The 576,716-nt window shown below is 37.4% G+C and overlaps 3 long non-coding RNA genes and 1 pseudogene across 4 annotated transcripts, besides 15 other annotated features; 1 reads left to right on the top strand and 3 right to left on the bottom strand.

Annotated features, from left to right (window-relative positions):
- Positions 3,524-3,697: a silencer, noted in NCBI's record as "fragment chr18:71510186-71510359 (GRCh37/hg19 assembly coordinates)". NCBI's record gives its function as "represses an EF-1alpha promoter that drives an FKBP-Casp9 reporter gene in an ReSE screen in K562 erythroleukemia cells {active_cell/tissue: K562}" and the evidence as "EXISTENCE:reporter gene assay evidence [ECO:0000049][PMID:32094911]".
- On the bottom strand, positions 61,870-90,141 carry LOC105372191 (uncharacterized). Its single transcript, XR_935622.3, has 4 exons — positions 90,070-90,141; positions 86,268-86,384; positions 72,414-72,557; positions 61,870-62,165 (listed from the first exon to the last, which is right to left on the bottom strand). It is a non-coding gene; the product is annotated as an uncharacterized LOC105372191 (long non-coding RNA).
- RN7SL401P (RNA, 7SL, cytoplasmic 401, pseudogene) lies at positions 101,416-101,713 on the bottom strand (annotated as a pseudogene).
- Positions 128,498-129,697: an enhancer, noted in NCBI's record as "P300/CBP strongly-dependent group 1 enhancer chr18:71384186-71385385 (GRCh37/hg19 assembly coordinates)". NCBI's record gives its function as "activates an origin of replication core promoter dependent on BRD2, BRD4, P300/CBP, MED14 and CDK7 cofactors, with strong dependence on P300/CBP, by STARR-seq in HCT116 cells {active_cell/tissue: HCT116}" and the evidence as "EXISTENCE:reporter gene assay evidence [ECO:0000049][PMID:35650434]".
- Positions 130,607-131,806: an enhancer, noted in NCBI's record as "CDK7 strongly-dependent group 2 enhancer chr18:71382077-71383276 (GRCh37/hg19 assembly coordinates)". NCBI's record gives its function as "activates an origin of replication core promoter dependent on BRD2, BRD4, P300/CBP, MED14 and CDK7 cofactors, with strong dependence on CDK7, by STARR-seq in HCT116 cells {active_cell/tissue: HCT116}" and the evidence as "EXISTENCE:reporter gene assay evidence [ECO:0000049][PMID:35650434]".
- Positions 150,030-151,229: an enhancer, noted in NCBI's record as "MED14-independent group 3 enhancer chr18:71362654-71363853 (GRCh37/hg19 assembly coordinates)". NCBI's record gives its function as "activates an origin of replication core promoter dependent on BRD2, BRD4, P300/CBP and CDK7 cofactors, and independent of MED14, by STARR-seq in HCT116 cells {active_cell/tissue: HCT116}" and the evidence as "EXISTENCE:reporter gene assay evidence [ECO:0000049][PMID:35650434]".
- Positions 154,356-154,856: an enhancer, noted in NCBI's record as "H3K27ac hESC enhancer chr18:71359027-71359527 (GRCh37/hg19 assembly coordinates)". NCBI's record gives its function as "activates a minimal SCP1, AML or CMV promoter by ChIP-STARR-seq in primed H9 embryonic stem cells {active_cell/tissue: H9 hESC(primed)}" and the evidence as "EXISTENCE:reporter gene assay evidence [ECO:0000049][PMID:30033119]".
- Positions 154,857-155,357: an enhancer, noted in NCBI's record as "H3K27ac hESC enhancer chr18:71358526-71359026 (GRCh37/hg19 assembly coordinates)". NCBI's record gives its function as "activates a minimal SCP1, AML or CMV promoter by ChIP-STARR-seq in primed H9 embryonic stem cells {active_cell/tissue: H9 hESC(primed)}" and the evidence as "EXISTENCE:reporter gene assay evidence [ECO:0000049][PMID:30033119]".
- On the top strand, positions 155,357-468,281 carry LOC105372190 (uncharacterized). Of its 2 annotated transcripts, none has more exons than XR_007066468.1 (7): positions 155,357-155,419; positions 191,245-191,403; positions 192,916-193,046; positions 198,252-199,077; positions 437,926-438,033; positions 446,140-446,236; positions 468,202-468,281. It is a non-coding gene; the product is annotated as an uncharacterized LOC105372190 (long non-coding RNA). The 2 variants fall into 2 exon arrangements; XR_007066469.1 differs by lacking the exons at positions 155,357-155,419; positions 468,202-468,281 and adding exons at positions 186,203-186,372; positions 464,297-464,445.
- Positions 281,894-283,093: an enhancer, noted in NCBI's record as "CDK7 strongly-dependent group 2 enhancer chr18:71230790-71231989 (GRCh37/hg19 assembly coordinates)". NCBI's record gives its function as "activates an origin of replication core promoter dependent on BRD2, BRD4, P300/CBP, MED14 and CDK7 cofactors, with strong dependence on CDK7, by STARR-seq in HCT116 cells {active_cell/tissue: HCT116}" and the evidence as "EXISTENCE:reporter gene assay evidence [ECO:0000049][PMID:35650434]".
- Positions 317,742-317,911: an enhancer, noted in NCBI's record as "experimental_50021 CRE fragment used in MPRA reporter constructs". NCBI's record gives its function as "activates a minimal promoter by MPRAs in K562 erythroleukemia cells, with activity observed for the non-introgressed 18:71196057 variant allele {active_cell/tissue: K562}" and the evidence as "EXISTENCE:reporter gene assay evidence [ECO:0000049][PMID:34662402]".
- Positions 395,900-396,069: an enhancer, noted in NCBI's record as "experimental_49987 CRE fragment used in MPRA reporter constructs". NCBI's record gives its function as "activates a minimal promoter by MPRAs in K562 erythroleukemia cells, with activity observed for the non-introgressed 18:71117899 variant allele {active_cell/tissue: K562}" and the evidence as "EXISTENCE:reporter gene assay evidence [ECO:0000049][PMID:34662402]".
- Positions 414,459-415,129: an enhancer, noted in NCBI's record as "OCT4-NANOG hESC enhancer chr18:71098754-71099424 (GRCh37/hg19 assembly coordinates)". NCBI's record gives its function as "activates a minimal SCP1, AML or CMV promoter by ChIP-STARR-seq in naive H9 embryonic stem cells {active_cell/tissue: H9 hESC(naive)}" and the evidence as "EXISTENCE:reporter gene assay evidence [ECO:0000049][PMID:30033119]".
- Positions 421,161-421,330: an enhancer, noted in NCBI's record as "experimental_49980 CRE fragment used in MPRA reporter constructs". NCBI's record gives its function as "activates a minimal promoter by MPRAs in K562 erythroleukemia cells, with activity observed for the non-introgressed 18:71092638 variant allele {active_cell/tissue: K562}" and the evidence as "EXISTENCE:reporter gene assay evidence [ECO:0000049][PMID:34662402]".
- Positions 468,282-496,758: 28,477 nt separating the features above from the next.
- Positions 496,759-521,707, bottom strand: LINC02582 (long intergenic non-protein coding RNA 2582). Its single transcript, NR_038340.1, has 3 exons — positions 521,455-521,707; positions 514,067-514,183; positions 496,759-497,564 (listed from the first exon to the last, which is right to left on the bottom strand). It is a non-coding gene; the product is annotated as a long intergenic non-protein coding RNA 2582 (long non-coding RNA).
- Positions 503,962-504,131: an enhancer, noted in NCBI's record as "experimental_49950 CRE fragment used in MPRA reporter constructs". NCBI's record gives its function as "activates a minimal promoter by MPRAs in K562 erythroleukemia cells, with activity observed for the non-introgressed 18:71009837 variant allele {active_cell/tissue: K562}" and the evidence as "EXISTENCE:reporter gene assay evidence [ECO:0000049][PMID:34662402]".
- Positions 518,590-521,600: a mobile genetic element, named in NCBI's record as "chr18 t(4;18)(q35;q18) HERV-H recombination region".
- Positions 520,285-520,383: a non allelic homologous recombination region, noted in NCBI's record as "chr18 18q-82C recombination sub-region, recombines with the chr4 18q-82 recombination sub-region within the chr 4 t(4;18)(q35;q18) HERV-H recombination region, resulting in a translocation". NCBI's record gives the evidence for it as "EXISTENCE:nucleotide sequencing assay evidence [ECO:0000219][PMID:22260357]".
- Positions 520,453-520,513: a non allelic homologous recombination region, noted in NCBI's record as "chr18 18q-146C recombination sub-region, recombines with the chr4 18q-146C recombination sub-region within the chr 4 t(4;18)(q35;q18) HERV-H recombination region, resulting in a translocation". NCBI's record gives the evidence for it as "EXISTENCE:nucleotide sequencing assay evidence [ECO:0000219][PMID:22260357]".
- Positions 521,708-576,716: the final 55,009 nt, after the last annotated feature.

Genomic DNA, 576,716 nt, shown 5'->3' with positions numbered 1-576,716 from the left:
GCGGCTGTTGCCCTCTTTTCTCTATCATCTTACCTCTTGTTCTGTGTCTGGGGAGGAAGGAGCTGTGCAGGCACATACTTGGATGACTGGCTGACCGCAGGTGCCCCCTGGAGAGCACTGAGCAGGCAAGGTCCAGGCTGACTCACCGCAACCTGGACCACCCTGCTTGTTTTTTGTTTGCTTGTTTGTTTGTTTGTTTGTTTTGAGACGGAGTCTCGCTCTGTTGCCCAGGCTGGAGTGCGGTGGCGCGATCTCGGCTCACTGCAAACTCCGCCTCCCGGGTTCACGCCATTCTCCTGCCTCAGCCTCCCGAGTAGCTGGGACTACAGGCACCTGTCACCGCGCCCGGCTATTTTTTTGTATTTTTAGTAGAGATGGGGTTTCACCGTGTTAGCCAGGATGGTCTCCATCTCCTGACCTCGTGATCCGCCCGCCTCGGCCTCCCAAAGTGCTGGGATTACAGGCGTGAGCCACCACGCCCAGCCCCTAACTTGTTTAAAGCTAGGATAAAACAATGCCCAAACCATCTCCATAAATTCTCTTTCATCCAGCGTCCCTGGATTGATTAGCTTAAATCTGGGGTGTTTAAACACTTCAGTCGTTTCTCTAAACATCAGAATGATTACTGAGCAGTTCAATTCTTCCATTCCTGTTCAGAGTTCTTCAGCTTCACAACCACAGGAGCTCTCTATGGGGCACAGAGGGGCTGCACTCCTGCTGATCCTGACCCTCCAACACCTGGGCACAGTGTCCATGGCCAGGACTGAACACCTGAACAGTGAGAGCTGCAGCACCACTGTCTCCTCCAGGGACTTGGCACAGCCTTGTTTAAAGGTGCCAGGACAGACACAAATTAAAAATAAAAGGTTTAATTCTCCCCACCCATTTTTTAAATATTTTATCTTAGAAAACATGCAATTCTAAGAACTTTCTCCTCTCTTTGAAATGTATATACACTATTTTGGAGACTAGATGGTCTTTTGTCAGCTTTATGACCCAGGAATGTCTTTCTTAGGGAACGGGGAGCTACCTCTTTGAAATGTTAGCAAAAAGGGATATAATGAGCCGCCGTCTCCTACTTTCTCAGGACCGTATGAACGTAACTTCAGTTGGTATCTGGCTCAAGCTGCAAAACTACTTGACATTCTAAAGATATGTCAAGTTTGTTTCTCCTCTGCATAAAGCCAACTGAGCTAATAGGGATGTTCACCCCCATTGCCAGGTAAAGTTACTGTGAGCTGTGTGACAAACTGTGCTGTCAAATCCTCTTACTTGAGGACTGGTTATCATTTATCTGCATAACATGCATGGAATGGGTTGTGTCTGCCTGGCTATATCAATGGGTAAGATTTCTTTCTGTCTCTCTAATCTTCTAGGGATTGCTAGCAAGACACATCACTTTCTGGCTTAATGCTTACTCAATAATAAAAGTGTTTTTTTGTTTGTTTATTTGTTTTTGTTTTTTTTTTCTAGCACTTTCGTAGAGAGGATACCCAGGTTGGGAGAAGATTTTGTCTTTAGTTTATTTTCTTGACAAGGGGTAGGGTGGGGAGAGTTGGGGGAGTCTTGGTCCTATCAGCAGGGGGATCCCCGGCTCCTGTGGGGTCTAGAGACCCTCAGCTTTCTCCCGGGCTGCTTGGTGCCCTGTCAGCACACTGTCATCATGCTCCTCCCTCCATCACGCTGAGGAGTGGGGTGCGCTAACAGCCTCCACCCAGACTCTAGCAGCCTTCTGCCTGGGACCCTCTTTGGAAGGAGGGTCTTTGCCCCCACTCCTCACTTTCTAGGGAGGAATCCTCTCCTCACAGTTTCTTCAATTAGCTTCCCCCATTTCCCAACCTCCCAGGGCACAGAAGTGACTTCATGGGCTGAATTTTGTCCCCCCACCTCCAAATTTAAGTCCTAACCCCCAAGCACCTCAGATTGTGACTGAATTTGAAGATAAGGTCTTTCAAGCTGTGGTTAAGTTAAAATGAGGTCCTATGAGTAGGCTCTACTCCAAATGACTGGTGTCCTTATAAGAAGAGGAGAAGGGACACAGACGTGCACAGAGGAAGGGCCATGTGAGGACACAGAGAGAAGATGGCCATCCACCAGCCAACGAGAGAGGCTTCAGGAGAAAGCGACTCTGCCAACCTTTTGATCTCAGACTTCCAGCCTCCAGAGCTGTGAGAAAATAAATTTCTGTGGCTTCAGCCTCTCAGTCTGTAGCATTTGTTATGGCAGCAAGAACTAACAGATCCAATGATCCAGGGTGTATCTGAGGGATGTCCTCTTGTTGTCTGACTATTTTACTTATAGATAAGGATACTTAGTCACCTGAGCCCGCAGAAGCTCCAGTTTAAATAATACAAAAAATATCAATGTGGTCTCTTCCTACACGTGTTTGTCTAAGAATCTTCTAATCCAATCTCTTTTTTTTTTCCCCATTTAGTGGAGGCAGGTCCACAAACATTTTGGCAAACATACACAAGCTCCCTCCATCCGGTCCCGTACCTAGCCTGTGCGTGCTTGTCATGGTAGTGAGCAGCAGTGACCTAATGAAATAGGATAGAGTTTTAGCAGTTTTTGGCTTCTGGTGTGCATCTTTTGGAAATAGGAATATTTTTTTCTGTCAAAATGGATTCTGGGTTTATTTTGACTGTGTTATTTATGCCGTGATTCATCTGTGCAAAAACCTAAGCCATGGAAGATAATTTCCATTTACCTTTTACCTGGAATTTCTATTGGTTCACCCTTAGTGTGGGGATTTGGAGGCAGATTCCAGGCACCTGTTTACCATGGCTCAAGGGGCATTCCTGTGTTGACCAGGATGTTGCTTTCCCCCGGGCAGGAGAGTGAAGGTCTTGCTGCACCAGGTAGAAATACTTTTGGGTAAAGTTTGATTTGCAAATCATGGATGAGTTTATTCCAGGCAGAAATAAAGCATTTGATTGAACTGCCGTTTATGGGAGTCATTAGCGTCTGCTGTGCACGCTTGATTGCCTGTGTGCTTAGAGCTCCCATCTCATCTGGGATGCTCTGCGTTAGGACTTCTAAGCAGAACGCAGCCTGTTGCTTCTTCCATGTGGTTTGCATTGATCAAACTTCTATTTTGTGATGCTCTGAGAATGGGGAACACGATTGGCTGTGGAATAGCAGCAATAATATCATTAGAAACCAGAGCAATTATCCAGTCATCATCATTTGCAGGGCTAGCATGAACGATGGTGGTTAGAGAATGCATCGTGTTTGGACAGCATTTTATTAATTAGCATTTCCCCCTGCTTGCTGGGGACGATGATTCCTGAGTTCTAAATGAATATGAACACAGATAACGAAGAACTGCCTCAATATCCCAGTTACCATGCCGACTATCTTATAGTCATTTTCTGATGACATTCTTGATTGATTCTTTTGGGAACTTTGGTTACCACACAGGCTTAAGGCAGTTTTTTTCCTGCCATCTTGACAATAACATTTCTCTTCTCTCCAAGGGAAATACAAATGCATCTTCAGGGTGGTATTCCTTTAACTTGAGCTTAAAAATTTTATTATTAAATATTTATCAAAGTTAAATAAATGATGTGGTTAATTATAACACTGATAAAGTTTTCTTTTCCTGCTGTGGAGACTGGCTCCAGAGAACAACCCGGGCTGCAATTGCTTGCGTGACCCGCTAGGTGGTGCAGCTGAAGAAAGCATGCGCATGCAGCTTCGTAAATGGCCGAGGAAATAAATAATGGGGTCGCTTAATGGGTTTGGGGATAAATAATGACTGTTTGCTTTTTTTGGACAACTTTGATAGAGATCTTGGGAATGAAATATCAGCTTGACAACCTCCTATCTGTTCAGCACAAAATCAATTATGTTTCTAGTTAAACATTAGGGAGGGAGAGATTTGATTCAAATGTAGGCATGAGTTTCATTTTATTTTTTAGTTTAGAGCAGTTCCTGCTTTTCTAAGGGCAAATAAAAAAGTTACAAAAGAGAATGAAAGAATAAAAACCCCAAAGCACTCTGTATTGTCTTCATTCACCTGTAGGAAACAACCTTCCCCATGAGGTCTCTATCCTGTCTGGTTTTAAACTTAAGATTGTAAAAACTTTTTATGCTAGATATTATCTCCCTGGTAATGGAAGCAATGAAAGGCCTGAGAATATTTGTGATGCTCAGTACATATTGAGTGTATAGCATTGTTCTCCTGTTAAATAAGTATCTTTACTGGTGTAAAATGATTGAGCCACCTAGCCGGTGGCATACAACCACTGAAAGATAAAACATAAAATTTCACCAGGAGCCCAGTGGAACACACACTGTGAAATTTAACTACAGGAACCTTCTCCACAGGCTCCTTCTCCTTCCCCAGCTCTACTTGCAAACTGTCACATTTTTATTTGGATTACTTCTGTTAAGAGCTTGACTGATCTAAGCTTTAAATCAGGTACTTAGCCAAGCATTACTGGTTAGAATAGGTTTGTTTGTGAGCTTTCTCAATGCTTTTATTTTACATTTTATTGATATAGACCTTTTGCATTCACTGCGGAAGAGCCATCCCTTAAACAGGGAGCTCAATCAGCATCAGAAGTGTAGGCAAGAATAGGTGTGACCTCTGTGGACAGCAGTTTGTCCAATAGTACAACATTTAAAATACATATCTCCTTTAATCTAGTAATTCCAGGACTAGGAATTTAACCAGCACACATGCTTGCACAAATAGTTAGCAGTATATATGTGAAGATTTTTTTTTAATTACAGCATTGTTTGCAATAAAAAGGAAGCCTATAAACAACCTGATTGTTCACCACTAGGGGACTGGTTCTGTGAGTGTATCCATAATAATGCAAAATAGTGCAGTAATTCAAACAGATCAATTCTGTTTATTTATATTTACTGGTATATTGTCCATACAGTGATACATCTTGAACAACGTTCAAGAAATATTAACTGAAAAAATTGCAGAATAGTATTCATTTATTTTTACTTTTAATTTTTGTGAGTGTATAGTAGGTGTATATATTTATGATGTACATGAGACGTTTCAATACAGGAATGCAATGTGAACAGGCACATCGTGAAGAATGGGTCATCTACTCTTTCAAGCATTTATCCATTGAGTTGCAAACAATCAAATTACACCCTTTATTTTATAATGTACAGTTATTATTGACTATAGTCACCCCATTGTGCTATCAAATAGTAGGTCTTATTCATTCTTTCTAACCAGAATAGTATTTACGATGTGGTGTCATTTGCATAAAAAGGATTTATCAATTATATCTATATATAGATAGATAGATAGATAGATAGATAGATAGATATGTGTTTGTGTATGTGTGTGTGCTTGAGCAGCATAGAAAAACTTGGAAAAACACACAAAAGTGGTAACTGTTATCTCCAAGAAATGGGGCCAAAGAGAAAACATAAAATATGCTTTTCCTCTTGATTTTGTATGTTTTCCTTGCCAGTGACTTCTTCTTTTTTAAAAAAAATCCGTGAATATGTATTTTTTTAAAACAAAGTGGGTTCCATCTGCAGGTTACTGTCTAAACACCACAGGAATGTCCTGAGCCTCACTGAATGATGTGTGAACCTCTGCGATGTCCTGCAGAAACCCTGAGAAGCTGAGTTTAAGCTCTTTTATATCGCAGAGCAGAGAAGCTGCTTTGTCCCCTTGCATTCCCAGGCAGAGTCCTGCTTCTCTTCCTGGCAGGTATTTGTGCACCCACCTTTCCCTCGGCCTCCACTTGGTGAGCCTTGGCTGGCACGAGGTGACAGCTGCTACTGCACCACAGGGCCAGAGCCTAATGGGCCCGGGAAATGGTTTCCACGGCTCTCAGAGGCTCTCTCCTTGGAACAGGCTGAAAGAGGGAACATGATGGATGCCTCGCTCGCCACCTTCCCAGGAGGACGCATCGCTAACTTCATAGCTTATTGACTCAAGGCCCTGCTGCAATCTGGTGTGAGGGACACAGGGATTTGCTGACTCTTTCAAGGTTACAGGGATTGTCACTGAAATGCATCTGATGCTCTGAGCTCCCCTCTGACTTCTCTGCCTCAACTCTGTGCTACTCTTTCTCTGCATTAAAACAGAGATAGCCTCCGAAAGCCATGGCTTTGGAAATCCACAGTGCTTGCCGCCAGGAGGGCACAATGCTGGGCTTACATGACTCTCCTAATTAGACCATTAGTTACATAATGACCACATTCAGAAGGAAGGGAAGGCTGTGCAGTGCACTCAGCATTTTAATGCTACTGCAATTGCTGCAATCATTTCTTAGGGTTACTTCTGTCCTAATTTTCCCCAAATCTGCTGCACAGATGCGGCAACTGTCCCAAGCATCTCTGGCCTAACAGATTTATGCACCTAGCAATTTGCATCTAGCAGGTTCGAGATAGTGTGTCTCTAGTGGGCCATGCCAGCTGGTCAGCTATGTTGACCTGCACGGGTTGTGGAGACCTCACTTCTAGTTGGTGTGGTCCAAGGAGCCTGGTCTTCCTGGATGTGTGGCATTCACCAGCACATGCAGAAGAAGGGAGAGTGCACCTCATTTAATAGTGGCCAGGGCTATAGCAACACCTTTCTAGGGAGTGGAGAGGGCCAAAGGATCCCAGACTTGTCAAGAATGATCCTTTTGATAAATTGCAAGTCAAGGCTCAAGAAACCTAGCTGCCAACTGTCCTGCCTTTTTCTATATAAGGTCCAGAGTATTGGTCATTTGTTATACTTTCACCTATAGGCACATTTTATGTTTTTCTTTCATCAAATAAATAAAACTTAGCTATCTATCTTTAGATAATTTATATTTCCCTTCCCCCACCCTGCTGTGACTGTATTAAGACTAGTTGTTTCACCCATCCAGCACCACTGGGCACCTGGCCCTACCAGGGCAAGGAAAGGGTGGGGGCAGTGGGGATAGGTGGTCCAGTCTCCAGTCCAGGATGCTCAGCAATATTTGGATTCTCCAGGCTGCAAAGAGCGTGCCAGAAGGAGACCTGGTATTGCTTGTAGAGTGTCAGAGAGGGGCTGGGTTTGAGTTCAGTGGCTACAGGATTCCTTAACAAGTACTGGGGTTTTATGGCAAAGAGTCTATTTGCAACGTTTGTTGAGCAATTTCCTGGAGCAGAAGTTGATTAAATTAAACCAGCGTAAACATCAGCCGCCACTGGCTTTCATCATGAGTTCTGGTAGACTGTCTCCAAATACCTTCACCAATTCCCTGATCATGTAGTGAGGTTTCGTAGTTGGGGCCCCAACATTCACTTTTGGTGCTTTGGCTGCATTGCTTTCCTTCACTTAACCTGGTAGACATCTCAGTGGTTCATAACCATGATCACCGGACTGATTGTGACTCCCACATTGGGAGTCCTAGGGTCTCCCTGGAAAGATGGGAGAGAGACACAGAGACTCATCGTTATCCTCCAACTCTCTTTTCTTAGGAGACTGAAGGGAGAGGGGGATCCATGTTCCCTCTACATTGTTCTGCAGCAGACTGTTCATTCTACCTTCACGGAGAGCGTTTTCTTCTGCACTTTCTGCAGCCTGATCTTTCTTTTGCTGATATCATGGAGGTGCATTACTTTTCTCCTTGCACCCAACTTTCTTTCTTTTTCTCAGCCTATGAGCTGCACCAGGAGGCCTTGAGTTCTTTTTTGTGATTTCCCTGCTTTTCTCTTATGGGGTATGTGGCCAGATTCTCTAGGTGTAACTTTTTGCAATTATGGTTGCATTTATGGAAGTTAGAGTATGAAGTCCAGGAATAGGAAGAAAACATCTCTCATGCCTCTCAACTCAGGAGATTGCCTACTTACCCTAACTATAAGATGTTCCCACCAAGAGAGACACTAGATGGTTAGGTAACTTGAGTGGGGTCCCTTCGCTTACTTCATCAGGGACATGGGATATTTCTCTGCTTGTTGTTTTGTGACAGGTGCTATTTCTGGAACTTGCTGAAATAAGCATTATATAAACTCTTTCAGTAAATGTAGTCATTCAGTTAGATGCAGTGACCTCTAAGTAGGGTTTTCAGGTATGACAAAAAAATAAATAAATAAAAATACAGGACACCAGGTTAAATCTGATAAATTCAGATAAACAACAGATAACTGCTTTTTTTCCCCAAAATTCAAGTTTATCTGTGAATTCTACCTCTAAGGCCAGTCTCATGCTGTCTTCCTATGAGATACTTTCCTAAATAATACCTTGACAGTGAGAGATTCTCTTTTCCCTTGTCCTCATTCTCCATCAGTTTACCAAACCATCAGCATTTTCTCAAGATGCTCCCCAGGATGACTCATCTCTACTCTTGATTTTGAATTATGGAGTAAGAGTAAGAAAATCTCTACCCTGATGAAAAGTCTTATGATCTGCACTCATCACTACCAGCTTTACATCACTGATTGCCTTTAGTATATTCCTGAAATATGCACATTAAATAACTAGGGCTTTCAAACCACTCCCAAAGAAGTTAATAGCAACAATCTCTGGTTTCCCCTATTTTGTATAATCACAATAATCTCTTTGCTTTTGAGGCTTACTTGCAGGAAATGTCTTTTGTGATTAATTAAACTGATTCAGTTCCACTACAGCAGTTAAATAATCACAGTTGTTGTTTATTACTTCACATCCTAAATGCAACAGAAGTGCTTGATTAAATAGCCTTCTATACCAAAACACCCCAAAGTGTAAGATGCTTGTAAATGGCAAAGGGGCATGGTTATTTTCCTGGCAAATGGAACTTTTTCCATAATAGTGACAGAGCAGCCGCACTTACCAAGGATCCTTAATCCAGGATCTGATCTTGGGAAATCAGATCCCCACATACTGGTCACTCTTTAATGGTGGAAACTGGAGGAACCCTGACCACAGGGAGCAAGGGGATCTGAAACTTCGTGGCTATTATATGAATTACAGTCATACCCCTAAGGCAGGTGCACTAAGGCATTGGAACTGGAAAGATAAAGAAGAATCTGACTCCCCAACATTCTGTTGTCCACACTCACCTGTTCACCTAATTGCATGTGTTTTTCTTTGTTCTCCTCTGCTCTTGAGTTTCTCTTCCTTCTTTTATGTGTATTTTGCACATGGTAAGTCTTGACTACTTCTTACTTTTATTTTTGTACATCTTCAGGGTATAAACATACTGATTAAAAGATTCACATGCAGGCAAGGAGAGGTCGCTTTACTAACTTTCAAGCACTCTCATCAGTCTTCAACAAATGGTACTGGAAAAAACAGATATCCACATGCAAAAATCACAAAAAAATTGACTTAAAATGGATTCCAAACTTAAGCATAAGACATGAAACTGTAAAACTCCTAGGATAAAACATAGGGAAGAAGCTTCATCATACTGCTCCTGGCAATCATTTCTTGGCTATGACTTCAAAAGCATAGGCAACAAAGGCAAAATGAGGCTGCATTGAACTAAAAAGCTTCTGCACGGCAAAGGAAACAACACAGTGAAAAGCAACCTATGGAATGAGAGGAAATATTTGCAAACAATACATCTGATAAAGGGTTAAAACCTAACTCAATATAAAAAGCCCAAATGACCAGATTAAAAAATAGGCCCAGGACTCGAATAGACATTTATGCAAAGAAGACATACACATGGCCAACCTGTCTATGAAAGAGTGCTTAATGTCACCGATCATTAGGGAAATCAAAACCACCATGAAATATCCCCTCACACATCGTTAGAATAGCTATTATCAAAAAATATATATATAAGTATAGACAAGGATGTGGAGAAACTGGAATCCTTTTTGTACACTATGGGTGGGAAAGTAAAATGGCACAGCCACGATGGAAGACAGTATGGAGGTTCCCAACAAACTAAAATCAGAACTACCTTATGCTCCAGCAATCCCACTTCTGGATATGTATCCAAAAGAATTAAAATTTGGATCTCAAAGAGATAGCAACACTTCCATGTTCACTGCAGCATTATTCAAAATAGCCAAGATATGGAAACAAGCAAAGTGTCCATCAACAAGGGAATATGGATAAGGAAAATATGCTCTGTAAACATAATGGAATGTTATCCAACCTCAAAAAAATCCTGCCATGTTTGACAACCTTGAGGACATTATGCTAAGTGAAGTGAGCCAGTCACAGAAGGGCAATGACTGTGTGGTTTCACTTACGTTAGGTGTCTAAAATATCAGACTCCCAGAAACAGGGAGTAGAAGGGTGGTTGGCAGGGGCTTCAAGAAGGCAGTACTGGGGAGTTGCTATTCAATAGGTGTAAAGTTCTAGTTACACAAGATGAATACGTTCTAGAGATCTGCTGTACAACACTGTGCCTTAAAGCATTTGTGCACTTAAATTTTTGTTAAGAGAGTAGATCCCATGTTAAGTGTTCTTAACACACACACACACACACACACAATGCTGCCTCTTGGGTCTGGCCTTCAGAGGTCAGAGGAGACTTTAGCTAGTGACAAAATGAGTCACTATATATAGATTTTGTAATTTATGGTATTCCAGGATTCCGCAGTCCACGGGCATGAATAAAGTCGAATAGCGGTGCAATTTACTGACCGTCTGCTCCCACTCATTAGAACCTTAGGAACTCGGCCCTTTAAAGTTTTTTTTTCTGCTACTCTCCCTACCTACAACAAAAGTATTTCAGTCTCAAAACTCAATTGCATTTTTGTATCAGCCTCTGGACTGCTGACTCGGTCTCATAGTTGATAAGAGCCTTATGTATCAAATCCTATTACCCTAATTAATTTATAATGAAGGCTATAATTGCCACAGGGACAGGAAAATGACATCTTCTCTGGGACATACTCCTGAAGCTGAGTCATAGGGAAGCCTAGCTATGTTCAGATGATTAGTTGGCAAGCAAGGAATTAGGAACAAGGGAGTCCAGTGTTCCTGGAACATCCTAACAGGCTATGAGATCCAACTCCACGAAATGGCCTTCCATGAGCAAAATGGGGTGCTGCTGGAAAGTGATGGGTGGCCTTTCTTTGGTTTCCTCTTTCTAATCTTCATGACTTTGGTATTCCACTGCATGTGCCCTCCTTACACCCTTCCTGCCCACCTTTTACTCTTTTCATCTCTCTGCAAACTAGTTCACACAGCTATAACCTGATTGCATTTCACATGGTTTATAAAATATGTCTTTCTTTCTATTCCAGGACTTATGGAATATTAAGGCTTGGGGTTCATCTGCAGTCCTGCAGGGGTTGGGGGGGGTTCCCACTTGGACTCACCTGTAAACCCTGTGGTGTGAGGGGCTCCCACCTGGACTCACCTGTAAACCTGGCAGTGTGAGGGTGCACACCTTGGGGGCACAGTTCACAAATGGAATCTGTGCTGGTGAGAAGGTGCTCCCCTTCTCTGGAAAATTCTGAGGCACATTATTCTCTAGAAGGCCCCAGGGGGATTGAGCCCATGCTTTCCACATGAGGGACCAGCTCGAACACGTGCCTTTGTGTGTCTTCTCCCTTTTTCCCTGTACTATTCTTCCCAGTCCCCACTTTTGTTCCTGAGATCACATGTCATAAAAGTTTCTGCACCAAGGTTTGTCTCTTGCTTTGCTTTCTGGAAAAGATGAGGAAAAAGTGGCCCTCAGGGTGTTGTGCCAGAACCAATCACTCACTGGGATGACGGAGACAAGGGCCTTATTGCTGTGGACAGTTGGGGTGTAAGAGCCCTTGTTATTCAGGGTTTCCCAGTGGTTTAGACCTTCCACTGGTGGTGGTGCCGGAGAGGTGCAGGTGCAAGATCAAACTTTGGTTACCCTGAGCCAGTGACCCTGGGAAGGCGGCGGAGTGATGGTAACTGCAGGGGTTGTGAAGCTGCCTGGCTTTTGTTAATGGCTCTTGAGTAGCCTGGAGAAAAATGACAGGCTCAGGTTAGATAATCATCAATGGAAAGCTGACTATGACAATCAGAGGGCTTCTAAGGCAGTGTTAAAAACATTCATTCTCATCTTTGGTTTCACATTAGAGTCACATAATCTGAGGTCCAAGTGATATCCCTGACCAATTAATTCAAAACGTCTAGAAGTGTGACCCAAGCAACAGCTTTTTAAAGGCCCTCATGTAATTTCAATGTTGAGACAAAATTAAGAACCCCTGGAGACCTTTATCACCTGGGCTGCACGGCCGACTCTGCTGAAAACCAGACTCAGGATTTAATGGTAAAGGAGACTGAACTCATTCCCATGTCAAAGTTCGCTTCCTGATAGGAAAAAATAAAGCGGTATTCTGAGACTTGGGATTGGAATATTTGAGTGGGTGACAATCTTAAAGCCTTATGGTCTCCTAAGCCCTCCTAAGTCCACACCTCATGTGGCACAGTTCACAAATAGAATATGGGCTGGTGAGAAGATGCTCTCCTTTTCTGGAAAATTCTGAGGCATATTATTCTTTAGAAGGACCCAGTGGGAATGAACCCATGCTGTCCACATCAGGGACCAGATCAAACACGTGCCCATGAGGTGTTTCTGTCCCAGCAGAAACAGCTACCTCCTACTCCACTTACCTGGAGACCTTGCAGGACATTACTTGAGGCAGGTGTGTGAGGGGCTTGCCGTCCTTAAGATCGGCTCTACCTCCCACATTGCCAATAGCCCAGTATCCAAGCCCTGCATCCAAGGTCATGATGTAGAAGTGAGGAAATCAGTTTCTGCACCAGGAAAACAGTAACCACTCAAAGCATTGCATGGCATGGCTGTACCACCGAGAACCATAGGAACATGTGTGGGAGGAAATCTTGAGGGTGTTGCAGGATTATGGGAAGAAAATAAGGCAGGGAGGAGAGAACCGATGGACATGAGAGCACTGTAGCTTGACTTGTGCTTCAGCATCTTTGCAGGGACACTGGGAACAGGTCTGGGGGTGCTGTTATACCAGAAGCCCCTCAAAACCCAGTCCCAAGGATGCACTACAGTAAGTGAGCCAGGGAGTCTCAAACTGCCTTGGCATAGTGATAAGAAGGATCAGAAGGCACAGAGTGGCAGAGATGTGGGAGAGCAGAAATTCTATCACCAGAGTTATGTTCCTTGGGAAAGCTCAGAGGACACTCCCTTTGATAAAACAATAAGGAAAGCCTGGTGGGAGGGTTAGGCACTGGTGTCTTTAAAAACCCTGGAATACCCCAAGTGCACACAAATGCCATGAGGTGGAATACACACCCCATGAAGAGTCAGACTGTGATTTGTGTTTGCCACACCGGTGAAGGTTTAGGTGCCAGTGGTTTGGAGCATACCGTCTCATCCTCTTTCAGATAAATGGCAAGTTCTTGCATTCCCCTTCCCTACTATTAAGAGTCCCCTTGCTTGAGAAGGCTCTTTGGCATTTGGAAGCAGAGTATTGCTTCAACCTATTAATCTAGTAACCCAAATGCTTCCAGTTTTGAAAGATTCCCAGAACAAAATAGAGCTATGCAGCAGGTCCTGCCGCAGTGGAAATTGCTCTGTTGATCACAGTGTATGACTCAGCAAGTCTGATGGGTCTGGAGGCATCTCTGGTGGATAAGGGTGCTCAGTAGAAGTCTGCCAAGCCCCCAGTACAAGAGTCAGGGCAGACCCCTAGAATTCTGGAGCAAGTCATTACCTTGGGTAGCAGAGAACCTTACTTACCATTTGAAAAGCCCAGAGCAGCTGGGCCCTAAATATGTCTGGAGGCGCCCATGACAATCTGGGTATTATCAGCTCCATTCCATCAGGAGGTGCCCGTCACAATCTGGGTATCATCAGCTCCATTCCATCAGGAGGTGCCCATCACAGTCTGGGTATCATCAGCTCCATTCCAGCAGGAGGTGCACATCACAATCTGGGTATTATCAGCTCCATTCCATCAGGAGGTGCCCATCACAATATGGGTATTATCAGCTCCACCTGGCCAGGAGGTGCCCATCACAGTCTGGGTATTATCAGTTCCATTCCATCAGGAGGTGCCCATCACAGTCTGGGTATTATCATTTCCACCTGGCCAGGAGGTACCCATCACAGTCTGGGTATTATCAGCTCCATTCCATCAGGAGGTGCCCATCACATCATGTTGTAGGTATTATTGGATTCGTTCAGTCATCAGGTCTGGCAGGTGTACCATCAAACCACCCTACACTGAACATGGTTCACTGGAGATCACTTGGGGTCACTCTGAGAGGTCTGGAAGTCCTGTCAGTTGCATGAGCATGTAGCTCAGCCTTCTCACTCTTTACCTCTGTAATACCAGCACTTCAACTTAGAGCTGTCACCACACGGGGGTTTCCCATGACCATATACAGAGGAGGAAAGATTCCAGTTTGGTTCCCAGATGGGTGGGCATGACACATGATTGGCAGAAAAAAATGCAGTGCCACCACCACACTCCAGCCTGGCTCAGGAGCCTCCAAAGGAAAGTGACGAGGGGAACCCATCCCAGTGGGCAGTAGCAAGGTGATCTTGGTCATTCACTTTGAAGATAGTGAAAATGCTTGAGGCATGGCTCTGCACGTGGATGTCTGGCCTGTGCAGAATGCCTTGGCTCTTTGGGAGGGGCCCAGAAGGGGAGAGTGGACACAGAGAAGTTTGGGGAAGAGGCAGGTGAGAGGTCATGGTAGCGGGAACACGTGAGCATCTTCATGAAATGCTAAAGCTGCCAGAGAGGGCTATGGTGGCCCAGTGCTTATTGTGCAGGGTGAGTGTCCTGTGGGTGTCACCAGCCTCTGTTCTGGGCTCCCAGTGCTTGAGCAGTGGACCCATGGATGGAGTGGCCAAGGTGATGGGCACAGAGGCTAGGCAGTGGCCGGAAGTACAGGCTCCCTGTCACCATGGCTGATTCAGCTAGCACCATGGCTAGAAGACCAGCCTGTCATCAATTCAGTGAGCACCACGGCTGTGAGACCGCACTGTCATCAGCAAAGCCTGACACGGCACCTTCTCTCGACCACCAGCCATCCACTGGCACCGGAGTGTGCAGGAGATCCCCTTTACCCAGTTGAGGTAACTGTCATTTTCTTACCCTGCCTTCTGTCTCTGCCAGCACCCTCATCAAATGGCATGAAGGATGCCTCACCCACCAGCATAGATCCCACACAGTGTTGCTTCTGACCAAAGGACCCATGTTGAGGTCAAGGCAATGCCAAGAGGGTGTTTGACCACTTGGTGTACCAAGCAGCTGTGCCCTAAGCTTTTATCACGCACTGCATCCCTTCTAAGCAGAATGCGGGGATGGCCGATTAAAGGTTTACCTTCAAGGGTACTCAGCCCTGAGGCCCTGTGGTTTGGAGAGCTGCTTCCTGTAGGTGGTATAGGCCCTAAATGGCCATGTCCCAGTAGCAGGAATACATGAGTTCAGGACCTGTGACCCACTGGTGGAATTTGTCCTCCAACTCCAGCTTAGGGTGTCTTGGAATAAAAGTCCTTGTTCTTGGAGAAGCAGTGGGATGGGGAGAAATGCTCTGCCCAGGACACATTGAAGGGTCTTGTGAACTTGAAAAAGTAAACACCACTTGGTCATTTTGAGGTCCTCATGCTGGTGTTAGTTCCAAGTTTGGGGGCCATGGCCCACTCTGCTGACCACTGCTGCCAGGATTGCAGTTGTGCAATGCAGGGGGGAAGGGCTGGTCGGGCACCTATCTCTTGATACTTCCAGTTTGATCATGACTGTAAATGGCAAAAGGTAGCAACCATGGCCTGATAAGGGCTCAGCAACCAAGCACTCAGGCCCCTTGGGGATGAGGGCCTGGGTCACCATACAAAGGAAGTAACGCAGTCTGCCAAAGTGCTGGCCTGGTATGAAGGGATACAGAAGATGGGGTGGGGTAGGAGATAGCCCGGGGCCTGGGACAGCCGTGGGCACTATAGTTTGTCTAACCCTAACCCTCCTACATTTGGTCTTTTTAGAGAATGCGACCAACTGCAAACTTGAGGCCCTTGTGTTGAACATTGTCTGGATCTGAGTAGGACACGCTGTGAACTGTGTCAGATACCACCTGTGCCTGACACTCCCGGTCCACCCTTTACCCCTGTCATTTTTGCAATCACCAGCCTCCTCAGACATAACCCGAGAGCTCCTCAGCTCAGCTGTGCTGTGTGTTTCTCTCTGCTCCAGGTGCTCTCTGACTGCAAGGCACGAAACACTTGAGCAAACTTGGAATTGCAGGGGAATGACCACACTATAGTGTAACCCCTCGCCAGTGGGGACTTGAAGCCCATGGAGAAACGGTCCCTTCTTGTAGGCACATTCTACAGAGGGACCCAATGGGACTGAGCCCAGATGTCCGCTGTCGTGACCAGCTCAGTACTGCAGATTTCAATTCCTTTCACTCGTTTTCTGTTTCATGCTTGCCAGTTTCCCTCTCCTGTTTCCTGAGGTCACTTCCAAACACAGACTTCCAGCATGCAGGCCCTGGTCTTGAGCTTTGCTTGTGTGGAAGCAGCTGGAGCACCCAAAGACACTATCTTCCCTTGGATTCTCACAATTTCAAACAATTACAGTCTAGTGTGAGGGTCTGGAGGCTCTGGCAGTCACTCCATTTTTGTTTTTCTCTCTTGCTGCATTTTCAATACATCTCTCTGTTGTATACTCAATGGTGTCCCCCCAGCGTTATTCATATGCTAATGTCCTAACCCCCAATGCAGTCGTATTTGGAGATACGGCCCTCAAGAGGACAAGGAAGGTTCAATGAGGTCATGAGGCTGGGGCCCTAATCACATAGGGCTGACATCCTTATAAGAAGTTTCAACAAGGTCACAATGCTGGGGCCCTAATTCCATAGTGCTGACATTCTTATAAGAAGATTCAAGGAGGTCACAGGCTGGGGCCCTAGTCCCCTAGGGCTGACGTCTTTATAAGAAGGTTCAATGAGGTCACAAGGCTGGGGCCCTAATCCCATAGCACTGATGTCCTTCTAAGAAGAGGAAGAGACACCAGAGCTCCTTCTCCATGCTTACAGAGGAAAGGCCGTGTGAGGACACGACCAGAAAGTGCGGGCCACAAGCCGGTGAGAGTCTTCACCATCGCCTCCATTTTGACGCCAGTGCCCAGACCTGTACCTGCTAATGTTTTCCCCATTTAGGCAGCAGAGGCATCATTCAGGTCTTTAACCCCAGCTTTTTCCCATTTGCAGTTTTGAGGTCTCTGTGTGATCTGAGCATTTTTGCTCAATCTTAAAGCACCTGTTTCTCCCATCATAAAAGCATCAAACCTTATTTTCTTCAGCTTTGGCTCCCAGCAGCTTGCAAAAACTATAATAGAAAGTAATTTGAGGAACAGGGTGAAGGTGAAGAGGGCAAATGCAGCTATTGGCTTCTGCTTCTCTCGAGAAGAATCTCTCAACGGTTCTGTCAGTTCACACTTACCAGTGTTCCGGTTGCTTCATGTCGCTGTCAGCACTCGGCGGTGGTGCGTTCTCTTTAATTTGGCTATCCCAGTGGGTGTATACTGGTGTTCATTGTGGTTTTAATGAGGTATTCTCAGAGATGTGTTACCCAACCTAAAGAAAAGATGAATCCCTGATTAGAGAATATGGTGTGAGACTTTAGAGGAGTATTTAGGTGGTCTTTCAGGAGAAGGGAACAAACATTTCTTAAGCATTTTATACATTCAGCGCAACACGAGATGTTCCACCCAACTAGTATATTTAAGATGTCCAACTGTTCTATACATTAAGTTTCACTTTTCCCATTTTGGGGAAGAAACAGATTTTAGAAATACTTAATAAGTTACCCCAAATCTCATATTTATAAAGATTTGGCTCATGTCGTATCACAGAGGTGGCTGCAGGTTTCTTGTAGTATCGGCACTAACATTGAGAATTATATGTTTATTTTGCAGGGGGCGGTGGGGAGAGGGAGAGAGAGACAGAAGACACAGGGAGTTGGGGAGATAGGAGAAGCTAAGGGATCTTGTAATCTTACTTTGGGATTTCAGTGGGAGAAAAGGAATTGAACCTGGGCTGCTGACCCCACTTCAGGGCTGAGATCCCCTGGCTGTGGAGGGCTCCTGAGGCCCTTCTGGTACAATTGTCCATGTTCCACGGCAAACTCAGAAGCCTTCCCACAGCAGAGACAGTCAATCCTGATCTCTCACTCGCTCCGCTAAAGCTGTAAAAGCCATGATCTCTTCATCCGCGTAGCCTCGAGAAGAGATGGGAGAGATAGTATCTTCCTTTTCAGATGAAACAGCTGATTCAGGGAACTCTCTAGTGACTTTTTCAAGAGCGCAGAGTGGACGGAGCCAAAGCAAGAATCCAAGTTCAGGCCCCTTCTGCTGTGGAAATATTGTGATATGGTCACACGTGATCTATTTTCTCCAGGGATCTTTGTGGCATGCTTTGGTCCTATTACCTCATAATTCTTCTGTTTTATTAAGCCTGTTGTTGGCTACAAGAAGCCTGTAATGAGTGCAGTTTCATTAATGATAGTAGTGGTGGCTGACTTTTACTGAATGCTCACTTTGTGACTGGCACGATGTTGAAAGCTTTAGGTGCACCCATTCTAATCATAAGCCTACAAGATCGGCACTGCCGCTCCAGATGAGAAGGCTGGAGCATGCAGAGGTCGAGTAGCTTGCCCAAGTACACTGAACTCAAAACATAGGCACTGCACACATTTAACCTTATGTTTGTTACACAACCTTCCTCTTCGTGAATATGAAAGTAAACCAAGTGTGGTTTTACAGACAAGGGTTATGAGCACTTCCATAAGGAATCTGCAGGCGCCATGAGCAGAGGGCTATGTGGCGTTGTGATTTCTGACATGGGAATGTAGGAAGGTTCAGTGATAAAGCTTGCCCATTAGCACTGAGAAGCACATGTAGAGTTGCTGCCTATCAGCTTTAATCCACTTAGCGGTGGCTTCAGACTGCTGACTCCAGGACACCAGAAAAGAAGCAGCAAGTTGCAAAAGGTCACGTAAGACATGATATTGTTTAAGTGAAAATATCACTTAAACAATATCAGGCTGGCACTCTTCTTCCTCCTCCATCTCCTCCTCTTCTTCCTCTCCTCCTCCTCTTTCTTCACCCTCTCCTCCTCTTCCTCCTTCTCCTCTCCATCCTTCTCTTGCTCCTCCCTCTCCTCCTCCTTTTCCTCCATCTCCTCTTGGTCCTTCTCTTGCTCCTCCCCTTCTTCCTCCTCCTCTTCCTCCTCTCCCCCCTCCTCCTCTTGCTCCCACCCTCTCTTCTCCTCTTCTTGGTCCTCCTCTCCCCTTCTCTTCCTTTTTTCCTCCTCCTCCTACCTCAATAGAAAAAGCATTACAATTAATGCACCTATGGACAGGTGTAGTTTATGTAGCTATAAGACAAAGTCAGCTGGTCATTGATAGGGTATAATTGTTCTGGTGTTAGCCATTCTTTTTGTTAAACATGAAATATTCCTAACATACTAGAGTTTCTGATACCCATGTTCCCACAGCTGAGATTATTAACACATTTTAATATTTCACCCTATTTGCCTAATTTTTAGTGAAGAAATCAAACGTTTCAGATTAGGTCGAGACTCTGCCACCCACCCCTGATCACTTAACTTTAAAAAGCAGAAGTCTTGATTTCCCCCCAAGACATGTTCATCCTACTTCAGCAGAAGGCACCAGCTCTCCCCGATGGCTCAGCTGTAAGCAGGTCTCTCCTTGCTCCTCTGTTCCCTTCTGCTGGTCCTTGTATCTCTGCCTCCTACGTTTCTCCCAAATCTGCCACCTCCCTGCCTCATCACCCCTCTCAGACTCTTCCCAGACTCCTGCCACAGCCTCAGTGGGCTCCCCAATTCCACCCTGGCCCTCCTGGCATCAGGATTTCATTCAACAGTTCTAGTGCTTTTTAAAAGACCATCATAGCAGGCCACTGCCCCACATCACATTCAGAAGCAACCCATGTGAGATGGGGCCTCCCCTCTCCCCAGTCTGGCTACACTGGTCTTTATTCTGCTCTTGGAGCCCTTCAATCCCACTTCTGCTCTGAGGGCTTCTGCCTGGAATCTGGTCCCTGGGTCTTCACAGAGCCCCTTGCTCCCCTCACCCAGATCCCTGCTCAGAGGCTTGTGCTCCCAGAGAGCTTCGAAGGACCTCCTCTGCCGCCTCCCCTGCTGCTCAGCCTTCCACTGTCCTCATGGACAACCAGCTTCACATTATACATTCATTAGTTTACCATCTGTCTCACCCACATCTACTGCCCTGGAATAAAGCTTTATGAGTTTGTCCTGTTTACCACCGCATCCCCCATACCTAGAACAAATACTTCATTTTTGTTAAATGGGTGAATAAATCTTATTGGATTGCTTTACCCCAACAGCAGCTACTCAAAGAAGTTGGCGTGTATTAAGTCTCCTTCTGATTTGCTATATTTATTACACATTTATGTGCCCATATGGCTTTCATGCAAACTAATATGTTTGCAATTTTCACTTAAACAATATCATGTCTTACGTGGCCTTTTGCAACTTGCTGCTTCTTTTCTGGTCCAAAAATGTGTTTAAGATTAATCCATGTTGATACTTGTACATTTATTTAACTGTTGAGCAATGTTTTGTTGAATGAATAGACCACAGTTTATTCATTCCCATAGCATACTGGGTTATAGTTTTTTTTAAATATATATATTTTTGGAGTAGAGGGGTCTCTTTAACACCCCGCTGAGAATTATTCTACGTTAGACCCACAGAAATAGAATTGCCGGGCTATAAGTTATGTGTAACTTCAACTTTGCTAGATGTGTTAAGTTGCCCAAAACAGTTTGTACCATTTTACAAAGTGTAAGAATTCCATTTTTCACATCTTAATCAATATTTTCAGTCATCACAGTTTTGATTTTTACCTTATAGGCATCTTATGTGACTCATTTTTGTTTTATCTTGCACTTTCCACTTCACCACTATCATCTTTTTCTCCATATGTTCATTGGTCATGCAAGTTTCTTTTTTTTTCTAAATTGTTTGTTCATATTTTGCCTGTTTTTCTCTTGGGTTGTTTGTCTATTTCTTATTGGTTTGAATTAGGTCTTTAAGAACTCTGTGTAAGACTATTTTGTAGTTTATTCACATTACAAATATCATCTCACAGTCTGTGGTTTTCTTTTCAGTTTATTTATGGTGTCTTTTTATTTACATATGTTTTAATTTCATGTAATTTTTCCTTCATATTTGATTTGTTTCTATATATTTTCAAGAAATCCCTGCTGTATTATAAAAATGCTCTGCTATATTTCCTTTCAAAGTTTAAAGTTGGCTTTCTACAGATTTTATTTTATTTGGGGGTATGATATGAGATAAAAATCTAATTTTATTTTATCTTTTATACAGACAGTAATCAAAGCCAGTGCTACTTTTAAAAACTTAATTTATTGAGTAGGTAACACATTCATATGGTTTGAAGATTGTAATAATGCTGCAAAATGCATTATACCATGAAGTCTCATTCCCATCCCTGCCTCATCTGCTCTCTTCTCTCCATAAGGCAACCACTTCTTATTGATTATTCTTTGTTTCTCTGTATGTACAAGTAGTGCAAATAGAAAAAGATATTCTTATTTTCCCTTTCTTAAACACAAGTAGCATTTATCCATACTGTTCTGCACCTTGCTTTTCTCACTTAACTATTTTTCCTGGAGCTCTTTCCATTTGAGTGCATAGGAAGCTTTTCATTCTCTTTTGTAGCTGAATAGTTTAGGAAACCCAGATTTCTTTTGCTGGATAAGAAGCATGTCTGCCCTTTGCTCAGGAAGGAGACGCTACTTCCAAGGCTGCTTACTACACACACATCCCAGAAAAGATCCTTTGGAATAGAGGGCAGTTAGAGTCTCACTCACAAAATATGTAGAAATGAGAGACCTGTGAAGAATGTCTCCCAGAGTTGTATCAATTTACAGTCACCAATGTTCCAATTGTGCCATATCATTTTCAACATTTGCTGTTGACAGTCTCTAATTGTAGCCATTCTAAGTGGGTGTGCATTGGTATTTCATTGTGGTTTTAGTTTGCATTTCTCTGATGTGTAATGATGTTGAACACTATTTTATGTTTATTCACATTTTTTTCTGATTTTATTTTATTCCTTTAGAATCAGGTGGTACAAGTGCAAGCTTGTTATATGGGCATATTGATAATGCTGGGGTTGGGCTTCTTTTGAACCCACCACCTGAATAGTGAACATTGCACCCAATAGGTAGCTTTTCAACCCCTTTCTCCCTCCTTCTCTCCCTGCTTTTGGAGTCCCCAGTGTCTTTTGTGTTTATTAACAATTTTGATATCCTCATTTGGAAAAATCTGTTCAAGGTTTTTGAAACCACTTTTTAAAGCAGAAATTGTACCTACTTCTTATTGATTTGTAGAAGTTCTTTTTATATTTTTCATATGAGCCTTTTAGAATATATAAACAGAAGTCCTCATTTGCAATAAAGGTTAGTTTCATTGTTTTGTTATATGGTGAGTGATTTTCATATGCTGCTTCATGAATCATTTTGAGCCCCAAATTATGACGATCTTTACTAATGCTTCCCGTAGGCACTTGATTCTTTTAGCTTTTACATTTAAGTTTATGATCCATTTCAAGTGGACATTTGGTATCTTTTCTGGTGGTCTAATAGACTCAGTGCTCTTGAATGAACTTCAGTGTATATGTGAGGTATAATTCAATGTTATTTTTTTTCCTACATCAATATCAAATTGACTCTGTATAATTTATTGGACAGGTTTTTATTTCTCCATTGAATTGTGGTAAAGCCTTTATATATTACTGAATTCTATTTGCTAATATTTTCTTTAGGATATTTTGTGTTCATAGTTATAAGATAACTTGGTTGTAATTTTCCTTTCTTTTAATATTCTTGCCAGATTTTGGTATTTTGTCCTTATAAAATCAGTCAAATATTTCTTTTTTTTTCTGTTTTCTAGAAGAGTTTAAGATTGACATTATTTATTCTCTGAACTTTTAAAATAATTTGTCTTTGAAACCATCTAGACCTAGAAAGCTGTTTTTGTAGGAAGGATTTTAATTGTAGATTTAATTTATTCAATACTTAACCTGGCTTTTCTGTTTTTTGTTGGGTCATTCAGAAAACTATGCTTTTCAAGGAATTTGTTCATTTCATCTGAATTTGAAAATTTATTACCACAAAGATATTTATACTATCCTTTCATTTTCTTTTTATTATCTGCAGGGTTTGTAATAATGTCTTTTTTTCTCTTTTTTTAAATATATATATATATTTTAATATACTTTAAGTTCTAGGGTACATGTGCACAATGTGCAGGTTTGTTACATACGTATACATGTGCCATGTTGGTGAGCTGCACCCATTAACTCATCATTTACTTTAGGTATATCTCCTAATGCTATCCCTCCCCACTCCCCCCACCCCACAACAGGCCCTGGTGTGTGATGTTCCCCTTCCTGTGTCCATGTGTTCTCATTGTTCAATTCCCATCTATGAGTGAGAACATGCGGTGCTTGGTTTTTTGTCCTTGCGATAGTTTGCTGAGAATGATGGTTTCCAGCTTCATCCATGTCCCTACAAAGGACATGAACTTATCATTTTTATGGCTGCATAGTATTCCATGGTGTATATGTGCCACATTTTCTTAATCCAGTCTATCATTGTTGGACATTTGGGTTGGTTCCAAGTCTTTGCTATTGTGAGTAGTGCCACAACAAACATATGTTTGCATGTGTCTTTATAGCAGCATGATTTATATTCCTTTGGGTATATACCCAGTAATGGGATGGCTGGGTCAAATGGTATTTCTAGTTCTAGATCCCTGAGGAATCGCCACACTGACTTCCACAGTGGTTGAACTAGTTTACAGTCCCACCAACAGTGTAAAAGAGTTCCTATTTCTCCACACCCTCTCCAGCATCTGTTGTTTCCTGACTTTTTAATGATCGCCATTCTAACTGGTGTGAGATGATATCTCATTGTGGTTTTGATTTGCATTTCTCTGATGGCCGGTGATGATGAGCACTTTTTCATGTGTCTTTTGGCTGCATAAATGTCTTCTTTTGAGAGTGTCTGTTCATATCCTTTGCCCACTTTTTGATGGGGTTGTTTGTTTTTTTCTTGTAAATTTGTTTGAGTTCTTTGTAGATTCTGGATATTAGCCATTTGTCAGATGAGTAGATTGCAAAAATTTTCTCCCATTTTGTAGGCTGCCTGTTCACTCTGATGGTAGTTTCTTTTGCTGTGCAGAAGCTCTTTAGTTTAATTAGATCCCATTTGTCAATTTTGTCTTTTGTTGCCATTGCTTTTGGTGTTTTAGACATGAAGTCCTTGCCCATGCCTATGTCCTGAATGGTATTGCCTGGGTTTTCTTCTAGGGTTTTTATGGTTTTAGGTCTAACATGTAAGTCTTTAATCCATCATGAATTAATTTTTGTATAAGGTGTAAGGAAGGGATCCAGTTTCAGCTTTCTACATATGGCCAGCCAGTTTTCCCAGCACCACTTGTTAAATAGGGAATCCTTTCCCCATTTCTTGTTTTTGTCAGGTTTGTCAAAGATCGGATAGTTGTAGATGTGCGGTATTATTTCTGAGGGCTCTGTTCTGTTCCATTGGTCTATATCTCTGTTTTGGTATCAGTACCACGCTGTTTTGGTTACTGTAGTCTCGTAGTATAGTTTGAAGTCAGGTAGCATGATGCCTCCAGCTTTGTTCTTTTGGCTTAGGACTGACTTGGCAATGAGGGCTCTTTTTTGGTCCCATATGAACTTAAAAGTAATTTTTTCCAATTCTGTGAAGAAAGTCATTGGTAGCTTGATGGGGATGGCATTGAATCTATAAATTATCTTGGGCAGTATGGCCATTTTCACGATATTGATTCTTCCTACCCATGAGCATTGAATGTTCTTCCATTTGTTTGTGTCCTCTTTTATTTCGTTGAACAGTGGTTTGTAGTTCTCCTTGAAGAGTTCCTTCACATCCCAAGACTAAACCAGGAAGAAGTTGAATCTCTTAATAGACCAATAACAGGCTCTGAAATTGAGGCAATAATTAACAGCTTACCAACTAAAAAAAGTCCAGGACCAGACGGATTCACAGCCAAATTCTACCAGAGGTACAAGGAGGAGCTGGTACCATTCCTTCTGAAACTATTCCAACCAATAGAAAAAGGGGGAATCCTCCCTAACTCACTTTATGAGGCCAGCATCATCCTGATACCAAAGCCTGGCAGAGATACAACAAAAAAAGAGAATTTTAGATCAATATCCCTGATGAACATCGATGCAAAAATCCTCAATAAAATACTGGCAAACCAAATCCAGCAGCACATAAAAAGCTTATCCACCATGATCAAGTGGGCTTCATCCCTGGGATGTAAGGCTGGTTCAACATATGCAAATCAATAAACGTAATCCAGCATATAAACAGAACCAAAGACAAAAGCCACATGATTATCTCAATAGATGCAGAAAAGGCCTTCAACAAAATTCAACAGCCCTTCATGCTAAAAACTCTCAATAAATGAGGTATTGATGGGACGTATTAGAGCTATTTATGACAAACCCACAGCCAATATCATACTGAATGGGCAAAAACTGGAAGCTTTCCCTTTGAAAACTGGCACAAGACAGGGATGCCCTCTCTCACCACTCCTATTCAACATAGTGTTGGAAGTTCTGGCCAGGGCAATCAGGCAGGAGAAGGAAATAAAGGGTATTCAATTAGGAAAAGAGGAAGTCAAATTGTCCCTGTTTGCAGATGACATGATTGTATATCTAGAAAACCCCATCGTCTCAGCCCGAAATCTCCTTAAACTGATAAGCAACTTCAGCAAAGTCTCAGGATACAAAATCAATGTGCAAAAATCACAAGCATTCTTATATACCAATAACAGACAAACAGATAGCCAAATCATAAGTGAACTCCCACTCACAATTGCTTCAAAGAGAATAAAATACCTAGGAATAATGTCTTTTTTAATTTCTAATGCTAGCAAAGTGGGTTTTTTTTCCTTGATTAATCATGCTAGGGGTGTTTTGGCTATGTATTGCTGCATAATTAAATGACCAATGTCTCAGTGCTTTGAGCAACAATTATCTCTAGTGTGTCTGTGGATTTACTGGCCCGAATTGAGTGTGATTTTTTTGTTCCCCTGTGGGGTCTTGTTTGAAGTCTGGCATGTAGTTTCAGGCAGATAGCCTATGGGGTTGGATCAGCTGAGCCAGACATCCCAGGTGATGTGTACTCCCCAGTAACCATCAGGAGCTAAGCTGGGGCTGCACATGAAGTTGCTGAGTGATGTACTCTATATTAGTTACATCTCACATGTTTAGAAGAATTCTAAAATAGATTTTTAAAATGCCTCAAATGCCCTATTATATCATTTTTCACTCAAAAATTTTACAATTTGACAATCTGCTGTATTGGTAAGAATATGGGGAGAGAGATCCTTTCATACAGTGCTGAAAAAAAGTGTAAAATTATTCAACATCTATGAAGGCTAATTGGCAATATATATCACAATTATAAATGCATATGTACATGCTTTTTAATCCAGAAATCTCACTTTTGTGAATTACTATATTGTTGAATAGAAGGGATGTTAGTGGACATGCTTACCCTCTTCTTGACTTTAAAAAGATTATATCTCACCTTTCATGATTAGATGTGCTATTAGGTTGGTGCAAACGTAAATGCAGTTTTTGCCATTGAAAGTAATGGTGAAAACTGCAGTTACTTTTACACCAGCCTAATATTTATGCTTCATTTGCTATTTGAAGATAAGATATTCTCATTTTATTTTAGTTTACTAAGAAGATTGAGTGTTGAATTTTATCAAATATTTTCTGCATCTATTGAAAGGTGATCATATGGTTTTTCTCCTTTCATCTGTTAATGTGATAAATTTCATTAACACATTTTCTAATAAGCTATCCTTGCTTTCCTCTGACAATCCCTGCAAGTCGATTAAAGAAAAATGAATTGCTAGACTCTGTTGCTAATGTGTAAGTTACTACTTTTGCATTTATATTCAAAAGTGAAGTTTCTTTCTCCTTTTGTCCTCATCTTCTTCTAATTTTGATGTCACTAGAATTCTAAAGGGAGTTGGGAGAGTTCTCCCAGTTTTCCTAGCTGGGTTACTGTCTGAATAAAGAAGCATATTTCACAGAACGTTCTTGTCCCCAACTAAGCAGTCAAACAATGTTAACAATCTGATTAGACTGATGTATAAGACATTTATTCATTTAATATAAAATTGTGAGGTTGTTAAATACACATAAAATGTTAGCCCTTGCAAACCTCACAACTCTTTCAACAGTGAAACAGGGAAGGCTTATTGAAATGCATTAGACAGCCATTACACAAAGTTTTGAATGTTTCTTTCTTAGGTTGATAATCTTTTGGGTTCATGAATGAATTCTCAGTTCTTCTCAATTTAGTATTGCTAGCATCGGCTTAATGTGTCTATACAGCAAGGTGCCTGGCATTTTGGCAAGGTCAGATGGTTTTGAAAGTGAAAATGAGAGTAGTGGTCTTGGATGGAAGGTTGATGATATATCTGGACAGAAGCTAAGTAATTTGTTGAACAAAATTTATATTACATGGTAGTGGTGATTTTTAATTATTTGTATATCTACAGTAGAGGCATAATGTTCTCTATGGTAAAAATAAACCACAACCCACATTGTTTTCTTTCTCAATACATTGTTCAAGCCATATTCTCAGAAATGTTCCCTGACATTTAAGGGTGCATAAATTATGTAAGCTCCCGTTAGACATTTTGTCATTAATATTGGCTAAATACAGTAGAGAAACCATTATCTTCCTAAAGCCTCAAATTGGATTACTTCATATTTTTAGTTTGAACTTCAGGAAAACATTATGCCTTTACCCATTATGCCTTTACCTGTTCTGTTATCCAGTGAATGAGCTATGATGAAGATGTTCTCAAACCAATAGACCATGTGTAACAGGTTTTGTGTTCGTGTGAAGGAAGATCCTGACAGTTTAAGGAACAAATCTACAATCTGTACTTCTTAGCATTGAAGGCAGGCCTGAAGACTATCTAGGGTAGAGACACTAATAGATTGGAGATGTCAGGAAAAAAGAACATCTGTAATCCAGTAATTGCTTGAGAAAAGTAGAGTTGAATAGAAATGACTACTGAAAAACATTATCATAGAAACTTGATCACCACAAATGAGTCAGATTTTTGTGTTCTATTCCTCACACTTTAAGAGATTAGAAGCTAACTGTATTATACCTAAGATGTTAGTGATTTGCATTTCCCTGATAATTAGTGATGTGGAACATGTTTTCATATACCAGTTGGCCATTTGCATGTCTTCTTTTGAGAAATGTCTATTCAAGCTCTTGGCCCATTTTTAAATTGAATTATTTGTTTTCTTTGCTAAGTGAGTTGTTGGAGTTCCTTACATATTTTAGATATTAACTTCTTATCAGATATATAGTGTGCAAATGTTTTCTCCCAATCCATGGGTTGTCTCTTCACCTGACTAATTGTTTTCTTTGTGGTAAAGAAGCTTTATAGTTTGATGTAAACCCGTTTGTCCATTTTTACTTTTGCTGCATGTGCTTTTGGTGTTACATTCAAGAGTTCATTGCCTAGACCAGTTCCATGAATTTTTTCCCCTTTGTTTTCTCCTAGGAGTTTTATACATTTGGGTTTTAGGTTTAATTCCTTAGTCCATTTTGAGTTGATTTTTGTTTATGGTGTAAGGGCGCAGTTTTACTTTTTTGCATGTGGATATCCAATTTTCCCAACACCATTTGTTGAAGAGACTGTCCTTTCCTTATTGTATGTTCTTGGCACTATTACTCAAGAGCAGTTGACTGTAAATGTATGGGCTTATTTCTGAGCACTCTATCCTGTTCCATTGGTCTACATTAACCATTTTTATGTCAGTAACATGCTGTTCTGATTATTATAGCTTTGTAGTATATTTTGATATCAGGCAGTGTGATGCCTTCAGCTTTGTTCTTTTTGCTCAAGATTGCTTTGGCTATCTGATGTCTTTTGTAATTTTGTATGAATTTTGGAATTGTTTGTCCTATTTCTGCAAAATTATTATTAAGCTTTTCATAGACATTGCATGAAATTCATAGATCACTTTGGGGAGAATAGACATTTTAACAAATGTCAATTCTTTCAGTTCATGAACACAGAAAGCCTTTCTATTTATTTGTGTCTTCTTTAATTTCTTTCATTACAATAATTTATCACCTCACACTTGTTAGGGTGACTATTACAAGATACTGTTGAGGGAATAAAAAGACAAATCACAGACTGGGAAAAATATTTGCAAAAGACATATCTGATAAATAATTGTTTTTCAAATATACAAAGAACACTTAAAACTCAGCAATAAGAAAACAAACACTCAATTAAAAAATGGGCCAAAGAACTGAGTAGACACCTCACCAAGAAGATATATGGATGGCAAATGAGCACATGAGATGCTTCCCATCATATGTCATCGGGGAAGTGCAAATTAAAACAACAGTGAGATATCACAATGTCACTATTAGAATGGCCAAAATCCAAAACGCTGACACCACCAAGTGCTGGCAAGGATATGGGGCAGCAGGAACTCTCGTTCATTGGTGGTGGGAATGCAAAATGGTACAGCCACTTTGGAAGAGAGTTTTATGGTTTCCTACAAAACAAAACACAGCCTTACCATATGATCCAGCAGTTACACTATGTGGTATTTACTCAAAAGGCATTAAAAATAAATATCACATGATCTTATTTGCATGTGGAATCTAAAAAGGTGAGACTTAGCTGGGTGTGGTGGCTCCTACCTGTAATCCCAGCACTTTGAGAGGCCAAGGTGGGAGGACTACTTGAGTCCAGGAGTTCGAGACCAGCCTGGGCAACATAGTGAGACCCCATCTCTACTAAAACAGTTAAAAAATTCGCCAGGTTTGGTGGAACATGTCTGTAGTCTCAGCTACTCAGGAGGCAAAGGCAGGAGAATCACTGGAACCCAGTGAGTTGTGCTCGTGTCACTGCACTGAAGCCTGGGCAACAGAGCAAGACCCTGTCTCAAAATTAAATTAAATTAAAAGACGAGACTCATAAAAGCTGTGTAGAACTGTGGTTGCCACAGGGTAGAAGGTAGGAGGAAAGGGAAATGGTGAGTTGAAGTTCCACGGGTACAAAGTTTCAGTTCTACAAGATAATAATTCTAGAGATCTGCTGTACAACACTCTGCCTATTGTAACAATATTGGATTTTTCACTTAAAAGTTGTGAAGGGGGTCATATTAAATGTCCTTACCATAATTTTTTATAAAGAGCGATTTCTTATGGTTTAAGCTAATGCATTTCAGGTGCCTTGGTCAGTGTCCCAACAAGCCAGTTTGTGATCATGTGCATGACCTTGACTTATGAAATGTATGTATAAATATGTCTGTACGTATATAAGACGTAGACATCTGAAACAGCAAGAATAAAATAACCAAAATAGTCACTTTTTTGGAGTATGGAATTTATATCTCTACACATACACACACACACACACACACACACACGACCAGTTCTGAAGTGTCAGTATGGTTACTAATCTTGGCATTTTCTGTTTATGTGTATCTCTAGTCCTGGGTTGCCAATGTTGGAATATGAGGATTGCATTCAATATGCTCCAATAGTACATTGCTCTCTATAGATAATGGGGAAACACTTGGACATATTTCTGATGAGGTACTAGCCTGCCTAATATAGTTTTAAAAATAAGGAAAGTAACTTGACTGTATATAAATTTATAAAACATAAAATCTTAAGGTTCTATTAAATTTTACTTTCTATTAAAAAGAAAGTTATATATGTAAAATGGATGATTAAAATTTTCTTATGTTTGAAATAAAATGTGTCATGGAAGTTCTATGAAGATGACCTGACTCAAAAAACCTGAAGGATTGTTGCCCAGGTAAAAGAATTTGGACATGTTCATTCTGAGAAATCCCTTAGTTCTTGGGCCAGGACCACTTTGCAGTAGGCCCAAGCACTAGGAGCCTACTCTTCAACACTCACACATAATGTGGAGGAGTATTCACTTCTTTAAAACAGATTGGAAGGGTCAAAGAAGGAGTGTTTTTTTTTTTTTTTTAATTTAAATGGCTTGGCTTTGAATGTCATCAAAATATGTTTGCTTTAAGCTATAAAGCTTTTAACTACTTTTGCTTTTCTAAATTTTATGCTATTGGTCTTTTGCTTTCTTTGTATTAGGAGTGGAAATAATCTACATGGTTACTTTATGTGTCAACTTGACTGGGCTTAAGGGGTGCCCAGATAGCTGGTAAAACAGTATTTCTGGGCATGTCTGTGAGGGTGTTTCTGGAAGAGATTAGCATTTTAATCAGTAGACTGGGTAAAGAAGTGGGTTGATGCCCACCCATTCACCAGTGTGAGCGGGCACCCTCCAATCCATTGAGGACCTTAATACGACAAAAGGGAGAGGGAGGAAGAACCTGATGTCTGCTTGAGTGGAGGCATCCATTTCCTCTGGCCCTCAGATAGTGGCACACCTCGTTGTTGGGCATTTGGACTTGGACTGGAACTTATACCATGGGATTTCCTGGGCCTCCAACTTGCAGACGGCAGACTGTGGAACTTCTCAAGCTCCATAATCATGTGAACAAATTCCTCATAATAAATCTCTTTCTGTCTCTTTCTGTCTGTATCCTATTGGTCCTGTCTCTCTGGAGAACCCCGACTAACACAATCTGCAACTCCTTATTCCCTGTAATGAGAAACATACCATGTCCCTGACATTTTAAGCCATGTGAGGTCCCAGGTGAGGTCAGTTTACACTCTATCCCCTGCTTACTATGAATAAATAATAAACAACAAAAACCATCCAGTGTTGCAATAGAAAATGCTAGTCCATATTTGTCTTATCTGTACTTTTAATGAGCATTGCTGTCTTCATTTTCCAAAGGCATGCGCCAATTTATTAGAGTCATAGAGCAAGTTTAGTGGCATTTTGTGACCTATTTTGTAAGAAATATGGTTTCAAATATTTATTATCTCTTTAAAAAGGCTCTTTTTTGTTTTACACTGATTTTCATTTGCACAGCCTTTTCCATAGATTTTATTACAAATTAAATCTTTCCTATTAGGAAATATTTTTGATTATTAGTCATCAGGGGGGTATATTGGCATGGGAGAAAGGAAAAGAATAGCAAAGAAAATATGTTATCTAAAATGCAAATAGGTATCCAGAATCTCTGCTGAAGAAAATCAGTTCACATGGCATAGGGGCCAAAAATAGAAACAGAAAAGATACTTTTTCCTTCATACTTTTTATGTTAACAATAACTTGCAATCTTTTAGGCAGTTTTTTTTCTGTATATTTTCCATGTCAAAATCGCTTTCTTTGCAAAAATTGAAGTAGATGTAAAAAAAGGATAACTGATATATTTTTTCTGAAGAAACATATTTCTAAGGTTTAGAAATATCAAAAAATTTTCTCTCTTTTCAGTTATTATGGTCTTTATAATACAATGGAGGAGTAACGAGAAATGTGAATGGTTAATATTAACATAGATAAATTATAGTATTAATCAAATATTTTTATAGAATGTATTTTCATTTCACCATGTACCATTTCAAACCTATATTAATTAACCAAATAGAGTTTGTATAATATTCTAACCTCAATCCATGATCCATGTATCCCAAAGCCATACAAATTCCAATTCTGAATATTGTTTGGTTTTTGTATAATTTGGAGTTAAAAATCTACCTTCATCTGTATTTTATAATATAGAAGTGAATGAATGCATGATATAACATCTTTTTCTCTGAAGCTCGTTTAGTTAGAGTTAGCAATACCTGAACCAGGTTTTTAAAACAATATAATTTTATTAATATTTTTGAGTAGCAAAGCTGCGTGTTATCATCCTCATTCACCATCCTTCTAACTACCTGCTGGGAGGTCTGCCTCAGGTGTTGGGGACACAAGAAGGTGCAAAATAAACTTCCTAAATACTAATAAGAATAATAGCCAGTATCTATTAGCCCCAGTACTGGCACTAGGGCGAGGATAGTCAAGCATTTGCCTTGGACACAAAAGTAGCGTGTGTGGGGTGGGGGTTTGTCAAAAAACTTCAGTAATCAAGACAAACCCACTTGCACCACCCTAGTCCCCACCTACTGAGCACTTACTGTACACAAAGTCCTGTACTAAGAACTTTTTTTGCATTTTTCCTACAATTTTATTTTATTTTATTTTATTTTTTGAGATGGAGTCTCACTCTGTCAGCTATGCTGAAGGGCAGTGGCACAATCTCGGCTCACTGCAACCTCTGCTTCCCGGGTTCAAGCGATTCTCCTGTCTCAGTCTCCCGGTTAGCTGGGACTACAGTAGGTGCCCGCCACCACGCCCAGCTATTTTTGTATTTTTAGTAGAGATGGAGTTTCATCATGTTGGCCAGGCTAGTCTCGAACTCCTGACCTCAGATGATCTGCCCGCCTCGGCCTCCCAAGCTGCTGGGATTACAGGCGTGAGCCACCACGCCTGGCCCTACAATTTTTTTTATTTTAAAACAACCTTCTTAAGAAGTGACCCCCTATAATGGTAGGGTCACTTATGGCCAAGTTCACACAGCTAGTAAGTGGCAAAACTGGAATTGATTCCCGAGTTTTATGCTGTGGATACTTTCTTTCCCTTGTAGACGTTTAATATCCATCTCACGTGGCAGGGATAAAATCACAGCTGCCACCGAGGCCATTAAAAGCAATGCTGAGGTGGGAGGCAAAGCAAGATGGTGGAACAGAATGCTACACAGATCGTCTCTCCAGCAAGGACACCAATTTAACAACTATTTACACAAGAAAAGCACTTTCGCAAGAACCAAAAACCAGAAAGGAAATCCGGACCAAACTCAGCTGATGCCTGCCCTCGAAGGGAGCAGTTAAAACAGCCCCAGCTAGAAGGGAATGGCCCATCCCAGTGGTCAGAAGTTGAGTCTCCATAAAATCAGTGCAGCGTCTCCTCTCAAGGAAGTTCCTCATTCACTTTTAAAGAGATGGAGACCATCCTGGCCAACATGGTGAAGCCCTAAAATTAGTCTGTACTAAAAATACAAAAATTAGCTGGGCGTGGTGGCGCATCCCAGCTACTCCGGAGGCGGAGGCGGGAGAATCACTTAAACCCGGGAGGCGGAGGTGGCAGTGAGCCAAGATCGCACCACTGCACTCCAGCCGGGGCAACAGAGCGAGACTCAGTCTCAAAAAAAAAAAAAAGAAAAAGGAGTCTCATAGACTTTTATGATATCCACATATATCTGGCCTTTCTGGGAATTCTTAGGGACTTTGGCAAATTTTCTTTCTTTATTCTGTTAAAAAGCCCTCCCCCTCTCTTTTCCATAGGTCTCTAAAAAACAAAACTGCCGTCTTAAACCTTTGAATGAGTTTAAACTTTGCATTTTCCATTCACTCTGCGCCTTACCGCTGCCAAGTCTCTAATCAGGAGGGTTATCTTAAAATAAAGATATGCGGAAATTTGAAACTGGGTTCTAGTTGATTGCGTGCTTTATTCTGTTCATCTTGAGGATGCTTGTCAAAGCAAAATTTGGGAAAAAAGATTGTTTTTCAGAAGAAAAACGAAGCACTCTACTTAAGTGAACAAGGAGCAAAAGTACTTTTGTATTTTACTTCTCTGCAATTGCTACATTTGAACATTATTATTGACTTTTTTCCTTTGAGGGAATGTTGCAATGAATTGAATGATTAAAGAAAACCTTTTCAGTTGGTGCTGTTTTCTCCTGATAATGAGAATAAAAATTACACTCCAGAATAATAAGGTTTAAAGAAATAGATTCTGCCTTGGCAATTTGCAGACTTCGTCTTTTTTTCTTAGAAAAAAACCCACCTAGCAACTCTAAAATAATAAGGCAAGACACAGAACAACAGTGATAAAACTCCCCTCATCCTCCACACTCCCTGTTCACAGTATCTTGCCATCCAGTGTTATTATCTCTACTTTGTTGATGAAAAAATTAGTCTCAAAGGAACCTTAACATTAGTTTTCCTTTAAGTGATTTCTCATTCCTGTCAGGTATAACAAATCACAGAGAAAAATGTATGAAATTACCCCTGCTCTCAAAATGCTAGATGTATTTAACAAACATTTGTTGAGTATTCACTAAGTTCTGAGTGGAGGAATCTCATATATGAACTCAGAGGTGCACGGAGCAAGAGTGAAGGGATGCATGGGACCACCTCCCAGCCCCCAGTGGTCTCGGGCCAGCTTACCCTATGGGAGGCAACCCTTCTGCGGTTTTCATGCTTGAGAGTCACAAGTGGTCAGGGTTTCTTTCCTACCCACTCAATCCAAATGAAATGCAATGATATGTGATATTGTCAAATTTGCTCAGTGTAGAGCAGAAGAAACACAGGGAATTTGCTGCTGCTTTTATTGAGTCTTCTTAGGCCATTTTAAAACGCTGATTGAACCTCAGTGTTCTCATCTGTAAAATCAAATAATAATATATGGCTATAAAAATATTTTAAAAATTATACAAAAGTGTTTATAACCTCTAAATCTTTAGGGTTCTTTCCTTTTTATTATTAAATCTTGCTCTAAAATCAACCTCATCAGGAACACTCATTTGGGAATAGGGAGATTTAAAAATATATGAGTTCTTTTCCAGTCGATGGTGATTATAATATAAATAGTTAGCAAATGGAGTTTTATAATTTGAAGACAGCCTTAGGGATATTATTCCACTTCAACCTGACCAAAACCCTACAAATAAGAGAAACACCACATTTTTAGCCCCAGTTTGTGTGATTGAGAAATTGGGCTCCTGAAGTTCTTGTCCATGTGAGAGCAGTTTATAAATCATAGCTAGCAAGTGTTCATGCCCGAGGGTTTCTTCAGGGCATGGGATTATGTGGCTGACCCTCTGGCTGATATTCGACTCAAGAGGTCCTGATGGAATAGACCTGTCAGATCTGTCTTGTTCTTTACAGGGCCCAAGTCTCTTGGAGGAAGAACTGGATCTGTTTTCCAGATGATATGGGAGTTATTCTTAAGGAATTTATATGTATGCCAAAATGAGGAAGATGTTGACTTTTATTTACTAATAATTTAGGCACTAAAAATGTCACACTTTTGATGTACAAAAAATTTTGTGATTAATCCTTTAAAAATACATCTATCTGTTGAGTAAATTAAATTATCAAGGTTTATGGTATTGATTTTCAATGTAGTTTATGGTGCGACCTTAACATCATTATTGTGTGGACTACAAACCACAATATTATGAAAAGATATACTGTTTTTATGGCTCCAGAGATATAAATTTAGACATTAATACATTTTCCATTTTAAAATGGCTATTTTCAAGTCATTGCTGTTATGATGAAAATAAGAACTTATTCTGAAAATGTATTTCCAGTCCTGATCATATTCAGCTGTTTTTGTAAAGCTTTCCATTTCATTGTTAGGGTGAAGGAAACTTCATTTTCATCAGTGGGTGGAATCTGGGTTGTGTTTATAAGTGTGTTTTATTGAAGTCATCTAAGTATTACCAAAGAGTGGTAAGAGGAAGGTAAGATGATAGTTGTACTTAACACCATGGCAAAATGTAAGTGAAACACCTTCATCAACTAGATCTTACACTCATGTTTATGAAGCTCTACAGACAATATATATATCTCTCTCTTACAGTTTTAAAAAACCCTCATATACTACTTATACTATATTTACACTAAAGTTATACTATATATTATACTACTTACATTGTAACTAAATGGATAGACTTTGAAACTAATTAATTTATCTTTAGTCTAGGACTTTATACAGAAGGGTCAGCTCATAGCACTTTCATTTAAACCATTTTTCCCCCATAAATCTTGAAGACCTAATCCAAAGCACTTCCAAAACTCAATGTTGCCAATAATATCATTTCTCCTCTTCCTTTATAATACTTGCTCTTCAGAGTCCTTTGGAAAATGTCACAGGGGACTTTAAATACTCTATTTTCTCTCTTTCCTGTCATTGATTCTCCTCCACAGTCAGATAAGAACATAACAATATTAGAAGGAGTGATTTTTTTTAGCTTTTAAAGGGGACATAATGCTATTTCTGGGGGATGCCTCAGTGCACCTTTCAGAGGTTCACGCTTTTTCCAAAAGCAACTTCCCAAGTATTGCTCATATGCTCCTTGTGAATTTTGTAGACATATAATTTATAGCTGACAGAGGCCTCCATGGTGAATGTGGCTAAGAGTCCTGTAGCCCACTGGATGGGAAGAGCCTGGAGTCCAAGCACCTTCATGGCTGCCAGAGGACAATGGCATCATTAGGCATTTATTTCCATTTTTCTTTTGTTGTTGTTGTTGTCATTATTGTTATGTTATTTTGTAGATGAAAGTAAATTTGGGGAGGGAGGTAGGGGAAAGTAAGCATGGAATAACAGCAGAGCTGTTGAGTGGCTTGCTGGAGCCAGGATGCCTGGTCTGCTTCCTGTTCTGCACCCATTAGCTGTGTGAGCACTGGCAAGGCACAGGATGTCCGGAGGCCTCCGCTTCTTCATCTGTAGATTGGTGATAATCAAGGTGGTGGTCGCCCAGGGTGTCAGAGCTCAGAGTGGTGCCTGGTACACAGGAAGCATTCTATAAAGGTTAGTTCTTGCTGTTGTCACTCTATCATTACTATGTCTAAGAGGATTTATGATGAATAACTTACAGAAAAAAGATGAAATGCATTATAAATAAAAGCAAAGTTGTCATTATAACAAGGGCATTGCCAAGGGCAGCAATACATACTGTGTATGCCATGTGTAGAGAGGAGGCCCCCTTCCTTAAAGTGTATCTTTCCCATTCTAATTGTTATCTTACAGAGAAAGCCTCACTGAAAATTATGGTGTCACAGCGAATATTTGGCAATGGACAACATCCTCCAAGGAGTAATACGCAGCTAGGTTGTGTTTGCCTTGACCCTCTGCTTCCAACCTAATATTTTTTTGGTTGAATAAGCTTCTAGATTTGTTTTAATTCTTAGGCTATTGATTCCTAACCACCGGTTTGAAAAACAAACACCATCTTTTTAAGAACTGAGTATTTATGATATTCATCCAGTGGAGAAGCCACAATGGGCCATGACATTTCATTTATAAATACAAATGCACGCAGATTTTAGAAACCAGAGATGAGCTAGGGGCTGGGGAGCATGCTGTGACTTTTCAAGAAAGGCAGTGAACGCGAAAGATTCTATTCGACCAAGAGAAATATGTACTTCTTACATTATTAGGGAAACCAGATATTTTCCTGCCCTCAAGGAAACCCCATAAATGAAGTTCAATTTGTTGAAGTCTGTGATGGTAGATAATTCCCTTTCCAGCGTTGGCAAGCCTTGCTTAGTGTTCAAGTAAAATATGTCCAAGCTAAAGTGAACACAAACGAACCCATGTTAGTAGTTAGTGGCATGGTTATCTAATGTATTGTCCACTTAAGGTCAATTTGTAAGCATAAAAGGCGCACTGATCTTAATTTTTCAGGGACAAGTAGTGTCAAGTGGGGGCAGGAGAACCAGGGAGTTTCTAAATGTTTAAAAATAATCTAGCATAGCAAATGCTTGGCAAAATGCCATGAAACCGTTAAACATCTGGACTGACTCCAGATGGGTCCCAGATTCCAGAACCTTCCTGAACCAGGAATGGGCATAGAAATACTCTCTGATCTACTATGTAACCTAACTGAAGGAGAACCAACCACCTACATGGGAGTCAATGTTTCTAACTCCTCTCTGGTGTTTCTCTCTGTAGATTACTCACTTGAGTTTGCGAGTCTGTGAAAACACATTGGATGGTAATAGAAGATATATAAAGTTTATATAGCTTGCTGGATTGTTATAAAAAGTAGCAATAAGATTATACTGATCATATAAAGCAGGCTCTTAAACTCCCTAATTCCTTTTATTCACTGAATGGCCTTGGGCATCATTCAAGTACTTCCTCAAGTTATTAGAAACTGTGCTTGTGTTCTTCCTCAGAATTGTGGGAAATGGCAGTAAAAGTTATTTTTACTATGAAAGTAAAGACAGAAAATACACAGCTCATAGGAAAAGATTTTCAGCCAGATCGACACATGAAAATGGAAGAGAATTGAGGTCAGCAAAGAGTGTTAAAAATCCCATGATATGAAATTTTCATTTAATGCACGGATGTAGCCTCTGACCCAGAAGGGGACAGTTATTAATGAATTCTGCCATTGTCTGTTTTTGCTGCTCCCAAAGGCAGACTTAAGGCCATTATTATATTTATTATGACATTAAAAAGTATAGTTTCTTTTATGTTCTCAAGAAGTGAAAACTTTCATTTCCTTTAGAATGGAGATAATTATTTTGGAAATTTTCCATTCAAATTATTTTTAAGCAGTGACCTCTTCTGGCTTGTAAGACATGACTTTAAGAAATTAAAAACAAAAATGAGAAGAGAGATCTGATTGAAGCCAAGGGAAGTGTTTTGTCTTTCCAGAAAAGTTTCTGGCCTCTCATAAGCACTTGATAAATAATGCTACTATTTTGTTATTACCTGAATTATCCTTTTAATTCTTTCAACTATCTCACTAAGTCCCATGGATGTATGGGAATAGTTCCAACATTTATTTCTCTGGTCTTGATTTCTCTGAGCTACAAACTCGTATAACCAATTGCTTACTTGACATCTTCATGGTCGTGTGTAATAAGATATCTCATGCTAATCATAGTCAAAACAGACACTGGATTTTTATCTCTTAAAATTCCCCCAATCCCAGCACTTGGGGAGGCTGAGGCAAGCAGATCACCTGAGGTCAGGTGTTCGAGACCAGCCTGACCAATATGGGGAATCCCCATCTCTACTAAAAATACAAAATTAGCTGGACCTGGTGGTACATGCCTGTAATTCCAGCTACTCAGGAGGCTGAGGCAGGAGAATTGCTTGAACCTGGGAGATGGAGGTTGCAGTGAGCCAAGATCATGCCATTGCACTCCAGCCTGGGCGAGAGAGTGAAACTCTATCTCAAAAAAAAAAAAAAAAAATTCTCCCATCTCAGGTCTTTAACAGTCATTCCTTCATTCATTTTTCCTGAAATATTTACTGAGTGTCTGCTATGTGTGAGGTGCTGTTATAGACAGTGGTAATACGGCAGTGTTGTAGAAAGGCAACAACCTGTGCCTTCATGGAAATTGCTTACTGATGTGGGAAACACAAAGTAAACAAACACACATATGCTATAATGCCAAAAAGGGATAATTATGCTGCCAAAAAATAAAGCCATAATAAAGTTCTCAGAACAGTGCCTATATAAGCATTTGATATATAATATAGTAATATCAAAATCTCTTTGGACTAAATTCTCCAATGGCTCTACATAATCCAGACAGAAAAATAATCCAAAAATCTTTGTGGTTTTACCTTTGGTCTTTAGCTTTATCTCCTCTCGTAGTTCCCTGTACTCATTGTGTTCAAGCCACACTTTCTTCCCCGCATACCTTGACTTTTTTTACCTTTTCTCACCTCACTACCTTCCCTCCTGCTGTTTGCTCTGTCTACAATAGCATTCTGTGTATTTTCACATGGTTGCTTCCTTTTATCATTCAGGTCTTAGTTCAGACTCCACCCACTAAGAGAAACATTCTTGACATCCTCTCTGAAGTGGCCATCCCCCATCACTCTTGCATTTTCTACTTCATGTTATCCTTCATCGCACCTGTCATGACTGAAGACATCTTGGTTTACTTGTTTATAGTATGTTTCCTTCTGCTATGATTTAGATATCATAAGTGACAGACCTTAACTGTGTTTGCTCACGGCTCTATCATGAGTGCTTAGAACACTGCGCAGCACATAGTAGGCAATCAGCAGATATTGAAGCAATGAATATACTGTTCTTTTTTAAAATTTGGGTGAAATTTGAGAAAGTAAAATCAAGTCCCTTCTGAGGTGCAACCCAGTGGAATATTATTGTTAATTTTCTAGAAAATATTGACTAGTTTATACCTCACCGCAGTAGCATACCTCAAAATGTATTATCACGTTAAAGTCATGGGACGTGTCTGGGACACTCTTTGGATGTCATTTAGATGGGCACAGTGACTGTCTGACTCAGAAGTCATCCTTGGTGCTTAGCTCCTGAAAACTGGAGTGGCAAAATGACAAGAGGGACAAAGTCTACTTTGCTAGTTGTGTTGCATTGTCAAAAGAGCACAGAGTGTGAGGATGCACATTGGTAATACATTCCAGTATTTCCTTTTCAAATGAAAACATGAAAATACAGGTTGAAGACCAAATCGTATTATTAAAATTAAAAAGGAAAAAGAACAGTTTCTCAGATTTAAAAAGAAATCTTCATGAAGAAAAAAGATATGCCATTGTCATATGTGTCACTGGTTATTTCCACAAATATGTTTTATGTATTAATTTAATTAATTATTATTATTTGCTTGAGATGAAGTCTTGTTTTGTCACCCAGGCTGGAGTGCAATGACGTGTTCTTGGCTCACTGCAACCTCTGCTTCCCAGGTTCAAGAGATTCTCCTGCCTCAGCCTCCCAAGTAGCTGAGATTACAGGCTCGGGCCACCATGCCAGGCTAATTTTTGTATTTTTGTAATTTTTGTAATTTTGCAGAGACGGGGTTTCACCATGTTGGCCAGGCTGGTCTCGAACTTCTGTCTTCAGGTGATCCACCTGCCTTGGCATCCCAAAGTGCTGGGATTATAGGTGCATGCCACCATGCCCAGCTAATTTTTGTATCTTTAGTAGAGACAGTGTTTCCCCATGTTGACCAGGCTGGTCTGGAGCTCCGTACCTCAAGTGATCCACCTGCATCAGCCTCCTAAAGTACTGGGATTACAGGCATGAGTCACCACACCCAGCCTCTCTTTTATGTATTAATTTTAATTGTGGAAGATACTAGAAATTTCTGTGCTCAAAATTTTATTTTATTAACAATTTAGACAAAATAGAAGAGGACTGTGAGTTACATAGGTACAATGACTCTTCAGAGTTTTAACTCTTAAGAATTATGCTATGGTGTGGAGATTCCTTAAAGAACTAAAAGTAGAACTACCATTTGATCCAGTAATCCCACAACTGGGTATCTACCCAGAGGAAAAGAAGTCATTATTTGAAAAAGATACTTGCACATGCATGTGTATAGCAGCATAATTCACAATAGAAAAGTCATAAAACCCGCCCAAAAGTCTATCAATCAACAAGTGAATAAAGAAACTCTGGCATATATATATATATGATGGAATACTACTCAGCCATTAAAAGGAATGGATTCACAGCATTTGCAATGACCTGGATGAGGTTAGAGAATATTATTCTAAGTGAAATAACTCAGGAATGGAAAACCAAACATCATATGTTCTCACTGATATGTGGTAGCTAAGCTATGAGGATGCAAAGGCATAAAAATGATACAGTGGACTTTGGGGACTTAAGGGGAAGAGTGGGAGGTGGGGGGTGAGGGATAAAAGACAACAAATATGATGCAGTGTATACTACTTGGGTGGTAGGTGCACCAGGTTCTCACAAATCTCCACCAAAGAACATACTCATGTATCCAAACACCACCTGTACCCCAATAACTTATGGAAAAATAAAATTTAAAAAAGAATATGGAAACATCATTGAGATCTTTGTGGGGTAAAGACACTTATGTGGTTATTTCCCAAATCAGTTGTGAGTTTGGCTTTCAAAGTCCATATTTCTCCTGCCATGGCTGTATGTAAACTCTGGTATTGTTTTTCCATGCTGGGTGGAGCCAGGGGTTCCTCTTTATGAAAATGTTAAGTATTTGGTGAGTTGCCAAGGCTTTGGTACATGGGTGCCCTGCCATGGGTGTGTTTGGGTGCTCCCTGTGTCCTGCATTGTAAAGAAACCTTGCCCTCTCTTCTGTATAGAGCATATCTTGGTAGAATATTCTAGACCTAAGAGGCAGGGAGTGAGAAATATCCAGAGAGAGTATTAATATACTGTGATGTAGGGGAGGGCTTAGTTGTTTTTCTAAATTCTAAGGATCACCTTTTCCAGGAGGCTTCTTTGAACCCTCGTTTTCAGGAAAAATGAACATTTATCTTCAGTAAACCATAGCATCTCCGTCAGTCACAATGCAAGTCTGCTTGCTGGCCTACTTTCCAAGACAACCGTCCCCAGAGGAAGCCCTTAGCATTGTGGATCATTTGCATAGATAAGTTTTGAAATTTCAGGAAAAAAGGAATACCTTTTCCTTCTTCTAACTGATACATTTACTGTTTCTATAGTTTGGATATTTTACCCTGACTCTGTGAGAGCTGCTATCAGGGTTTTCCTTCCGATGCAAAATAGCCTTGGTTTAAGGTCAGCTAGAGGCTAGAACCCTGCCTCAGGATGCATCACCCAGTCAGCCTCACTGAAACCGTGGGAAATCCCTGGACCCGAGATACACAGCCTTCTCAACTTCCAACGCACCTCTTCATTATGATAAGGGAGCCCAGATTTAAGGTGGTTTTCAATTTAGACCAGGTCTCATGGGCTGTTGATACAACTTGTGCATTAACTGTTGGGTTTGAGTTTGGTTGCTTAAGGAAGCTTTAACCTTTGGATCGTTGATAATCTGAATCCTATCTACCTCTGGGCTACCACTTGCTCAGATGTTCTCCACTCCTAGCAATCTGATCTGGTTCTACCTAAGAAAATGTTGCAGCCATTGCTGAATCCCCAGTACCGATAAGGCATGTAATATTGCCCAGTTAATGTTTGTTGTTGAATCAGCTGGTTTTTTTCTTCCTCACTTACACTTAATGTGGCTCAATGGGTTCTTGGCTCCAGGATCTGCATTTTTTATCAGTTTCTGGCCAGGATTTCCATGCCGATATTTCTGATACTTCTCTTCTCTATCATCCCCTGCCTTGTTTTACTTCTTTGGCTCTGGTTTCTGCAGCTACAACCTGCTGCCACCTGTTCCCATGGCTCACAATGAACCAGGTGGATTTATTCCAGAGTGCTGATTCAGATTTCAGTAGAAAGTTCAGTCTTACTGATGGGGACCCAGTTTTATCTTTGGCGATTAAGACACAGATGGTAGATAGATATTTTTCAGTATCAAGTGAAAATGAAAAAGAAGCCTTCCTATTTTAAATACTTAGGATAAAAAAATGTATAATTTCAGAAGCATTAAGATCTTAATAAATATTTAATATTCTTTCATAATTTACACATTCTCGGTACATGAACCTTATCTGAGTTGATAACTTTATAGACTAAAAAGACAGAAAGATCACAAATCTAAAATTTCAAAATGCGCAAAACAATAAAAATAATCATAAACTGGTAATGTATTTTCTGTTATAAATACTGAAATAAAGCATCTATTACCTAATGCCCAATTCCTATTAAGGAAGAGTTTAATATAGACTTATGCTTCATTATAGTTATTAACAATAATCTACTTTTCCTGTTTTTAAATATAAATCCTAGAATTGACTTATAATATTTGCTAATTAAGTTACATATACCTGGAAATTGCATTAGAAGTTGAAGGTGTAATATATCTAAAGCAATAGTTTAAATAATGCTGAAGTTGAGAAGGTAATCAATAATCACTGGACAGTGTTATTCCCGTAATAAAGAGCTAAGAGTAGAGACCTGATTACATCCACTGATTACGGATATCAGTTTACATGTGCAGACTGTGTGGAGATGCCCTGTGCCCAGAACCTAGGTTTGGTGCTGATATCCATAGTAAGTGTTCAGGCTGGAACTCAGATGGGCGGTGGCCCTCAAACTATGCTTTGTGCTTGATTGAGGGGGTAAGGCATATGTGATTCTCAGGAAAAGAAACACACTCTGGTCTCTTCTCACCCTTTTCTCCTGCCTTCCTCTAAGGAGTGTAATCCTGGGGAAAGAGCTTAATTCTGGTATTATGTATACTGACAATATTTGCAGGAATAGTGAGAATATTTTACCTTTATTTGTGCAATCAACAAAAATAATCACATTAGTTCTACAGAGGTGAAGGGTAACTTAAAAACGTGGGTGAGAGATAGATATTGATTGATTGATTTGAGCATACTGTTACTATTTGTTAAAGATAGAAACCTTGAGATTCAGAGGAAATTTGGTGGGAAGCAATGAAATGATCTAAAACTCTGGTAGTGTACATAGTGTGGAAATAAATAATTTACTAGTAATGCTACATTTTGTGTGATCAGAATCTTCTCCAGTCTCATCCAAGGCATAATAGCTTTTTAAGTATTAAGCAAACGATGCATTATAAAACACATTATTGAAGGTTAAAAGATAAACAAATATGTTTTTATTGCCTCAGTTTTCCAGAGTTAGTTATGAAGAAAAATTGGTTGAATAACAGAGTGGAGTTTGAATTGGTAAAAGGTAATGTTGAATAATGATGTGAATTTCAATACTGTTTTATACATGCAAATGACACAGAAAGAGAGTGTGTTAGTCTGTTCTCATGCTGCTAATAAAGACATACCCGAGACTGGGTAATTTATAACGAAAAGAGGTTTAATTGACTCACAGTTCAGCGTGGCTGGGGAGGCCTCAGGAAACTTACAATCATGGCAGAAGGGGAAGCAAACACATCCTTCTCTGCATGGTGACAGCAAGGAGAAATGCAGGGGAACTGCCTTTTATAAAACCATCAGATCTCATGAAACTTATTTACTATCATGAGAACAGCACAGGAAAATCCACCCCCCATGATTCAATTAACTCCCACTGGGTCCCTCCCACAACATGTGGAGATCATGGGAACTACAATTCAAGATGAGATTTCGGTGGGGACACAGCCAAACCATATCAGAGGAAAGGAGAGAGAAAGGGAGGGGAGGAGGGAGAGAGACAGGGAGGTGGGGAAGAAGAGAGATAGAAGGGGAGAGAGAGGATTAGAGAAAGAAAGATATTAGCAGTATGTATTGGTGTGAATAGTTTAAAAGCAAAATAGTTATCCCTCCATTTAATCTTTTAAATTTTTCCTGTTTTGCAGAGAGAGGAAAATGGAAGGGAAACTATCTCACCATATTTAGGGATAGGGGACCCTCATGTCCTGACTTCCCATAACCAGGAAGGCTATCTTGAAAGACTAGGTGTGCTGACCCCCATGTGGCACCAGCTCACCCCGTCCAGCTGCTGCCTCTGCTGCTGCAGCTGCCGACTCTGCTGCTGCAGCTACCCAGGCAGTTTCCAGCGGCTTTCTAAGCTGTGGCTCTTCCTCTATTTCCAGACCTTCTGTCCATGGTGAATTCCAGGTGGAGGTTAATAATAATAGCATAAAATCATTTCATATAGAGTCAGATTGCCTGAGTTCAAATCCCAGCTCTGCATACACTGGTGTGTGCTTTTGAGCAGCTTGCTGACCTCTCTATGTTTCAGTTTCCTGGTCTGTACAATGGAGATAATACTAGCATGGTTGTTACGAGAATTAAATGAGTTAACAAAAGTGAGTTCACATAGTAGCAATTCATTAAATGTTAGCTGTTATTCCTTTACTCTCCAGATGATCATTTGCTTCTCTTCAGAATTTCACCATGAAAGCTAGAAGGGGAATTAAAACAACTATGTAGTTAATAAACAAGCAAGGCATAATCATCCATCTTCCAATTCTTTGGCCAGTTCAAGAACTGGGTTACTTTCCTCTCTCAGCTCTAGTAATGCGTTTATTGAGATTAGAACCTCCAAATCCTGCTGGTTTTGGACAGCATGAGACTAGCTTGATAGAAGTCTGTGAATAGTTCTTACATCGTCTTCTCTCATGAGTTTCTTTGGGATTTCTTTCAATCTGCAATATGGCCATTGAATTTTTCCTGCACATCTAATTTCTTCTTGGAATCAAAGGCAATGCCAAGGGACAAGGTTCTGAGCTTTTTTACTCTGCCAATGGAAATGCTGAGGTGACTTTTAACACTTTGGAGAGTAACCTGCGTGGAAGGATTCTGCTGTGTTTGCTTAATAGTGCTCAGGAGAACATGCTGTAATGTGAGCAGCCTGGCTCTATTTCAAGAAGATAAGATTGGCCTCAAAATGTCATCTCTTCAATGGCACAAAAGTAAAGATTCACTAAAATGACTATCAGAGTGTAGCTTCAAGGATCTCTGATGGAATGTTATTGGTTCAGTTGTGATGATTGGGAGGAGGGTGTTGATAACTTAGGTGTGAGTATTAGATGTTCGGCACAGTAGTGGGTAGGGATTGAGGGTAAAGGGCTCCTAGATTTTGTTGCATTTCTTAAAGGAAAAATCACAGCTCTTCTTTTTACCTAGTGCTTGTTCTGAATAGTGCATGTAGGAAGGAGAAATGCCTGGCAAGCATCTAAGAGTGAGTTCCCTGTCCCATCACAGCACAATAATGGTACTCATGATGGGTACATTTTCCTTGTTTAATTAGATCGTTACTATAGCTGTTCCATTTCAGCTCTTATGTCATCAGCATTTCAGGTAGAGATACAGAAGAGGTAATTGTCAAAGTGGCTGTTTTCATTTTTTTCTACATTGTCTAGGATCCAAGACCTTGAGACAAGTTATTTTAAGTGACTTCTCGAATTCTTAAGTCTGCATCTGTAGCTGGCAAGCCCCCACCATGGTCAGTGAGGTGAAGATCTTCTTTCCTACTGCCTTGGTTCTTCTTCATCACTATCCTCCCAGTTAATTAATTAGAAAGTATAGAAAGTAGTCTAATTATATAATGAGTTGAACTTTATTGGATGTGAAAAGTACACGTATAATTTTAGAATGTATTATCTTAGATGATGGACCGATTAGCTTTGAGCCAGGAAAAAGCTGAAAAGAATTGGTAGCAATAGCTGTCAATCGAAAATGGCATAGGATAAATGAAGGTGAAATTAGTTTATTGCTAAAATAGGAGTCTCAAAAGTAACTGAGATGAGAAGGTGGGTCAAGAAAGCCCAACAGCATCATGGAAGCTAGATAACTGGGCACGTTTTTTCCATCAGTGAACTCTGGTTCACATGTGAGCACCCAGCTTATTTGCCTGAAGGAGAGCTCGTGTTTCGACAGTTTGTGTGAGCAAGGTCTTCTCATAGAATGTATAATTAGACACTTGTCAATATTATAGATTCTACTATAGGCACTTACCAAAAGTATTTAATCAAAAGAGCTGGTTCTATAACAGTCCTAGTAAATCATGTAGTAGAGCCTGATAAATGAGTAAAAAAAAGTAATGGGAAAAGGAGTGTTGACTTTAAAGTTGTAGAATCTCCAGAAAGTTCTATTCACAGCTGAGCTTCACCTGCATGCTGGTTGTGGAGCCAGGTGTGTTTGCTGTCCTCTCCATACTTTTCAGCCTAGGCGGTCTTGGGAGCAGACTCCTGGCCTCCACTTCTTGTCAGGTGGCTTCTGCACCAGCTGGGGCTCCTGGAACTGACCTTTTGGTACCTTCTTCACAGTAAATACTAGAGCTCACAGCAGCTGTCCTAAAAGCAGTAGGAAGCTGGCCTCTGATCAGCAGAAAATTTTCGGAATCCATCCATCTGAAATGGCCCTATGCAGAGATCAAGAGTGACAGTTCATCAATGTCTTGAGGTAACCCTGGAATTTGGCCAGGTATTGAGGATGCTATGGAAAGTTAAGATGTTTGAAGAAGTATTTTCACTTTTGGTAAGATGTGCATCATGCATATCATACTTTTTTAAAAAGATATTTTACCAGTAGACTTTATTTTTAAGAATAGTTTTAGACTTAACAGAAAAGTTGAGCAGATAGTAGAAGATTCCATATACAATACCCCAATAGATTTTCTCCTATTATTGACATCTCGTATTAGTATGATACATTTGTTATGATTAATGAACCAATATTAATACATTATTAACTGCAATGCACACTTTATTCAGATTTCCTTAGTTTTTACCTTTTTATTTTTTCTTTTTAAAAATCTGTTCCCGGATTCATTCAGGATGGACACCACATCACATTTTCTCGTCATGTCTCCTTAGGGTCTTCTTGGTTGTGACAGTTTCTCAGACATGTCTTGTTTTTGATGACCTTGACAGCTTTGAGGGGTACTGGTGCAGTATATTGTAGAATGTCCCTCTATTGAAATTTGTCAGATTGCTTTTATCATTATTAGACTGGGGTTATGGGTTTTCAAGAGGAAGACCATTGTGGTAAAATGCCATTTCCATTATTGCGTCATATCAAGGGTTCATGCTAGCAAAATGATTTCTGGCTGTTGATGTTGACCTTGATCACCCGGCTGAGTACATGTTCATCAGGTTTGTTTTCTGTAAAGCTGCTTTCCCTCTTTCCTTTTGATGCTCTTTGGAAGAAAGTCGCTATGCACAGCACACACCTACAGAGTGGGCAAATATGGTCCTCCCACTTTAGGGTGGAGTATCTCCACAGCATATCAGGTTTTGATAAGATTATTTTTTCATCCCTTGCAAGGTTGAGAACACTCAAGCTAATGTAACTCGAAGACATACTATTTGCAGAAGCTCTCAGCAGTTGCCATGACTTACATAGCTACCCATGGTCTTCCTCTTCTAATTTCCACTCCCTCCAGTCTTCTCACTTCTCGCCCTGACCTGTGTTACAACGCTTTTTTTTCCATTTCCAGACCATTACCCCAGAAACATAAGCAGATTTGTGTATCTAAAATTGGATTCTTAAAAGATTTTAGATCTTTACCCACCTCCAGGAGAGCATTTACAAACAGTTCTCAGTTCTCCTTAAATAATGAAATTTGATTTAATAAAGGGAAAGGTGCCTATTTTGTGACCTGCATAGACTCTACCTGATTTGGCCCTGGGCCATACAAGTCGGTTCCTGGTAAAGCCCAAATTTCAGTTTATTTAAAGAAACCCATCCCTATAGAGCCACACCACCCATCAGGATAGTCATTAGCCACATGCTGCTGTGGAGCTCTGGACATATGGCTAGTCTGAACTGAGAGCTGAGATGTGCCTTACGTTTGAAATACACATTGCATTTCCAAGACTTACCACATAAAAAAGTGTGTGAAATATCTTACTAATAATTTTTATATTGATTGCATGTTGAATGATAATACATTGAATATATTCGTTTAAATAAGTGTATTATTGAAATTTCACTTCTTTCCTTTTTACTTTTTATAATGTAGCTATGAGAATGTTTAAAATTACAAAAGTGTCTTGCATTGTGTATGTACTTGAAAGCACTGCTATAAACTATATTAGATGTCACAAAATGCTCCTACATTATTACTTTATAGCAGCTGGAAGTTAAACACACACACACACATCTACCTTGGAAAAAAAGACTTTTTTTTTTTTTTTTTTTGAGACGGAGTCTCGCTCTGTTGCCCAGGCTGAAGTGCAGTGGCGCGATCTCGGCTCACTGCAAGCTCCGCCTCCCGCCTTCATGCCATTCTCCTGCCACAGCCTCCCGAGTGGCTGGGACTACAGGCACCCACCACCATGCCTGGCTGATTTTTTTTTTTTTTTTTTGTATTTTTAGTAGAGACGGGATTTCACTGTGTTAGCCAGGATGGTCTCGATTTCCTGAACTCGTAATCTGCCCGCTTCGGCCTCCCAAAGTGCTGGGATTACAGGCGTGAGCCACCGTGCCCGGCCTGGAAAAAAAAGACTTTTAAAGACAGTCGGTATTGACTGTTTCTAAATGGGCAACAGTGAGTTCATATGATAGGAGACAGTTGCCTGGGAGTTAACAGAGGCTGAGACCAGTGGAAAAAGGCCGCACAAAAAGCAGGAGGCCATGCGTTACATTCTAGGTGATACATAAAAACTGAATTCACATGGTGACTTAATTTACACGGTATGGAAATATTCATAAAAGTATTTATTCTTCCAAATATCTAGAGTTATAAAGGTCAATAAAGGAGGACGATGTTGTTGGACAAAACACCTAGGATTTGGGGTAAATTATTTTCAGTTCTAATTGTTTAGAAAATCAAATGACGCTAAAACTGGGAGAATGGTAGCCACCACCAGTATCAAATAAATCATAAGAATCATATGAGGTAGAAACTTCCTTCAGAATGGAAGGCTCCAAGCAGAAAAATAAAGACGTATAAATTGCTTCTGGGAAGCTATTTCACTAGCTATCCATGATAGCAATTCCCTTTGGAATTATTGATATTGGTTCCCTAAAAGATCTTCCAGGTATTGACCAGGCTTAGTTGTGGAAAGGAGAATAGAGATTATCTGTGTGGCATACTGGGATTTTAAATTAAGATTGAAAGTTTCCCAGCCTCTTTACTATTCTAAAGAGACGCAATGCGATACCACCACACTCAAGACAAATGGCCAGATAATGGTCAAATTGCCATTCAGACCAAAGGTTTTCAGAGTACGGAAAGAGGACTGAAACAGAATTATTTGACTCTTCATTCACTTTAGCTGTCATGGAATTTTTGTCTTTCCTTCAGCTTTACTGAAATATAACTTACATAAAATAAAATGTTTCCACTTTAAGTCTGTGGTTGGGTGAATTTGGAAAAATAGGTCAATTTACTTCACCACCACCCCATATCAAGATGGAGAACATTTCTGTCACTTCAAAAAAATCGCCCATGACCGCTTGAAAATAATCCTGTAACCCCCATTCCAGGCCATCAGTGATCTGATTCATAAAAGTTTTGATTCATTTTGCTTTTTCTGAAGCTTCATGTAAATGAAATCATGTACTTTTCTGGTGTCTGGCTTCTATTGCTCAAGATCATGTTTTTGAGATTGATCCATGCTGTAATGTGTATCAGTAGTTAGTGCCTTTTTGTTGCTAAATAATATTCCATTGTGTGGTTAAACAATATTTTGTTTATTCTTTATTGATGGACATTTTGGTTGTTTCCAGTTTTAGGCTATGATCAAGCTTCACATGCAGGTTTTGTGTGGACCTAGGTTTTTAAGTCAATTATGTAAACACTAAGGAGCAGGATTTCTGGATTGTATGGTAAGACTATGTTTAGTTTTGCAAGAAGCTGCGAAACTATCACAGCTGAGCTTCATCTGCATGCTGGTTGTGAAGCCAGGTGTCTTCCAACATGGCTGTACCATTTTTAATTTTCACCAGCAATGAATGAGAGTTTCTGCTGTTCTACATCCCTGCCAGCACTTGGTATTGACAGTTTTAAAAAATAATTCAACCATTCTAATAGGAATATAATGGTATTATGTTGTTGTTTTAATTTGCAATTTCCTTATGACAAAATATGTTTATAATGTTTTCTCATGATTACTAACAATCTGTATATCACTGCTTTAATGTTTTCTAGCATAAAATTTTAATTCCTCTAATAATTTTTATTTTATTATTTTATTAATCATATTTTTGAGTTATTTTCTTTGACATGCATCAGGATTTTTTGAAGATATTATTTAAAATGTGAATTCTCAACTCTTCCCATCCAGAGATTTGGATCCAGTCAATCAGTGAGGGCATAACATTTGGGATTTGGAAAAGTTTCCAAGAGATTATGGTGCCAGCTTTGCCCTTTATCACCCTGCTCTCAACTCTGTAGTAATCTTCATTAAGTGAAGATTTAATTACTTCTATTTTGATTTTTTCTTATCCTATCCATCTTGAGATTGAAAGATGACTGAAAAGTTGTGTTATTTCATTATTGTCTTAGTCCATTTTGTGGTGCTGTAATAGAATACCTGAGACTAGGCAATTTATAATGAACAGACATTTATTGGCTCACAGTTCTGGGGGCTGGGAGTTCTAATATCAAGGTACTGGCATCTGGCAAGGTCCTTTTAGCTGCCTCTTCCCATGGTGGAAGGCGAGAGCATGAGATAGAGCAAGAGGAAGCTGAGCTTGCCTTTTTAATAAGGGCAGCCCAGGATCCCCTGTGGCCTAATTCCTTTTGAAAGGTCCCCTTCTTAATCCTGTTACAATGGCAATTAAATTTCAACATGAGTTTTGGAAAGGGCAAATATTTAACTATAGCAATTACTGTTTTTCTATTGGGGAACCAAATAATTAAATTAGTCTGAAGTCTAATAAACAGCGAGACATTTCCTGGAAGGCAGAATGGCCCCCAAAGATGTCCATGGATTTACCCCTGGACCCTGGGAAAAGCTGATTTCATGGCCACACAATCTTCCCCTTAAACTTTAGGAGCATGAAAAGACCAGAGTGTTCAGCCTCGCAAAAAGCTCTTTGAAAAGATAAGAGGGTGACTCACAGATCTCTTCAATCAAACCCGAGGGCCTGGAGAAACTTAAGAATGTTGCTCTTCAACTGTCTCGGGAGAAGCCAAAAATAGAGAGGTATTATCTCAAAATGATTCATGAGCATAGACTTCTTTCTAATGAAGGGGATCTCTGTGAACTTCATGCAAAATTTAAAAGGTTCTTGAGAGGTTTTTTGATCAGCAGAAACATTTCCAGAATGTCCTGAAAGGGACAGAGAAAGTATGAAATGAAAGAAAACTGTTGGACTCCAAAGTTCTGCTACAAGGAAGCGGGTTGACAAAACCACTTATCTGATGATATGGGGACTTTGGAGCTGTGAAGAGTTAGATAAGATTTTGGACATCAAATTTATGTTGTAAGGGGGTGAGACCTTTGGGGACCTTAGGTATTTAATAGCTTGGAAGGACATGAGTCTTTGTGTCCAGAGGGTGGATTCTGGTCGACAGGATGACCTTCTGAAATGATCACACTCTAATCTCAGGGCACTGTGCATACATTATGCTTCATGGCAAAAAAGGACTTTACAGATGTGATAAAGGCTGTGAAAATAGGGAGAGTATCCTGCTTTCTCCAGGTGGTTGTAACCTAATCACATGAGCTCTGCAGTCAGAGAGATGCCAGAGAAGGGAAGTTGGGGGGACTTGAAGTGTCAGAGGGCTTCACCCTACCACTGCTAGAGAGAGCCACATCCTCTAGGAGCAAACATGGACCCCTGGCTGACAGCCGGCATGGAAATAGAGACCTCAGTCTTACAGCTGCAAAAAACTAAATTTGGCCAACAGCCCAACTGAACTTGGAATCTGATTCTAATTCAGAGAACATCGTGAGACCTTTAGGCAAAGACTCAGCTAAACCTGCCCAGACTTCTGACCCACAGAAGCTGGAAGATAAGAAATTTGCACTATTTTAAGTTGCCACGTTTGTAGCTTCTATGGTACAGCAGCAATAAAAAATGAATACCCACAGGATGAAGTGGACGCTGTTATGGAAGGTGAATCAAGAACAGGAGAGCAAGCCTAATGCTAACAGAGGATGCACACCTGGGGTGGATGCTCATATACAGAGAGAATGAGGCACAGGACCATTTCGAGAAAGATGGTCCACAGGGGAAGAAGTAGAGGAAAAGGAGGAGAGAATTTGATGATCAATATTTGATGTAAGCAATTATTAAGAGAATTCCTGTATTATGTACAGAATGTGATGAATGACTTCCTGTGCCTTTTGTTCAGAGGGAGAGGATCTTGGGATGATCTTTATTAAATAATGACCTTTATCTTATATAAACACAAGCTTCATGCTCATGTTTAAGAGACTGAGATTCTTATTTGTTGAACCGGAAAGGAAAGGAAGTCAGTATATCAACAGAGATACGACTTTTCTCATCCAAGCCTGAAGACCTTAATAATTCAAATAGATAATACAGATAATTTCACAGGTTGGGTTAAGCATTCTTTAGCAATAAAGGCAATTTTTCTGACCATTGATTCTTGTCATTCTAAGATGGGAATAGGGTCTGGGAAACCTGGTGTCTCAAAGAATCTGAAGTAGACTTAATTTTGAATCCTTCTCATTTTCCTATTCCATTCCTCTAGGGTTGTTTGGGTTGCAGTGAGGTTTTATAGCTGTAACTTATCAAAAATATTGCCTTAATCCTCAATCATCTTGTCCTTCCTAGTGACTTATTCCACAAACTCTTAAATCAGCTGAAAATGTGACTCTTGACATCCTTCTAATCCAATTCCCCCAAATAATAAAAAGAGGAGGAGTCCTCAAATAGAGTGTGAGAACTGCCATTAGAAATCCAGCCAGTTGTGGTAAGATGCTGTGATTAACTGCATGGCACCGGGTAGGTCTCCTGGGATTGCCATTGTATGCAAGGTGAAGTGATTTCTCACAACTTCTGAACATTTATCTGCATACATAGTCACATTGGTTCATCAATCCTGAGAAGGTTAAAGGGGATATTACTCAAAATCTAGCATGGAGGGCAAAATTTCAATAGCCGGTTATGCCACTGAGTTTCAAGGCTTTTAAAGTGAGAGGTGATAGTTATTTCAAGATTGATACCAAATCTTCTCTCCCCAGCCTCTCCTCCTCCACCTTTACAAAAATTACTATCATTATGCAAAGCAATTCACGTGCTGGCCCATCTTTTCCATTTCCCAATTTCTACAAATGAGTCTATAATTGGTCCACATAAATACAAACCCTTGTGGTTGTTGCTGTTTAGTGGTTCTCCAAGAATCAAATCCCTATTTGAAATGAAAATAGCAGGTCTTCATCTGTTTATATGCCTTTTGGTTATTTTTGACCACATTAACATCACTGAAATGTCTGCACATAATCGATTGCAGATGTTCTTCTCATGCTAGGAATAAATTACAATGGCTATTAGGGCAACAGTCATTGTGAGGTGCTTTGTTGAGAAGAGAGGTTCTTGATGGGGAATAGCAGTGCCTTATGGGCTCAGAGTTATTTTTTGACCTTTAGGAAGGCAGCGGTTAGAGAAACCCATACCATGCCCCGTGGTTTACATGGACAATGGCTTTATTGATGTACATTATCTATATCCTCCAGGTTGAGTATGTGTCTATAAACTTTGTTTTGAGGTTTTCTTAGAATTTCTCTCATGCTAAATCTTTACTGCTCTACCTGGTTTCTGAAATGCCACTGTGATTTCTTTCTTTTGCTTGAGGCTTTTCCCCTGGTTAGAATGCAAACACTCATGGCTATGTTAATGCATGTAGCTTTACTCACTGCCTAGTCTTACTATGCATTACATTAATGAGAATGTATTCATCAGATCATCTCCTAAAACAAGTTTTGACAGTGGAGAGGTTGCAAAACAGAGGTTGTTGGCTGGTGGAACAGAGGCACCTTTGTCCTGAAAGTCATGCCAGAGATGGGGCGTTGAAGGCAGTCCCCATGGGTTTGATTATTTTTCTTGGGATTAACTCTGCCTTGAAAATGAATGTTTTGCTTTCCTCTGAAGTTTACTCTTGCTTTATAAAGCTTAATTCATAGGATGTTATAAATGAATGAGTGAATGAATGAATGACTGTCTTCACAGGCACCAGCTAGAGATGTTAAGGATTACCCTGATGGCATTTTTAATTTTTTTTCTTGGAATGTAAGAAGAAGGCTTCTCTCTTAATTAATCCCTCTCTAATAGGATAGGTCAAGAGAAATGGTTGGGGCCTTGTGAGAAATGTTTCCAAAGCTCAAGCTTGGGCTAAACCATCTTCTTTCTTCTTTTTTACAGTCTGTTTTTATTGCTATCTAGTGTAGTAACTGCATTGAAGAATAGCTGACTTTTGTCTTTAACCTGATCTCTCTTTTTGGCTTCTCCTACTTACTGCTGGTCTTTGTCTTCTGCAACACTGGGTGTGTGAGCTATGACAGGCTTTAGTGCTGTATCCAGAACAGGACATCTAGCTTTATTTCCAGACTACAATTTATAACTTGAGCTAAATTGATACCTAGTTTTTCTCAATTGGAATATAAAGGTAAGGCTTTGCACTTCTACTTGTCTGAACCAGAAGGAAAGAAACACATATGTGATTAGAATTTTTCAGCTAACTTTTTATTTTTAGAAATCAGAGATTCCCTTCTGCCACACACAGACTCTTAAATTATATCCAGAGAATTGTTTTTTACTGGTAATGATTTAGAACTTGTAAAGATTTCAATAAAGATTTAGAATCATAAAGTTCTAAGAATTGTAGAAACCATAAAGTTGAGGTTTATAGTTTTTAGAATTATAGAATATAGACATTGCTATGAATGATTATCAGGCCTCTAAGAGACATCACAGATACAAATTATCTTCTAAATCATTAAATTAAAGAAAAGCTTACTAATACAAAAATAGTATTGGGTGTTTTCCTTGTAAATTAGTACATACAGAAAGTTTGCCAGACTGACAACTACTATGTCATGGGTATTTTATATACATATATATATATATATATATATATATATATATATATATATATATATATATATATATATATATAATTTTTTATTTTATTTTATTGTTTTTTTGAGACGGAGTTTCACTCTTGTTGCCCAGGCTGGAGTGCAGTGGCACAACCTCGGCTCACTGCAAGCTCCACCTCCCAGGTTCAAGTGATTCTCCCACCTTAGCCTCCCGAGTAGCTGAGATTACAGGTGCACGCCATCATGCCAGGCTAATATTTTGTATGTTTAGTAAAGACCGGGTTTCACCATGTTGGGCAGCTGGTCTCAAACTCCTGACCTCAGGTGATCTGCCTGCCTCAGCCTCCCAAAGTGCTGGCATTACAGAGGGTACTATATGTTTTTCTCTCTCTCTTTCCTATTTTGCCTTGAACCATAAAATGAGTTTTTGTGCTTCTTTGGGAAGCATTGGGGAGACCTCCAATGCTTCTTTTCTCCATCCCCTCCCTGTTTTTTCCTCATCAGACAATGAGTGACTGATTTAATTGTTGGTTCACTGTGCCTGTGGAGGCGAAAGCAGCTCCATCTTGGTTGCTAATCTACCGTATTGTCTTCTGATTAGCCCCAGTTCCAGGAATTCCTTTAAGGTTTCCAGCTTATTGTTCCATGTGTAAGAAAAGGTAGTTACTGTAAATCCTGACCATAGGTTAAAACAACCTTGATGCTACCATAAGTCCTGTCTTGGAGCAATTGTCTCTCAGATCTCTTCCGAGTCACTATACCTTCCTGTGCTGTATACGCCCTGGGCCAGGGGGGATAGTAGTGCAGGGATCCAACATCTTGTTTCGCTGCCGTCTGAGACATGGAAGTGGCTGCTGTTTATAAGTTCCTATTAAATGTTTCTTTCTGAGAAATTGAATTTTTTAGCCTCTTTCTTTGGCCTCTCAGCTTCCTTGGACTTCGGGAGTAGGTTTTTGTAGACCTGCCCACCACAGAACAGTGCCCCTCTCTTTCCTTGGGAGCCCAACTGCACAATGAAGTTGTTCTCATTTCTTTTCCATATGCCCCACAGGGCTGACCCTACACCCACAGGCACTCCCCATGTGCCTTCTATACCTGAGATGGTGAGTTCACCTCCAGCGTAGTGGCCAACATCCGTTTTGGCACCTAAGCTGAGCTTTATTCTCCAATCCAGCATTGCCAAAAATAGACCTTTTGTTCCCCAATTCCTGCATCAATTCCTTAATTGTTTCCTAACTTGAGAAAAGGTCATCACAGTTCAAACTCCAACAAGAATATTGGGACTATTTGATGAGTTCCTGCAGAAACAAGAGTTGGCTGAACTTGCCCCAATGATGGGACATTGCTGACAACCTAAAGTCAATGTGGGGTGTCAAGTTCAAAGCCCTCCAGCCTAGGGAAAGGGCCAAGTCTTCAGGGGCAGACATGCATTGACCACACTTATATAGATTAATGGTTAAAATGAGAATGCAAATTTCCTTTCTTTTGAAGGTAAATATTCCTGTGAAGATGACTGAAAGTCTTTTTTGGTTGGTTTATATATTCTGTCACTTTAGGCAGAACCCCTTAAGAGGCCACATTGGAATTCAGAGGCTGCTTGGTGAGAACAGAGTGAGGGTAAGATTTGACTGAATTGTTGCAGAGGCATGAGTTGTCAAGCTGATGTCTCCATCTCTGCCCCAAGATGGTAAACTTCTCAGGTGAGTTAGTAATTCAGGACCGGCACGGAGGAACCCTGACAGTCTTGTCATTCCGACTCTCCTTTTTGCTATCACTCCAGATTGATAATTCATCTCAGATGGGCAAACTCTTGTGGCATATGTGTTTTTTCCCCAATCAGGGTAGTCTGGACTTGGCCAGGGGACTCTGTGTCCTTTTCCAGGCACTGTCTAAGTCTGCTCTGATCTAGTCATCAGAGAGTGAAGCTGAATCTGCAGGGGCTCACCTTCATACCCTCACGTCAGGATGCCTTTTTCACTTTTGTGCACGTCGCTTCTTCTGTCCTTTAATTCTCAGCAGCTGTCTCTTGCAGCTCTTTGAAGGATACTACCACATGAATAGAGTTCTGGCAGATACTGAGAATTTAATTACACCCTCCTCAACTAAGGACTGATGTGCATGGAGGTATCTCTATGCCAGATTCCCTGCCCTGAGAGAGATGAGTCACAGGTATGAGGGGGCTCTGTCTTTAGGGCTTCTTTGCTACTAAGCTAAGGTCACCCTCCAAGGGAATTTCTTGCCATCACAGCACTGCTAGGCCTACCTTTCTTCCTGGTCTAGTTTTTCCTCCCCGACTCTCAATGATTCTTCCTGGGGACACATTCGAATAAATTACTTTTACATAAATCAAAAGTCAAGTTCTGATTTTGGGGAGACCAATCTAAACCAGACAGTAACTATGATTCCTTTTTTTTTTTTTTTTTTTTTGAGATGGAGTCTTGCTCTGTCACCCAGGCTGGAGTGCAGCAGTGTGATCTCAGCTCACTGCAACCTTTGCTTCCTCAGTTCAAGTGATACCCTTGTCTCAGCCTCCCAAGGAGCTGGGACTACAGACATGTGCTACCACATCTGGCTAGTTTTTGTATTTTTAGTGGAGGTGTGGTTTCACCATGTTGACAAGACTTGTCTCGAACTCCTGTACTTAAGTGATCCACCCACGTCGGTCTACCAAAATGCTGGGATTACAGGTGTGAACCTCCATGCCTGGCCCCATGTTTCTTTATAATAAGATTTTTCATGTTTGCAGTGGAGAGAGCCCCTGATTTTCCCCTATGTCCCTAAATATTACCAGCAAGCTATTAGGATTAGTAACCCAATATCTAAAACATTCATCTGATTAACCTGGTGCCTTTGTATGGTTAACTAGAGTTTGAAAGAGCATGAAAGCTTAACATGTCATGTGGAAGCAAGGCAGACGTGAGAAAAGAAGAACTGGACAACACAAAGGAACAGAAAGACCTCAGAGCTAGGGAGGGGATTCTCACTGCTCCTCCGCCAGGTTCTTCTAGCAAGACCCTGGCAGGTGCATTCATCTCTGAGTGAGCATTCATTCAAATAAAAATGACAGGATTGGATTGAAAAGTTTCTAAGCTCTCATTTAAAATAAGACTTTAGAACCAATGTTTGAGCATCAAGAGCAAATTTTACAGCCATGCAGGGAAGTGAACCCAGTGCAGCTGGTTGGCCCTAATGGAAGATGCTCAGGAATGGAGCAGGCAGGTGTATAGAGCTGAAAACCAGCATCTCTGTAGGAGTCAGAATTCTTCAGAGAAACAGAACCAACAGGATGGGCATGTTTATACAAATAGACACACAGAGATTTATTTTAAGAAATTGACTTACACGATTATGGGGGTTGGCAAATCCAAAATCCAGCCGACTAGAAGTCAGGAGACCCAGGGAGAGCTGGTGTTGCAGCTCCAGCCTGAAGACTGTCTGCTGGCAGAATTCCTTCTTCCTCAGGGGACCTCCATCTTTCTATCTTAAGACTTTCAATTGATTGGATGAAGGTAACTTGAAATTACCTTCATCAAATTCTACTGAACTAAAAGTTCATTTTATTTTAAAAAATACATTCACAACAGTATCCAGACTGGTGATTGGCCAAATATCTGGGTACCATGGCCTAGCCAAGTTGACACATCTAATTGCCATCATAATGTTTCCTGCTGGGGAATCAAAATCTGTGTGTCTCTCTGTGGTTGACAGGCAGTATCTGGGCTAGTCTTTTGGGTGCAGGGAGAGCACCTAGGGGTTCAGGGGAGGCATCTGAGATGTGTGGATGTGCTGTGCTCAGCTTGGGCTCAGATGCTTGTGCTGTTGAGTGCTATTGCAGGCTGGGCAGTGGGGCTGGCATTCTTCAGCATTAACCCTCATATTCTATGGTTGTAGAAATCACTAGAGATTTACATATTAAAACTAAATATAAAAAATAACAGCTATCAATATCAAGATAAAGTCATTTTAACAATTGCACTTAGCAATGCTAAAGTTTTTATAATTTGATGTTTCTTTTGTTCACTTGCCATTAATTCCATTAGAATTAAAAAATTGTTTATATTTCAGTAGAGAAGATTATTACACAAGAGAAAACTGCTTAGAGAATGGGTTATGGGTCAAGCATTTGTGTGGTTAGTCAGTAGATACAGTTTAATATCTTCTAGGTCGGTAATACAATGCTTAGGTCAAAATGTTGCATAATAAATAAAGAGCAGGTATGCTGGGCCAAAAAGCATTGTGAAACATTGAATTTTATTTTTATTATGACATCTCCATTTCCATCTGTTTTTTTTTCTACCACATCAAATGTCTATTTTTCCCCTCCTCCTTTCCTACTTTTCCTCCTCTTAACCCATGTGTCCAGCTGCCTCATTCCATCTTTCATCACTTCAAACTCTTTTCTTTCATCTTATGTTTCTTTAATTCCATATTTCCCATCTTCCAGTATTTTTCAAAATTGGTAAGATATGGTTTGGATCTGTGTTTCCACTCAAATCTCATGTCAAATTGTGATTCCCGGTGCTGGGAGTGGGGCCTGCTGGGAGGTGGTTGGATCAGGCGGCAGTTTCAGATGGTTTAGCAACCATCCCTGGTGCTTGCTGTTCTTGCGGTAAATGTTCCCTTGAGATACGAGTGTTTAAAAGCATGTAGCACCTCCCCCCGTCCCCGCCGCTCTTCCTCCTGCTATGGCCGTGTAAGATGTGCCTGCTTCCCCTTCCCCTTCAGCCATGATTGTCAGTTTCCTGAGGCCTCCCCAGCCATGCTTCCTGTCCATCTGGCAGAACCATGAGCCAATTAAACCTCTTTTCTTTATAAATCACCCAGTCTCAAGTATTTCTTTATAGCAGTGTGAGAATGAACTAATACATGGTTTTCATGCCATCTGTACCGGAATCTCTTAGGAAGCAGGGTAAAAATGTGGATTTCTATATTTTAATACCCCATAGTTAATACATTCTCTTCTCTTTCCTTTTTTTTCCCCAAAGGCTCCATATTTACCTGCTTGCCCCATTTCCTCCAAAATATGGGGATATTGTGTTTGAAAGTGACAATGGCCTAATGTTTTCTTTTGGAAGGCTCATAGTCCTGAGAACTGACAAATAGTGTTAAGTCCTTGGGAGGAGGTTGTGAGTTTAGGCTCCTCTTGCTCTGCCCGCAGTTGAGCTGATCCTGCCAGCACTTGCCCTTGCCTAGAAGACAATAAAAAAGTAGAATAAAAGTAGAAGGGGAACAAAATAGAAACTATATATTAAAGGAATAGCCTTAGTAGATGTTTTTAGGATACAGATTATAATACACATTTGAATTTCTCATTTTGAAATATATTTGATTATGTTATGACTCCTTGACATAGCTATTATTCATTTATCTCATAACATATATTTTTCACATCTTAAATGGATAGACACACTGAAAATGTAATGAGTTCACATTTATAATACACTGTTTATTACCTTTACATCATTTCATTTAAAGCCTATATTTTGCTTAATTACTGAGGGAAATCTCAAGAATAATTGCATGGCTACCAAAGTATTTTAATTTATCTTAAAACAAGTAAAGAATAGCAAATTTTTCTCAGTTAAAATATTTTCCATGTTTGGAGTCGCATAGATTTCTGGCTGAAAGGAGAGAGCTTAGAAAACTTTTATTTTATTTTTTTTTTTGTGTGTGTGAAAAGCTGAAATATAAATTACTTTGTTATGATTCCTGCAGTAAAGCTTGAGAAGCTGTATTGAACTCGCTGCAGTGACTCCATCTCTCCATTTCTCCTCAACATCACTTTTTTTGAGTGTTTTTTCCTGGCCATAGTGTGGCATTGCTGTTACATGAATTAGAGGTGCATGGGAGATTTAGGATTTAAAAATAATCTCTTCTAAAAAATGTATATTATGATCTAAAGTACAAATCTGATTATATCCTAGACTTTCAAATAAAATTCATGATTAAAAACTATTTGTCAGGAGTCTGAAATTCTCACAGAGGAACACAGCTCTAAACTGTGAACTTTAGATATTGTCACTCATTTGGTTACAATGTTACTCCGCGCCTGTGATGGGAGCTCCAGCCTTCACTCAGCAGAAGTCACACTTTCACACATCACAGATATAAAGAGCCAGGGCTGCTCGGTGATGGGAGTGGAAAATGGAATTATTGTTAAATAAATGAGCCATTTTAAAACAGACATTCCAGTAAAACTAGACCCAAATTTTTCACACAGGTTTAAAGGTCAGTCAGAAATTTTCTGAATGTTCTTTATGGAAACATCCACTAGATAAATATTATATTTTTTAATTTGATGGTAACAAGCTGGCCTGGGAACAGGTGTTACTTAAGGAATTTTTCCTTTAGCTCCAATTAATAAAATGATGTATAGCCCTGAACCTTTGAATACTTAGATGTAATCAATATTTACACCAAGAAGGCCATGTATTTGCTTCTTTAGGAGAAGAAAAAGGTAGTAGGTTATGATTAATAACAAATTTTATACTGACTTAAAAAGACAAACGTAAATAAAAATTACGTTGCCTTAAGGTTTCAATGTGGTACAGTAAAGATATTTTTTATCTTTCTTTTCTTTTCTCAAAAATCATTCCAAAATACAAGAAGAAACAAAACAGGGCTGGGTGCAGTGGCTCACGCCTGTAATCCCAGCACTCTGGAAGGCTGAGGAGGAGAGCAGATCACTTGAGGCCATGAGTTTGAGACCATCCTGGCCAACATAGCGAAACCCTATTTCTACAAAAAATAAAAATACATAAATAAAAAATAACCAGGTGTGATGATGCATGCCTGTACTTAGGAGGCTGAAGCACAAGAATAGCTTGAACTTGGGAGGCAGAGCTTGCAGTGAGCCAAGATCATGCCACTGCACTCCAACCTGGGTGACAAGAGCGAGACTGTCAAAGAAAAAAAAAAGAAAGAAACAGAAACAGAAAACACAAGATCTACCATTGATGAAACTTAAAACGAACTGTACATGTCAGGTGGCCGTGTGGGTGGGTGTTACAGTAACAAGCTGGTTGCCATCCCAGCCTTGGAAAGAGGCACGTGGCAAGCAGGGTCATGGAGGGTGTGGTGATCCCACAGTCATCTCAGGAATAGCTGTGGGTTGGTGAGAAGAACCGAAGGACAATGGGGGCATTAAGTACAGTCTGCATTTTCTTTCTCCACCCAGTGCCAGAAAATAGTCGGATGATGCTTCTCTAGGTAAGAGGTAGGGACATCCTCCTCTGGAGAGGATGAAACATTCCAGAGAAAAGTCTTAGATATTGATGACTTGTCCCTAATAAAAGTCACTCCTGTGTGCCACACAGTTGTCCACTGACCTACAACTCTGCCTGCCCCAGCAACTTCCAGTCAGCATGTTGGTGCTCCATCTTTAAGTATAAAAAGAAAAACAAGGATCGTCAGATATGCAAGGGGTGATGGAAGAAAATGTCTAAATCAAAAACCAAATCAACGGAAAAAGAAACTCAGAACATTGTGAGACAAACAATTTTCAGAAAGATCATAATTAATGCCCTTGGAAAGATGAAAAAGATAATCCATTCATGAAGAAAGAAGATGTTTTTTGAACATTCAAACAACAAAGGAGAACTCTTAAAAATTTGGAAAAGCCTAAATGTAATATTCAATAAAAGTGTTCAGGTTTTAGAGTAAAAAGAAATAGAAAGAGACATTGGAGAGAAAAGGTAAGAGAAATGGAGGTTCAATACAGGTGGTCCAAATATCTAAGAGGAGCTCCAGAAAGAGTAAACAGAAAATTATACAAAAAATTATCAAACAAGTAATAGAATATTTCCTAGAATCAAAGATAGCTTATTTCCATAATGAAATAACTCAATAAATGTCCAGCACAATGAGTAAAAGAGCCATCCCAGGTCATATTACTATATATTTCAGAACAATGATTAGAAAAAGGTCTGAAAAACTTCCAGAGGAGAGAGACAGGTCAAAAACCCTGGAAATGAAAGACATCTGATTTCTTAAAAGTAACACTGGAATCTAGGAGATAAAGTAAGAACAGTTTCAAAATTCTTATCTTCAACCTAAACTTCCAGACTTAAATAAATTGCCTTTCAGGACTGAGGATGGAATAAAAAAACGTTGAGGTGTAAAAAATGTCAAGAATTTACTTTTTGTGCATCTTTTCTCAGGAAGCTGCTGGAAGATGTATTTCAACCAAACAAAGGGTGGAAAATCTAAGAAAGAGATAGATGTGGGCTCTAGGGAACAGAGAATACAACATAGAAGAGATGGAAATGGAATTGTTAATGAGAGCAAAGCAAATTTCAGGTCAACAGCCGTGCAGCTGCCCAGAAAGCAGCCAGTCCAGATTGAAGTCAATGGGAGAAATGGAAAGAAAATGGAATTGATGAATATTCTGATACATTTGATCATGTGAAAGAATAGTGTCACAGGATGTCGACAGTAAATATTCAAAAAAATTAAAAAAGATAAAATGATACCCATATTAAATGTAGGCAATGTAGGCAAAATGTAGGCAAAACAAAAGTGGCATAAAAATGAAAATATAAACATTTTGACTGGCAATACATCATTATGTGTATATAACAATATAAGTATTAATTTTGGGTTAATTAAAAATAAAATTATATTGAAAGTTTAAAGAGAAAAAAGAGCATCCAAATACACTAAAATCCACAATTTATGAAATGTTGTGTTGATACTGTATACAATTATGGAAAAAAATAATTTTTGTATATATATATGTCATTTGGAAATATCAGAGGAGGTAACAGCAGAAAATGCTGAATGTGGTTTCCTCCGGGAGAAAAGAATAAAGTGGACACTCAGGAGACAAAGAATGCTGCTTTCTTGTTGTTGTTATAATCTTCTTAGGGCTCTTTAACTATTTAATGTTTACAATTACTTGTAAGTAATACCATAAATAAAACAAATATTAATAAAAAATAAGTTATCAACCCAATATTTCTAACACCTGGCAGCCTAACATGAAGAAACGACTGCCTGATCAAATGCTGAGGTCCTATACCTGTGTGGAATCTGAGGGCAGACTGAGTGACTTCAGAGTCATTGGCGCACATTGAACAATAATGTTCAAGAAAAATACAAACAAATACTCTCTAAGCAATTAACCCACGTCGCCATTACACATCAGGAATGCTCTATTGTAAACCGCGTATCAGTTTGGGCTTAACCACCATGTGGGCCTAGAGGAGAGAGAAGTTTTGTTGTAATGGAAAAAGAAGGTCTGCAACTCCAGGAGGTGTTCCTGAAGACCCTTTGTCCTGGGTAGGGTTGGTTTGTCAGGCAGGTGCAGAGGGAGCGTCAAATGCCTCAGGGATTTTAATGAAATGCCGAAAAGGGGGAGGGGAGTGTAAAGAACTTGGGAGAATAAGAAGATTCCTGCATTCAGACTTCAAATGATCACTGGAATGAACAAAAGAGTCTGTAGTTTAAAGCAAATTCTATTTTTAATTAAATAATAATCTAGATAGATATTCTGTGGCAAAGCTTTTATTGCTCGTCAGATTGATTTTTTTCCTCTGCAAGACTATACTTCTCTCATCAGCCTTGTTGAATTTAGACCTTTCAGAAAAGGTTGGATTTTTATTACTTCAAATTAGAGTCTATAATTTCGCCCATAAAACATGTGCAGAATATATATGGGTAAGTTTTACTTTCTCCATCAAATGTTCTATGTTCACTGGAAGGCAAAGATTCTGAACAGGAGGGGACCAGTAGACAGCCTGTATTTATCTCCTCTACCTGGAGTGCCCATAGCTCTTGTGATGTGAATATCTACTGGATTCCAGACGCAAGAACAATAATGCCATCTGTTTATGTGTGGGTCACCAGCCAGCAGATGGTAAACTTGGGTAAGGTTGCTTTTCTATTTTGAGATTTACTGAGAACAGAAGAGTTCATATTCTCTCTGTCTCTCTCTGTCTCTTTCTCTCTAATATTCAAAAAGCACTTTTTATTTTTGAATAGTGTTGGTTCTAAAAAGCACTTCTTGTATGTGAAATAAGAAGAGTTGTGTGTCTATACATCTACTATTGGAGGGCAATAACAATCTGTCCACAAATTTCTTGTTTTGGAGGGAGGAAAAGCAGTAACATGCAGAAGTCTGCAGATGCCAGTGGATGGTCAGAGACAGAAAGCCAGGTGCTTGGGGCAGCCTCTGGAACACACGTATCTGTGGCCATTTTCTGTGAGAAGAATGGCAAGGTGTCCTGGTGTCTCTGTTCTGCCCTAGGGATGGGAGGGTTCCCTAGTGAAAATGGGCTCACCACACATAAATAGCATGCTTTCCCCAACCTGCTGACCCTGAAGTTCTCGGCTTCACCAGTTGGTGAACACAGGTATTCAAAATTTGATTTCCTGAGACCCGACCTCCCCCATCCCCGACTGTGAAAAGTCCTGTGTTTTATGTGCCATGAGCATCCTTTGAGACTCATATCTGTATTTAGAAGCACTCTGTCCCAAGCTTTAAGCTCATTTTCTTTGAGAAATTACCCCCTTGTCACTTATTGGTTAATCTCTCTTGGAAAGTAGAAATGCCCTTTGGCATTATGATCATTTGTGGTACAGAAGGTTCTGGTTTGAGCTCTAAAGTATTGAGCATCTCATAATGTAGCTCTTTCATGTACCACTAGGTATGGCTAGCTAAGCCCAAGTTTTAAACATCACACAAAGTCACATTTCAAATAAGTGACCCAGACTTGATGGTCTGGGTTGCTGCAGGTGCTTCTGCCACCAGCGTTGCCATGGGAGTTTGAACTTTGCAGGAACACTGGGCAGTAGTTGGTGCTCAGGTCAACCAACTGGTCTAGTGCACGATCACCGCTTTGATCCAGCCAACTCTTTCTCCCACCCTGGATGCTACTGCTGCCCTTTTTCCTGTGTAACGTATTCAATGATCCTCCCAAGCCACAACACTTCCATGATGGGAGAAGAATCCTTCCTTCTGTATTACATTTAATCATGGTGTGTCCCGCAGTGACACAGTCACCTCATTACCCCATGTCTAGAAATATTCTGCCAAATGAATGGGTTGGGAAAAGCCTGGTATCGCTGTACCCAGGAATAACTCCCGATCTTATATGCCAAAGGTTTCTTGACTTGTCACAAAATTTTATATTGAGGGACCCTGTTGTAGCTCTGCAATCTGGCTTCCGTTGTCCCCAGCTTCTCATATCTGACAATCATGTCTCATTGTATCTAAACACTAAGCCCTGGGGTAGACAGGTTTTCATAAACCTAAGTGTCCAGCTCGAAATCAGAAATATATACATGTAACTCAACAACTCAACTCTGCTGCTGGAAACACCCAAATTGAATACACATGGAGAAAGTGGTATGATATCTACCTACTTTCCTGGAAAAGGGAGTGGGGTAAGTATGTACTCATCTTGTCAGGAAACAGAAGTTCCAGAATTACTTCTGGTGTCACCGTTAATAAAATTGTCCCTTGTTATATCAACATTTGCACAATATGTTTTTCATAAAGCTGCAGAGGAAACACTCCTTTCGAAATTCAGACTGTAAAAATGTATCCAAAAGTCTGATGTCATCATTTCTGTTGCATTTTTTTTCTTAAATTCTTTCCTACTTAACTATCTTTTTGCCCCTCTACATGAATTCCATTGTATTCTGATATTATCTTTGTGTTAAATCTAATCCTAGGCATCTCCAAGGTAGACATGCATTGGTTAGTAATCAAGATGTTCATTTTCTTTCACATGCACAAAAGGCCTTTCCATATTATTACTAACTTCAGGCAGAGTCAGGCACAGACAATAAAGGCTGATTCCTGAAGCACTCCCTCACTGACTCCTCCAAACACACTGTAACTGATTTATGGGTTATCTTTGTGAATAAAACTGATTGTCTCTGCTTGAACATGTTTGGTATTGTTATACAATTTAAAAAATATGCCCAAAGAATAAGAGTCTTGCTCCATTAAGAATTAACTCACAACCTTCTTTTTCTTCCCATTTTCTTCCTCTTTCCCCTTGCAGTATGTTTGCAGAGTTGCTGGTTTTAAAGATCTGCCTTAGCATGTCAGTGCATTTGTAACGAATATAATTTCTTGTGGTGGATATGGGCTTTCTCAGGATGTGAAGATTGCATTGACTGAAGGTTAATGCAGGAAATAGTGCTCCCTGTACTGAATGTTGTAAGATACAGTCTAGGGTGATAAAAATTGGCTTCCTTTATCAAATTTAAATGAATTTCAATCTTAGTGCCTCCTGACTGAAAATGAAGAAAATAATTTTTATGAGAGTTTAGAAACATGTTATGTATGCCATTGTGGACCAGTGGCACAAGCCTATCTTGAGAGTTTTAAGAAAATAGTGTTGGATCAATTTCTTTTTTTTTTTTTTTTTTTTTTTTTTTTTTTGAGACGGAGTCTCGCTCTGTCGCCCAGGTCGGACTGCGGACTGCAGTGGTGCGAGCTCGGCTCACTGCAAGCTCCGCTTCCCGGGTTCACGCCATTCTCCTGCCTCAGCCTCCCGAGTAGCTGGGACTACAGGCGCCCGCCACCGCGCCCGGCTAATTTTTTGTATTTTTAGTAGAGACGGGGTTTCACCTTGTTAGCCAGGATGGTCTCGATCTCCTGACCTCATGATCCACCCGCCTCGGCCTCCCAAAGTGCTGGGATTACAGGCGTGAGCCACCGCGCCCGGCCGTGTTGGATCAATTTCTAAGGAATTGAGGAATCAGCTGTCTGAACATGATGCTGAGTTTATTAGAACGCCATTTCTAAGGCTGCTAGCACTCAGTAGATTTTAAATAAACATAGTGAAATGTGATGGACCCAATGTTACAACCCAGCTCTTTTAAAGGGAACTTCGTGACAGTTCTGAGGTGTGGGCGAAAAGCAGAAATGCTGGAGAGCTGGGTTTGCCTCTTTGTCTCATCTTTTACTGCTGTGTGATTTTAAGCAACTTATTTAACTTCTTGGAACTCAGTTTCTCCACCTGTAAGCCTCTCATCTTTTCACTCATTTGAGATTTTTTCGAGGAACAGGATTTCTTGATTTTTATGTAGTAAAACATATCATGTTTTTCTTTTATATTTAGTGGCTTCTTTTTAGATCTTGTTTAAGAAATCTTTTCCTGGGTAGAAGTTATAGTGAGGAAATCCTCACATACTATCTTCTAAAAGCTTTAATGTTTTGCTTTTCATATAAGATCAATACTCAATCTGGAGTTAATTTCTGGGTAAATTGTAAAAAAAATTATTTTTTATATGCATTTTTAAACATTACAGTATGTCTTTTCGTACATGGTGTGTTGCTTTAACAGAATACGTGGGCTGGGTAATTTATAAAGAACAGACGTTTATTGGCTCACAGGTCTGGAGGCTGGAAAGTTCAAGATCAAGGAGCTGGTATTTGGCAAGGGCCTTCTTGCTGCATCATCCCATGGCAGAAGGGCAAAGAGAGGGTGAGAGGGCGGCAGGAGGGGTCTGGACTCCTCCTTTTATAAGGAACACGTCTCATTGATAATGAACCTACTCCCACAATAACAGCATTAATCTATGTGCTGGGGCAGAACCTTCGTGCCCTGATCACCTCCTTGGGTCCCACCTCTTAATATTGTTACTTTGGTTATTAAATCTCTACAGAAAGGGTTACACATTCAAACCACAGCAGCATCATACATTAATTTAATGATGGACTTATTGAAAATCTATCATTTACCAAACTGTTCTGAAGTGAAACCTCTCAAACCTCTATCAAATGACCATGTAGGGTTGGGACTGAGGCAGAGCCCTGCTTCTCTTCCATTCTGCAGCAGTATCACATGCTGTTGACCAATCTCGATATGGGACAGCAAGGCCACCTTCTTGTTTTTCTGTTTCTTCAAAACAGTCTTGGATTTTTATTACCTTTTTTTCCCAATGAATAAAATATTGCCTGATCAAGTCATAAACACACACACACACACAGACGTGCACACGATGGCTTGGAATATTGACTGGAACTGTATTGAATGTACAAATGAATTTGGGGTGACTTGATATCTTTACAATATTGAGTATTCCCAGCCAAGAGCATGATATAATTGTATTTCCATAAGTCTTCTTTAATATTTTATAATGGAACTCTTTAGTTTTCTCTTGGAGGAGAGTTCCTATCTTTTGTTATTACTAAATATTTGAAAATGCTGATACCATAGAACATATTTAAGGAGAAATATACCCTATATACAAAAAAAGGGTAAGTGAATTGTGTGAAGTGTGATGCATTTTCAGCAGGTGGACACATTTGCACAATCCACACCAGGACCCAGGGAGGGGACCCTTGTGCCTTCTCCTGATCTCTTCTTTATTCCTTCTCCCACAACGAACCTCCCTAGCCTATTCAGGCTCTTTCCTGGATTGCTAGTACACTTCCCGGGTTTACTAGCCAAATTCCCACATAGATATGGTATGATTTATTGGCCAGATCAAACTTCAGCACCAGGTATGCACTTTTCCTCAAAAACAAATTCGCGAAAAGTGATACGGTATATAAAAATAGTTTTAGGACATGACTGCCAAGACTGTGGTAGGAGCCAGCAGAGCGGCAGCTGAGACTGGAAGCAGAATGAGTTGCTGTGTGGGAACATTTCCTACCTAGATGGCACTGCAGGGTCGGGTGTTTGCCAGGAGCAAGCAGGGCGACCTGAAGGCTCTAAATCCAACGGCACGGGATGTGGAACCAGACAGCGGCGGCCCCGGGGGGAGGCGTGTATTCTCACACACGCGCCTCTCAATCATGCCACTTACAGCAGTTGCTCTACTCCTCTTTCCAACATGGAAAAAACGGCTTCTCTTTCCTTGCATCTTCCAACTTCTTTTTTTGAAACCTAATTCTGCTTTCATTTGCAGTTTAGTTTTTCTTCACTTCTAATCAGAAATAAAGATGTGGATAATTTAAGAACCCATCATAATAATAATGAATAATTTCCCAGATAGGGCAGCTTGAAACAGTGAAAGAGGATATTTTGACAACTCTGTACAGTCTGATTTATTAATCTATGAGAAAAGAAGGTTTTGATGAAGTTCTGTTCTACCCTTGTGGAATCTACCCGTTCCTTGTTGGTTTGCTTTATCTCACCACTTTTGTTAGAACTGAAATACTGGTGCACTAAGCCAGAGAAAATTCTGAAACTGCACTTTCTTTCCAATAATGTCAAATATCTTAGGCATTGGTCTCCAAAATAATTAAGTATCATTATGTGGCTGGGATCATCTACTCACCGTACTATTGGAAAACAAACTCATTAGGGATACGGTATAAACTATATTAGGTAACATTAGAAATTATAGAAGTTCCATCCAATCTCACTCAATATTGCAACTTATTTACCTTTATAGATTTGGGCAAATTAGTTTCTTAATTATCTCTTATAATTGCACATCAAACTAAGCAATGTCCCTTTATAAACAATCACCTTGGGTGGCGGCATGCTTCTCTGGAGAGGTTTCGGTTCAGAACATGACATGGAGTTTCTGGGATGACCCTCAGATTGTTGACACTCTTTTTTGAATATTTTTAGAGACAGTAAAAATTCACCATCGGAGAGGGAATTTGAGGTCTGGAAAGACACAAGAGGGATCACAATAAAACCAACTGTACTGAATAATGAGAACAATCAAGCCAAACAGAATTGTTTTGGATTTGTAAAACTGAGCAAATAAAAGTCATGAACCTGATGTTTTTATTATGTGGTTTGTGTGCTGTTCCATAACGATATTCTTCTGAGCTAATTTTTAAATATATGTGGAACAATAGCAGCCTCATTTGGGTAACGGTATAGCTTCCACAATGAGTATTCTAAAGAATACCCATTCACTTAGAAAAAATGTTTCCCATGGTATCATCCTGTGTGCTGGGGGATTCCTGCAGGAGCTGCAGAATTAAGAAGGCCTATATGGTAGTCCTTTGAAACGCAGCCTTGCAAGTGTTTTCCTGTCCAACTCTTGTGTTTCATGGCTGTTGCACAGTTTCAGCAGAAGTCTACATATTCTGCCTGTAAATGACCTGGACAAGCAGCATGAGTTGAACGTTTTGGTAGGGCCTTTCTTTTCCAACCTTTTGAGTGCCTTTTGAATGTATGAGAAATAAAAGCTCTCACACTGAGAAGAGACATTACAAATAACTCCCCAAACTCCCTTAATATGTGATCACCTTTAATAATACCAACAGGAGCACTACAGGGAGGTTCACACAATTTGAACTCAAATTAAACGCAGATGACCATCAAGTGAACCCTGACTCTCAGAACATTACAGTTAATTAAAATGTCACATTTTCTGTGACAGTGATAGGATATTGGGATACTGTAGGGTCTCCGTCATTAATGGGTTAACATTCTTAGCAAATAAATTTTGACCTAATTTTTAAAGACGAAACATAGCACAGCATTTTATGAGCATAGTTCAGTCAGAGAATGCATTTTTTTCAGATAAAAAAATTAATCCCTGTGTACTTTCAGGATAATTGAAAAGTTTATATTGTGTAGAGATTAAATGCAGATAAAGCAGTTTATTTTCCTTATATTGTTTGGAATACAGTTTGCTGCAAAAGATAATCCCACAATTTATAATCTAGACATTTTATTATTAGACTTTAGTAGGCTTTTATAAAATGAACTGGATATTTTTTAATTATCTTCTCTTTTTTAAAGCTCTTTAATGCTTCCCAATCCCTGCCCAAGAGTGACCTTTGTAGGGAAGTTGGCTGGCTGCCATGAAGAGGACATTTGAGTCAGAAATGACAGCACCGATGCTTGTGTGACCTGCAGGATCACCCCAAATGGAATCTCTCAAATGCGCTTCTCCCAGTTGCCTTTGGGGGTCCAGTACAAAATGAATTCTTTACATTTCAAGCAAATGGAAAGGAAATGGACGAAGCATATTTTTACTAAGAAGTTTTTTTTTTGAGATGGGGAATTTTGACTGATGTTAATATACATAAATACATGGGAGCAGGGAGAGGGCACAGTGGTTTACGCCTGTAATACCAGCACTTTGGGAGGCTGAGGCGAGTGGATCACTTGAGGTCAGGAGTTCAAGACCAGCTGGTCAACATGGCAAAACCCTGTCTCTACTAAAAATATGAAAAATTAGCTCAGTGCAGCGGTAGGTGCCTATAATCCCAACTACTTGGGAGGATGAGGCAGAAGAATCGCTTGAACCCAGGAGGTGGAGGTTGCAGTGAGCCTAGATCACACCACTGCACTTCAGCCTGGGGAACAGAGTGAGTGAGACTCTGTCTCAAAAAATAAATTAAAAAACAAACAAATACACACATACATATACATGTATCTCTTTACAAGTTAAATTTGGAAGAGAACCCTCACATGAGAGACTTAGGTACATCCCAGATGTGTTTGGGAAGCATAAACTACTGATAAAATGCATTCTCATTATTATGTTAATATAGGTTAAGAGATTACATATGTAAATAATTTCTGTTGGATTCTAACCTTACAGGATAATCTAAAATTCTGAATAAATCATTCTCTGATCCACACACTTCATTAGTATTCTTTGTTAGCCCTAAAGGTTTTTACAAAGTGGAAGTGTGCGTTTTTGAAAGAAACTATTAGTTCTTAACAAATAATATTCTTTTATTTTTGACATGCCAAATACAGCATTTTGTAAATGGGTTCACTAATCCTTTTAAATTTCAATACCTAGAGAAGCATTTAGATTCAGAATGTGAAGTGCCAGTCATTCAGACAGAACACATATTCCTCTAAGGAATTGCCTCAAGAAAAAAAGAAAAATTCTCTCATTAATTTATAAATTGTCCAGGGTGCAGCACGCAACAGTATCACACTAGGTCTGTCTGGAGCTGGGGTCCCAAGAGCCAAACCCATTTTCATTCGTAATGTAGGCAGGTACAGAGCCTTGACAGAGCTGAGCCCAAAAGGTCAGAGGAGGCAGGGTGTCTCAGTCTAGGAGGGCAGGCAAAGAACAGAGAAAATTCTTTAATTTGAGCTTTTTTTTTTCTTTCGTGCTACTTTCCTACTTGGTCTTAGATTTGTCTTCTCTTGAAAAATAGAATATTCATTGGTATAAGCATTTCACTGCACTGGATGAGAGAGGGAGACCTGGGCCTCTGTCTTCACAGAGCTTATGTGGTCCAGTGTGTGTGAGGGCATCTCAGGCAATCAGAATGCAGTCTCAAAAGCACCTGCCGAGGGAAAGGACATTGTGCTTTGAGAGCACCGAGGAGGGGTCCCTAACCTAATCTCCAATTTGTGTAGGAAGAGACTGGGACCAAGTTAAGCTTCCTAGAGGAAGTTATCAGGCTGAGAAATGAAGGCGATAAAATTGAGCTCAGCAACAAGAGTGAGGAAGGCAATTCTTCTAATATTTGAAGGCAACTAACATGTTTCATCCCCATTTCCACCATCCTTCTTGTGGGAGGGTTTCCAGAACTTTCATCAGCACAATCTCCTGAGAAAATCTACTTGTTGATTGATATTGCTCTTAAAATAGGTATTTCAAATTAGAATGGAATAATCCAGATGCAATGGAAATAGCATTTGTCATAGTAAAGTTTTGCTACCTTTTTTTGATATTGTTTTTTGGAGGATACTAACATTATTGTGACATATTGTTTATTCATTTTGAGCTTACGGTAAACTAAAACAAAATAGATTTTTTTCCAACTGAAATTAATGTTTGTTCAAGTCCTTCCCATCATATATAAGAAGATTTCACATATCCTTATTAAATGTCACGTTACTGGTTTCAATCCGTCATTTATGTCTATAAAGATTGTTTTGAATCCTGGTTGTGTCATTTGAGGCATTTGCCATCTATCCTAGCCTGTGTCAGCTGCAAGTTTAACAAGGATTTATATTAAAAGACACTTAATAAGATTCCTGTATCTTTATCCTACTAGCAACTTCTCTCTGGAGCTTCCTCGACAGGTTGATTAGAATAATTTTCCATACCTTTATTTATTCAGCCAGGTATAAATCTACTCACATATTTTTCCAAACCACATTTCCTCATAAGATCCAATAATATAAAGAACTTGGCCAAATGTCTTGCTGAAATCAATTTACATAGTTTCTTTGATAGTCTCCATATTTTCCAATGTAGTAAACTATTTAAAAATGATTTTACTAAATAAATCACTGTGGTTTCTAGTAAACACCTTTTAAACTTTGTAACACTCTGTTAAAAATCGCTCCAAAAACTTTGTTGAGTGTCAGCACCCATCTTCCTGACCTGTAGTTTCTGAACTGTGTTATTTCTCCCTATCTGGACCCATCTGCCATCTCTAGTCTTCTGGCAGCTCTTCTGTCCACCAGGGTTTTTGGAGGATTACTGAAGTGGTGTGGTCCCTGGATGGCACTTCTGACACTGGATTGCAATGGATAGGTGACTCCTCCCTACACCCATCTTCCTCCTGTCTTCCAGCAGGGATTTCCCTATTGGTAAAACAAGGACCACAAAACCCACTCCTGGGGTTGTGGCGAGAATTTCATGAGTTAACTTATGATAAGGAATTGCCTCAGTGTCTAGACCAGGACAAAATCTCAGCAGTGGTCAGCCACTGATTCCTTGATAGCTATGTCCATAACACTGGTGGGCATAGCTATAAAGGAATTTGAAAATTGTTGCTGTCTATTAATTAATTTTGCCTAAATTCCCTGAGACATCTGGTCATGTTTCTTCCTTGAAAATAAATTTTTGATTTGTGATATAAAGGCTATACTCACCTCTACTCACTACCTTTCAGAGGATCGATCAAATACAGCAACAGAAAAGGTTTTCATACCCACAGATATGGTTTAGGCAGTAAGTACTTTGTGACTTTGTGGTGGAGGAATCCAAACTCATGAATTCATTCATGTTTAAACACATGACTGCTTCAAGAAAAATATTTAGATAAACATCAATTCTGTGTACAGAAAATAGCCACAGTTAGGTTTAACTTTTTTTTTTTTTTGTAAAATCAATCTGGTAATTCACTAATCAGGTCAGGCATCTTAATGATGTGGCTTTTTTTTTTTTTTTTTTTTGACAGAGTCTTGCTCTGTTGCCAGGCTGGAGTGCAGTGGCGTGATCTTGGCTCACCGCAACCTCTCCCTCTCATGTTCAAGCTATTCTCCTGCCTCAGCCTCCCAAGTAGCTGGGACTATAAGCATGTGCCACCATGCCCAGCTAATTTTTGTATTTTTAGAGATGGGGTTTCACCATGTTGGCCAGGATGGTCTCGATCTCCTGACCTCGTGATCTGCCCACCTCGGCCTGCCAGTGTGCTGGGATGACAGGTGTGAGCCACTGTACATGGCCTGATGTGGCATTTTTAAGATAGTTATGAAATCGAAAACATGGATTTTGCTTGGAACAACTTTAGTCACAGATTTTTCTGTATTTATTTATTACAGTTGAAATATTTGAAATATCCAGTTAAATTTTCAAAAAATATATCCACTTAATAAACAAAAGTTTTATTTAAATCATCTATCAAGTAAATAGTAACCGTGCTTTAAAATACATTTTATTAAGCTAAGGGTATCCTTTGCCATTTTCTGTTTGGTAGTTTCTGCCAGAGTTGGTCCATTTAATAAAATTCTTTGGCACTCTGTTCCAGTAGAGAGGATAGCATGTGTAGAGACGATCTCAATGCAAAGATGGCTTGGGGTGAGGTTTAGTTCAAGAGTAAGGCTGTGTTTAAAATGCAAGAATACTCCGGCCATTTACAGGCGTAATAAATACAAATGCAGCATGGTGAGATGGGGTATGAAGCCTGAGATTTCACAGCACTCCTTCTAATTCATCACCACTGTCCTGGTCTGGCTTAAGCAGATTATTATTGGGAGAGTAAAATGCAATGCATATGAAAGCCAGGCAGATAGTTGCAGCTCAATCTATTACAGTCATTACCACTTACTGCTTTTAAGACCTCTCTCTAGCTAGCTCCGCAAGAAAGAGAGACAAAGCTAAACAGACTAGGTAACCAAAAAGCATAAGAAAGGAAAAGCAAACTCTCCTAATAAATTAGTACCTAGGACATTATGAACAAGATATTTGAAAATGGATGAAATTCCTTATGATTCCTGCCTTTTTAGGCCAGGAATTGAGTCCAGGAGTTGGAGCTCAAAATTGGAGGGTGTCTTTGTCCAGAAATTTGAGAAAAATGAAGCCAGCACTGCCGCCAGAGCTTCTGCCTGGGCATGCTGTCCTGGTGCTGTCTGTGGGCACTGCATTGACAGACATCGATTTGTCTTGGGTGAGCTTCACTGGGTCCTCATGTGGCTCCATAAACCAGGCCTGTGGCCAGCACTTCAAGCACGTTTCGTTCCATTGCTGTCTTGCTTGTCTGCCATGCTTTAGCTGGGGCTGGGACACAGGGGCGTTGTCTTGAGGTGGCTCTAATGCTGCTCTGTGCCACTGTCTAGCAGGGTCGGTTAGTGGCACTCACGTCACTTTTTCTTGGCTGCTTTCCAACTGCCAACTGTTGCCAGTTGTGTAAACCACTGGTGGGCACAGAATTCTTCCTGCCAGACACCTACTATTTTTTGCTTGGTAATCAACAGGCTGGGATTGAAGCTACTTCAAAAAGAGGAAATAGGTTGGGAAGATACAAGTGCTTGTGTATGTGTTTTGTCCAGCTTAAAACAGACAGACAGACAGACAGGTAGACAGACAGACAGAAGAACATAGCCCTAGCCCTCCCACTTTCATTTTGCCTTTAGAAGAATTCCTGATGTAGTGAAGCTGAGTCAAATCTCCAAACAGACAGCTAATGATAACCAAAAGACAGTATTCCAAAGAAACTTTGTAAATAGGGCATGCCCCTGACATTTTTTAGTTTATCCTGAATTCATCCCTTTTTCTTACCTTGCAAACCGATTGATGCCTTTATTTGAGAAAACACCTTTCTCTACAATTTAGGAAATGTGTAAACATCAACATTTAAAAGAAAAAATGATAATACCTTGATATCCTAGATAAAGAAGTAAAAAAAGAAGAGACGTTAAATCTGCCTTGAATGGATAGAATGACATTCAGTATTGTGGCAGGCAAAATAATGCAACCCCCAACCCCAACCAGGATGTCCACATCCTCATCCCTAGAGTCTGTGAATATGTGTTACTTTACGTGGAAAAAGGAATGAAAGTTGCAGACAACTTTAATTGGGATCATCAATGTAATCATCCTGGATTACTGGAGTGGTCCCAATGTGATCACAGGGGTCGTTAAATGTGGAAGAGAGGGTAGGAGTGTTGGAGTGAAGTGACAAGAGAAAGACACTCCCTACCCCCTCCTTTGTGGGCTCTGAGGATGCAGGAAGGGCCAGGAGCCAACGAATGCAGCTGGCCTCCAGGAGCTCAAAAAGTCAAGGAAGCACATTTTTCCCTAAAGCTTCCAGAAAGGAATGCAGCCCCAAAGACACTTTGATTTTAGCCCAGGAAGAGCTGATTTATACTTAAAACAGTAAGATCATCAATGTGTGTTGCACTAAGTCGCTAAGTTTGTGGTAACTTTGACAGCAACCACCTCCTGACATGTCCACCGTCTTGCACATGTGTTCTCAGCACCGGTTTTTGTTTCCTTCCTCAAATGCACCACATGGTACCCACCAAAAAGCCGCTGGGATGCTGTTCCTCCACCTGCAACACGCCTGCTTCCTGTCTGTACATCACTGCCTTTTCCTTCCTTTCAGCCTTTGTTTAAACGTCACTTTCTCAGTGAGACTCTCCTTGACCACCCAATCTAGAACATGCTCTTTCTCCAACCCATGACATTTGCTTCCTGTCCCCTGTTTTTTTACTTAATAGCTTGTATGAAAAAAAAAAAACAAAAACAAAAAACAGACTCAGGACCCCAAACTCACTATGCCAAGGGAAATGTTAAGCTTGGAAACCGAGTCATGCAAAACCGCCTCCCACTTTGATCCTAAATACATAGCTGCGAAGACAGAGGGCCACAGAGATCCCCAGGGGCCTCGCTTCCAACTTGCTCCCAAGGAAATTCCTTGGACCCCAAGGAATTTCTACCCTAAAACAGAGTTCCACTGAATTTCACCCTGACAATATCAATTAACAGCATATCTTCACAGGCATGGGTCTAAGACAGGACTAGAAGCCATCCTCGGCTCACCTGAGACAAATGCCTATTTGACGGCCTCCTCTTCTTGAGGTTTTCTTCATCTTATGTAGAAATGCAGCTTCACTGAGTGCAAGATGAATGTCTCTACCCCCACTTTCACATGTAAAGCTTGGATTTAGTGAATGCTGATCAAAACCTCAAAAGAATGTGACCGCTTCTCTCTTTTATCTACCCTCCCTGGTTTTTTCTTTCCTCCTTTCCTCTCCTGCCCACTTTTTCTCCTTTACATTGAAGCCTCAAAATCCTCTTTGAAAAAAGTAATACAATATAAGAAATAATTTTTAGACAGATAGTAAGGGTACAAGTTCTTGGTAGAAATTTCCCTGTAATAAAGAACAACCCCTGAACCATCTCTTTTCTAACAGAAAAGGCAGCTTGAAGGGCGGAGCCCGCAAGCTTTGATATGCAAATGCAGGCCATTAGAAACTGGGTTCACTCAATATGGCAATTCCCGCCATCTTCTCCTTGTCACCAGGTGTACCAAGGGTCATGGCCACCTCCAGATAACACCATGTGTTAAAGCCATATCAAAAGTACCGGTCGCAGATCCTACTGAGGCTTATGTCCCTTTTTCCCAGGCACATCTTCAACCTTGGCAAAATAAATCTCTAAATTGATCGAGATTTGTCTCAGTCATTTTCTTTGGTGTTACACTTAAATTAAAAATGAAAAATTGTCATTCTTTTCTCGTTTATTATCTATCTTCCTCAACTGAATGAGAGACTCATGGGGTGGAACCATATCTGTTGTGTGTTCTGATGTATACTCATGACAAGTATGGCATCTGGCTTATAGTCATGCACAGCTATTTGTTAATTTTTTTTAAAAAAATCAATGCATTTACCTCAATTCTCTTTCTGAGCGACTGATTTTATGGTATTTATCTACCAGTGACTTTGTGTTTAATTATTATAATGTTAAAAATACTTAGGATGAGATAGAAACATTGTCCTCGCATTCTAATTTAAAAATATTTTTTGCTGTTATATGTGTGCTTTTTTCACATCTTGATAATTCCTCCATCATATTCTGTAAATATCATATTGTTATTTTGATTAGTATGAAAATTAATATATACATTAATTTTTGAAGTAGTTCTTATCCTTCCAATATGTTGCACTTTCATTAAGTATCACAGTATGTTTCTATTTTTATTCAAATATTATTTTAATCTCTCAGTAGAGTTCTATATTTAAAAAATGTTCCTAATGACTAATTTATTTTTTGTTAGGATCATTCAAAGGTATTTTATTTTTAAGTTGTTATTGTAAATTAATTATTTTAACACTTATATTTTGAATTGTTTATTGACAATATATAAGAAAGGATTTTGGCCTATTTTCCTGGCTTAAGTGGCATAACTGAAATTTTGTATATTCTGAGTTTATTTTTAATATATTTTGTAGCATTGTTGGGAGGATTGAATGACATAAGTATATATAAAATGGTTAAATTCGCATATTTTACACATTATCAGCCTCAATAGATACTTATTTTTTTTCCTTTCCTTGTCCCCCTCCCCTCTTCCTTGTTAAGATGCAGAATCGGTGCCTGTGAGTAAAGCGGCCATTTGTCCCCCTTGTTCTGATCATTCTAGTTCCTGTTGTTTCAGGTGTTGTTACACGGGCTGGAACATCAAAAGGCATTTTAAATACTAGTGCTTATTCATTATAGTTAGTCTAAGGAAGCATCTTATAATTTCTGGTTTCCCAAGAGGTTTTTTCAGGAGTAGATTTTTAATTTTATCATATTTTCCTAAGTGTCTTAATCTTTGAATATGATTCATTGTATTTATGTATTTCCTAATGTTCTATTGTCCTTACATTTTTTCGTAGTCACAGGGTAATGTTTTTTAATGTTATATTGACCTAGGTTTGCAAGTATTTTATTTAGAGTCTTTGCATATATCACATAAATAAAAAAGAGAACTACAGTCTCATTTTCCTTTGTGTCAATTTTAGGTTTTTGTGTTAGAGTAATGGTAGCTTCATAAAATGAATAGGGATACTTTGTATCTCTTTCAGTGCTCTAAAATCAATCTCTCTCTCTCTTTCTCTATGTGTGTGTGTTTCAGTGTGTGTCTTTTTATCTCTCTTACACTTTGGTAAATGACTTGATCATATACCCATGTGACTTAAGACTTACCTTATTTCATTGAATGTAAGTTACCATCACTGTTAAAATATATCATTGTTTATGTACTAGTGAGAAGGAAGAAAAATGCTACCTATCAAACTGTGACTAAAACAAATCTTACCAGTTAGAATTTCATTTTATACTTATTAAAGTCTATTTGGATCTCTTAAGAGACAGCTTTTTAAAATCATATATTAGCTTTTTTTCATGTGTTTATACATATGAATAAAACATAAGTAAAATAAATCTAAAGTTTTCCTAAATATTTTTCACATTGAGTTCTATGCTTTTGGATTTCTTAGACTCCAGATCATTATTTGTACAGACAATACCACCATCAAGAACAGTGATGGGGCAGATGAGTGGATGCCCCACCGTTGTCTCAGGATGTCTCTTCCTGGTGGGTGAAACCATTCTGCAGGCTGTGCTTTGCATACACGGGCAACAGCAGCCCCTTGCTGACTGCCTCCAGTCCTCCCGACAGTGATTTCCACTGCATTCCCCACTTCAGAGGTGTCAAAGTTGGGAAAAGTTTGTGTCTTAGTATAAAATAAAGTATGGTGTCTGATTCCTCTTATTACCTTACCCTCCACATTCAAGCAATTAGCAAGTGCTTTTAATTCTAAATCAAACCATTTATTTTTTGTATTTATTAGAGCTCCTCATCTCTGTCCATTCGCACTGCCATCCCCTTGGTCTAGGTCACATGGATTTTCATCTGGATGGCAAAACAATCCTTCAAGTGCCTCCTTTTCTAACCTCCAGCCCCCTAAGTCCCCACCTTCATGTGGCAGCCCAGTTTCCCTAAATCACTTACTGCGGCCCTCAAGTCACTGTGTCTCTTGCTTCCCCCTCTGCTGTAGATGCCATATTTCATTTCCTCAGAGATGCCAAGCTTCTTCCAACTCTTGTCTATCCATGTGTTTCTCTTACGTTTCTGACATCAGTAGCATATTCCTATGCTTAGGTGTCAGCATACATGTCATGTTTTCAGAGACATTTTCCTGACTCTCATCCTAATTTTCTGTACCCTGACTCTTGTTATAGTCTATTTCCAAGTGTATTCCAAGAATAGTTTGTGGGTGGTGTGTTCTCATCCTGTGCCCCTTGAGGATCTCCTCCTCTTGTCTTGTCTCATGAATGTCAGCTGGGCAGAGGCCTGAGGCTCAGAGGTTCTCTCCAGCCTCATCATCTAAGGCATCAGCCCTCAAACATTCAGCATCAGGGACTGGTTTTGTGGTGGGTGGTGGGGGGATGGTTTTGGGATGAAACTGTTCCACCTTAGATCATCAGGCATTAGTTAGAGTCTCATAAGGAGCTCGCAGCATAGGTCCCTTGCATGCTCAGTTCACAACACAGTTCGTGCTCCTCTGAGAATCAAATGTCCCAGCTGATCTGACAGGAGGTGAAACTCAGGCAGTAATGCTCACTTGCCTGCCTTTCACCTCCTGCTGTGCGGCCCAGTTCCTAACAGGCCATTGACCAGTACCAGTCTGTGGCCCAGAGGTTGGGGACTCCTGATCTGAGGGGTGTGGCTCTGTATGACAAAGCAAGGTCTCATTCTAACCCTGTTGCGTGGTACTGGACCTGTGAAAATTGTGGAATAATGAATAATTCTGGCCCTCAGCACATAACTTTGTCGGCATGTTCTTGATCAATTTAATCGATTCTAGAGAAATGCATCATCCCCAGCTTCTGTAAAAGCATCTGTATCTATGACTTAGTCTTGAGACCCAGCCAGGCCATGGTTCATTTGACCAGGGCTTGGAACTGGCTCTAAGATTCTTCAGTCCATTGGCTGGTCAGTGACTAATTAAAATACCTTCCTGAGAAAGTTGCTGGAAAGAGATGGAGAGAAGAGAATTACTCTGTAGTGGTAATTTGAGTGGAAATTAACATGGAGTTAATATCAGCCAAAGAAGCATGAATGCATAGTGAAAGCCGGAAGAGGAACAGGATGGGAAAGAGGAGCAGATCTGTGGGGGAAGGGGGATAAGAACACCTTTATCTTTGAAGAGAAGGAACGAGAGAGAGGGAGATAAAGAGAGAGAGGAAGGGGGAGTAGGAGAGGGGAGGGACAGGAGGGGGTAAGAGAGAAACTAAGAAACCAGGAGGCACCTCCTGGATCACGGACATTGACTCCCTTACCTCCTTCTTCACATCCCAATTATCAGCAACTCCTTACAGTTCTTTCCCAAATAACATACAGCACATGTATGGAAATGTGTGTGAGCGTGTCTTCATCTGCACCTCCCTCTTCTTTCAATGTACGGGACTTCATGCCTTGGAGATCTGTGCATGCTTTGACCCATTCTTTCTCTGGGCTCAGCTTGGGGGGCCTCTCAGGGACAGGAGGTACACAGCGCCCAGGCCCACCGTGCTCTCTGGCCTGTTCCATGAGTCCTCTGGTGAGGGCCCCACTGGCTCAGAGAACCAGCCAGCAGATGAATTGCCCCTCAGAAATCTCTCTTCACAAGTAAAAGCCTCTTGAATCATCCACAGAGCCCCTCTCCTCTCTGTTCCTGCCCACAGGGTTTCACCTTGATGACCACACCTTCAGAACAGAGTGCCTCTCGCTCCAGCCCTGGCCCACAGGGAAAAGTGGCTTCTGAATGTGGATAGACACACAAGGGCAATGACACACAAGGGAGTGAGTGGGCTGCAAAGCTTTAGATGCCTAAGGGGTAGGGCCCCTCAGGAAGTGTAGCTGCCCTGCCTCGGGCTGGTGTGGACACTGCTTCTGAGCCAAAGGCAGATCTGGAGGGTGGACACAGTGTCTGTTTGTATTCCATATGGGAAAGCCAGCACTGCTCACTCATTTTACTCTTTCTTTCATCCATTTTCATTTTCATTGGAGTTAATGGAAATTTCTCTGATTAAGATAGCAGATTAACTCAGGTTAAGGGCTGGCTTTTGTTTTGCATTTATTTGTTTTGTGAATGTGCATTTAGTTTTCATCTTTTTATGCACTCTCATAACTGCTTTACAGGCATGTTGGAAGAGCTACAGTGAGTACTCCCAAAATCATATCAATTTAGACCAAGACCCCAAAGTGTCCTAGGGTGCCCCCTTACAGGATCTGGCAAACTATGTCCTCTAGAATCCAAGCTAGACCAAGGAACCAGTTCATGATCCTGTGTGTTCATTTCACAACTTCGGAGCCATTTTAAAAGTATGTACACATTTTTCAATAGGTTTCATTGATTAGAAATATCAAATGCTGCTTTAAAGAGTTTCTCTTTTTTGCTTGTTTCATGCAAACCAAACGCAATTCATTTTGCAACATAAGTGCTCCTTTTTGTTCTTCACAGACGTTACAGAGCATATCTCAAGTTCCAAAATCTTGCATAGCGTCTAAGCCAAAATTGCACTGGTCATAGTTAAGCATGCCAGGAAGACTTTAGTCAAGTCTACTGCAAGAGAGCAGAAAGGCTGGAGTTGAAATTGAACTCAGCTCCACCGAAGCAAGTGGCTGGAGAGGTGCAGAGCTGGCAAGGGGCATCTTAGGCCAACTGTGTTTGCTCCTTGGCCTTACCTAAAGGAAAATCAAATTTTCTCATTTCTTTCGGATAAGAAATAGTTTTACAACTTGGAGTAAGGTGCCCACTAAAGTTAGTTCCTACTCTCCCACAGAAGTGATGAGATAGAGTTCTATTCCCTGCTGATTACGTTTTAAAGCCATGCCTTCCGGATCATCCAGAAAGACCATCCTGGGTTGTAAAACTGGCAGGAGGCTTTGAAAAAGATTTACATTGTCAAGGGGCAAGACAATGAAGAGTCTTTAACAATGACAAATTGAAGGAAGGCTTTAAGAAGAGGGAGGTCAGGACCTCAAGGTGGGAAGAAACCTGTCTAAAGCGAAATCAAGTTGAGGGGAACATCAGGGCTGTCTTGCTCAACAGGAAGTCATCCAATGCAAGGGCAGCTAGAGGGGGATGAGTTTCCCACCTACTGGTGTATGTTTGCGAGGGTGTGTGTGTGCTTTCCATTTGAACCATGAGAGGCACAGTGGTGTCTCAACTTACAGGACAATGAGGAGGAGACTCTTGGCCACAGGCAAAGCCCACTGCTGCTTGCGTGCACTTTCTCCAGCTGGCACCATCCAGGGCAGTTTGTGTTGAGGCATCAGGTGACAATGCTTCCTGCAAGAGAAAACAGTGGGGATGTCACAGAGATGCTTTGGGTACACAACTGAGTCCTGAGTCAGCAGTGGCCTAGGGCCATCCCTCAGGGTGGGGAGAGGTGAGCTGGCCAGTGAGGGGCTGGGGTGCCAGCTTCTCCCTGGGGCCAGGAGTTTATTTGTCTGCCAGTTGCTCCAGTCTGCCCAGATGTGCGATGCTGTAGTGTCTTGAATCAGACAAATAGCAAGAGGTGGGAGCAGAGCATCTCCCTGTTTCACTGCGGAGCTGGAGGGGAGCCAACTGTGGTGGCCAGTCTTACAGAAAGGGCTGCCTGGAAATAATCCGGCAGGAAACCTATGAAGCTGACTAGGTCCATCATGACCAAGAAGGCATTTTTCCCTTTTGTCTGTTTTCTGGGCTATCTCAAACATCTTTCTGAGAATAAATAGCCCTTATCTGTAATAAGATCTGGCAGGCCATTAATGCATAGAGAGTGTGATATCAGTGGGGAAGAACAGGTGTGTGGGTGACAAGAGTTTCTTGATCCAACAGCTGCTTTCTTTGTGCAAACCAGCCTCCTTCCTTTCACACAAAGGTGGTTGTTTCTCAGCAAGTACGGGAGAGCTGTTTCCATCTGGCAGAGGGATCTGTAAGATAATTGGCTGCAGGACAAAGGTGGCCTGGGGTTACCATGCAGAGAAAATCGCCCTGCACTACCTAGAGGCTGTTCCCTGGAATCCGAGGGAGGCTGGCCCTGGGAGACTGGGGTGTGCTGCTGTAGCGGCTCCTTTGGGTTGAGGCAGGAGTGATGGGACACTGCACTGGTCTGCTTGTGCAGTTGTCTGGGTCACCTGCTGCTCTTTGGAGCGAGTTTGCCCTCATGCCTTCTTCTTACAGAGTGACGTGACCTCTCTGGTAGTAGCAGATCCAGTGCCAGCCACCTTGATAGCTGGGTGGAGACCTCACCGTCTGCATGAGAAAATTTGGGTTTCCCAGGGCTACTCTGCTCACCCGAATGGTCTCCTAGGCATTAAGAATAGATTTCCTGGGTCTACTCATTTCTAGATTCTTAAGCCTGTGCAGATACCCAAGGGGTCCCTTTCTGAACAGTCCAGGAGGAGATACTTTTGCTAATGCTTCAAAAACAGTTTAGGCCTGGCATGGTGGCTCATACCTGTAATCCCAGCATTTTAGGTGGTCAAGGAGGGTGGATCATTTGAGGTCAGGAGTTTGAGACCAGCCTGGCCAATGTGGTGAAACCCCGTCTCTACTAAAAATACAAAAATTAGCCCAGCATGGTGGCATGTGCCTGTAATCTCAGCTACTTGAGAGGCTGAGACATGAGAATCTCTTGAACCCAGGAGGCAGAGGTTGCAGTGAGGTGAGATCGCACCACCACATTTTAGCATGGGCAACAGAGAGAGACTGTCTCAAAAAAAAAAAAGAAACAAAGTTTAGTTTTCTGATGTGTTGTACAAGATGGTGATTCCTGTTTATTCTTCTACATCTAACTTAAATCACACCTCCTGCTCGACACTTGAGGCATTATTATATTTTGGCATTAATCACAGCATGTCTTCTATTATATGTGAGTATGAGTGTGTTTCCTCCAAATTCTGGACTTACAGAAGTTAGGAAATGTGTCTTATTTTTCTTTGTAACTGTTAAAACAGTGACTGCGTAATGAGTAAGCACTGCATTATTGTTCAACTGAATTTACAATCTCTCTGTCTTTGAAGGGAATAATAATGGTAGCAATATTCCTTTTAGAAACCTCTTCAAATATTAATATTTCCACATTGGCCTTTGTCAATACTGCATCCATTTAGTTATTTTTCTAAAGCTCAGGTGTTCCTTGTGAAGCTTGCAGGGCAGGAGTGGATAAGCTCATCCAGGGCGTATTAATCCCCAGTATCATTTTAAAAATATGTAATAGCAGTAGCTAATATTTAAAAGAAATAAGGGTGCTGTCAAAAGTGGATTTCACCATGGCAACATTGTAGGCACTGATGCCAGTTAAGATGGTGTGGCTATCATCCAGTGAGAGATGACAGTGGCCTGAGCCGGGATGGTGGCAACGGAGGGTGGGGTAGGTGTGCTTAGCTGGTGGGAACAAAATCCATAGGATTTGTCCCTGGATTAGCTGGGGACAGTGGTGGTGAGGAAGTAAGTCCCTCCAACCCCCCCAGGGCTCACTTATTTCTGAAGTGACCTGGATGGAAGGGAGGGCTATTGACTAAGACATGAAACGCTCGAGGAGAAAATTTTGTAGGAGATATTTGGGTTTGGACATGATTTAAAGGCACCTGTGAGACAACCCAGTGGACGAGGCTGCTCTCTTTGCATATGCATCTGGGAACTCTGGGACAGACCTTGGCTAGGAGAGCGAGGGATGCATCAACTACCAGCATCCACAGAAAGAAGAGCCCCTTTGAGGAACGTCCGGTTACATGTAGAAGGTTTCATGTTATTTCACTGGTCAACCGAGAAATAACAAAAATGAGCTGCCAGGCACAGTGACTCATGCCTGTAATGCCAGCACTTTGGGAGGCCGAGGTGGGTGGATCACTTGAGGTCAGGAGTTCGAGACCAGCCTGGCCAACATGGTGAAACCCCATCTCTACCGAAAATACAAAAATTAGCCGGGCATGGTGGCACATGCCTGTAGTCCCAGCTACTCGGGAGGCTAAGACAGGAGAATTGCTTGAACCTGGGAGACAGAGGTTGCAATGAAATGATTGAGCCACTGCACTCCAGCCTGGGCGACAGAGCCAGACTCTGTCTCAAACACACTCACACACACACACATGCACGCACGCACGTACGCACACACAAACACACACACAAACACCAAAATGAGCATCATTTATTAAGATTTAATAAAACTAATTTTGTACAGTTAAGAAGCTTCATTAGTTCCAAGATCAAGGCCTTCCCAAATATTTGTTATAAAAATGTCTTGGCAAAATACAAACCTTGTATTCCTATTTTGGCTTTCTCTTTTTATAAGAAGGTGCCCACAATCAGAGACTCACCTGCAATGGGCTGTCCATCTTCATGAGGTCAGTGACAGCCTGATTGCTGCTTCCCAACCCTCCTGCCCCCAGCCTGTGGCTCCCTGAAGGTGAAGGCATGAGTCCTTCTGGACACATTTCCCCCTAGTCCTGTCTGCCTCTGCCTCTGCCTCTGCCTCTGCTCTCCGCTCCTCCTCTTGCCTGCTGCCTAAGTCAAGTCACACCGTCTCTCTTCTGGACCCTAATGTACCTTAGTATTTCCCCCGCTTCTCCCTGCAGTCCTGAGTGAGTGCACTGTGTGAGCTTTAGCAGCGCTGTGTTCTTCTCTGACTTAGGTCCCTAAGCACTCAGCCCCAGCGCCGCTGCACCTTACCTTGCACTGGGAGCTCGGCCCAGGGTCTCCAGCTCCACTACCCCCGCACCCCACGCCCTCTCCCTGATGGGCCGAGCCCCTCGCACTCACCTTTCTGGGCTGTAGTGGTGTCTGCACTTGCTGCTCCTCACCCTGGAGGCTTGCTGCAGACCCAGAGCCCCCGCTGACTCACTCTTGTCGCTCACATCTCAGGCTAGATACCGCGGCCCCAAGTACCTTTCCCTGGTGCCCGGCCGGAGATGCCATCTCCCCACCTGCCCTTCACCATCATATCACGGAGGACTTATTTCCTACAGCCCTTATGGACAGATGGACTTACCTGTACTCGGTTGTTTACTTTTGTTCTTCATCTGCTGCGACCCAAGCTCCATGGAAGCAGGGCCGTTGTGACGCTTGTTCACAGCGGGATCTCCGATGTCTAGCAGAGTGTCTTGCATGCAGCCAGTGATTCATATTTGCTGAATCAATAAACTAGTGAAGAATGAATGACACAGCATGGACATGGTGTCCTAAGTTTCTGGTGTTACAATGTGTTAGCATTACAGTCTTGAGAAAGTCATTTCACACCTCTGGGTCTCAGTTTCCTTCTCTGTGAAATGTGAGCATGTGTATTCTCACTTGGCAAACAGTGGCTATTCAATGAGTGGGAGCACTTAGGGTTAACAAACACTGTATATTGTTCGAATGCTTTTGTGCTGTCATCGAGGCCAAGGACACAGAGGTGAGCACTCGGCGCAATCCAGACCTGATGGATGGGTAACACACGTGCATCCTTTTAAGTCAGTAGTTAAGTGACATGTAGCTCACACTTTTTAAAAGGATTTTTCGCAATAGTGCTGATGACTGCGCACGATCAGACATGTTGTCCAGATTTCAGAAGTGACTACATTCTTTTTTCTTTCTATTCATGGTATATAACTTATTCCTTGATTTATTAAATTAAAAAATGACTATCACATTTAAAAACATAATTTATTAAATTAAATTAAATTAATTAAATTTAAAAAGTGCATATGTTTCTGCTGCTTTCCGGGTGGAATGCTAGACTTGGAAATACAGTGGTAAAAAAAATAACAGGCATTGGCCTTGTTTTCAAGAAGTTCCCAGTACTGATGGGAGACAGCCGTGAACAAAGAATCACATATGAGAGGCAATCAAGGAGAGTAGGGGGTGCATGAGAGAATCAAAGAGGGGTCCTGAGTTAGGTGAGGGCTGCGGAGATGAAGGTGACTCTGAAGACGCGTCCTTTCTGCTGGGAGCAGAAGATGAGTAGGGCAGTCAGTCAAGGAAGGGTGTGTGGGAGGACCGGAGAGGAGATGAAGGAGGAAGGGAGAGCAGGTGAGACTGGAGATGCCTGCAGGGACTCGGAGTTGCGATCAGGATTTTAGATTTTATCCTAGGAGACACTGGGGGTTTAGAATGGGGAGTGACATGACATCATAGAAAACAGCATGAAAATGCTCTGCCCAGATTATGTCCATGGTCCCCCACCCTGAATCCACCAGATTACTTCTGATGCCAAAGGAGATTACTGCAGATTTTCCTGGATGACCTAGTTCTGTAACTGCTCAGTTAGCTCCTGTGACTGCTGTCATTGCATTTGCTGCAGTTCCAAGGGGTACGGGGGTACTTGGTCTGGGGGCATCAGGTTGTTGAGGCACTGAGATGCCGTCCTAGTGGGCTCACTCTTCCTTTAGTCTTTTGGACTAAGATGCCCTGTTTTTGTATTCAAATGTACTTTCTTTTGGAGGTCAGAGGTAAGCATTTATGTAATTCATGGTTGTAAAAAATGTCTGTGCAGGTGCCAGTCTTCTGCAGAGTTGGACTTTATACACCATAGGATGGCATAGAATTTCTTTATTCAGAAATTTAAAACATAGTTTGCACTATGAATATCTGTTCATATTCTTTCTTTCTTTCTTTTTTTTTTTTTTGAGATGGAATCTGGCTCTGTCACCCAGGCTGGAGTGCAGTGGTGCGATCTTGGCTCATTGCAAGCTCTGCCTCCTGGGTTCATGCCATTCTCCTGCCTCAGCCTCCCGAGTAGCTGGGACCACAGGCGCCTGCCACCATGCCCGGCTAATTTTTTGTATTTTTTATTAGAGACGTGGTTTCACCATGTTAGCCAGGATGGTCTCGATCTCCTGACCTCGTGATCCACCTGCCTCTACCTCCCAAATTGCTGGGATTATAGGCGTGAGCCACTGCGCCCAGCCAAGAAGAACAAATATTCTAACAATGGTCATAAGTTGTTTAGCAGTGAGGATACATTCTGACAAATACTTCATTAGGCAATTTCATCACTGCAGAAACATCACAGAGTGCACTTACACACACCTAGATAGTATAGCCTATACATACCTAGGCTGCCTGGTGTAGCCTATTGCTCCTTGGCTATAAACCTATAAAGCATGTACTGTGCTGAATGCTGTAGGCAATTGCCACCCAATGATATTTATGTATTTAAACATATTTAAACATAGAAAAGGCTTAGTAAAAACAGACGATTGAATACATATATATATATGTATGTATATATATATAATTATTGTTATTTTTTAATGGTACACTTGCCTAGGACACTTACCATGAATGGAGCTTGCAGGGCTGGAATCTGCATGGGTGGTCAATAAATGAGTGCTGAGTGAATGTGAAAGCCTAGGATACTACTATGCACTACTGTAGGCTTAGGCTATACCACATTTATTAAAAATATTTTTCAGCCAGGCATGGTGGCTCACGCCTGTAATCCCAGCACTTTGGGAGGCTGAGGCAGGTGGATCACGAGGTCAGGAGATCGAGACCATCCTGGCTAACATGGTGAAACCCCATCTCTACTAAAAATACAAAAAAAAAATTAGCCAGGGGCATGGTGGCAGGCGCCTGTAGTTCCAGCTACTCCGGAGGCTGAGGCAGGAGAATGGGTGTTAACCCGGGAGGTGGAGCTTGCAGTGAGCCGAGATCGCACCACTGCACTCCAGCCTGGGCAACAGAGAAAGACTCTGTCTCAAAAAAAAAAAAAAAATATATATATATATATATATATATATATATATATATATATATATATTTTTTTTCTTTCTTCAATAACAAATTAACCTTAGCTTACTGTAACTTTTTACTTTGTAAACATTTAAATATTTTTCAACCATTCCGATTCTTTTGTAATAACACTTAGCAGGAAACAAAAACATTGCACAGTTGTACAAAATAACTTTGTTTCCTTTTATGTTTATTCTATAAGCATTTTTTTACTAAAATTTAATTTTTTAAAAGCTTTTCTTCATTACAACTAAGCCACAAACACACACATTAACCTAGGTCTGCACAGGGTCAGGGTCATCAATATTGCTCTCTTTCACCTCCACGTCTTGTCCCACTGGAAAGTCTTCAGGGGCAGTAACATGCATGGAGTTGCCATCTCTTATATGATAATTCCTTCTTCTGGAATACCTCCTGAAGGACCAGCCTGAGGTTGTTTTACAGTTAACTTCTTTTTTTAGAAGTAGAAGTGCACTCTAAAATTAAAAGATAATAAAAAGTATCATATAGTAACACATAAACCAGTAACACAGTAGTTTATTATCAAGTATTATGTTCTGTACATAATTGCATGTGCTAGACTTTTATACGACTGGCTGTGCAATAGGTTTGTTTACACCAGCACCACCACAAACATGTGAGTAATGCCTCACACTATGATATGAGGATGGCTATGACATCACTAGACAGTAGGAATTTTTCAGCTTTATTATAACGTTATAGGATTCCAATCTTATATGTGCTCCATTGTTGACAGACATGTTGTCATGCAGCATGTGACTGCATTCCACACAAGGGCTTCTCCTTAGAGCAACAGTGTTCCACTATTTGCATCAGTATCCAATGGAGAACATGGGAACCTGTGGATATTGTGTATATCCTCCCCAAGCTAAAAGTAGCTTCCAGAAGTCTAAGAGTTTCCAGATTGTCTTCTTCAGGTCATTCATTCACAGTAAATGGGTGTACCCCTAGAATGAGGGGGTGTTTCCTTACTTTCTACCGAGTCTGGCAGACCTGCCGCCTGAGCTCCCTTGACCAGCCACCACCACCTCAGGAACATTACCCATGATGGTGTTTTCTGAAGTAAGTTTGCATTTGTCACTATGATGTCAGCCTTACATGACTCATTTACAAGGAAATTGAAGTAACTTCTCTCTCCTGATGATTCTGTTTTCTTGCCGCTGCTCTGCACCGTCTGTTGATTAAAGGGAGCCTGTCCTGAAAATAAGACTCTAAACAATTTAAAAGCAAAGGGACAAATTAAAAAGAAGTCCTTGTAAAGCCTATTGAATTAAGCAAATACCTGCTCCACTTTTTAAGTTAAGACAGACAGAATGACTAATTAAATGCTGAGTAGACCAAGACATATTGTAACTTCAAATGGCTCCAAAGTCTGGCTGACAACATTTTCCCATTGTTTCTGTAATCCTTAGTATTAGAAGAATTCTTAATCAATTTTTACTAGCAAATTAAATTTCAACAGAACACGAATTGGTATTTCCTTCATGGAAAAATGGGGTTACATGTCTTGCCATAGATAAATCGACAGGGACATTGGATAGCTCCAAATGTAACACTTGCATTTCAGTACATGTGCTTTGTTCAATTCAGATAAATGAGATAAAACTTAGGCTGCTCTGTGCTAGATACTATACAAATTGTTGAGGATATGTTGCTGAATGAGAAACCAGTGTAACTCTCAAGAAAATGTTTAATAGTGGACATGAACAGGATGGAATTAACTATAGCATATTGTGAAATGCCCTGACATTGGTGTGCACAAGATAGGTGAAGAAGAAATTATTTTCCTCTTCTGAGCTCAAAACCTTCGGTCTGAACTTGTAAGGCTGTGTAGAAGTCACCAGGACTTGAAGATCATTACAGGTAAAGGGAAAGACGTGAGTAGTTGTGCGACACACAGGTGCATGCATGGATGTTGATGGCCCCCTGGGGAAGTAACATCCAGTTCATGAGGCTTTTGCAATAAAAACTCAGGCCTATTTGAGATGTGACCTTTTTCTTACCTAGATCATGGGTTACCTGGGCTCCTGTAGAGAAAGCAGCAGGGTAGAAAGACGATGATGGAAAGGGCGAGCCAGTCCTGCCCCTTTCTTTACCAGGGCAACTCCCATCAGAGTAAAGGGTTTTCTGTTCTGCATATAAAGATTCTGGAAAAGATGCATGTTATAAAATATCATTTGAAGAAAGGATTCCACCGTTAATAAAACCACTGATTTACAGAGACTCAGTACTTTCTAGATCTGGACAAAATGAATAAAAAGGACTTTCTCTGTGACCTGGCTATCACTTCTTCCAATACAGCAGAGGCGAGGGAACGACGAAATATGATTCTGTCCTGACCCGCAGAGAAAGAATTCTGTAACTAATGATTATGAATGGCAGCTTCGATTCCCTGCAACTTCATAATCTCAGAAAGTGCAACCCGGCCAAATTTAGTCCTGAGACTCTTTGCTAGTCTTGTATTTCAGGCAGAAAATTGGAGTGCAGAAAACAAAGACAGAGGTAGTAAATATTGTATTTTGGAGTTTTGGTAGAGGCAGATTTAGTTTTCTGGCATCTTTTGCTGGTTTAGTCACCCTGTTTATCACTAAATATTTAAATTGATGCTTTATGTCTCTGAGTAGGTGCATGAATCTGTGTTCTGAGAACAAGTTAGGGTCTTTTACTTAATTATAACAGATGCAAGAGGTGATGTGCTCTAACTTGTAGTACAGCATAAAGACAGTATGATGGAATCAGGGAAGCAGAGTGGAGGGATTCACAGAAAAGGTGCTGGAGTCAGATAGGCCTGGGTGTGGATCTGACTCTGCCCTGTGTTCACATAGCACTCTCTAACTGGTGAGCGATTTCAGAGGTCAGTGTGCAATGTGGGTTACAATGCTTGCCTCATTGGGATGCCTTAAGCATTAAGTGGGACAACAGAAGAACTGAGCTTGTCTCTGAACCTTGGCTTTCTGCAAACCCATGTCAAGGGTGACTCCACAGTTGCTGTGGCCCAGAAGAGTGGGCAGCAGTGTGAAATAAAGCATAAGGCATTTTTTATTAATTTACAGCAAGATGATATAAAGAATATCAGCACGCTCTTTAGAACCACTTTATGCTTGATTGTATTTTTTTTCAGCAAATATTCAGTCCTCCTTCATGTAGGAGGAGCAGGTTTTCCTGCCTCGGTGATGTTGGCCTGGCCATGCAACCTTCACTGGAATGGGAATGGGTGTGACAGTGAGGCACAGGGTGGATGCTCTAAATGTGCTTGTGTGATTTGGTTTGGCCTTCTGTGCTCATTTCCCCTGCATGAGAAGAGTATGTCCTGGGTATCCACTTCTCACGTGTCCTGGATCGCGGGATGTCGTATACACGGAATAGACCCGAATCCTGCCTTTACCATGGATCATGGCCTCCAGCTGAACCACAGAGCCATGAGTGAGAAATAAACTACTGAGATTTTGGGGGCTGTTTGTTATTGCAGCAAAATTGCTTAATACACTTCAGATATCTTTTATGACGTCAAATAGAAAGAAACGTTTAGGGTAGAAAAGCCATAAGAAAAGCATCGTAAGCCACGAGTCCTTGAAATCTGACTCATCAAAATTCTAGTCATCTCCCAGTATGGAGCAAGTCCATGAGTCTTCTGGCCTGAAGACTTTTCTGAGCTCATTTAGACATTTCCACTGATCCAGGAAAATACTCACTAAAAGTTGCATGTTAGGGAACTGGAGGGACTCTGGGGAAAGCCACCTTCCTCCGTTTTCATCAACAAATTCATGTGGGACACAGGAGAATCTGGATATCGAAATATCCGTTCTCAAAATAAAAGAGTGATATCTATACCTTGGCTTGTGGTTTTATAAACGTGACCTCATATTCAGAGTCTTTGTCTTTAAAATCCAAAAGATCAGTTAGATTTTTATTCCTGTAACACTTGTCAGTTCTCTCTGGGTCCATGTATTTACACATTTTTTTTCTGTTTCTATATATGTTTATTCTTTTCCTGTATGAAAATTCAGTATAGTTTTAATATGACCTGCTATCTATTTATTGAATACAGAATTATACTGCTTTTAAATTTGTTTTAGCGTATGAATAGAACATTCAATCTGTTCCATCTAGAAATAAAGATGGTATTAAATGTGTATTAAGTCACTATCCTCAGTTTATTTTGTTTCCTTCTCTTTGAGTGCAGGAACAAATTTTTAAAAACTGTTTTTATCCTGATCTTTCAAATCACATTCCCATTTCTCTTTCTATTTAGAGATCACTACATCACTCATTCTGTAAGAATGTATCTAAAATATAAGTCTGGCTGTAGCATTCAAAGACACATGATTTCGTTGCATGTCCCAGCATGTGCTTGAAGTAAATGCAGAGAGCATCTTCATGCTGTTCATATATTTCTCAAGCATTCACTGTGCGTGGAATTATAACAAGGCACTGGACAGTGGTAAACTAAGTCAAAGGAATGCTTTCCCACCATCTGTTCTGGATGAAAAATCTTAGATTAGTTATGTACTAGGCTACAAATTGGAGCACCATTGTAAAATTCCTTTAAAATGCATAGGCTGAACAAACTCTGTTATAAAATCAGGTTGCATTTTTTTAATCTGGCACTAATAATTCTGTTTCCGTTTTCTAATTATTAGAAATTTGAGCTCTTTTTTGGCAAACATCTTAGTTATGTGAATTTTTAATCTAGACAACAGCAATTCAATAGAAAAAAAGAAATAGGATTATAGGAATCTAATTTTGGAGGCAAGTCCGTAAAAGAATTGTTCTTAAAATGCTGGATGAAATGCAACTCTCCCAAAGATAAAAGGAAATGTAACAAAATAGAGAGGCTCACATTCCCAACATGCAGCTTGTTGAAAGCGATCAGTGAGCAATCTGTGCCCAAATGCCACTAATGGTGCTTGGACTTCGAGTGCATACTAATGAGAATGTGCTGGCACACAGCATCTTGATTCATGTGACCTTTGAGAATGGAAAGTTGGCATAACTTTTGAACGAGAGAAAATCATTTCACATATCTTCCATTTTAATTGTCTTTGTGAACACATTTTAACAAGTGCATCAGTGTGCAGAAATAGATTCTCTTTTATAACAATGTACCCCTTAGACATTTTGGTGTGCTGGTCCATCGGCTAGTTCCAAGGTAATGTGCTCTCCTGAAATGTCACAGTGATACTCTTCAGAATAAGACCTAATAGGTATAAATCAATTTATGATGTTCAAAGTGATCTCAAATCCATTCACTCAGTTGATCTCTGCAGCTAGCCTGCCTTACCTCATTCAAAAATGTAGACTGCACATTTCCTATGTGTAGGTTGAGGTAATTGAAAGGACAAATGATATAAATACAAATATTATATAAAATAAAATATTATATTATAAAAAGGAGCAGTCCTAGCCCTCACAGAACTTTCAGCTTCATAAGTCAAAATTTACAACCTAGTATCAGATTGACAGAAACCTTAGAAGTCAGAAAATCATGACAGAGAAATTAAATAAAATTACTCAAGATCAAATAAGGAGTTAATGTTAAAACTTAGGCTAAAACACTGAATTCTGATTTAGTGTTCCCACTAACATAGCGTGATTTCAAAATCGTGTCTTTTTAATACAAAGTGCTTATTTTGAAGAGTATATTTTTGGTAAATGTAATGAAGAGAAAATGAGCATGTTTTCAATAACATTCAGTTATTGGGGTGGGAGGAGAAAGTTTTTAGACAACACATTTGTCAATGAAACTTTAGGAACCAAAGGCAAAAGCAAGGACAAACAAGTGAAGCTTTGCCTTCTGCTCTGATCAGAAGGAGGGAGGTTGATCCGCACCAGGGATCTTTAATGGGGGGATAACATCACTGTGGCTCTTGCCAAGGGATTGGTGTGTAGTTCCAGGTCACAGTATCTCCTCTGTCTGTCCTGCTCCTTCATGTAATAGTCAGAGCTCAAATTCTGGATTTGAAGGCTGAGGCAACACCTAGAGTCTGGCATGTTAGGGAAATGTCTTCAGCTCTTTAAGCTCTTCTTTTATTTATTGCTTTCTGATTTCTTCACCAGAAGCTAGAAGGGAACAAAGTGAAGCAAGCCAGTGATTCAATGTTGTCATGATTGAAGGTACAATAAGGAATCTAGAAACTTGTAAGGCTTGTGGGCATTTTGGAATCTCTTGCAAACACAACAGATTAGAAGAACAAAGTCAAATATCCAGTTATCCAAGAATGCAGGTGACTGTGGCCCTATAGTATTACAATTAATTTTAGTTGCCTTGAATAGTCAGCATAGTTTAATCAATTGACATGAATTTTTTAAACAAAGAAGATGAAGAATAGCCCAACTTGGGCAAGGGTATGATTCAAACCTTAATTGTCTTGTAGAAATACCGTGAAAGATTCCATCTACTTTCTACTACCTAAGTAGCATATTACTGAATCATTCATGAGAGGACAAAAAAATAGGTTTATGGTTGGTAGTAGAAAAATGAATTGGGTTCAATATCCAGTTGGAGTGGGTTTTTGATGTTTTTTATCTTTATGCTTTCTCTGTGGCATCAGACTTGATAGTGGCGAAGAAAGAAATGTCTAAAAATACAAAAGCTTAGTTGTTTTTGTATCCTTCTATAGGTTTTCAAGGTCTAATCCAACCTGAATCTTTTGTGCAATCCATCGTTAATGTCTACACTAGGGGTGTCCAAATTTTGAATTCCCTGGGCCACACTAGAGGAAGAATTGTCTTGGGCCACACATAAAATACACGAACACTAATGATACCTGATGAGCTTTAAAAAAAATCACACAAAAAATACCATAATGTTTTAAGAAAATTTACAAATTTGTGTTGAGCCACATTCAAAGCCTTCCTGGGCTGCGGGTTGGAAAATCTTGGTCTATACCTTGTTCAGAGCAGCTGAGGCAGCTTGGTCAAATGGTTCCCCAGCAAATGCATTGCCATAGTTTCACTGTGATGTCTTTTCTCTCAGACTGTAAGCTGCTGTGAGGAAGCGACTGTGTTCCTCTTGTCTACCACGGCATCAGCAGCATGGCCTGATGCTTGGAACAAGGACCTGAGTACCAACTATTACTGAATACTGTTCCCTGGCATTTTCTCCATGGTGATTCTACAAACAATTTTCATTTTGCTTAATTCTTATTCTCTTAATTTCCTGCAGGTATTCCCTCCACCTATTATAACTTTGGTATGCTGGTATGCTGATGTGTTTCAGGCCATGAGACTGGTGAGGGACCAACATGCCTCCTGTTGTTCTGAGTTTCTTTGTATCTCCTTTCCTCTTAGAAGTCTTCTCTTCTTTTTGAAGCTCACCTATTGTATGGGCAAATACAAATTTTAAAATAGGAGGCCTAATTCTCCCACATTGAAAATAAAGGAAGAGACTTAGCTCCTCCTTTGTGTTGGACCATTGACTTTAGAAAACTTGTGAATTCTCTCTGTGTCTCTTGGAAATGCCTGTAAACCTTTTAAAAAACTAAATAAGCCTTTTGTCAGTTTTAGGGCCTGGGAATGTTTTTTCTCAGGGGACTGGGAACATCCCTTTGTAATGTGATCAGGAAGGAAGATAGCCCTCATCTCCCAGTGTCTTTGGGAGGGTGGAATCTTAACTTAGGTGGGTGCTTGCTCCAAAACTATCTCCTCTCATAAAGATAGGAGATATTTTTCCCCTTGGCATGAAGCAGTTAGCTCACACATGATCATCTCAAGTAGATTCATCCCAATTGAATATAGGATGAGCTATTTGTGATAAGTGGTGCTGTCTAGTTTTCTTACTCAAAGGCTAGTTACTGCTTATCTCGAGAGCATGCATGGAATAGATTGTGTCTGCTTAGTTACATAAAAGGGTGAAATTTCCTTCTGTCTTTGCAATCTCTTAGAAGATTGCCTGTGATGCACATTGCATTACAGTTAGATGCTGATTAAATAATGAAGTTATTTTCTTTCTTTTTCACCTTTGTGGAGAGGGTTTCTGGTTTGAGAGGACATTTTCTTTTTAATTATGTTTCCCCAACACTCCTGTGTCATCAAGTCCATCAGCAATATCCTAGCTACCATATTCTTAATGCCTGATGCATACTATATATAAATATCTGACTTAATTCTTACAACTTATTGAAGCAAACTTACCACCATTGTACAGTTGAGGAAACTGGGACATAAAAACCTAAACGTTGTCTAAGGCAACTGGCTTTAATTTGCAAAGCCAGTATTTCAAATGCACGTCTGCTGACTATAAACAGTGTCCTTTTCATTACTTAACCTGATTGCCTCTTAGTAATTCTCTTTCTTAAATCTTTAGTGTCTGCCTCACAAGGGTCAAAGTTGGACCTCTGAAACTGAAAGAGATTGGAGGTTCGAGTCTTTAGAGTCGAAAAGGCCAAAGACCGGGCTGTAAGGAGAGGATCACTGTGGCTTCTGAGGCCTTTGTTGAGACCTTCTTGAATGTGATAATGACTAGCAGTTGGGGGATGGGAGCGGTGGTCATGATTAGTTATCAGGCGTCATGATGAGCGATTTGTAGAATATTAATTCTCTCATTAGACTGATGAGGACACTAATATTAACTCTTATTTATTTATTTATTATTTTTATTTTTAGGAGATTGAGTCTCTCTCTGTTGCCCAGGCTGGAGTGTGGTGGCTATTCGCATGCATAATCCCACTACTGATTAGCACAGGAGTTTGACTTGCTCTATTTTCATCCTTAAATGGTTCATCCCTCCTTAGGCAGCCTGCTGGTCCTCTGCTGCTGGAGGTCACTGTGTTAATGCCAAACTTAGTGCAGACACCTCAGCCACATAGCTCACTACAGCCCAGAACTCCTGGACCCAAGAAATTCTCCTGCCTCAGACTCCCAAGTAGCTGGGATTACAGGGACACACCACTATGTCCAGCAGGTTTTAAAAAAAGACTTTAGGTTTTTTTTTTTTTCCTATTTTAAATATTAAGGAATTTAGAACATTTTTATAGAACTTGCTATAGGCTGAATAGCTAATATGTAGCAGCTAATCTGTATGTTTTTAAGGCTATTACAAAAGGCAGTAACAATATTTTTTACCTGATCATAAGAATCATATCAGCAATAGTTGAAAACACAGATTATCAGGTCCTTTCATTTGAGAGCCTTGTTTGGAATTTTCCATGAATGCCCTTTGTGAATCTTATGAGAAGTTAACTATGAGCATGAAGGAATCCAGAAAATAGTGTCTTAAATTATGCTGCATTTGTTGATTACCTCAAACCGAAGGCATTTGGAAAACAGCAAATGCACGGAGGGCTTTTCCTGAATTTCCCTCATCTGATTAAAGGCAGATTCTTTAGAAGGAAGCCAATTGTCATGAAAACACTCCCTGGGCATCGTTATCTATTGAGGAAGAGTTGTAGGCATCAGGAATCATAGTCTAACTTAGAAGAGACTGGAAATTAACAGCTCAACTAGTCAGGGTAGTACCTATTCTTTAAGGATGCTTTTTTTAATTCTTATTTTTATTTCTAGACCATTTACTCTCCCTAGGTTGCCTCCATTTCCCTCTCCTCTATGAAGAAGTCTATATAAGCTTCCAAATCGCATTGGGTTATTGGCTATCACTTATCTTCCATGTGATGCTCCCATGAATGTTAATACATTTGTATACCTTTTTCTCCTGCTGATCTATTAGGAATTTATTTCAGGGACCCTTCAGAGGGCAGAAGGGAAGCTTCCTCTCTCTGCCCCTACAGACATCTGCAGCAGAGACTTTTGAATGACAGATGGCTGATGACGGTGGGGTTGTGTAATGTGGGGGTGCACACTGGATTGTTGAACTGGATGGTGTTGACTTTCAACTAGAATTGTTTTGTAGAGTGATGGCGGTGAAATCATGATCTGGAAATACCAGTGCTCTGGGTCCCTCCCTTAGGTCATGAGCTTGGGACACTGCGGAGGAAATTATATTGGAAAGGGTTTTGAGGAAGGTGGTGCTATCACGGGAAAATTGTGTTAGTTCAGGTTAGAAGACGGTGGGAGGAGAGAATGGCACAGGTTTGGAAAGGAAAGTTTTCAGATTTTAATTTTCATTTCCATGTCAGCAATAGAATAGGGGTGGGTGGATGGAGGGGCTGTGTTTAGTGGGCTGAGGTGAATAAGTGTATGTGGGAGGTGGGATGGGGAGCCGGAAATTGGAGAGTTGGGGCCCAGGGTAAGAATTATCCAAGGCAAAGATGTAGGACACCAGAGACAGAAAACAGCTGCAAGTGATGGGGTGTGAGGGCTGAGGCGAAGGTGGGAAGGGCAGGCGAAATCTTGGCTCTGCCAACACAATGGGACCCCAATTCCAAGGATCAAACAAAAGCAGCTTCCTCATTTATAACTAACTGGAAGCCAAATTAATTAGTAATCAAGACACTTTTAGATCCCAGGGAGAAAGAGCATGCTGTTAAAATAAGAGAAAACAAAACAGTTTAGAATATCCATTGAATGTGTATTCCAAAAAATTAATAAGAAATAACTAAAATATGCAATTCCTGAATTTAGAAAGAATAAATTGGTACTGAATCATGGAACATTAGAACTGAAACAAACCCTGACCATAAGCATCAATTCTAGGTCTCTCAGTTTGTAGGGAAGAAGCTGAGGCCCAGTGTTGTACAGAGGCATGTTGGACTCCAGAATCACACATTTGCCCTGACAGCAGGCTCAGTCTCTGAGGTCCCGCAGGCTGTGTTCCCTGTTTGGTTTCCTTCTGTGGCTTGGATGCAGAAGAAGATAAAACAGGATGTGGGCTGCTTTTGTCATGTATAATATTAACTTTTTAAGTTAATCAAGGGCACTAACAACTCTATATATTTCTCTGTGCGTTTACACCCTAAAATTTCAAATAGCCATGTTTAACACGGCTTTAAGGCAACTTTTCTGCCTTTGTTCCAGATTTCCTTCCCAGTGTAAAAGCACTCCTCATTCTTCTGATGGACAATAAGTGAAAACATTTCACCTGCAAGTGAAAAGCCCACTTGTAAACAAACCCGCACCCCAACCCAATCCCTGCTAGGCTTTCTACCCCTTTGCATTTCACTATTTCTTATTCTTTCTGCAAGAGGATGGTAACATTCTTACATCACCTCTGGCTTCAGTGAAAACAGTTATTTGTGTCCACAGGTTAATGCTTCTGCCTAGAACATTTCCTTGCTCTTTTCTATTTGAAAATACTTGAATTAGGATTTTGAAGTCATGGAACAAAATCTGCAGCAGAATATAAAATGGAATAGGATGTTCAAATGTGCAGGGAGCTGAAATACAGTATTTGCAATCAGGGCATGGGAAAATCTCTGGGTTGATTAAAATGTAGACTAAGCAGCTGACATAAGATTCTTTATTTACTCTGATGTGAGGCACTGGAATAAAAAAGATTAGGATTTTCTACATGCATACAGAGTTTGGGTCTATGATTTGCCTAAGGAGAGTAGGAAATAAGAATTGGTTTTCTTGATGATAATTGCTCAAGATGGTATGAATATTGCTAATAGTTTCACTAGCACAAAGAGATGATAGGATTACAACCATTCTAATGGAAATGCAAATTTTGGAATTAGCTTGGCTTTTCATCTTATCTGCGTCATTTTTTAGCCTAGCAGACTTGGTCTAGCCACTTAACCCTTTTGTATCATCCTTAAAATTCTATGCAGTTCTAGAGCTTTGTAATCACTTTAGTATGCGATTGACTAATATCCTGGGAAGGGCCAGCTGGAAAAGAAATCAACGTTATTTACTGAGCTGATAATTTTCGTATGTAGACTCTCTTTCTCTTCTTTCTGGTGTTTGTCCTTTGACCATTTATTGTCTACTTTGCAAGATGATATTGAGAGAATGTGAAAGGGTTTGAAATTTCAGCAAGTTTAGTTTGCAACTTGCTTATGTTTTTGGAAAAGAAATTTTCTTAACCTTGTATCCTTGTCTGCTATTATGACAGAGATTTTGGAAGTGAAAATACCTGCATAATAAATTTAGTTCTCTATGTGGACATAAAGTGGCTTTTACTAGATTGTGAACACCTTGAGGATAGGGACCCTCTTGTATTCTGTGACTATCAGAAAATTTGTCATGGAATGGGTGCTTACTCAACTTTTCCACAAATTACAGACCTTTGGAAAAGCTTCAAGGGACCAAATTGCCCTTCTATTGGTTTCCAGATTCCTGAGAACACTCAGGTGTTTTATACTTATAAAATTTTAGAGTAGAATTCAACTACACAATATCTTTTCCTATTGCCTTTGTTATATTTGATAAAGTGGTTTTTATTAGCTAGGGTAGTCCGACTGTTATAGTAAAATATCCCCAAATCTGAGTGGATTAACATAGAAGTTTCTTTCTTTTTCACGTAACGAGACAATGTGGGTATTCAGCAAGCAGCCTTTCATGTGGTGATTCAGGGACTCAAGCATCTTCTACCTGTGTCTCCTCAAGCTCTGGGGTCCTCTGTTGATTCTGATGCTTTGGATGCAGATGAGAAAAAGAGAGAGAGAGAGAGAGAGGAGGATCACTGTGGGAGGATTTTATGGGTCAGTCCTAAAAGAAAAAACCAGTACTTCTGCCTACAGTCTCTGACTGGAACTATTACATGGCTACACCTGCCTGTAAGGGACTGGGACCCACAGACGAGTCATGTGCTCAGTAGGAGAAGGAAAATGATGTTGTGAACACATCGAAGTGTCAGCCATGGTCTACTGTGTTAGCCAGAACATACACTCCAGTCTTCTGACCACAGTAGGATACACCCCCACCTCCCAGTGTACACAGCTCCAGATCCCACTCATAGCATTGAGGGCCAAAGCCAGGATCTTTTGATGATGTGTGGGCCTTGCTTCCACACCCGTGTGTATTGGTACATATGGGATGGTAAAACTTTTATTTGGAAAAGGAAAAATAGAATACATAGAGAAGCCCTAGTCTCCAACCATTGTGAAATCCTCTAAACAAGGTGTTATGCAGCCCCTGTCCTACACAGGAGCAAGAGGACTTGTTAAGGCCCTGACTCTGCTCTCTAGGGTGAGCTCCCTCTCTCTTATTTTATATCCTTTGCCTCTTATTCCCCATGGCCACATCTAAGTGAGGATGGTATGTTCTCTCTAAGATTGTAGAGATTCTAGGTTGATGCAAAAGTAACTGCAGTCTTTGCCACTAAAAGTAATTACTTCTGCACCAACCCCATAGTATTGTTTCCTTCTGATCAGGTGAGTTTTGGGGCCTAAAACTTGTTTTAAGCATCAAAAAGCAAAAAGAGTAAGAACTGGATTTAAAGTTTCTTGGTCCGTAACATTTTCTCAGAATTCAGTAGGTATCTCATGGATTTGCTTCTAGTTAATTCCCCATGCTTTAATAACCATACCCAGCATTTGTTTCTACACATAATCATCAAGCCCGATTTGTTCTGTGGCTTTTTTGGCCCCATGACTCCTCAGTGTAATGACAGCTTAATTTGAAATAATAGACTTTGGTGACACTTCTAATTCAACCTTTGCTGAGATCCCTTGTTTCACTGAAAAGTTTTGCTGGGCCCTTGTGGCTCAAGCCCAGTGTGCACCTTAGCTCTTCCTCTTTGCAGGTGGCTTTTCCTACCATGCCCGGCTCTTTCCTCTGATCTCTGCCGGAAAGCCAGCCAATCCTCATTGGTGCTTTTGTCTTTCTTGGATTCCTACTAATGTCAGTCAACAGTAATCGACACATCAGAACTCTTTCATCCACTTCCTCTAGAGTAGAGGCTCAGCAAGAATGTGGGCTTTCTTCCCAATTATTGGAGGGCTGGATTTACACAACTGTGCAGTGTGATTGTTCAGCTAGTGGTCATCTGGGCAGCGCTTCAGAACACCAGGCTCCTGCATCTCATAGCTCTGCCACCCCTAGGGCCTCAGAGTTCCCTGCTGGGTCCTCTGCTCATGGAAGGATGGAGGATGGAAGATGACTTGGGAAGGTTCATATGAGCCAGATATGGAAGTGGCCTGTGTTTGATTGGCAAAGACTAATGGCTACATCTAACTACAAATTCAAGAATTATTTTCTAGCCCAGGTGAAAAGGAAACAGGTTTTGGTGAACACATGGCAACCTTGGCCACAGGTAGCAAAGACATGGACAGGTGGCAATATGTGCTCATGTGAACAGTTCAAAAGCATGTTTAAAGGTAAGAAAGAGGAACAAGAAGCAGGTATTCTTAGACGCGGCTAAAGAAATACAAAGAGTAAATATGGGGGGGACATCCTCATTTAAGGACTTTCTTAAAGCCAAATAAAAATTAAAGAGAAAGTGGTGTGTGTCTCCCTCACCTGTCCCTGCTGATGGCCAGATGTGGTAGAGTCCTTCACTAGACTTGAAGACAGAGGTGGAAAGAAAGTCTTCTAAAGAGACACAGAAGCAAGGTGGGCTGATTTTTCTCAAAAGTTGAGTCTGCAAACCATACATTAATGCCACTTAGGTTTGTTCCTTTCCTGCAAGGCTGTGCATGAGTCATCTGGGTTCATTATTATTTAAAAATAACACAGGGAAGGTAGGAACAATGGAAGAAAACCCATCTCTGGCATTCAAGTAATCCATTGGCATCTATCTTGGGCAGGATGTGGGGTCGACTTCAGAGCTCCCAGCAGCTGCGGTTTCACATCCAGATAGGCACTCGGCTACATGTGAGGACAACTTCTGACCAAACTGGATAAAAGTGCTTGGTAGATTTTCACAATTTAGCTCTCTAATGCAGTTTACTAAAGCCTTTCATAAAAGAAATTATTTCTGAATTTTCCCAGGGATACGATGCAAAATGATCAGCCTCTCTAAGTTCAATTTCCTAAGTCAACCACTTGTCAATTTAGTTGTGGCAGAAAAGTAAGAGAAAAGTGAAGAATCTCTTATTCTGCACTTGGCAACTTAATATTATATATGTCGAATCATTCCTAGTTTTAGAAATCTCATCAACCTAGAATTTTTTCTTCCTTTCTTCCTTCTTGCCTGCCTTCCTGCCCTCTTTTCTTCTGTCTTTGTTTTCTTACTTTCTTTCAACATTCAGGCACTATTCTGGGTGCAGAACATAAACTGGTAAAGAAAAGTATATATATCCGTGGAGAGGCAATAATCTAATGTAGTGTGTGCAGTAGGAATATATTATGAGCCACACATGTAATTTTAAATTTCCTTATAGCCACATTAAAAAGCTATAAAGAAAAAGCTGAAATTAATTTAAAGCATATATATCCCTATATATTCAAAAACTGGTATCATGAAAATATTTCTCTTTCTTGGTTCTAAATCTTCAAAATATAGTGTACATTTCACACTTCCAGTACATCTCAATTTTGACTAGTGGCTAGTCCAAATATCAGGTTTTCAGTAGTTACATGTGGGTAGCAGCTACCACGTTGAAGGGTGCAGGTCTAGTGAAAGATACTGAGGCACTTATAGTCAACTGTAATAAGCACCATTCTATGTGTCTCCATGAGACACAGAGGAGTCACCTGACCCAGATTTAGGAAATCAGAGAAGGTTGTTGACTGACAGTTGAGGATTTGATTTCAAATGATAAATACTTACTCTCCCTATTTCTTTAATGCCATCTAAGAATATTGGCTTCTTGTTCCTCTTTCTTAGCTTACAAACATGCTTTTGAACTGTTCATGTGAGCACATGTTGCCACTTGTCCATGTGTTTAGTTGGTCAAATCAGTGGCACAAAAGAAATATGTGGGGAAGAAAGAATATTATACAATAACATAGTGGTGAGAGAAAACACTGCCTGTTAAATAATTAAGCAACTCTGTGTGGTTCCAATGTAGAGAGCAAGCAGCAGGACTGGGGTGGAAGTGGTTCCTAAAGCCACATCAGGGACTGATGGGTTGACACCATTCCTTCCCCTGGAAGTTAATTTCTAGATCATTGTTCTAGACTGTTAGAGCAAGGAAAGCCTGGAGGCAGCAAGACTATAAGCTCTCTCAATGATAAAAGCCAGAGTCGAGGAAGGGCAGCCTATTTAGGATAGTAGGTGTTGGGAAGAAATATTTAAGAGGAAAGAAAAAGCAAATGGTATACCACAAAACCAGCTTCTATCTAGTGAGATAATATTCAAAATTGTTTCTGCATCCACAGTTCATTTCAAAATGAAAAATTGATTTACCCTGTGACCTAGAAGTTACACTTTGGGGCGTCTATTCTGGAGATACAAATATTTATTTTTGTGCAGGAACTTGTACACAAATGTTTGTATCAGCTTTGTTCATAATAGCCAAAACTTGGAAATGACTCACTTCTCCTTCAGTAGGTGAATGGTTAAATGAACTGTGGTACCTGAGTATCATGGAATACTACTCAGCAATGAAAAACTCTCCATGCATGCAACGACTTAGATGAATGGCAAGACATTTATGCTGAGTAGAAAAAGCCAATCTCAAAAGGATAAATACTGTATAGTCAGATTGATGTAGCATTCATGAAATAACATGAATTCATGAAATAACAAATAGAGACAGAGAACATAGTGGTTTCCAGGAGTTAGGGATGGTAGGAGAAGTGGGGCTATAAACTGGTAAAAAGAGAGGGTCTTGTGTTGACAAGAGGGAGTATCTTAATTGTGATAGTCATTACACGAGGATATTCACGTGATAAAATTGCACAGACACAGACACAAATGAGTGCATGTATAGACGGTGAGATCTGAATGAGCTCTGTGGATTGTATCCATGTCAGTTTCTTGACCTTGGTATTGCGCTATAGTTATGCTAGGTATTTGCGTGGAGGGAAGCTGAGCGAAGAGTGGGCAGGACTTCCTGGCACATTTCTTTACAACCATCTGCGAGTCTATAGAAAAAAACTAAATAAAAAGTTAAAAAATGGCCTCTGCTGTTGTCACTGTTTGCCTTAAGGAAGATCTAGGAAAATGCCGCAGCACTTTTTGCCTGAGTGCTATAAATCACCGCAGAGCATTTCCCTACTTTAACTACTTTCTTGTCAGGTTATAACCATCAAATATATGTATTAAGGACACATAGAAAGTGCTGTACACAGATATAAAATATAGAGATCATCTTGCATATTCAGATCCATGACTGTCTAATGATCAAATCCTGTTCTCATCCCCTTTAATCTGAATTATTGAAATGTAGAATTAAATAATAACTTTTCCTTCTTTGTTCATCCTCCCTTCTTTTTAAGAATACTAGATTCCTCTCAGAGTTCCCCAGGATGCAGTTGACTCCTTTGTATATAGAGACATCTGACACTCAGTGAGCCCTACTAATACTTGCATCTCCATGGACGTCCTGTTCCTGAATTCTCTTTTCATGGTTGGTCTAAGAGGTGTGATGTATAAATGTATACTCAATCTACAGGCCCTGGGTACTGAAAGTTTTAAAATGCAAACTATGTGAGAGAGTACTTAGATCACCTTCAAATGCGGACTTTCTTCCCTACTCCCACTAAAATCACCATTGTACATGATGACAAGCCACAGTTTCTTTTACTTAGTCTCTCTGCAGGCTTGGACACCGTGCACTGTTCCTTCCTTCTTGGGACATTTTCTTGGCTTTGCTTCCAGGAACCACAACTCCCTTGATTTCTTGCTTCCTCTCTGCCTGGTAGTTCTCACTGTTCAGTTTTTGATGACCCTTCCTCCCCTTCCCACTCCGCAAAGATCAGAATTCTCAAAGGCAGCCACACTTGGCCTCCTCTCTAGCTGTGGTCCCAGAGCTTTAGATGTCATCTGTCTACTCATGAAACGCAAACTTATATCTCCAGCTCCTTTCATGCTGCCATTCTCCCTCTCCTCCACATGTCAGGCTGCCAACTTAGCATCTCACAGCTGACACGTCTGGATCACAACTTGGAATTTATTCTCCATCACCCTCTCCTCCACAGCTTGCACCTTCTCCACTTTGTTCTGCCTCAGAAAGCAGTACCACGCTTAATGCAGTTTTCATACCTCGAAGCTTGGAGATTTTATTTCCCCCGCACAACAGATTCAAGCACCAGTAAATCCTGTTGGAGTTACCTTCAAAACATGTTCTAGATCAGACTTCTTTCTGCCATCTGCCCAGTAATTACCTTAGATCAAGCTGTGACCCTCTCTCATTAGAATTCTGTAGATCCTGTGGTATCCATCTCCTGCTCAAAACCTCCAGTGGCTTTTCCTGACACTTAGAAAAACAAAATCTGAATTTTTTACCCGGGTTTGCAAGGCCCTGCATGAGCTTGCCCTGGCATGTCCCCATGACTGCCTCTTTTGCCACTGACACTTTCTCTTGGCCTGCATGGCTCCATGGGTCCTGCAGGTGGTCCTGGAGATCCCAGGCATGCTCTTTTTTCAGGGGCTTTGAAATGTTTGTTAACAAGCAGGTTAGGCTTTGCTCCTATTTGAATGTTCCACCATTAGTTTGCAGTGGTATTTCTTCATTATAATGACCTAGAATATTAAACACCCAAGTGGATACAAAGGGATTCATCCAAAGGGATTTTTGCTGCTCCTCAACACTCAAGGTTTCTCCCAGCTCCTCCCAGATCTTGCTCCGGCCCTCTATCTGGATCAGAAAGTCACATGCTGCAAGGCTTTCCCTAACTCTCTACACGCTTCCTTGTCCATCTTAGTTCCTTGCTCTACCTTTTCATCATCTTCGTTAGAGCTGTCACTCTCTGTCATTACATAATTTTTTCGGAGAATTTTTTTCTGTTTTCTGTTTCTCTTCCTGCCACCAATTTCCTTTATTTTTCCTTCTTTCCTTTTTTTTTTTTTAACTTTGAGCTGACAGTTACCCATATTTTGTTTATTTAAAATTTTAGAATTTTTAATTTTGTGGGTACATAGTAGTTGTATATATTTATTGGGTGCATGAGATGTTTTGATACAGGCATTCAAAGTGAAATACTCATATCATGGAGAATGCGGTATCCATCCCCTTAAGCATTTATGCCTTGCCAGCCACAATTTTCAAAGATATGATCCAAGAGGTATCTTGTTGGTCTTATTTACTGCAGGATCCCTCGTGCTTAAAAATGGCAAATACATGAATTGCAAGCCATGTACCTGGATTTTGTACCTGACTCTGGAATTTCTGAAGTAGGTGTTAAGTTTTTGGCCTTTGTGGTAGGAAAGTAACTTTATCCTATATACATTTGGTTACTTGGCTGGTGTCAATATGTTCATTGACATCTTGAAAGTTTTATAAACAAGTAGGCCAGTCTTTACTCTTATTTGAATTTTTTCCATCATTAGTTCACAGTGGCATTTGTTCACTAGAATAAACTAGACTATTAAATACTCAAAGTGCCTACAAAGAGGTTCAAGATAGAGTTCCTCCTCCAAGGAACTCAAGGTCGAATATGTGGATTGCAAGGTAGTTAAAAATTCTGACAACCTGCTTTTGGGCATTTGGAAGAGAGTAAACATGTCCTTCTGCAACTAAAGACAGGTACTTATGAGATTATGTATGGAGGAGAGGGCAGAGCTTGGGTGATAGCAAACCTGATGTAGAAAATACCAGGAGTTTTTGAGTTGCAGACGCCAACAGTTTGGCAAGGTCAGGCTGCATTCTAATTGCCACTGGTGTCATTTAATGATGTGATGGCAGATTCAGTATGCATTTTCTTAAATGATAGAATGTAACTTTGCAGAAAGCAAAATGTAGAAAAGTAATTGGAAGTCTCTCTTTGTTTTCTTAAGAAGTAATCATATCACCTCATTGTTTATGGCCCACTATGTTGCATTCTTATGAGCTGACTATGGAAATGAGTCTCTAGGATGAACATAGAAACTTCACGAATTACAGCCTAGCTACAAAATTAGTGTTATGTAATCCTCCAACCACCTCCCTCTGCCGCCGAGTTCTGAAATAGCGGTGCACTAGAGTGGGTGGTAAAACTGTCTAATAGTTAGCTGCTAGATGAGACTGATTTGCATTCATTTCTATTTTACCAAATTATTTTGGGAAAAGAGTCTTAATTGACAGCATCACCACAATAGACCTTACTTTTGGCTGAGTTTAACAGCCATTCTGGTGCCACCCAGATCTGTGGCTTTGTGGAACCAGGCTGGGTTCCCCTAAGGTGAGGATGCTCACATCCCCCAGTGACCTGTCTTCAGGTGAGCCTTCGGCTGGCTGGACCCGAATGACACCCTCCCCAGGACACTTTCTTGCCATGTGGCTTTATTCTTGAATCATTTACTTGCGTCCAATTTTCCTAGTAAATATGTGTAGTCATATTAAATAGGTAAGTGTGTCTTGTTCCTGGCTTGTTTACTATTGCCAAATACTTCCAAACTGGAGTGGAAACTTGGCTACTTGTGAGTAAGAAGAAAATAACTAGGAAAGATGAGTGTACCTATAATAAGAACAGAGTCTCTGTGTGTAAGCAAAGTATTGAAACTCACACTCATCCACATGTATGCACATATGCTTAGGCGCAGATAAATGACTCCATTTTACCCTAAAAGTCTGTCTGCTGTAGTTTGAAGAGTAATTCCCAGTTCTCATGAGGGTTTCTTTTAATAGTAAAAAAAAAGTATGGTTTCAAACAAACAAAATGAGCTCCCACTTTTTACAGTGCAGTAAAAAACAACAATAACAAAAAGCTTTAGCCAAATAAAGTGACAAAAATACAATTTTGTAGATATAAAAGTACAAAATTTATTAACATGGTTATCTGTAAAAATAAAGTGATATTCTTAGTAATCTTGGCAGACATAAATTTACACACAAAGTATCTTAACCTGTTTAACCCATTTATTTCCAAACTAAAGCTTGTTTTCCACAGGATTAGAAAATATTTTACTCTGAGTTTTTCTTGGTGTAGGTTTTCCTTCTATAATTTATTTCTGCTGTACAGTGTTTGAAGCCTGGCTATTAAAATACTACTAAAATTTTTTTTTTCTCTAGAACTGATTTCCTACTTCTTAGATAAGTCTTAGGCCAAATTTGCTCCAGACCTGCCTGGGACCACTGCATATTTTGTCTCCTACATAAATGAAAACGTAACAACCACTGCTCTTAAAGCCCTTATTTCTCAGTGGCTTTTCTTCTATGGAAGTTTCCGTCAGTTGCATTGCTTTTCCTGTGTCCTGAAGCTGGGTCTGCAAGCATTCTAACAGATGCTTAAATTTCTTCCTTGAACCCATTCTTTATTTTCTAGGAGGTGTTCTTGACACTGAATTTATAAAGAGTTTTTCAGGCCCAGAATATAATACTGAAAACTCATGTGTGGAGAACTTACAAGGATTTTAAAAATGATTTTTTTAAAGTGGATTTATTCAACAAGCTTTGTTGAGTGCATCATTCTTACAATTTCTTGAATTTCTGGAATTGAATTATTAGATCCGAACAACTCTCTCATCAAAATTGCATTTGCTTTTAAGTGACTGCTTCAGAGAAAAGTACAAGCTTTACTTTTATTCTAAGCTAATTTGTCCACTTTGTCATCATCTGTAATCTCTAGAGTGTAGCCGGCCATTGTGTGAAGAGTGCCAGAAGAAATGTAAAAAGAGAATTGAAAGGAAATGAAAAGTTATTTGATCGTTGACTACTTTCTTATTCTAACGCCTGAATGGAGAAGATGGAAGCATTAGAAGGACTGCATTTATTCTGGGAAAAACTTAGAAGAGTAATTGTCCTTCACACAAAATCTTTTGTTACTTTTATCTTTCTTATTACTAGAAGGTATTTTTATGTGTGATTATCAATAGTGGTAAAGTATAGGACAATGATATGAAATCCATTTCGTAACTGTTCTTTGGTAAAATAGCTTTCCTTTTTTTAAGCTTGAACTGGAAGAATGAGCAGGTATCATAAAGACTGTGAGCTTTTCGGTGACATAAAATTGCTGTTCTATTATAATTTCCTTTTACAATTTCTTGAAAATCTAACAGAAAGTTGAAACCTGCATTATAACTATCTACAAATGGAATTGAAACAAAATAAGGAGCCCCCAAATGTGCTCATTAATACTCATTGAAAACTTTAATTTTAATTAAAAATACAACTTCTTTGGTGTTTTTCATTTCATACTCCATTTGCCTAACCTGACACTGTTAAATTAAGTTGCAAGCATTTCTCTCATGGTACAAATGGGATGTTTTTAGCATTTAGTTAAAAAATATGGTTTGTAATGTCCATTTATTAAACAAATGTTTGTTGAGTATCCATGGTGTTCCAGGCATGATTTTACATGGTGTGATACCACAGCAAAGAAACACGGTCCTTGTTTCCATCTGGTGTTAGGTCAGATGGTGGAAGCACAGCGTTGATATACATTGCAGGCGTGTGAGGCACTCTGTGTGTCCAGGTGGAAAAATGGAAACCAACTGTGACCACATGAGGTGAGGGTAGGCTGGTATTATGGGGGTATCCAGGGAGACATCTGCACACCCGGGGAGGCCCAGGGGCTTTCTTAAGTGAAAAGGAGTTGATGAGATAAAGGCAAGAAGGGAGAGGAGAGACACAAGGAGCAAAACCTGGAGCTTTCCTGCATCTGGTGAGCCCCAAGTTTTCACAGGCTCATAGGCTGTTAGGGGTGTTGAATGAGGCTGAAGCAGCACAGAGCTGAGATGTGGGGGCCTCCTGCACTGTGCAGAGGGAGCCTGTGATGTGCTGTATACAAGGGATCATATTGTTCAGACTGGAGGCTATTAAAATAGAAACAATGGTGAGGAGGTGAGAAATGATGAGAACCTGTATTAAGACCATGATAGTGGGAATGAGAGAGTGAGAGATTTGGAAGACACTGAGAAGGAAAATTGGCATGACCTTGAGACCAAAGGGAAAGAAGGGGAAGAGTCTGGAGTAAGTTCAAGTTTTTCACTTGGGTTTTGGTATAGGGTCACTGAGAGAGCTATAAAGGATAGGAAGAGAGTGGGCAGGTGGTGAATGGGGTTCAAGAACACTGAATTGATGTTGGCTCTGGAGAACAGGAGTAGGTAGCAGCTGTATCCATCTGAAGCCCACAATGGGATTTGGATTATAAATAAAAATTCAGAAATCATCAGCATTTGGGTAGTTAAAATGCCATCAGATGAACTCACCAAGGAGAGTTGTATAGAGTAAAAGAGCCAATACTCCTTTCACAAAACCTCAAAGTATACCAAGAAAGGGGGGAAAAAAGCCTAGATGGGATGCTTAATTATCTGTTACAACATACTGTAACGCAGGTCAGGAGTCAGTGCCTTGTTAGCTGGGTCCTCTGCTTTGAGAATCTCCCAAGGTTGTAATCAATGGAATCAAGGTGTTAAGCAGGGCTGTGATCTCATCTGAAGCTTGACTGGGGAAAAATTTTACGGGAACTCATGTGGTTGTTAGCAGTATTCCATTATTTTGCAGACTGCTGGACTGAGGGCCTCAGTTTCTTGATGGAAGCCACCTTCAAATCCTAGAGGACACCTGAAGTTCCTTGACATGTGGCCTCCCCATCATGGGATCCTCCTTCATTACAGCCAGCAAGGAAGAGAGGACCTCCTGGTAGGAAGGGTGTTACTATTGTATGTAGTGTAATCACATACACACGCTCACACATGTCCTGTGACCATGATGTATTCTATTGGTTATAAGCAAATCAAAAGTACTTTCCACATTCAGCAGGGAGGAAATTATACACCAGAAGGTGGGGACTCTGGGGCCACTTTCATGTCTGTCACTATGAAGCAGGGAAGGGATGACTACAAAGTTTCAAAGAGATCTAGAAGGGTGTGGTGTAATGGCTTTCATAGGGTAGGGAGTTTCAAAAATAAAGATATGTGTACTAAATTGAGCAATTAGAGGGTCCCTCCCTGATGAGCTTAGCTAGAACAACTTTAGTGGAGGGGTGGAGGTGAAATCGCATTGCAGTGTGTTGAGGTATGAATGGGAGGTGAAGGCTTGGAGAGGAGAATTCAATTTCTCTTTCAAAATTTCATATTTCCACATGAAAAGAGTAAGACTAAAATTGTATCAAAATCAGTTTTTAAAATCGATTTTATTTATTGAAATAAAGAGATTCAGGAAAGCACTGATTTGGAAACATGAAAGCCAATACTTCTGCATTAAAATTACTTACAATATTTAGGGACTTGGCTCTTCAGATTTGGAAAGTTTATTGGACTGGAGGGATATATGGGTTTTGATCACCTGCTCTGACATTTAATGTTTGTGAGATCCTGCAAAGCCCACTGGCCTTTTGGGGGCTTCTTTTCCTTTCCACAAAATAAAGAGATACAATATATTAAAAGAGGCAGAATTTTAGGTCTCCTTCAGTTTCAATATTTTGTGATGTTGTGGTTCTTTTATAACTTCATATGTTGTTATTCACAGAATAAGTGGCAAATTTACAATTTTCTAAGAGATTTTAATTCTAGAGAGGTGTGTTTCATAGTATAGTAAAAGCTGGAACACTGCCATAAAGCAGCAGCATCTCCAGTCATCTGCAGCCTTCACAAAAGTTGAGGATGAGTTTGTGTGCATTGCCCTCTATAGAGAGTGGATTAAAGCTTTGAGATGCAGCAGTTCTTGTTCAGGCCAGTTACTGTGACACATGCCTGGTCAAAGCATGCTTTTTATAACATGATTCTCCTTTATCAACCGACAGTAAATGGAAACAATTTCTTCCTAGCCTAAACAGTGTTAGAAAAACAAAAAAGAACATGCCGAAGATGGTTGGAACAAGAAATGCAAATATACCCACTTTCCCTCTTACTGAAATTCTAGCTGGCCTCAGGCACCCAGTTTCCCCCTCAGGATTCACCAAGTCTGCACCTCCACCAGTTTCCTGGGGGCAAATGGGGATATAACAAAAGACCAATAATATTGACTCTCAGATACATTGAGTGGATAGAAGACCTGAATCTCTTCTCTCAAGAGTATCTTTTGATGACCAATTGACCCACAGCTAAGGTTTAGCCTCCCATGTGTGGCTGCTGGAGACTCTGCCTGAGATGTTCCGCTTTGAGCAGTGACTAGGTCTCTAGGAAGACAGCTAGCTCCACATTACTTTTCAGTACCACAAGAAGGGGACAGCTAAAGTCAGTGGCTCAGTTCCCTCTCCCCTCTGCCAAAGCTGGCTCGTGAAGGAAGGTTTTCAAACTGTCTGGGTTGGCTTAGGTAGCACATTGGCTGCTGCAATCTTAGCAGCCTCCTGCCATCCTTTCTGATGAAGTTCAGCACAGGCCTCTGCCTCTTCCCTCAGCTATACTGTGTTTGCTTGCTTAGAATTCCATTTACAAGGGATAGTATGAGTTTAATAGCATGCCCATGCCTGTTGCTCATGCCCGCTGTCCTGTACAACTCCTCCCAAAGTGTTACAGGCATCATGTCTGTTATGGAGTGAATGCTTGCTTCCCTCACTCCACCAGATTCATACTCTGAAATCCTAACCCCAATGGGATGATATTAAGAGATGGAGCCTTTGGGAGGTGGTCAGGTTTAGATGAGGTCATTAAGGCCTGGCTTCATCACGGATTAGTGTTCTTATAAGAAGAGACACCAGAGCATGTTCTTTCCAGCCTGTGAAGACAGAGCAAGCAGAAAGGGAGCCCACACCAGGACCCAAACATACTGGCACCCTGATTTCAGACTTCCAGCCTCCAGAGCTGTGGGAAGTAAATGTCTGGTGTTTAAGCCATCCAACCTATGGTTTTTCATTATGGTAGCCCAAGCCGACAGACAGTATCCAAATTTAGGGTTCTAAGAGACTTTGCAGCAGTTCCAAATTCTAGTTCTGAAGTCCTATTTAAGGATTGTATGCCAAACAGTAAAGAGAGACTTCAGGTGCTTATGGTTCCTTCTGTCCTTTACGGAAAGATGCTTTCTAAATTCTAATACTGTCCACAGCCACTCCACAGGCTGACACAGCACTCTGGGTTTGGCCAATGGCTGCAACTACACATTTTAAAAGCAGTCTCTACAACAGAGCCACATGACATGACAGGGTGCCCTCTCAACCCTCAGTCATATTTTTCTCTGTGATAAAAACTCTCACAGGTGAAGAAATCCTTGACTATGAAAACTAATGGTATTTGTCTATGCACCACTGCACAATAATGAGACTGGATTTTCCTCTGTGACCTATGAAAATTGCACTCATTACTTCATGGGTGTAATATATCTATAGTGTAGAGACACCCTACTTAATTCTTCCTTTATTCAGGAAGCAAGTTAATATAAGTCAGGTAGATGTGTATGAGGGCAGAAATAATAATGATTTGAATATATGCACATAAATCTCCTAGATTAGCCTGGGATAGATCTTTCCAAAAATGAGAGGATTGAAGTCAATGATTTCCTTGACACCCTTCATTCTTGGGTTAAGAAGGCACAATTTTCTGTGTTTGTTTTGGGTTGGGGAAATGTGCAGAGTTTAGGGGACCTCCCCAAGGCTACATAGCAAATTGATGGCAGAGCCAATCCAGTGTCATAAGCAGTGCCTGAGACCTGTGCAGCCTGGAGATCTCCTGCTCTAGAGAGGGTCTCATGCTTGGTTTAACGCTCTGCTGGGACTCTCTTGAAATTTTTAATAATTTTTGAACAAGGGGCCATATGTTTCATTTTGCACTGGGCCACACAAATTATGTAGCTTGTCCCGATCATAAGCTTCCAGTACTTTAGACACATCATTTGGATCTCATATTCTGAAATTGTAAATTATGCCTTTCAACTAGATGTTAGTAAGAACCTGGTACAATGGAGAAAAATGATGAAAGATTTTCCTATGGGCAAGGCAAGCCAAACAGGCAGTGGTGCTGGGGACTTGCAAGAGCTAGGAGAATGTATTCTTCCATGTTCTTTAAAGAGGAAGGAGACAATGAGCTCTATACAAAGTCGCCCGCAGAGAACACAAAGGCTTTCTGCACCCTGGCACTAGTAATCTGAGACTTTTGCCCAGATTTTAAAACTTTGCAATCCATTTAAAATTATGAACTAGAAGCAGTGTTTGCAATGCTTTTTTATTTCCGTACTATAAATAAAGTACTATAAATAAATGGCTGTACATTTAAGTCTTTGAAACTTTAAGTGCATTTAAATTATAAGGCATGGGCATGAATGTATAAACAGTGCTGATCCAATTGGATTATGGATTGAGAGTGTGTGTTTTAGTTCTTTATTTTTTTAAACATATGGACTTGGTGAGGGCAATGATATATCTAATTTCATTCTTTATTTAGCTCCAGTGGGGTCAAAGTCACCTGATTTGCCAATATGAGGTTATCAGTTTTTCCAATCTTACAATTTTCCTTGATAGAGTTGTGATAAAAAGTGGAATATCTACATGATAATGTACCATTGCTTTGCCACTTACTGACCTCTTGCATTTCACCTATTTCATGTCTTTTTTTCATATCCTGGTGCAAAAAACCAAATACCTTCCATCTTACGGTATAATATGGTGTACAGTACCTTCCTGGTCATTTATAGCAGTAATTCTCAACTGGGTGGCAATTTCGTTACTTAGGGGATTGGCCAATGTTTGGAGGCATTTTTGATTTTGTAAATCAGGAGACTCTACCAAAATCTAGTGGATAGAGGCTGTTCAGCACCCTTGAATGCACTAAGAAGCTTCCCTAATAGAGAATTATCTGGCCCTAAATTAACAATAGCAAGGTTGAGGAATCCTGCTCTGCAGATTAGAATCAGATGCAGAATTAACCTTTTGCTGTCCTGAATAAGATGAAAGTGAGAATGCTGGCATGTGGCTCAGCTACTTAAGTGCTGTCAAAGCAAATGTCAGCTAGATTGACAGGTATTTTATTTTATTTTTTAGGGAAAGAGCAAAGAGTGTTTCCTGTAAAAGGTAAAGAGTTGTTGGAACTAAAATAGTTTTCTGCCAGGAAAAGAGACAGGGGATTCCTAGTCTGTGTTAATAAGCTGACCTTTCTAACACCTTCCAAGGCTTTTTTGTATCTCTTTGTTTTTTGTCTTTGGTAAGATCACTTAACAGGAGATCTACAAATTTCATCAAATCGTATGTGCAATTCTTTGTATATCAGTTATACCTCAATAAAACTATTTGGAAAACATGTTGGCATTATTTGTTGAAGTAGAGACTGAGAACTAATAGAGAAAGGTCAACACTAATTGTGGTCCTAGGCTTCAGGAAAAGCATGGATGGCCTTAGAGGAGAAAGGAATATGTGTAGAGTGGGGGAAGCATATTCAAATTCCAGATAATTGCAGCTTTGTGAGGTTATACTCTTTTACCTTTCAGTAGTGGTTTAACAAAGGGGTGTCAGTAGCAAAGCCAAATTTCTGGGCTTTGGAGGGTATTTATTAGAGAGAGAGGGAAATTTTCATATGTTCGGTAAGCTGAAAATTACGTCAACATACTTGTGGTATAAATGAGTTGTGGTTCTTGAAGACTGTAAAGCTGCGACTCACCAATTCGGGATAGCTGACTTTCTTAGCTCTCATCTTCCATTGGTAGGTGTGTGAATAACTTCTTTATCACCAACTAAATAGTCTTCTAGGACTTTATCACCCTTTTCATAAGATTATGTGTGTCCTGGTGGCGAGAAGCCTGAGCCAAGTTTTGCAATACAAGTAAGTATTCCTTTTGCTGGGCCATAAATGGCTGATATGTTTGAAGCTGGCAATAAAGTCACCACTAGATGCCAAAGGGAAATATGGTTGGTATAGTGTCTGGGGACAGCTTAGGAAAGTCTTTGAACAAGTGAATGCTGGGTGATCTATGGGCCCCTACCCAGTCCATGGGTGCACAAACAATGAGCTTTGCCAGATCCACTCACTCTTAATTTCAGGACAGCTGGTCCTCTCCATTCATGGGCAACTTTCCCAGAATAAATGTCCATACTCCATGATTAACTCCCTCCTTCTTTTCCTTTCATGCTTCTGCTTCTTGTTTAGACTCAAGGAAAATCTTCCTTCCAGCAGTGTCTCCTTTTCTCTTCCTATCAAATCCCTTCTTTCAACCTGCACCTGAAGCCCAGTTCTCTAGATCAGCACTATCCAATAGAAATACAATGCAAGCCACATATAGTTAATTGTGAATATCCCAGTGGACACGTTAAAGAACTAAAAAAGAAACAAGTGAAGTGAATTTTAGCAATACGTTTTATTTAACCCAATATATGCAGAATAACATCTTTTGAAGAATTATTTGGCTTTGGTTCTGATGAGGTTTATATTTTCTTATTTTGGGTTGGTAGAAAAGTGTTATGTGAAAGAACATATATTAAGTGCCTTTTATGGTCTGTCACATAGTGATAGCTATTGTTTTTATTTCCTCTGGGCTGGGCTCCAGGCCTCTCCTAGATATTCAGACATTTATCCCTGGGGTAGGCAGGGAACTGTCAGAATTTTGCCTTGACAGTTTAGATTTTAGACAGCATAGAATCTGGGAATGGGTATGTATGTATGAAGACAAAAAAAGTATGTGTAAAATATCCATGCCTTTTTGAGTCTTCAGTAGTTCTAGGAATTTTTAAATGAGGGCATTCTATTAATATTTTGGGTCATAGCTAATATATTGCACATTATACCAAATTTATGCTTAGCATTGTTTCACAAGTTTCATTAACTTCTGATCTGCCCAAATTTGCCAAACTAGGTGTATTAGTTTAATGGGGTTGCAATAACAAAGATCACAGACGGTGTGGCTGAAACAAAAGAAATGTATTTTCTTACAGTTTTGGCAGCCCGAAGTCTGAGATCCGTGTGTGGGCAGGGATGGTTTCTTCTGAGGCCTCTCTCCTTGGGCTGCACGTGGACGCCTTCTTGCTGTGTCTTCACGTTGCTGTGAGGACCACCTTGCTGTGGTCTTTCCTCTGTGCACAAGCATGTGTGCGCCGCAATCTCCTATTCTCACATGGACACTGGGCTAGGGCCCATCTATATGATTTGAGCTTACCTTAATGACCTCTTTAAAGGCTTTATCTCCAAATACAGTCAGTCACATTCTGAGGTGCTGTGAGTGAGGGCTTCACCATATAATTCTGGCAGCAGGACACAATAATCTCATAACACTAGGTAACCTCAGAGAGGATATCCAACTGTCTTTATCCATCTCCTTTCATTAGCCAGCTATGGCTTTGATACCTTTGACCCAAGTAGGCTACCGTATTCTATGGATCCATTTGAGAATTCCAAGGAGTTTTTTATGGCTCTTTTCCCATTCTCTTACATTTTCTGATGACTGTCTACCTTGGAAACAAATTATCCACATGAAACAGACTGTAGTTCAGTAGAAAAACTGCTAAAAATCATTGTTATTTCTTATTTGGAATGTTTTAAACATTCAAGCAGTGTAAAATGACACTGTTTCTATATGCAATTTCAAAAGACTGAAAAGGCGATTTGGTTTTTGTTTGATTTTTCTGTGTTGACTTTAAGACAATACTTCAGAAACTTTTTAGACTGTTTGATTTTATTTCTCCAGTTTCTTCACATTAGATTTTTTGTACCATATCTTCAAATTAATGTAAAGCAAAATGACTTCTATTCAATTAACACTCCTAAATGCTTCTTGTTTGACCTCACTTCCTTGGAGCTGTCAGTCTTCTTTGTGTCTTGAATCAAATCTATTGTCCTTGGATTTATTCTTGCTTTTTTTTTTTTTCTTTAAATTAAGGACTTTGGAAGGCTGAGGCAGGCAGATCACGAAGTCAGGAGATCGAGACCAACCTGGCCAACATGGTAAAACCCTGTCTCTACTAAAAATACAAAAAAAAAAAAAAATTAGCTGAGCGTGGTGGTGTGTGTCTGTGGTCCCAGCTATTCAGGAGGCTGAGGCAGGGGAATCACTTGAACCCGGGAGGCAGAGGTTGCGGTGAGCTGAGATTGTGCCACTGCACTCCAGCCTGGCAACAGAACCAGACTCCATCTCAAAAAAAAAAAAGAATAAAAAAAAACAAAAAAAAATTAAGGTCAATGTTGTTAACTTTACCAAAAATTTCCCTAATAATAACTATTTCTCTGGATATGTGTGTATTATACTATGTGAGTGGAATTTCAGTGCATGGTGCATGATATGGTTTGGCTGTGTCCTTGAATTTTAGCTTTCATAATTCCCACATCTCATCTTGAATTGTAGGTTTCATAATTCCCGCACATCGTGGGAGGGACCTGGTGAGAGATAATTGAATAATGGGGGCGGGTCTTTCCCATGTTGTTCTCATGATAGTGAATAAGACTCACGAGATCTGATGATTTTATAAAGGGGAATTCCCCTGCACATGCTCTCTTGCCTGCTGCCATGTAAGACGTGACTTTGCTCCTCATTTGCCTTCCACCATGACTGTGAGGCCTCCCAGCCTTGTGGAACTATGAGTCTGTTAAACCTCCTTTTATTTATAAATTACCCAGTCTCCAGTATGTCTTTATTAGCAGCATGAAAATGATCTAATACAATGCACATAATCTCTACTAATCTCAGGAGTACTATTTGATTACAAGTTATTTTAAGTGGTTCTTGCACTTTAGTCTATATTTACATAATTCCTGAAAATAAAATGCTGGATTGCAATGAGAAAATGTCACCTATCAGTGGTATGGTCTGACCAGCATGATACTCAAATAAAACACTCAATTAGACTTTCTCATTATAAAGCCAATATTACTCATCCACAATTGGGGGAAAATTATTCTTAGATGTTGTCCTTACAGTGGCACTTTTCATTTTTTCTAATCAATACTCAGACTTATACATGGCTCCTTTGAGTCAACGATTGTTTTTTGTTTGTCTGTGGATGAGTTTTTGGGTAACTGACCATATCAAAGTTTAATTTTGGCCTTATAAGGATGCTGCTGTAAATAGATTAGCTAATAGTCAAGTGGCAACAAGGTATACAGATTTTTTTGTTGTTAATTATTTGAATTGATGATCTTGAGTGTTATGTGTGCACAGTTGTTGTCTCCCACTTAGACAGTCTTGTGTGAGTGGTTCCTCATTCTCTGTGGTTGCTCACTGGGTGGCTTTCATTTGGGCACATCATATTCACTTGTACATCTCCTTGCTTGCAATGTCTTTCTTCTGACTCCCCCTTCACTGAATCTTTGTTTCACACACAGGACTTTCTTGGAGTCGTGGTGCCACATACTTGAAGCAGCTCAAACTTCCAGGCCTTGCAAGGGTCACCTTCAGTACAAAAACAGTTCATGCATTTTATGGTTACATTTGTCTTGACAGTTAATGTGAAGTATAGCATAGACAGTACTGATGGGACTGTTTGCAAATATGAATGTTTCTCTTTGAGTAGGCTCAGGCTGCTTGTATTCGTAGAGAGCTGAAGTGAGGGGCTCTGCATGCATCCTCAGCTTGTGCCATGTTGCATCCTTTCTTCCAAGCTTCCGAAGGGCCATGGCTGGATCTTGTAGGATGGGTTTTGCCAATCGGAACGTTGCTGAGGAGATTGCCACAACCCTCACCTTATCACATGAGAGATTCTTCATGGTCATTATGTTTTTCCTAATGACAGTTCACATTTGCTCACTTGTTTACTCATTCACACACACACCCTTGCCTGTATTCAGCGCATGCGTATCTGCCCCCTGTGAGGCCCTGCACCAGGCACCAGTGATCACAAGATCCATAACACAGGCACCACTCCCAAAGGGCTCACCGTATATTGGAAAGATAAGCACATGCACTCTGATATATCTGATGAATGGACGATCAGTTTATCATGCACTGATGCCCTACTAAAGTTAAGTATGACATACAGCACAGACTATGAGGCAGGCTTCACCCTAGACGCATTTACAATCTATGAGAAAGGTGACATTTTAAACAGAATATTTTCATGGTGTGTTTATGCTTCAACGTAGGAATCCACAGCTATTTTCTGGATTTCCATCGGGGATCTAGACTGTAGCTTGCAGGACCAGGTATGAGAAGGTTGTATGTGCAAAACTCCTGGACATTCTGCTGAGGTGACTCTCACTGGTGGTATGGAAGCTGGCCAAGGGAAAGAGTGGAGAAAACGTCTTCCAGGCAACATTAAAAGCATTCAGTGAAGGCAGGTAATAAAAGATACATTTTGTGTTGGAGAATTGTTAGCAGTCAGTATTACCGGAGTTTAATTACGAATCAAAGGAGATTGCCTGGCTATTGGCAGGAGGTGAGTCTGGACAGATAGGTAGGTGGCAGCTTATTCAGGGTCCAATCTACTCTTAATGGGCTGGGGCATTATCCTGCAAGACAGAGGTTCTCATCCCTACCAGACATTTCCTTCTACTTAAATGTTTAATAATTCTCTTTTTACTGTCTTGAAATCTGCAGATCATATAACCTATCTATCTGTAACTTAAATTTAAGCATTTATATAATCTTTTTACTATAATATGAAGAAATATAACAGAAAAATTAATTTATAATAAAATGATGTCTATTTAAGGAGGTAAATGTTTGTATATAACCTCATTAAGGAATATGATAAAATGATAAGAAGTTTAAATTAAACATAGAATAATAAGTGTGACAACTTCAAATGCAGACTGACATGTGCCACGTTGATGACTCAGATGCATGGGAATATTACAGTGATGCAATTTTCTGAAATGATCAATAACATTTGCCACCTTTAGAATAAAGCACAATGCAAGGTAGATGCATTCCTGGAAAAATCAGTGTACATTAAAACTGTATGAGTGCTTTGGGTTGACGGGCAAAGTGTGTGGGGCCATCCCACACATCCCAGAACATCTGCATCCTTGGCCTCACTGCTCACGGCCATAGCCTTCTGCCCATCACTGTGACAGCCCCAGACCCACACATCCATTTCCACACATGCAGGTACTGCCTCTGTAAGAAATGTTGCTTTGGACAATGAGAATTAAGAGTGTTAGTCAAGAGACTACCATGACCAATTTGCATGTAGTCAGATACTTCCAGAGTGTTTGTGACTTGAGTTTGAGGAGCACAAGATGGGAGGCAAGAAGATCTGTTACTGAGCTACTGCAATCGTCCATGAGATATGCAAAGATGGAATGAGGACAGTTGTAGTGGGAAGGGAAAAGAGTGAAAGGCATTGGAGACTGTTGGTGAGCTGAAGTATTAAGGTGCAGTGATTGAGTTGGTGCAGGGGGAAGAAGGAGAGTTCTTTGGCATGAGTCCCAGATTTCTGCCCTGGGAGGTGGATGGGTCCCTGGTACAGGAAACTGAGAAACAAAACACCAGAAGAATAAATACAGAGGAAAGATGATGAGTCTGGTTTCAACTGACTTCTAGTGCAGGTGTCCATAAGTGTCTATATTTACATGTGTATGTATATACATGTTTATGTCACATATGTATTATACGGTATATATGTACACATATGAACACATATGTATTATATATGTATGTGTATATATTTATATGTGCATGTATATATTATATATAATACATGTGTACACATATGATATGTGTATATTTATATATGCATGTGTATATTACATATGTTTGTGTGTGTGTGTGTATATACATCTAAAATTTAGTGGAAAGATCAAGGTTGGAGAGAAAGGTTTAGCTAGCATAGGGTTGATAGCTAAAACTATGAAAGTATTTCCAGAAAAGAGTGTGCGACACTAGCTGAGAAGAAGAGCAAGACTGTGAAACTTTCAGGAAAAAGTGTTTAAGAAGAAGGAAAAGCAGGAGGAGCCCACAATGAAGAACAAAGAAGAGAAGAATTAACAAAGGAAGATGGGTTCATGGAGGAAGACACAATCAATAGTCTCGAATGCAGGAGGAAGCTTAGTATGTGTATACTACCATAACACACAACAATTTATACCCACCCTTCCCACATGGAAGTTAGGGGCAGCTTTACAAACAAAGTATCTTTTAAATACAACTGATCGGGCAGATGCAGAGGCTCATGCCACCCAGCACATTGGGAGGACAAGGCAGGAGGATCCCTTGAGTCCTGCAGTTTGAGATCAGCCTGGGCAACATGGCGAAACCCTACTTCTACAAAAAATATGAAAACAAGTCAGGTGTGGAGGTGCACACTTGCAGTCTCAGCTACTTTAGAGGCTGAGGTGGGAAGATTGTTTGAGCGTGGGGAGTTCGAGGCTGCAGTGAGCTATGATCGCGCCACTGCACTCCAGCCTAGGTAACAGAGTGAGACCCTGTCTAAAACAAACAAACAAACAAACAAACAAACAAAAACCCTGATCTTTTCAGAAGCATGTAAGGAAGCATTCTGAAGACAGTCTAATAAAGAAATCATGGTGTCCATATATCAGTTTTTCTGTATTCCCGAGTATTCATGCACACGCATAAACATGTCGTAAGATATGGGTATTTATATGAATGATTGTATGCATAAATGTTTGTATATAAAAAGGCATGTTTACAATCTTCATTCTAACCTTCACATTTCCTAAGGTACGGTTGTGTCGTAGCGCTTAACATTTAGGGTTTTGAAAGTTGAAGGGATTTGTATCTGTCTCACATCTTTTTATCAGCTTTAATCTTTACAGGACTGCCATTTTGTTTTTAACTCTTGCTCTTTCCAGGAATAAAATCTTACTGTGCTAAACATGAGTTATCCCAATCATTTGAATAACCAGACAAAGGAGTGAGGGCTCATGTTTCTTTCATATTTACACTTTTCATAAAATGTGCAGTTTGATACTTATGCAAACATGTGCTTAGTTTTAAGGACTCAGTGTCAGTTTAGAGAAATCTTCGCTAAGCTTTCCTGCAGTTGTAACCCTGGTAATGACAACTGTCACTATCCTCATTATAGAGAAGGCGATCTGGATGCCTGAGGACACTAAACCATTTACATGTTGCCTAGGACATTCAGTTCCTTGCCAGACCCCTTGATTGGGCTCCTAAGGTGTTGGATTGATCCTTGCATGAGTTGGATTCTGAGAGTGTTTTAGGTAGAAAGGACAAGATATTAAGATATCCACATCCAGATCACATAAAGGGCTAAATTGCTACAAGGTAGGTTTTCCTGCTATGGAGAAATGTCTCATTAACAGAAATCTGTTTGGAAATTCAGTGACAACTGTATTAGCAGGAAGACTCTCAGGTCTTTAGGTCAGTTCATTGCGATGAGAATCAAGCTAGCCTGAAGCCTGTGTCTTTTTTCCTTTAGTGAAAGAGATTCACCTTGTCACATTCAATAATTTGAAAAACACTGATGACAATGACATTCCTAGTGCCTTAGACACCCAGAGTGAATCATTTCCTGATACTTACTTCCTCCATATAGCAATCTGGCTACTAAATCATGCTGTTGATGAAAGATTTTGTTTTCTTTCTTCATTCTTTAGTTTTAAGATGAAAAAAAGAAGAATCATAAAACAACACTCACTTTCAATTTTAAAGTTAATATTCAAATCCAGTCACATGTTGTCTGCATGTTTTATGTTTGTACTAGAATTTGTACTTATCAAACAAAAATATCACATCTCACAATTAGTACTCTATTTCAGTGTATTAAAATTTAAACACAAAAATTTTCAAGTGGTCATACAGAATGACAACAATGAAGCAACACAAATGCAGTTTCTTAGTCTTTCCCATCACTACACTGTGTTCTTAAATACACTGTTGAAATGCAGCACTAGATGGTGAGGCAGCAGAGAGTCCATAAAACGCATCCACAGGAAGCTCGTACCATTCTGAGCTACTAAGAACTTAATCTCCTTTGGGAGGCCAAGGCAGGCGGATCACTTGACGTCAGGAGTTTGAGACCAGCCTGGCCAACATGGTGAAACATGTTTTCTCTACTAAAAACAAAAATTAGCCAGGTGTGGTGGTACGTGCCTGTAATCCCAGCTACTTGGGAGGCTGAGGCATGAGAATTGGTTGAGCCTGGGAGGCAGAGGTTGCAGTGAGTCAAGATCACACCACTGCATTCCAGCCTGGGTGACAGAGTGAGACTGTCTCAAAAAAATTAATAAGAATAATATAAATAAATAAATAAATAAGAACTTACTGTCATTCCTCCAGTGTCAGAAAATGATCATTTAACTGGAAAGTCCCTAAATTTAACTTCCAGGTAGACCATCATGTTTACTAAAGAAGAATAATAAAAATATGTTAATTTGTAGCTTATACATGAGTTTTTAAAATTCAGTAGTAATCACATTTAAAACTTAGATCATTTTTTTCTCCTAAGGGAGGTATAACTTATCACTGACCTTATTTAGAATTGCCATTTCATGATGTTAATAAAAAGCAGGCAGTCTGCTAATTGTTGGCTTTAAATTCTCTACAATCAGTGAATCTCCTTGCTTCTCCCCTCCAAAGCCTGCACTTGGATCAGATCTTGTCCCCCACCCCCACATTGGAGCGCAACCGATAATGAAATAGGTCTATCAGGTACCTTAACATCTGCTGCAACTACATCCAGAAGTCCAAGGTTTAAAAAAAATCTATATGAAGCAATTTGTAGTAGAGAACTATTATACAATTGTTATAGACTGAACGCCTATGTCCCTCCCAATATTCACAGGTTGAATCCCTTATTCCAAAACGTAATGGTATTTGGAGATGGAATCTTTGGGAAGTGACTAGAGTCAGATGACGCCATGATGGTCTGATGGGCAGGGACAGGAGAGAGCTTTCTCTCTCTCTCTCTTTCTCTCTCTCTCTCTCCCTCCCTCTTCAGGTGTGCAAAAACAAGAGGTCTGGAGAAAACACAGTGAAACGGCAGGCTCCTTTGAGCCAAGAAAAGAGGTCTCAGGATGAAACTACCTTCCTGGCACCCTGGTCTTGGACTTCCTAGACTCCAGAATTGTGAGAAAGAAATTGCTGCTGTTTAAGCTGCCCTGTCTATGGTATTTTGTTATGGCAGCCTGAGCAGACTAACACAATGATAGTCCCCTTGCAACATTTTAATTTCCAAATCTTCCCTAGTTTTGTGAGAGAACTTTTATATCAATGTTTAGTTTGAAGGAATTTTCTATAACTCGTTTACAAGTCCTTAATTAATAGAGCTTTTTTTTTTTCTCCCAACAGAAGCTGCAACTCAAACCTTAACTATAATGCTGTGAATGGTCTAGTATAATGGTGATCCATGACTTCTAACAACAGGGTGTTTAAAATAAGATTTAATGTGGCCTGAAAAGCTAGATTTAACCTTGTATTACAGGCAGTATTAAAAGGGTCTAAAGTAATGAAGCGTATAAAGGCTTATGGAGAATAATAGACACAATAAGGGAATTTGAAACTCGAGCCAGCTATGAGGAAATGATGCAGCTCCATCTTCCTCACTCCATCTTCCTCACTGGTGCTCCGCGTGCTAATGTCTAGCGTTTGCCAGAGGCCTTAATTATGGCAACATGCAGCTAAAGATACTCCCATACCACCTCATCCAACGGAAATGTGGGCATTTGGATAAGCGAGGTTAAAATGTCAGGAATTACTGTATTCAACAGTCACCAATGGCAGCGCCTCCGCGTTTGATGCGGGACGTTCCTGTGGGAGGGAGCGGCTGGATCACAGTTCGGTGTGCGGCTGGCTCTGCTCACATCCTCGTCCTTGGCATTACAGCGTTTCTTCACAAATGACTCTTGACCGACAAGCAAACACCACCAGGCATCTGGATGAGCGGCGTGTCCTGCTGCTGATTATTTTGAAATAGCAGCGATGTTTTGAAACAGGCATGTCTCCGTTGGCAGATAAGAAAGACGAAGTGAAGTGAGGCACCAGCACACCACAGTGCTCCGTCAAGCTCTTGTCTATTAAACAAACGGTATTAGATAGACACTAACTAACATGTTGACCTTGCTGAAATGTTCGTCTAGTTTCAAGCTATTTACTTTTCCTGCATGTTTGCTCTTCTTTTATTTTTCAAGTATTTAAGTATATGGAGAGCATTCTAAGCATGCACATATTTATCTGCTATGGTTGTCAGCACATTCTTCACCAGTCTTAGAGTTTTAGGTTAAATTTTCTGGTTTTGGAGGAAAATAAACAAGCAGACAGACAAGAAAAAAAAACACACAAGTAAATAAATAAAAACTGAGGAGGACTTTGGTGAGGAATGTTCTCTTCAAATTCAGAGTGGTTCCCTGGACCATGATACAGAGCTGGGCAGTCAGGTGACAGATGACACCAGGTTCCTCGCCCCCTACAAAATCAAAACAGTTGCAGACTCAGTCATAGAAATTAGAGATCTTCTCTCACTCTGAAGGCGATACTTGACCTTAAGAATTTCTTAGAATTTGTGTGTCTTACGCTGTAGGAAATTTCTCCCTGCTGTCCTAGCTGATTCCTCTTTGCTTCAAGTGTTCCTCCTGCTGTAATTCAATTGAAGCTAACACGTTTGAGGCCATGATGTTTAGCAGCTGTTCAGCCAGAAACATAAAGAGACATGAAAGGCAGGCAGAACGGTTATATTAAATGAATCTCAAAGTTAGAGAAAAAATATGGACTATATTTCTGTTTTACCAGCAGTAGAACTGATCAGGCGCTATGAAAATCAAGTTTGACATTTCTACATATTAGGATATTGCAGAGGAATTACTAGACAGTATTAGTGTGCAGCCATTTTACACAGACATCATCCTCAGCTTCCCACGTGTGCAACCCAGCATCAGTGGAGCTAAGCATGAGATAAAATTGTGTTACCAAGGCTGGCAGTTCCTTACTATATCTGGTTCAATTTTTTGTTATTACTAGGCTTTGCATTGATATTGTACTGAGGGCATATTATTGTGATATCTTGTGCAGGCAAAATAAGCCTTGTTTTATTAATGAAAGTTTGGGCTTAGAGATGTGGAAGGATTTAGTCAAGTGTTTACAGGACACAGATAGAGAATATTATCTCTATGTGGTTAAGGGCAGGAGCTCTGAAGTCAGGTTCTGTCTTAACCCCATGATTTCCGACATACAAGACCATGGGCAAATTGTGCGACATTCTGTGCTTCAGTCCTCATTTGTCAAATACAAGCCATTGAGAAGATTAAATGAGGTGATATACACACAGAATTGAGCACAGTGCCTCAGACTTGGCAGTCTTTTGGTTGGTTGTAACTAATATCATGTTCACCCCCAAGATAAAATGGGGCACTTTAAGAACTAAGAATAATTAACATTTGGTGATAGGGTTTGGCTGTGTCCCCTCCCAAATCTCATAGTGAACTGTAGTTCCCATAATCCCAATGTGTCATGAGACCCGGTGGGGGGTAATTGAATCATGGGGATGGTTACCTCCATGCTCTTCTCGTGATAGTAAGTTCTCATGAGATCTGATGGTTTCATAAGGGGCTCCCCCACTACCCTTTGCTTCTGACTACCACCATCGCTATGTGAAGAAGGACATGTTTGCTTCCCCCTCTGCCATGATTGTAAGTTTCCTGAGGCCTCCTTAGCCATGCTGAACTGAGTCAATCCAACCTGTTTTCTTTATAAATTACCCAGTCTTGGGCATGCATTTATTAGCAACATGGGAACGAAGTAATACATTGGGAAACCTCTGCTTTGGGACAGTAAATTTAATGTGAATGGCTCTATCATTGGATGTGGAGCCATTTTGAGTTTGACTTAATACAAAAATAATTTCAGCTTTAAGGAAGTACCAAGCACTGTGAGAAACACATTCTGCCACACCCGATTTCTGTTTCCGATTCCCCTGGGTCTAGATCACCTTAGGGTTAGTTAGGATTAGAGATGGAGGGTGAGAAATGACAGCTGTGCATATTGTTTGGTATTTGAAAAATGATTTCATATTTTGATCTTTTCTTAATGGCTGCATCATCATGGCAATGTCAAGCTGTTCTTGTTTCATGTCATGAAATAAGTTTCCAAGTCATACCAAAGGGAAATATCTCATATTGGCTTCAGTTATCTCAGCTCCTACCTGCACTAGTGACGGTGAACTGCCCAAAGGGGCCGATATGCATTCAGCAGGAAAGATTTGGTCCAGGTCCTCCAAAGTGCAATTCCTATTATCTGCAATTAGAAAAGAATTTGCAATATGAAAAAATCAGTCACAAAAGTAATGAATATCCTTGTTGGCAAATAATACTTCCTTAAAACATGCATACTTCTCCCTGTCTAAATTCTTAGTGTTTTTCTCTAGAACTGCCTTCTCCCCTAATTTGCCTGTTGAAATCCTCCCCTTTCTTTCTTCTAGACATATCCCAAATTCTACTGATACATGAATCAAGAGAAGCTTCTCAAGTTATAGATCTCAGAGTAAATATATATACCATCCTATCCCAATCCATCTTGCTCTAAATACTGGTATGTCTACTTGGAAAAAAAAAAGATTTTGTGGTCAAATTAGTTTTGGAAACATTGCATTGAACTTTGTTATTTTTCCTCCAGGCTTGGAACCCTCCTCACTTTTTCCTTTCATTAAATAGAACTTAACTTGGTTTTCTATACCCAGGACAGTTTAGGTTTTCCTTTCTTTTTTCTTTAGGGCACAAGAAGAATCAACAGTTTGTGGGAGACAGATTGCGTTTTCAGTGAGGTGACTGCAGGGTGGGCTGGATGGAACTTCAGCTTCAGTTTGGGTATTTGAGAGGCCCTTGCATCATCCAGAGAAGAGCTAACAAGAACGTGTGATAGAGCAGTGCCAGCAGACGAGATATAGGGAACAATTAGAGTGCGGTATTGGAGAGCTGGGATATCCTTGGATTGATGACTGAGTGGATCAATCCAATTGAGTTTAAAGTTTCAAGAGTAGTTGTGTGGGAGGAAGTTGGGTGCCATTTCTTGAACAAGGGAACACTAGAGGTTGACTTAGGAGTAGCCAGAGTAATAGCAGTTTTGGCATGCTGAATTTTAGGTGTAAAATAAATACATAAATTAAGATATTTAGGGGGAAACTGGAAATACAGGGCAGAGTTTAGAAGAGACCTCTAATTTGGGAAAATAGGGTTGGACATTTGTTCATAAAAATAATAATTAAGGCCGGGCACAGTGGCTCACGCCTGTAATCCCAGCACTATGGGGGGCTGAGGGGCGGGGAGCACCTGAGGTCAGGAGCTCAAGACCAGCCTGGCCAACTTGGTGAAACCCCGTCTCTACTAAAAATACAAAAATTAGCCAGGTGTGGTGGTGCATGCCTGTCAAACCAGCTACTCGAGAGGCTGAGGCAGGAGAATTGCTTGAACCCTGGAGGCAGAGTCTGCAGTGAGACGAGATTCCTGCCACTACACTCCAGCATGGGCAACAGAGCGAGACTCCATCTCAATAGATAAATAAATAAATAAATAAAATAAATAAGTAAATAATAATTTTAAAAGATTACTGGCTCTGACCCTCGTGCTTTGATTAAAGGAAAGTGCACAATTCCCCTTTAACATCTTTTTACTTGTTTGTGGTTGTCTATATAAGTTTGTCTTTTGAAATTTGCATAATTTAAAGAACTTTTTGGTTTAATTACACTTCTACTGTAGAAGTTCTTCCGTTTATAAAAATAGTCATTTTCCTCCCTGGTTTTTTTTTTCCCACCCAGCTTTTTCTGAGGCTGTCAAAAGCACAAGCTGCCATGGTAATGACAGGAAGATATGGGTGAAATGCCAGCCCTAATTAGAGACTTGATTGCTCTGTAATAACAAGGCCTGTATTTGATTTGGACGGTTCTGGGTTGTCAGGTAAAATGAATTAAATATGTCTGCACTTTCATTTCAAAATGTGAAAAATGTGAATGTGCATTATTTATATTGTATTTCATGGCTATAATTAATTATGTGTCTGTGGACATGATGTCCCAAAGACAGTTGATTTTATGTTCAATCTGTATGTGCATTTGTAAAACTAATTTGTTCTCATTAAAATTTTTAAGGGTTTATTCGAGTTAAACTCAGGAGGCCTTTCTGGGTATACAACTCACAAAATACAAAGCAAAAGTCGAATTTACATTTTTTTTGCTAGTAAACTATTCAATGCCTGAAGCATTGTACTAGATATTATTGTAGTGAATATGGTGGGCTATAAAAATAAAGAGAAGACATACTTCCTTTTCAGATAGTGCTTTTAAACTTGTTTGGAAGACTTCGGTATAAAACAAATGAACATAATGCAACCTGAGCTTCTATTACTTAGTAAAAGAACATTGTGTTTTGTCAAAGAAATATTAAGTCTGTATGATGAGTTGAACAGTTTTTCTTGTGAATATCCTATAGAAATGTGGAAGATATTTTGCTTTCTAAAACACTGTTCGGAATTTCTTCCAGTTGTAATTTTTAATATTTGCTAAATGTATCAACCATTAATATTAAAATTTTCAAATATATTCTCTCAAGTAGTATAAAGCTTTTTTTCTTATCAGTGACAGCAGTACTTTCAAGCAGACCCACAAATGAACTTCAATACTGAAAATAATTTGTGTATCTCAAGTTCACTAACATTAATTCTCTTCATTGTAGTTGGATATCGTTGCAGTTATTAAAGCAATATTTACCAAAAAATTATTTTTCATCATTTTAGTTTTTTCTATGGGAGTAAATCCCTAGGTGTTCCTAGTCAGGCTATAATTAATTAGTAGTTCAATGTGAATGTTGGGTAGTTCACAGACATATTAGAGCTAATTTCAATATTAAAAAATAATATTAGCATGAATCAATGAATTTACAGAGAATATTTATGTCTGAAATAAAGAGATTGGCTTCCATAGGCTCTGCGTATTCCACTTCTTTGTTAATATTCTTTTGTTAATTTTCAACATGATAATAATCGTAAGGACCAGCTGATTCCTTGTTTTATTTTATCCAATTTCAGAGATGACTACCCTCAACAAGATGAAGCAATTATTTGTCTCTTTATTTCTTGTTTTCAGAGACCATTAAGCTTATTTTGTCCTTATTGGAAAACAAAGCAATTTTCTATTCAACGTATTTCTGATTCTCAACAACTCATTTTCATTAGAAAGTAAAGTTAGAATGTCCATGGAGTGCCGGTGTATAGAGAGGGGAAGTAGATCAATGGTGGAACACTTAGGAGCACCCCTGGCAAAGGAACAAGAACTTTTACATAACCTGCAAAGGAGACCAAAGAAGTAGATGCTGGGTAGGAGGAGATCAGAAACCAAGAAAAAACATTTCAGACAAACATCGCTATCAAATGAAGGAAAGAGCCATTGAAAAGTAGAAACCTGGATTGAATTTCATAGTAAGACATCAGTGCTAACTCTCGTCAGAGTTATCAGAGTGGTGTGATAATGTGATAAAGGTGAATGATCACAATGAAGTCAAAAACAGGGATGGAGACATCAAGGATAGTCTAATCTTTCATGAGAATTGAACTGCATTTATTGGCATGTAGTAGGTAGTAGAGAAGTGGAAATTATTAGACTTATTATTGTCAGTAGCATGCGGTTCTAGGTACAGCTGGTATTAGATGCCTTACTCTGGGTTTTCTTTTATGTCACTTAGAGACACACTATGATATTAAGAATAATTTTAAAAATCTGTTCTTGCCATCAAGTTTAAGAAAAAGAAAAAAAAGGGAAAATATCTGGACTCCATGTCTCTTTCTCTGAGGTTAATTTCAGGCATGTGAAGATTCTGGAATTTAACAAAATAGCTTTACTTACAAGCTGTTGATCTTTTCTTACTCTGTCATGTCATCAGGATTTACTCAACTATATAAAAATTTTCTACATTTTAAACTTCAGTCTACATCCATGTAATCAATTAAATAACTTCTATTTACAAAACAATTAGAATACTATATCTTAGAGTGGACATCAGTATATAAATGACTGCAAAATAAATATTATAATATCTATAAATGATAAAGATATAAGATAAAATTATTATTTGATCAATCTAATCCATAGCTTTCAAAATGTAAATTATGCATTCTTACAATGTATAATTGTCATTTTTAACAGACTTAGGTTTCATTCTAATTTTTAACTATATTATTTTTCAAACTTGTTAACTGACTGAAAAGTTGAAAGTTTGTGACAAAGGAATTTGCAAGTTAAAACCAAAGGGTAGAATTTCATTTTATTTTATTTTTGTATGTGGTTTATTATTTTTGACATCATAAAACAGCCTACTATAAAAACAGTACATCTATTTTTCTTCTAACAAGAAACATTTTTTGTGGGTGATGAAAGTAAAGTGTTTTGACAATGCTAGATTTTTATTTTTGAAGCAATCATAACTCAAGATGAAAGTGCTTTAGCGCTAAGTCCTCCTCTGCTGTGACCGCCATGTGACTGGCCCACTTGGGCAGATTGCACTGGCTGCCTGTCAACTTCCTGTTAACTCTGCTCTCGCTCCTATGCCTTCCAAGGAATCCCATTCCAAAACTTGAATGAGCAATGAAAATTGAGATGCAGATTTAAGGAGAGGTTTTGCATCACACACTGCAGTGTGTTGGAGTCAACTCATCCTGGTTTGCAAGAGTCAGTTGCGCACATCCGTTCCCTATTCTGTGTTCAGAAATGGCAAGATTGGTAGCTCGAAATCAGCCATAGTGGGAATGTTTACACCTTGGAAGCTGGCCATATTACAAACCAGGACTTGCACCTTGTGGAACACAGACTAACCAGCCTACCACTACCACACACTGCAGTCCCCCAGTATACATGGCTGCCCTCTCCATTCTCATCCCTGTTTGCCAGCTACTTAATTTAACGTTCCCCACAAGCATTTTCATACCCCACCAAACTATATGTCATAATCACCTTCCCTCACAATGCCTATTTACCCACAATTACTGTCTGTAATAGATTTTATTTGTTTAGAGCACTTTTAGGTTTAGAACAAAATTCAGCAATAAGTACAGGGAGTTACCATGTACCTAACGTCTCCACATACAGACAGCCTCCCCCATGAGCAACATCTTCCGCCAGAGGGTATGACCATCAACACTAATGAACCTGCACTGACACGGAATAATATCGTTTGGATTTGTGTCCACACCTAAATCTAATGTCAAATTATAATTCTCAATGTTGGAGGTGGGGCCTGGTGCAGGTGATTGGATCATGGGGGCGGTTTCTCCTGAATGGTTTAGCACTACCCACCTTGGTACTGTCCTCATGACAGTGAGTTCATTCTCAAAAGATCTGATTGTTTAAAAGTGTGTCACCTACCCCCTCCCTCTCTCTTCCTGCTCTGGCCATGTAAGATGACTATTCCTTCTTTGCATTCTGCCATGATTGGAAGTTTCCTGAGGCCTCCTCAGAAGCCAAGTGGAATGCCAGCATCATGCTTCCTGTACAGCCTATTGAACTGTGAGCCAATTAAACCTCTTTCCTTTATAAATTACCCAGTATCAGGTATTTCTTTATAGCAATGTGAGAACAGACTAATACACATCACTATTACCCAAAGCCCACAGTTTACATTTCGATTCATGCTGGGTGTTATACATTCTATGGGTTTGAACATATATGTAATGACATGTATTCCCTATAATAGTATCATACAGAGTAAGTTTCACTAAAAACTACTAAAAGTCCCCTGTTTTCCACCTGTTCATCTCTCCCTTCCCTCTAACCCCTGAGAACCACTGGTCTTTCTACTGTCTCCATAGTTTTGACGTTTTCTGCATGCCATGTAGTTGAAACCACAGAGTATGTAGCATTTTCAGATTGACTTCTTTCATTTAGTAATACAAATTTAAGGTTCCTCTGTGTTTCTTCATGTTTTGAAAGATCATTTTGTTTTAGTACTGAATAATATTCTATTGGCTGAATATACCACACTTTATCCACTTGCCTACTGAAGGACATTCTTGTTGCTTCCAAGTTTGAGAATTATGAATCAGCCTTCTGTAAACATCCATGTGCATGCTTTTGTATGGACATAGTTTTAACCTCCTTTGGGTAAATACCAAGAAGTGTGATTACTGGATCTTGTGATAAGCCTATGTTTAGTTTCATGAGAAATAGCCAAACTGTCTTTCAAAGTGGTGGTGCCATTTTGCATTCTCTCCGAAAATGAATGGGAGTTCCTATTGCTCCACATCCTCACCAGCATTCAGTGTTCTGAATTTTGGCCATTTTAATAGGTATGTTATGGTGTCTCATTGTCACCTCAGTTTGCATTTCCTTGATGACACATGAAGAAATGCAAATTAAGGCCTCTTCTCATTTATTTCTTTGCCATCTGTATATCTTATTTAGTGAGATGTCTGTTCAGGCAGTTGGCACAGTTTTTAACTGGGCTTTTGTTTTCTTGTTGTTGGGTTTAAGAGTTCTTTGTAATTTTTGGATACTAGTCCTTGATCAAATAGTACACATTGAAAGTAATGGCAAAAACTGCAATTACTCTTACAACAAACTAATACATTGTTTGCAAATATTTTCTCCCAGTCTGTAGGTTGTCTTTTCATTCTCTTGACAGTGTCTCTACCAGGGTGGAATTTTTTAATTTTAATTAAGTCCAGTCATTAACTATTTCTTTCATAGATCATTTCTTTGCTGCTATATCTAAAACTCCTCACAACAAAACTTTATACCTTACTATACATATGCATACTGTTTTCAGCAAACCCAAAATTTCTTCTATAGAAGCAATCTCTAGTGAAAAAGGATTTTAAATAAAAGTCATCATCTTTCTCCAGAATTTAGGCAAATCCTCCTGAAACCATATTTACTTTACTACTAGTGCTTGAGTTTCATAAAACTAAAGGCCCAATATTTCCCCGTCTCTATCTCTCATGCATGTGCACACACACATACACACCCCCACACACTTTTTTTTAATGGATTCATGGATGTGATTCACTTTTTAACTCCTCCAGCTCCTCTTTAAACTCTTAGATGCATGACAGCTGGTGAAAATGCAGGGCTGGAGGTTACACACACACACACACACACACACACACACACACACACACAGACATGCACACATACAAACATGTTTGGTAGAAACGTGAAACACTAGAAACACTGGTGAGACAGGCAAAATCTCCACCCTGGTCTTCTCGTCAAGTATTATGCACCTTCCAGACAGGGCCACCATCTAGTCTCTGACCCCACACCCTGGGAGGAAGAGCATCATCTGGAGCCTATCCTTTCAGCACGTCCTTATTGGTTTCCTGAACTTCATTTGGGAGGCAAAAGTGACTAGATGCCTTTTCTTCCTACCAGTGGATAAATGGATGGATATTTCCAAAGCACAAGGCCTTAGCCAGTGTTTGCTGTGTACACTTGCCATAGGAGCAAATTGGTATGCATGATCTCACTTAGACCCAGAGATGGAAAACCCATGTGGAGGATGATGGATTTCCTTGATCTGTACTGATCCTTTGACCTTGAGATTATTCCATGAGAGAGAGTGAGAGAGGGAGAAAGGGGGAAAGAGAGGGAGAACTGGAGAGAGAAAGGGGGGGAAGAGAGATTGATTTACATTTCTATTTTTTAAGCCATGGTATTTTTGAGTCTCTCTTTGTGGCTGTTTTGGTTTTATCCTAACTAAAGGCACCTTGTACATATGATATTTCTACAGGTTCAGCTATACATCGAAGTGTAATTACTGTAACTAAGCATATGTTTACTTAAAATTTTGAAAAAATGGTCCCCTATAGATGGTGCACAAAATACTGATGTGTAACAGAGGGCTGAAGAGTTTTGACACCCCAGCTTTCACATGTTTAGGGGTAGTGTAGGCCAAAAGCTAATTTATGATGTTTTGTTAACTTAAAACTTAATATATGAAAAGCCCCAATGTCTTCCCTTTATAAAAATTAGACTAACATATAACAGAAATTGTCAATTCCCAATTTTATGTTTAATCAATTTTAAACATCTTGTAGGCATGTACAATCAGGTCTTACCATTACATAGTGGTATGTACACAGTGTTTCTTAAATTTGACTGTACATACGGATTGCCAGAATAACTTTTACAATTTAGGTGCCAAAGTGGGTCCTGGATATCTTTTAAAGTATTATATGACATTTTGATGTACAAACAGATTTGAAAGCGCCTGATAGAAGGAAATAGGTGTGAGTTTAATGTCAGAAGACCTTAATCATATACAAAAATGTCATTTTAACAACCATGTTTGACAATTTGAAGACAGGAACACTCCTCTGGACATTGGTTTCTACACGTCAGATGAGGGTAATATTAAGGATGCTTAATTTATACCTTTATTATGATATTAAATGAGGCAGTTTATGTGGAAGTACTTTAGAGTCTGTAAATGTTTTTCAATGATGTATAGCATTGCTATAGCACTTTTATGCCTAGAGCTGCAAAAACGAGGAATAATTTGTTAAACAAACAAATTTCATTTTCTCTAGAGTTAACAAAATGAAGAAAATAATTCCCATGAAAAGATTGATTTTCTGTCTATTTTTTATATGACTTCCGTAGATGTGATCCTATTTGTATTTTCATTTTTTCCGTATTACTTTGTTGATCTCTTACAGTCAAGCTCATTTATTTTGTTTCTGTTTTATTCTGTCCTATTTTCTTTTTCACTGTGATTTCTGTCTCAACAATGCTTTCGCTCCATTTTTTTCTCTTCTCATTCCCCCCCAAAAAAGTGTTCCAGTTTTATAAATTAGCTGCATTTATTTTAAAAAATCATACCTGAGAGGTATGTTTACAATCCATGAATATAATCTCAAACCAACTTACTCTTTTGTTATAGTAACTTAAGTGTTTTGATTATTTTACATATCAATTTTTCGTGTTTCCACATTAGTGTGGTGGTTAAAATTTTGGAAATATAAAAATACTTCTATGGAAAGGTGATTTTTAAAATCTCCTTAAACTAAGAAGCTGATACTACCATATTGCATAAACAGGAAAATGTAATTTCAGTTAATAATATATGATACTCCACCTCAATTAATATACAGATATAAACTTTACTTAAAAATAAATTCAAATACATAATATTTTGTCATATGTAGAGATTTAATCATTGATCTAAATTAATTGAGTTGGAGGTGACTAATTCCCCAAATTTCTTTTATATAAATAATGTAGTCAAAGTAATAATTTATTCTAGTAACCAGGAAAACATAGTGTGGTGGAATGATTTTAGACCTATGTCAAAGCAAAATTGCACTGGACAAAGTTAAATGAGTATGGAAAACTTTATTCAATGCTCTTGCAATAGAGGAGAGAAACTAGAATGCAGTCTGAAGTCAACCCCATTGAAACAAAAGGCAAAAGGGTTTTCAAGTGCTGGGAAAACTACTGAAAAAGTGATGGAGGATATTAAGGTTAAACATAGTATGTGTTCAGAATGTTGAGTTATCTTGAGTTTGCAAATGTTTTTCTCTGGTGAATAGGGTAGCTGTGCTTGCTAATTAGCACCCTCCAAAGTTAGGCTGCCACACGTCCATACAGTTCGGGAGATAGTGGCTGTATCATCCATGATGATTACATTTGAAAGGGATGGTTTCCAAGTCCTTGAGAGAGATGGTTCTGGGTCATAAACCTGGGAAGAGGAGTCTACAAAAATTTATATCTCAAAGGTGCAGAGGATTTACAAATTTTCTAAAAGTAAATGCTCTAAGGAAAGAAAGGTCAGGGTCTAAAGTCAGGAATAAGCTTGTTTACAGTTTAGTCCATCTGAGGGCACTGTGGTAGCTACTACTTACAAGATGATGAACAAAACATAGGTGAACTCTGTCCCCATGGACTTTACTGTAAAACTATAAATCATACTCACCTAGCCTAAAACTTGAATAAATTATTGTCTTCTTAGGCAGCTGCAAACTTTCAGGTCTTTACTCCACGATATAGCTGAACAAACTGAAAAACAATTACTTTTCTTGAAACCCAATAGAATTGAGGTCACAGGGCAAACTACCATCTCAAAGTCTGGAAAGACAGGTGCATTGAGGGAGCCACAAATGAGATCTGCTTACCTGGTGCAGAAGCTGCTGGAGCTATTAACTGGCCAGAACACTGATGTGGTCATTCTGATGAATTGCTAGAAGTGGAGTGTGAATGAGCATAAGAGTGAGAAACTCCTAGGGACTGAAGTCTTGGGAGGACTCCACATTTTAGTGGGTTTTATTTGCCTCCAGAAACCCCATGAGACTGTGACAGTAAAGAGCTGGGAGAGGGCCCTTTATGTCACCGGCAGGGGAGAGGAAGAACAATCACTGTGAACTGCACATGGAGCATCCTTCAGAGTAAAGGCCTGCCCTCCAAGTGAAGTCTTGACCACAGTATTGTCCCACTTGGGAGAAGGGCATTTATCCCATTCTAGCCTCTCTAGCCTTCCTGGCTCAACAAAGCAGGAAGTGGCCATACAAGAAGAAACATGTGGGGCTGTAACAGCCCAGAGACACTGGCCCACTAACGACTGAATTGGAAGATTATAGAACATCTTCCCTATCCCACTCCTTACCACCACACTCACAGGGCTCAGGTCATCATAGTGCTGACAGCTCAAAGACTCGCAAGACTTCAAGCATAAATAATTAGGCAAGATAAGTCAACAGGGGATACAGAAACAAGGACCCCAGAGGAATCTGAAACCTCTGGCCCCTCCAGTTACAGGAAGAACAAGAGTAAGAAGTATAGCAGACTTCTCCCCAGAAACCATGCAAGCAGGCAGTGTGGACAGTAATAAAAATGTTGAAAAAATACAAAAAACTACAATCCTATCTCCAGTGTAAATTATTTTCAAAAAGTGAAACTGAAATAAACATGTTCTCACAGAGAAAGTGAGAGAATTTGTTTACAGACTTACCCTGCAGGAAATCTTAAATATTCTTCAGGGAAAAGGAAAATAATACAAGCCAGAAACTCAGACCTACATAAGGAAAGGAAGGGCATCAGGCAAAGAATAAGTGTGGAGAAAATAGTCTTTCATTTTTTCTAGAATAAGAGAAATAAAAAAATATAGGTGACCCCGGATTTGGTAATAGGTTTTAGATACAGTGAGAAAAGCATGAACCATGAAAGAAAAATAAGTTGGGCTTTATTAAAATTTTAAGAATCTGCTCTGTGAAAGATTCTGTTAAAAGAATAAAAAGACAAGCTGCAGATGGGAGAACATACTTACAAAACTTATATGTGGTAAAGGAGTTGGATCCCAAGTGAATAAAGACCTCTTAAAACTCAATAATAAGCCAACAAAACGAAGTTCTAAAAATGGTTAAAGATATAAACTGACATATCACCAAAGAAGATGAAAGATGCATCATCTATTATTAGAAAATTGAAAAAACAACAATGAAGAATCTCTTTATACCAACTTCAATGGCTATAATCTAATACATCAAAAATAGCAATTGTTGGAGAGGACATGCAACAACAGAAACTCTCATACATTGCTAGGGGAGTGCAAAATGGTACAGCCACTTTGGAAGACAATTTGAGAGTTTCATTTCAAGAAAAATACAGTCTTACCATAAGATTTAGCAATTGTGTTCCTAGGTATTTATTGATTTGTAAACTATGTCCACGCAAAAATGTTCATAACAACTTTATTTATAATCACCAACAACTTGAAGAAACAAAGATGTTCATCAATAGGTGAAATGATAAACCATCAGTGGTACATCATGCAGTGAAATATAATTCAATGACAAAAAGGAATGAGCTGTCAAGTCACAACAGACATAAATAAATCTCAAATATATATTGTTGAGTGAAAGAAGCCAGTCTGGGAAAGCTAAATAGATTGTGATTGCAATTATATTACATTTTTCAAAATGCAAAATGTCATATATGATAAATGGTAAGAACTTATAGATGCCATTACTTTGGGAGTACTGGAGGGAGTTGAATAGGTAAATCAGAGAAGATGTTTATAGTGGTGAAACTATTCTGTATGATACTATAATGCTGGATAAATGACACTATGCATTTATCAAAACTCACAGAATTTTATAGCACGAAGAGTTAGTATTAATCTACACAAAAAATATTATTGTTCAGGAATTTAAGGGAATCCCAGGATGGAATGTAGAATACAACAAAAGAATCTAACTGTATTGCAAATATATAAAACAATCTCACTGAAGAAGATGAAGAAAGATGCTGACCTAAGTAGCTTTGTAAATAAGTGGATCTATAACACTCAAGGAAATAGAGACTGCAGGCAAGCACTCTAGTTGATTTGATAGTGCTGTCTCCCAAAAGGGTGTGGATTAACATTTCTAATACCATGGTGGGAGCCAGGTTTCTCACTATTGAAGTGGATAAGCAAGGGGAGAAGGCTACAATGGTCCATGTGGCAGTGGATTAGAGTTGGAGATATTAGTATGAACTCATATTTAGCTTGATATAGATAAAGATGATTACATATGGACATGTGTTTCTACTTGCGTGTGCATATACCAGTTAGTATAAACACACCTATCTCTTTGCTTTGTCAGTTGAGAAGACCTGGAAGTAATGACACCCAGTAGCAATTAGCACACTGAATTCCCAGATTTGGGCTTCTAATACTGTTCTTCAATAAGTGAAAACAGGGCTCCTTGGAGAAATGGCTAATTCGAGAATTGGGCAAGGGGATATACAAGATGAGTGATATGGTTTGGCTCAAATCTCATCTTCAATTGCAGCTCCCATAATTCCCTGGTGTCAGTGCAGGAGCCTGGTGGGAGGTAATTGAATCATGGGGGCGGGTCTTTCCTGTACTGTTCTCGTGATAGTGAAAAAGTCTCATGAGATCTCATGGTTTTACAAATGGGAGTTCTGCACTAGCTCTCTTTTGCCCACCACCATGTAAGACATGCCTCTGCTCTTCCTTGGTCTTCTACCATGCTTGTGAGGCCTCCCCAGCCATGTGGAACTGAGTCTGTTAAACCTCTTTTTCCTTATAAATTACCCAGTCTCAGGTATGTCTTTATTAGCAGCATGAGAACATATAAATACAATGAGCTTGGAGCATCTTGTAGTGCTAGAAAATAAGGAAGAGAAGAAAAAAATGATGTGGGCATGTCAAAGGGACAAAGGGGTTACCTGCAAGAGCTTCCAGTGGCCAAAGTTGAATTTGGCAACATATTAAAGCATTGAATTATAACCCGAAATATAAAATAAATATCCATAGGTCCATACTGAAATAAATGATAGAATAAATGGATAAATGAGGAAAACAGACAAATATCTCAGGCAGAATTCTAAATAATTTATGTAGAAACTCTGCCCTCAAGGAGGTGGAAAATAACTCACCACTCCCTAAGTGAGGGCTCCACATGGGGACTTTCTTTTAAAAAGCACAGAATAGAAAGGAGGAAAACAACAAATAACTTCACAGTGGAGACAAAACTATCTCTGGCTGGTGATACAGACGAACAATAATAGTGATAATCTATGGTGACCATCTATACCATTCAAAATATAATGAAAATGCACATCAACAAAATAAAAGGAAAAGAATATTTGATCATACAAGTTGTGCAGAAAAGTTAATTAACGGGATTTTATATAATCTAATACTTACTCTTGATAAAACCTCTAAGCCAGGTAGGAATGGAGGGGAATTACCCCAACTTGATAAAGAATGTCTACAAAATCCTACAGCTAAAATTATACATACTTACGAAAGACTAAGAATTAAGGACATGGAGACTGAGTAGAAAGAAATAAATCTCTATGCACATAGGACATGATTATCTATGTAGAAAATTCCAAGAAATCTATGAAACATAAAATCCTAGAACTAAGGGAGTTCAACAAGGTTGCAGATACATGATAAGAAACAAAAATCAATCACATTTTTATATACTCACAATAAACATGTGAAAATAAAAATTAAAGAAACACAACTTGCAACCACCCCCCAGAATGCACACTTTCTGTGCTAAGTACACACTAAACAATACATATGCAGAATCTGTATGATGAAAATTATAAGTTGATGAAAGAGATTAAGTAACACATAAATAAACTGAAAACACACTGTGTTCCTGGATTAGATGACTCCCCATAGCAAGGTTGTTCATTTTTTCTAAAGTGATCAACACGGTAAAGACATTAATTGTCCCCAAAAGGATCTATAGTATTAATACAATTCCTCTGAAAAATTCCAGCAAGGTATTGTGTGAATATAGATAAACTTATACCGCAGAAAAGCAAAAATGATCTTGGAAAAGAAGAATAAAGTAACAAAAACAATTATCCACTATCTCAAGACCTACTAAAGCTACAGTAATCAAGACAGTGTGGCATGAAGTATGTCACTGGATGAGGGGCACACCTATAGATCAACAGAATAGAGAGAAGAACCCAAAAATAGACTGAAAAAAAATAGGCTTAACAGATTTTTGACAAAGGTGCAAATGAAATTCCCTGGAGGAAGCAGAGTTTTTGGGCAAAGTGTGCTGCAGCAATTGGAAATTCAAAGGCAATAAAGAAACAAAGAAAGAACCTCAATAAAAAACTCACATTATATAAAAAAAATTCAAATCGGACAATGAAAGTAAATGTAAGATATAAAACTATAAAACTTTTGAGGAAAAGACATGGAAAATTTTTGAGATATAGGGCAAGACAAAGAGTTCATATGATTGACATGAAAAGTAAGAGCCATAAAAGGAATAATTAACAAATTGTCCTTCACACATTGACAAATTGGACTTGTCTATTTGTGAAAATTCATGTGAAGAGAATGAAAAGAGAAGCTATAAATAAGGAAAAATGATTTGTAATTATTATTATAAATTATACATCATATAGTGAGAGAAGCTATAAATAAAAATGATTTGTAATTATTATTACAAATTAATTATGCATCATATAGTGAACTAGTATCTGGAATATATAAATAAACTCTCAAAACTCAAGACTAAAAATCAAATAATTCAATTAAAAAATGGGCAAGAGCCATGAACAGACATTTTACTGAGGAGGATCTACACACGACAAATGAACATATGAAAATATGTTAAATATTCTTAGCTATCAGGGAAATGCAAGTTAATACCACAATGAAATAATAATGTACATTTATCAGAATGGCTAAATTAAGAAAAAAATTGTGGCAACACCCAATGCTGGTAAGAAGGAGAAACTGGATCTCTCATACATTACTGGTGAGAACGTAAAACGGTTTGGCCACTCTGGAAAATAATTTGACAGTTTCTTAAAAATCTAAGCACATAATAACCACACCATCCAGCACAATTACACTCATAAGCATTTACCCTATAAGTTAAAATGTATGTTTACACAACTACCTACACAAAAATGTTAATAGTGGCTTTATCTGTAATAACTCCAAATCGGAATCAGCCCAGATGTCCTTCAACAGATGAACGGTTAAACAGCTTGTGTTACATACATGTCATGGAATATTACAGGGCAATAAGAAGGAATATATTATAGATACTTAAAACAATTTAGATGAATCTCCAGGTAATCATGCTGAGTAAAATAATCCAATCCCAAAAAGTTGCATTCCGTATGATTTAATTAATAAAACATTCTTGACAAAAATTTTAGAAATGCTGGTAAAATAGTGGTTGCTAGGGGTTTGGAACTGGGTGTGAACATATCCCTTATGTTGATAAGGGATATTCATGGTGACGGAATGTTTAGTTTAGATTGTGCTGGTGGATACATAAACATATACATGTGATAAAATCAAACGAAATTACACACACTCACACAGCATGAGTATAAGTTAAACTGGAGAAATCTGAATAAGGCTGGTGAATTGTATCAATGTCAATATCTTAGTTGTGATATTAGACTATAGTTTTTACAAAACGTTAATACCAGGCAAATTAGGTAAAATGTACATAGGATCTCTTTTGTATGATTTCTTAAAGCTGCACATAAATCTATAATTACCTCCATAAAATTTTTAATTAAAAAAGTTGAATTCCTTCTAATCTTTGAACACATAGAAAAGTTGTCTTGTTTGCATTTTCCATCAAAGTCTAAGCGTTTCACTCACACAACATCACGATGGGGGCTATTACCTTGTTCTGCGCCCTCGAAATACAGAAAAAGGGCCTTGCCACTTATAAATAGCTACTGCATAGGGCCAATTCTGCTGCTGCTGTGAAACCCTGCCTGAGATTTCAAATTGTTTGTAATATTTTAAAATGTGCTTTTTTTTTGGTATTTGGATCTAAACCAGAATAATATCACTATTCCCTCTGGAGATTGTATTTGAAAAAATCTCTAGCCAAAATCACTACTGCAGCTTCCACAAAACAGCTGACTTTGGCTTGAAATCAGGGTTCCTACTGCATTATTTTTCTCAGGATAATGCTGAGTACGCCTACTATATCTCTCTTTGCTAATTTGGCCATGGGTACTCAGATTTTCTTAACCCTTTGTAATGCTCTTATAAATCCTACATGTCTACAATGGACCACAGCTAAAATTTCTTGATGTGCCCACATTTTAAACTTCAGTTTTTGTTTTCACTATATTTAGTTTCTTGACTATCCTATAAGTCAAGGGGAATGGCTCTCAAAATATTTCTATCCCCCCCGCCCGCGGCTACTTACTTACTACCTTGCCCTGGTAGTAACTTATACTCGTTATACATCTTTTTCATTTCAGAGGGCTCTTAGGTAAAATGTGTCACTTAATTCTTAGTAAACCTTGTCAGGTAGATATTTTTATCCCTTATGTATAAGTACGGAAATATAAATTCTGAGTAATTCCCTAAGCTAGTAAGTAAGGAAGCATGACTTGAATTCTAGGCATTCTGGTTCTAGGTGGAGAGTCCTCCCTATGACAATCAGGGTTGCTGGAGTGAAATGCAAACTGCCTTAGCAGATAGGTGGAAGCCAGTGCTTAGGGCCTCCTCCCAAGGCCTCTATGCCCATTCAAGCTCTTCGTTACACATACCACAATCCAGGATGGCTAAAAGACTTCAGTGAAGAGCACAAAGTTTTCTCAAGCTTTACTTCGTTACTGGCATATGGATCTTGGAAAACATTTCCTAAAATCAGTATTTTAAGACTATACTTCCTGAGATATAAACAAATAGGATAATTAGTTCTAAATCTGCTTACTCATGGTGAGACAAGAATGTCCAAACTTAATAGAACACTGCCTGAATGCATACTCATTGAACAGATGAACAAATGAATGAACCTATGAAGACTGTAATTGTGTGATGGAGAATGCCACATTAAGTAATTTTAAAGCAAACTTACTTAAAGGTAAGATCGAGAAAAATTACGCCAAGTGCTTTGAATACTGTGTGTTTGACAATGTGGATTTTCTTCATCTGTTTAATCTTTTAACATTTTACACCTTTGTTGCAGGTACATTTGTTTTCTTACCCAGGCACTTGACTGTATGTGCTGATAATGTCATTCTGGAGAAGGAGAGTCAATTGCATTCTTCTTTGTGGATGAACTAAATCAGCCACATAGGCATGTTTGTAAGAACCAGGCTGAATGTTTCTTTCTGCCTATCCCCAGTTGCCGGTATCCTGCATAGAATAGGCTTAAGTGAAAAGAACCTGGAGTCTGAAGAAGCACAACACTAGTGTGTTTTCATCATCATGTTTTAAATATAAGGTGAGGTATGCACTTTGTCCTTTCATTTCTTGAGGTGTGCCTCAATCTCTTCTTGAGTGTGCAGGGGAGAAAAGATTTCTTCCCTTGCCCATCATTAGGTTCATGGTGAAAACACCTACAACAATTGAGAGATTAATAACAAAAAAAGCATACAGATTCTTATGTCATATAATTTTTATGTGAAATGAGAGACTTCATAGGAAATGAAGACCCAAAGAAACAGAGAAGACTGTGTATTTTGCTACCAAGTTTGATGAAGAAGTGGATAACTATGAAAAAGTATGACTGGTCCAGAGGTATGATCTAATGGTAACAAGCTGGGGGGATCTTAGCAAGGCCTACTTGTTTATATTTTTCTCTCTGTCCCTGTGTCTACAGAGATAGGGAAAAAAGAGACAAAGGCTTTCCTTTTGGGGGGTATAGGTATATAAATGTGTACAGAATTGATATCTTTAGGACGTTGAGTGTTAAAATCTGTTAGTTGGATGTAATTCTCCTTTTCATTTTTTGTTCTTTAATATATAGTCATGCATCATTTCATGACATGAATAGATTCTGAGAAATGTATTGTTAGGCAATTTCATCATTGTGTGAATATCATAAAGAGTGCTTACTTACACAAACCTAGATGGTATAGCCTCCTACACACCTAGGCTGTATGGTATAGCCTATTGCTCCTAGGCTATAAACCTGTGCAGCATGTTACCAAGTACTGTAGGCAACTGGGACACAAATCACCAGGCCATAGCAATTCTTCAGCTCCATTATAATCTTATGGAACTACCATTGTAATATGAGGTCCATCATTGACTAAAATGTAGTTATGTGGTGCATGACTGCATTTTATTAAAATTTCAACATTTTTCCCATAAATTTTTGTATATTTTAAGATTGATTTTAGGAAATTAATAACTGATATTTACTGTAATTGGTATCTTTTAAATTACATTTTCTTATTACTTATGTGTAGATTTTACATAGTGATTTTGATTCCAATTTATAGTTTCACTTATTGCTTTCAATACCCATTATATGTAAATAACAATGACTTTAATTTTGTTTTTCAAATATTTATACATTTTTTTCTTGCTTCAATGAACTGGCAAGCTCCTTCAGGAGAAGAGTGACTAGAACTGCTATTAAAGCAATTCGTGACTTGTTCCTGACTGTAATTAGGTAATCACTGAGCATTATAATTGCTGTATAATTATCACCTTCAGAAAGTCATTTTTCCCCAGTTTTCTGTACATTTTTGTCATGAATGGACATTGAATTGTCTCAATAATTTTTCCGTATCTAATGAGATAATCGTGGAATTTAATTCCTTTTATATGTTCATGTAGTATAATTCATTAATTGATTTTCTATTAATTCTTCTATTAAACATCTCCTACTGAGGCTGGGCATGGTGGCTCATGCCTGTAATCCCAGCACTTTGGGAGGACGAGGTGGGTGGATCACCTGAGGTCAGGTGTTTGAGACCAGCCTGGCCAACGTGGCAAAACCCTGTCTCCACTAAAAATACAAAAATTAATTGGATGTGGTGGCACGCACCTATAATCTCAACTACTCGGGAGGCTGAGACAGGAGAATCACTTGAACCCAGGAGGTGGAGGTTGCAGTGAGCCGAGATTGTGCCATTGCACTCCAGCCTGGGCTACAGAGTGAGACTTCTTCTCAAAAAATAAATAAATAAATAAATAAATAAATAAAAATAAATAAACAAACAAACATCTCCTACTGTATTATCCTCTTGTCACATTGCTGGATTTGCTTTGTAACTTTGTTTCTGGTTTTGTATCTATGATCACAATGGAGGTTGTACTGTACTGCGCTTGTCAGTGTCAGTATGATAAACTTACACTGAACACATTTGTGGTAGTCTCTTTCTACACCTTAAAATCATTTATGAAAGATGCATTGAGTCCTTTGATGGAACTTTCTGTAAACTGGGCCTGGTGGTTTCTTTGGAGAAAGAGTTGACCTATTGATAAAATTTCAAATGTGATTATGGAACTGTATAGCTGTTCTAACTCTTCCTGAGTCTTTATTTTTCTTCTTCTTCTTCTTCTGTTTTTTTTTTTCCCAGAATTCCTGGTAAGACTGAAGAGTCTCTATTTTTCAACTCTCTACTCTGTACCCTGGTTCAAGCCAGACCATTGCTCTAACATTCTCTTCACAGTCAAGACTACCCCTTTCTGAGCTTAGGTTTATTTGCAGAGAGGTCTTCTATTTTACCCCCCCAACACTGAGCAAGCCTGGGCTTGTCTCCTGACTTTCCCAACCCACAGGCTGACAAACCAAAGTTTCAGTGTATCCCAGTCCATAAATATCTTCAAGGGAAAAGTTGGTTTCCTTGCTGTGCTTGTTTCTATGAAGTCATACTTTCATTGTGTTTCAGTCTTCTAATACGTATTATTTAATTTTGTTGACAGGAGGTTAAAGGCATTTACATATATTTTTCATTTTATCCAACATTTTTAGTTGTTTTTAGCCACAGGATAGTCAAGGTATCTAGACATTCATACCACCAGAGATGAAGGCTTACCTTCATTCTCAATTATATGATTTGTTAAATGCTTAATGTGCTTCAGGACCTACTTTTCTAATTTTTATTTTTTTCAATTATTCCCTTTTTTCTGGACAATAACTTAGCAATTTCTAACACTATCCTAACATGTCAACAACTCTTATTTCTTTATGTTTTCGATGCATTTAGAGCAATGACATTAATTATAAAAATATTAATTGAGTTTTTTTCTTCATAGCAGGTGTGTTACCAGAAAGGGGTCCCAATCTAGACCCTAAGAGAGGGTTTTGGATCTTGCACAAGAAAAGAATTCAGGACAAATCTACCGAGTAAAGTGAAAGCAAGTTTATTAAGAAAGTAAAGGAATAAAAGAAAGCCTACTCCATAGACAGAGCATGGTGTTCCCAGAAGGAAGAGAAGGAACACATCCACCTTAAACAGAGCATGGTGTTCCCAGAAGGAAGAGAAGGAACACATCCACCTTAAACAGAGCATGGTGTTCCCAGAAGGAAGAGAAGGAACACATCCACCTTAGACAGAGCATGGTGTTCCCAGAAGGAAAAGAAGGAACACATCCACCTTAGACAGAGCATGGTGTTCCCAGAAGGAAAAGAAGGAACACATCCACCTTAGGTACAATGCTCATTTATATATAAAACAGCAAAACAACAAAAAAAAACATGGGGGAGGTGTGCTCTGCTACAAGGGCTTGTGATGAAGGATTGTTAATCTTTGCATAACTACTCTCTTCCACAAGAATCTATATTATTATCTTTAAAGCAAAACTTATTCTTAAACTAAGAATGTTCTTGTTCTTAGGATATTGGGACATCAGGACATTTTCTGGGTCTGTTATCTCCTGGATCTGTTAAATCCTGGTGTTAGCGGCAGCAAATCCATATGGGTCTGCAGCAACCTCAATCCTCGCCTTCTCTGAAGAAAGAATTCAGCCAAGGGGCATAAGGCAGAGTGAGAGGCAAGTTTTAGAGAAGGAGTAAATGTTTATTAAAAAGCACTAGAGCAGGAATGAAAGGAAGTAAAGTGCACTTGGAAGAGGGCTGAGTGGGCGACTTGAGAGAACAAGTGCACAGTTTGAGCTTGGGGTTTATATGTTGGCATGATTCCAGGGTGTTGCGTCCGTTCTCCCCGTAGTCTTCCCTCGGGGTGGGCTGTCTGCATGCGGGTTGGCCTGCCAGGACTTGGGAGGGGTGTTGTGTCCCTTCTCCCCTCAGTCTTCCCTCGGGGTGGGCTGTCTGCATGCTCGTTGGCCTGCCAGCGCCTGGGAGGGACCGCATGGGCAGTGTGTTTACTGAAGTTGTACCCATGCTCATTTGAGGCGTTCTTCCCCTACCAGTTGAGTGTTCCTAGAAGGTCACACACCAGTTAAACTGCACCATTTTGCCTCTTAGTGCACATGCTTAAGCCCACTCGCCCAACCCCCGAGATGTTATTGGGAAGACGATCACTAGTTTCAGGTGTTTCTATCTATTGGGAGATGGGCTTTCCCTGGCACCGGCTGTGACCAATTATTACTTTAGAGAGAAAGTTTAACAACTGCCTGACCATCACCAGATGGCTGCCTGATACTCCTGGTGTGGGAAGGGGGCAGCTCTCCTGCCCTGCTCACTGTCTGACTAGCCACCCACTGTAACACCGGGTCGGTTTTGTAAACATATTAACTTGTTTCCGTGACTGCAAATATCCTGTGACTAAGAATGCCTGATTTCCTGGCAATGCAGCCCAGCAGCTCTCAGCCTCATCTGACCCAGCCCCTATTCAAGATGGAGACGCCCTGGTTCAGACGCCTCTGACAGATGCTCCAAGATGATGTGAAGGTAAGTGTCATAAAACGTGGAGTGAGCTTCTAAGGAGGGATGTTCTGGGCTGTAGTGGGGAAGTCTCAGACAGATGACTTCATGAAAAGAATTTAAAAAATGTTTTAAAGTGGAATGTTTAAATGTAGCCTATTAGCCTGGTCACATGTAACTTATTTCAGTCAATCAGATTAAATCTTTATTTCAAGCATTTTCATTATTCTTATTCTAGAGTAAATCTCTAAATGCATTTTCAGCCACACTTTCATTTCTCATCAGCTCAACCTAACGCCACAAGTATAATCCGAAATAATTTTAGGTATGTAGACATTTAAAGAAAATGTTCCTATTTGACATTTGATTTTGTTCCACATAACTTGGCTACAGGCAGATATAAAGGAGGCAACTGTAGTGGAAAAAAACGAGCAGGAAGCTCTGCATGAGGAGACCTGGGGACTGATGCTCTCCCTCACTCCTTGAAGTTCCTAGGACAAGACACTATCCTCTCTGAGCATCAGTTTCCTCGTGTACTCAGTAGAGTCAACAATAAATTTCCTTCCACAGTTTTGATTAGAATAAACATCATCAGAACGTGATGCTAAAATGACTCTTTTACATTTCAAATCTATTCATTTCATTCTCCTGTTTAAAATCCTTCAACATCTTGCCATTTTATTTGCAATAAAATTTAACACCCTTATTAGCTGCATACATAACCTGGTTCCTTTTCAGCCCTTTTATTTCTTGACTCTCCTCACTGCCCCCGCCAGCTGCTCAGCAGGGCTCCTGCCACACTGACCTCCTCTGGGACTCCAAACAATGGGCTCCTGCCCCTGTCATCTTAACTCCTATTTTTCCTACCGCCTGGATGCTTTTCTCCTTGTCTTCCTGTCTCTGAGGTCCCAGCTCAGACACTGCTCACAAGAGAGTCTTTCTCGCCCTGTCTGATGGAGCACCCCTACCCAGTGCCCCAAAGTGTTGATTCTAGCCTTTATTATTATTATTCTGAATAAAACATGGGTTTTATTTGGGGGAACTTACATACAGTGATGGTCCAGCAGCGGCAGGCTGGAGAGGAGAATGATAAGCACTTGTAAAAAGCATGCAGTTTATATAGCACCCTCACGTGGCACCCTCCCCTCAGCAACCTCCATGTGGCAACCCTAGTTTCTTGAGTTATTTCTGTCAGGTACATCTACCACACAGTGTTGCTATTTTTTTAAAAAAATTATCTATATGTAGAAATTAGAATCGATTCTAGCCTCCGAGGCTGTGGCTGCATGGTCCAAAGAGCTCCTCACAGGGTGACTTTCTGGCTGACCCCTGCTAGAGTGTAAGCACCTGAGGGCGAGGCTCTGGCTTCCGCTGTGGAGTTCTGAACAGCTCAAAGCACCTGCCAGGCATTAGTCGCTGCATTTTGAATAAATGGATAGCTGTTTGGCTATGAATGCGTATTGAAAACTGTAAAGTGTTATTCAAACACATGGCATTTTGACTACATGTTTTATAGTCTGTTTTTTACATAGCCTGAGATTGTCAGCAAAGTCAGGTTGTATCATCATTCAGATCCAAGGTTTGATGCTCCATATGGCAGAGGCCCTGCAACACCAAGGCTTCGCGCTGACAGCAACTCCAATGACAGCCCAGGCTGCTCCTCGTGGCACTGCTTGAAAGCATATCTTGAAAGCCAGCCTTCAGCCTGGACAGATGAGCACTTCCAGCTGCTGTTTTTAGCATATTTTCTAAATGGAGGCACTTTAACCACCGGTGCCTTCCGTGTTTGCTGGAATCCTAAATTCAAATATGCATTTTAGGAAGTGATACTGAGACAATGTCTGTGTGACAGCAAACAGGCAACATTTTCAACTCTGTCAAGCACAGAGACCCAGTGACAGACAACCAAGGAATGTATTGTTAGAGGTAAAGCTCTTTGTGGAATAATGTTAATAGTAGATGCTTTAATCACACATTAAAATTCCAAAGCACTTTTCATGAGCGTTACAAATTCCATTTAGCATAGTCCATTGCATTTCTTGTCATAATTGTACTGAGTCACGTTCCTCACTCATATAATAAGCACTGTATTACCAAACAACCATGACTCACTTGACCATTTAGAGAAGTCTCCAATATATTGTCCAATATATGGGAGACATGCTTGACATGGTTGTTTGGTAACAGAGTGCTTATTACATTGTGCATTCATAGCCAGGCAGCTATTCATGTATTCAAAATGTACTGACTAAATGCCTCAAATGGTACTGCCTGGCAGGCACTGTGAACTTTTCAAGACTTCTCTAAAACAGTGGGGTCAAGCCTATGAGGGGACTGCTCGCTAAAGGTGTCAGGTTACATAGCACTGTCAGCCGAACCAAAATGACTTAGCTTTGTGAAAGGAAAATAAAAACTCAGGACCTCAACTCACTATGCCAAAAGGAAAAAATGAAGCTGAAAGCTAAGTCATGCAAGAAACCGCCTTTCCCTTTGTTCCCAAGCAGACAACAGGTTAGTATCGCCACGGCTATCTACTCAACGTTCATTTTATCTCATTAAAGTGTCAGTTTTACGGAGTACAAGAGGAGTTGTAATTGACTAGTTCCCTACCTGCTTCTTTTCTCTTGCCACACGTGGACCACCATATCCTCTCACCTTCGCCTCCAGCCTACTTTTCCCCTTTAGATAGTGAAGCCCTCAAACTCATCTTTGGAGAAAGGCACAGACCAGACTGTTTCTGTGATTCCATGTTTGTGTGTGTGTGTGTGTGTGTGTGTGTGTGTGTCTTCCAGGCATGTCCTTAACCTTGGCAAAATAAATTTGTGAATTGACTGAGACCTCTCTTAGACACTTTTGGTTTACAGTGTGGTTGGGTGCTCAGACTAGTGAGTGTTTTGTTCCATGCATCAAATGACCAGTCGATGGAATCCCTTATCAGCAGAATCCATCTCAATGTGCTTCCAGAAACCGCTGCACGGTTCCACTCATCACAAACACAGTGCCTCCGGATCCTGTCCTACTTGCCCCAAATTCTGTTATTGAACATGGATTGGTTCTTCACATATTTATCTTCACTCCATCAGAGCTTCTGGTACATAATAATGATGGATAAAGAGTAAGAACAGTTTTATGTACCTTCTGATTCTATTTTAAGACTTTTGACCCTTGATAAGAAATTGACTTTGCCCACAAAGGTTTTCTCCTGTTAACTAAATATTTATCTAGAGGAGTAAAACACATGAACTGGGGGGAAAAGGGGATGCCTCCCCGTGTGGGCAAGTCAGCCAAATCCACATGGGGCGTATGGAATGATGGGCATATAAACCAGAACACAGGGACATCTTTGAACATAGCTGATGGAAGCCCCCTCCTGCTCCACTCCCATCATCTTCCTCACACATCCTCACTCTCTGTCCAGTGTATGCAAAGTTCTGCTGCTCCATGAAGCCCTTCTACAATGTTCTATCCTGCAATGCCAGCCTTGTCTGGGTTTTTCATAGCCCTGAAGAACATGACTGTGAATGGTATTTGAGAGCATTTCAGTTAACTTTTCTTACGAGGTAGAAGACATCTCTGCCATAAACCTGTCAGTTGGGTTTTCTTTTCTCCGTATGAACATGTCCAGAAATTGAAAGTTTATGTCATTCATTTTTCTGAAATACTCCTTTTGGTGCTTAGTCACATGCTGCTTTTGTATCGTTAGGGTCTCTGGGGGGAGATGGCACAGCAACGTATCACATGCACTCGAGGTCCAGGTGACCTGGATTTGAGCAGTCACGTGGCACATTCCTAACTGTGTAACCTTGGTCAAGTTACTTCACCTCTCTATAACTCAGCTTTCTCACTTACAAACTTACAAATGGAATCACAACAACAATATAGACATCAGAGGTATTAATATACAAAATGGGCTTAGAATATTACCTACACACAGAAATAAAGGTTACCTCTTATTATTTTTCACTAGATGCATCTTTTGTATCCCCACAGGATTTGGCAAATAAACATCAAACTTAAAAAAAACCAAAGTCCATTTCTGTAACTTATGCTGTGGGATTTGAGAAGCAAAGCCACAGCATAAACATCAAGTGGTACATTTTCTGAGTTCTGTCCAACATCTTTGTCTTAGGCCAGGGACTCATCTAAGCTCATTACAGCCACCACATCCTGAATGTAGAAAGTCAATGGGGCTCCCCAGGATTTAAGGAAGCTGGTGCTTGGCAGGTGCTGAGGCTGCAGGGCAGGTCTGATGAAGGCCTGAAGAGAGGATGGGTTTCACACCACGCCAGAGTCAGGGCAGATGCGACTCAACCCATTAGCTTGAACGGGGTGTAACCACCATTGGGCCCTGGATTTTCACAGCTCCTGGGGGTGCATCCAGGTGTGATTTGGATTCTTTGGTAATTCTGAAAGGTGGTGGGATGGGACAGTTAGGGGTTTCTGCTGCCAGAAACTGAATGCAACATGAATAAGCGGCTTCCCCAGGACCGACGTTGTCATCTCACATTATCAATGGTCTGGAGCCAGGGTGGTTTCAGACTCAGGGCAGGAGTTCAACAATGTTGTTTAGGACTCAGGAGTTGTATTTTCCTTCCCTCTCTGCAGCATCAACATGTTCACCTCTGCTCTGGTTACAAGAGGGATGCAGTGTTCCAGGTGTCACATGGAGATAGCCGGGCATCTCATGAAGACAGGGGCATTTTTGTCCTTTGATACTTTCTATGAATAAGGAAAAAATTATCTGATATCTCCCTTAAAACCTTTCTGGCAGGATTGGGCCCCATAGTGTGCCTTGCTGGAGGAGAGGCTGGAAGGGACAGTACCCGCCATCTTTGTTCTCTCAGGTTGGAGACAGGCCCTGCTGGAGAATGGGGAGGCACGAGGAATAAAGAGGGTCTACTTCAGAGCAGCAGAAAAAATGTTTCTTTCTGGAAATATACTGAAGAACAAAATGTGATATGAAGACATATGGAATATAAAAACAAAGGGTGGACAGGCTGTGTAAAAATGGAATCTGTCACTCATGTCTCCTATTTGATAAATTGGAGTATATATAAATTTACTCAATTTAAATGCAAATATTTGATTTTAGAAAGTCTCATACTCTATATATTATAGGGCAGAAAATTTTCATATCATCGCACACTCTATTAAAGAGGATTTCAAACTATTTTAAAACTGTTCAGCAGCCTTGTAATAAAGTTATCCTCTGAACCTCTTCACACACTTATCAACCTTGACTTATATTACTCCAAATATTTCAGCCTGTTTCTTGAGGATGCTTTACCTTGGGGTCTCTAAGTGTAAAGATTTCCAGTTGTTTCCAGCACATTCTGTCACCTTTGTTCAACTCTCCAACTTTACTTCATTAATGTATATGGATAATGTTCAGTTCCATCACATCTTATGAAGAACTAATGAAGCTCTTCCAGACTTAATTTTAGGATTCAGTGGCTGTCTGGATTCCCTTGTATCAGCATTCACTTTCGTCATCACTTGCCTTGGTAATTTCTCCTTCTCACAACAGCAAATTTCACGACTAACGATGGCCCGAAGGCTCCTTCCCTCCACGGGATTCTGCTCCAGCCACAGCAGAGACTATTTTGCACACCTTCCAGACATTGCTGCCCCATTCCAGGTACCTCAAGGTCAATAAACACAACATGCAAATCTCATCTTATACCCATCAGGAGTATAAACAAGACAGTTGAATGCACACTGTTATCAAACACTTTGTCTCTTACTGTTTTTTAATTTTATTTTTTTGCTGCTTTCAATTGCTGTTTTAAGAACACATTATATCTCCTTTAGGGAATAAATTCAACACAATGAGAAAATTAAGTACATTTTCACGGTTTTAGGGTTTTGAATTCTGTGTCATAACATAGATTTGCTATCTAATCAAAGGAAGTAATGATGATAACATTAATAGCAGCACCACTAACAACAATAGTACTCACAGCACCACTGGTTGCAAAGAGTTTGGGAAAAACTTACAAGCCTCTTAAAACTGAGTTAGTGGATTTTAGCTACTCACCAGCTTTTTACTTTTCTTATATTCTTATATGGGTGCTAACTCTTAAGGACAATACTACTTAACAACTAGTTACAAAAAGTAATGCCCTTCTCTTAGGGAAAAGGTGATAACAACATTTTTGTAAAGTATCCTAAATCCAAAGACTCTTTCTGTAACCTTCCTTTCCCCCTTAGTGTCTCAATATCAAGTTGCAATAGAAGCTTGCTGTTAGTGGATCTGCACTTTAAAATGGTACTTAATATGAATACATAATCAGAAGGGATTTTTTTACTTGTTTTGTGAAAATGAACTGCAAGTCAACTAAGATATTTAAAACAAGGAAAAAGAAAGTCTTCTTCTACAGTGCCTCCAGGGTGAGTCACAGACTTAATCACCTGCTATATTTACCTCATGAAAGAATCAATGCCACTGCTGCAAGTCTTTCATGGTAAAGATTTTGAAAGCCAAGAGCTAAAAATCAATCCTACTACATATGCATCATTCATATGTTCAAAACAGCTCTATAAGAAATCCTGTTGTGTAGTAAATCCTATTAATTTCTCCATGACATTGATACCATAAATTTACCTGCAACCTCATTCTTACCTATATGCATTTGTCATTGTTAAATGAATACCCTTAAGAAACTTCATATTACCACAGATACAAAAAGAGGGATTTTTTAAAAAGTATTCTGCAATCTTAATTCCCCATGTTCAAAGGGCTCAACATAAGCAATTATTGTGAATCCTAATTAAATACTGCAAAACTCATCCTCTTTGTCTACATCAGTCTTCTCATTACAAGAAGGGAAAAGAACTTGTTCTTGACTTTTCTGGCCTGTGTACTATCACTCTTGAACATAGGCATGATATTGAATCTTTCGGAAAGCACTGTGCTTCTATGCAGTGATAAGCCATTAGGATGTGGAGGGAAACATTCATTTTTCCAGATATTACTGCACATTCATGACAGATTTTGAATTCCCTCAGCAGATACAAGTGCCCTTCTTGTCTCATGGACTCAATCAGGAGATATGAAGATTGACAACTGATTGGCAAAAGTGAAGTCACTGTGTGACCTGTCCTGAAAAGATGGTGGCTGCATCTAGAAACAGTGACGTGTTTGGGGAACAATGGAGTAGAGTCAGAGACGCACCTACTAAGACATTTTGGCTGCTGGGCACCTGAACATGAGCAATGTGAAGCTTCCGGTGCGTGTTTCCATAGAGAGTTTTCTGATAATGTGTCAGTTATTTTTAGCCACAAAACACTATAAGACAACTGAGCATGCTTTTCAGTGGCTAACAACTATAAGCATTAATTTTGCTCATGCACTAAGGGATGACTGAGCCCTTCTGCTGGCCTGGGCCACGCCTAACTGATTGCAGCTGGGCTAGCTCTTGCATCAGCTGGTGGATTGGCCTGGGGCAGGCTGGCCTGGGGTAGCTTTGGTTGGGATGATTTTTTTCTGCTCTGTGGTCTTTCATCTTGTGATAGGCTAGTCTCGGCTTTTCCTACAGTGGAGGCAGGGGTCTGAGGGAAGAAGTGGAAACACTTGAGGCCTGGGAGGCCTACTCTGATAATAAGCCAAGTCACCTCTGCTGCATTCTATTGGTTAGAGCAAGCCACAGCTCAGCCCAGACACAAGAGTTGGGCAACACCCTCTACTTCTTGATGAGAGGAGCTAACATGTAACTTTGCAAATGGAATAAATATAGAAAAAGGTGAAAATTCAGGGCCATTTTTGCAATCAGTCCATTACAGATGGTTTATTATTGAGAAACATCTATACATCCATATCCATATAAAATTACATATCTGTATCTATTTTTGATGTTATAGTTGACCCCTGATCCAGAGAAGAAAGGGATAGAGTGTAATAATCTCTGCTTTCTGGTGGATCTCCTGTTGTTGAGTAAAAGGGAATATGATCAGGAAATCACAAATATCAAAAGAATGGAATGGATAACTGACAAATGATTTATATTCCATATGCGTATGTCACATTTAATAAAACAAAATTATGGCTGAGCACAGTGGCTCACACCTATAATCTTAGCACTTTGGAGGCCGAGGAGGGCGGATCACAAGGTCAAGTTTAAGACCAGCCTGAACGACATGGTGAAACCCCGTCTCTACTAAAAATACAAAAATTAGCTGGGCATGGTGGTGCATACCTGTAATCCTAGCTATTCAGGAGGCTGAGGCAGGAGAATCGCTTGAACCCAGGAGGCAGAGGTTGCAGTGAGCTAAGATCGTGCCACTGCACTCCAGCCTGGGTGACAGAGTGAGACTCCATCTCAAACAAACAAACAAACAAACACCCCACAAAACTACATAATAGGAAAATGTACTTGATAATATTAAACTTTTAAGCAGTCCTTTAGAAATGGCTGAGAAAAGTGATTAGGAAAAGGGTGAAAACCTCCAACACTTAGGGAAAATCCTGTAGCTATCAGCGGCAGAAAGCAATCCTTAATTTTCCGTATGTCCCAGAGGGAATGAGAAAGTCAACTGGACTGAGGCTGTAGACCCACAATGGGGTTAGTTTTGTGGGTGGGTGGTGGGGGTGAGCTGATCCCATGAGAGGAACTTCAGGTGTATCATCTTTCCCAGGTGCCAGACAGTGGCTGTGCCTGAGGCTCTGAATGTTTAGTCTCATGCAATTGTTGTAGATTACTCTCCTTAATAGTTCTGTGATATTGTCTTGTTTTCTCATTGTAAATATTCTATATGTGTGTCTTCCAGAACAAAATGGTTTTAGGTAGAAGCAGGTGTAGCACAAAAAGGAAAGAATAATGAATTGAATCTATACTCAATGGATGGTGGAAATCTGACAGTTACATATCTGAAATCAACATTAAAACATAAATACTGACTTTACAGTGTCCTATCCAACACATAGGAATCATATACAGGTCAAGTGGCTGCAATAGGGCAGAACTCTGCCTTTGATTGACCCAGACCATCACCAGCCATGAACTTCAGGGATAGGTGACATGCCCACGAGGGACACATGAGGTTGTGTTTTTCCAGACACGGGTACCTTCCCTCCCACATGTTCTAAGTGTGAGGTGACCTTGTTTGCTCCACAGAGACTGATAGAGTCTAATTCCTCTCCTCTGAACCTTGACTGGCATAAGTGACTCACTTGTAACCAATAATATGTCATGGACATGGTACTGTGACTTTTTTGGCCAGGTCATAAAAGGCCCTGCAGCTTCCTCCAGGTTCTTTTGGAGCACTTGACTCTGCAGACACCCCCAGGCCCCATGATCAAGAGTCCTGGACATGCCGAGGCTTTACTGCACCTCACCCAGCTCAGGAACCAGATGTGAGCAAAAACGCTTCCAGGTGAGAACAGTCGGCAGTTGTTTGACGCTCCCGGAGTGATCCTAAAATCATGAGCCTCGTGAAGCCTTAGGCATCATGGAGTTGGAACAAAACTCTCTAAATTTCTGGCCCACAGAATCCATGAGCATAGTACAATAGTTGTCACCTTACAACACTAAGTTTAGGGTGGTTTATTACACAGAACTATATAACCAGAAAGACCCAGGACAGGATGAGAGTCACAGCAGACGAAGCATCGTGCACCATTTCACTGAGAGTATGTAAACTTGTCACTGTATAGAGGTGCTGTGGTTGTGGGGGTTGAGCTGATCCCACAGGAGACCCTATAGCTGTCTCCTGTGCCAGGTGCCAGGAAGTGGCTATGTCTTAGGCCCAGAATGTTTGGTCTCATTGGGGTGGGGTGGGCAGAGAGGGAAGGGCAAGTATTTGAAAAGGGAAAGCACCTTGGTAATAAACTTTGGACACTTAATTTGACTATTATTTCAGAAATGACTATAATCTGCCAGGCGCGGTGATTCACACCTGTAATCCCAGCACTTTGCGAGGTCAAGGCGGGAGGATCACTGATGTCAGGAGTTTAAGACTAGCCTGGCCAACATGATGAAACCCCATCTCTACTAAAAATACAAAAATTAGCTGGATGTGGTGGTGTGCACCTCTAATCCCAGCTATTCGAGAGGCTGAGGTGGAAGAATTGCTTGAACCCAGGAGGCGGAGGTTGCAGTGGGCTGAGATTGTGCCACTGCACTCCACCCTGGGAGATAGAGTGAGACTCTGTCTCAAAAAGAAAAGAAAAGAAAAAAAAAAAGAAATGAGTATATTCATATGAAAGACACTAAAACTTGAACCTTTACATTTTAATCCATTCTCCACCCCACAATCAAATAGGATCCTCAAGTAAGACAAGAATCATCTCACAAAAGAGACAGTCACATTGATCATGCTAATCAACTTGTAGAATTAAATGTTGAGTCTTGCCACTAGTGGTTACAATGGCTGTATTGATTAAAGTTAGTTGCTTTGTAGAGGCTTTGGGGTTGTGAGATGTAAAATGATCTAAGATGTGAATGCTATTTGTAATTTTTATCAAAACTGAACATTTTCATTCATTGAATTGTATTGACATTTAGCAATATAGGATAAATAATTTAAAGCTGTGTTGCTTTCTATATTACCTTGAGATAATTTGTTTTCTTTGTGTTTTGGTATCTGAAGGAAGTGTCACCCCATTACTGTATCAGATTTATGAAGGTTCATTTGCAGCAATGAATTCCCTGCGTTAGGGTCGCTTTGTACTCATAGGCATCACACTCCCCTCCTTTCATCTGTAAAATGAGCATGGCGTAAGCAAAGAAAAACCCAGTCAAGCACAAATCAGCAAAGGATATCTGAGTCATTTGAGACAGTAGCATCTTGACATCTGGCCCATGGGGGAGAAAACCAGGAAAATAAGTCACAAGAAAAATGAACAAGGCTGTTACAAATAGTGGATAATTATCTAATGAAAATACACAGTTTTAGTTGTATTTTTTCACTTTGCAATTCAATTAATGGTGCAAGATTTCAGCAAATATGTATGTCATCTTATTGAATGTATTTCCTAGTAAATGCCTCATTGAGGCCAGATGTAGAATTACTCAAAAATCAGTCAGCAGTGATCCCAAAAGACACGAATGGTCAAACGTTGCTGCCAAGAGGTGATAGATGAGCTCTCGGTAGAAGCGCCTAGTGATGGGTGAAATATTCATGTTTCTTTTTCCATTTTACAAGGAGATGCTGCTGTGTAAAGAGAGGCCTCTTATCGCATGTGGTTTTGTGGTTGTCTCTGAGCCAGCATGATTACTCACATCAAGAAAAACTGACATATTGGATATTTTGCCAAGTTTTACCTTGGATCAGACAGGTAGAAGAATTAAAAAAGGATATTCACAAAGACACAAAACAAATATTTTAAAAAGAATGAAGTATAGTGAGAAAAGTATGGCAGAAGGTACCGACGCTGTGTTCATTAAACACTGCCGTGCTAGAAAGAGGGCTTGTCTCAGGCACCTAGCCAATATATTCGTACAGGTTTACAATGGCCCTATTTTCTAATATTTAACACATTTATTTTTAAATGTTCAGAAAAATATCTTGTTCTTTGCAATGCCGTGTCTTTTCAGTTCATCTAGATAAGAGAGAGAGAGAGAGAGAGAGACACTCTTCCTTTTTGTGTATTGTCCAGGGTTCTTTTATAACATCAATAATGAGAATGACAATACTACTTCACAATTGCATTGCAAGTTTATAACTTATATATTTCCTCAGTTTATTTGTGCTAAACCTTCTGAGATAAATAAGGCAGTCCTAGGTCAACCAGTGGAATAGCATAAGGAAATTCGAGGGCTTCTATGTTAACTGCTCATATGGAAAAATAATATAAGACTGTGCATTGGCTACCAGGGGATTTGAGTCCCATTTCTAATGCTATTTCTTAATGACTTCAGTGAAGCCACAGAGCTGTTTGTCTTTGTTCCCTCATATATGGAAGTTGAATCCCAAACCAACATTGACCTATTAAATTATGTGATACTCTATTTACTAGAGTTTCCATACAAATGTACATAATACAACTTACACATTTTTAAAAATTCAAAAGCAAGTTGTAATTGTAAAGTAATTTAAGCAAATATGTGTGATATAAATGTGGGTAGACAATATCTTTTCTTATATTAGTAGATGTTTCTTGCTGATAAAGGGGATGAATAGTATAAAGATTAGGCCCTCAGATTCTGCACCCACAGCTACTGAATTTAAATTCTAGCTCAGCTTTACAAAAGTTATCTTGCATTTTTCTGTCTAATTTTCCTTCTCTGTAAAATGGGATGGTAATGGTACTCACTGAGATAATTACTGTGAAGATGAAATGAAGAGATATATGTACTTAAAAGAAGGCTCACACATGTTAATTACTACATGAAAGTTTGTTATTGTTAAATGCTGGTAAACATTTTAGTAGCAATTGCCCTATCTTGAATTCTCACTAGTAACTCGTTCAACTCTACCAAACAATGAGTCTTCATTTTACTTTGCATTATCATTTTATTTTACCTAATAAATTTGCTGAGTAGGATTTATACTTCTAGTCACTTGCTTTTGCCATTTTGAGAATAGTTCAGTTGATAAAATGGAGGGGTTTATTTTCCTTTGATATACCAATATTTCCAGTTGTAATTTTTATGGTGTATGTGAGCTCTTTATTGTGATTCTAGATTTGTAACGTATTCTTTCACAGCGTAAACCTTTGAAAGTGAGACCGGTATATGTAATTTGGAGATAATTGTTTTTTGGGAAAGTGTTGCTCAGTAAATGAAGGTGAAATAGTCACATAGAATGAGTCAAACACCATGATGTCTCTTAAACTCTCTTAAAATATTTTTAAAGGCAGATGTGACTTAGTGCTTTCATATCTAAGCTATAATCTGGCTTGTAGCCAGCTCCAAATATTTTCCCTTAAATTGAATTATTCAACTAATTGGTAACTCTTGAATATTTGTCAGGTAATTGCTAAGTGCAAGGGAGTATGGGAAAAGATTACATTCTACTCTGTGGTGTATTTGCATTGACATAAATAGTAGCCAGCTCCAAATATTTTCCCTTAAATTGAATTATTTGACTAATTGATAACTCTTGAATATTTGTCAGGTAATTGCTAAGTGCAAGGGAGTATGGGAAAATATTACATTCTACTTTGTGGTATATTTGCATTGACATAAATAGTACACTGATTTACATAACATGGAATGATGCAGCATTGTAGATCCCAAGATTATGGGAAGCCTAGTTTGGGAAGCAGAGACAGATATATTTTCATGTTCCTAATATTGTGTGTGTGTGTGTGTGTGTGTGTGTGTGTGCACGCGCATTTTCCTGTACCTGTATCTATATCTGTGTGTATATTTGACAAAAAGCAACTTGATCATAGATTTTGGTAACCATATGTACAACTGCATATTTTAACAGATTGTTTTCCTTTTATTTAATTAAAAAAGAAAAAATTAATTTGCTTATATTCTGTCATATACTTTTGATTTTAATAATAATTTTAAGGCATTATTTTGGAACTAAATCAATTGAAACTATATGGTCCATGCAGTTTTTTTCTGAATTCATTATTTGCTAACATAGTCTGCCATACTTGAACAGAATGCAGTAGTAAAGAGGTTTGGACACAGGCCAAGTAACAATAAATTTCTCACATTCTTGTTGACTCCCCTAGTTTATAAATTTCAAAACATTGTGAAAGTTTGCCAAAGAAATAGTGTTTGGTCTAAATATTGAAGAAATGGTAGACAGTAAATAAGAGTGGAATCATTTGAAACCAACAAAGCACAGAAAAATACAAAGAAAAGTTGAGATTCTATAGACAACATAAAGATGCTTAAATAACTTAAGAGCCTATCATATTCCAGTAACATTTAGAACTTGTCATATTAATGACGTTGATAATGTCATAAATCTTTGTTTATGATTAATGAATAAGATGTAACACTATGATATAAAATTTAATGATTCGCTATTTCAATCAAATGGAAGAAAAATTTATTTTTAGATTATTTTAAATTAAGTAAAAAAAAAAATCATTTGAAGTTTGTAAGTTCCACTGGAAAAATTGAGTTTTGGATGTCTCAGTGGACTGGATTTATCATTTAAACAATGTATTCAGTTTTATGTTGTCAGTTATGACCAATGAAGCTTTTCAGTTTAAAGCACATGCTTTCAACTCTTTTATGAGAATTAATACTTAAAGCAATGATATAGGACACTTGTTCAATAATCTTCTATCAAATTTTCATCCCTTGAAATCTTTTAAATTGATGGGAACACTCTCTGCATGTCCCTCAAATGAGTCTACAGGGAGGCATCATGCAATTCGGCCTGCTTTATGTCTCTTCCTTATCACTATTCAACTATTGATACTATTATAGTTTGTTCTTTTCTCCAAGGGTACATAACAAAAGAAGAATATTATAGTGAAAACGATCCAATTTTAATAAAATAGATAACGTAATTGGCATTTTTTCCCACACAGGGATTCTAATAAATTTAACAAAAGTGCATTTTATTTTTACTTTGTTCACATACAATTTTTCTTTCAAATTTTCCCCAAAGTTCTGTCTTTTTCAAATACCAAATAAATGCTTTTAATTTCAAAAACAAAACTTTTAGGATATCTGGCTTCCATCAGGAGAAAAACTTTTCAGGGATATTTTTGATTTATGATTAAAGAACTCAGGAAACAGAACTGTTAACTGTGTGCATTTAACATTTACTCAGCTTGGTTTATTGAAGACCTGTTACCTTCTTGGTACTTTGCTAGGTGTGGGATACAATTTTGGGCAAGAGGAAGATAGACTTTACATTCCTGAAGATTATAGTCAACTGAATGAGCATTCCCCTCAAAATCTGCTCTTTCAGAAAATGAAAGCAAAGAAATCTCTATCTGGTAAACTTATGGTTAGTATAATCTAACAGTCTATTTATGACAGGACTGCCAAACATATTACTTCGGCAAATATGTCAGTTGATTTACATGATGTTGACCCTCTGGAATCATATTCAAGGTTTACTTATGGAGTCAACAAACACTTATGGGACATGAAGTAGCATGTAAACACTTGAGAGTTTTAACTTATTGTATACCTAGCGCTGTACGGTACTTAGGAATGCTCAATAAATGTTTGTGGAATTCATGAATAGAAGATTAGATGCATGTACCACCACCTGGAGATACCAGCTTAATTCTTGTCCTCAAGGTTACGCCCTTGTGGAAGAAATAGACAAATGTTTGTTGCACTTTTAATTAGGCCCGTGATAAAGAGAAGCCCATGTGTTCCTCCCAGGGGTAGGGAAGGCTTTCTGCAGGCTGAAATGGCTTTGAGAGATCTCTAGGTGTTAGATAATGAGGAAGGAAATTTTATTTAGTTAGCTGTGGAGCATAAATTAAAATTTTATAAGTAATTGAAACAGTGCTACCTAATAGAAATTTCTGTGATGATGAAAATGTCATAAATGTGCAGTGTCCAATGCAGTAGCCATTTACCACGTGTGGCTACGGGGCACTTGAAGTGTGGTTCATGTGGCTTAGGAGCTGAAATTTTAATTTCACTTAATAAAAACTTAAAGAGCCAGGCATGATAGTGGCTATTATTGGATGGCCTTGATTAGGTTGGCAGGGTGAGAGGCTGAGGAACTCGTAAGGAAGCTGTTGCAGTAAATCCAGACATGGTGGGAAAAACACGATTTTTCCCAAGGGCAGTGGGGATAAATATAAAAAGAGGAGTTAAAAGGAGTTTCAGGAAGAGGAGGGAAACCAGGAGACTGCCACTTTCTGGGTGAACAGCCAGGTATGGTGCCCAGTCATTTAGTGCTACAGGGAACAGAGAAGACAGGCCTGTATAGTCAAAGGTGACTCATTATCTTTGAGATACAGAAGAAAAGAAAGACCAAAGATGAAGACATGGGTGAACACTGAGACTTGAGGGGTAGAAATGGGATATATATGCAAGGAAGAAGATTATTATGTAGATGACGTAGAAAGACTCAGAAAACTGTGGGGTTGCTAATTCTAAAAGAGACTCAAGAAAGGATGAAGGGTTAAGTCTCATCAGTCATGGACAGGTGAGGAGAATAAGAACTAAGGAGTATCCAATGGAATGGGCATTCATCTGCCAGAGGTAACAAGAAACACAGTTTCACTCGAGATATGGGTTCTAATGGCTGAGAAATAAGCTCTCGGTGAGGGCAGATAAATGTAGGCTATGTCTTCCAATTTAAACTTTTAACTTTATATTAAAATAATTAAATGATTTTTATGGCTCAATCACTCTTTTATACAAACGTCTCTCAAACAAACTTATATATTAATCTACTGTCAAGAAATACACTGAATTATTCATCAAAAGAAGCATGAAAGAAACTCCCAGAAATAAATGACTGAAATGAGGGAGTTTTCTTTTTAAATAAACAAATTTCAGTCATTTTATTTCAGTTTTTTATTTCTGGGAGGGATAATAAGGGTGAGGTATTCATTGTAGCTACTTTTAAAGGATTATTAGTATCTTCAACCCACACGTTGTCTTTCTTCTGCAAACCTTCAGGAGAGTAAAAGTTTTCTTGTCCTCTGAACCATAAAGATTAATTGTTGTGACGTGGCTAGAGTTTCACTCAAGCCAGAATGGCTCTGTTACTACTGATGAAATCTTGCCCAAGAATCTGGAAGTCAAACCCTTTTAAGTATGTTTAAAACTCTTGATTAGGCTGATGTGATGATGCCTGGTTACCTCTCTGCCAATTGGGCTCAGGACTGCGGGGGGAGTTGGGAAGTAGAGTCCCAGGGAGGGCTTGCTAGCCTCCCACCAACCCAGCACCTCCTGGCAGTTTAGAGTAGCCTACAGTTGTATGAAAAGGTGACTGAGGGCATGAGCAGAGCAGCAGTCACTGCCAATTATTACTCCTAACCCTCACCCAACAGGCACAGGATGACTGAAGAGGACAGCGCTACTTCAGAAACACAGCTGGGGAATTTTATTCTAAAAGTTGCAATAGTGCTTTGGTGCCATGTGACAGCTTCCTTGAACCTTCTCAGTGGGTCAGACTGACTGCATCACTGGTTCCCGAGTGAAAGAAAATATCTGTGCGCTTTTGGAAGAGCTGTCATACTGTCACAATGAAGGGCAAAAAGAAGGAAAAAAATCAAAGGTGGTTAAAATCTTTAGAAAAACATCAATTAAACAGGCACATTGGTCAAAAATTTATAAACTCCCAGTGCCCAGATTGTAGTCTTTAAATATTTCCCACATAAAGGGGCCAGGAGATCTTTAAAAAATTATAAATTCCAGGACTTGGGAGAAAATGTACAGAATGAGCCTGGAACGGGTTGTTGTTCCAGGAATCAGAGCTATCAATGGCTATCAGGGTCAGTACCGCCAAGGTCATGTCAATGGACCGTCGGTAAGGATTATGATTGTAGTTGGTTAAAGCACATCACTTTTTTTCTATGTAAATTGTAACTTAGTGCAATTAAATGGTTCATGAGTAGGGATTTCTCTGTATGGGATGATTCTACATAACAATGAAGAAGAAATTGGAATATCACTTATTTGCAGTCCACTAATGAAATTAATAAATCCACGCAAAGATTGTCAATACCACCTAACTTCATGAAAAGGAAAACAACTAAACATTTTGTGTACCCAGTGGATGTACACTATGCTATCTATGAAGTATCATTGCCAAAGAATCCAACCTGAATCTGACCAAGTGTTTGTTCCAATCTACCAATTTACTGGAAATACAGAAAGAAGGGAAATGTTTTAGGTAACACCACAGTGATGCAATGAGTAGAGTCCAGGCTGATGGAAATTCTACAGAACAATCTGGTTTCTTCAACACATAAGTTGTGAGCAATTGCAAAACAAAACGAAGTAAAACAGAAAAAAAGAGGTGTTACTATGGTTTGAAAAAAGACATCAGATAATTATCTTTATTTGGCTGTTGACCCAAGCGAACAATATAAAATTAATTTTTCCACTTGGAAAAATTTATATACTGCCTGGATATTTAGCAGGATTATGGAATGAGTTAATATTAATTTTGGAAGGATAATAATATTTTGCTTGTTTATTTGAGTCCTTATTTTTTGAAGATACAACAGTAATATTCAAGGACAAAATGATACGATGTTTGAAATTGAGTTTAAAGTATCTGAGGAAGGGGCAGAGTAGGTGGGGGTATAATTTGTTAGGTGGCAGAATTCTATATAGAGCCTCCCATTCCTGCCCAGCCAGAGATCTTAAAGGGCATGGATAGAGAAAGCAAGTGATTGGAAGAGTCCAGGTTAATGTCAAGTGGAGGAGGACGGTGCTTACTTATACTTTCATCTGGCTATATAAATGTCCGTTTATATCTATTAAACACAAGCTCTTCCACCATGCGGTAAATTGGATTTTGGTCCCCAGCACCAGTATGGTGTTAGGAACTGCTATTTCCTTTTGTTTCTGGATTTTCTTACAACTTGAGAACTGGCCTTTATTTTCATTCATGTTGTTTTGTCAGTAACGCAAAAATGATTTAACTTTGAACTTATTTCAATTTGTCAGATTTTTTTTTTCTTTTAGCCAACTTTATCAAATTCCAAAATTCCTTCTTCAGCCCCAGGTCATGAACTTTTGCTAACTTCTGCTTCCCTTAGTAATTAAAATTTTTCTTATAGGGAACATTGGGTTTATATTTACACCACCTGGCAAATTGACACCTGTATAATTCATAGGCACTAAAAAGGACAGACGCCCTCAAAACTGCCTGGCTTGTCTAGCTGTCTCTGGTTGGTTTGCTCTCTCACTCTCTGAAATAGTCATTTCAACTGTTAAAAACTTTCTAACCTCTAACCTTCCCTCCTCCACCTTGAATCTCAGTAGATCACTGCTCTTGTTACTTAACATGAAAAAAGAACTTATTAGATAGAAGTTCTGTCAAATTTCCTGCATGTATAAATAAATCTAAATATTTGGCACCCATCTTCTCCCCATCTATTGTGCTGCTTCTATTGGTAAACAATGGAAAACAATACCTCCTCTAGGAATAACTCTATTCATGCTTTCTTAATAAACTTACTCTACTGATTATTTTTACTTTCTATTTTCAGCTTTTCTCTCCCTATTTAGTCTTCCCATCCCTATAGAAATGTGATTTAGTTTCTCCTATGTTAAAAATGAAATGAAACAAGAATAATTCTATTGGGAGATTATAAGGATCACACTATCTAGTTTCATCTAATCAGAGTCCAACCTTTTTAAAGAAATACTCTTATGTAACAGTTCGTGGTCTCACTTCCATCTCCTCTGGCTCTGCACCTCTACTCAACTGAATCTGCTGCTTCCATGGGCCCAAATAACACCTGGTTCCACAAAGTCAGTGGGTGACTTTCTGACTTGGCTTTTTCATCATCTTCAGCACAGCTGAACGCTCTCCTCCTTTTGACACTGTATTCCCTCTGCCTCCCCTTCTCCTCCACCTCTCTCTCTCTCTCTCTCTCTCTCTCTCAGCTGGGCATTCCTTATTCTCCATTGACATCAGGTTTGACTCTGATTAGATAAAGCTAGATAGTGTGATCTTTATAATGTCCAGGGAGAGTTATTAATGTCTCGCTTTTATTTATTTATTTATTTATTTATTTATTTATTTATTTATTTATTTGAAACGGAGTCTTGCTCTGTGGCCCAGGCTGGAGTGCAGTGGCTCGATCTCAGCTCACTGCAAGCTCTGCCTCCCAGATTCACGCCATTCTCCTGCCTCAGCCTCCCGAGCAGCTGGGACTACAGGCGCCCGCCACCACGCCCAGCTATTTTTTTTTGTATTTTTAGTAGAGACGGGGTTTCACCGTGTTAGCCAGGATGGTCTGGATCTCCTGACCTCGTGATCCGCCCGCCTCAGCCTCCCAAAGTGCCGGGATTACAGGCGTGAGCCACCGCGCCCGGCCCTCACTTTTATTTTTTTATTTTTATTTTTTATTTTACTTTAAGTTCTCAGAAACATATGCAAAACATGCAGGTTTGTTACACAGGTAAACATGTGCCATGGTAGTTTGCTGTACCTATCAACCCGTCATTTAGGTTTTAAACCTCGCATGCATTAGGTATTTGTCCTAATGCTCTCCCTCCCTTTGCCTTTCACCGCCCAACAGGCCCTGGTGTGTGATTTTTCCCTCCCTGTGTCCATGTGTTCTCGTTGTTCAGCTCCCACTTATGAGCGAGAACATGCAGTGTTTGGTTTTCTGTTCCTGTGTTAGTTTGCTGAGAATGATGGGTTCCAGCTTCATCCATGTCCTTGCAAAGGGCATGAATTCCTTCTTTTTTATGGCTGCACAGTATTCCATGGTGTTATGTGCCACATTTTCTTTATCCAGTCTATCATTGATGGGCATTTGGGTTGGTTCCAAGTCTTTGCTATTGTAAATAGTGCTGCAATAAACATACGTGTGCATGTGTCTTATGGTAGAATGTCCTTCTCAGTCAGTTCTTTGAACATTGGTGTTCCAGTTTCGGTTCCAAGCCACCTTTTCTTATATGACTCTTTTCCTAAGCAAACTCATACACACCTGTAACCACAATGACTAATACCCAGAGTGTTGCGACTTTGTGTCTCCTGCTGAGATTTTGATTCTGAGCTCTGGGTCGGTATTTCCAATGCATGTCTAATGACGCCCTTAGAAGCATCTCCCTCTCAGCATCTGGAAACTGAACCCATGCTTTTTCCCTCACACAGGGAAGGCCCTCCAGAGATCTCCCCACATACTTCTCTAGCTCCTTTCTTCATCACCTCATCACATTGTCTTATTAGTTAAAAAGAGTCTCCCCAGATTCATTCATATATAGTAATTATTACTGTAATTGGGAAATATCTATACAAATGGAAATTGATTTTTTTTCTGTTAAAACAGGAACATATTGATATCTTTATGCTTTACTGGGATGATAGAGATTCCATTTTATTTCAATTAAATGTGATTTATGTCATTCAGGAAATGATGCATTGCACCTAGCTAACATTAATCATAAAGGACTATGTTCTTATCTTTGGAATTCACAAATGAGACACATCTTATTTTCTGAATTGATTTCTTCCATTAGTCACCTAATATAGCCAGGAGCTACATTAATTTCACCTCTACCTCTGAGGAGAATGACAAAAAAAAAAAAAAAAGTGCCAGCCTGGGGCTTTTGTACATGACACCTTAGAAAATTCCTGAAGGTCAAAATCCATTTCTTTGCTTCCAAATAATTGAGGGTGGATAAAAGCAAACTCCTGCCAGTTAACCAGTGAGAAAATCAAGATGTTCAAAAAACGTGCACACTAATAGACTTCCAAAGTGGTTGAGGATGGAAGAAAAGACAGTAAGAAGAAAAACAAAATTGAAATTTACTACACGCTACTTCTAATTGAATGTGGATTGATTAAGTTGTAATGAAAATAAAACTGCATTGGGGGCATCATCATATCTGAATTTGAGTCCCAGCTTTGTCATTAAAACCACAGCTCTGCTAAATCATCTGGCAATGCCGTGCCTCAGTTTCTCCAACTGTGAAGTGATGATCAAATGCCTCACTGACAATTCACATATGTGAAAGTATTCTGAATGTGTCATAAAACTGCAGGCTCATATTCTTTATAAAGGTCCACAAATTTCCAGGCCATCAAATAATCTGATTGAGCTTTACTCTAGCTTTTGTTTTTAAAACTTCTAGATCTGAGAAACCCTCTCTCCGGGTACCCTGATGGAATCCACAGAGTGATCCAAACCCCCCTGAATTCCTGGTGTACTGGCAGTGTTAGCCAAGGCAAACAAACAAACGCGCAAAGCCAGCCCGGGCCTTCTGTAATTGCCTTGTGGGATTGTGTAACAGGATTTTCTTCCAAGGCATCCATTTATTTTCCTTTGGCATTCTACCTTCACATTTTTGTTCCTATAGTTTCACTTAATACAAAGATCTGCTACGCGATACTTAGAAAAAAGGTGTTTATTTTTTCCTTGTTGAATATTTTCTATAAAAATTATACAGGACAAAATTCATGTTAATTAAATAAACTTTAAAGACATAACAATGGGGTTTTAGCCCCTCTGTGTGTTTCACTGAGACAGTTTCATGTTATTGGTTCTACTCTTTTTGTCACAATTCCTCAACCTTTCCCTTTCTCCATCCCCTCCTATCCTCCTTCCCTGAGGTGGAGGTGGTCCAGGCAGGCCCTGCCATCCCCTCTCTGGTGAGAAGGGCCGGGCTCTCTCGGAGGCTCTGGTAGCTGATGATGCGATGATTTCCTCAGCAGCCTCTGTTCTCCAGGTGCCGCCTTGAGTTACCTTATCTCAACCTGCCATTTTTTGTATGTGGCAGCTTTCAATTGGTGAAGAATCCTGAAAAACAGTTCCTAGAATATGAAACTTCCCTAGAAGATAGACAGTAATATTACAAGACCAGAACAGTCCAACCTTTCAGCAATTCTCTTTGATGGATCTATCTTCATCAATCAATTTATAAATCCATTTAATAAGGAGAATAATTATACATTTTGCTCACCGGCTCATACATTTTTCTGCTTCATAAACAAATACTTCAAGCTGCTAAACATGAGTAGTTTGTGTCTGTGTTTTTGCTGCCGAAATTAAATATTTATATTTTAGCATTATTTGGTCACCTAATAAAATTATAGCCTGTTTATTATCTAATTATTTGGTGGAAAATAGATCTTTAGTGTTCCACAGACATTTCAAATATATGCTACATAATTAAAAAACAACCATCCAAACATATGCTGCATGATCTTTCAGAAGACAGTCATCCAAATGCATGCTACACGATCCTTTTAAACACAAATGCCTAATACATACATACAATTGTTCAAGCTTACTTTTAAGAAATAAGAATTAAATGTAACAGATACATTTTGTCCACAAAATGGTGCAGATTAATAAGAATACAATAATAATGTCAAGAACGATGTGGGGAAATGGGAATCTTTTGTACTGCTAGTAGGCATCTAAGTTTGCACAAACTTTGTGAAAGCAATTTGTCAATATTTATCAAACACCTATACCCCTTGACTCAGCAATTCTGCTTTTAGGAAACTATCCCAAGGAAATAATTGAAGATGTTTATACAACAAAGCAGCTACAAGGAGAGCACTGCAATCTTTTTATGTTAGGCAAAAATGAAAATGATCAAACAGATGACTGGTTAAAGAAGCATGGCACAGTTGTACAATATGCCCATGAAAATGTGGGGATAGAAATACATTTTCTGACTTGGCAGGATATTCACGATACACTATTAAATACAAAGATAAGACATAAAACAGCCCAGGCAGCATTTTTGTATTTTTATATACAGAAGTGGTTTTCTCTGGGAGGGTGGATGACGGGTGACTTTTTTCTTACCTTGTTTTTATTTACATACCTGTAAATAAATTGTTTTTAAACAATAAAAACATGATTGTTTTGTAGTTAATTGGTAGTAAAATATATGTCTTTACTACACTGAAATAACATTTTTCTATGTTCCATAATGGAAAAACTCATCCATCTCTCTCTCTTCCTGATTTCTTTTCAAAGGGCAGTTCAGCGGCAGAGCTGGCTAGTGGCAGAAGTTCATGTCCTTGCAATTTGTCCATTATTTTATCAGGAATTTTATATTTTATTCTATCATTATTTTACAGGAATACAGTTCATTGATTACCTCATTTTCTTAATGTATGCAGAAATTGAGAAAGAAAAAGGAAGAGATGAGAATAGACCATGTATAATATTCAAAACAGGGAAAATCAGAGATTTGTCTAATATCCAAAGTTTTTCTTTATATGCACTGAGGAAAATGCTAAAATACCAAATACTTTCCTAAGTTGAATTTGTCTTAACAGTATACATACATAATAATCACCCATTCAATGAGCAGAAAAATCTTATGAAGATAAACGTCTAAGCAAGGTCATTGCATTTTTTTTCTCACTCAGTAGCTTCAAATGTTGAAATAGGTATTTGTGTTAGAAAGCTTTACCCTTTCACTGTATTTAAATTTCATTAAATTATGTAAAATCATTTATAGTCTTTGGCATTAAACTTGCTGAATCATTTTTTGGCTTATTTTGGGCAGTGTGTGAGGTTTTTCTTTAACCAGCCTGTCTTAGTAACATTGTTGAGGGAGTTCTTTCAGGTAATTTAGTTTCTTAATAAATTATAGAAGTTCCCTCCTCACAAATAAGTATAAGTGACATTTATTTTGATCATTTTTTATCTCTGATATCAGAGATAGTCTATTTTTCTGCTTATATCTATGAGATATTTCTAGAACGTTGAATGAACCACTTTATTTATTTATTTATTTATTTATTTATTTATTTATTTATTTATTTTGAGACAGGGTCTCTCTCTGTTGCCCAGGCTGAAGTGCAGTGGCCTGATCACAGCTCACTGCAACCTGAAACCCCTGGGCTCAAGCAATCCTTCTGCCTCAGCCCTCTGAGTAGCTGAGACTGATATTTATTTTTGAATTTTTTGTAGAGAGAGAGTCTTGCTATTTGCCCAGTTTGGTCTCTAACTCATGGCCTCAAATGATCCTCCTTCCTTGGCCTCCCAAAGCATTGGGATTACAGATGTGAGCCACACATCTGGCTTGAACCACATTCTTAATTATTCACTATGTTCTTTGAATTAATTTCCAAAAATAGTTATATAATTCTTTAAGAACTCATCAGAACATTTTAACAAAGTTAAATTTCCCAAATTCAAGGAACCTTTACTTCTACAAAGTAAATTGCAAATAGAAAGAATGGTTATTGCAATTGTAAAAATAAAATAGATTCAGCATGTCTAGGACATGCAAAATGTAAAACCTAACACCATGAAAACCCTAGAAGAAAACCTAGGCAATACCATTTAGGACATAGGCACGGGCAAAGGCTTCATGACTAAAACACCAAAAGCAATGGCAACAAAAGCCAAAATAGACAAATGGGATGTAATTAAACTAAAGAACTTCTGCACAGCAAAAGAAACTATCATTAGAGTGAATAGGCAACCTATGGAATGGGAAAAAATATCTGCAATCTACCCATCTGACAAAGGGCTAATATCCAGAATCTACAAAGAACTTAAATTTACAAGAAAAAAAACAAACAACTCCATCAAAAAGTGGACAAAGAATATGAACAGACACTTCTCAAAAGAAGAAATTTATTCAGCCAACAGACACATGAAAAAAATGTTCACCGTCACTGGCCATCAGAGAAATGCAAATCAAAACCACAATGAGATACCATCTCACGCCAGTTAGAGTGGTGATCATTAAAAAGTCAGGAAACAACAGGTGCTGGAGAGGATGTGGAGAAATAGGAACACTTTTACACTGTTGGTTGGAGTGTCAATTATGTTCAACCATTGTGGAAGACAGTGTGGCGATTCCTCAGGGATCTAGAACTAGAAATACCATTTGACCCAGCGATCCCATTACTGGGTATATACCCAAAGGATCATAAATCATGCTACTATAAAGACACATGCACATGTGTGTTTACTGCGGCACTAATTACAATAGCAAAGACTTGGAACCAACCCAAATGTCCATCAGTGATGGACTGGATTAAGAAAATGTGGCACATATACACCATGGAATACTATGCAGCCCTAAAAAAGGATGAGTTCATGTCCCTTGCAGGAACATGGATGAAGCTGGAAACCATCATTCTAAGCCAACTATCACAAGGACAGAAAACCAAACACCACATGTTCTCACTCATAAGTGGGAGTTGAAGAATGTGAATACTTGGACACAGGGTGGGGAACATCACACACCGGGGCTTGTCGGGGGGGTTTGGGGACTGGGAGAGGGATAGCATTAGGAGAAATACCTAATGTAAATGATAAGTTGATAGGTGCAGCAAACAAACACGGCACAGGTATACCTATGTAACAAACCTGCACGTTGTGCACAGGCACCCTAGAACTTAAACTATATATATATATACACACACATATATATATATACACACACACACACACACACACATATATATATATATCAGAGTATGGATATACGATCACTTTAAATGAGGTGTCAGGTATTCTTCATTACAGCTGCATCAAACGCAGCTCTGATCCAAGGAAAACCAGCCAGTGCTCCATCCCCATAGGAAACCAGCTTGTGATCCCTTCCCAAACAAAGCTGCTTCTTTTCTGTACAGTGTAGCTTGAAATCTCCAGTTTCACAGTGCTCTAGATGAGCATAAAGTCCTATTGACCTTAAGTACAATAACTTACTGTCCTACAAATCTGTTGAAAAATGTGACCACCTAGGCCCTTAAATGCCAGTTGAGCTTTTCAGTCCCTTTCAGCTAAATGAGAAAGCCAAAAGCAAACTCTGTGATTCAAGGACAGTGGATGAATTTGTAAACCTCTCTAAGGAACTCAGTCATAAATCACCAAATGAATTATATATATAGATATATATAGATATTTCTTAATAAGCAGATATTGGTTTTTGTTCTCATTGTTTAAATTATAATGTTGAAAGTGATTTATTAGCCAAATTTAGTTATGTCTTAATGAAAATGACAGTTAATGCCTCATCAGCCTTAACTGAATTATCTACCTTCTAGATATGGTAAAGCAAAAGACTCCTGTGTCTAGAAAGAACAAGAAGCAAATAAATGATTCGGGATCCCACTGACAGGTCTGCTGTGAAACTCAAGCGTTCATAAGCCTCTGTAACATATTGTGCCTTAATTACGATGCCAGTTTAATTAATCCTACTCATAATTTATTGATTTGTTAAATTCACTTTCTTGACAGGGTATTAAGTAATCATTTTGAATCTATGGTACACAAATGCATACACACACAAAAACCTTCCTTTTTTCTTTTTCTTTTCTTTTTTTTTTTTTTTAAGATGGAGGCTCACTCTCACTCTGTCACCCAGGCTGGAGTGCAGTGGTGTGATCTCAGCTCACTGCAAGCTCCGCATCCTGGGTTCACACAATTCTCCTGCCTCAGCCTCCCAAGTAGCTGGGACTACAGGTGCCCGCCACCATGCCTGGCTAATTTTTTGTATTTTTTTTTTTTTTTTTTTAGTAGAGACGGGATTTCACCTTTTTAGCCATGGTGGTCTCGATCTCCTGACCTCGTGATCCGCCTGCCTCTGCCTCCCAAAGTGCTGGGATTACAGGCATGAGCCACCGCGCCCGGCCACTTTTTTCTTTTGCTGGGTTACCTGCACATACAGCATCTATTCCTTTCCCTGCTTCACATTGTTGGGATTTCACACATCTAAGATTTACTGTTGTGTTTGCTTCCTTTAGGCAACAGTTTCACTCTAACTTTCTACTTGTGAAAAAGGGTCTGGCTCTATAGAAAGAAGACCTTGAATATACTCATAACATATAAAAATATGGCATTAAAAGAGCCTGAGGGTATTCTCCAAGAGGAGGAGGGGAGGAAAACCCAAGAGACAGGGAATTATTCCTTCAAATAAGCTTAGAGTTGCAAGATTTGTCATTGTGTGCTTGTGGTTTCAACTTTTAGTAGCTGCATAACCCCAGGCGAGTGTGGTAGGTGCCAAAAGCTGGTCCAGGTTTTGGATTGGCAAGCATGCAAACTCAGAGTCCCTAAGGAGAGTTTACTTCCATCTATTAACAAGTTGGCAATAACATCAACAACAGGGCATAGAATCCCCCTGGGAAGAAGGGTTTGAGTTTATTCCCCTTTGTTCCTTAGAGACGTTTGCTGGAAGTCTCCGAAGCCCAAAAATAAAAATTTGGCTGGTCAAAAGCATCCACTGACCTTTAAATTTTTGAGGAGGGGATGATGGTGGTGCGAATATCACACTCACAGTTTCAAGGGCAAGACTCATCCCATTTTTATGTATGATGACTCTTGCAGTGCTTTACGGGCATCCACCCTTGAAAGGGTCAGAGCTAATACAGGCACCAAAAAACTTTGATCAGTGAATTTTTCTAACAGTGTGGGAAGGTACGCAAATGTAAATACAGATACACAAATATATACTGATTCAAAATGCTGTCATGATAAAACTGGGGGAAAATCCATAAGAGTAAAAGCTGTAATTCAGCCAGGTGCAGTGGCTCACACCTGTAATCCCAGCGCTTTGGGAGGCCGAGGTGGGCGGATCACCTGAGGTTGGGAGTTCGAGACCAGCCTGACCAACAGGGAGAAACGCCCCTCTCTACAAAAAATACAAAATTAGCTGGGCGTGGTGGTGCATGCCTGTAATCCCAGCTACTCGGGAGGCTGAGGCAGGAGAATCGCTTGAACTTGGGAGGAGGAGGTTGTGATGAGCTGAGATCATGCCATTGCACTCCAGGCTGGGTAACAAGAGTGAAACTCCATCTCAAAAAAAAAAAAGAAAGAAAGAAAGAAAGAAGGCTACAATTCTCTGACATCTGTGCCTTTGGAAAATAGTCCTATCCAGGGCACCTTGCATTTAGAACTATGTCCTGGAATGACCAGCTCCATTCAATCTTAAAGGATTAAAGAGGACTGCTACTACCAGAACAGTGGCAGAATGAAAGGGGAATGAGAAGAGGACATAGCAGGCTTGCCGAAGGGAGTCAGTCCCTCCTTCAGCCCCAGCATGCAAAGTGTCCATCATCACTACAGAGCAGAGAAGAGAAAATGTTGATGCTGGCAGAGACCCTTGATGCAGGATTTTGTGGTCACTTCAAAGAGGAATGCAAAGCAAGTAAGCAAGCTGAAGCTGTGCAAAACAGCGTTCCAAAACACACCGAGCAGAGAATGTAGGTTAGAACGGTGCAGATCACAAAAGATAAGCAGAATCTGCAAGAAGATAATTTCCTTTCATCAGTTGAAACCATAATGTGAAATCAGAACCAACTTAAAAATGTAATAGTTTTACAAACAATCAAAATGTATCTCCTCCTCTAGTGTGTGATTTGAAGTGAAACCTCTTTGTACTCTCCATCATGTCCTGTGTTGAAGCACTCTTAGTACCTGATTCTACATAGATACCTGTGCATATTGGAGCTCATATGTGCATTAGACTTAAGTTACTGAAACTCAGAATTGCCCACTTTACCATGCAGTGATGTCCTGTAGCCCATAAAGATAAGAAGCAAGACTTAAACATCATTCAAAGCACTGCTTAACAATCTGCCATACCCAGCCAATCCTGATTAATTCCTTCTTGCATTTGTTCCATCCTGTCTCCTTTCTCTGAATTCCTGTTTCATTGCTTACAGTTCCAAGATGTTCATTGGATCTATCCAGATTTGGCATTCACACGCTCCATAGGATTGCAACTCAGATCTCTTTTATGGACATGGTTTCCACTTCCTAGGTCTAGCATTACACATTTTCTTGATGGGAATTTCCTGCTCTAGGTATAACTCTTAAGAAGTAAAACTCTCAGCAGAATTTCTTCTGGGACATACAGTAGAAAATTATAGGTAAGAATTCAGTAGAAATTATAGATAGTAATTATAGAGTTAGAAGGTGGACTGAACGTTCTTGCCTTCCCATAAAATAGGCCAAATACAAGAATAGATGATTTACATCTGTGCAATCAAATAAATGTACATAAAAGCATGAGCCATTGCCTATTAACAGATCAGCCAGATTAAAAAGATTGATATTACCTAAGATTTAGTGAGGCTTTGAGGAAACAGAAATCTCAAGCACATTAATGGGTATATAAATTGGTGCAAACTTCCTTGAGGGTAGTTTAGAAATATGCAGTAGGATTTTAAATATAGTTGTGGAAATAAACCAAGAGCAACCAAACGAGCATGGACAAAGGCTATTTATTCAGAGTTTGCTATAGCAAGGGAGTCAGCGCCATCATTTATGCTTTGGCAGAGACTCAAAGGCAGGCAGAAGAGTGGAAAGTTTTACAGCAGAAATCAGGGAAGGCTTCAGGTGTGCTGTGATTGGAGGCTGTTGGCCTGGGGAAGCTGTTGGTGGGCTGAGTAGAGGTGGGGAATCCTATGTGATTGGTTAAAAGTACGTATCTGACTTTTCCTGGTGGGTCCTACATTAAAAATAGGGTCAAAAATTAGGGAACCTGTCAGTTATTAATCAAGTCATGGCCATTTGGGGCCATGTTACAGGGGGTCTTATTTGGCTTCCTGGATAAGTTGCTAGTGTGGCCTGACTGACAGGTAGTAGGCTGGCTTCCTGGGTTGGTTCCTCTAGGAAATGAGTAGTTTCCCTAGTACAGTTGCTGCAGATCGTGGGTTAGATTCTGTTTTTGTATGTGATCTGGCCATCATCTGTTTGTATGTACAGACTTTTAGAATAACTGACTGGAGGAGGTAATTGAACAATGATTTTATTTAAGAAAGTGTTTGTTATTTCAGAAAACATAAAAGAGGTGAACTTTTTTTTTTCAATCTACTGTTATACTAGACTGTTGCAAAAGACTGAAGCAATGGTTCTTGGTTTACACGGGGACAGATAGAGCTCTCTAAAAGTGAAGTTACAAAGGGAACCATCATCCCTTTGGTAAAACACAACATGATTCTTGCATAAACTGTCATTCTATGTGAAGTTTTACAGTCCATCCCGATAAATCCCAGTGTCCACAAACCATCAGGAACACAACTATGTTTTACCTGTAGTCAAACAAATGTAGGTGTATTAACTTGCATGCCATAGACAATCATGGGATGTCTCAGTAAGGGAGTGTTAGGGTGGGCTTGTATACAGTTTGGGCTTCTGATTTGGGGTGAAAATAAGACATTAAGGAATGGAGACTCTAAGGAAATGAGGTTTAATTTGGAATTGGGTGCTGCCAGAAAGCACGGCTGATGACAATTTTCTAAACACTTTTTACTTAGGAGGAAGGAGCACTGAAGTAGGTCTTGAGGTGTCATCAATGGTAGTGCTCACACTGGCCAGGAAGGAGAAATGTTTGGTTACTCAGTGGGAGCTTGGTATCCAGGTTTTATTTTTGTTCCAACAGTCATGGAGTGACCTGTCTGATGCTGACATTCTGTGAAATTGCTCGTGTTCAGTAGGAAGACCCATGGCCTGGCTTCACGGTTCCGAAACGGTGTGTAGAGGCATCTCTGGGCTCCAAAGTACATTCTCAAGACCACCTTGGCATAATTTAAATTTTGGGGGCAAGATCAGCAATGTCTTGCTGAGAATTCCGTTAAAACCATCACATTGTTTGGACCTGACTACTTAACATGTGGAGTGGTTATGTGCTTCTTTCAGCTTCTGGAGCACTATGAGAAACAAACAAAAAACAAAAACAAACAAACAAACAAACTCAAACAGGAAGGAAGCGATGAACTGAGCGTGCCTAAGAACCTCTGGCCTTGCTATCACCCAACAGGCCAGATACCGGGCCAGTTCTCAGGGCTGGGGAGTCCTTCCCCAATCCCTTTTTCTTATCCCCCAGCACATAAAAGTTTGAAATTATGGGAACTGCTGTCTAGACCTGTGCTGTCTAGTATGGATAGCATTTGCCACATGTTCTATTTAAAGTCATGCAATTAAATCAAATTGTAAAAATCAGTTCCTTAATCACTATGGCCATATTTCAGGTGCTCAACAGCCACATCTCATGAGTGGCTGCCGTATTCGACAGCACAGAGAGAGACCCTTTCCATCACTGCAGCGAGGGCCCCTGGTTCCTTTGCTCTGTGTTCAGAACCTGGTCCAAATTCTGTGGGTCCAAACACTTCTGCCGTAAGAGGATGCCCACGTAGAAGCTCTCTCTCTGCTCATTAAACTTTTCACATCCTCTGGCCAAAACATATGTTCCTAAGCAAGGAGGTTGCCAGGTTTTCTTCCCTTGTTCACAAGTGAAGGACTGGTGGGGATAACCCTCTCCAGATGGTACAAACAACACCTGGGTCTGAAATATTTACCTTTGTGTTATTTCAACAATGTCTCCAGCGTCACTCCCAGAACTAAAAGATGTCGACAACATAAACAGATGCTTGTTTTCACAGTTAGAACTACAATAACGACAATCAACAAGGAAGTAGTCACCTCCAAAAACAAATCAGACAGATAAACTCATAAACTGATTGTCTCAACTTACAGTCATTAAGGGATCAGAGACTTTAAAGTTCAATACAGTATCAGAGCATCTTTTTAGGACAAGCAACTAAATTAATGTGCTGTTTTGATACCAGACACCTGGGTTCCCACTGAGGACTTCACGTTGACCTTGAGTGAGGCTTAGCTTCTCCTGCTCCCTGGGTAAAGTTGGGGCTATTGCAACACAGATTAGGATTCTGAGCTTAGATTCGGAATCAGACTGCCTACCCTCGACCCTCCGCCTACTACATCTGAGAATTTGGGAAAACCACTTAACTCTCTGTGTCTCAGTTTATTCCTTCATAAATTGTGAGGAAGGGAAAAAAGAATAGCATAACCTAAACCCATAGGTTGTTTGAGAACTTGATATTGGATACATAAAATTTTGCTAGGTATACAGTGCTCACTTAGCAAATTTTAGCTATTAATATTACCACATATCAGGTACTGTTAGGTGATTTGACATTGTAATGTCATTTAAATGTCATCAGAACACTGTAAGATATTCATCTCAATTATGGATAAGGAAATAAACATCAGGAAATATAAATGATTCACCCCAAATCCTACAGGTTAGGTTGCAAAGCTGAGATGCTTTGAACTCTTCAACAATATTAGGTCTGTCTATAATATGCTGCCCCTACTAACAATGACATTTTTATTTAAATACTCCATTTACCTGTAATAATTTGTGAAATGTTGTTCTTCCCCTAGTATACTGTCCTCTTCACAAGAACAAAATTTATGTCTGTCTTGTTCAGTGTTCTGCCTGATGTTCCTAGAACACTGTGTCAAAAACATAGCTCTTAATAAGGATCTGTTGTGTGGATGAATCTGTCGAATCCCATTTATATTTAATATTTCCTCTAACATGAGGTTTCTAAATGGCTCTCTCCTCATTGTACACTATCATTGAGATAATAGTTTTACCAAGCCTCTTTCCATCATTGGTTCACAGGTCAGCTTAACTTTAAGTTGATTTTCTTTGAATTGTTTTAAACAAAATACACAATTCTTTTGTGACTTGTGCAAATAACTGACACATTGTTTCTCCATTTGATATCTCTAGTTTTCCAAAATCATTTTATTTTGGATGAAAAGGAGAAAAATGAAGAAAAACTAATTTTTTTTTGTAGACTAAAGTTATTATTCCATTTTTGGAAAAATAATGTTTGTGTGAAGAAAAAGTGCTAAGTAGATTTAGAAAAGATTTCCCAAGGAAAAGTGTCATTGATTTAAAATGAATGACATACCCAAAAGAAAAAATAAGCAGGCAGCATTTCGCAGTGATAAAAAGCATGAGTGAGTGGTAGATTTGTAGTATGGAAGATCCTGAAGTAATCCAGGCTGAAGCTGGCTAATGCCTGGACTGGGGACTCGCCTGCAGAGATAAAGAATAAATAAATATTCTTGATCTTTAATAGAAAAATATATTTTGTATATAGGGAAAATTCCAATCACCTTGAAAGTGACACTTTCTATTTAATATTACGTTCCATTTTAATTTGAAATCTCAATTAAATTCCCTATAAATTTAGTTGTTGCTAGGTTATTTATTCTGCAATTAGTTGGCCTTTGACTTCTTTTATTAGAAATTACAGCTTCTTGCTTTATAACTAATATGCCAAGCTACTAAATTCATCACCTATACGTAATAAGTGCAATTTAAGCATTTAAGAGGAACAATAGCAGCCAAGTGCTGATAACAGATGAAAGTATTTACCCACAGGTAATGTCAGCAGAAATGAAATGTCTCTACCGAAGGCCCAAAAGCCTTACAGTAAAGCAAGTACCGAAGACACTCACCTTAAACAGCTGCGCAGACTCAAAGGCATGCGGTATTCAGCAGTCAAGAAAAGCCTTTATTTCTCTCATGTATCTACAAACACGTATCTGTTACTGTATAAGGATTAAGAAGCTTTCTATTTTGGGAAAATGTAAAGCATCATTTTATCACAGTCTATAGTTGCACATTTCTTAATATTGAACAATTCTTTTATTCCTGAGATAAATCCTACTTGCATTAATCTTTTATTGTAATACTGGAGTTAATTTGCTAATATTTAATTGAATAATTTTTGCATTTATGTTTCTAAGTTAGATTTTTTATAGAATGAGTTGAAAAAATGTGCTGTTCTTTTTAAGCATGCATGGACTGAATATTTGTCCTGTCACCCTGCTCCACACATTTACTTGTTGAAACCCTAATCCCCAGTATGCCTGTATTTGAAAGTAATTAGGTTTAATCAGGTCATAAGGGTGGGGCTGTGATCCAAGCAGACTGGCAACCTTAAATGAAGAGAGACCAGACAGCAGTTCTCTCTGTCTCTCTCTGCAGTTGACCATTGAGAAAAGGTCATGTGAGGACAAGTAGGTGACCATCTATAGGCCAGAAAGATAGCTCTCACCAGAAACCACATCAGCTAGAACTTTGATCTCAGACTTCCCAGCTTATAAAACTGAGAAGTAAATTTCTGTTGTATAACTCACTCAGTCTATGGTATTTTGCTATGACAGCCCTAGTGAACTAAGACAATATGTTTTAGAGTAATTCAAATAATATAGGAAATATTTACTCCTTAAAGGTTTGGTAGAATTTACCAGGGGAAAAAAGTTGCATTTATCAAGTTTTCAAGGGAAACTTGTAAAAATTGAAAATTAAGTTTTCAATTTGTAAGAAATATAAATATAAGGTAATTGTAATATATACTCTTCTAAGGAACCATTGATTTGATTTTTTTTTTATTTTGTAATAAAAACTTTTTTATTCCTTTGAGAAAGTTTCTTGCATCTTTAGTTCTGGCTTTGTTTCACTATTATAATATTTATTCATACATTCTCTCACTTTCTCTAATCAGAATTAATGAGTGTTTATTCTTGTTTCAAAGATGAGTTTTTGATCAATACTGCTGTTTTTTAAAATTTTATTACTTTATACTGAAATCTTCTTTGACTCTATGTTACTTTTTATAATTGATTATTTTTGTGTCTTTTATGAAATACATCTAGAAATGAATGACCAGTAATTTTATTTGCAGCATTTCCTGTTTTCTATTACAGGAATTTGATGTTATCAATGTTAGTACCTGAGGTTGTAAATATTTTCTTATATTTTCTTCTATGAGCTCATAACTTGAATTCTCTGTGATTTTTTGTTTTTGTTTTTGTTTTTGTGAGACAGAGTCTTGCTCTGTCACCCAGGCTGGAGTGCAGTGGTTCTATCTTGGCTCACTCCAACCTTTACCTCCCGGGTTCCAGCAATTCTCCCTGCCTCAGCCTCCCAAATAGCTGGGATTACAGGCACCCACCACCATGCCCGGCTGATTTTTGTATTTTTTAGTAGAGATGGGGTTTCGCAATATTGGCCAGGCTGGTCTTGAACTCCTGACCTCAGATAATCTGCCTGCCTTGGCCTCTCAAAGTGCTGGGATTACAGGCGTGAGCCACAGCACCCAGCCGAATTCTATCATTTTTATTTAATCCTGAATAGACTATAATTTTCACTTTTTAAAAATTCAAGAATTAGTTCAAAAGGTGTTTTCAAACTTCTCTTTATACTCTCCATGGAGATCATAACCTGTGAATGTGATTGATTTGATTACTACTGTTTGAAATTTAGTAATTCTTTCATGGCTTAATAAATGTTGAATTTGCTTACATAGATCATGAATAATTGACTACTTGGGATATTCAGTTTAGCATGTACAGTTTTGTGAATATATTTGTTAAAACAAAGTAGGTTACTCAAGCCTTTATGTTTTTCCTTCTCTTACTCTGGTTGCTATGCCGATTTTTGAGAAATGTTTATTAAAATTTTGCACTATAGCTACAGATATAATTATTTCTAACATTTTGTGTATAAATATTTCAGAACCACATTGTGACCAGTATGGAGGTGCTGTACATATTTGGTCAATGTGCCTTTTGTCAATGAAATATGCCCACTCTGTATTGTGCCGATCAGGAACTCACTCCTTCCTGCTCTTTCTGGGCTGGTTTTGGCGGATTTCTTCCAGTGAGAGCATTGGAGGTGAGAGGATGATTTTCCCTGTCCCTCTGTGTCAGGTGGCAATTCGACTGTGGCCCGAATGTCCTCTGTAGCCCCATCTCCCCCCTTGGAGAGACCTGTCCTGCTTCTCCCTTCTCTCTGGGGGTCCAGCGGCACTGCCTGACTCTTCCCTTCTCTCTGTAGCCTTCAGAGTGGGAGCAACCTCATGTTGTTCATCTGTGCACCATATCATCATCTTTATGCATCAAATTCCCTTTTCTATGTTATGTTGTCTTTGTTGAAACAGGAACAACGAATTCTGTTTTCCTGATTAGACCCTAATACAAGCCCCTTAATCAAATAAAGGTTTGTGTATCATCTGATATGGTTTGGCTGTGTCCCCACCTAAATCTCATCTTGAATTGTAGTTCCCGTAATCCCCACATGTCCTGGGCGGGATCAGTTGGAGATAATTGAATCATGGGGGAGGTTTCCCCCATCCTGTTATCATGATAGTGAGTTCTCATAAGATCTGATGGTTTTATAAGACACTTTTCCTCCTTTTGCTCTGCACTTCTCCTTGCTGCCGCCATGTGAAGGGGGATGTGTTTGCTTCCCCTTCCACAATGATTGTAAGTTTCCTAAGGCCTCCCCAGCCATGCTGAACTGTGAGTCAATTAAACCTCTTTCCTTTATAAATTACCCAGTCTTGGATATGTCTTTATTAGCAGCTTGAGAACAGACTAATACATCATCTGACCTAAGAAGTCCCGTGTCAGGCAGTCCAAGATTGCAAGATTAGGCTTTTAAAATGCTTTCTAAAGGTAAAAATGCAGAGAAATGTGTGCAGTGATATGCCAATGGGTATAAACTGTGGCGTAAATGTGGAGATAAGCTTGATTCCAAATGTCAAAGTCAAAGTCTCCATTTTTCTGTTTTATTTTTTGGATGTGAAGATATTTCCTATTTAAAATAACAGGAGCCTCCATTTCCAAAACTTCCTAATCTGGGAAGAAATTTCATGAAATATTGCCAAATTCCACCTGAGTATTTCCCTCAATCATGATAACAGGAATGGCCGTCACCAACCCGATCTAATAATGTGAGTCTGAGAGAATCAGATTTTTATTTTGGATAACACATCTTCTTGAAATGTCAGCCTTTACCTGATTTTCAGACTCTCTTTAAATGGGAGAAAATGTAGATGTGTCTGTATTAATAGCTAAATGCTATGATGGAGAGTGACAGCCCCTTCTCCACAGCTCTCACTCTGGGTGGAAGCTCTCCCCTGGGAGAGTCAATAAGGCATGAAATCACGTCAGAGAACACAGTCCATGTGATGGAAAAAACAGAAGGATCAAGTGAGGAATCTCACATTTTATCTTTTGAGAAATGTAAATGTTAAGCTAAGTACAGTTAACTCTTTTTATCCGCACTGGGTCCAATTTTGCTTTTTAATTGTTTTCATGGTGAAAGAAAAATTCCACATGTTTAAATCCTTTAATTAGCCTTACTCACATGCACTTGTTTTTTCTTTCTTCCTCCTGTCTTTAGACCAGAAGTTTTTTGAATTGCATCTCTAATGACCTATCAGATCAGAAGACTGGTAAACCTGGAGCCTCATCCCAAGAGGTGATGGTGTCTGGGTTTATTATGGATCGCAGGATGTAACTATCAATCTGGAGGTAGGTTTAGCCCTGGCTCAGACAACTCAAAGCATCTGAAATGTCCTAATCCAATAAATTCTAATGTTTTCCTGGGTCACACACTTCACTTGTCATGAACAGACATGTTCTGTCTCTATAATCACACCATGCCAACTGGTGGTGACTTAGTAATATCTCCCCAGTGAACCATAACAAAATCATATTTCCTAGCTTCTTATAAACCAGAAGAAATACAATAATGCATGTTATTATTAGCCCGACACTCTCATTTGTGGTTGCTGTGTCACTATGTTTCCCTGGTATTCTGAAAGACCGTGGAATAATCAGGTCTAATGAGTAATGAAAGACCTCTAATTTATGTGGGAAATTACTTCTTGTCTTTGTGTAGCCCCTTATTTTTTATTTTTCCTTTTGCTTATGTTAACCTCTCTGTAGCTTTGATTCATGTAGGGTTCCTAGACCCTCACCTTGGAATAGGCTCTGGTTTTGTTTGTTTCTTTGTTTGTTGTTGTTGTTTGTTTAGTTTTGCTTTGCATAGTTGATTGAAGCCAAGCTTCGTATCTTCCCTAAAATATTTACGGATGTTTTTCTTCCCGTCTCTGCTTTTTCCTCCTCCTCTCTCTCTACTTCTTTTCTTCCTCTTTAACATATTCCTGGGCACCCACCACGTGCCAGGAATTGTGTGTCAGGACTGGAGCTCCCACAGTAGGCAGAACAGATGCATTCCTGACAACCTAGTTGAGGAAACAAACATAAAATCACACAAATGAGAGATAGTAAGAGCAAGCATAGAGGAAAGATTTCATATATACAATTTATATTAGGAAAGATACACATTAGGAAGAAAACATGAGCTGGGAACTGCAGTATACATAGGAGAGAGCCAGGCAGGTAGAGGGAAGAGTGTTCCCCACAGAAGGATCAAAAGTGCAAGGCTCTGAAGAGACAAATGATATGGCACCTTTGAAGAACTTAAAAGACTGATGTGGCCAAAGAATAGGTAAGGACATGGCTGTTTTTGTGAGATGATCCTGAGGCAGTGGTGCTGGAGTCTCACAGGATGTTGCAGGCCAAGTTAAGGGTCTGGGGTCTTATACGTAAAGGCTATTTTCCCTAGCGGAGGAGAGGTATAATTCAATTAAAATGAGGAAAGTCAGGAGGGGAATTCAGAAAGCCCTTGCAGGAAATTACAGCTTCCATAGAATTCCAAGTGGAATAGGGTGACAGCTGTGGACATAGAAAAAAAAGGAGGGGTAATAATGCGTTTTGGAATTTTAGTTGATAATCACCTAGTTTGGATATAGGAAGAAAAGGATTAGAACAAACCAATGGTAATTACAAGGTTTTTACCATGAGCAACAGGTTTGATGAAATTAAAATTTAACGAGATACAGACGATTGGCAGAGAATCAGATGTTAAGAAAAACACCTGAAAGGGCACGTGCTTTATCTGAGACTCCTGTGAGACATTCACGAAGGGAGATATCAAGTAGCTAGTTGGATAACTGGGAGCAGAGTTCGCCAGGAGCTGCCCATTTGGGCGTTATCTGTGTTTGGGTGGAACGGGAAGCTACTGGAGTGGATGAAAGCTCACAGGACAAGAGTGGATTTAGAAAGCATTCAGTGGCGGGCTTTAAGGAGCATTAACATTTCAGAGATTGGACAGTGGAGTGACAGACTGAGAAGTGAGCAATTAGGTAAGAGAATGTGGTTTCATGGAAGAAAGAAGTCTTTCAAGAGAGCAGGGGTAGTCAAAAATGCTGAGTACTACTGACAAATAAGAAATGAATAAAGCAAGTCCATTGGATAGGCTGTAAGGGACATAACTGATGCTTTTACATGAGCAGTCACTTTCTCTCCTTTGCTCTCCAAGATGAGGTCAGCTCTCAGGGCTGCTGACCTGCATCACATCACAGGGACCTTTTTCACCCACTCCCGAAAGTCACTGTTTTGCACCTTCATCTTTTCTTCTTGTCTCCCACTCCGGATCTGTTTCCCCTTCCTAGGACAGCGTTCCCACCTCCGCTTTCGTCTTTTGCCTGTGGCGTAAAACTCCGGCAGCTGCCCTGCTCTCCATCCCCACACCTGTCTGTGTCTGCATGAGTCTTTGTATCCTCAGGCGTTCCCCTTGGCCTCTGCTCCCTCTCTCTTCTGGGAAATCCAGTACTCACTGCCCTTCCTCTTCTGCTACAGTATCTCTCTTTTAATTTACTTTCTGCTAGAACGATGCCGAAGCTACTCAACCCCCAAATACCTCCACTTGAAACTACCTCCTTTTCTTGGGGTGCCAACCCGTACTTCCGTCCTTTAACTGATGAAATTCTTGGGGATAGTCTCCCCTTATCTGCCGTTTAGCTTTCCGTGGTTTCAGTTACCCAGTCAATTGTCATCCAAAAATAAGTGAGTACAGTGCAGCAACATATTGAGAGAGAGAGGGAGAGAAGACCACATTCACATAACGTTTTTCTTTCTACAACATATTGCTATAATTATTCTATTTTATTGTTATTGTTGTTAATCTCTTACTTTGTCTACTTTAATAAATTAAACTTGACCATAGGTACATATGTACAGGAAAAAACACAGTATATATTGGATATATTATCTGTGGTTTCAGGCATCCTCTGGGGGTCTTGGAACGTATCCCCCCACAGACAAAGAGGAACTTCTGTATGTGCAGACACATGCCCCCTAATTCTTCATATGAACAGTTCTCATTTCTGAGCTCTATGACCCTTGGACTCCACCACAGCAGTGGTATCACTCGCTCTGTTTCTGTTTTTACCACTAAATTCTAAGCTTCTTGAGGGCAGGTGGCCACATTTTATTCATCTTTACATACCATCATCATCAAACAGTGCCCAATAGGGAAGTTGCTCAATCGTGATTTGATGAATGAATATGCTTTAGAATACTTTTATGATTAAAAATATTATTCTTAATATAAAATATTGACTGTAATAAAGTACTGAATTCCATTGGTAAATGTAATTAGACGTAGGCTCAACCTGTAATACCCCTTAGAGAAAACATATGTGAACTGCCTTCCAAATTAAGCCAGTGCGTTAAAAGAACCAGAAGCCCTTTGCTGACCTCACAGTGATAGATGTCCAACTAATACACAGACAATTAAAATCCTGGACTCTATCCTTAAAGAATTGTTGCAAAATCAGCTTTTGCCAAGAAGAGAGGGTTCTGCATTTCCCATCTATTGGGATATTTTAAAAAACAACTGTTGCAATGACTATTTAAACTAAACTGAGGATATTTAAAGTTATTTTTATATTTACATAATTCCATGTGCATGAGTGCTCATCAGGTGTCTATTTTCTAAAACTTACGTCACATATGTTTTGCACACCATATTTCTGATGACATTCTTTTCATCTTAAATATGAAGGTTTAAATCATACTCAGTTTTGTCACCTGCTTGCTAATGCTTGGAAGGTGAGCAGAATTCTGTGAAATGGAAGACCATCTGGTTCCACAGGTTACATCCTGTCATTCATTTAAAAGGGAGACTTTCATGGAAGAGAAAGCAACTTGGCCCATATATTCCCCTTTGCTCTCATCTGATGCTCCTGCTTTGAGTGCTAAGTATTGAATTTAGCATCGTGTGATGTAAACACAAGCAATCAATATGGTTGCTGCATTTCTACCTGAAAAGAAGTGCTGTTATCAGATTTACACTTTTGCTAACATAGTCAATTATTTTGCAACACTTTTGGTGAAAACAGGTTGATATATGACTTACAAAAACATGATAGATTTCTTGTTTAAAATAAAAAGTTTTAATAGTGATTAGCTCTAAATGTACAAATTATATAAGACTAAGTGACAAAAAGTAGAAAAAGTTTAATGTTACTTGATTATTAGAAGTTATTATACTGATTTTTTTCATGGACGTAGCTAAAGAAAATACCAAAACACATATTTGAATACAGGCAAATCTTCTATACATATGTGAAAAAATTTACTCAGAGGGGAAATTTTGTTTCTTCTTTTTTCTACATCAAAACAGACAGATATTGTAAAGACTGCCATATGAGTTACAATTAGTTGTGTCTGTTTTTAACATTAACACATGGTACTTTTTTCCAAAATCAGAAGTAACCATTTCCTAAGAGAACTTGAAAGACACACCCAGCAGAGCCTCATAAATTATTTAGAATCTGATAAAACATTATTTTCTCTGATTACAAGAAAGTTCTCCTGATATGTATGGGCTCAAGACCACTTCATTCTGTGTTATGGGGAGTGTGCTGAGCCTTGTGTTGGGAGACCCATATTTGTGAACTGCTCCCATTTCTGCCACTATATAATTTTGGCAAATTATTTCTCCGTTTTGAATCTCATCAAGTATCATGAACTAGATGATAGTTTATGCCTCTAAAATAAGGGCATGAACTATCATCTAAATTCTCTTCCTTTTCTAGATTACGGTAGTGTAAAATAACACAAAGGTGGGCAGGTCTTAGGCAAGATTTTACAGCAACTCTAATAAAATCAATGTTATAGTGAAAAGCATCAGTTTTATAAAAGAGCTCTTTATGTTTAACAGGATGTTGAGGGTGGTGTTCCTCTTTCCTCAGAATTAGCATCTAGAATCAAAACTGGAGAAATAGAAGGCATTTAGTATTCCTATATCCTTAAGAGAGCTAAAAAAATGGGGCCAGCTACTCCTTAAAGCTCATTCAGAGGCAGCCACAGGCACTGCAAACACATCCTTATGGGCAGAGAACTTGAGGGAAGGAGAGAGAGCTGAGTGAGCCTTAGGACTCCTTGAACATTGAACTCATTGGAGTAGAGAGTAGAAAGGAGATTACCAGGGGCTGGGGGCCCCAGGGGTGAGGAGACGTTGGTCAAAGGGTATAAAATTTCAGTTAGGAGGACTAAGTTCAAGAGATCTCTTGTACAACATGGCGATTATAGCTAATAAGAATGTGTTGCATTCTTAAAAATTACCAAGATAATAGATTTTACATGTTCTCACCACAAAAATGATACATGTGAGGTAACACATGTTAATTAGCTCAATTTAGCTATTTCATAATGTATACATATTTCCAAACAACATGCTGTACATGATAAATATATATTTAATAGAAATATTATATATTATATATAATATATAATGTGTATATATGTATATATAAAATTTGTCAATTAAAAATAAATAGATACAGAGAGAAGTTTGCTTAGGAATGCATTTTCCTCTCCTAGCTTTAGGGGGAAGAAGAAAGAATATTTTGAACCACACCAGGAGAATTACCCTAGAGAATATAAGTTCACCTGCCAAAATGGGAGGCTGGCATCTTTTTGCTCTATGAGAAGGCTGCTGAGCTAACAGGTCTGCCTTGGCATAAATGTCTAGAAGAGCATGTGTCTCCTGGAGTATGGGGACATTTGTGTTTCCATAAATTGGCAGCTGCTTCTGGTTAGAGACTTCTAAAAGGTCTGGAATACTGGAATACTGGTATAGTCCAAAAGGGGAAGATGAAAAGGAGCCGTGGAACATTGTACCAGGAAGAAGATGGGACATTACTCTCCGCATGCCCTGGAGCTTTCGGAAGACGTATAAGAGGATCTTAGTTTCCATAGCTCCACATGAAAGAGCAAGCAGGGCTGCTGATGTCCACTGTGGGCTCCAAGTGAGGGACTGGCCCATGGGCAGGAGGTGAGGGAGACTTACTTGCTTTTCTCTGAGCTGGTCCACAGGAGCAGAGGAGACTGGGGTGAGCCTCACTCCAGAATACTTGTAGAGTATGTGACACCGGTTACCAACCTTGGCTCCACAAAAATTACCTGTGAACCTTCTAAAATACACATAAGAAATTCTTACTGAATTGAACTGGGACGAGATTCCACGTATCAGGATTCTGTAAAAGCTCCCCCAGTGACTCAAGATGAAGTCCGGGTTGAAGACCAGTGATATGCAGGAAATGTGTCCTGTGATTTGAAACCACATTCCATTTGTCAAGCAAGACACTACGGCCACATAATGGAGATCTACTTCCATATGAACCAGTGGATTTCACTCTGCTTAATGGTAAGACATGACGTGGCTAACCCTGGCCATCTGTGCTGCTAATGTTCTGATCTTGCTTGAGATTTTGACTGCAAATGTAAGGAACCAGACATATACAGATAGGCTGTTTGCAGAAAGGTCTCTTGAGACAATCTGAGCTGACTTGCTTATCTTGCAGAAAAATATACTGAGGCCCAGAAATTATTTAAATAAAGTCCTCAAATATGGTAATTTTAGAAAAAGGACAAGTGAAACCTATATCTGCCCACTACTCCCACTACTAGCACCAACGTTTTGATTTTTATAGTTATTTATGAAATAAGGTGTGTGCCTTTTGTAGAAACAAATAGAGCACATCCTACAAGGCTGTCAGAGAGCTGGGAGGCAAGGAGCCTGGATTTTTATCATTTCTTTGTAGTTGCCTCTGGGACTCTGGGTAAATGCACGCCTTACTTGGTATAAAGTAGGCACAGTAATAGCATGGTAATACCTGTAATCATTTGTCCCATGTGTCTGAGCACCTGAAGGTAAAACAACACCGTCATCAGAAACAATTCAGTGGGTAGAGTCATTCAGAAAGAGAGAGGAATTTTTATCTGCTTTTGAAAATGTCTTAAGGAGAAAAAGACAAAGCTTTGAAGGCATTAGTAATTTAAGTATTGGGATGATGTCCAGGGACTTTTTGCTGTGATTCACATCCTGGGTAGGAAAAGGTGATGGAAGTTGTAGGAATGTCATCCAAGTGCCTGATTGATTTGATCGTAGAGAAGAAAGAAGTGGCTATTGGAGAAAAAAGTGCAGTAGAAACAATGAAGGAAACAGGATAAAAACTGTGAATATTGTTCAGCTTCAAAGTGTGTTATGATTTAAATAGTACAGCTGGTTTGGAGATCTTTGGGTGAACAAAGATGTGAAATGACAGCATGTCAGAGTTGGGTCTGAGTATGGTACTAAATGGACGCTGTAATGTCAATGGCTGAGAGAGGTGTATGGAACACACCTGCTCCAAATGTGACACAAGAGAAGACTTGGGGTGGTTTATGGTGTGTTTTTGAGCTCATGTGTTAAGGTGTGGATTGTTGGGACAGGAAAGTGCATGGAGAAAGAACATTGTCTGGGCAGATTTATAGGGAAAAAGTGTACCAGGAAGCCAGCTTCCTGAAGGCCGGTCGCAACATCTAGCTCAGAGCAATTGGGAAATAGCAGGAGGAAGCAATGGGCATCATATTTCAGTTTTCATGGCAAAAGAAGAACTAAAATAAAGATGCAGAGCAGTCGTGTTCTGGGTTTAGAGAAAATAAACACAGAATAATTTGGGCAAGAGAAAAAAATGTTAACTCAACTTTTGGACCCAGAAACAATGATCTACTTTAGTGTATCAATTTAACGGTTTGGTGTTTTCAATTTATTTTGAATTAGTTAATGGAAGTCATCGTAAATCATCAGACAACTAATGCACTTTCATCTTACACTGTGAACCATCATATGCAGCTGTGGATGGGTATCGGAGATTAAGAGACAGGATGTGTGATATGTGCAGAGGGGCTCCACAGCTGCCTCTTGGATGGCCCATTAGGTCCAACTCAATTTTTGGGGGGTGAATTTCTTCATTCTCTAGTTATTGGTCCACACAGAGAAATTATTAACCCCAATGACACTTTAATTAAAGATTTATTTTCCCTTTAATCCTGTGGGGCACCTAGGATCTTGGCGCCAAGATCCTAACTTTTGTCTCCACCACCTTGTGTATAGTGAGCTGACTGTAATATGCATTATTTTTGATATAAGAATGTTTTGTAACCTGTTTGTTTCTTCTCCAAATGCTACAAACTAATTTTAACATCATGGAATATTGGCTTCTGAAGTAGCAGTTCTCTCTTTGAACTAATGCTAATGCAGTTTATGAATTACATGGTACTGCAATCCCTCACAAGGCTTTTCTTTACTATAAATAAAATACTCTAAACAAGAGCCAAATATTTTACTAGACAAATTCTATTACCAAAAAAAAGACACAAAGCTCTGGTATGAATGCATTAGTTAAATATATACGAAATAGATGGAATTGCCTAAGAATGCACAAAATCAAACAAAAGGTGGATTCTGATTACAAAATAACTTTTTTTTTTGGTGGAAGAGAAAGCAATGTAAAAAGCATGAGTCACATTTTAGATTCTAACACTCCTTAGTAGTGGCTTCCTTTTCAGTCTCATGATAAACAACTTGTCTATGATTCTCTTTCTTCCTTTAGTAACTAGAGACAAAAGTGCTTCAGCAGTGGAGCTGACAAAGATTCCAGTTACTCTCTCCCATGTGTCTGTGCTGTGCACATGTTGTGTCTTACACTTACTGTGGGACATCAGTGTTGATCTTTATAGCACATATTTCGGAGTAACCCTGAGAACAATATGCATGCAATTTCTGATGCAGAACAGGTGAACACAGAAGAATGCACAGAGGAATTATGATGACTTAGACTTAGATGTTACTTAGATATAAAATGTATGATAGAATGTTGGTAGATCCAAAATTTGCTCTGCCAAAAAAAGTTGCAAATTTTGCCATGACACAGTGTCCTTAAAGCCTTATCTTCATAACTGGGTGTGAATAAATTTAAGAACCCTTTGTTCTGAGCAAATAATCACCATTTGTTAAAATAATATTCTTGATCAAAGATCTCATGTTTTCATTATACATTAATCTATTCATGTTCTTGGGATAAAGCTTCTTAATGCAATTATGAAAGCAATGTAGGAAATGTATGAAACAATGTATGAAAGCAATGTAAAAATGTTACATTCTTTAAATGTCACATTTAAATAATTATTTAATTTTCTTATTTTTTTTATAGTAGGTGTACATATTTATGGGTTACATGAGTTTTATTTTTTAAAAAATTTTGGGTCCATAGTAGCTGTATATATTTATAGGATTTCATGAGATATTTTGATACAGTCACACAGTGCATAGTAGTCAGAACGGGGTAAATGGGGTATCCATCACCTCGAGCATTTATCCTTTGTGTTAAAAACAATCCAATTATAGTCTTCATTATTTTAAAATGTATAATGAGATTATTTTTTACTATACAAAATAAAAATAATTTCATCACATATTTTAAAATAATTAAATTATTTTAACGAAATATAAAAATAATGAAATTATTTTTTACTAGCACCTGTTGTACTAGCATATATTAGGTCTTATTTTTCTATCTTTTTGGTACCCATTACTACCACCTCCACCTTCCTGACAACCCTTTCCAGCCTCTGGCAACCATCCCTCTACTTTCTGTCTCCAAGAATTTAATTGTTTTGATTTTTAGATCCCACAAATAAGTGAGAACATGTGATGTTTGTCTCTCTGTGCCTGGCTTATTTCACTTAACATAATGACCTCCAGTTTCATCCGTGTTGCTGCAAATGACAGGATCTCATTTATTTTTATGGCTGAATAGTAATCCATTATGTATATAAGTACTACATTTTCTTTATCCATTCATCTATTGATGGACATTCAGGTTGCTTCTAAATCTTGGCTATTGTGAATAGCGCTGCAATAAATGTGGGAGTGTAGACATCTCTTCGATATACTGATTTTGTTTCTTTTGAGTATATACCTAGGGGAGGGATCACTGGATCATATGCTAGCTCTATTTTTAGTTTTTCTTGAGAAACCTCCAAACTGTTCTCCATAGTGGTTGCAAAAATTTATATTCCCAACAAAAGTGTACCAGGGTTTCCTTTTCTCCATTTCTCCACATCCTCTTCAGCATTTGTTATTGCCTGACTTTTGGATAAAAGCCATTTTAACTGGGGTGAGATGATATCTCACTGTCGTTTTGATTTATATTTCTCTGATGATCAGTGACATTGAACACCTTTTCCTACACCTGTTGGCCATTTTTATGTCTTCTTTTGAGAAGTGTCTATTCAGATTTTTGCCCATTTTTAAATCATATTATTCAATTTTTTCCTATAGAGCTGTTTGAGCTCCTTATATATTCTGGCTATTAATCCCTTGTCAGATGGATAGTTTGCAAACATTTTCATCCATTCTGTGGATTGTCTCTTCACTTTGTGGATTTTTTCATTTGCTGTGCAGAAATCTTTTTAATTTATTTTATTATTATTATACTTTAAGTTTTAGGGTACACGTGCACAATGTGCAGGTTTGTTACATATGTATACATGTGCCATGTTGGTGTGCTGCACCCATTAACTCATCATTTAGCATTAGGTATATCTCCTAATGCTATCCCTCCCCCCTCCGCCCACCCCACAACAGTCCCCAGAGTGTGATGTTCCCCTTCCTGTGTCCATGTGTTCTCATTGTTCAATTCCCACCTATGAGTGAGAACATGCGGTGTTTGGTTTTTTGTCCTTGCGATAGTTTGCTGAGAATGATGGTTTCCAGTTTCATCCATGTCCCTATAAAGGACATGAAGTCTTCATTTTTTATGGCTGCATAGTATTCCATGGTGTATATGTGCCACATTTTCTTAATCCAGTCTATCGTTGTTGGACATTTGGGTTGGTTCCAAGTCTTTGCTATTGTGAGTAGTGCCGCAGTAAACATACTTGTGCATGTGTCTTTATAGCAGCATGATTTATAATCCTTTGGGTATATACCCAGTAATGGGATGCCTGGGTCAAATGGTATTTCTAGTTCTAGATCCCTGAGGAATCGCCACACTGACTTCCACAATGGTTGAATTAGTTTACAGTCCCACCAACAGTGTAAAAGTGTTCCTATTTCTCCACATCCTCTCCAGCACCTGTTGTTTCCTGACTTTTTAATGATCGCCATTCTAACTGGTGTGAGATGGTATCTCATTGTGGTTTTGATTTGCATTTCTCTGATGGCCAGTGATGATGAGCATTTTTTCATGAAACCTTTTAACTTGATGTCATACCATTTGTCCTTTTTGCTTTGGTTGCTCGTGCCTGTGGGGTATTGCTCAAGAAGTCTTCACCTACTCTAATGTCCTGGGTAGTTTCCCCAATGTTTTTTAAAGAATAATTTTAAAAATAATGAGGAGCATTGGAGAACTTCAAGAAATTTGAATAACGTATAATAAGGTTTACTGCCAATTATATATTTGTAATTTAGGAAGGAAATATTTATAAATGAGAACTCTAAGAATGTTAATTACATAGAGTTCCATAGTTAGCAAAATGTATGTTGGTTATTAATATGCAAGTCTCTTAATTTTAAGTTCAATGATTTCTGTAATAGAGCTATAACAGATCTATAGCATTCAAAATTATTTTTTAAATGTAAAAAATTTCAATCTTCTCATTTTATGTATATGTAAAAGTAATATTTCTATAGGGCTTTAAACATACATACTTCAGAATACTTTCATAAACACGACTTCATTTTTATCTTTACAACAATTTTGTGGGTTGAGTGTTTTATTATTATTATCAACATAAAAATAAGCAAACCAAGGCCCAGTGACTTGCCCAGCTCATGCAGCCTTTTCTGGGAAGTCTGATGCCAGAAAATGATTATACAATAAAGCTGAGTTGAGCAAACGTTAGCCTTTTTTTATCATAATAGCTTATGTTTTATAATCCTGCTTTATTTCAATTGGCTGTGCAATTGATTCTAAATTTAGTTTCCTAGTTGGACTAAATGCCGTAACTATATTTTTCAAATCTATAAATTATTTTTCAATTTCAACATGAAACTCTATGATTTCACATAATTGCCCAAGGCCATTGCCATTTTGGCAGAGACAGGTGGCATAAAATGGAGCAGGACTCTTCGATGTTCCAGTAATGGCCATCAATTAACCTTTTAAAACTAAATATTATCTTTAAAAAAATAAAAACAACCCTCATATTTAAGTATTTTCTAATACACATGGAAAAAAGCAATCTTCCAAAGGAAAGCAGCCAGAACCAAATATGACTTTGAATTATTGTGCACGCTTCTGCGTATGCTGGCTTTCTACCATTTGAAAATGATTGTTATCTAGTCATGAGATTCTCAACCAAGTTTTACATCTACAGAGTGATGGGAGCCATGGGAAGAGCCATCTGCTCCTGTAATGGTGAGAGTTTCCTTCAGAGAGCACGGTTTGGGGAAGCCAAATTGTTTGTGTTTCTTCCATTCCAATCACCCTGGTTAGGTCTCTGCCAGCATGCCTTTCTTTATCGTACCCCTTCCTTACTTCTGTGACTTCCAATAGAAAAATGGCAACAGCCGTTGGAATAATGCACCACTAGATGCATTTTTCTTTTGAATTCTTCTTGAAAACAAAGATGCTGTAACTAGGAGAGAAAGAAAGGGACAAATTAGGAGTTTGTTCAATAAAAATGTTTCTCAGAATGGGATCGTCTGATGATTTGTACCAGAATTCTCTAAGGGTAGGCCAGGAATCTTGATTCTTAACAAGGTCACCTGGTTTACATCAAAGTTGTTTCCTCATCAATGACATAGAACAGTGTTCCAAATATTTTAAAAGAATCCTAAGTTCTGACTGGGCACAGGGACTCACGCCTGTAATCCCAGCACTTTGGGAGGCTGAGGCAGGTGGATCACGAGGTCAGGAGATCGAGACTGTCTTGGTCAATATGGTCAAACCCCGTCTCTACTAAAATAGAAAAAATTAACTGGGCATGGTGGCATGTGCCTGTAGTCCCAGCTACTTGAGAGGCTGAGGCAGGGGAATTGCTTGAACCCGGGAGGCAGAGGTTGCAGTGAGCTGAGATTGCATCACTGCACTCCAGCCTGGTGACAGAGCAAGACTCCGTCTCAAAAAAAAAAAAAAAATCATATGTTCCTTTTGATTATACATTTAAAAATATTTACAAGTGATATGAATATAGGATGATAATAATGTTAGCAAACCACAAATGGCACTTGTAGATATTTAACATAAAGATTTAACAAAATTTTGTAAGCATTGCCAAAAAGTCATAGATAATTGTCTTCATGCTCTGTGTGCCTATTTTTAATAATCACAGCACAAGCTCTGTGTGATAAATGTGATGATTCCTACAATCATACGACAATAGTAACTCACAGCATAATATACACTTAGGGCCCTATTACTGTTTATAATCTTGGGCGTAAATCCATGTTTCTATTAGTGATAATAAGTGTTTGGTTGATTCCGTAGCAGATCTGATGAAGACAAGATTGCCACTTAGTTCAGTGTGAAGCTGATGAAGTTTCTCATTAACTGTAGTGGATCAAGTTCTGTCTTTTTTACGTCATAACATCTCTAATAACCAATCCCAACAGTGCCCAGATTTTGGAATGGATACCATATTGGTGGGAGTAGGCTCTGGTCTGTGAGCTGCATGTGTCCCTCCTGGTGGAGGATCTATCAGCCCTGCCTGGGCATCCACTTTTAGCCTTACGTTTTTATGGTTTCTTTTCAGAAATCTTTTAGTCTTACCTTTTATGATTCCTTTTCAGGAATCTTCTTTAACTAATAATTGCTTTGTAGGGATTGATTTGGCTGAAATTAAATTGCACAACCTCTTAAATCCTCTTACATGGATGCACCTAAACTGTAAACTTTAAGGAAACAGACAAGTGCAGCAACAGAGCCAGCGAGCAGCCCCTTGCGGTGGGCACTCGCATTCTTCCCTTGGGACATGCTGCACCAGGAGCGGTCTGAGCCCAGGTGACACAAGAACCAAGCGGATATGCCCCAGTCAAACTGTGCTTCATGTAGTAGTGAAGCTTCCTGGGTACCTTACGCTTCAGATGAAATGAGTAGAGGCTTAATATTTCCTCCCTGTATCTCAGTGGGTCACCTTGAGAGTTTTGCTCTGAACTATATAAATCACCTGCACACTTTGGAGATCATCATGCCTAGGAGATACAGACACTGGATCAGTCACATCGATTTTGCTGTTTAAATAATTTTTACTCTATATGTAATGTTGTACTTTTGGGGTACACGTAATATTTTGTTACATTCCTAAAATGTGTAGTGAGCTGGTTGCATGTGCCTGTAGTCCAAACTACTTGGAGGCTGAGGCAGGAGAAATGCTTGAATCTGGGAGGCAGAGGTTGCAGTGAACCAAGATCCAAGATCGCACCACTGCACTCCAGCCTAGGTGACAGAGTGAGACTCTATCTCAAAAACAAAACAAACAAAAAAAGTGTAGTGATCAAATAGGGTAGTTGGAATATCCATCCCCCTCAAACATTTATTATTTCTTTGTACTGAGAACATTCCAAATTTTTCTTCCAGTTATTTTGAAATTTACAAAGGAGGGGTTTCATTGGCAAAGAAAGAAAATTAAGATTTACTGGGAATATCTGAGAGAGAGAGAAACAATAAGAGAAACCACATCCAAGGTGGGCAAAGAAAAGTTGGATATTTTCTTTCTTCCACTCTTCAACTATAAGAAATTCAGTATCTTTTCTTTACGTAGCCTGGAGGCATAACCTGACATGCATTTAAAATAGAAATCTGCAACATATTTATGAAGCATCTTAAAACAGTGATGCTGCATTGGTATTTACTTTTAAGTTTAAATGTGTCTAAAATATTGTATGAACTGTACATTAAGTAGGAAATTACTAATTTAAAAAGAGCAGGCAGATGTTTTATTAGAGCTACAAATAAACAGCTATATGCTTTTTTTGATTGTGCTTCAAATGCTATTATCTGGATTCCTAACCAGTGAACAGACTCTAAAACATAATATTCCCATGAAAGGAATGCAGGAAGCTGTACTTAATCTTCTTTGTGGTTTTAAAGGCAACAAGAATAGTAAAAAGGGGTATCAGTGATTAAGATGAAATAACTGACTATCTGACTACTTATAAAGCATTTGCTGTGAATATATTGATAATTCAGCAGGGAAGAATATATAATTTCTTTGTAAATGATAATTTATAAAGTACACACCAATATTTTGGGGAGATAAATTGTTTTAATATGTAAATTGTGCAATATCTATGCGAGCCTTTCTGTGCTCAAACTGGATGTTTAAATAGGTAACACATTTATCAACTTGTGATACATCTACATTCCCATTATAAAATATATTTCCCATTTATCTTCATGGCAATTTTCATGCTTATTAGTATTTTTTGCATTTTACAATATGCATAAATTAACATGAATGTCTGGCTATATGTCTAGAGTATATGTGAAAACATTTTAAAAGCTAAGGATAATTTGCAGAGTTTAGTGTTGAAGTAAGAAGGGCTGTTAAATATTTGTAAAAATCTCATTTCTGTAATGTACTTTTTTATATAAAGTTTATTCAATGGATTTTTGACTGCAGTTTTTTTGCAGATTATTAATGATGTTTATTAAAATTCCTGAGAAATGTATTATAAAAATATAACACTGGAAGACCTCTACCATTTTGATCCTCTGCAAAATTGTATGCTGAGCATTTCTATGTAATTTGAGTCCCCTTGTATAAATGTAAATTTTTATAAAAAATCCAGACCTTCATGTTTCCTTAATTCTATAAAATAGATCAGCATCTAGATTTTAAAATTAGTGAAAAATATTCAAGAACAATTGATTGGCACAACTGCCTAGAAATACAGAGCGTGGTGTCAAGGAGGCATCTTGGCATCGTTCAGACACGTACTCCACATTCTTCCCGGGTGTTTGGTTTTCAAAGCAGTCTCATTACACTGAAGAAGTCACCTTCAACACAGGGGGTACTGCTTTTTCCTTAGACAAATGCCCAAGAGATACCTGAAATTTGGCAAAGGAAAGAACACAAATTAGAAGCACAGACAGATATATCAGCGGGTATGGAACTTGTTGGTGTGCTGCGGGATTTCCTTATCCCCCATTCCTCTTGTGTGTCTTATGGAAAATCTTGATCAGTTTACCTGATTCCTGCTGTGATTTGAGAAGGCCTTGGATTAGGATCCAAATTATAGCCGTACCATCTGCTGTTCCTGAGCTGTTTTTAACAGTAAACACTTTCATTAGTCTAATATATTCATTATTTCCAGGTATTGCTAAAAAGTTGCGAGCTATCATGTAATCAATATTCATTTGTACATTTTATAGGTTTACATATTTTGTTTTTAATTTATTTACATGTATGTATCTCTATATTATGTTTTATATTCATTTACACATTTTATATAAATACTCACCTTCTTTCCTCAGCTCTTTGAAGTGTGTACTTACAATGGATTATGTTGAGAGAGTTGCCAATATTTTCTCAGCCCTATGAGTAAATATCAGGGTCAGGGAAGGAAAGTAATATTTACTAGCGTGTGATACAGTGTTAGGTATATTCTGTATATCACATCTTTACATCTTACACTAACCCTCTGAAGTAGGTACATTTATCTTCATTTTGACAAATAAGGGGATAGGGATATTAAGTAGCAGGCCTAGTAGAAGCAAGCTCTCAAAGCTAGTGAGTGGCAATGCTGGTGTCTCAGCTGGGTTTATTTTACTTCAAGGCCTGAGGCCTTTTTATTATACAAAGTTATCCCCTTTAAAATATCTGCTTAGGAGATATTTGACTCATTTTAAAGAGAATTTAAGTGCATCCCAGTCATTTTTTAGAAGGTTGTTACTTGTTACTCTAAATTTCTGACACCTAAATTTCCAAGTTTTGAATCTGAACTAAGGGATGTTGACTACACATTATAAGCATGAATCATGGTTAAATTTTAAGTTATTGTTGTTGTTTCTTGTGGTGATTGTAGTAGGAGTGTGTGTGTGTGTGTGTGTGTATTTGTTTGAATGTTCAAAGCATTTGACAAGCGTGTTTGAATTTATTCTAAGAAAAAATCATATTAGTTATCCATTTCTGTGGGATAAATGACTCCAAAACCTGACCCAAAACCACTAGCATTTTGTCGCTCACAGTTCTTAGTTGACAAATTAGTCTGGGCTCAAGAGGATCTATTTCTTGCTCCCTGTAGAGTGGCCCAGGCTCACTGTGGTCAGTTAGGGTCTAAAGGAGGTGTAGCTGCTTCTGGAGGGTGTCACTGACACTTGGGGCCTAACGCTGATATCTGAAATGGCTGAGACTGATGGAATGTCTCCCCTAAGAGGCCTGTTTTTCTACTTGGTGTGTCATCTTCATGGAACCCAGCCTGGACTTGTTCACACAATGGAAGACAGCATTAACAGAGGGTGAAATTATAAACTGGAAGACCTTTTGTGTCCAATGCTTGTCAGTCACACAATATCACTCATGCTACGTTCTGCTTGTCACAGGGCCAGCCCACAGTCAAGGGATAGGGAAATAGACCTCATTTTCTCACAAAAGGGAGATGCAAAAAGCTCGTCATTTGTAACTCACCCTGAATATAGAACACAATGATTGTAATGAATGTTATAATACCCAAACAGCCCAAAAGAATCAAAATGTTCTTAGTTTGAAATAAAAATGAGTCCTATATTTTCCCCACCCAAATACAATATATACATTTTTACTATGTATAACATTCATCTGTTCAGGTAACCTCTTCTAATATAAATGTTCAGTTAGAGAAGTTATCTGATATTCAGTGCTTAGCTGGAGTCGGAACTGATCAAATTTGACATTGACTGTTGAAAGGAGTACAATTTATTTCCTCTCCACGTATAAATAAGGAGATTGACATATCAGCTGGGGTCATGGCACCTTTTTCTGTTTATCTGGCTGCCTGATAAGTAAGAAGAGGTTCATTGAGAAGGTGTATTATTTATTTATACCGATACACAATGCATGAAACCTAGCTAGGCTTATTTTTGCTTAAATCAGGTAAAGAAATAATGTCTGATTCTGGATACAATTTCAGTGTGAACCACAGATGCTATCAAGCGGATTATTACTATGTAGTCAGCACCTAATGCAATACTTGAAGTCTGCAGCTGAGAAACTAGAAAAAAATGACATTGAGAAATCAGTATTCTTTTGGAAAAGCAGCCAATCCAAGGCAAAATATTGAATTAGACGATAAAATGCTTCATGTGCTGTTTTATATGTTTATTTTTAAAGAAAAATCACCCAATTACTCTAAAGAAAGTATTTATTTTTGATTTTAAGACACTAGTATGGCATGCTATGGTATATTTCTTACTTTTTAGAAATATAAATTTGTGGTCACTGGAACACATAAAATAAATCAGCCTTTCTAGTAAGTTGAGGGGGAAAACAGGATAATACACCATTTTGAGATGGCAGCAAGCTTTGGTGAAATGAACACAGCACAGAGAACTAGGAGAAGTAAAATTCCAACCAAAATCTGTTAAATTACTTCTTTCTCTAACCTTGTTTTCCATGTATGTAAAATTTATGTTATATAATGATTGAAGGAGAGACTTCTGGCTATCAAGGGATAAAGTGGTAGGTTAATTCTCTTTACACAAAAAAGAACAAAATCATATACAATTGTCTCATACAACAATTTCAGGGCTCTGTAAATTGACTAAAGACAGACAACAAATTGATCATCTTTCTTCTTGAAAAAATATCCACGGTAGAGATTTGAGTAAGAACAGCAGTAGTCTATTGTCTTTCTGCCTGGGATTGTTTCCCCCTTCTCCACAAATCAGTAAGTGAAAAAAAGTTTTACCAGCATAAGTTCAGCCAGAAAAGCAGCAGCTTTGCAGGCAAAGGGAGCTGACTCAGTTTGGAGCAAGGAAATAAACTTTGCGGCACTGTTAACTAAAAAATGGGTAATACCACTGAAAACAAGCAGGGCAAACCCACCACTTTGCTAGCCTGAGATTGTAGTATCTGTTGGGGTAAATGATACACTACCCAAAAATAGAATGTGGAAGATTCTGGAAATGAGAGAGCCGTGGAAGGGCCAATTAGGCTCTTTATACATCACAAGTGAATGTGCTTGACAGGAGAGGGCCAGGTGAAAAATAAAAGCCAAGGGAGACGAAAAATCATTGAACCTTGAATCCACTCTATGCCCTCCACACAGATTGGTAAGCAAAGGGTGAAATCCTTATAGTTAGAAGTGTTTGAGCACAGCGTGTGCCCAAATCATTGGCTGAGCTATAAATTATGATATATAGAAACAATCACTAGGAAGCTAAGGTAAGAAAATAAAGATTGAAAAACATTAACATAGTCCTCAGTAGCCACATACTCAAGGGAGCAAGGGAGATAGATTCCACAGAGGAAAAAAAGAAGAGGGAAAAAAGCCCACAAATCTCAGAAACATAAAGATAAATATTGAGTATTGTGTATTAAGTAAAATGTTGAGCTTTCAACAAAAATATTTGAGATGTGCTGAAAATCAGGCAAGCATTTACTAGTACAACTATGTACAAATTAAAAGAAACTATAATTAAATGTTAAATAAAATATGATAATCAATAAAAAGTAAATATGAAATCAATAAATGTGAACTCTCAACAGAAAAGGAGAAACTATAAAAAAGAAATAAATAGAAGCTCTAGAGTTGAAAAATACAATTAAAGTTAAAAAATCACAAGGGAGGCTCAACAGCAACTTGGGATGGTAGAAAAAAAAATACTTTCCCTTGAAGATCATTGGAAATAGTCCAATCTGAAGAACAGAGAAAAAATTATTAAAGACAAATAAACACTCAGACCTACAAGACACCATTTTGTGTGTCAACATGTACATAATAGGAGTTTCATAATGACATAAGTAAAAGTGCATAAAGGTATTTGATGAAGGAGATACGGGATGAAAGGAAACATCAATAACACTAGATAGTATCTCAGATACACAGAAAGTAATGAAGATCACCATTGAAAAGTATGTATTTAAATAGAAAATATTGTGTGTGTGTGTATGAATCCTAAGGTTTTATGGATTCTGTATTTGTGAATTCACATACTCACTAAAATTTATTTACAACCCCAAAATCAATACTCAGGGCTTTTGTGGTCATTCACAGACATACACAGAGCAGTACAAAATCAAAGTCACTCAGTGCACACAGTCTTCACCAGAGTTCAGGCCAAGGCAATATTCTGCTTTATTTCACTGTAATACCATAAGCAAGTATCCTTTTTATGGTCTACTGAGTACCATATTTTTGTCCTTTTCTTGGTGATTTTGTTGCTGACAATGGCCCTCAAACATAGTGATGAAGTACTGTCTAGCATTCCTATGTATAAGAAGGCTGTGGTATGCCTTACAGAGAAAATACATATATTACGTCAGCTTCATTCATGTATGAGTTATAGTGTCATTGGCTATAAGTTCAATCTTAATGAATCAACAATATACAGTATATTAAATAAGGTGTGTTTAAACAGAAACACACATAAAACAAGATCAAATATTGATTGGTTGCCTAAAGTGTTGGGACCAGAGTTTCACAGAAACATAATCATAATTTTCCCTAGAAGTAACAGTTCAGTATTCACTAATTGATTGTTTGCAGTGATATTATGGAACACAACTACTGTGTATGAGGACAACTGAAAATACATGTATACATGTGCATGTGGGTTTGTGAATGTGTAATTTCTCCTTTTTTTTAATTAAATTTTTTTTTCACACCTGTAATCCTAGCACTTTGGGAGGCCACGGCGGGCGGATCACCTGAGGTCGGGAGTTTGAGACCAGCCTGACCAACATGGAGAAACCCCGTCTCTACTAAAAAATAAAAAATTAGCTGGGCGTGGTGGCGCATGCCTGTAATCCCAGCTCCTCCGTGGGCTGAGGCAGGAGAATCACTTGAACCTGGGAGGCTGAGGTTGCAGTGAGCCGAGATCACACCATTGCACTCCAGCCTGGGCAACAAGAGTGAAACTGCGTCTCAATAAATAAATAAATAAATAAATAAATAAATAAATAAATAAATAAAATGAAAAATAATTTTTAAAACAATAACATTAAGAGTATTTGGGGGTTTATAACAAGTATTTATATGATATAAGTGATAATAATTGGACACAGGAAAGGGTAGAAAATAAAACCATATTGGAGCAAACCTGCAGCATTTTACCAAAATTAAGTAATTATCTGAAATAGATTGTAATAATCTAAGATATATATGATAACCCCTTGAGCAACCATTAAGAAAATAACACAAAAAGTAGCTTAAAAGACCCCAACAGTGCATTTAAAATGGCCTACTAAAAAGTATTTATTTTGCACAAAAATGACAGCAAATGAGGGCAGAGGAATGAAAAAAGATATCAGACGTAAAGAAACAAATAGCAAAATTTCAGATATAAACCCAGCAACATTAATAATTATAGTAAATGTGAATAGACTACACTTTTCATTCAAAGGACAGAGATTGTCAAACCAAATAAAAAGTCAGGTCCAACTGTATGATGGATACATTTACAAGCAACTCACATTAGATGCAAGGACAAAAATAGGTTGAACATAAAGGATGGAAAAGATACACCAAGTACACAGTAACCATAAGAGACCTGGGCACTTTAAATTAGTATCTCAAAATATACCTTTAAGACCAGAAATCTTACTAAGATAAAACAATTATTTCATAATTAGAAAATGTTATATAGGAAGTAGATGTACTTTTTAAAATTTGTACTTTTCTTTACTCCTCCCACTAAGTATAACTAAAATCCCTGAACATCATCTGTAAAACAAACATGAGAAAATTGTAAAAGGTGAAGAGAAGGCAGGCTGGCAGGAGATCTTGAGAAATAGCGCAAGGTGAGTTCCTTGGCTTTTCTTTTTGCCTTTTTTATGCCAAGTTGGGGCTGAAGCAGCTGGCAACCTTGAGATGTCAGTGAGCATGGTAAAAATAAATTAATTGATTTAAAAAAGCCTCTTCAAAGCCAGACTCTGTCAATAAAAGGATCTGGAAAGAGACGTCCTAACACAACAGAAAACTTTATACAATAACTGCTCTAATCCAGTCAAACATCACAGCCCCACCTGCCCATACCAGCCAATGCTGAGTGGGGAATCAAGACGTTCTGAGACTGTAACAAAGCACCCCAACCCCTCCAGCCTGGTACACAGAAGTGTGGCTGGGGGCCAGGGCTCTCCTTCCATGGTGCCACTGGAGGCAATAGGGGAGCACCACAAGGTACTCCCACCCTTCCCAGCAGAGGAAGTGTCAGGTGAGGCCTAGAGGGAAGCTGAAAATCACATCCCCACCCAGCAGTAACAAGGAGCCTCCCCCACCCCACTCAACCTGGGAGTCAACAGAGACAGAGCGGGAAACCTGGAAACCATGAGATGATATCTCCTCTTCCCCTGCTGCGGTGGTCTCAGAGGAAGTCAGCTACTGCCAAAGTTTAAGTAAGATGCAGTCTCATCACATAGCACCAAGGTCCAGAAACATCATGTGACAAAATTCAATCTCTTTTCCTGATAAAAACTCTCAAAGACAATAAAAATAGAAAGTTTCTCAAGTTATAAAAACCATCTGCCCCAAACTTATAGCTAACGTTATTCATAATGGTGAAAGGCTGAATGGTCTCACCCTGAGGTTGGGAAAGAAGAAAGATGCCCACATTTCTATTCAAAATTTTATTAGAGTTTTTAGTCTATGCAAGAAAAAGAAACAAACAGAATAGTGACTGTAAAGAAAGACGTAAATGTGTCTACATTTGCAGATGGTATGGCCTTGTATGTAGAAATTTCTAACGTTTAAGTCTTTAATCCATCTTGAATTAATTTTTGTATAAGGTGTAAGGAAGGGATCCAGTTTCAGCTTTCTACATATGGCTAGCCAGTTTTCCCAGCACCATTTATTAAATAGGGAATCCTTTCCCCATTGCTTGTTTTTCTCAGGTTTGTCAAAGATCAGATAGTTGTAGATATGCGGCATTATTTCTGAGGGCTCTGTTCTGTTCCATTGATCTATATCTCTGTTTTGGTACCAGTACCATGCTGTTTTGATTACTGTAGCCTTGTAGTATAGATTGAAGTCAGGTAGCGTGATGCCTCCAGCTTTGTTCCTTTGGCTTAGGATTGACTTGGCGATGCAGGCTCTTTTTTGGTTCCATATGAACCTTAGTTTTTTCCAATTCTGTGAAGAAAGTCATTGGTAGCTTGATGGGGATGGCATTGAATCTACAAATTACCTTGGGCAGTATGGCCATCTTCACGATATTGATTCTTCCTACCCATGAGCATGGAATGTTCTTCCATTTGTTTGTATCCTCTTTTATTTCCTTGAGCAGTGGTTTGTAGTTCTCCTTGAAGAGGTCCTTCACATCCCTTGTAAGTTGGATTCCTAGGTATTTTATTCTCTTTGAAGCAATTGTGAATGGGAGTTCACTCATGATTTGGCTCTCTGTTTGTCTGTTATTGGTGTATAAGAATGCTTGTGATTTTTGTACATTGATTTTGTGTCCTGAGACTTTGCTGAAGTTGTTTATCAGCTTAAGGAGATTTTGGGCTGAGACAATGGGATTTTCTAGATATACAATCATGTCGTCTGCAAACAGGGACAATTTGACTTCCTCTTTTCCTAATTGAATACCCTTTATTTCCTTCTCCTGCCTAATTGCCCTGGCCAGAACTTCTAACACTATGTTGAATAGGAGTGGTGAGAGAGGGCATCCGTGTCTTGTGCCAGTTTTCAAAGGGAATGCTTCCAGTTTTTGCCCATTCAGTATGATATTGGCTGTGGGTTTGTCATAGATAGCTCTTATTATTTTGAGATATGTCCCATCAATACCTAATTTATTGAGAGTTTTTAGCATGAAGGTTGTTGAATTTTGTCAAAGGCCTTTTCTGCATCTATTGAGATAATCGTGGTTTTTTTCTTTGGTTCTGTTTATATGCTGGATTACATTTATTGATTTGCATATATTGAACCAGCCTTGCATCCCAGGGATGAAGCCCACTTGATCATGGTGAATAAGCTTTTTGATGTGCTGCTGGATTCGGTTTGCCAGTATTTTATTGAGGATTTTTGCATCAGTGTTCATCAAGGATATTGATCTAAAATTCTCTTTTGTTGTTGTGTCTCTGCCTGGCTTTGGTATCAGGATGATGCTGGCCTCATAAAATGAGTTAGGGAGGATTCCCTCTTTTTCTATTGATTGGGATATTTTCAGAAGGAATGGTACCAGTTCCTCCTTGTACATCTGGTAGAATTCAGCTGTGAATCCGTCTGGTCCTGGACTCTTTTTTGTTGGTAAGCTATTGATTATTGCCACAATTTCAGATCCTGTTATTGGTCTATTCAGAGATTCAACTTCTTCCTGGTTTAGTCTTGGGAGGGTGTGTGTGTCGAGGAATTTATCCATTTCTTCTAGATTTTCTAGTTTATTTGCATAGAGGTGTTTGTAGTATTCTCTGATGGTAGTTTGTATTTCTGTGGGATCGGTGGTGATATCCCCTTTATCATTTTTTACTGCATCTATTTGATTCTTCTCTCTTTTTTTCTTTATTAGTCTTGCTAGCGGTCTATCAATTACAAAAATTAATTCAAGATGGATTAAAGACTTAAACGTTAGACCTAAAACCATAAAAACCATAGAAGAAAACCTAGGCATTACCATTCAGGACATAGGCATGGGCAAGGACTTCATGTCTAAAACACCAAAAGCAATGGCAACAAAAGCCAAAATTAACAAATGGGATCTAATTAAACTAAAGAGCTTCTGCACAGCAAGAGAAACTACTATCAGAGTGAACAGGCAACCTCCAAAATGGGAGAAAATTTTCACAACCTACTCATCTGACAAAGGGCTAATATCCAGAATCTACAATGAACTCAAACAAATTTACAAGAAAAAAACAAACAACCCCATCAAAAAGTGGGCAAAGGATATGAACAGACACTTCTCAAAAGAAGACATTTATGCAGCCAAAAGACACATGAAAAAATGCTCACCATCACTGGCCATCAGGGAAATGCAAATCAAAACCACAATGAGATACCATCTCACACCAGTTAGAATGGCAATCATTAAAAAGTCAGGAAACAACAGGTGCTGGAGAGGATGTGGAGAAATAGGAACACTTTTACACTGTTGGTGGGACTGTAAACTAGTTCAACCCTTGTGGAAATCAGTGTGGCAATTCCTCAGGGATCTAGAACTAGAAATACCATTTGACCCAGCCATCCCATTACTGGGTATATACCCAAAGGACTATAAATCATGCTGCTATAAAGACACATGCACACGTATGTTTATTGCGGCATTATTCACAATAGCAAAGACTTGGAACCAACCCAAATATCCAACAATGATAGACTGGATTAAGAAAATGTGGCACATATACACCATGGAATACTATGCAGCCATAAAAAATGATGAGTTCATGTCCTCTGTAGGGACATGGATGAAACTGGAAATCATCATTCTCAGTAAACTATCACAAGGACAAAAAACCAAACACCGCATGTTCTCACTCATAGATGGGAATTGAACAATGAGAACACATGGACACAGGAAGGGGAACATCACACTCTGGGGCCTGTTGTGGGGTGGGGGGAGGGGGGAGGGATAGCATTAGGAGATATACCTAATGCTAAATGATGAGTTAATGGGTGCAGCACACCGGCATGGCACATGTATACATATGTAACTAACCTGCACATTGTGCACATGTACCCTAAAACTTAAAGTATAATAATAATAATAATAATAATAATAATAATAATAATTAAAAAAAGAAAGAAAAAAAAGAAATTTCTAAGGAATGCACACATATAAAACTTCTCAAATTAACAGAATATTTTGCAAAGTCTCAGGATATAAGATCAGTATTCAAAAATGAATTGCATTTATGCTATCAACAAATGATCTGAAAATTAAGTTAGGAAAACCATTCTACTCACAATAGCATGAAATAATTAGTTTCTTAGTAATAAACTGAATAAAAGAAGTATAAGACATACCATACTGAAAATTCGAAAATGTTCCTCAGAGAAATTCAAGAAGACCTAAATAATTGGAGTAATTCACCATCATCATGCATTGGAAGAGTTAATATTTGTAATACAGCAAATTGATCTATAGATTCATTACCCCCTTGCAAAATGCTAGCAGGCTTTTTTCTATAAAATTGACAAGATAATTTTGAGTGTTATAGGAAAATGCAATGGGGCTTAAATTTTAAAAAGAATTTTGAAAAATAATAAATTGGAGGAGTTACCCTACCTGATTTTAAAACTTACTATAAATGTACTATAACCAAGTCACAGCTTTCTCTAAATTATTATGGTCAGATGTATTTGCAAACATGGTCATCTAGGTTATTGGTGAGTTTCCAGCTTTTGTTTTATTTTGAAAATGAACTGAAAGTATACTGAATAAATTTCTGAAAATAAACTGAATAAATTAGTGTCATCTTGGTAGAACCCTGATGAATCAGTTATTTAATTGTAAAATTAAAATATGTAATATAATTTTCACAATTTTTTTTGCTTAATGACTCAACTGGTACAACAATGTGACACTGTATTTTACCTTTTTATGCTTCTATTTTATCTTTCTTTTTGTATTTTAATATCTTTGCTTCAAGGCATCATATCTTTCATGTAATATAATAGTCTAAGGGAAAGTCTGAGCAATTGACAAAGCTTAATACTGAGTCAGACAAATGTGTTTTGGCCTGTGGGGTCTGTCGCATGGGAATACATGAAGCTCTGTAATGGGCAATACCCTGGAACAGATCCCTTCTTTGCCTTGTAGACTTAACTTCAGATGACTTGTCTTCCTGAAGTCTGCATGTCACTTCCCTCATGGCAGCTCACCAGAACAGGTCTTCCTTAAATAGCACTTTGTACCTACCACGGGCAGCTTGTTTCAGTAGCAACAGCATGGACTTCTGGGCTAATTACTTAACTTCTCAAAGCCTCACTGTTTTAATCTGCAAAATCAGCATTATAAAACTCGTTCAATCAGGCTGTGGTAGAATTTAACATTTCAGATTTTTTCTCTTTTCTCCTCTCATTCCTTCCTTTTTCCTTTCTTTCCTCCTTACCATCTCTCCTTCTCTTCGCGAATATTTTTAAAGTAGTGACTCTATCCTGGATGGTGCTCTGAGGCTTGAGGTTTATCAGAACAAGATTAATGAGGTCTCTCACCTCATGTATCTAATATATCTGGCACAGAGTTGGAAACATATGTTTTTCTTTGCATTTCTCCTCCCATTCTCTGTCTGCTGTGCTGATACTCATCAGAATTTAGCCACCCAAGTTTTACTAGCATATAAAAAAATACTAGAACTAGACTCATCCAATAGTTAAGAGTATTTACTTTGAGGGGTGGAATTGGAGGTCCAAGAAGCATGGAGATTTACTGTCTTTATTTGTAAACTCTTTGTTTGACTTTGTCAAAATGTGTATATGCCTTTCTAATTAAAATATAATCAATGCAATAAACAGTGGTGGTAAACACAAAGCCAAACATATTTTATCAGCAAATCTCTTTCCCTCATGCCTTTTCCCTCGCCAATTGTGCCTTTCTATTTAGGAATGGTAATAGGTTGGAATAGTCTTTCGTCTAAAGAGCTTGAGAACATGTATGCATTTTAGCACACAGCACTGTCCTTCTGTTTGTCTCTGTCTCTGTTTCTCTCTCTCTCTGTCTCCCCGTTCTGTCTCTCTGCCCTTTTCTATCTCTCTCTCCTCTCTCTCTCTCTCTCACCATCCCTCTCTGCTTCTCTGTGTCTCCTTCTATCTCACACACTCTTTCTCTGCCCCCTCCCATCCCACCTTCCATACACTGCATCATACCTGGGTTTACCTTCCACTAGTCTCTCCTTCTTTAATCCCTGTGCATATTCTTGAAAGTTCCCTTGAGTTCAGTGTGGGATCTGTGGGAAAGGAGGCATGAAGTCAGGGGCTTGAACTCATTTGTTTGGCTGGGAAAAGGGGGATTTTCTCTCACTTGCATTCATTTTCTGTCTTCTTTCATTGTCCAAGTGATAAACAGATAATGGGGAACTCTGATGATGATATAACCGGAGTAAAATAAGCCAGACAACTGCACCTGCTTCTTTTTTAGGTCTTAAGCCAGAGAGGCAAATGAGTACCTGCATTTCACAAGTATCTGGGATAGCAGATGATGCTTGGCTCCAGTGTTAGGAGATAAGCAAGCAACGACTCAGCAGGTCTGCTCAGCCGTGGACACCCCCAGGAACCTCTAGCCGTTTTGGGCAGTTGGTGGAGAATTTGTGATCCTTTGCATCCTTAAAATAGATTTTTCAAATTTCCTTATTTTATCTACTTCTTGATAAATCTCTTCCCAAGGCCTTGTGTCTCGGTTGCCGGACAAGCAATTAGTTGTTATAAAATAATGAATATTAATGTAACCTTAAAATCTTGACTAAGAGACTGTGCAAAAACTGAATTTATGTTATTGAATCAGATTAATATGTTCAGAAACAAATTTCTATAGAAATCAGAAAGTTTCAAATATTCTTATCAAATGGGAGAATTTTCAACTAAAATTATAATAAAACTAGTTTTCTTTTTACTTGTTAGATGGATCTTTCTGTAATTACTTGTAATTATATTAATATGAGTATCATTTTATTGGCTCAGTGGCTCATTTTAAATGCATGTCCAATGAAAAATAATAGGCACCATTATACTTTATACAGTAAATGATCTTACTTCATTCAGCCAACGTTTATTAAATGGTCACAGGACTCCATGGCAAGACTTTATTTTTTCTAGTTTCTTTCTTCATCCCCTAGACATTTTAAATCATCTATTGTGGTTGATGATATTAATGGATGTAGCTAGAACTGAAGTTATCAGTCTTAATATGTTACCCTGATTTACTTTCCATGGCTATTGAGAAACAGCTTGTATTCCTTGATTTAAATCCATCAGAAAGAATCTTCATGGAGAATTTAGGAACTGGAACTAAGTGTCCCATTTAGGTTGAGTATTGAGAAGCACCAGCCCATCTCCTGGAGATGAAAGAGGGAAAGCCAGAGCAGGACATAAGGAGGCGGAAGGACAGGAGCCCAGCAGATTTGGCTCATGGTGCTGACATCATGAAGAAGAAATGTCTTCTTATTTTATAAGCCTCTTCAACTTCTAACATGTACTTGCTAATTAGCTTTAGATTGGAAATTTGTTACAATTAAGCTGCTAAACATCTTATGATTAAATAATGAGAGATCTGCTAGAAGGACTGTAATTATGTGATATAGGCAGGTATGTTGCATCTGGATTAAAAAATCCATTAAACAAATCTCCAATTCCCTAGTGGATAGTTAACTGAGATGTCACTGACCCGAAAGAGTGTTATAGAAAAGATATGACTTTCAATATTTTTAGATAGGTTCAGATGGGTACATAGAGGAAAAAAATACAATTTTTTTAAAGTAGGTAAATTTGAAAGTATTATTAACACTGATGCTGACTTCATTTACTAACCACATCACTGTCCATTAAATTATGAAGTAATAGCTCTTAATAGCAAAAATAGTACTTCATTGAAGTCATTATATTAGTAACAAAGCTTCCATCAGCAACTTCTCAAACATGTCCACAGTCTCCATGGCTTTCCATTGTTTTTCATCTTTTAGAGTATTGACTCTGGAGTTAATATTTTAACCTTTATTGCTTTTGCCACACTTTTGATCACTTACTTTATTACATTTATTGTATTAGTTTCAGAATTTGTGTCAAGGTCATAACATTTTAAACATGGGGATGGACTCTCAGATCTTTCTTTTAATATCTTTTTCTATTTTAATTAATGTAAGGATTAAGAGTAGAGTAAAGCAATTTCAGTAGTTGATCTAAAATATATAGCATACCAATATTATTCAGTTAAAGGAGCCACTTAACAGTACACAGAAATTTTTTTTATTAACCCTTTTCAGTGCTACAAAATGTGTGCTAGTTCCAACACTTACTTAAAGCATTCATTATATATATATGTCTTTTTATTTTATAAGCCTCTTCAACTTTATATATTATATATTATTTATATATAATTTTATATATTATTTATATATACATTTATATATATTATAAACATATATATAATTTATAATATTTTATATATATATATCCAGCCACAATTTTGACTTTTTCTCTCTATTGGACTCCTGGGTTAATTTTAGTTGGGATCCTGGAAGAGATAACCAGTTACTGAGGTTGAAAATGTTATCATTTATTATAATCTCGTAAAATTCTTATGTTTTCTGCCAGCAAAGGACTCTATATTCAGTATCAAAATATTGCCCTTTGTAACTTCAATATATTATTATTGATTTTACCCACTTACATAATCTATATATTATATTTGACCAAAGGCCATAGAATAAAGAGAAACAATACTCCATGAATTGAAGATCAAAGTTTATCTAAAATATGGAATATTTTTAGTTTGTTTGCTTTTTGTTTGTATACTGACTACAACTTTCAAAGAGAAACAAAATAGATGTGATTCTCTTCAGAAACCATGTGTCCACTTACACACATGCACAAAACGTTTAAAAGACAAATGCATAAATATTCATATTGTATAAGGGTGTTTAGGTATTTAGTGTAGGAAATTTTACAATTTTTCTACATTCCTGCATAATTTACCTTTTCATATTTTGGTTGTGCAATACATATTTTACGTACAATAATTTCTGCAACTCATTAAAAAATGTGCAGCTTATTCAGAGTCATGGAAGAAAATACTTCCGTATCATTTGTACTTAATTATTTATAATAATCTTTCTGTGCCTTTAAACTACAGTAACTATTAGTTATAGTTACTATAGCAAATATGAGATAAGGATAATTGAATTTCAGTTAGAATAGTGACAAGGCTAAAAAAGAATATTTTCTCTTCTGAAAGAGAATACAGCTATTGATGCTAGTAGCTCATCACATTTCATCAGTTAATCAACATTTATTAAGTAACTAGCATGGATTTTGTTTTTAATTATCTTTGTGTGGTGAATCACATATATTGATTTGCATATGTTGAACCAACCTTGCATCCTAGGAATCAAGCCTAACTGATAGTTGTGAATTGACTTTTGATGTGCTGTTAGATTCAGTTTGGTAGTGTTTTGTTGAGGATTTTTGTGTCTGCGTTCATCAAAGATATTCACCTGCAGTTTTCTTTTTACAGTGTGTCTTTATCAGGTTTTGGTATCAGGATGATCCTGGCTTTGTAGAATAAGTTAGGGAGGAGTCTCTCTGCTTCCATTTTTTTGGAATCGTTTCAGTAGACATAGTACTAACTCTTCTTTGTTATGTCTGATAGAATTTGGCTGTTAATCCATCTGATCCAGGGCTGTAAACAGGTTTTTTATTACTTACTCAGTTTCAGAACTCAACATTTACTTGATCAGGGTTTCAATTTCTTCATGATTCAATCTTGGGAGGTTTTGTGTTTCCAGGAATTTATCCATTTTTCTCTAGATTTTCTAGTTTATATGCATAAAGGTGTTCATAATAGTCTCTGATGATCTTTTTTATTTTTGTGGGATTGGTTGTGATTTTTGTCATTGTTGCCATTTCCTATTGTGCTTATTTGGATCTTCTCTCTTTTTTATTTGCTAATCTATCTAACTATCTATCAATCTTGTTTATTCCTTCAAACAAATCAACTTTTGGCTCCATTAATTCTTTGTATGGATTTTTTTATCTCAATTTTACTCAGTTCTGCTCTGATGTTTGTTATTTCTTTTTTTCTAATTTTTTCTTTTATTCTGCTATCTTTGAAGATCATTTTTCTATTTTTCAATTTCCTTTATGTGTAATGTTGTTGTTGTTATTATTATTATTATTATTATTATTATTATTATTATTATTATTTCGGACAGAGTCTCGCTCTGTTGCCCAGGCTGGAGTGCAGTGATGCAATCTCAGCTCACTGCAACCTCTGCTTCCCGGATTCAAGTGATTCTCCTACCTCAGCCTCCCAAGTAGCTGGGATTACAGGCGTGCACCACCATGCCTGACTAATTTTTGTATTTTCAGTAGAGATGGGGTTTCACTATGTTGGCCAGGCTGGTCTCAAACTCCTGACTTCAAGTGATTGCCCACCTTGGCCTCCCAAAGTGCTGGGATTACAGGAGTGAGCCACCATGCCTACTACTTTACTTTACCTCTTACTTTAATTTGAGATCTTTCTGACTTTTTGAAGTAAGTGTTTAGCAGTATAAACTTTCCTCTAAACACTGCTTTTGCTGCATCTCAGAGTTTTTTGGTGAGTTGTGTCTTTGTTTTCATTTACCTCAATGAATTCTTTTATTTTTGCCTTAATTTTATTGTTTACTCAAAAGTAATTCAGGAGAAATTTGTTTAATTTCCATGTAATTGTGTGGTTTTGAGCTATCTTTTTGGTATTGATTTTTATTTTTATTCCATTTTGGTCTGAGAGTATGGTTGGTATGAATTCCATTTTTAAAAATTTATTGAGACATGCTTTATGTCTGAACATATGGCTGATCTTGGAGTGTGTTCCATGTGCAGATGAGAAGAATGTATTTCTGTGGTTGATGGGTGGAGTGTTCTGTAGAGTTCAAGGACTGACAAAAAAAAAAAAAAAAAAACACTACATTTCTTTTCTCCATTTTGGACAACATTCCCATCTGCAACACACATCTCAAGTTAGACCCTAGGGCAAATTCAGTTGATTTCTAATTTGAGATTTGTCTCTCCCTATCGTAACTAAGTTCAAGGTCTAGGGAACATAAAAAGTTCTCCATTCAGACTCCATTTCCTATCACACTTTCTTCCTTTTTTTTTGTTTCTTTAGAACACATTCCTCCCTCCACACAGCTCCTCAATTCTAAATATTAGTTTTCTCACTTTGGGAAAGATGCTAAGTCAACACTAAACTTCTGTTTTATCATCTACAACATACATATGTCAATATCTACCACATAGGGTTGCTGTGAAGAACAAATGATAATGTATATTAAATAAATTTAATGATATCTTGTTACTTAAAAATGCTGGACATTATGGCTATTATGTATTTTTCAAGATCCTGTTCAAGCATCACCTATTTTGTGAGTATCTCCAGTTCTTTTCTCTTCTCTATGCCTATACTCCTCTCTGAACACAGCTTTCACCTTTCTTATACCATTGCATTTTTATTGCTTCTTGTCTGTCTTTCCTACTGTGAAGTCCTTGAAGTCAGGGGCTGCAGCAATCACATTACCCAACGTAAATTCATAACTCATAGAAATTTTAATATGATTAAGGTTAGGAATATTTTGAGGATCTAAAGGCAACAGAGATATCTGGATATCCCACTAAGCAAAGAAAGGTATGAACATTTTTAGGGCCAATACTGAAAAGGATTGAATTCTAAAACCAGCAGAGACATCAAAAGCAAAATTTGTCATTTTGGGTTTTCTCAGGGTCAGCCTTCCTATTAAACATTTCTGTTATCAGCTAAAAAGTATGACTATTCATCAGTTATCTACAGATTTTAGATATTCTGAACACTTCAGCTTACCATCTGGTGTTAGTGTAGCAAATGAAGAAATTGCAGCCTAACAGTCCTTTAATCAGACAATGAGCGTGTTTAAGTCACTCTGTTCAGTCTTTGCTTCCTTTTTGTTCCTTTAGGCAATGAAACACATTGTGTGTCATGATACAAAAGTATATTCTGGATGAAAAGGGTTTTTTGATGTTTCAGAGTCTCATTTCTCTCTTGGGATGATTTAATAATGGTTTATGTACGAAGTAGGGCTTGCAAGGAGCTGGGGAGAATGAGAAGGGCCACCCATGTCTAGGGCATACCAGTTGCTAAGCTACTTCTTCAGAAAACATGAGTTAGAAACTTCCAAGCCTTTTATGGGGGATGAAAATACCATTCCAAAGGAGAGGATAAGAATATTTTATAAGAAATAAAGCTTAATTCCTTCAGTTCCAATAAAAGTTGAGAAGGTTTCAAGGATTTTAACTTTGTATAGCTAGATGGCTTAAGTAATGCTTGTAACTGTTGTGCAAAACTAATGAATAAGAATAAAATTCTAAGAATTTGGGGGTACTAATTATTTAATATTTCTTTTCAACTTGTGATCTGTTCTCTTGAGTGAGTGAGAAATGAGCATAAATTGACCAAAAGGAAATGAATTTATCTTACTTTTTTTGCCCTAGCTGAAATTTAGAGCTATAGCTACCACCATCTGGAAAATCTCTGTCAGAGATGCTAAACAGCCTTTCCCTCCTCATTTTATAGTCTCCATTGAGGAATGGGAATATTAAGTGACTTACGTTATAGCAAATAATTTTGAAAGCATGCTTTCTATTATAGGATGGTTTATAAGCAATCACTGACTGATGATTTGGTGAGTAGTTTAAACCATTTGCTTCTTTTTTTAAAAAAAAATTCAATTCTTTCCTCTAGATCCACTCTTCACAGCTGTGGTCTGAAAGTTTGTGTTTCCCCAAATTCATATGTTGAAACCTAACACTTTATGTGGAACTATTGTAAGGTGTGGTCTTTGGGAGATGATTAGGTCATGAGGATGAAGCCCTCATGAATGGAATGAATGCTGCTGTAAAAGACACCCGAGTTGCCTTGCCCCTTCCATCATATGAGGACAGAGCCAGAAAGTGCTGTCTGTGAAGAATGAGCCCTCACCAAGCAGAGAATCGGCTGGCTTCTTGATCTTAGACTTCTCAGCCTCTAGAATGATGATAAGTCAATTGTTTACAAGCCACCCTGCCCATGGAGTTTTTTTTGTTTTTGTTTTTGTTTTTTGTTTTGTTTTGTTTTGTTTTTGAGACCGAGTCTCCCTTTGTTGCCCAGGCTGGAGTGCAGTGGCGTGATCTCGGTTCACTGCAAGCTCCGCCTCCCAGGTTCACGCCATTCTCCTTTCTCAGCCTCCTGAGTAGCTGGGACTACAGGTACCTGCCACCATGCTAGGCTAATTTTTTGAATTTTTAGTAGAGCTAGGGTTTCACTGTGTTAGCCAGGATGGTCTCCATCTCCTGACCTCTCCATCCACCCATCTCAGCCTCCCAAAGTGCTGGGATTACAGGGGTGAGCCACCGCACACGGCCCTGCCCATGGAATTTCTGTTACAGCAGCCTGAACAGACTGAGACATTCATTCCTCTTCTCATCTGCTCTGTGGCCTGAGGCAGGCTTTACTGTCTACATCACCAAGGAACCCTTACCGTCTGGTTTCCAGTTGAGTTTGGCCAATGAGAGATAGCAGAAATACATGAGAAGGTAAAAGGAGAAAGAGGTCAGGGTATTTGCTCTTCTCCCTTCCTTGCTTTCTGAGGCCACAGGCCATTTGGATCTCAACTATAGCTCTCTCTAGGTTCTGCACAAATAACACATTTCTACAGTTTCTTGTTTCTGGATTCTTTACTGTTTCTTCTCTGTTCCCTTAACTCTTTTCACAATGCTATAAGTAGTCTTATGCTTCATTCATTGCTCCTCTGGGTTAGCCATGTTCTTCTTTCTTTATAAATGACTGATGCAGAATTTGTTACCAAGAGTAGTCCTAGGAAACTGACTTCCTAAGTGGGATTCTGGGATTGTGTTGCTCATATATTTGATGAGCTCACACAGTAATATCAAGACTGCTGAAGTTTCTCTGGGTAGTGACATGAGATGGAGGGAAGAATGAAACACTCAGAGGTCAATATCCTGTGATATTTATTCACTTCATGGGTGTGTTAGTTACTCATCACTGCATAACAAATAACTGCCAAAACTTAGTGGCTTCAAGTAATAAACACTAATTATCTTACAGTTTCTATAGGGTAGGGAGTCAGGAGTGTCTTACCTGGTATTTTAGGTATTTCTGACTTACAGACTTCAATGAGGTTACAGTTGAAATGTCTGCTGGGGCTGCAGCCATCTGTCAGTTTAACTGAGGCTAAGAAATCTGCTTCGAAGATGTCCCACCTTTGTAAGTTTCTTGCTGGCTGTTGGCAAGAGGACTCAGCTCCTTACCATGTAGGCTTCTTCATAGGGGCTGGCTAAGTATTGACATGAAACTGGTTTCTCCTTGCATGTCGAGGGTAAGTGGGAAGCCACATGCTTTTTGTGGAAGTATATGATATAGAAGTCACAAACCATTGCCTCCAGCTGATTCTGAACATTAGAAGTAAGTAGCTAAGTTTAACCTACACTCAACCGGGGAGGGGTAGAGTGGGATTATGTTTTACCTTTTAAAGAGGCTAAGAATTTGTGGACATATTTTAAACCATTACAGGTGGCAATAGTGACCATAAAGTTTATGGAATGTCTGACTGTTTTTTATTGTCCTTGAAATACTACACATTTTATTGTCTGTGAAATACTACATGGTACAAAAAATTTCAATGTTCATTGCACAAATGTAGACAAACTGACCACCTTGAATGCTTGTCTCAATGCATCATGAAGAATCTGAAAGCCTCTACAATGACTTTAACAGGAGGTCTTATTTCCTGTAATTAAGGGCCAACCTGGCTGAGGATTAAATCTGTGGACTGCTTTTAAGTGTCACAAGGTTACAAGGCCAAAACAAGTGCTCAGTCCTATCATATTTTCTGTGCTAAAGTAAGGGCACTGGTTATGAAGCAGTGGGATCTGAGATGTGAGATGAGAACGTTTGAAGATAAAGGGATGAGTCTGAGACATTGAACCTCCAGTCCTCAAATCTTCCTTGTTTTTACTTAGGAAACTGTAAGAATCTTCTTTTGCATAAAAATGTTTTAATGCCTCTTCCCATAGAGGTGCTTCCTTAAGAGATGCTAATTCTTCTCAGGACCTATCCCCACTAGAGCTCATTGCCTCCTAGTGCATAAAGATAACTAAATCTTAGCATAGCTGAGAGAGAGAAGGGGAAGACCTGCTCAGGAGGAGAAAACTATTAAACTAAAGGAGTTTTGCCAATTTTAATTCTTAGGTATCTAGGAAACATATGGCAGAAGATATTATAAGAGTACTAGACAAAGGAAAACAAAATACAAGATTGGATGAAGATGAATTTATTAAAATAGATGAACTCACTCAGGATTTGGAATTTAATAAATTTGTCTCAAGCACTGGCCATAAAAAATATGTATGCTTTATGGGTTCTCTTGCCATCCCACTAAAGGGAATTAGAGAACATACACCTAGGGCTTAGAATAAAGCCTTTATTTCTGCTGACAATTCTCTTACACTTTCAAGGCAACATTTGCTTTGCTACTGAGCCCTGGTAGAGACTGACTTTCTAACAATGGACCCACAAGTGATTATATAACATGAGCTCCTTGTCAAGAACTAGACTACCAATCAAAAACTGAACTAAACATCCATGAAATCATAAATGTAGATGTAATAGCAACATTTTTAAATAAATGAAAATGATGTATAGAAAACTGGCCTGAGAAGGGAAGGTAGATATAAGCATATTGCATGAGCAGGTAGCTCAGAATCCCAATTCTGCTATTTCATCACCTCTGCAGCCTACGCTCTGGTCTCATGGGGAGTTTCCATTGACAAATTAAGAGAGCAAGAAAAAGCGCAGACATGGCTTACAAATAGGTCTACAAGATATGCTGGCACCAACCAGCTGTGGATGGCTACTACATTAGAGTGAAACTCAAGGCTGGCCATGAAATACTTTTGTGTAGAGAAGAGTAGGCATAACGTGAGGTAATTTATCTGATTGTCCACTTTGCATGACAGGTGAGGTAGAACTCTGATTTTAAACATTGATGATAGGTGGGGTGAATGGTCAGAAATTTGGAAGTAACAGAATGCAAGGCTAAGGGAATATTGGAAGAACAAAGAGGAAGTGGTGTGTTTATGAACTTCTTGTGCTAAGTCATCCATGTACTGTGCAAATGCCCCCCAGAGAATGCTCTTATTAGGTGGAGATCACCCATCCAGTGGGTATTATCCAGCCTCTTCCTCTCCTGTCTGCTCCGTGCTCTCTACCACTTGCTCAATGAGCCTTTGTCCAAAAGGGCCATGGCAACAGGAATGGAGGCTATGCATGGGCTCAACAATTAGGATTTCACATTGCCAAGGCTAATCTGGCTACTACTGTTGCTAATTACTCACACTGCCAACAACAAAGACAAAAGCTAAATTCTCAGGATGGACCCACAAGAACCAACTGGTTAGGATTATTACACTGAACTACTTCCACTGTGTGGGGGGTGGCTAATGATTCATCCTCACGAGAATAGATGTATGTCCCACATTTATATTTGCCTTCCTTCCTACATTGCTTCTACCAGCAGCACAATTTGTGGACTTACTAAATGTTTTATTCATCACGACAATGTCCCAAGCAATGTAAGCTCTGATTAAGGAGTTCTTTGCAGGGTGAAAGAAGTGTAGTAATTGGTGAAAGCCCATAAAATCTGTATGCTCCATCACTTTTAAGCAATTGATATGATCTTGAAATAATCTTCTGAAGGCTTATTTACGGCACCAGCTGGGAGGCATTAGACTGAAGGATTGGGGTCCTATAGGACGTGGTATATTTCTTAACTTCCAGCAACCAAAATGATGTCTTCTCTCCACAGCCACAATACACAGATCTTATTATTAAGATGTGGAAATGTTAGTGCTTTCTTTTATTGTTGCATGGAGAAGTGAGGGTTAACTAGCCCAAGATTAATTCCATGGAGGCTGGCCACAGAGAAAAAAAGCAGTACCCCTTCAAAGCTCTGAGGAAACTAGCTAAATGCCTAGGCAATAAATCCTATTGGAATCCATTTCCCCTTCCATCATACCAGAGAAGAGCTATTCTACCCCCAAGTCCCAACCTTGAATATTCTGGTAGTGAATCATGCTACTAGCAAACCACACGATACATCTATAGCCAGGAGGCTTGTTTCCCCAGCTACCTATTTGTGCCAGGGATAAGGCTGGTTCATCACCAGATATGAATGCTGAGCTGGCAGGATAGAGCTGGAACTACAATTCCACCACATCCTCATGCTATTATAGTCCAGCCCTTGATTATACCAGGAATGAAGCCAGTGTTTCCTATCATGCAGTTTGCTCCAACAGCCCAAATTTTAGCATCTTTCTCCCAAAGTCTAATGTCTAGTCCTGTTAAATCTCTGTACACTACCCTGGAATGCAAGATGCAATGGAGTATCCACATAATTACTACTGCTTCTCTGTATATAAATTTTCTCCAAAACACTCAGCGCTAGAAGGTTTGGCTAAACTCAACCATACATCAGAGGGCAAGGGAGCTTGAGAAATGTCTTCTGTAAAGTGCATCCTTGCAAAACACAAAGGAGGACAGAGAAGGAATGTGAAGGGGCTTATTTATAACAATCAACATAATTTCCCCCTTCAACTTCAGCATCCATTCTTGATTTGTATTTGGATGAAAATAAATTGCACATACACAACATAGATGATGCTCATATTCCTATCAGCCCACTCATCACTGTGGGGAGAAGTCTTTTCAGCCAACCCAAAGAGAAGCTAAATTGAAACGTTAGCTACCATCAATGCTTCTCCTAGAAAGGAAAGAAAAAGAAATTAGTAACAAATAATTCATAGCAAACATAATTGCCATAGTTCATGCATTGAAGCTGGCCACAGGGCTACATTAATAATCACTGATTCCTTCTCCCCTTGGCACTTGCAATATAAATATTGTAAAAGTTATGCAATATCCATTGCATAACCTACATATGAAACTTTTGCTGCCGAACCAAGAAACAGACAAGGTAGTCTCTTTCCTGGTGAAGAAATTAATCCTGGTTGTCAAGAGGAAAGAGAGTTGCTGCTAAACAGACTGGGGTGGAGGCAGGCATGGAAGAGTATATCTGAAAGCTAGGGGTTTCACTGAGATATTTCTTGATATTCTTATTTTAAATAACAATGATTAATAAGAAACTCTGATGAAGTAATAAAGAGAGTAGACTTTAAGGATTTGGAAACTGGGAATGAAGGTTTGACTCATCACCAGGTAAAATCTTTGACTAGCTGTGGTACTGGCAGAAAGTCAGGGAATATATAATGAATGAGGGAGAAGAAATCTGTGATTATTAACAGTTCTATGGCCAGCTATAATGCAGGGACCATAGCAGTTATATTTCATATGAATTATTTGTCATTCATTTCCCTTTCCTTCCTTTCTAGGAGAAGCAATGGTGGTGGCTAACATTTTGACTTAGTGTCTAGATTGGGCTGACCGAAACAACCTCACCTCACAGTGATGGGGTGTCTGATAGGAACACGAGTATTGTCTATGTTAGGTACGTGCAATTTTGCATCTGAACAAAAGTCAAGAGTGGATGCTGAGGTTGAACGGGGGTCAGAAATTATGCTGGTTATTCTACAAACACCCCTTCACTTTCCTTCTCTGTGCTTCTTTTCCTGTCTTTGTGCTTTGAGAGGATGCACTTTAGAGCAGACATTTCTCAAGCTCTCCTACCCTCTGATTTCTAGTCAAATCTAGCTCTCACTAGAGTCACTGGCAGGAAACAAGAGTTGGGATAAGAAGAACACTATGAATTTAATTTCCTTCCTTTCTTTCCTGCTGGGCTTTTTAATTTTATTTTATGCATTTTTGAGACAGAGTCTGGCTCTCTCACCCAGGCTGGAGTGCAGTGGCATGATCTCAGCTCACTGCAACTTCCACCTTCTGAGTTCAAGTGATTCTCGTCCCTCAGCCTCCCGAGTAGCTGGGACTACAGTCATGTGCCACCACGCCTGGCTAATTATTGTATTTTTAGTAGAGATGGGGTTTTGCCATGTTGGCCAGGAAGGTCTCAAACTCCTGGCCTCAAGTGATCCACCCGCCTCGGCCTCACAAAGTGCTGGATTACAGGCATGAGCCACTGCGCCCAGCCCTGGGTTTTATTGGAATGGCAGATTCATTCCTCTACATAAAGGCAGAGCTTCTTAATAGCAGTCCCTGTCCCATGGCTGCAGCTCTAGTTGGGTCTTTCCTTTGTCCATTCACATCTAGGGGTGGCCATTGGCCTCCTGCTGTTATATTCCCTGGGTTCTTTGCCATTCATTATTGGTTCCCTTAACCCCACCCACACCTCTGTAAATAGATCTTTCATTAAAAATGTCTCCATTATTTCTTTGAATGTGTCAACTATTTTCTGCTTGACTTCCATCAATATATGCTACCTGACATTGACACGAATTAATTCTAATAGGAAAAGTTTACAAAGTGAAATTCAAATTCTTTGACACTCCTTTTATTGAGAGGTAGAATTTATTTCTCCTCTTCTTTAACCTTGGCTGAATTATAACTGCTTTGACCAATAGAGAATTGTAGACATGATACTATGCAACTTCAGAAACTAGATGAGAAAGAAGTAATCCTTTTGGGCACTTGCTTTCTGGATATCCCCTGTCCAAACATTTCTTTTCAGAACTCAGCTGCCATATTGTGAGACGCTCAAGCTACCTGAAGAGGTTATTTACAGGTGATCTAGTGACAGTATCAGCTGAGATGACCTTGGCATCCTTCCAGCCCAGGCACCAGGGACTGTGTAATGTAGGAGAACAATTCATTTTGTATCTGTTACTTTTGTGCACATTGTACTCTCCAGTCACATTATACTTTTTGGTATTTCTTGGATGTGTATTGTTCTTTCTCATTTTGAATAAATATTGTCATCTTTCTGCCAATGTATTTTCCCAAGAAGCTCCTTCTTCCCACCTACCAGCATGACACCACTTTATTCTTCAGATCTGAGTTGAAAATTATTTTCCCAAGGTTGCTTTTGTTGACACTTAGGGCAAGCTTTTGTATGAATAAATATATCGATAAATAAGTGAAATCAGTAAATAATAAACAAATATGCCCATAATTAATGGAAATTTTCAATGAGTAGATGAGCATAGAAAGGTCAGGCAAATATAATCAAATGGGACTTGAGACGTAAACTTAATACTCATTATTATTTGGACGATAAAAGATTAGATTGGACAGAAGCTTATGTAAAGTAAAGGAAAAAGTAGGCTGAAGACAGAAGATAAAAGATTAGATTGGGCAGAAGCTTATATAAAGTGAGGAAAAAAGTAGGCTGATGACAGAACCTACCTGGTGAAATGCCATCATCATCTACCTTGGTTAAAAGAAGAACGACCCATGGAGAAAAACAATCAGAACTTCAGGACAGAAGTATCAAAGCAGAGTGACACAGAAATAAAAAGAGAAGAACATGTAGAGAAGGAAGAGGAAATTAACAATGTTAATACTGTTCCAGGGAAGTCCATTAATTGTGGCAATGAATGATTTTTAAATTTGGAAATTTTTCATCTGTTTTTGAAATTTTTATCACTTTGAAAATAAAGGTGGTATATATTTAAGGTATACCTCATAATGTTTTGAAGTACATATACATAGAGACAAAATTACTGCAAAAGCAAATTAACATACACATCTCCTCACATAGTTACTTTTTAAGGGGTGAGAATGCTGGAAATCTTCTTTCTTAGCAAATTTCCAGCAAAATCCCTCTATGTTCAATACACATTACAATATAATTAACTGTAGTCCTCATGTTGTACATTAGATCTCTATCCTAAAGCAACTTTGTACCTGCCCCATTCCCCCAACATTTCAACTCCTGGTAACCATCCTTCTATTTCCTGCTTCTATGTATTTGACTCTTAGATTCCACGTAAAAGTCATACCATTCAGTATTTTGTTTTCTGTTTTTATCTTATTGCACTTGACATAATGTCCTCCAGGGTCATCCATGTTGTAAATGTCAACATGGATAAATAGTATTTTAAAGACCAAATAGTATTTCGTTGTGTGTATCTATACATATCTCATATAAACTGCCTTCTAATTCTCCCAAAGCCAGGACACTTCTCTCCAGTTTCCCTGCACTATCTAGTGCATACATCATCATCTTTCCTAGGCTAAGGCCTCAGTACTGGTTTTCCCAACTCCAGTCTTGTTTTCTTCTCATTTATTCTCTGCAAGACACCAGCCATAGTGATTTTTCTCTAGATCAAAAATTATGTGTTTTAAAATCAACTGTGCTGTTAGTTGCACAACTCTGAATATATTAAAAATCATTGTACACTTTTATTGGGTGAATTGTATAGTATGTCAATTGTATTTCAATAAAGATATTACAAAAATAAGTAGTGTGGCATTTGCCAGATAATCTTGTGATAATTTTGAATGGGGTGGGGAGGAGTGAAGACTGTTTTTGGCATGAGAAGTGGAGAACAGAATGTAAGCTCCATGAACCCAAGAGTTTTTGCCTGGTTTTACAGTGTTATAGACACTCTACCGTGTTTAAAAACAGTTGCTGGCACAGAGAAGGTGCTCGGTAAATATTTGATGAATGAATAAATGAAATAATAAGAGGTAAAAGGGACCACATGAGCCAAGAGAGGACTTTTGTTATTTTAGGATGGATGAGATGAAAGTTTCTTTGTACTGAGGTAAAGTGATAGTTGGGAAGGAAAGGAGAGGAAGGAGGTCACCTCTTTGGCTTAACTCTCCCTGCAGAAACTGCAATTGCTTCACCTTTGTATTTGTGCTTGTATATTGAGAGGTGGGTAAAATAGTGATTTTTTTCAATAAAATTTTGTTAAGAGTAAGTACTAGTAATTTCTCTGTGATGGGTGGTGGTGACCTTCAGAGCCTCTCTACTGAGAATCTTTATAATTTCACCCGATTGTCTTTTCTCCTGCCAAGTATTTACTATTGAGTAAAATTTATCTTATTTATCCTAGCTTTGTGATTAAATTACCAACTTCATTTTATTGATTTATTCTTGCAATAGGTAAAACAATGGACAAGAGGTTTTATGCAGAAGCTTTTAGAGTTACATCCTATATGCTAAAGATTAAGGTGGCTATTTCTTTTTAAATTTATTTTTATTTTTATTTAAATAGTTTTTGGTGAACAGGTGGTGTTAGGTTACATGGATAAGTGCTTTAGTGGTGATTTCTGAAATTTTGGTTCACCTGTCACCCAAGCAGTGTACACTGTACCCATATTGGTGATTTGTTTGACTTTCTTGTAGATTCTGAATATTAATCCTTTGTTGAACGCATAGTTTGCAAAAATTTTCTCCTACTTTGTGAGTTGTCTGTTTACTCTGCTGATTATTTCTTTCTCTGTGCAGAAGCTTTTTAGTCTAACTAGGTCCCATTTATTTATTTTTGTTTTTATTACATTTGCTTTTGGGGTCTTAGTCATGAATTTTTTGCCTAAGCCAATATCTAGAAGAGTTTTTCTGATGTTATCTTCTAGAAGTTTCATGGTTTTGGGTCTTAAGTCTTTGATCCATCTTGAGTTGATTTTTGTAAAAGGTGAGAGATGGGGATTCAGTTTTAATCTTCTACACGTGGCTTGCCAGTTTTCCCAGCACCATTTATTGAATAGAGTGTCCTTTCCCCAGTTTATGTTTTTGTATGCTTTCTTGAAGATCAGCTGGCCATAAGTATTTGGCTTTATTTCTGGGTTCTCTATTCTGTTTGATTGACCTGTATGTAAAGGAGATATTTCTAATACAAATAGTTCATCTGTCTATGGATTCTAATATTTCTCTGAGATTGAATGTATCATAATTTTACATTGTTAACCTTGACTTTTCATTTGCTTTCATTCCCTTGCTAAATGTTTCATATGAAATTATACTTTTCATGAAGTGTTAATTCTAATAGAGATCTGGCATTTGGCAGTTATTGACAAATGTTGTATCTCCAAGGTTACAAACAAATGCTTATAGGAAATGAGAAAGGAAGATAGAAAATCCTACAGGGAATTTTAGCTATGATCACATTGTTCCCTAAATAATTGAAAAAAAAATGCCATGGTTGATATTTTGAAATCATATGAGGATTTCAAGAATATATTGTTGTACAAGCTTGTCTTGCATGATTTTGCATAGGAATTAAACACCAAAAATAATACTAGCATAAAAGAAGAAGGATTAGGAGAAATAAAAGAAGGCTGAGGAAAATTAAGTGAGAGGTTATAACATTTTAGAAATCATGAGAATTTTTTGTGTGCTTTCACCACCAAGAATATGGTTGTTTGAAAGACTTGTGCATAATTACATAATTTAGAATAAAAATATAAATATTGAATTGGACAAATTTGAAGGAGAAAAGAGCTGGGGTTATCTCAAAGCAAAATCATAAGCGGCAAACAGAAACAAGAAAGGGGCTGCTGGAGAAAGTGGAAAAAATAAAAGGAGAAGGGAAGGAAAAGACAATAGAGTATTTTGGAAAAATAAAGATGAGTGAAGAAGTCTTAGGAGCTTCATGCTTGCTAATGAAAAATTACCCGGACTACAAAAGAAAAAACAGTGAACATAATTATTTCCATCAAATTTGGTTGGATAATAATATTCATGGATGTTTATTTCAAGCTTTTTTTTTAACAAATATTTTTTAACTTTCTGTATCAGGTATCCTGTTAGGTTACAGAGGTGAAAAGCTGAACAAAGTGTTTCAACTCCGAAGTCACAGTCCGTGGAAGAAATAGACACACCTGCACACATACTTTCAACACAGCATTGTCAAGTCCCGAGATGCACAGGATGCTAGAGGAATAGGGATGAGGGGGACAGAGCTCAGTGGGATGTAAAGAAATTATTTCCGGAGGTGATGATACCTGATGGGAGCTTTAAAGATGAGTGTTTTTCAAAGAAAGGGGGCACGAGAGTCCTTGGAAGACTCTCACAAACTCCCAGAGATATGTGACCACATCATGTATGCAGGAAGCTACAAGCAGCTCCCTCCTAAATGTATAAATGAGCAAGAAGGAAAACGTCATGAGAAGGGGCTGAAAATGTGGGCCCAGGCTTGGTCATGAGGACCTTGCTTGCCATTCTAAGGAAGTTCATCGTTTACCTTGGGATACTGGGATGTCAATGAAGGATCTTATTTTGGAGAAATACTTGGTCATATTTTATTTTTAAATATGGCTATGGTAGAGATGAATTAAAGGAGATAACATCAAAACTGGAACCAAAAAGACAATTGAGGTATTTTAGGTGAAATAAGATATATAAGAACGAGGGGCCGGGAATGTTGGCTCATGCCTGTAATCCCAGCACTTTAGGAGGCCGAGATGAGAGGATTGTTTGAGCCCAGGAGTTCATGATCAGCCTGGGCAACATGGCCAGACCCCAATTCTGTATTAAAAAAATACAATTAGCCAGATGTGATGGCCAACCCCTGTAGTACCAGCTACTTGGGAAGCTGAGTTGGGAGGATCACTTGACCCTGGGAGTTCAAGGCTGCGGTGAGCTGAGATCATGCCACTGCACTCCAGCCTGGGCAACAGAGGGAGACCCTGTGTCAAGAAAGAACCAAAGTAGATTCAAAAAATTTCTATGGGACTTGGTGATTATCTGCAGAGAGGAGTCTCAAATGGCATGTATATGATGTAGGTGACTAGACAGACTGATGCCATCATCTGAGATCTCAAATTAAGAGGAGAAAGGGTTTTATCAGGAAAGATGATGAGTCCAGATTTGAATATTTTGACTCTAACATACCTGCTGAATATCTAGGTGGAGATATCTTATAGGTGATTGAAGATTTTATTCTAAACCTCAGAGGAGAGAAGTAAAGTGGTGGAAATTAAAAACTATGAGAGTGGATAAAGTCAACCTGTGGAGAACAATTCTGTCTCATTTATTTTTATTATTTCATTAATTTTTATTCTTTAATTCTTCTACTTTATGTGGCGTTATTTTGCTGTTTCTCTGCTTTCCTACACCAGAAACTTAGGTTTCATTTTCAGACTTTCTTCTTTTTAATATAAACACTTACGGGTATACATTTCCGAGTACCATTTTTTGTTTGTTGCTACATTCTATTCATTATAAAATGCAGTATTTTCAAAATCATTGTTTCTTATTTTAGACCCATGAATTACTTAGAAGTGTGTTATTAGAATTCAAAGCAGATATTTTATTCTTAAATAGCCTTTATTTTTAGAACCATTTTAGAGTTACAGAAAAATTTAGAAGGCAGTGTAGAGTATTCTTATATGTCCCCCACACAGATGCCCCTGTTGTTACATCTTACATCTTTACAGTATCTTCATTACAAGTAATCGATCAATATTGATGCATTAGTATAACTGAAGTTCAAAGTTGAGTTCCTCAGTTTTACCTGGTGTCTTTTTTCTGTTCCAGGATTCCATCCAGGATAACACATTATATTTAGGCATCCTCTCTCCTTAGTCTTTTCTTGGTTGTGAGGGTTTCCCAGATTTTCTTTGCTTTTGATGACCTTGACAGTTTAGAGGAATATCAGGTATATTGTAGGAAGCCCTTCTACTAGAATTAATCTGACATTTATCTCATGATTAGATTGAGATTGTATATTTTTTGGGATAAAGATTATAATGTGTCAGCCGGGCGCGGTGGCTCACGCCTGTAATCCCAGCACTTTGGGAGGCCGAGGCGGGCGGATCACGAGGTCAGGAGATCGAGACCATCCTGGCTAACACGGTGAAACCCCGTCTCTACTAAAAATACAAAAAATTAGCCGGGCGTGGTAGCGGGCGCCTGTAGTCCCAGCTACTCGGGAGGCTGAGGCAGGAGAATGGCGTGAACCCGGGAGGCGGAGCTTGCAGTGAGCCGAGATCGCGCCACTGCACTCCAGCCTGGGCGACAGAGCGAGACTCCGTCTCAAAAAAAAAAAAAAAAAAAAAAAAAAGATTATAATGTGTCATTTTCGTCACATCCAATCAAAGATAGGCACTACCATTGTGATTTTTGACTGTTGGTGCTGACCTTGAACACTGCTGGGATGGTGTTGTCAAGTTTCTCCACAGGTTCTCCACAAGTTACTCTTTTGTTGCCCTTTCAGTCGCTATGAGCAACACCCACTTAAGGAGCAATGACTTATGTTCTCCTTCTTTATGGGGAAGTATCTCTCTGAATTATTTGGAATTCTTCTGCATGATTGATTTGTCTCTTCTCCCTTATGTTTTTCAGTCAACAGTGCGTGCTATGGATATTTATTTTGTATTTTGTGTTATGTTTCAATACTATTTTATTCTAAACACATATTTTTGGTTGTCATTTAAAAGTTTATTTTTACACAATTGCACTGTAATCAATCAATCAGATACATGGTATGACAGTAGTTCTTTGAAATTTGTTGACAATTCCTTTAGTTCCTAATGGACATTTATTTTCCATAGGTATTCTGTGTGTGCTTAAAGTTAATATATGTTCTTCAGGTGTAGGGTACCACGTGTGTTAATTACATCAAGACTGTTGATTTTAATTTTCAGAGCTTCCCTATTCTGGTTCATGTCTTTTCCCTCCTTGGTCTATCAATTACTGAGAGAGGTATGTTAAAACTTTCTTCTATGATTGCGAATTGGTCTTTCTTAGGGTGGAGGGTGGAACTTTATAAATTTACCCTTAATTTCTTTAGAAACTGTGATGCATAGGTTTTGGGTGAACATCAACAATGCCACTTGCTGCAGCTAAAAGTTGTGGACTGAAGGTTGGTGGATGGCATTAGTCCCCCATTCTTTTGATCTCCTGCAGACAGGAGTCCTTGGACTTGGGTGCAGCTGCATACACTATGGTATTGTATTCCAGCAGAGAAATGCTGTTCTTATTCATAAGAAATGCTGCTTCTTATTCATGTGACAACAGTGATAGCATCCTTGGATGTGAGGAATATGCACTGTGTGCTCAGAAATCAAGGAGTGTGAGCTTAGATGCCAGTTTCTACAGGGGTGCTGGGAGATACCTTCTGTGTTACCTGGCACCCTTAGTCAGGGGTAATGGCTTTATCCAAGGGAAATTGACGTGATGCATGTTTCATTCACTGTGGGAACGGAGAGATGGTAGTCTTATAAGAAGTTGGCTTTTATTTCATTTTCTTTCTTAATTGCCCTCTCTACAACCTCTAGTAGAAGGAGGTGGTGGTGGTAAGAGCAGATATTATTTTGTTGTTCCTAATCTTAGAGGAGCTCTTTCAATCCCTTACCATTAAGTATAATAGCTATGGTTTTTTCAGAGATGCCCTTTATCAAATTGAGGAAGTTACCTTATATTTCTATTTGTTGAGAGTTTCTATCATAAATGGGTGTTAGACTTTGTCAAATGCTTATTTTGCATCAGTTGAGATGAATATGTGTCTTTTGTACTTTATTCTATTAATATGGCATATTACATTGATCAATTTTCTTACATTGAGCCGCACTTACATTCCTGAGATAAATCCCACTTAGTTGCAGTGTATAATATTTTTAATGGGTTGTGGGATTCAGTTTGCTAGTTTTTGGTAATTTTTGTGTTCATATTTGTGAGGAATTTTCGTATGCAGTTGGGCATTAGGGCCACCATTATGCTGGGATCATTGAACTTAATCCCAAATTGTGCTTTCTTAGGGTACTAAAGGAAGCTAAAAATTGGTATGAAACTGGGCTTATGTTTAGGAATGCTCATAAATTCATTTCATTGTCTCCTCTCTACCCATAGCTAAGACCAAGAGAGGAACAAAGCATATCTTCAAGGTGCCTTACTTTCATTTTCTATTTCTTCCTCTAGAATTTTGTCTTTCAAGTTCCTGAATTTTTCCCTAGTGCCTGATATAAACTCCCATCCTAATAGAACCTCAGACTTTGTCTTCTTAGCCCCATTTTGATGGCAGTTTAAAATCCAGTTCCAAGCTAGGGATTCTTAAATTCTATATGTTATGGAACACACAAAAATGTTTATATTGCATGACTTGGCCACCTGGAGAGCTGAGTGGATCCATATCTGCATTAACTGGAAGAAACCCCTTTATGCACCATCAGCTGTGAAGTTCAGCCAAGCCACCAGGAGCTGAAGCTTCTGAGCAAATGCCCACTCAGCTAGTTGACCTCTCTGCATCCAGCTTTTACTCAGAGACATTCGCTTAATACCATGCTGGCCCAGCCAACATAAAACTTGCTCATGATATTTATGTAAAGGATTATTTTATGATATCAATATTGTGATATTTAACATGGCCCCAGTACTTACTTTGCTGAGGGGGTTTCTGAACATCGTGCTTTCCTCTAGGGTTGGACTGTGACCCACCAAGAGATCCTGTCTCAACCTCGGAGCTGACGCTCTGCTCAATAAAGCTCAGGAGCCTTTGGAGTTCACATACAGGAAGAGTAAAGAAGTTATGGTCACTTCCAGCTGCTAGTTACTCCTGAGCCTCGGCTGCTGTCTAGTTTTTCCCATTAGTCTGTTTGTCCAAGAGATGATAAAGGACTCTTCTAAAAAGAACCCCTGCTTTGTTGAGTTAGTATTTTATGACTTTGGTTTAAATGACTGGACACACATGTCTGCACATATACACATCAAAGCACAATCCAAAATATGCACCCATTTTACTTCCTCTTCTCCCGTTCTAAGCTATTATATGTAAAGAAGCGTGCATAGGAAGGGAAGGAAGGAGGAAGGAGAGAATAGTGTTCCTGAGGATGAAGAGAACTAAGAAAGCAAGAGTGAGGGTGAGACGAGAGGAGAGAATATGATTCGCAGCTTGACGATGCGGAATTTAGATAAGGGTAATGCAAATACAGTTTTCAGGAAGGCTTTTTCTGAGTTGTGCAAGGTTGATGATTATAGTAATTATAATTCAGCTGTTAGGTGTGTCAGAAAAAGTTTTTAGCATAAGATGCATTGAAGTTTAATTTATATGCAGTAAAATCCATGCTTTTAAGCATACAGTTCTATGCATTTTTACCAAAGTGTATCATGTTATCAACACTACAATCCACATGTGAGAAACAGTTTTAAAATAACTCATTTAACTCTCTCAATGAACGAAGAGGCAGGAACGGTTATTATGGCCATTTCACAGGTAAGGAAACTGTACCACACAGAGGTTAAATGCTCCAGTGACCGAGAAGATAAAAGAATCCTGGGAGTTTGACTTCAGAACCTGAATTTTTAACTAATGCAGATCTCCTGCTCATTTTGTCTATGAACTTTTGGTAACAACTTAAATTTCTTCTTCTAGACTCCTTGGTCTTGGTTTTGTGTTTTTCTTGGATACAACAATATGCTGAAAATGACTCAAGAAGCACAGTTTGAAGACGGAGGGGTAGATAGAAAATAGAAATTGATCTAGGTAAAGATACATGGATAAGTGTACTGATATTCTGCTCATTTGTTATTCTGTCCACAATATACATTTAATTCAAATAAGCAACTCTTTCTGACATACATTCCTCAATCTGAAATTTGGGAAGAAATAAAACAGGTGTTCTGAAGATCCGTGTCTGTAATTGAATTTACCATACCTTGGTATGAGCTCCTTAGATATAAACACATGCCAAGAGCCTTATGACATTACCACCATCCGATTCCCTCAGAGACTGGCTGCATTAATGTGACAGAGAATGGGTGATTTGTGTTCTTTCTCATGACACTCAATTGCTTTCCTAAAAGGCTGGATAACATCAGATCGGAAGCTGAATGTTGAGTTCCAAGGGATTAGAATTAGTGTAGACCAGCAGGGACAATGAACTAGACACCGGGAGAGTGAAATAGCTGCACTCTTGGTGATGCTCCTCCTAGCTCTGGCTGTCTCTGAAGTGGGAGTCGTACTAGATAGTTCTTGCAGGCCCACCACTAGAAGCTTGTGAGTGTTATAACTCATAGTGATATGTCACACAAAAAGGGAAAAATTCATTTGATAGTTATTAATTAGAAACAACTTCATTTTGTTTTCAAAAACAATGTGGTATCTCTACTTTTCATCATTTTGTGTGTATCACCTTTAATTCACAGCATAATATATACATATATATGAAATCACATTTATTTTTTGCTGTTTCTCTTTTCCAGGCACTTTTTTTTCTGTTGAGCTGGACATGAGTCAATAAGAGCTAAAAGCATGTCTTTATTAAACAGTTATATGTGCAAATCATAATAAAAACTATCATTTATGCAGGGCTTCAACATCACAGATATGTCTGCAGTTTCTGAGATAGGTATCACTGTCCCGATTTTACATAAGAGTAAACTCAGCTCACAGGGGTTGACTTTCTCAAGGCCCCACAGCAAGTAATTTATGAGGTCTGAATCCAAACAACCTGACATAAAATATTGTGACATTGAAGTTACACAACACACACACACGCACATACATACACATCACACAAACACTGAAGTCAGAGTCATTCTTGGTTATAGAAATAATACATTCAAAAAATTCATTCTTGCAATTATTTTTCTCACCTTATGCTTAATGTACTGAATTAGGGTGAAAACAGAATATGGAAACTCTTTTCATGATTAGCTTTTGATTTGTGTCCTCTGACAATTATTAGATTTTTTTTTACTAACAAAATGTTTAGCTTAAGATAGCACTCTTCATTTGCTTTACTGGTGCTTGGGAGGCATTGGAAGTTAATCAGAAGGCATGAAAAATACAACTTCATTTTTTTTCTGACATCCAAGGGCTTTGCCCAGCTGTAGCTATTTCTAAGAAACAAAGGGCATGAGTACATTATTTGTTCCTTTTACCAGCCATGCATCTTAATAACAGCAAGTATCTATATACACCATGTACAATTTAATAAGGCTTTTTATTAATGTTATACTCTTCTACATATGAATCAGTACAATCTAGCCACAGAAAACCCTCTACACAAGAGTTTATGTGCTTTATTCTATTTAAGTTAGAGCCAGGCGCAATGGCTCATGCCTGTAATCTCAGCATTTTGGGAGGCCCAGACAGGGGTGTCACTTAAACACAGAAGTTCGAGACCAGCCTGGGCAACATGGCGAAACAGTGTGTCTACAAAAAAAAAAAAAAAAAGAAAAATCAGGTAAGCGGAGTGGTGTGTACCTGTAGTACCAGCTACTTGGGAGGCTGAGGTGGGAGGATCGCTTAAGCCCAGGAGGTCGAGGCTGCAGTGAGCCATGATCCCACCGCTGTACTCCAGCTTGGGTGACAGAGCAAGACCCAGTCTTATTTAAAAAAAAAAAAAAACTTAGACAGTGACTTTCATTATATTTTGCATTATTATATATTGTTTTATGCAAATGCACTAATTCCCATATATTTGTCTTAATTCAGTCAGTTTATTTTTGGCTTCTTTTCTTCACTCCTAAGTACATTTTATTTTGGCACATTTTAGCTTGGGCATTTAGGTTTATACTTCTTGTGTCTCTTGTGTTGCATGTATTTATGAACTCAGAAAATTTTATTAAAATATAATTTCTTTATGACAGAGAGTGGAATTGAATTTCAAGGGTGGAGAGATTTCCATAATGAGGCATCTGTGATATAAAACGCTGAAGACATATTTTCAAAAAATACCTGAAAATATGTTTTTGAAATGGTTGCACTCAGGGATCATTAATAATAATGTAAATAAACTGAAGGGAATCTTAGAGATTATTTTACTTCCCACTCTCATGTTGTATAGCTCAGAAAATTGCCTTTTGAATTTAACAGCCAATAACCTTAATGTCTTTTTTTTTTTTTTTTTGACCAAGTCTCACTGGGTTGCCCCGGCTGGAGTGCAATGGTGTGATCTCAGCTTGCTGCAAGCTCCACCTCCCAGGTTCAAGCAGTTCTCCTGCCTCAGTCTTCCAAGTAGCTGGGACTAGTGCGAACCACCAAGCCCGGCTAAGTTTTGTACTTTTAGTAGAGACGGGGTTTTGTCATATTGGCCAGGGTGGTCTCGAACTCCTGACCTCAAGTGATCCACCTGCCTTGGCCTCCCAAAATACTGGGATTACAGATGTGACCAACCGTGCCCAGCCTAATAACCTTAATTTCTGTCCCTGTTACTCTTAGAAACTAAACTTGAAACCTACTTTCACAGAGGAACTACAGAAAAAAATAAAGTGCACAAATTCTTTAATTTCCACTCTTCAACAGGACTTGATCACCAAGCAAACATAGGAGGTGATGTTACTGAGCAGAGGGTCTCGCTGCCCGGTGCACTGGAAGCCAATACTGGCTTTTATTGTGAGTCGACCAACACGGAGACCAGGTGTGCAGCTCAAATCTGTCTCCTTCTGCTGGCTTTATGGCCATATTTTTATTAAAAACGTTTAAAGGTGGATTGGGGGATTAGCAGGCAATTGGTGAAAGGAAAAAAGGAAAAGGAAAGGAAAAAAGTCCTCAGGCATGGGCAGCTATTCTTTCATGTTACCTCATAGGTCCCATGTGCAAATTCAGGAGGCGTTCATATGAAATATGCTGTTGAAATTCAGGCTGTAATTTCAGCAAGGTTGTTCTGCAGATAATCTAGTTGGCTCTACTGGTTTTAACTGATGTCAGCCAGTTTTGTTGTCTTACAAGCAAAAGAAGTTTCAGCGTTTTGTGTCTGTGTGTGTTTTAAAATTTGTTATGCAAACTCAAGAAATTATGTTAGTCATTGGTTTCTTTAACTCTTTGGGACATGGTTTCAGTGAGAGAAAGGGAAGAATTGGGCTTGGCTCCTGGCTCCTGACTTTGATGACTGAATGACTATTCACCAAGATAAGAAGAGTCAGGCTTCAGAATGGGGGTTAATACAGCTTTTGAGCTAATTTTTGGATATAGTGAATTAAAGGTGGAGATCACCAGGAAACAGGTATTTATGCAGGCCTTGGAAATCCAGAGAAAAGTATAATGGTGATTTTCTCCAACAGTACTCATCACATTGGGTGTTTGAATGGAGAAGGCAGATGGGTCTCCTGGACTCCTTGGACTGCTTGAAGAGCACTGCAGAGAGATGCGCATGCCAGCTGATAGAGGCAGCATTAAATGAACCACCAAACACAGGAGTTTAGAGAAAAAGCAAAGGTGTAGGTGGCTTTGATGAGGTCAAAGAAGTGATATAACAGGAGTGATTCTAGAGAATAATAATTTACGCACAAGGCGGTTTAGTGGAGCTAAAGATTTCAGAAGGGGAACTCTTCATAGATGACCACGTGAGAGATGTGGCCACAGTGTGGGCTCCCGAGGCACGGAAGGGGGCCGGGGTGGGGCCAAGTTAAACACTCTTGACTGGTATATCTTTTTGATGCTCTGTCATCTCCCTTCCATTCCCACTCTCTTAGTGTATGCTATTATATTATTTTTCTGGACTATTCAATAGTTTTCTAATTTCTTTCTTTTCTTCCAATCCTTCTGTTTTAATTCATCTGTTAATACTGTGGCTAGAGAAACTTCTCTTAAGTGCAAACTTTCTAGTCTCATTCTATTACCTTCAGAATGATTTCACCTGTTTAGCTTGACATCTGTGTATTTCAATCAATAAATTACATATTCCATACTCCATCTATTTTCAGCCTCATATTCTTTCATTCAAAACAACCTTGTCACTGTGGTCATGCTCATGGTGTTGCCATGCCCCTCATTATTATCAAACTCTAGCTAAGCCACGCCCCTCACCATGTCCATAGCTGTAGCTATGACCCTCACTAATAGCCACACCCCTTACTACAACCATGCCCCTCACGACGACCATGCCCCACGCTATAGCCACACCCCTTCACTAACAGCCACACCCTTCACTACAGCCAAGCCCCACTTATGGCCACACCCCCTTACTAATGGCCATGCCCCTCACCACACCACATCCCACAATACGGCCACATCCTCTGACTAACAGCCACACTTCTCACCATCAGCCATGGCCTCTTACAGGTTCACATCCCACATTACAGCTAAGACCGTTGCTATCAGCCATGTCCCTCACTATAGCCACGCCCCTCACCAACTACACCTTCTCACTGACAGCCACACCTGGTAATAAGCTTCACCCCTTACCACACCCCTAACCACCCCCACAACTCACCATATAGCCACACCCCCTCACTAATAGCCATGCCCCTTACCAAGCTTTCACTCCTCACTATGGCCACACCTTTCATTATAGCCACACTCCACACTATAGCATGCCCCTTGCTAAGCCACACCCCTCACCAACAACCATGGACCTGTTTGAGCTGTCTTTCAGCACCAGCACTTTCATACTTCCTTGCCTTTGTTCATGCTACTTTCTTCACTAGACACACCCTCCTTCCCCATCCATCCTTCACCCTCTACTAGTCTACGCACCTTGTCTCTAGTATTCCTTCTTGGAAGCCTATTTAGGCTCCCGAAGCTGAGTTAGTCCTCTATTTCTATAGCACCGTGGAGATGTTATCATGACAGCAAACCACATTTAATCAATGTTCTATTTATTTTTTTCATTCTTAGACTAGAGGCCCTTCAGAGTGGGAATCATGCTCTCTAATTTCACTCTTTCCACTTTCCACAGCACTTAGCATCTGGTAGGTGCTAACTCGGGGGGTGACTTGATCACAGGTGACTACTGAGAGGCGTCCTTTATCTCAGTATTCTTTCACAAATGGCACGGCTTCCCTAGCGAGCTTTAAGGAATTTTGCTCTGCTTTCTGTCCCAACCATCCTGGGCTCATCATGATAAGGGAGAAGGAGAAGCTGCTACCTGTAAATGTTTCTGTTGCTTCTTCATTCTCTAGAATATGATGCCCTAAGGCGTCAAGGCTCAATCAGTCTCATGACTCTGAGCAAATTTGCTGCCCTCTTTCTTTTCAATGTGACCAATTTTCTAATTCATTTCCTCCAAGTTTCTCTTTGTGTGCTATTTTCCACTCAAATTATACGTATGATACATTCTATTAATATTCTCTGCACCTAAACCTACAGAGCATGTATCGCTTCGCTGATCATCCGGAAGGAGACGTTGCTAGAAAATAGAGATCAATTATTTCTAAGGTGAAAGGAATTTCATGATAAGGGATTTTACCTTTAGCAGGGCTCATACTTGTCTTATTTTATTTTCTTGAAAAACTCAAAGTCTGAGTCTCTAAGAATTGTACATTTATGATGTCTTTTTGTGCTTTGGGAAAACAGTTCTCAAGAGAAAATACAGAGCATTCTTCAGCAGATTAGATTGGCCAGGAGCATGTTGGACCTGATATTTTCTTAATACCTCTAGGAGTTTAAGGCACAAATCTGAGAAATCTTTATGCATCCAGCCAGCATTCAAACACTATTTACCGAGAGTACAAACTGGGATGAACAAGTGTTCCTCACATGCATAACAAATCTATATACTTGGCAGTCACATTTTATATACCATGTGCCTAATAGCCTATTGAGTAGACAAGATTTTAGATGACATATAAACTTGGAGTCATTATAATGGGAATAAATAATGTTTGCTACCAAAGACAGGTAATGTATATAAGAAAATTTATGATGCCTAGTTTGTGGTAGTTGCTGAGTTTGCTAAAATGACTAAATATATTCTCCCTTGAGGAGCTCAGTACTGGGATTACCCTTCCAAATGGTTGCATATTCTGCCAAATCAAGTCATTGAATCCTTGCTGAGTGTTGCCCATTTGAATTAGGACCCAGATCCCTTTTCTGCCCCTTTCTGCCCTGCTCTGTGCCTCACAGGCCAACTGCCGTAGACTGTTTAACATGATCTCCCCTGACTTTAGTTGAAAATGGCCAAGGAGAGGGACCAGCGGAGGACCCAGGGTGGGAGACAGTTCTGGGTGTTTATGACCGCATTTCTCCCTATTGCACTGGTGGTTCTGGTGGTGACACATTCCTCTAAGGTCGTGATTCCTGTCAGTGGCCATTTTTCTTAGGCTCCTCATCTCACCAGGGTCCAGAACTATGACACGCTGTCCCCACATCTGTCTTCAGTTCCAGGGCTGAAATGATTTCCCCTGTTGCTGGTGCATCACTGGCCCTTGGTGACTCCCTTAATCTTAACTTTATTCAGTTTAATCCTTTTAAAGTGCTATTGATTTTGTTCTTGGTGGGACCCCAGGAAAATGAGACACTGAGTGCCAAAAGAGGCCTTTCAACTACAGCAATCTATTTTTATCTCCTGTATTAGTTTTTTGGAATTATTATAACAAATTTCCCAAATTTGGCTGCTTAAAACAACAAAACAATTTATTTTCTCAGAGTACTGAAGCCAAGACGTTAATAGTCACCATGGAAGCGGGGCCACACTTTCCATGAAGACTCTTGGAAAGACTCTCCTCTGCTCTTTTTAGCTTCTGGTGACTCCTGGTGTTCCTTGACTTATGGCCACAATACTCCAGTCTCAGCCTGCGTCTTCATGGAGCCACCTCTGTGTGTCTCTGTGTGTAAATCTTCCTCTCTTTTTATGAAAATATCAGTCATTGGATTTAGGGCCCACCCCACATCAAATATAATTTCACCTTGAGATCCTTAATTACGTTTGCAAAAACCCTATTTCCACATAAAGTCACATTCTGAGGTTCTGAGTGGACCTGAATTTTTTGGGGGGTGGGGGGGAGCTATTCTATTCACTCACTACTTCACTATGAAAAACATTATCGAATCACTATTTTAGCAGAAGATAATTTGAATATGTCAATAAAAACAGAGAAATTAGCTGTATAAGGATGACAAGCAATATGTTACCAACCCTGTGTTTAGTGGCTAAAATTACAAGTAAGTCCTCACTTAACATTATTGATAGGTTGGGTCTCGAAAACTGCAACTGTAAATGAAAAAGCAAACAACAGGTCCTCCAATAACATCACCTCCTTCAACTTATCTTCTTACACGTTGATAAGAAAAAAAATTGGTTTCAGTATATGTCGTGTCACTTAAAGTTTCAATTTCCAAGAAGCTACTGATGCTATTAAATGAAGACATTAGAAGAACTGATGTTGTGCATTTATATTCAGGATATAAGTTTGTCTAAATATGATGAGGACTCCAAATAATTATTTTGTAAAGAAAGAAAGATGGTTCTTTCTCAGGCTGTTGTGTTTCTGCTCTACAAGGTTGTCGGGAATCAGGAATGCAGGAGTTTTCTACCTCATTGCTCCCCCAGCCTAGTGTTTTGCTCTCATCCACGTGACTCATGAGGGCTCACCAAACACCTCCATTCTGACTGTCATGGAGGAGGAAGAGTGCCAACAAGGGCGCACTTCCAAGAATTCGTACTTGTCACTTCTGGTTGCATGTAGTTAGACAGAGCTTTATTATATGGCCCCAGATTACTGCAAAGGGAGCTGAGAATAGAGGGTTCATTTTGAACAGTCATATGTTCAGCTAAAGGTCAGAATTTACTCCCTATTTAATGAAAAACAAAGAACAGGTTTTTGGAATAATTAGCATTCTATGTCACCCTCTGCAAAAGCTTAAGTACCATTTGCTTAATCTTATCTATCTTATACCTTTGCAAGATGTGCAGAATTTTCTGAAAAACGTTTAATGAACTCCTTACAAGGTACTTTTTAGATAAGTATTTTCTGTGCTTTCATAACCTCATCTGAAAAGCAATTTAACACTTATTGTATGACTACCATGTGCCAAACATTCATTCAATCACCATATATTTATTGGGTACCTATTATGTATCTGTATTGAAAATGTATCAGTGACAAAGAGAGCTGAAGTCCTTATCCTTTGGAGGGAAACATATCTCTAATGAGGTGGAAAAATAATCATATTAATTCATTTAATAAAGGTATAAACAAATGAATTAAATCAATTTATATAGTTATAAACATTAATAAAATAAAATGAAGTATGATACAGAGAATGACTTGGGAGGGGAAAGTTTACTTTGGATAAGAGAAATATGCTACCTTAAAGCTTATTAGCAGTTGTGCAAGGAATATTCTTTTTCCTACTTTCATGCTCAAAGTAACAATAGTGTTTATTATTTTCTCATTTTACAGGTAAAAAATTTGCCCAGGGTCATATACCTTGTAAATTCAGCCTCTGAATTTAAAGACTAATTCTGGACCCAGGGTTCCCTGTCCTTCCCTCTATTCTACATTTCTTCAAATAAGTCTTCTCTAGGGTTATTACCATTTCACTTTATGAAATATATAGTTAGGCAACTATCTTTTAAGATGAAGGAAGATGCTAATGATTTCATCCAACTCTGTAATTTTCATGTTGCATCAATGTAGGAGATACTTAGAAGAGAGCAAGTGTGAGAGGACATCAAGGCTCAGTTCGAGGATCACTGGGCATTGTTTGTGGTGAAAAAAAGACCCAAGGGGGCATGAGAGCAGCCTCCAAATATGGAGATTAGATTTGTTCCAAAGACCAATGTATTTTTACCTTCCTCTGTCGTATTTCTGTACTTAACTGATGAGAAGATTTTTGAGAACTAAGTCTACCATTCCTTTGTAATATACTTGGATTAAGTGCTTCATTTCTAGAGTTATATGTCTCTAAAGGTAGTATGTTGGAATCACATAATATGCTGGTTAAAAATATGGATTCCTGTGCATCTCTCTAGAGGCAGGATATATTTTGAAAATAAATAACCCCTGGCAATTCTTTATGCACATTAAATTTTGAGTAGCATTATTTTACCAAAGACTATTGAATAGAAATGAGCCAGGTTAGCCTTTACACATGGTAATAATCTTACATGTTGATTGGGCAGAAGATTCAAGATAATCTTGGGTAAGTCCCTCAACTGTGGGTTTCCCCATATACAAATCAGCACACGAGGAGCCATGAGAGCTTTGTCGTGTATCTATAATTCTAGATAGTGAGACAGAGCACAGGCATAGACTCACATTTGAAAGAAACTGAAAAGTATGAGTTACAACTGGTTATATCTGCAGAGAAATCAGGAAAAGCTACATTGAGTTGTTAAACAGTTATTATTGGTAGATGTCTTAGTACTTTTAACAGCGCTAAAAAATTTAATGAAAGTGAATCACTCTAATGAATACTCAAGTGTTTTTTGTTTATATTTTACTAATTTATCAGTGTGTTATCTTAAAGAAAAATCAAATTAATTACCCATCACAACCCTACATCATTTCAGAAACTTTAGGATACATTTCCTTTCAAAAAATATTTAAGTCTGTGCCAACAAAACATTGAGATTTTTCTCATATATTAGGAAAACAAATGAGCAAAGAGAAGGAAGATAGATTGCAACTTGTAATTTAATCTCATGATACTGATGATATCATAAACATCACAATCTACAGATTGAATTACAACTTTGTGATCAATCTCTCTCCCTATCTATTATCCACCACTGAATAAATGATGGCAGAGGAATCTACATCAGAAAATGCATCCAGCAACAACATTAACAAATGAATGCAAACTGCTCCTGAAACTTCCCTAAACAAAACTACCACTTACTGGTAAAATAAATAAATTTAGAACTTTTTGTGTTAACATTGGGACTAAATCTTCCTGAAGACATAGAACTTTAGAACTAGCACTTCTAGAATGACTGGCTTAATGAAATGATGTCTAAACTTGAAACGCTGTGAAGCTCTACAACTAACATTCAACATTTTGATTAAAGAGGATTTTGCCATCTGGCATGTTTTGTTGCCACATAGATGTAAGACATTAGAAATCAATGATTCTTTGTTTGGTAGTGTGATTCCAAATAAGATATTATCTTTGAATTATGGTTTATAAGTTATTAAATGTTTTCTTTTTTGTTTGTTTGTTTTTTTGAGACAGAGTCTCGCTCTGTCGCCCAGGCTGGCGTGCAGTGGCACGATGTCAGCTCATTGCAAACTTTACCTCCCGGGTTCAAGTGATTCTCCTGCCTCATCCTCTTGAGTAGCTGTGACTACAGGCATGTGCCACCACACCCAGCTAATTTTTGTATTTTTTAGTAGAGATGGAGTTTCACCATGTTGGCCAGGATGGTCTCGATCTCCTGACCTCATGATCCACCTACCTTGACTTCCCAAAGTGCTGGGATTACGGGTGTGAGCCACCGTGCCCAGCCTATTAAATGTTCTTAAGTGCTTTGGTTTAAAATTGCTCAATAGTGTAAGGAAGAAATTAGAAATGCTAGTATGGACACTAACATATTGGAGTATTGGACTGAAGAGAGCGAACTTGTGTAAGTACACATAGCTAGACAGAGAGTTATAAGATCCCGATCTAGGACTCAGGTTCTGAAGGTATCTGAGTGCCTTACCTAGTGCATCATTCCATATCTTGTAAAAACAGTAGAATTATTATTTGAAAACTGGCTTTGCACTGTATATTTGTAATTATAGATGCATGTGCTTTTAAGAATACAGTAATTTCTCAAAATGAAATATATTTCTTAGTATTTTATAAAGCACTGTTAAAATTGCAATTATACATACACACTTTTGTAGTCACCATTAAAATTTTTAGTGAGATGAAATCAAATCAATCTTATTGTTAAAAGTAATTACTTATTAAGTAAAAGAAATTCACAATTGGAAGAGAATGTAAGAACCGCATTTATTATTTATGCCCCAATTCCATTACTGGCTAGGAAACTACCCGGAGAAAGGCACAAATATCTTTGTAGAGGGTTCACCTCCCAGATGCATATTTTTTTCCATATTAAAAACTGCTACCAACTGAAGTGCTGAGGCTTTTAAAAAATGTACAAGGGATTGTGACAAAACATTATATAATAATATTCTGCAATATGATATGGAAGGTAAAGGTATTTAATTAAAGGATTGGATACTTCAATGGGCCCTGCCTAACGAATATTATAATAATCAAAATTAATATTTAGTTAAATTCGTCTGTATTTTCCCTGTGCCAGGCACTATTTGAAATACCTTATATTTTAACTCATTTAATACAACAACCATATGAGATGAGTTCTCATATTATCTCAGGTTACAGAGGAAGAAAATAAGTACAGATAAATCAAGCAACTTGCTCATGGTTCACACAGCTAGCCATTTTGGAGCTGTGATTTAATAGCAGTAAATCTGTCTCTAGAGCCCATGAACCTATTCACCGTGAGATTCTGCATCTCACAAGCTGAGATTAATCTCTCTTCTTCCATACCAATTTGCGAATTGAATGTATAAATACCCAGCGCCATGGTAGATATTTTCTGAATATTTCAAAAGATATGCTTTCAGACTTGAATTCTATCTAATTAGGTATTTTATTAATCAGTGTTCTCCAGAGAAACAGAAACAATAGGATGGATATCTATCTATCTATTGACATATTTATCTTACTTTAAGGAACAGGCTCATGAGATTGTGAAGGACGGCAAGTTTGAAGTTTGTAGTAGGCCAGAAGGCTGAAAATTCCTTGCTGGAATTTTTATGGAAATTGCATTAAAACTATAGATCACTTTGGTCAAAACTGACATCTTTACTATTGTAAGACATGCAATCTATTAACTTTGTACATCTCTACTCATTTAGATCTTTGACTTATTTTTGTCTGTGTTTCATAATTTGCAGCATATAGATACTGTATATATTTTGTTAAGTGTTATATGAATTATTTGTCATTGAGCAATTTTAAATGTTTTTTCTTAAATTGGTTTCTGCATGATCATTGTTAGTGTATAAGAATTCAATTGATTTTTGTGCGTTCCTGTATCCTGCAACTTGCTGAACTGACTAATTAGATCCAGAAGTTGTTTGTTGGACACCTTGAGATTTGCTACATAGACAATCATATAATCCGAAAACAGAAAGTTTTATTTCTTCATTTCCATTCTTTATGCCTTGTATTTCTTTTTCTTGCTTTATTGCGCTAGTTATAACTTCCAGCTCTCTTGAATTAGATTACTGAGAGCAGACATCTTTGCCATGTTCCCAAGCTGAGAGGGGGTGACTGATCATTTAGTACAGTGTTCACTGTAGGATTTCTGCATATGATTTCTATGAAGTTGCAGCAATTTCCCTTTATGCCTATTTTTCCTGAGAGTTTGCACATAAATAGGTATTGTATTTTGTCAAATGACTTCCTGTGTTAATTAATTTGATCATATGATTATTGTTGATATGGTAGATTATGTTAATTGATTTTTGAATTTTAAACCAGGATTGCGTGACTAATAAATTCCACTTGGTTGTTGTATATATTTTATGTTTTGTCATGTTGTATTTAGTTTTGTTGAGTGTTTTTGCATCTAAGCTTATAAGAAATATTGGTCTACAGTTTTCTTTTTACTGTGTGCTGTTTTTGTCTAATTTATGTATGAAGGTAATAATAGATTTATAAAATGCATTGGAAAATGTTTCTGCCTATTTTCCATCTATTTTATGGAAGTAAATGTGTAGAATTGGTATAAGTTCTTATTTAGATGTTTGTTAGAATTCTCCAGTGAAACCACCTGAACCTGGAAATTTATTTTTGAGATTATTAATAATGAACTAAATTTTATTCAAATTATTTATTTATGATTGTCAAGTTTGGTAGTTTGTGGTTTTCAAGGGTTTGTCAGATGTTTTAGTGTTAAGTTTTTGGTAGTGTTCCCCTATTATCTTTTTAATGGCTTAGGAATCTGAAGTGATAGCTTCCTTTTCAAACCTGATAAGGGTAATGTGTGTCTTTTCTATATTTATTTTTCTAAGTCTTGCTAGAGGTCTGCTAATTTTATTAAATTTTTTGAGAAACCGGATTGTTTTCATTGGTTCTTTCTATTTTTTTCTTGTTTAATGTTAATTATTTCTGTTCTTTATTAATTTCTTCCTTCTGCTCCCTTTATATATTTTTTATTTATTTCAGTTTCCATAAGGTAGTAATTTAGATTTTTAATTTGAGACATTTCCTTGTTTATAATGCAAGCATTTAGTGCTATAAATATCCTTCTCAGAACTGTTTTATATGCACCCCACACATTTTGATTAATTGTGTTTTCATTTGTATTTATTATTTATTTATTAATTTCTTTTTTGAGACAGACTATCACTTTGTTGCCCAGGCTGGAGTGCAAAGATGTGATCTTGGCTCACTGCAACCTCCACCTCCTGAATTCAAGTGATTCTCCTGTCTCAGCCTCCCAAGTAGCTGGGATTACACGTGTCCGCCACCACATCTGGCTAATTTTTGTATTTTTAGTAGAGACGGAGTTTTGCCATGTTGGCCAGGCTGGTCTCAAACTCCTGACCTCAGGTGATCCATCTGCCCCAGCCTCCCAAAATGCTGGGATTACAGACATAAGCCACTGCACTGGCCCATTTATATTTATTTCTATGTATTTTCTATTTCTTTTGAGACATCTTGACCCATGGATTTAGAAGAGTTGTGTTTATTTTTCAGATATTTAAAGATCTCCTGCTGTCATTCTGTTATTGATTTCTTATTTGATTTTATTAAGTTAGATAATACTCTCTGGATGGTTTTTATGTTCTTTTACACTATGGCATTACATAAAGATATTTTGATCAAAGACAATTGCATATATGGCAGTGATTCTGTAAGATTACAATATTGTATTTTTATTGTACCTTTTCTATGTTTAGAAATGTTTAAATACACAAACACTTATCACTGTGTTACAATTGCCTGCAGTATTCAGTACAGTAACATGTGGTACAGTTTTGTAGCATAGCAGCTATATGCTATACCATATAACCTAGGTGTGTAGTAGGCTGTATCATCTAAGTTTGTTTTGGTACACTCTATGATGTTCACAAAGCAATGAAATTGCCTAATGACGAATTTTTCCAAATGTATCCCCCTTGGTAAGCAATGCATGATGGTATATATACTGAAGTTTATTTTATGGCCCAAAAAATTTAGTCTAACTTTGTGGATGTTTTATGGGTACCTTGAAAAAAATGTGTACTCTCTTATTGTTGACTGGAGATATATATATATATATATATATATATATATATATATATATATATATATAAAACCTATTATATATATAATCATATATATATAACCTATTATATATATAATCATATATATATAACCTATTATATATATAATCATATATATGTTAATTAGATCCTGTTGGAGTATTATATTTTCAGATCTTTAATATCCTTGTGTATTTTCTGTACTGTACCTCTATCAGTTGCTAAAATGAGTGTGATATTATGTTATAGTTTTCTTTGTCTGTAGTCATTTCTCTTGCTCTGAACTCTATCAGATATTAATATACCCAGTTCTTGTTTTTGAAAATAACTGTTTGCATGGTGTATCTTTTTTTCTATTATTTTACTTTCAGTTTACCTAGGTCATTAAATTTGAAGGGCTTTCTTGTAAACAACGTATTGTTGGGTCTTGGTTTTATATCTGCTTTGCCTATCTCTTTCTCATTTCTTTCTGGGACTCCAGTGATAAGAAGGTTGACTATTTTGTTATTATTTTCTCATAGATTCCTGAGACTGCTAAATTTTTTTGAGTCTGTATTATCTCTGCTGTTTAGATTGAGTGAGTTCTATTGATCTGTCCTCAAGTTCACTGATTCTGTTATTTCTCATCCACACTCTACTATTAAACTCATCAAGGAAGTTTTGCTTATTGTATTTGCTAGGTCTATAATTTTTATTTCCTTTTTTTTAAATTTATACTTTTTGCTGAGAATTTTTTCAAGTAAATTTATATGATTGTTGAAGCATTTTTTTCTGATTGATGATTTTAAATACTTGTCAGATACTTCCAACATTTAATTTATCTAAGCATTGGCAATTGATTGTCTTTTCCAATGAAGTTTTGATTTCTTGCTTCTTGGTTTCTGATTTTGGATGGTATTCTGGCCATTTTGTCTATTATAATAGCAGAATGAGTCCTGCTTAAATATTTAGTAGGAAGCCCCACTGTTTATGTTTAGCATGCATTTCCTAGCCTACTTTTGTGGGCTGTATTTCAAATGATGGTTTAATTTTCAGATGCCTTGCAATATTATTTTGGTTTGCTTAGTTTATTTGGTGCTGCTTTGGTTTCCACTGGTCGCTGTTGCTGTTGCCTGAATGGGCAGGGTTTCTCCAGGCCACCTACTGTCTCTCAGTGGAGGAAGGGAGTCTCAGGTCTATGGGCATGAAGAGGCTACTCTGGTTCAGTGCTTGTTATGATGAGATCTTTCTGCCTTGGATAGAGAGGACTTTCCAAGCAGGTCACTTGCAGGAGTGGGACCTCCTGTATCAGTGCTCACTAGCCACCCATGTCTCTGGGGAAAAGTCTCATGTCTGTGGGGGCAAAGAGGCTTCTTTGGCTGGGCCACATTTTATGGTGAACTCTCTGGGCAATGCCCATAAGCCACCCTGTTTTTCTGGGCCAGAAGGGGAGTCAAAAGCCCACAGGGATAAAGAAGATTTCCTAGTGTATTGATTTTCTCTTGTTGCCTTTACAAATAATCATAAACTGCGTGGGTTAAGCAACTCAAATATATTATCTTATAGTTCTGAGGGTAAGAGTCTCTCACATATCTCAGTGGACTAAGATCAAGGTTGACAGGGCTGCATTCTTATAGGCTTTGGGTACTATTCCTTTCCTTGTCTGTTGCAGCTTCTAGAGATCATGTGTATTCCTGGTCTTACGGACCCTTCCCCATCTTTAAAGTTACCAATGGCAGGTAAGGTCCATTTCACATTGCATCACTCTGACCTACCCTTCTGCCTTCTTTTCCAGTGTTAAGAAGCCATGTGATAATATTGAGCTTACCTAGACAATCCAGGATAATCTTTTATTCCAACTTTCATCACATCTGCAAAGTCTCTTTTACCGCATGAAATGACATATTCACAAGTTACAGTGATTAGGATATGGGCACTGGGCCAAGTCACTTGTGGTATAGTCCCTTTCACCAGTAACCCCAGTTTCTCTGGTGTCTGTGGTTGAAAAAAGGGGATGAAATCCTTAGGGACAAAGAGGCTAACTGAGTTGGGACACCTGTTGTGGTGGAATGCCTCTAGATTGTGCCAACCTGTCACCTGGTGTGTCAGGGAGGAGCCTCCAGAAGACGGTGGCCTGTGTGGAGGGAGAGTTCTTCTCCTAGTCACTTTTTTATTTTGATACTAGACACAGTGCTTACTTTCTTGAATCGATTTTTCTGAGCGTATTTAATTATACTCAAAATCGACAAAAATGTGTACATTTGAGGTATACAATGGGATGATTTGATGTACGAATACACTGTGAAATGATTGCCACAATCGAAGTCATGAACAAATCCATCACCTGGCCCCTTATTGGCAGCGTTTCCTATGGTTCCCCCTGCCAGTGGTGCTGGGCTCAACTGGTGTGTTAAAGGAAGACACATTCCATCCAAGGAAAGAATATGGTTACTGGGATGCCTCTGTTGCTGTGTTGGAGATGGGAGGCATGAATTCTTGCTGCCTTGTCTGGTAGCTGGGGTCACCTAAGATGCCTTGCCACTGTGTTGATCCTCCACTCCTTGAGCCCCTAACTAGTTCCTCTTTCCTTTAATATATTTCAGAGACGTCTTTTAGTTGCCTCTTTTGTTATTTCCAAAGCTTAAATTTATACTTAGGAGGATAGCGGGGAGAGACAAGTCTACTACATCTCGTCTACACAAGAAGTCATCTGTTCCGTTTCTTATATTTCGAAGCTCTCTCCTTGAGTTATGCACATATTGAGGACATTTATATCTTCTGGTTGAATTGACCAGTTTTTTCAATATGCAACATTACTCTTTATCAATGGTAAGATTTTTTCCAGATGCTTATTTTGTCTGATATTAATATAGCCACTACAGTTTTATTTCTGCATGATATATCTTTCCCCATCATTTTACTTCTAACCTATGTCATTGGAAGGAAAAAACCTGATTAAAAATGGGTAAAGAATCTGAATAGACATTTCTCAAAATAAGACACATGAAAAACTACATGAAGAAAATGCCCAACATCATTAATAATAAGGGAAAATGAAAATTAAAAACACAATGAGATATCACCCCATATCTGTTAGAATGGCTACTATAAAAAAGACAAAATATAATAAGTGTTGGAGAGAATGTGGAGAAAAAAGAACCCTTTGTTCCTCAGTACACTGTTGTGGGGATGTAAGTTAGTATAACCAGACACGATATGGAGGTTCTTCAGAAAATTAAAAATAGGACTATCAGATGATACGACAATCCCACTTCTGGGTATATATCCAACGAAAATGAAATCAGTATGGTGCAGAGATATATGCATGCCTATATTTATTGTAGTGTTATTCACAGTATCCCAGATATGAAGTCAACTTAAGTGTCTATCAACTGATGAATGAATTTTAAAATGTGGTGTAATACACAATGGAATAATATTTAGCCTTAAAAAAGAATGAAATTCTGTCACTTCTGAAAACATGAATGGCAAATACCACCAGTTCTCACTTACATGTGGAATCAAAAACAGTTGAACTTATAGAAGCAGAGAGTAGAAAGCTGGTTACTAGATAGTGGGAAGGGGTAGGGTGTGCAGGAGAGAAATTGGTGAAAGGCTACAAAGTTTTATTTACATAGGAAACATATGTTTTTTAGATCCATTGCACAACATAGTGACTATAGTTAATAAAAATGTGTTACATATTTCATATTACATATTTCTCCTTTCCTTTAAATAATCACTCCATTTTGTTCTGATCTGCAAGGTTTCTGATAATTATTCTACTGTAATTCATATTTTTATTCCTCAGTATATAGTGTTTCCTTTTCTCTCACTGCCTTTAAGATTATTTTTCTTTGTTTTAAATATTTATTCATGGATTTGTTTGCTTGGGGTTCATCCCCCTTGGAGGATCTCTGAGTTACTTGAGTTTGTGGCCTGACATTTTTATTATATTTGAAATTTCTCTGCCATTTTCTTTTCAATATTTTTTCTTCTACGGATTACCTTTCTCTTCCAATTCTGGGACTAAAATTACACATATATATTAGACATTTTGATATTGCCCCACCATTTTTGGTGCTCTATTATTTTTATCAATGTAGTTGCAAGTTGGATGATTCTTTCTTCAGCCAGGTCAAGTCTACTGATAAGACTATCAAAGGAATCTTTCATCTCTAGGATTTCCATTCTACTTTTTCTTGTAATTTCTACCTCTCTGCTGAAATCCCTCATCTGTTCCTGAATTGTTCATCTGTTCCACTGGGTTATTTAATATACGTCACATTCATTTTACTTTCCATTCTGACAGTTTTAGCATCTGGGTCATTTCTACATCTGGATCTGTTAATTGTTTTATTTTGACAATAGGTTGTGTTTTAAGTTGGTATGTCTCTGTTTTGACTAAATGTTGAATAGTATGTAAGGAGTATCAGAGACTGAAATAAATAGTATTCATATCTAGAAATGAACATGCTTCTTCTGTTTTAAGCTAATTAGCATTGAAAGTGACATCAATCTGGTGAGAATCTGGGCTGGATTTGGGATTTATGGTTGCTATGGTTATGCTTAGTGCATCAAAATCTTCACATGCTTCTAACTGTAGGTTGTTTATTGTATTGTTCCTAGAATAGTGGCTGCGGCTACTGGGAGTTTTTCTAAATGTTTCTGTTTCATCCCCAGCTGTGGGCATTTTCTGCATGCCTGCATTACAGAGGAGTTTCTCTCTACATCCTTACCCATCTCCCACAGGTAGGCTTCTCCTGCTGACTATTCATTGCTTCCTATGGTGGTGGGATGTGTACAGTTTTCTATTGTGTTGATCCAGCTTCCATGTAGGTAGCTGAGCTAGTCCCAGTTATGTGGCTTTCCTAGCTTTCCTGCCTTGCCTCACAATGGCACTCAATCTCCTGTTTTACATGGTGGGTTCTTGCTCAGGGACAGAGTTTCCTCCCTCTTTGCCTGCTGTTTCAAGCCCTTCCTTGCATTGGTGTAGAACCTTGGGCACAAGACTGTTTCTGACCCTCCTGTGAGGTAAAGTGTTGTTTCCTCCTTACTGCAACCACAGTGGCTCAAGTTAGTTCTTGCATATCCCCCAGTGGAAGAGAAACTTGCACTCCTCCAGCCAGCCAGTGTTTTCTCTGTGATCCTGAGAAAGAGGCTTTGCAACCTTCCTACTCACCTCCCTTCCCAAAGATTTTAGACTTTTGTAGGTAGAAGACAAGATCAGGCAGTTGGCCATGCCTTGTGCCTTCCACCTCTTCCACCCTCGGCTACTGTTCATCTCTTTTGAGTGTGGGAGTGATAGGATTTGCTGCCCCTCCTCCAGCACCATAAACCTTTCCATTGCTAAGAGAGAAGGGACAAGGCTGGGAGGTAGAACAACATTATCTTTCCCCTAGTGGTTGCCAATCTCTTCCTTCATTCCTGCACCAATACAGGAATCTTTTTCCAGTCTTCCCACAATTATCCCCTTGAGCACTTGATGGATTCTATGAGTCGGGATTCCCCCTTGTCTCTGGGGTTTCCATGGTTTTTGCTTATGCTATTTACTCCAGCTCACACTCAGTCAATAGCAATCTATTCCAATTTTAAGTGCATTCTTTGGTGGCTGTCTGATGACCACTATTTCTTCCCAAGTATAACATAATAATCTAGGTCATGCATCCTGTTTCTCTTCACAGTGGTCTGATTTCCCTTGAATTTTGGGCTTATTTGTTGCTAAGAAACCTCAGCTTTCTGATAGGCCCAGGTGGGAGAAAATATTTGCAAACAATGCATCCAATAAAAGATCAATACCAGAATATATAAGGAACTCAAACAGCTCAGTATCAGAAAAACCCAAATAATTCTATTTTAAAAAATGAGCAAGTGATCTGAATAAATATTTCTCAAAAGAAGACAAACAAATGGCCAACAGGTATGTGAAAAAATGTTCCACATCAGTAAACATCAGGGAAATGCAAATTAAAACCACAATAAGATATCATTCAAGCACAGTTAAAATGGATTCTATCAAAAGGAAAAAACAACAAATTCTGGCAAGGATAGGAAGAAGGGGGAGCCTTCATATGCCATTGGTGGGAATGTCAAGTAGTACAGCCATTACAGAAAACAGTATGGAGGTTTCACTCTAAAAACGAAAAACAGAACTGCATTATGATCCAGCAATCGCACCACCGAGTACATTTCCAAGAGAAAATAAACCAGTACATGAAAGAGATAACTGCACTCCCATGTTTATTGCAGCACTGTTCATAATATCCAAGATAGGAATCTACCTACGTGTCCATCAACAGATGAATGTATAAAGAAAAATTGGTATATGTACACAAGGAAATGCTATCTAGCTTTTAAAAGAAGGAAATCCTGTCATTTGAGACCACATGGGTGGACATGTAGGATATTATGTACAGTGAAATAAGCCAGGCAAATAAATTGAATGTTCTCACTTATATGTAGGAACAAAAAATTGAATCTCGTGGAAGTAGAAAGTAGAATAATAGTTCCCAAAGACTGAGAAGGGCATGGGAGAAGGCGAGATAAAGAGAAGTTGGTTAATGGGTTCAAAAATACAGTTAAATGGAAGGAATAATTTCCAGTACTCAGTAGTATTATAGGAAAATTATAGTTAAAATAATTTATTGTATATTTCAAAATAGCTAGATGAGAAGTAGTATAATGTTTACAACACAAAGAAAGGATAAATATTTGAGGTTGTGGATATCCCAGTGACCTTGACTTGACAATTACACATTGTATACATGTATCAAAATATCACATCCACCCCAAACACATTTACAACTATGATATATCAACACAATAAATAAAAATAGAAGTTACGATTTCTTCTGTTAGAGTAAGAATGACGCTGTACCATTGTACATCCCTGGGAGAGACAGAATGTCCAGGCTATGGTCTTTAAGGGCCAAACATCTGGGTAAATGTTGCTGAATTCTGTCATGTTTTGAGTTTTTCCAAATCCATGAATCTTAAGAATCTGGTTGACAAACTTTAGAATGACGATTTTGTGTCCTATGTAGATTCGAATAAATAAAAACATTAAGGTGGATAACAGAGTGACATGGATAAAACCCATCTTCCTGAAACTAAGTGCACTGTTACTTTTGTAAAAATTAGATTTATCCACCTTATCACAATTATTAACTGAACTTATTGGCTAATTAGTAGTTTTCCATTTCATTTTCCTTTCATAGACTCACCTAGGGTATAACTGAACAATGTAGCAATAACTCACCTGTGTCAAAGCTTAAAATATTTACTCATAAAGTGTGTGTCTCACAGTGCAAATAAACCTAGACCTAGTTAGTTGAGAGAGTTAAATTACTATATTAAAATTTGTCTTTTTATTTTTGACCTTTTACATATCTTTATCTGTTTATATGGCCATTTATTCTGCTATATAACTGTCCAAAAGATTAAAACTGCATTTTATGCTTCATTAAACTATACATTAGGATTCCTGAGATTCAGAATTAAAGTGACATTATTATGAATAAAATGATTGAAGCATAATTATGATATAATTACCAACGATTAAGATACTTAACCTAGATGGTTGTGTCAATAAACATAACCATTTTTTTCTAATTTTTATTAAAGAGTCAAATTACAAATATACTTCATGTTTTAAATAGCTATTTCTTCTGGTTTTAACTCATTTTTATCAGAAACATAATAATGACTTCATTTTAATCTTCAGGTAAACGCACATCCTAAGTATAACCTTGGGATAAGAGAAAGTTTGCATGACTTATGATGCTAGATGTCATCACTGATCAACTTGTCCAGGGAGTATAAAGCACGCACTGGAATGTTCCAACTGTTTTCCACTCGGTGGCTCATTCTTTATTCACTTTCTGCCTCTATAAAATTAGCCAGTGGACCCTTTACAGGGAAGGATGACTATTCTTACCAAAACTTCTAATTTCATTCTAATCTAGTCAAACACATGCTGTAGTGTTATATTAGTAATGCCCAATTAGCAAGGCCTAGGGTAGAAAATAGAAAAAAAAAAAAGGCAAATGCAAGTCACTCCTAGTAAAGTCATTTAATCTCACTCATCAACAGCTTTGCTTATCTTCACTAAAATAGCAAAGTGGAAGTTGTGAGAAAAAGAAAAGTGAGTCAGTGGGTCACGGTTCCTAGACAACATACAGTTTCTGAGCCAATGTCTTTTACTTAAGCCTTTATAAGGACAATGACTTGTCCCTAAGCAGAACCTTGTTCAAAGTAGGAATTCAATATAAGCTCATTCAATGAATGGATTGAATAATATGATACTCTGAATTTTCTATGCAAAACTTACAGGTATTAATATTTTGCCATATTTATTAAATTATTCACTCACATATACTCTCTATCATGTGACAGACACTGCCCAGGGTGCTGAAAATCCCTAATTCATTCTTGATACCCTCTCTCAAGCACTTCAAGGATAAAATGAGTTTTGCTGAGATAGAATTATCTTTGGGTGGGTGTGACTGGGACACAGCTTGAACATACCTAAGGTCTCAGAATATTCTGCACCTTGACCTGTGTGCCAATTACCTTGACATTTTACATGGTTAAAATTTATTGAGTTTACAATTATGTATTTTTTCTGTATGCTTCTTATCTTAAAAACCTTTTTACATGGGATTTGTGAATTGACTTTCATAAACACAACGTATTTGGTTTGAGGGTCAAAGTGCAAGCTGTAGAGGACTAATAAACATCCAAGATTGCGTGCCAATTAAAATACAGGAAGCCCAGTTAAATTGGAATTTCGATAAATACCAACATTATTTTTCCTGTAAGTATGCTCCAAATATTTCATGAACATACTTATAATAAAGAGTATTTAACTAAGTGTCCTACAAATCCTGTACATTTTGTTTGCTAAGTCAGGTAATCTTAATCGGAAGTAATCCACAATCACTGTAAATCAGCAATAAAATATTGCATTTTTGCTTTTTACAGTTATATAGTATTTGCCACCTATCTTGAAACAGCTCACATTTTCCTTGTAATACTATGAAGCTGTTATAAATCTACTCTAGCTAGAGAAATTTGCAAGACATATTTTTAATGACAAAAGAAAGATCACCAGGCTTGGTTTTCAAGAATTAACCAGGAAAATTAAGCAGGAGGTGGAATGAGAAGAATAAAATTATCACATTGTAACTCCAACAACTGCCTTAAATTAATATTGTGCAGCTTTCTAAAATCAATAACAGTTTAAACCTATTATAAATAATATATTAATTCTACAGGTAGCTTTTACTGTTTCCCTGCAGTTCACTGTGGTCATTCTACTTATTATTAACTTTTCACATTTATGATATACAGATTGGTTTTGCCTTCTTGGCTCATTCTAGAAGTTAACTTTGTTGTACATTGGGCAAAAAACCAAGGACAACCTGAAGAACTCACTCATCTTATCACTGGTTCCTGCTGGTAGAATTCTTATGCCTGGAAGTGCCATGTGGAATAACTTACTTTGTATAGGCAACTCGTTAAATGGAGTTGCTTGAGTTCCCTACGTATCTTAGATATCAACACCTTATCAGATGTATATTTCGCAAATATTTTCTCACAACATTGGTTATCTTTTCACTCTGTTAATTGTTTCCTTTGTTGTGCAGGAGCTTTTTAGTTTGATACAACCCGATTTGTCTATGTTCACTTTTATAGGCAGTGCTTTTGGGGTCTTACCCCAAAAAAATCTTTGCCCAGACCAATGTCACAAAGCCTTCCCCTTATGCCCCTTATGTTTTAAATTGAGTTTAAGTTGGTTCTTCATGGTTTGTCATTCTTGCCATTGCTTTTACATGTCCCTGCTAGTATTCTGATAGGCTGAACCGAACTGAGGGCCAGAAAGCAAGAGGGTCCTTTTGAAGAGTCAGCTCACGGGACTTACAGCAGGTGGAGAGTAGATCTGATGAAGTGGGAGTTACCCAGGACTTCCTATGAATTCCTTTACTCTGCAGGACACCCCTCTCTTGGAGAGATTTATTAAAGATGCTCATTTATGGGCTGAAGAACTACTCTTGACTTGCGTTTTCATTGAAATAGGCTGTTTGAACATCTTTAACTCATTATATATTTAGCCTTAAGTTGTTGGATTCCCCTTTCAGGTTGAATAAATGATTTCTAACTGAATCCTTGCCTTTGAATTTTGATGCATATTTGGATGAAACTGTGTTTTTGGATTATAGTCTCAGCCTAGGCATCCAAGCCAGCGTTACCATTGTGAGTAAAAGTTAGTATTATTTTCCGATAGCAAATTCTCAGTTGCTCTCCTATGAAGAGTGATATCATGTTACATTTTTAAGGAAGTGAGATTTACCAAAGTGAAATCCTAGATAAATAAAAAACCGATAGTTGAGATTACTGAAGTATTGCATATAATATTTGAGAACTCTTAAAGAATAAAAAATGTAATGAAGAATTAGAAATGTAATAACATTGCTCAATTTTTAATTTGAGATGTTAGCTTTGAGCAAATACTCTGAAGAATTATTTTAAAATTTGACAAATGTATTATTTTCCAATAATCATAAAATGTATGTAGGCTTTTAATGCCATCTCTAAAACTATATCTATCATTTGATGATTTTTTTCAAATAATATATACAACTTCACCATTTTAAAAGCAAAAAAAAAAAGGTGGCGAAAAAGTGAAAGAAATAAGCAGCCAAAAGTTGCTGTAATATACTTGGAATGCAGTTCATGCAAAATGCTACTATGACACAGTTTAATCCTTCCCAATGAGATGAGTTGTCAGTTGCTATTTAATCTGCTAAAGCATAGTCCTTTGTTGGGGAACAGAAAATAAGAAATTAGGAAAAAAGTAGTCTTCCTTTAATCCTACTAACCAGGGCTGTGATAAGCTGATAGAGAAAACAAAAGGGAAATTGAATTTCTCAGAAATAATCTAGAAAAAATGGGTCAGAATGGAGTGGAAAGGGGAAAAAAGACAATACCACTCTACTTTAAAATAGGAGGCAGCCAGAAATTCAACATGAATTATTGTTTATCAAAAGGTACCCACTTTCCAGCCTTGCTGTAAATTTCCATTTGCAGAAAGCTCAGATATCTCTGAACTTGATGCTCTGAATAAAAGGTGTGATTTCTAGAGGAAATTTACTAGCTGTCCTATTTCCCATGCAAAGGGAGAAAATCCTGCAACTTCTAGGCTGACTTCCTCACTAGGTATGAAGTAATATCTCCTGTTCACATAAGATGAAGAAAAATGTTTTAGTTTGTAGTAGAGAAATATTCATTTTTTATTTGCTAGTTGTTTTTAATTGAAGTTTTAGAATAAAGATATAGTAGTTGGATATATGCCACAGGTAATTTCCCCTAAATAGGTTGCTAAATATGTCCTGCCTTATAGAACATGCATTCAAGATATCTTGTAGATTTAATTTATTTTAAAGCGGGATTTCTTTTTGAAATCCATCATTGTTTGCTGGTAAAATGAAATGTTGTCTGTTACTGAAAATTTACCTAATTAATTACTTCCAAAATCAAAGCAGTAAAATTCCAAATTGAAAAGGAATAAGTTAAATTGTCCTTGTTTGTAGATGACACAATTATATATACAGGAACCCTGAAGACTCTATCAAAAAACTGTTAGAATTAACAAACAAATTCAGCAGGATACAAAACCAGCATACAAATATCAGTAATGTTTCTACATATTAAAATTGAACTACCCGAAAAAAATCAAGAAAATTCCATTCACAATAGCTACAAAAAATAATAAATAAAACACTTAGGAAGAATTTTAACCAAAAAGTTGAATGATCTGGATACTGAAAACCATAACATATTGATGAAAAAAATTGAGAAAGACAAAGACAAACAGAAAGAGATCTCGTGTTCATGAATTGGAAGAATTAATATTGTTAAGTCTACACCACCCAAAGTGATCTACAGATTCAATATAATGTCTGTCAAAGTATCAATGACATTATTCATAAAAGTAGAAAAAACAACCACAAACTTTTTGTGGGACCACAAAAGACCCTGAATAGCTAAAACAATCCAGAGCAAACAGAACAAGGCTGGAGGCATCACAATATCTGACTTCAAAATTTATCGCAAAGCTCTGGTAACCAAAACAGCATGGTGCTGGTATAAAAGCAGATACAAAGGGCAATATTAAAGAATAGAGAGCCTAGAAATGAATCTCTGCATTTACATCCAACTTATTTTGACAAAGGAGCTAAAAACATACAATGGGGAAAGATGATCTCTTTAGTAAATGGTGTTGGAAAGACCGGATATACACATGAAGAAGAATAAAACTAGAGGCTCATTTCTCATTATAAACAAAAATCAAGTTAAAATGGATTAAAGACTTAAATGTAAGACTCAAAACTATGCATATTAGTAGAAGAAAACATAGGGAAAAGCTCCATGACATTGGTCTGGAAAATGACTTTACAAATATCATTCTCAAAGCACAGGCAGGAAATACAAAAATAGACAAATGGAATTTCATCAAACTAAGCAGCTTCTGCACAGCAAAGAAAACAATCAACAGATTGAATAGACAACCAAAAAAAGGGAGAAAATATTTGCAAGCTATACATATGATAAGGGGTTAATATCTAAGATATGTAAGAAACACAAACAACTCAATAGTAAGAAAACAAGTAACCTGATTTTAAAATGAGCAAATGATCTGAATGTAGATACACAAATGACCAACAGGTATATATGAAAAAAGATTCAACATCACTAATCATCAGGGAAATGCAAATTAAAATCACCACCTCAAACCTATTAGAATGACTATTATCAAAAAGACAAGTGATAAGTGTTAGACAGATGTGGAGAAAAGAGAACCCTTGTACACTGTTGATGGCAATGTAAATTAGTAGAGCCATTATGGACAACAGTATGAGGGTTCTTCAAAAAATTAAAAATAGAACTACCATATAATCCAGCAATCCACCACTGGGAATATATCCAAAAGAAAGAAAAATCAGTATGTTAAAAAGTTATTTGCACTCTCATATTCATTGTAGCACTATTCACGACAGCCAAGATATGGAATCAACCTAAGTGTCCATCAATGGATTCATGAATAAAGAAAATATGGTAGGAATACTATTCAGCACTGAAAAATAACAGAGTCTTGTCCTTTGTAACAGCATGGATAACCTTCCAGGAAATTATGTTAAGTGAAATAAGCAAGCACAAAAAGAAAGATACCGTATGACCTCATTTGTACCTAGGATCTAAAAAAGTTGATCTTATAGAAGTAGAAAGTAGAATGGTGGTTACCAGAGGCTGGGTGGGTTGGAGTTGGGTGGACAGATGTTGGTTAAAGAATATGAATGTTCAGTTAGGAGGAATAAGTTTGAGAGATCTATGGTGACTGTAGCTAATTATCCTCTATTGTCAAAAAATGCGAAGACATTGCAAGTAAAGTGTTTTCATCACAAAAGTGATAGCTATATGAGGTGATGCATATGTTAATTAGTTAGATTTAGTCATCCCACAAAGTATGTATACTTGAAAACATCATGTTGTATACAGTTAATACATTCACTTTTACCTGTCCATTGTAAAAAGTAAAATAATTTTTTTTTTTTTTTGAGACGGAGTCTCACTCTGTCGCCCAGGCTGGAGTGCTGGAGTGAATTGTCAAGCTCTTGGCTCACTGCAACCTCTGCCTCCCAGGATCAAGTGATTCTCCTGCCTCAGCCTCCCAAGTAGCCTGGACTACAGGTGCACGCCACTACACCTGGCTAATTTTTGTATTTTTAGTAGAGACAGGGTTTCACTGTGTTGGCCAGGCTTGTCTTGAACTCCTGACCTCATAATATGCCTGCCTCGGCCTCCCAAAGTGCTGGGATTACAGGCGTGAGCCACTGCACCCAGCCAAAAGTAAAATAAAATATTTTTAAAAAGCAATAATTATCCAAAGATTTAATAAATTTTATTTTATTTAATAAATATTCCACTGTGAACGTAGCAGTGTACTTGTTCTCTGTTGATCTACATTCTAGTTAAAATAGACAAGATGAAACAGAATATATATATATATCTATGACTATATACATAGAAGATATCAACAGATTATATTAATAGACAATATAACAAATAAATTAAAATGTGGTTTCACTTTTAGTAATGTATTTCTGATAAACTGTCATCTCAACATTTTATGTTATAGAATATATCTAAATTCAAATTGCACCTCAAAACTCAGTACATTTATTATTAATCAGTGTCCTAGAGGATTTCCTTGCACTTCAAATACTGCTGCAATAGCTTAGGCACAGTACCTCCCAGATGATGTTAGCATTGACAATCAGATGGTGAGAAATGAAAAGACATCTGTGAGACAATAACTACCTTAGTTTAAGTGTTCTTCTACCACTACTTAGATTTATAGCAATTAATTTCCACATGCTTTAACAATAAGCCTGTCCTCATTAAAACACTAAAACCAATATGTAGAAAACATATTACTTCAGTGTCTTGTCTCCAAACTGTTATGTTGGCACCGGTTAGACAAAGTATTTTAAAAATTCACACATCTTAAAGGCTAAGAGGTAAAAAAATCATACTCAACTCTGGAACATAACATTTTAGGGTCTTATTGTAGGTTCTTCAGGCTTTAGGAAAACAAAATTAAAATGTGCTGGCTTAATTTTCTTCTCTAGTTGTAGCCACATTATCCTGTGTGAGGAGAATCTTTTGATGTTGCAGGAATGAGCCTTTTCAGATGTGACTCTAATATACACTTGGGGACCATTGACCTCATGTCTTCAAGAATCCCATTCACACATGCGCGCGCACACACACACACACACACACACACATACACACACCTCAGAAACCAAAGGTATTAAGAAAAGGAATAACCATATTGTATTTATATCTCAGGCCGAACATTAAAGGTGATCCCTTTCATGATCCATCCCTTTATTTCTTAAATCTTTTATGTCTTTTTCTCAATTTTCTTCCTCAAGAGATCTGCTCGATTGGCTCACATATAACAAACCCTGACAACTTTGCTAGACACCTTGCCCCCAGGATCTTATGAAGATCTGATAAAATAGAATGAAATTTTACCCTGACCTAGAGTTGTATAAAGGCATAGGTTCCCTCCTCTAAACATGGTTTTTAAACTCCAGACCCACCCAAGCTGGGCCCAGGATGAAAGTGAACCTCTTGATATATCTCTGATCTCAAATGAGTTATTTTAGATCTTTCTCAGAACAAAACTGCACTAAGAAGTTGCTTTGCTGTCTACACACACGCCTCAATAGTCCTAAAAGAATAAGCGAGGGAGAAATGGAAAGATAATCCAAGCTTGTCTTTCCACATCTTAACTACCCTCGAGCTCTTCCTTTTGCATAAGGATTCAGTAAAATTGTGACCTCTCCCAGGACAGACTAAAACACCTGGATTTCCCATGCTTCACTAAGTTGTAAACAGCTTCCAGAGTCAGCAGCTTACATTTACTACTTGCAATTTTTAAAGGACTAAAGCTTTTATAGCTAAGAAATATTCTAATGATATGAAGTTAAATAAAAATTGGCAATAAAAGAATACATTTTGAAATCACTGGGGCCTTCTAATGCTCTCCAAAATGAAAAGAAGTGGGACAAACATTTATATCATGTCTATTTTTATTGAGCAATGTTATGGTAATAACAAATATAAAAATATTATTCGCACCTTAAATCTGATAAGCTTGAGGCTAAGAAAGAGTATGTAACAGGCCTATGATACCCATACAGTGAGGGGTGAAACACAGAATAGAAACTTTAAATCTTTGACTCCAATGTGCACTCCTAAAACCAGGTTACCTTCTGTATTCACACATGGCAATGTGTAGGTAATTTTCTGTGTGATTTTGATTCATTTGCTTTGTGATCATTTGATCAAATGTTCCAAACTTTTCTCATTCAGTGGACTATATGTTTCTTTTCAGAGCTGGTAAATGAATACTTGAGGTTCACTGGGTTTAGAGCTGTCAGATAAAACAGAGAAGAGCCAGTTAAATTTGAACTTCAGATACACAAATGAACAATTTTTAGTAGAAGTTTATCCTAAATATTGAATAGGATATACTTGCAATATTTGGGACACAATTCTACTAAAAATATTCATCTGTAATTCAGATTAACTAGGCATCTCATACTTGTATTTGCTCAGTCTGGATACTCTAACTGGGACACACCAAGTGAAGGTATTATCATTTGTAAATCCATCATTTTTTATCCTGACATTTACCTTTGTTTTGGGTATGTAAGATTAGATGCAAAATTTTACATTGCACTGGGATGAATGCTATAGGTGCATTACTGAATTCTATCTTTCTATTACTGAATTTCTTAATTTGAAGCAGAAAATCTATCTTTCACTTTTTCAGCAAGAAAAAAGTGACTTATGAAAAGTAGAGTAAAATAAATAAAAGTTTCTGTATAAGTATTACTAACAGGAATGTGCATGCTTTCTTTCAACGTTTCATATTTTTATCTTGCTGTGGCACCAATTTTAGTGACTCTATAGCCTGTGGTGAATCGTTATGTTTGCCATCAATTACTTTTGACAGCTTTAACACACTTCATTGAATATTTAATAATAAGGGCATTTGATTGTACATATTTTTCGTAAAGCTTAAGATGTTTTTCTCTATTGAAGTTGAGGGCAAACGAATATGCTGAGGGTAATTTTCAGCAAGTGGCTAACGTCCCTAAGGGACTAATTTTGTTGAAAATCTGTATAGATAAAAAAATCAAAGTACATCCTTTGCCTTTCTTTTGGTGTGAATAGTGTTATTTACCAGCTTGGAAGTAATAGTTGTTGCCAATAAATTAACATAATGCTGTCTATTTTTTATCTTCTTGTAGCTTACAATGCATTTTTACTTATGTTTTAATCCATAATAACAGCCTAGTGAGTTATATAGGTATTACCCCATATATACATGAATTAATTTTATTCCCTAAAACAAGGAATTTATGTCCTTTCGAATGTGCACAAATTGCATGATGGTATTTATCTGAAAACAATGACCAATGCTGGACAGATAAAGATATATATATATAAAACACACACATACACATATACTATGTATATACTATACTGTATATATTATATACATACACATGTTTGTGTATTTATATATATAAATGAAGAAAGTGTCTTGCAGTGTTAAATTTGCTAGCATGAGGATGCTTTCCGACATATAACGCAAATCCTGACTTTTGGGCCTCTGTGGGTACATCAGAATGAACGTGATCCTTGTTTTGAGTTTTATGAGATTTGTTGCAAAATATTGTATATGAATGGAACAAAAACATGTAAGGATTGTATTTTAAAATGTTACACATAGGATTTTAAAAGTCTTTTGATTGTAGATTTTTAATTTATATGCATGTGGTTTCTATGATGTTATAATTTTTAAAATTTATGAGTATTTCCCTCGTGAGTCATTATGTGATCAAAAATTGAAAGCATCTCATATTTACATGACAAGAATCAGATACTCATATTGTGTACATGTTAGATAACACTTGTTACTTTCGATATCCAAATCTTCTGTTTTCTTAATAATATTTTATCTTCTTTCTGAAAGAGAGGTATACAATGTTTGTGCTATGATTTTGGAGTTGTCAAGCCTTTCTTTATGTCCATCAGGTTTTTGTTTTCATACCAGTTATGGACATATTTATAGATGTTCACAAGATGACAACTGTAATATCTTCTTGGTTAGCTACTTGGTCAATAAGAGTGATCTGCTTTTAGGACTTTTTGTGCTTTTTATCTTAAATTTAATTTTGTCTGCTGTTAATATTACTACATCCAATTTCTTTTGGTTAAGTGTCACATTTCTGTTGCTTATTAGTCTCCATTCCTCATTTTCAAACTTTGACTGCTAAGTAGCATCCGTTTACTGGATTTTTCTCTGTATCAAATGTGACTATTTCATTAAAAAAAACACTTTTTATTTGTGAACAGTTTTAGATTTACAGAAAAGTTGTAGAGCTAGTACAGGGTTCTCACATATTTCATAATCATTTTCCTATAATTAACACCTGGCATCCTTATAGTATATTAGTTACAAATTAATGAACCAACCTTGATAACATTATTTTAAAGTAGTGTCCGTAGTTTGTTCACATTTCCTTGGATTTTACCTACTGTCGTTTTTCTGTTCCAGGATCCCACATTATTTTTAATCCTCCAGCTTTCATTAGGCTCCTCTTGGCTGTGACCATTTCTCAGCCTTTTTCTTCTTATGACCGTGATAGTTTTGAGGAGTACTGGTCAGGTATTTTGTAAGTGCCCCTTATTTTTGTGTTCTCATCATGATTAGATGGTGGTGATGGGTTTTGAGATGGAGATGCCAGAAGTAAAGTGCCATGCTCATCATATCATGTCAAGGTTACAAATCAAGGATACTGTGAACTGAAGAATCACGAGGTTTATAAATTTGGAGAGGAGACTTAATTTCTTATATATGGTTACAGCCTGCAGATTGGCCATCGTGACAGAATGGGAGGCATGCATAACCTCTGGCAGAGACTGGAAGATGGCACTTTGTGGGAAGGGAGGGCGGAACAGGAATTTATGTTGAAAGGGTCGGCCAAGTATACATATTTAACAGGTATAAGGGGGTTATGCATATTTATGAAGGGGGGACATGCATATGCATGATAAGCAAATAGGCACATTACATGCATCTTACATTTACTTTGGGATGGAGATGTAACATTTAAATGTATTACAATTAGACCCTATACATCAAAAGGTGAAGCAGGGGCATGGAGATAATTGGTGTACAGCCTCTGTAAACCAGTCAGAACCAGTTCATTGTCTCTAATTTTTTCAGAAAAAAATTATTAAAATCAGTCTCTTGTTCAATCAAAACTATAGTTATGATTGGCAAAACAGGAGAGCCAGTTAGTGAGTAGCTGGCAGTTGGAGAGCTATAATTATTTTAATATTGTTTATATTAAAGGCCAGTTTTTGTCTACCTGCTAAAAAAGAAAAAGAAAAAAATCCCATGACAGTTAAAACAGATTTATTCTTTAAGTGTAGGGGAGTGTTCCTTAACCCTTACATGGCCTTAAGCCTGAATTATAACAGTATTTTATTACCACAAAAAAGTCCATTCTGTCAGTCTTACAATCCCTATATAACAAACCATCAAATTACTTATCATGGTTGGTGTCAATCTTGATCACCTGGCTGAAGTGCTGTTTGTCAGCTTTCACCACTGTATTATTACTCATTTTTCACCCTTCGCCCACCGTACTCTTTGGAAGGAAGCCACAAAATATAACCCGCATGTAAGGAGTTGAAAGTTGTATATTACCTCTTGAGGATAGAAAATCTGCACAAATTATTTGTGCTGTGCCAGTAACAATTTTCCAGAATTTCTCACCTGCCCAATAAGTTAAGGAGATGTTCGATAATGATTGAAAAGAAGGCTACTTTATTTTTAATTACAAATAAATAAAAAATCATGTCAAGGATGCTAGGACTATGAACTTTTCCATGTACCAGTAATGAAGTCAAATTATATGATGAATGCTATATATTAGCAATAGCATAAAAACTATAAAACATCTAGATAAATAAATAAACATGAGAAATATTTATAATATATAAATAAACATAAAATATTTATAATATATAATAGGAAAACTAGTATGAAGATACTATAAAATGTTACTGAATGTCATACAACTATGTTTCTGAATTAGATGAAGTAATATTGTAGTAGCTAACTCTGTATTAATTACTTAAAAATTTAACAAACTTTTACACAATTCTGCTTAAAAGTCTCAGTGATATTTTTAGAATAAATTCTAATATTAGAAGTAAGTCTAAATTTAACACCAAGAAATTGGTGATAAACCGTCAAATTGGCAAGTGATTTTAAAGGCACCATTATTTTTTAGCATAAAAGGAAATAAACAATTATAAAAATTATTGAGTGAGGATCTTCTTTCAGTGAACAATTTCACATTAACTATTAAAATCTTTTCAGAAATTAATAGCCTTAGAATGTTATCTATCTTTGGATCCACCACTTGTATTTCTAGACATTTATGCTAAGCAAATAGTCACGATTGAACACAAAATCATCACATGAGAATGTTGACCTCAGCAGCTTTTATAATGGTGAAAAATTGAAAGACCCTTAAGTCTCTGCAATAGGAGATTGATGATGGAATCTTCTTATATGGAAATACTATGTAGCAGTTAAAAATAATGATATAAAACATATATATTGCTACTAAAATATATTGATATATAGTAATTTAAAATAGAAATAAGTTATAAGTCAGCATATATAGAAGGATTATATATTAAAAGTCTACTTTAGCACTCATAAAAATTGGGAGTATGTATATATTAAAATTTTATCATTGGTTTCATTTGTTTTCTTCTTGTTGATTTAATATATTTTAAAACACTTTATGCAAACAACACACGTTCATTATAGAAAAAACAAAATATGAATGTTAAAATATAGCCAGTAATTATCATCTTATTGAGCTAGCTTTCTTCCTATTCAGTTCATGTTGTGCCAGTAAAATATCTGGTCAGATTAAGGTAAAATAATTGTCGTAAAAGTGAAGGAGCAGCATTCTACACACAGAGCACATCCTGTGAAGTGGAAGGATGCCTGATACAACTGAGAACATGAAAGAAGACAGATGGAGGGAGATCTCAGAGAAAAGTGGCAGGACTGGCAGGCACAGGTAGGCAAGAGCCAGGTAAGGCAGGGTCTCTGAATGATTCTCATGCAGGGTAACACCATGCTCACATTTGTGTTTTACAAAGACTTCACTGGTTGCAGTATAAAGAATGCGATAAAGAAGGGAATGGGAGAATATAGTCATAATTCCAGCCCCTGATATACTAAAATAAAGTAAAATTCATAGCACAGATTATCACAGGTAGAGATAAGTTAGAGCAGATAAAGGTGGAGTGACAGGTTTGGTTGCAGTCCCTGTCTCCAAGTGACTACTAATGACTATGACTACCACACACACACATGCGCACATGTGCTTCTGCACAGGCACACACACAGATATATACACAATCTGTGAAATAGTAAGTGAGACTGTCAGCTAAGAGGATGGGCACTGTGAGGCCAGGAGTAATATTCAAAAATCTTTCAGCTGTGTTGGCACCCTTCATGGTTACATTTTCATAGGCAGCCAAACAAGGGTGACTGGGGGGAATTCAAAGAGCTGGTATGAAGCCGGCTTCAGGCAGCCAAATGGGTGCTGGGCATATGCCTGCTGTGGCCCCAACACCATAAACACTGTTGCTTTCCCCACATTCCATGCCTGCTATTGCCACTATAATGCGCAGGGACCAGGCCAGCCAAACAGAGGTGCAGTGGGCCAGCTGGAGGGCTGGAAGCTGATGGCATACAGGTAGCTCTTTAGTGGTAGAGGGTAAGGTAACAAGAAATGTGGTTAGAAAATCATCAGAGTTTGGGGGACTACTAAAACATAAAGGGATAAACAGTTTAGAATGTCAATCAAAGCAGAAAAACTGCAGACGTTATTGTAAAGAGAAAGAGGGCATGCTACTTAGAACAGTGGTTCAAAAGCTTTAACTCACTTGAGAATCACCTAAAGGACTGGATGAATCCTAGATTGCTAGGGCTCAACCCCAGAGTTTCTGATTCGGTTTGGTCCAGAAAAAGTTCCAAGGATTTGCATTTCTAACAAATGATCTGGTAATGCTGATACTTCTATTCTGTAGGCCACATTTTCAAGCCAGAGAATCACTGGCTTGAAAAAATTCAATAGGATAATTGGGGAGTTGTTTTTTTTTTTAATTTGTGGTATTATTTATTTGCACAATAATTATAATTTCTATAGCACTGCTCAATGGTTAAGATTCAAGTAGTGATTTGTTTTGTTTTTGAGTCAGGGTCTTGTTTTTTTCCCCAATGTTGAAGTGTGCTGGTGCAATCACAGCTCACAGCAGCCTTGAACTCCTGGGCTTAAGGGACCCTCTCACCTCGGCCTCCTGAGTAGCTGGGACTACAGACATGCATGCCCACGCCTGGCTAAATTCTTTTAATTTTGTAGAGAGAGTATCTCACTATGTTTCCCAGGCTAGTCTCAAACTCCTAGCCTCAAGTGATCCTCCTGCCTCGGCCTCCCAAAGTGTTGGGACTACAGGCATGAACCACGATATCCAGCTTTGGTTTTGACAGGTATACTCAATCAAAATACAAAAGGAAGGTGAGTTTTAAATAATGACAGGAAACTTAGTGAAATGATGGATTATGGAATCTAAGTTAGATACATGTAAGGAAGACAAAAAGAAAGAGAGCTGAAGGGACAGGGAGGGGAGTTGAAGAAAAGAGATCAGAGAAGCAGAATCTTGTTTCTCAACCATGGCTGAGCATTAGAATCATCTGGGACTCTTAAAAATTACCTGTGCTGGAATCCCAGCACCAGAAGACGTTTTAATTCAATTAGTCTAAGCTGGAGTGCAGACATCAGTATTTTTTAAAAGGTTTGTCTTAATTCATTATGCCTGCTATAACAAAATACCATAAACTAGGTGGCTTACAAATGACAGAAATGTATTTTTCACAGTTCTGGAAGCTGAGAAGTCCAAGAATAAGGTACTGGCAGATTCACTGTCTGGTGAAGGCTCACTTCCTGGTTCATAGATGACATCTTATTGTTGTATCTTTGTATAGTGGAAGGGTTTATCTAATAACTCCCTGCAGACTCTTTTATAAGGATATTGATCCCATTCAGGAAGGCTCTGTTCTCAGGGTCTAATCACCTCCCAAAGGTCCCACCTCCTAATACCATCATACTGGGGATTCGATTTCAATATATGAATTTTGGGGGCACACAATAAGACCCTGTCAGTTTCCATAGATGATTCTAATAAATAGTCGGGATTGAAGACTACTGGGCTAAGAGAAGCCCAGGTAAGGAAGAGAAGACAGGTGTAGAATGGTACTTATCTCAAACGTGCCCAACAATAAGGGTCACCCGGATGATTATTTCATGTGTTGCTTCTCAGGCCTCTGCACTGGAGACTGAGTAGGTCTTGGAAGACAGATTTTTATGGTAAACAAATAACAAGTGATGATTATTTACTGGTTTACCAAATAATCAGAAAAGATAGGATCATTGTGTTCATGATTGGGGTATCTAAAACAATGATTTTAGCATTTACAGTATTGACAGAATATTGAATCCAGACAAATTTATCTTGTAGATTATAAGAAAAAATAGTTTGGAGGCAAGAGGAGATGTTGGCTCCGTTGAAATCACAAGGATACTGGCTAACATGGTTGGGGATGATGAAGGCTATCGACAATGTCAAACTTTACCTGAGCTCTGTGTCCTTGGAAAACAATGAAAGTGAAAAAAAAAAAAAAATCTCTCTCACTCTTCTATGTTCCAGAAACAGCTTTCTGGAAAGAATCCCGCTTCCCCATATGACTTCGATAAAAGTCACAGATGCTCCCTTGTTTACCTACGACAAGGCCAGAGACCTTTGAAATTCCCATTTTTCTCCCTCATGAATGTTTAGCTGAACTGCTTGTCCCCACAAATCAATTGGAACAGAATTTTTGTTGAGCATATTGTGTACAATATAAGGTGCTGAGTATTAGAAGACAATGTATTTTCTGCGTAGACATGGACATAGAATGTGGAATAACAGTCATCGGAGACTCAGAAGGGTGGGAGGGTGGGAAGGGGGTGAGGGATGAGAAATTATTTAAGCAACACAATGTACACTATTTGGGTGATGGTTACACTTAAAGGCCAGACTTCACCACTACACAACATATCTATGTAACAAAACTGCATTTGCACCCCTTACATTTAGACAAATAAAAAAGTGTACTTTTCAACTTGTCATTTATCCAGTACTTCTTTGGAGGCATAAACATTGTTTCTTCCTCCTCTGCTTGAGTAGTTACTCATTGTCTCATACATAGAGTTGGAGTAAACTTCCTGGTTCTTCTCAATGTGACTCACCCAAAACCAGTTGGATGCCTCTTCTGGAGTGGCTGTATGACTAAGGAAAAAGTGCAGGAAACAAGATGTTCTAAATATCATTTCCTTTCATTGTTCTTTGGCTTTGTTTATTGTTTTCTTCAATTGACACATGGCAGTAGATCCAATATAAACACAGTACTTTAGTGAAATGTGATATAGGGCATTCAGTGCCTCTTTTTTGAAATCACTATTTGATATGCATACCCTCCCACAAACACATAGCACTAAAGAGGAGGAAGTAATAGACCCTACCTACTTTTTCCTGTTTATGTTGTGCAATTGTTTTCAAATGGGGCATCAGAGAGGCTGTGGGAAAACAAGGAATTTTTAAGATCTCTTTTGTCTTCTATCTGCATGCGTCACCATCTGAAATGAAAAGAAACAAAACTATAAATATAATAAAGAATACAAAGTCATGAGGGGATGCAGACTGTCATCTTTACACACAAGGGATCTAATCATTATGTTTCCTTGGTTTCTAAAATTGCAGTTTACCTGACTAAAGCAGTCTGGATAATGCTTATATTCAACGCACAGTGAGGTGAGAAAGATACTGTATTTCTCCTTGGGGCTCTTTCAAACTACGAATCTACCTGCCCCTAAGAATCCATTACCTTTGAGAAAAGTCCTTGTGACTGGGAGCCACTATGACAGATTTGGGGAACGTGTTGGGGAGTGTGATTAATGCATCAGGAATGCTAGATGAGACAAAGTTTGAAGTTCTCTATGGAGAGTGTATAATTTGAACCAGAGGTTCTCAAATTGCTGATGTTCTTTGTGTGGGTGTCGGTCAGTGAGCTCATGGCAGAATCAACTGGAAATTTCTTCAACATCACAAATCCCCACTGTGACTACAGATCTTTTGAATCAGAATACCTGAAGGTAAGTCCAGTCATGATTATTTTCAGAAAATCCCAAAGATCACACTTCTCATCACAAGTTTTTGTTAAATTTTGGAAAAACAATGAAATGTACCTGAAAGTTCATATATTAGAAATATTGTGAATATTCACTTCAACTAATGGTGGGCTAGAAAAGCTAAGAAAAATGTTTTTGCTAAGAAGAATGAGATCATGTCCTTTGCAGGGACGTGGATGGAGCTGGAGGTCATCATCCTTAGCAAACTAACACAGGAATAGAAAACCAAATACCGTATGTTCTCACTTAAAAGTGGGCTAAATGATGAGAAAACATGGACACATAGAGGGGAACAATACACACTGGGGCCTTTAGGAGGGTGGAGTGTCGGAGGAGGGAGAGGATCAGGAAAAATAACTAATGGGTATTAGGCTTAATACCTGGGTAATGAAATAATCTGTACAACAAACCCCCATGACACAAGTTTACCTATACCATAAACCTGCACATGTAGCCTTCGACTTAAAATAAAAGCGAAAAAAAGAACTATAAATCTGAATGAAATATATTAACCTTCTTAAACATTTCTAAAAGCTAATAAGATAGAAAGGAATTATAGGGCAAAAAAACTGGAAAAAAAAATAAAACCCATAAATGTAAGAGGACAATTCAAAACCATTTTTCTTGAAGGGTTATTTGCCTATAAGTGAAGGTTTCTGAAGTCTAGTTGGCTAAAGGTGGTGAGTGAAAGCTCAGGGCTTACCCAAGAGGGAAAGCAGATAAATATCCTTTTCACTTTTATTTGGCACCAAGGGGGACACACATTTCACATTTTGGGTAAAGACAAACTGGAATTATGATAACCATTTGTGAATGACTTTTAGCATTGTTTCGTGTGCCTTAGAAAATCCAGAAAACCTTATCTTTAACATGGCTTAATGTTGTCCTGAAATAATTCCCCCAGGTAACCAATAGTAGCAAACATAAATCCTCTCCTTAGAAAAAGTACTTTTATTATAAGCCTCAAATTATTTCTACAGATTTTTTATGATTGCTGTCCAGACGGGATCAAAGATGACCAGACACAAAAGCAATCCAGAATCTTTAACTGAAAAAATAGCAAAACAAAAAAGGCCCACAAAGAGTGTATTAAAAAATTAAAAGCAAGCTTGAGTATGTATAAAGTGAAAATTATGAAAAGATACAATGCAGATTTAAAGAAGTTACAAGCCAAACTTTAACAAATTATACAAGAACTCTAACTGAAACCTTAATATTTGAGTTCAAAAACACATGACACATGGATAAACAGAGAATTAGTGAAACAGAAAATGGGTGAAAAGAAATTTTCTAGAGAGAAACAGGAAAAGACAAAATAATGAATAATTATAGAAGAGAGAAGACACAAGTGACATACAAATTAAAGAAAGTCTAACATAATTTTAATGAGATTCTGTAAAGGAATAAAAGAGAGAAGATGAAGAATTGTTCTGGAGTCAATATTGAAGGATTTACCTCAGAGTGACAAAATTTGATTTGATAGAAGCTCTAGGATGAAACATTTTTAAAAAGGAGCAAATGTATGGGTAATTCTATATTAATTTAACTACATAAAATAATAATGCCTTGTGGTATTTTACAAATGTTGAATTAAAATATACAACACTGGTAGTATGTATGTTGGGAAGTAGTAAACGGAATTAGTGTTCTCAGTTTCTTCTATTGTCCTGAAAGATTTTAAAGTTATTAAGTAATATTAAATTATAATACATTTAAAAACTGCCTATGACTTATAGGATAAAAATAAGGATACATAACTTCCAAACAAGAGTAAATAGCTGCAAGTATTAAGTGTATTATATTTAGTATATACTAAAATATATAGCATATATATATAAACTATATAGTATATGCTATATGTAAATATATCATATATAGTATATATACACTTTACTATATAATATATAGTATAAATATGGTATAATTTATATTTGTATATATAAAAGATCTAAAAGAAGGCAAGGGAGGATAGAGAAAAGATACACAGAACAAACAGCACAGAATGGATTAAGAAATCTAAATATAAATTATTTGTAAGAGATAGATCTAAAACATAAGAATACAGAAAGGTTAAATGTAAAACAATTAAACAAGATATGCCAAGCACATTCTAAGCAAGAACGTGTAGCTATATTACTATCTAATAAAATGGACTTTAAGGCAAAAATAATTACTGGACATAAAAAAGTGTTTCTGAGTAATAATAAAAGATCTAACTTCACTAGAAATAGAACATAATAATGAATATAATCATTGGCTTTCTGCTTTTACAATTTAGTTGAATGTGATAAATTAGAATATAGAGTTTATTTTTTAACACAGTTCACTGGCCTCCGAGAGCTTACAGAACTGCTCAAGGAGGCTCTGCAAGGGGGAATAGAGTGTGGTGTGTTCTGTATCCTAATTCTAGTTGATGATACAGGGGTGGACACTAGACCCAACAACAGCCAAAGACTATCCAGTGATCTTGGAATAATCTGATTTGAAACCTCAGGTAATATGCAGTAATTGTTAAGGGTGGAGCCTCAGGAGCTGATTGCCTGAGTTCAAGTCCTGCCTGACATATACCAGCAGTATGACCTTGGGAAACATGTAACTTTTTTACATCTCAATTTCCTAATATATAAAATGGATCCATAGGAACAAGATAATAAATGTTAGCTATTATTATTTGTGCAAAGAGGCACAGATTACTCGTTGAAACTCTCTATGAGGAAGTTTGAATTTGGAAAAGTTAAATAATGTGTAAGAAGAGCAAAAATCTGAGAGCCACATAAAGAATCTGTGGTCCTGGCCAGGCGTGGTGGCTCACACCTGTAATCCCAGCACTTTGGGAGGCCGAGGTGGGTGGATCACCCGAGGTCAGGAGTTCAAGACCAGCCTGGCCAACATGGCAAGACCCTGTCTCTACTAAAAATACAAAAATTAGCTGGACGTGGTGGCAGGTGCCTGTAATCCCAGCTACTCGGGAGGTTGAGGCAGGACAATTGCTTGAACCCAGGAGGCGGAGTTTGTGTTGAGCTGAGATCGTGCCACTGCACTCCAGCCTGGGCAACAACTTGGTATAAAAAACAAAAACAAACAAAACAAACAAACAAAATCTGTGGTCCTGGACATCACGAGAAGGTGGAAGGTGGCAGGAGAGAGAGGAGTCAGTGTAAGTTAAAATGTGTAAGTACAGACAGGGGCATTGGAAAATGTCATAGCATTGAAGAAGGTGATCAGTGGACTCTGCCTCTGAAGTGGTACTGGGAGCAATAAAATGGCCCAGTTGCTGGAATCATGGTGTGCCATGAATGCTGTTCTATTTTTTTATTATCTCTGTAGCCTGCCTGGCTGTTGTTTCCATGGTTGTTTTTTTTTTGTTTGTTTGTTTGTTTTTTGATGCCTGGCTCTTCAATTAGAGATTTCTGCCTTCATCATTTCTATATAGATTTTCATAATAAGTCTCCATTATTTTAGGTAAAGAGTGAACCTCTTTTCCTCACAGCTAATGGGCCTCACACACAGCAATGCCCACACAGTGTGGTCATTTAGTTACAGAGGTGGCAGAGTTTGGAGAATCTCTGAGAACAGTGCACTTTAAAACAACATGACGGGACTCGGGAATACTTTATATAGGAGAAGTTTCTCCTTTGTGGCTTCAAAAAAAAAAAAACCCTCTTTTTCTGGGGAAAAATGAGCAAGTAACAAGTGACGTCAACATAAGAAAGATTTTCTAATAAATGGGAAGACCTAGTCAATGGTTAGCTTGCATCTTAATGTAGTCAGTCTCCTGCCCTGAGAAGTTTCGAACATTCCCATTAGTTTCAAATATGGACTTTCCCTTGGAACTTAGAGAAAATGTGGATAATATGACCTTACAGGCCTTTATGAATTTGTGGGTTCAATATTTTAACATTCACAGATAGTTGGCATGTGAACTGAGAGTATGGAGGAATCACCAGGTAAACTGGTTAAAGAAGAAGACGGAATAACCAGGTTAGTAAAATAAACTGGTCATTATGCAGAGAAATGAGAAAGTCATAAAAGGTAGGGCCAGAAAGAAAATATATTTAACTTTATAGAAAGGATACAGTTTTATAAAATGAAAATTAAACAATTTTAATATCACTGACTAGCAAGCTAGGATGTTTACCTGCCCCAAATTATATAGACAACCCCAATAAAGGTTCAGAGGGGAGACATAATAAAACTATTTATTTCAATTTAGATCTACTGCGTTACATTCTGCTTTATGGTAGATTATGTTTTCCAAAAAATGTTTCAAAGAAAGTTCTAAGCTTATTGGAACTTATTTTCAAATATAGCTAAAGACATACGACATACTATTTTTCTAATAAGAAGTCTATTGCCTTTTGGTGGCTGGCCCAATATATTTTTACTAGCATAACTAGCACTGCTCCTGGAAGTGCAGGTTGAATAATATTAGTTGAATAAATACATGTAATTATAAATATAAGAATCACAATCAGATTATATTTTCAAATAAAATACCTGAGATTATTTCTCCTGTGTTACAAAAAAATAACACTAGTGAGTAGACAGCAAGACACACATCCAGGGTGTGGCAATGGTTATAATGTACAACTTACATAACTTTTTATAGTCCTTTATAGTTTGTTGGGGAGGTGAATGATTATTTAAGCTGTTTTTATAGTTCTCTTCTTCTAAATCTGAGATTAAATTACACTAAAGTCTTACTTTGACAGCAAGTATTTTACAGAGTGAAAAAGGGCTGAAATACAGGTCTAGATTTCACTGGATGATACCTGGAGGAGTATCTTACAGAGACCAGGGGTGGAGGTCCAGCTCCAGACAAGACTATGGTTTGTTAGGAGCACCAGGTCAGCTGCTATCTTGAACTGACTGGATGTTCAGTAAGGGCTATATTCCAATGTTGGGAATTCATAGAAATGTGAAGTATTTATGAATTTACAGTTGTTAGAAAACTAAGTTGGTTGGCATTATGGATATTTGGAATCATATGAGGTGACCAAGATTGGAAATGATACTTGTAGAAATTAGGTAATGATTATCATAACATGTGAGATTCCAAATAATTAAATATTGGACACAAATGCTGGTTATAATTTTATTTCCACCACTTGTGCTGAGCATCTAACATATTTTGTTTTAGCCACACAGAAAATTACAATTCATAAAAGAGTGTCAACCTATTATCGGAATTCAATGAAATCCAGTGTGCAAGTGTGTAAAACTCTCAGTGTTCAACATTTTTAAGTAACCAGTAAGAGGTAACCAATAGTAGTAATGGTAATAGTAGTATAGTAGTAGTCCACAAGAGGTAGTAGAAATAGAGGTAGTAGTAGTAGTTGAAGCTTGTGTTAGTGATCAGGGGCCTAACATTCTTTCTATTTTTTCCAAGCTTCTGTCTGCTGAGATCTTGACTTTATCGTCATGATGTAAACAAAATAAAATATAAAATTAGGACCAAGAGCACTTTATAGATGAGGAAATCCTAAGCAAAGATAGATAGATAGATAGATAGATAGAAGTTGCTATCAAGGATAAAATCCGAAGTTACAGAATAGTAGAACTAGAAAAATTCATAGAATCTCAATTTTTACCAGTAAAATAAATTTTAAAATAGTGGATGAGTAGTTCTTATATGGTAACATTTGCAAAATACTTGGAAGGTAAGAAACTGGCCTTAACAAGGAAAGAGTATGTAGTTATCAAACAAATTTACCCAGGACATTAAACCATTTCTCATGTTGCAATGGCGTAGTAACAAATGAATGTATGTATACATGTCTAATGTGGTCAGAGTTGTTTTGAACAGGCTCCTACTTGCAGTACTATAGAGCCACATCTAGATTTAAATCCTGGCTGTAGCACTCACTGGTTATCTGAACTTTGGGCTTGCTCCTTTACCCCACAAGACCCCAGGTTTCTCATCTAAAAAATGAGCATTGGGACTTCCAGTTCTGCATGTATGGAGCATGAAAGTTGCCACTCCATCCTAAAAACGAGTAGAAAGCTGATCAGACTGAAAGGCACACTACTCTTCTTGGGTCTGTAAGGGAGATGAAGACACAGGGAAAACTGCTGTCCCCAAGTCCAGAGAGACAGATGGGAATACATGGAATCACGGCTGCCAGAGCACAGACAGGAGCAGAAACCACCTTGGGAACAAGTGACAGGCCAGGCAGACCCGAGCTGTAAGTGATGAATTGCTGGAGGCTCCATGTAGATGAGTCTGAGAGTTGAAAACTCCACCAGGACCCAGTCATGTGGGGTGTGGCGGGAAGGCACACACTTTTGTGAATTTTACCTCCAGGAGCTTGATCAGATTCTCACAGTAAATAGAAAGGGGAAATCCTCCAGGAGCTTGATCAGATTCTCACTAGGAGGGGGAAATCCCTCTGTGCTCCTGTTAGGGAGAGGAGAAAGGAACCATTTTGAAATACACGAGGGCACTTTGTTCTTCTTAACCAGGCCTGCCTGCAAGATAACCTGGTTAACCAGACCCTAACAGGCTGGGGTATTACTGGAGCCTAGCAGAGGTGGGAGGAGGGAGATGCCCAACTCCAGCACACTCTAGCCATCACGTCCCACCTGAGAGGCACTGTGAAGTTCCCAGTCCCCAGGCACAGGCTCCCAAAAAAAGACCAAGACCTAAAATGAGGACTGTAGAACACTTCCACTCTGCCACACCTTACCACCACATTAATCAAGACCTGTGGTCAGCAGTTCCTTTTACCTGGTACCTCAGGTCTGGTTATCAGATATCAGATATCAAGAAAATATTGCAAGATATATTTTGAAAACAGAGCATGAATCAGAACCAGACACAGCAGAGAAGTTAGAATTATCAGACTGGATATTTAAACAACAGTGATTAATATTCTAAGGACTCTAATGTATATTTGTAACTGTGTTAATTTTCAAATATTTAGAGATTTTCAGCACAAATTTATTTTCTAATTTAATGTCATTCTAATCATAATCTATATGGTTTCAGTCTTTCTAAAATTATAGATTTTAATGGACTAGCATTAGTCAATTATATAATTCATCTATTGTCAATATTCTATAACTTTGGATTGTATCCTTGATAGCAAATTTCCATCTATCTATCTATCATCTATCTATCTATCCATCTCTATCTATCTATATCTATCTGTCTGTCTATCTATCTATCTATCTATCTATCTATCTATCTATCTATCATCTTTGTTTAGGGATTCCTCATCTATAAAGCACTAGAGAATGTTTAGAATAAAATGTGGATTTTTGCAGTTGTTAGCTGGATTATTATGTAAATGTCAATAAAATCAGGTTGGTCAATAGTGTTGTTTAGATTTGCTTTATCCTTACTTATTTTCTGTCTATTTTTTAAATCAGGTATTGAGAAAGGAGCATTCACATTTCTCCCCCAGTTCTATCAGTTTTGCTGTGTATTTCGAAGCTGTGCTTTAGGCTGCCCACACACTTAGGGTCTACGTGTACATGTACATATACTTTTATTAGATACTGCCAAATCTCCCTGCAGAAATGATATCCCATTTTTCATTTCATCAGCAATGTCTATGGGGAATGATAGTAATGATAGTTTCCCTAAGGCATTATCAAATCTCACTGAAAAAGTGTATTGTCTAGTTTTTTTTTAAATGTTTTTATCTTTTAAAAAAACATTATTTTAAGTTCAGGGGTACAAGTGCAAGTTTGTACTTGTAGGTACATGTAGGTAAACTTGTCTCATGGGTGTTTGTTATACAGATCATTTCAGCACCCAAGTATTAAGCCTAGTACCCATTAATTATTTTTCCTGATCCTTTCCCTCCTCCAACCCTTCACCTTCTGATAGAATCCAGTGTGTATTCCCCTCCATGTGTCCATGTGTTTTCATCATTTAGCACCCACTTATACATGAGAACATGCAGTATCTAGTTTTCTGTTCCTGCATTAGTTTGCTAAGGATAATGGCCTCCAGCTTCATCCATGTCCCTCCAAGTGATCTTATATCATTATTTTTCATGGCTACATAGTATTCCACCATCTATGTGTACCACATTTTCTTTATCCAGTCCATCATTGATAGGCATTTAGGTTGATTTCATGTTTTTGCTATTGTGAATAGTGCTGCAGTGAACACGCATGTGCATGTGTCTAGTTTTAAAAATTGTGTTTTCCTATTGGATGAGCAACAACAGCATCTCTGTATCATTTTAACTTGAATTTCTCTTAGCATGAGTAAAGTTGAACATGTTTTTATATGACAGAGGGCCATTTTAATATTTTTAATTGTGAATTGTCTGTTCATGTTTTATCTATTTCTCTATAGAATTTTGGCCCTTTTCCCTCAATTTCTAGAATTTCTATATGAATTTGGCATAGTAGCCCTTAATATGTGGTCTGCGCTGCATGTTGCCAGTGGTTTCTCCCAGTTTGTCATTTATCTTTTCACTTTGCTTACAATGTTTTGTAATTAAAAATTGATGCAGTAAAATCTATCAATTTTTTTACTGCACTGATATTTCTAGTCAGGCTTAAAAATCCCTTCTTGAAACCCAGGTTGTGAGTAATGTGTGTTTTCTTCTAGTATTTGCAGATCTCATTTTTACATACAGACGTCTGATACATTTGAAATTGATTGTCATACATGGTGTGAGGAATAGACCTAATTTGATCTTTTACAAATTGCTACCTTTTTAGTGATGTTAGACACCACTTTTATTAAATAGTAGATTTTTAAGTGCAGCCAAATCTATTTCTAAACTTTTCATTGTATTCTATTGTGTCTGTTTATGCATGCACGACAACTACATTTATAGAGGCTTTTTATTAACTTTTAACAACGAATGGGATTTGGAGTACTTCTGCTTTACTGTTTTCCTAGCAATTGTTGTATCTTTATTTTTCAAATAACTTTGGATAAACTTGTTTATGTTCATTAAAAAATTCCCATTGAAATTTTTATTAAAACTGCATTAAATTTATAAATTAACTGAGGGGAACTGACATCTTAATGATGTAGAAGTGTCATAACCAAGAACAAGAAACAGCTTTCTATTTGTTCATGGCCTTTTTTTTAATTTTTAAGAAGTATTTGATAATTTTTTATAGATTTTAAACACTTTTATTAAGTTTATAACCAAATGCTTTATGATTTTTATGGCTATTATAAATGGGATTATCTCATTCATTGTATCTTCTAACTGGTTTTTATATGTGAATACAAATGCTATTAATGTTATGTTAATTTTGTATATTGCTACTTTAACTTCTTTTGTGTTTTGGTTTCTTTTACTATTGTTTCAATAGAATTCTGATGAATAATAGTATCATGTCATCTGTGTATTGAGATGTTTAATTTTTTTGCATATTATGTCTCCAATTGTTTTCTGAAGTCCAAGTTCATTAGCTAGTACCTACTGAAGTATCTTAAATAGCAGTGGAAATAGTAGTCATCCTGTCATTGACCTTGACCAAGTCCATTGACTTGGACTGTTTCTGTAGGGCTTTCCCATTAAATGATTATGTTGGCTTTAGAATATTTCTCTCTTTCTCTTTCCCTCTCCTCATCCCGTCTCACTCTATATATCAATAGATAGATGATTGATAGATAGAGAGATGACAGATATTCTACCTTCTTTTCTACATGACTTTTCAATAGTAATAAATTATAGTTATTGTCATACATTTTCATGATCTATGGAGATAGTAATGTAAATTTTCTCCTTGTATTGATTAATATAGTCAATTATTGTGATACATATTCAAATTTTGAAGTAGTTTTGCATTCCTGACATAAAACCTGCTTGAGGTAGTATCTTCTAAATGTAATGTTGGGGTCTTTTGCTAGCATTTTAGTCAATATTTTTGCATGCTTATTTACAGATGATATTTACCTTTAATTTTTTTCTCTGTGTGCTGCATTTATCAGGTTTCATTATCAGTGTTACATTTGTTTCATAAAAATAATTTGAAAGTTTTTCTTGCTTTCTATGTTCTGATGAATTTGTGCAAGATTAGTACTATCTGGTCTCTAAAAGTCTGGCAGAATTTCCTTTGAGATGACCACGACCTACCATTTCTCTTCTCTTTTCTTTTTTATAAAGTAATTTTTAATAACTTTTATTTTTTCTATGAAAAATTGACTGCTTCAGTTTTCTATCTCTTAATAGGGTCAATTTTGGAAGACTGTATTTTGTAAAAATGCATCCCTTTTCTCTAGTATTACCATCATGTATTACCATCAATTATAATTTACCCTGGGCTGGGTATTAGAATAACAATAGTTGTGAGGCTGGCTAGTATATTTTACACCTCCAATTTTCACATAGCAGAATAAACAGTATTTTTCCCTCTTCTTTGGGTGGTTTGTTTGTATTGGATTGTTTTAATTTTAATTTTCTATGTGTCAATAATTATTTCTTCCTCATTTCTTCTTAGTTTATATACTTCTGCTTTATCTTACCTTTTTATAGATTAAATTAGTGATTCATTTATTTTAATTTTTTTCTAATGAAGCAGAATTTGATTTATTTGATGTAAGCTTTTTATTAGTCCTTTACCACACTAATTTATGTTTTTGTTTTTATTTCATACAGTGTACTTTGTTTTAGCTATTCTTTAACACATACATGCAGCCCAGGTTTCTGCATACACAATTAAATATCTTAACATTATTAATCTCATAATTTTCAAATTAAATTAATTGCCTTTGTTTTGAAGAAAACTTCACTTATGAAGTTAGAATTCAATATTGTCTCCTATGACATCTAATGCAGTGCCAGGTATAGAGTCTGTATTATAAAATATATTTTGAATTGGGAAATTATCAGTCAGTTAAATAATATCTTGAAGCCTGATATAAAACAACTTGGCGAAGTGGCTATAGACTATTTCCTAGGTTGAAAGCTTCGTGTTAAGAGTTTATGCACCATGAGGATTGACACAGTTTGGCGCTGTGTCCTCACCCAAATCTCATCTTGAATTGTAATCTCCACAGGGGGAGGAACCTGTAATCCTCACATATGGAGGGAGGGAAGTGATTAGATTACGTGGGTAGTTTCTCCCATGCTGTTCTTGTGATAGTGAATGAATGCTCACAAGATTTTATGGCTTTATAAATGGTAGTTTTTCCTGCTCTCATGCATGCTTTCTCACCTGCCACCACATAAGACGTGCCTTCTTTCCCTTCTGCCATGGTTGTAAGTTTCCTGAGGCCTTCCCAGAGACTCACATGCAGAACTGTGAGTCAATTAAATCTCTTTCCTTTGTAATTTTCCAGTCTTGGGTAGTATTCTTTATAGCAGCGTGAGAATGGACTAATACAAGGGTATATAGCTTTTGCTCTCAAAATTTTAGGTAGACGATAGTCTTATCCATGAAAGCATTAAAGAAAAGGCATAAAATAGTGAGCAAAGTATTATATATAATGTAATCTAATATAATAATAACTTCTAAAATAATTTCTCTAATGGTATCAGGAATGAATAGTTTAATATCAAAACATTGGTGGGTAAGTTGGAGGTGATTATAACCTCATTCCACATAATAGGTCATGTATGTTCTTTAGTAGGGGTGAACCACACCTCAAACAATCAGTAACAATGTTACCAGAGATCTTAATGATTCTTCTCCTAAAATATTACATATCGTAGCGTCATCTTCCTAGACACATGCCACAGCAGAGATTTTCACTATTTTTTATTTTGGAAAACTACTGAGAACTGTACAATTTTATTGCTTTCCTTGGTCACACATCATCTGTTACCTCTCTATGCTTCTCCCAGGTGAGAATCCACTCTAAGAAATGATTTTGCAAATTAAAAGAGCTCTTTTTAAATACACCCATAACACATTATATGTTTAAATAATGGCTACTGATAACTATCCCCCTGTGGCATTTCTGATGCTGTTTTTCACTCGAAACTCTGACAGCATCTGGGCCATGCACTAATCCTATGTAGAAGTAGGTAAGGGCCTGCCAGAGAGGTTAAAACCTGAGTCATGTTGACAGATGGCTTGGAAAGCATTTTCAATTACAGAAAACAAGGAGCTAATGAATAGAGAAGGTATAAACAGAAGATTACAGTAACCGAGTATCTTGTGCAGAAACTATCGTCTGTAACAATGGTGTGAACACACCTATGAAATATGAATAAAATAGATTATACTTTAAGCAAAAGTCTTTTTTTGTAGCACACACATTTTTAGTCTCGGTATTTGTAAGTCGGCATTTCTTCTAGGAAAATCTAAATCATTTGAAGTATTTTCTTTTTGTGGGAGTTTCTATTTTGAATTAAATCAGTGCAGGCCAGTACTGTCTTCCTACTCAAGAAAAGAGTAGAAGATTCAGCATTAGAACACCAGGGTTTGAATCCTGGCTTTAGGTTGCATTGTGTTCTTCGGCAGTTGCTAACACCGACACACCTCAGTTTTTAAACCCATATAATAGACATAATAACCTACATGAGAATAAATTTAAGATAATATATGTGGAGGCACTGGATAAATCTTAAATGTGAATTTTTACAGGCATGTTCTTAAATTGCTCTTCCTGTTACTCTTCTTTATTCTTTGTTTATGCATTTCTGTTGATTTTGTTTGTTTTTATTTCATTTCATTTTAAGTATTTAAGGTGTCCTTTTTTTTTTTTTTTTTTTTTTGAGATGGAGTCTCACTCTGTCGGCTAGGCTGGAGTGCAGTGGCACAATATCAGTTCACTGCAACATCCACCTCCCAGGTTCAAGTGATTCTCCTGCCTCAGCCTCCTGAGTAGCTGAGATTACAGGTGCACGCCACAGTGCCAGGCTAATTTTTGTATTTTCAGTAGAGACGGAGTTTTGCGAAGTTGGCCAGGCTGGTCTTGAGCTCCTGACCTCAAGTGATCCACCCACCTCGGCCTCCCAAGCTGTTGGGATTACAGGCAGGAGCCACTGCACCTGGCCCTACATGACGTTTTGATATACAATATGCAGAGTGAAATGATCACTACAGTCAAGGTAATTAACATATGTATTGTCTCACATCATTATCTTTTTCTGTGTATATAGTAAAACCACCTAAAATCTATTCTTTTAGCACATTTCCAATACACAATACAATAATATTAAGTGTAGCCCTCATGCTGTATCTTAGAGCTCTCAACTTTATCTTGAATAAGTGCAGCCTGTACCCTTTGACCAACATCTCTCATTCCTCCTATCACCATCTCTGAAGGTCTTTCTGTTCCTTTGCATTTAACTTTTATTTAGGATTGCACATTTAAGAGACATCATGCCTATTTTTCTTTTTATGTCCGGTGTATCTCACTTAGCATAATGTCTCCAAGTTCGTTTATGTTGTTGCAAATGACAGGATTTCCTTCTTTATTAGTGCTGAATAATATTCCATCATTTGTGTGTGTGTGTGTATATATACAACTGATTTATCCATACATCAGTCAATGGTCACTTAGGTTGTGTATATATCATAGCTATTGTCAATAATGCTGCAATGGACATGCGGGTGCAGAAAATGGGGATAATAATGGTATCAGTGACATGTGGGTGCTGTGGGAGTTAAAATTTTTAAAAAGTTAAGCTCTTAGCCTGGGCCTAACATACAGCATGTGCTAAGAAAGTTCTAGTTACTGCTAGTGCTGATGTTTTCCTGCTTTTTTATAGTACAAGAGTTACATTTTTCGTATTTACACAACTGTTTCCCATTTGTGTGTTTTGCCATTTGGGGACAGACCCTATGTGGCATTCAAAGTATATGTGAACCTCACTGGGATTGAACAAATCTCATTGTTAAAGTTATAGTTTATGGACTATGGTGTCCTAACTGAGACTAACCTTCCCTGGGAGGAATCAGAATGATTGGGACAGAATGCAGAGGACATAGTAATTGGCAGTTCCCAGATTTGCTGACTGCATCCAAGCCACGTGGCACAGCTCCAGGCACCATGCAGCTCAAGATGTTCAGTGTTTTAGCCACGCAGGAGAAGCGGATGGCAGAATGATAGAGCCCGGTGCTTAATTGTTTTAACATCCTCATTCAAATGCAAGCTGAGTTTCAAAGATAGACATTCTCTTGTATCAACAAACGGCAGATTTTACTGACAAAAATAAATGCTGAAACTACAACCTCAGAGAACCATTACATTGCAAATACTTCATTGAAGTTTGATTCTGTTTTCTCTCAGCTGTGGGGGCATTTATGAAAATGTGAGAGCCACAAAATGATGTTCTGGCATAATATTATCTGTAATCTTCTCCAGGAAGAAGATGCCTGTGAGTACAGTTGGATTTTACTTTAAGGTACTCACAGCGGCCAAATTAATCAGAGTGTATTTTGAGGCAAGTTTTAGCAAGTATGTTCTTATTTAGTGCTGAAATACAGAAAGAATATAATCACAGAGATAATTTGACTATAAATCACTCCTTGTATAAAACCTATCTGACCTAAAATTTCTAAGTTTTCCAGGTAAATTTTTTTAAATTTTAATAACAAATTTAACCACCATATCAATGCTACAGTATAAAATGAACTTAGAATTTTAAGATAGTACTAGACATTTGCCTGTGTTCTGAGCAGGAACATACGCGTGTGTGTGCATGGGCGCGTGTGTGTATGTGCAGACATTCAGACATGTACATTTGCATAACTTTTACATTTTTATATTATACCAGAAAGATTTATCTTGTTACAAAGAGATTTGCTTAACAAACATGGGAAAAAGGAAGGAAAAGAAAAAAAAAAAACAATTGCTTGGGAATAAATTGAGAAAATTATTCAAGAATCAGAGCAATTACTCAGGTCTTAACATTACATGGCCTTAAATAAAGTTTTATTTTGAGTAAGCCAACCTATGTTTATGCCACAGAGAGGGGCATATTCAGAAATTTACATATATCCAGTGATGCATAAATCCATCAAATGCAAGTAGCAAAATTCTGTCTCAAAAAACAGTACTTCTGTTTTTGCTCTTTGTCTTAGAAATGTCTTGTTTCTTGTTAAAGATGAATGAAATGCCTTAATATTTGTTTTAAATGTTAAATAATAATGTAAAATAATTTAACCTGGGTCATCATGCCAGATTGAAATAACAGACTGAGATCTGTTGACAGTGTTAACAACTACTAGTACCCTGAAATCTAACTGATCAAGGAGACATCTTTTGGCCATACATAATTATAATTGACATCCATACTGATGACCACAAGGTTTTATGAAGTATTGAGGCACTTTTGTAATTACTGACCAAAAAAAGTCTATGTTTTTAAAGATAAAATTTATTTTTTCCCATTGTCTTTAAAGATTGTGTTTCTGCAAGATGGGAATGAGACTTGGAAGTTATATTCTTAATAAAGTAACCAGGTAATTATGACCATCAACCAGCTTTAAAAAAACCACAGTCCAAATACAGTAAAAACTAGCTTTTGAGTCACACTATTTCTGTTTTAGCATTGCAGGTTTATAGGGTACTGTATTAGTCCATTCTCATGCTGCTCTGAAGAAATACCTGAGACGGGGTAATTTATAAAGAAAAGAGGTTTAATTGACTCACAGTTTGGCTGGCTGGGGAGGCCTCAAGAAACTTGCAATCATGGCTGAAGGTGAAGGGAAAGCAAGGCACCTTCCTCACAGGGCAGCAGGAAGGAGAGGTGTTGAGCAAATGGGGAAAAGCCCCTTATAAAACCAACACATCTCATGAGAACTCACTCACTATCATGAGAACATCATGGGGGTAACCGCCCCCATGATTCAATTACCTCCTACCAGGTCCTTCCCACGACACGTGGGGATTATGGGAACTAGAATTCAAGTTGAGATTTGGGTGGGAACACAACCAAACCATGTCAGGTACCTTCTGGGAACAAGAATTCTCCTGCCACTTAGTGTAACTTGGTGTTATTCAAACTCTTTCTCAATTTCTCCAGGTTTCAATTAGCAAAAACAATAGCAAGTATAGTGGATTCTCATTATTTCATGAAATCTTTATTTGTGAATTGGCCTTGCTAAGATTTATTTGTAGCCCCCTAACCAACACTCTCAGTCCTTTCATGGTGCACAAAGCAGTAAAAGTTGGAGTCACCTGATGCCAACATTCCCACCTGAGGACAGATAAGGCTATGCCCTGCCTTTTTGTTTCAGCTCTCACAGTAGGAACACATGCTCATTTTGCAGTCTATGTACTGCCGTGATTTTCACATTTGTGTGCTTTTTTTTTTTTTCTTCAGAGTCACTCTGTTGCCCAGGCTGGAGTGCAGTGGCACAGTCTCAGCTCACTGCAACCTCTGCCTTCCGGGTTCAAGCGATTCTCCTGCCTCAGCCTCCTGAGTAGCTGGGACTACAGGTGGAAGCCACCATGCCTGGCTAATTTTTTTTTATTTGTATTTTTTATAGTAGAGATGAGGTTTTGCCATCTTGGCCAGGCTGATCTCGAACTCCTGACCTCAAATGATCCGCCCGCCTCGGCATCCCAAAGTGCTGGGTTTACAGGCATGAGCCACGGTGCCTGGCCCTATTTGTGTGCTTTTTGTTGATGATTCTGCATTTACTATGGCCCCCAAGCATAGTGCCAAACTGCTGGGTAGTGTTCTTAGATACAAGAAGTCAGGGATCAGCTTCAGTTGGGCATGAGTTACAGATCATCAATGAGTTCATAATGTTAATGCATCCATAATATACATCAAAGGAGGTGTCTTTCAAGAAAATCACACACACAAAAAGGTTATGTATAGATTGTTTGATGAAAATGACTGGAGGCTCACAGGAATCTAACCCTGCATTTCCCTTAGGAGCAACGGTTCTGTATTTGTTAATTCGGTGTTTACAGCAGCTTTATAGAACATAACTACCATGAAACATGAAAATCCATTGTATATAATGAATAAATTTACCTTACATTTTAAATTCATCTAAATATAAGTTAATAGTTTGTTTGTGATTCTTAAAGCCTCTTTGGGATTGTATAAAATAGAGCCCAATGAGAAATCTATATAAAAAACATAATCTGCATTTGAATAAATCTGTTTTTCTTAATAGCTATTGTACACATACTATGTAAAATCCATCTTATTTATATAAGAACAATATTTTATTATTGTAATTAGAGTAACAATAATTATTATTGAGTAGTAACTATATTGGCTGAAAATTCCTAGGTGTCCAGAACTATGTATAGCAGAACACATGCATTTTTTCATTTAATCTTCACATTGTACAGGTGAGCACAGGAAGGAACAGAAGTTTTGAGACTTCCCCAGGCACACTGCTGGTAAAAAGTGGACCTATTAATACATATTTTTGTGTTAAGAATACGTTATTTATTAAGTATATATTAACTATTTAGAAATATGTACATATGTGAAGTAGATTAAACATGTATTGGAATAATTGATTTTTTAATGCATGTTGCCTTAGTAGACTGTAACTCATAAAAGAGGATCTCTTGTTTTTCTTATCTTGGCTTTAGTGTGTCTTGTGAACACAAGCCCTCAATACAGAATGGACACATAAATGGGTGTGTGTTGCATGTAAAGTGGGCTTTGAGCCCATAATGTCAGTGTTACATCTTAGAATCACAAGGTAAAGAAATCCTGGGAGTGTTATGTAATGAGGAGCACATTAGTCCCCTCCCTGGCAATAGTTAACATTGTCAATATTGGAAAGTCACTGAGTCAACCTGAGTCACATATTTTAAAGTATACAATGGGGAAACTGTTATCTGTCCTTTGCCTTATTGTAAATTACTTCCACATCCAGGACACTTAACAAATATTAAATAACACATTAGCTGTAAAAACAATGTCAAACACACAGGAGCTGCTGGCTGTGAATCATCATCGTCATCATCATTATCATCATCATCATCATGGTCATCATTTACTAGATTTTGTCATTTTGTCATTGCTTCTTTTAACATTTAGAATTTGTCAACTGTTTTCTTGAACTAAGTTCAAGTATGATTCTTAATGTTCCTGCTTTTTAAACTGGTCTTGCCTGAATTTGTATGAGTTGAACCATTTCTAAGACGTATCATTAAAATTAAAAAGAAGACTTTCAGCAATTTGTATTTTATATGTTTTTACTGAGTCAATTTTGGCTTAATTTCTCATGTCATGTTTGATTACTTATCACTCAAAGCACATCTGAATTTGGCACTAAATATCTCTTTGATCAACCATCTCAGAACATTGGGATTTTCTTAATGGAGTACCTCCCTACATCAGAATAAAATACACTAGCAAATAAAAGCAATGATATTTTATTGTTCTATACATAGCAATCAATTAAATCCTTTTTTAAAAAAATTAAAAATTTCCTTGCAAACTCATCTTGAGTTTATTAGATAACATTCAAAATCCTGGCATTATCCCCCTACAAGCAGAGTTTAGCTTTTCAAATGGCTGGTAGGAAAATTTAACAGCTATATTTTAGACTCAGGCAATTGATTTCCTTTTTATGATGTGATACATTTTAATGCCTGATAAGCTCAATGAGAAAAGAGTCTTCTGTGAAGCATTTACTCAATAAATATTGATGTGGGTTGATTTACAACATTGCGCCCTGTCAGCAATTTATGTTTTTAAGGTAACAAACTTAAAATGGAAACTGCTAAAGAATTTTACTTCTAAGAGTATGTTGAATACTTAGTTGTCTTCTTTTAACTTTCATCTCTGCCTTGTTTGGTGACTAACACCAAATATATTCTGTTCCTCGGGTTGCTTTTTCTATGTGACAAGATGGAAACTCACCAGATATATGGCTTGAAAAGATTTCCCATCCCAGACAAAGTTTCTTGTCTTTCATTGTATTATTGGTCAAATACAAATTCTACAATGACCTTTCATACAATGAAAGAAACATGAAAGTGAGTCCTATGTAGTTAACCACTCAATGCTCTGTTGCCTGTTGAAAAAAGCAATTTTATGTCATAAGTACAGAGTCTAAGCCTGAGACAGTAGCTCTCTATTTCTCTTGAGCCAGTGTGGCTTTAAGTTAGATAAGCTTGAAATGACTGAGAAAATGGGGAAAATCAATGCAGGTTAATACACATTCATTAAGTACCTGTTCTGCAAAGGCATGTGGCAACATTATTCAACATTCGGTAAATATTATTGAGCTGTCTTATGAGTAAATAATTGTTCCAGGTATCTGAGATAAGGCAATAAACAAAAGATACAAAGGCTCTTTGTAAATGCAATTTACACTGTAGTGAAATGAAGTGGGTGAATAAATATGTGTCAGGTAGAGATAAGTCTTGTGAATAAAAAGAAACCACAGCAGGCTAAAATAATACACAGGATATTTTATGTCTGGGCTACCTGTTGTTTGCTTGCTTTATAGACTTTGAGGGAAAACTACTCTAAGGAGGTGATATTTGAGAAGAAACTTGAAAGGAGTGAGGGAATAAGCCAATTAGAAGTGAGAGAAAGAATATTTCGATCAGAAAAAAAACAGCAGGTGGGAACCAACTTGGCATGTTTAAGGAAGAGCGAGATCAATGTGATTGGGAGAAACAAGTGAAGGAAGAGTGAAGGAAACCCAGTCAGGGGCTAGAGTTCAGATTTATTTTACACATGAGGGGAAGCCATTAGAAGGTTTTGAGTGTGGGAATAGTATTCTGTTGTCTTATTTATATTTCAAGGAAGATTCACTGGCTGTTGGGTAAAAAATAGATTGTTGGAACCCATCTTTATGAGCTTGGAGTACTTAAAGTTCCTTAAATCGGACCAAAAGCATTATCCAGAGAGGAAATGTTTGACCAACTGGACCACATGAAAATTAATACCTTCTGTTCATCAAAAGACACCATCAAGCGAGGAAAAAGTCAGCCTGTAGAGAGGGTGGTGATATTTGCAATATGTGTATTGCAATACACACATTGCAAATACACATGTATATGTGTATACAAATACAAACACACATACACACACATATATGTATACAAATATATATACACCAATGTGTGTATATATATGTGTGTGTGTGTGTATAATGCCTCATATCCAAGATATTCAGAATATAAAAATATAAAGAACTAAAAATCCATAAGAAAAGATAACCCAACATAAAGTAGGCAGAAGACATGGGTGTTTTTATAGAAGATGATATATTTGACCGAACAGTAAAATGGAAAGGGGCTCTCAAGTTTATTAGCCATAAGGTTACTGCAAATTAAAATAACAATTTGATGCCACTAGATATGGGATGAGAGGCGAGAGGATCACCTGAGCCCAGGAGTTCAGGGGGGATCCCTTGAGACCAACCTCAGCAACATGGGGATACCTCATTCCTATAAAATATTTTTGAAAAGTAAAAACAAAAGAGCAAATTAAAGTCAATTATGTAGACATAAGGAAATGATAAAGATAATTGTAGAAGTGAATACATACAAATGGATAATTAATAGAAAAATATCAATGAAACTAAAAGCTAGTTTATTTGAATATTATGAATAAAATTGACTAATCTCTAAATATAAAAGAAAAGGAGATACACATTACCAATATCAATAATCAAAGAGGGAACAATACTATTATTTAAGTTATTTATCATATAATACTATGAATAACTTCAGAACAATGTATTTGACAGCTTAGATGAAACAGACAAAATCTTTTAAAAGCACACATTTCCAAAGCTGACTCAAGAAAAAAAAGAAAATCATAATAACTCTATATTTATTAAATAAATTGAATTCCTAATTAAAATTTTCCCACAAATAAAATTCCAGGCCAAGATTTTATCAAACATTTAAGGAAAAATACCAATCTTACACAAAATATTCCGTAGCATACAGGAAAATGGAACGCTTTCAAACTTACATCATGAGACCAGTATTTCTCTGATTTTAGACTCAGGAAGAGCATTATAATAAAAGGGAACTACAGACAAAATCACTCATTAATACAGAGAAAAATAGTCAAAGTTTAAGCAAACTGTACCCAACCATATGTATGTGTGTGTACATACATATAGAGAGACATGCTTTATCCCAGGATATGCGAAGTTTGTTTGCATATATTAAAATTAAGGTAATCTACCATATTAATAAGTCAAAAAAGAAAAAAAGCTTTTAAAAAATCAACACCTATTCATCATAAAATTCTGTCACCAAACTAGGAATAAGAGACATTTTTCAACCTGGTAAAAGGCATCCATAAAAAATAGCTAAAAATAAAATAAAAATAAAAAATATTTAAATAGCTAATATCAAACATAATGATGAGAGACTGATTTTTTCCTAGTTCACTAACAAAACAAAACAAAACAAGGATATTTGCTTTTACTTCTTCTATTCAACATTGTGCTGAAGATCCTAGCCATTACAGTAAGACAAGTGAAAAAAGAACTCATATAGATTGGAAATGAAGAAGTAAAACTGTCCCTATTTGTAGAGAAGATGATTGTGCATGTAAAAAATCTTTAGGCTTCTTAGTGCTGGTAGCACTGATATGTCATTTAGGAAAGTCACAGCATACAAGGTCAATATGAAAAATTAACTGCATTTCTACATTTAAGCAAACAACAATTTGAAAGTGAAAATATTTAAATGATCATTTGCAATGGTATCCCAGAATATTCAGTACTTAATAGAGGTCCCAAGAATATCAAATACATAGGACAAATCTTGCAATACAATATGTGCAAGACCTGTACATGAAACACTACAAAAACTACTTTTTTTAAAAAAATGACCTAAAGTAAATGAAATCGTAATCCACGTTGATGGGTTGGAAGACTCAATACTGTTAAGGTGTTCATTTTTACCCCAAATGATACACAGATCTCTACAATCCTAATCAAATTCCCAGTAGGGTTACATTTATTTATTTGCTTATTGTAAAAATTTACAACTTGTATTTCAATTTACTTGGAAATATAAAGGATCTAGGATACCTGAAGCTACTTTGAAAGAGAAAAACAAAAGTTAGACTTAGATTATATGGTGTTAAGACTTACTTCAAAGCTACAGTAATCAAAACAGTATGTTACTGATGTAGAATAGACATGTAGATCAATGGAAGAAAATAGTCAAGAACAGACATACATATGAGGTCAATTGATTTTAACAAACATTCCAAGGCAATTAGATGGAGAAAGAAAAATCACTCAATCAATTGTTCAGTACCAAATGTGTATGCAGAGGGGAATAAATAAATCTTTATCTTTACCTTAAACCATGTATAATACCATACCTATATCTCTCTGTGATATAAATATATAATATATAAAGAACTCTTGACATTCAATAAGAAGACAAAAATTAAAATAGCCAAAAAATGTGAGCATACACATACAACATATATATATTATATATACACACATATATATCTCCAACAATAGCCAATAATCAAGTGAAAATATACTGAACATCTTAGTTGTCAGGAAAAGGCAAGTAAAAATAACAATGAAATTGAAATTGCTAAAGTTAGAAATAATTGAGAATACCAGTCATTGGCAAGGATATGGAGCAACTGGATCTCTCATGCAATGCTGGGGGAATGTAAAATGGTACAATGACTGCTAAGGGATGCAGTTTGACACTTTTTCATAAGCCTAAACTTACATACAATTCTGCAGTTTCTTTCCTACATATTTACCCGAGAGAAATGAAAAATTATTTCACACACACTTACTTCTGCAGAAATGTTTAGAGCAGCTCTATTGGTAATAGCTCTACCTTGGGAAAACGTCAAAAGTTCTTTAACAGTGAATGTATAAACAAATTAATGTCTGTCTGGCCAGGAATATTACTTGGTTATAAAATAGCCAAAAATATCAATTCATGCAACGTTAAGGAGCAATCTAAAATATATTCCTCTGAGGAAGCCAGATTCAGAAGAGTTTATAGCGTGTGATGCCATTTACATGAAATTCTCTAGAATTTCATGTAAATAGGGACAGAAATTAAAAGTCAGATCACTGGTTGCCTAGAGTCAGGGGTCCAGTTAGATTGACCTTAAAGGGGCACTGGGAAACCTTTTGCGGTGATGAACATGTTCCATAGCTGATTGTGATGCTGGCGGGAAGGGCTTTTAGTCAAACCGTTTGATCTGCTCTCTTCATTGGTGTCCATTTTAGTCTATGTAAATTATGTCTCAAAGTTAATTTTCAAAAGTTTTGGTCAAAAGTGCACTGTTGCTCTAACAGAATTGTCTCCCAGTTTGTGTCTGTGGTATTTGATGAATTAAAATGACATGCAAAAAACTGAGCAGTCAGAAGCAGGGCAGCTGTGGTCTACTTGGTTTCGCTTTGAGAGATTTGGTGAGAAGTTTAAGAGGGGCTTATGGCAAAGAACAGTGTCATTCGTGGAACGGTATGCATTAGTTTTGGAAGAATTGACTTGAACCTTCCCTTTTAAGAAAGAATTTGGTGAAGTTTGCCTCTCCTGCTCATTTGGCCTGCTCTACTAAAAAAAAAAAAAAGTAAAGAAACAAAATCAATAAAAGCCTTGCCCTGGATAAAGGTAGAGCTCACCCTCCTTGTTCCCTGGGTTGAGATTTAGACCGGTGTCAACAGCTTGCTACTAGAATTGCTTTCTTCTATCTCACTGTAACTCATGTGTTCAGCCTGCCCAGAGCAAGGAGAATGAACAGAGCATCTAAGAAAGCACAAACACAGGTTGGATTTAAAGCTGAAAGATAAAGAAATCTCACTTTATTTCTCAGGGGAAATAATCAGTAAAGACATTAGCTAAATTGAAAGAGAGAGGGACAGGCTGTGAAATTTTCATCTCAGTGAGTAGACAAATTAGTTGACCATGTAATTGTCCTATGGCAACTAGGGATTGTTGGAGAATCACTTGGAAGGTGCATCTATAGCTTTAAAATGAAACATACTAACAGGGTCGTATGTTCTTAATTAACTACCCTCAGCTTTGCGGGTACAAGCTCCGAGGAGAGAAAGGAATGAAGAAGCCAGGCTATTGGGTGATTGCGGGACAGGTAATTGGAAATAGGAATGTTTCTTAGCCACAACGAAATCATAGTTTATTCAAGGGACATACCCACACACCTATATTTTTGTTGTTTTCATTGTGATGAATGATTTCTAATTCTCCTGTAGGTCAACCAGTTTTATTTTGTGCTTCCATATTTTTTGAAGTACTATTTCCTCTACCATGGATAATATCTCTTTCTCCACCTATGACATTCCTATTCATTTTTAGAAACCTCACTGAAATATTCGCACTGCTTTAAAATATTCCCTAATTCAACTGGATGTTTTATAGATCACTCTCTCTCAGAACATTTTGTTCATGATCGGAGACTTTACAGATTTACTTATCAATTTGATTGTATGTTGCTTCTGGTACACCATGACTCATGTCCTCGTCCCATTCACTAATCTAACCACTTGGCTGCATCTCCATTTAGCCCTTTTTGTTAGGGTTCTCATAACATTCCCAGTCACTTCTCTTCATTTTGCAAGGAGGCTATACCTTGTCTACAGCGGTGTTCTCAATCAGCACACAGAGAGTCCTCCATTCAACCTTCTAGAATTCAATATTTGTCAATATCACTTAACTTTAGTTAACTGAATTAAGTCACTGTATAAATCAATGTGGTGGTATGTTAAGCAAATGTATTCCCTACCTAACTGAAACTCATATTCTGCTCATTTCCTGGGTCTTATCATGAAAAGTTTTTCATCTTCATAATATTGAATTAAACGACATGGATTTGTAACTATACCATCTCATCTCTCTCATCCTCCCACTTCACATTTAGTACAACTTTTAAAAGGTAAATTTATTGAGATATTAGAATCTCAAATCTTTCCCTTTCTCCTAGTCCATTATCCTTTGTACACACAGTTAAGGCAGAATATGAAGGCATAAAAAGTGTGAAAAGTGAGAAGAAATTTCATTATTGCAGAGAAACCTAGTGTCCAAGAAAACCACCCTGCTCAGAAGCAGGATCTGCAGAAGTGGATTCTACAATTTTCATAGTCTTAAGAGAAAAATGTTGCTGTTTCTATTTCTGCTTCTTCTTTGACTACTTTTATTAACTAGCTAGGATTTATTGAGGGCTTACTATAAGCCTGGTATTTTTCTTGGAATTGGTACACATGATCACATCTAATTCTCTACAACAATGGTTATCAAAGTGTGTTCCCTGGACAAACCGGCAGCATCAGCAACCCTGAGAACTTGTTAATAATGCAAATTTCAGGTCCCAGCCCAGTCCTACCAAATGAGAGATTTGGGATGAGGCTCAGTAACACGTTTTTCCATCACCCCAGATGATTTTGAGGCACACAATGAATGTGAGAAACACTGGAATGAAAGATCATTAAATTTCATGCTAATGGGGGATACTTTGGTTTATTCCAGATAGATGTAAATGCCAAAGAGTTTAATATTTTGTTGAAGTTTTTGATGTTTTCTCTATTATTTTCTTCAATATCTCTGGAATAGTTCTTAATCACATCATGGTATGCGCAAGCCTTGCAGACCCCAGTTAGAACAGCTTCATTGTGCTTTTAGAGCGTTTGAAACCACTTAGCCTGATTGTAATTTTATTTTCATGCAGCTGAGATACCATACATGTTCATATTGCTGACCTTGAGTTGCATAACAAGGACAGTATACATTTTATTTAAAACCTTGATATAATCTCTCAGTGTTCAATTAATGTGGTACTATTGGACTGGCAGTTTTAGGTAGCCCAAATAACTATTTGTATGTTTAATTAGGCATCGAGTTGAAATAGCGAAAACTTTTATTTAAAAAATTAACTTTAAGTCTTCTGCAAACAAGTGTTAGAATGCCCAGTTAAAATAAATTTTTGAGAAGTAGCTTATTTAACATAGGTAAATTCAATTTTTAGTAATCTCATTAAAATAATAATAATGCAATCCATGTCGTAATATAAGAAAATAAGGAAAAAATCGAAAATGTTTATATATATATATATAGATTTTCCAAGTAGATTTTTACATAGGAAAATTGGTTAATACAAACCAATACAACATTTTTACTACGGGGCATGTTAGAATTGTAAGGAAGCTTACATCTTCTGACTTTTGTCATGGCTAAACCCAAGTGACATGCTGCAAAAACATAAAGGCTTCCCAACCCCCACCCCCCCCAAAAAAAATCAAACTTTGTTAGGACTGAGAAATGTTGAAAACAAAACAACACAAAAGGTATTTTCTGAATAAAATGCCAACGCAGGTGGCAACTAGTAGAAAACAGACTGCTTGTGGTTACTGCTCCTCCTTATGATAACTGAAGTGTTACCTTTAATAAACAGGAAGCTGGGAACGAGAATAATTCTAGAATTTCAGAAAAAAATAATTACTTTGAAATTAAATGCATGAATTCACTATCATTAATGACAATGGACAATTTAATCACTGTTAAATTGATTAATCATTATTAAATAGAACCTCATAGTTATATCTGGACTATCACGGAGAAAACAGTTACACATACTGTACCTTATAAAATTATTAACAGATCGGAATTTGACACTTTAAGTACAAATAGTTAAAATATCCTCTTGAAGAAATTCATATAAGGGTAGCATATTCTCACTTATGTTTTGAAAGGTGATTTAAAGAATTAGAAAAAATGTACCACAAACTTTAGACGTCCAAATGAAGCCACTTATAACTTCACAACAACCTCTACTGTAGGATTTCCAGTGGACTTAAAAGAGGCTGTGATCAATTTGAAATCAGATTAGAGCCTTTGGCATCCACTCTCTTCTGGTATTTCTCTGGCCCTTAGGTGTTTGGACTTTGGGAAGTCCCTTCTCCTGAAGGCTTTATCCCTTTTGAGTGCAATTATTGTCTATTTCTGGGCCCAGGTGAAAACACTGTCTCATCAGGGAGTAAACTGAGACTCAAACCTGACAAGTCCATCTAGTAGTGGATGAAAATGTGGGAAAACTCAAGAAATATCCATTGTAAAAAGGCAACAATACGTGGCTGGAGGGCCCACCTTTTTAATCCCCAGACCTCAGGCACGTTCGTGAATAGGTCATTCTCTGCACAATAAGGACCGAGAAGACCTAACTTCTTACTTGGGAAGGGGGAAGGTTGCTTTTAAAACCTGCAGCCTGGGAGGAAATCTATTTAGCTAATGAGACAGCCTTCTCTTGAGGCAGGCACAATCTAAGATGCTGTAGCTTATTATAAAATTATTAATGACATGACATGTAACCATGAGGATGTGTTGCTGAGGACCAATGGCCTTGGCCTCTCTGTCACAGAGCAGGATTGATGAATCCTTGGACTTGCACACAGAGGCTATTAGGCAAGGCCTTTATAATTCTTTAGTAACTTTAATTTATTTGCTGGGATTCTCCATTTCTTCATTTGTTTCAAGATAATTCAAATTGTTCATTGGAGCATTTGAATGATGGCTGCTCTAAATTTCTTGTCAGATAATTCTAATATCTGATTCATTTTGGTGTTCATTTTCTCATTGGCAACAGTGGATTGTCTATACTATTCAGGTTGTGCTTTTCCTGGTTTGTGGTATGATATCTGCTTTTTCATCATATTCTAGACATTTTGGATGTTGGGAGACTTTGATCCCATTTAAATATATTCTAGCAGACAACTTAGACTTATTTTGCCAAACTTTTTTTTTCCTGAACTTTCTTAAGGTTTAGCTTGTAGGTCTTGTCTTACTTTTATAAGCTTTATATCCAATAACAGTTTTCAGAGTACTTGCAATAACATTCTGGTACGCTTTCAGTCTTCTGATGTCTCCGGGTCTCTGATTTCTGCAGGTGCCTTTGGGTAGGAGTAAAACAAATATTGACCCTAATTTGCTTTCTGATTCAAGGGGAGGTTCAGGGGAATGCTGGCCCTGGGCCATTTTCTGCTGCAGAGCGGAGGTCCCAGGGATATCAGGCTAGCTGGCACTGCCCAAGGGCCACCCACACCACTGAGAATAGGACGGGTGATGATGGGTAGGTAGCTGCCCAGGCTCTGCTGAAGTTGATGCTGCTGGCAGATTGAGTCACCACCACCTAGGCTGGGGAGGGCGGCTGGGGAGGGCAGCTGCTCAGGCTGTTGTGGCTGGGGAGGCCTGCTCTTCCCCACGTGTGCCCAGGCATGGATCTCCCTGCCAGGCCTCTGCTGGTCTGTCCCTTTCCCGCCACTTTGTCCAGAGAGAAGCCAGATTTTTTTTTTTTTTGACAGAGTCTCACTCTGTCACCCGGACTGGAGTGCAGTGGCACAATCTCAGCTCACCACAACCTCTGCCTCCTGGATTCAAGGATTCTCCTGCCTCAGCCTCATGAGTAGCTGGGATTACAGGCGTGCACCACTACTGCTCTGCTAATTTTTGTGTTTTTAGTAAAGACAGGGTTTCACCATGTTGGCCAGGATGGTCTCTAACTCCTGACCTCAAATGATCCACCCATCTCGGCCTCCCAAAGTGCTGGGATTATAGGCGTGAGCCACCGTGCCCGGCCCAGGTTTGTTTTTGTTTGTTTGTTTTTCCTATTCTCTTTTGGTCTGCGCCTGTTGTTAGTTTCAAAGTCCAAGACCCTGGTTCCCAGTCTGAGATATAAGGGAGATAAAGGGGAAGCTTGCCGAATTCACCTCAGTGTCACCAAGTCCAGGGATCCCCAGGTAGCCCTCCTCTTTTTCTCCATCTTTCAGAGTAATTTTATCTCTGTTGAATTATTTCCAAGGACCAAGGTGGCCTCCATGTTGCCCTTAGTTTGACCAAACCTCAGATAGGCTTCCTGCTTGTAGGCCTGAACTCCCCTTCACCAGCCCTTACGGAATGCAGTTACCCTAACCACAGAGGCCTTTTCACTCCTGTTCCTTAAAACATTTGCTTTAGAAAACTGGTTATTATCATCACCTGTTTAAGATGTAAATCTTTTAAAATGCTCCTTGGCAGTTTTGTAACCCAGAACTCTCTTTTCAAGCACCTGGGAGCCACCCCTTTGACATGTAATCAGAGAAGCTAGCGTCCCCACCTCCCAGTCTTTGGGAGAGGGTAGAAGCCTAACTTCCTTGCTGTAAGTTGTACAACTACCTCCTGCAAGAAGATAAGAGGAAATGTACTTTTCCTTTGCATAAGGCCAATTAGCAAACACAGATGGCCTCAGATACTCTCTCCAACTCCAGCTCTTCTTTCTGGGGGCTGAGTCCTGACTTTTCTCTCATTGCAGTAGCCTGGAATACAGCCTTCCTTAGCTGGTTACCTTGGTCCAGTGCAATATTTGCCTCTAGATTCATATTAGAGTTTCTTGCTGGGAAGCCCTACCCAGTTTTTTTAATATGTATTTGGGCTCTGAAAGCCCTCACTGGTTTCTCTCTCTTCCCCCTGGCAAACTTGCTTTATAAGAATGCAAGGAAGGTTTTGGAGGTGATGGGTATGTTTATCGCCTTGATTGTTCTGATGGCTTCATGGGTGTGTAACTGCCCAAGGAGTTCACCTTGCCGGCTGCCTAGATAGAACCAATTTATCAAGACGGGAATTGCAATGGAGAAAGAGTAATTCACGCAAAGTCATCTGTGCAAGAGACCAGAGTTTTATTATCACTCAAATCGGTCTCCTCAAGCATTTGGGGATCAGAGTTTTTAAAGATAATTTGGTGGGTAGGGGCTTGGGAAGTGGGAAGTGCTGGTTGTTCATGTTGGAGATGGAATCATAGGGGATCAAAGTCAGTTGTTCTTGCTGGCTTCTGTTCCTGGGTGGGATGGCAGAACTGGTTGGGCCAGATTACAGGTCCAGGTGGTGTCAGCTGATCCACCAAGGACAGGTTCTGCAAAATATCTCAAGACTTTTTTTTTTTTTTTTTTTTTTTGAGACAGAGTTTTGCTCTTGTCGCCCAGGCTGGAGTGCAATGTCACAATCTCAGCTCATTGCAACCTCCGCCTCCCAGGTTCAAGCAATTCTCCTGCCTCAGCCTCCGGAGTAGCTAGGATTACAGGCATGCACCACCACGCCTGGCTAATTTTTTGTATTATTAGTAGAGACGGGGTTTCACCATGTTCGCCAGGCCTGATCTTAGGTTTTGCAGTAGTGATGTTATCCCCAGGAGCAATCTGGGGAGGCTTAGATGCTTGGAGCCAGAGGCCGCACAACCCCTAAACTGTAATTTCTAATCTTGTAGTGAATGTGTTAGTCCTGCAAAGGCAGACTAGTCCCCAGGCAACAAGGGGGTCTTTTTGGAAAACGGCTGTTATCAGTTTTGTTTCAGAGTCAAACCGTGAACTGAATTCCTTCCCAAAGTTAGTCGACCTATGCCCGGGAATGAACAAGGACAGCTTAAAAGTTAGAAGCAAGATGGAGCCAGTTAGGTCTGACTTCTTTCACTGTCATAGTTTCCTCAGTTATAATTTGGCAAAGGCGGTTTCAGGCGTGTGCATATGTTCAAACTCATCAAACTGTACACTTTAAATTTGCACAGTTCTTTCTATGTCAATTACACCTCAATAAAGCTGTTTAAAAAACGTACAGGGGCCCAGCTTTGAATATGCCTTTCCTTCTTCCTCTCTTTCCCTCCCTCCCTCTCTACCTTCCTCCCTCTTCCCTTCTCCTCTGCTTCTCTTCTCTTTTTCTTCAGTCTTTCTTTCTTTTCTTCATTCCTTTCTTTTTCAAAAACTCTTTGGGAGTTTTCTCAACCAAAACTTAGATGAAAATGTAAGAGGACATTTGATTCCCTCTAGGTACATCTGCATTTGAAGAAGGAATCACTTCTTTCCTCTCCCAAATGACTCTTATAAAACTCTTTCAGCCATTGGAAGATTTGGTAAGTCTGAGATATGAGACCAAAGTGATTTTATCTGTTTTTATTTAGGGTAGTAATATAAAGTCAAAGGTTGTTACTGCCTATATGTTTAACAAAGATTTCCCTTGGCGAGAATTGATCATTACATATTTAGATCAACATTTTTTTCAATAACATATTATTAAGGATAGTGTTAAAATTGCCCTTCAGAATACCTTAAATTGCCACAAGAGAACAATACGGGTGCCGTGTCTTTATGTCCAAGTCAGGACATCTTTTTCCCAAATCATTTGAACAGATCACTATTACTAAACTTGAACACAAACTAAATTATTTGTGCTATATTTGGGAGGCAGGTTGTCAAGAAAGCATATTGTATTTTTGAACACTATAATCACACCCTCAACAGGTTAAAAAAATAAATCTCATATTTTGTGAGGCTAAATGAAAAAGCACAGACTTGAGTCTCCCATCTGTTAACGTAAATTAAAATGGGGACCAGGCCTGCAGAAGCCCCAAGCAGACAAAGCCTGTTAGGCCTCGTGACACCAACTTTGCTTGATTTGCAAACATAAGTGAAATGAGCTATTTCTTGTAATTGCCTATTTTGAAAAACAGAACATAGGCTCAACCAACCAAAAGGAGCCAACAAACTTACAATTATGTAACTAGAGACTTTCCGGTGGAATAGAACAAATAAGGCAACTTTGTAACCAATCACATATCTTCTTTGCGTGGCTTCTTCCTTCATCCTATAAAAGAATGACCCTCATGCTCCTTCCATGAGGGCTCCAAACCACTCTTGGCATAGAGCTCCTACTTCTGGAATCATTATTTGCTCAAATAAACTATTAAGAATTTTATTGTGCCTCAGTTTTGTTTAGCTTGCCTTTTAATACATTTCATCGTCAATAAGAAGTGTATGCTTATACTGCATATCAAAATCATCTCTCTCTCTCTCTGTCTTGCCATGCATGTGTACAGTTAGGTTTTGGGGGCCAATAAATAACAACCTGCTTTGCTTTCTAGGGTCATGATCTCCTGAGTGATAAAGGCAGAAATTACATGTTTTGGTATCACAATATCTGCTTTATTACCAATAAAGCTGATCAGAAAATATGGCCTTGGATTTGCAGCTGACTTCACTGACTAATAAGCCTTCCCCTTTGATAGAGACAGATGAATGCACCATCCCCAGGCAGTGTTGAAAAACCACACACCATAGAGGCCTCCCAAAAGGACAGACCCGGCCCTTCGGAAGCTTGCTGCGTAGGGCAAAAAGTGCAGAATGGGAAAAAGTGGGCTTTTCCTTTATCCCAAACCAGAGATATGAGAACACAGAGAGTCTGGGAAGGTTCCTCCACATGAGAGGCCAGGAATATTCTTTCTTTTTGTTTTCTTTCTTTCTTTTTTTTTTTTTCTTGGTAGACACAGGGTCTCACTGTGTGGCCCAGGCTGGTCTTGAACACCTGGTCTCAAGCAATTCTCTTCCCTGGCCAAGTATCTTTCTCAATGAGAGTTCCGAGCTTCCTATATTCCCTTCTCTTCAATACTCTTCTGTGGTGTGTGCCCAGCTGGTAGGGTTGAGCCCATGTTGCTTCAGGGTCACAATCTGGTCCCAACCTTGCTGCCTGGCATTCTCCCTCTCTGAGGGGTCTCACTGGGCTCTGTGCCAGTGAATCTGCTTCCTACCTTCCCTCTACTTGGCTTTCTCCCTTCCATTTTCATCTACTGAAAAAATCCTGATCATAATTTTTAAAGTATCTATCCCATAGTGTTGTGATGGAAATTGCATAAATTATATTGAATAAACTAATGATCATGGGTTAGACGAGGCTTTTGGTGATTATTATTGGTATTTTTCAGGGTGCTATTCAGGCACGATGCTGTCCAAAAAACACATTCCCTTTCTCAGCAAGTGGAATGGATTCTCCTCCTCCTTCATCCTCTCCCAGCACCTTGACCTTGTGTCTACCACGGAAAGGTCTTCATTGACTGCCTCTCCCTGGTCCCTACCATTTCCCCTGTTGCAAGGTCATACTTTACTCCCACCTCCACCCTCATAACTGAGCCCAGAGTTGACAAATAATCGCACTTAGTGTTTGGGGAATGAATTTGCTCCTCATTGGTTGAGCTCACAAAGCCTCCATCAGATTCCCCTTCTCGGCTTACCTTAGCTCCCCGCGTTCCTCTCTGTCCTCCTTCTTTCCTGATATGGTTTGGCTGTGCACCCACCCAAATCTTAACTTAAATTGTATCTTCCAGAATTCCCACGTGTTGTGGTAGGGACCCAGTGGGCCGTAACTGAATCATGGGGGCTGGTCTTTCCTGTGCTATTCTCGTAATAGTGACTAAGTCTCACGAGATCTGATGGGTTTATTAGGGGTTTCTGCTTTTGCTTCTTCCTCATTCTCTTCTGCTGCCACCATGTAAAAAGTGCCTTTCACCCTCCACCATGATTGTGAGACCTCCCCAGCCATATGGAACTGTAAGTCAAATTAAACCTCCTTTTCTTCCCAGTCTCTGGTATGTGTTTATCAGCAGCGTGAAAACGGACTAATACATTACCTTTCTTATTCTTTTTGTCCATTCTTCTCCACCATCCTAATTCGGATGTGGATGCTTCTGTAACCATGGTGAAGGTGATGGCAGAAAGAAAGAGGCATTGATGTGGAAAATCCTCTATCCTCTTCTTCCAGCCACAGCTCTGAAATGGAGGAAGTTTGGAAGCATGTTGGTCACTGGCTGCTGAGGCCTGGACCTCCACTTTCACTGTTGATCTCTTCTTTTGGTAACAACCAGTCTTTTGCAAAATCAAATGAGAGGAGGCTGAAAAAGAGCTGAGCATTGCTGGTTCCGTAAGTGAGAACTTTTTATATTGAAATAATAATTCTAGTTTTAAAAGACAGAGAGAGCAGGAAGATTAAGACATATTAACATGGTGATAGAAAGCCAATAAATCGTGCTAATGCTTTCCAGTACAGCAGTGAGATGGTTTTAGCCATTTTAATGACCAGCTTATAATTAAGAAAAAGAGGGTATTTCAGAACTAAAAGATAGAACATGTAATTATTTGAAAGAGTTATGGCCTTTGTCTAGGTAGAGTGGTATAACAGGACTTCCCCTGAGAAATTATGACCAGCACCGGTCTTGGTTAACCAGGGCAGAACCTGTTAATATGCTTGGGAGTATCACTAACCCGCTTTAAGTAGATAAATACCTGCAGTGTCTGGTAGCAGACCTCATGGTGTGTGCAAAGTGGTTCCTGGAGCTGCTCTGAAAAATGACAGCTCAATTTTATACCATCCTCCATTGCACAGCCCTGGCCTTCCAAAATGAAGAACAGCAGGCCTTTCCACAAGAATTCCTCTGCTGTCAGTAAGAATTCAAAACACTGTGCACCAGGAATCGGACTTGGAATGGTGGTTGTTGTACTTCTTCTTTTTTACCTCAATGGTGGAATATCTTCTATAGACCCGAGGGATCAGGAAGACCATGAGTGGAGTGAGGAAAATCCAAAGGAGACACAGACTTTGGGACTTAGATAAGGAGCCCATTTCTGTGTGCATAATAAGAGAGGGATTTTGTGAATCATAAACTTAGATTTGTCAAGTATGTAACTTTATTTATTTATAAAGAAAATTTACTTTGCTTTTGAATCTTAATTTCTGTATGTTAAGTGGAAAATCTAATTTTGCTAAACCATCCTAAATTACTTCTTGTGAAAAAGTCAGTTTCTAGAGAAAAAAATAATAGGATGATTCAGGATTCGCCTGTGTCTCCCTTCTTGCCTAACTGCCCCAGGTAGTGAGCTGAGTGTTGGGGGCAGGGGTGACTGGGGTGCCTCCGTGTCACCCTGTGCCTGAGCGAGTGGCGTGGAGAGCCACCGTGTCACCCTCTCCATACGTGGCCCTCGTTAGATGGTTAGATGAGCTTCCTTTCCTCTGGTCCTTCTCATTGTTCACTGATATCTGCTGGTCCTGTCAAAGCCTCCAGCTGCAGGACTCCCCACTCCCATCCCCGCTCCTTTTTCAGCCCAGGTATTTTTGGTTCTGCTGCTCTTCTCTCAGAGTCTCCCTCCTGTCTGGCTGGGGGGACAGGACCTGCCACCTACATTCCTCATGCCCTGCTGGGAAGCCGTGGATTCCACCAGTTCTTTGTCAGGCCCATCCTCTCAGTCTTATTTCTCATCAAAGGTTTAGTGCTGCAGCCAGGTCAGCGCCCGTGCAGACGCGGCCTGCCTAAATGACTCCCATTCTCAGCGCAGGTCCACCTGCTGCGTTCTCTCTTAGTTTAAAAAGAAGTCCACTCAGAAACATAATTCTTTGTTTTATGCTATGTGATTTTCCTTCTGAGTTAATGAATAACTCTGAATCAGTGGGTAGAGGCCATAAAATGATAAGAAAATAGTGCTGTAATAAACATTCATGTGCATGTGCCTTTATAGTAGAATGATTTATATTCCTACCAACTCAAATGCCCATCAGTGATAGACTAAATACAGAAAATGTGGTACATATACACCATGGAATACTATGCAGCCGTAAAAAGGAATGAGATCATGTTCTTTGCAGGGACATGGATGAAGCTGGAAGCCATCATCCTCAGCAAAGTAACACAGGAACAGAAAACCAAACACTGCAAGTTCTCACTCATAAATGAGAGTTGAACAATGAGAACACATGGACACAGAGAGGGGAATAACACACACCAGGGCTTATTGGTGAATGGGGGGCTAGGGGAAGGAATGTAGAGGACACGTCTATAGGTGCAGCAAACCACCATGGCACACATGTATACCTATGTAACAAATCAACCTGTTCTGCACATGTATCCTGTTTTTTAGGAGAAATAAAGAGAAAGAAATTTTTTTTAAAAATGAGAAGAAAAATGGAGAGAAAGGAAAAACACTGTCCTCTTGAAGTAGCACATCACATTTACACAACGAGTTTAACATCTGTATGGAAGCATCTGGAAATACTTGGGAACATGCAATGCTCAGGGTGCCACATGGAAAGGCCATCTAGATAAGACTATCCAGAAGAAAATAAAAACAAAGAATGGAGAAGCATGCCAATGAACTTGAGGGTGCTTGGATTTGGGGGACAGGATAGAGAAAGACACAAAAGGAAACAGTGGAGTATGAAGATCTAGCAAAGTTAGAGCCTTTCCACAATCAGTGTGGGAACCAGGGGAGGAGGGAGACAATGGTCCACAACCAGCGGGGGCAGATGTTAGGGATGGGAGAAGGAAAGGTCAACAGCATGCATTGAGCATCAACAATGTACTTTTGTTAGACTAGACACTGTGGGACTCTTCATTCAAGTTTATGGGAAATGTGTTTGGCACGTTTTCACAGGAGGAAATGGTGATTCCACTGGGTTCAGAGAGAAAAAGTTCCTTTCCCTGAGATTCCTGGTCTTATAGGTGGAAAAGTTGAAATGCGTATCTATTTCTATAATCTCCATTATGTATTTCTTTTCTTTCAGCAGTTAATACCAGCTTATTGCATAGCTTTTTTACCCCATAAACGACAGAACTATAGTTGGGAAATACTGCATTTAATTATATTTTATTAGAATAAGGAAGACTTTTTTTGTTTATTTCAAATAAAATGACAGAGAGCAGGAGGGGGAGAGGGAAAGGAGGAGGGAGAAACAGGAAGAGAAAGAAGAAAAAGAAGGAAAAGGAGGTGAAAACAGGAGGAGAGGAAGAAAAGAAAGAGGAAGAGAGGAGGAGAAGAGGAAGGGGAGAAGGAGAAAAAGAGGAAGAGGAAGAGGAGAGGAGGAGGAGGGGGAGAGGAGGAGCATCATTCAAATTAGATGGAGAAGGATGTAATTGATGGTGCATTGCCCCAGGAAAGTGAAAGAAAGTGGTAGAAAAATACAGGGGAAGGATTTTACTTTCCTGGAGTAAGTAACTTTTCTGCATAAACAGGAAGAGCCAATTATATTTGATTCAAATAAATTTGAAGTAAAGAGAGAGGGTGTTCCAGCTTTCTGTGAAGAGGCAGTTGGAGTATGCTGGTTGCTTAAGATAGGGTTACATTTAGGGAGAATCACTGTCAAGCTGGTATGAGGAATGAACGGGGAGGAAGAAAAGAAAATAATTGAATTTCACTAAGGGCCTTGAAGAAAGGCGAGTATCACACTGTGATTTTCTCTACATTCTGCTTCACACATATTTTTTCACTTATAACATTTATATGTTGGGTGTTTTGGTCTCTTAAGTGGGCTAAGTGAAATTTTTACAAGGCACACAGAACTCAAATAATTGCAGTTGCCATAATCAGGTACTGTTTTCACCAGGAAGGATAAAAAAAGAAGGGAAGGAAAAGAAAATATTAGTGAGGAATCTATATTTTACTGAGTGTTTCATAGGGAAGATAAAAGAGTGTGTTTGCTTTATAGACTCTCTAAGAATACTTCCAGGACCTCTGGGAGCCTCTAATCTTCCTAATACAGCAACTCCTCCTCTTTCTGATCTTCCTCAGCCCACAGCTTTACGTCCACAGCCCCTGCCTTCCTGTTCTCAAATTATCATTAAGAACATCATTCTCCACCACAGCTCCAGGTCAGTCCCAGTGAGCCCAGCCAGCAAGGGATCTTCCCGGCGCAGGAACCTCCATCCTATGAGGACACTGAAGGGGCTACACATGACACCATCAATAAAAATTGTCTGTGACATAAAAATTCATATATTTTAACACTGCTGTTTTCTTGCAAATATTACAGAGTAGGAACCCGTAACTTGTAATGCTTACATTTAGTCTATTATATAACAAGAAGATTGACCTAAAACTCTTTAAAGAGGAAAAGTATCTAAAATAAAAATGAATAAATCCTGAAACATATCTTTAAAAATACCAATTCCCTTTGGATATATAATCAATAATAGGATTGCTGTATTATATGGTCATTTCATTTTTAATTTTTTGGGAAACCTCCATATTGTTATTCATAATGGCTGTACTAGTTTATATTCCTATCAACAGTGTGTAAGAGTTCTCTTTTCTCATCATCCTTCCCAGCATTTATTATTTTTCTTAATTACAGTAATTCTAACTAGAGTGAGGTGGTATCTCATTGTGGTTTTGGTTTGCATTTCCATGATGATAGTGATGTAGAGCATTTTTTCATATATCTGTTGGCCATTTGTATGTCTTCTTTTGAAAAATGTTTATTCATGTGTTTGCTTATTTTAAAATTGGATGATTTTGTGGGGGGGGAAGGCCAGATACAGGATCAACCTAAACATCCATCTAATGATGAATGAATAAAATAAATGTGTTATATATACATATGTACAAATATACACATACATACAAATATACACATACATATACAATTTGGTGTATATCCCCCCCACACACACAAATATATATACACATATACACAATGGAATACAGTTTATCCATAGAAAATCATGAAATCCAGCATGGATGAACCTAGAGGATGTTACGTTAAATAAAATAAGCCAGGCACAGAAAAGCAAATAATGCATGATCTCACTCATATACGGAACCTGAAAAAGCTGATTTCATAGGAGAGATTTCATAGAAGTAGAGAGTAGAATAGTGATTACCAGAAGCTGGGGATGGATGGTAGGGAGGAGGGGAGACCAGGAGAGGCCGGTCAATGGGTACAGAGTTACAATTAGGAAAAATATATTTTTGTGTTTTATCACACAGTAGGGTGACTATAGCAAATGACAGTGTATTGTATGTTTCAAGACAGCTAGAAGAGAAGATTTTGAATGTTGCCACCACAAAAAAAGATAAATGTCTAAAGTGATGAATATGGTAATTACCCCCATTTGATGTAGTGTGCATACATGCATTGTAACATCATATTGTAGGCCATAAATATCTACAATTATAAATTTTAAAATTATAAATTTGAGTTAAATAAAAATAAAAATACAAAATATAGAGATTTACATAGTCCATTTTAATGACTCACTAAATACTAAGTAGCTAGAGATACTTTGGAATTTCTGTTCTTGTGATATCACATATTTTAATAACAGACATTAAAATATGTACATAATTATTAAAATCTGGGTTTTTACATGTCTTTGCTTTTTAATTACTTTGTTTTAATTTTTTAATTTCAGTAGGTTTTTGGGGAGCAGGTGGTATTTGGTTATATGGATGCATTTTTAGTGGTGATTTCTGACATTTTGGTGCACACATCACCCAAGCAGTGTACACTGTACCCAATATGTGGTCTTTTATCTCTCACCTCCCTCCCACCCTTTCCCCCAAGTCCCCACAGTCCATTCTATCATTCTTATGCCACTGCGCCCTCATAGCTTAGCTCCCACTTATGAGTGAGAACATACAATGTTTGGTTTTCCATTCCTGAGTTACTTCACTTAGAAAAATGGAATTTCTTTAACCAATATCTCCTGATTAATAGTTTTCTTTATTTTGCTCCTTGTTATCTACTATAAAGATACTATAACACATGTCCTTCATTTAAACCTTTCAAAATTGTGCAATTATATCCTTGGGAAAAATTTATGAAAACTAGGATTTCTGTAATGTCAAAGGGGAAAAGTGTCATTTACTTTTGTATCTCGTGGAGTGCCTGAAGAAAAACCTTAAAAATAATAGATGTTTAATAAATAGTGGCTGAATGAATGAATTCATGAGTAAATTAGTGGTTGGTAAATTAATGATTGGTTACTAGATGGGACTACTTATTTTCATAGAAAAATCCTGCAAGAATTACAAAGAAATAAATAATAAGGCATGAAATGTACAGGGTAAAAGACATAAATAAATAAAACATATAAATTTCCCCCTGATAAATATATCTGAAAATGTTGATAAATTATTATTACTCATAGTCATATTGTAAGTGGAAAAAAATGAATATAAAAGAAAATAATGTTCTTACTTTTTTACTGTACCAATTGGTATGTACTGAGCATTTCGTCTCTAAAGAAAATTTTAATTCTTTTTCTATGACAACTGGAAGGTGACATATTTGGAAGTGTAAAGAAATGTTGCCACGATTAAACATGTGACGTAACTCTCACACTGATAAATTTTTTAAAAACCTGCCATGTACAAATTAAATTAACGTATTTGGTGGTGTTTTACAACTGTATTAATAATCGTTTTATTTTTAATAATTTTTATTGTGTATATTTAAGGTGTGTAACATAAAGCTTGGATATGCCTATACATAAGTCATTGCTACAGTCAAGTAAATTAAAATGCCCATCACTTCATATAGTTTTCCTCCATCCCTCCCTTCCTTTCCTTTCCTTCCTTCCTTCCTTCTTTCCTTTCCCTTTCTTTCTTTCTCTTTCCTTCCTCCCTTCCCTTCCTCTCTCCCTCCTTTCCTCTCTCTCTTCTTTCTTTCTTATACATATCTTGGCAAATAGCTCGACTATAGTCCTTATGTTGTTCATTAGGTCTCTCAGAATTATTTATCCTATATAACTGTAATGTTGCATGTTAAGAACTCCCACCATGAGAAATGAAAAAACAGCTATGTAAAAATAATATAATTTGTAAATTTAAATGACAGATTATTTGGAATAAATGCCTGTTCTATATAAAGATGTTGGCTGATGATATACTTACCACTCCTCTCCCAAATCTTGAGATATTTAAAAAGTAAGAGTAACAATAGCTTACAATAAAACCCCGGGGAGTGTACTATCAACAAAGTAGGGCACTCATGAGTTGTAAGACATTGTAATGCACCAAAGAACAGATTCATGGCAAAATCCAGTGAAGCCTAGGAGATTGTAATTCTAAAGAAACACACACACACAAAAAGGCCCCTTGAAACTATGTTTTCTTGTTTATTTTTTCTGTGGAAGCCTAAAATAATCTCACAATAAGAAGCTGCAACTACTTAGAGAAGGAATAAGCCACAAGGCAGTTAGTTAAGGCTTTAATGGAGGTTAGAGAAATTAAGCTCTCAGTCTAAAATTCCTTAATTCAACCAAGGCTAAAATCTCAAACAGAGCTCTTCAAGTGGGTTGTAACCTCCAGGAAGATTCCAAAAGTAGATATAGGGGTTGGAGGGGAAGCAAGGTGGGGCACAAGGTAAATTGAAGCTGCTCCTCGCGGTGGGAAGCCACCACAACCAAAATACTCGTCTTCTGCCAAGGAAAGGTTACCCCATTATTTTTTCTCAGACTTAGTTATTTTAGAACAATTATATATTTTAGCAAATGTGAGAGAAAAGTCCAGAGGGTTTCCATATATTCCCTGCCCTCACACATACACAGCCTCCCTCATTATCGACATTTCCCACCAAAGTTTTCCCCATTGCACACTCCGACAAAATAATAAAAATGAACACTCTTTTGCCTGGAATCCATATGTACTGCTAGGACAATATGTATTGTTATTTGTTCTAAGGATATCACATCACTCAGAATAAATGATCAATGAAGGTTGTTTAACCATCTGTTCTTTCAACTAATGTTTGTAGGCATCTGTTATTGGCCAGGTGCTGCTGCAGACACTGGAGATATCACAGTGAGCAGATACAACTTAAATCTTTGAACAGATCTCCACAATTCACCCCTCAGCAGTCTCAATTTTAGGCATTTATCTAAAAGAGATAAAAACTCATTTTCACCAAATGACTTGTTCAAGAATATTCCTAGCAGCTTTTTAATAACAGACTATACCAGAAAAAACACATATACATAAATGGGAGAATGGATAAACAAATTGTGCTATATTCTGAATGGAATACTACTAGGCAATGCAAGGAATAAACTACTGATATAAACTCAACATTTTTGAATAGTGAGAATATTATTATGAGGGAAAAAAATCACACATACATATGAAATTCTAGAAATAATAAATCTATTCTATAGTAACAGAAATCACAACCACTACTGCACTGGGTTGATGCTGGCTGGTGAGACAGGGATTGATGGAAGGAGCATAGGGAACTTTCTGGAAAGATGCAAACATTCTCTCCTTTTATTGAGATGGCAGTTATATGGGTGTATCATTTGTCAAGCCTCATAAAAATGTACCTAAAAATGTATACATTTTATTATATGTCAATTATATAGCAATTAAAAAGTGATACCATTTCATATAAAAGTGGTCTTTTTTCCATAGTGGCTGTACTAATTTACACTCTCACCAACAGTGTATGTGTTACCCTTCCTCCAAATTCTTGCCAGCAAGCATTGGTTATTTCTGCCTTTTTGATACAAACCAGTTTAACTGGGATGAGATTGTTTCTCATTGTGGTTTTCATTTGCATTTCTCTGATTAGTGACATTGAGCTGTTTTTAAAAAGTATATCTTTTAATCATTTGTATGTCTGAGAAATGTCTATTCTGGTCTTTTGCCCTTTTGTTGTTTGTTTTTTGGGACAGAGTTTCACTCTTGTTGCCTAGGCTGGAGTGCAATGGCACAATCTTGGCTCACTGCAACCTCTGCCTCCCAGGTTCCAGTGATTCTCCTGACTCAGCCTCCTGAGTAGCTGGGATTACAGGCATGCACCATCAAGCCCGGATAATTTTGTATTTTTAGTAGTGATGAGGTTTTCCCATGTTGGTCAGGCTGGTCTTGAACTCCTGACCTCAGGTGATCCGCCCGCCTCAGCCTCCCAAAAGTACTGGGATTACAAGCATGAGCCACCATGCCTGGCCTTTTGCCCATTTTTAAATCAGTTATTTTTTTCTATTGAATTCAGTTCCTTATAAATTCTGATTATTACTCTCTTATTGGATTGTGTGTTAGTCTGTTATCACACTGCTGATAAAGACATTCCTGAGACTTGGTAATTTATAAAGAAAGAGAGGTTTGAGTTCCACATGGCTGGGGAAGCCTCATAATCATGACAGAAGGCGAAAGGCACGTTGTACATGGTGGCAGACAAGAGAGAACTGAGAGCCAAGTGAAAGGAGTTTCCCCTTAAAACCATCAGATCTCATGAGACTTGTTCATTAACATGAGAACAGTATGGGGGAAACTGCCCCCATGATTCAGTTATCTATGGGAGCTACAATTCAAGGTGAGATTTGGGTGGGGACACAGCCAAACGATATAAGATGGAAGATGGAAGTTTGCAAATATTATCTTCCATCTGTAGCTTGTCTCTTCACTTTGTTGATTATTTCCTTTGCTGTATCAATTTAAAAAGGGAAATTAAAACAGTAGTCTGAAAAATTAAGAAGGGTCAGGCAGTGAATGACATAGCAAATGGATGAATTAGCCAGGCTGTGCTGTTCGGAGTTTGTCCTGCAGGTGACGCAGATGTGCTGGAGAATTTGCAGCAGGGCTTCCCTCTAGTGAGCTGTGCATTACAAGGCGGTAACTCCCGTGACAATGTGGAGAGCAGTCAGGGAGCCCCAAGCAGAATCCACAGGAGAAATGGTGAGATCCTCACAGGAGGATGAGGATGATTTCAAGGGGTAGAATGTTTGGATATAATTTAACAGTCTTGGTAGTTGATTGGATGTTTGAGATGGAGAGAAAGGAGTTGGGGATGGCTCTAAGTTAGGTGGGCTTGGTGAGGAGCTGCGCTGGCATTGAGCAGTGAGACTTGGGCTGGAAATGAGATGAGTTATTCGAAACATGACAGGCATCATCAAAAACTCAGTCATCGAGATAAAGGCAGGATTAGAACAGGAGCATATTTGAGTGGGAAGATCATGAATTTACTTTGGAAAATATTGACTTCCAAGCAAAAAGAATTGAGTACCATGGCACAGAGAAGGTTTGCTTTATAATTTCAAGCAGATGACAAATGAGGTAGGTCTAAGAAGAAAAAAAGAAAATAAAATAAAAAGAAAGATTTGAGCAGCATTTAAGTTAATTCACTCAGATACCCCAGAAAAAATGGTAGCACAAAGGGGATCACAGAGCCTCTACCCTTAATATTATGGGTTGACATTCTATATGACACTTGATTTTTATTAGTCTCAATGTGTTCTACAACCCAACAGGTTAAGAATTACTAGAGAATATGTTGAAGCAGAGTAAGGGCGAGGAAAATTGTATGTAAAGAGCTCATTTTTTCCCTGGTAAAGTAGGAATCAAGGTCGTTTGAAAGTGAACAAACAAAAATACATTAGAGAGGCAGAAGAAGGTGGGAAGAATATAGAACAGCTGCTGTAGAGAACCAGAAAGAGTCTACTCAAGATTAATTAAAGATATCAGCGAGTACCATTGAGGACTCACTGACTGATCCCAAAAGCAATACTCTTTTTAAAAGGTTTTGTGCAGAGACACTATGATTGGATAAGTATGTATCTCCTCTATGGGACCTCTTTTAGGTAAGCAAGACTCATTTGTACTGTAAGTTGATTTGTTTCATAAAATTATATTATATAATTTTATAGGCCTGACTTGTATTGCAATGATAAACCCAAATAAAGACTTTCTATTAGAATGTACTTTAGAATACCTGAAAATGTTTACATTAAAAATCCTTAAACATTGGATAAAGCACACAATTTCTTTGAAGTAAACACTTCACCAATCCTACAAATGTCACTGATCAAAGCCAGCAGTATTAGAGATTTAAGCTGAAACTAAGTAGCACACTGAAGCAAGGAAGATTTTTAAAGCCATAAAACCATAATCCTCTATTAAAATACGGGATTCCATTGCTTTGTCAAATTTGAGAGGTGTAGTTTTACCGTGAAGTCGATAAAAGCCTCAGAAGGAAGGTGACAGAGGATATCAAGTCAGAGTGTTTTTCATAAGTAGAGAGAGGAGAAGTGCTTTGCTTAGTATTAAGCACTTTATTATTTAGGGAGGCTTGTGAAATAAAAATAATGTTAGTGGATTCCACTTTTATCAGATACAAGTGATGTTACTATCTTTTGAAGTGTCAAATTACCTCACAATGAATGGAGGAGATATGTTGCTAATACTTTGCAACTATTTCTCGAACACCTGATATTATCCAGCTTACGGTTGGTAATAAAATGCATTTATGTGGAGAATAAAGTATGCTATAATTAGGTAGGAAAAGTCTTGAGCAATAAGAAATAAATATAGAGAAGATTGTATCAAAATGGCTATATACCCAGTAAATAGTGAGATAAACACTGGAAAGATGGTATACTTTCAGTTTTTAAATGGAATATTATATATACACACACATATATATTTTATATTATATATATAATGTTTGAAAGATATCTTTAACAAAAATAAATATTTAATAAACAATTTGCCACACAATACTAAAAACAGTAAAAATAAATCTATTTACTGGCATACATATTAGAATGGCCAAAATACAGAATATGATGAAACCAAATGCTGACAAAAATGTGGAGCAATCAGAATGCATATGCCAGTGGAAATGCAAAATATCACAGCCACTTTGGAACACAGTTGGCCGTTTCTTACAAAACTGAATATAGTCTTACCATATGTATTAGTCAGGGTTGTCTAGAGGGACAGAATTAATGGAATATATACACATACACACACACACACATATATATGTACACACACACATGTGTGCGTATATATATGTACACACACACGTGTGCATATATATGTACACACACATATGTGCATATATGTACACACGCAAGTGCATATGTGCGTACACATATATGTACACACATATGTGCATATATGTACACACATATGTACATATTTATGTCCCCGAACAGAGGGACCGGCTGAAGCCATGGCAGAAGAACGTGGATTGTGAAGATTTCATGGACATTTATTAGTTCCCCAAATTAATACTTTTATAATTTCTTATGCCTGTCTTTACTGCAATCTCTGAACATAAATTGTGAAGATTTCATGGACACTTATCACTTCTCCAATCAATATTCTTGTGATTTCCTATGCCTGTCTTTACTTTAATCTCTTAATCCTGTCATCTCATAAGCTGAGGAGGATGTATGTCACCTCAGGACCCTGTGATGATTGCGTTAACTGCACAAATTGTTTGTAGGGCATGTGTGTTTGAACAATATGAAATCTGGGCACCTTGAAAAAAGAACAGGATAACAGCAACGTTCAGGGAACAAGAGAGATCACCTTAAACTCTTACCGCCGGTGAGCCAGGCAGAACGGAGCCATATTTCCCTTCTTTCAAAAGCAAATGGGAGAAATATCGCTGAATTATTTTTCTCAGCAAGGAACATCCCTGAGAAAGAGAATGCGTCCCTGAGGGTAGGCCTCTAAAATGGCCGCTTCGGGGGGCGGCCGTTTTTTTATGGTTGAGCTGTAGGGATGAAATAAGCCCCAGTCTCCCATAGTGCTCCCAGGCTTATTAGGACGAGGAAATTCCCGCCTAATAAATTTTTGGTCAGACCAGTTGTCTGCTCTCAAACCCTGTCTCCTGATAAGATGTTATCAATGACAATGCATGCCCGAAACTTCATTAACAATTTTAATTTTGCCCGGGTCCTGCGGTCCTGTGATCTCGCCCTGCCTCCATTTGCCTTGTGATATTCTGTTACCTTGTGAAGCACGTGATCTGTGACCCACATCCTATTCGTACATCCCCTCCCCTTTTGAAAATCACTAATAAAAACTTGCTGATTTTGGGGCTCAGGGGGCATCACGGAACCTGCCGACATGTGATGTCTCCCCCGGACACCCAGCTTTAAAATTTCTCTGTTTTGCGCTCTGTCCCTTTATTTCTCAGACTGACCAACACTTAGGGAAAATAGAAAAGAACCTACGTGAAATATTCAGCCTGACATCTGGCTGAATTTCCCCTGATATATATGTGTATATATATATATATATATGAGTTTATTAAGTATTAACTCACATGATCACCAGGTTCCACAATAGGCCATCTGCAGGCTGAGGAGCAAAGGCAGCCAGTCCAAGTTCCAAAACTTAAGAACTTGGAGTCTGATGTTCAAGGACAGGAAGTACCCAGCCCAGGAGAAAGATGTAGGTTGGGAGTCTAGGCCAGTATCACTTTTTCATGTTTTTCTACCTGCTTTATATTCACTGGCAGCTGTTTAGATGGTGCCCATCCAGATTAAGGGTGTGTCTGCCTTCCCCAGCCCACTGACTCACATGTTAATCTCCTTTGGCAACACCCTCACAGACACACCCAGGATTAATACTTTGCATCCTTCAATCCAATCAAGTCAACACTCGGTATTAACCATCACAAATCCACCCCTTGTCAATTTGAACCCATACACATCTCCTGAGATCACACATAATCTTCAAATAAAAACAATAATAAGGTCATAATTATGCCTAACATAATACAACTATCCTTCATACAACTGGAAACGCACCAATCCCCAACCCAAATACTATTACATTAAGTTAACAATACTTAAACGCTGATATGAAGTCAATAAGTCTTATGTTACATGATAAAGGGAAAAGGAAATAAAATGAAGATGTTTTCTTAGTACAAGTGTATACATGCACAAACATGTTTTTAACAAAAGGAGGAAATACTCATGACAATTCTGCAGCTGGTCATGTGGTTGTAGCTGGTACTGATGACTACCTTCTTCTACTACCCATTCTGTGTTCCCTTTGCCTTCAGGAAGCACCTCAGCAGGTCATTTTTTTTTTTTTCTTGGTGGAGTGATCCAAACCTTCATTCCTGAAGGGTCTGGGCCATTTGTAGTCCTGCCTGGACAAAGCTGTTGTAGTTTCTCATTGACCTTAATCACAGGGCATGATGATACTAAGGGATGCCCTAACTTTGTCCACTGAACTGAGGAGCAACCAACCAACTTCATTATTGTTCCTTGGTTCTCCACATATGGTCAAAGGTATTACGTATAGAGTCACTAAAGTCCTTGCCTCTCACGAGCAGTGAAGCAGGAATTTCAAAGGCATTTATTTTGCATAACTCTCTAAACAGGTCACGCCAAGGACTATCAGTGTTCTCCACACTATTATAAGTAGAATCCTTAGCATTTTGGTGTGTAATCATATTAAGCAGCCAACTCCAGAAACCCCCAAACCAATGAAGGAACTCCATCCTTAGTATTCTGTTCCTCTAGAACCACTCTTGGTACCAAAATTTGTATTAATCAGGGTTCTTGAGACAGAACTAATAGGATAGATATGTATATAAAGGGGAGGTTATTAAGTATTAACTCACATGATCACAAGGTCCCACAATAGGCTGTCTACAAGCTAAGGAGCAAGGAAAGCCAGTCTGAGTCCCAATACTTAAGGACTGGGAGTCCAATGTTCAAGCGCAGGAAGGGCCCAGCACAGGAGAAAGATGAAGGCTGGGAACCTAGGCCAGTCTCATCTTTTCACATTTTTCTGCCTGCTTTATATTCCAGCTGCACTGGCGGCTGATTAGGGGGTGTTCCCCCAGAGTAAGGGTGGGCCTGCCTTTCTCAGCCCACTGACTCAAGTGTTAATCTCCTTTGGCAACACCCTCACAGACACAACCAGAATCAGTATTTTGCATCCTTCAATCCAATCAAGTTGACAGTATTAACCATCACACCATACTGTGCGACAGCTGGGTAGATGTAGAGACTACCAGCTGCAGAGAGGAGCTACCCACTGCAGGGTCTTCTCTCTGCTGAGAACTGAACACTCATCAGGACACACTGCCTGTGGAGAGGAGCTACGCAGTGCAGGTCTCCTCTGAGCTGTTCTGTTGTTCAATAAAGCTCCTCTTCTCCTTGCTTACCTTCCACTTGTCTGTGTATCTTATTCTTCCTGGACAAAGGACAAGAATTTGGGACCTGCCGAATGGTGGGGCTAAAAGAGCTGTAATGCAAACAGGGCTGAAATACACCACTTGATCACCACATTGCAGGTAAAAACAAGGAAAGAAGAGAAAAGGGGAGAAGAGCTGTGGCCCTTTGGGGAGACCAGACCTAGGAACTCCCCAAGCCAGGGCTGTGACACCCACTCTGGGGCTCTGCAGTTCCTGTTGTCTCCAAGCTTCCAAGAGCCACTGTGTTCTCTGGTGCCAGCTGTAGAACCTGCTTGTGGTACACCTGGTCCAGCTGCAGCCTTACAGGGAGCAGCACCTGTGCTGGTGTCTGTAACTGCCACCCCCTCCACAGCTGGTGTGCCTGGCTGTGTGCAGTGGCTGAACCGCATGCTTGCTTGCTTACACACCCCTCATAGCTCTGCACCTGGCTCACCCTTGGCAGGCATGATATTCAGGTTGGTAGCACAAGATGAATGCAGACTGCCAGGTTGAGTGGGCAGAATGAGCCCAGCAGGCCTGAATAAAATCTTGGGCAAAGGGCCACCAGCCACAGAGGTTTCTGGGTGGCAAAGTGACACCGCAAGGATCCTGTGACAATATCACCTCATGTCCATTAGAATAGCTATTTTCAAAGGAAAAGCAAAAGAAGGAGGAAGAAAGGGAGGGAGAGAAGGATGGAGGGACACAGGGAAGAAGGGAGGGAAGAAAGAAAAAAGAAGAGAGGAGGGAAGGAAGAAAAAGAGATGGAAGGAAGGAAGGAATGAAGGAAAGGAAGCGAGGGAGAGAGGGAGGGAAGAAAGAAAGAGAGAAAGACAAAAGAGAGAAAGATGAAAGAAAGAAAAAGAAAAGAAAGGAAAGAAAGAAAGAAAGAAGGAAAAGAAAAGGAAGAAAGAAAGAAAAGTGGGAAGGAGAGAGAAATAATAACTACAGTTGGCAAGAATGTGGAGATATTGGAACTCTTGTGTATTGTTGGTGGGGATGTAAAATGGTGTCACCATTATGGAAAACAGTATAGTGGTTTCTCAAAAATTCAATAGAATCATCGTGATCCACCATGGTATGCTGAACATGCTGAATATCCACATGTAAAAAAATGAAGTTGGATTCATACCTCACCCCATATTCAAAAATAATTTGGATATATCTGGGTATATATCCAAAAACAGGCTCATGAAGAGATATTTGCATACCTATGTTCATAACAGCATTATTCACAGTAGCCAAAAGGTGGAAGCAACCCAAATGAAGAAGAATCAACAAAATGTGGTACATATGTTGTACTACAAAAATGTTGCAATAAGCATTCTTTTGCAAATATATTTTTATATGTTATATTTTATTATTTATTTTATTATTAACTTCTATATGTATACTATGAATAGAGAATATAGCTAGCACTAATTTTATAATTTAAATTTATTTTTTAATATGTCTTTTGGGGGATGCTAACTATGTAATCAATTATCTAATTGTTCCATGGATATAATAAAATGAATATTTTCTATATACCTATTAGGATGATTATTCATTTCACCCATTTCTTTACTTATATTTTTGGCTATTAGAATTGATTGGGATAGATTGAAATATCCCAATATAGTTTGCTTTTCCAAGTTTTATTTGAATTTTTAACAATTTGTCTCTGAAAATGTTGTTTGCCTTCGTAGTGCTTTTTTTTTAATTTTTAATTTTTTGGGGCACATAGGCCTTCGTAGTATCTTTAATCTTCTTGCATCAGTATTAGTTTTGCAGTTCTTCTGTTTACTCACATCCCACCTTTTTGTTTTAGTATTTAGCTACCCATCCCTTCATATTACATTTCATAAAATGTAATTTAATGTAGTTCTTATAAATTCCCTTTAACAAGCAGTTGGCCCATTATTTAGTGAGACCTGTTATACTCTAGTCCTCACATTGTATGTATGCCTACTACTTATTTGTCATTTCCCTTTCACCTGTACTTGATACTTGCCTAATTTATCAGGTCACTATATTTTGTCTTTTCTCATTTGCTAATTTGGAATTGATACTATATGCTACTATTATTTTAGAGGATAAAAATGTCCTTTGTTAAAGGAAAGATAGAGTTAAATCCTGGTTATGTTAATGGGGCTATCTTTGGCATTTCCTTGTGTTATATTGCTTTCTTAGAGTCTTTTTTGCTTATTTGGTTAAAATTTCCAGAAGGACAAGGGCCATTATTCACAGTTGCATAGCTAGTGCTTGGGGCATAATAAACACCCAATAAATACCTGTTGACTAATGAAGATTATATCAGTGAACCTTCTGGGATCATATATATGTGTGTAAATATGTATATATACACATATGTATATATGTACACATACATATGTATATATGTGTGTGTACATATATGTACATATGTACATAAACACATTTACACATTCAGTATAATGCTTAAAAACACTAATTACAAATAACAGATAATCTAAAGTAACATTGAAATTTCTAGAAAATCTCAGGTATGCTAATAAGATAAGATTGTGGGTATCTGAAAACACACTTAACTGTTTATACGTATAAACAATAAATAATTTTTATTATAAAAATTTAGCATCCTCTGAACCACTTCTAGTGAGTGTAATATGGATGTTGGCTTACACATGCAAAACGAAGCTGTTCCAGTTTCCCTTGTAAACCCACGTGGGAGACCTGCCTTTACTGTGACTAACAACTTGGATGCTATGCAAGTCTTTTGATAAAAGTGCCATTTAGTGAACTGTGTTTGCAATTTCCTAAACGGCAGCCATGAGGCCTGAGCGTAATTACAACTCCTCCCTAAATGATGGGAAAATTTCCACTCATTAGGCCTAGATGCTTTTATGTATTAATGACATTACTAAGAAAAAATACTTTAATTAAAAGTTAAGTGTATTTGAAGATAAAAAGGCCATCACTGAATCCAGCTGTTTGTTACTGTTTATAATAGACTTTCTTTACATTAAATGGCAAAAGAGTAATGTGTTCGTATTAGAATTGCGTTAACATTACACTGAAGTAAACAGAGGAGGAGCAGCTGCTTCCTGTTCCACATGCTGCAAATACATTCTTGCAAAATCATGAAGCTGTGTAGCACTTCTCGCACATATGATGTACCCTGTATACGCTAAGTTAGAAGTGTTGACAGTCTCCTGAGTTAAGTCGAATTCACAGAGTTAGTAACATTATTATTAAAGGTCATCTTTACACGGTCTTCAAATTATTTACCGTTTCATTTATTAAATGTACAAACTGACCATGTGAATTGCCATGCAGTTTAGAATCTAGAGGAACTTCGAGTACATGGTCATTTTCCCCTATTGGACATTTCCTGAATGCTGGAATGGTATAGGATGCAGGGTGTGAGAGCTGGGCTAGAAAGGCTGAATATAGTACTTGATGAGGGAGCAACCTGTAGCAAGCATGCCAGCTTTTTTCTTTCTTGAACAGGTAAAATAAATGAAAGGAGAATCAAAAGTCTGCATACATTATTATTCCATTTAAGTGGCATTCCACCCGTAGAATGGACAATTTTGTAATAAATGGAGAAGGCAAAATTTAAGGACAGAGAAGAGCGGTGCCAGATACAAGGTTGTGTGAATGACATAAATATAAAGGGACACAGGAAATTATTTGGAGTTATGAACCATCCATAATTTGATATGGAGATGGTTATGTCACTCTATGAAATGCCAAAATTCATTTCACTGTGGTTTCATCACTCCTATATTATAACGAAAATAAAGTTGAACAAACTGAAAATCAGTGAGATTTCTTGCAAACATCAGAGAACTGAGGTTGCAGGGCAAACTGCCACCCCAAATTCTGGACAGACAGATAAACACAGAAAATCACAGCTAAGATCAGTTTACCAGAAGCAGAAGCCACTGTTATTATAAACTGGTAGAAATACAAAAATGGTAACCTTCACAAATGGCTTTTATGGAGGCTGAGTGTACACCAGTGTGAGTGTGAGAAACTCCTCAGGGTGGTAATCCTGAAGGATCACCCCCTTTCATGGGTCTTATCTCAAAAGCCCCACTAGGTTTTCATGAAGAGCCAAGAGAAAAAGAAAACCCTCTTGTATCTGGCAGGAGAAGGGAAAAAGCAACAATTTTAATGTACACATGGAGGATTCATCATGACAAACGCCTACTCTGCAAAGGAAAAGACCTTACCAGGGCCTCTTCAGACCTAGTAGAAGAGCAATTACTCAGCTCCATCCCCATCTAGCCTTCCTGTGTGGGGAAGGGGAGCAACGTGTGTTGGTGATTGCCCAGGGACACAGGCCACTATGAGACTGATATTTAACCGTAAGATTATAGAATGCTCCTCTTCTCTTCTCTTCCTTGTAATATTGCTGTTGTTTCTTATAATATTGCTGTCATTCATTTCATTTTTCTGTATAATTGCCTACTACATTGTCACTATTATTTGAACAAATAATTACCGATTAGATCTATTAAGAACAAAGAAAAAGTAAAATATATTATTTTACCTTCATTTATCTCTTCCCCACTGCAATTGCATCACGTAGACGTGAGTTTCTGACCTGTGTCATTTTCTATCACCCCGAAAAACTTCGAATGTTTCTTGCGTGTCATTTCCACTTGTGATTAATTCCTTCAACTTATGTTTGTCTGAGGAAGTCTTTGGTTCTCCTTCACTTCTGAAGGATAATTTCAGTGAATATAGAATTCTAGGTTATTAGGATTCTCTTTCTTCAAATCCTTTGAGTGTTTTAGTCCACTCCCTTCTGGCTTTCATGGTTACTGATGCAAAGTCCAATGTAATTGTTATTTTTGCTCCTTTCTAAGTAATGTGGTGGTGTTGTTTTCTGTCTTCTTTTAATATTTTATTTTGCCTTTGGTTTTCTCCAATTTAAATGTGATATAATGAGGCATATTTTTGGGGAGCTATTTAAACTGGTTGGTATTCTTCCTCGATCTGTGATTTTTTTTGGTGTCTGCCATAATTTTGGAATATTCTCAGGCATTAATGCTTTAAATATTGCTTCTGCTACATTATTTCTTCTTGTGTATTTCAATTATGTATATTTCACAACTTCAAAGTTCTCGAATATTCTGTCATTGTGGTTGTTGTCCATTCTGTTTTCTTTTGCTTTTCAATGTGAACAGTTTCTGTCGATCTTTCTACTCAGTGATTCTTTCCTTGGCCATAGCCAGTCACTAATGAGCATATTTAAGCCACTCTTCATTTCTCTTACGTGTTTTTACCATTTCCTTCTCATTCTTTCTTAGAATTTTCATTTTTCTTCTTACATTATCCATCTGTTCTTGCATGTTGCCCACTGTTTTCATTAGAATCCTTAATGTATTAATCATAGTTATTTTAAATTCCTTGTCTGGCAATTTTAAAATCGGTGCCATATGTGAGTCTTATTCTGATGCTTTCCTTTGTCTTTTCAGATTGTGTGTAGTTGTAGGTTTTTTTAAAAAAATTCATTCCTTTGTGCATGCTGTGTACTTTTTTGTTAAAGTCTAGACATACAGTACAGGATAATAAGAAGTGAGGTAAACAAAACTTTACTGTAGGGTTTTATAATTATCTGCTAGGAGTTGCTGTGTGTTTTCTGTTTACTGTAGCTAAATTGTCAGAGCCATCACTGCCTCTAACTTTGTTTTTCTCCCATTTTCTCTTTAGTTTTCCTACTGTCTCCCTGTGACATACAGTCTACACCTTGCAGCTTTCTGGCTGTAATCCACTGCTATTTTGCTGAAGTTCTGTTGTTGTGGAACCAGGGGCTCCAATGAGAAAATGCTTATTTTATGAGTGAGCCAGAAATATACATGATGAACCTGTAACTCTTCTAGTGCCAGAAAGTTCTCAAAAAACAAAACAGAACAAAACACATTGATGGGAGTGTGTCAAAAGAGCATAGGAGCTCATTGAAAGAGCCATCAATGGTCAAAGCTGAAAAAAAATTGTATTGGATTGGATTATATTGGATTATAATCCGAAGTACAAAATAAATGTTGGTGATTTCATGCAGATTTTTAAAAAATGTCAGAATGAATTAATCAGCAGTTGAAAAGAGAGAAATCTTCCAAGCAAAAAAATTCCACATCACTTACACAGATGCTGTTTTCTAAGGGAGGAGGAGCATAACTCTCCACTTGTTAAATTCGAGTTGCACAGGGACTTCTGTCCAGAGAGCAGAGTGTGGAAAGGGAGAAAGAGGGTGGTGGTAATTTTATGTGACTTGACTGGACTACGGGATACTAGGATAGCTGGCAAATCTTTATTTCTGGGTATGATTTTCCAGAAGAGATTAGCATTGTATTAGTAGACTCAGCAAAGAAGATCCACCCTCACCAATGTGAGAAAGTATCATCCAATCCACGGATTGCCTGAATGGAAAGAAAGGTAGAAGTGTGAATTCACTCTATTCTTGAGCTGAGACATCGGAGTTGCCAGGGCCTTAGGACTTGGACTAAATTACACCACTGGTTTTCCTGGTTCCTTAGCTTGCAGACAATGTATCATGGAACTTCTCAGCCTCCATAATTATGTGAGCCAGTTCCCAAGATATGTCTCTTTTTTTATATTTACATCGCTCCTATTGATTCTGTTTCTCTGGAGAGCTCTGAGTAACACAGAAAGGGACAGTAATCTTTCCACAGAGAAAACTGACCAATCTTACCATAGCCATGTGTTCAAGGTTAGCATGAACAGTGATAAATTATGTTGATAGCATGTACTGTGATATGATGTGATGAAAACAATACTTTACTCCTGTGGTCTTCCTCACCAAACTTATAAATCTAGTCTAATCATGAAAAGAAAGCAACATTAAACTTCAATAAATGAGTGTCCTACAGCATACCTGACCAATGTATGCTTTAAAATTGTCAAGGTCATCAAGAACAAGGAAAATCTGAAAAAAATGTCATGCCCAAGAGGAGCTGAAGGAAACTTGATGATTAAATGTAATAAGATGTCCTTGTTGGGAATCTGGAAAATAAAAGATATTAGGTATAAACTAAGAATAGCTGAGTAAACGATGGACTTTAGTTAGCAATAACACATCATTGTTGGCCCATTGTACAAATGTACCATAGTAATGTAAGATGTTATTAATAAGAGAAAGAAATTTGGTGTGGGGTATACCAGAATGTTATGTACTGCCATCTCAATTTTTCTGAGTAAACTTTTCTATAAATTAAAACAATAAGAATATTTTTAAAAAGTTTTACCAACAATAAAGTGTCCTATTATATAATATTTCAACAATGAATATTATAAATTTTCAACATTTTCCCCAACCTGATAGGTAAAACAATAATAAAATTACTTAATTTCTCACTTGCATAAAACTTTCATTGAATTAGTAAAAATGGTACATTTTACTGAAAATAAATTATAATTTAATAATCCTGATTTTTTTTTTTAGAAAAACATAAATTCTTACCATTAGTAATCTGGTCAAAAGAGGGAAAACCAAACTTCTAATTTAAATGATCTATTACTAAGAATCCTATAGATTTAAAAAGGAAATAATTGTATATATAAACACTCTTCATGAAAATAACTATAAAATTTAGATGAAATTCAAAGACTATTTTAAAAACAAAATTCTTCCTTTTTAATGTGGGCAACGATCTCATGTCCTATGCAGGGACATGGATGGAGCTGGAGGTCATATCCTTAGCAAACTAACACACGAACAGAAAACCAAATAATGCATGTTCTCACTTATAAGTGAGAGCCGAAGGGTGAGAACTCATGACACATAAAGGGAAACAACACACGCTGGGGCCTTTTGGAGGGTGGAGGGTGAAAAGAGGGAGAGCATCAGAAAAGGTAACTAGTGGGTACTAGGCTTAATATCTGGGTGATGAGGTAGTCTGTACAGCAAACCCTCATGACACAAGTTTACCTATGGGACAAACCTGCACTTGTACCCCTGAACTTATAAAAGCTAAAACAATACAAAACAAAACAAAAAAAACAAAAAACAAAAACACTGTGCAATGAAACTGTAAAAGAAAATTCAAAATATGTATTCTAATTCATAATACAAAATCTCCCCATTAAAAAAAATCTAAGACCTGATGACTTCATTAGTAAATTTTTCATTTAAGAAGAGAATAGGGGCAGGTGCGGTGGCTCACGTCTGTAATCCCAGCACTTTGGGAGGCCGTGGCGGGTGGATCCCTTGATGTCAGGCGATCAAGACCATCCTGGCCAACCTGATAAAACCCTGTCTCTACTAAAAATACAAAAATTAGCCAGGTGTGGTGGTGCATGCCTGTAATCCCAGCTACTTGGGAGGCTGAGGCTGGAGAATTGCCTGAGCTCAGGAGGTGGAGGCTGCAGCGAGCTGAGACAGCACCATTGCACTCCAGCTTAGGTGACAGAGTGAGACTCCATCTCAAAAAAAAAAAAAAAAAAAAAAAAAAAGAGAACCAATATTATGCATACAATTTCCCTTAATTGTGAAAGATGGGGCATTGCCAAACTTTGGTAATTAAAGCAGCGTACCACTGATAGAAAACATATATAGTCTATTATGAGAAAATAAAATTAGGACCAACATCTTTAATGACTATAGATACAAACAAATGCAAACCACTGTAATAATAAAGTATAGTCAAAAATATAAAAATATAATTTCCAGGAGGAGTTTATCCTATAAATGGAATTTTGGTTTAAAATTCAAAATTAAACATTGCATTGTGACTATTAGAAGATGCAAAAGTAATTAGATAAAATTCACCATACATTTATAATTAAAGTTCTCAGCATACTCAGAGTAGACAGGAACCCCCTCATTCTAATTAATGGCATTTTTTAAAAACTTACATAGTTAACAGCGTATTTATTTTTAATATATTAAGCTCTTTCCCTATAAGATCAAGAAGGCAAAGATGTCCACTGTCACTAATTCTATCAAATATTGTACTGAAAATCCTAGCCTATGTAAGGCTAGCAAAATATATATATTATATATATAAAATATATATAGCTGTATATAAAATATATAAAAATATATAAAATATATAAAAATATATATTTTATATATAGCTATATATATTTTCTTTGCTGATATTTATGGGTTGTGTTTATATATATATAGCATATATAGCATACATGTTGTGTATATGTGTATGTGTGTGTGTGTGTGTGTGTGTGTGTATATATATATATATATATATCACAGCAAGTCACCATTATACATCTACAAGGATAGACTGTAATGATGTGTAAATGTATGGATCAGTCCTTCATAGCATTATGCCTTTAAAGGATGGCTTTATCTGTTAAAAAAAAAAGACTGAAATGCAATTATTCCTTATTCTTTCTCTCCATTGGTGTTATAATTAATAATTTAAATTTAAATTATTAAAAGCTCTAGATTTAATTTAAAAAGAAAAATAAATTGTTAGCACTTTAATAAGTAATAATTAATTTATATATAATTGAATTAAATTGATAAAATTATGTAAAATATTCTATTTTCTAAGCGATATCTACATTTTCCAAGAAAATGAAACAAGAGCTTACAGTGTGCCAGAATGTTTTTTTACAAAAGAAAACCTCCAATATGTAGCACTTGCCAGTTTGCCTGGGGTAAATACTCTTACATCCGTGATACACACAATCAGATCTGGAGAGCCAGGGCTCTCTAACTTCAGGGCACCACAAGAAACAGCACACTCTGAATTTGTTCTTTTCACAGTCTGTGTTATTGTTTGTCCCTGGACCACACTTAAAAATGACTTAAAGATCTATACTTCCCATGACAAGGGACTTTCTAATGATCCCCAAGCAATAAGTATCTGGAGTCTATCAACAGACCTAGGACTCCTAAGAAAATCAGTGGCAAATGAATGTTTCAACTGTGTTGAAAGAACTCAATATTCCTATGCATTCTCCCAGAGGCAATGAGTATGAAAGTAGGGAGTGTGTTTGCTTTTCCACACAAGTATTGGTCTGTAGGGTCAACCTATCATCTATCGAACTAAAATGTCATTCAAATTTTCTCAATACTCTCGATATCTATCCTGACAGCTGTTTTGCATTTATTTAATCTGTGATTTCTGATCTCTATCTTTCAGTGTTGCTGTGTCATTTTGTTTTATCTGTCATGTGGAGATAGTATATACATTTTATTTGTTTTTCTTGTTGATTTTTATCTAATTCGTTATTAACTGTCTTTATCATGGAAATTTATCCTTTTTCTCATTCTTATCACAGATGTATTTGTTTTAATTTTTCATCTTATATTTATCTTTCCTCTTTACCATGTCCTGTTTGTTTCTATTTTTATCTTTCTTCAGGCTTCAGATGGATTGGTGACATGATTTCATTGTTTTATTTATTTTTGTTGTTAAAAAATTTTGTTCATTAAAGATTTGGAAGTTACACACTCTACTTATATTCCTTTTTTGTGATTACTCTTAGATATTGAATGCCTATTTTGAATGTGATTTTTTATTGCAAATGCTAAAACAAATCATAACCTCTAGCCTCTTTCTAAATAATACAAAAACCTTAGTTTTCTTTTTAATATTTCTGGATATCTCCATTTCCATTTCCCAATATATTTTTGTCTAGAAATTTTGTTTAGCTTATTTCTAAAAATGTATTGATGCAGAGAGATAGACTGGTAGAGGAATAGATATAGATAGGTGGATAGATAGATAGATAGATACATACATACATACATAGATACATACATAGATAGACAAACACATTCAAGCTTCTGGTTTTGAGATCCACCTCAGTTTCATTTATTGGTAATCTCCTTGCTTTTTCCTTCCAAGTTGATTTTTAACATTTTATCTCCTTAATATTCTTTAGTTTATTTCATTGTATCTACTGTTATTTCTATTACTTGATTTGTCTTGTATCCTTATGACTTTTCCAAAATGAAGCCTTGCAATTTTCTGAAGATAATTCTGAGCCATTATGTTTTCAAATATAGTGTCACCTGTGTTCTCTCTACCAGATATATGTTAGTACCAATGGATTTATCCTCCATATATCCAACTTGCTTTTCAAAAATGTTAATCTACTTAAAAAATTTTAGCTACATTCTCAGTTGAATCTTCCAGTTTAGTAGTTCTTGTTTCTGTTAGTTTTGTATTCAACACATCTACTGTTGTTTTCCTAATTTTTAAAAAAATATTTAAAAAATATGTTTTCTTTTCTAAATTTTATAGCCTCATTATTTTGTATTTATGTTTCATGACCCAGTCTCTATTTCGTGGGCATTATTCCTTCTGTTTATCATGGGCAGTATTAAGCACACTTACTATGAAGGCTATCAAAATGCTCAATTCCCTCAAGCACACTTACTATAAAGGCTATTAAGCTGCTCAGTTCCCTGTTTTTCCTCACTTTCATGTGTTCCATTTGTTGAACATGCTGCTGTGTTTCTCACTGTGCTGGGCTGGTCTTATACTCAGTGATTCTTGGTTTGAGGTCATAGTATGGGTGAATCACAGTTTCTGTCCAGGTATGGAGCATGAGGTTATCCTTTGTGGATGCTTTAGTAATGACCTCAGCACTGGTCTTTTAGCCCAGCTCTGGTCCAAGTCTTTCATGGTCATCTTGTTTAGGGCTTTTCTCATGTGTGACCAATGTGGTTTCAAGCTGCTTCCTAATGTGATGCCCCACTCTGGGACCTGGTTACAACCCACGTCATCTCCAAGAATGTCCATGGTCATGTCCATGGTGCCATTCTTCTGCCATTCTTGGACATGACGATGGTTGTATCTCAGCTGGGTTCTGGCACTCTCCAGGGGGGTGAGGATAGTATGAGAGATTCCTGGGCCCTGGTGTGGCCAGACAGCATATCTAGAGTCTTAGCTCTGCACAGTGTAGGACCCTAGCCCAGGGCTTCACATATGCTTCAAATCCTTGTCCCCAGTTCTACGTGTGCAGACGACTTTCTCCATACCCTTACTAGAAAACGTTGGTTCCTACTATTCATGTTGTTTTCTTACTTTCAGGTATATTTATCTATTTCTAACTGATGAATATTCCCCATTTCTAACTGATGAATATTTATAATAGTTGATTATATTTGTTTATTAATTTTTAACAAAGTAACTTATTACATCTACTGTATTTAAAGCAGAAACATTAGGTTTTAATGTGTGCTCAGCTGAATGGGGCATTGAGTTTTATTGGACTTTTCTTGGTCTTTGTGTTGATACAAATGTACTTACAATGATTATTATTACAATATTCTCCTAGAACTTCCGGGAAAAGTATTAACTACCTTTCCCGGATATGGCAGAATATTCCTTTCTGCCATAACACACACACAATGGCCTTAAAATTAAATGTTTTCATTATATAACTGCTTCTGTTCTGATTCATTTAAGATAAAATGCCTACCTGGTTATAAATAGACTTCTCAAGACATTTTTCAGGTAAAGAATACACTGGTCATTCCAATGATCAAGTCTGGTTCAAAAGAAATTTCTACTCCTAATGAAAAAAATGAATAAAATTCAAATAAGATTAATCCTATCACTTCAGTTTATTTGTATTTTATATTTTCTATTGGTTTGTGGAGTAAATTCTAGGTTGAATTTTTGTGTCTAGGACCAATTATAGTTTCATCAACAAAATGCTGATAGGTGAGGTTTCCTGGGTATATTTAATAAATCATCTCAACTATCACTTCTTTTTATTTTTCTGTATATGCTACTCTTTCCATTCAAAACTTCTATGAAAACATTACGGTCTACTGAAGACACTAAGTTAGTGATTGTGGCTTGATGCCTACATGAAATATGGCTAATAAATTCTTCCTCACCTTTCCACACTACATTTGCATTCATTTCCTCTATTTCTTGCTCTGTTTTATTCTTATGCATCAGAGACACATCAATGAGAACTAAGGTGAAATATGTACTCTGACATTGTTTGCTGCACATCATCGTGCTATACAATGTATCAATCCCTAGGTTTGCTTCAGTTCGGAACAATGTTTTACTTTCTTTGATTTGCTTTATTTGAGTTTACAAAATCATTTGTTTTTATTGTTTGAATTTGCACCTCTCTACATCTCGTTCGCACACAAGACCTTTGACTGCTCACTGAACTTAGTAGGGTTAAAAATTAAAGGTGAAGGCCGGGAGTAGGGGCTCACACCTGTAATCCCAGCATTTTGGGAGGCCGAGGCGGATGGATCACATGAGGCCAGGAGTTCGAGACCAGCTGGCCAACATGGTGAAACCCCGTCTCTACTAAAAATACAAGAATTAGCCAGGTGCTGTGGCAGGTGCCTGTAATTCCAGCTACTTGAGAGGCTGAGGCAAGAGAATCTCTTGAACCCAGGAGGCAGAGGTTGCAGTAAGCTGAGATCACGCCACTGCACTCTATCCTGGGCGAAAGAGGGAGACCCCTTCTAAAAAATAAATAAATAAATAAATAATAAAACAAAGCAGACTTGTAGGGTAGCACAAACAAATAAATGGCTATTTATATTCTCCACTTGCATTTCGCACACCATTTGGTTCATTCCTTTAAAAATTCTCAACCAAAATATTTACTTCATTGATAGCTTATTAGTTTGTTTTTTAAGAATAACAAATGTGACACCAGCCATTGAAATGTATTTAGAATAAAAAATATTTTTGTAGTTTAGATGATATAAGTTAAAAGTCTTAGCAGCAATTTCTAAAACCTAGGCACACATGCAAAGGCATCATAAATTATTAGCCATTCTTGTTAATGGAATTTATAGTAAGACTTAGTCCAAGAAGTTGGAAAGTTAGATTGCCCTAGAGTGAAATTTTAAAATCAATGCATAATGGATCAGAGTAGAGGTATGAAAAATCCTTTAGAATGAGAAAAAAAATAGTTTCTATAAATATATAGGTGGGTTTATAACTTAATTAAGTACATTATCATATATAAGTTAGGAAATATCAATTCAAAGGCCATTCAATCATCTTCGAAAGCTGAAAAAGAGAGGACCACTTTCAATTTTCTGAGCAGCGAGAATCAGAGCCAATGGACTTGGGGTGTTCCAGCCTCTTGGTAAAACAATTCCTACCTTGAGATGTCTGTATCATTCTTGATATAGTTAAATATTGTACTCTAACTCCTCTTGTTGATTTTAGGCTCACCCCGACTATCAGCTTCCCCTCTCTGTCTGTTTAGGTAAAATCTCAGGGAGTGATAATCTGAAGCCTGTGGTAACTGTGCCACTTGGCATCGAATTAATCAATGCTTCCTTTTCGTCACACTTGAGCTGGGGTGAATTTACCCTTAGTTCATTGGATAAGTCACTTTTCTGAGCCTGAAAGCAAGAGGGCTCAGTTTTCAAACTGAGCAAATTTACTAAGATATCATCCAGCATTGAATGGGGCGTCCAGAGAAATGACTACAGACTATTTCCTAGCCTTCCCATGCCCTCAGCAACTTTGATGAATGAGAGTATGTCTATTTTGTACACTGATATCCTAGGCAAGGCATAATTCTCCATAGAAAATTGCTAATGGGTCAGTGCGAGAAGTACCCAGGAAGAGAATTGGGTAGAATGTCCATTTTTTCAAATAGAATTATCTTAAAATTAGATTATTTTTTCCCAAAACTTTTAGATCCAAACAGTTTTAACTTTAAAGATAAAATTATTTATCCTATTTAATAAAGGAAAATATGTGACCTGGTGTTTCATCAAATAATAGGACAAGTTTTAAGATATAACAAAGCTTTCAGGAGCAATGTTCTGATTTAAAATGGAGGGCTATTTCTATCATAATAACATTAATATCCTTTACTTCTCTAATAACTGAGAAGAATGAATTAATGTTTTCATTCGTAAGTTGACACATGCTGGTAAAATACCATGAACCATTTGGGATAGAAGATTATTAGGAATAATAAAAGGGCATTACATAATGGTAAGGGTCAATTCTCTGAAAATACATAACCATCCTAAATGACTTTATATCAAACAAGAGACTGTCAAAATACATGAGGCACAAACGGATAGGAAAGAGAGAAGTAGACAAATACACTATTGTAGTTGAAGTCTTTAAGACCTCTCTGTTATTAACTGAAAGATCAAGAAGGTAGAAAATCAGTAGGGATGTAAAAAACCTTAACAGTGCTATCAATCAACTTGATCTAATGTACATTTATGGATACTTGAAATGACAGTAGAATACACATTCTTCTCAAGTCAACAAGGAACATTCAACAACATAAACTATATTTAGTGTCATAAATCGTGACTTAACAAAATTAAAAGAATAGAAACAGCATAAAATATGTTCTTAGGCCACAACAAAATTAAAGTAGAAATCAATAACAGAAAGATAAACAAATCTCTAAATACTGAAAATTAAACAATACACTTCTAGTAACATATGGATCAAAAAGTATCAAGAAAAAATGAAAAATAAACTATGTTAAAATATTTTTATTTTTGAATTATTTTTCAATATATTTAAATTTGAAATTAAAAAATTCCTTGAAATATCAAATTTCAATGAAAGTTGAAGGATGCAGTAAAGCAATACTTATAGAGGTTTTATAGTATTAAATATATATATTAGAAAAGCAAAAAGTCTAAAATTGTTAACCTAAGTGTTTTCCTTTGGAAACTAGAAACAGAAGAACTAATTAAGCCTAAAGCAAGCAGAAGAAATGTAGCAGCAAAAATTAGTGCAGAAATCAATGAAACAGAAAAAAACAGGAAAGCAATAGAAATCAACATTTTTCTAAAAAAAATTAATAAAGTTGATAAACCTCTAGACAGACTAAGCAAAAAAACAAAAAACAAACAAAAACAAAAGGAAAAAGAAGAAAAGAAAAGAGAAAGATAAAACACTCGTATAAATTCCTGATATCAGACATAAAAGAAGGGTCATCATCACGGATCCTGTGAACAATAAAAAAAAAATGAAGGACTATTTTCTATGCCCACATATTATAATTTAGATTGAAAGGGTCAGTTCCTTGAAATATGAAAACTACCAAAACTCACACGAGGAAAAATAGACAACCGAACATCCCTACCTATTCAAAATTTTGTGTTAATAATGAGTGACCTTTTAAAATAGAAAGTACCAGCCCTGGATGGCTTTACAGGGTAATTCTCAGTTTTATAAGAGTTTTATAACAATTTTGTTGAGATATAATGTACAGGCTGTATAATTCACCCTTGTAAGCTATACAATTCAACTATTGCTTTATTCACAGAGCTGGACTGTTCTCACTACAATCAATTCTGCAGTATTTTCACCACCCCCAAAGAAACCCTGTACCATTAGCAGTCACTCTTCTTATCCCTCTAAATCTCCAGCTCTAGGCAATCACTAATTTACTTTCTATATCTATATACATGACTATTTTGGACATATCATTTAAATAAAATCATTCAACATATATTCTGACTTGCTTCTTTCATATAGCATAATGTTTTCAGGATCATCCACATTGCAAAATGTGTCAGTACTTCAGTCTACTTATTGCCAAATAATATTTCATTGTATCAATGTACAACATTTTGGGTTGTTTCCCCTTTTTGCTTATTATTAATTATGCTGGTATAAGCATTCATGCACTGGTTTTGGTGCGGGCATATGTTTTGCCTTCTTTCTGGTATAGACTTAGTAGTGAAATTGCTGAGTCAAATATTAACTCTATGCTTAACTTATTGAGGAACCACCAGACCATTTTCCAAAGTACTTCCACCATTTTACATTCCCACTAGGAATTTCACATTCCCAGCAGGAATTTTACATTCCCACCAGGAATTCCAACGTCTTAATACCCTTACAAACAATTATTTTTGTCGTTTTTCTTGCAATCATCCTATTGGGTATAAAGTAGTATCTCATTTTGGTTTTGATTTCCATTTATGAAGGCTAATGGTGTTAAGCATTATTTTCTGTTATTGTGATTTGTATGTCTCCTTTAGATAAATGCCCATTTAGATGCTTTGCTCATTTTTATTTGAATTATTTATATTTTTATTGTGCTGGAGAAGTTCTTTACACATCCTAAGTACAAGTCCCTTATAATACATATACTTTTCAAATATTTATTACCATTCATTCTGTGGGTTGTCTTTTTACTTTTTTGATGGTATCCTGTGAGCAAAGAACTTTTTAATGTGACAAAGGCAAATTTATCTATTTTTTGTCTTATGTCACTAGTACTTCACTGCCCTATCTAAAGGGACTTTGCATAACTAAAGTTGCAAATCTTTACTCGGATATTTTCTTCTAAGTTTGTATAATTTAAGCTCTTACATTTTAAGTCTGTGTTCATTTTGAGTTAAAGTTTGTGAGTGGCATTTGGTGTGAGGAAGGTGCCCAACTTCATTCTTTTGTTTATGAATATTCTGATATCCCAGCACCATTCTTCCCCCCCTAATTGTTTTGTGACCATTGTTCAATATGAATTGACTGTAAATGTGAGGATTTCTTTAGAGACTTTCATTTCCATCCATTGGTCTATATATTTACCCTATAACTTTATCTCAGTCTTGATTACACAGTTTTATACTAAGTTTTATGACCAAGAACTGTGTGCCCTCCAAATTTGTTCTTCTTTTCCAAATTTGTTCTTCTTTTTCAAAATTGTTTTGACTGTTATTGGTCAGCTTGAATTTCCATATGAATTTTAGTATTTGCTTGTTGATTTTGGCAAGTAAATCAGCTGGATTTTGATAGGGATTGAATTGTAGCTGTGCATCAATTTGGCAGATATTGTTATCCTAACAATATGAAGTCTTCTGATCCATCAAAATGGGGTAACTTAACACTTATTTAGGTCTTCTTTATTTTGCAGTTTCACAGTGTGAGTGTTTTAATTCTTCAGTTAAATTTATTCCTAATTATTTCATTCATTTTAATGCTAGTATAAATTGACTTTTTAAAAAATTACATTTTTGGATTGTTCATTGAAAGTGTACAGAAATACAACTGGCTTTTGCGTATTGACCTTGCATCCTGGAAACTTGCCAAATTTGTTTATTAATTCTGGTAAACTTTTAGTGGATGTCTTAGGATTTTTTAATATACAAGATTATGTCATCTTCAAATAGAGCTTGTTTTATCTTTCTTTCCAACCTGTATGCCATTTATTGCATTTTATGTCTTAAGAGCCCTGGGTAGAATTTCACTGCAGTGTTGAATAGAAGTGGTGATAATGACCACCCTTGTCTAAAATCTGACAAAGTCAGAAGCATTTGTTCGCTTAGCATCAACTGCAATATTTGCCATAGATTTATTGTAGATGCTGTTTGTCAAGTTGATAAGTTATCCTTCTATTTCTATTTTTTATTTGTTTATCATGAAGTATTGTAAGACTTTAAAAAATTATTTTTATCCATCTATTGTGATAACCATCTTTTTAAACATTTTTCTAATAATATGCTATATTTATTAATTAATTTTCAGATGTTAAGCCACCCTTCCATATTTGGATAAATCCCGATTGATCATGGTGTATGATCATTTTCATATGGTGATGAATCTGGTTGTCTAATATTTTGTTGAAGATTTTTGTGTCTTCATAAAAGATTTTGGTCAGTTGTTTACTTATGATGTCTTCTGGGGTTTGTGTCAGGGAAATAGATGCCTTATATAATCTGTTGGAAAGTGTTTCTTCCTCTTGTATATTTTTTGGAGGAGTTTGAAAGGAGTTGATATTAATATCTTTAAAGGTTTGGCAGAATTCACCTGTTAAGCCATCTGTGCTGTATGATCTCACTTCTACGTGGAATCTAAAAAAGTTAAACTCATAGAAGCAGACAGTGAAACAGTGGGTCTTTTCTGTATGGAAACTTTAAAAATTACTAATGTAAATTATTTTTTTCAATTAATTCATTCTTAATTTTAGTAATTAGATTCCGCCCCCCCTTTTTTTAATCTGTCAATTTTGTTGTTCCAAAGACCATGCCTTTAGTTCCATTGATTTTCTCTATTTTGCATCTTAACTATTCCTTCTTTCATTTTGAGTTTAATTTGCTCTTTGTTTTCCACTATCTTAAGGTAGAAGATTAAATTGTTGATTTGAGATCTTTTTTTCTTTTAAAGGCATTTATAGCTATACATTTCCCTTAAAATATGACTTTAGCTTAATTTGATACATTTTGGTGTTTTATGTCTTCATTTTCATTCATATAAAACTTTTTTTCTAATTTCTCTTGTTACTTTTGCCTGATCCATTGGATATTTAGGAGTATGGCATGTACTATCATCATATTTGTCACTTTTTAAGTTAGTTTCTGTTGCTGATTTTTAATTTTATTTCATTGTGGTAAAATAAAATACATGCTTGTTTTTTTTAATTTAATGAGGCTGGTTTTAATTGTGAGGCTCTAGTGAGGTTCCTGGGGGTAAAACCCACAAAAGTGTGGGGGTCAGCTAAGACTGGGCCTCCAATAGTTCCTCATTCCTCTGCCAGTCTACTCCAGCAGCAAAGTGTCATTATTACCATTTACGTGTCTCTACCAGCATACAGCTCCAGTAATTTCTGCTGCAGGGAACCTGATTTTGGTTACAATTCTCTATATTCACATATTTCTCAATTTCAGGGTCTGTTTGCTCTGTGATCTCAAATCCTTGATGGGTCCAAGGAAGTCATTGATTTTCAGTTTACTCGGCTATTTATTTGTTTGTTTTAATGTGAGGATGGGAGACTGTCAATCTCCTTATCATGTTGAACTCAATCCAGAAGCCATCCTCCAAACCCCTCACTTCCTAACGATGATGGCAAGCTTTCCCATCCCTGGTAGAAACCGATCGATTCTGCCGTTTCTTAGATTTGTCTACCTTGTGCCACCCTCAGAGTTCTTCATTTGCTCTAGGGACCTTAACTTGAAATTATGCGGCCCCTTGAACACCCCCTACCCTACCCAACTTTCTACCCTCATCTTTCCATAACTTATCTTTGAAATTCTCTCCCACATCTAGAGTTTGTTTTTCAGAAACACTAGCAATAGCCCTATTGCCATCCCAACACTTTAATTCTCACACATTTATCCACGTCTTCTTACTATCCCAGTTGATGCATTAAATGGTTGATGAAAGCCTAGCTTCTTCTGTACATTCTTGTTCTAATTGTAGAAGGTCTGGAGCCCTCTGCATTGTCTGGTAGATTGAGTAGGGAAGTCCACGCTTCTATTAATTAGCTGCTTAAGTTTTATTTTCTCCATTAGGCCATTTTCCCAGGAATTTCCATACTATACTAGTTCTTAAAAGGGATTATACCCCTTGATCAGACCTTTCAATTGAAGGCTTCAGATTAAATGAGGCAACTGAGGTTAATTTAATTAATCAATTTGTTAAAATTGTATGCCCCAAATTATCTTACTGATATATTCTTATGTATTCAATAAAGTTTGTATTTTGACAGTAAAGCAATAAATCTTTGGCTCAAGAGCCAAATTATATAGTAATCAAGTAAAATTATGTTTAATTAATATCTGGGATATGAAATTTGGTATAAAAATAGGGCTCTCTTTTAGAAACCTTCAAGAAAAAAATCTCATTAGGCTTCAAGATACAAGAAATGCTTAGAATTTTAGAAAAATTAAAAATAATGAAAACGAAAAATAGAAAATGTCTATAACAGAAATATCATTGTTAAGTGGAAAATTTTTCAATGGCAGAATTAACCTTTGATTTAACTGAGATAGACCCAGTGGGCATGAGGACTGCAAACCACTTAGCAAGGTGCAGGTGTTCCTAAGAGTAAATGGTGTTGGTGTTATTGTTGTATAATAGGAAATTATAATGGCTCTCTTTGTGGTCACTCACATAGGTTATGCAGTAGAGGAGCTGAACTTCTTACAAGGTGGCTCCTGGTCCCTAAAACACCAAATGTTTCGAGAAGGTTCAGACAAAAGTTGTAGTGCACTTTAACTTCAAGATTAACCTGAGACTGGTACAGTGTCACTTCTTCCACCTGCAATTCATGAACCCGAGTAGCTGACCAGCCCAGAATCACTATAGGAAGAACTACACCAAGGTATGAATAGTTGGAACTCCAGTTTAATGCAGGGAATCTTTGAAGCCTAGATGCCAAAGAGAGTGGAATAAGTAGTCTCAGCTTATTTGAATGCTGTCAGTAAACTTTCCTGCGCACTTTAGTACAAGTTTGTCTCTTGTCTATGCAATGTAATCCAATGATTATTTAAATATATTAATATATAGAAGTCTGTGACTTTGAACTTCCAAAGTAGAATGAACTAATATCTGCTAACTCTAATTAAGGAAAAAGGGTTTCTTTTCTTTGAAGAGAATATTGTGTTATTTTGCTTCACTTTTTGTTTACTAAACAAAAAAAAAAATCAAGTCTGTGATTATGAGATGTCAAAATAGAAACAACATCATCCTGGGGAAGCTAAAAATGTGTGTTCTTGCCCCAGATGTGATATTTAACAGGTAATTTAATATACTTGACCCGTGAACTACATAGGAGTCAGGGCTTTGACCGTCTGCATTGTTGAAAATTTATGTGTGTATCTTTCGACTCTTCCAAAACTTAATTACTGTTGACTGGAAGCTTTACTGATAACACAAATGGTCAATTAACACATATTTTGTATGATGTAAGTATTATACAGTATATTCTTACAATAAAGTAAACTAGGGAAAATCATATGAACAGAAATATATTTACTATTTATTAAGTGGAAGCGAATCATTATAAAGGTCTTCATCTTTATTGTCTTCACATTGAGTAGGCTGAGGAGGAGAAGGAAGAGGACGGGTTGGTCTTGCTGTCTCAGGGGTAGCAGACGCAGAAGAAATCTACCCTATATAAGTGGACTCATGAAGTTCAAACTTGTGTTATTTAAGGGTCAACTGTATTTTTGGATCCTTGGTATTTTCCCAACAATGAGAGGATATTGGATTTAGTTGACTCTGAATGTTTTCTTCCTCTTTGAAAGTTTATGCTTGATTTTACCTGATACGAACTTTTGGAGGAAATAGGGACTCTGGGGTCCTTCATCATCTAACTTATAAGTACAAATGTCTAGTTAAGATATTGCACATATTCTTGTTCTCATAATGTTCAAGATCCTGAGATGCCTAGGAAGAAATAAGACATTTATTTATTTTTTTCTTATTTTAAGTTTACAAATTTCCTTAGGACCCCAATCTTTCTTCAGCCTACTGGCACCAACCCAGTTACACACACACATGCATACACATACAGAGATGTGTGGAAAGAGGTCATCATCAGATCATCCTTTTCATTTTCTCATCAGATTATTATTGAGAATAAGCTTGTCCATCACTCCTGACTTTGTCTTTGTGGTGAACATATATTCAACTGTGGCTCCTGCCTTTTTCATTAGAGCGCTTTTAAGTCAGAAAAGTTTTTTTTTTTTTTTTTGTCAATCTGGGGCATAATATGGTAAAATGATCAAACTATAAGCTACTGGAACCAGGAAGTATGAATGATCATGTTTGATTCAGAAAATGCCCTAAATTTCTTGTTTTCTACACAAGAGGGAACTTTAACTAGATAAAGCTTAGCCTAGCAGTTGAGATTTCTCACCAAAATCCAGGTACTCTACAACCATTTCTATAGTTATAGAACTCAAGGACAAACAAATTGGAGATACTGCATGCAAAATTAGAACGGCATGCTGCCAGTACACGTTATAATGAGAGCAAGCTGACTTGCAGAAGAAAATTGACCCTATCTGTGTAACTAAGAAAAAAATAGGACACTACAAATATGGGAAGACTTTAAACTTAAAAGTATGAAATTTGAATAACGATAGACTGAGAAACATAATTTTGTGCAATTCATACCAACAGTCCTGGTCTGTGAAAAGGATCGATTCAATACAGATGGCTCATCATTCAAATAGCATCAGTCACTGAAAAGGAACTAGAATGTTATAAAAAGGAGAATGTTAATAAAACAGCTGAGCCCAAAGAAATCTGATTTGGTTTTGTCTGGCAAATGATCTCACTGATTTCTTAGTTAAGGGAGAATGGATGTTAAAGTCAGAATAAGACTAAATCTTCCTTTTAGATTTATCCATGTGTAATTTTGACCCAATCTCTAATAATCTGCATATGATTCTTGCTTGGGTAATGGTCATTCTTTATTAATAGGTTTCTTTGTTATTAAAAAAGGAGTCATTAAAAGGCAGGTACCTAACAAGGTGACCACCACTCTATAACTAATATTGATGTTTATCCCCAGAATTTTAAAGCTAAGATTTTAATAAAATACAGTCCATTCTGGTTGAATCACATGTTTTATTTTCTCCATATTTCTAGGTTAGTAAATGATCTGCAATTTTCAAAACCATATTCATTTGTTTAAAGAGTAGTGTGTCTTTAGAGTGCACCTTCTGAAGTTCTTGTTAAATATGCAGAACTTCTGAGATACAAACTAAAAATTGAGAATGACTCTAATGAGTTTTTTGTTCTATCTCTGTAATAAAAATATAATTCGTTTATGAACTCAAATTTTTCTTTCGTTCAAACCGTTTTATATAGTGTATAGACATTTATTGCATACTACTATTTATTATTGGGGATTATGCTAGCCATAGTAAGTGAGAGGATATTAGATAATTTTCAATTATCTCTGCTAAATCAATACAAGTGAAAAATAAAATACAAATTATTAGCAGTGTATAACAGTAGAAATCCAGATAAAACATCTTCTCAAGGGTTTTCTTTTTTCCTACTGTCAGGTCAATTTTGGTTCAAAAATGGATGGCGACGATGAATAAAACTAATGCACACAGATTGAATCTCAGAATTGGGACCAGATGAGTAAATGTTCAGCACTTGTGTTCCCTCTTTTTAGAAAGTGCTTTGTTAGCAAAGCAACTTGACAATGTTTCTTGAAGGAAAAATGATCACACAGGGTTTCATTTGGATCATAACTATTCTTAAATGAAATATATATCTAGAAATCACAATACTCTAAGACCTGAATGATTTTTAATATAAAATTTAAAGTCCACTCTTGAATTATTAACTGGGCCATTTTGTCAAACCAGTTATTAATTGTTTATAAATATTTCATTGTAGCTAGTACTATTTTCCAAAGTCATAGTCCTGAAAGAGGATTTGTAAAGAAAAGTAATGTGCTCAGGTCTTCTTATATAAAAATTAAAGGTAAAATATTAGCTATCGATAAGCTATGAAAGATTTTAAACTTCCCAACCAGGCTACAGAAAGTTCCTTACAAATGATGGCAATTTAAAAGAGATTTCAGTTCCATTTCTCAGTGTTAGTTTGGGTGCCTATATGTAGGGCAACATGCTGAGGTCTGGATACAATGAAAAGGAAAGTGGTATTTATTTAAAGAAACATATGATTCTGTTTACATTCATATAAGGAAAAGTTCATTTACAACAAAGTTCTTGGTATATTTTTTATAATTGGAAAACTTACTGAGTTTCTAGGTGCTGAGGATAATTGCTAAGTTTATATACTGAGTTCTGTTATAAAGAATTGCAGAAAGAACTGATAATAATGGCAAAATATTCTGAGAAAACTGGAAAAATTGCTCAGACCCAATTTCCTGATGAAAAGACTGATGTTTTTGACAGTTCTGAAAATTGTTTTTCTTTTCTCCTGTTGCTCTCCGCTAATTGTAATATCCATATTTCACTTTTTATTAGTGCCAGATTGCAAAACCCCTGTCAACAAGATTATAACAAGGGTATAAATGTGGGAAAAGAATAATACAGATTTCCTTCCATATGGTATATATGTACATGTAGGACTTTTGGAATTTGTTACCACGTGCCAAGGAGCTTGGTAATAACCAAGATGGAATATCAAAAGATGAGACAAGGTCATTAGAAGAGGTGATATCAGAATTACCACCGGGAAGGCGAAGATTGCAGGAAAAAAAAAGAGGCAGCTTTGTTTGTTTTCCTCATTAGCTGCCCTTCCTTCCTCTAACACATATTCACCGGTACACTGTTATGGAGAGATAATGGAAGGTATTAAGATGGGCAATAAGAGTAGTGGGGTTGCTGTAGAGGGGATGTGGGGATGGTTAATAGGTAGAAAAAATATGAAGAATGAATAAGACCTACTATTTGGTAGCACACCAGGGTTACTACAGTCAATAATAACATAATCATACATTTTAAAATAACTAAAAGAGTACAACTGGCTTGTTTGTAACACAAAGGATCAATGCTTGAGGGATGGATACCCCATTTTCTATCATGTGACTATTACACATTGTATGCCTTTCTCAAAATATTTCATGTACCCCATAAATATATACATCTGGTATGTACCCACAAAAGTTAAAAAAATTAAATAAGTAAATAATAAATATACATTTTATTGCTACCCCAAACCCACTTCCCATTCTTCGTAATGTCATAACTTCAAATTTCCTTTGGCAACCAACCCTCCCCACATCCGTTCATGTCATTTGGGATTATTCTAATATAAAGCAATCAGATTACCTCATTTTCACTACCACCACAATTGGTTCTAGAGTGGTTGTTATGGTTTGAATGTATGTGTACCTCCTAAATTCCTGTGTCGGAACTTAAACCCCAAGATGATGGTGTCACAAGGCGAGGCCTTTTGGAAGTGATTAAGTCAGAAAGCTCTACCCTCATGAATGGGTTACTGCCTTATAAAAGAGGTGGAAAGGAGTACCCTAGTGACTTTGTCCTTTTCCCTTCCACCTCCCGCCATGTGAGGATGCAGCAAGAAAGTCCTCAGCAGACACCTGATCTGAGGCCTGGATTTTGGACTTCTGAGCCTCCAGAATTGTAAGAAATAAATTTCTGTTCTTTATACATTACCAAGTCTAAGGTTTTCTGTTATCGCAACAGATACAGACTAAGACATCAGTCTTGGCCAAGTAAGGCCACTGTGAGGCTCTAAAGAGGCACCCTGTGGGGAGACCCCAAGATGGCAAAGGACATTTAAATCCTCAGATGAGCCACACGCAAGAAAACCAACTGATGACATGGATTCTGAGGGTGTCTGGGTTCTGGATCAAGCTATGCTTGACAACATTGTCATCTTTCCAGTGGTGACAGTCAATAAATAACCTTCGGGTTTTACATAAAATTTATCTGGCATTTTTGCTGCATACAAATGAATTAGTTCCGTAACACATTTGTAGATTTTTTGCCATTTTCCCATAATCCAGCATGCTCCAAGATGTACTACTGTATTAATACCAAGTATTGTTCTGGTAAAACAAAAAAAAAAAAAAAGAGAAACAGTAAGTTTTTGCTTTCCTTGCCCAATCAAATTGTTTAGCTAACTCACATGGAGTTATATTTTTAAAATACCATCTAAAGTCTTAATGACTCTAAGAACAATGCATGTAGGCAATATCCAGTTGCTATGTATAAAATTTCAAGAAGTGCTTACAGAGTTGATTAAGATGGCTTGATTTGATTTGAATAAAGAAATGATTGGCCTCAGAAGGCTTTGTTTCTGTCTTTTTTCCTATCTCTATATATAGATAAAGTATTCTGCCATATATTTTGTTAATGTAGCCTTGGACATGGAGAGTTAACAAAAAACAGGGAAAATAAAATTATGTACTTTTTTTTTGGTGGAGCGGGGGAAGGTATTATGTGTCTGACTTCCTCTGTGTGCTATAAGTTTACTGGTCATCAGATAACTAACACTGTATTCATCACCAACTTATAATCACTTAGTAGCCTATGATGACATGTGATTTGGATATTTAATGAGACTTGAAAAGAAACAAAATTCTTTTTTGTAGCTCCCCACATATATCCAATAACATAAGCTTGACACATGCGATAAGTTGAAATGCCAGATGCTCATATCATGAGTATATTTGCCAAAGTGTCTTTTGCTCAGTGCCTGTAACTGAGTAGGTTCTGCATGACCATTCACTCCATCAGTCTGAGTCCCACGCTTCTGTATGAGATGGATTTCAACACTGCATATTACTCATGATCTCACCACTTGTAAAATAAATGTTTTTGCAATGTACAGAATATCTTTGCTTTCAACACTATGTAAAGCATAAAAGAAGAAAAACCAACACTAAATTATTTGAATCTATTATAGATTAACATTTTAATGGTTTTTTATTATTAAGAATTTGATAAATTATGTAGGAAGGCCAAGATAAATTAGCTATAAGAAGCTCATTTGAAGGTGCCGAAATTCCACTTAGAACTAATTTGCTAATTAGTCAAGAAATAGGCTGTGTTGACAATGCTCATAATTCATGGGTGTATTCTCTTCAATTCTCATAAACTTTGTGACCATGAGATTGATTAATAAGTATTTTATCAGAACTCTTTCTTTCAAGTATGGTGTAACCTTGTTGTACATCTTTGATTTAATTCCTGCCAAACTCCATTTAAGAAAAATAGTAAATTTGTTTTTGTATCAACAAATGGCACTTTCATTATTACCTCCATTGAACGTTACCCTGAGACAAAGAAAATACTGTTTAGTTATATGTTCGCTGATTTTTCAAAAAATTAACTTTGACTAAGCATTCATTATTCTTCCTAGTAAATTGATGTGTCCTCACTATATCTGTCATATTATAAAAATATATTGACAAAATAACAGCTTATATAAGCTACTTTTCTTAGTATGCATTCTGTACAAATAGTTTGAAATAAGTTATGCAGGGAAAGTACCGAATATTATCATTATCCTGTGCATCAACAGGCCACCTAACCATTTGGGAGTTTCATTAAAAATGACATTTGAGAAGAGCAACAAATTGGGACTTCATAACCCTTGTTATTCTCTGTGAGTGCCGCAGGCTGTTTATAGATTACTCCTACAACATACTTTACATGAAAGAAAAGGAAAGGGAAAGGAAAGGAAGGAAAAGGAAGGGAAAGGAAGAAAATAAGGAAGTCTAGGCAGCCTGAAATTATGAAATTACAGATTGCTTTGGTGTACAATGACCAAATAAATAAATAAATGAAACAAAAAAATGACATTTGAGAAAGAGAAAGAGAAAGAAAGAAAGAAAGGAAGAAAGAAAGAAAAAAAAGAAAGAGGAGAGAAAGAGAAGAAAGAAAAAGAAAGAGAAGGAAGGAAGAAAAAAGAAGGAAGGAAGGGAGGGAAGGAGGGAAGGAGGAAGGAAGGAAGGAAGGTAGGTAGGAAGGAAGGAAGGAAGGAAGGAAGGTAGGAAGGAAGGAAGGAAAATGGTTAGTTTATTCTCCAACTATTGTTGGCTTCATAGCGTATTCTTCTAAAAGAGTGGCTGTATTTTTCCTAGCATGTTTCTCTTATTTTGAGCTTGGCAACTGAAAAGTTCTAGAAAGGAGAATGAAGGAAAAACAGAGTCTATGAATTTAGTATAAATTAACATTGAGATGGACACTTTGGCCTTCTGGTCTACCAGTAGAGCCCTATGGAATGATCTCTTGAGGATATAATGCCAAGGTATACTGAGGGAAATTATATCAATGCTCAGGTTGGAAATAAGTTCTAGTTCCACCTTATAGGTAGCCAAAAAATACCAACTCCTGCATCAAAGAGCAAACATTTAGCTCCATAGGAAATGTTTAGTCACTCTCTAGGCTATACATCTTGGAGCTGTTGTTTGATGATTCTTCAAGAAACTACTGGTGAATAAGCTGTCCACAGATTTAAAACTTCCATGAAATACATAATTATCTTATGTGAAATTATGAGACAGCTATAATATTGTCATGATTGGAGGGCATTCTGAATCTCCCATCTACTCCCTAGAGGAGTTAAGCATGCAATTGGAGTTTCAAGATGTTTGGCCAAAATGTGCTGGAAAAGCAACCTTCTCTTGAGAATGACAGAGCAGATTACGTAAAATATGGAATATGTCTTTTTGTGTCTCATGTTCAAATGTCATACATAGAATGCTTCTACTAAAGGCAAATGTAAAAGGTATGAGGATGGAAGTTAACTTTGAGAATGATTGGTCTAGCAGGGGCATCAGCTACAGTCAAGTTGCTCAGTATCATTGTGGAATCCCCAGTCCACCTGTACTTCAGAGCCACGAGACGTATTCGGAAACTCTTGTGGAACATTAAATTGTGATACAGCTTTTCCTATGCTTACAACCTTTGAGGGTTTCTTCTCTAAATAACTTATTTGAGTAGATTACAGCTAACAAGGTGGGAGAAATAGAGTCAATGTTTAGACTCCAATCAATCAACAAAACGTAATCAAATGCCAAACAAGTGTTAAATGATCTTAACTCAAGTGAAACAACATTGTTCTGAAGGGATCTGGGGCCTGGTTCAATCTTGCCTTAAAGCATAAACTTTAAACATTTGTTAAAATCACTTCTCTTCAAATTTTCCATAATTTTATAACCTGTTCTGTCATTCCAAGCAGTTTTATTTACTTGAATATATGTCCTCATTTTATCTGTGTTACGAATTAATTTGAAAAATTAACCTATTATTGACTTAAAGTAATTCAGGAAATGCTACAAATTTTTGCTTTGTTAACATGTACACTGAAATATTTAAATTTATTCAGTCCTGGCAGTTATGCATTTTCCTTACTATTCCTGTATTCAAAATTTCTAGTGGAGTTTAACAGGATTTTAACAAATTCATTCTTTTAACGATTCTAGGAAAACTTAGCACATGATTTTTTTTTCCTCCTAGATGCATTAGGATAAACCGACTGAAGTTGCTCTTTGTCAATGCTGTGATTTCAGTGCCTCTGTGTCGTTCAGTAAAACATATGTTACAACAGATTTGGTACTGTGCCCTCATTTCTATAACAGCCTTAATTCTGCAGGTTCTTGATGCAAGTTGTTGGCCTTTGTTTGTGTTTGATTCTCACAGCATATGAGCATTTATAATGTGAAAAAGTCTCATTTTTTTATATACTAGTAGAAATATCTTTGCCATTCTAGTATCTGATGTGGTTTGATTTTAACAACAAAGTCATCCTTGTTTAATATCTTCAGGATGTTTGCCTTTCTGTTCATGTGTCAGGACTTTAATTGCAGAGCTCCGCTGTGGTGGCTGTCTCAAAATGTGAGAATGTACCTTGTAAATCAGCATTCATCTTTCACTTTGTCACTGTTAAAGTACCAGAGAGAAATACTCTCTTAAAAATTATTTTCGTTTGTGTCAACTTCTTTTACATTCTTTCTAACTATACTCTTTAATGCAGTAGAGTGGCTATATTTTCATTGAAAAAAATTCACTGATCAAGATGATCTCCAAACTTCCAATCTCAATCTTCTTCCTGGAATGAGCCACCACTATCATGTTGAATTACAGCCTTCCAAACTTTCAACCATGTATGCATATACATGTATACATATGTATGTTCATCTATTTATCTAATGCAGCCTATGTCTTAGCTTTAAATGTAAATGATATTGTATTCTTGCTTTTTTTTCACTTAACAAACAACATGTTAAAGATATCTTTCCTATTTCTGAGTGTAGAATCTCACCATATATATATATATATATATATATATATATATATATATATATATACCTCTTCCTTGGTAAAGAATTAGGTAACTCACTATTTTTCTGCTTCAAAAAATCACGCAATGCACATCAACATCATTATAAAAATCTTTTATATCTGTGTACTTTTATTCCACATAAATGCAGATTTGCAATTTTTGGATCTGTGGGTGATGTGTGAGTAATATTGTAGGGGGGAACTTACATTTTTAAAAAGTTATAAAAAAAAGTTCACTAAAAGATCTGTAACATTTAAAAAATTCCTTAGCATTTATCACATCTTCACGACAAATTCACATCATCAAATTTCATATATTTTTAATCTGGTGGTTGAGAAACATCGTATGTCATTATTTACTTTCCATTTTAGTGATTATTACTGAGATTGAGCATCTTTTCTTAGGTTTTTCAGCCTTGTGTTGGTGAGTCAATTATTCACGTCTCTTGTCTATTTCTTTTACTGCATTGTTTTTTATAAAGAGATATAGGATTTAAACATATTCTGCATATGAATTATTGGGTATTGTTAAAAGAAAAACTTCAGCTGAATTAATTTTAAAGGGGTTTAATTGAGCAATGAATGATTTGCGTTTCAGGCTGCTCCCAGAATGACAGCAGATTCAGAGAAACTCCAGGGGTGCAATGTGGTCAGAATAAATTTATAGACAAAAAAAGTAAAGTGAGGTACAGAAATCAGAAGCGAGGTACAGAAACAGCTGGATTGGTTACAGCTTGGCATTTGCTTTATTTGAACACAGTTTGAATGCTCAGCAGTGTATGAGTGGTTGAAGTGTGGCTCCTAGGATTGGCCAAGACTCAGCAATTGTTACAGGCGCATATTCCTAGTTAGGTTTTCAGTCTCGTCTACCTATTAAGCTAGGTTATGGTTCCTCCACAAAGACTCAAATACAGAATTACAGACTCCTTCTCAGGCCATATTTAGTTTGCTTTAACAATATTAATATTTAATAATTTCTCCCAATTGATTTGACTTTTAACTTTATAAATAGTATGTTGTACAGCAATTTTAAATTTGAAGGAATAAACTGCATCTTTTTCTTTGTTTTTTTTTTTTGGATTTGTGTTTTTTCTTAGAAGCTCTGTTTAGTTTAAATTTATATAAAAATGTTGATATTTTCCCTTCAATATTTTGAGTTATTATCTTTTAAATCCATCTGGAATATTAATGTGATGCTAAGTGACTCTAAATTTATAAATTTATATATTAATAAACAAGTATACAAGTACCATTAGTTTTATTAATCCCCCATTGATTTGAATGCAAATCACCACATTAGTATGTGTTGTCTACACAAAAGCCAGCCAAGATTTCCTTCTGACTTTTCTTCATTTTCTATATTTGTCAGAAAGCGTGGACATTCAGTTACCCAGATTCCTTTGCAGCTTGCTGTGGACATGTGATCCAGTTCTTGCCAATGAATTTCAATGGGGTTTCCTCAAAAGTTTCATCTATGGATCCATTTAGCATCCCTCATTTGGCTTTGGTTCAGTCATGGTCTTCCTGCTTAGAATATGAATGAGTTTTGAGGAACAACTGTCTTGAATCCATGTGACAAAGCTCCATATGGAAGGAGGGTGGGAGAAAAAGCTGAAAAGGTCTGTGTTTCTAACAGCATCACTACACCACTGTTTTCAATGCTGAAATACTATTAACCACAATTTATTTGCGCTGGTGTTGTTGGGTTTTCTGCTGCATGCAACGAAATGCGATCTAAACTATTAGAAACATAAACTAAATTCCAATATATTTCAGTCTCTGTTTCTTATCTGTTTCCTTTCATATTACTATTTATTACTACACAACAATAATTGAATTCATATTTAATTCACATAGATTTTATTATGTATGTTTAATATGTGGATATATCTTATTTAATTTTTATAAACTTTTATTCTTTAATTCAATGTTAAAATTTATTATTTTATCATATTTTCTAAAAATCATATTTAGGTATATTTTGTATATTATTTATATAATTACGTTATGAATATATTGAATGTTTTGTTTGTTTTGTCTTTGCATAGTATTTTCTAACTTATTAATATAGAAAATTATATTATTATGTTATGTAATTTGAACTATTCTGGATTACAGAGGTAAATCCTGGTTGATTGTGTTGTGGTTTTTATTTTAGTATATTTTCAATGCAATTTGGTAAAATTTTTGGAGAATGGTACATCTGTGCTTATTACTGATATTGAATTGTAGTTTTCTTTCTTTTGCCATCATTTTCTGGCAGAATACCATGGTTATTTAGGTCTGAGAAAATGATTATGGTATTTTTCCATTGTTTGCTCTGAAATACTTTGTAAAAGTTGTGAATAATCTGTTCTTTGAACATTTGGCAAAACTTGTTCATAAACTATTTAGGTGTTATAGGTAGGCTTAGTTCTTGAACTTAATTTTTTTTTAAGAATTCATCATTCTAAAATATTATTTAGTAATGACTATAATGTTGGTAAGTTGCTGATTTTATCTTTTATATTTTGCCTTGTAATTTCTCAGATAATCAAAGAAAATTAAATAAGATATGTATTATACAAATTAACATTTACAACATAGCTAACATTATTTGAGGTTTTCAGTTTAAGTAACAAAGGGAATTTCTTATGACAAAGTAGCATTTCTTTTAAGAAAGTGCTCTTAAAATTTGTGAAAAGTTGTAACATAATTTAAAATACAGGTTCTAAATTTTTATTTATAATATTAAAAATTTATATTTAAAACTGATTTAATGGAATGTTATTGAGGACATCAGACAAATATCTTGACAAAGAACACAAAATATATAATTTTAGAGAGTATCATAATACCTCACAATATTGTCTTACAATTATAGGCATTTTCTATAAATGCCTTTTGAAATAGTAACAGACAGGGGACCTACTGCTTCCTTACAAAATAGGCACCTCTCTTCTAAGCAATACTGAATACAAAGTATATTCGATTTTCAAGTAACAAACATTTATATTTGTAATGTTCAATTGATTATAAAAAATATAACTAACATAAAACCTAACAATTTTTAAGTAAAGAAATTTTTCATTTTGATTATATTTCATATGATATTATTTCATGGTAATGTTTTATGTATCATGATCCTTATCTGGCATTGTGAACTATACATTTGTGTACTCAGAATCAATAATGATAAGTCACTTGTACATCTGGAGGATTCTTTTCAAAGTTAAAATATGTGTTTGTTTACATATATATGTATATATACGTATATATATACATATATACGTATATATATGTATATATATACGTATATATACATATATATATATACATATGTGTATATATATATATATAAACAAAGTTAAAAAGAGCCTCTGTATTCATTGGTTGTGGCAGCCTGATAGGAAAGATCAAGGGTGACTCCTGGGGTTTAGGCTGGAGAAACTAGCAGGCAGGTGATAAAATTCCTTTCCTTATTGGTTTATGACCTCTATTTGTAAAAATTTGTCTGTCATACTTGTATAAATTGTTTTTCCAATTTGTTTCCTTATAAATTTTTAATAATTAGTTTTGACATTAAAAAGTTCAAAGTGGTCAAATCTATTTAAGACTTCTTACATGGATTTATGCTTAGAAGATCATTTCCCATCTTCAGAGAAAAGATGCCTTAATTTGCATCTTTAAAAATATTATTCTTTTATAGGTAGCTCTTTAATTTAGCAGAAATGTATTCTGTGGTATGATGTGAGCCTATATATTAATATATTTTGTTAAAATTTAGCTCATTCCACAAAAGCATGATTATTGGATTGGAGGGCACATAAAAGTAAAATGTTAAAGTCAGAGAATTCTCACGCTCTCTTTATCTGCATCTCACGTATCATGAGCAAAGTAAAGAGGGAAAGGTTCAAGGAGAGGTGTTTGCTCCATTTTTACTGCTCTTCAGGCAGGAAGCAGTATTCCTTCTCTGATCTCTTATTCCCTTTTGCTGTCACTCTTCAATCAGCCACCTCCTTATGATTTTCTTACTCTTGGTCCTCAGATTCCCACTTCCAGTACCTGTGGTTCATTTTCTGATGCTCGAACATTATAGTTGTGCCCACAACACATACATTTTATTAGGCAATAAGATGTTATTTGATGGCCCATGATTTGAGAAGCACCAGCAATTGTCATCTTTGATGGAGGAAAGGAGAAGAGCTAAAGGAATTAAAAAAAATTTTTTAATGGAGTAATACAGATTTCCTAAATGCAAAGCTGAAAGCATAAATGCACTTTATTTTCTTAACTATCTCTGATTGTCAGAAGGAACTAAAACTCTTGGTAGAAGAGAGATTAAGCAATATTTTGTTTCAATTTTCCGTCACAAAGCTGAAGTTACATTAGTCTTTATGCTAGCCAAATTTACATTTATTCAGGCATTCTTTCCCTCATTCTTTCAACTTACTCATTTTTTTCCAAGCAGTATTTAATTAACTAGGTACTAAGTGTCAAGTTAGCTTTTAGCTATAGGTTATTGGAAGATGAGTGACATTCAGCTTCTGCCATTAAAAATCTTCAAGCCTTAGTGTGAGATGTAGATACACAAGAAGATTTTTATCATCCTGTGGTAAGGGCAGTGATGGAGACTGGGCTGGTTTGAATGCACATGGAGGGTTGGCTCCCTGAAATTGGTTTATGTGGTGAAGGGTAAGAGTTCCTGAAAGAAATGTTATGCATTACATTAGTGAGCTTACTTTAAACAAGGGGGAATGTAAAATTAGCAACACTGGAGAAGGGAGAGGGATGAGGCAGGAGGACAATCTAATTCTATGCATCTTTAAAATTTTAACGTATGAGAACAACATATTTTCTGAGTTTTATTGGGAGTGCTCCCAAATAATGAACAAGAGTTGGTGAGTCAGGTAACCCCAATTCCAGAAGCTGTTAGCTTTGTGCATGAATCATGCTCCCTGGGGATCAGCATTCAATCCAGGCTGTGAGGTGAAGCTGATTAGGTTTAGACATCTAGAAACTAGAGCCACAACTTATTCAGAGATGGTAAAGGTCACTGCTTATTTTGGCTAAAATGGTTGTGAAAATATAAAATATGACAATATTTTGTAAAGCATGTAGGCATTCTAAATGGGTTTGTAAAATCGTATAAACAACAGTGAACTCTAATTATTCTGTAGTGGCAAAGTATGTTTTCTTCTCCCAAATGTTAATATTTTCTTTTTCTGTAGAGATAGTTCTAGGCAGAGTTACCAAATTTCTACCTTGACGTTTACTGATATTAACAATGGAATATCTCTAAATTAAATCATTAATTAAGAGATCTGATGACATTTGGAAGTGATATTAAAATAAGTCAAATATTTAACCAAAAAGAAAGCCAGTGTTTTCCTGTTGATAAATCAAGCCCATTAAGTTGCTTCTTTGTGTATTTCAGATAACTATAATCTTATCTCAAGTCAACTGGAAAAATTGTCCGATTTTAAAAATTGCATTTAATTTCTTACCAGTGAGCACAAAAGTGCTCTAGGGTTAGAAAAAGATGTATAGGATCTTAGAAAAAGTTATATTCTCTGAATGTTTTTGAGATTAAATACATTCCTCTCATAGTGTCTGGGAAATGACCTTTTTGTGTTCTTTTTAATAGCTTCAAGAGATATTTGATTTTCTAAAGAGGAACAAAGGAAACAGCAACATTCTGTTGCCTTTTCTCTCTGGTGTCTCATTTTTTTTTTTCCAATATGTTCTTCAAGCTATGCAAATGAAAGTCAAATTACTGTCTGACATACCACAGTCAGAGAGAACCAGAAGGAGTTTTTAAAGATCTATAGACTCACACTCTAGACAATTTATAAAAGGCTGATGTATAATTGGATTCATTAAAGTTCATATTGAAAAATTCCATTTTATAGTTATTTTAAATTATTTCTGCATAGTGTGGGTATACGTATGTGTATACATGTGTGTATGCATTCACGCACATATGTATAGGTATACTATTAAAGGTCATTTTATTTATATATATGCCTATACATACCCACAAACACACACAGAGTCAAAGAGAGAGACTTTTCCCTTAACAAATTCAGAATTGATCCCATATAATTTCTTTCACCAGCACTCACCTGAACAAACTTGACTTCTTTCTTTGGCATCTTTCTTCCCACATCCACCCCATTTCCTCAGTAAATCTGAAAGCTTTTTTGTTTTTTGGTTTTTTTTTGCATTTTTGCTGATACAGCAGGCTTCTGTTCTACAATATGGCATAATGGAAATCAGAATTGGGAGGTGAGCTGGAATCTGAGTGCACTCCAGTCCTACTTTGTGGGAAGCAGCCACGCCCTCAGGCAAAGCATTTAACATGGGCTCCTGTGCCAGGATCATCACAGCAGCCATGAAGCTTATCTTAACTTCTCATTTAAACACAAATCGCCTGCTTCTCGTTTTTTCTCATCTGCAAGATAACTAGAATAATTGTACTTATGTCACAGAGATGCAGAGGGCTGGAATAAGATATTGCGTGCAGTGCACGTAGAATGATGGCTGGCACCCAAAACACGTCCCATTAATATTAGGTGCTACGTTGTGGCGAGATGGAGACTTGGGGGATACCTGGATACAGGTGATCATGCAGGCAGTAAATGTAGGTGGGACCACTTACAGAGTGTAGAATGAGGAAAGCGTCCAGAAATGCAGTGTCTGATAACATAGCCACTAGCTCAACAAAGCTGTTTAAATTTAAATTAATTAAATAAAAACCATTTCATTAGATACACTGGCCACATCTCGATCTCAATATGCACATGTGTTCATTGGCTACATATTGGCCAATGCATTTTCATCATCACAGAAGTTTCTCTGGGAAGCAGTTATCTTGCATAAAATTCTAATTAATGTGCCTAATTAAGATATCATGATAGGAATAGCTAATAATCACTGAGCATTTACCATGTCATGTGCTGTGCTGAAAACATTAATAAATTATCTGCATTTTTTCCTCAAAAGCTCTATGAAATACTCATTATTGCATTCCCATTTTACATCAGAAGAAACCAAGAATCATGTAATTGAAAGCATGGCTCTGGGTGACTTATCAAAGGAGAATTTGGAGATGCTGTGACTCAAATCTAAGTGTGATGTGGCTTGGTTGTGTCCCCCCGCCAAATCTCATCTTGAATTCCCACGTGTTGTGGGAGGGACCCAGTGGGAGGTAACTGAATCACGGGGCCAAGTCTTTCCTATGCTGTTCACGTGATAGTGAATAAGTCTCACAAGATCTGGTGGTTTTTAAAAGACGAGTTCCCTTGCACAAGCTCTCTCTCTCTTTGCCTGCTGCCATCCATGTAAGATGTGACTAGCTCTTCCTTGCCTTCCACCATGATTGTGAGACTTCCCCAGCCAGGTGGAACTGTAAGTCCAATTAAACCTCTTTCTTTTGTAAATTGCCCAGTCTCAGGTATGTCCTTATCAGCAGCATGAAAACGACGGACTAATACAAAGTTAGATTCCCAAATAGCAGTTCCATATCAGTGTTTCATTTAGTCTCTGTCAGCCTTATTATCACACATAGTTGATTCTAAGAATTCTACAGGCAACATTATTTATATTAAGAAAACATTTACTCTTTATGTGTAAGCTAACTTTCTATTTCTGAAGTTTGCTGTATCTTCTGTGGTGATACAGAATGGTTATATTATTAAAAATTTTTAATTATTTTTAATTTTTCAAATATTCTAAAGCCAAAAGACAGAACTGTTAAATAATTTACCTAATGGCACATATCATTGAGTGTCTGGCCAGGAGTCAAACCAGCTCTTTGGGAAACAGCACAAATGCTGAAACCAATTCTCTAGAGCTCAAATCTGAGCACTTCTGTTTGCTATCTCCCCCTCTGTCTCCCTGGAGTGGTCATATGCACCTTTACTGTATTCCTTATGCACTTACCTTATTTTATAAAACCTGTGGTCAAACATTTGCTGAGTACAATTAAAATTGTGCACAAATCACTGCTGTTTCTTCTCTTACCCATAAAAGAAGCCAAGATACTGCAGCCTGTTGTTTCTGGCCTCTGTTTTTCACTGGTTCTGTTTTGTGTTATGTTGATAATAAAAAATACTTTACTATTTTGCTTACAGACATTTTGACAATGCTGTAACTCTTCTATCATCAATCTTGTTAATAATAAAATTAAGACAATCAAGCACTATTATAGCCATTCTGAATTAAAAACTGTTCTTCTCAGGAATAATAACTTTTTTGCAAGACTGCATTTTCCCTCTGTTTCTGCAGTGTGCTGCTGATTGGTCTGTGCCAATCTGTCACTCTGCATACCTTTGCATTTATTTTTAAGTGGCATTTTGATGATATGTGTGACTCATGCGATGCTAATGATACTTTTCATATTCAATTCAATTTTGTCTTATATACTGTACCGACATAGCCACAAAATTACTAGCGTTTGTATAAAAACTGTTCTACACAATTATCTTGAGCTTAGAGAATTACTCTTTCAATTCAAACTAAAAATGTCACCACTTAACTACTTCTATCATCCTGTCAATCATATCCTGAGATGTCATTTCAAGGTAGGAATGAAAAATCATGTTCTCAACAAAAAGAAAAATAATAAAACATTTCTATCTCAATAAAATCATATCCCAGTCCCATGTATCAGGGCTATCTAATGACAGAAGAGACATGTCATTTATTCTCATGGGAAAACACATCATGCCAAAAAATTATGATTGAAAATTCTATTTTAACATTCTTGTCTCTATTGTGTATATTCAATAAACATTTCTTGACTGACAAACATATCAGATTGGGTGTAAACTGCTACTCAGTAATTATTTTTTGTACTCAAATTTTAAGAAATTTAAATATCTGCAAATTATTTTTTAAATGCCTGTAATCTTGATGCTGTTACACAGTATTTCAGGTTTGTAATTTTTATCTGAAACTGTACCAACATAGCCATAAAATTACTAGCATTTGTATAAAAACAGTTCTACACAATTATCTTGAGCTTAGAGAATTACTCTTTCAATTCAAACTAAAAATGTCACCACTTAACTACTTCTATCATCCTGTCAATCATTCCCTGAGATGTCATTTCAAGGTAGGAAAGAAAAATCATGTTCTCAACAAAAAGAAAAATGATAAAACATTTCTATCTCAATAAAATGATACCTCAGTCTCATGTATCAGGGCTATCTAATGACAAAAGAGACATGTCATTTATTCTCATGGGAAAACATATCATGCCAAAAAAATTATGATTGAAAATTCTAAAATGATTTATAACATTCTTGTCTCTATTGTGTATATTCAATAAACATTTCTTGACTGACAAACAGATGTCAGATTGGGTGCAAAACTCTACTCAGTAATTATTTTTTGTACTCGTATTTTAAGAAATGTAAATATCTGCAAATTATTTTTTAAATGCCTGTAATCTTGATGCTGTTACACAATATTTTATGTATGTAATTATTATCTGCAACTGAATATGAAATCTGAAAAAGAATTTTAACTTTGCTTTTGGAATTTATATTTCAAAAAATAGAACAAGTATTCAAAATCAACTCAATTTCCTGAAGTAGTACCATTAAAAATATATATACATACTTTTTAATATATATACATACTTTTTAATATATATACATACTTTGTAGTGGTGCTACTTCATGAAATTGGTTTGATTTTGAATAGTTATTCTATTTTTTGAATATAAATTCCAAAAGCAACGTTAAAATTCCTTTTCAGATTTCATATTCAGTTGCAGAGATTCAGATAAAAATTACAAACATAAAATATTGTGTAACAGCAACAAGATTACAGGCATTTCAGGCAGATCACTTGAGGTCAGGAGTTTGAGACCAGCCTGGCCAACAGAGTGAAACCCCGTCTCTACTAAAAATACAAAAATTAGCTGGGCGTGGTGATTGACACCTGTAGTCCCAGCTACTTGGGAGGCTGAGGCAGGAGAATCGCTTGAACCTGGGATGCGGAGGTTGCAGTGAGCTGAGATCACGCCACTGCACCCTAGCCTGGGTGACAAGAGCAAAACTCCATCTCAAAAAAAAAAAAAAAAAAGTACGTATATATAATAAGGTTGATATGATAAATTAATTAAAAAATTCGTATTTATGTTCCACCATATGCCCGTCTCTATGCAAGGCATATGCAGTGCTTCTATATTAGGCACTATATATGCAAATTATATATATATATCCTGATCTCTGTATTTAATGAGCTTGAACTCCAAAAACAAATACTTTAATAAATGAAACATCAAATATAAAATCTGTCAGCAAATAATTCATAAGCTACCTACAGAGATACAACTACTACTATTGTTAACATCAGTTAAAGTCATTTTATGGAGAAGCTGGCACTTAATATGGGCCTTGAAGGACTGGTAAGGTTTGAATGAGACATGCAAAACATTCAATAAAAAATGATTGTTGGAAACAAATAATTATTTAGAACATATACTGACTTAAAAATATGAAATATAATAGCATACCTATTATAAAAAATATAATTATAAATGTAGGAATCGACTCTTTAATGTATACAAGAAATATAAAGTTAAGTTGATTTTAACTGTGTTTAATTGCAATTAAAGTAAATTAATATTATTTAAACATAACAATTACCACTAAACAGTCTGGGAGGAATTCTTGAGATTCTTTTATTTCACCTAATCATAAAATTTTTCATATATAAAATAATATGAACACAAATTATTTTGATGTCCTCTAATTTGCCTAGGCAAAAAGATATTTTTATCACACTTGAATCCTTTTGCATCAATTTGTATTATGTACTTTTGCCTGTTTCCTTTTTAAGTTAGGAATATCTGGGAAAGATAGATTTTAGTAGACTTTATGTAGCCATGCTCTTAAACGATCACACATTATAACAAAGGGCAAGGTGAGAAAGGAACTGATAAAATTACCATGGACTCCTTTATTTGGAAACTAGAGATAGATTTTGTTGACTAAATTTATAACTAGATAAAACCTAAGGGAAATCAAATTATAGAAGACATAAGCATTTCTAATACTGGTATAAATTATTAACAAAACAAAAGGGTATAAGAGGAAAACTTCATTGATAATAAATGAAATCAACCCTAAGAAGAGCTTTGTGCAAAACATTGAGAACTAGCAAGCAAATGTGTATTTACTCTCTTGAGAAGTTGTATGTGCTGAAAATATAAATAGGCAGTTTCTGCTGAGATGAGAGTAAAACAATCTGAGGGTTATGCCCCCTTAATCCAGCCCTTAAGAGGCTGCAAAAAGAAAAAGAGTCTAACAGATTCTGAAAACTAACCTAAACAGTATGAGAAGCCACTGTGGAGAAAAGATTATTGAGTCATATCAGTCTATTGGGATGCCATAACAAACCAGGGGCCTTACACAACAGAAATGTATTGTCTTACAGCTCTGGAAGACAGAAATTCCAGATCAGGGTATTGACAGGATTGGCTCCTTCTGAAGTTTGTAAAGGAGAAGCTGTTCCAGGCCTCTCTCCTCACTTCTAGCTTGCTGGGAATCTTTGGCATAACTTGGCCTGCAGGTGCATCACCTCATCTCTGCCTTCACCTGCACATGATCACATGATGTTCTTCTCCTGCACATCTGTGTCCAAATTTCCTCATTTTATAAGGACACTTATCATAATGGAATAGGAGTTTACCCTAGTTATCTTAATGAATATGCCTTCAGCAACTTAAATAAGATCAGATTCTGATTTTTAGAATTGGAAGAAACTGCATCAACTAACGAGCAAAATAACCAGCTAACATCATAATGACAGGATCAAATTCACACAAAACAATATTAACTTTAAATGTAAATGGGCTAAATGCTCCAATTAAAAGACACAGACTGGCAAATTGGATAAAGAGTCAAAACCCATCAGTGTGCTGTATTCAGGAGACCCATCTCACGTGCAAAGACACACATAGGCTCAAAATAAAGGGATGGAGGAAAATCTACCAAGCAAATGGAAAACAAAAAAAGGCAGGGGTTGCAATCCTAGTGTCTGATAAAACAGACTTTAAACTAACAAAGATCAAAAGAGACAAAGAAGGCCATTACATAATTGTAAAGTGATCCATTGAATAAGAAGAGCTAACTATCCATATATATATGCACCCAATACAGGAGCACCCAGATTCATAAAGCAAGTCCTTAGAGACCTACAAAGAGACTTAGACTCCCACACAATAATCATGGGAGACTTTAACACCCCACTGTCAACATTAGACAGATCAATGAGACAGAAAGTTAACAAGGATATCCAGGAATTGAACTCAGCTCTGCACCAAGCAGACGTAATAGACATCTACAGAACTCTCCACCCCAAATCAACAGAATATACATTCTTCTCAGCACCACAACGCACTTATTTCAAAATTGACCACATAGTTGGAAGTAAAGCTCTCCTCAGCAAATGTAAAAGAACAGAAATTATAACAAACTATCTCTCAGACCACAGTGCAATCAAACTAGAACACAGGATTAAGAAACTCACTCAAAACTGCACAACTACATGGAAACTGAACAACCTGCTCCTGAATGACTACTGGGTACATAACGAAATGAAGGCAGAAATAAAGATGTTCTTTGAAACAAACGAGAACAAAGATACAACATACCAGAATCTCTGGAACATATTTAAAGCAGTGTGTAGAGGGAAATTTATAGCACTAAATGCCCACAAGAGAAAGCAGGAAAGATCCAAAATTGACACCCTAACATCACAATTAAAAGAACTAGAGAAGCAAGAGCAAACACATTCAAAAGCTAGCAGAAGGCAAGAAATAATTAAGATCATAGCAGAACTGAAGGAGATAGAGACACAAAAAAACCCTTCAAAAAATCAGTGAATCCAGGAGCTGGTTTTTCGAAAAGATCAACAAAATTGATAGACCATTAGCAAGACTAATAAAGAAGAAAAGAGAGAAGAATCAAATAGATGCAATAAAAAATGATAAAGGGGATATGACCACCAATCCCAGAGAAATAAAAACTACCATCAGAGAATACTATAAACACGTCTATGCAAATAAACTAGAAAATCTAGAAGAAATGGATAAATTCCTAGACACATACACCCTCCCAAGACTAAACCATTAAGAAGTTGAATATCTGAATAGACCAAAAACAGGCTCTGAAGTTGAGGCAATAATTAATAGCTTACCAACCAAAAAAAGTCCAGGACCAGACGGATTCACAGCTGAATTCTACCAGAGGTACAAGGAGGAACTGGTACCATTCCTTCTCAAACTATCCCAATCAATAGAAAAAGAGGGAATCCTCCCTAACTCATTTTATGAAGCCAGCATCATCCTGATACCAAAGCCTGGCAGAGACACAACAACAAAAGAGAATTTTAGACAAATATCCCTGATGAACATTGATGCAAAAATCCTTAATAAAATACTGGCAAACCAAATCCAGCAGCACATCAAAAACTTATCCACCATGATCAAGTGGGCTTCATCCCTGGGATGCAAGGCTGGTTCAACATACACCAATCAATAAACGTAATCCAGCATATAAACAGAACCAAAGACAAAAACCACATGATTATCCCAATAGATGCAGAAAAGGCCTTTGATAAATTCAACAGTCCTTCATGCTAAAAACTCTCAATAAATTAGGTATTGATGGGGCGTATCTCAAAATAATAAGAGCTATTTATGACAAACCCACAGCCAATATCATATGGAATGGGCAAAAACTGGAAGCATTCCCTTTGAAAACTGGCACAAGACAGGGATACCCTCTCTCACCACTCCTATCTGACATAGTGTTGGAAGTTCTGGCCAGGGCAATCAGGCAGGAGAAATAAATAAAGGGTATCCAATTAGGAAAAGAGGAAGTCAAATTGACCCTGTTTGCAGATGATATGATTGTATATCTAGAAAACCCCATCGTCTCAGCCCAAAATCTCCTTAAGCTGATAAATAACTTCAGCAAAGTCTCAGGATACAAAATTAATGTGCAAAAATCACAAGCATTCTTACACAACAATAACAGACAAACAGAGAGCCAAATCATGAATGAACTCCCATTCACAATTGCTTCAAAGAGAATAAAATACCTAGGAATCCAACTTACAAGGGATGTGAAGGACCTCTTCAAGGAGAACTACAAACCACTGCTCAATGAAATAAAAGAGGACACAAACAAATGGAAGAACATTTCATGCTTATGGATAGGAAGAATCAATATTGTGAAAATGGCCATACTGCCCAAGGTAATTTATAGATTCAATGCCATCCCCATCAAGCTACCAATGACTTTCTTCACAGAATTAGAAAAAACTACTTTAAAGTTCATATGGAACCAAAAAAGAGCCCACATCGCCAAGCCAATCCTAAGCCAAAAGAAAAAAGCTGGAGACACCACGCTACCTGACTTCAAAATATATTACAAGGCACAGTAACCAAAACAGCATGGTACTGGTACCAAAACAGAGATATAGACCAATGGAACAGAACAGAGCCCTCAGAAATAATACCACACGTCTACAACCATCTGATCTTTGACAAACCTGACAAAAGCAAGAAATGAAGAAAGGATTCCCTATTTAATAAATGGTGCTGGGAAACCTGGCTCGCCATATGTAGAAAGCTGAAACTGGATCCCTTCCTTACACCTTCTGCAAAAATTAATTCAAGATGGATTAAAGACTTAAATGTTAGACCTAAAACCATAAAAACCCTAGAAGAAAACCTAGGCAATACCATTCAGGACATAGGCATGGGCAAGGACTTCATGTCTAAAACACCAAAAGCAATGACAACAAAAGACAAAATTGACCAATGGGATCTAATTAAACTAAAGAGATTCTGCACAGCAAAAGAAACTACCATCAGAGTGAACAGTCAAGCTACAGAATGGGAGAAAAATTTAGAAATCTACCCATCTGACAAAGGGCTAATATCCAGAATCTACAATGAACTCAAACAAATTTACAAGAAAAAAACAAACAACCCCATCAAAAAGTGGGCAAAGGATATGAACAGACACTTCTCAAAAGAAGACATTTATGCAGCCAACAGACACATGAAAAAATGCTCATCATCACTGGCTGTCAGAAAAATGCAAATCAAAACCACAATGAGATACCATCTCACACCAGTTAGAATGGCGATCATTAAAAAGTCAGGAAACAACAGGTGCTGGAGAGGATGTGGAGAAATAGGAACACTTTTACACTGTTGGTGGGACTGTAAACTAGTTCAGCCATTATGGAAGACAGTGTGGTGATTCCTCAAGGATCTAGAACTAGAAATACCATTTGACCCAGCCTTCCCATTACTGGGTATATACCCAAAGGATTATAAATCATGCTGCTGTAAAGACACATGCACACGTATGTTTATTGTGGGATTATTCACAATAGCAAAGACTTGGAAGCAACCCAAATGTCCATCAATGATAGACTGGATTAAGAAAATGTGGCACATATACACCATGTAATACTATGCAGCCACAGAAAAGGATGAGTTCATGTCCTTTGTAGGGACATGGATGAAGCTGGAAACCATCATTCTCAGCAAACTATCACAAGGACAAAAAACCAAACACCACATGTTCTCACTCATAGATGGGAATTGAATAATGAGAACACTTGGACACAGGAAGGGGAACATCACACACTGTGGCCTGTTGTGGGGTCAGGGGACAGGGGAGGTATAGCATTAGGAGATGATATACCTAATGTAAACGATGAGTTAATGGGTACAGCACACCAACATGACACATGTATACATATGTAACAAAACTGCACGTTGTGCACATGTACCCTAGAACTTAAGATATATATATATATAAAGATCAGATTCTGAAATACTAGAAGTAAGGACATTAATGTTTAAATTTGTGGAGAACATAATTTAACTTACAACTGAGAGAAACAGAAGGCTAGATCCAAAGAGGGCCAGACACCATTGATGGGAGAATAGACTTGGGCAACTCCATTCTAAATGGCACATCTAAAAATATATGAAATGAGACTGACATGTAGAATTAATCAGGAAATTTATATTGATGCTCCACCATATGCCAATCTCTATGCAAGTCATTGTATAAAATAAACAAAATATATAAATAGGTCCTGACCTCTGCATTCAATAAGCTTGCACACAAACCAGTAAAAAATATTTCAAATGAAGGAACATTAAATATAAAATATATAAGGAAATAATGTATAAAGTATCTAAAGAGCTACAATTGGGATTTTTAATAATCATTAAGTCATTTGAGAGAGACAGAAGAGCTGAGGAATTGTTAAGATTTGGGTGTCTACAAAACATGTGCAAAAGGATTTACTAAAAGTGACAAGTTACAAATAATTGTTTAGAATAACTAGTAACTTAAAATTGTTGCTAAAATGTCAGCAGAGATGGTTCCTTCTGGAAGCTCTGAGGGAAAATTAATTTCCTTGCCTTTTTCAGCTTCTAGAGGCTTCCCACATTCCTTGGCTTCTGGTCCCTTCCTCCAGCTTCAAACCAAGTGATGACATCATTCCCTCCTCTGTGAATGTCATCTCATCTTTTAATCTCCTGCCTTCCCCTTACTCCTATAAGAAACTTTATGATGACATTGTCCCACACACGCACCCCAAGTATAATCCAGGATAACCTTCTTATCTCAAGGTCCTTAACTTCATTACGTCTGCAAAGTCCCTTTGGCCATGTCAGGTGGCCTATTTACCAGTTCTAAGATTTCAAACACAAATTTCTTAAAGGACAATTGGTCTGCCTAAAATTCAAGGTAGCATCAGAGAGGTTCCAGATCTTAGCTGAGGTGGAAAGCAGATGTCACAAGCCCACAGAGAAGCCAGGAGTCTTGGATATTTTCTTATCTCCATCTGCACCTCTGCACCCACTTTTACAAACTGTTGGAAAGTCAATGGTTTCATACTTCATCATTCACATATATCCTGTGACACACTTTACTGGTAGATATTACTAACACTAAAATTCTCTTTCCCTCCGGGGAAGATGGAGGACTACACTTCCCATGATGCTTGCATTCTTGCCAATGAACTGAGATGGAAAGCGACGTCTGCCTTTCCAGATGACAGCAGTGAAAAGACGCTGGATAACTCTCCAGAGCCCTCATTCTTCTCCTAAAGAGGCCGATGACTGTATGGGTGGTAAAGGTAGTAATGTCAAGCTGAGTCCCCAGGGAACAATGTCAAGCAGAGTCTTCTCATGTTCATCCTCTCCTTCACTCGTGCATATTATAAAAGACTCTGTATGTGCAAAAAAAAAAACACTGGGAGAGAGGGTCAAGTCAAGTCATTGGTGTTTATTACTGAAGAATGAGCTTACCTTTCTGACTAGTAAACTTCTCTAAATAATTTTTTAAAATTAACTCCTTTATGTATTTCAAGTTGATGTATAAAATGTTTCATCCTAATTTTAACTTGTTGCATGTGATGTAATTTCTAGTGTGTTGTAATATATTGATGTTATAATTTAAAATTGATTCATCACCCTTTGAAATTTACTCTCGTGAACATTTTGAAATGTACAACATTCTATTATTACCTATATTCACCATGCTGTGCAATAGAGCTCAAAATATAAAATATTCTTTCTGTCTGAGATTTCGTACCCTTTGGCCATCATCTCCCTCTTCCCCTCATCCCCTAGCCTCTGTAACCACCCTTCTACTCTTTGCTTCTATGAGTTTTGTTGTTTCAGATTCCATATATATGTAAGAACTTTCAGTTAATTGTCTTTCTGTGTCTGGCATATGTCACTCAGCATAAAGCCCTCCAGGTTCATCTGTGTTGTCTCAGATGACAGGATTGTGTTCTTTTTATGACTGAATAGTATTCATTTATGTTTATTTCATAACTTGACTATTGTGAATAATGCTGCAATGAACATGGCAGTGCAGAAATCTCTTCACAAACTGATTTCAAATATTTTTGGTATATCTCAGCAGTAGGGTGACTAGATAATATGGTAGTTCTATTTTTGTTTTCTTGAGGATCCTTCATATAGATTTCCATAATGGCTGTACTAAGTTACATTTTCTCCAAGAGTATGCAAATGTTGTTTATTAGAAATATATCACACAATGAAATCAATGGGGTTTTAAGTTTAAGTATCAATATAAGAATATGAATTACTACTAGAATTCAAATGTTCAGCTTTAATTTATTTTCTTTTTTATGTAAATTATCAAAAACTTTATAAATAAGAAAATAAGGTATAAAGTAACCTTGTTATAGCAATGTTATTATATATCTCTTATTTGTCATCAAAAATTATTTTAAATAATTTATGATTTAACAATTATGCCTCCTTTAATTTGTTAAATAATCAAATAATTAAAATTTACCAACTCAAGTGAATTCCTTAGAAAAATCTTCCTGTATCTCAGGATAATATTCACACTATTTCAATGACTGCTACACCAGATGATTATAACCTAGGAAATGCAGCGTTAGAAAAGATAATTGACTAGATTGGAGTTTCACAGAGGTATCATGAGAGGCAGTAGCACCTGGTGAATGTGGACATGAAAACCCAAGAGAGAGATGCCAGTGGAGAGTCCTGTCCACAGTGAGCCAGAGATCCCACTGGAGACTCGTTTCTACAATGAGACAGAGATCCCAGTGGAGATTATTTTCCACAGTGAGCCAGAGATCCCAGTGGAGACTCCCTTCTACAGTGTATTAATCCATTTTCACGCTGCTGATAAAGACACACCCGCGGCTGGGCAATTTACAAAAGAAAAAGGCTTAATGGACCTTACAGTTCCATATGGCTGGGGAGGCCTCAGGATCATGACCGAAGGCAAGGAGGAGAAAATCACATCTTACGTGGATGGTGGCAAGCAAAGAGAGAGAGTTTGTGCAAGGGAGTTTTCACTTATAAAGTCATCAGATCTCTCAGACCACAAACTGTCTCTCAGACCACAGTGCAATCAAACTAGAACTTAGGATTAAGAAACTCACTCAAAACCGCTCAACTACATGGAAACTGAACAACCTGCTCCTGAATGACGACTAGGTACATAATGAAATGAAGGCAGAAATAAAGATGTTCTTTGAAACCAACGAGAACAAAGACACAACATACCAGTGTATAAGTCGTGAGATTTATTCACTATCATGAGAACAGCATGGGAAAGACCTGCCCCCATGATTCAATTACATCCCACCAGGCCCCTGCCAAGACACGTGGGAATTCAAGATGAGATTTGGTTGGGGACACAGCCAAACCATATCATAGAATAAGCCACTGTGATTTGTGGAAATGTGCTTTGTCCCTTGAGGAACTTTGATGTGGACCTAAAATTTGGGAAATGTTATTATTTGAGTTTTGCATTAAATTCTACATTTATGCATGGTTTTCTTTTCCTTTCACTGTTCTAACAGCATTGATACCTCGCCTACAACCAGTGTTTCAACTACCACCCAAAATATGCTTTTAGTGTTGAATTCACAAACTGTCTTCTTTCCATTAACTGGACAGCTCTGCCAGAATCTCAAATTCTATATTCTCTAAAACTAACCACATCAATTTGTTTTACTTCCTCAGGATTTTCTGACTGTTTCTTTTCTTCTTTTCCCCCATTGTCCTTATTTCAGGCTGATTTTTCTTACCTTAACAGTGGGAATGGCTTTATGATGCATATCATCTCATTCAGCGTAGTCTTCTTCCAGTAAATTTCTCAACTGTCTCCAAGATTATACTTCTAAATGCATGTGAATCGTGGTAATCCACTCTTTAAAATCTGTAAGTAGCCTGTTGTCTCCTTCCCCCCAAAATAAAGGCATTCACATAATAAGACTTTTCCTAATGTGACCTAAGAGATCATCTCAATCGACCTCTCTGGCGTCTCATTTTTTTTTCATGTGTTCCTTATAGTTCATCCATCCAAAAAAATTGCAGTTCCTCAATGTTACACTCTCTTGGTCTGTTCTCTTAGTGTAATCTTCCCCATACACATTCTTTGACCAAAATTAACCTTTAATACTTAGCTCACTTTGGGAGGCCAAGGCAGGTGGATCACTTGAGGTCAGGAGTTAGAGACCAGCCTGGCCAATATGATGAAACCCCTTCTCTACTAAAAATACAAAAATTAGCTGGGTGTGGGGGTGCACACTTGTAATCTCAGATACTTGGGAGGCTGAGGCAGGAGAACTGCTTGAACCTGGAGGTGGAGGTTGCAGTGAGCCAAAATCGCACCGCTGCACTCCAGGCTAGGTGACAGAGTGAGAAACAGTCTAAAAAAAAAGAAAAAATTAGCTCAAGTCCCCCCTTCTTGAGGAACTCATGCCTGCAGCCCACTGTTCTTATATTTTAACATAGCTGATGTGTATGAGAAGCTCAGTATCAACCTGTATCCAAGTGACCTAGAGCACATGCACTTCTTATTATACACGTTTTACCTTCTCCCAGACTGTGAGCTTTTGAGAGAAAACAACAATAGCTCTTTGTATTATATCCTTAGTGATAAAAGAATATTTGGCTCACTTGTGTTTTTTGAAAGAGTAAAAGAATTCATAAAATTGTGTCTCTTTCTGATTTAGTGCCCTCAGTGTTCTGTTGATCAAGTTTCTCTGTTCTCATCAGGGTAAAGTAGATTTTTCAAAACATGATATTTGAACTAATTCATACATGTTTGCAGTAAAATTCTATCAGTGCATATCAACTAGAAAAGATGTTATTATTTCATTAAACCCCTTTCAACAAAATCAAGATTTAAATTGCTGCTTTTCTCATACCATTCAAACTACAAAACCTCTGATAAGAAAAAGAAGAAATCTTGAAAGCTGATTTTTATATCGCAGATGTTGCATGAGTATTTATATAGAAGGGGGTGGGAGAGGGAGAGAAGCAAATACAAGACAGCAGAGGAGAGAGGGAGGGAAGGAGAGAGAAGAGGAGGCACATATATGCTTTCGTGCTTTCCTTTCAACAAAAAATATTGCCTGCCCTTTCTTCTATGTGTAGTAGCTAGAATAATGCTAAATTTAATTCAATGTCTAATGCTAGATATCGTAATCTTTCAGCAGAAAAATCTACTGAAACCAGCCCTTCCTGTAGCATTTTTTTCATGTACAGGGATTCTGGAACTCACAATTAAGTGAATATGTAACAAGACAAGCATAAATCTTGTCAAGTCATAACTTTACAGAAATCATAGTAGATTTGCAGACTGAAACAAGCTTTGAACATTCAGAATATTGCTGGTTTTGCTCACTTTATTCAGGCTCAAAGGTCTCTGTAGGACAAATAAAATTTTCTTTGAATATCCTGAAGCATGAATAATAATTTAAGTTTATTCTGCATGCCTCCTTCTCGACATAGTAATAGAATAAAGGTTTGAGGCACTGTTCTTTGAGCCTCTTGTATAATATATCTTCAACAGTAAAGTATATCATATGTTTGGATTCTGGACATAGACAAGCAATTTATGCCTCAGTCACATCTGTTTGTTCCAGTTGTATTTTTATTGATATATGAGATTGCAATATTATTAATTAAGGTAAGAGACTTAAAAATTACAATGATAATGCAACTCATTACTTGCTCAAAATAATTATTTATGTTTTATACTACCTGATTTTAATCAAAATTAAATTATTCTGTATTTTCACATTTTCAAAAATTATATGTTTAAAAATCATAAATTAAATATCTAGGATTATAGAAAGCATGTATGTTTCAATACAACAATGGCTCAATAAAACCTTGTAAAACCAATACAACAATGTATTGCAGCTATAAATAAATAAGGTTTTTTTTTCTTGCTACTTCTGCATTATTTTGACATTGCCTCTTATTGGTTTCATTGATATAAGTATATCCTAAATCATTGGATTGGTTCATAAATAATTTTATGGTTCTTAATATCTTGTCTTATCTTGACCAGATATATCCAAGTGTTGCTAGGATATAGCAAGTATATGCCTGAAAATCTGTCTCCTCTTAGAGAAGAGAAGCAGTCTCAGAAGCAGAACATACTGTCAGTGATAACCTGGAAATTAGATTTTCTGTAAGGCACATATAAACTCATCAAATATTTAGAGGGCCTTATGTTAATAGTCATATCAGGAAATATGCCTACATTCAGCACTATGGGTTGTGGTAACCATGTAGATGAAACCAAAGAATATTCTGTTTATTTCTAGTACCTTTTTATCTTTAATTGTAAAAATGTTATTTATTGAATAACCATTTCCTCTTTATCTCTGTAGCCAGTAAAAATCAAGAGCTGGCAGCTCTCCATGTTTTGACTTATGTCTCCTAGAGAAGAATAGGCACCCTGCCTGGAGCATGACTACACAACACGGTGTAACTTGGGTGAACTGTTAGATCCTTCAGTGAACAGAACGACATTGCTCTACCCTGATAAAAGTACTGCTGTTGCAACAATTAAGCTCTTTCTCCATGTTTTCCACCTCAATAATAAGACTCCTATTCTCCCTCTTCCCCCAGAAAAGAAGTTACAGGAAAATTGTGGACTATAATTAAAATATTTTCTTGAATCTATGAATAGGAGACCATCCTTAAGTACGGTGAATTGTGAAGAGAGATGTGTTGTCTTCTCTGTAAATATGTCTTTGGAAATCAGTACAAAGTTGAGCTACAAAGTAGCAGAACTCTTCTGCACTAAAGGCACAAAATGATTAGCCCCATGAGGAATGATTAAGAACTGTGACTGGAAGTTGACATAACAAGGCTTTCATCTATTTCATTTCCTGCATAAAGAATGTCTAGCCCATCCTGTATGAAGGAGTGACTGTACTGATTCACTGCTGGGATTTGAACTGGCTGATAGGAAATATATTAAAGCTAGTTACAGTAATAGTCAAAAAACTGTTTACTTACATGGGCTTAAGACTAACTTTTGTCCTATCTTAGGTACTTTACGGCCTCCTACGCAGAAGTTTGGTGTTTGCTTTAGGCCTGGGAACCTGGCCTTTAATCTTTACCCTCTAGTGGTATTTACTCACAACTTTTGTTAATTAGTCTTACTGAATAAATGCAAACCTGACTAGTGGATCAGGGCCGAGTCGCAGCTGTTTACAGAACTCAGCTTGGAGCCTGTAAGCTGCTCAGACCCTCAGCTGGACTGGCAGAGCATTTTATTTGCTATGAGAATACCGTATTAGGCAAAACCGCATACTATAAAAATGCTTTAAAATGCTCAGGAGCAGATGTGTGTGTCAGTGTACTTTATTCATCTGTCGGAATCAGGGGTCTGCAGGAACAGACCCCCCCGCAGCTAGTGCCCTCGTGAAAGGAGCACTGCCTCAATTCATCACATTAACCTGTTCTTCAGGCCCCTTCATTCAATATGTCTTGACGGTCGGCACATATCACCAATGTTTCACATTAGTACAAATGACAGCTGCCATTTAACTATGATAAGTGAATATCATGAATGGCTGGTGATGTGACAATGATATTTTCTTTTAGTGTTAATAACATTTTAAATGTAATTCGGTATAAAATTTAGCATTTCAAATACAGGTGCCATTTAGTATAAATTAATTACAGGTGCCATTTTACTATGATAAGTCAATAACATGAAAAGCTGGTGACGTAACAATGATATTTTCTTTCAGTGTTAACATTTTTAAATGTAATTCAATGTAAAATTTAGCACTTCAATACATTTTTACTACTTCCTTTGGTTCACTTCCATTACTGGAAACATCCTATTTCTTTTAATAAAACCACATATAAGGTCAAATATTTGGGATGCCAAGGCAGGAGGATTGATTGAGGCCAGGGGTTCAGAACCACCCTGGGATACACAGCAAGAGTCTGTCTCTACACAAAGTAATAAATTATCCAGGCATGATGGCTCACAGCTCCAGTTCCATCTACGCTGGAGGCTGAGGTGGGAGGATTGCTTGAGCCCAGGAGTTTGAGGCTGCAGTGAGTCGAGATTACCCCACTGCACTCCAGCCTGGGTGATAGAGAAAGACCCTCTCTCTCTTAGGAAAACAAAACAAAACAAACGGTCAAATAGAAATTTGCCTGCTCTGCCATATACATGGCCCACTTAAAAACTAAAAATACAACAAATATATGTATAACAGTCTTTGTTTCTAAAATATTTTGATACACAATGTCCTTTCAGTATTCGCAGCCAAGTTATGTAAGATAATGGAGCCAGGCATGTCTCATGCACTTCACATAGCTCAGTGCTGTGCTTATTGTCTTCAACAGTTATGTGAATTAGAGCTTTAATATAACTCATAGAATTAAAGTGGATGCATTGAAACCAAGCATTTTATAGTTACCTTTGCTATGCACATTTTGATATCCACATATACAAATATACAAACGGAAAGGTTTTAACATAGCTCCTGTCAACAATAGACACTGGGGACTCCTAGATGCTGGAGGGAGGGGGAGGGGGAAGAGTTGAAAAACTGTTGGCTGGATGCGGTGGCTCACGCCTGTAATCCCAGCACTTTGGGAGGCAAAGGCGGGTGGATCACCGGAGGTCAGGAGTTCGAGACCAGCCTGGCCAACACGGCAAAACCTTGTCTCTACTAAAAATACAAAAAAAAAAAAAAAAAAAAATTAGCCGGGTATGGTGGTGCATGTCTGTGATCCCAGCTACTTGGGAGGCTGAGGCAGGAGAATTGCTTGAACCTGGGAGGCAGAGGTTGCAGTGAGCCGAGATCGCACCACTGCACTCTAGCCTGGGCAACAGAGTGAAACTGTCTCAAAACAAAACAAAACAAAACAAAACAAAACAAAACAAAAAACTGTTGGGTACTATTCTTGGTATCTGAGTGACCGGTCGCTTCATACCCCAAACCGCAGCTTCATGCAGCATACACAGGTAACAAACCTGCACATGTACCACCTGAATCTAAAAAGTTAAAAAAGAAATAAGAAGAATAAAATTCCTGAATAGATTTGAAGACTCGAAAGTTGACCCAAACCTCCCAGTAACTTTCAGGTTATCCGGTACAAGTGAGACCTACTGACATTGAGCACTGCTGATCATGAGAAACTGGAGGTAATCAATCGTGAACCTGAGAACATGAAATTCAATATAATTTAATTTCATGAAACTGAGAACATCTTTGACAATTTTGCAGATGCATGCATTTATTTTATTATTTTTTAATTCTCTAGTGTGACACATGATTCAATTTTGAAGCGTGTTATGTATTTTTCTGGGGGAGACAAAAGGCACGTCTTTGTGAATACTCCTTTTCTGCATTACGGTCCTATTTGAGTATGTGGTTATACACTTCCAACCCTTGACATCTTTAAAATTGTTTACCTTTTAAAAACTGAACAGAATTAAGATAACTCTCATGGTGCCGATCACCCTGCATTCCTTCTTCTTGGATGACAGCTCATGCTATTTGATGTGATTGAAGCTTCTGTACCCCTCTGTGTTGACCAGCATCCTAAACTGGGCACTGATTGCCTTCACTAATTTGCTTTATGAATAAAGCCGGCCTAGAGATCAGTTGTTCAATACTTAATTTGCTAGGATAAATCTAAGACCTTCAGATCAAAGACATTTTTAGTTATGTAATACAAAGTTGTACATGGATACATATTTCAGAGGAATATTAAAAAGTACCCCAACTTATTCACAATCTTTGAGAAGCTATTAAACCTGAGAAGAGAACTAAGCAGTTTCTCTAATTACTAACATATATCACACATTTTATGGCTGTATTTCAATTAGGGTCTCTTCTCTCTGTGCTCTCAATGTCAAAGTTTCCTTTCTGAGTTCATTAGGGTGCTTGAAGACGAGGAGAGAAAGTTTGCATGCACCTGCACTGCCCCCATCACTACCTGCTCAGAGCCGTGTGGCAATCCCCATATTTTCCTGACAGCCTTAACTACACCCTTACTTTTCCTTAAGCACTTTAGTGTGACTAACAGAAGCTCTTGAACTGAAGTCAAATACCATTTCATTTTTTATACTCTGGAAAATGAGAAGGCAGTCATAGAAGTAAAACCAGAAACCATAAAACAAACACGTAAGTTTTGGGAGTTTTCTATGCCATAGAGAACGGAGAAAAGAAAAAAGAAATCATGACAATAAAGTATGATGATGTTAACAATGGTAGCAACAGGGCTTTCCTGGTCAGAGGATGCTCTAAGCACTTCACCCACGTCATCTCATTCATTCCTCACAACAATCTCATTAGATGTGTGCTATTTTTAGCCCCATTTTAAAAAGGAGGAAACAGGAATTAGGATGTTGAAAAATTGCTTAAGGTCATATATCTGGCAAGGCCTGTGGCTGTCATACAAAAATGACAATCAGTAGTAATTGCAGCTTTATGAGTCTCAATCCCTTTGCTTGCACAAAGGAGGATGTATGTGAGAATAGAAACAGCCTGAACTTTGTTGCTTGTTGGATTCCACGCTCAGGATTCTGACATATTTCCTTGGGTAGATTTTACATAGATGGGGACCTTTGATAGTTTCATTTCACAGAAAATGAAAATAATGATACCTACCACGTAGGAGTTTGGGGGGTTGAAAAGTTAACATGTTTCACATGCCTTGCACAGTTCCTGATACATTGAAATCAATAAATATGAGTTCTTATTCTTTCCCTCTTTAAATAATGGTGGAGGGAAAAATGATACTCAAGGATTCTATGATTCTTAAACAATGATTTCAAAATAAGTTCATTATTTGGAGGATTGAGAAATATAACTGGTGAAAATGTGTAAGTACATAAGAATGTACATAATTCCAAAGTTACCATAAAATATTTTTTAAAAAAATAAAATTATTAAAATTGGATTCAGAGGATTCTAAAAAGATGTGATATATACTTGATGTTAAAAATGAAGGATACGCAACAAACTGAGTTTGCAGTAGGAAGGGAACTTATGAAGTGGAAGAGTTTGGGACTTTTCAAGGAGAAGTGAAACAGGGCCAGTATTAAACACTGCATAGCCTTTTAAAGGGGCAAAAATGCGCTCAGCATCCTGAAAGTAACTATTCAGAGAAGGCCAGAGAGGGCAGAACATGTTTAAGCAATTGATACATCCAAGCTAGATAGAAACAGAGAGTTTTTAATGATACAGAGTTGAGTAGTAGGAGATAATGCAGAAAAGAACATTTGCAATGAAATTTAGAATAACCATAAAAGTCTAGGGAATTTGTTCTCGATCCTGGTAATAAAAGGAGTTAACTACTCAGGGCTGGACTTTATTGCTTCTTGCATTTTCTCATGCCCTCTTCACTCCTTGATTCCTGTAATATCAGTTCATAATTATTCTCTCCTACAGGATTCCCTAGAACTGATGGCCTTTGTTATGTACACCACCACCAGATGCTCATGTCCCTTGTTTCCCTTTATCATAAAACTTACCACACAGGACTGTAATTTCTTGGGTATTTGTCTTCTTTCTAGACAGTAAGCTTCTTGAGAACAGAGATCTTCTTTAACTCATATTTGTGTTTGTATAATGCATTTTATGTTTTACAACAGTTTTTGACTGGAAAATTTGAGACCGTAATACAGAGAATCCTCATGTACCCCCACAGAGTTTTCCTTATTATTGACATTTTACACTAGTAAGGTACCTTTCTTAAAATTAATGAACCAATATTGAAACATAATTATTAACTAAAGCCTTTAGTTTCTCAGATTTCTTTAGTTTTTATATAATGTCGTATTTCTATTCCAGGATCCCATCCCAAATACAACTTTACACTTAACTATCATGTCTCTGCAGTTTCTTCCTGACTGTGACAGACTTCCTTTGTTTTTGATGACCTTGGCAGTTTTGAGGAATATTGGCCCTGTTATAGCAGGATGCCTCTCTATTGGAATTGATCTGATGTTTGTCTCGTGAGTAGATTGCTAGTCCTGTTCATTGGAAAGAACACCACAGAGGTAAAATGCTATTTTCATTATCACAACATATCGAGGTTACATTCTGTTAAGATGGCTAACAACCTGTTAAGATTGACCTAATCAATCGACTGAGGTTTGCTAGGCTTCTCTGCTGTACAGTTCCTTTCCCTGCTCTTTCTACACTGTAATCTTTGGAAGGAAGTCACCATGTGCAGCCCACACTTAAGGCATAGAGGATGAGGCTCTTCTTCTTTCACGGTGGAGTATCTATATAAGTGTTTTGGATTCTTGGCCCAGGCATTCTCCACCATTTGTTAATTTATTCAGTCATTTATTTATATTGATAAGTACTGATGGATTTTATTTTACACTTTGGGTTATCATTGAATTTACTTTATTTGGTTGCTCAAGTCACCTCTGTTTGGATTTTGGTAGCTCTTTCAGTTGACTCCTGTGTCTCCTTGACACACCCCTACCAATGTGTGTTTGTGTGTGTGTTTAGCACTTCCTTACTTTCTGAATACAAGATATCAGATGCTCATCTTGTATATTTCCTTTTCAATGCTAGAATCAGCCATTTCATCAAGGAGCCGTTTCCTTTTATTAGAGAATGGTATTAGAAACCAAGATGTGGAAACTGGGTGTGCTTCTTGCTACTAGACTATTGTTTCTTCGGTGTCATACCATCTGACATAGAAATGAAATCTATGTGCACACACTAACCCATGTATTTCTATAAATATTTCCATATGCAACCATCTGTGTCTGTATGAAGGACATCTGAGTGAAACGTGAATTTATACTGGTATCTCCAACTCTCATGCATTACCACATGGATCATTCTAACCTGCTCACTTTGCTTATCTGTAAACTCCTATCCCAACAATGACAAATCTGGCTACCATGGGCTGCCATCTATTTACTTAAATGTGTGACACTAATTTACATGTGTGAGAACTGTTATAGCAATGTCAGAATTGTTCATCTGTGTAACCCCTAGGAAACAATTGTAGGATCTGGAGGACAGTGCTTATACGCAAGTCATTTTGCTTTAGTCATTAAAGATCCCACTCACTTCCAAAGTTACTTAGATGTGTACCTTTTCCCTCCCCTGCTTCAGTGAGTCTGTCTCATACATGTGTACTAAGGTTAGAATCTCTGTTGTTGTTGTTGCTGTTGCTGTTGTTGTTGTTGTTTGAGACAGAGTCTTGCTCAGTTGCCCAGGCTGGAGTGCAGTGGTGCAATCTCGGCTCACTGCAAACCTCCTCCTCCCGGGTTCAAGGGATTCTCCTGCCTCAGCCTCCTGAGTAGCTGAGACTAAAGGCGCCCGCCACCATGACCGGCTAATTTTTGTATTTTTAGTAGAGACAGAGTTTCACCATGTTGGCCAGGATGGTCTCGATCTCTTGACCTTGTGATCCACCCGCCTCGGCATCCCAAAGTGCTGGGATTGAGCCCCCGCGCCTGGACTCTTTTCGTCATTAAGACCTCTATGTTTTTACAAATATATAATGTCATGCATCCACCGTCACAGATTTATGCAGAATGTATTTTAATACCCTAAAAATCCCTTGTGCTTTATCTATTTACCTTTCCTATTGCTTCCAAAACCACTGATTTTTTTTTTTACTCTGTCTATAATTTTGCCTTTTCCAGGATGTCACATAATTGGAATTATACAGCAGATAGCCTTTTCAGACTGTCTTATTTGATGTACCAATATATCTATAAGATTCTTCAATGTCTTTTCATGGCTCTGTAGTCTATAAATAAGTTAATTAAGTGACTACAATATAGTGGACTTAAGTACAGATAAGGTGTGTTTTCACCTGCATTAGTTACTGTGAGTACATGAGGCACTAGAAGACATCTCGGTTGACTATTATTCAGTTGCTTATTTTGCTTTGTGTTTTCTTGTAGCCGGTGTTCTAAAACTAGAGTCCATGGGCATCTTTTCTCTATTGTGTGAATTTGCGATTCTGAATCTCCTGAGAAAAGACACAGAATGCGGATGTACACACACAGGCATTAGCAGGGGCTAGGTCTTTTATTTATTTCAAAATTGTATTCTGCTAATATCTATATTTATACTAAAATGAGACTAAAGTTATTTTGTCATAACAAGTTAAATGCCTTATATGCTATAAAATCTGTTGGTGAATTTAGAATTGCTGGTACTGATCATTAGAAGAGGTCATAGCTGCTTATCGTAACTTTGATCTCCTGTTGTTTAACTGTGACAGTACAGATTTTGAATGCATTCCATAAAAGCTGAAATACTCTTATAGAAATAAGCTTATCTTAAACAATGACATGAAAAATTCATCAATACACATTAACAAATTAATGAACTCAAATTATTGCCTATTACAATGTTCAGAAGTGTAAGCTTCAGAGAAAAGGACAACTGTTCTGGAAATGGCATCCCTGGAATGAGGATTCGGCAGAGCCCAGGCTTTGATCTCGGCACTCCTGGGAATAATTTCCAAGACACCAATTACCTTAAGGACAGGGGCCGGATTTCCACTCTGAATACAGAATTTTTCCACTAATTTCAAATTCCTGGTGGATAGAAAATCTACTCTGTGTCAAACCTGCTTGTCCTGAACTTAAAATTTCTTCTTTTACAAAATCACAAAAATCTGGTCTCTAATAAACTGTATATTTTCTATCAGTTAGTTTAACTTGAATTAAGTGTGATACCCCAAGTTTTATATGATGGCGCTATTACCAGAATCTATTTTTAGTTAATATATATTTACCATCTAATGAGAGACATATGAATATTAATATAATATATAATGAATAATTATCTAAAAGCTAAAAGAAATATGTCATCAAAATCAATTCTACAAATAGAAGTCTATTAAGTCTATCAATTGACATAAAATATTAAATACGTCTAAAAAGTAGGGTTAAAATAGCACAGTGATAAACCCTCTGAAATTTTCAAAAATCAAACAAATGTATAAAATATGCAATTATTTAGCGATTAGGAAAAGAGAGAAATTACACAATTTCTAAAACTAATATAATCATGATATCAAAACTTGACGAAACCTTTAACAGAATAATCTCACTTATAAATATATATGCATACATGCTAGTTTCATATATGCATAAATGCTAGTTTCTAAACTTATATGCATAAAATGCCATATAGAAACTAGAATTTAACAGTATAGTAGCATTGAAGATATAGAATCTATCTGAGGAGTAGGCTGATTATTTCTAGTATCTGAAAGTCTTTTACTTCAATGTATCAATAGATAAAAATATCTTAAATATATACAAAATATGTTTAGAAAAAACTTAGAAAATTTAACAAAATATTTTTAAGTAAAACACACAAAACAATAATGTTATCAAATATTTCAAACAAGATACAAGACAGCATTTCAGTTATCTATAGCTTTGTAACAAGTTGTTTCAAGACTTTTTGGCTTTAAAATATCAAAGGTATAATTTCTTGTAATTCTCTTAACCAGGAATTTGAGCAGTGAGCTTCTCTGGAGCTGTAAGAAGTAAGATGGACTCTCAGCCTTCAAGTGTTTATCTTCACTTGCCTTCTCAGCCAGTTCTCTAGTCTGATTGTCTTACTGCATAGTGACTGGGGTTTAAGATGGAGGAAGCAGAGCTGCCTGATTTTATGTCCTGGGCTTTGAAATTCCAGAACATAACTTTTGCCATATTGTATTGATCAAAGCAAGTCACAACATAAAACTAGATTCAAGGAAAGGGAAAATAGACTCCACTTCTTGAAGTGAGGAAGAGAACAAGCATATGGCTATAAGATAATATGAGGCCTGTCATAAACATCAACATCCCTCACAAGAAAAACACATTCGCACACTCTCTGAACATCCTGTTAGTTTACTGATTTTTAAATTAAGGTTTAGATAAAGAAGCTTTTCAAGTATAGCTCCTCTCAGTGTGGTCACCTGTAAACTCAAAATATATTTTTTTCTGCCTCGCCTCCCCACCCATGCACCTAACAGGAATAGAATGACTGCAATAGATCTCCCCAATCAAAAGGCAAGGAACAGAAAAATGCAGAGAAGCCATTGGTCTAACGCAATCCCGAAATCCAACTGGGCATAGGTTTTCAGGGCTTCCTATTCTAGCGGCAGGGAACATTCTTCAACTGGGGCATAGTTCTTCTTCGGAGTACATCTCGGCAACTCTTGGCTCTGTCTTCTGGACTTTGGCTCTACTTGATCCATTCTTTTCCATACATGAATGTCCTATGTATGCAACTGAATTGCTTTCTCAGCTTGTTTTTGGATGTAGAAAGTTGGATGTTTTTATTTTATTTTATTTTTATTTTTTGTGATGGAGTCTTGCTCTGTTGGCAGGCTGTAGTGCTCACTGACACCTCTGCCCCCCGGGTTCAAGCGATTCTCCTGCCTCAGCCTCCCGAGTAGCCGGGACTACAGATGTGTGCCACCATGCCAGGCTAAATTTTGTATTTCAGTAGAGATGGGGTTTCACCAAGTTGGCCAGGTAGGTCTCGATCTCCTGACCTCATGATCCACCCGCCTCAGCCCCCCAAAGTGCTAGGATTACAGGCGTGAGCCACCCCACCCGGCCGCTTTTTTTAAAATCATTATTTTTAAACCATCATTGCTCCTTTAAATATAAGCAGATATACCTCCTTTAAAAACTCTGTGGGCTTCTCATGCGTAAAATAATCATGCATTTCCTATATTAAAAGCCCCTCCCATAAAACTATATGTGCTGAATTTCTCTTTACATTTGGGCTGCCAGTCAGAATGCTAAAGGACAAAACCTTTAAGATTTTTAGATGGCTTTTTAGTTTGTTGATAACATCTACAATGTAACACTTTAAATCTTTCTGAAATTTCAAAAAATACTGTGCAGACACAAACCTATTTAATGTTTCCACTGAAGCTGTATTTTACGTGGAGTCCCCTGGACCCTAGATTTCATCTTTACTTTGAAGCTATCATTTTTAAAATTCATTTTTATTTTTAGTTTTTAACTTTGAGAAGTTTTTGCTATCCAGAGAGGTTCAAAGTGAGAAGCAATTTTATTTTTCAATAGAATAAGTCTGGTTTGGAACTGCTTCTTCTAAATTCTGCTTGAAAACTAAAAAACTTTTTCTTTAGCTTTTCTCTCTTTCCACACTTCATCCTAAGCTATTTACAGATAAATCATGTTACTATAAAGACACATGCGAATGTATGTTTATTGAGGCACTATTCACAATAGCAAAGACTTGGAACCAACCTAAATGTCCATCAATAATAGACTGGATAAAGAAAATGTGACACATATACACCATGGAATACTATGCAGCCATAAAAAAGGATGAGTTCATGTCCCTTGCAGGGACATGGTTGAAGCTGGAAACCATCATTCTCAGCAAACCATCACGAGGACAGAAAACCAAACACCGCATGTTCTCACTCATAAGTGGGAGATGAACCATGAGAACACACAGACTTAGGAAGAGGAACATCACACACCAGGGCCTGTCACGGGGTGGAGGGGTAGGGGAGGGATAACATCAGGAGAAATAACTGATGTAGGTGACAAGTTGATGGGTGCAGCGAACCACCATGGCACGTGTATACCTATGTAACAAACATGCACGTTCTGCACAGGTACCCCAGAACTTAAAGTATAATTAAAAAAAAAATAATAAATAAATAAATAAAAAGAAGCTGACTGACACTTTCAGTGTTTCACCTGGAATGCTCAACCTGGTCCAAAATCAATGATATCTTTCAAATTTTTCAGTAGCACTCCCATTCCAGATACAAAATTTTGTGTCCCTTCTCTATTGCTGTATCGTAGGTTGCCCCAGAACTTAGTGTATTCATACAACATTTTTTTCACCTTTTAAATGATTCTATCAGTCAGGATTCAGGCAGGGTTCAGTTGTGCTGCTTTTCCAAACTCTGTCTGTTGCTGCTGGAGCCACCCAGTCAGCATCATTGAGCCATAAGCTCAGAGAGGGCCAGAGCCACCAAGTAGGCCTCTCATTGTCCACAGTGTCCTCTCCAGTCCTTCAAGCATTCAGTTGTCTAGACTGGACTGACTTACACATGGTGGTGGTTGACTTCTACGAAGGAGGATATAAAAGTGTCTAACCCAGGCAAAGATTTCTTGAGTAATACCCCACAAGCACAGGCAACCAAAGCGAAAATTGACAAATAAAATCACATCAATTTAAAAAGCTTCTGCACAGCAAGGAAAACAGTGAACAAAGTGAAGAGACAACACATAGAATGGGAGATAATACTGGCAAACTCCCCATCTGACAAGGGATTAATAAACCAGAATATATAAGGAGCTCTAACAACTCTATAGGGAAAAAATCTAATAATATGTTTAAAAATAGGCAAAATACCTGAATAGACATTTCTCAAAAGAAGACATACAAATGGCAAACAGGCATATGAAAAGGTGCTCAACGTCATTGGTCATCAGAGAACTGCAAATCAAAACTACAATGAGATATCATCTCATCCCAGTTAAAATGGCTTTTATCCAAAGTCAATCAATAACAAATGCTGGTGAGGATGTGAAGAAAAGGGAACTCTTGTACACTGTTGTTGGGAATGTAAATTAGTACAACTCCTATGGAGAACAGTTTGGATGTTTCTCAAACAACTGAAAATAGAGCTGCCATATGATCCAGCAAATCTACTGCTGGTTATATACCCCCACAAACAGGAAATAAGTACATCGAAGAGATACCTGCACTCCCATATTTATTGCAGGACTATTCCCAGTAGCAAGATTTGGAAGCAACCTAAGTATCCATCAACAGATGAATGGATAAAGAAAATGTGGTACATATACACAATGGAGTAGTATTCAGCCATGAAGAAAGATTATGTTACTTGCAACAACATGGATGAAACTGGAGGTCATTATGTTAAATGAAATAAACTTGGCACAGAAAGACAAACTTTGCATGTTCTCACATATTAGTGAAAGCTAAAAATTAAAATGACCTCATAGAGATAGAGAGTAGGATGATGCTTACCAGAGGCTGGGTAGGATAATTAGAGAGGGACAGTGGTGGGGGAATGAGGGTGGTTAATGGATACAAGAAAATAGTTAGAAAGAATGAATGAGACCTAGTGTTTGCTTACACAACAAGGTGACTATAGTCAAAAATAACTTAATTGTATATTTTAAAATAGCTTAAAGAATGTAACTGGATTGTTTGTAAGACAAAGGAAAAATGCTTTCCTCATCACAAAGGTGGTGAATACTGTATTTTCCATGATGTGATTATTACACATTGCATGTCTATATCAAAATATCCCTCGTAGCCCATAAAGATATACAGATACTATGTACCCACAAAAATCAAAAGTAAATAAATAAATAAATAGCTGAGGTGGGCAGATCACCTAAGCAGAGAGTTCCGGACCAGGCTGGTCGACATGGTGAAACCCCTTCTCTACTAAAAATACAAAAATTAGCAAGGCATGGTGGCGAGCACCTGTAATCACAGTTACTTGGGAGGCTGAAGCAGGAGAATCACTTGAACCTGGGAGGCGGAGGTTATAGTGAGCCGAGATCGTGCCACTGCACTCCAGCCTGGGCGACAAAGTGAGGGCTCTATTTCAAAAAAATAAAAAATAAAAGTAAATGAATAAATAAATACAAAGAAATGTTCTAGTCCTCCTAAGACTAGAGCTAGGAAGTTCCCCATCATCACTTCCAGCACCACATTGCATTGAACAAGGCAAGTTACAAGGCCAGACCAGATTCAAAATGGGAGTTTTCAATTACGTTAAAGAAAAACACAGAAAAAGTCAAATCTGCAATTTTGGGAATAGCTTTCTTAAAAGTAGACATATATTTAGGGCACACATTTATATGTTTGTAACTGATTTTCTTATAACCCCTACTTAAAATCTGCTTATATTATAGATAATGTATCTGGTGGAAGCAATGACTATTAGCCTCTGGACTTTCTTCTTTTATAAATGTACTGTTTTTAGGGAATTCTAAACTCTGAAATATTTTCTGTCTAGACACTTTCATTTGGTAAAAATATCTAAATATCATTATTCTACTAGATTTACTTATATTTTGTTCTAGATATTTAGTCACGTTGCCTATCACAGAAAAGAAATCAGAAATACAATGCCAAACTTTAGACTGTGAACCATTTACAGTAAAGGTAGTGCCTGCGTGTGTGTGTGTGTGTATTAGTCAGTTCAGGCTGCTGTAAGAAAATACCATTGGCTGGATGGTGCAAACACTGTGAATTTATTTTCTCATGGTTCTGGAGGCTGAAAGTCTGAGATCAGGGTGGTAGTTTGGTTGTTTTCTGGTGAAGGCTTGCGGATGGCTGTGTGCTTACATGGTCTTTCTGGGGTATCTATGTGTGGGGACAGAGAGATGAACCCTATCAGATCAGGGCCTCACTCTTATTTCATTATCCTTAATCATCTCCTAAAAGCCCTGACTGCAAACATAGCCATAGTGAGGGACAGGGCTTCAACGTATGAATTTAGAGGGAGACAAAATTCTACCCCTAGAAGGATGCTAGACCAGTTTAATAACTCTCCTAGGCATCCCCACCCCAGTCCCTTTCAAGGATGGGAATTATTTTCTAACTCCTATTTTCTCTGAAGCTCCTGGTTAAAAATCTGTGAATTAGAGAAACTGACACAAGATTGAGATGGTGGGAAGGCAGTGGAAGCATTTATTCTCAGAAGTTGATGACTGTCGTACACAGTGAGGCTCAGATGTGGGGCGCCTAGGGAGCAGGCTGTTTCTACACATTTAGAGGCTGCCACGCACCCAGATGCTGTGCAGACCTCCGCAGGAGCTCCCGGGCCACCGTCCAGGCAGATTCAGGAACCCTCCACGGGCTCTCACTTTGAAGCCCTGTGCATCCTGCCTCTCACACTTGCCTGCACTCTCTGGCCTTTGCTCTGGCACCAAGGCTTTGAGCTGCAGTGGTTATTGAATATTCTTCTTTGCTCTTCACACTCTTGTGCAAACAGTAATTTGTATATACTGCCTCCTAATCTTTTAATATTTGTAGTGGCTTTTTCATCCTGAGAACATTCAGATGGATATACTGAGATAAATATCTTTCTTCATAATATGTGAGGATCTATTTACACATTTTTAGACTGTTATATTTGTATATGGCTTTACCTAAGCACAGAATAATGTGAAACTTAGGTTTTACAATTATTGATTAATTTTCTCTAGGATTTGACCTTTTAGTTAAAAAAAAAAACGTTAAAATGCCATAGGTTTTACTTGGTTTTATGTGTAATGTAAATAAAATTTACAAATAAAGCTACATTGTAGAAGAGTAATTAGTGTTACTTGACTCATAGTAAACTCCCAACACACTCTGTTGTGAATTAGGTACATGAAATGGACATAAATTTTTATAATAAAAATGTTGCACAAAATCCTCACTTTTCTGATTTTCATAACTTGTATATTATAGACTATCTACTTAGCAAAATGTTTCAGAAAAACTCGCTGTATTGTACTAGATAAAACACATTTTGACAGTAATTACAAAAGGCATAGCCCAAGAAGTATCTATAAATGCTTAATCCTAATAGTTCAGAGTTACAACTTGGAAGCAACTGAATACATCTTCTTATTGTAAAGTGTTTGCAAGGTAGAAAGTTTGAATAATTATTTTGCACTCTCATTCAGATGTACATTGGGAAGAGGCTCTTATTAATTATGCTTAATACTTATTTTGGTTTTGAAATATATTTCATCTGCACAAACAATGATCAAAATTCAGGTTTAATAATAGTTTCTACTGTTCAGTTTGTATGTTCAAGAAACAGCAACTGAGGTTGCTACTTGGTATTTACTTTGCAAACCTTAAGTCTCCCTTGCTTTCAGAGTTAGGGAAATGAAAAGGAATTCGAGGCAGAAATGGGAGTTATTAGTTCCATTAACACATCAGGAAACAGATTTAGTTTTTAGCTTCAAAGCTGCAATAGAATCTGTGATGTAGGGCCTGTAACGAGCATGTCCTTCGTGCATTTTTTTTAGGCTGCCATTCATAATGATGTCAGCTAGCATTACTCATTTTGCTATCATCATTCAGAACCTACTCAAAGAGTAATGGGTGGGGTGGAAGGTGGAAAACATTTTTTGTCGAAAACTAACTGGAGTGTTGTGTATTATTATCTATTTCTTTTGACTGTGGACATGTATGTACTTTTTCTTTACATGTGTAATATCTATGTATATTTTTAAGTTGCTTCTGTTTGCTATTAATATTCAGTCTTGAGATTGCGATTTGATTATAATATTTCTAAAATATTTATTTAGAAATATCCAGTTGGTATTAAAAATATTTCCATCAATACCTAATTTATTGAGAGTTTTTAGCATGAAGGGTTGTTGAATTTTGTCAAAGGCCTTTTCTGCATCTATTGAGATAATCATGTGGTTTTTGTCTTTGGTTCTGTTTATACGCTGGATTACATTTATTGATTTGCATATATTGAACCAGCCTTGCATCCCAGGGATGAAGCCCACTTGATCACGGTGGATAAGCTTTTTGATGTGCTGCTGGATTTGGTTTGCCAGTATTTTATTGAGGATTTTTGCATCAGTGTCCATCAAGGATATTGGTCTAAAATTCTCTTTTTTGGTTGTGTCTCTGGCCGGCTTTGGTATCAGGATGATGCTGGCCTCATAAAATGAGTTAGGGAGGATTCCCTGTTTTTCTATTGATTGGAATAGTTTCAGAAGGAATGGTACCAGTTCCTCCTTGTACCTCTGGTAGAATTCGGCTGTGAATCCATCTGGTCCTGGACTCTTTTTGGTTGGTAAGCTATTGATTATTGCCACAATTTCAGAGCCTGTTATTGGTCTATTCAGAGATTCAACTTCTTCCTGGTTTAGTCTTGGGAGGGTGTATGTGTCCAGGAATTTATCCATTTCTTCTAGGTTTTCTAGTTTATTTGCGTAGAGGTGTTTGTAGTATTCTCTGATGGTAGTTTGTATTTCTGTGGGATCGGTGGTGATATCCCCTTTATCATTTTTTATTGCATCTATTTAATTCTTCTCTCTTTTCTTCTTTATTAATCTTGCTAGCAGTCTATCAATTTTGTTGATCCTTTCAAAAAAACAGCTCCTGGATTCAATAATTTTTTGAAGGGTTTTTTGTGTCTCCCTCTATTTCCTTCAGTTCTGCTCTGATTTTAGTTATTTCCTGCCTTCTGCTAGCTTTTGAATGTGTTTGCTCTTGTTTTTCTAGTTCTTTTAATTGTGATGTTAGGGTGTCAATTTTGGATCTTTCCTGCTTTCTCTTGTGGGCATTTAGTGCTATAAATTTCCCTCTACACACTGCTTTGAATGTGTCCCAGAGATTCTGGTACGTTGTGTCTTTGTTCTCGTTGGTTTCAAAGAACATCTTTATTTCTGCTTTCATTTCATTATGTACCCAGTAGTCATTCAGGAGCAGGTTGTTCAGTTTCCATGTAGTTGAGCGGTTTTGAGTGAGTTTCTTAATCCTGAGTTCTAGTTTGATTGCACTGTGGTCTGAGAGACAGTTTGTTATAACTTCTGATCTTTTACATTTGCTGAGGAGAACTTTACTTCCAACTATGTGGTCAATTTTGGAATACGTGTGATGTGGTGCTGAAAAAAATGTATATTCTGTTGATTTGGGGTGGAGAGTTCTGTAGATGTCTATTAGGTCTGCTTGGTGCAGAGCTGAGTTCAATTCCTGGGTATCCTTGTTAACTTTCTGTCTCGTTGATCTGTCTAATGTTGACAGTGGGGTGTTAAAGTCTCCCATGATTATTGTGTGGGAGTCTAAGTCTCTTTGTAGGTCACTCAGGACTTGCTTTATGAATCTGGGTGCTCCTGTATCGGGTGCATGTATATTTACGATAGTTAGCTCTTCTTGTTGAATTGATCCCTTTACCATTATGTATATTGATGGGACATATCTCAAAATCGTAAGAGCTATCTATGACAAACCCACAGCCAATATCATACTGAATGGGCAAAAACTGGAAGCATTCCCTTTGAAAACTGGCACAAGACACGGATGCCCTCTCTCACTACTCCTATTCAACATAGTGTTGGAAGTTCTGGCCAGGGCAATTAGGCAGGAGAAGGAAATAAAGGGTATTCAATTAGGAAAAGAGGAAGTCAAATTGTCCCTGTTTGCAGATGACATGATTGTATATCTAGAAAACCCCATCGTCTCAGCCCAAAATCTCCTTAAGCTGATAAGCAACTTCAGCAAAGTCTCAGGATACAAAATCAATGTACAAAAATCACAAGCATTCTTATACAACAATAACAGACAAACAGAGAGCCAAATCATGAGTGAACTCCCATTCACAATTGCTTCAAAGAGAATAAAATACCTAGGAATCCAACTTACAAGGGATGTGAAGGACCTCTTCAAGGAGAACTACAAACCACTGCTCAAGGAAATAAAAGAGGATACAAACAAATGGAAGAACATTCCATGCTCATGGGTAGGAAGAATCAATATCATGAAAATGGCCATACTGCCCAAGGTAATTTATAGATTCAATGCCATCCCCATCAAGCTACCAATGACTTTCTTCACAGAATTGGAAAAAACTACTTTAAAATTCATATGGAACCAAAAAGGAGCCCGCATCGCCAAGTCAATCCTAAGCCAAAAGAACAAAGCTGGAGGCATCACGCTACCTGACTTCAAACTATACTACAAGGCTACGGTAACCAAAACAGCATGGTACTGGTACCAAAACAGAGATATAGATCAATGGAACAGAACAGAACCCTCAGAAATAATGCCACATATCTATAACTCTCTGATCTTTGACAAACCTGAGAAAAACAAGCAATGGGGAAAGGATTCCCTATTTAATAAATGGTGCTGGGAAAACTGGCTAGCCATATGTACAAAGCTGAAACTGGATCCCTTCCTTACACCTTATACAAAAATGAATTCAAGATGGATCAAAGACTTAAACGATAGACCTAAAACCACAAAAACCCTAGAAGAAAACCTAGGCATTACCATTCAGGGCATAGGCATGGGCAAGGACTTCATGTCTAAAACACCAAAAGCAATGGCAACAAAAGCCAAAATTGACAAATGGGATCTAATTAAACTAAAGAGCTTCTGCACAGCAAAAGAAACTACCATCAGAGTGAACAGGCAACCTACAAAATGGGAGAAAATTTTTGCAACCTACTCATTTGACAAAGGGCTAATATCCAGAATCTACAATGAACTCAAAAAATTTTACAAGAAAAATACAAACAACCCCATCAAAAAGTGGGTGAAGGATATGAACAGACACTTCTCAAAAGAAGACCTTTATGCAGCCAAAAAACACATGAAAAAATGCTCACCATCACTGGCCATCAGAGAAATGCAAATCAAAACCACAATGAGATACCATCTCACACCAGTTAGAATGGCAATCATTAAAAAGTCAGGAAACAACAGGTGCTGGAGAGGATGTGGAGAAATAGGGACAGTTTTACACTGTTGGTGGGAGTGTAAACTAGTTCAACCACTGTGGAAGTTAGTGTGGCGATTCCTCAGGGTTCTAGAACTAGAAATACTGTTTGACCCAGCCATCCCATTACTGGGTATATACCCAAAGGACTATAAATCATGCTGCTATAAAGACACATGCACATGTATGTTTATTGCGGCACTATTCACAATAGCAAAGACTTGGAACCAACCCAAATGTCCAACAATGATAGACTGGATTAAGAAAATGTGGCACATATACACCATGGAATATTATGCAGCCATAAAAAAGGATGAGTTCATGTCCTTTGTAGGGACATGGATGAAATTGGAAATCATCATTCTCAGTAAACTACCGCAAGAACAAAAAACCAAACACCGCATATTCTCACTCATAGATGGGAATTGAACAATGAGAACACATGGACACAGGAAGGGGAACATCACACTCTGGGGACTGTTGTGGGGTGGGGGGAGGGGGGAGGGATAGCTTTAGGAGATATACCTAATGCTAAATGACGAGTTAATGGGTGCAGCACAGCAGCATGGCACATGTATACATATGTAACTAACCTGCACATTGTGCACATGTACCCTAAAACTTAAAGTATAATAATAATAAAATTAAAAAAAAAGAATTGGAAAAAAATAAAATAATATAATATTATTGTTAAAAAAAAAAAGTCCAGATTCTTTACATTATACAGAAAGTGGTATTTACTATTATTGAGATTGGAATCTGAATTCTTTAGTGTAATAGCTGCATTTATGAGCAGTCTAGTTTTTAAGATTTATGTAAGAAACAAGTTAATCCTTTAGTAGCAGTGACATATCTGTAAATAATCGGTCATGTGGAAAGTTATATATAAATATGTTTTCTCAATTAGCTATATTACTCATTTCCCAGAGTAAATGAGAAGACTGAGACAACTTTATGTTTCTTGCTTAAGTAAATATATTTCTATGATTGATGATCATTTCTCTTCTCCTCAAATAAAAATAACTGTTAGGTAATAAACTACTTAAAATTCCAAGGCAGTAGAATGATATTTTCTTTTTATCTTACTTATAAAATGTAGTAAAAGGTAATTTGTCCAGAAAAACATGAATAACAAATACAGAGAATATTAAAACACCGAGTCAGTTTCTTTGTATATTTTTCTGGGAAGAAAATATCAATGATCATCCCAGGTCTCTGAGTGAAAACTCAACACATGAATGGGTACGTTCTTTTTAATTTATTACTCATGACATTGCAGTTCACTTGATGCGCTCAAGGATTCTATAAGATATAATTTTGTGAAAGAGTAATAACTGCTCAATTTGAGGTTTCACTAATAATTTTCTTTGGTGAGATATTTGCCATACACCTGAAAATTCAAATTGAAGAAATAACGTAATTAAATTTTCTTAAGTTTTGTAAAGGATTACCAATGTGCTTGATTTACTTGTGGTTGAAGGAGTTGTGATGTGTATCATCTATATCTTAATTTCCCAGAAGTATCATTTATAGGAGCCAAAATCTGTAAGAGAAATTTGAAAAAATTATTTTAAAGTATGGTTACAATTACATGCACCTAAAATGCACATCGGATCTCACAGACTAAATGTGCAGATAGAGATTTTAAAACATTATTTTGTAAGTGATATTTCTCTTTTGACTCTTTATATCTTAATAATGCTTTAAGGTCTAGGATAGATCTTTCCCTTTCTATCCATCACAGCCATAAGTAGTACCTTTATTGAGCAATATAATTTAATGCTCATGTACGTGAGCTCTGGATTCAGCATCCCAGCTCCTCCATTAATTGTGCAAATCAGTAAAATAGAAATTTTAAGAGGATCAACTATAAATAAGAGAGAAGCTATGTAAAGACTCTGACTTTTAAAAAGGGTTAAGAGTACGATAGGATATGGCCAGAGGATACGGAAACACTCAACTTCATTTTTTTTCTGTAATTGAATGCTAGCCTTCTTCAAATGAAATTTCTTATCCCAAGTTGCTTCATACATAAAATTTCCCATCCTTACCTACCCAGAAACTACTTGTTTTTGTGTACTTACCTCTATACAGAGATCATAAATTGTTTCCTATTCAAGAGATGTGCTGCCTGTCCCTGCCTTTCCCACACAACGTGGAGAAAATATCTCCTCTCATCACACAGCCTGAATCCGTAACACTGCCTGCTCAGCCTGCTCAGCCATGGAACCTCTTCAACCAGGACATTTGTCTCCATTTTCTGCATCCATACTCTTTTCCAAGGTTTCTCCTGTATTTCACCTTACCTGAAGCCTCTCTTTCTTCAAACATGTTAAATTCCTTCCAAATCTCTCAAATCTTATTATTCTGTTTCATGTTCCCAAGAGTCACAGTCCTTTCCAGTTCAGTTCACACATTGGAGTCTATTTTATTGTCCTTCCATTACTTTATGAAAAGACATAATGGTGGTGACAACTGGGTACGAATTTGTTTTCCGTTGCTGCTGAAAATAATACCACCATTTGGCAGCTTAAAACAACATCCATCTATTATCTCATAATTCTACAGGTCAGAAGTATCAGAATTCTGGTGGGCTCAATTGGGCACTGTGCTTAGCATCCTGTAAGGACAAAATTGGAGTTCAGAGAGTCTGGGCTCTTATTTAGAGGCTCCTGTCTGCAGCATTATTCAGGCCATTGACAAAATCCCAGTTGCTTGCTGATATGGTTATGAGGTTCCCATTTCCTTACTGGCTGTCAGCTGGGGGGACAACCTCAGGCCCCAAGGCTGCCCGCACTCCTTGGCTTGTTGTCCCCTGCTCCATCAAAGCCAGACCCTAGTGCTTTGAGTTTCTTGGACTCCCCCTTATGCTTTTAAAGGCTCGTGTGATTACTCAGGCACACCTGGATATTTCTTAAAATCAACTGATTAGTAACTTAAAGCACATACACAAAGTCCTTTTTGCCATGTAAGATGACGTATTTGCAGTCCTGGGGCTTAGGGTGGAATCGCCATACCCCTTGGCCACTCTCATTCACTGATGATAATTTTCACTCCTTAGTTAGAGACTGTGTCGCCCATGCCACACTCCACTCCTCCATCCCAAACCTGGGCTGCCTCCCACACCAGGTCACTGCCAGAGCCTCAGCCTCTTGGCTTCTCACCCGTATTGAGCTGCTCCTCATTTGTGTCTGAGCCTTCCTGCCTACCTGACAAGCCCACAGCACCATGTCCTCCAGATCATGCTGGGAATCCTGTTCAGACTCTAACATTTTACTCCCTCATGTATCTCACCCCACTACATTTCTTTCAGTTCCCCCAGGCCTCCAGTGCCTTCAATCTTCTTTCAGCTGAAACCCTTCCCTTTCATGTCTAGTGGTCTCTTCATTTAACCATGCTCTGGCCCATATTCTAACCCTTCCATTCCAAAAATGTTCAACTTTTCTTCAACATAAAATGAAATCCTCCTTGAATCCAGGTAAATGCCCTCTTCACATTGTACCAGCTTGATCATTGCTGTTTAAAAAGAGCCCATGCAGTACAAATGGATGCCAGTAATGAGACAGGGTGGGCTCCATTTTCTAGCAGGGTCTCCCGTGCTGCCCAGCCAGCCTCCTATGTCACCTGCTGAGCTTCCCACCCATACTAAAGAGGGCAATTGAAACTCACTCCATTCTTTTCAAACCCCCAAATCTGTCACCTTCTCCTATACTAGTGTCATATCACCTTGTTTTCTATTATAGGTCCTAATAATACGATCTGATCATAGGGTGCTTGTTTTTAAAAATCTCAAATCTACAGTCTAATATAATTTTTGGGAAAAAACTAATCAGAATTGTTCTCTGATGAAGTAGAAATCTTAGATCATGTATTTTACATTTATTTATAAGTATTTTAGTATTCCTTTAAGTGAACTCATTTTGCCCCTTTGACAAAAAAATACAAAAATTTAATTCAATAGGATGAATAAGACCTAGGATTTGATATCACAGAAGAGTAACTACAGTCAACAATAATTTATTGTGCACTTTAAAATAACTAAAAGAGCATAATTGATTTTCCTGTAACCCAAAGAAAGGATAAATGTTTGAGGTGATGAACACTCCATTACTCTGATGTGATTATTATGCATTGTGTTCCTGTATGAAAATATCTTATGTAACCCATAAATATATACACCTGCTTTTTTCCCAAAAAGATAAAAATTAAAAGATTACTTAAGATGTTTAAATTGTCTAATCCCATCTATATGGAAAGGACTGTAAATACAAGTGATTCCCAAAGTTTGGTTTTGTTTTGTTTGCTTGATTTACTAATACTCAGTTTTAAGAAACAAAATGTCTATATAAACTCAAAATTAAAACATAAATACAAAATGAATGTAAATTTTAAAAATTAAGGGGTTAAAAACTAAGTAAACTAAGGAAAAAAATGAAAACTTTACCAACATTATCAGAAAATGCTGAAAACAAAATATGAAAGCAAAAACTTCTCTTGAAGAGGTAATTAAACAACTTCAGGTCAGGGTCACAGACAGCTCATTTCTTTTCAAGGTCCTGGGGTTATTGGATAAATATTTTTCATAGCTGGGTAAACGTTGCTGGAAACAACAGTATTATAGGAGATTGTTCGTGCCTGCAGACTATATGTAATTCTCTCTCCTGCTGTTGGATATGTTTCATTAAATAAAGAAGAATAGAAATCTGAATATCTTTCACCAAAATAATGTAAGAGAATCACGACTTGAAAGATTCGTTTTTCTTTTTTCATCCCTTTCAATGCATCCTTCCCTTTTCAATGGTTGAGGAATGAGCATGAGCTTCTGAATTCTCACTTTAGGACTGTTCATTCACAGGGTTTTAGCCGAAATTAAATTTGGATCCATCTGGTACTATAGAAGTAAAAGACCATCCCTTCAGTTGAGAGAGAACACACATTGCTCCCGTGCTGCTATCATGCTGGAAAGCAGAATGTTTTCCATGGTATTAAATAGCAACACCATGAACAGCAGGAGCAGGGATAAACTTATGGTCATGACCACAGGACTTGGCACCTGCAGCCACCATGGATTCAGAGCACTTATGGTCTCTACCCGCTGGGATATGTGTAAATGGAAAATGATCTGACTTTCCAGTTGCTGCACCAAATACCTGTGAAATGATACCCCAAGGGCAGTCTGTGCCTTAAGGCCCATCTGCCTCCAGCATCTGTCTTGACTCCTCTTCCAACCTCCAGGGCACACATGGAAACTCATTACTTGGGTCATATAGGTGTGTTCTAAAACTTTCTCTCTGCCTTCGTATTTTGCATACCTAGAGAGAGAAAACAGACTGAGAAAATTGGAAGGCCTAAAAAGAACATTATTATCTTTACCTCAACATTATTAATTGGGGAGTCAGATTAACTTGCTTCAGAAAATAAATGTTTGCTTTGCAAGTGAAATGCTTGTATTGGGTGAGGGGCTAGTAGAAACCTGTGTGGGTCTAATTTAGTTATTTCTAACTTATAAATAGGAAGAGACTTTATTTGATGAATAAATCCAAAGAATAGTGGAGGAAAGATGTCTGATGGAGGAATTAAGAAAACACAAGTTGATGTGATTTTCTCTTTTTTTGAAGTGTTTTCACTATTAGATAGGTCAAAAAATTATATTCCCCATTTTTCTCAGTGAGGCTAGTACCCCGCTCCTGTTTCAAGATAGCAACTAATGCCAGACTTCATTGACAACCCTTGACGGTGAACCATTTAGTAACAGGTTTTTATTTCCTCTCATTGCTAAAAAAAAACATGAAAAAAATTAAATTCAAAATATAGTTTATATATCCATGACACATGGCCTTCTTGTAGTGCTTATCTTGGTATAGAAAAGCAAATAAGAGTTAATGAATGCTCAGAACTCAGGCTCTGGACAAGGAAGACAGAATATCAGTCTTAAGCATACCTACAGCAGTAGTGAAAATGCTACAGCTCTGGTAGTCAGGTGCTTCCAGAGCTCTACAACTCTCTGCCAGGCTTCAAGCAACTATTTTTCTTGCTGAATTTGGCACCTCCCTCTTGTCTTCTGCAGCAATCCTTCCTCCTTGATTTCTATGACCTTGGGCTCCCCCAGCTCTCTTTGCAGCTTTCTGATACTCCCTTCTGTCTCTTTTCCTTCCTCCTTATCTTCTTTCCACAGTGTAGATGCTGGTGTTCAACATGGATGCTGGCCTTTTTTTTTTTTTTTTTTTTTTTTTTTTTGGCCTTTCTCTTCTTCCTCCCCGGAAGCTTTCATTCACTCACACTTCCACTTCAGGGTACCGTAAGCCCTTCAAATGTCTGACAAGCTGAAGATGGAAATCATCCTTTGCCCCCTTCCTTCCCCACTTAACTCAAACTTATTCTTCCTTTTTGGTCTTTCTTGGGATTAATGGTGGCCTCTTTATCCAGCCAATCATTTAGACTGAAAATCTTGACATCATCGTAGACTGTTCTTCATTTGCCTCCTCTGAATTGATTGCAACAAAGGTCTCCTGCTTTGCATTCTATGTGTTTCTGAGTTCCACTTCTGCCTTTCAAACTTCACTGTTTTTTGCTGAGATGAATTCCTCTCCCATTAGGCTTTTCTGCCCTCTGCCTCTAATATCAAATATCCATTTTCATTAATATTAAAGAAATTTCAGTTATACTAATTTACGAATATTGCCACTATTACTGAAATCGTTATGTATTCCATAACTTTGGGGTCAAATTTCAGTATCCTCAGTGTGATTTGTATGGACTCTCTATCATCTGTTTTATCCAATTGTAATCGTTATTTATTGGTACATTTATACCAAAGTTTAGCAGATTAAAGCAACAAACATGTACCATCTCATGATGGCAAGGATCCAGCCATGGCCAAGCTAACTGTCTCTGCCTCAGTCTCATAACAAGCTATCATGTTGTCCACCAGCCTAGAGCTGTCTTAAAATTTTATTTTTTTTTTTTGCTTTTTTGGCAGACCTCATATTCTCACTAGCTGTTGACCAGATACATTAGTTTCTTGCCAGTTTGGTCTCATTATGTCTATGGAAAAAATGGTGGCTTGTTTTTCTGAGAGTTAAGGTTCTAAGACAGGGGAAGGGCAAGATAGAAGTTACAATCTTTTCATATCCACGTCCCAGAAAGTGACATCTCGTCATTTTTGCCATATTCTATTTTTAAGAAGAGAGTTACTAGTTTTAACCACAATAAAGAAGAGGGGATAAAAAGGTAGTAATACCAGTAAGGAGGATAATTTGGGTCATTTTAGAGGCTCCCTACTGCTTTCAGAAACCAGCAGAATGTCTTATTATACCCTCTTTTGTCTGGCTTTTGTAGGTAGATATTTAAACATACTTCATTTTTTTTTTTTTGGAATCTGATTTTCCATATATCATTTTTTCTTTCTGAAACTCTTTTCTTTTCTTAGCCAGATTTGAAGAACTGATATTTACACTTCAAATTTAGCTTTACGTAAAGCTAAAGCTAAGCTCCTTTATAAGACATTCCCTAAACTCTCATTATTGTATGTCTTCTGTATCTTTTATATTTCTCTATTACTGCATGTGTTATACTCTGCTGAATTTATTAGTTTATGAGCTTCTCAAAAGATTATAAGTTTTTTGAAAGCATGGGCTCTCTTACATTCAATGTTCATTGAGTAAACACCAATGAATTATAAAATGAATTGAATAATTTTTAATTGATCAAATTTGAACATATTTTTCATGATTCATGATATCTACTTTAGGATGTAACACTGTTGAAATACTGCTACTTCTATAAAATAAGATATATACAAGTAAAAAGATATTCAGTACATTATTCATTACCTTCTATTGTGGCATTCTGCTTACTTTTGGACAAAAATACTAAGTAAATTATGTTTTCTTTGAAGGAGCTCATAATTTTATGGTAGAAGTTAGATAAGACAGGCTGAAAGCCTCAGCTTTATCATCTTTAGTACGGTTTATTTGGTGAGTCTCTCAATCTTTATCAGCTTTATAATATTAATGTTGATACTTATTTTAGAGAATTGTTGTAAGCATTAATCTTAGTCTTCATGTAATATGTTGGTGTTATTATATATAATCTATCATTGTACTTTGAGGTATCTTCTAAGTAAAATAATATATTCAATCACCATTTAAAATGAGAGGGTTTAAAAAAATACTGTGGTAGGTAAAGAATACATTCTTCAGACTCAGACGTCTATTAATAATGAAGGTGAAGGAATTTATATTCCAATATAGATATTTGGAGAAATATTTAAAATTATAGGTGTCTTATATTACTGAGATTTTAATACATTTTAATAAAAGAAAAATGTCATAGTATCAATCAATACATTTATCCTATTGCTGTTCATTTCTCTTGCAGACATATTATATTTTTTCATTTTCTCTCTCAGCACTTTCCACTAATCTTCATTTTATGTGTATAAATTTCTTCCTGGTGTAATTTCTCTCATTTTGGCACAAAGACGTCAAAGAAGAAACAACAGTTCTGAGAATTTGCTGAGATCAGGTAGGGAAATAAATGTTTTCTAAAATTAAAAATGCTTAACCATAGTCTAGAGATTTTCTAGGTTAAAATTCTAAATATATAAATAAGATGTCATGTGATATTTAAAAGCTTACCTAAGGAAACTAAATAATAACAAAAAAAAAATTAAGATGAATGTTGCTTAAAAGCTGCCCTTAGGAAACCGAATGGTGATAATGATATAACGACAGTTATAGAGAGGGATTCCTATATCCTATAGCATAAATGTGACTGCTAAATGAAATCTTCTACACACATTTTCTAAAAGTTATTGAGCTAAATAAAGACAACATATACTATCATTCAAAACTCATACTAAGAGGATAATTCATAAATAAAGAATGTGATAAATCCTAATTTACTGATAATTTGGAAATAAACTCCTGAGGTCAGCAGAGGTGTTTCTAAAACTATTATCAGCAATATAATTAAGGGAAAGTTAAGCTGAAGATGATCAGAAGTGACAGATGGTGGAGAAGCGCAAGCGTACCCAGTGGTGGTGGGGAGGGGTGGGTCAGTCCAAGAAGGCTGCCCCAACATGAGTGATGATGGAATAACAACAGGTTTGAGAGTAGTACTAACGATTATGGAGTTGGAAATTGCGAAGGACCAGAGGTGCCTGTCTTAGAAATGAAAGCTCCTGGGGGAGGGAAGGCATTACTTGTAGACTTAGAAGGAAAGGTATTAAAACAAAGTGACTGCAAGAAAGATTGTTTTAAAACAGGTATTGTGTAAAAAGTTACAAGAAGATGGACTCTCTGTAGATGTCATTGATTTAATAATGCGGTGCCTCACAATACCAACAGAAGAGAGTACTTTGAATAAAAAATGAATTAAGCTACTTAAACTTTCCCATCATAAAATTATTAAAATAATTTATCATTGTTTAAAAAGGAATATCCTTGTATGTAATAATGAGCAGGAAATCTAAGTCTTCATTTAATCAAAGCTATGAGAAGAAAACAGAGTGAAGATGAGACATAGTCTGATGAAAATACTTAAAGGAAAAAATCTGTAAAGCAGGGAAGAAACCTAGCGCGCAAAGATGAGAAAATTTATAGCTTAATCATTTAAATAAGCAACCATCATATAGAAATACAAACCAATAGGCATAAATTTAAAATAGGAATGAATGAACAGCAAAAGATATACAATTGAAGTGGAAAAAATTCAGAAAGACATTAAAGAAAAAAGTTATCTCAGAAATGAATAACAAAATATAACCTGCAAATAAGGAAATCAACACATATATAACATAAACATGTATTAAGAATTCCTTCTTTTGGATATATAGGCAGCCATGGGATTGTTGTATCATATGTTGGTACTATTTTTAGTTTTTGAGAAACCACCATACTGTTTTCTGTGGTCGCTGTACTAATTTACATTCCCACTACCAGTTTACGAATGTTTCCCTTCTTCCATATCCTTGCTGGCCTCTGTTATTTTTTTGTTATTTTAATAATAGCAATTTTAACTGGAGTGAGATTATAGTTCATTGTGGCTTTGATTTGCATTCCTCTGATGATTAGCTATGCTGAGCATTTTTTCGTATACCTGGTTGCCATTTATATGTCTTCTTTTGAGAAATGTCTATTCAAATCCTTTGCTTATTTTTAATTATTATTATTATTATTTTTGCTGTTGATTTGAGTTGCTTACGTATTCTGGTAATTAATACTTTGCCAGTTGAAGAGTTTTCAAATATTTTCTCCCATTCTGTGTGCTGTCTCTTTGCTTTATAGTTTCCTCTACTGTGCAGAAGTTCTTTAGCCTGATAAAATTCCTTTTGTCTATTTTTGCTTTTGTTGCCTGTGTTTTTGAGATCTTTGCCCAGATCAATGTTTTGAAGAATTTTCCCAATATTTTCTTCTGGTAGTTTCATAGTTTAAGGTCGTACATTTAAGTCTTTAATTCATTATGAGTTGATATTTGTATACAGTGAGAGATAGGGATCTAGTTTTGTTCTGCTGGCTATGGCTATCCAGGTTCCCAGCACCATTTGTTAAAGATAGCGTCCTTCTCTTGTGTATATTCTTGGTGCCTTTGTTGAAAATGAGTTGGCTATGAATGAAGGGATTTATTTCTGAGTTCTTTATTCTGTTGCCTTGGTCTATGTCTCTGTTTCTATCCCAGTACCATACCGTTTTGATTACTATAGCTTTCTAGTATAATTGGAAGTCAGGTAATTGTAATGCCTCCAGCTTTGTTTTTTTTTTGTTTGTTTGTTTTGTTTTGTTTTTTTCCTCAAGATTATTTTGGCTATTCTGGGTCTTTTGTGGCTCCATATAAATTTCAGAATTATTTATTTTATTTCTGTGAAGAATGTCATTGGTATGTTGATAGAGATTGCATTGAATCTATAGATCTTTGGGTAGAAGGGACATTTAAAAATATTAATTCTTCCAATATGTGACAGCAGAATACCTATTCATTATTTTTGCGTCCTCTTCATTCTTTCATCAGTGTTTTATAGTTTTCATTGCAGAGATCTTTTCCTTCTTTTGTTAAATTTATTCCTAAGCATTTTATTTTGGTGTAGCTATTATAAATGAGATTGCTTGCTTGATTTCAGATCGTTCACTGTTGGCATATAGAAATCCTACTGATTTTTAAATATTTTATGCCCTGAATAGTTTGTTTCTAATACATCATGAATTTAGGTAAAGTAAAAGGCTGATTGTTAAGAAGCAGATTGCCATTTATAAAAATAGGATATGTGCTGTAAACCATCTTTCAATAAAGTGGGATATCAGAAAAAAACACTAGGTTATAACATATCTGTCATATTCTCTCCCTTGAACATCCAATTCTTAGTATAAAATGACTTGCCACGTGAAACTCTCAGCTAGTCATTGGAATGGCTTGCTATTCATAAGCCTTGGTTCCCTACTGAGTCACTGATTGAGTTGGCTATGCAGAATTCCCTGACCCTCTGGTCTTTCCAATTGCCATTATTCCAAGGTAAAATATCCTCATCAGGAGCCTGAATTCTGTCCCTGCTTACATTGCTAGCCATATCTCCCCTACTATGCTTCTTGGGATTAAAGCTGTACTCAAATGAGTCATAATTCTCCCTCTCTTGCTTTATCTCAGTTGATTCCCTGCATTTAGAATGTCTCTCCTCATCGCCACTTGAATGGTTCCTTCTTTCCATTCATTAAGTTGTAATTAAAGGATCTCTTCCTCTAGGATGTTTCTATAATCCTTGTCAGCCAGTCTTTTTCTCTTCTGCAGAATGCAAAATAATACATGATATGACTCTGAGAAATTTCTGGAGTGCAAAGTGGTTGCCTTGATACTATAAACAGATTTATTTGTATGTCACTAGTAAAAAATATGTAATAAAAATAAAATAATAGAATGTGATAAAAATGAAATCTTAACTCATTACTTGACTCAAAAACAACAAATATTATCTTATTAATTTATATTCATAATAATATTTTTCAAAAATCTTAGGCATTTGAGAGATAAAATATTAAATATATAATCATTTATTTAATGCTTCGTGGTTATAGAACAGAATATAAATAAAGTCAGTGACCTGGACAGTAAAAAAGTTGTAAAGAGGGAAATATTGCATGGGAGGTGTTAAGGAGATATAGTAAGCCATGATATCTTTATTTTACACAATGGGAAGACAAGATATTACAACTAAAACTGAAAGAAAATGACATAGAGGATTAAGTATACAATTTTTAAAAATGCAAACACAAACAATAGATGAATATAAAATAAAATTGTATCAGCTTGTGGGCAAGGAGGAGAAGGAAGGTAGAAAGTAATTTGTGTGAGTCAAATGTTCATCTTTCAAAAACAACCATGCACATGCATTCTGTAAAACTGACACATAAGTACAGCTGTAAGGTACATTTAAAATCATGGAAGTCATTACCCAGAAACACCAAACATCAAAACCATCATACCCAGCAGCCTCTGCAGACAGACCTGAGGGTGCTGAAGGATAGAACAGACAGCCATGCTGTTCATTCTAGAGCTTTTGATTTTTTTAATTGTGTGCTTTAATAAAATAAATAAAACATGTTGCTACATTTCTCTCTCTCAAAAAATGACCTACATGTCTCTGTTACAATATTTCTTTTCATTTATTTGTGGAAGAAAAAAGCTGGCTCATTTTCTTTGCAGAGATAAAATCAATATTCTTGATAACTGCTTCTATCTGCACATTATGATATCAGTTAAGATAAAAATATTGGGTTAATTGAATCTGATAAGAATTATTTGCCTGAGGCAGTGTAGTAGAGTGGACAGAGCTCATCTTTACAAACAGATGCTATTCTAGGCCCTGTTTTTCACTGATTATATTATTTTATTACAAGTTACTTAACCTTTCTGAGCTTGTTTGCATATATAAATTGAGTTAATATCTAATTCACAGAGTACTGTAAAGATTAATTGTGATAATTTAAGTAAAGTGTCTTCCATAATTACCATTCACAAAACATTAGTTTTCTGATATCCTTTTAGCTTCACTGATTGATTGTAAGAAGATAAATTGGATGAGCGTGATATGAGGGTGCTAGGAATGGAAGATGTCAACTCCATTGACAGCCAGAGCCATCAGATATTTTATGGTTAAGATGATGCACATTTTTTCTCCTTATTTAATATGTCATTCTCTCAAATTTTAATATTTAATTTGTAGTATTAATATTGATTAACTTCTAGATCACTCTTACAGATAAAATGTTCCTCTTTTTATTTTATATATTTTCCTTCAAATTGCCTGAATATTTTAAAGTGTCCAATGCAGATCATGGTTTAGTTCATTCTCACCACAAATCACATCGCATCTTTATTATTGTCACCAATTTAACTACCTTTAACAGTGTTAACCTCTCAGTTCTTATGAAAAAATAAAATGGTTTTCTGAGTTTGGTATAAAAATTTACTCTTTTATGGGTAAGAACCACTTTTTAGCATATTTATTATAAATGTTATTTAATTGCTTGGCTAACTACTATACATTATTTGGCTACTTACCATACATTATTCAATGGGGCTCAACAAAATATACCCTCTTTTTTGCTAAAATATATTATTTGATATATGTATGTATTTCATATATATTAAGATTATACAAGTTCTAGAAGACATAAGCCTCAAATACTTAAACACACATATATATTCTCCTTTAATTTTTGAAGTATGCCTCTTCTGGAACTTGTATTTTTTATTTTATTACTTTAATTGACACACAATGATTGTACATATTTATGGAGTACAGTGTGATATTTCAATACATGTATACCGTATGTAATATTTTAACTATGAAACTTCATTCTGTGTTATGGCTATGTTAAATTTCAGTTACAATTACATGTACTTATAAACAGGACAATTAGCACATATTTTATTATAACAGTGCCTGAAATATGTTCATCTGAAGTATAACAGAACTAAATGTATTATTTATGTTAAGATGAATAATAAATGTTCCAGCTTTGTTATTCAATGTTAATTACAGGAGTGAAAGACTGCTATATGTGCTGTTTAGTTAGTCAGCTGAAGATGTTACAGGACCTATTACAATTTACGATTTGTTCTTCACACATACAGATGTTTCAGTCTTGAAGCAAGACAATGATAGGACCAGACCAGTAGTTATTTATAGAAAGTTTTCGATGCTCTAGTTGATTAAAACCATATTTAAACAAACTACAACAAATAAACAGTATTACTAACAATAATACAAAATTCAACTTGACTGAATTTCATGGACTCAGTATTATACCCCCGTGTTATATAATATATTGTGTGTATTAGAGTTTATTGTGAAATATGCTCAACTAACTATAACCAAATAACAATAAGATACTGGGTTTGAAGCACTTGCCTAAATTTACAACAAACATTAATAATGCTTTATAGCAATGTCAGATTTGCAAAGCGTTTTCACTGATTCATTTTTTTCACCAATATTTATTGAGTATCTGCCACGTACCAAGATCAACATAGGCTGCTGAGGAAAGAACAGTGAGCACAGGAGAGCCCGTCCTGCATGTTTCTGTACTCACATTTCTCATGCATGGTGAGCATCAGTCAAACATCCACACAATACAGATAAAACGACAGAGATGGGTGCCATGACGGAAAAGTGGGTGTAGACAAGAGCGTACGTTATAAAGAAATTGACATGGAATTGAGGGCAGGAAGAACTCTGACAAAACGACCTTTGAGAAATATATTAGGAAACCAGAATGCAATCCACAAAGTTCCCGTGGCAGGAAAAATCATTTGCTATATCTGTCCTTAATTTTTTTATTTGATATTAATTGCCTTAAGAAAGTCGAAGACTCAGAAAAGCTAAATAGAGGAGTTAGCTAATAAAATAATATTTGAAAAACATACAGGAATATGTTAGTGTTTTGCTATTTATTGACTAAATTGCTATGTTTTGGGTTCAAATCCATTTAGAAATATTCAGGTCTGAGAAAGTCATGACCCAAGAATATGCCTAACCTTCATAACAGGAAAAAACACCAAAAGGAGGCAAAACCATTCCTTGACAATAAGAAACATGTTCTGTTTGTCTGTGTTTTGTTCACAGAGGCAGCATAGATCACCAAAACTCAATTGGCCAAATATTAATTTGAACAAATTCTTCTGTATTCATGGGAAGCAGTTCTAATAACGTGGAGAAAGACACTCCGCAAAGTTAGGCTCCTGCTGTCCCACAGAGAGTGGTCATTCTTGATTATTACATTTCAAAAAGATGACTCCCAGGTCTCTCAGAAAGAAAGTCTTGTGTTGTGAAACTGATCAGAGACTTTTAAAAAAAGATTTACAGCTCAAAGGGGCAGAATTGACAATTATGTAGTAGTCTGGAACAAGAGAGGTTGGAGCCTAGAGTCAGGAAGAAATCTGTCTAAACTTTAGTCAAGCTCACAGGGAAGTGATGGCCACTGTGGTCACCCCAAAAGTTGTCTCCTGCCCCTTGGGAATCCCTCCTCCTCACACCTTCTTTCCCTCATAACAGCCAATCTGCTTCTTTCACGATAGATTAAGTTGCCTTTATGAAACTTTCTGTAACTGGAATCATACAGTGCATATTGTTTTGTGTGCTTTCTGTCACTCAGTATAAATGTGAGATCCATATCTGATGTTACCGGTATTCATTGTCCAATCCCTTTGATAGTTGGGTAGTATTCCATTGTATGGATAATACCCAATGTTTAAATTGCTTCAACTGTTGATAGGAATTTGGGTTATTTCTAGCCTTTGTTTTTTTGGCTGCTAAAAATAGCTGCAGTGAATATTGCCATGCAAGTCTTTCTATGAGCCTATACTTTAACTTTTCTCATGTAAATTCCCAGGAGTAGTATGGCTGTCATATGGTGGGTGTATGTTTACCTTTTAAAGAAACTTCCCAGTGTTTCTTAAAGTGACTGCACCATACAATAATCCCACTAGCAGTGAGTTCCAGTTCTAGTTCTGCCAGATCCTCACCAGCACTTGATTTGATCAGGCTTTTAAATTTTGTGCATTCTTTTTTTGTTTTTGTTTTTTGAGACGGAGTCTCACTCTGTCACCCAGGCTGGAGTGCAGTGGCGCGATCTAGGCTCACTGCAAGCTCCGCCTCCCGGGTTCACGTCATTCTCCTGCCTCAGCCTCCCAAGTAGCTGGGACTACAGGCGCCTGGCTAACTTTTTGTATTTTTTAGTAGAGACGGGGTTTCACCGTGTTAGTCAGGATGGTCTCGATCTCCTGACCTCGTGATCCGCCCGCCTTGGCCTCCCAAAGTGCTGGGATTACAGGCGTGAGCCACCGTGCCCGGCCTAAATTCTGTGCATCCTAAAAGTGTACGTAGTATCACACCGTGGTTCTTATGACTAATGATGCTGAACACATTTTTAAATGTGCATTTACCATACGTCCATATTCTCTGGACAAGTATTTGCTCAAATAATTTGAGGATTTGGGGAGCTTGTGTGTTTCCTTATTATTGAGTCTGAGAGTTCTTTATATATTCTGAGGAAAAAGTCCTTTATTAGGTATGTGATTGACAAATATTTCCTTCCATTGTGTGACTTGTCTTTTCCTCCTATTAGGAGTGTAAATGAAAGAGTAAAAGTGTTTATACTGATGAAGTCAACATAGGGTAAGAGGAGAGACAGGGTCTCCAAGGAACCACATGAATTTAGTCAACTCGAGCAAGCAGCCTGTTTTACAGCCTCCTACCCTGCAGCCTGCTTCTCCCCAAACCCCGTATGGAATGTGGTCACCTCGGTTGTTGGAACTAGCCTTTGACAGACCCTAGAAACTTACAGATGAACTCAAGTGAACTTTCTTCATGGCCATGCTAAAGTCTCCACCCAAACCAGGGAGGAGCTATAGCTTTATCACCACAACGTGCAACCTATGTGCTGGCATGATGACTCCCTGCACCTGCATCTCCTCTACACGTGACAATGTGCCTTCTCCCCTCTCCATCACCCCATGAAACCCCCCTGTCAATTTCCCTCAGGGAGACACTGCCTTGGAGAATACTCCCAGCGTCCTCCTTGCTAGCACTAAGAAATAAAACTCCCATTGATCAAAACATGCATTCTCATGGAGAGTCATTTGTGACTCACCAGCCAAACGAACCATATTTTATATTGGGTAAAAATAGTTGTATTTATCTCCAAATATGTTCAATTCCACAAGTGCAGGCCTGGATAAGGCAGATTAAATTTAACCAGATCTAAATTTAGATTTAGATTTAAATTTAATTAAATTAAAATCTAATCAATTTTAATGAGATTAATTAACTTAATTTTAAATTAAAATTTAAGCATTATTATGGGTTTTCTGGTAGTTATTGCTCTAAACATTTAGTGGGTATATTGTTTGTTGCTTAGCAGTTATGTCAGTTTAATGAAATTTCTTATAAATTGGACTATTTTTCATTATTTTATTTTATTTCATTTTATTCTGATTTGCCCCAGAATAAAATGAAGGGGGAAAAAAACAGGAAGTTGATGGCATATTCACTGTAATGGTTAAAATAAATGACCTTGGGATTTAGGCAAACTAAAAAGGAGCAAATAGGTAGGTGGAGCTGAGGCATGATACAAAGGTGGTAACATCTGTGAGTCTCTGTTGAGATGCAGGATTTTGGATTCAGAGTGTGAGAGGGAGTGAATTGGAAAAATAGGAGGTGGTTGGATAGAGGTTATTTGAAATCATCATTTTTACAAGGTGTTCAGTTTTTAAGTTGAGAAATTCCAGGGAATGATCCTGGAATGAACGGCTGAAGAAGAGGAGATCAAATAATTGAGATGTCCTGTGTATGCATTTTGCATGCAGGTATTGAAATCACCAAGAATTAAGAAGGAGATGTGTTGGAGAGAGTGAAATTGAGTCGGGAGGTAAAATGTCCAAGAAACTAAGAAAATTGGATTGAATGAATTAACAAAACAGTGAGAATTAGTGAATGACATAGCCTGGTACAAATTGAGTGTTCTAGGGAAAAAAGTATGCTGGCAAAGGACACAGTCTCCACTCTGCCTGTCTGCTGCATGCTGTAGTATCAGGGGGCTGGAAATAATTGAACACTCCTAAAAATATAGTTCTGGAAAAAGAAGAGGAAAATTAATGAAATAATTTAAATGGTAAAAAACAAAAAGTTTATTGCGAATATCAGTTATTCTGCACATTAGCTATTCGGTAAATTGTTAAAAAAAATGACAGACAGCCTCATTGGAAGCAGGTTCATAATGTATTACCTGGTCTATGTTAGTGAGGGGAATCAAAGTGGGGGCAGTCACTGACATTCAGAAGATGGCTGGCACCCACAGTTAGACTGTACATTCTCCTATGGGAAGTAGTTTTACAGAATACCAACCTCACATAATCCTTATCCTAAAAATTCTGGAGATGATAACCATTATATTTTGATATTTAGCATATACAGGACAAGTCTGTATTCTATATCATTTTTGTTTTTAGATAACTTATTTTCTTTCTAGGTGCTTAAATAATTTTCTCTGTAATCTCTATCACAGTTGTGTGGTTAGTAGTGGCACTATTTTTATTACTTGTTCCAGAATCTGGTGAAAAAAAATTTTTATACCTTAGAACGTTTTTAGTATTATAAATATTAATGATATTAACAAATAAATATAAAAACAAAATGCATCTATAATCCACATCGTATCTATTGTACTCATACATTCATGCATAATATACACTTATGCATATATATCCATATATCTATCATTCATGTCTATCATCCATCCCTTCACCCATCTGTCCACCCATCCAGCCAGCTTGCCATCTATATGCTTATTCGTTCTGGTCTCTAAGAAATGCCAGCCATCTATACTTTGTCATTTGCTTTCTCTACATTTTATGAGGGCTTCATCAATGCGATTTTCTTCAGTATTACATAAATTCTTTAATGTTTCCAACGTGATTTTAATGTCTGCCTTTGTATTCTCAGTTTCCATGGAGCCCATTTTACTTCATCTGGTTTACTTCCCTCTGCTCCTTCCCTTCCTCTCTCATTCTTCTTTCTGGGAGAAGTGGTCTCATATTTTTCTCACCTTACGATTTTCTGATCATAATATCCTACTGTGATGTCAGTTTCATATTTTTATTTTGAATCCGTTAGAACAGTTTGCAGAAATTAAATTTGATTGTTTTTGGGTTTGTCTTTTTTTGGTTGTTTTATAAGATTTCGGTGAAGGCCAAGTTACTTTTTCCACTGTTTACCGAGGCTGGAATATTCATAAAATTAGAATTCAGGTTTTGTGTAACTATGTAAATTGCGTTTTGCCCATTCTCTGTTTGCTACTGAAGTAACCCAAAGATCTTCATTTACAGCAAAGGGAGGCAGAATAACTCCATGTTCTTTCAGGCAGTCACTAGGTGCAGGGATGCAGTGTCAAGACGGGATCATTTGTGCTGGACTCTAAGAATGTAGAAACCCCACATCTCCTCATTCCTATATCTAACAAGATTAAGATTCCTTATATGACCTTATTTGTGAGAATTCTACCTCCTAGAGTGCTAATTTTTAAAATATTTATTGCATTCTAATGTTTTTAGCAATATGGGAAATGAAGGGCATTTAGATAGAATTTAGGATTATCATGTTACCTAGAGTTTGTTTTCCTTAACATTTGAAGAAATGCTGAATTGAATATATATATATATATATATATATATATATATAATTTTTTTTTTTTTTTTGGAGACGGAGTCTCGCCCTGTTGCCCAGGCTGGAGTGCAGTGGCACGATCAAATTTATTAATACTTTAGGAAAAATTGAGACTGCAGGGATGAAGATGAAGATGCTGCAAATTTCTCATCACAGGGCAGACTCAATTCCAGTGATGCTATTATGTCCCTGCCAATTTGTTGTTAAATCCTGGAAAAGAAATGTTTCAAAGCCAAACCATTTCAAGAATCTTTCAATGATAGGCATTTGCTATGCTGAAATGGCCAAGGACTTAAGAGTGCTGCAGAGATTAGGGAATAAGCATTTTGAGTCTTCACTTGTGGTTGAATGCCTTGAATAATGCTAGCTACATATAAGCTGAAAAATCAATGATACAAAAACAACTTTAAGAACACGTTCAAAAATTCTATTTCTTAGTAGTTTACTCATATAAAGAAATCCTTCCATATCATAGCTTTATAATTTCCTAAAAAGACACTTTTGTACAACTTTCTGTGGGATAATATGACATGCATTATTAAGATTTATAAGTACCACAGGATTTGAAAACAATTCCAAAGTATTACTGCTGTTCTAGAAAATAATTTTTACCAAATGTATTTTTCCTACATTTGTAAAATGTAATAATAATTCATTAGGTTTGCCTGTGCTTTGTCAACTTATAATTAATGCAATTCTTTAATTATCCGCTCTGGTGAAGTGGTAAAGCCTCAATATTGTGCATTCAACTTCGGAAGATATATCTAATTTTTGGCATTTTTTTTCTGTTTCTTTTGTGAAAGTTAGACAAAGGCTCTCTGAAATAGCAAAAAAAAAAAAAAATTGGCTCTTATCCTTTTAATAGTACTGGAGAGATCTTGTATATTATATTTATATTTTTTCCTTGTCAAGTATTATGGTTATCTTTGAATGTGACTACTATCTTAAGAAAACAGAAGAAATATTTTCGATTGCTTTATATTTTGCTTATAACCTCATTACAAATTGAACTTTGTTTACAATGCAGACTTTCCATGGCACAGGTCAAAAATCAAACTTCATCACTTCAAATAGTCTGTTTAATTAAATCAAGGGCAAGCAAGAAACGGAAAAGTTCACTGTACCTATTTTATTTTTCAGGATTTTATTAATGAGGTACAATTTAAAATAGGAATCCTAAAATATTGTCTTCTTTAATTTTATATTAGCAACAAATTACATGTTAGTTTTTGAAATGGGTTTGGAATTTGTTCTATTATTTTTACCTTGTCAAACTTGTTTCATTTTATAAATGCTTTCTTTTAAAGGTCAACTATAAATTGTCTGGAGATTGTTTTAAATAAAATGAAGCAACAAATATCTAAATATGTTGCTAATGTTTTCTAAAGAGTTAATGTTCAAGTTCAATAGAAATTTAATACTAGGAATTCTTTATTTTCTAAAGTTAAAAATTTAAAGTGTTGGACATAAATCTGAAATAATCCATCTTCCTTTTAAAAGAAAATTGCGTTCCTTTTAAATACTCCCATGAAGTCTTATGAAATTCCATTTTTCTGTTTGTAATATAAAGAATAGAAGTAATTGGAATAAATCAAGAAACTATATATCACCAGGTCAGTATCTTCTCTCTGAGAGAGAGTACTGAACTGTGGTATATGTCATAGCTCTGTTCCCAAATATTACTCACATAAAAAAGAGAAATGTAAGCTAAAGCATGTCAGAATCCACCACAAACATATCAATCCCTCATAATAAATTTATCCTAATTTTATTTGAAGCTATTAGGATTTTAAATTATGCGGCTTAGAGTAATATTCTATGAAGTTTAATATCTGATATATAAATTTGAGTTTTTATTTTACTTTTTTTAAATTAGTAAATTCATGTTTCAAGGTTAACTTCCTGTGATTTGTTAAAGAAAACAACAGTCACCACTTCCTTTATTGTTTTAAATATTGATCAAAATTATCTTAAAAAGTCTGAAAAATTCTATATTTTCTTAGTCTGTTTTATGTTAGCAGTCTCTTACATAGGTTTGGCATTTATTCATTTTATAAAGCTGCTGTGTCATTTTCTGATGTCACTTGTGTAGATACAGGTTTATCTAGATCATAATTTTGCACATACCTTAAGTATTTTCTAATTTGCCTATTATAGTCCTCCTTAATCATGATCAAAATTGTTTCCTCACTGTCATATTGAGTAGTTGTTTTTAAGATAATGCTATGCAATAACATTCTTTTACTGAATAACTGATACCATAAAATTTGTCCTTCAAATTATGGTAATGTGTTAATATTATGCATCTTGATAGTTCACAGCATTTTTTTAGTTGACTTGGCATTTCATTACATAGACAAGCTTTATTTCATCTGTCAAATTAAGACATTTGTGCTATTAAGTCCCTCTTGTGACTAATTTCCATACACAGGCATTTTATCTTTAAGCATTTATGAATGTTTAACTGTGCAGTGTGGCATGGACTCCTGGGAAACCATTTCTATGCCTAGAAGAGTCCTTTCCCCCTACCCTTTATTTCTATCCTCTGAGTTCCCTATTCATGGAATACTCTCCTAAAGTTATTGTTTTGTATTAAGTTGGATGTGGAATTCTACTAATAATTTTAAATAATCTTTTTAAAGTGTTGTGAGATAATTACAGATTCACAGGCAACTGTAAGAAATAATACAGCAAGGTTTCATTTACCCTTTAACCCGTCTCCACCAATGGTAACATCTTGCTGTAGTACTATATCACAAAAACATAATTGGCATGGTACAATTTGCTCATCTTTTTTGTATTTACCCACATTTATATGTACTTTTTAAAATTTTTATGGAATTATATGTGCGTCTGTTTAGTTCTATGCAATTCTAACATGGGTAGATTCATGAATCTATTGACACTGTAAATAGATATAAGAAATCCATCCCCAAAAGAATCCATCATGTGGTGCTTTCACAATCACACCAGTCTCCCTAAACCATCCTAAACTCTGGCAAACAGTCATCTGTTCTGCATTATTATAATTTTGTCATCTCACCGATGTCCTGTAGATGGAATTGCACAGCATGTAATCTTTTGGGATTGCCTTTTTGTTCCTCACTCAGGATAATTGCCTTGAGACACATCCAAGCTGTTGAATTATCAATAGTTGTATGAGTTAGCAATAGTGCATTTCATTTCTTGCTGGTAGTATTCCATGGTACAGATGTACCGCAGCTTGTTTAACCATTCCCCCTTTGAATGCCATCCAGGTTGTTTCCAGTTTGGGAATATTATGAATAAAACTATTATGAATGTCCATGTACAGGTGTTTGTGTCAGCAGAAGTGTTTATTTCTCAGGGTTAAATGTGAGAGTGCAATTACAGGGTCCTATGGTAACTGCATGTTTATTTTTATAAGAAACTCAAATTGTTTTCTATAGTGCTACATCATTTTACATTCCACCAGCAATGTGTAAGTTGTCCAGCTTTTCTTCATCCAAACCAGCATTTGGTGGTGGTGGTTTATTCATTTGTTTATTTTTTAGTCATTCTGATAGGTACATAGTAATATCTCATTATAGTATTAATTTGTATTTTCCTAATGGTTAATGATGTTGAACATATTTTCATGTGTTTATTTGTGATTTGCATCTTTGGTGAAATACAGTCATGCCTTGTTTGATTGCACCTCACTTTCTTGTGGTTTGCAGATAATGTGGTTTTTACAAATTGAAGTTTGTGGCAACCCTGTGCCAAGCTAGTTTATTGGTCCCATTTTTCCAACTGTTTCTGCTCACTTCATGTCTCTGTCAACATTTTTTAGCAATAATATATTTTTAAGTAATCGCGTTTTAGACAGCTGTTCTTGCTCATTCGCTAACCACAGTTTAGCATAAATATAACTTTTATATACACTGGGAAACCAAAAAAATTGTGACTCACTTCATTGTGATATTCACTTTATTGTGAGGATCTGGAGCTATAGCCACGATGTCTCTGAGTTCTGCCTATAGCTGTTCATATCTCTACCTTTTTTTAATTTTTAATTTTTATGTGTACATAATAGGTATATATGTTTATGGGGTATATGGGATATTTTGGTACAGGCATGCAATGTGTAAAAATCACATCAGGGTAAATGGGGTATCCATCACCCAAAGCATTTATCCTTTGTGTTACAAACAGTCCAGTTACACTATGGTGTGTTGTTGTTTTGCATGGAGCTTTTAGAGTACTTTACATGTTCAGGCTACTACCCCTTTATCAGATACATGGTTTTCATAGTTTTTGCCCAACCTGTAGCTTGTCTTTTCATCTTCTCTCAAGGTCTTTCACAGAGCAAAAGCATTTCATTTTCATGAGGTCCAATTTATCTTTTTTTTTTTGGCTTTATAAATTATGATTTTGGTATCAAGTATAAATATCTTTCCCTAACTTCAATTCTGAAAACTTTCTCTTTTTTGCAAAAATTTTCTAGTTTTATGTTTCATGATTAAGCACATGATCTATTTTGAGTTAATTTTCATATAAGGTGCTTGAGATTTAAGTTGAAATTTTGTTTTTGTTTTTGTTTTAGCTTTTTTGCCTGTATCTATTCAATTACCTTAGTATCTTTTGTTTAAAAGACCATCCTTCCCATTTTAAATTGGTTTTGCATCTTTGTCAAAATCAGCTGGGCATATTGTGTGGGTCTATCTTGGGGTTCTCTAACAACAACAACACATAATAACACACTGTGTTGTTGCTATATCTGTATAGTAAACTTTAACATCAGGTACAGTGGTTCCATTCATTTTATTTTTTTCAAGATCAATTTGGCTATTCGAGGGCAAATTAGTTCCTAACAAAAGCTATTAATTTTTGTGTATTGGTCTTGTGTCCTCCAACCTTGTTTAACTCACATATTCGAGAAATTTTTTTTTAATTAAATCTTGGTTTGTTTTGGTTGATTTCTGCCTTAGTATTTCTTACATAGACAATCATGTCATCTACAAATAGGGACAATATTATAACTTCTTGTCAAACCAATATGTGTATTATTATTTTTCTCGTTTTGCAATGTGGCTAGAACTTCCAGTACTATTTTAAATATCAGTGATGCGTGTGTTTACCCTTGCCTTATTTCTGATACAAGTATGTAAACATTAGGCTTTCATCATTATGTATGATATAAGATATAGATTCTTTGTAGATAATAGTTTTTTAACCAATTTGAGACTTTCTTTTTTAGTCCTTACTTCGTGAGACATACATAATTAATTGGTTCCGATTTTTCTGCAATAATTACTATAATCATATAATTTTTCTTCCTTAGTGTGTTGACATGGTATATAACATCAATTAATTTTTGAAGGTTGAAACTTGCATTCCTGGAATAAATCCCATTAAGTCATGTTGTATAATTATTGTAATTTTCAGGTATATGCTTTCCATCTTGTTCTCCTGTATAACTTCTAGTTCTTTTCTGATATTTTCTATTTCTTCCTTTGTTTCAATATATTGTTATTGGTTTTTGAAGAATTTTTATAATCGCTTCTTCAAAAGCCTTGTCAGATAATTCCAATAGCTGATGTTTCTTGGTGCTGTCATCAATTGCTTGTCTTTCCTTATTTAAGATGTGATTTTTCTGGTTCTTAGTATTTTAGTGTGTGCATTTTTGTTGTTTGTCTATTATATTATGAGATGCTGGGTTCTATTTAAATCTTGAGAAAATTGTGTTTTCAATGACAATTTAATTTTAACAGCTTTTGTGGTGCTATTTTGGTCTGCTTGGTTTGTCTAATGATCTCTGCTGGTGCCATGTGAAGGAGCAGAAGGAGCTTCCCCAGGAGAGAGCAGGGGTGCCTCTCAGTGGGGTAAGGGGTCTCTGCCCCTGGAGACAAAGTTCCCTTGTGGCATCTGGCACTTTCCGTGTTGAGATTCTTGCTCTTCCGCTGGCAGCCTCTTGTTGCTCCTTATTGGTAACCCCCAATGCCTGGTGTTTACAAGTGAGATCAGGAGCTCTGCCCGGTGGAATCAAAGAAGGTTTTAGGGGTAAGCATTTACTTATTTGAGTGGGACGCTCCTCATTAGTACCTTCTGGTCACCAGGTATCCCCATAGGAATGAGGGGAGTTTCAGTAGATGGGGAGCTTCTCTGTTTCTGTCCCCGGTGATTTTAGTGGCAAGACTCTCTTGTCTGTGATGCCAAGCTATGTGTTGTCTCTAGGTGAGGAAGGGAGTCCTCTGGCCCATGGGTCAAAGAGACCTTCCCAAGTGGAGTCACGGTGACTTCGTCTTTCTTGCAGGTGCCTCTGGCTGCCCCCCTTCTGGGTGGGGCAGAGGAGTACCTCCTAAGGCCACTTACTATTAATAGAGCTTCCTGTGCATTTGCCTTCCTGGTGGCAGTGGGCTTGCCTGGTATTCTTAGACAGATTTCTGTGCTACGGGGGAGGAATGAACCTAGCTGGGATAACTTCCGTTGCTAGGTTGCGTTCCAGAGATGGTCGGCCTCGGTTGTCTTCTGCTGTTCAGTGGCAGGTCATAAGCCGTGTTGTTGCTACAGTCCTTCTTGTTTCTACCTTTCAGAGTTCTTATTTGGTTGCCTCTTGTATTATTTCCACTGTTTATAATTGTACTAATCAGGGAGGAGTAGGGATGGCTGAGCACGTCATCTTGTCTGAACCAGAGTTTTCTAACAAAGTTTTTGAACTTGGAAAATTAAATTAATTGCAACGATTCAACTCCCCATGGCGTGCTTTGTTAGAACTTGAAGATTTACTCTTTTGTTTATCCTTTTGTAAATAAATAGATTGCTTAATTAATTTATTTGCAAATTCTTTTTTTATTTTTGAGACCGAGTCTCGCTCTGTCGCCCAGGCTGGAGTGCGGTGGTGCGATCTCCGCTCACTGCAAGCTCCGCCTCCCGGGTTCACGCCATTCTCCTGCCTCAGCCTCCCGAGTAGCTGGGACTACAGGCGCCCACCACCGCGCCTGGCTAATTTTTTGTATTTTCAGTAGAGATGGGGTTTCACCGTGTTAGCCAGGATGGTCTCGATCTCCTGACCTCGTGATCTGCCCGCCTCGGCCTCCCAAAGTGCTGGGATTACAGGCGTGAGCCACTGCTCCCAGCCTGCAAATTCTTAACGTATGCCAAAACATGTGTGGGAAACTTTAAATTAAAAGAGGAAAAGAATTGAACCTCATCCTCTAGCACTCATGATCTACCTAGTGAAGTTTTACATGCAAACAAATAAATAAAGCAATTAAGACAAGCAGTATGATAGAAGACTATATGAATACATAACTCTCAAAAGTACAGAGATGAATTCATTCACTAGTATTGATTGAGGGAGTGGTGTGAAGTTTACAAAGAAGGTAACTGGTTAGTTGTGTCTAGCAGTGGCCTATAGTATGATTTGAAGTAAGCTAGTGTTTGAAGATAGACAGAATATGGAAATTGTTGAAACATTTAGAAAATTATGACGGTACTTCAAGTGGGAGATGGTAACAGCTAAGAATATGTAGCGCCAGTGGGAATGGGCAGGGTGATGACAATACAAATGCCCACCCGAAGTGTTCCAGCTCCCCTCCTGTGGATAAAGACCATCAGCATAGTCAATTATGAATAAAGTTAAATAAACCGATATTTCCTAGTGACCTTCAGGCAATGTAACTTCTGGTTGTCTCTCTAATATCCATTCCATCCCCAATCCATTGTTCAGAAGTGAGCACTAAATGACCTAAATTGGTGCTGACAAATAGTAATATGCTATAATCTTTATATGCAATTATAAATATTTTAGCAGGCTTTAAAATTTTTTTTAAAAGACAAAATTGATTTAATGACATATTTTATTTAACCACATATATTCAATATGTTAACATTTCAACGTGAAACCAATATAAAATTAATGATGATATATATTACATTTTAGAATTAAGTCTTTAAGACTCGGTGTATATTTTATAAATAAACATAGATATATGGATATATTTGTATATTTCAATTAAAAGGTTACATTTTTATTGGAGATCCTTGAATTGTATTTAAATTTTATAAAATGTACACCTGAAACATAGATTCTCCATTTGAAAATTGTTCCAAACATATTTAAAGTTTTCCTAATAACTGAATGAAATATTTTTCCATTTAAATTTAACTAAACTTAAATACATTTTAAAAATTAATTTCTCCAGCACAGTAGCTACATTTCAAATGTCTAATAACCACATATAGCTATGGTTATCATATTGGACAGCGCAGATCTGAGTCAATTTGTATGATTCTGGTCCTATGTCTTTATATTTGGTTAAAGGATTGACACAAATTACAGCCTTAGGCCAATTTGTAGATTCTATTTTCCACAATAATTAATTCAGGGATGGACTAAAGCACTGGATATTTGTAATGGTTTAGTGGCTCCTTCATTCCTGTTTATTATGAGAGTAGTTACTTTTCAACCTAATGCCTAAGGAAAGTCAAAGTAAGGCTTTTATACAAAACCATTACACAAAGAGGGTGAGCTGAGAGATAAGCAGAGAAGTAAAATTGGATTAGAGTCAATACTGCTTGAAGCCCAAATGATTATTTATGGTCTTTTTAGTCACATGACTCAAGAAATTCTTCTTCTTTATTCTTCAAGCTATTTTGAGTTAGATGCTTCATTATTCGTAAGAAAAATAATCATACGTACTTTTCATAATGTAAAAGTATGAATCATACTTTTCATAATTCGTAAGAAAAGTTGGTACAGGATTACTCTCAAAAGTGGGAAATATCAAGAAACAGATAACGAAATATGAAACTGACTCACCAGAGGATTTAGATAGAACAGCCCTGAGAATCATTCTATCTCAGCTGGGAAGTAAGTTGGCAATTATAATTACACACTGCTAGTATTTATGTGGGATACCCAGTTACAGACTCACTGGTGTTTCTTCTTATAAGGACATTGACCCTATTGGGTCAGGGCCCCACCTCTAGGACCTCATTTAACCTTGACTAAGGTTAAACTTGTTACAGGCTCTGTCTCCAAATATAGTCTCACTGGGTATTAGGATTTCAATACATGAATTTTGGGGAGATATATACATTCTGTCTAAAACACTTCTACTTGCTTATACAGTCTTTTCCATTTTTCCAACTTATGGTCACTCTATCCTTCAATTTACTAATTTTCTTTTCAGGTCTTTTTTTGTGTTCAATCACTGAGTCTTTAATTACAGGTATTATATCATTCTAGTCCTCCCATTTAGTTTTCTTTTATGTCTCTGTGTTCTCTAGCAAAAACCCCAGTAACATTATAAATTTATTTTTACAATATTTTACAGTATTTTTACAATATTTATTGACAATATTTTATATTATTTCCAATATTTTTACAATATTTTTACAATATTTTACCATATTTTTACTCAACTATCCAGTTACCTTCTCTACAAATTTTATACCGCTTCCTCAATCAATACTAGTAAATGAATTCATTTTCATTTTTTGTAAAATTTATTTATTGTAAAATTATTAAGCTTAGAATTTTAAGGTTTGTGTTTGGTAATTTCTCCAATCTGGGGCTCTTCTAGAGTCTATTCCATGTATATTGTTTTTCTTTATTGTTAGTCATACTTTTTGTCTAGTTTGTGTCTTATTTTTTATCAACTTACAAACTTCAAAAAAACTTAGTAATTATTTTAGGATTGAAAAAATTGCTCCAAGTTTCTTTAGTTTTGCTTCTGATGGTTGGTTAACTCAAATTTAATCAAATGTCAAGGGTTAAGATAGTTGAAATCTAGGCCCCAGTGCTGGCATAGACTGGACTACTGCTAGAACACTTGTAATCCTGTAAGCACTCAAGAGTCATAACAGGCCAGGTGCAGTGGCTCATGCCTGTAATCCAGGCACTCTGGAAGGCCTAGATGGGTGGATCACCTGAGGTCAGGAGTTCAAGACCAGCCTGGCCAACATGGTGAAACCCCGTCTCTAATAAAAATACAAAATAATTAGCTGGTCATGGTGACGCATGCCTATAGTCCCAGCTACTCGGGAGGCTGAGGCAGGAGAATTGCTTGAACTTGGGGGACGGAGGTTGCAGTGAGCTGAGACTGTGCCACTGCACTCCAGCCTGGGTGACAGAATGAGACTCCAACTCAAAAAACAAACAAAACCAAAACAAAACAAACAAAAAAAAGAGTCATAACAGTAATCGGAAGGCTAAGAAGCCTCTACTTTTTGTCTGCAGAGAGGGTGTTCTCATTTTGGTCCCATGAGCCCCATGCAGCTGTCAAAATTGCTATTTATAATCTTGGGCTTTCAGTTTTTTCTTCAAGGATGGGTTGACAAGTGTTGAAAAAGTGACTCCAAGTGTCAGGCTTACCTCTCTGGGTTTTCTTACCTTGGATCTTAGCCCCATAATTCTTTGTCATGTTATAATATCTCTAATCCCTCCAAGAGGAAGTTAGAAAATATTTACTTTACATTTTCGAGTCAACTTTACTAGGACAATCCTTAGAAATTAGTTAGTCTTTCATTACCAGAATCAGAGGCCCTCAATGATATTTTAAAGTTGCATTGCCTAAGAAGGTAAAACTAGCAGATCCATACAGTAATATCAAGGATAACAAGCATATCAAGAAGTTGATTGTTAAAGTGTCCACCACAATGACCTTTGCAGATAATGTCATAAATGGCAATAGTGGAAACATATAATAACATCAAGAACAAAAACATTCACTTATTTTGTCTTAGGCACTCTCCTAAGAGATTTTTTTTTAACTTTTATTTTAGGTTCAGGGGTACTTGTGCAGGCTTGTTATATAGGTAACCTCAAGTCATGGGAGTTTGTTGTCCAGATTATTTCATCACCCAGGTACTAAGCCTAGTACCGAACAGTTATTTTTTTCTGATCCTCTCCCTTCTCCACCCTCAGGTAGGCCCAAGTGTCTATTGTTCCCCTCTTTGTGTCCATGTGTTTTCATAATTTAACTCCCACCTATAAGTGAGAACATGCGGTATTTGTTTTTTTGTTCCCGGGTTAGTTTGCTAAGGATGATGGCCTTCAGCTCCATCCATCTTCCTGCAAAGAATATGATCTCATTGCTTTTTCGTTTTTGTTTTTGCTTTGAGAGTCTCACTCCATCACCCAGGATGGAGTGCAGTGGTGCGATCTTGGCTGTGCAACCTCCTCCTCCCGAGTTCAAGCAATTCTCGTGCCTCAGCCTCCCAAGTAGGTGGAACTGCAGGTGCCCGCCACCACGCCCAGCTAATTTTTGTATTTATAGTAGAGACAGGGTTTCACCATGTTGGCCAGGCTGGTCTTGAACTCCTGCCTCAGCCTCCCAAAGTTCTGGGATTACAGGCATGAGCCACCACACCCGGCCTGACCTCATTCTTTTTATCGCTGTGTAGTATTCCATGGTGTATATGTACCACATTTTCTTGATACAGTCTACGGTTGATGGGCATTTAGACTGATTCCATGTTTTTGCTATTGTGAATAGTGCTACAATGAACGTATGTGTGGTTGCGTCTTTAAGGCAGAATGATGTATCTTTCTTTGGGTATATACCCGGTAAGAAGATTGCTGGGTCAAATGGCAGTTCTGTTTTTAGCTCTTTGAGGAATTGCCTGGCTGCTTTCCACAATGGTTGAAATAATTTACACTTCCATCAACAGTGTACAAGTGTTCCCTTTTCTCCGCAACCCTACCGGCATCTGCTATTTTTTTACTTTTTAATAATGGCCATCCTGACTGGTGTGAGATGGTATCTCACTGTGGTTTTGATTTGCATTTAAGAGCTTATTGTGAAGTTATTTTTTCAATGCTAAAGGAAAAAGAAGTCGGATAGAACGGCTGTGCCCAGCTTTACACACATAGAAGAAGTGGCAGAGACAGAATCCTTCTCCAGCCAGTCCCAACAAGGTTATAAGTAGTTTATACAAATCATACTTAGTTCTTCTAATTCCAGAGCCTTCACCTTTGATAACTACACAATTCTCAGCAGGCAAATATAGTGACCAAAAAGAATGAAGAGCAAGGAAAAGTCTCTTGGGAGCAGAACAGGGACAGATTCACCAACGACAGACTAATTGGGCAGTAGCACAATGTACAGTGGATCCCTGAGCCCTGTTTGCTATTTTCCTGTTGGCTTTTCAAAATAAAACTTTTGTCATGATTATGAAGTTCTATCTTAGTATTGCATATTGACCATGTTGTGGATAAAATCATCAGGTTGTTGGATATGATAGAGGGTATGGCTTTTATTTCAGGCATCTGGCTCATTGTGTACTGGTGCTTTGTGGGAAGGGATGACAGTATCTCAGGTAGGGGAAAACATATTTGGAATTCTATGCATGGGAAAGTGGGCATTTGTGAAAGCTGAGTGGCAACATGTCTTTTCTGTTACCTTGAACATTTTACCTGTTGGCAAAATATAAGTACCTAATAGTAAAATTAAATGACTTTTTAATAATCTCTCTCTCACACACACACACACACACACGTGCATACAAACACCAAAGCCCTTGTTAACTCCCCAGATCAACTGGTTTGGATATTATATAATTTAATTACACTCTTTGGTATGGGAATAAAATGTCATTCACTCGTCTCAGCTACAGAAGATTTGGAAGTGTATGAAGTTTGCACAAATTCTTGATGGTGAGGGAACATATTTTAGGTAGATGGTAGGTCTGAAGAATAGAAATTTCTTTGAGGTTTATAGAAAAATAATTAATAATTTGCCCAAACATTTTTTTCTTTATACTTGAAACAGGACTTCAATTTAACTTTAAAAATTATTGAATCATTTACATTTTATATTAGACTCAATGCACTGCTTTCTTATGTTACCATAAGCCACTAAATATATCAAAATAGAGAAAAGCTTATTTTAAAATATCCATTTAATATATTTGTAATGTATAAAATTATTTAGCACTAAAAAAAGATGAATGGTGTAAATAATTTATTTTTCTTCCAAGCTAATTATTTATCAATCTGAGGTTCTGAGACCCATCTGCAAAGATTCTGTTTTTTATCATTAAAACATATGTATATTTAAATATATACTTAAAGCCTAAGTTAATAAGTAAAAAAGTAGTAATGGAAAAACAACGTTTTCTTTATTTAGTAATTCTTTAAGCACCAAAATGACCAAGACAATTATAATTTGCTAAAATAGATGAATAATGTGTTTTGACCTAAAATGTAAAATGAGTGAAAGACTTAGAAGCTAAAGGAAAATTTTAAAAACTTGAACACTATGAAGGCAGTAGCGGAACTGATTAGGTGAGGAAGAAGCACAAGAAGTATTTAGTTGAACAGATGTATCTGTAATCTACTGTTAGGATGGAGTTGGAGGCAGGGGAGAATAGTTAAGTTTGTTATGAATCTGTTTTTAAAGAGTAAAATCTACTAGGTGACACTACTTTATCAAATAAATGAGATGTTTTTAATATAAGACAGGGAAATCTCAGAAATGACAGAAAATAGTGCTGCAAGGTACATGTCAATATAGACAGTTAAGATAGTTGAAACTTACAATATTCTATTATTGTTAAATATAACTCTGCACATAAGATTGCATTTTTAATAAATGAAGGATAAAAGGAATTACATTGCCTGAAATTGAAAAATGATCACTGCAAATATTTTACTAGCAACATGACTGAAAACAATTAAATAAGGTGAGCCTCATTTAAGATATAATTGTGGCTTATCAAAAATTCTACTGATAATGTTCTTATTCACAATCCTTATAACATTTTTATCTAAACTCTTTTGCTAAGGTATGTTGTAAAATTTCTTTAATGTTCTTCTTTACTTGTTACTTCAAAATAGTAAAAAAAAACCTCATTGGATATGCAAGTTTTCGTAAATGTGATTTCTTATTTAAAGTTTTAAATATTTATTCTTGATGTAGTTCTAATCATTCTTTCAATGAAGTTAGAAATCAGAGAGGGAGAGTTTTCTTCTCAAAGTTGTCTTATCTGTGAATTAAAATACGTTAATATATTGTAGAACATACAAAAGATGTGAATTATAGCATTTCTGAATAAAATCACAAGTTAATCAAATGGCTAATATTTTATGCTCATACACACAGCTCAAATCTGCGAAGTAGCTTAGTATCCATAGCAACTATCATAGCATAACAGTCTGTTTTCCCAGACCACTATTTTTTTGTTTGTTTTGTTTTGGGTTAAGAAGAATTCCCTAGGCTTACTGTTAATATTTTGTGCTAGCAAACTACTGAACCAAGAAAAGAATCTTGCTAGCAACTGTGTTCGAGATTAACGTCTGAAAAATTAATTTGCTAGGACAAAAGTGGAAGCCAAATGGTTGCAATAAATATAACACAATCAAATATATGAAATTTATGAGTCATTAAAAAGGTCAAGTTTAGAATCACCAGCTGTGAATTTAAATGGAAAAAAAGGATTGATTTCTTTATAGTTTTCTGAGCAATTAGGTACGTGAAAACATACATTAGACAAGAAAGCCAAGTGGTGCCAATCCATCAGCTACTGAGCATGTTTACAAAAATCATATACACGCATAGGAATCATTAATCCAAAATCCAGGTTAATAATTTATTATTTATTAATTTATTTAAAGCTTACATTTTCCACATGGGGAACATACCATAATTTAAAAGTCAACTTTTTGAGAATATACAGGATAAATGTACAACTTAGTTTTCTATATTGCTACAAAATTAGGGTTCAGATGGTATTAGCGTTTTCGAATGTGACAATCATGATAATATGTGTTCTTTTCTTAACTTTGCAAAACACCTTCAGACAAGTTAACCAAAGGAGTGACAAGCATGCCACATAATTTACGAGACAAAAGAAATAAATGCTGCTTATTTCCTTTCACATTTCACAGGAAGTGCCTTAGACTACTTCTCAAACCTCAGTCCACGTCAGAATCACCAAAGGGCCTGATGCATCCCAGATTCCAGTCCCTTCTCTCCATCCCAGACATTCTGCTGAGGTAGGTCAGAGGTGAGGCCTGAGAATCTCGGTTTCTTCCAACTGCCCCACTCATGCTGACGCTGCAGTTGGGGGAATGCCCCCTGACAACCACTTCCTTAGAATATAAAGCATCCCCTGCCTTCCACAACTATTAAAATGGAATGGATGTCTACTTTTCTATAATGTTCTCTGTATTTCTCCTGGCTTATTTCTTTAGGCAGCTTACCTTCTAATTACTAAATTCTTCCTCATATGAACCTAAATATCTCTCTGTAATTTATTTCACATCGTTTCCTGTTTCTGAAGTTTTTAATTATCACACTTCTTTCTGGATTATCTAATCTCTCTAGATTTAATGTTTTTAAGCTACCATCACACATTTCAAATTTATTTGCCTGTTAACAGCATGTTGACACTTTGTTACTATGAGTCAATCTTGGTTTGACTATTGCCCCAAACCTTAAATAATATGAATATTTAACATAGTATCTGACACATAAACACTTTTACCTTCTGTTACTTCCATAAGAAAATTGGACATTTCTGATTTTAAGACATATGTTTTGTAAGCACATTCTGCTTCTGTTTCTTTATCTTATATATTTCAGTTGTTTTTGAAATAAATCAAATGGAATATACATCATTGGTTCTTTGATGCAATAATGCTTAAGAAGTCTGAAATTCCATAACAATGCAATCAAGTGTTAGTTTAAGCGGCCTAGGACATATTACTTTAAAATGAATATCTTCCACTGTAACCTATGGATGTTATATCCTGAAGTAGTATTATGCTTGTAACAGATAGGCTTGAGACCAAGCTGCTAAAACACACAGACCACAAAATGCAGTTGCTGCTTCTTCTCCCCCATAAGGCTCTAGAAAGGGAGGGAAGGAGGAAGGGAGGGAGGAAGGGAGGGCTCTGTGTCAACATGTCCTGCAGGAACGCTTCCTGGCAGGGAAGCTCTGGTGTTCCTTCCATGTGGTTTCTGTTTCTGTAACTGAAACACCACCCCAGTTGTCCACAGGCTAGCTCATCATTTCACACTGGACAGAGATAAAGGAGAACATGGAAGGCAAGAACATTCATATTTTTAAGGCCCTAAAATGATATTGGACACATCACTTATTTTATTTTTTTATTTTTCTGGGTACATAGTAGGTGTATATTTATGGGGAAAATGAGATGTTTTGATACAGGCATGTAAAGTGAAATAAGCACATCATAGAGAATGAAATACTGGCAAGGAGGTGGAGAAAAGGGAACCTTCATACACTGTGGATGGGAATGTAAATTAATACAGCTACTATAGAGAACAATTTGGAGGTTCCCGAAAAAAACTAAAAATAGAGCTACCACACGATCCAGTAATCCCACTGCTGGGTATATACCCAAAAGAAAGGAAATCAGTATATGAAAGAGATATCTGCACTCCTATGTTTGTTGCAGCTCTGTTTACAGTAGCTAAGATTTGGAAGCAACCTGTGTCCACACTTCACTTATTTTAGACTATCAGTCAAAATTTAACCACACTCTGACACCTAGCAACAAAGCAGGCCTGGGGCTCTCACACTCATGGGGCTGTCACATTTGTGCACATCTTGTGGGTAAGGCACAGTGTTCCCTTTGTTTTGGATTCGTTTTTCAAGGATTTTTGTCTAACCAATAGCCTTGAAAGACAATGAGAATGTCTCCCTCCAAAGTGAGAGCTGGGAACAGGAACTCCCACTCGCTTGCCTCTTGGCTCCCTAAGCGCAGGGATGCTTTACTGCAATGCCATCCACTCCTGATGAATGTGTCATCTGGCCGTCTCCACACCACTCTGTGGGGATTAGAGCACGGGGAATTGTCACAATAAAATGCTTATGCTGTGGATACTGTTATTGCTTAAGCAACAAAGCCCTTTTTCTCCAGAAATCTCCTATCTTCTGCCAGCATCAGTGACACTAAGAAAGGCTAACTTGTCAATTTGAAAGCAGGGTAAAATCTCAGCCCTATATAAGAGTTCTTGACAACTTTGGCAATACTGATGGGATAATGATAAGCATAGTGGAAAATAAAAGATGAGGGCATTGTCAGCTGATTAAAGGGACTTGTAGGAAGTCCGTGAGAATCAGTAGGAAACATGTTGGCTAAAGTCTACCTGGTAGTAATGGCCCTTCACTTTATTGACTGATAGTGAGGAGAAGTTGGGGAGATAGCTAAAGTTTGAGCAAGCGCAAAGGAGATTTAAAGACCACTGCCCAAATGATCTGGCTGTGGTTACCACTCCTCTGGTGGGAGGATTTCCTGGTTCATCCAGCAACCAGACACAGGTTCAGTGCATCACACTGCCTAGTACTGAAATCTGTCCTGAGTGACCAGGACATTCCAATTCCTTTCAGATAAGAGTTATAGAGATGCATGCTAACTCAGCATAACATGAGAGAAATTCATGACAGCACTTGGCTGAAACTAGGAAAATCAGTATTTTGGCTGTTTTGATTGGAGGATGACAGTCTGGGGAAAGTAATAGTTTTAAAGAAAGAAGATGCCAGGAGCGGTGGCTCACACCTGTAATCCCAGAACTTTGGGAGGCCAAGGCAAGTGGATCATGAGGTCAGGAGATCAAGACCATCCTGATCAACATGGTGAAAGCCTGTTTCTACTAAAATACAAGAAATTAGCCGGGCGTGGTGGCACATGCCTAGAGTCGCAGCTACTCCAGAGGCTGAGGCAAGAGAATCGCTTGAACCCAGGAGGCAGAGGCTGCAGGGAGCCGAGATCGTGCCACTGAACTCCAGCCTGGTGATAGAGCGAGACTGTGTCTCAAAAAAGAAAAAAAAAGAAAGAAGAAATAAGTTCTCATGTTCTACACTACTGCAGGATGACTATAGTTAGCAATAATACGTAATATATTTTCAAATAGCTATAAGGAGGATATTGAACTTTCCTAACACAGAGAAATAATAAATGCTTGAGATGATGGATATGCTAAGTTCCCGGAACATATACATTATATGCATAAAAACATCACTGCTGCGAGTGCAGTGGCTCACACCTGTAATCCCAGTGCTTTGAGAGGTCAAGGTAGGTAGATCGCTTGAGCTCAGAAGTTTGAGACCAGCCTGGGCAACATAGTGAAATCCTGTCTCTACAAAAACATACAAAAATTAACCGAGCATGATGTCATGTGCCTGTAGTCACAGCTACTTGGGAGGCTGAGGTGAGAGAATCCCTTGAACGTGGGAGGCGGAGGTTGCAATGAGCCGAGATCACTCCAGTGTATCCAGCCTAGGTGACAGAGAGGAATTGTGTCTAAACAAAAACAAAAACAAAAACAAAACAACCAAAAAACCCATGTGTTCCATGAACATGTACAACTATTATTTGTCAATTAAAAAGGGGAAAATTTTTTAAAAAGAAAGAACAGCAACAGCTTTGCCGTTTTATGGTTCAATAGCTCCTGTAGTCTTCCTGTCCAACTTTGATTCATTTAGGGATGGCATTAAAGTTCTCAGAGATTTATTTTTTCAGTGGTTCCTGACTACATTAAGGAAGCTTTGATTCTCTTGTGGAGAATCCTCCAAGAAAACATACTTGTATCATGGAAACTCATAGATTCAGCTCTGGGCAGTTTGGGGCCTCTTACTGACCTCTATTCAACTATAGTGTTGATGAAGGTGGCCTTTAGGACAATGAGGAACTGACCAGGAAAGTCCTGATACACTCTTGCATCTACCCCACTATCCTGGAAAGCTCTTTTAGTCCTCATGTTAAAATTGGGCAAAAGCTCAAGCCTTATGGAAATGGGCAGCAAATGGCAGCCATTGGATTGGGATGCTGATAGTGTTTGGATTTGCATCCCCACCCAAATCTCATGTTGAAGAGTAATCCCCACGTGTTAGGGGAGGGACCTGGTGAGAGGTGACTGGATCATGGCAGCAGTTTCCCCTGTGCCGTTCTTATGATAATGAGGGAGTTCTCATGAGGTCTGATGATTTGAAAGTGTGTGGTGGTTTTCCCATATACTCTCTCTCCTGCCCCCATGTAAGACGTGTCTTGTTTTCCCTTCACCTTCTGCAATGATTGTACTTTTCCTGAGGCCTGCCCAGCTGTGCAGTCAGTTAAACCTCTTTTTTTTTTTTTTATAAATTACCCAGTCTCAGGTAGTACTTTATAGCAGTGTGAAAACACTCCTTAGAAAATGAGTTGCATCTGAATAAGTTAGGTTTGATTCAACCAAAGGGTGCAAACTCCATGGCCCCAGCCAGAAAGTAGTACAACTGTGGCTGCTGAATTCAGGGATCTCCAAGGCTCCCTAAGTGCAGGGCTCCTCTACTGCAATGCCATCCACTCCGGATGAATGTGTCATCTGGCATGGTGTCGGCCATGAAGACCTGGCTGAAAAGTCTGTAAGTTCACGTGGCTGGGCCACAAGCTGCACCACAACAGTCTGTTTACAGGGCCTTTCTTTCCTCTTTGCCCTGATCCTTCCCCCTTCCTCTCTGGCTTTAAACAGAAAGATGACTAAAACTTTGGCTGAGGTGTCCCAGTCCCCACTGGGGACTAAAAGCCGTTCACATCTATCCAAGCATGCTGGGAAACTTGGGAGACGTGAGGAAATTCAGATTTTATGGCTTTGTTGATACAGGTGACCAAATCACTATTAATGGGGAAGGAAAGCTAATGTAACCTTTTAGGTAGGGCCCATGAGCAGGGTTGATTTGATTTGATGTCCTTTTCAATGGCCTACAACCTTGACAGTGTAGTAGGAATTGATTTGCTCTATGTGTATACTTCCAATACTGCAAGTGCTGGTTCTTGTCAGAAAGAGCCATTTGGATAGAAGTTTTAGTAGCACCCAAAGATGTCTTTGGGTTTCTGATGCCTCACCTCCATGACACAGTCACTTGTCACATTGATTTTGAAAATCACTTTTACTTTCCTTCTCAGAAGCAAATTCCTGATCCATGGAGGTCTTGTGACTCTCTAACCTGATGTTCTGGCTGTGGGGTGGGTACAATCAGACTCAATAATTAACAAGAGACAAAGGATTCAATAAGATTCACTTATCAAATGGAAACGGTCTTTTTAAAAATGCAGCTAGGCCTCCCCATGGCAACTTGGCCTGGCATGAAAAAGTGAGCAGCTGGCTCAGTTGGCCCTCAGTTCACAGGCTTTCTCTTAAATGCCTGGGTCTGTTTCGCTGGTAGTTTGCTGAGCTGAAACCCAGTGGTGCCCACTGGTTCGTGGTGCTGTTCATCTCAGTGCCATCTATGTACAACCAAATATCAACATGGTCAATTTCCTCAGTGGGCATCATTCAAGGACATTCTCATGGTTCCAGCCAATATTCTCCTGGATTAGTTTTGTCATATTTTTACTTATTCTGTAAAATGAGACTGTAGTCAATGGCCTAGCAGTTTGATCTATCACTTAGAAAATCACAAGCAGACAGATTAAATTTATGCCTAGTGTTCCATTATTGGAACGCTAAGTATGTGAGAGTTATTCATATCCTACTGCTCAAGGTCATTGCCAAGGTCTGATTGCAAAAATTCAAAAACTTGCAACCCCAGGCAAAAATGGTTAAAGACACCTCTATTTACACTTGCAAAGGGTGGAAAGAAGTTGCTGCTGCTAACAAACACCAGACATTTCAAGTTCTTTTCTATTTATCAAGAATGCCATGGAGCTATTGGTACTTTTTTTAGGTTATGGTATTGCTATTTCAGATTATCAACTGACACCAGCATTCCAGCCCTTTGCAACTAAACATTCGGCATGCTTCCAGCTTTCCAGGCATTTGTAACCTGGCACTTGTTGATAGTAGCTTAAGAAAATTCCAAATGAGAGAAATTTAAGAGATTTGGTCTCAGCTTCTGTCAAGCCAGTGGAGTGCTATACTAATCAAAACATTAGGCAGAAGCCAAGAAAGTCTAGAAATAAGAGTTGCATCTTGTTGGGAGGTAATTCTCCTCGGCTCTCTCAACTTTATGCACGTCTTGCAAGCAGTGTATGCCACTGACTGTCTTCTTTTTTTCAGGGCTAAATTTTAAGTGTGTTTGTTTAATGAACAGCCTCAAAAGAAGGCAGAGATAGTGTCTCCCACCAGAACAAAGGGCAATTGTGCTCACTGCCCTCTAGAAAAGTCTGCTCTCCCTAAGCTAAGGGTTATTTCCCTGTAACTCAGCCCACTTTGTCAACAGGTATTATTTGTTTCTCCTCGTTTCTTCTTGTGGCAAATGGGCCTTGGAGAATTGGAGCAAGAAAATGCTTATACTCTAGCATTATAGACTGAATTGTGTTCCCCTAAATTCCATATGTCAACATCCTAACTTCCACCCACTACTATGTTTGGAGATAGGATTTTTAAAGAGGTAATTAAGTTAAAATCAGTTCACTAGGGTGGACCCTACTCCAACATGACTGGTGCCCTTACAAGAAGAGGAGAAAGACACAGTCATGCAGAGAGGGATGGCCATGTGAAGACACAGGGAGAAGACAGTTGTCCACCAGCCAAGGAGAAAGTCCTCAGAAGAAACCAATCCTGCTGACACCTTGATCTCAGACTTACTGCCTCTGGGACTGTGAGAAAACAAATGTCCAGTGTTTAAGCCATTCAGTCTGTGGTACTTTCTTATGGCAGTTTTAGATAATTAATACATCTTGATACTGCTATCTGTGTGAGTGATAAAGTGCGTTTTTCTCTGACAAAAGAGTCTCATGTGTTTTTGTTTGTTTTTCTAGCATTCATCCAGACTAACTTGTTAACTTGCAAGTAGAGTACTGCCTCGGAATATCCACATTTCTGGGCAAAAGGAAGCTGTGTCTTTAGCTGGGTGACTGTATTAGTTTATTCTCACACTGCTCTAAAGAATTGCCCAAGACTGGGTAGTTTTTAAAGGAAAGAGGTTTAATCGGCTCACAGTTTACCATAGCTAGGGAGGCTTCAGAAAACTTACAATCATGGCAGGAGGTGAAGGGGAAGCAAGGCACCATCTTTACAAGGCAGCAGAACGGAGTGTGAATGCAGGAGGAACTACCAAACGCTTATAAAACCGTCAGATCTTGTGAGAACTCCCTCATTATCACAAGAACGGCATGGGGGAAACTGCGCCCATGATTCAATTACCTCCCCCTGGTCTCTCCCTTGGCACATAGGGATTACGGGGATATTACAATTCAAGATGAAATTTTGGGTGGGGACACAGACGAACCATATCAGTGACTAATTATACAAACAAAATCCAGGCTGGGAGGAGGTTCTATCACTACTAAAATCAGAAAAGGTGGAACAGACATGATTCAGGGACAGGTAGAATAATAACAATGGAATATGGAAACAAATAAAAGGGAATAATAATGTCACAAGAACAAAGGTGGGGTATATTTACTTATTTAGTCATTTCAAATATTACAACCATATTCTAAATCAGCAATTACCAATGTTTATTCCGAGGATCGAAATACAAGTTTCTGGGTTAAGCAATTGTAAATAGTGACTCGATAATAGCCTTTAGAGGCTTTTGTGGTAATGATTGTATGGTTTTGGCTCTGTGCACTAGCGATAATGATAGTTTTCCTTAATATTTTCACTGAAATTGGCTTATGAACATCTCATGGTCATAATTCTAAAAATTCATAGAATTCAAATCCAGTGACTTCATTTGTGATTTAGTAAACTGACGTCTCTATGATTATGTGACTTGATTTAGAGCTACATCCTGGTAGAGTGAGAAATGGGATCCATTTACTCTGATTTCCATATGAATGGTTTTCCCAGGATCACAAGTCTTTTTAAAATAGGCATAAATTTAAGGTAAACAAAGGTTCAGTGTAATGCAAAAAACGTGTGCAATAACTAAATATTAAACTATAAAAAAGATTGTATCTATCTAAAACTAATTTGATATTACTATAGTCAACACTCTGGATAATGTGATAATTGCTAGAATATTAAGACTATCCAGAGTGTTAATATTTTAATAAATAATATCATTAGTATTCATTGAAACTTAGATAAAATATTTTGGAGAATAATTTAAATGAGACATGTGCCATGAATAAGATTCTTTTATTAAAATATTCTAATTTCCTGTAACAAGTAGATACAGTCAAAGTATTTTTTTGTTTTCTTTTTAGGCAACTACCACATTTAAGTGGACAAGTTCATCATTAATATTTAACTCATGAGGCCTCTCTTGGATCAGCTTTTCTTCACTGATCATTCATCTTTGAGGTACCATTGCCCCTTTACCCCAGTCAATATCAAGAGAAATGTTCAATGCCATACAGAAGTGTGCCAAGAGTAAAAGTGCCTGAAAGTAGAAAATGTAGTTGGCTATGAATCTGCCAATAATGCTGGCGATGTACGGGGAGGGTGGTGTGCAGGATAATGGACCCCAAAGGTGTCCCTGTACTGATTTTCCAGAACTGTGGTTATGCTACTTTACATGGTGAGGGGAATTCAGGTAGCAGGTGAAACTGAGATTGCTATATCAGTTGATCTTAAAATAAGGAGATTATCCTGGTTTATGCCGGTGCAGCTAATATAATACTAAGAGTCTTAAAGATGAGAGAGGGTAGCTGGTGTGTCTTTGTCACAGTGCCACAATGTGAAGAAGACTCGACTGGTCACTGCCGTGAGGCTAAGAGGGCAGTGAGGCTCTAGAAACTGGAAAAAGCCAGAAAACGCTTCCTCCTAGAGCCTCCAAAAATGAATGCAGCCTTGCTGATACCTTGTTTTTAAGCCCAGTAAGGTCTATTTTGTATTTCTGACCTTCAAAACTGTAAGGTAATAGATTTGTGTTGTCGTAAGCCAGCAAATTTGTGGTAATTCTTCACAGCTCTGTGGGTAAATATGTGCAAGCTACCATGTCTATTTTAGAAATACCGTGAGCATCTATCTTCCTACTGCCTCTGTTATTGTGCGAGTTCGGTTCCTTCATGAAAATAAAACAAGAATTATATGTAAGACCAGGTGCAGTGGCTCACGCCTATAATCCCAGCACTTTGGGAGGCCAAGATCGTAGGCAGATTGCTTGAAGCCAGGAGTTCAAGACCAGCCTGGGCAACATAGGGAGACCCTTTACCAAAAATACAAAAAACTAGCCAGGCATGGTGGCGCACCTGTAGTCCTAGCTACTTAGAAGGCCAAGGCAGGAGGATGGCTTGAGCTCAAAAGATCAAGGCTGCAGTGAGCTATGATGTGCACTCCAGCCTGGATGACAGATCGAGACCCTTTCCTAAGAAACAACAACGACAATGACAAAAAGAATTCTACAGATGTGTTAGATAGAAGTAAGTAAATGTAATGATAGAAGAGGTCTTGAAGAAGGAGCACTCCTCTGCTCAGTAAAGTAGTCTCCCCTCCTCATCACAACCCTCCCCCTTCATCCTTTTCCCTTGTAGTTTTCTCATCTTCATCTTCCACTTACTACATATTCACTTTTGAAGGCAGCATGGCTCTTACTCAACCGTCATATAAAAGAGGGTGTTATGATTGGAGGAAGTCTGGTCTTAAGTAATTCCTTAACCCATACTAGCCCATGACTTGAGTAAGTCTTTCTTTACATTTGATGCTTGAACAACACAAGTTTGACCTGCACTGGTCCATTGATACATACATTTTTTTCAATAAATCTCTCCTGTCTCCCTTTCCACCCCACGCCTACAACCTCTTCTGCCTTTGCCACCTGATATGGTTTGGATTTGTGTCCCCACCCAAATCTCATGTTGAATTGTAATTCCCAGTGTTGGATGACAGGCCTATTGGGAAGTCACTGGATCATGAGGGTGGATTTCCCCCTTGCTGTTCTTATGATAGTGAGGGAGTTCTCAGGAGACACGGTTGTTTAAAAGCGTGTAACACCTCCCCTTTCTCACTCTTCCTCCTTCTCTGGCCATGTAAGACATGCCTTCTTCCTCTTCACCTTCCACCACAATTGCAAGTTTCCTGAGGCCTCCCCAGTCATGCTTCCTGTACAGCCTGCAGAACTGTGATCCAATTAACCCTCTTTTCTTTATAATTACCCAGTCTTAGGTAGTTCTTTATTACAATGCAAGAATGAACTAATACTCTGCCCTTTAGACAGCAAAATCGACGCCTCTACTTCCTCCTCATCAGCCCACTCAGCGTGAAGATGATGAGGATGGAGACCTTTATGATGACCCACTTCCACTTAATGAATAGTAAATATCTTTTCTCTTCATTATATTTTTAAACAATATTTTCTTGGGAATAATTATTACTTTATTGGAAGAATCCAGTAGGTAATGCATATAACATACAAAATATGCATTTATTGACTGTTCATATTATCATTAAGGCTTCTGGTCAAGAGTAGGCTATTAGTAGTTACGTTTCTGAGAGTCAAAAGTTACATGCAAATTTTCTGCTGCGTAGGTGGGAGGTGGGGGATGGTGCCCCTAACTCTCAAGTTGTTCAAGAGTCAACTGTATATAGGGATCACATCACTTTATATTGAAAGTCCATTTCTCACAATGGTAAAGCTAGAGTCAATGATTGCTATGCATTTTTCTCAACATTTTCTATGGCAATCAGTAGCTACATTATATATTTTTTTTAACAGAGACTCTAAACACGGTAGTACTTAAAAGCTGATAGCAAAGGATTCATCAGAGAAAACCTGATAAGAGGTTTTAGCCTAATCTGCAATTTACAAGTCCTTTCAAATGTCTTTCTTGACCTCAGTGCCTCACTGCAAGCAAAAATGTAATCCTTTTGGTCAGCTCTTTGCAACTGCCTTATTATGGTATCTGGCTGCAATAATCTTACTATAGTGAGAACATTTTGCACAGCTCTTCATATTCGTTGGAGGTTTCTTAAACCTGACAGAGGGCCCCAGCCATTTAAATGACAGTTTTCTCAAGCTGTCATTTTAATATCAATAATTCAGCTATCCTCCATGTTTCTGACTTTTGTTCATTTTTTTTACTTCAGATGTGAAGATATGAATTGCTTCTTTTATTGTCTTGTAAACATACTTCTGAAATTCACCACTGCTTTCTATTTCTCAGGTGTTTCTTAACTGGATGAAATTAAAATAATCAAAAAATAGCTTGCAGATTCAACTACTTACTCATTTTAAAAATCAGCAACAGACACTTACTTGAAAATCTGCATGTATTTAGAAGCATATCTGTATAATCTATGTCTTGCTTAATGCCCACTGAGCAATGACTGTAAGTTAACATTGTTCTAAGTTCTTTCAATACCTCAATCATTTAAGTGATCAAAATAAATCTTTGAACGTTCTGTTGTAAATTTATGGCATTAAATATTAGACACTATATTGAATACAAAGTTATAGCAAAAAACGATTTTGTTGATCATCTGCTATAGAACATTTGTTCATTTTATGCAATATAAAAAGCTGAGTAAACATGATTTCAAATAAGGTAAAGAGATTACATGCATCCATGGTTTAAACTATATCACAAGTTAGCACTATTCACAATAGCAAAGACTTGGAACCAACCCAAATGGCCATCAATGATAGACTGGATAAAGAAAATGTGGCATAGATACACAATGGAATACTATGCAGCCATAAAAAAGAATGAGTTCATGTCCTTTGCAGGGACATGGATGAAGCTGGAAACCATCATTCTCGGCAAGCTAACACAGGAACAGAAAACCATACACTGCATGTTCTCACTCATAAGTGGGAGTTGAACAGTAAGAACACATGGACACAGGGAGAGGAACATCACACACTAAGGCCTGTTGGGGAGTTGGGGGCAAGGAGAGGGAGAGCATTAGGACAAATACCTAATGCATGCAGGGCTTAGAACCTAGATGACGGGTTGATGGGTGCAGCTAACAACCATGGCACATGTATACCTATGTAACAAGCCTGCATGTTATGCACATGTATCCCAGAACTTAAAAAGCATAATATATTTTATATATATACAACCATTACCTTGTATTCAATATAGTGTCTAATATTTAATGCTATAAATTTATAACAGAATGTTCAAAGTTTTATTTTTGATTACTTAAATGGATGAGGTATTTAAAGAACTTAGAACAATGTTAACTTACAGTCATTGCTCAGTAGGCATTAAGCAAGACATAGATTATACAGATATATATATATATCTCGCAAGTTTCCCTTTGAGCTGTATCCTAGTCAGCTTAGGCTGCTGTAACAACTTACCACAGACTGGGTGGCTAAAGAAAAGGAATTTATTTCTTACTCTTCTAGAGGTTCAGAAGTCCAAGGTCAAGCTGCCAGCTGGTTGGTTCACTTCTGTGGTGAGGCCCCTCTTCCTGGGTTACAGATTTCATGCTCACATGGCAGGACAGAGAGAAAGGAGCAAGCTCTTCTGTGTCTCTCCTTAGAAAGGCACTAATCTAATCAGGAGAGCACCACCCCATGGCCTCATCTATACCTAACTACCTCTCAAAAGCCTGTCTCCAAATACCATCACATTGGGAGTTAGGACTTCCACTTATGATTGTGGGGGACACAATTCCGTCCATAGCAACTGATAACCAGAAAACTCTCCTTTGATTAATATTAATATTTTAATTGTATGTATATCACTGTGAACAACCATAGCTGTTTATTTAATCTAAGATAGGAGTTATAGCTTTCTGAGCTAGACATATCAGATCCTTGACCTCAGAAATATTTTGAATATATGTACAACTAACATGTGTTATAGCTGGTTTCAAAGGTAGTACCATATGTAGAATAAAATAATAGCATCCAGTGACACACACACGCACACACACCCCAGTCAGATTTCCATCCTGGATATAACATGACTTATTCTTAGAAAATGATGCTGGTTCGGTGGTCTCTCCAGATTTTGTATTTGGTATCACTGCATTTACATTTAATTGTTATAAGATTCATTCTACAAATATCTATTAAGTCTACTATGTTCCAAAGCTATGTGGATTGTTTAAAAATCAGGGGAAAGAAAGGATTATTTGTCTGGCTGGGATTCATCCCTTTGGTGAATTCCTACATGATGTGTGTCACAATTTTTGATTACTTCAAAATCCAGGTAACTTATTCTCCTACCTATCTGTCATTCTCTCCATCAGAGAATCTGCCCATACTTGTACCCTGAGTCTTGGAGGCACATGTATCTGCAACCTTTCCTTCATCTCGATTTCAAACATTTCACTTTCTGATCAACATCTCCTATCTTGCCCTGTAACTCTGATTCCATTAATCATATCAATCTATGAACCTTTCTTTCTAAAGGTTCTCAAGCCTGTCATCTAACAATTATCTTTCTTGTTGAGCTAAAATTTCATAACTTATCATTATAATAACTCATCTGGATATACCTTCGAAACCCCTTCCTGCTCTCACTTCACAGCGTGTGCTCCTTTGGCAAAACCATGGCTTGATTACATCCTACTTCTTCACTGCACCATGGTGTGTTAGGCACGATGGTAGAATAATGGCCCCCGAAAGTGTACACATCCAAATCCCTGGAACCTGAAAATATGGTTGTTTACATGGCAAAGCAGAATTAAGGTTGCAGATGGCATTAATATTTTCAATCAGCAAACCTTATGCTAGGGAGAACATACAGGTGGGCCCAATGTCATAAGAGTCCTTCAAAGTGAAAGAGAAAATTGGAAAAGAACCAGATAGAAAGCAGCATGAAGAGAATCAAGGCCAATGGTGCTGGCTTTACAGATGGATGAAGGGGAGCATGGACTAAAGAATATGTCCAGAAGGTGGAAAGGATGAACCCATGGATTCTTGCCTGGAGCCTCCAGGGAGAACACAGCTCTGATGGCATCTTAATTTCAGCCCACTGAGGCCCACTTTGGAATTCTGAACTCCAGAAGTATAAAACAATAAATTTGTATCATTTTAAATCACTAGATTTGTAGTAATTTGTTACAGCAGCAACGGGAAACTAATACACTTGGTACCTAACCATTGATGTGGGAGAGCACAAAGCCATGCCAAAGGAATTAACGTTAAACTCATCCACTAACCTCGACTGGGACCTTAATACTGTATTTCCCTTGACTACTTCCTCTTCTACCCACCTGGGAGACTGTTTCATATCTACTATCAATGTATCTATGTTTTGATACCTTTTTCTCCCATAGTCAGTCTCAGATGAGGCTTTTTTTCCTACTGAAATGAGAAAGGAGAAGCAATCAGACAGGAACCCCACAAACTTTCACCATGACATCTCTCAACCTCATTATCACCTATGGCTATATCTTCTTTCTGATTATTACAGTTGAACTGCAGGCTCTTCTGGCTGAGGCAAATTCTTCTACCTGTGCAATAGAGCCTCCTGGGAGAGCACAGCCCCGCTGGCATCTTTTTTTTTTTTTTCCAGTGACTCAGGCTGGAGTGTAGTGGTGCCATCTTGGCTCACTGCAACTTTTGCCTCCTGGGTTCAAGCAATTCTCCTGCCTCAGCCTCCCAGGTAGCTGGGATTACAGGTGCTCGCCAACACACCCAACTATTTTTTGTATTTTTAGTAGAGATGGGGTTTCTCCATGTAGGCCAGGCTGGTCTCCAACTCCTGACCTCAAGTGATCCACCTGCCTCGGCCTCCCAAAGTGCTGGGATTACAGGCGTGAGCCACTGTGTCCGGCTCTGCTAGCATCTTAATTTCAGCCAGCACCATTGGGCTTAATTCTCCTCATGGTGCTTTCTCTCTGGTTCTCTTCCAATGTTCTCTTTCACTTTTAAGGATCCTTATGATGATATTGGGCCCATCTGGCTAAGACCAATCCCTCCACTGCAATAGATCAGTGCTTCTGAAACTTTAATGTGAATACAAATCACCTGGGGATTGTCTTCTTGGATTCTGAGATTCTGCATTTCTGCATGGTCCCACAGACTTCACTTTGAGTCCCTTGATCACTCCTCTAAGCTAACTCAACATTTTCTTCTCCCAGCTCATTGTCACATAAACCTCCTTGTATTTCCCCCATTGAAAATTACTCAAACATTAAAATAAATCCCATCCACCCCCTATTTCATTTTTCTTCCCTGGGTATCATAACATTTGTGTCCCTTTGGAGGAAAACTTGAAATTCCTCCAGTTTCCCTCCAATGTGTCTTTTGCTTCCTCCATTTTACCACAATTCTTCTTATCAAACAGACCAATGACCACTATGTTATCATCAATTCTCAGTTTTCTGGCCTATTTCAATTATCTGACCCATCAGCATTTCTGTGCTGATTACTTCTTCTTCTCAAAATATTTTCTTGACTCCCAGGACTTTACATGGCCTTTGTTTTCTTTCCACGCATGTTCTTCCCTTCCCCAGTTACTGCTTCTCTCTGGCCTTAATGATGCCTTCTAGGGCTGAAGTACTGGGCCTCTTCTCTTTGATGACAGCCACTCCATTGAGGCACTTATCCAGACTCCTGGATTAAAATATATTGAATTTGCTAACAAGTATTAAATGTATATCTCCAGGCTGGATCCTTTCCCTGACTTCATATGAACATGTTGTATTACTCAGGGTTCTCTAGAGGGAGATAATTAATAGGATAGATGTATATATAAAGGAGAGTTTATTAAGGAGTATTAACTCACATGATCACAAGGTGAGGTCCAACAATAGGCCATCTGCAAGCTGAGGAGCAAGAAAGCCAGTCTGAGTCCCAAAGTTCAAGAACTTGGAGTCTGATATTTGAGGGCAGGAAGCATTCAGCATGGGAGAAAGATGTAGGCTTAGAGGCTAAGCCAGTCTACTCTCTCCATCTTCTTCTGCCTGCTGCTTTTATTCTGACCATGCTGGCAGCTGATTAGACTGTGTCCACCCAGATTGAGGGTGGGTCTGCCTTTCCGTGTCCACTGACTCAAAGGTTAATCTCCTTTGGCAACACCTTCACAGACACCCAGGATCAACACTTTGCATCCTTCAATCCAATCAAGTTGACACTCTACATTAACCATCACACATGTATATCCAACTCTGTGTTTGATATCTGTGTTTGAACATCTGCTCACCATTTAAAAACCAAGTATTTTCTAAGTTGAATATCTGATGTAGTCTACCCTGAATCAGCTCTCTCATCTCAGTAAATGGAAATTCCATTTGACTTAGTTCCAAAACCTTGGAGTTGTCTTTTAGGTTCTTCCACATCCTGGGGTGTTTCCACCTAAAGGCCTTGATACTTGCCATTAACCTTACCTGGGATTTTCTTCTAGATATTCCATTGCTGACTTCCTCATCTCTTTCTAGTCTCCATTTAAATGTCACATTATCAGTAAGGGTCTTCCTGATTTCCTAATCTAAAATTGCAATGATTTCTCTCCAAGGCCCATTTCAATACAAACTTTTCCAGGCTTTGTCTAAGATGTTACTTATTTATATTGCTTATTATGTGTCTAACCACCCGCCAAGGCTGGAATTCTTGTCTGTTTTCTTCATTGCTGTATCTCTAACACCAAAAGCAATGTTTAATACATCCTTGAGTCTTAAGTATTTTTGGAATAAATAAATAAAAATTAGCACAGACCTATTCCATTTATTTCAATAAACATTTATCAAGCACCCATTTACACTCCTTTTCTGCCCATGAAAACACTCATTTTGACTCAGGAGGAATCAGACATTTAAGTAAAGGGTTGGGAAGTAAAATGAAGCTGGAAGAACAATGTCACATCTGAGTTGGCAAAAGGTATTGTTTCTAGGTTCAGTACAGAAAGTATAAAAGAGGGGGCAGCCATCTCTGAGGAAAGAGCCAGGTGATGGGCGTGACGCTGTCTTCCTCCATCTGTGCTTTCTCTTCCAAGCTGTGTTCAAGATGATGGTGCTCTTTTTCATTCCAGTTATTTTTGATGTATTTTCAAGCTGTATAAAATAAACTGATTATATTAGAGGTTCTACTTCTATTTTTAGCTCACAGACTATCCATTCACACATTCATTCATTATAAAAATGTTATCCAGCATCTACACTGAACCAGCACCACAGCAGAAAATGTCATTACAGGAAAGTAAAGTAAAAAAATTGGCAATGGACTTTTAGGGTATGTTCCCCATCTCCAAAGAACACGTCCTACTTACAGCCTAAAGAAGGTCTTGCTCTCGAATTCGAGGCTCAGTAAGGCATAGATTAATTCACCCCACTATTAATGTGTAGCCAACTTAATCCCAGGCTCTGGATTAAGTGGTCCATATGTAACAGTATTGGTGACATCTAGAAGACCTTGCAACAAGTCACAACCTACTTATTTAATTTCTATTTTGAATAAAAATTGTCTTGGAATGATTCAGAGTATATTTACAAACTGCTTGAGTAAAGTACTATATTAAGCCATCTTACTGCATCCTATTGTGTTTATCTTCACTTGTCAGAAATTGTGTGCTGCTGATTTGGAGAATATGGATGGCTTTCAGGTCTGAATGGGTAGACATCTTATTTTTATAATGGAGCCAACCCAAACAGCACATATTTCTTTTTATTTATTCATCTATTTTATTTTGTTTTATATATATATATATTTATTATACTTTAAGTTCTACGGTACGTGTGCACAACGTGCAGGTTTGTTACATATGTATGCATGTGCCATGTTGGTGTGCTTTGCCCATTAACTCGTCATTTACATTAGGTATCTCTCCTAATGCTATCCCTCCCCCCTCCCCCCACCCCACAACAGGCCCCGGTGTGTGATACCATCATTCTTAGCAAACTATCGCAAGGACAAAAAACCAAACACCGCATGTTCTCACTCATAGGTGGGAATTGAACAGGAAGGGGAACATCACATATTTCATAGTTAAGAGTTAATACTGAGCTGAGCTGAATTCACACTACTAACCTGGAAGTGAAAGGACTCATTTTTCTTTACATCAGACTCCTAAAATGTCAATTTCTTGAAACATTCAGAAAATGACTTGAGCTAAATTTGTATTCTCTCCATGATCACACACACACAATCACACACACACTCATATTCATATGTCACATTAGAGTTACACAAATTCAAATACAAGGAGAACCAAAAATGTAAACAAGAGGTCAATAAGAATCATTTTTTGGAGATCCTGGACTGCTAGTGTCCTGGGTTCCCAGTGGTCCCAGGCTCTGGATTAAGTGGTCCATATGTAACACTATTGGTGACATCTAGAAGACCTTGCAACAAGTCACAAAGTCCACGGTGCCTTTTAACTTAGCAGGACTGATGGCAACATGACTGTATTTTCAGGGAAGAATGAAAATCAGAACGGTTCCTTTGGTGTTCTGGTGAGAAGTGGGGAATTGATTAAAAATACATTCGGAGGGGTCTTCTTAGTATTTGTATTCTTTCGGGCATGTGTATTTAATCTTACCTCGTGAACTTCAGTATTTATGTCATGAGCCTCTGAGAGGTACCACTGAGAAAATAAAAGCTTGTCAGGCATACTTAGGGCCTTTCCCAATCTCTAGGATCCTCTCTGTAGTGAAAGTGAACTGACTTTTGTTGCTACTGTCCCAGCCTTGCTGACGGCCCTCATCTCTCGCTTTGACCTGTTGTCTTCCTCTGTCCCGGACTGGCCACTGTTCCGGGCTCTGCTGTCATTTGGCAATTTCATCTAAATCTGTGATTTCATCTGACACTTCTATCTTTTTTATTTATGCCTATTGAGAATGCTGCTTTGCAGAATCACTGTTCAGAAGCACCATTTGATTATGCATTTCCTAGTTAAATATTTCAATTAAATGGGAATTTTCCACATAATAAAATTAAAATTCCTAAGCAAGACGTTTAACCCATTCTACCTAGGTTTACACTAGTTTTCTAACATTATACACCATTAAATTATCTTAAACCCCTTCTCTTTTTTTTCCTTTTTTTTTTTTTTTTTTTTGAGGCAGGGTTTTTCTCTGTCACCCAGGCTGGAGTGCAGTGGTGCAATCACGGCTCAGTGTAGCCTCGACCTCCCGGGCTCAAGAGATTCTCCCACTTCAGCCTCCTGAGTAGCTGGGACCACATGTGTGTGACACCATGCCTGGCTAATTTTTAAAATTTTTTGTGGAGATGGGGTCTCACTCTGTTGACCAGACTGGTCTTGAAGTCTTGGGCTCAAGCAGATACCCCTGTCTCTGCCTCCCAAAGTGCTGAGATTATAGGCATGAGGCACTGCCCCTTGTCTTTTTAACCCCAATTTTTAATAAATGAAGTGACTTTTGATGTTCTTGCCTATTGTTATTTCTAGTACATTGTTCCCTCACCTGGAAATGACTTTTGCCACCTTCGCTTGTTGAAATCTTATATGTCTATCATGGTCCAGCTCAATCACACATCCTCCATTAAAGCTTTCTTGATCCTCCAAAATAAAACACTTTTGTTACACTCCAGTGCTTCCAGCACATTAGATCCACCTATTACCTATCTATCATATAAAATGGGTCCTATATATCTTAGGGTGATATCTACATATGATAGGTAGGTAGATATGTGGCTATAATGTGCTGGAAGCACTGGAATGTAATACATTACTACACATTATATATATCCACCTATTTACCTACCTAGCATATATAATGTGTCCTATAATATACATATGTACATGGATATGTACATATCCAACCCTAACCCTCCTATGATATACATATGTACATATATATACATATGTATACATATATACGTATATCATAGGACCCATTATATAAGATAGGTAGGTAGATAGGTGGATAGAAAATCATTAGAACTGAAAATGTTCTTAGAAATCAGAAAGTTAAGTAGTATTTCAGGAATTATATTATCACTGAGGTGCTTTTCTTTATATAAAATAGAATGTGGATGCCTAAAATATGAAGTAATTAAAGATACGAAGTAAATTAAATAAATAAATGCATATTTTTTCTGTATGAGGGACCTGGAGTCACTACATTATTTGTCCTGCATATGCTACCTCCAGCTTCTAAAGGGTCCTTCAAGCAGGGTCATGTGGAATTTTTTTTAAATTTTTAAAACACTTTTTGGGTACATAGTAGCTGTATATATTTATAGGGTACATGAGATGTTTTGATACAGGCATGCAATGTGAGATCAGCACATCATGGAGAATGGAATATCCATGGTCTCAAACATTTATCCCTTGAGTTACAAACAATCCAATTACATTTTTAAAGTTATTTTTAAATGTACAATTATTATATTACAACCACTATGGAGAACAGTGTGAAATTATTTTGATTCCAAATAACAGAGTTTGAAAACCACTGGCCTTTTCCAACCCTGTACCTTTAAAAATGATGCAACCCCCAGCAAAATGACTTCCCAAAGTGGGATATCCATGGACCAAAAGGGGCCCTCACTGGAGGCTGCGGCCTCTTCTATCAGAAGTTTGGATTGGGGATACAGGGAACTGGGGAAATGTTACTCAAAGGATAGGAACATTACAGTTAGGCAGAAGGAATAAGTTTAAGAGATCTATTGCACAGCATAGTGACTATAGTTGATGATGTATTCTTAAAGAATGCTGAGAGAATGAATGTTAATTGTCCTCACTACAAAAATGATACCTATGTGAGACAATGTATATCTCAATTAGCTAGATTTAACCGTTCCACAATGTATATATACTTCAAGATGTCATATTGTACATAATTATGTACTATTTAATCTGTCCATTTAAAATAAATAAATGTAAAATTAAAAATGTTATTTTACAAATTAGGGATGAACATATTATCTGTAATATACAGCACAAATATTTTCTCCCAACTTGTAATTCATCTTTTGACTTTATTCATAATTTAGCACGTTTACAAATAATCATGTAATCAGTTTTTTTCAGTTCCTGATCTTTTTTTTCTTGTTGAATATTTTATTTTATTTTTTTTATTGCATCAAGATTTTGAGTCATAGAATGAAAAATTTTCAACAGGTTATTGGGGAATCATCCATACTTTATCTTAGTAACTCCAGGATTTCAATTTTTTTTACATTTAGGTATGTGATCTACTTGGAGATGATTTTTATGTGTAGTCTATCTTTCCCTGAGTGACTTGAAATGCTGATGTTTTAAAATAAGTAGTTTCATAGGTACTGTATGATTTCTTGACTTTCAATTCTATGTTACTTATCTGTCAACTCAGGTGTCACTACCACACTTTTCATTCTAGAGTAAACAACACAAAGCCTTCCTATCCTATTTTTAACTTGTCTTTTTTCCTGATTCAGTGTTTGCTGAGTTATCATAAACCTGTGTTTCCCAGGGTTTTAACAACGTTGGTTCTGACAGTCCCTACTTTCTTCTCCCCAGGCTTTCTTTGGAGCTGCCTACTCTGCCATTTTGCTGAAATCAACCCCTGCCCCTTTTCTTCCTCCCATACATCCAAGAATCCCAAGGACATCTCTTCTATCCTTTTAATCCCATTCTCCCCATAATTTGAACTTTCCAGGACAGTTACCTTGAGTTCCCTTGCAGTTCCTTTGCTGTAGTCAGTGATCTCATCTGTACAAATACGTTCACATTTTCTGGTGGGTCATTTGGCCCTTTCTCTCTCTCTCTCTCTCTGCTTTTTTGTTGTTGTTGTTGTTGTTTGCTTGTTTGTAATAGGGTCTTGCTCTGCCTTCCAGGCTGGGGTGCTAAAGTGCAGTGGCATAATCATGGCTCACTGCAGCCTTGACTTCCTGCGTTCAAGAGATCCACCCACCTCAGCCTCCCAATATTCTGGGATTACAAACATGAGCCAACATTCCTGGCCTATTCTTCTTTTTCGTGCACGTTTGCCAGACTCACGTCTCATTCTTTGTAAAAGCTGTGGAGAAAGACTGACAGACAGCACTATAAAAAATTTGAAACACATTTTTCTACTCATGACTAGTTATAACTACATCGTGTTTTCCGTGCCCCAGTTATTCTGAAGACAGGGGATTTATTTTGTTCTATTTGTGACTTTTTTTTTTAACTATAGGTTTTGGAGGATATATGGAGAGATTCAGATTTAGGTGGCTGGCATCACCTACTCAGAAGTTCTCCAAATAATTTTAAAAATTCATGTGTAAAAGATTCAATATTATGATAATTTGTTAAACTCAGATACTAGCTACAATTTCATAGTTTTATATACTATTTTTCAAAAGAAATACATTTAGCATTCATACAGCAGGTAGCTGCATAGTGTGATGGCCAATACATTGTGCTGTACATTTGCATTAAGAAAATGAAGGTTGTTCTGAAGAATCATGAAAATAGTGAGGCCAAGAGAATATTATTTTCTGTTAATATGCCTATGCTATTCTCAGAAGAACAAGCAAAAAAGGAAGGAAGAAAAAAAGAAACAGTAAGAAAGATTTTACTCTAAAATAGCTACCCAGACAAATAAAATAATATAGATTTGGCTGTCCCATGGAGTATTAATAGGTGGTCCTATTTAAGCAATGCATACTTAGGATCAGCAAAATTTCAAACTTTTCTATCACTGAGATAATATCACTCTTTCTTTCTTTTCCTTCCTTCCTTCCTTCCTTCCTTCCTTCCTTCCTTCCTTTCTTTCTTTCTTTCTTTCTTTCTTTCTTTCCTTCCTTCCTTCCTTCCTTCCTTCCTTCCTTCTTTCTTTCTATCCTTTCTTTTTTTTCTTTCTCACCAGGCTGGAATGCAGTGGCATGATCTCGGCTCACTGTAATCTCCGCCTCCCAGGTTCAAGCGATTCTCCTGCCTCATCCTCCCAAGTAGCTGGGACCACAGGTGTGCACCACCATGCCCACCTAATTTTTGTATTTTTAGTAGAGACGGGGTTTCACCATGTTGGCCAGGATAGTCTCAATCTCTTGACCTCATGATCCACCCACCTTGGACTCCCAAAGTGCTGGGATTACAGGCGTGAATTATCACTATTTCTTAAGTAGACAATGGCACCCAGAAATTGCTTAAATTTGCTATTATATTCACATTTTTATTCCACTTAATCAACAGACAGTTCAGTGTTCTTTAAAATGTACATAAAATGTATTATATGTTGCAGAAGTATGAGGATATCTCATATTCATAATATGCCTTCTAAAAGTTTGTAATCCAAGTTAAAAAAAATGCCTTTAGAAGAACTAAAGTGTATCTAAAACAGGTGTTAATTCAATGTCAAAATCAGTAATGAAGCCGGGAAACAGTGCTATTTTGATGTTATTTCCTAACATTTGGGAAAATATGCAGGAAATGGTTTCAAGTATTAATGGAGAATACTAAGGGTTTTAGCTGCAGGAAGAAATGAGAACGGACTTATTGTCTTGGGTTAATTAGAGATCTTTTATTGCAAATAAATTTGTATAAATAAATTAAATACATTTCAAGTAAACAAATAAGTGAGTAAATAACTTATTTGTATTATAATTATGGAAGGTAGAGATGTTTTATCAACCTAAGAACCCCGGAAATATTCTGAATTTGGGCACTGGAGACCTATGTTATATCTTCGAAAATATTAGTGACCTTGGTTATATCCCCCCTTCCGTTGCATTTCTCCTACAGTCTCCGCACATAGCCTTCATGATTTTCTTTCTCTATAGATTTACATTCCTTCATTCTTAGTTACACAATGCCTGTGCTACAGCTTGAACGTCTTAGGTTAGAGTTCTAAATAAATTCTCAGATTCAGACCAATCAGGCCATTATATTTGTTGACCAAAAATTAGGTTCTTGGACTTTTGAGAAACGATTTTCTTTCATGCAATGATCGAGTTTACATCATTTACTCAAAGATGAAGTTCAATCTTAATATCATAACCTCATGTGGAATATTATCTATTAATGTACCTTTGCTCCCATAAAACGCTTCAAAGCAAATTCCCCAAGAGTTATCTTTTTCTATAGTTTCTCCTCACTCTTCTATAGAGCCTTCTGAATCATTTGTCCTTGGTACAAGAAGCATCAAGATTTCAAGGTGTGGAAAGAATGAGTGTGAGAGGTCTCAGCAGCAATAAATTACATTGTTTCGGGATCAAACTATTTTGCCTCCAGTGATAAGGGGTAACACTAGTTTTCAAGGAGGAAAGAAAATTTCACAGCCTGTGTGTGATTGCACATGAAATTATGTACACCACTGGAAAAGTCTAAATGTATGTTTCCAATAAATCATTCTCTTATCTTCAAAATCTGACTGCTCTCCAGAAGTGATAGGCAATATTGTGAAGGAAGAAAAATTGTTCTCTCGAGCCCTGGTAGCATTTTGATTCTTTTCATTCCATACTATAAGTTCCTTTCTTTCCACCCCTGAACTCTAGTCGAATCCCTTTTCCAATGGTGCAATCTCATGTGGGCCTGCCTGACTCATATGCTTAAATACGTTCCTTTCATTTCTCCTTTCAACTTAATAAAAATACTTTTCCCTTATTGTTCAGTTTTTATGATTATGAAGTGATAGAATAATTATTTTAATACATGACTCAATAAACTATTGAAAATAACCTAAAATGGTATCCCGGCACTTAAAAGATTTTGTTGAAACTCAGACTAGTTTTTCCCCCTTGGCTCTACTACTTATAGGGTAGGCACACTCTAATGTATTTCAGAGTTATTGAAAAGATAAAGATATGTCTACAAAGCCTCTAGCACGCTGCCTCTCATATAATATCAAATGAAACATTGCTAGTATCTCACATAATGGCATATTCTGTTTACGTAAAATATATGGAAAGTTCATCTGAAAGAATTTCTGAAAGAAATTTTGGACAGTGTCGTCATGTAGAGAAGATACTATAGTTCATCAGATTCTTAAGTCTGTTCTATACCTGACCTCCTTTCACATCTCTTTGGTCAGGGCCCCTTTCCATAAATCACCAGTTCAACCTCTTCTCCATTTAGTCCTAATTATCCTGTTCTTTGTAAAATTCTCATTTCATATTAATCTCACAGGGTTACCATCAGAGTTCCTTACCCACATCTTTGTGATCTCATGGCAGAGTTTACTCTCAGCACACAATCATAATGTGCAAAGAGTAGAGTGTTCCTTATTTTTCCACAACTCACATTACCTTCAATGACCAGTCCAGAGTTATTGTAACTTAATAACTGTCTAATTGGAGTTTCTGTCTCTTTTCCCCTAGAAAAGGTTACTGCAGCTTTGTGAAGTATCAGGGGTCGGGTTGGGGTGTTGAATTTGTACCCTTGTCCACATAGGTGTTGACTGGGGGCAACTGTCCTTATCCAGTGCTGGCTCACAAAGGTCACCTTTGCAGTGTCTTCTGTTCTCACCTACATGACCTCCCATATCTGATGGCCATTGCCAGTAATTTTCTGCCATGTGAGGCTCTGCAGTTATCTCTTGAAAGATACAGAAGATGGCATTCTTCAAGACTCTCCCTCTCCCCTGCTCCACACAACATAAAGCAGAAAATACTTTTCTCTAATTTTTCCCTTGATGTCTTCCCCTGAGACAATGGACCCAGAATGACGTGGGTGCTAAAAATAAGAGAAATGAATGGCAAAAAAGAAAGCTATCAATGAAAAAAATCATTTCACAAATCTACTAGTGCTGTCCAGGTATCACACAGTATTCTCTGAAGAATGCAGTCTACCTCTCTCCATCTTGTATGCTGTTAATATTCATTTAACACAGTGTGTGATGACAGCAAATGTTCAAAATAAAACCAAGTTCCATTGCTAATTCTGTAGTCTAGTGTACATTTTTACTTCTTCATGTTTCAGTTTTTCATCTGTAATATGGAGTTAATATAATAGCTGCAGGGTTATTACCAAGATCTAAAAAGATAGAAGATAAGTTAATACACAACACTTAAAATGTTCTGGGCATATATTAAATCCTCAGAAATGTTATATATTATTACAGATGCTTGAGTCAAGCCTCCAGTTACTTAAAACTACTTAAGACAGTTTTGAATTCATTCTCAAACTCACAGCCCCCTCCTACAGGTCTCCAAGTAGTGATGCAATGGCTTGCTTTTAAGATGCACATATGCGTAATACAAAACATATTTGGAATAGTTATACGTCCCTGATAAGCATGGGTAATTTAAACCAAATCTGATATTACTTCTGAATTCTCCCCAATCACCTCTCCTAGACCCAATTGTAGATGAAACTGCAACAAAACTACTCCTCACATATCTTATATTGAATAAACAAATTGGTTGTGTGACTTTTGCTGGCAAAGCATGACTGCTTGTCATTGTAAGTAACAGAGGCAGATAATGGTATTGATATATTATCGAGAATTTTGGGAGGGGGTCGATTTTAACAAAGGATCAAGGTATAAGGCAGTTGAACATGCTAGAATTTGAGTAGGAAAGTAAAAGCTTAAGGTTGCTGGGAAACAGCGGAAGAGTGAAAACACCTCTTGATGTATCTCGAACTGTTTACAAATCAGGCATTCACTTCAGGACAAGACTGAGTAAGAGACACTGGATTTACTCTTGCCTACAACAAGTAAAAATCAGGACAAGATATATGAAACAAGGTATTTGAGATCAGGCAAATCAAGATGAGAATCCATGAGAAGAGGAAAACCAAATGAGGTGAATTCTACAACTGCCCCAATTTACTGCTGTAAAAGAAATTCTATGTCATAGCATCACACTTATCAAACTATATACACGAAACATGGGCAATTTGTTTTATGGCAATTATACCTCAGTCAAGCTCTTAAAAACAATTAAGTTAACACATATCAAACATCTATCACATTTCATCTTGCTGTAAGCACATTCACTGTAGATTCTCAATCTCTCATAATGCAATGACCCAATTTTGCCATATAACTTATATACACAGGGTAAACACAGATTTGATTCAATTCCCTTGATTTTTTTTTGATACCTCTGTTTGTTTATAAAATACTGACACTGTGCCAAAAAGGCAATAAAAATGTTTAAAAAATGATTCAGAGTACACCTATTCCTGAGTCAGTGGATCATTTTTGTGCACATTTTGTACATACACTTAAACTTCAACATCCTGTTACCCTTACAGAAAGTGCTGATAAATATTTCTTTTAAAAGGAAGAAAGGGCATCAAACTCATTATTAGATGGGGTATCTGTGGGAGTTTCTGCCATTTTTGCTGTATTATCAGGCAACTCATATCTGCATTTCAACTTTTTTTGTAACTAAAATGAAAGAGTGGTATCTGAATTGTTTTGTTCAGTGTGGTGGCACTAGCCCTGTGTGGCTATCTCCATTTAAATTGAATACAATTAAAAATTCACCTTCTTAAGTGCACTAGCCACATTTCTGGTGATCAACAGCTAAACTTGGCTAGTGATGGTACTGGGTAGTGAAGATTTTGGAATATTTTCGTCATTACAGAAAGTTTCTGGATAGCTCTGGGTTCACTGGCCCACCTTCCCCTGAATATGCTGTATGACAATTGCTGCTTATCACAACAATGCGCACACATTTTATAAAAAATTTGGCATACAAAATGAAAACATTATTTTTTTCAAGTCTTTCTCTAGTTATTCTAAGCAAATGCTCATTGAGATCAGCATGGAAATATGCAGTCATCTTCAGAAATGAACTGCCCCCAGGGTGATAGTACAAGAAAAACTATGTTTAGTTATCAGCCATTTTCTCTTTCTGTGGTTTAACTGTCTAGTGGAAGAAAAAACATTATTTTTATTCTTATTTTAAACTAAGTAAAGTCATTTTCCTTGAAAAATGTTTTGATTTCTTCTGTTTTCTTATTTTTTTTCACCATAATAAGTATCATATTTTCAAAGATTGAAGAAGTGCCTTTGGATCATTTTTGGAATCAATGCAATTACAAGAGTTATAGACAATTTTATATTCTTTTGCCCTCAAATTGTATTTGATGTCAAAACGATGCTTTTATAACACTCTTACCACATTCTCTGGCAGAAATGTAGATGGATGTATTAGTAATTCCTAGAGGATGTCTGAATTTTCCTTTCTTTCTTTATTACTTTTATATATGCAGAAACTTTATATAACATAATTTTGATTCAATGTATAACCACTATGGTAAAAGCAGTAATCTACTTCTAGGTTCTGATAATCTTTCTTTTGGTGAGAACAGTTGAATTCAAATATTTAAATTATCTAAAAGCACAGACTCAGGGACACGGCTAATAATAATTCTGTCAGAGTACATAAATAAATATATCATTACTTACTGGTAGAATTTAATATGTAGTCTTGCACTTTGATAACAATTTGATAAAGCTAACAACTTATTGTAAACTTGGCTTAACACATTTGAATTTTCCAGCAAAGCATGCTAAGACATTATGAAGAAGGGGCCAAGATTAAGCCAGTTTTATCCCAACTAACCTTGTTCTTGGTTGGCCACTGACAGGGAGTGTGACAGGGTCAAAAACCTTCAAAATTAGCATATCTTAGGAGACAGTGGCAACTTGATCTGATCTAGATTGATAACAAATTGAAGGGGTTTATTTAATGATAGAAACTAAAATACAAAAACTCCCAGGTAATGGCAGTGAGTATAAATATGCCGAATTGGGAAAAATAGTAATAACTGCCTCACAGGAATGTTCTGCAGACTTAATTTATATATACATACATGCACATATACATGCACATATATAAGCAAATATAGTAACATATATAGCTACAGAATTCAAGTCAATTTTAAGGTTTAGCTAAATTTATGGAATAAATTTTATGGATTCTCAAATAAAGTGAATGTAATCATAGAAGTAAACTATAAACATATTTCTTTAGAAAAATATGTTTCAAGATTTAAAGGGCTTTAGGAATTCTGTCATGATTCAATGCAGTAATTATAAAAGAAGGAGGTAGATTGTAAACTTAATTTTCATATTTGTATGGCACTTTTTTCACAGTCTCCATATCATTTTTAATACATTGCTCTATATTCTTTTCATAAAATTTAGGAGAAACTTAGAAATTTCCTGAATACAAATAAGGATTATATAATTATAGACAGCAGTTAATCTCAGGGAGTGGTAAACAAACTCTTCATTTTTTTTAGTTAATATTAGGAAATTTCTGTAAAAAATATTTTTAAGTATACCACATTAAAATCAGTTTAAAGATTTGTAATGAACAAATAAAATATCTCAAATAATTCTTTTGATAGGTAGTATAATGTTAAAGAACCAAAGAAAATAAAATATACTGAATATTATCAGATAATCTTTTCAAAATTACAGTTCTTTGTCTGGCTTGGTGAAAGAGGCAACCAGAAATCATATCAAATTTTAGTTTCGCTGTTGACAACTGATATATCCTGGGGCTAGTCCAATAAATTGGCTGTCTTCAATTTCTTCAGTTGAATGTAGGAATAATATGAATAATTACTCATTTGGATGAATATTTTGAAAATGTAATAGGTTATCAAAAGTGATAGATATTTTATGATGATTTAATTTATAAATGAAAGGATGAACTCATATTAGTTTATATAAAATAAATGTGACACTTCACCAAGAAATGATTTTGTTTCATACACAATTATTCTCAGAGCAAACTTTGATTCTCATCATTTACTTTTATTATTATTTTTTACATTTATTACTCCTTAAGGCTAAGTTTTTGGCTTTGCAAAGATATTAATTAGTAATTATCCAAAAGTAAGTTATTATAATTTCAGCTTTTTATTCTTGTTTATTTGAAGTTATTTAAATATAATTTGTAAATAATCTTTCAATAGGTATTTTAAAATATTAAAAAAATCCATTATTAAAATGATTTTCACTAAAAGTTAATGTAAATTTTATCTATACTTAGTATGTTTTCAACTGATTTACAGAGAGGATGGGGTGTAATATTTCTTTTGTTTCACATTGGAGTTATGTTTCATATGGAAGATAACATATATGAAGTGTTATCTATATCTGAAATGAACTAAAAATAAATGATTTTTTAACATAACAGATTTTAGAAAACTGAATGTAACAATGGAAATATATGTATTTTTAATTTTGGGGACAATATAAAATTGTGAAGCCAAAAAAAATCTTAAAACAAAAAATCAGTAAGATAATATTTTATTATAATGGAAATAAATTGATAGGAAATAGGGCATGAGAAGATTCTATTTTAGGATTGTCATTTATAAAAATAACTAACGTTTGATATTAGTCTACCTAGCTTACTGCCTCAATAATGCAAACACTTCTAGATAAATGATTATTCTAGAAATATTCTAAACAGTTGTTGCTTTATTTCCTTTTATGTTTACAGGTTTTGAAAATATATGCTTATCTTTTGAGTAGCAACTGTGCATCTTTGAATTCTTCTAACTCAGCTGCAGCATTTACTTTTTTTGTAGGAAAAACACCGGGCTCCATTTGAGACGTCTGATGTTCATAATGCCAAGAATTATTTATTTGTAATAATTATAGTTCCAAACGTAAAAGTGAGTATATAATTTACTTAAAAATATCCCCTTTTATTTTTCTCTTATACTTTGAAATAAACATTTTTATAATATAATTTATGTTCAAGAAAATGTACCCATTTTAAATGTATAATTTCACAAATATACACACCATGTAACCCCCCAATTAAGGTGTAGAATATTTCCATCAACTTACAAAAATTCTCAGGGCCTTTTGCATTCAATCTTTCACCCTAATTCCAAGTCCTGGAGAACCACGAAGTTGCTTTCTTTTACTGTAGATCAGTTTGGCTGTTCTGAAATGTCATATAAATGGAATCATAGATTGTGTTTTCTTTAGTATTTGGGTGTTTTGCTTAGCATGTTTCTGAGATTCATTCATTTTGCTGAATGTTTGAATATCTTTCTTTTTTTATTATACTTTAAGTTCTAGGGTACATGTGCACAACGTGCAGGTTAGTTACATATGTATACATGTGCCATGTTGGTGTGCTGTACCCATTAACTCATCGTTTACATTAGGTATATCTCCCAATGCCATCCCTTCCCCCTCCCCCCACCCCACAACAGGCCCCAGGGTGTGATGTTCCCCTTCCTGTGTCCATGTGTTCTCATTGTTCAATTCCCACCTATGAGTGAGAACATGCGGTGTTTGGTTTTTTGTCCTTGCAATAGTTTGCTGAGAATGATGGTTTCCAGCTTCATCCATGTCCCTACAAAGGACATGAACTCATCAGTTTTATGGCTGCATAGTATTCCATGGTGTATATGTGCCACATTTTCTTAATCCAGTCTATCGTTGTTGGACATTTGGTTTGGTTCCAAGTCTTTGCTATTGTGAATAGTGCCACAATAAACATACATATGCGTGTATCTTTATAGCAGCATGATTTATAATCCTTTGGGTATATACCCAGTAATGGGATTGCTGGGTCAAATGGTATTTCTAGTTCTAGATCCCTGAGGAATCACCACACTGACTTCCACAGTGGTTGAACTAGTTTACAGTCCCACCAACAGTGTAAAAGTGTTCCTGTTTCTCCACATCCTCTCCAGCACCTGTTGTTTCCTGACTTTTTAATGATCACCATTCTAACTGGTGTGAGATGGTATCTCATTGTGGTTTTGATTTGCATTCCTCTGATGGCCAGTGATGATGAGCATTTTTTCATGTGTCTTTTGGCTGCATAAATGTCTTCTTTTGAGAAGTGTCTGTTCATCTCCTTTGCCCACTTTTTGATGGGGTTGTTTGTTTTTTTCTTGTAATATCTTTCTTTTTTATTGTTGACTAGTGTTCCAGTGTATGGATACACTACTAGTAGTTTATCCATTCACCTGGTGATGAACATTTACATTGTTTCAAGACTCTTGTTTGACTATCACAATTAAAACTGCTATGAAACATGCATCTACACATCTTCTTGTGAAAGTACGTTTTCATTTTTCTAAATTGCCTATGAGTTGAATTGCTAGTTCATATGTTATAATATTGGCCAAAGTTTCTCCAAAGTGTTTATACCATTTTACACTCCCAACAACTATGAATGAGAATTTCAGCTACTCCACATCCTTGCTGATATGGTCTGGCTGTGTCCCCACCCAATCTCATCTTGAATTGTAGTTCCCATCATCCCCATGTGTCATGGGAGGGAACCTGTGAGAGGCAGTTAAATCATGGGAGCTATTTCCCACATACTATTCTCGTTATAGTGAGTAAGTTCTCATGAGATCTGATGGTTTTATAAGGGGCTTCCCCCTTCGCTCAGCTCTCATTCTTCTCCTTCCTGCTGCCCTGTGAAGAAGGACATGTTTGTTTCCCCTTCTGCCATAATTGTAAGTTTCCTGGGGCCTACCCAACCCTGCTGAAAAGTGAGTCAATTAAACCTTTTTTCTTTATAAATTACCCAGTCTCAGGTATGTCTTTATTAGGAGCATGAGAATGGACTAATACACATGACAACACTTTTTGCTATTCTATGTATGTGTTTGTATCTCATTTCAGTTTTAATTTGCATTTCCCTGATTCATTATGATCTTGTCACATGCTTGTGACCATTTATGTATTTTAACTTCTAGTCAGGTATTTTGCCAATTCTTTATTTGGTAGTTTGTCTTAGTTTTTAAATTTAGTATGTAATTTATTATATAATGTATACATTTATAGTGTATATACACGTGTATATACATAATAGCATAGTACGTATTCTTTATATATTGATTCTGAATGTATAATTTTTTGTCGTGTGTATTGCAAATGTTTTTTTCCAATTTATGAGCTTGTATTTTCATTGTCTTAACAATGTCTACTGAAAGTCAGATGTTTTTAATTTTGAGGTTCATTTAATATTATTTAGAAATGTAAAATATGTGTCTTGTTTAACAAATCTTTGCTTAATTAAAAGTCACAATAAATTATCCTCCCTTTTCTAGAAATTTTAAAATATTAGTTTTTATGTTCAATTGTGTATACATTCTGTTCCAGACTTTTCGTTTGGTTCTTTTAAATAGTTTTTTTATTTGTTATTCTCAGCAATTTTTTGCTTTTTGTGAATCACTGATTTTATTTGTGATTGTTATTTTTTTAGTTGCAACTTCAATAATTCCTCTTACTTCTAAATCTATTCATATTGAAAGACATTAATTCCTCTAAGTAGTCAATAAAGTTTTCTTATTATTATTATTCACATCTAGAAACTTTTTATTTGATTCTACGTTTTTTATTCAAATTTAACATTTTCATACTTTTTTTATTTAGTTAATTTTTAATTGATGTAAACATACATAAAAACATCATATTGAATGCTAGATTTTTCTTTTTCTTAATATTATTTAACAGGCTTTTTTCTTTATTTTTTATTTTTATTTATTTTATTTTTTATTTCACTTGGCTCTCATTTTTCTCTCTAGCCTGCTGCCATGTAAGACATGCCTTTTACCTTCCAACATGAGTGTGAGGTCTCCCCAGCCATTGGGGAACTGTTAGTTCATTAAACCTCTTTTTATTTATAAATTACCCAGTCTTGGGTATTTCTTTACTAGCAGCGTGAAAACAGACTAATACAGTTAGCTAGTATTTTGTTGAGGATTTTTGCATCTATTTTCATCAGGGATATTGTTTGCACTTTTTTTTTCTTATCTTCTTCCCAGTTTTTGGTATTAGGGTAATACTGGCTTCATAGAGTGATTTAGGGAGGAATCCCTCATTCTCTAGTGGAATAGTGTCAATAGCATTGTTACCAAGTCTTCTTTGAATGTCTGATAGAATTCAGCTGTGAATTTGTCTGATCCTGAACTTTTTTGGTTGGCATTTTTAAAATTATCATTTCAATTTTGCTGCTTGTTATTAGTCTGTTCAGAGCTTCTATATCTTCCTGCTTTAATCTTGGAGGGTTGTATATTCCCAGGAATTTATCCATCTCCTCTAGGCTTTCTAGTTCATGAGTGTAAAGGTGTTCATAGTAGCATTGAATAATCTTTTGTATTTATGTGGTATCAGTAGTAATATCTCCTGTTTCAATTCTAATTGAGCGTGTTTGGATTTCCTCTCTTCTTTTCTCGGTTAATATCACCAATGGTCTATTAATTTTATGTATCTTTTCAAAGAACTAGCTTTTTGTTTCATTTATACATGGATTTTTTGTTTGTTTAAAGCTTTGTTATTTCTTTCCTTCTCCTGGGTTTGGGTTTGCATTGTTCTTGTTTCTCCAGTTCCAGGAGGTATGACCCTAGATTGTTTATTTGTGCTCTTTCAGACTTTTCGATGTAGGCATTTAATGCTATGGACTTTCCTCTTAGCACTAGTTTTGCCATATCCCAGAGGTTTTCATAGATTGTGTCACCATTATCATTCAGTTCAAGGAATTTTTTTTTTTTTTTTTGAGACAGAATCTTATTCTGTCACCCAGGCTGGAGTACAGTGGCCTGATCTCAGCTCACTGCAACCTCTGCCTCCCAGGTTCTAGTGATTCTTCTGCCTCAGCCTCCTGAGTAGCTGGGATTACAGGCACCTGCCACCATGCCTGGCTAATTTTTTTGTATTTTTAGTGGAGACTGGGTTTCGCCATGTTGGCCAGGCTGGTCTCAAACTCCTGACCTCAGGTGATCCGCCCACCTCGGTCTCCCAAAGTGCTGGGATTATAGGCATGAGCCACTGTGCCCAGCCCAAAGAATGTCTTAATTTCCGTCTTGATATCATTGTTGACCCACTGATCATTTAGGGGCAGGTTATTCAATTTCCATGTATTTGTGTGGTTCTGAGGGTTCCTTTTGGAGTTGATTTCCAATTTTATTCCACTGTGAGCTGAGAGATTACTTGATATAATGTCAATTTTCTTAAATTTACTGAAACTTGTTTTGTAGCCTAGCACATGGTCAGTCTTGGAGAATGTTTCATGTGCTGATGAAAAAAAAATCTATATTCTGCAGTTGTGGGGTAGAATATTCTGTAAATATTTGTTAAGTCCATTTCTGGAGGATATAGTTTAAGTCCATTGTTTCTTTGTTGACTTTCTGTCTTGATGACCTGTCTAGTGCTGTCAGTGGAGTATTGAAATCCCCCACTGTTACTGTGTTACTGTCTATCTCACTTAAGGCTATCAGTGTATTAGTATGTTTTCATCCTGCTAATAAGACATACCCAAGGCTGGGTAATTTGTAAAGAAAAAAAGGTTTAATGGAATCACAGTTCCACGTGGCTTGAGAGGTTTCACAATCATGGCAGAAGACCAAGGGACATCTTACATGGCAGCAGGCAAAGAGAGACTGAGGACCAAGTGAAAGGGGTTTTCCATTATAGAACCATCAGATGTCATGAGTCTTATTCAGTACCATGAAAACAGTATGGGGAAAACTGCCTCCATTATTCAATTATCGCCCACTGGGTCCCTCTCACATGTGGGAAATATGGGACCTACAATTCAAGATGAGACTTCAGTGGGGACATAGCCGGACCATATCATTTGCCCCTGGCCCCTCCCAAATCTCACATCCTTACATTTCAAACCAATCATGACTTCTGAACAGTTCCCCAAATTCTTAACTCATTTCAGCATTAACTCAAAAGTCCAGTCCAAAGTCTCATCTGAGACAAAGCAAGTCTCTTACACCTATGAGCCTGTAAAATAAAAAGCAAGTTAGTTACTTCCTAGATAGAATGGGGGTACAGGCATTTGGTAAATGCAGTCATTCCAAATGGGAGAAATTGGCCAAAATCAGAGAGACTACAAGCTCCTTGTAAGTCTGAAAACCAGTGGGGCAGTCAAATCTTAAAGCTCCAAAATGATCTCCTTTGATGCCATGTCTCACATCCAGGTCACACTGATGCAAGAGGTGGATTCTCATGGTCTTGGGCAGCTTCGCCCCTGTGGCTTTGCAGGGTACAGCCTCCCTCCCAGCTGCTTTCACGGACTGGCATTGAGTGTCTGTGGCTTTTCCAGGTGCATGGTGCAAGCTGTTGGTGGATCTAATATTGTAGTCTCTGAAGGATGGTGGCCCTCTTCTCACAGCTCCAGTAGCCAGTGTCCCAGTAGGGACTCTGTGTGGGGGCTCCAACCCCACATTTCCCTTCTATACTGCCCCCGGAGAGGTTCTTCATGAGGGCCCTGCCCCTGCTGCAAACTTTTGGCTGGAAATCCAGGTGTTTCCATACATCTTCTGAAATCTAGGTGGAGGTTCGCAAACCTGAATTTTTGACTTCTGTGCACCTGCAGGATCAATACTGTGTGGAATCTGACCAGGCTTCAGACTTGGCATTATCTGAAGCCACGACCCTAGCTGTACCTTGGCTCCTGTTAGCCATAGCTAGAGCATCTGGGACGAAGGGCACCAAGTCCCTAGGTTGCACACAACAGGGGGCCCTGAGTCTGGCACACCAAAACATTTTTTCCTGCTAGGCCTGTGGGACTGTGATGGGCAGGTCTGCCGCAAATGTCTCTAACATACCGTGGAGACATTTTCCCCATTGTCTTGGTGATTAACATTTGGCTTTTTGTTACTTATGCAAATTTCTGCAGCAGGCTTGAATTTCTCCTCAAAAAATGGATTTTTCTTTTCTGTGGCATCATTAAGCTACAAATTTTTTGAACTTTTATGCTGTTTCTCCTTTAAAACTGAATGTTTTTAACAGCACCCAAGTCACCTGTTGAATGCTTTGCTGCTTAGAAATGTTTTCCACCAGATATCCTAAATCATATTCCTCAAGTTCAAAGTCCCACAAATCTCTAGGTCAGGGGCAAAATGCCGTCATTCTCTTTGCTAAAACATAGCAAGAGTCACCTTTACCCCAGTTCCCAACAAGTTCCTCATCTCCATCTGAGACCACCTCATCCTGGATTTCATTGTTCATATCATAATCAGCATTTTGGTCAAAACCGTTCAACAAGTCTCTAGGAAGTTCCAAACTTTCCACATTTTCCTATCTTCTTCTGACTCCTCTAAACTGTCGCAGCCTCTGGCTGTTACCCAGTTCCAAAGTTGCTTCCACATTTCCGGGTATCTTTACAGCGGTGCCCTACTGTACCAGTACCAATTTACTATATTAGTCTGTTTTCATGCTGCTAATAAGGACATAGCTGAGACTGGGTCATTTATAGGGAAAAGAGGTTTAATGGACTCACAGTTCCACATGGCTAGGGGGGGTCTCACAATCATGGCTGAAGGGTAAGGCACATCTTACATGGTGGCAGGCAAAGACAGAATGAGGACCAAGCAGAAGGGGTTTCCCCTTATAAAGCCATCAGATCTCTTGAGACTGATGCACTACCACAAGAACAGTATGGAGGAAACTGCTGCCATGATTCCATTATCCCCACCAAGTCCCTCCCACAACACATGGGAATTATCGGAGTTACAACTCAGGATGAGATTTGGCTGAGGACACAGCCAAACCATATCAAGTAGAAACTGTTTCACAAGTTTGGGAGCTCTAGTGTTGGGTGCATATATATTTAGGAATGTGATATTTTCCTGTTGGACTAGTCCTTTTATTATTATTACAAAATGACCCTCTTTGTCTTTTTTAACTGTTGTTTTAAAGTTTGTTTTGGCTGATGTAAGAATAACTACTCCTGCTCTTTGGTGTCTATTTTCACAGAATATCTTTTTCCACCCCTTTACTTTTAGTTTATGTGAGTCCTTATGTTTTAGGTGAGTCTTTGAAAACATCAGATACTTGGTTGGTGAATTCTTATCCATTCTGCCATTCTGTATCTTTTAAAAGGAGCATTTAGGCCATTTATATTCAACATTAGTATTGAGAGGTGAGGTACTATTCTATTCATTGTGCTATTTGCTGCCCAAATACCATTTTTCTTTGTGTTATTATTACACAGGTCCTCTGAGATTTATGCTTAAAGAGGTTCTGTTTTGGTGTACTTTGAGGAATGGTTTCAAGATTTAGAGCTCCTTTTAGCAGTTCTTGTAGTGCTGGCTTGGTAGTGGTGAATTCTCTCAGCAGTTGCCTAGAAAAGACTGTACCTTTCTTTCATTTTTGAAGCTTAGTTTTGCTGGATACAAAATTCTTGGCTGATAATTGTTTTATTTAATGAGACTAAAGATAGGACCCCAATCCCTTCTAGCTTGTGGGATATCTGCTGAGAAATCTGCTGTCACTCTGATAGATTTTCTTTTGCAGGTTACCTGATGCTTTTGCCTCACAGCTCTTAAGATTCTTTCCAACGTCTGGACTTTAGATAACCTGATGACTATGTGCCTAGGCAATGATCTTTCTGCAATTAATTTCCCAGGTGTTCTTTGAGCTTCTTGTATTTAGATGGCTAGATCTCAAAGAAGGCCGGGTAAATTTTTGTCAGTTATTACCTCAAACATGTTTGCTAAACTTTTAGATTTATTTTCTTCCTTAAGAACACCAATTATTCTTGGGTTTGGATGCTTAACATAGCCCAAAATTTCTTGGAGGCTTCATTAATTTTTTAAATTTTTTTCTTGTTTTTGATGGATTGGGTTATTCGAAAGCCTTGTCTTCAAGTTCTGAAGTTCTTTATTCTGCTTGTCTGATTTTATTGCTAAGACTTCCCAGTGCATTTAGCATTTCTCTAAGTGTGTCTTTGATCTCCAAGAGTCATGATTGTTTTTTATTTATACTATGTATTTCACTGAAGATTTTCCCTTTCATATCCTGTATCATGCTTTTTATTTCTTTAAGTTGGACTCCCCCTTTCTCTGGTGTCTCCTTGATTAGCTTAATAATTGAAATTACGAACCATTTTTCTGCCAATTCAGAGATTTTTGTCTTGGATTGGATGCATTGCTGGTGAGCTGGTATAATCTTTGGGTGGGAGTGTTAAAAAAAACCTTGTTTTTTCATATTACCAGAATTTTTGGGGGGGTTCATTCAAATTTGGGCATACTATGTCAGAGGGAAGATCTGGGACTCTGGAGCTGCTGTTTAGACTCTTTTGTCTCACAGGGTGCTCCCTCAATGTGGTGGTCTCTCCCTCTCCCTAGGGATGAGACTTCCTGAGAGCTGAAATGCAGTGATTGTTTTTGCTCTTCTGGGTCTAGCCACCCAGCAGAGCTACCAGGCTCCAGGCTGGTACTCCAGGGGAATGTCTGCAAAGAGTCCTGTGATGTGAGCCATCTTCAGGTTTTTCAGCCATGCATACTAGCACCTGCTCTGGTGGAGGTAGCAGGTGAGTGAAGTGGACTCTGTGAGGGTCCTTTGTTGTATTTTTGTTTAGTGCATTGGTTTGTGTTGGTTGGCCTCCAGCAAGGAGGTGGCACTTTCAAGAGTGTGTCAGCAGCAGTACTATAGGGAGGATGCCGGCTTGCCCTAGGGTTGCTTGGTTAAGTATTCAGGTTTCTCAGGCAGTAGGCAGGGCCATAGAACTCTCATATGCCCTTTATCTTCAGCAACCAGGGTGGGCAGAGAAAGGCCACCAGGTAGGGGCAAGGATAGGTGTGTCTGAGCTCAGACTCTTCTTGGGCAGGGCTTGCTGTGGCTGTTGTGTGGGATGGAAGTCTGGTTCCCAGGCCAATGGAGTTATATTCCCAGGGGGATTATGGCTGCCTCTGCTATGTCATGCAGGTCACCAGCGATGTTGAGGAAAGCCGGCAGCCACAGACCTCACTCTGCTGCCATGCAGCCTGCAGTTGTAAAGGCTGGTCTCACACCCACTGTGCCCCTTCAACAGCACTGAATCTATTTCCAGGCAGCAAATGACCAGGGCATAGAAGTTGCCACAGATCCCCAGCCTGCACGCTGAGAAAACAAGCAGATTCACAGATTTTTGGTGTCTCAGGGAGCCTACAGTGGTGATCCGGTTCCTTCGAAGGGTCTGTGGATTCTCTCAAGTTTACTGGTATGTTTCTGTGGTAGTTCTTGGAGCAAAAGTTTACAACGTGAGTCTCCACATGCTGCTCTGTCTGAGTGGGAGCTGCAAGCTAGTCCTGCCTCCTACCCGCCATCTTAGATCAGAAATAACTAGATGTTTTGAAATTTAAGTTGTGTTTACATTTTGTTTTCTTCCTTTAAAGAGGCAGAAGTTAGCTTTGGAACTTAGCATCCCCTTTCTATGTCAGAATCTTTATGAGTTACTCTTCCTGAAATAATCCCATTTGTTTTTTTGCATGCACAGGAAAATTTACTGCGGAACTAATGACCCTTGCGACTGAGGAGCTTAATGGCTCCTCACTTGTATGGACCTATCCCTTGGTCTTGCAAAAGGCCCTAGGCATCTTTTCAAATGGTATGCTTCTGTAAAATTTGCTAAAGAAGTGTTTGTGACCAGTACTTTAGAAACAATATTTCCCAACACTGTCTTTTTCCATCTGACTTACTTCTGGAAAACTCATGCTACCAACAGTAATTTCTATAGTAGACAAGTATATTTTTCAAATTCTGGCTAATGGAGGCGGCTCAATTAGTGATATATTTGGATTCAGGATTTAGTAGAATATATGAATTTTACTGTCACTTTTATCCATTGGATTATAGCACATCTAGGGATCGATTTCAGCCATGCTATTACTACTCATCGTATTGACTTACCTACAGCATCATAACATGAAGGTACAAGGCCAGGTGTTAAATTAAAGGACATAAATGCAATAAATTTGACATCAGAAATATGTGGGTGATGTGAAAAGGGGTCTGAAATGTATGGAGCCAGAAGCTAGACTATGGAAATTTGTTCTTTATGTGAGATGGGTAAATGGAAGAGAAGCATTCAATTTTCATTAGCCTAGTCATAACGGAAGTTATCTTTTCTCTGAAATTCACTTGTGATGTAACATACACAATTACAGAAACATTTTTATAGAAATTATGAAAATTAGAACTTATTTGAATTTTATATAACATAGTACTGAAAACAGTATAGCTGCATGAAAAGATAGATTTTATACCTTCCAAGCATCATTAACAAAAGGCAGATTAATGGTATTCTTTTCTATTGAGAGAAAATAACGTTATAAATGCCTGTCATTTGCAGAGGCAGTAAAAGAATAAAAAGCCAAAAATTTAAGAGGTTTTGGAAAAATATAGAAAAAAAAGCATGCCAGATAGTTTTTAGATTAAAAAAATTGAGATTCTTAATCCAATTTTACCATTTTTAAATTTGTGCTTTTTCTAATTCTAAAAACATTTAACTTTAAACTTGATTTTGTGTTTGTACTTACATCTACTTTTTTCTTTAAGGAGGATATTCAAAATTATGTAAGCTTCTTCATAAAGGCTTGTATTATTTTGTTTAGAAAATTTTCAGGCTGGGCGTGGTGGCTCACGCCTGTAATCCCAGCACTTTGGGAGGCAGAGGCGGGCGGATCACGAGGTCAGGAGTTCGAGACCAGCCTGGCCGATATGGTGCAACCCCGTCTCTACTAAAAATACAAAAAACAGCCGGGCGTGGTGGCACACACCTGTAATCCCAGCTACTCAGAAGGCTGAGGCAGGAGAATTGCTTGGACTCGGGAGGCAGAGGTTGCAGTGAACCGAGAGCGTGCCACTGCACTCCAGCCTGGGTGACAGAATGAGATTCCATCTCAAAAAAAAAAAAAAATTTTAAGTAAACTTTAACCTATCCATACTATGAAATATATACATATATATATATATCATGAGATTACCTGTTATATATACATATATGTATGTGTGTGTATATATATATATTAACTGAAATATTACATAGAAATAAACTTAGACACTTTGGGATAATTTAAAACATCCCAGTTGGACACAAAGTTCTCATCTCACAAGACATCACATATGCTTGATATAGGAAACATTGGCTCAGAACTGCTTTTGCTTGGAGTACAAGCAGTGCACTTTTTGTTAAATAAATCCACATAAGCATGCTATTCTCTAGTGTTAGCTGAAGAACAGAAATGTCTTACTTAAAACTATGACTCAATGTCTTGAAATTACCTCCTAAATTACTGCATGTTTATCAATGGCCAATGTAGAGGAACTCCGTGGGAGTTTAAGCCACTCAGCCCAAACAAACTTGTGAAGAGGAGTGAGATATATTCTACTCATCACCAGAACAATCCGCAGTGTGTGCTTCTCTCCTGGTTCTCACATGAGTGTCAAGGCTAGCCCATTTCCCCTGAATGCCTGGCACATAGGCTGTGAAATCATTTCCCACCGAACAATCACTTCAATCAACCCCCAGGCTCCAATCCAGAAACATACCTCCATGTATGATAACACATGCTTGGCAAGAAACAACATGAAAAGTCAGAGGTGATCATATTGAAAGGGTTTTTAAGAACTTTAATTTTTTGTTTATTAAAATACCATTATCGAACAGCATTCACCATGATGATCTGATTATCTCTGTTGACAGAAAGTGCAGATTCCTATGGCGCATCTCAGATAAGGAAAAGCTTACGGAGATAAAGCCTGAAAGCCTGGATACTTCCAGATGACTTCTAGATACATTAAAACATGAGATTTTGGTCTAATTTATTTGAATAAAAAGTGGCTGACTTTGAAAGTAGACTTTAGGTTGCTCTTTGTATATAACCTTCTTTTTGCACACTGCAGGTCGGTGAGTAAGGCATACGTGTATTTGTGTGCCTATGGATTTGTGTTGTTGGGGGACAGGGACCCTTCATGATTTAATGGTATTTTGTTTTCTCTTAAGAATATGAGCTACAGGACAGTAGGTACCATTCGTCCTTGCTTTCTTCTTCCCAGATATTACTTCTTTATCAGAATTAAAGCAACACGCACACTCTATTTTTGGGATTCCTGAGTTCTAAATAAGCATACAAGTTGCTTACCAAAAGTGCATGGGTTTATCCTAGCAAAGTGGAGCTGAAGACCCTATTGGCTTAGCCAACTTCCTCTTTGGCCTGTATAAGACCTGAAAGCAAGTGAGAAAAGACCCATACTCTAAGACACCTAGCATATTAAAATATATGGTTAGTAATTCTGTCAGATCATATCAGTAATATTAAGTCAGATGTCTATTGATGGAATTTAAAATTTTAAGAAGTCTCCCTCTCTTCCTCTGGCTTGACCTACCTTTCCTTTCCTTAATGGTGGTATCATAAAATGCTATTTTTAAAAAATTCCCAAATGAAATTTTGAAAGTCACTTCTAAAAAGTTCCCAACTCCTCCTAGTATATTTTAATTCATTTGAAACATCTACTGACTACTGATTATATATGACAAATCCTTTTCATCATCAATAATTCCTTTTTAAAATACTAGACATTGTATTACATGAGTGAGGAGCACTACCTTAATAGTTCAAATAGTAAGCTATTTAAAAATAGGATTGAATAATTCAAAAATATATGACATATATGGCCTGATAAATAAGAGGAACTTAAAATTTAAATGACTGATAAATATATAAATATTGAAAATTCTTTATTTGTACTTCTATATTTCTTTTGTACTTAGTTGTTACAACGGTCAAAGTCATCCGAAAGTTTCTGAAGTATTTCTGTGAGTTCATTCCTTACTAATCCCAACAATGAGAGGTAAGTGAAAAATGATACCATTTCTGAAATTCAGAAAAAAACGTGGTCTTCATGAATCATTGGAAATTTCCAGTGGCAATAGAAATTCTGAACTGAAGGCACTAACTTAGAAGATCTGTCAGTGAGTGATGACTATAGAACAACTATGCAGCATCATCCATGATCAGCTGTGCATAAGCTTAGCCAAGGCGGAGTTCTGTAATGACCTTCACCCCACGGGAGTTAACAGAGTGAAGCTGACCTGCTGGCACTGGGCTTGGATGAAGCCAAACTGTGTGAATCACAGTATAGTTACAGTTTCCACAGTGACCATTAGTCAGGAGCAGAGTGATATAGCCTTCTGAATGCGTGCAATTGGCTTGATAACACCAGTTGCAAGAAGATACCAGAGCTATTCTTCCAAGTTGTTTTGTTAAGATGAAAGAATACACTTACTTATAAAATGTAAAGGTCCCTGGAAGTGTAGTTGAAAAGAAGAGTAACTTTACAGTCATCTGACCTATGCTTACATTAAATATCTGCATTTTGCTGACAAGTTACTTAGTCTTTCTGAGCCTCAGTTTACACTACTGCCAATTAGTTTAGTTATGAAGAATAGACATTATAATTACTTACGTAAAGTATCCCTTGGGTTCTCAATAGCTAGGTATATTGGGGGAAGAGCAAACTAGAGGTAGGATTAGGGATTATTCTTCATCAATTTCTTTGTTCATCTGACAGTATCTTGTTGATAATTGCTGTTTGAACACTCCTGGTCCTCTGCATGTTTTGAACACAGCCCTCTTGCTTTTAGAATATGTTGCCTGAATCTTAGGATGTTTTTATGCTCATTTGTGATGATGCATGAAAACTTCTCTGCAGGAGGCATGCCACATCTTCACAAAGACTCATAGAAAGCTTTCTCTATCTAGTCATTTAAATTTTGTATATAATATAACCAACCACTTTGGCAAAGGGCCTTTCAAATAATGTGGCATCTACTTTATTGATGTATCAGAACAGACTTGGTATCCATTAAGTCATTTTGTTAATACCTATGTATTATTTAAAATACTACAAGGCACTATATTGACTCAGTATTTCAACTCTGAACTTAAAAGTCTATGAGCCAGTGATTAGTGAGAACAGCAGAGTGGGTATCTTCAAAGGCACATCCCCTCACAAAAACATCAAATAATTTAGGGAAAATTGTCAGAATCAACTTTGTCCAAACTCTGGAAAATAGTCAAAGGTTTATAGAAATTAAGCAAATACTGGATTATGAAAAAGCACCTTGAAAAAGGTGCAAGACCTTCACAGCATTTTTACTGGCTCTTTACCCCAAACTCCCCAGTGTTGTGGCTGTGTGTTGTGGAACACATTCCCAGTGTGGGACCCTGGTTCCTCATTGCAGAGGAAGCAGTACAGACCTTGTTCCCAAAGAATTGCATGTGCTCGAATTTGTCTGGGGGCTACCTGTAGAACTCATGTAGAGCACTTGCCTTTATTTCCCCTAATTAGAAATTTACTCAGGATAAAAAAAACAGTGAACATTCCTTGAAAACACTGTAAGGTCAATGAATAACCCATAGATTTATGGGGCAAAATATTTTGGTTGAGGCAAACAATAGATTCACTGAAAAATCTGGGAGGAAAATCTGGGGAAAGAGTCTCTTTGAGAAACTGGGATATTTAGAAGTACCTATGTATACAGAGGAGTTTAGAAGTACCTATGTATACAGAGGAGTTTAGAAAGGGGAACATATGCCGAGATAAGAACTAAGAAGACCCTAAGTTTTAACCTCTGGTCTATCTCTAGGTTAGTGCAAGGAGAATATGAAGATGAACACAAAATTGTAAATGGCCTAAGCATTAGTAGAGTGCCCCAAAACAAACTATTAAAATTCAAAGGCAAATTTGCAAAGGCTGGGAATTTTTTATTGGCCTTTATGACTTTTTTCTTTTCTCCTCTTTTTCCTCCTCCTTGTCTTTCTCCTCCTTCTCTCTCTTTTTTCTCCTCCTTTTTTCCATTTAAGGAAATTTATGTGAAAACGCTAACTGAACATTAGCTGGGATACAGAGACTGCAGAGACTACAAATAATAAAGAATATGGATATTATAAAAATTGTTTCTAAAAGTTACTAAACAAATAGCTACAGCCCACAGTAAGGAACAAACAAACAAACAGTAACAACCGAAAAAAAAAAAAAACCTTTAGGAAGAGAAAAATCTGAATTTCAATTCCCACATTATAGTATTCAAAATGTCCAGTTTCCTATCAAAAATTAGCATACAAAGAAACAAGAGGATATAGCCTATTTATGGAAGAAATTAACAGACTGTTTCATAGGGAGCACAGATATTGGGCTTACTAGGCAAAAGCTTTAAGTTAACTGCCTGATATATACTCAAAGATGTAATGGACACTATGGACAAAGAGCTAAGGAAACCTGGAGAAAAATGAATAATCAAATAGAGAATACCAATAGAGACGGGAATTTTAAAAAGAAACCAAATAGAAATTCTGGATCTGAGAAGTATAATAACCGAAAAACTAAATAACTCACTAAAGATTTTCAACTGCAAATTTGAGCAGGCAAAAGAAAGGGTCACTTGAAGATTAGTTCATTGAAGTTATTTAGTCTGAGGAGCAGAAAGAAAAACGTAAAAGATAAAGAAAAATTAACAGAGCCTAAGAAGCCTATGGAACACCACCAAGTATACTAATATATATATATAAAATAGGAGTCCCAGCAGGAGAAGAAAGAAAGAAAGGAACAGAAGGAATATTTGAAAACAATAATGGCTGAAAACTCTCCAAATTTCATAAAGATATGAATCTACGCATTCAAAAAACTCAATCAAATTCAAGAGGGATAAAAACAGAGACCTACACTGAGACACATTATAATCAAATTATTTAAATTCAGACAATGAGAAAATCTTGAAAGCAGCAAGAAAGAAGTACTCATCATATACAAATGACCTTCAATAATATCAAGGACCAATTGCCCATCAGAAATTATGGAGGCCATAATGAAGTAGGATGACTTGTTCAAAGCGGTGAAAGAAACAAAAAGAAAACTATCAACAAAGAATAAGATATTCATCAAAACTATTATTGAAAATGAAAGAAAAATGTAGACAATATCATATAGTAGAATTGATTATAGACAGTAAGTCAAAGTTATATTAAATATTAATAATTCTAATAAAGAAAACTGCAAAGCTAAATACAAAGCCAGCATGATTTTTTTTTTTTTGCTTTTAACTAGTCTTCTTGTTTCTTATATGATGTATAAGACAAATGCATAAAAAATTATAAATCCATGTTAATGGGCATGAAACGTATAAAGGTATAATTTGTGAGAGTAACAACATAGTGGTGGACTGGATCTCTACAAGAGTAGACTTTTTGTATGCTGTTGAGTCTCAGTTCGTATCAATTCAAATTAGATTGTTATACATGTAAGATATTAATAATAAAATGTTTAGGAATTTCCATGGTAGTTCCTAAGAAAATATCTAATAAATATACAAAATAGAAAACCAAAAGGAAATCAAAATGTTATACTAAATATCAATTAAAGATGAAGGAATGAAAGAAATGAGGGACATTAGGTATAAAACATACAGAAAACAAACAGTAAAACTGCAGAAATGTGTTATTTATTAGAAGTTATTTTAGATGTAAGTGGATTTGACTATTCAGTTAAAAGATACAAATCGGCAGCATAGAACAAAAATATATATTCCAACTATATGCTGTCTGTAAAAGACTTATTTCAGATTCAAAGACACAAATAGTTTGAAAGTGAAATTATGGAAAAATATATTGCATGTACATAGTAACAAAAGGGAGCTTGAATAGCAACACTAATATCAGACAAAATAGACTGTCAGACAAAAAGTTATGATACAAAGAAAATCATTGTTATTGACAAATAAAATTGGGAACATTACTACCAGCCTTACAGAAGTAAAAAGGATTATAATAGAATACTATAAACAATTGTATGCCAACAAATTAGGTAACAGGTGAAATAGATAAATGTATAGAAACACACAAATTACCTACATCGACTCAAAAATGAGTAGACAATCTCAACAGATCTGTAACAAGTAAAAAGATTGAATAAATAATCAAAAACCTCCCCCAAAATAACAACAAAATTCCAGGATGAGATGGTTCCTGGTTAATTTTACCAAACATTAAAAAAAATTAACACCAATTTTCCCCAAACTCTTTCAAAAAAAAAAAAAGACAAAATATAATAGGAGGGAATACTCCTGACTCTTTCTATTAGGCTGGCATTACCATGATACCAAAGCCAGATAAAGACAGCAAAGAAAAAAGTTACAGACTAATATCCTTTGTAAATCTTATGAACATAGATGCAAAAATCCTCAATAAAATCTTAGCAAATAAAACCTGAATGCATACTAAAATTATTTTGCACCCTGGCCAAGCGGGCTTTCTCTCAAGGATGCAGAGTTGGTTCAAAATAAGAAAATAAATTAATGTAGTGTATATTTCCTGTTCCCCTAAGGCAAGAAAAAGACAAAGATGCCTGTTTTCATCACTGCTATTCAAAATTATGGTAGAAGTTCCACCCAGAGTAATTATTCAAGAAAAGAAATAAATGGCATTAAGTTGGAAATGACGTGAAATTGTTATTACTCGAAGATGATATAATTCTATATTTAGAAAATCCCAAGGAATTCACAAAAGAAAACTCTACTAGAGCTTATAAGTAAGTTCAGCAAATATGAAGGGTACAGGATAAACATACACAAAAAATCAGTTGTGTTTCTATGCACCAGCAATCCAAAATAGAAATTAAGAAAACAATTCCATTTGCAATAAAATCAAAAACTAAATTACACAGGAGTTAATTTAACCAAGCAGATGAAACGTTAGTGTACTAATTGGAAAGAGTTAAAGGTCTGAATAAACAGAAAGACTACCATATTCAAAAATTGGAAGACATAATTGTTAAAATGCCAATACTACCCAAAATGATGTATAAAGTCAATGCTATGCATATGAAAATTCCAGTAGCCATTTTGCAGAAATGGAAAAGCCATCCTATAATTCACATTGAAATGTGAAGGCCTACAAATAGCCAAAATAACATTGAAGAAGAAGAACCACATTGAAAGATTCACTTTCTGATTTCCTGACCTAGCAATACCATGCCTAGGCATAAACCCCAAATAATTGAAAAGTGGTAATCAAACAAATATTTGCACACAATTGTTCATAGCAACACTATTCCCAAGACCTAAAATGTGAAAACATCCCAAATGCTCATCAAGCAAATGAATAAACAAAATATGGTATATGTATATGATAGAATACTAGTCAGAGATAAAAATGATTAACATACAGATACACTCTACAAGGTGGATAAAACTTTAAGTTGGTACGCTAAGTGAAAGAAGCCAGATACAAAAGATCTAGCAGAAAGTATAAAGTCCATATGGAAAGTAGATAGGGAGCTGCCAGGGCCAAGGAGAGGGAAATGGGATTAAATACTTAATCCGTAAGCGCTTTTCTTTTGGGGTGACCAAAATGTTTTGGAAATAGAGTGGTGATGGCAAACACTGTTCATGTAATAAATGCCACTGAATTATTAAGAAATAAGTCATATGTATAATAATTATCACACTTGTCACCTGGTCCATGGAAATTTCACAAGGCTAAACATCCATTCTAATTTGAGCCAGCCTTTTCTCATGCAGCGTCTTGTGTTCCTTACGCTTAATCTTCAAGCTGTGTTTTAGTAACTTGAAGCTGAGCAGAGATTGATTAATCTTGCCTGATGTATAAGTACTATGGATCCTGATTTCGTTGACCCTGTGAGCTGGTGGTTTATGTTTACTATCTAAAGAGAAGATATTATATACCACTTCTACAATTTCTGTAACATCTCATGGACCTTTTAAGGGGCAGTAAAACATGTCAAATTTAGGTTCAGACAAAAAAAAAAACAAAACATTGTAGAGACTTTATTGTTTAGTAATGTTACGCTAATAGTGTCATTATATATAACAATCTGCTTATAAAACTAACTTGAGGTGGCTTTCACCACAAATACAAATAAAATATGTTTGTTATTGTGAATTAAATGAGATTGTTGTTCTTCACTTTCTAATGCAGCCTAATCTAGCATATATTTTATGATATGGCTTTGATCTAATCACCTGTAGTTCCCTTTCTTCCATTTCTGTACATCAGTTTTGTTTTTCTTGTCAACTTATACTTGCTTCAATATCACTATGTTTAACTCTCTCTTTCATCCTATGTCCATGTATTTGCCAGTGCTTTTGCTTTGGAACTGTTCATGTAACTTCCTGGATATCTACCATCTCTCTCAAGCCTGGATTCACTACTCCTGTTATATCAAGAGAGGGTTGGGTATGAATGTGACTCCATTTCTTCATTTCTGGTCAAGAGCTTTCACTCGGGTTACAAACAAGGTCAGAGAGTGATTGGTCGGCCAGGTTGAGGTAACTTTGAGTTCTGCCTAATGAATTAAATACATCTACACGTTCAGGTTGGGTATAGGCTTGCCATTGTGGTGGAGGGAAAACACCCTGATCTTACCTCTCCAGCGATTGTCTGTCCACACTGACCAAGGAGAAGGCAGAAGGAAAGTTGGTGCTGGTTTCAGAATCCTGTCTTCCAGGCAATACCATCTGTAAAGTTACACATAACCACAAAGTCACCAGAGATAAAGACCAGAAGGTAGAAATGAAACTGATATTATTTAATTATATGATAGCCCATATGGAAAAATTGAAAAAACCAAATAACTTACTGAGTACTACAATATTAGAACAGTAAGATAATTTAGAACGTTTGGTGAATAAAAGATAAACACATAGCTAATATTTCTAACCAAAGCAATAACCAGATAGGTAAGACAGGAAGTATAACACTTGTATTCATAAGAGAAATGAAAATAATAAATTTCTTATGAATAAATTAGTAAAAACGTGTGCAAGTCATTTATGGAGAAATAACTAAAAGATATAAAATAAAACCTAAGTAAAGGAAAGGATATGTTTATGATGAAAGGGATCAGTATGGCAAAGATGGAAAATCTCCACAAATCAATATTTTAATTAAGTGCTAATCTAATAAAAATCACAGCAGTAGTTTTCAAGGAAGCTTAAAAATAAAAAAAAAATCTGCAATTTATAGGACAGCAATGAATAAAAAATATTTTAAAAAACAAGTAAATAGCAACAAGAAAGAGTATATTCCCTAGAAGATAACAGAAAGTATTATTTAAAACCACAAAATAATAATTAATTCACAATAAAAACTTTGCTGGGATTTTCAGCAGCTTCAAATTCGTATATACTTACCTTCCCACTGAAATCTTGATCTCATCCATACTCCCAGCCTCCAGCTGACCCAAACGTGATTTATAACAATGGTATGAGCCTGATTTATTGGTCTTCCCAGAAATTTGGGACTTATCCTGGTTTTATTTCTTCCTTCCTATGTGTGCATTTAATCTGTGAACAAATACTATCATTTATGCCACTAAGATTTTTCTCTGATGTGTTTCACTCTTTTCAGTTCTTCCACTCTCATTAGAAATGACAGCCGGGCACAGTGGCTCGTACCTGTAATCCCAAAACTTTAGGAGCCTGAGGCAGGAGGATACTTTGTACCCACGAGGTTGAGGCTGCAGTGAGCCATGATCATGATAGCGCCGTTGCATTTTAGCCTGGGCAACAAAGCAGGACCCTGTCTCTGAAAAAACAAAATAAAACAAAACACATAAACTCAATGTTATTCAAACTGTACAGAACCATATTTACAAAGAACCTCATTAGTGGTGTCTTCGTGATCTTTACCCATGTTCCCTTCTAACCTATTCTTCATGCAGCAACCAGAATAAACATCTACTTATACGGCTTCTCAGACAGGCCTAAGTGGCCTTTACCTTCATCTTACAAATCACTACATAAACAACCATAACTACTTCCCAAATTTACTCAATAACACTGAAGTTTTGTATATTTGCTTTTATAAATCCTGGTCATGTTTATTTCTCTGAAAAATCTACTTGAAAATAAGATTGACTCTCCCAAACAGTTACCTCTGCCTCTACACCCCAGAACCATATTTGAGATGTAGGTGTCTTCATCTGTTTTGGCTACTATAACAAAATAGACCGGATCATTTATAAATCAAATAACTTGTTTATTCACAGTTCTAGAGGCTGGGAAGCCCAAGATCAATGTGGTAGCACATCTGGCATCTAGTGAGGGCCAGTTCATCATAGCTGATTCCTCCTATGTGTCCTCACATAGAGCAAGGGGCCAACAGACCCCCTTAAAGCCTCTTTTATAAGGGTACTAATTCCATTCCTGTGAATAGACCCCTTATAACTTAATTACCTCCCAAAGACCCCACCTCTTAATACCACTGAATTTGAGATTAGGTTTCAGTACATAAATTTTAAGGGAACACAAACGTTCAGACTCTAGCAACTGGTTTCATGCTATCCATCTTTAAAGTGCCTGGGGTTTGTTTGATTGCTTGTTTTCTAATTCCCTTTCTGACAGACTTATTAACCCCATGCAGGGATCCTGTTGAGGATCCTTAGCTAGACTTTGTTTCTACCCCATTGAAATGAAAGCTTTAAGCCACAGAAGATCATGAGAATTATTTAAAGCAGATGTAAGCTTTAGTGCATGTATGCATCTCTGGAGTCATGTTTTAGATATTTTTTTATGGGCAAGTTTCTTAGGATTTTCTTACTTTTTTCCCAGACAGGCATAGGTGTGTGTGTGTGTGTGCGCACGAGTGCGCACATACACGCATTTTAGTATTTTAGGTGTTTCTTACTAGAATGAGTTTTCAGGCTATCTTGTCTGCCATAATGCTGGACATAAAAGTCCTGAGAAATAATAATTTCATTTATAGACTTTTAAACATAGTTTAAAGCATGGAAATTAACTTTAAACAACTGAATGAAAATAATTATATCTTGAAAATATGTAATATTGGTTATCAATGAAAAATATATAAATCTGTTATTTGTTCTTTATAAATTTCTACCTTTTTAAAGAGTTAAAGATACTGTTTTATTCAAGAGTATTTAAGGAGCCTATATAATGATAGACCTTGTACTGCATACTTAGAATTCTCTGGGGAACAGAATAAAGACTGCTACTTTTGTGCTACACAGAGCTTATTGTGCAGAATAAGTACACATAAACAGACGTTTTTGAGCACAATGAGGGGATATGGTAGAGACAGAAGGTGCTATGGAGGGATAAGAGGATGCTTTCTTCAGCCTTGGGTATCAAGGATGACTTCCTGGGTTATGGTACAACTGAGCTTCATCTTTAATAATGGGTAATAATTTTCTATATTGAAGCAATGATGTAAGAAATGCAGCAGAAACAGTTCTCACTGTATATGCAATAGAGAATCATTGAAAGGTTTTATTAGGATGAGTAAAAATTTATAGGAAATTTTTCTCTGTAGTAATATTTCCTTTCCTATCCTCTCAGTGAAACAAAGGGAAATGATCCAAGTTTTGTAAGAAGACAATATGAAGTGAAATTTTATTAAGCACCCAATGTACAAGTGCTTCATATATGTCAATTATTTTACCCACAAAAGAAGACCAATAGTGTAATTATTTTCCTTCAAAATATTAGATGAACAGACCAAGACTCAATTAGCTAAGTCATCTGCCATGGTCATACTCAACTAACTGATGGAGGCAGAATGAGAACAAGGATTTTCTGACTCTAAAGACCATGAATTGTTTATTGTATTCAGGTGGCTCCTGTAGAAAATATCTTTCAGAAGGTCACTTGTGTTTAGTGCACTTAATTTGTTTACTCTAAATCTAGACAGATCTATATTATTTTGACAATTAACCTTTGGACATTCCAAGTTTACCTGGTCTCTGTTGCTTGTCATTTTAAACTCAATTAGATATACTGATACTGGAACTAATCACTTTATTAGACTAAGTGAAATACTAAGCATTCTTTGATAATACATACTCCATTGTTCGAATTTTTTGTGATTCCAGAAAAATCATGACTCATTCCTGCTTAGGTTTCCAATTAAAGTCCAAATTTTTATATCAGACAGAAAGCCCTTGAAGATCTGCTCTTGTCTTGTGCTTTGCTCCATTGTTGAACTTAATCCCACCCTTTGACTCACTAGCAACTTCTCAACTGTATCATACTCATTTTTAATCTCTGTGGCTCTGCTATGGTAGCTGTCTATGATAAGGCTTGGTTTTACTATGAACTATTTTGAAATATTTTATGAGCCATTCCTGCATTTCTAAATATAATTGATCCTTATATCTGCACCTTTACTTGCATACTCAAAACATATTGCACATTATTTCAATTACTTTTTACATAGGTATCTTTCTTAATAGATGATGGATTTAAAGAAGGTACCATAGATTTCATACCTAACTGTTATCAAAAAACCTAATAAATAGTACGTTAGGTGCTGGAGAATGTTTGCAAATGAATAAATGAATAAACATATCAATACACAAATATTTATTTTTATTTTTCTTTTTTTTTGAGATGGAGTCTTGCTCTGTCCCCCAGGCTGGAGTGCAGTGGCACAATCTCAGCTCACTGCAATCTCTGCCTCCCAGGTTCAAGCGATTCTCCTGCCTCAGCCTCCCATGTAGCTGAGATTAGAGCCATGCACCACCACGCCTGGCTAATTTTTGTATTTTTAGTAGAGATGGGTTTTACCATGTTGGCCAGGCTGGTCTCAAACTCGTGACCTCAAGTGATTTGTCCACCTTGACCTCCCAAAGTACTGGGATTATAGGCATGAGCCACTGTACCCAGACACAAATCCTTATAATAAATATGGATGTGTGATTGCTCACATCCATCGTGAAAATATTTCTTGGGTTTTGGATAAAATTGTGGAAAAATTTGATAAGTCTTGTTGCACTTCTACCTTAGGTGTCTGTAAGGAAAAAAATAAAAAGAGAATAGAATGAGATATGTGAAAAATGGAACTTTCAGTATTATTTTGGCAAGTTCAGTGCTGCTGGCATCTTTCCCATTTAAGATACAGTATGAGGATTATATAATACATTGCCAACAAAATATAAAATCTGTAGATCTTTAAAATGTTTGAGATATAAGATTTCTTCAAAGACACACCAAAGCAGTTGGAAAAGGTCTTCAAAGATAGTGTCCCTCAGGGAAACAACAATAAACCTTGAAAAGGAAAGCTTTGCTTGGGAGTTAAGGTAGGTTGAAAAAAAGTCTTTTTGCTAAGGAAGGAATTTTATAAGGCTCTGAAACAAAAAAAGGAAACAACGCCAAGTGACTAAAGAAGAATATGGTTAAAGAGAAAATTATTGCAGGACTAGAACTAGAAAAGGCAGATCAGTAAATCCTATGCTAGGTTCTAAAGTCTTAGGGTATTAGAAACATTTTTGATAAGTACAGGAGGCAGTGCAGGATTTCAAGCTAATCATGGAGATGTCACTTAGAATATTTGCTTCTAAATCCTCCTTTAACACCTGGTCTCTAAAAATATAGACAATAGCTCAAGTTTTCTGTTCTTTAGTTCACAATATACATAATGGGATTGGAGATGCTTGTCATATCCTAAGGGAAATAGCTATTATAAAGGTTAATAAAATATTTTACAGATGATTTTAGACTAGTGATTAGTAAATTAGGTTTAGTAATTTAAATAATGCTGTCTGAAATAAGTTTACCTTTACACATTACTTTAATAGGATATTCTAATCATAGATTTGAGACCACTGCAGCGGGTGATTGTCAGGCTGGATGGATTAAGCCATGTGTCAAACAGTGACGACTATAAAGAAGCAGGACCATTTATGAACCTGAGCGTCACAGTGATTAAGGATATACATTATGGAGACTTGTAGCCTGGGATTAAATCCCAACTTGCGTAATTATTAGCTATGTAGGCAATTTGTAGACAATTTAACGGTAGACAGTTAAATATCATATGCTTCATTTTTCTTATCAGTAGTATGGAGATAATATCACTACTTATAACATATATTATAAGCATTAAATCATATAAAGTAATTAGAACTGTGATAGACACATAAGTGTTGTCATTACGTTGTAAATACCAATATTAATACAAAACTAGAGTCAGATTGGGAAAACATAGATATGAAATATATGAAATATTCTTATCATATGTCTATTTAAAGAGTACAATACAGATTTCCAGTTCTGAAGTGGTGACATGGACACAAACTGGCTTCACTGTCCCCTACTCCAGAAAACCAAAGCCAAAAGTACGGCACTGAGATCCTCACCAATAATAACCCATAACTCAAATATAAGTTAATTCCCAAGGTCATGGAGAAATAAAATCAGCAGGCAAACAGTCAGAGAACCCTGTTTTTATACCCATGACACCTCTCACCCCAGTCTGCCTGGCACCAAGCACGCAGAAAACTTCCTGCAACTCATGGTTTCCATGCTGCAAAAAGTGAGATATGATGACAAGCAGCATCCTCAGCATTCTGGATTCTTTGGCAGGGAGACCTGACAATGTCTCCACCCATGGAAATATTCTGAGTGCCTGACAGCAGACAGATCTAGAGACAAAGAGGGAGGTGCAACCATCATCCACAGTTCTGGAAACTCTGCTCTGTCACTCAGCCAAAGGAGATACCAAATTAGTGTGGTTGTTCAGCAGCAACACTCTGCAGGAGGTGTGTTCCATGGTCCTCTGGGCACGAATCCCTTGCAAGGCCTTCCAGTGAAATGGGATATCCCCTTGGGGACCTCCCCCATTCTGGCCCAGCAGTGCTCTCTGATCACTTGCTGGAGCTGAGGCAAACTTGGGCTTTAAGCATCATCTAGTGCTGAAACAAAGGCACTGGTGAAAAAATGTAAGAATTTCAATAGGTAAATTATGAAGATTCTCTAAGCAAACACAGCCAATAAAACCCCCAAACAATCCACAGACTAGAGTGAATACTCCTACGATGAAAAGACCCAGGCATGTATCCATAAGAAACAACAGCAAACAGGGAACCAGGACCTCCCCAAATGGACAGGGCAAGGAACCAGTGACCACCATAGTGAGACAGTGACACATGAGCTCTCTGATCAATAATTCAAAAGAGTAATTTTCAAGAAACTCAGTGATCTCCAAGATAATGCAAAAAAAAGTGATTCAGAAATTTATCAGAGATATTTAATGAAGAGATTGAAATAATTAAATGTCAAATGGAAATCCTCAAACTGAGAAATATATTTCTAAACTGAAAACATAGTTAAAAGTTTTCCAAACAAAAGTTATAATAATTCACCACCACCTGACTAGTCATATAAGAAATACAAAAGAAAATGCTTCACTCTGAGAGAAAAAGACACTAACGTGAAACAAGAAAACATTCAAAGGTATAAAACTCATAGGTAAAATGAAGACAACCCCAGAATACCTCAACACTGTAATTGTGAAGTGCAATCCACTTATAACTAGTGTGAAGCCTAAAAGGCAAAACTATCAAAAACAATAATAGCTACAGCAACGTGTTAAGTGATAGGCAACAGAAAATTATATAAATTGAGACAACCAAAAGTCAAAATCTGGGGGCAATAGAGTTAAAGCCTCTGTCATCCTCTTTCTAGATTTGTATTTCTTGACCACCAGGCTACAATTTTACCAGTCCAAAGGGAATGCAGTTTCCATGTTTAAAGCACAATTTTACCCTTTATATTTAATTTCTCCATTAACCATGCTGTCACACATGATAGTATTTATTCATTTGATAAATTGACTTAATAATGTTGTTTACACATCTAGGAGGTAAATGAATGGAAATTTTATTCCAGCTGCAAGGTAAAACTCCTCTTTGAATTATCTCAGAACGCATCGTAGCAGTACACTTTATGATAATTATTAATTAATTTGAATATTCAACATGGCTCACTGGGTCTTTAAAAAATAACATGTTTAGGGAATTGAAAATTGGTTTTGAATGATTTCTTCCCCTTAGAGAATTGTTATATTTTCTGTTAATCACAAATTTAAGAGCCATTGCATAGCTCTTAGGGTTATAAATATTATGCTTCATTTCTTAATTCAGCCTGACTCAGATGTCTCTCCAAAGAACCAGGCATTTAGATGTAAAGTTTCCAGTAGGGATTTCTTAATTAGCTTTTAATAAGATAAAAATATTAGCATTTGTGGTTTCACTCTTTTATTCAGATAAAGTTTAGAATTTCCAATATTAAACACCATGATTATTTATTTTCCTTTTGAGCTCTAAAGAATACTCCATTAAATTGATAATGAAGGACACAGGAATTTATTTGTAAAGGATATAATTACTACTCCCAATTTACATAGTTTGTGTGCTTTGAAATAACAGTTCATAGGTCATTTATGAAACCTATCTCGATAGCTTCATACTTCATTGTACGGGGAAAAATAAATATTAATGGACAGCAACAACAGAATATATGTGCTTCAATGTTATTGAAAGTGGGTGGCCTTCACTAAATTTAACTTCAATACAAAAGAGCATGTTCCCGTTTCATTGGGTTATTTAACTTGGAGGGCCCATCGTGTGTATTAAACTGCATAGGATAGAGAAGGTATAATAAAATGTGAGCTACATAACCTTCCCAAATAATTTACCATGTATTTAATGTATTACTCAAATTTCCATATATAAATGATTTATATTTTTGCTACTTTCAGCAATGTAGTTCAAATACTTCTTTCCTATGATCCTTTTAAGCTCCATCTCTCTACCCACCGTAAGATCATAATAAGCTTTACATTATATTTAGGTCTCATATCCAAACCCCCTCATTCCTTGTGATCCACTGACTTCAAGTCTAGAGTTCTTTAAAATAAATATGAGTTATTGCATGGTAAAAATACATATGCAACAGGACGGTAACATTAAAGGCAGTAAGAGAATGCAAAATTCCATAAAGGAAGGGAAGAGAGGGAGGCTGAAATAGATAATCTTATCAGGAATTATATGTAAAATGGCTCCTCCCTTGTCTCACTTGATTTGTTCTTAGTTTATCAGCAGCTGTGACAAATGCAAAAACATGACTTTCCCATCGATCTCTTTGTCTGTTGAAGGAAATTTTATCATTTCTATGAAAGAGACTTATTTGCCCTTTCTGACTGCATTCTGAAAGAGTTCTTTTTAGAATATAAAGGTTAATCAAAATGCAAGTTGTATTTTGATGAAAAAATAAAAATAAACATTTTCCTTGGCCGTCTGTCAACCCTCAATAAAATTTGAGAACATCCTATTAAATTTTACTTCAAAGGGGACAATAATGTAAACTGAAAAATGAATAAATGAAATTAAAAAATAAGAGCGTGTCTCATCCCACAACATATACATATATCGAAACCATAATGTACAACATAATTATTATAAATTCAAATTTAAAAATATGATTCTCTTAGGATTAGTCTTTCTGTAAAAGCTGTTAGTATATACTACATTTCATTTGCATTTCATGACAAGAGAACTGTAATGAACACAAATTATAAAAGGTGATATCTTATCAATAGTATTTAATGTTTTGAAGAAATAGACCAGTGTACAAAGGGATAGGGAATTCATTTCTGTTAATGTATTTATTAGTTCTTACTAGGAGAAGAAATGTAACTATTCTCTTCAAAACCGTTAAAAATCAAGCACTGAGGCAGCCACACCATCGTTTGCTCCCTATGTTCCGATATCCTTAAGATGAGCTCAAAGAAAAATTAAATCTTGATTCAGGGTAAAAGTTTCTGCTAATCCAGTTCTTTTATCATAACCATGAAAAAAATCACTGAAAATTACTTTATACAAGTTATGCAGCTCAGAATTTTTCTTGATATTTGATCATTTTGAAATATGACTAAGCTTCTGCTAGAGCCTCTAAACCAATCTCTTGACTTCATCTTCTCTTTCATTCTGCAACCAAACCTGATTAATCTTCTCAAAGTACAACTCCAGTCATATTGCTTCCCAGGTTAAAAGGTGTCATTAATGCCTCAATATGAAAGGAAGTCTCTACCCAGAATCTACCTAGAAATCAAAGTCCTTTGTAATTTAGAACCACCTTTGAGAGGATGGTATTTTATAATTGAAGCAAAATACAACGCATATGTTTTCTCTTTTTCCAAATAGATCTGTGTTTTTGCTGCTCCATAACTCTGTTCACTGCAAGTGTCTTCCTGTGGAAATCCTAGCTGCACTTAAACAGCACTTGATTTCAATTGCACATTTCTTGTTGAAAATACTGTTGATTTGGAGTTAACAGGAAACTCAAACTCTTTCAGGCACATAAGGAGCCCAGGTCACCGATCTGAGAAAAATGAAACAACGTCACTAACTATGAAATTAGACATTTAAAATTGACCTATATGAATGTTTATGTTCATTGAGGTGGTCATAATTATGCATATGGTAAACATTAATACAGTCTAACTACCTCTGTGATTTGATTACTTCTACTAGTTTCCCTAGGGGGAGTTTGCTTAGTGGTGGTTTTCCTCCCCTTTCCTCTACACTCTGGATCACTCATCTTAGTTGGTATTTACTTCCAGTGCATCCTCTGGGCTTGCTGGTGTTCAGGATCATGGAAAAGCCAGAAGTGACTGTGTATGAACTGATGGCAAGATGTGGTCTTTGCATCAGGAAGCAGGTAAACGAGGTACTATTGACTACTAAAGCAGTGCTCCAAGTACTGTGATTCTCTCAGGGTAACCTCAGCCTTCTAACAGTGGCAACTTGGAAGTACTAGACATTTTATCAGCTTTGTGCTCTCTGACAACAGAGTCTCTAGTTTCCCCAGAAACTTTTCTCTTACCTTTCTTCATATTTCATTGATGTCAATTATTTCATTATTATTTTGCTAATAGGCTGTGGATTTTTAAATGAAAACATTATGTAAGTAACAACAACAACAAAATCAGTTACTACAAAAGAGATCCAGAAATAAGTAAAGTGTGAAGAATAATCACATAATCCTATCACTCAGACAAAAATACACATTACCGATATGGTGTATATTCCTTAGACTTAAATTTTGTACATATTTACAAGAAAATATATATGTAAAATATATATATTTTTTACATTGAAACAAGAAAAAAGAAAAATATACATATATGTATATTCTATCGTACACATTTTTACTTAGCATTTTCTTTTTCACACAGAATGTATACAGTAGATATTTTATGTGTCAGTGCATTTAGATCTAAATTGTCATATAATGGCTGTATTGCATTTGAGTAGCTGACTGAACCGTATGCATTTAACTAATCACTTTTAGTTTGACACTGAGGTAATGTCCACATTTTTCCTTATTTCCAGCCACACTGTGATAAACAGTTTTGGTTACTTTTGTGATTATTGTGCCTCAGGTTTTGACCATAAATTAGAAATAATACTGTGTTATGTTCAAAATATTACTTCTCTACTTAATATATCAAATTGTTGCCTCAAAAATCTTAATTTCAAGTGTTCTGTGAAAACTAGAGTACTTATAATTTTTTTAAAAACAGATTGTCACCACCCATGGGGAATCAAATCCAGTAGCTGTAGGGTAAGGCCCAGCTATGCCAGCTATGCATTTCTTTTCTTTTCTTTCTTTCTTTCTCTTTCTTTCTTTCTTTCTTTCTTTCTTTCTTTCTTTCTTTCTTTCTTTCTTTCTTTCTTTCTTTCTTTCCTCTCTCTCTTTCCTTCCTTCTTTCCTTCCTTCCTTCCTTCTTTCTTTCTTTTTCTTTCTTCTTCTTTCTTTTTCTTTTTTTCTTTTTTTTGTTTTGACAGAGTCCAACTCTGTGCGGGCATTACAGGCGTGAGCCACCACCCCCAGCCTGCATTTCTAAAAGCTATACAAGATGATCCTGACATGCAACCAAAGAACTGGTATTAACAGGTTACCCACATATTTTTTGTCATTGCAGAAAAGACAAGACTCTAAGTATTATGAATGCAAAATCTTATATGAGTAAGTAAAATTTGACCCACTGAATTGTATAACCTTAAACTGAGTCTATTACATATAAAATGAAGTGCGGAACTCAAGTAATAAGTTCACACTTTTTAGTAAAAATACCTTTACTACTCTTAGCTAAATAGTCCAAGAAAACACCCACATTGCCCAAGCAAACCTTCATATATAACTCATTTTAATGTATAAAATGATTAACATTTATGTATTAATATTGTATATATTGTTCTTCCAGATTGAAAGTTACTCTAAAAATAAAATGACATTAAAAAATCACTTTATTGTGGGAAGGGAACATTGACAATTTTCAAATGGTTTTTTAATGTCTGGTCATATTTCCTGATCATGTTATTTACATTTAAGGCACAAAGTGTTCAGTGCTTGAATCTATCTTTCCAGGAATCACAGAGTTTATTTATGCTTTTATGCTACAAAAGAAGGAGTATAAATTAAGGTTGCAGACAAATACTTAAGGTTTGGGCTAAGCAGTTGCACTTAGTCTATAAGTAACAGACATCAATAAAGGTGGATAAATTGGGGAAGAATCATAATGATTTGAATCTACATGATAGACAGTTTGGAGTTAATTAAAATAAGACACATGAGAGAATTGAAAAGTAGGATGTTGATCTTATTTTGACCAAAATAAGCTAGGAATATTCATAAGGCAACTAGAAATGTCGTTTTTTGTGTGTTTGAATTGCTTTTTCCAAAATTTGAACATTCAAATTTATACATTTGAGAAAAGAAATAATATGCTCAAGAGAAAGAATAGAATATAGCAGAAGGCCTGATGGCCGATTTTGAGAGACAGTCTAACTGTGGCATGAGATGACATCACAGTTTGTGTTTCCTGCTCATTTCATGTTGCACAGATTATTAAAGAGATTCTTACTGTGGATTTGAGAAAGGAAATGTACAAGGGCTACATGGAAGCCATCAAAAGCTACTGTGGTATGTAAAAAAAAATAGCAAATTACCCAAAGAAATTGGAAATTTATGTACACATAAAAATGGGTACACAGCTATTGATAGCTGCATTTTTTTCAGTGGCCCAAACTTGGAAGCAACCAAAATATCCATCAGTATGTAAATAGATAAACAAACTGGGGTCTATCCAGACAATGGAATATCATTCAGCACTAGAAACAAATGAGCTATCACGCTGTGATGGTTAATTTTCAGTGTCAACTTGACTGGATAAAGTTAATCTAGACAGCTGGTAAAGCACTATTTCTGGGTGTGTCTGTGAGGATGTTTCTGGAGAAAATTGGCATGTGAGTCCTTGAACAGAGTGGGGAAGAGCCTCCCTCAATGTGGGTGGGCACCGTCCACTTTACTGGGGACTCAGATAGAATAAAATGATAGAGGGAAGGCAATTTCACTCTTTCATTTTTGGAGCCAGAGCACCCTTCTTTTCCTGGCCCTGGACCCCAGAACTCCAGCCTTCCCTGGCCTTTGGACTCCAAGACTTGCACCAGCAGCCCCCACGTTCTCAGGCCTTCTGCCTCAGACTGAGAGTCACACTCTCATCCTCCCTGGTTCGGAGGCTTTTAGACTTGGACTGAGCCACACTGTTGACATTCCTGGTTGTCCCACTTGCAGGTGGCCTATCATGCCACTTCTCAGCCTCCATACTCACATGAGCCAATTCCCCAAATAAATCCCCTGTTTTCTATCTATTCATTTATCCATCCGTCTGTCAACCTTCTATCTATCTATCTATCTATCTATCTATCTATCTATCTATCTCTAGAGATAGGAATCTAGGAATTCTGTCTGTAGAAATCCCTCACTAATACACATGCTGTGAAAATACATAGAGGAAACTTAAATGTATATTACCGCGTGAAAGAAGCCTATCTGAAAAGTCTACACACTGCATGATTCCAACTATGTGACATTCTAGAAAAGCCAAAACTATGCAGACAGTGAAAAGATTTGTGGTGGACAGGGGTTAGAGGGGAGAAAGATGGACAGGCAGAGCACAGTGGATTTTTAGGACAGTGAAACCACTCTGTATACTATAATGTGATCTACGTCATTACACATTCGTCCAAACCCACAGAATGTAAAACATCAAGAGTGAAGCCTCATGTAAACTATGTATTTTGGGTGATAATGATGTGTCCATGTAGGTTTATTGATTATAACAAATGCACCACTGCTGTGTGGAATGTTGATAGCAGCGGAGGCTGCACATGGGTGGGGACAGAGGGTTATGGGAACTCTGTACTTTCTGCTCAAATTTGCCGCAAACCTAAACAAAGAATTGTATATTAATTTTTTAAAAATGTATAGCAGAAAACTTGAAGATATTCACTCTGACTAAAGGGAGAGAATTTAAGCACGAACAAAAAAGGTTGAAAGGATTACATATATCTAAAATTCATGAGTTGATAAAGATTTTTTTTTTTTTTAAAAGAAACACCTCCTTGTTTTCAATCAGAGTTTGCTAAGGTGCCCATATACGATTTGGAAAATTGGCAAGATTTGCATTCATCCTGCCATACATCTCTGAGTTTTCTTTTAGGTTAACTTTCTAATTTTTGGAAAAGACTCCATAAGGGATGATAAAATTAGAAAAATACTGTATTGCGATCTGTAATGTAATAATGAATTTAGACAACATTCGATGGATCAGTGGATGATGTAAGCATTAGGTGAAGAGTTGATGGGGAATGTTATGAGAAAAGTTCAGACTGCACGTTACCCAGTGATATCAGCATCACCAAAAGAGACCACAGATGCATAAGTGCCTCAAAATGTGATGAAATGGAGAGTGTGAGGCATGGCCTCTAAAATTTATCATGTACAGACGTAATTGAACTGTTAGCTAATTAATTTTCTAGGTCTAACTACTTTTGCAACATCTGGAAGAAATAGAGGAACAAGTTAACTCATATAAGGAAGAAGCAATAAACTAAATGCGGAAAGTTGGACATTCTTTAGGGCTGGTTTTGATGATTAAAGAAGAAAAAAAATGGAGAGTAAAATAGATGTAGAAGACATAACAACCAAAATTAATACTTGTGCTTATTTAAATGCTGAATTAAACAAATATGGTATAAGAAGAATATTTTGTTTGATTCAATTGGAAACTTTCAGATATGAAGCAGATATTAAATACTATTCAAATAATACTAAGTGATTAAGGTCAAAATTGTTAGGTTAATTCCATATTGTTATGTAAAATTTTAATATGATTTTCATTTAGGACAACATACTGGTTTCAGTGGAGAGGTGGTATGATATCTGGAATTTGCTTTAAAATCCTGCAGCAAAAATTAATTAAAATATATAAATAAGTAAATACAATAAAAACAAGTGGGGTGATTAGAAAAGATTGAAAGCATGTTCACAATGATTAAAGCTTGTTTCTAGATTTGTGGGAGTTCACTATAATATTCTCTCTACTTTCTTTGTTTCAAAATTTCCATAATAAACAATTAGAAAAAAGTATTCACGTATCTATTTGTTACCTACATCAATAATTTTCTCTTCCTTATGAGTTTACTCCTTTTAGCTTATAAACAATCTGCCGGCTCCCCCACATAATGAAACAACAGCACTTATCTGCTTCTGTAAAAACAAAAAAGTGCTTTAAAACAGGTAGGTGTCTGTATTTGCTTTCTCCTATTTTCTATTCCCCATTGTCTCTCAAACCCACTACGGTCAGGAGGATTTTCCACCACTTCACTGAAGCCATGCTTGTCAGTTTTACCGAAAACTCTCATATGGGACATTTCCCAGTTCACTCTACAATTCTTAGGTCTTACGCCAATGAACAGCAGTATTTGACCCAGTAGAATGTCGTTTCTTCCTCAATATACTTTCATCTCTCGGTTTCCTTTATACTGTGCTGCTTTGGTTTTCCTCGTACCTCACTGATCACTTTTGCCTTTGTTGCTGAGCTCTCCTATGGATGCTGACCTTGGGGAGCCTAGCAATGGCTTTAAATGTCATGTCCATGCTGATGATTGCCAAGTACATCTCATCAACTCGCCCCTCTCACGAACGTCTGAAAAGCTTACCTGTACACCTGACATTCCTAACTTCATTCTCATAGATAGACATTTCATTCTTTACATCTCCAGAATTGAGTTTCTGGTCTTTCCTCATAAATCTGCTTCACCGGCCGGGCATGGTGGCTCAGGCACGTAATCCCAGCACTTTGGGCGGCCGAGGCAGGTGGATCACGAGGTCAGGAGGTCAAGACCAGCTTGGCCAAGATGGTGAAACCTCGTCTCTACTAAAACTACAAAAATTAGCCGGGCGTGGTGGCAGGCCCCTGTAATCTCAGCTACTCGGGAGGCTCAGGCAGGAGAATCTCTTAAACCTGGGCGGCAGTGGTTGCAGTGAGCTGAGATCTCTCCACTGCACTCCGGCCTAGGCAACAGAGTGAGATTCCATCTCAAAAAAAAAAAAAAAAAAAAATGCTTCACCTGCAGCCTTTCCTGATTAAATTGATGAAAATTATATCCTTTTAATTACAGTGTCAGATAATTAGAGTTGTTCTTGATTTCTCTCTTTTTCAAACAGTCCACATCCAATCCATCAGGAAACCCTGATGTCTTTCAAAATATATTTAAATATGTCCTCACCTCCCTTTTCCTATTACCACTGTCCTGTGAGCTAAAGATTTTTGGGAAATAGCTTTTAAAGAATCTCCATGGTTCTGCCCTTTCCCTCCTCGCTCCCTCTAGTATACTCTGAATGAAAAAGTTACAGAAATCTGTTTTTAATATAATCTGATTAATATAAAATCTTCATTCAAAAACCTATGGATTTGTTTCATTGAGAGGCAAAGCCCAAGCCCTAGATTGAGATCCGGGTCCTTCTGTCTGTGGGCTTCCCTCCTGTTAAGACTGAACCGTGTAAAAGTGCGTGGTCCCAGCTTGGGGATTTTATATTGACCTTGTTAAAAGAAAATCCTTAGCCAAATTAAATTTAACAGAGATTAATTGAGCAAAGAACACTTCACCAATCCAGCAGCCTCTGGAGCCAGAGTATGCTCAGAGAGACTCCAGTACAGCCATGTGGTGGAAGAGGATTCATGGACAGGAAAAGCAAAAAGTCATATAGAATAACTGGTGACAGCTCAGCTTTTCCCTTGTTGGAACACAGTTTGAACAGATGGTCCCTTTTGATTGGCCAAAGCTCAGTGATTGGCACAACCTCAGTTACCGTCTGCTTACATCTCCATTTAGGTTACGGTTCACTGTGTACAGAGAAACCTTTAGGCTGGACTTAAAATATATAAGGTGGCAGTTTTAGGAGAAAGTTAATTTAACACCCTATAATGCAAAATTATTGATGCAAATTATATACGACACTATCTTTAATATTGAACAATCGAATTACTTTTTTTATTTTTAACACTAAGTTTTACATGAGTTAATCACAAGGTTCAGAAGACTGAATACTTTTCCAAAGTGAGTATACAACTGAGTCAAAATTTTAATCCAGGTCTTTCTCTGACTCTGGGGTGCTTATTCTTACCATTAAAGTACACTGCTTCCAATGCAATGATGGAGAAATTGGATTCCCCATTGTTCATAGACATTTGTAAATATGTAGAAAGATCTCCACTATTTTCATTTTTACTAATATTGCACAGTAAGTTTTATTCACTATTACTAGTAGAAATTATTTCCCAGTGCTAATGTCTTGTCCTAATCACATTTTAGATTTTACAAACTAATACTGAAAATGGTTTTGTCTGAATTCTAATTCTCTGTTCTGAGCATTGATTGGCTTTTGAAAAAAGGTTTCAAATAAACTTAAATAAATTTGAAGCTATTGCTTACTTTATTTTCCACTTCATTTTCTTTCCAGTGTAAATATATATATATAGTTCTGGAAATTAGTTTTTTTTCTTACAAATCTTCAATCAAAGGTTTAGTGTGTTCAGGGGATCCACTAGCATGCCACAGGATCATAAATTTACTTCTAGGGTAGTGTTCTAAGGTCTGCTCAGCTATCATCATCAGCGTGGTAGTTTACTTTTTCCACTGGAAGTAAATGCAGTTTATATAACCTATTCGTGTCACTGACAGTGGCCAAATACTTCAAATTGTGCCATACATTTTACAGTCTCAAAACTCTGTGAGCATAACATGAAATGAACATTTGCTTCTGAAGGTCCCTAGCATGCCCTTATCTGTGTGATAATCCGTGGGTGGCCAACAATACCATGCTAACATATTTCTGAGCAGTGTGCAGCATATACATTTCTTAATAACTCAAGATTGATACTACCTTATTAAAATGTAATGTGGGGTTTTATTCCTGTTAGAGTTAGTTTGAAATCATGCTTATAATCATAGGTAATTTCATTGGCATATGTAAATTTAAAATAAGAATTCAAATGCCTCATAATTAAAAAATCTATCAAATTTGGAAAATTCTGTGTGTGAATTTCTTATATCAAGATAGCAGGCTAAGATAAGGGTAACTTTTCTGTCCTCTGACGTTAATGAAGAAGTTCAGACTTGCTGTTTGAGGCACATGATTAAGGAACATTTGCATATCCTCCAGTGCAATACTCAAGCAGTGTCTCATGCAAGAAACAAACTCCCAATACTCTTGTTTTTGCCCTTAACTTTCCTTTTCTCTGTAAAGTTGAATGGTTTGACTTTCATCTTAACAAATGCAAATATTCTAAGCCAAGGTTCATGTCTCTATGATTCATTGCAATACCAAAAGGAAAACAACATATCTGAGTAATGACACATACAACCACTTAAAATTTGGTGTCTGACCCAAAAATCAATTCCGGATTAATGAGTGACAAGAGTCAGATAAAACTATGTTCCTTATTTGCTCAGGCTTAATTTGATTTTCCCAAGCTCAGTTCATGTAATGATAAATTATTGACTAACTCCGAGGGCCCTGCTAACAGAAGTTGTATTGCCGTGAAACCTACTTCACGTGGTTCTCACGGGGCACTTTTCTGGGTGTATACACACAAATGGAATTTATTCTTCTACCTGCCTCAAGGATGAATCGTTATTTGAGTGCTTGGTGCTCTTAAGAATTATGCAGCCCTTATTTCTGGCCAGGATCTTGATGAAACATTTTGCTTCTTGGTTTCAGTTTGTGCAGTTCACCACTTATTCTACCACAGAATCTACCTCAGTCCTTCCACGCTTCATGTTCATTCACTGTGGACCTGAAGGAAACACACTTGCTCTTTTATTAGTGCATGGAGACATAATGAGATAATTTTTTAAAAAACAATAAAATACCCTTGGACAGGTTTCCCAAGAAATTTTCAATCACCCCATAAACAAAGAGACTTTGACAATAATTCTACCTATTGGCTTTATATCTGATGTTATTTTCTAGATTGCTACATAGAGGTGGATTAAGGATTATGTGTCTAACAGTGATTTATAAGTTGAACCTAACACATCATTCTTAAAATTCAACTAATGTCATCCCTCAGAAGTTGCAATAAAATGTCCTTTGCATTTGATATTATTTTGATACTTGATTTTGGTACTCCAGAAGTACTAGTATGGCACAAATACTATTCCGGTGTAATATTATAGCATGAATTCTACTTTAAACTATTTTTTGATATTTGTTATTGTAAAATATTTAAATGTTAAGTAACAGTAAAAAATTATGATTACTTTTAATCTTATTCATAAATCACTATTATGAATGAGCAGGTGGATAGTGCCCTGGATTTTTATATCCATTTACAGACACATATTTGGTTATAAAATATAAGAACATGCTCTCTGAATTATCTCAAAGTTTTTTTTAAAAAGTACATTGCATATACATTTTCCCATCTGTATATGGAAATGTATTTCATTCTTTAAATAACTGCAGACTATGACCTATTACGTGCAGGTATTCATTTATACATGTATACAAATTACTTTATGTAACAAGACATTTTAGATTGTTTCCAATTTAAAAATATTATTGTAAATAATGCTGTAAAGAACATTCTCCTGCTTAATTTTTGTCTGTTTCTACATGATAATTTCCTAGAAGTAAAATTTCTAGGTCAGAGGATATAAAAAAAGTGTATATATTAATATTATTAGTGATCTATTTTATGCTAAAATTGTTGAGCCCATTTATAATCTCAGCTGTAATATATTTTTCAAAATCCTGCTTTCAATAAGCTTACTATGACTATAATTCTTTTTGTTGTTGTTGTTAGGGTATCTCATATTGCTCTGATTCTCATTTACTGGATTAATTCCACATTGTTTAGAAGATATTTTGCATAATCGCAGTCCTTTGAAATTTGTTGAAACTTTGGCTTATCATCTTGGTAATTTCGGAAAATGTTCCATTAACACTTTTAATGAATGTGTATTCTGAAATTATTGGTACTACAATACTTCTTATTCTTGAGTCAAGTTTATAAGTATTATTATCAAGAATAAGAATACTTCTTATCCTTGAGTCAAGTTTATTCATTGGTATCATGTCTCCTTTGATTTAATATATCCTTTCATTTGAGAACTGAGTCAAAATTGCCAACTATGGTCCCCAAATACCTTTTGGAATTGATAGTTTTTTTTTGGTTTTAAATATTTCAAGTAAATATTTATAATTATGTATGTATGTATGTATTTATTTATTTATTTATTTTTTGAGACAGAGTCTCACTCTGTGGCCCAGGCTGGAGTGCAGTGGTGCGATCTCAGCTTACTGCAACCTCTGCCTCCCGGGTTGAAGCAATTCTTCTGCCTCAGCCTCCCAAGTAGCTGGGACTACAGGCGTGCACCACCATGCCAGGCTAATTTTTGTATTTTTAGTAGAGACAGGGTTGCACCATATTGGCCAGGCTGGTCTTGAACACCTGACCTCATGATCCGCCTGTGTCAGCTTCTCAAAATGCTGGGATTACAGGCATGAGCCACTGTACCTGGCCAATACTTATAATTATTTTACTGGAAGATTGACCGTGTTTTAGTTGTACAATGTCTTCATAACTCCAGTATTTTTCATTTTTACCTTCAACTCTACTTTTTCTGATAAAATATATCAGGTATTTTAACCATATTTCAGCTAATGTTTGCATAGTATTTCTTATTCCAGTCATAACTTTCATCTTTTTTGTACGCTGATTATTAAAATGTATACAATTCACATATCACAGGTTTTAAAATTCAATCTGACAATCTGTTTTTTAATTGAAGTATTTTATCTATTTATAGTTAATGTAATGACAAATACAGTGTGTTTAGATCTATCATCTAGTATTTCTTTTCAATGCTCTTTAACTTTCACTTTCATTCTTTTTTTTCTTTCAGACATTTTATTTTGAATAAATAAAGAAAAAGCCAATTTTCTTTACTTTTTATTATCCTTTAGTTATATATTTATAAGGCCGCGGTCATGGTTAGTAGTTTTTTGTTTTTTTTTTTTCATGAAGGTATGGTATCTTTATTTCATTGTTTTTGGATTTTTTTACATAGATTTGTTGACCCTGCTTTAGTTTGTGGCCCTTTGTGACTCTGGGGCTTGATACTGTTCAGATGTTTTAGAAACTTATTGATCATGATCAGATAGTGTTTCTGATCTATTCTCTCCTCGTTGCTCTTCTTGGATTCCAAATTTACGCTATGTTCCATCTATCTCTTCTGCTGTCTTTTATATTTTCCTACTACTCTACTTTTCATAATTTACTCATGTCTAGGCACTGAACATCCTTTTTTTTCCTCCCATGCATTTTGAGCCCAGTGAAAACTCTAATTAGCTTCTTAGACTCAGCTGCTGCTTTCTGTTAGGCTTCTCAGCCTCTAGGCTCCAAGAAATTTGCAGATACACTGAGGGAAATGTGGCACCAAATATTGGGCTTCCATGGCTGTACTTGCCAACTTTGGCATCTTCACTCTCAAGGTTGTCTGCCCTGGGAGCCAAGAATTGTAATTTTTGTCTCTGCAGTGCTGTGCAACTCCCGATAGCCCTCATCAGCTTTTGTCCTGGTAGCTGCTACCTTTTTCTCTTACCTATTTCTCAATCAAATAAAGAAAATTAATGTAAGAATTCTGAGTCATAGCTCCTTGTATCACATCAACAGTGATTACAATTTTTAGCTCATGAAGAAAATTACCATGATTGCTCTCCTACAAATAATTCATTATTCACTTATTTTTCAGGACACTTACAGGAGATCTATATTTGGCTAAAATTTTGCTAATTTTTCTACTTTATAAAAAAGATTGTCAACTTGAAAAATATCAGTTCTTGGAATATCTTCAAAATTTGTCAAGTTCAATTGATTTTTTGAAGTGTTTCATTTATCCTGGAATCTTATATTATTTCAGGTACAATAGATTATACTTTACGGTTGAAAACATTTTTTTTTATTTTGTATTACTCCATATAGCGTTCTGCCTGCCACAGAACAGTTATTTCTTCATAATTGATTTCTTTTCTTTTTTTTTTTTTTTTTTTGAGATGGAGTCTCGCTGTCGCCCAGGCTGGAGTGCGGTGGCGCGATCTCGGCTCACTGCAGGCTCCGCCTCCCAGGTTCACGCCATTCTCCTGCCTCAGCCTCCCGCGTAGCTGGGACTACAGGCGCCCGCCACCACGCCTGGCTAATTTTTTGTATTTTTTTTTTAGTAGAGACGGGGTTTCACCGTGTTAGCCAGGATGGTCTCGATCTCCTGACCTTGTGATCCGCCTGCCTTGGCCTCCGAAAGTGCTGGGATTACAGGCATGAGCCACCGCGCCCGGCCCATAATTGATTTCTTTAGAGCCATCATCATATTCTTACATTAACGTACTGGTAAGGGAAATTTTTCCACTTCTCAAAAAGATTTTAATCAGTTGTTATTTTCAGTTAAAAATAAACATAACTTTTATAAAGATTAAGAAAATAGCATAAATCACTGGCACATAGAGAAACTTTCATATAACTATAAATATTAAAATATGCCCTATATTGAATCTTGTTGTGCTTGTTCAGTCATATTCTAAGTAACAGTATTAACTTAAGAAGAGGGATTCCATGTTTTCTGGGCCAGTTTTGCACAATTTGTGCCTCAAAGTTTGCCTGCATGGAAATGCCAGCTAATTTTTTCACTGCAAAGTTTTCATAATCTGCTATTTGGATGAAAACTAACAGCATATATCACCTTATTTTAAAATACAAAATGTCGCATTGATAAAACATCCTGTTCTAGTTTCTATTGCCACTTAACACACCATCCTGAATTTAGGAGCTTAAAACTGTGGTGAATGTATTCTTACGATTTTGTGGGTTAGAAATTGAGGAAGGTCTTGGCAATTTCCTTGCTCTAGTCTGGTGTTAAATGGTTTTCTGCTGATAGCAGGGGGGCAGGGCCACATTGTTCAAGATGATTCCACCGACAGGCTTGCTACCTCTACCTCGGTGGGAAAAGGTAACCCTGATTGCTATCTCTCTCCCTCCATGTGGCTTCTGGGCTGCTTCATGAGGGTTCTCTAATAGAGCAGTCATATTCTCTACATGACATTTCTAGGCTTGAGAGCAGCATGGGAACTGCCACTCTTCGAAAAGGCTATCCAGAAACGGTGTACCACTCTTTCCATTTTACCTTAGTATCAGAGAAGTCACAGGCAAGACCAAATTCAAGGAGAACAGAAATAGATCCCACTTTTTAATGGGAGGATTGTTAAATAAATTATATGTATTTGTTTAATACAATGCTGTATAAATCAGCATTATTACTAATACTATTAATGCTAACAAATATATCCACTGCATTTTCTCATGATTTTTAAACCTTTTCTCTAAATGCATACCAACAGGAAGGCTATTGAATTATTACTATGTTGAGCCCAAAGCCATTTTTTTGGAAATTATAATAATTTCTTCCTGATTGTTATGAGCATTTTTATATTATCAGTAATTCAAACGTGACCCACCTGTTTTTTCTAAGTGCTTCCTATGGTTTGATTATTTGAGATATTATAATTTGTTTCCTGAATTTATTTTTCATATTTCACACCAAGAAGGCATTCCATAGACATTTCTTTTTTTTTTTTTTTTTTTTTTTTTTGAGACAAAGTCTCGCTCTGGCCCAGGCTGGAGTGCAGTGGTGTGATCTCGGCTCACTGCAAGCTCCGTCTCCCAGGTTCATGCTATTCTCCTGCCTCAGCCTCCCAAGTAGCTGGGACTATAGGCACCCACTACCATGCCCGGCTAATTGTTTTGTATTTTTAAAAGAGATGGGGTTTCACCATGTTAGCCAGGATGGTCTCGATCTCCTGACCTCGTGATCGCCCACCTCGGCCTCCCAAAGTGCTGGGCCATAGACATTTTAGCAAATAGCATTTATCCCATCATTCTTCTTGAGATTTTGTGTCTTGTTTGGTTTGGTTCTATAGATTTACAGAAAAGATGATAATATGGGATTATGTGATATTTGTGTAATACTATTAAATCAAAGAACTGATAAGCCAGTGACCAGAATGAGTTAAATTGTTGCCTAATAAACTTCACTTACATGAGGGAGTAGTTAATAAATGGAATAATTCTGAAGACCTATAAAATTAGTTGGGAGAACTAGATACATATGCAGATTGGACTAAGGCTAAATTTATAATGAATGTTCCCTGGAAAAGCAGATAGACATTGGAGTTAGGTATATATTTAGAAATGAAAATATTCCTATGGTATTTTTATGTGATTAAAAAATACAGAGCTTCAACTGGAAATCTTCTATTTTATAATAATTTGCCAGATTATAGAAAACAACTATCAGAAGTAAAACATGTATAATATCTACAGGGATAATTAATTTCTTAAGAATATATTTCAAAGCCACATCACTGTAATATTGATGCAAAGCAGAATTCTTGGGGAAAAAAACCATCAAATATTTGCATCTTTATCACATCATCACTTTGATCACTGAATCACTGTCAGCTGATATATCTAGCTAATGATGGAACTTCTGTGGAGGTCCTCCAATTTAGAGATTTTTCTGAGAAAGGGGAACAGGAGATTCTAAATTCTTAATAAGGTCAATCCAATTATTAACATGAAAAAGAATGACTGTTCAACCTAATCAGGAAGCATATTCTAGTATTATAAAAGTTTCTTAGAGCATACACACACACACACACACACACACACACACACACACACACACATATGTAGCCCCATTAGTAAGCTTCTAATAAAAGAGTGAAAAAATAGTAGAGCTAATTTAATGGGGAAAACCAAATGAAGAATGTAAGATCATGTACCCTTAACAGATGTCCTAATTAGATGTCATTAAGGAGACTATTCGGTGAATTAAAATTGAGCCTTTCACTTACTACCAAAAATATATCTATATCGTTTAATTTAAAATGGAGCTGTTATATAGGCTGAAATACCCACCTGTGAAATAGGAAAGTAGGTCTGAATTGTCTGGAATCGGTCTGTCATGCTCATTACAGTTCTAGGTCACTAAGGGGACATTGGATATCTAACACTACTAACTGAAATTTTTAAATGGAGAATAAGGCAAACTAGTTTTCACAAAGGTTCATGAAGATTTATAAATAGTTCACAAGGTCTTTGAGGATGTTTTAAAATTTGTTCTTTGATACAAAATAAAGTATTACATTATACAGATTTTTTTTTTCATTTTTAATGGTAACTTCCTGTGGAAACACATTTTGAAAGAATAATAATTTAGTTTTTCAGGCCAACATTTCTCAAACTAGGAAGTAAGCCATAAACCCGTTAAGCCCTCTGGGATATTGGAGGCATGTATTTTTCTTTTTAACAAAGATTTTTATAATATTCAAGCGTGACATACAAAGCAGCGATTAATGCATTTTTCCCCCTGCTGCTTAGTTAGTGCTATACAGAGAAACACGTGATGAACATCGGAATGGTATTAGTGTTCCTAATAATATTTACCTATATTTACTAATAAATTTCTTGTAATTAGATACAAGAATGACAAAATATAGTAGCAAAACTCGAAACCTTAGCCGGGCACGGAGGCGCATTCCTGTAGTCCCAGCTACTTGAGACCTGAGGTGGGAAGATTGCTTGAGCCAGTAGATGCGTTACTATGTTGCTGAGGCAGGCCAGCCTGTGCAATATAGCAGTAGATCTCTTAAAACAAGACAAAAAATACTTCCTAATCTTGTAAATGTGTTTATAGAATTCCCTTTTGTGTTCAGTCCACCTGTTCTTGTCCGTTTGGCTAATGTCCAATTGACTTTTGTTAAATTCTCTAAGGGAAGGCTCCCCATTTAACCAATCAGAATAGGTGAGGCCCAGGCATCCTTCCATTCCATACCTCCAACCTGGTGCCTCACCTAGGATCCAATGATGCTTCTGGGGGATTACACAAAAGGAGTCAAATTGGGGAAGATTTTAGGATAAAGTTGTATTGCTATAAAGCAGTAATAAACTCTACAAGTGTGAGAACATAAAAAGCAGAGAGATCTGAGAAAGAATGAATCTCCTTAATCCTGAAGGTATAAATATTTTATTTATATAATCCCTAAATCTCCTAATACATCGCATTCAATATGTGTTTAAAAGAGTAGATTCCTGTGCTGATTAACAAACATACCTATGGTTGACTGATGAGCCATTGAACTTAGAGGTCCGCTTTACATCATGTGTGATTATGATACCCCTTCTAACGTACAGAAAGTTCTTTCTCCGGGAATCAGTTTGTCAATATATGTAACCAATTATTAAATGGAGCAGGACTCCAAGCACTAGCAGGGCACCTCTCTTTATTTTTCTATAATCACATTCTTTAAACTTGCTCTTTCCAAGTGTCCTTCACTACCATTTAACAGCATCTGGGTGTAACTAAAACTTTCTTTTTAATTTCAGGACTCATTATCTTTCAGAACGACTTTCTTACCTCCTCTTCACAAACTTTCTCCCCTTCTCCCAGCTCAGATCTGGCTCTGCTGGTATTGCTGGCTCTCACTTTCCTTCTTGCTCTTCAGTTTCTCCTTGAACAACAAATCTTCAAGGTCTCTAGGGAAGAAGGAACAGACTTCACATAAAAGACAAAATAAGTTTTTATTTGATAGGTGTAAAATGTATTTTTCTTAGTTAACAACCACAAGGAATAGTTCAGAAGTCAATATTTCTGGGTCCCTCAGGAGCCAAAGCACTTGATTTTAATGCAGTTGAATTTATGTTAATGTCCTTTCATACAGATTGCAATTTTTTTTTTACTTAAGAAATCCTATCTAAGGTTGTAATGATATGTTTCCACATTGCTTTTGAAAATGTGTTTTGCAATGGATTTTTAATATACATTAATAGGCATTAATTTTGACACTGGTTCGATTTTTTTTTTTCCATGTGGATTCTGAATTGACCCAATAACACTCATTTTATAGGCCGTATTTTTCTACTCACTTGAAATCCAAGCCTTGTCATTAATCAAAGCTTAATTTGTGCTTTGTTCCTTTTGGACTCTTTATTTTTCCATCCATTTGACTATTCCTGTTCTAATACTCCATTATCTTAATTCTTAAACAATGACACGTTAATTCTTGATAGAGATTCAGAAAAATCACCTCATCTTGTTTTATTCTTAGTCATTTGCATTTCTACATACATTTAAAAATATTCCTGTCAATTTGTATGCAATCACACACACATTTCACACTTGTGTGCATGTATTTTCACAAGATTTTTTATGGGAATTGCATTGGATCTATACATCAATTTGATTAGAAGTCATATTTTTAGAGAAAGGGAAAGAGGTGTGTGTCTAATATATATACAGAGAGAGATTATGTAAGTAGTAGGCTCACTGAATTTGGGAGACTGATAAATTCAAAATCTGCAGGCCAGGCAGCAGGCTGGATGCGTGCTCAAGGAAGAGTGGATGTCACAGCTGGAGTCCAAAGGCCCTCTAATTGTCAGGTTTCCCTCTTCCTAGGGGAGGTCTGTCTCTTTCTTAAGCCTTCAACTGATGGCATGAATCTCACCCATGTTATGGAGGGTACTATACTTTTCTCATATTCTACTTATGTGTTAATTTCATCTAAAAATACCTGCCCAGCAACATGTAGACCTGTTTCAACAAGTATCTGTGTACTATGGGCTAAACAAGTTTACACATAAATTAACTATCCTGTATAATATGGTTTGGCTCTGGGTCCCTACCTAAATCTAACCTTGAATTGTAGTAATTTTCATGTGTCCTGAGAGGGACCCAGTGGGAGGTAACTGAATCACGGGGGCGGGTCTTTCCCATGTTGCTCTCCGTTAGTGAATAAGTCTCACGAGATCTGATGATTTTATAAATCATCAGATTTATAAAAGCTCTCTCTTGCCTGCCACCATACAAGACGTGACTTTGCTCCTCCTTTGCCTTCTGCCATGATTGTCAGGCTTCCCCAGCCATGTGGAATTGTGAGTCTATTGAACTGCTTTCCTTTATAAATTGTATTACGTGACTTTGCTCCTCAGGTATGTCTTTATTAGCAGTGTGAGAACAGACAAATACACAGTATATGGTTATATATAGTTTTATATGGATATAGTTGTATAACTGTTAAACCTTATAATTACATACAGCTGAATATTGTATTTCACACACACCTACCTGTAAAACTACATACGTTTTTTTAAAACAAGATTTTTATTTTGCTCTACCTTCTTCATGAGTTCTAATAACCTATCAGTCAACTTGTTTTTTATATGAACAAGCATGTTATCTATAAAGATGTTTGATTTATTACTTTTCAATCATTTAATTACACAGTTATAAGAGATATAATTGACTTATTCCTGATCTTTAACAAATAAGATTTCAATTTTACCACTAATTTATGACATTTGTTATGGATTTTTTGTGATAACCTATTTTAGTCTAAGGGATCTTTCTTCTAAATTTAGTTTATATGTTATTTTAAATAATTTATTCCAAGTTATATTAAATCCTTTTCAGCACCTACTGAGGTAATCTCTATTATAATTTGATAATATCTTGAATTAGTGAATTTGTTCTAATAATATACAATCTTGCATTCTTGATAGGAAACTAATTAGTTTTAATATATTACCAATTTATTATACATTGCTGGATTCATCTTACTAACTTATGTTTAAGATACTTTTCATGTGCGTCCATGTGAAGAGGCCACCAAACAGGCTTTGTGTGAGCAACATGGCTGTTTATTTCACCTGGGGGCAGGCCGGATGAGTCCGAAAAGAGTCAGCGAAGGGAGATAGGGGTGGGGCCGTTTTATAGGATTTGGGAAGTTAATGGAAAATTACAGTCAAAGGGGGTTGTTCTCTGGTGGGCAGGGGCGGGGGTCACAAGGTGCTCAGTGGGGGAGCTTCTGAGCCAGGAGAAGGAAATTCACAGGGTTAATCACTCAGTTAAGGTGGGGCAGGAACAAATCACAATAGTGGAATGTCATCAGTTAAGGCGGGGCAGGGCCTTTTCACTTCTTTTGTGATTCTTCAGTTACTTCAGGCCATCTGGGCATAAACATGCAAGTCACAGGGGATGCGATGGCTTGGCTTGGGCTCAGAGGCCTGACATTCCTGCCTTCTTATATTAATAAGAAAAATAAAACAAAATAGTGTTGAAGTATTAGGGTGGCGAAAATTTTTGGGGGTGGTATGGAGAGAGAATGGGTGATGTTTCTCAGGGCTGCTTCAAGCAGGATTAGGGGCAGTGTGGGAACCTAGAGTGGGAGAGATTAAGCTGAAGGGAGGTCTTGTGGTAAGGGGTGGTATTGTGGGGTTGTTAGAAGAAACATTTGTCATATAGAATGATTGGTGATGGCCTGGATACGGTTTTGTATGAATTGAAAAACTAAATGGAATAAGAGAAGGAGAAAAACAGGTATAAAAGGTCCTTAGACCTAAGACATCTGATTAGAGAGTGCCTAAGGAGATTCAGCATAGTCCTGCCAGCCAAGATTATTTATTTACTTCAAGAGTTAAGTGTGGCAGTTTGGGGATAGCACCAGGAGATATCAGCTGTGATGGCTTGGAGAAACAGTGTAAACAGGCAGTGTAAACAAGAGCAGGGCATGTATGAGTAGTTGAGAACGGTGAATAGGAGTATGACTAGACAGAAGATAGTAGGGATGACAAGTTTTTTTGGGGGGCACAGTCTAAGTTGGTCTGGTGTCTGGAATGAGACTGGGGCCTAATAAAAAGGAGCGTCTATACAGGAGCTCAAATGGGCTGTACCCTATAGCATTCCGAGGACAGGCCTGAATTCTGAGAAGGGAAAGTGGTAAAAATATTGTCCAGTCCTTTTTAAGTTGGTGGCTGAGCTTGGTGAGGTGTGTTTTTAAAAGACCTTTAGTCCATTCTACTTTTCTTGAAGACGGAGGACCCTAAGGGATATAAAAGTTTCACTGAATGCTAAGAGCCTGAAAAACTGCTTGGCTGATTTGACTAATAAAGGCTGGTCTGTTATCAGACTGTATAGAGGTGGGAAGGCTAAACTGAGGAATTATGTCTGACAGAAGGGAAGAAATGACTGTGGTGGCCTTCTCAGACCCTGTAGGAAAGGCCTTTACTTATTCAGTGAAAGTGTCTATTTAGACTAAGAGGTATTTTAGTTTCCTGACTCGGGACATGTTGAGTAAAGCTAATTTGCCAGTCCTGGGTGGGGGCAAATCCTCGAGCTTGATGTGTAGGGAAGGGAGGGGGCCTGAATAATCCCTGAGGAGTAGTAGAATAGCAGATGGAACACTGAGAAGTTATTTCCTTGAGGATAGATTTCCACGATGGAAAGGAAATGAGAGGTTCTGAGAGGCGGGCTAGTGGCTTGTACTATAGCATAGCCTGCCTTTGCTGGTGTGTGGCGATTAGGCCTGGTGGAACTGCCATCAATAAATCAAGTGTGATCAGGGTGAGGAACAGGAAAGAAGGAAATATGGGGAAATGGGGTGAATATCAGGAGGATCAGAGAGATACAGTCATGAGGGTCAGGTGTGGTATCAGGAATAATGTGGGAGGCCAGATTGAAGTCCGGGCCAGGAACAATGGTAATTGTGGGACTTAAAGAGTGAGTACAGCTGAAGGAGCCGGAGAGCAGAAAGTATATGCGTCAGGTATGAGGAAGAAAATAGATTTTGGAAGTTATGAGAAATGTAGAGAGTGAGTTGAGCATAGTTTGTGATTTTTAGGGCCTCTAACAGTGTTAAAGCAGCGGCAGCCACTGCACACAGACATGAGGGCTAGGCTAAAACAGTAAGGTCAAGTTGTTTGGACAGAAAGGCTACAGGGTGTGGTCCTGGCTCTTGTATAAGAATTCTGACCATGCTAACCATGCCTAGGAAGGAAAGGAGTTGTTGTTTTGTAGAAGGTGCTGGGGTTTGAGAGATCAGTCAGACACGATTGGCAGGGAGAGCACGTGTGCTTTTATGAGAATTATGCTGAATTAGGTAACAGATGAGGAAGAAATTTGGGCTTGATTGAAGTAATGGGGGCTGTCTGTGAAGCTTTGCAGCAGTACAGCCTAGGTAATTTGCTGAGCTTGATGGGTGTCAGGGTCAGTCCAAGTGAAAGTGAAGAGAGGCTGGGATGAAGGGTGCAAAGAAATAGTAAAGAAAGCATGTTTGAGATCTAGAACAGAATAATGGGTTATAGAGGCAGGTATTGAGGATAGGAGAGTATATGGGTTTGGCACTATGGGGTGGATAGGCAAAACAATTTGGTTGATAAGGCGCAGATCCTGAACTAACTTGTAAGGCTTGTCTGGTTTTAGGACAGGTAAAATGGAGAAATTGTAAGGAGAGTTTATAGGCTTTGAAAGGCCATGCTGTAGCAGGCGAGTGATAACAGGCTTTAATCTTTTTAAAGCGTGCTGCAGGATGGGATATTGGCATTGAGTGGGGTAAGGGTGATTAGGTTTTAATGAGATGGTAAGGGGTGCATGATCCGTCGCCAAGGAGGGAGTAGAGGTATCTTATACTTGTGGGTTAAGGTGGGGGGATACAAGAGGAGGACGCAAAGGAGGCTTTGGATTGGGAAGAAGGGCGGCAATGAGATATAGCTGTAGTTCAGGAATAGTCAGGGAAGCAGATAATTTAGTTAAAGTGTTTCAGCCTAATAAAGGAACTGGGCAGGTGGGGATAACTAAAAAGGAGTGCTTAAAAGAGTGTTGTCTAAGTTGGCACCACAGTTGGGGAGTTTTAAGAGGTTTAGAAGCCTGGCCGTCAATACCCACAACAGTTATGGAGGCAAGGGAAACAGGCCCTTGAAAAGAAGGTAATGTGGAGTGGGTAGCCTCCGTATTGATTAAGAAGGGGACGGGCTTACCTTCCACTGTGAGAGTTACCGAAGCTCGGCGTCCGTGATGGTCTAGGGGGCTTCCGAGGCGATCGGGCAGTGTCAGTCTTCAGCCGCTAAGCCGAGAAGATCTGGGAAGGAGTCAGTCAGAGAGCCTTGGGCCAGAGTTCCAGGGGCTCTGGCAGTGGCTGCCAGGAGAGTTGAACAGTCCGATTTTCAGTGGGGTCCCACACAGATGGGACGCGGCTTAGGAGGAATCCCGGGCTGCGGGCATTCCTTGGCCCAGTGGCCAGATTTCCGGCACGTGTAGCAAGCTCCTGTGGGAGGAGGTTCTGGAGGAACACCTGGCCGCTGCGGTTCAGGCGTTTGGAAGTTCTTGTGTGCTGGAGATGTGGCTGGGGTTTGTCTCACAGTGGAGGCAAGGAATTGCAACTTTTTTCTGTTATTGTACACCTTGAAGGTGAAGTTAATTAAGTCCTGTTGTGGGGTTTGAGGGCCAGATTCCAATTTTTGGAGTTTTATTTAATGTCGGGAGCAGATTGGGTAATAAAATGTATATTGAGAATAAGACGGCCTTTTGACCTTTTAGGGTCTAGGGCTGTAAAGCGTCTCAGGGTGGCTGCCAAACGAGCCTTGAACGGGGCTGGATTTTTATATTTGATGAAAAAGCCTAAACGCTATCTGATTTGGGATAAAGAAAAAGGAGCATTAACCTTGACTATGCCTTTGGCTTTTTAAGAGTAAATTGCTGGGCAGGTGGGGGAGGGCTAGTCACGGAACGAAACTGTAAGCCGGACCAGGTGTGAGGAGGGGAGGTGATAAAAAGATTATAGGGTGGAGGAGCAGAGGCTGAGAAAGAATTGGGACCTAGCTCGGCCTGGCGAGGAGCAGCCTGGGGAGGAAGGGAGAGGTCAGATGGGTCTGTAGAAAAGGAAGATTAGAAAGACTCAGTGACGCTTGGGGTTGGTACTGAGGGGACAGGCGGGAGGGAGAGAAGGAAGATTTGGGACGAGTTGCACTGGGCACAGAGACTAGGAAGGGACTGATGTGTAAAAGAATGCCTGGACGTCAGGCACCTCAGACCGTTTGCCTATTTTATGACAAGAATTATTTAGATCTTGCAGGATGGAAAAATTCAAAGTGCCATTTTCTGGCTATTTGGAACTACTGTTGAGTTTGTATTGGGGTCAAGCGGCATTGCAGAAGAAAATAAGGCATTTAGGTTTTAGGTCAGGTGTGAGTTGAAGAGGTTTTAAGTTCTTAAGAATATAGGCTAAGGGAGAAGGAGGAGGAATGGAAGGTGGAAGCTTGCCCATAGTGAAGGAGGCAAGCCCAGACAAGAGTAGAGACACGGAGAAGGGGTAGGGGGTCCTTGCCCTCCAGAAAAGCAGAGAAGGGGTTGGGGCACGGAAATAAGGGATTGGGGCACAGAGATAAGAGGTCATGGTGCGGAAATAAGGGATTGGGGCACAGAGATAAGAGGTTGGGGTGCGGAAATAAGCGATTGGGGGGGTTCTTGCCCCCTAGGAAAGCGGGACTTGGCTGCTAAGGGTGAAGGAGAAGGGGTTGAGGGGTACTTGCCCCTGCCCCAGGAAAGCGGAACTTGTGGCTAAGGGTGAAGGAGAAGGGGTTGGGGTACTTGCCCCTGCCCCAGGAAACCAGAGAAGGGGTAGAGACAAGGAGAGAAGGGGTTGAGGTACTTGCCCCTTCCCCAGAAAAGCGGGACTTGCCGCTAAGAGTGAAGGACCAAGGCAGGTGTCCCTGCGTGGTCTGACACCCTTGAAATGTGGGTATATAATCAGAGAGTCATCCCTGCAATGATTAAACACCAAGGGAAGGCTGCCTTCCCAGTCCGTGACCGGCGCCGGAGTTTTGGGTCCATGGATAAAACGTGTCTCCTTTGTCTCTCCCAGAAAATGAAAGGAATTGAAATTAAGAGAAGGGAGAGATTGAAGAGTGGAAAGGAGAAAGTGGTTGAGGGACAGTGAGAGAGGTTGGAGAAGAGAGTAAGAAGAGGCCGCTTACCTGATTTAAAATTGGTGAGATGTTCCTTGGGCTGGTCGGTCTGAGGACCTGAGGTCATAGGTGGATCTTTCTCACAGGGCAAAGAAAAGGAGTACAGGGGATTGATCTCCTAAGGGAGGTTCCCCGATCCGAGTCACGGCACCAAATTTCATCCGTGTCCCTGTGAAGAGACCACCAAACAGGCTTTGTGTGAGCAACATGGCTGTTTATTTCACCTGGGTGCAGGCGGGCTGAGTCCGAAAAGAGAGTCAGCGAAGGGAGATGGGGTGGGGCCGTTTTATAGGATTTGGGAAGTTAATGGAAAATTACAGTCAAAGGAGGTTGTTCTCTGGTGGGCAGGGGTGGGGGTCACAAGGTGCTCAGTGGGGGAGCTTCTGAGCCAGGAGAAGGAAATTCACAGGGTTAATCACTCAGTTAAGGTGGGGCAGGAACAAATCACAATGGTGGAATGTCATCAGTTAAGGCGGGGCAGGGCCTTTTCACTTCTTTTGTGATTCTTCAGTTACTTCAGGACATCTGGGCGTATACATGCAAGTCACAGGGGATGCGATGGCTTGGCTTGGGCTCAGAGGCCTGACAATATTTACATTTATATTCATGAGTGGTAGAGCCTAATTTAAAATGTCATACTATTTCTTAAGTTTTTCCATTAAGAATTTAAGTAACATAAAAATTGTTGAGAAGCAACATTTCTCTTTTTCTATTCTCTTGAAGTATATGGATTTGGAAGTAAAATTGACCCTTAAACAACGTGAAGTTTAGGGGAGCTCTGACCTCTTCTACAGTTGAAAATCCCTGTGTAAGCTTTGAATTCCTAAACACTTAATGACTAATAGCCAACTGTTGACTGGAAGCCTTACCAATAACATAAACAGTTAACACGTATGTTGTATGTTATGTGTATTATATACTGTATTCTTTCAATAAAGTAAGCTAGAGAAAAGAAAATGTCATTAAGAAAATATAAGCAAAATAAAATATATATGTTTACTATTTATTAAGTAGAAGTGGATTATTATGAAGGTCTTCATCCTTATTGTCCTCATGTTGAGTAGACTGAGAAGGAGGAAGAGGAAGGATTGGTCTTTCTATCTCATGAGTGCCAGAGGCAGAAGAAAATCTGCGCAAAAGTGGACTTACACAGTTCAGACCTGTGTTGTTCAAGGGTCAAATGTATTTGCTTACAGAAAATCTGAAAGAATTTGCCTTTATACCTGTTGCATGTTTTGCATGTTTGAGGTTTGGAGAAGTAGAATAAATTTAATTAGTGGCTGTAGGAGTATTCAGGCTTTTCATTTCTGTTTTCCCCCAACTTCTTATATTGAACAATTGAGAACTTAAATGTGAGTTGGATGAGCAGGAAAATGTACAATTGCCTTCACCTAGATTCTTCAACTGTAGGCATTTAAAAATATATTTCCATTGTGTATGTGCTTTCTGAACCATTTGAAAATAAATTGTAGACATTGTGACATTACATTCCTAAAACTTCAGCAAGTATCAACTAAAAATGACATTTTCCAATATAACCACAATAACATTATCAACACTAAATGTTTAACCTTGATTTAGCAATACTATTACACTGCTCATATTTTTTCACAATTGGAAATATCTTTAAACGTTATATTTTTCAAAAATCAAGGATCACACATGACATTTTGTTGTCAAATTTCTTCAATTTTTATCCTGGAACACAAACCTACATTTAAAAAAATGTTTCATTACATTGATATTTTTGAGGTGCCTAGACTAGTACCGACTGCTGCACAATTTGCATCTTTTATAACTGTTTTCTCATGAAAAAAAAAAAACAAAACCAAAGGTTAAAGATATTATTTTTGTGAAAATATTCTTCATATGTAATATGGAGAGCATCTCAATTCGTACCATCTGGAGGGTTTTAATGTCAGTTTGTCCCAGTAAATTGATGATATGTTGATCACTTGGCTAATATGTTGTCCATCAGACATTTACATTGCAAAGTTCCTTTGTAATTATCAGGCTGGTACTTTGTAATGATAAGGTGATACTTTGAGATCCTGTTCCTTAACATACCTTCAACTGATGGTTATTAGCAATCCCTTTCTTTATCAATTACTCCATTAATAGTTGTAAAAGTGATGGTACAATACTCCTTTTTTTTCTTTTTTACATGTAGTTAGGTGAAATTTTTCTGTGTAACACATTCTTTCCTACCTCTTCCCCTCTCTGGACTTCTTATGAGTCAGTGTGAACTCAGACATTTAGAAAGAAATAAATCAGTGTCATCAATATTCTTTCTGATATTCAAGTGTACCCAAATTTGGCCAATGTGAGACTCTCCAAGCTGGTTCCTGTTTTCTGTTGAAACTACACCGTCTGTATGTTTGCACTTTAATTCTTTTTGTCAAAACAAGATGTTGAGACTCACAAACTTTCACTGCCCCCTATATAGATGCAGACATTTTAACAAGAATCCATGTTTCCTTTTAATGAGGAATGGTATTTAAAAAATCAAGATCTGGACACGATCTGGGATCACTGAGCCCAGATTTTTCAGTGCACCAAGATAGGAAACATGTTTTATTTTAAGATATAAGTGCATATTGATATCTCAAATTCAAATCTAATACCACAGTGCACTCTTTTTCTTTTTAAAATTTCATATTGATATCTTTCTACTCCCATAGTTACAACTTGAATTCCCATCAGCAAAAAGTATTTTCTCATTTACTCTGTGCTACATTAGTTTCAGAGATTCAAAAAATAAATTGCAGAATTTCTGCAAAAATACTATTTTAAAAAAACCCATTAGATGAAGTTAAATACTCTTTGCAGTCCTTTATATCTTATAATACATCATGAAAATATGTATCGCAAATTTATTTGACTTCACTAATTTTTTAGTGAAGGTATATTATCAAATTTTTATCTCTACTGATCTTCTATTTTTTATTCAATTTTAGAGTTTCTTTAAAAAATATTTTTGTACTTTCTTTTTTGATTATATAAAACATTTATACAATCCAGAATCAATTATACATGCACATATTTTGGCATTTTATATAATTATTTATGTGCTGAGATAATGAATCAGTCTAAATGTCCATCAGTGTATGAATGAATAAAGAAAAAGTGGTATATAGACAGACTGGGATACTATTTAGCCTTAGAGAAGAAGGAAATAATTTCTTTTCCAACAATATGGATGAACCTGGAGGACATGATGTTAAAAGATATAATCCAGGCACAGAAAGACAAAGACCCCATGATCTCACTTCTGCGTGGAATCCAAAAAGTTGAACTCATAAAGTAGAAAGTAGAGTGGTGGTTAGTAAGAGATGAGAGATGGAGAGAAGAGTGGGGAGATATTGGTCAAAGGATACACAATTTCAATTATATAGGAGGAGTAAGCTCAAGAGATCTATTGTATAATATACCATGGTGACTATAGTAAATAACAATGTATTGTATTCTTGAAGATTGCTTTAAAAAGTAGACAGTATAGTAAGTATTATCATCACAGTTTTTTATAAATATGTGATGTAATGCAGATGTGAATTAATTCAATTTAACTATTTCACAATGTCTACACATTTCAAGGCATCGTATTGTACAAGATATTTGTAGTTTATATTTGTCAACTCAAACAAATAGAATAATCCGTACACATTAATTTAAAAGGACGAATACACTGTAAGCATAAATCGCTTGATTGATCCTGAAGAGCATTTCTGAGTTCATCATATACTATTCATAACGTATAGTATGCCATAGGTCCATTAAAGTCACCTTTTACATTCTGTTTTATTTTATTCAGTTTATTTTAGTTTTGGTCTCATTCTTCTGTGAATTCCACTAACATTCTATTTCTCCATAAATACCCACACCCATGTATTTATCACATATACTTATATATAAATGTATTCTATAACATGTAGTGTTAAGTTGAAGAGGAAATATGGTTTTACATTTACATAAATGTTAATGTTTTACAGAAAAACCTTTTTTTTTACTTTAATTTATGGAAGTGTAACTTAAGGATAAATTTCAAGAAATGAAAATGATACTCATTCCATTTATTTATATGATCTCAATTTTATCAGTTTCTTACTTTTTACTAATTTTAACTATATTTTTTATTCTTTAAGTTTTATATGTGGTGTTTTGTTTCTTTAAAATCTATTAAGTCTCTTTACTATAATTCGTGTTACTTTAAAAAGTGTTTATTATTATTCATTTTATTATGAATTATTTTAATTATTTACATTCTGTGTTTGCAGCTCATTTTATTTTCTCAAAGCAGTTGACTTGTGGCATTTTACATTTTTTATCACTGATCTTGAAACTCATTTATTTAGTCTACTTTTTATTTGTGTTTTTCTTCGTACATGAGCTTTTATTTTAAATTACTGAATTTAGTTTTAATAAATAAATAGATACTGAATTTAGGTTTAATAAATTCAGTATCTCTATTTAACTATTTAATTTTATACTTCATATCATTCTTTATTTTGTCATCACTTTTTTATTTAGTTGGTTTTCATCCCTTAAGTTTTGAATTATCTTATATTTATTGTTTTCTTTTAGTTCACTTCTTTTTATAATACCAGGAAGAAGGGATCTTCTGCAGAATGAACAGAGAAAGATACAGACATTTATCTTCTGGCCGAACATCTTCTCCTGTTTTTTCACCAACTGATTCCTGAAACTACATAAGAGTGAATTTTTTCAGAATTTTGCCTCAGAGGGCTTTCTGATTTAAGGGTTAATTCTTCCCACAGCAATTAGCAAGAATTATCTTTGATGTTAGAAGAGTGTTATTTGTTGAGGAAGATTTAAGTGTTTCAAAATGTCTGTCAGTTTTTTTATTGGGAAAGAGGAACGATATTTCATGGTACTGAAGAAGATGGCACAGAGGGACCCACCTAGGGAATGCTCCTGGCATAATGCTTGTTGGAATTAACCAACGTTAACCTCTTAATACAAACTCTTGGGGAGTGGCATGGATTAATTTTTCAAAGCAGATTTCTGGCTTTATTTTTTATTAATCAGTTATCCATCCCTCTTCCTGTAGCAACTCTGTAGAAGCAGCATCTTGGAATTTTTTTTTTCTCACCTTAACTTCTTAAAGGTTGAGGGGATACTGGCAAGAATAAAAATTAGCCAAAACAGGATGGTTGTTTTAATTTATCCATTTCTCTATTTGTGAATCAAATTGTCCTAGGAGGATAGATCTAACAGTGTAAGACTTCTTTATTTTGGATTATGAGCTATAATCTGTCTATTTTCCCATCATCCTAGTCCTTACTCCAAAGTTTTTATGACATCGCTAAGGTAGACTGTTACAATCATTCACTGAAACCTACAGTTTAAAAGTTTGACACCACATTGGACAGAATGCAGCTTCTGTGAAATTAGGATTCAGATATCTACCAGGTTGCACATCTTCCTGATTGTTTTCCAATTTGGATTCCCAACCCCTATGTGTTCTGAAATTTTTATGTATTCCCAAAATAATTTTGTTTTTTCCCCATTAGAGGACACGTGCAGTGATTAAAAGGCATTTTTGCTTTAACCATTCATGTAGCTTCAGAAGGAGATCTCTGCCTTAATGTTATCCTGTTGAGGTATTGGCAAGAAATTGCCCTCTCTTCATCCCTCTTTTTACTTTCAAATGACTAATTTATTACAGGTTTTGAGAATTCTCCATTCATTATCTTAGAGTTATTTTATCTTCAACATGGGCATCCAGGCTTATAAAGTCCACACTCACCAATATCTAGGGATAATTAAGTACCCTCTTGTTGATTTTTTTCTAGATGGCCTTGACCTAACATGTAAGATCAATCCATTCTATGGAAGGTAGGTGCTGTTATGGGTGCCAAGCTGACCAATCAGGCAGTGGGATCAAAAGAGGCAGTTTACGGGACAGGTAGGCAACCGGGGACATACCTATGGCAAGCATTCCTCTCATGGAACTCAGCCAGTCTGTTTTTCCCAATTATTCATGTCAAAGTTTTTCCTTTTTTTTTCTTCAGGTGTTTTAATTTCACTAAGCATTCAAGGGACTTGAAATTTGAAATATTTATCTCCATTTCCTGATTGTATGCCCATTACCTTACTGACTGCCAGGGAACCAACTGACAAATAAATAAACATTGGCAGAGATAAACAGGGATTGGCCACGTTTGCCTCCACCATCCTAGAGGGGACTGCTGTGGTGTTATCTAACTCACAAATACGTAATTACATTCTTTCTATTTTGGTCTCTTTGCTTGGCAAACTGGATGTGATGATTAACATTTATCTGTCCCTTGCCAAAAAGTACAATGACATGTTTGGATTCATGATCTCAACTGTGTACTCATTTATAACGTATCTCTGTGCCATATCATAGAGCAAATCGCTTCTAGGAACTTGAATGCCAGGAATGAAGAAGGAATACTGAATTCTATTCACAGCTACTTAGTAATGAAGGATTATATCTCTGGGAGGTGTATTTTTAGAAAGGGAAATACAGTTTTTAGATTATTCTTTTCTTATTTCGAATTTAATGCATGTTTGCTAAAATATAACTTAAAAAAAGACAATTAAAATGGCCACACTTTCAGTACTAAATATTTTCTATTTTAATGTTCTGCCAGAATTTTTTTCTCCCTTAACCCATTACTTTTCTCTCCATCCCATCTGCATTACCTCAAACATATTCAGATGCAGATAAGAATTCATATGTATGTGACTTATTAACCATCATGTCAAATTTAGTAATAGAATGGGTCAGGAATAGAAAGACCATTCTGAAGAAGAATAAAATTGGAATACAAACTTTACTAGATTTTTAAAAATACTATAGAACAGCAATAACTAAGACCATTGGTGTGAGGAAGGATAAATAGACCAACTGGGAGTCCAGAGACAGACCCAGGCTTACATGGTGATGGGATTTACAAGAAATGACACCATGTAACTAATGAGGAAACAACATTCTATGCAATAAACTGTGCTGAAACTATCATATATACATACTGGATAACTTCAAAGCACACAAAAATGATTCTATATATTCTGCATATTGAATCACATAGCAATTATATTGGCATATTAATTTGGTACAAATCCTGATTTGGTAAGAATTCTTCAGGCTATGTACTTAATATTTTTGCATTTTATAGAAGTTATGCCTCAGTGAAAGATAAACATAAATTTATGTAAACAGAATAACATCACAAATGACTAACTGGGAAATATTTGCAATATATATGACTTGAATATGTACATATATATCTCAATTAAATTATATAAATTACATAACAAAATGATAAGGTTTAATGTTTTCAACAATTAAGAAAAGCAGTCATAAAATTGTCCAAGAAGTATTCTTACAAGATGCTTACAAGTGTAGTCTCATTAGAAACCAAAGGCATGCAAATTCAAATGAGATACTTTTTCTCATCAAATTGTCAGAAACTTAGGAAACTAATACTAACGGCTGTCAATGGAGGATCGAATCACTTAGACACACTGATTTGGAGTGACATTTCATATAATATTTCTCAAAGAATATTTGTCTAGGAATTAAAATAATTAGATATTTATATATTGTTTGCATAAAAATTTCACTTTAAGAAATCAATCTGAAGCCTATACATAAGAATATAAACCAAATTTTAATATTAAGTTTTTATCATAATGACAATTCAATCAAAATGGCAAACAAAAATCATAAAAACATTATAGTATGTATATGTAATAAAATCTTTTGAAACCACATAATATGTGAAGTAAAAATTAAAATATTGTGTATATGCAGCTGCTACTCAATTTATTTACATACATTTGATTTACACTGACTTCTGTTAAAACTTATATTCCTTTTACAAGACTAGTTTTAGAGTCATTTGTTAGAAAGAAGACCTGAATATATTTTTGGATGCGTTATGGTAGAGTTGAGTATACTTAGTGCCTTTCTCCCCCAAAAATACTGAAGTTCAGTTTTAATTTATAATACAGCAGGATTTTGATCCTAGTCCTTCCATAATGAGAAGTTAACTAATGATAGGACCAAAGAATAAACTGAACATTCAAGGCATTAAAGCACTTGTTAAGATAGCACTACATATAGATTTGTAATATTTCGAGAGGAATGGTTCTTAGACAACAATCTCTGGTCCAACAGCTACAAGATAGAGTTAAGCAAAAGAAGTCCAAAAACCTTAATGACACAGCCCAAAGATGAAAAGCAAATTTGTAATTTTAAGTGGTTCCTAAAATTTGGTTTCTTGACCTCAACATATGCAAAGAATGTGGTTATGATTCCTGATATGTGCACTGTTTTCAAATTAATATTGTACTTGCTATTAAGATTTGAACTGATTCAGAATAAATGGAAAATAGGCAGCTATAAGTGATAAAAATCCAATTACTCTGTCAGTTAAGAAGAGTCAGTAAGTCTTTTACATGCTCTGGCAAAGTGTTCAGGACTTGTGAATCAAGGTTTCCACAAATTGTGTAATCTCTAGACAAGTCGCTTAATCATTCTGCTTTTCTTTTTTCTTTCATAAAACTGGTGGCTATTTATGGAATCTAACACATACCTCTATGTAAGGATTCCATGAGATAAAACCAGTAAAGCACATAAAGTAATAATTATACATTTTAAGCAATCAGTTATTAACTACTTAAAGTTTATTATAGTCTCCTTTTTCACTGTGTTGCTTTTTGGCATACTTTATCACTTCATATAACATCTTTCTTATATCTTGAATAGATTTCCAGTGATGAATGCATTTTATTCCTTAGCTGCTGTTTCAATCATACTAGGAAAGACACTAGAAAACATCAGATGGCACCTTTTTACAAACTTCAGACTAAGTAAACTAGATGCATGTGAGTCATTTGTGAAGAGGACTACAGTTCTGATTCTGTACGTGCAGGGAGGGGTCCAGGTTTGTTTGTTTCTATCAGGTTTTCATATCATATTGACACTGCCAGATATCCAGCTATACTTAAGAGTATTGATGCTGCAGGTGAAATGTTTAACTTTAGTAACATAAAGATTAGCAGTCTGTGGGTTTCTGTGATTTGAGGGCCATATTTTTCCATTCTTTCCCTACTCAGTAACTAATGTATGATCATTTCTTTGGCCTAATTATAATCTTCCTTTTATTATTTGCCTATTTTAATGACTTTGTTTCCAAGAGGGTTTATGGCAATATGTACTTCCCTATAGAATGAAATAAGGTTAAAGTGAGTAAATGAACAAACTTGGGAAAGAGAAAATGAAGGTTTGGATAAACAGGAAAAACTCATGGTAAGTTGAGTATCCCAAACTGCTTTCAAATAGCTAGACATTGCTTCTCAGAAGCCAACAAAAGAAGTGGTTAGACACTGGAGCCTACATGAGGGTGGAGGGTGGGAGGAGAAAGAGGAACAAAAAAAATACTTATTACCAATGGGATACACTCACTACCTGGGTGATAAAATAATCTGTACACCAAACCTCTGCAACAAGCAATTTACCCATGTAACAAACCTACACATGCATCCCCTGAACCTAAAATAGAAGTTGGAAAGAAGAAAAGAAGCAGCAGCCAATAAAGAGTGACAGAATTATTCAGCTACTTAGTTCATTGCAATGTCATGAAACACCATAAGAGGTGATTTGGTCAGGAGAAGCACAGCTATTTCAGTCACTTAAACCAAAGAGAAAGTGCTCTCATGTCAAGAAGGAATTAAGTGACTTGTAAGCAACATTATCAATAATTCTTTTTCCTTACTTGAAAAAAAGTAGTGGGTGTGTCAGAATTTTTCTTAGAAGTTTCCTCTTTGTGTGCTGATGGAAAAATACCAAAGTTGCTCAATAAATGTCAAACTAATGTAGTCCAGGTGCAAAATTCCCAGGTGAAGTGTCTTGATGTAAACATGTTGTGTTTATTCACTTTGTGCATACCAAATACTCCGAAATTTCAGCAGCTTAGAGCATCAGACTTTTTTTTAAATTTATTGAATATTTTATTGAATATTTAAAAATTGTTAACAATCTATTTCCTTTTTCACCTTTTCAAAACACTTTTATTGTTTTCTGTAGACTTTACAATAAATATATATATATATTTCATTTGTCAGAGTCTATAGTGAAATAATTTAACATTTTACATGTTGTCATGGAAAAACTCCAAGTTGGTCCCTGTGATAACCTCTCTCCTGGTATGCACACAACTTCTACCAGTTATTCAAATATGAATCTAGGGGTTTGCTGTGAAGGGACTTTACAGATATAGTTAAAATTAAACTCCCAAATCAGTTGACCTTAAGAAGGGAAATTATCTTTAGGGGTCCTAACAATCAAATGAGACTTTTAAAAGTCTGACCTTTTAGTTTTGAAAGAGATTCAAAGTGTGGAATGGATTTGATGCAAGGGAAATTTTCTGTTGCTGATTTGGAAGATAGAGGGGTCCATGTGGCAAGGAATATTAGTGGAATTTAGGAGCAGAAAACAGTGTCCAGTTGTCAGCAAGCTGGGAATGAGGACCTCAGTCCTAAAACCACAAAGACGAATTTTTCCAACAAATTGAATGAGCCTAGAAAAGCACCCCAAGCTCGAGTTGAGATTTCAGCCTGACATATTTTAACCTTATTCTTGTAAGCAGAGAATTCAGTAATATCATGTGTAAACTTCTGTCCTATGGAATTGTGAGACAATAAATGGGGGTTGTTATAAGCTGCTAAATTTGTAGTAATATTGTCATGCAGAAATAGAAAACTAATGAAAACAAAGAGTAAACATCTTACAACACTAGATATAAGCAATAAAATACAACACTGAGATTAGAAACGAGGTAAACCCTATACTTTTCCTCACTTTTCCCTGTACTCATAACTTCTCCCTCTCATCCTTCATGTTCATTTTGTCATGTTTTACCTTTACAAATGTATACACACAGAATGTATTTTTATTATTTTTGCTATAACAATGTCAGTATTTTTAAAACAAAATCAGAAGAAATACATTTATTACTTTCATTTTTTCCCATTTCCAGTGCTATTTATCTTTTGTGTAGATCCAAGTTTCTTTTTCTTCACCCTTTTTGAGGTTTAATTGGTATTCAAAAAAATAAAGATATTTAACGGATAAAATTTTGTGAGTCTGGACATATGTATATGCTCATGTTATCATCGTCACAATCCAGGTAATAAACATATTCATCATCTTCAAAAGTTTGGTAGTGTTTCTGACTGATATCCCTTCTACTAGAAGAATACTCTTTAACATGTTTGTAGTCTGCTAGAAATGATTTCCCAGTTTGTTTTCTGTTTCTTATTGAGAAAGTCATTTCTTTTCTTCTAATGCTAGATCTTTGTATAGGTGATTATGTTAACTTAGAAATCAGTCTGCATTGGAGAATTGTTATTGTAGTTACTTTCAATGTTTTTTATGTTTCAGGTTCATCCAGTGATGTGTTCAGGATATGGGCTGGGTTGGCTGAGGTCATTTTATCAATGTATGCTCACAGCTTGACTTTGGGTTTTCTCTTTGTGCTGTACCTTGAAAAGAATCTGTCTGTGACAATTCTTCCAGCTCCATGCACTCTATTCTTGTTAGCCTGGTGGTGGTGGAATAGAAGGAGAGAGGCTTTCTCTGATATTCTGATTAATACTTAATCTTGGTCCAATACTGCATCCCTGCATCTAACATATTTGGGCTTCATGGGCATTTGCACCACTCTCACCTTTCAGGTGGTGCTAGATTAACACATACAGCTTTTTCTTCCTGCTTCCTTCGCAGAGCTGCAATGGGTTTCCATAAATGACTCAAGGTGACAATTTTTTGTTGCTATTTCCCTTCGAGATTAAGGCTTTCTCCATAGAAAAGACAAGGAAGATGGATCCAGATAGAGTTTCAGGAGTGGCGTTCCTCCTCTTCTGCTGGGAACGCCATGATGGGAACCTTTTCCATTTTCTGCCTATCTTTCATGTGAGTGTCTAGAGAGACTCATGGAGAGAAATCTTTGGGAACCCATTTAGATACCTGTGACCTCCAGTGCCCTCACATTCTCATGCTAGCCGACCCTTGGCTTTTAGCATTTTTTTAAGTAGATGAATATTTTTGATAAGCTTTATGGCATTGGGCAGAATCTATCTCAGATAACAAAATGCTCAGATGTTTCTTTCAGCAGTATAGTTACCGTATAAACACAAGAATCCAAGTAAAATTTGAATTACATAGATCTGGAACATTCTTAGACTAAAAGTCTGTTTGTTTACCTGAAATTCAAACTTAACTTAGTATCTTGCTCCTGTTTGCTAAATCTGGCAGCCCTAAACAGAAGCCTCCTGATTCTCTGCAGATTTTAGGATATCGGGTTGCTCTGCACTCTCAGCTTTATGATTAGTTTGATGTAAGAAATGTTGTAATTTTGCTAATTGTTTAGCTTTTTTCTTGTAAATGTGGGAGGAATGCTCTTTCCATCGCTCTACATTAGGAAAGGAGGAGAAACTATAATTGTTATTCTTTTACTTTTAATTAACTTATGCCTTCATCTATAGAGAGTATTTCTTATGGGCAAAGTATAGACGGGTCTTACTTTTTAATTCCATCTTCAGTCTCTGCCTTTTAACTGGGTACGTAAACCATTTAAAACTAATGTAATTATTGACAAGGTTAGGATTACATGTATCATCTTCATCATGTATTTTCCAATTTGTTTCCATTTTCCTTTTTTGCTGCTTTCTTTTCTTATTTGGCACTCTGTTATTGTGAATTCTAAGTGCCCTGGGCTCTCCAGTCCTTGACTCAGAGAGTCTGCTGAGCAGTGACTAGGGTCCCCCTCCCTGAATCATGGCATGAAACTCTTTTAAGGTGGGAAAAATACAGGGTTCACCTTGTTTATTATCTCTCAGAATTGTTTTTTATTGTTTTTATATCTAGTCTCTTAAAAATTGTTTTTTCTTGTCAACTGTTTTTTTATTGTTGAAATTCAATCCTTTTTATAACATCTTGGCTATATGCAGAACTATTATCTACCTTGGTTCTAAGAGCTTAGTCACCTGTCAATTTTAGAATGACAAATGACAAAATCCTTTCTCCAGCAGTCAGACTTATATATCTACCTGCCTACTTAATATCTCCAGTTGAATGCCCAAAACACTTTCAAACTCAACAGGTCTCAGTTGGATTCCCATTCTCCTTTCCTTTAGTTCGGCCCTTCCACATCTTAGTCGATGGCAATTTCATTCTTATAGTTGCTCCAGTCAAAACCTAAACATTATTCTTGACATCTTTTTTTTTTTTTTTTTTTTTGAGACGGAGTCTCGCTCTGTCGCCCAGGCTGGAGTGCAGTGGCGGGATCTCCGCTCACTGCAAGCTCCGCCTCCCGGGTTCACGCCATTCTCCTGCCTCAGCCTCCCAAGTAGCTGGGACCACAGGCGCCCGCTACCACGCCCGGCTAATTTTTTGTATTTTTAGTAGAGACGGGGTTTCACCGTTTTAGCCGGGATGGTCTCGATCTCCTGACCTCGTGATCCGCCCGCCTCGGCCTCCCAAAGTGCTGGGATTACAGGCGTGAGCCACCGCGCCCGGCCTATTCTTGACATCTTTATTTCCCTTATATATCACCCCAACTGTTGGAAAATCATGCTGCTCTGCCTTCAAAATATATCAAGAATGTAACTACTCTCCTACTTCCCTTGTATTTGTGCCACTACCAACTCATCTGGATTACACTGAGGGTTTCTTACCTGATCTCCATGCTTAAGTTCTTGTACTCCAAAAATATATTCTCAACACAACAGCCAAATAACGCTTTACACTAAACTCAGTAGAATAGTAAATTGATGACTCAGAATGATGTCTCTTGAGAAATTATCTACGGTTCTAGAGTTTTGCATAAAATAATAAGATCTAATATTCATGTATTTGAATTTCAGAGGAAGTGAACAGATAATATGGATATTAGGCAATATTTAAATAATATTGGGGTATTTTCCAGAATTGATAAAAGTCATATTATTAGCTGCATAAATAAAATCACTAGGTTAAAAAAAATTCTAAGAACATTATATTTAAATAGTAGAAAGGCAATGATAGATGTAAAAATCTTAAAATAAATAAATTTGAAATGAATGGCCTCAAAGGAAATTGGTAGGTGAATTCTCTCTAGTTAAAAAGATCTGTAGAAATAGAATACTATTTTCAAAATGCTGAGAGAAAAATTTATCACTCATTCATTTGCTTGAACACATATATAATAAGCACAATATATTCATTTTAATCTTTTTCTTGCCAGTACTGGAAACATTTAATTTGGAAGAGCTAAGTATGAAAATCAATGAGAGAGAGTGAGAAAGGGCCAGAGAACTGTGGACTTGCCTAGAATCTCTCTGTCCTCTGCATTTATGCGGGCTACCAATGGCAGAGGACCCAATGGTTTCATACCCAACAATCTACCATGTGGATTTGAACATGGAAAGACACTTTACTCTCTGCATGCAACTGATAAATGCAGGCTGCCAAGTTTGTAGGAGTTTCCATTCTTTCTACAGGTTATGTTAAAGTACAGAGTATCACAGCTTGTGATAATCACTGTGCCTTGTTGAGTTTCACCACAGACATACAAAACCAGGGCTTCTATTCACCAGGTTCTAGGGATTGCTACTGGTTGGTAAATAGCTCAATGATGTACCATTTTTTTTCACCACCACCATTTTTATGAAAATTGCTGAAGCTTCATATTTATGAGTGAGACATCTTTATATTTTATTCACCAAAAAATGAAAATCCTGCTTACGTTGTTTGAGCCATTTCGGTGAAAAATTGCAAGTGGAAAATCATACACATCCTGGCTTAGCTCAACAGCTGGCTGTTGTGATGTTGTCATAGCTAATGCTAACAAGGTGCATAAAGTTATTTTGTTCTGCATTAAATCCATGGATCATTTTTGTTCCTCAAAGGTAGAGTTTAATTAACATATTGCCCCTTCATAATTATATCTGATATCATGTTTTGGCAAGTATTTTAAATTCATTATATAGTATACATATAATTATAAATACAAAATTTATTATATAATTATATAAACAAATAATGTGTTATGTAATTATATATATAAATTATTAAAATAATTATATAATTTATCATTGTTGGTCATGAGGCCAGGTGATATGCTCTGCCATTTCTATTTGAATTTTTGGACTGATGTAGTAGGAGAGTTTATTTATTTGGGCTGGCGAGTGAGATAGTGGTGATGATTGATTTTTCAAAAAATTCCTTCTGGCTATCATATCAAATTTTTTACTGACAGACTGAACTAAGTCCTCTGAGGGGTGGGGCTTCTTGGTAATTAAAACATTTTTTCAAGTCTGTTAAAGTCATACTCTTTCCCCATCCCATTCCTGTATTCTTAACTATACAATATCCTGCCTCCAAAATGGTTTTAAACAATGAAGAATCTGAAAGTGTATAGGGAATTTTTTTCTAATATGCATTTTAAAAGGAGCAGAAGGGTCTTGTGTCTTTCCCAAATAACCAATAATTCTCACAGCATAAATAAACATTATCCCTTCCTATTATTTTAAACACACCAAGGTTCTGATACACAAATCTTTCCATGCTTGTCTGAAAATTACCTATTGCAATTTAGACCTGGGAGAGCCCATTCCCTTCTGATTCAATCCACTTAGGTAGTGCAATAAATGAGATTGGACAGTCCATATTTCAGCACTGATTGCTGTGGTGTATTCCCATTGATGAAATGGAATTGGTTTGTTCCCACTGGGGCTTCTGCCTTCCACAACATAATAAAGTTACCTTAGCTGACAAGGTGGTATGGGCTTTCAGAGTTTGATGGACCAATTATTTGTTGAGTTCAATCATGTTTGATTCCCAAGCCATTCTAAGGCAATTCGATTACATTTTATTTTACTCTTTAAAGATATAGATATAAATGATATGATATAGATACAGATGTAGCTATACATATATATATAATATTATAAATTGTATTATGTACATACATGTAGACTTTTAAATCTGTTAAATAATAAGTCTATTTAAGGTCACATACTATGTTTGTCTCTTCTTGTTTTTTAAAATTATTTTTCCTAGAGGCCATCTGATATAAATCCTAGAAAAATTCAAATTATTATTTCAAAAATGTAGGAAACATCTCTGTCTACAAAAATACACACATTCTGCAGTTTTGCATGAACTATTAAGTTCATCTTTTTCTCATAGTATGAATTCAAATGTATACAACAAATGTACAGTGAACATTTTATATATAATGACTTACATTGGATGTCTTAAGAAATTTTTTAAACAACTAAGCTATAATCTCATATTTTAGAGTTTAAGGTGTAACATAAGTGACTAAACACAAAAGGTGAAAAACTCATAAGATCTTCAGTCCATTTATTCACGAGTGAGTGCAGAAAAGAACATTGTCACACTTTTTACAGAGTAATTATGAAAGAGTTCATAGAGGAAATGTAATGCAGGTGAACTTTTAGATGTGATCGATGCTAGCTATTATTATTACTTTTATTATTATTACTATTACAATAGAGACCCACAACAGTACAGAATTTGTCATGAGACTGGAGAACAGATTGAGCAGAAAAATTTTAGGAGGGTTGAGGGAATTTATTGAGTCCCTAGGCCATTTGGATTTTATGTGACACATACATAAATATGTAGGGGGAAAGAGGCAGAAGCAGCTGGAAATATGGTATAGAAAATAGTTAATATTTTGTAGGTTTAACTAAGCATTATGAACTCTTAAAGATTTATAAACAGAAGAGCTAAGTTATCAAAGTAGTGCATTAGGAAGTGTTAACAGTGGTATGTAACGCAGATTCCAGTAGGAAAGTTAAAAATGGAGAGACCAATAAAGAAGTCACTCTTAATAGTTCAAAGTTGATGACCTCCATAGTAAGAAGACACATGCTGCCTCCTGCCCATTCCTCCAGCCTCGTTTCTTTCTCCTGTCCCTCCATTCCCTATAATGAATGCAAAACTTCTTCCAGTCCTCATGCTGTTTGTGCTGTCTCATGTATCCACGCTTTTGCGTGTTCACAGCTGAGACCTGACACACCTGAACTCACCTGTCTCTTTCCAGAAGACTTTGCTAACTCCTGGAAGCTCATCGAGAGCTGAACCACAAGCCAGGTGCAGTGGCTCACACCTGCAGTTTCAGCACTTTTGGGTGCTGAGGTGGGAGGATTTCTTGAGCCCAGGAGTTCGAGACCAGTCTAGACAACAAAGCGAAATCGCGTCTCTACAGAAAATACAAAAATTAGCAGCATATGGTGGTTTGCATCTGTAGTTCAGGGACTTGAGAGGCTGAACTGGGAGGATCACTAGAGCCCAGGAGGTCAAAGCTGCAATGAGGTGTGATCGTGCCACTGCATTTCAGCCTGGGAAACAAAGTGAGACTCTGCCTCAAAAATAAAAACAACAGCAACAACGATAACAAAACAAAACAAAACAAACAAAATAAAACAAAAAAATAAAAAATGTTGTTTATACTAACCTAGACTCAGCTGCATTAGCATTGAAGCAAGAGGGTAGCATTTTAATAGTATTTGGGCCCTCAATAGAGAGCCTACCACTGATCACAAATTCAACATTTCAATTTAAATGAATGAAAGGCATGAACGAATGAGATTTGGGAGATATCCTGGTGTTGACATCTCAGGAGAACACAAGAGGAGATAGCCGTTAAGCAGGTAGAAATGCGGCCCTCGATTTCAAATGAAGCTGGAGATAAAATGAAGGCAATGTCCTCACAGAGGAGCGATTCAAAGCTGTGTGAGGGGATGGGCTAGGCAAGAGAAAGGGTGTACACACTGAGGAATTGTGCCATGCTTTAATGATTTATTATCCTGGAATTTCAATCATCAAGTTTATATCTATAATTTATTCAAAATTTGTTTTTCAGCTTCTTTTCATCCATCTTAAACATTTTCTCAAGGTGTTGTGTGAAAGCAGATAATACGGTGCAAACACCTAAGAGCTCCTCCCCTAAGGAGAAGGTCACCTGTTATTGCTCTGTCACTGAAAGCCTGTTTGATCAACTCCAAAATATTTATATCTGTGGTTACTTGTGAAGCAAAAAATCAATGAATTTGGCATAGTTAATCCATCTTTTACTTGCTTTTTCATTAGTCAGCATTAGAAAAATTACTTCTGGTTGCTAAAGCCCTCATTCAGAATTGGGATCTTGATCAAATTGATCCCACCAGGAGCAGCATCACAGCTATCAGTCATTGGTATTTCTGCAACAATGTGCCCGTTGGAAATACGTTACAAGCAGGATTTAAAAGATTATGCTCCAGAGTAGGACTGCTATACCCTAGAGACATAGAATAGCTGCCATTTCAAATTAAGAAAGATTGTAGGAAATGAAAAATGAAAACGAAGACAGTGCAATTCCTATAAAAGGTTTGTTACGGACAGTTTGATCACTTAATTACATTTTTGTGTGAAACCTAAGTACCATTTTTGTAAATCATGTAAAGACAAACTTCAGGATTAACTTTTGTTTCCACAAGGAAATTTAATAAAGGTTTGTAGAAGCATCCATAACCTGGGAATTACACTTAAATTTTTAAAAAGTTTCAGAAATTATATTTGAATGTTGGAAGATATTTTCTAAAAATGCCTAAGAATTATCAAAGCATCAAATCCTCCACTTATTTCAATATAACTACACAATCTTCACTACAATGTTTTCATCAAGTGGGCATATATTTTGAAGCATTATGTTAAATCGACCTTATTGCCCTGCAATCTGTCAGCTCTCACTGGTGTAGCAAATTAAGATAATTTTCCTGTGCGTCAGTTTAACAGATTTCAGATTCCTGTAGCGCCTGTTAACAGGACAGTGACTCGGGGAGGCAGCTGGTAGTAGGGAAGGAGATAGCTTTACCAGTGAGAAACAAAGCCATGTGACTTATAAATTCATTACAATCCATTTACAAAGTAACAATGGAAGGAAATTACCCTCCTGAGTGAAAAATAAGGTGGTGTATAATTATATGCACCCAAAACATCTTGTGTTCTTTCATTCATTCTTTCTACAAGTATTGAGTGCCAGAATTCCAAGTTAGTACCAGTGTAAATAGACAAGAAGAAACATTGAACGCATTGAGAGGATAGTGACTAAATGAGTAAAAAAATTTAGAGTAAATAGCAAAATATTTTTTGTTTTTGTAAATGGGGTGTTTGTATATGGGTTATGAAGAAAGTAAACGAAAATTGGATTAAAGGAGAAGGCATTTCATTTGGGAATAATTGCATATGCAAAATATTGGGAATAGAAATGACCCAGTTTTGCATAAAATCAATGTTAGTTTTTAGTATTTAGAAAAGCAGGTTTTCTGTTATTCAAATGAGGTTATATTCTTAAATATTTCAGTGATAATTCTCATTGGATTTTTTCTTCCTGACAGAACAATAAATTACGGAACGAGATATTGGTTTGTGCATTTTTGCATAAATCTCTATTGAAACATGCATGTCACATTGTGACTGTTATAGGAAAGCCTCAACTAGATGCTAATGATCTTCCACAAATACTCTTTGAAGCCCTAGGATGTAGATCACTTAGGAGGAATTTCTAGTGGAAGTTAAGGGTAAGAGCATGGTGAGAGAAGAGAAATTTAGAATGGGGAAAAAATAAACTGATGAAAAGAAAGCAAAAGGAAGCAGATGACTTTGCACCTGTATGTCAGAGCTGACCCATGCAGCATAACTACAGATTAATTCTTGATTTCTCATGAATAGAAAATAAAATCCTACCTACTTAATTCCCATGGTGTAAATATGGACAAATGACTACCGGCATAATAGTGGTCATTATTATTAACATTGATTTAGTCGTCTAATTATTATTAACATTGATTTAAACAACTTAGTTATTGACAATCTGGTTCAGTAATAAGTGAAAAAAATTAAATACAAGATCAAGTTAGTCTTGGATTAGCCAAATTATCTAAAATATGAAGTGCTATAAAATTAGTTATATTTAATTTAACTACAGTGATCATCTCAAAGACAAAAATATAATTTCACCTGTTTTCAAGTTTTCATAAATTTCACTGCGGTCAAACAAGCTCTGTTTAGGGATACAAACATACATACGCACATATAGATACAGGTATAGATATTCACTGATTTATAAAGATTTATATTTATTATACTTAGTAGCTGCTAAGTCTGTAGCTCTTTTGGTAAACATTTCTATAACAAGAGATAGCTGGTTTACAGTATATAGACTTTGGGGCTAACCTAAGTAAAAATTAGAAAAAAAATTATATCTGTAAGGTAAGCTTAGCAAATAGTTACGTAAATACAAAATATAGCCTATATAGAGGTTAAAAGATATTTACTTCCAAAGCATACATTTTCTTTTATTTATCCTGCAGCTGTGGCTGATGCTTTATTGGCCTGCACGTTAGTTTTTGCTTTTTCATTTTAGTACCTTTCACATGGAGCACATAATTTCTAATTCCTAAGCCTAATGACTCCATGTTATTTTATATCTTTCATCACGCATGGAAATACATTCCTGTCAGTCGGGTGTGGTGGCTCACTCCTGTAATCCCAACACTGTGGGAGGCTAAGGCGGGCAGATCACCTGAGGTTAGGAGTTTGAGACCAGCCTGATCAACATGGTGAAACCCTGTCTCTACTAAAAATACAAAAATTAGCTGAGGGTGGTGGTGCATGCCTGTAATCCTCAGCTACTTGGGAGGCTGAGGCAGGAGAATCGCTTGAACCCGGGAGGCGGAGGTTGCAGTGAGCCAAGATCACACCACTGCACTTCCAGCCTGGCCATAGAGTGAGACTCCGTAACAAAACAAATAAATGAATAAATAAATAAGTAAAATAAAATAAATACATTCCTTTCAGCTGTTGGCATTTTAGTTTAGATCCTTTTCCCAACCCATTGTTTTTTGATTAGGCAGCAAAGCCCCAGAGATGTTGTGACCTTGTGTGGTGTGAGCTGAGGGTGGAGCCAGGCCTGGGACCAGGACTCTTCCCGCTGTGTCCCAAACCTCTCCTTTCTGTGTTGCACAGGCCCTTGCTTCATAGCCTTGTAAAGAAGGTCGCATTTTTCTGTTTGCTTTTTCTGGACTATCTCAGTTTTGTTACTGCTGCTCTAGGCATGAGGCTGCTTTGTTTACAGTATGGCCCCTTGAGAAATAAAAATTCTCTACAGAGGGCCTGCCCAATCCCCCATCATTTTTCTCTTTTTTCTCCTTAAGAGGAACAACTGTCTGCTGGTTCTCAAAATAAAAGAAAAATAGAAGAGTGTCCCCACTAAATGTCCTAGAAAGTCTTGCTCCCAAAAATGGAAAGAAAAACAAACACGAAAAATCAAATCTGAGAAAATATTATCTCATTCTAGAAATGTGAGAGAGGTAGTCACCAGCTTAAGATTTACAGTTTGGAAAATTGAAGCATCTGAAAAGAAATGGCAGAATGCTTCCACTGCTTCAGCAATCAGGTCCACTTGATCATAAGCTCAGCTTACATAGGCCATTTGTTATGATAGTTGCAATGTCTATTTCTGAGCATTCTACATTGTGTATTACCTTGGCAACAAACTAGAAAAGATGACAGCCACCAAGTCACTTATATGTGTAGAGCTCACAGGAGTTACTCTTCTGTAAGGGGGTCTTCAAAATGATTGTATGATGATAATGTGGGGAGGAAGAAGAGGAGGCGGGAGTGAAAAGGGAAAAGAGAAGAAGAAAAGAAGGAGAGGTCATGCCTGTGTTCCCAGCATTTTGGGAGCCCAAGGAAGGAGGATCAGTTGAAGCCAGGAGTTCGATACCAGCCTGGGAAACATAGCAAGACCCTGTCTCTACAAAAAAAAAAAAAAAAAAAATTGTATTAAATTAAATTAGCCAGGCATGGTGGTGCACGCCTGTGGTCCCAGCTACTGGAGAGGCTGAGGTGGGAGAATTGCTTGTGCCAGGAGGTCGAGGCTTTATGAGCTAGGATTGCACCACTGCACTCCAGCCTGGGTGACAGAGTCAGACCCTGTATAAAAAAAAAAAAAAAGAGAGAGAGAGAAAATGGAGGAGAGGGAGACAGAGTAGAGCAAAGAGAAGGAGTGGCAGGATGAGGAGGAGGATGAGGGGGAGAGGAATGAAGAGGGAGAAAAAGGAAGAGGAGTTGGAGGAGGGAAAGTCAGAGGAAGGAAAATGTATGTTAGTGCTGGCTCTGTCAAGCTTCACCTACAGCAACTCCACTACTACTGACTGCAATACTTGAAGTGAGAAGTGATTACTGCAAAAATCTTAGACATAAACTAGATGTATGCTGGGATTTCCAGTTCAATACGAATGCCAGACTGAATAATTCTACAAGATAGCCTCTGCCTGTTCTACTCCATGCTCAAATCTGCTAAATGTACAGAATCCAAAATAAATTGCTAGTTGCCTTGAGTTTCCTCCATGTCTGTAACTAATTTATTTAATAGTTTGACAAACATCCTGGCTGATCTTTATGTTGACGAATATAATGATTCAAGGCATCATTAACATCCCTTGCAGATGCTTTGAAAATCCATGTTACCTTGAGAGTTTTCAAAATCATTTTACTATAGCTAATGGCAAGGTCAAACAAGAAATTAAACATAATTCACTAAAACAATCTCAGGATATAGTTAAGGTTTAATATGGATTTTTGATCTATTCCAGCTGGATTTTTTTTTCAGAATATTTTTAGTTTGTATGTATCAAAAAACATCAGTTATCCCAAAGAAATTAGGATACACTAAATCCTAAATATACTGTAGTCAAAATCATCTTTGATCAAGCATCAGTGCTTTTCAATAACAACACATACTTGGTGATTAAAAAAGATATTATAGTTTATTCTAGCTTAATTTAGGGTGGAAATATGAAAAATAAACCAATAGTTGTATTTCAAATGCCACCTTCTTTACGAAGTCTTGTGAGACTGCCTTATTTATTGATTTACAAAAGAAACACACTATTCAGCTCCGATTGACATACAGAGAGCTGTACATATTTAATGTGTACAACTTGATGAGTTTGGAGGTAAGTATACAACCATAAAACGATCATCAAAATCAATGCCATAAATATATCTCTTACCTCCAAAAGTTTCTTCCCTCCCTCTTTGCTTATTATTTATTATTATTATTACTTTGTGATAAGAACAGTTAACAGAAGATCTTCCTTTCTAGCGCTTATGCCAGTATTTATACTGGCATATATATACAGTTAGCTGTATAGTATTTCTAACTATAGGCACCATGCTGTACAGTGGATCTCCAGGATTTATCCATCTTTATAACTTTGTAACCTTTGACAGAGATCTATTTTCCCCTTCACCCAGCACCTGGCAACCACTGTTCCACTTCCACATTCTGAGTTTGACAATTTTAGGTTCCCCATCTATGTAGTATCATTCAGTATTTACCTTGTGTCTCGCTTATTTCATTTAGTAAAACATCCTCCAGGTTTATCAATGTTGTTGCAAATAGCAAGATTTCTATCTTTTTAAAGGCCAAAGAAAATTCCACTCTATGTATATACTACATTTTCTTTATCAGTTTTTTCACTGATGGATATTTACATTGTTTCTATATCTTGCTCTTGTGAATAATGCTGCCATGAGCGTTGAAGTGTACATCTCTTTGAAATCCTGGTTTCAATTCATTTGGAAATATATCCAAGATTCAAATTGCTGAGTCTTATGATAGTTATATTTTTAATTTTTTGAGAAATCTCCCAACTGTTTTCCATAGTGGCTGCATCATTTTACATCAACAGCAAACATGTGTCCCCTTTCCTTCTCATCTTCGCCATCGCTAATTTTTTGTTTTCATGGTAGTAAGCATTCTAACAGGTGTAAAGTGACATCTTATTTAATATTGCAATGACTTCCTTCATCCACAACCCAGAAATCCATATCTCCACCTGCATTTTTTCTCTATATTATTTATCACTGTCTTATATATTATGTATATTGTGTATGCATTGATTTATTCCTGAGAACATAAAGTGATCTAAATCAGATATTTTCAAAGAGAAGTTACCTTCACTGAGTAAGATTTCATCATAATAAAAAGCAGAAAAGAAGAATGGTTCAAAGGAAGGAATCCCATGTGCAAACACATGTGAATACTCAGTTCAGATAATCACCATTATTAAAGAATGACTCAATTAAGATGTTTATTGGGCAATGGGTTAACTTGATTATTTTGGTTTTGAGCAGAAAGTATAATCATTTAGGTTATCTTTTTTAATAATTTGTGTTAAATAATATACTAATTTTAAACAATTCAGCCATTATTTTGTTGTGTCTTTAAAATAATCCTTAATCCCACTATTCAATAGTAAAATCAGTAACTATATATAGATAAATTTAAAATGCCTCATTTTGAATTCATTCATATACTTGCCGTTAGTAAAGCACCCTGTTTGTATTAACACAATAATGAAACGTGAAATAGACTTGCATGCAACACTAAAATGGTGCATACTGCTCTGAAAAGACTCAAATTCAGAATTCCTGAGTTATTACCTAGAAGGAAGAGTCCATTCCGACACTGCTTTTCTCTACTTATACTAATTAATGTTTTAACCCTAACAATATTTGCTACCAATTTGGTGTGCTTCGTTCTTTTCTATTTAACTTCTCACCATTAAACTGCTGTTGCCATCATGTCACAAATACCCTACTCTACAATTATCTAAGTTAGAGTAATGACATTGGGAGTGGAAAGGAGAGAGATTGCAGACATAAATTGGTCATTTGATTGAATGCAGACCTGTGAGAAAAGGAATCACTTAAAAATGAATTCTGGATTTTCCTTGCAAGTTACAGGGAAAAACTAGAAGGGTGTCATTGACTTACCTAGGAAATTTGGAGGAAACTTAGGTTGAGAAAAGGAGGCTCTGGAGCATCTGTGCCACTAAGAATTTAGGTAACATGTAAAAGAGAAAGCTAGAGAGAGGAATAGTTAGCATACACGTGATAATAGGAGCCATGAGCTGAAACGGGATGTCCCACTGTGAATGCTGAGTTCAGTGTTATTTCGTGATCTGTTTCCCCACTTTCCTTCCAACTTTAACACCTCCTCTATCATTTCTCTTGCACAGTGGTTTTATTGTGTAGGCTGGGACGCCAACATTGTGTTGGGATACCAGCAATCCCTGGTATCAATATCATTCCTGATCACAATGAATAAAACATAAGATATAATGTTTTCTCTAAAGTATTTTTTTTTGTATTTTTTTTTACAGGCAGCTTTTATCAAGTGGCATGATTCCCCTAAATTTTCAACTTATCTGAGAACATTTTTCTGTGATTGCAGTAGGAGTTGAGTATTGCCAAATGAGGGTTTTGAAGCTGTTGAAGATAAATACATAATTTTTTCTTTAGACACTAATAATGTCAGTTATATAAATAGATCTTCTGATGTTAAACTACCCTGAATTTTCATTTCATTCTAATGCACGTCTTTGGGTAAATGATGGCTGAATTCAATATAAATTATATAATATTTTATTAATGCTTTTAAATACATCTTTGGTTGTATTCTGCCATCTGATTTTGAAACTAAGTATATATTATCTTCCTAAAATTCACTGGGCAACTATCTCTGATTTTTTTCTGGAATAACTTATAAAAGACATCGGCTGTCTCCTGGAAGCTTGGTAGAACATACTTGTAAAATTATCCAGAGTTGGGTTATTTTGAGGAAAGTTCTTTTATTATCATTTTTTGATTGTTAGTCTCTCCAAACTTATATTTATAAAAATCTTTTATTATATAAATTTTTGAATTCCTTAATATTTATTGGTGTATGAATTACTATAAAGTATTCTCATGATTTTATTAATTGCCATTGTGTCTGAATTCATTTTAATCTATTCTATTTCATACTTCCATGTGATTTGTCTTTTCCTAATTAGTCTTGGCACAGATTATTCTGTTTCATTATCTTTTTCATTTTGCCTTTGTTGATCATCTCTGTGTTGTCTGTTGTTTGTCTCTGATTCACTGATTATTGTCCTTATCTTTATTATTTATTCTGGTCTCTCTGTTTTTTGTTTGTTTGTTTGTTTGTTTGTTTTTTGTTTTGAGATGGAGTCTCACTCTGTTGCCCAGGCTGGAGTGCAGTGGCACAATCTCGGCTCACTGCAACCTCCGCCTCCTGGGTTCAAGCAATTCTCCTGTCTCAGCCTCCTGAGTAGCTGGGACTACAGGTGCCCACCACCATGCCTGGCTAGGTTTTTGTATTTTTAGTAGAGAGGGGGTTTCACCCTATTGGTCATGCTTGTCTCGAACTCCTGACCTCAGGTGATCTGCCCGCCTCGGCCTCCCCAAGTGCTAGGATTATAGGTGTGAGCCACCGCGTCCGGCCTATCCTGGTCTCTTAAAGCAAATGGTAAGCACTCAATGCACTTTAGCCAATATTGTTATTGATTAATATCCTTTTCTTCAGTCTCAGACTTTCAAATAATCAATGTTAACAGTGTAGCATGCATTGTCCCATGATTTTACTTTGATCACGCGCTGAGTAAATGCAAATATATATGCACAGATAGTGTTTTGTTTTCTATAAAAATGGATTATATTCAATATTACTTTTTAGTATCTGGTTTGCTTTTTTGGGGGGCCTTGATCATATACTATTAATGACCCTTTGGAGTACACATTTATATCAAACCTGCTTTATTTTAATAGACACATGGGTCATTTTGAGTGGATGTGTTATAATTTATTTAAACTTTACCTGTTCTTAATCAGTCTGCCTATTTCTGAGGTGGTGGTGTGTGTGTGTGTTATTTTTATTTTTATTTTTTTGCCACTAGTTCAAAAGATGTGCATTATAAATGTTAATATCCACTGTTATATTCCTTTTTAAAAGTTGTAACAATTTATGCTCCTAAGAGCAACTAGTCAGAGGCCACTTTTCCTCCAAGTATAGTGTTGTGGTTAAAAATACACTAAAGCGGCCGGGCACAGTGCCACACGCCTGTAATCCCAGCACTTTGGGAGGCCAAGGCAGGAGGATCACCTGAGGTCAGGAGTTTGAGACCAGCTTGGCCAACATGGTGAAACCTTGTCTCTACTAAAAATAAAAAAAACAGCCAGACGTGGTAGCGGGCGCCTGTAATCCCAGCTACTCGGGAGGCTAAAGCAGGAGAGTCACTTGAACCCAGGAGGCAGAGGTTGCAGTGAGCTGAGATCCTGCCATTGCACTCTAGCCTGGGCAACAAGAGTGAAACTCCATCTCAAAAAAAAAAAAAAGAAAAAAAAATACACCAAAGCTAAACTACCTGGCTTCTAATCTCAGCTCCACCATGTACTAGAGGTGTGTTCTGGTCAAGTTTTTCAAACTGTGTCTGAATTGTCTCATCTGCAAAGTGGGAGTGTAAAGTACCTCATCCTCAGAATGTTATGAGAATTAGCCTAGTAATATTGGTAAAATGTTTAATTAATGTCTGGCGTGTTTTAACACAGCCACAGCTGAGATTGTTAAATAAATTTAAAACCCTAAATTCATAAATTTCATCATCTAATTGCTGTTTTATTATGTATTGCTTAATAACTAGGGGATTGAGCCATTTACTATATTGATAGAGTGTTGGTATTGCTTCTTTTTTATTCTTAAACTCATTAACAGGTAGCAGCTGTTCTGACTCATTAACATCGTGTGATGGTTCCATTTCTAACCTTCTAAGAGTTGTATTGTTACACTTGTTTTATCAGTTGTGGTTTATGCCTTTTAAGCAATATTAATTCTTTGTTGTATATAATATCTGTGTAGTTTAGTAATTGTAAGTGTATGCTTATGATAAACCCAGTAAAGACACAACAATTAGACTTTAACAATTTGACTCTATATTCAAATAATCTGAGGACAGCCATAGTTCTTTCTAATTTGTTACTGAGACAGGGTCTTTACCTGTGTTCTTCACTGAGATATTCTAAGAACCTGAAAAAGTGCTTACATATGTAGATATTAAATGACTGTTTACTAAATGAACAAAAATTTGTACATTGGGATTTTCTCTCTTGTTCCAAAGTAACTATTCCAATTAATTTTTTAAAAATGAGGAATTAAATGACAAGTTCTAAAACAAATCATACTTCTAAATTCACTGGCTTAGACCATTTTTCTGATTGTTCATATTTTTGCATGCAGACCTGCTGATCTTTGAGGTCTGAGTGCTGGCCCTGGCCCAGGCCACACTTGGCAAAGGATCCTCCCAACCCCTGCAGGTATCTTGGTCTCAGCTGCTGCTTTTGTTTGCTTCTTTCTGTTTATTTTAATTACCTTGGCTTCTTCTGCATTTGACCGTAAAAGAATATAAGACAGACAACACAAAGGATATTATGCAATGTGATGAGGTCAAAGATTAGTTGGATATATGAAGATCATTGAGCAAGGAAAATCAATCTAAAAAACCGGTTTTGTGTTCTGACTCAAATCAGTTAAAACTCTTGAAAATTTTTAAATTGCATTATGCTTTTGACAAAATGTTTAACTTTCAAAGTTAGAAAGCAATAGATATTATCACAAGACAAAAGTGAAGAAGAAAATATGGAGGACAATATGTTTTGTAAGGTGACTAATGCCTTTATTTTTATCAAAATATATTATGCACATGAAATAATTTGTACATTATGGAATATTTTGATATAAAAGATACATTTTTGTAAAAAGCAATGGTCTCCCATTCACTTGTGCCCACTCCATTTTCATTCACAGAGGCTACACTTTTCCACTTTCCTGTTTCTTACTTCTCATGGTTGATGCTTCAACAACTGTAAATGATACAAGCATGCATCAATTTTTCAATGTAATAATTCTTAACAGTACCTATCCCTTTGAATTTTGAAACATAAATTTTTTCTTTTTTACATTATCCCCCTCGACTTTATCTCTTCATTCTCATTTTGTCCAGTTATATTATTTTTAGTTCTATGGCTTACGTGTTAGCTTTAAGCTTTCACTTAACCCTCTATTTGTTGGCAAATTAATATTCGAAAGTATCTCTTGGTTTTCCTCTGCACAAAATAAAGGTGTTTATGCCTCACTGAACACAACTGTCGATCCTTTCTGACTGTCCAACTATAGCCAACTGTGGATTTGTTTTCACATTTTCAAGATTGAGAATATTTCAATCATGATCGACAGCTCAAAATGTGGCGTCTTCGTTTTGTGCCTATGTTTATCCCGAATGCTTTGGGATGATGCACAGTGGGTAAAGATGGTTTTTGTGGGTAGGCTTTCACTTAGTGACCCTGTTTCAGCCATGCTTCACTCTTCCTCTCTCGCTGGAGCCTTAGAAACTCGAAATGTTGTCCTGGGGTCCCACCATGAAGATCGGCAGACATCATCATTGCTGACGGATTCTACAGTGTTGTCTTCACTATAAACCATTAATTCCAAATTTCCATGTAATTTTGTCTTCCATAAATGTGTTGATATGTCTCTCCTCCGTGTGGCTCATTTCTAAATTTTTTTGCTATCATAGATGTATTTCCCATTTTAGTTCCTTGCCATAATTATCCTAGAGTCTTCAGAAGACAGTATTTTGAATCAGAAGTCCTACTACTAAATAAATACTTTAATACTTTAAATGTTCACTTAGGTAGAAAAAGAGAATAGAATATATGATCTAAATACTGAGACTAAAATAATGGCCTGACTCTGCATATTAGCTGATTAATTTTGGACAGAAAAAAATATAAGATAAAATCTTAGAAAGTCAGTTTCCTCACTTATAAACTGGTTGTAACACTACGTTCCTCAAAAGCTTAATTTAAGCATTAACTAAGAAAATGTGAACATGCTTTATAAAAACTTAAACTCTATATAATGTTAAATATTGTAGCTTATAAAAACCAACACATTTATTTTATTTAAAAATTCTCAAAAAAAATTAGTTTTTAGCTGCTTGCATCTTTTACTCCAATACAGATGTGAAAATACTTACTAGTGTTTTAATCTGGTCCCAAAATAATTATTTTGTAAAGACATAGGAAATTCTGAGACCTGGGCCATAATCACAGTGGGTCAAAATGCTTAAAAGTAATCACAACACAAAGTCCATGACACTGGTATAGTGGCAATTATTTAACACAAACTGATTATTTTTTACTTTAAATGATTGAAATTACTTTAATCACTTGATATTTATCTGATTTTTTTTCACTGCTTTTGTTTGAATTAACCACTGCTTTGGCATTTTGCACACACTCCAGCCAGATTAAGACACAATTCCTAGATATTTTCATCCAGGATTCTCAGGGCAGAATAACGCCTGGAGAGCAGATGCCATCCTCCCTTTCCTGCACACTTCCCAACCGTCTCTTCTTCCTTCTGAATCCTAAACATTCCTGACGAAAACCCTATGCATCCCCTTCCCATGTCAGAAATCTGAATTCTCTCCCTCCCTCTCTTTCCTGTAATCTCATACTGGCCCAAGACCTAACAAATTTACATCTCCAATCCCCAATATTTGTTTACGCTTTCACTTCCATTTCCCCTGTCACTACTTGAATATCTTACACTTGGATTTTTCACAATTTATCATTTTTCCGTCTTTATTGTTGTCCTCTCTGATCCATTCTGATGCACAGTATGTTTTTCTTCCTAAAATCCAAATGTGGCATCCTTTCCCTTTTGCTTGAAACTGACAGCCCCGAAGATGACATTGGCCTTTCCCCTGGCCCATTTGTGGCCACGTCCCGACCTGTGTCCAGTCCAGCTCCTCCCAACCCCGCTCAGAAGGCATTCCTTTCCTTTAACTGGCTCGCAGTCAATGGAGCTGCTGTTTTTACTTGAACCTGCCAAATCCATCCTTACTTTTAAGCCTTCACACACGTTCTATCATCAGGCTGAAATGCCCCTCTGCCAGCTTGACTCCCATTTTATCATTTGGCTAAAAATGGTCTAATCTTTTTGTGGGAAGCTGGATGAGTTCACTCTTCTTCTCTGACAAAGCTTCCCTGACTCTTTTATTAATGTTAAATAAACTAACTTTTATTTACTATGTTTCCTCTTCCCTCTGTGTTTAGTTCTGTTATAACAATTGGTGTCATAATTGCCCATTAACACACTTTTTAAGTTTTATTTATTTATTTATTTATTTAATTTTTGTGGGTACATAGTAGGTATCTGTATTTATGGGGTGCCGGAGATGTTTTGATCCCGGCCTGTGATGTGAAACAAACACATGATGGGGAATGGATGTCCATCCCCTCAAGCATTTATTCTTTCAGTTACAAACAATCCAGTTACACCCTTTTAGTTATTTTCAAATGTACAATTAAGTTGTTATTGACTACAGTCACCCTCTTGTGCTATCAAATAGTAGGTCTTATTCATTCTATTTTTTTCTACCCATCAACCATCCTCACCTCCCCCCAAGCCCCCAGCTACCGTTCCCAGCCTCTGGTAACCAACCTTCTACTCTCTATGCCATGAGTTCAATTGTTTTGATTTTTAGATCTCACAAGTGAGACCATACCATGTTTGTCTTTCCGTGCTTGGCTTTGAAGATCAGGATAAAGGACTGTTTAAAAGTGGAGATTCTGTGATCCCATCATCAGGATGGAAAGCCAGGCTTCCCTGCCCACAACCAGCGTCATCTAAGGCAGGTTACATGCGCTGCGCCTCAATTTTCCTTTTTTTTTTTTTTTGTCCTGTTTTTTTTTTTTTTAATTATAGTATAAGTTCTAGGGTACATGTGCACAACGTGCAGGTTTGTTACATATGTATACACGTGCCATGTTGGTGTGCTGCACCCAGTAACTCGTCATTTACATTAGGTTTATCTCCTAATGCTATCCCTCCCCCCTCCCCCCACCACACGACCTGTCAAATAAGAATAACAATAGTACTGCCGGGCGCGGTGGCTCACGCCTGTAATCCCAGCACTTTGGGAGGCTGAGGCAGGCGGATCACGAGGTCAGGAGATCCAGACCATCCTGACTAACACGGTGAAACACCGTCTCTACTAAAAATACAAAAAATTAGCAGGGCGTGGTGGCAGACTCCCGTAGTCCCAGCTACTTGGGAGGCTGAAGAAGGAGAATGGTGTGAACCCGAGAGGCAAAGCTTGCAGTGAGCCGAGATGGCGCCACTGCACTCCAGCCTGGGTGACAGAGCGAGACTCCATCTCAAAAAAACCACAATAGTACTCATCTCATTTTGTTATTGAGGGGTTTAAAAAATAATGCACGTACAACATCAAAAGGCTCTGTGTATGGTTAGCACTAAAGAATTGTTAGCAATTTTTTCTAGTTTTTATTTTATTTTACTTTTTGTCTAGCCCAGTGATTAGCACAAAGTGAGTGTTGAGGACGGAAAGTCATGAATGATGATAAGCAAATGAATGTGAGGGTTAGGTACTTTTTAAAGCTTTCCTGACCACTTTCACATTAATTTTATTATTGCATGAATTTATTCGCTAAGTTGCTTGTTGGAAATTAACTGGATTTACAGCTAGGTGCTTTGCTTTAAATATTTTACATTTTGAAATAGTTGACTTATGCATGAATCTAAGCAAACTTAAAATACTCCAGGAATTTAATTTTCTGGCGGCTTCTGGAATTATAGATGATTTCTGACTTGTGGAGCTCAGTTACTAAAGATACCCTAAGAAGTCAAAGTGCTTGTATTAATGATGATAAACAGTTTTATCCTCTATATCATTGGCATTGATTAATAAATCTCATCACCACATACGGTTTTCACTTTATGGTTTATTTATTTACTGCTTCAGTTTTCAGTAATATCCATATGCTCTGAGTCTTTTAACATATGTCTCTCCACTGGCTGGCTCCCAGGTTGGCTTCTGTCCTTACAGAGCAACTCTGGGACATACATCATGATCATGTGAAGCTTCAAAGGAGGTATGAAATACGATTTTTCATCTTGCACCTCTGTTCCTAAAAAAATACATGAACGAAAGTCTTCGCATTATCTTATATGCATGCATGTTTAAATCTCAGACATCTTTGTCAATTTCATACATCACTGTATTGTAGCCTGCCCTTATAGTGCATGGATGACAGGTGTCTGATTATAAAGTCTTTGCTTTAAAATTGTATGACAAGGATGGAAACCATTTTTATACTCCGTGATGATGTATGCCCTCTTTAAATGATATCTAATGTTCATGTCACACTCAATAATTAGACTTGTTAAGCCATAAGCCATATAGCCTTATGGGCCTCTTTCATTGTTTCTATTGAGATTTACTAAAAGGGAGTCATTCATTCACTTATTTAACAACTAAATATCCGCTGAGGGCTTTCAGGTGGTCTCTGGAAATAAAGATAATTAACAAAATCGCTAAGCTAAAGGAAGTTAGGATGTGTACAGGAAAGAAAAAATATAATTTAAGATTTGATATTACAAGACTATTGAGAGATTATTGCTAGATGAAAAGATAATGAACATACTAGTTTTCCATCATCAATTCAATGTTGCTACATTGTCTTATGAAAACTGCCAGTAATTACAAAAGTAATTACAAAAGTAATTGCATCAACCTAATAGTTTAAAGTTAATAAACTATTAAAGTTTAATAGTTTAAATAAGTAATTACTTTTGTACCAGCCTAATATAATAATTGTTAATGGCAGGAATGCTCTTTATTTTATTATAATTTTTAAACTTTACTTTCTTGATCATGTAGTACTTTACTGCACTTACGCTGTTTACTGCTGTAGAGGTAAAATATTATAATTTAGTCTTAAGATGTTAAAACTGGCCCAGACATATTTGTTATCATTTATTTAACCATATTATATATCCCTGCTTTCTGAATTTTACAGTTTTTGAAAAAGTGCCCTGTCATAAATATAGACATGTATACTGTCTCCATGAACACACATTTCTTTCATGCTCAGATAATGTCCACTCTTCCACTGGTCCTTCAGATTCCCTTGTTAAGGTCTCTTCATATTGGCTTCTTTCTTGATACATTTAGGTTAAGTCTGATGACTCTGCTGTAAAATTGTACTGTGTCCTTTACTACTAGGCTATGGTACTTCATAATCTGAATTATAATTTCTTATTTGGTTGTCTGTCCTTCCGATCTTACTGTAAGCTCTGTGATAACATCAGGGTTTTGTATCTTACGCAGCATTGTATTCTCATGCCCTTCAAAGTGCTTGGAACATAACAGGTCTATATAGATAATAAAACCAGATACACAGTTGATTAGTATGTAAGCAACAGTTTAATATCAAGTGAGTGCTTACTGTGTACAAAATGCAGTGCTGAGTGATATATAAGCATTAGTGTTATTTAATATTTCAAAACTGCCATCATCATTCCCAGTCTAAGGATTGTGCTATAATCCTTTTATAGGTATGGCAACTTTCTCAAGGTCACAACGCTCAAAAGTGGCACAGCCAGAAGCGAAACCCTGTGTTCTGATAACAAACTTAACCCACTTCTATGTAATGAATGTGTTAAGCTCCGATGTTCAAGAGAATAATTAGTACTAAGTTCAAATGTGCATGTTATTTAATTTTTGAATGATGAACATATTCAAATTACTCCGTCTCTGTCCTGCTCTTGTGTTGTCGTTGAGCCTGCAAAAGACACATGCAGCACAATTCACAACTGCAAAGACATGGAACCAACCTAAGTGCCCGTCGGCCAATGAGTGCATGAAGAAAACGTGGTATACATACACCATGGAATATTGCTCAGCCATACAAAGGAACAAAATAATGTCTTTTGCAGTAACTTGGGTGGGTGGAGGCCATTATTCTAAGTGAAGTAACTCAGGAACAGAAAACCAAATACTATTAGTTCTCTAAGTGGGAGCTAAGCTATGAGGATGCAAAACCATTAAAAGCTGTGTAGTCGACTTTAGGCACTCAGCAAGGGGAGGTTGGGAATGAGGTGAGGTGAGGGATAAAAGACTATATATTGGGTACAGTGTACACTGCTAGGGTGGCAGGTGCACTAAAATATCAGAAATTACCATTAAAGAACTTACCATGTAACCAAAAACCACCTGCACCCCCAAAACTATTGGAATTAAAAAGATAAAAAAATTTAAAAAGCCACACCCCAAGTAACTAATAAGAGGCTTGAGCTAGAGGTTGAACTAATACAAAAAGAGTTTAAAATATTGAATATTAGCAAAAGCCCAGGATGGGAGTTCTTTTTTTTTTGCCAAAATATGTATCATTAATTTGTGGGGTTTTTCAGGGGTGTGCTGGGAGTGTGCAGTGGAGATATTCACTGCACACCCAAAACGTTTATCTGTCAAAATATTTATCATCAGTTTGCGGGTTTATTTTGGGGAGATGCTGGGAGTGTGCAGTGGAGATATATATTTAAATTTCAAAAGCTGATAGTAGCAAAAAAAAAACCTGCAAATAAAGCTGAAATATTAATTATTCACCTAAAAAAAAGGAACTTGTAGATATTCCAGCACTGAACAACTTAATAAAGTTTTGCCTAAGAATAAGAACATTTTCTAACATAAAAACAATACCTTTATAATATCCAAGATACAAAATATTAATTTAATTATATTACCTAATATGTTGTCCATATTTAAATTTAAATTTATTTTTCCTCAAAAATAACTGTATCTGCTCATTTTCAAAGGAAATCTAATCAATGTTCAGAAATAGCATTTGATCATCATCCTTTCATTTTTCCTTAATCTGGAAGCATCCTGCAAAGTTTTTTGGTCTTTTACAGCTGACTTTTAAAAATATTCCAAGGCAGTGTTTTCAGAATGTTTTTCTTAGTGTTTCCACATGATTATTAGATTTAGTTAAACTTTTTTTGTTGTTGCTTTTGGCAAGGAAGCTTCACAGGTAATAGTAATTATTCTCATTACAAAGCACTTTTTTTTTGTTTTGTTTTGTTTTTGTTTGAGATGGAGTCTTCCTCTGTCACCCTGTCACCCAGGCTGGAGTGCAGTGGTACAATCTCAGCTCCCTGCAATCTCCACCTCACATGTTCAAGCAATTCTCCTGCCTCAGCTTCTTGAGTAGTTGTGACTACAGCCACCATGCCCAGCTAAATTTTCTATTTTTAGTAGAGACAGGGTTACACCATGTTGGCCAGGCTGGTCTTGAACTCCTGACCTCAGGTGATCCACCCTCCTCGGCCTCCCCAAATGCTGGGATAACAGGCATGAGTCATCGCACCCAGCCTACAAAGTAAATAATATCAGGTTGTCTTGCTTTTGCTAAGCTTGATCACTTGCTTAATCACCAGATCTATTTTAAAGGTAAATTTATTATTTCATAATTATAAGTGATACTGTGCGTGATACTTGGAGATGATACAAATACATTGTATGGATGTGTCTGACATTCAATGATGATTCTGAATGGATTCAGTTATTAATCTGGGGTTGCCATGGTCTGAATCTCTGTACCCTCCCACCCAAATTGACGTGTTAAAATCCTGTTCCCCATGGTGATGGTATGAGGAGTAAGGCCTTGGGGAGGTGATTAGTTCTTCAGTGTGGGGTCTTTATAAATGGGTTTAGTGCCCTCATCAAATAAACCGAAGAGATCTCATTTATCTCTTGCACTACATGAGGACACAGAGAGAATCAGAAAATGGGGCATCACCAGACTCCAAATCTACTGACACTTTGATCTCAAACGTCCCAGCCTCCAGAACAGTAAGGAACAAATTTCTATCGTTTAAAAGCCACCTAGTTTACGATGTTCTGTTACAGCAGATCTAATGAACTCAGTAAGACAGGGGATTGGCAATGTGGCTTTCCAGGTTAATAAATCTTTCTATATTATTAACAGATATTCTCCTATAAAGAAGAGTTGTTCACTCTTTCTTTCATTTTTATTTCTTTGACCTCTTACTTTCTAGCTCTATCGTATTATTGTGGACTCATAGAACCTTATATTTCATCCGTTTTTTTTTTTCAGTTCATGCAATAGTAAACGAACACCCACAAGCCAAATAAGCCCACCAACTGTTTTAATGTGGGCTGGGAGCTAAAAATGTTACTTATATAGTTAATGGTTGAAAAATACACAGAAAACTAATACTCTATGACACATAAAATCATATGAAATACAAACAGTCAAAGCAGGGAAGTTGTGGGATGTAAATGCAGTGCTGGAATAGAGGAGAAGAGGAGTCCCTGGAGAAAGACACAGCTCCTGACTCAGCAGCATGACAGGAGCTGAGAGAGCCATGGAGAAAGACCTCGTCCTCTGTCTTCTCCTGCCACCCCATCCAACCAGGAGCCAGCTGTGGAAGGGGACAGCCTCCAGGGCCCAGAGCAACACTGTGCAGGTGAAACAAGGACTGTGTATTTGTACAAATAGAGAAAGCCCTGCATTCTAAAAAACAGTGATTTCAATAGAAAAAAAGGTGGCATAGATGGTGGTCTAGATCCAGTGTAATTTTCATACTGAAAGCTGTATTACCTGAGTGTATATTTATAGTTTCCAATTTCTAATACGAAATAAAAAAATTAAAATGGCAGTGAAAAGTATTTAGTACATTATTCATTTATATATTACTTCAAGAAGTATTAATAAGCTTGAGAAATATCACAGTGTTATCAAGCACTTGGAGGCATTAATACATCAAAAGTTGGAAAAGTAGAAAAATTTCTATCCTAAATAGTGAAATATTAATTAATGAACATCCATAATGTGTCCCCAGTGATTTATAGGTATTGTCCCTACCACTGAGAGATCCAATTTGGATAATGGATAATCCAAATTATCCATTTTGTGGCAGAAGAAGCTGAGACAGATGATAAGTCCAAGATGTCACGTCTCATCAATGCCAGAGTTTCAATGAAAACAAGTTTGCTCATTTCCAACAATTACACTTTGGGGTCCCTTTCTCTTTAAAATGTGATTTCGAGTGATTGAAGCTTATGGAATGATGAATGCCTAGGTGGTTGGGAAATGTGGTATAGTGAAATGAGTCCCTGGATTTCAGCTTCAACCACATCTGTGGCATCACCCGCATGAACATGGATTTAATTTCTTTTTCTTACTTAAAGAGATTGTTAAAAATCTTGTTGCACTGTAAAAATATATCTCCCAGGGATTTCATAAATGAACCTAGCTAGCTAATTTTACACTCTTCAAAAGTGTGAAAGGATTCGTAAGAGAAATAAATAATAGAAGGGAGTGTATGTGGGGGAGAGAGTCAATCCACTTTGGTCGGCTACTCATTATAAGAAAAATGTTCAGTAATTATAAAACTTGAATATGCAATGACTAGGTGTCACAGGTCTTGCAGCTGTTCACAGGCCCTTTTCAGAGGTAAATATAGCACCATATATCTCCACACACAAAAAGGCTTGTCACCTGCCATTGGAAATGATGAACATAATACGCCCTGCTGCGTATTGAGGAACAAAGGACCTGCTGCTCCTTCCAGTGTGGTGTCAGGAAATGTCTCAGTGGAAGTTGTATAACATGACTCCTCTAAAATCTCTTTTAGGTTTGGTTTCTACTCCCGTGCTCTCGAAATGTCAGCCAACACTGCAAATGGCAGTCACCTATTCTGGTCACCACCTGCTGCTTCGGTGCAGAGATGGCTTGCTTGACTAAAGAACCAATTCTTATGCTTGGACTAAGGAATGTAAATGGCCAGGGATCATTTTAAAGGAAAGTGGCTACTTCTGCATAAATAATAAAGATGTGCTAGTGGAAGGGGTTGTGACCATTGGAGATTTATTTGTCTATTTCAGTGCATGATACCATTAGCTTTGAATTTCCTTTCTGAATTTCTACCATGGCTAGATTCTGTAGCTAGCAAAGAAGACAAAAAGGAAAAATATATGTCAGATGTGTTTAATCTGGCTGCCAAATGCAGGTATCACATTCTATTTAAACATAGGTTATTTCTGCTTGTTGAAGCAAATTTATTAATCTTGCTTTTTTTTTTTTCCGAAATGAACTGGCATCGTTGCTTGTATTTTTCAGGAAACCTCTGTGGTAGCTTGTCTTTAGAGCATGCTCATATTATTCCCACAATGATAGGTGAGGCCTGTTCCTCCAGGCCCTGAATCTAAGCTAGCTTGTTGACCAAGATAGTGGGACATCTTGTTGTGCTGTCAAATTGTTTGTAACACAACTGATAAATGTTTTGGGGGATGGATACCCCATTCTCCGTGATGTGCTTATTTCACATTGCTTGCCTGTATCAAAACATCCCTTGTGTCCCATAAATATATACACCTACCATGTACCCACAAAAATTAAAAATTTAAGAAAATGGGAGAATGCGGCAGAAATTACACTGGGCTGACTGTGGACCCAGTCTCCAAGATGATTGGCCACTTCTACTTTCTTTTTCATGGAAAGTTCACCACAGGCGAATGCCATGGAAGGATCCCAACTGTACCAGCACAGTCATGCCTTGAGGAAGTTCAAACTAGCCACATAGACAGATTATGGGGAAGCAGCTCATCCCCTGCGGTTCTAGCCATCTCTGCCAAGGTGCCAAATATGTGAGTGAAGAAACTATCTGGTGAAAATTGTATGTGTGTTTATATGTATATGTACAAATGTACATCAAATGACTTTATGTGTGAACTTGACAAGGCCACAGCATCCGGATATTTGGTCAAACATTATTCTAGATGCTCCTTTGAATATACTTCTTAGACACACTTAACATTTAGATCAGTAGACGACTGAGTAAAGCAGATTACCCTCTATAATATGGTGGGCCTCATCCAATCAGCTGAAGGCCCTAATAATAATAATAATAATAATAATAATAATAATAATAAAACTGACCTCTCCAGAGGGGGAAAGAATTCTACCAGCCTACCAGCAAATGGCCTTTAGACTTGAAGGAAAACCGTTTTCTGGGTTTCCAGCCTGCCAACTTGTTCTGCAGATTTTGGACTTGCTAGCGTCCACTATCATATGATCCGATTCCTTAATCTCTCTCTCTCTCTCTCTCTCTCTCTCTCTCTCTCTCAGAAATCAACCCCCGCCCCCAACACACACACACACACACACACACACACACACACACACACGATCATCCTTTGGTATCCGTGGGACGGGACTTCAGCATCTCTTGCGATTACCAAAATCTGCAGATAATCAAGTCCCTGACAGTTGGCCCTTCTTATCCAAGAGTTCCTCATGCAAGAATTCAAGCAACCTTGGATCAAACATGCCCACGGTGGGTTGAATCCACAGGTGCAGAACCTACCAACATGGAGGGCAGACTGTATACATACACACATTCCATTGGCCCTGTTTCTCTGAAGAGCCCTGGCAACTACAGATTTAAGCACCTTGTAAGTCTCTGGAAATTATCCAAAGGGGCATACAACAAGTGAAGAAACATTTATTCTAGAACGTCACTAAATGGTTGTAGGTAACAGCAAGAACCTCTGGCAATTTATCCACAACCTCCTTTCTTTTTCCCTCCCCCCAAGCAGAGTTGACAGGAAGCTGTGTTCCAGACACATGTAGCCAAAAACACAGGGCTCCATCTTACCCCGGCTCCCACGCTCCAGCTATAAAATCTCTGCAGGAGGGCAGGTAAGCAGCATTTGTATCCTGCCAAATTCTGTGTTGTGTTGCAGAAGCTCCTCAGGTAAGAGTGGCTGAAAGATTTTGGGCTCCCTTCCTCTAATCAGTTCATACTTTAGAGTGGAAGCATAGCAGGTCAAGAATACCGGCCTCCAATAGTCTTTGTTCCAGTTTGCTTGTATAGTACGGTTTTTTTTTTCTTTTTCTTTTTCTTTTTTTTTTTGAGACTGAGTTTCCCTCCTGTTGCCCAGGCTGGAGTGCAATGGCGCGATCTCGGCTCACCGCAACCTCCGCCTCCTGGGTTCAAGCAATTCTCCTGCCTCAGCCTCCCAAGCAGCTGGGATTACAGGCATGCGCCACCATGCCTGGCTAATTTTGTATTTTTAGTAGAAACGGGATTTCTCCATGTAGGTCAGGCTAGTCTCAAACTCCCGACCTCAGGTGATCCATCCGCCTCGGCCTCCCAAAGTGCTGGGATTACAGGCGTGAGCCACCGCGCCCAGCCTTACAGTAGAGTTTCAATGCTGGGGAAGGCAAATTGAGGAGAACTGTTCATACCTGATGAGTGAGGCAAGAGAGAAGCCTGCAGGTACTGTCCCTGCCCCCAGCTCTGGAGCAGAGTTCTGAGGTTTTACATAGCCACAGTGGTAGCCCATAAACATTCCAAGATTCCTTGCTGACCTCAGAGGAACTGCCTTTACTTGAAAGAGAACACAGGAAGGTTCAAAGGCCATGGCCACAGTCATAAACAATGGTTATTTTGATGTAAGCAATAAAATTGCTAGTTCCCCGAGAGCAACAAGCTAAACCATACAGCAGCTAGTTTTTTAACTGACAGAGCCTGGGATAGAGACCGCTCAGTGCCTTCTTGGTTGGAATAATCCTCAAAGACTGGACTTAAAGACTACCTGAGCAAAAATAACTGAATTTAATTGGATTCGCTTGTAGGACAATTTATACCTCTGGACGTTGCTGAAAACAATGGGACATCATTCTACAATTAGTGTAAGCTAACAGCGAGGTGTAATACCAATGGAGGCATAAGGATTAACACAGAGATGAGAGAAAGAGCCTTGCTCTAATCATTGTCATCTGAGGATGAAAATGTCCGAGGCTGCACCATCTGATGAACAATGACATTGGCTGCACACTGCAGAGAATACACATCACTCAAAGAGTCTTGCCAAGGCACTAAACAAATAAAGAAGCAAACAACAACAAACTAGAGGAAGGGGAATGGAAATTAGTAACCAGAATTGCTACAATATATTATTGAAAGTGTCCAGTTTTTTTTAAATTGTGGTTTACACACATCTACACACACACACACGCACACACACATAGACACACACACACAGGAATAAAGAAATGTATGACTCACATAGGAAATAAAAGTAGGCAACAGGAACTGCCTTTGAGAGTGCCCAGATGTCAGGCATGGCAAACAGAAACTTTAAATCAGCTATTATAAATATGTTTGGCCAGGCATGGTGACTCACACCTGTAACCCCAGCACACTGGGAAGCAGAGGCAATGTGTTTACCAGTTATCTTAAATTTTAGACCTATCTATGGTTACCTCAGCGCATGTCACCTTGCACATGGGCAGTGGTTCCATGATGGTCTTACAGCAGAGGGCCACATCTACCTACTGCATATGGCCTCCAGCTCCCAGAGAAAGGCAGAATCAAAGCCCAGAGCTTTTACCTGCTAAGGCAAAAATTCCCTGTTCTTCTGTGTCTATCACTGTACAATCTGTGGTATGCATTGCCATGTACTGCTCAGCACTAACTAACATTCTAACCTCTATCCGGAGAGCCTGCATTTGATTTCAGGGAGTGCATGCATTAAATCAACTTTTCTCATGCCTACACGATAATATAAAATTTCCATGTTTTAATATTAGAAATCAATAAAGAATGTAGTGCAAATTTTGTCATTATTCACATTAAAAACACCCTGGGAGATGACTTTGTTTATTTAATCAAGAGGGAGTTCCGTTGGTGGTCAGCAGACTTACCAAACTGAAACTCTATTTGGACTCACCACTGAAGTATATGCTTGATGCAAAAAATAATTTTCATAAAGCATTGTAAATATATATATATATATATATATATATATATATATATATATATTTTTTTTTTTTTTTTTTTGAGACAGAGTTTCACTCTGTCGTCCAGGCTGGAGTGCAGTGGCACTCCACAGTGCAGTGGCATTCACGGCTCACTGCAGCTTTGACTTCCTGGGCTCAAATAATCCCACCACTGAGGCCGCCTGAGTAGTTGGGACTACAGGTATGCACCACCATGCCCAGCTAATTTTTTTTTAATTTTATTTTTTGTAGAGACGGGCTCTCAATAGGTCGCCCTGGCTACTCTGGAACTCCTGGCCTCAAGTAATCCTTCCACCTCTGCCTCCCAAAGTGCTGGGATTCCAGACATGAGCTACTGCACTCAACCAAAAAATCTGTTTGTTTCCATCAGAGTCAAGTATTTTCAAATTATTTCCAAATTTCTTTAAATATTTGTAAAATTTATATAAAAATTTTTACAAAGTAAATTCTCAGGAATAAACAAAATTTATTTTATTACTTATTAACACTTATTTATATTATTTCCTACTTCTAGTTATGCTATTTCTCAACACATTTTTATTGTACTATTAGTTACGATGCCATTAAAACAAAGGATGTTAATTAAACATTAAAATGAAAAATGAATAAAACATGTCCTACATAAACCTTGTTCCTGAAGTAGTATATATCAATTGCAATTACTTTTGTAGCATTTATAGCAGTAAACGTTATGATCATGCCCCCAAATTTAAAGATTTACATAAATCAATTCTGAAAAGCCAGTATTTACAAATTGTAATCAGTTGTTTCTGATTCCCAACTGTATTATCAGCTTAAGATTTTTGTAATTTTGTCCTATATAACTTCATTAAGCCACCAACTTTCCACTATATGCCTGTAAGAAAATGTGTACATGAATGTATTTGACCACTTGGAATTAGGCGCACATTTGAGATATTGCCATGAACACACCTCAGCTGGATGCTCTGCAGTGACCCCCTCCCCTTAAACCTCCCAAGAAACAAGGGAAATGCAGGACTTTTTGACAACTTACTATGTGCCAGGGAAAATTAAGCATTGTTTTTCTTCCTTCAGTTTTTAAAAGATTCGTGCAAGTTCATTTATTTTGTTTTAAATGAGAAACCCTATTATATATATTGACTTTGAAGAAAAAAAAATTCCCACTACCTGACTACTTTAATTTTTTTAACTTCAAAACAAAATACACTTTTGGTTTCTAATTAATAACGTTGCATTCTGTAATAGAAAATGAGTTAATGAATGAACCCATGAACTTCTTGACAGCGTGGTGTCTCAGCCATACATGTTATCTTCCCTAGGGCGGATGGAGCATGTATGATAAGGCCGTGATTGCCGGAGCACAATTAAACCAGTAAATTGTTTACTAATGGCAGACAGCAGCAGGAGCTAACTTTCTCTGTTAATCATAAGGTTTTGTTTCTACCACGGTACTGTTGCAACATCAGAGTCACCATATAGTTCAATATAAATGCAGTTTCCAAAACGAAGTTTGCTTTACCTTCGATGACTAACTTTTTTATTAGACCCATGGATATGTAGACAAAGCCTAAGCTTTAGAGTAATTCAGATAAAAAGTTTAATGGTTTAAGCAGAAATCACTGTAATTTAGGGGAGAATTAGACTGCATGTTAAAAACCTAGAACAAGATGTGATCACTTTTTACTGCGGAAAACATACCACTGCAAGGTGAGTGGGAACAACCACATTTCACCTTCTGCTGTTAATTTCTATATTCCGATTTCCCCTTTGCAAAGAATGGGAAAACAAATTAGTTAAAATCTTCTGCTTAAAACTGATATTTCCGCCTGTAATTCCAGCACTCTGGGAGGCCGAGGCGGGCGGATCACGAGGTCAGGAGATCGAGACCATCCTGGCTAATGCGGTGAAACCCCGTCTCTACTGAAAATACAAAAAAGTAGCCGGGCGTGGTGGCGGGCGCCTGTAGTCCCAGCTGCTCCGGAAGCTGAGGCAGGAGAATGGCGTGAACCCGGGAGGCGGAGCTTGCAGTGAGCGGAAATGGAGCCACTGCACTCCAGCCTGGGCGACTGAGCAAGACTCCGTCTCAAAAAAAAAAAAAAAAAAAAAAAGATATTTCCTCATGGAGTCTATGTCATTTTTATACGGAGAAATGGAAATATTCTTCCCTAACACCCAGCCATATAACTACATCTACATTTCCTAGAACTCAACAAAAGTCACATCTGATATAAAAATCCTTCCTTCGTCCTTGTCTACATCCACGTTGAAACTGTAAGAATTTCTCAAGACCAGATTACATCAGAGAAATGCTATTTTGGAAAGTGAGGCTGAAAGCATGCCACTTTCTTTTGTTTAATTTCTTCAAATTTCTCCATTGAGGTTTTGTATCATTTTCATTTTCTTCTCCACATTTTTTTATTGTCTCCTGCTTTTTCCTTTTTTTCCCTTAAAAGGTTAATCGTTTTATCTTCATGTCCTTGTATACAACATCTGCCAGTAGTTCTTTCATCAGTAACTTCATTAGACTAACTATAAAGTATTTTAATGTTGTATAATCTCTCCATTGCTTTGCAATCATATAAATATTCCATAATTTCTGTTTGCATTACAGTCAGCTCTTCCTGGGCTCTCATTATGTGTGGTCACTAGTAAACATTGCGTGACATCTAGACTGCTTAATGGGTGCCACTTAAAGCCATGGTGTACTAGATTCTGATCCTGAGCCACCTTAGAGCTGTGACTGTGGTCATGCCCAATTTTCCCGTCACCCAAACGTTGGCGGTTTGCTCTGTTCACGGAGGAAAGACTTCAGCAGTCACACACACTGCTACCACAGCCGTAGAGCCAGGCGACCGCTCATGCCAATGAGAGACAGAGGAACCGCAAGCACAGCATGCTGGATGGGAACCAGCTGCCTCGCCTGCACTCTGTCCAGACAGCTCGGCCAAGAGACAAGCCTCTGTGGTCCCACCTTGCCAGAAGCTGCTCGGAGGTGCCAGAAAATACAGTCTGGGTGCCTACAGGAGTGAAATTCCTGTGAGCAGATTCTGTCCAATGGAAGTCAGAAAACTAAACAAGCCAGGCAGATGAATTCTCCTTCTTTCAGTCCCTGAGGAACTGTTCTGAGATGTAGTCACTTATATTTCATAGAACAAATATATATATATATATATATATTATTTTTTTTTTTTTGAGACAAGGTCTCACTTTGTACCCCAGGCTGGAGTGCCGTGGTGTGATCACAGCTCACTGAAGCCTCAACCTTCTGGACTCAAGTGATCCTCCCACCTCAGCCTTCCCAGTAGCCGGGACCACAGGTGTGCACTACCACACTGGGCTAATGTTTGTATTTTCTGTACACACTGAGTCTGGCTATGTTGCCCAGGCTGGTCTTGAACTCCTGGGCTCAAGTGATCCACCCACCTTGGCCTCCCAAACTGCTGGGATTGCAGGTGAGAGCTCCCATGCCCAGCCAGAACAAATAATTCTTGAACAAGCCAGGGCACTTTGTCAGAATTGGCAGGAACACTGTTAACAATTATACTGTGACAGTAATATAAGTGAATTATCCCAGGCAAGCAAAAATACATGCTAAGCCTTTTCTTAATTTTCTCTGAGCAACTTCTATGAGACCACAGTGCCTCGTGTTTGCCCTCTCTTCCTCCTTCACTGCTTCTCCTTCTCCCTCACCCCTCCTTCCCTGACATTGCACTTCTCCGTGTGGGTGAGGATGGATTTTCCTCAGAGTCTTGGGCTCAGGCAGTTGGTACCAGGAGTGGATGGTCCTTCAGATTTGGTTTGGAGTTGATTATTTCTCATCAGTCTAAAGCCAATAAAACCCCCATAGCTGCTAGAAAGTGGGGTGATGATATCCCTGGAATGCTGAAACAAGCACCTGCTTCCAAAAGTTGGGAGAAGACCTCATGGAGACCCTGAGCCTACCCCCTAGCAGCTCCTTTTTGAGTTCAGTTGCCCAATGCACCTAGGACACACCTGGTAAGGTACAAGGCTTGTTGCTGCTCTTCACACCTCCTGACAGTGAGGAAGACAGGCAGTGTTTGGTCACCTGTTGGAATCTCCCAATCATATATCAAACTTCGGAATTAGATTCTGCTCTGAGATGGTTGTCACTATTGAGTGGGGCCTCCCATGGGATCCAGACTGTCACGAGTTATCCTTACATTCAAGCCATTTGGCCTAATTGATCTTATGGCACTATAAATATTAGGACTATAGATGTCCATGTGAAGATGGACTCCATATGAGGTTTCTGTTGGGTCCCAGTAGGCGACCCCACAAAGCAGATTCTCATTGCAGAAGATTTTTCACCATTTAAAAAATTATTCCTGCCCCTCCTAGAGGCTGAGTGCCTGACCGTGATTCCAAGTGAGTGTGTAACTGGAGATACTGATTGTGAGATGAATTTTATCAGATTCACCTGTTGATTCCTTTAAACAGTAGCAGCTTTCTGAACAAGAAAAAAACATGTAAGATCAGACCAAAGGAGTTCCAGAAATTACACTAAAATGGACAAATGACCCAGGATGCATGGCCGCTCCCTCTGCTCTCTGAATGCCTCACTCTCTTCTGGACCACAAGGGGTTCTTTATGAGCAATTTACAGAGGTTCAAAGTCAATGACACCATGGTTTGAGCCAATTTCACATATTTGTTGGTGTGATGCCTTGACACTATCTGGAAATGAACTACTGTATATCATAACCCCACTGAAAGATTATCTCAAGAAACAACCTTGAAAAAAAAATTCTATTATTCGGTAGAGCTCTAAGCAGTACTCTTCTTTGTTCAAAGGGAGTGAGTAAGCACCTTAGGTAAGGACCCATATGGGATCTGGGAAGCTGGGAAGTGGCAAATGGCTTGGCTGTTTGTTCAGCAGGCTCTAGGAAACAGGACTGGAATACAAGTGATAAAGGGCCTTAGAAAATACTATGTGGGTGGATTTGTGAAAGTAGGGACAAATCTTGGAGCCTCTGTGTCTCATGTTGTAATCCATCAGAGAACACCCATCATGGAGATGCTGAACAAACATGTATAAGAAGGACTTTTGCAATTGAGGTCAGCCAGATCCTGTCTGACTCTGAATGCTATGAATCCACAACAGAGTGGCACTGGAGGCAGAAATAGAGACCGTAGACCTGTGCAGCAGCATGGGACCCTCTCACCTAGGCTAACATACTCAACTAACCACAGCAGAGTGCACTGACTGACACTTAGCTGTTGACGTGACGATATGTTTTGGAGAGATCTATCAACAACCTGGTGGCAAGTTGATTATACCGCAGAGGAAATTGTTGTTTATCCTTATTGAAATCAGCTCATACTCTGGATATAGGCTTTCCTTTCCTACCACAGTGCCTCTGCAATGCTTGATCTATTTGGCATGATATTTGATATATTTGCCTCAGAACCAGAAACCTATTTTGTGGCAAAGGGAGGAGAGAGAAAAATAAAGAGAAAAAGAGGTAATTAATGCAAATTTATTGATATTTATTTACTGATACTTACCAATAATATCTTAGAAAGACATGATTGAATATGTATCAATATCTTATATATGATATTCGATATTAAAAATATCAATAATTGCACAGGGTATCCAGTCCTTATTTGTTGAATTTGTAGCAGAAACCTACAAAAAGTTTACAAAGTAAAATAACAAGGGTTCTTAAAAATCACAATTTGATAGCAAGAATGCAAAGCTCCATGGAAGGACTGAAAAATAAAGTTGCAAAAATCCTGAAGAATGAAACCAAAGTACAGAGATGTCAAATAAAGGTGGACTTTTTCAGGCCAATGCAGGAGGTTTAACATATGACTAACAGAAGTTCCAAAAAAACAAAGAGAATTAAAAAAACCCAAAGAGAAAAAAATTATAAAAAGTAAAATTCCAAGTGCTAAAAGGTATATATATTAAGAAATTGCCTGTTGATAAATCTTATGGATGAAACTAGATCCATAGCAAGTTAATTGTAAAGTCTCAAAAGCTTGGTGTGGGCAAGCGACTCCAACAAGCTTCCAGAAAGAGGATTGTCCAAAGATTCAGCTGTGAAGAGATTTTACATATTGATCATAGTATTGAACACTGAATACTGAATATTGATCCAATCAAAATCATATTGTAGCATGATTAGAAAATTGAAGATGCCAGAAGGGTGTGTGTGTATGTGAGGCAACGGGGGTTGGAGACAGAGAGACCTAAATACATAATATCCTTAATCTGAAGTCAATAAAAAGTAGTTTTTCTTTATACTTTTTGAGAATATTATCCAATAACACTTTCCTGAGGAATTTTTATCTTTCTATTACTTCTAATTTTTATCTTTCTATTACTACCTGGAAGACAACTTTAAAAGATAACACATAATAGTGAAAGTTGGACGTTTGTAATTAAAAGGATCAAAAACGTGTCTTGGTGCTGTCACTCACTCCTGTAATCCCAACATTTTGGGAGGCCAAGGTAGGTGGATTGCTTGAGGCCAGTAGCTCAAGACCAGCCTGGGAAAGATCCAATCTCTCTAAAACAACAACAGCAACAAACAAACAAAAAGAAAAAACAATGTGTTTTGAACAAAGATAAATAACCTTAAAAATAAGGTGGAATCTTTAACAGTGCACTCAAAAATTAAATAATTAAATCCTTAAATCTGATAAAATGGAATGTGCATCATAGCTTATTTCCATAAATACTATTGGAAGTAATGTTTTTAAGTTTGTAACAAGATTTATAGTTATTGAAGATGAATGTATTGGGATCATTGACATTTGAATAATTAGCATTTGAAATTTGCAGCTATTTATATTACAGATAAAATGGGTTTAAAACCAAGTAAAATCCTAAACAAAAAAAAAAGGCAGTGAATCTATTATAGGCGATAGGAAATCTCACTGAAAAGATAATTGTATTAGTCTGTTTTGTGTTGCTATAACAGAATAGGAGCCAAGAATACTCAGACTGGCTAATTTATAAGGAAAAGGAGTCTGTTTTATTCAAGGTTTTGCAGGCTGGGGATTTCGAGGGCATGATCTAGCTTCTAACGAGGGCTTTGCGCTGCCTCAAAACATGGCAGAGAAGGTCAAAAGGGAAGTGGACACATGGGTGGAGGCAAGATCTGGAGTGTCCCAGCTTTACAACAACACTCCTGCTTGGGAAATATCCATTCCCACAAGAACTAATCCTGTTTCACCACAGTGAAAATTAAACCTGGAAGTTTGAAGTTGCAGTGAGCTATGATTGCACCACTGCATTCCAGCCTGGGTGGCAGAGTGAGACCTCGTCGTTAAGAAAAAGAAAGAAGAAAGAAAGAACAAAACAAACAAACAAATAAACATATATAATAATCACACATCATTCATAGACAGGTGCTGTCAGTAATTCAAGGAAAGAAAAAAGACATAAGAAGTAAGATAGTATCTCCTTGAGACTACTAGGCTTTATTTCTAACTTCCTTCACAAATAGTAGTCTCCACTTTTCACTTAGGCGGTTGCCACACTATTGTATGACTGATGTTAAAGAGTAACACAATGATGCGACTCTGATGTCAAAGAGGGATGTGCCATTCATGCTCTCTCTGCTTTGACGTCCATGGGTCATTATGTACCTATGTCCTGGTAACGGACCTCACATTCAATTGATTTTATTTGGGTAAGAGTTTCCTACTTGCTTCCTCTTTTTATTATTTTTAAAGGTAATCTGAAATCTCAATAACATAGGCAAATAAAATATTTAAAAAGCATATGCATATATTTATCAAGTTCAATGAATAAGTAAAACTTTATTTTTAACATACGAAGATGCACAAATTTTGCTCCCACATTTCTTGATAATAAATAAAGAATAGAGGAGACAAGGGATTCAAGACAAACCGGCCCATCTAAGTGGAATTAGGAAAAAGTAAAAGAAAAAACAAAGGCCGGGCACGGTGGCTCATGCCTGTAATCCCAGCACTTTGGGAGGCCGAGGCGGGCGGATCACGAGCTCAGGAGATCCAGACCATCCTGGCTAACACGGCAAAAGCCGTCTCTACTAAAAATACAAAATATTAGCCAGGCGTGGTGGCAGGCGCCTTCCAGTCCCAGTTACTCGGGAGGCTGAGGCAGGAGAATGGCATGAACTCAGGAGGTGGAGCTTGCAGTGAGCCCAGATCGAGCCACTGCACTCCAGCCTGGGCGACAGAGCAAGACTCCGTCTCAAAAAAAAAAAAAAAAAAGAAAAGAAAAAAAAGGAACACTAATATCCCTAACTTATAAAGGGGTCATAAAGAAGCAGCATTTACAGCTGATGAAAGCCGCATCATTTAGCTTAAAACGAAACTGATGGAGAGAATAAATCTGGTGATGACAATGACGAGTAGAGGGGTGGAGGTGCAGGGAGAGTGAGTCGAATCTGTCGACAGATCATGGGCTGGTGGTGATGAAAAAAATAGTGAAAAAAACTCAGGAAATCGAGTTGGAGGCATTTATAACATGTGCAAAACAAAAACAGAAAAATAATGTGCGACTGGTAGGAGCAGAGCAAGTGACAAATATTAGGACTGGAGACCTTTGCTTTTTATCAAAAATAATCTTTATTATTTTACTTTTAAAGCCATGTAGGTATTATTACATCTACTGGTTATACACTCTAAGTCCATATACTTTAAGTATATGGGAAAATTTTATTACTTTTTCTATCTCTTGCTGGTATAATTCTTAATGTTTCTGTCTACATATTGGAATCAAGTTCTAATATTTTGCTGTTTTTGTTTTGGATTTGATTCCATGCTATGGAATTTTGAATGTTAGGTAGCAAGTTACATATTAACTAGTTTATATGGAATATAGCATTAAGGAAATTAAACTTCCCACATAAAATGCTTTTCTAAAAAAGTTTCTCTCCCTGACATTTACAAATATTTTTTACTGTGAAACTATATTATATTTTTAGAAGTATGTGTAAAATATGTATTGGTGCTTATTCATCAATATTTTAAAAATAAATGGTGGTGTAACCAGCAACCAAATTAAGCAATAAAGCATAGCTAGGGATTTGAATAAGCAATTCTATTTTATTGGCGTGTATTTGATTAGAAACGAGGTTAAGCACATTGTTCTATTATATAATTATTGACCATTTGGACCTCCTCGTCTGATAAAGTCCTTGCACCTTATTCTACTCACGTGAATGCCTTTTTCTTATAAATCCTTGATTTATGTGTACATTCTATAATAGTTGATTATCAGTTATTTAAATATAGATAAATAATAATTTCTTTTCTTTTTCTTTTCTTTCTCCTTTCTTTTTTTTGACGGGGGAGTGGGACAGAGTCTCACTCTGTTGCCAGGCTGGAGTGCAGTGGTGCGAGCTTGGCTCACCGCAACCTCCACCTCCCGGGTTCAAGCCATTCTCCTGCCTCAGCCTCCAGAGTAGCTGGGATTACAGGCACGCACCACCACGCCCAGCTAATTTTTTATTTTTAGTAGAGATGGGGTTTCACCACGTTGGCCAAGATGTTTTCGATCTCCTGACTTTGTGATCCGTCCGCCTTGGCCTCCCAAAGTGCTGAGATTACAGGCGTGAGCCACCACGCCGGCCACTAATAAATATTATAAATCATATATATGTTTGATTCTTTAACATTGAACTAACAGCCAGCACTACTATATAACTCACGCCAGTATCAAGCTTATGGGGCACAGGTATTTTCTCCCTCTGGCACATGGCAGCATGAGAACTCTCGACAACACTTCAGCACTGTGCTTGGAAGTCATGCTGAACTGTGAAATCACCAACTAAAAGTACAAAGTTGTGGAAATCCAGGGACGAAATATGCTGTGAAGAGGATATTTGTTGTGCTGCAGGCTGAGAGCTCAAACAGGAAGGCAGAGCATTCTCTAATTCAACCTCCGCTCAGGACGTGGCATCAGACCCCTCAAAGCCTTCACCGTTCTGCACATGTCCAGGATGATTGTGGAAGAGGCGCCGATATTGTTTGGACTACAAATAAATTTTTGTAAGTAGGTTAAATTCACAGATACTGAGTCCACAAATACTGAGGATCACCTGCACTTTCATAAATGTAAAAGCGCAAATTTGCCCTTCTGTGGGAGATCTGCAACTGAGTAGGAGCTATTTTCTGACTGCTGACATACATAAGTGAGACCAAGTGAAAAATTTTATATAGTAAATACAGTGATATTAATAGGAGATTGTTGTAATGAATACAGGAGTAGAGAAAAAGAACAAATTCTAAAATATGCTGTTATTGTTGTTTAATATGATGAAATTATTATTATTAGCCTTAATTTTCAGAGCATATTATTCTTATTTCCAGACTCAGGTGCACTTATTGTGTGAGGTTTTTTTTTTTTTTCTTTTCCAACTATTCTTTAGTCAAAGAACAGATCTACCTTGATTTTCATTTTACTTTACGTTACTCTTCATATTAATCTCTGTTGTTAAATTACAGTCACCGATGTCCTACTTAAAAATAAAAGAAACCTACTGAATAAAAGTATGCAAACCCACATTATTAGGACTTGTTCCTAACTTCTTCCTGACAGAAGTGATCAAGGCACAGAATTGCCTTATATCAGAGTAGAAATGTGAGAACTAGACAATTATTTTGGTTACCACACAGTCCAAAGTTGACTCTGCACCTTTCCTTCAAGATTTAGGAGCAAAGACGAGCCAAAGAGAAACACAATGGGGAGACATGGGACTTCCCCACAACATTATATTTAAATCAATTGTAATTAGGGAAGTCATCCTTTTATTTCCATTAGCATAAGTAATGAGTTAAAATTGAACAGAAAAATTAATCTCAGAAAATGCACATATGTCTTTTTGTTTTTATTATAAAATTAAGATTGGTGATCAAGGGTGAGAAAATTGTGCCCTAGTCTAGACTGTTGTTTGCTAGAAGATTTATTTATTTTCACTATTGATTTATGGATTCAACAACGATGTATTAAGTCCCAACCACTTGGTGGTGTGTATGTATACAATGGAAAAATGTCACTGCCATTATATAGTTCATATTCTGTCTTCCAGAAGATAGCTTGCTGATTGGCTGTAGAGTGAACCTGTGTTTGTTTTCACTGTTTAATTACTGTCCCCAGTCTCTCAAGTCACCAATCCATACGCAAGTCTGTGATGCTCACTCTGTGATGTTGCCAAGCTTTTTTCAAGTAATCGCAGTTACAGACATGACAATGTATATGTTATTTCCTGTGATATTTTTAAAATTAACTGTGCTTGCAGATTATGTACAAACAGAGTAAAATTCAGTATTACACACTGTTTCAGAGATGGTGTTCAGTAATTTAAAAAGTAGTGTTTGCTTATTGTCAAGCTCTCCGGAGCATGACATATATTGAGGAATATAAAGCCTCGTAGCCCTGACGTAAGAGCAGCTGGCAGCATTGCTGCCACAGAAATGAGCACTGAGATATCGCAGCTTTACTACTAAATGATAGTGCAGGCCTCGGGGAGCAAAGAGTTTTTGTTTGTACGAGAAAATTGCTTGGTAGTGACAGAGATTCATTTCAAACCTTTCAGGAAGCTTTGTATGATTTCCCAAGGGATCTCTCCAGGGGTCACAAAAGAATAGGGAAAACAAATCTGGCCCTTCTATTCTTGCCGGAAGGGAGGAAAATTAATATTAGAGAGTTTGAGTTCTATCCATTTCACTCATAAAAACAAGCTCTTACATTGGGAGGCGTTCATTTCGAGACTCTTTCATCTCCACCCACTTCTATTGCACAGTTTCACTGGTGTCACTGGACAATGAATAGTAACTGGGGTCAATCACAATACAAACACATCCCTTTGTATTAATCTTATATAACGGCAATATGTATTTGGTTAACCAAGGGAATCAATGGTGTTTCCAGTACCTACCAGAGTGCCTAGCACCAAATAAACAGTCAAAAAACTTCTGGTATGATTTTAATAACCTTTGAGGCAAGCTAATTAATATGCAGATAGTAATTTAACAGTTGTTTGAAGGAAAAAATATATAAAAAACTGTTGGCAAGGAGATTTACATTCTTCTGGTGAGAAGATAGTATAATAACGCTTCTATGGAAAGGCAATTTGGAAAGTTTTGTTACCATTAAAAATGCAAATGCTAATAATTTGTTCTCAGGGTATTTCTTGCAGCTCTTTTTAAAGCATTAAAAGATTAGGAATTATATAAATATTTAAATACTTAATAAAAAGTATCCGGCGAATTAACATTAATACTTTTGTATAATGGAATACCATGCAGCTGTTAAAAATTATAAGGTAGCTCTGTGCGTATAGTCTCATAGAACTTCCAAGACATACTGACAATTGAACAAGTAAGACACAAAAAATTAAAGTTTGCTATAATTTGTGAAAAAAATGACAAATGTGTGTGTGTGTACACCTTCACACAAATATGTTTAGATTTGTGAACAGATAGAATACTAAGAAACCCAAGAGAGGTTGCCACTGAAAAGATAATTGGTCAAAAGCCACAGAAGAATGTGAGATTTCTGTATAAATTTTGTACCATTGGACTGCATTACTTATTCGAAAATCATTAAATTTTAATTTAAACATTACTGCAAGAACGAAGATGTAAATTGACAGTTCTAATTAATGACATTT

This window comes from Homo sapiens, chromosome 18 (assembly GCF_000001405.40).
Source record: "Homo sapiens chromosome 18, GRCh38.p14 Primary Assembly".
NCBI lineage: Eukaryota > Metazoa > Chordata > Mammalia > Primates > Hominidae > Homo > Homo sapiens.
Note: the sequence above shows the minus strand (reverse complement) of the source record. Positions and strands in the feature narration are given on the sequence as shown.